The 551945-nt window shown below is 40.7% G+C and overlaps 89 protein-coding genes and 5 non-coding genes across 123 annotated transcripts; 41 read left to right on the top strand and 53 right to left on the bottom strand.

Moving 5' to 3' along the window:
• Window positions 1-5483: 5483 nt before the first annotated feature.
• On the bottom strand, window positions 5484-119365 carry LOC108106378 (Krueppel-like factor luna). Its single transcript, XM_017213367.2, has 5 exons — window positions 118318-119365; window positions 111317-111910; window positions 12709-13996; window positions 12482-12628; window positions 5484-6260 (listed from the first exon to the last, which is right to left on the bottom strand). Exons 2-5 carry the CDS (start codon window positions 111416-111418, stop codon window positions 6085-6087), a joined length of 1713 nt encoding a protein of 570 aa, XP_017068856.1. The 5' UTR covers window positions 111419-111910; window positions 118318-119365; the 3' UTR covers window positions 5484-6084.
• LOC108106379 lies at window positions 95801-97189 on the top strand. Its single transcript, XM_017213368.1, has one exon. It carries the CDS (start codon window positions 97055-97057, stop codon window positions 97178-97180), a length of 126 nt encoding a protein of 41 aa, XP_017068857.1. The 5' UTR covers window positions 95801-97054; the 3' UTR covers window positions 97181-97189.
• Window positions 119366-133506: 14141 nt separating the features above from the next.
• Window positions 133507-135342, bottom strand: LOC108106795 (probable cytochrome P450 12d1 proximal, mitochondrial). The gene is made up of 4 exons (XM_017214040.1): window positions 135249-135342; window positions 134857-135182; window positions 134677-134793; window positions 133507-134619 (listed from the first exon to the last, which is right to left on the bottom strand). The coding sequence occupies exons 1-4, from the start codon at window positions 135336-135338 to the stop codon at window positions 133599-133601; spliced, it is 1554 nt and encodes a 517-aa protein (XP_017069529.1). The 5' UTR covers window positions 135339-135342; the 3' UTR covers window positions 133507-133598.
• A 924-nt stretch (window positions 135343-136266) lies between these two features.
• Window positions 136267-139096, bottom strand: LOC108106230 (probable cytochrome P450 12d1 proximal, mitochondrial). The gene is made up of 4 exons (XM_017213156.1): window positions 138979-139096; window positions 137570-137882; window positions 137392-137508; window positions 136267-137338 (listed from the first exon to the last, which is right to left on the bottom strand). Exons 1-4 carry the CDS (start codon window positions 139094-139096, stop codon window positions 136318-136320), a joined length of 1569 nt encoding a protein of 522 aa, XP_017068645.1. The 3' UTR covers window positions 136267-136317.
• An 8329-nt stretch (window positions 139097-147425) lies between these two features.
• LOC108106619 (Bardet-Biedl syndrome 4 protein homolog) lies at window positions 147426-151104 on the top strand. Of its 2 annotated transcripts, none has more exons than XR_001772404.1 (10): window positions 147426-147504; window positions 147577-147716; window positions 147806-147918; window positions 148501-148791; window positions 148845-149001; window positions 149082-149204; window positions 149269-149353; window positions 150033-150119; window positions 150475-150828; window positions 150882-150945. XR_001772404.1 is itself a non-coding variant. In XM_017213818.1 (10 exons), the coding sequence occupies exons 1-10, from the start codon at window positions 147426-147428 to the stop codon at window positions 151059-151061; spliced, it is 1470 nt and encodes a 489-aa protein (XP_017069307.1). In that variant the 3' UTR covers window positions 151062-151104. The 2 variants fall into 2 exon arrangements, 1 of the variants encoding a protein (XP_017069307.1); XM_017213818.1 differs by having other exon boundaries at window positions 150475-150689; window positions 150882-151104.
• A 10-nt stretch (window positions 151105-151114) lies between these two features.
• On the bottom strand, window positions 151115-187453 carry LOC108106620 (G-protein coupled receptor dmsr-1). Of its 3 annotated transcripts, none has more exons than XM_017213820.2 (8): window positions 186064-187453; window positions 171871-171954; window positions 154602-154887; window positions 153599-153770; window positions 153401-153527; window positions 152981-153202; window positions 152690-152872; window positions 151115-152162 (listed from the first exon to the last, which is right to left on the bottom strand). In XM_017213820.2, the coding sequence occupies exons 3-8, from the start codon at window positions 154827-154829 to the stop codon at window positions 151841-151843; spliced, it is 1254 nt and encodes a 417-aa protein (XP_017069309.1). In that variant the 5' UTR covers window positions 154830-154887; window positions 171871-171954; window positions 186064-187453; the 3' UTR covers window positions 151115-151840. The 3 variants fall into 3 exon arrangements, with proteins under 3 accessions (XP_017069309.1, XP_017069308.1, XP_017069312.1); XM_017213819.2 differs by having other exon boundaries at window positions 171871-171957; XM_017213823.2 differs by having other exon boundaries at window positions 151120-152162; window positions 152981-153175; window positions 171871-171957.
• On the top strand, window positions 158907-159432 carry LOC108106621. The gene is made up of 2 exons (XM_017213824.1): window positions 158907-158988; window positions 159145-159432. Exons 1-2 carry the CDS (start codon window positions 158977-158979, stop codon window positions 159430-159432), a joined length of 300 nt encoding a protein of 99 aa, XP_017069313.1. The 5' UTR covers window positions 158907-158976.
• Window positions 160890-163235, bottom strand: LOC108106617 (zinc finger protein 316). The gene is made up of 2 exons (XM_017213817.2): window positions 162773-163235; window positions 160890-162698 (listed from the first exon to the last, which is right to left on the bottom strand). The coding sequence occupies exons 1-2, from the start codon at window positions 162938-162940 to the stop codon at window positions 161097-161099; spliced, it is 1770 nt and encodes a 589-aa protein (XP_017069306.1). The 5' UTR covers window positions 162941-163235; the 3' UTR covers window positions 160890-161096.
• On the top strand, window positions 168871-169300 carry LOC108106622. The gene is made up of 2 exons (XM_017213825.2): window positions 168871-169054; window positions 169136-169300. Exons 1-2 carry the CDS (start codon window positions 168937-168939, stop codon window positions 169225-169227), a joined length of 210 nt encoding a protein of 69 aa, XP_017069314.1. The 5' UTR covers window positions 168871-168936; the 3' UTR covers window positions 169228-169300.
• Window positions 187454-188336: 883 nt separating the features above from the next.
• On the top strand, window positions 188337-236263 carry LOC108106488. Of its 3 annotated transcripts, XM_017213567.2 has the most exons (8): window positions 188337-189441; window positions 208220-208276; window positions 227157-228730; window positions 228791-229540; window positions 229614-229721; window positions 229785-232819; window positions 232886-233112; window positions 233175-236263. In XM_017213567.2, exons 1-8 carry the CDS (start codon window positions 189411-189413, stop codon window positions 235160-235162), a joined length of 7770 nt encoding a protein of 2589 aa, XP_017069056.1. In that variant the 5' UTR covers window positions 188337-189410; the 3' UTR covers window positions 235163-236263. The 3 variants fall into 3 exon arrangements, with proteins under 3 accessions (XP_017069056.1, XP_017069057.1, XP_017069058.1); XM_017213568.2 differs by lacking the exons at window positions 188337-189441; window positions 208220-208276 and adding an exon at window positions 213735-217261; XM_017213569.2 differs by lacking the exons at window positions 188337-189441; window positions 208220-208276 and adding an exon at window positions 221885-223508.
• LOC108106490 lies at window positions 212312-213676 on the bottom strand. The gene is made up of 2 exons (XM_017213571.2): window positions 213471-213676; window positions 212312-213179 (listed from the first exon to the last, which is right to left on the bottom strand). Exons 1-2 carry the CDS (start codon window positions 213485-213487, stop codon window positions 212828-212830), a joined length of 369 nt encoding a protein of 122 aa, XP_017069060.1. The 5' UTR covers window positions 213488-213676; the 3' UTR covers window positions 212312-212827.
• A 90-nt stretch (window positions 236264-236353) lies between the features above and the next one.
• Window positions 236354-238156, bottom strand: LOC108106489 (phospholipid scramblase 1). Its single transcript, XM_017213570.1, has 5 exons — window positions 238010-238156; window positions 237139-237315; window positions 236683-237074; window positions 236482-236625; window positions 236354-236422 (listed from the first exon to the last, which is right to left on the bottom strand). Exons 1-5 carry the CDS (start codon window positions 238092-238094, stop codon window positions 236393-236395), a joined length of 828 nt encoding a protein of 275 aa, XP_017069059.1. The 5' UTR covers window positions 238095-238156; the 3' UTR covers window positions 236354-236392.
• A 670-nt stretch (window positions 238157-238826) lies between these two features.
• On the top strand, window positions 238827-241076 carry LOC108106773 (syntaxin-6). Its single transcript, XM_017214014.2, has 4 exons — window positions 238827-239247; window positions 239342-239499; window positions 239790-240494; window positions 240703-241076. Exons 1-4 carry the CDS (start codon window positions 239213-239215, stop codon window positions 240777-240779), a joined length of 975 nt encoding a protein of 324 aa, XP_017069503.1. The 5' UTR covers window positions 238827-239212; the 3' UTR covers window positions 240780-241076.
• A 730-nt stretch (window positions 241077-241806) lies between these two features.
• LOC108106655 (spermine oxidase) lies at window positions 241807-245239 on the top strand. The gene is made up of 2 exons (XM_017213877.2): window positions 241807-242006; window positions 243397-245239. Exon 2 carries the CDS (start codon window positions 243412-243414, stop codon window positions 244939-244941), a length of 1530 nt encoding a protein of 509 aa, XP_017069366.1. The 5' UTR covers window positions 241807-242006; window positions 243397-243411; the 3' UTR covers window positions 244942-245239.
• A 34-nt stretch (window positions 245240-245273) lies between these two features.
• LOC108106654 (MAGUK p55 subfamily member 7) lies at window positions 245274-251432 on the bottom strand. The gene is given in 10 exon segments (XM_017213872.2): window positions 245274-246435; window positions 246500-246793; window positions 246946-247267; window positions 247328-247495; window positions 247825-247854; window positions 248249-248380; window positions 248440-248646; window positions 248648-248718; window positions 248778-248886; window positions 251059-251432. Coding segments are annotated over 9 exon segments (1788 nt in total). The 5' UTR covers window positions 248821-248886; window positions 251059-251432; the 3' UTR covers window positions 245274-245914.
• Window positions 251433-252093: 661 nt separating this feature from the next.
• Window positions 252094-252767, bottom strand: LOC108106321 (glycine-rich protein 5). The gene has a single exon (XM_017213292.2). It carries the CDS (start codon window positions 252587-252589, stop codon window positions 252131-252133), a length of 459 nt encoding a protein of 152 aa, XP_017068781.1. The 5' UTR covers window positions 252590-252767; the 3' UTR covers window positions 252094-252130.
• Window positions 252768-252896: 129 nt separating this feature from the next.
• Window positions 252897-253433, top strand: LOC108106345 (acanthoscurrin-2). The gene has a single exon (XM_017213325.2). It carries the CDS (start codon window positions 252897-252899, stop codon window positions 253317-253319), a length of 423 nt encoding a protein of 140 aa, XP_017068814.1. The 3' UTR covers window positions 253320-253433.
• Window positions 253434-254405: 972 nt separating this feature from the next.
• On the top strand, window positions 254406-254880 carry LOC108106296. Its single transcript, XM_017213265.1, has one exon. The coding sequence runs from the start codon at window positions 254429-254431 to the stop codon at window positions 254792-254794; it is 366 nt and encodes a 121-aa protein (XP_017068754.1). The 5' UTR covers window positions 254406-254428; the 3' UTR covers window positions 254795-254880.
• Window positions 254880-255302, top strand: LOC108106294. 2 transcript variants are annotated; one of them, XM_017213263.2, is made up of 2 exons: window positions 254880-255057; window positions 255115-255302. In XM_017213263.2, the coding sequence occupies exons 1-2, from the start codon at window positions 254880-254882 to the stop codon at window positions 255300-255302; spliced, it is 366 nt and encodes a 121-aa protein (XP_017068752.1). The 2 variants fall into 2 exon arrangements, with proteins under 2 accessions (XP_017068752.1, XP_017068753.1); XM_017213264.2 differs by having other exon boundaries at window positions 254880-255062; window positions 255115-255196.
• Window position 255303: 1 nt separating this feature from the next.
• Window positions 255304-255766, bottom strand: LOC108106297 (neuropeptide-like protein 32). Its single transcript, XM_017213266.2, has one exon. The coding sequence runs from the start codon at window positions 255708-255710 to the stop codon at window positions 255366-255368; it is 345 nt and encodes a 114-aa protein (XP_017068755.1). The 5' UTR covers window positions 255711-255766; the 3' UTR covers window positions 255304-255365.
• A 492-nt stretch (window positions 255767-256258) lies between these two features.
• On the bottom strand, window positions 256259-256731 carry LOC108106328. The gene has a single exon (XM_017213299.1). It carries the CDS (start codon window positions 256708-256710, stop codon window positions 256354-256356), a length of 357 nt encoding a protein of 118 aa, XP_017068788.1. The 5' UTR covers window positions 256711-256731; the 3' UTR covers window positions 256259-256353.
• Window positions 256732-257258: 527 nt separating this feature from the next.
• Window positions 257259-258118, bottom strand: LOC108106322 (collagen alpha-1(IV) chain). Its single transcript, XM_017213293.1, has one exon. It carries the CDS (start codon window positions 258103-258105, stop codon window positions 257335-257337), a length of 771 nt encoding a protein of 256 aa, XP_017068782.1. The 5' UTR covers window positions 258106-258118; the 3' UTR covers window positions 257259-257334.
• Window positions 258119-258857: 739 nt separating this feature from the next.
• Window positions 258858-259438, bottom strand: LOC108106314. The gene has a single exon (XM_017213284.1). The coding sequence runs from the start codon at window positions 259350-259352 to the stop codon at window positions 259005-259007; it is 348 nt and encodes a 115-aa protein (XP_017068773.1). The 5' UTR covers window positions 259353-259438; the 3' UTR covers window positions 258858-259004.
• A 1776-nt stretch (window positions 259439-261214) lies between these two features.
• On the bottom strand, window positions 261215-261656 carry LOC108106750 (glycine-rich RNA-binding protein 1). Its single transcript, XM_017213990.2, has one exon. It carries the CDS (start codon window positions 261651-261653, stop codon window positions 261285-261287), a length of 369 nt encoding a protein of 122 aa, XP_017069479.1. The 5' UTR covers window positions 261654-261656; the 3' UTR covers window positions 261215-261284.
• A 1950-nt stretch (window positions 261657-263606) lies between these two features.
• LOC108106754 (shematrin-like protein 1) lies at window positions 263607-264356 on the top strand. Its single transcript, XM_017213994.1, has one exon. It carries the CDS (start codon window positions 263610-263612, stop codon window positions 264354-264356), a length of 747 nt encoding a protein of 248 aa, XP_017069483.1. The 5' UTR covers window positions 263607-263609.
• Window positions 264357-265055: 699 nt separating this feature from the next.
• LOC108106229 (protein suex-1) lies at window positions 265056-265349 on the top strand. Its single transcript, XM_017213155.1, has one exon. It carries the CDS (start codon window positions 265056-265058, stop codon window positions 265347-265349), a length of 294 nt encoding a protein of 97 aa, XP_017068644.1.
• A 73-nt stretch (window positions 265350-265422) lies between these two features.
• LOC108106753 (glycine-rich cell wall structural protein-like) lies at window positions 265423-266022 on the top strand. Its single transcript, XM_017213993.2, has one exon. The coding sequence runs from the start codon at window positions 265757-265759 to the stop codon at window positions 265997-265999; it is 243 nt and encodes an 80-aa protein (XP_017069482.1). The 5' UTR covers window positions 265423-265756; the 3' UTR covers window positions 266000-266022.
• Window positions 266023-268078: 2056 nt separating this feature from the next.
• LOC108106752 (heterogeneous nuclear ribonucleoprotein A1, A2/B1 homolog) lies at window positions 268079-268627 on the top strand. Its single transcript, XM_017213992.2, has one exon. It carries the CDS (start codon window positions 268180-268182, stop codon window positions 268504-268506), a length of 327 nt encoding a protein of 108 aa, XP_017069481.1. The 5' UTR covers window positions 268079-268179; the 3' UTR covers window positions 268507-268627.
• An 837-nt stretch (window positions 268628-269464) lies between these two features.
• On the top strand, window positions 269465-270832 carry LOC108106749 (odorant receptor 47a). The gene is made up of 4 exons (XM_017213989.1): window positions 269465-269765; window positions 269823-270012; window positions 270065-270680; window positions 270759-270832. Exons 1-4 carry the CDS (start codon window positions 269465-269467, stop codon window positions 270807-270809), a joined length of 1158 nt encoding a protein of 385 aa, XP_017069478.1. The 3' UTR covers window positions 270810-270832.
• On the bottom strand, window positions 270831-272697 carry LOC108106751 (cuticle protein CP14.6). The gene is made up of 4 exons (XM_017213991.1): window positions 272591-272697; window positions 271965-272143; window positions 271498-271573; window positions 270831-271412 (listed from the first exon to the last, which is right to left on the bottom strand). The coding sequence occupies exons 2-4, from the start codon at window positions 272138-272140 to the stop codon at window positions 271257-271259; spliced, it is 408 nt and encodes a 135-aa protein (XP_017069480.1). The 5' UTR covers window positions 272141-272143; window positions 272591-272697; the 3' UTR covers window positions 270831-271256.
• Window positions 272698-274506: 1809 nt separating this feature from the next.
• Window positions 274507-275347, top strand: LOC108106306. The gene has a single exon (XM_017213277.2). The coding sequence runs from the start codon at window positions 274600-274602 to the stop codon at window positions 275248-275250; it is 651 nt and encodes a 216-aa protein (XP_017068766.1). The 5' UTR covers window positions 274507-274599; the 3' UTR covers window positions 275251-275347.
• Window positions 275348-276006: 659 nt separating this feature from the next.
• Window positions 276007-278106, top strand: LOC108106228 (mitochondrial sodium/calcium exchanger protein). Its single transcript, XM_017213154.1, has 7 exons — window positions 276007-276239; window positions 276297-276700; window positions 276764-277117; window positions 277171-277289; window positions 277412-277646; window positions 277701-277768; window positions 277826-278106. The coding sequence occupies exons 1-7, from the start codon at window positions 276007-276009 to the stop codon at window positions 278018-278020; spliced, it is 1608 nt and encodes a 535-aa protein (XP_017068643.1). The 3' UTR covers window positions 278021-278106.
• Window positions 278107-278529: 423 nt separating this feature from the next.
• On the bottom strand, window positions 278530-279315 carry LOC108106270 (endocuticle structural protein SgAbd-6). Its single transcript, XM_017213235.2, has 2 exons — window positions 279212-279315; window positions 278530-279008 (listed from the first exon to the last, which is right to left on the bottom strand). The coding sequence occupies exons 1-2, from the start codon at window positions 279221-279223 to the stop codon at window positions 278631-278633; spliced, it is 390 nt and encodes a 129-aa protein (XP_017068724.1). The 5' UTR covers window positions 279224-279315; the 3' UTR covers window positions 278530-278630.
• A 915-nt stretch (window positions 279316-280230) lies between these two features.
• LOC108106344 (larval cuticle protein 1) lies at window positions 280231-280889 on the bottom strand. Its single transcript, XM_017213324.1, has 2 exons — window positions 280878-280889; window positions 280231-280806 (listed from the first exon to the last, which is right to left on the bottom strand). The coding sequence occupies exons 1-2, from the start codon at window positions 280887-280889 to the stop codon at window positions 280456-280458; spliced, it is 363 nt and encodes a 120-aa protein (XP_017068813.1). The 3' UTR covers window positions 280231-280455.
• Window positions 280890-284267: 3378 nt separating this feature from the next.
• On the top strand, window positions 284268-285981 carry LOC108106693 (mediator of RNA polymerase II transcription subunit 15). The gene is made up of 2 exons (XM_017213926.1): window positions 284268-284899; window positions 285251-285981. Exons 1-2 carry the CDS (start codon window positions 284450-284452, stop codon window positions 285890-285892), a joined length of 1092 nt encoding a protein of 363 aa, XP_017069415.1. The 5' UTR covers window positions 284268-284449; the 3' UTR covers window positions 285893-285981.
• Window positions 285982-286029: 48 nt separating this feature from the next.
• LOC108106692 (glycine-rich cell wall structural protein) lies at window positions 286030-293392 on the bottom strand. The gene is made up of 15 exons (XM_017213925.2): window positions 291840-293392; window positions 288596-289361; window positions 288498-288536; window positions 288382-288414; window positions 288162-288329; window positions 287992-288105; window positions 287879-287911; window positions 287757-287822; window positions 287566-287598; window positions 287327-287512; window positions 287218-287274; window positions 287123-287155; window positions 287000-287065; window positions 286829-286873; window positions 286030-286447 (listed from the first exon to the last, which is right to left on the bottom strand). The coding sequence occupies exons 1-15, from the start codon at window positions 291852-291854 to the stop codon at window positions 286221-286223; spliced, it is 1881 nt and encodes a 626-aa protein (XP_017069414.1). The 5' UTR covers window positions 291855-293392; the 3' UTR covers window positions 286030-286220.
• Window positions 293393-293489: 97 nt separating this feature from the next.
• Window positions 293490-295132, bottom strand: LOC108106695 (troponin C). Its single transcript, XM_017213927.1, has 4 exons — window positions 295001-295132; window positions 294535-294709; window positions 294226-294477; window positions 293490-293594 (listed from the first exon to the last, which is right to left on the bottom strand). The coding sequence occupies exons 1-4, from the start codon at window positions 295010-295012 to the stop codon at window positions 293566-293568; spliced, it is 468 nt and encodes a 155-aa protein (XP_017069416.1). The 5' UTR covers window positions 295013-295132; the 3' UTR covers window positions 293490-293565.
• A 7461-nt stretch (window positions 295133-302593) lies between these two features.
• Window positions 302594-303144, bottom strand: LOC108106433 (cuticular protein 47Eg). Its single transcript, XM_017213467.1, has 2 exons — window positions 303036-303144; window positions 302594-302967 (listed from the first exon to the last, which is right to left on the bottom strand). Exons 1-2 carry the CDS (start codon window positions 303045-303047, stop codon window positions 302623-302625), a joined length of 357 nt encoding a protein of 118 aa, XP_017068956.1. The 5' UTR covers window positions 303048-303144; the 3' UTR covers window positions 302594-302622.
• A 387-nt stretch (window positions 303145-303531) lies between these two features.
• On the bottom strand, window positions 303532-304324 carry LOC108106432 (trafficking protein particle complex subunit 2-like protein). 3 transcript variants are annotated; one of them, XM_017213464.1, is made up of 5 exons: window positions 304201-304324; window positions 303974-304143; window positions 303836-303914; window positions 303694-303788; window positions 303532-303623 (listed from the first exon to the last, which is right to left on the bottom strand). In XM_017213464.1, the coding sequence occupies exons 1-5, from the start codon at window positions 304231-304233 to the stop codon at window positions 303578-303580; spliced, it is 423 nt and encodes a 140-aa protein (XP_017068953.1). In that variant the 5' UTR covers window positions 304234-304324; the 3' UTR covers window positions 303532-303577. The 3 variants fall into 3 exon arrangements, with proteins under 3 accessions (XP_017068953.1, XP_017068955.1, XP_017068954.1); XM_017213466.1 differs by having other exon boundaries at window positions 303694-303742; window positions 303827-303914; window positions 304201-304323; XM_017213465.1 differs by having other exon boundaries at window positions 303694-303773; window positions 303827-303914; window positions 304201-304323.
• Window positions 304325-304365: 41 nt separating this feature from the next.
• LOC108106429 (protein Vhl) lies at window positions 304366-305388 on the top strand. The gene has a single exon (XM_017213457.2). It carries the CDS (start codon window positions 304515-304517, stop codon window positions 305052-305054), a length of 540 nt encoding a protein of 179 aa, XP_017068946.1. The 5' UTR covers window positions 304366-304514; the 3' UTR covers window positions 305055-305388.
• Window positions 305114-308586, bottom strand: LOC108106421 (WD repeat-containing protein 48 homolog). Its single transcript, XM_017213450.1, has 9 exons — window positions 308281-308586; window positions 307980-308199; window positions 306924-307918; window positions 306761-306865; window positions 306560-306699; window positions 306297-306492; window positions 306036-306230; window positions 305874-305979; window positions 305114-305752 (listed from the first exon to the last, which is right to left on the bottom strand). Exons 1-9 carry the CDS (start codon window positions 308320-308322, stop codon window positions 305709-305711), a joined length of 2043 nt encoding a protein of 680 aa, XP_017068939.1. The 5' UTR covers window positions 308323-308586; the 3' UTR covers window positions 305114-305708.
• A 572-nt stretch (window positions 308587-309158) lies between these two features.
• Window positions 309159-309839, top strand: LOC108106430. Its single transcript, XM_017213458.2, has one exon. It carries the CDS (start codon window positions 309245-309247, stop codon window positions 309704-309706), a length of 462 nt encoding a protein of 153 aa, XP_017068947.1. The 5' UTR covers window positions 309159-309244; the 3' UTR covers window positions 309707-309839.
• Window positions 309840-309880: 41 nt separating this feature from the next.
• On the bottom strand, window positions 309881-314550 carry LOC108106420 (F-box/LRR-repeat protein 6). Its single transcript, XM_017213449.2, has 9 exons — window positions 314071-314550; window positions 312388-313294; window positions 312115-312325; window positions 311887-312056; window positions 311691-311831; window positions 311460-311627; window positions 311172-311404; window positions 310975-311109; window positions 309881-310907 (listed from the first exon to the last, which is right to left on the bottom strand). Exons 2-9 carry the CDS (start codon window positions 313276-313278, stop codon window positions 310703-310705), a joined length of 2154 nt encoding a protein of 717 aa, XP_017068938.1. The 5' UTR covers window positions 313279-313294; window positions 314071-314550; the 3' UTR covers window positions 309881-310702.
• LOC108106426 (UPF0605 protein CG18335) lies at window positions 314353-315688 on the bottom strand. The gene is made up of 2 exons (XM_017213455.1): window positions 315573-315688; window positions 314353-315510 (listed from the first exon to the last, which is right to left on the bottom strand). The coding sequence occupies exons 1-2, from the start codon at window positions 315611-315613 to the stop codon at window positions 314580-314582; spliced, it is 972 nt and encodes a 323-aa protein (XP_017068944.1). The 5' UTR covers window positions 315614-315688; the 3' UTR covers window positions 314353-314579.
• Window positions 315663-318118, bottom strand: LOC108106424 (NADPH:adrenodoxin oxidoreductase, mitochondrial). Its single transcript, XM_017213453.2, has 4 exons — window positions 317480-318118; window positions 316723-317095; window positions 316499-316670; window positions 315663-316442 (listed from the first exon to the last, which is right to left on the bottom strand). Exons 1-4 carry the CDS (start codon window positions 317689-317691, stop codon window positions 315799-315801), a joined length of 1401 nt encoding a protein of 466 aa, XP_017068942.1. The 5' UTR covers window positions 317692-318118; the 3' UTR covers window positions 315663-315798.
• Window positions 317196-317498, top strand: LOC108106437. Its single transcript, XM_017213469.1, has 2 exons — window positions 317196-317328; window positions 317383-317498. Exons 1-2 carry the CDS (start codon window positions 317226-317228, stop codon window positions 317460-317462), a joined length of 183 nt encoding a protein of 60 aa, XP_017068958.1. The 5' UTR covers window positions 317196-317225; the 3' UTR covers window positions 317463-317498.
• A 177-nt stretch (window positions 318119-318295) lies between the features above and the next one.
• On the bottom strand, window positions 318296-318912 carry LOC108106436 (protein FAM166B). The gene is made up of 2 exons (XM_017213468.2): window positions 318725-318912; window positions 318296-318672 (listed from the first exon to the last, which is right to left on the bottom strand). The coding sequence occupies exons 1-2, from the start codon at window positions 318738-318740 to the stop codon at window positions 318404-318406; spliced, it is 285 nt and encodes a 94-aa protein (XP_017068957.1). The 5' UTR covers window positions 318741-318912; the 3' UTR covers window positions 318296-318403.
• A 109-nt stretch (window positions 318913-319021) lies between these two features.
• On the bottom strand, window positions 319022-321894 carry LOC108106431. Of its 4 annotated transcripts, none has more exons than XM_017213461.2 (3): window positions 321647-321712; window positions 319951-320340; window positions 319022-319260 (listed from the first exon to the last, which is right to left on the bottom strand). In XM_017213461.2, exons 2-3 carry the CDS (start codon window positions 320267-320269, stop codon window positions 319157-319159), a joined length of 423 nt encoding a protein of 140 aa, XP_017068950.1. In that variant the 5' UTR covers window positions 320270-320340; window positions 321647-321712; the 3' UTR covers window positions 319022-319156. The 4 variants fall into 4 exon arrangements, with proteins under 4 accessions (XP_017068950.1, XP_017068949.1, XP_017068952.1 ...); XM_017213460.2 differs by lacking the exon at window positions 321647-321712 and adding an exon at window positions 320654-320947; XM_017213463.2 differs by lacking the exon at window positions 319951-320340 and having other exon boundaries at window positions 321647-321894.
• Window positions 321895-322066: 172 nt separating this feature from the next.
• Window positions 322067-322905, bottom strand: LOC108106428. The gene is made up of 3 exons (XM_017213456.1): window positions 322790-322905; window positions 322607-322729; window positions 322067-322546 (listed from the first exon to the last, which is right to left on the bottom strand). Exons 1-3 carry the CDS (start codon window positions 322892-322894, stop codon window positions 322196-322198), a joined length of 579 nt encoding a protein of 192 aa, XP_017068945.1. The 5' UTR covers window positions 322895-322905; the 3' UTR covers window positions 322067-322195.
• A 519-nt stretch (window positions 322906-323424) lies between these two features.
• Window positions 323425-325427, top strand: LOC108106422 (CWF19-like protein 1 homolog). Its single transcript, XM_017213451.2, has 8 exons — window positions 323425-323459; window positions 323518-323684; window positions 323742-324073; window positions 324130-324447; window positions 324505-324613; window positions 324671-324999; window positions 325057-325214; window positions 325271-325427. The coding sequence occupies exons 1-8, from the start codon at window positions 323440-323442 to the stop codon at window positions 325410-325412; spliced, it is 1575 nt and encodes a 524-aa protein (XP_017068940.1). The 5' UTR covers window positions 323425-323439; the 3' UTR covers window positions 325413-325427.
• A 1-nt stretch (window position 325428) lies between these two features.
• On the bottom strand, window positions 325429-327372 carry LOC108106425 (farnesyl pyrophosphate synthase). The gene is made up of 6 exons (XM_017213454.1): window positions 327138-327372; window positions 326787-326881; window positions 326509-326720; window positions 326084-326445; window positions 325797-326023; window positions 325429-325738 (listed from the first exon to the last, which is right to left on the bottom strand). The coding sequence occupies exons 1-6, from the start codon at window positions 327317-327319 to the stop codon at window positions 325557-325559; spliced, it is 1260 nt and encodes a 419-aa protein (XP_017068943.1). The 5' UTR covers window positions 327320-327372; the 3' UTR covers window positions 325429-325556.
• A 318-nt stretch (window positions 327373-327690) lies between these two features.
• Window positions 327691-329627, top strand: LOC108106423 (putative uncharacterized protein DDB_G0277255). Its single transcript, XM_017213452.2, has 2 exons — window positions 327691-327895; window positions 327955-329627. The coding sequence occupies exons 1-2, from the start codon at window positions 327745-327747 to the stop codon at window positions 329322-329324; spliced, it is 1521 nt and encodes a 506-aa protein (XP_017068941.2). The 5' UTR covers window positions 327691-327744; the 3' UTR covers window positions 329325-329627.
• A 377-nt stretch (window positions 329628-330004) lies between these two features.
• LOC108106419 lies at window positions 330005-338317 on the bottom strand. 7 transcript variants are annotated; one of them, XM_017213446.1, is made up of 20 exons: window positions 338211-338317; window positions 337114-337313; window positions 336634-336981; window positions 336287-336568; window positions 336097-336229; window positions 335885-336027; window positions 335537-335723; window positions 335072-335184; window positions 334723-334983; window positions 334538-334666; window positions 333644-334423; window positions 333082-333535; window positions 332819-333000; window positions 332566-332744; window positions 332355-332494; window positions 331645-332296; window positions 331417-331586; window positions 331083-331361; window positions 330880-331005; window positions 330005-330362 (listed from the first exon to the last, which is right to left on the bottom strand). In XM_017213446.1, exons 2-20 carry the CDS (start codon window positions 337184-337186, stop codon window positions 330308-330310), a joined length of 4686 nt encoding a protein of 1561 aa, XP_017068935.1. In that variant the 5' UTR covers window positions 337187-337313; window positions 338211-338317; the 3' UTR covers window positions 330005-330307. The 7 variants fall into 7 exon arrangements, with proteins under 7 accessions (XP_017068935.1, XP_017068934.1, XP_017068933.1 ...); XM_017213445.1 differs by having other exon boundaries at window positions 331645-332308; XM_017213444.1 differs by having other exon boundaries at window positions 330818-331005; window positions 331645-332308.
• A 997-nt stretch (window positions 338318-339314) lies between these two features.
• Window positions 339315-340911, bottom strand: LOC108106358 (odorant receptor 47b). The gene is made up of 6 exons (XM_017213339.1): window positions 340778-340911; window positions 340535-340703; window positions 339954-340471; window positions 339698-339905; window positions 339420-339578; window positions 339315-339365 (listed from the first exon to the last, which is right to left on the bottom strand). Exons 1-6 carry the CDS (start codon window positions 340909-340911, stop codon window positions 339315-339317), a joined length of 1239 nt encoding a protein of 412 aa, XP_017068828.1.
• A 4486-nt stretch (window positions 340912-345397) lies between these two features.
• LOC108106734 lies at window positions 345398-356276 on the top strand. Its single transcript, XM_017213972.2, has 9 exons — window positions 345398-345899; window positions 348933-349236; window positions 349925-350023; window positions 350096-350290; window positions 350916-351026; window positions 351424-351750; window positions 351824-352299; window positions 352354-352596; window positions 352652-356276. Exons 2-9 carry the CDS (start codon window positions 348993-348995, stop codon window positions 355841-355843), a joined length of 4887 nt encoding a protein of 1628 aa, XP_017069461.1. The 5' UTR covers window positions 345398-345899; window positions 348933-348992; the 3' UTR covers window positions 355844-356276.
• Window positions 356277-356702: 426 nt separating this feature from the next.
• LOC108106501 (trypsin delta) lies at window positions 356703-357640 on the top strand. Its single transcript, XM_017213596.2, has one exon. The coding sequence runs from the start codon at window positions 356726-356728 to the stop codon at window positions 357542-357544; it is 819 nt and encodes a 272-aa protein (XP_017069085.1). The 5' UTR covers window positions 356703-356725; the 3' UTR covers window positions 357545-357640.
• An 82-nt stretch (window positions 357641-357722) lies between these two features.
• On the bottom strand, window positions 357723-360075 carry LOC108106227 (trypsin zeta-like). The gene is made up of 2 exons (XM_017213153.2): window positions 359218-360075; window positions 357723-358563 (listed from the first exon to the last, which is right to left on the bottom strand). The coding sequence occupies exons 1-2, from the start codon at window positions 360061-360063 to the stop codon at window positions 357742-357744; spliced, it is 1668 nt and encodes a 555-aa protein (XP_017068642.1). The 5' UTR covers window positions 360064-360075; the 3' UTR covers window positions 357723-357741.
• A 570-nt stretch (window positions 360076-360645) lies between these two features.
• On the bottom strand, window positions 360646-361488 carry LOC108106502 (trypsin eta). Its single transcript, XM_017213597.1, has one exon. It carries the CDS (start codon window positions 361486-361488, stop codon window positions 360697-360699), a length of 792 nt encoding a protein of 263 aa, XP_017069086.1. The 3' UTR covers window positions 360646-360696.
• Window positions 361489-362114: 626 nt separating this feature from the next.
• Window positions 362115-362956, bottom strand: LOC108106503 (trypsin theta). The gene has a single exon (XM_017213598.2). The coding sequence runs from the start codon at window positions 362937-362939 to the stop codon at window positions 362151-362153; it is 789 nt and encodes a 262-aa protein (XP_017069087.1). The 5' UTR covers window positions 362940-362956; the 3' UTR covers window positions 362115-362150.
• Window positions 362957-364764: 1808 nt separating this feature from the next.
• Window positions 364765-365636, bottom strand: LOC108106506 (trypsin alpha). Its single transcript, XM_017213599.2, has one exon. The coding sequence runs from the start codon at window positions 365593-365595 to the stop codon at window positions 364825-364827; it is 771 nt and encodes a 256-aa protein (XP_017069088.1). The 5' UTR covers window positions 365596-365636; the 3' UTR covers window positions 364765-364824.
• On the bottom strand, window positions 365611-366551 carry LOC108106500 (trypsin epsilon). Its single transcript, XM_017213595.1, has 2 exons — window positions 365787-366551; window positions 365611-365699 (listed from the first exon to the last, which is right to left on the bottom strand). The coding sequence occupies exons 1-2, from the start codon at window positions 366549-366551 to the stop codon at window positions 365637-365639; spliced, it is 828 nt and encodes a 275-aa protein (XP_017069084.1). The 3' UTR covers window positions 365611-365636.
• A 270-nt stretch (window positions 366552-366821) lies between these two features.
• On the top strand, window positions 366822-367629 carry LOC108106508 (trypsin beta). The gene has a single exon (XM_017213601.1). The coding sequence runs from the start codon at window positions 366834-366836 to the stop codon at window positions 367593-367595; it is 762 nt and encodes a 253-aa protein (XP_017069090.1). The 5' UTR covers window positions 366822-366833; the 3' UTR covers window positions 367596-367629.
• A 683-nt stretch (window positions 367630-368312) lies between these two features.
• Window positions 368313-369074, bottom strand: LOC108106507 (trypsin delta). The gene has a single exon (XM_017213600.2). The coding sequence runs from the start codon at window positions 369072-369074 to the stop codon at window positions 368313-368315; it is 762 nt and encodes a 253-aa protein (XP_017069089.1).
• A 1435-nt stretch (window positions 369075-370509) lies between these two features.
• On the top strand, window positions 370510-371326 carry LOC108106762 (trypsin delta). The gene has a single exon (XM_017214002.2). The coding sequence runs from the start codon at window positions 370529-370531 to the stop codon at window positions 371288-371290; it is 762 nt and encodes a 253-aa protein (XP_017069491.1). The 5' UTR covers window positions 370510-370528; the 3' UTR covers window positions 371291-371326.
• Window positions 371321-371780, bottom strand: LOC108106763 (coiled-coil domain-containing protein 103). Its single transcript, XM_017214003.1, has 2 exons — window positions 371523-371780; window positions 371321-371473 (listed from the first exon to the last, which is right to left on the bottom strand). Exons 1-2 carry the CDS (start codon window positions 371666-371668, stop codon window positions 371374-371376), a joined length of 246 nt encoding a protein of 81 aa, XP_017069492.1. The 5' UTR covers window positions 371669-371780; the 3' UTR covers window positions 371321-371373.
• A 104-nt stretch (window positions 371781-371884) lies between these two features.
• Window positions 371885-372737, top strand: LOC108106626 (trypsin iota). Its single transcript, XM_017213829.1, has one exon. It carries the CDS (start codon window positions 371934-371936, stop codon window positions 372690-372692), a length of 759 nt encoding a protein of 252 aa, XP_017069318.1. The 5' UTR covers window positions 371885-371933; the 3' UTR covers window positions 372693-372737.
• A 24-nt stretch (window positions 372738-372761) lies between these two features.
• Window positions 372762-372848, bottom strand: Trnastop-uca. Its single transcript has one exon. It is a non-coding gene; the product is annotated as a tRNA-Sec (tRNA).
• Window positions 372849-373043: 195 nt separating this feature from the next.
• On the bottom strand, window positions 373044-374229 carry LOC108106631 (death-associated protein 1). Its single transcript, XM_017213834.1, has 4 exons — window positions 374115-374229; window positions 373986-374049; window positions 373461-373549; window positions 373044-373405 (listed from the first exon to the last, which is right to left on the bottom strand). The coding sequence occupies exons 2-4, from the start codon at window positions 374029-374031 to the stop codon at window positions 373250-373252; spliced, it is 291 nt and encodes a 96-aa protein (XP_017069323.1). The 5' UTR covers window positions 374032-374049; window positions 374115-374229; the 3' UTR covers window positions 373044-373249.
• A 241-nt stretch (window positions 374230-374470) lies between these two features.
• On the bottom strand, window positions 374471-375206 carry LOC108106628 (mediator of RNA polymerase II transcription subunit 29). Its single transcript, XM_017213830.2, has one exon. The coding sequence runs from the start codon at window positions 375109-375111 to the stop codon at window positions 374545-374547; it is 567 nt and encodes a 188-aa protein (XP_017069319.1). The 5' UTR covers window positions 375112-375206; the 3' UTR covers window positions 374471-374544.
• Window positions 375207-375483: 277 nt separating this feature from the next.
• On the top strand, window positions 375484-376483 carry LOC108106629 (probable N-acetyltransferase san). Its single transcript, XM_017213831.2, has 3 exons — window positions 375484-375619; window positions 375725-376048; window positions 376114-376483. Exons 1-3 carry the CDS (start codon window positions 375612-375614, stop codon window positions 376334-376336), a joined length of 555 nt encoding a protein of 184 aa, XP_017069320.1. The 5' UTR covers window positions 375484-375611; the 3' UTR covers window positions 376337-376483.
• Window positions 376484-376495: 12 nt separating this feature from the next.
• On the top strand, window positions 376496-377868 carry LOC108106624 (putative gustatory receptor 47b). Its single transcript, XM_017213827.2, has 3 exons — window positions 376496-377447; window positions 377501-377662; window positions 377728-377868. The coding sequence occupies exons 1-3, from the start codon at window positions 376506-376508 to the stop codon at window positions 377866-377868; spliced, it is 1245 nt and encodes a 414-aa protein (XP_017069316.1). The 5' UTR covers window positions 376496-376505.
• Window positions 377869-377934: 66 nt separating this feature from the next.
• On the bottom strand, window positions 377935-384189 carry LOC108106625. Its single transcript, XM_017213828.1, has 4 exons — window positions 384058-384189; window positions 379364-379563; window positions 378659-379302; window positions 377935-378409 (listed from the first exon to the last, which is right to left on the bottom strand). The coding sequence occupies exons 2-4, from the start codon at window positions 379521-379523 to the stop codon at window positions 378194-378196; spliced, it is 1020 nt and encodes a 339-aa protein (XP_017069317.1). The 5' UTR covers window positions 379524-379563; window positions 384058-384189; the 3' UTR covers window positions 377935-378193.
• LOC108106623 lies at window positions 382715-386171 on the top strand. Its single transcript, XM_017213826.2, has 3 exons — window positions 382715-383107; window positions 384418-384568; window positions 384643-386171. Exons 1-3 carry the CDS (start codon window positions 382921-382923, stop codon window positions 386126-386128), a joined length of 1824 nt encoding a protein of 607 aa, XP_017069315.1. The 5' UTR covers window positions 382715-382920; the 3' UTR covers window positions 386129-386171.
• A 17-nt stretch (window positions 386172-386188) lies between these two features.
• On the bottom strand, window positions 386189-387046 carry LOC108106630 (translocon-associated protein subunit delta). The gene is made up of 2 exons (XM_017213832.2): window positions 386663-387046; window positions 386189-386605 (listed from the first exon to the last, which is right to left on the bottom strand). The coding sequence occupies exons 1-2, from the start codon at window positions 386900-386902 to the stop codon at window positions 386345-386347; spliced, it is 501 nt and encodes a 166-aa protein (XP_017069321.1). The 5' UTR covers window positions 386903-387046; the 3' UTR covers window positions 386189-386344.
• Window positions 387047-387693: 647 nt separating this feature from the next.
• LOC108106287 (C-type lectin 37Db) lies at window positions 387694-388441 on the top strand. Its single transcript, XM_017213253.1, has one exon. The coding sequence runs from the start codon at window positions 387742-387744 to the stop codon at window positions 388402-388404; it is 663 nt and encodes a 220-aa protein (XP_017068742.1). The 5' UTR covers window positions 387694-387741; the 3' UTR covers window positions 388405-388441.
• A 1462-nt stretch (window positions 388442-389903) lies between these two features.
• On the top strand, window positions 389904-393255 carry LOC108106789. 2 transcript variants are annotated; one of them, XM_017214033.1, is made up of 3 exons: window positions 389904-390697; window positions 391648-392267; window positions 392383-393255. In XM_017214033.1, the coding sequence occupies exons 1-3, from the start codon at window positions 390276-390278 to the stop codon at window positions 392961-392963; spliced, it is 1623 nt and encodes a 540-aa protein (XP_017069522.1). In that variant the 5' UTR covers window positions 389904-390275; the 3' UTR covers window positions 392964-393255. The 2 variants fall into 2 exon arrangements, with proteins under 2 accessions (XP_017069522.1, XP_017069521.1); XM_017214032.1 differs by having other exon boundaries at window positions 392371-393254.
• Window positions 393256-393340: 85 nt separating this feature from the next.
• On the bottom strand, window positions 393341-395603 carry LOC108106790 (CD63 antigen). The gene is made up of 3 exons (XM_017214035.2): window positions 395404-395603; window positions 394315-394503; window positions 393341-394260 (listed from the first exon to the last, which is right to left on the bottom strand). The coding sequence occupies exons 1-3, from the start codon at window positions 395464-395466 to the stop codon at window positions 393793-393795; spliced, it is 720 nt and encodes a 239-aa protein (XP_017069524.1). The 5' UTR covers window positions 395467-395603; the 3' UTR covers window positions 393341-393792.
• Window positions 395604-397134: 1531 nt separating this feature from the next.
• On the bottom strand, window positions 397135-400974 carry LOC108106719 (extracellular superoxide dismutase [Cu-Zn]). Of its 2 annotated transcripts, none has more exons than XM_017213954.1 (6): window positions 400868-400974; window positions 398976-399045; window positions 398678-398905; window positions 398378-398606; window positions 398296-398317; window positions 397135-397514 (listed from the first exon to the last, which is right to left on the bottom strand). In XM_017213954.1, the coding sequence occupies exons 2-6, from the start codon at window positions 399036-399038 to the stop codon at window positions 397403-397405; spliced, it is 654 nt and encodes a 217-aa protein (XP_017069443.1). In that variant the 5' UTR covers window positions 399039-399045; window positions 400868-400974; the 3' UTR covers window positions 397135-397402. The 2 variants fall into 2 exon arrangements, with proteins under 2 accessions (XP_017069443.1, XP_017069441.1); XM_017213952.1 differs by having other exon boundaries at window positions 397399-397745.
• Window positions 400975-401680: 706 nt separating this feature from the next.
• Window positions 401681-414642, bottom strand: LOC108106681 (formin-J). The gene is made up of 5 exons (XM_017213912.1): window positions 414112-414642; window positions 408037-408158; window positions 403554-403963; window positions 402485-403495; window positions 401681-402415 (listed from the first exon to the last, which is right to left on the bottom strand). Exons 2-5 carry the CDS (start codon window positions 408112-408114, stop codon window positions 402013-402015), a joined length of 1902 nt encoding a protein of 633 aa, XP_017069401.1. The 5' UTR covers window positions 408115-408158; window positions 414112-414642; the 3' UTR covers window positions 401681-402012.
• Window positions 404061-405636, bottom strand: LOC108106682 (persulfide dioxygenase ETHE1, mitochondrial). 2 transcript variants are annotated; one of them, XM_017213913.2, is made up of 6 exons: window positions 405353-405636; window positions 405105-405279; window positions 404896-405040; window positions 404461-404824; window positions 404273-404391; window positions 404061-404211 (listed from the first exon to the last, which is right to left on the bottom strand). In XM_017213913.2, the coding sequence occupies exons 2-6, from the start codon at window positions 405258-405260 to the stop codon at window positions 404156-404158; spliced, it is 840 nt and encodes a 279-aa protein (XP_017069402.1). In that variant the 5' UTR covers window positions 405261-405279; window positions 405353-405636; the 3' UTR covers window positions 404061-404155. The 2 variants fall into 2 exon arrangements, with proteins under 2 accessions (XP_017069402.1, XP_017069403.1); XM_017213914.2 differs by having other exon boundaries at window positions 405349-405636.
• Window positions 411482-411553, top strand: Trnat-ugu. The gene has a single exon. It is a non-coding gene; the product is annotated as a tRNA-Thr (tRNA).
• A 2505-nt stretch (window positions 414643-417147) lies between the features above and the next one.
• Window positions 417148-417219, bottom strand: Trnat-ugu. Its single transcript has one exon. It is a non-coding gene; the product is annotated as a tRNA-Thr (tRNA).
• A 4605-nt stretch (window positions 417220-421824) lies between these two features.
• Window positions 421825-421896, top strand: Trnat-ugu. Its single transcript has one exon. It is a non-coding gene; the product is annotated as a tRNA-Thr (tRNA).
• A 505-nt stretch (window positions 421897-422401) lies between these two features.
• Trnat-ugu lies at window positions 422402-422473 on the bottom strand. The gene has a single exon. It is a non-coding gene; the product is annotated as a tRNA-Thr (tRNA).
• A 274-nt stretch (window positions 422474-422747) lies between these two features.
• Window positions 422748-425373, top strand: LOC108106799 (SET and MYND domain-containing protein 4). The gene is made up of 6 exons (XM_017214043.2): window positions 422748-423178; window positions 423240-423303; window positions 423371-423502; window positions 423560-423907; window positions 423965-424207; window positions 424263-425373. Exons 1-6 carry the CDS (start codon window positions 422854-422856, stop codon window positions 425131-425133), a joined length of 1983 nt encoding a protein of 660 aa, XP_017069532.1. The 5' UTR covers window positions 422748-422853; the 3' UTR covers window positions 425134-425373.
• Window positions 425374-425512: 139 nt separating this feature from the next.
• LOC108106226 (integumentary mucin C.1) lies at window positions 425513-426630 on the bottom strand. Its single transcript, XM_017213152.2, has 2 exons — window positions 425786-426630; window positions 425513-425713 (listed from the first exon to the last, which is right to left on the bottom strand). Exons 1-2 carry the CDS (start codon window positions 426459-426461, stop codon window positions 425568-425570), a joined length of 822 nt encoding a protein of 273 aa, XP_017068641.1. The 5' UTR covers window positions 426462-426630; the 3' UTR covers window positions 425513-425567.
• Window positions 426631-426666: 36 nt separating this feature from the next.
• On the bottom strand, window positions 426667-428697 carry LOC108106255 (salivary glue protein Sgs-3). The gene is made up of 3 exons (XM_017213219.1): window positions 428487-428697; window positions 427065-428418; window positions 426667-426993 (listed from the first exon to the last, which is right to left on the bottom strand). The coding sequence occupies exons 2-3, from the start codon at window positions 427480-427482 to the stop codon at window positions 426845-426847; spliced, it is 567 nt and encodes a 188-aa protein (XP_017068708.1). The 5' UTR covers window positions 427483-428418; window positions 428487-428697; the 3' UTR covers window positions 426667-426844.
• Window positions 428698-430211: 1514 nt separating this feature from the next.
• Window positions 430212-445353, bottom strand: LOC108106676 (aquaporin). The gene is made up of 4 exons (XM_017213906.2): window positions 444700-445353; window positions 436234-436412; window positions 430940-431293; window positions 430212-430879 (listed from the first exon to the last, which is right to left on the bottom strand). Exons 1-4 carry the CDS (start codon window positions 444713-444715, stop codon window positions 430691-430693), a joined length of 738 nt encoding a protein of 245 aa, XP_017069395.1. The 5' UTR covers window positions 444716-445353; the 3' UTR covers window positions 430212-430690.
• Window positions 445354-452007: 6654 nt separating this feature from the next.
• Window positions 452008-458338, top strand: LOC108106559 (aquaporin AQPAn.G). Of its 2 annotated transcripts, none has more exons than XR_001772402.2 (6): window positions 452008-452197; window positions 455989-456059; window positions 456143-456298; window positions 456357-456500; window positions 457155-457712; window positions 458015-458338. XR_001772402.2 is itself a non-coding variant. In XM_017213723.2 (6 exons), the coding sequence occupies exons 2-6, from the start codon at window positions 456024-456026 to the stop codon at window positions 458048-458050; spliced, it is 795 nt and encodes a 264-aa protein (XP_017069212.1). In that variant the 5' UTR covers window positions 452009-452197; window positions 455989-456023; the 3' UTR covers window positions 458051-458338. The 2 variants fall into 2 exon arrangements, 1 of the variants encoding a protein (XP_017069212.1); XM_017213723.2 differs by having other exon boundaries at window positions 452009-452197; window positions 457155-457577.
• Window positions 458339-460996: 2658 nt separating this feature from the next.
• Window positions 460997-468527, top strand: LOC108106560 (protein quiver). Of its 2 annotated transcripts, none has more exons than XM_017213725.2 (6): window positions 460997-461093; window positions 461153-461230; window positions 461798-461845; window positions 463784-463836; window positions 463894-463987; window positions 464172-468527. In XM_017213725.2, the coding sequence occupies exons 2-6, from the start codon at window positions 461182-461184 to the stop codon at window positions 464393-464395; spliced, it is 468 nt and encodes a 155-aa protein (XP_017069214.1). In that variant the 5' UTR covers window positions 460997-461093; window positions 461153-461181; the 3' UTR covers window positions 464396-468527. The 2 variants fall into 2 exon arrangements, with proteins under 2 accessions (XP_017069214.1, XP_017069213.1); XM_017213724.2 differs by lacking the exon at window positions 461798-461845 and adding an exon at window positions 462657-462713.
• A 460-nt stretch (window positions 468528-468987) lies between these two features.
• On the top strand, window positions 468988-471076 carry LOC108106547. 6 transcript variants are annotated; one of them, XM_017213707.2, is made up of 2 exons: window positions 468988-469340; window positions 470285-471076. In XM_017213707.2, exon 2 carries the CDS (start codon window positions 470474-470476, stop codon window positions 471074-471076), a length of 603 nt encoding a protein of 200 aa, XP_017069196.1. In that variant the 5' UTR covers window positions 468988-469340; window positions 470285-470473. The 6 variants fall into 6 exon arrangements, with proteins under 6 accessions (XP_017069196.1, XP_017069194.1, XP_017069199.1 ...); XM_017213705.2 differs by having other exon boundaries at window positions 468988-469172; XM_017213710.2 differs by having other exon boundaries at window positions 468988-469161.
• Window positions 471077-471101: 25 nt separating this feature from the next.
• On the top strand, window positions 471102-480149 carry LOC108106546. Of its 2 annotated transcripts, none has more exons than XM_017213703.2 (10): window positions 471102-471361; window positions 471427-471562; window positions 471637-471875; window positions 471944-472098; window positions 472467-472634; window positions 472699-472886; window positions 473185-473564; window positions 473623-473738; window positions 473807-477123; window positions 477354-480149. In XM_017213703.2, the coding sequence occupies exons 1-10, from the start codon at window positions 471209-471211 to the stop codon at window positions 478586-478588; spliced, it is 6087 nt and encodes a 2028-aa protein (XP_017069192.1). In that variant the 5' UTR covers window positions 471102-471208; the 3' UTR covers window positions 478589-480149. The 2 variants fall into 2 exon arrangements, with proteins under 2 accessions (XP_017069192.1, XP_017069193.1); XM_017213704.2 differs by having other exon boundaries at window positions 472699-472880.
• Window positions 480150-492115: 11966 nt separating this feature from the next.
• LOC108106645 (homeobox protein invected) lies at window positions 492116-524913 on the top strand. Of its 2 annotated transcripts, XM_017213859.1 has the most exons (4): window positions 492116-493684; window positions 522783-522788; window positions 524105-524268; window positions 524396-524913. In XM_017213859.1, exons 1-4 carry the CDS (start codon window positions 492388-492390, stop codon window positions 524663-524665), a joined length of 1737 nt encoding a protein of 578 aa, XP_017069348.1. In that variant the 5' UTR covers window positions 492116-492387; the 3' UTR covers window positions 524666-524913. The 2 variants fall into 2 exon arrangements, with proteins under 2 accessions (XP_017069348.1, XP_017069349.1); XM_017213860.1 differs by lacking the exon at window positions 522783-522788.
• A 17242-nt stretch (window positions 524914-542155) lies between these two features.
• On the bottom strand, window positions 542156-546469 carry LOC108106769 (segmentation polarity homeobox protein engrailed). The gene is made up of 3 exons (XM_017214008.2): window positions 544788-546469; window positions 543507-543604; window positions 542156-543234 (listed from the first exon to the last, which is right to left on the bottom strand). Exons 1-3 carry the CDS (start codon window positions 546112-546114, stop codon window positions 542986-542988), a joined length of 1674 nt encoding a protein of 557 aa, XP_017069497.1. The 5' UTR covers window positions 546115-546469; the 3' UTR covers window positions 542156-542985.
• Window positions 546470-551945: the final 5476 nt, after the last annotated feature.

The following is a 551945-nucleotide window of genomic DNA, read 5'->3' on the forward strand; positions in this document are numbered from 1 at the left end:
ATTAAAAAAGAAACGGGCACAAAAAATGAAGAAAAACTACTAGGAAAAGCGGAGAAAAGTTGCTTGCACTTTTGTCGTTGACCATCTTTCGCAGGCAGTCGTCCATGTGTGTGTGTGTGTGTGCCTGTCTATGTGAATCTTCATTAGGCTGACTAAAACAAAGTCTAAGCGATTTCCCATCTAAAGTTTTCCCAAACGAAGTTTTGTCGAGTGAAAAATTGATTTAAATTCAGAGCAGCATACTTTTGGGCTGAACTGAAAATGACTGACAAGCCAATTACCTCTTGCAAATTGTGATTTACTATAAGTACGCAGAACGATTTAAGCCGCCAGTCCATAAACAAATAACCAGGCTTAATGGCAGACGAAATGCCAAGGGCCAGGACACTTTTGTTGATGCCTGCCTTCCTGCCATAAAGTATAATTAAAAATTAATACACAAACTTGTGCCGCCGGGGCTTTAATGTCATTTATGCAGATTGCCAACGATTCGAGTTGTTGATGTTGTTTTTGTTATTGCTGTTCATGGTCAGTCTGATATAGATGGCTGTTGGTCAACCCATTCCCGTGGGGCTAATGATGTGAACTGTTTGCCCGAATGCCGCCTGCAATCACAAAAGTTAAATATATGCAGACCGCTGAACAGGCCAAAATCAACATCATTTAAATGCAACAACATTTTTACCCAGCAGCAACCAACATAACCATAACCATTTAAAAACACGCAATGCATTTTTTTGTAATTTTTTCTATATTTCAGTTTTTTTTGTTGGGATTTTTTATTATTTTTTTTGCTTTGTTCACAGAAATTCTCATCAAAATATCAAGTTACGTACAATAATAGTTGTCATACGTTGAAAAATGCCTTCGGTTTATACTTATACAAGAATAAAAATAACGTTTTTCTAATGTTTTGATGGATCTTGTTCGTCGTCTCCTCACTTATTCACGTTTAGCTGTTATTATTTGCTTCATTCTGCCGCAGTTATTCTTGTTTTTTGTTTTTGTTTTTGTATAATAAACTAAACCTAAGTACAAGAAATGTTCTCCTTCGATTTTATTTATATTTCATTTTTCATTCTTAATTTTTCTTTTATGTTTTTTTGTTTGGCGCGTTTCTTTTTGCCCAATTGTTTCTGCTATATTTTTCAGTATTTTGTTATTTTCTAGATTTCTCATATAATTTGTTTCCCCTTATAAAATGATTTCCGAATGGAGATGCACAAAAAGCCGCAACAAACAAGCCATAATAATAATAATTAATAATAATGTTTAATGATCAATAATTTTGTTTTGTTTTTTGTCGCTTTTGCTATAATTATATAATCTAGGTGGTTAAGGGGGCGCGGGCGAGGCTGAAAATATGCTAATTGAATTAAATTCTATTAATTATTCTCGCAGTTAATCAACTAATAATTTATGCAAACATTTCGAGTCAGCTGCGAAATAATTACGAGTTCAACTATTTAGCTGTATTTGTATATAGTTTTTTCCTTTTTTTTTTTTTTTTAATTTTCTGCTTGATTTGCGAAGCGCCGAAAGAAAAAACAATCAATAGTTAAAAATATACAACTGTCAAGGATTGTGTAGGAACCTGGAAAAGTGGGATCTGGGTTGAGGGGATGCTTGTTTTGTGAACTTAGCACACATCGAATGCACATCAATAATAGTAATAATTAAACACTGACAATTAGATTTTTTGCTATTTGCTATTAGCTAAGAATTTTCTTTCTGTTTTGCACAAGCATTAAATACAATTATTATTATTTTTTTTGTGTTTTTACTCTTTTGATTCACTTACTCTAAAAATGTATTTTTCGTTTGGTTTTTCCTGTGCCGAAACTTGTGAATTTATCCGTTTTTCGATTTTTCATTTTATATTTTTAGTTTGGTTTCTTTGCTTATCGTTTGATATCAATTACACTGCCTTATGATTACAATTATAAATATATGAATGCATGCCTGGGGTTGCGATCATGTACAGAGAAACGAGGAAGGGCTAAACTGAGTTATCTCGTAAAAATCCTAAGTAATCACCACTTGCTGCCATATCCCCTGCCCCGCTGAAAAATATTCTCAATCAGTAACCCCTAACCCTATATACGAGCATGACCTCGCCTCATCTGCATTCCATCACCATTCTAGCTTTAGTAACCGTTCGTGCGTTTCGTAGCTCAAATAAAACGAACTTCATTAGTTGTAATTTATAATGCTGTGCCTTAATTTGTAGATGCTTTGCATAATCCTTTCCCGAAAACTGACTCCCACTCCACGACTCTCGACCCTTACGACAGATACACATCAATTTAATTCACATACACTCACTTTACACACAACTGCCACGTAAATAGGTTCGCCATACGCTTTAAGTATATTCTCTTAATGCCATATATATATATATTTATATACTTTTTTTTTTAATGTAGTTTACTTTTGAGTTCATTTAACATTAAACTAATTCATTTCACTAAACTATACACAAAATCTTTTACGAGTTATGCCCTTATTTGCCTACATAAAATGTTTTACTCCTTTTCCTCCCCATTTACCCATCTCCCCCAAAGTCCCCCTTTCCCATCCTCATTACCAGTTTACCGACTCTATATATATATATATATATATATATGTGTGTATATGTATATGCTTTGCTCCTTCCATATATTTCTGCTATACTAAGCTTGGCCCTGCGCCATTTAGTCTACTCTTAAACTAAACGCTTATGATATTCCGCTCTTGAGTGGGGGGCAAAACTGGGTTGGAAGAGTTTGGAGGGGTAAATGGGTGGCGGGGAGGAATGGGAAAATTGCTAAGCACATTTGCAAACGAAACTCTAAACGAAATTAAAATGTATTTACTCTAGTTTTAGTATACTTTATTTATTTTTATGTGTGCCTCTGCCTGCCTGCCTCTGCCTGCCTGCCAAATATTATCCTGCCCTGCGACTTCTGACTTCCGGTTTTTGGCTTCTTTCTCTATGCATTTTTTGGATTGTAATGCTTGGGCCTGGGCTGTAAATCTGTAGAAAATGTTTATAGATTTTCCCTCAGCAACACATTGAAACAGAGTCTCGTACTTTGCCGGCTGGTTGACTTCGCAAAAGCTGACCCCAGGGAGCTGAGCAGAACTGCCTTTGTAAAATGTTCAAGTGTAGACACTAAAATATATCCATAGTTTTGTTGGTTTAGTACTCTCTAGACTCACATTCAGCGTTACTTAAAATTCGTACTTCATTAACTTTAATTGCGGGATCGCGGCAATGCCTTCCCTCTTACGTATTCTTTTTTTAGTTTTTTAGTTTTACTGCCGAATCCGGAGATGAATCGAAAGGATCGAGTGTTAACCTTAACCTAATCGCTCTGGGGCTCTCTCTCTCTCACAAAACACCACACAATATACACAGTTTTTGGGAGTACAGTGTATCAGTACAGTATGCCATCATCGTCTGTTACGTAATCTCATATACTCGTACATGTACATACATATATATATTTTTTTGTTATTTACTTTTACTATTTTGCAATTGTTGCATAAACGCGGAACACCTCGTTGACCAGTCTTTCATTTTTGTTTTAACCTTTTTACACAATAATTTTGTTAAGTTTTCTTTTGGTTTTCTCATTGTTTTAAAATACACTTTTTCGGTTGTAAAATACATATATGTATATATATATATATATTCCATATCTATAGTGACACGCTCACTCTGCGCTCGTGACTATCCAATATCTGGTTTTAGGATCTAAATATGCTTTACGCTTTCGATTTTTTAGTTTAAAGGTTTTCTATACAAAATATTTTATATATTTTCGGGTTTTTTTTTCTATGTTTTACTGTTTTGGTTTTTCTTGGTTTCTCTTTCTCAAAAGTTAGACTAAACTGATTGAAGCATTTTTGACACATCGTATTGGATTTGGATTTTTCACGTTTTCATTAAGTATTGTTCAGTGCAATTGTCGCTTGGAAGCCAAACGGGATTCTGGAACTGGAAGGGCGCCACCTGGTGTGGGGATCGCCTTTTGGGATTATCCGTTTTGTGGCGCGTTGATCGGATGATATATCGATACATACAAATACGATAACATTCAAATGACACAAAGCACAAAGCAACACACGTACATATTGATATCGATAACGATTACGAATCGAAATCGTTAAAAGTCTCCCCCACAATCATCGAGAATAAAGCTAGAAAAAGGAGTCAAACTTTGTATTTACATAAACATTTATATATATATATATCAAGAGTTTTTGCTAAATCCTGTTGCTCCTTTTTTGTGTTTTTTAGAGAGCAATTGGTAAGGTCTAGCCTTGAATTTACTTTTTGGCAAAGTTTCCCTCCCATAGCCCCTATATTTTCCGTGCTTGTGTGCTGTGCAGTTGATTAGCTGCTTGTCATTTTGGTTTTTGGTTTTTCATTTTTCATTTTTTCATTTTTCATTTGTTTTTCTTTGCCTTAGCTATTTTGTTGTTGTTGTTCTCTGGATCACAGAATTTCTCATCACACAAACCATAATGATTGACCGATATGCACCTACTATAATGCTCTCGATCAACGTTGTATACTTTGATGTCGTGTCTCATATGCTGAGAGGGGGTGCTGTTGGAAAATGATAAGTCCATGGAAATATTTCGCTTTTCACATACTTTTTCTTTATTTAAAAATAATTAAAAATTAAACAAATCATTATAAACAAGAATGAGGAAATGATACACTCTAAAAAAAATAAGAAAGCAGCACACAAAAAAATTAAATATTTAACCAAATTTCTAGTCTAACGCAAAATAAAAGAGAAAATCCGAAAAATAAAGGTTGCTTAGCTAAAAGGAATTTATTTGATTTGATTAAATTAAAATTAATGAGGCACATAAAGAAGAATTTGTATGTTAAGTCGAAGGTAAATTTTTTTGTTTGTTTTCTGTTTTTTGTTTTTCTTTTCGATTGAGAGTAGAAATTTTGATTAAATTAGGTATAGATATCAAAATGTGTTCGTAATACTTTCCATCACTTAGGCAATGCATAAGATAAATTGTTTACATTAAATAATTACGTATATGCATTAAAAACATAGCAACAAAATTGCTTTCCTTTTTTTTTATTATTATTAAATACCGAATATCAAATGAAATCTAATTTAGGCATTTAGGCAATTTAATTTTTTGTTTAATCTGATTTCGAGTGGTGCTGTGAAATGATATTCAGACCTAGGCAACATTTAAATTACATTTAAAATTAATTTAAGAAAATAAGCATTTTTAACGTTTTGTGTTTTTGTTTTGTTTGTTTAAAACATATTTTGCACTTTACTCTTCTCTTGTATTTGTATTTCTATTTACTGCTGCTGATGTATCAAACTAATTATTTATATTAATTTACATTTACATATATTTTTTCTAGTTTTTAGCTTTTTGTTTTTTTTTTTTCCTTTCTTTTTTACATTTTCGTTTTGGCAGTGTTCACATTATGAAAACAAAAATATTATCTTTTTTTTTTTAATTAAATTAAATTACTAGTTTTTTTTTTGTAATTTTTTCTAGCGTTTGCTGTTTTTTGTAGTTGCTTTTGTTGTTGCTGCTTTACTAGTTAAAGAAATCTGCTTAGCTTTGGTAAATTGTACACAATTTTTGCTGTTTGTTCAGAACTTGCGGCTAAATGCTAATGGTGTGAATGGGGGGGAAAATGCGATCAGGCTATAGCTATAGCTTAAACTTACACTTAACAAGGCATTGAAACAAATCGAATTTGCAATTGAAACGATAACGACGATAACCATACGATAACGAAAACGATAACGGCGACAATTAATGGCAACACAAATATCAATCAGAATTAGAGAACTTGAATTTCCTTCCAACTTTGTGCATGTGTTGTGATGTTTTTGCTTTGTTTTTTTTCCTCTACTTATTTTTCCCTTTTTGTTTTTCTTTATTTCCTTTATTCCACCCCTCTCTGCTCCACGAATTAAGTGGTTTTGATTAGCGTTACGCAAGTTTTTCATCGTTCCTTGATGGCACACAGTTTCCGCTGAACTCCTACTCCTCTGACTCCTCTATTCCGCCTCTGGCTTTTCCTTCTTAAATCTCGCCTCACATGTGACGCTTCATGTGCAGCGCCAGGTGATCGGACCGCGAGAAGCAGCGATCGCAGTTGCGGCACTTGAATGGCTTGGCACCTGTGTGTTTGCGGTAGTGGCGGGTCAGCTCGTCGCTCCTCGCGAACCTCCATTCGCAGCCCTCCCAGGAGCACTTGTACGGCTTCTCACCTGCAACGGGAAGGGGAAGGAAAGAGGGAAACTCTTATTAAATAAGTTACATTCAAAATGGTAAGCGCTAAAATGCACTTGGAAAAATGATGATAAAATTTAATAATATATTTTAAAATTAAAAAGTACAACACCAGAAAGGATAAGCAATCAGTTTAGTTCATATACTGATAGTATATAAAATCTAGCCTAAGGAACACTTTATTTTCTCTCAGTGCCCTTTAGCTGCCGCAGTGGAAAGTGGCTGCAATTTCTCCGCTACTTCGCTGCTGCAGCACAAACAATAAAGCGCATAAATATGCGTGCTCTGGGAGGCAAGGGCTAGAGTTTGGGGTAACATTTTTTATTTAGCACGCGCCTGCCAAATGAAAAAACTTTTTCGACGCTGGCCCAGCTCCATGGACGAGAAATATGCATAAAGTAAAACACGAGTAAACAGAGGGCGGTGGAAAAGTGGTAGGCGAAGGGGCGAAAAACGCACAAACAGTCAGGAATTTAAGACAATTAAAAATGAAAAACTGTAAAATTAAAAGCGAACCCAAAACGAAACGAAACGAAATGATGCTAAAGTCGACGTCAACGTCGGCGTCGACGCCAACGGTGTGCCAAGCGCGGTCCTTTGCCAACATTTTTCATGCGTGCCAAAAGCCTCAAAGGATACAAGCGGAGTAGCGCCAAAAGCCAACCAGAGCAGCCAGAGCTGGATCCCGAACCAGGACCAAAAACAGAGCCAGAGCCAGAGTCAGAGCCAGAATCCGAATCAGAAACAGAGCCATGGCGAAAACCAGCCAGCCGAAAGGAAAAGGAAATGCAGAAGTTGTAATTTCACACAAAGCAAAAAAAAAAAAAAAAAAAAAAGAAAGCGTAGGGGAACCTAAAAATGCGAGGGCCAGAGCGAGAAAGACCTGAATAGAGCGGGGTGTAAAGCCGGCCATTGCCAGAAACACACTGAAAAAATACAAAAACCCCAAGCCCAAACCTCCGAAAAAAAAAAAATGGGAAAATTATTTCAGTTTAAAAGACAAACAGCAGCCGAGGCAGGAAATTGCCGCCGTTGCTGCTGCTGCTGCTGCTGGAGAAGCAACAAAAAAAAGAGAAAAAGAAAATGGGAAAATGGAGCGAGATAACCGGCAAGTAGACGACGACAGCCAAGAAAAATGCATAAAGCTGAGTGGAAAACTTTGTAACGCATACCACTCACACACATAGACTTGGCTTAAAACTTAATGCATGCGGAAATGTGTGATATTTCCGTGCTCAATTTCACATTATGCACTTGCGGCTTTTCCACCCATTTCCCATCTCCCCTCCAACCATTTTCCTTAGCTTTCCAACCCTTCCGTTGACCGGAGCTTGGACTTGCCGGCTGTCTTAATTTCCATTTGTTTACACTTGGCCATAGCTCAAGTTGCATCTGTGTCTGTGCATTGGCATGTGTGTTGGTGAGTTCTTGATAAATGTGTGTATTGGTGAATGTGTGTTTGTGAGCATCTTGGTAGAGGTTGAACTTGGCTTTAAGTTGGTTATGAAGTGATTGGTTGGTGAATGTGTTGGTGAGATCATTGGTGAATGTTGTTATGACTGTGTTGGTGGGTATGTTGGTTAGTTTTTTAAGAAATTTATTGAGTACTATATGAGTTTTGGTAAGGATGCATTGGTGAGTTTTTGGTGAATATTTGTTACCCTTTTTGATGATACTTTATAGATTAATTGCTTGATAATTGCTTAATCATCAAGCAGATTGAAATGAAATAACTTGTAGTTGTGGTTGATTTGATGATGCAAAAATTCATTTGATAAGTTGATAACTTTTTAATACCAGTGAGTATCCTAGGGACTAGTGAATGAGACTTGCACTTTGGCATGTTTTCAGAACTGTTTGGGAATCGAAGCATTGGCAATAAATAAGGGAATGCACACAAACACACACACACATATCGTTGTCTTTGGCACTTTGTTGGCCATACTCTTCTCGCTCTTTATCAGTTTTCCTCTGTTTTTGACTATTCCCCCAACCACCCCTCCGGCCCCATCCCAGGCAGTCCTCTGGCTGTGTAAATCAGCGTCAAATGCACAAAGTGCAGGCCCAGAGATCTAGGATGCGACCCCCAAGAGTCTCGTATTGAAGTGCATTTAAACGGCAAAAGAGCTGGCAGCGGGCGGTCGGCAATCCGAGGGGGCCAAAAGCAGCGATAAAGCACCCAAAATGGCCGTGTTATCTGGCCATTGAAGTGGCCCGGCAAAACGAAACGAAACCAAAAACGAAATGAAACCGAAACGGGCCAACAACAAACTGCCTGAGATGGGCCAATAACTGACTAATTGGATACCCTTTGCCGGGGGATTTACAAATAAAACCAGATAAAGAATGAACAGTATGTGGTAGATATTTGAAAAGAAGGGTTAAGGCTTGCATTAAATTTATTTTTATGGCCAAAACTATAAATATTGTAAATTAATATACCAAAAAAGGATTATGTTTCTATATATAAACTAAAATAAAAAACAAAGTTACTAGCCTTTAGTATACCCTTTCCCTACCCTTTTTGCATATACCCTACGGACCTATCCCAATAGTTGGCTATTACTCAAGCCCTGGCTATTGGCCGTTACTGGACAGAACTGGCCCAAAAGTATGCAATGGCCGTGCATGTGGAACAAGATGGTTTACCCGCCCAGTGCATTGGGCAAACGGGCATCCCTTTAATTAGTTTTCATGGCAAGTCATCTGAGCTGACATTGTTAGCCGCGATGCAGCCCGGACCGTGGACCTGGCCAAAAAGCCAGCCAATCGGCAACTGGGTTAAGCGATTTTCGCCTGCTTTTATTTCCTCCAATCGCGCCGAGACGTCGCCATGTTAATTTATTGAGCCGAACGCAGTTAAAACTTAACCTCAGCCGTTTGTCTGTATATATATATATCTCTATATATATATTGATAGTTTCAGCTCCGATTCTGTGGCATTGGCAGGCCATAAAGCCTGCACTTGTAAATTGTTTAAAGGCAATAAGGAGGCGGGCAGCCACGAAAGAGAGAACGAGGACCGCTTAGCAAAAAGGAGAAGGAGCAGCGAATGGAGCCAGTTAATATTTTATAAATTTCACTTGGCTCGGGGTTTTAATTTCAGTCGGCAATAGGAAAGAATGCACCGGCGGGACATGCGATGTTGGAGTAAGGCGGGGCGAGAAAATGGCTACGGAATCCCAATCCCTTTTCCTCGGCAGTTGGTGGCTTGCAGCTTTTTATGGAGCTGCTCGATGCCTTCTCGGCTTTTGCACTCAACACAATTTTTATGGTCTGTTTGCGTCTTTTCACTTGATTGCACTTGTAATCTTTTCTTAACGGCTTCGGCGTCTCGGAGTCCTGCTTTTCCTGCTCTTTTTCCGCAGCTTTTCCCAGACTCTGGTTGCATGCCACTACGGCATTTTTATAGCCCGCCTGCGTTTAACTAATTGAAATCGTTTGTGGCCAAAGTTTGCGATGAGGATTTTATTTCGGCCGAATGTCGCTTTAATTGATATTCAATTGTTGCGATATATATATGGTTTATATGTATATGTATGTGTGGGCCAATGTGCTTGAATGGCTTTCTAATTAAATGGCGACGGGCGACGGGCGACATGGAAATGGAAATGGTCGAAAAGCCACAGGAGGAAACGCAGGAAGTGCGCTCGAAAACCCAAATCAAATTAATTTCACTGTCTGTTCCGCCCGACAACCCGGCGAAAATTGTTCAAGGACACACTGTTTGGCAACTAAATAATAGCTCGTCATCAATTATTCGCATGCGTCCGCTTTTCAAATGCGACAACATTTAAAGAATCCTCCTCATCTAGGCGCGACGCTCTAATGAAATTCTCCTCCGCTGAGCTTCATTTGCCATGCAAAAAACGTAATTCATTAGGTTTTCTTTAATTTAAAAACCTCGCCTGGTCTCCATGGTATCATTAAAATAATTACGTTTTCCTTTTTTTCCCCCTCCTATCCTACACACCCAGCTCCTTTCATAACATTCTTTCTATTTTCCGCCCCAAGCATTTTTTCATTTTGCCCCGTTTTTTGGGGCCAAATCAAATGTTTCAATCTTATCGTCGGGCCAACACCTTGGCTTTTGATTTATTGGTCCCACCGGGTTTCCCTATCTGCCCTGCGCTGCACTTGCCAGTAGTTCAACATGTGTAATTAATTAAAAACTCTTCAGGTTCAACGAGAAACTATGGAAGTTTGTCTGCGAAAATTAACACTTAAAGCTGTTCAGGCAACAAAACAATGAACTAAACAAAGGGCGAGAAGGGATGGATGACTTGTATTTAGTTGGTTCTGTGTGTGTTTTGTGTTCTGGCCAAGATAAACTGAAAATTATGAGCAAAAACTTTGACTATTATGGATTTTTATTGAACCAAAAGCTTTTGGCTTTCTTGCGGCTAAAACAAACAACAAAGGCTATATAGAGGCAGCAGGTCCGGAATTCAATGTTAATTAAAATGTTAAGCTCCGGCGCCCGGGGCCAAAGTAAATTTATAAATTGAGCAATATCCTGCGGCTGTCACAGAAAGTTGTTGCTGTTGACATTTGCCACAAAGTGAAAGAGGAAGGGCCTAAGCCTTGAGCTGCACATGAATCTTGCTTATGTCCTGATGATGGCCACGCCTTCAAGGGGGCCAACGAATGTCGCTCGACCAGGAACAGAGCAACTTTGACCAACATTCGGCCACTGGACAAACAAACCCACTCGACTATACATACACGTACGAGCCATATATATAGCCATATATATATAGCCATTGTCGACTTGAGTGAGAAATATCCGAAGACCGAATTTCATTTGCCGACAAAACATGCTGGGCTTGCAAAGAACCAAATGGGACTTTGGGCTGAGGCAATGCCAACACTTGCATGCATAAGTAAACAAATCCACACACACACACAGCGGGCCATATAATACCCCACAAACTCATTCTCCCGGCTAGGGTATATTCGATTCGGAACTAAATGCGGCACAATCGCCTTCAGAAAGTCAGCCATCTTCGGTATGAATTGTTTGGCAACGGCATTGCAAAATCATTTGCCTGGCATTTGAGTGTGTGCCAAATGATTTGTTGGTCCCGCCCCTTCGGTTCCCCAAGACAAAAACTGACAAGCCAAAACAAAGAATGAATCTACCAAATTCATAAAGCGGAGCTACAGAAAAGTCTTCAAACTGCACCAAAGGAAAAACTGATATAAACTCAAATTAAAAGCTTAAATAGTAAAATCGGAGACCATAAAAAACTTTAAGGAAATCTATTTTCTCAGAAGCATGATAGCGGAAATTATGTTTTTCCGAAATAAATAACAAATAATGAAAAACTAGCTAACAAATTTTCTTTTCTGTGCAAAAATTTTAACTGAATGCGCACAAATGTTGTTCGCCAACAACTGCAAACTGATTTTTTTTGTTGGTTTTCTGCCCAGTTTTTGGCAGAACTTGAAATGGATTTTGGTTTTCTATTTTATGGGTTAAGTGTTCGCTGGCAAAGCTCTTGTGAGCGCAAACACGCACACCCAGCCATGTGGAGCACAAATCAATAGATTTGCTCTCTCGTGTTCGAATGTGGTTGTAATAAAATTACATTTCAACGCTCACTAGATGTCTGTGTGTGTGTGTGTGCCTGTGACCAATATTTCATGTTTGAATTATGCGATTTTTATTGAAATTTCAAGCATCGTCTGCTGTCAGGCGATGAGGTTGTTTTTGGTGCCCAATTGCCGGTGCCCAAACCTCCGGATGATCCTGCCCCTCCTATATCATCCAGCCCATTGCATGTTTTTGCCTGGTTTTACCGCCGCCGCGACTGCAAGTCTGTGGACGCAGAATGGAGGATGGAGTATGAAGGACTCTGGACAAAGGACGGTGTCGGGCAAACAATGCAACATGTCACTCCTGCCTGTCCCAGGGAATTCTGTCGGGGACATTGTTGTCGCAGGTCTCTGATTTATTGGGCCAACAGGACGGGGGCAGGTGAGTTTTGCACGGTGGCATGGCATGGCAGGCAGTTGAGGTTTTTCCGACCCTCTACCCCTAGGCACACGCTTTTAATTGCCGACTGTGGCAGTTGGAAATTCGGATCTGTCAGTTGCAAACGCACATACCATACATACACAGACATCTCACCGCATTCAGTTCATTCATATTTTTGGTTGCCCTGTGATTTCCCCCAACTTTCCACTACCAACTCACCTGTGTGCGTTCTTTGGTGGGCCTTCAGGTGCGAGCTCTTCGTGTAGACTTTTTTGCAGCCCAGAAATTGGCACTTGTGTATCCGTCGCTTGGCGTCCGGGCTGTGATCGCTGTGATGTTGGCGCGGGTGATGCGATTTCGAGGAGCCTGTGGGTTACCAAAGAAAAAAAATAACCGAAATCAGGGTTAAGGGGTTTTAAAATGGGTCAAGTATTTGCCAAACTCACCATTCGATGACTTTTCAGCCCTTTGCGAGAGCACCTGTTGCTGCGATATCGCTGGGTTGCTGCTGGTATTGCTGTTGCTGCTGGTGGTGCTGTTGCCGCTGGCATTGCTGCTGCTGTTGCTGCTACTATTGGCGGCTGCACTGAGCACGGCAGCAACATTGGCATTGCCATTGTTCTGCATTTGGATGACTCGGGCTAGACTGATTCCAGCTGCTCCTGGCTTGCCGTTGGCCGTTGTCAGGCGGACGATGGTGCTGCGCGGAATGTTGCTATGTGTTGGCTGGTCGCTTGAGCTGCTGCTGCTGCTACTGCTGTTGCAGCTACTATTGCTGCTGCTGTTGCTGCTGGTGATGCTGCTATTGCTGCTGGTACTGCTGCTGCTGCTGCTGCTTGTGCTCTTGGGCGAGTTGCTGCCGTTGTTGCTGTGGCCAAGGGCCTGTGGCGATATGCTCAAATGCTGGACGGCCAGCTGCTGTTGCTGCTGCTGCAGTTGCGTCATTGTGGGATTGCTCTGACTGGTGAAACGCAGGATTGCTGTAGTGGGTGTTGAGTTGCTTGCTTGTGGATGTTGCTGCTGCTGTGACTGTCGCTGTTGCGGTTGATGTTGCTGCTGTTGTTGTTGCTGCTGTATCAGAGCCGCCAGATCGTTGGCCTCCAGTTGTTGGGCATAATTGTGGCTTCGGAGGCTGGATTCTGGCGATGAGGGCGGCGTGAGCGTGGGCAGTACGAAGTCCTGGACATGCCCCAAGTGCAATCTCGCACTTCCTCCCGGGTGACTCTTGGCCTGGACCACACGCACTTTAATGGCCGGCGCCGAGCTATTGCGGGAACTCACTGTGATGGTGCTGCCACTGCCCAGACTGCTCAGCGGACTGGCAATGATGTTGCTTGTGCTGCTGGTGTTGCTATTGCTATTGCTGGTTGGCGTCATGTTGCCCGCACTGCCGATGCTGGGATTGGGTGATATGGCCGATGGCGGTGCCGCCAGCAACGCACTCAGCTTATCATCACAACCAACCTCATCGTCCTCCTCGTCGATCCTCTCCTGTTTTACCAGAACGGAACAACTCAGCGCTTGGGAGCCATTGCTGTCCCAGGATATACCCGAGCAATTGGACGAGACGGAGGAGGTCGTCGAGATCGTATCCAGGTGCTGCTCCTTGATCTTCAGCTCTTCGAGCAGGCGGGCGGGTGTGGAGAATATATCCCACGCTTTATCCAATTTGCTGTGTATCTTCTTCTGCAGCTTTGGCTCATCCCGCAGATAGCGCTCGAGTTCGTAGCAATTCTATGGTGTGGGAAGAAAAAGAGAGAAAAGTCGAAAAGTTCATGAAAGTCGGTCCATTAGGGCATTAGGGGGTTAATGGATGCTATGGCCCAATTCAATTTGCCTGGCTCCCGGTACACATTGCCGGAATTTTCGAGCACATTAAGCCGATAATTTAGGGACGCTGCCCGCGGCCAGAAACATAAACATAAATTTCAAATTATGCTTTATGCCTGGCGCAATTACAGGTAATAATTTTGCGCATTGAATTTATGGCCAGTTGCATACTTTCGGGCGCCCGCCGTCGCTTAATGGAGGCGACAATTAAGTGCACATGAAAGAGGGCTGCAGGTGAGTGGGCTGCTCTTGATGGGAGCTACCTGTTTGGTGGATGGTTACATCACTGGGTAAGTGGGTGATTGGGTGGCACCGCCGGCGGGCGGCTTCTTTGATCTGAGCTCCAGTCGAGCGGACTCATTTGGCAACTCGTTGCAAGTGGTGGTGCGCAGGGTAAACAGCAAACTGCAAACAAGCCCCCGGCACTTGCCCCGCCCCTTTGATGCAACGCTTTTCAATATATGTGAAAGGTGGAGCGGGAAACTTTTTGGGGAAATGCTTGAGGGGGTTCGCATGTGACAGAATGGGCTGTTTTTACCATTTCTCTCTCTTAAAGTCACCCACAAATTGAACACATGAACGGCAATTTGCCTGGCCATTTGTATAGAACCTTTTCGGGGAACGGAATTCCAATTTGATTGGGGGGGTGCCAACAAATCTTATTAATCGCAAAGCGAAGAAAACCAATGAGACGGAATAAGCAGCCGCATCAGCCAAAAACAGGACGAAAAAGAAAAGGGTCGAGGAAAGCCCGCTTTGACCATTTTTTCGGAACTCACACATGCCCGCCGCGTAAATCACTTTAAGTGTTATTTCAAGAAAATAATTGCAACACATAAATTTCCACCAACCCTTTTTTGTCCTCCTCACCCACCCGAAAGTCTCGCACAAAGCAGCAGAGAACAGGGAAAACTATAATGGTTTATGAATCGGGATAATGGCTGAGGGTCCTAGGATCGGGCTTAGACTTTCGGTTTTGGCCTCAACACATACAACATATGATTAATGGGCGGCTGATGCTGCTCCTGCTGCATTTCCCTCCCTTCTCTCCTCTTTTATTTTCACTCAGACAATGCAGGCGGCGGGGGCAATCTTTGAGCAGAAATCTAAATAAAATGTTACATGCGCGCAATGCAAAAGCAATTTGATATATTGTTTCGGGGTTTTTTTGAGGGGCTTTGTTGTTAGGGGGTGGGTGTGTGGCAGGTGGCCAAGGGAAGTACTATCAAAAATGGCATTTTGATTTATGCGCTGCCGCTTTCGCTGCTCCCGGCGATGCTGCAAACAAATCACGTGAGCCAACAGGCCAAAGATTAGACGCGACTTTCAAATTGCTGGCGGGGTAGCAAGGACTCTCGTGCATATACACCCACCTTGAAGCTAACTGATTGATGGCCAGCGGGTGTGCAGTTCAGGTCCAAAGCCAATTTATAAAAATACAAAACAAGATAGAAAAACAATGGCCAGCAACAGACTTATCCATGTTTCTGCAGGTGGCAACAACCAACAATATGGCCAACACTCGCCATGTTAAAACACAATTATCAAGCTAATTATGATGCGTTATCTCACGCTCGGCAATTAGTATAATTAGTGCTGTTGCCAGGACGGCTGATGATGCTAGTGTTGTTGGGCTAGTTAGAATTTGGCTAACAACTAAATGCAAGGATTTTAATTAATTTGAAAACCGCAGGCAGATATTGCACGCATTGCGGGTGCTGAAAAAGTTGGTTTTGCTAAATTCGAATTATTGTCGATAAGTGCAAAATCTAATTGCAACCACTTGCTAACCGTCAATTTGATATGCAGAACCGACTTTCATTCGGCTTTAATATACAAAATACAAATGCGAATTTGCGTTAATAATTCATGTTTGGGCAATCTCCGGCTAGGAAGCAGAGATTAAATGAAAATAATCAGACTAGTAGTGGGTATTATGGGAAATAATTTTCGGTAGCTATGTTGAATAATAACCGTAATTCCCGTAAACAACGTCTATATATGTATATAATTATGGATATTGACGGGTTTCCTACTTAAGCCCTTAACAACAGAGAGAGAAGAACACTTAGCAGCAGATTGAAGAGGGCAAAAGTTGCCTCTTTGTTGTAATCAACATAATTATTGTTGGCCCAAACTTCTGCGAATAGCAGGAAAACATTTTTCCCTCATGTGTGTGTGTGTGTGTTGTGCGAAGTGCGGGGAATAAAACTTTTCTACTTTTCTTAGAAAAACTTTTTTTTTTGCTTTTGCTCATTTGTGTTTAATAGAAATTTATTTGCCCGCCCCCGCAGGATGTGTGGAAGTATAGGGGTTTTTTTCCCTATACCCTATACCCCTGTATATATATATATATATATATAAGGGTGACAACAAAACACTTTTGCGCACTTTTTGCCAGCAATTTATGTTGCTCCACTTTGGGCCACATAAAAATCTTCATTTCCGTGGCGTTTATTTGCCGTCTGCCTTATGTTTCGTTTTCTATTTCTATTCCAGCTTCTGTTTCTGATCCTAAATTGTGGTTCTCCATTTCCCATTTCCTTCTTTTTTTGTTTTTGCACTTTTTGGTCTTTGCCGGAATTGTGTTTTAACTCTGGAGAGCTGCTGGTTTATGCGCTGCACTTAGGCGATGTGGTGACAGCTGCGGTTATTAAAACCTGCAAATTGTATTTATATCCCCGGGCAAAGTGGAACCAAGATTTTGACAAGCCGGAGAGAGAGTGAGGGGGGAAAAAAAACTGAATAGACATATTTCGGCATAAATTTATTGGCTAACAGATTACCCAGACAGAGGAGAGATTCTGCAGATACAGCGAGGCTGAGTGAGGGAGGAATGATATCCCCTCCCCCAGCCGTAGCATACTTTTAGGCTAAACAAATTATACAAGAAGAAGCACTGAGCTGGCTGAGCCACCACAATGGAACTTCACAAGCTATGCAAAAGGCGGAAAAGGCAGGAAAAAAAAAAATATAACCGAAACGAAATCCTTAAATTTTTGCAATTATCTAACCACAAATTGTTTGCCTAGTCTAGAGCATTTGAGTTCTCAAGAGAAATAGAGGACGAGAACTCTCATTGTGTGTGGGGAACGAGCAAATAAAATTTTGAGCCAAACCGGATGAAATGAAATGTTTGCCCAAGGACCAAGCGATCCAGGACTTTGGTGGCAAATTGAATTTGGCCACAGCAAATAGAGTCTATGTCATTTTCCCTCGCTTCGGAAAAGTGTGCATGTGTGTGCGTGTGTTTGTGCCCACACATGCTAATGTAAAATAAAAGCATGCGATTAAATTTAATTATCTTGCATGTTTATTAAAGTCCACAAATGCGATTTGGCAGGAGGGGGATACCAGGAATAAGAATAGGAATGGTATGGATGGCAGGGAATATCGCACAATTGGGAGAGATTTGGAGTATTTGTCTGGATGGCATACGAAACACAGCCCCAACACACACGCATTGAGATGGAAAATACCGGGGGCTATCCCCGCGGGAGGCCACGCCTTCTGGACGACAACGTCTTGGTGGGCGGAACATATTTAATTATGTGTGTAATTGAAAAAGACGCAACGGCAGTTAAGGAACATACGCATGCCTCAAGGAAAAGCCGAGTCGGCGAGAAAAATCAAGCCGTGACTATTATGCGGCACATGTCTGCGAAGTGTCCTGGATGTCCCGCTGCGATTTCTGTGTGTGTGTGTGTGTGTGTTTATGCTAGTGTGAGTGTCTTCTCGGTGCGTGTCTGTGTATTAGAAAGACATTAGCAGACGCCAGCGGGACGGCAATCGCCCTGCGGTTACACAAAAATCTTCAACCAGAAGCCGAGAAGCAAACGCCAAGGACCCAGGACTCTGGATGATGATGGCAAGGAGCATCTGCCAGTGCCGAAAAGAGCGCAACACAAATACAATTTTTGGCTTCTCCTCTGCTCCGCCTGCATTATGTCATTTAATGAGCCATAATTCCAGAGAGAACGCAAAGCCCTCATGCCCTCTCTCTCCCCCCATGGGAGAAATGTTCGCCGAAAATTTTTCCGTTTTCCATTTGTGTCTTTCCGCGCCTGCCTTCCATTTTGAAAGTTTTAATGAACGAAACGTAATGAAATTATGCCGACAATTAATGCCGCCCGAAGTGGAAACGAAGAAAGCACTTTAAGGCGGCGATGTTACATTAAAGTTGATAGCTACTTATCAGTCTGAAATGAAGATATTTAGTTGATATTTCCAACCAATAGTTTAAGACCCTAAGTGCTTCCCCAAACAGTGTAATTATCGCAGGTGTTATATTACCTCAAATTTCTGACTTTCTGTCAGCCTTTTTGCCATATTGCAATAAATGCCCAGCATATTTATATCTATACACACATGCCTAGAGATTACACACAGATTGATACGTTTCGTGTGTCGTTCAGATTGCAACTATTGTTTTCAATTTACGTCCTGCTGTGCAGCTTCCTCGCTTCGCACCCTGAGATGGCATCCTGGTGGCGATGGTGATGCAGCTCCTTGTTATCTGGCTGTCAGCTAAGTAACTTCTTAATACGAGGGTGTGTGGCAAAGCAAGGCAAGGCAAAGCAAGACGAAAGCAGAAAGTAGCTGCAATCTCTGGAGTTGTAAGTGCAGCAGCAACAATATCAGCCAGTCACTAGTCACTCGATTTGGCAATAACAATAAGCCAGACAAGGAGCTGTGGGCCAGCGGGTGTCTGATGGCTGATGTCTTCTGGCTAAGAGGTGACAGACGGGCTAAGGAGGGAGGCAAGGACGCAGCAGGATAATTGAATTATTGGCATTATCACTGCATTTGCACTTACACCCAAACATGCTGCCCATACACCACCGCTGCCAGTCGCCGCCAATCTCGAATCCTCCTCCTGCTTATTCAGCCACATTACAAAGTGTAATGCGTTGATTTACTTGACCTGCCGCCCCGCAGAAAACCCCGTAGTAGTAGTTGCAGTTGTTTGTCAGTTTGTTTGTTTGTTTTCGGGTTGAAAGTGCACTTAAGCAACTGAGCTGGAGAGCAGCGGGAAAAGCATTGCATAATTCCAGGCATTATGCTAATTTTCGGAAAAGGAACTTGGCACACAAGTAGTTCTGCTTGAAAGGAGTTCGCTTCAGAAAGATCACTTTCGCCGGAGGGCGGAATTTCTGCTTTTAAGGCAATCGAAGGACTCTCGAGATGCGGCATCCAAAAGTGTCGCCTTCGCAGCCCCGGAAAAGTGTGCTACCAGAAAAAGTAGTAAGTAAGTAAGCCGTATGGACGACGGCGAAGCGGGATGAGCGGGGCAACTAATGCGTTGTACGCGCCGCTGAATTTAAATGAGGAATTAATGCGTACATTATTTCCAACCCTCCTCCATTGGCATCTCATTCCAGCCATCTCAACTCCTGGCTATACAAACATTTTCCCACTTTCCACATGCATTGTGTGGGGGTCTCTGTGTGTGTGTGTGTGTGTTTGTGTGTGGCTGCCCCCTCCGTTTCGTTTTCGTTACAGTTTCGGTCTTCCTTATTCTTTTTCGCAGCCCGCCTTGGTTCGATTACGAGGTCCTTGGGCTCACCACTGCCACTTCTATTGCCACTGCCAGTCCCATACCGAAACTCTGCCCCAGCCATTAGCTTTGAACTTGATGTTATTTGTGCGGCAGAGGCAAATTGCGATGGCTTTTCTTGTTGCCGCCTGCTTCGCTTTACGCTTCGTTTTGTCATTTTGCGGCATGTTGCCGCCCTGGCCCGGCCTAAATGACACTTTGCCCAAATGATGACGCTGACAATGATAATAAATAAATTTAACGCACTTCAAGTCGCTACTAGCAGCTCGCAGCTCGCAGCTCGCAGCTCGCGGCTCGCGCCCTCCCTAAAGTCAAACCTAAAGCCAATGTCATTTGCATTTTATGTTATTTCTCTCCTGTTTTTTTTTTGTTGTTGCCACCACTGCTGTTGTAACCAAAATTGAGCTTTATTAACGGCGGCCCAGTGTTTCTATGCTGTGGTAGAATTTTTGTGGCCTTAAAGCTAACAGGAAAACTTTTAAATTCTGTGACAGCTTATCGGGGCTGTTCTGCTTGGTCTGCTGCAGCTAAATCGAGAGCCAGAAACAATCACAATTTGCACATGACTGCCTGGGAATATGCGCTTGTGTGGGCACTCTGTTGCAATTAAGAGTTGCAGCCACATTGCCACATTTCAGTGACTACTTTGAGTATGAAACAATCGATGGTATTGACCATGGCCCTTTGTCTACATCCACTTAGTAGGCAATTACATTTCGAGAACAAGCCTCGTTTTCGATCAGGATTCCAAATCGAAATCGAAGTCATAAGCCATGAACCCAAACAGACTATATAGCACACACATATACACACAGAGAGGCCGACGAAATTATTTAACACATTTCGAGGCGACCACAAAATGCGCACACATTCAATTGGAAGGACCGCACATGTCCTGTTCCTGGAATAGCATGGGATACGATGTGATCCCTGTCCCTGTCCCCATCCACATACCCCTGGTGTCATCAACGACACAGAGATTGTAAAACGTATAAAATAAAGACAAAAGCTTAATAACTGAAGTCCCCAACACTACTACAGCTGCCTGATGTCCTTGTGTGACAATAAAAACTAATTTTTTGGGTCGCATTAAAAGGGATACACGTAAATGACAAAATAAGCACCCACACACACACATACACACAGAGGCGACATTGGGATTGTCTCTGAGTATTTTTCGGGGGAGCCCGAGCCCTGTCGAGACGAAAAATGCAATTTCTGTGGTTTTCATTTTTACGGCAAACCATATGAAAGCCGGCAGGCTAAAGCCATCCTTCCACACCCTCACAAAAATGAAGGTGGAACATTTTCAGTGTCTATTATGGCATTGAATGGATTTTGTGCTGATTCCCATGATCCCAAATCCCCACCCTTTTCCCCACTCGCAGCAATCCACTATCATCTTTCAGTGTCTGCTTAAGTGTTTGTCTAACATTTTGTGGCTTATAACTATCATGGCTTATGATATTGACCCAAAACATGTTTAACAACGCATTTTGTCTGTGCACAAAAACCGAAAAATGTTTCATTTTATATATATATATCCATATATAAGGGAAGTGTGTGGGGTTTACATTTAGCGAGGGGTTTATCGGCTCAATCCATCGATTGCTGGAAGGTAGAGAGAGAGGTGACCCAACATAAATAGGAAATTTGTACACAAAGCAGGTTTTTTCCTGGCAATGTCGCCCGATAAAAGTAATAATGTTAGATTGTGTGTGTGTGTGTGGGAATGGGTAAATGGACATACACCCTCTTTCTTCCTTAAACAGCAACATGTGTCCGTGCCCGAAAACTTAATTGCTGGCCAAAAAACTATTTCAGCTGGGAGTAGGCCAAATGAAATGAAATTACACTAAACAACCGAGTTTAAGGTCAAGTTTTTTGGGGCCTCCTGCTAGATGCTAGCTGCTGGGACAATCAAATAATGGCCAACAAGCTTAATAACAATGCTCTGTGTGAGACCACCAGCAGCAGCAGCAACAGATCCACAAAAGTTGCCTGTCTGAAATGGGGGAAAGCTGGGGAAAAGTAGAGAAAACTAACAGAAATGGACAAAGTTTCTCGCTTCCCTTGGCAGGAGAGATTACGTAACAAGAGCGCCAAGGAATAAGATAGTAACATGGCCATAAAGTTCAGTTAGCATGCCTCCATTTATATCCCTTCTCTCCTGCCTGCCTCCCCGCCACCCCCTGAAAATTTGCATTCCCAACAGAAGGAGGCGCACACAGAAAAGTGGACAAAACTCGAGCGTAGCCTGTTCGTTAACTAAAATACGATTGTATTTTATGCAGCGTGTCATGAAATATGCGACACTGCTTACATTTCATTTACACGCAGTGCGGGGCTGAAAACACACACACATTTGCATAGGGGGAGGAGGATGGCCACCCAAAAGGATGGCCAAAAGGCTCCTGCATTTCGGTGTGCAAAATTTATGCGAGAATTGCGCCAAATGCTGCAGTTGACATCGACCATCCAAAAATTGGCAAATATTTGACCGCTTTGCAGTTCGCATTTGCAATTCTATTGCGAGTCCTGGCCAAAAAAAAAAAAAAAAAGAGCCCAGGAAGATGTGGAAAACCGCAGGATACAGGCTAAGCCTTTGTCTTTAAGCCGACACTCGCATAAAAGTGGCCATTAGTTGCACTCCATTTAACCAGGAAACAGAAAAAAATTCCGCCCTAAAGTGGAAAAAGTAGAAAGTGGGGAAAGTATAAAAGCCGTAACAGGTGTAAGAAGGACAAAGGAGCCAGAAATTGTGTAACAAAATGCTATACCATCGCCTCATTCGCATTCATCACACCTCGTTTTTAATCCATTATGTGTCGGCGACATAAAGATTTAATGAATCGTAAACCTGAGTAATTGCCATGGCAGCAGCAGTAGCAGCGTCAGCAGCAACAGGTAGAGTAGCCTTCGTGGCATATGGGCCAGATTTGCCCCTCGCGTAAAAGCGATGAAAGTTTCTGTTCATTGATTTCCTTGAGTGCACAGCCGTATCAGCTTGCAGTTTTCTCAGCTTTACTGCCAGGGCAACCACTCGTAGTAAATCGTATCGCCGGAAAGGTAACAAAAAAATAACAGAAACAGCAAACAGAAAACCAGAAGTACTTGCTGCAGGTGAAGCCATGGAAGGGCGTGTGAGCCGATTGTTGCCACAAACTTTTAGCACAAACCATGCAACTGGTGTCCATTGAACCCCTTTGCCAATTAACCACTAAAAAAATCTAAACCCAACAAAATCTAAGCACATCAAAATTCAATTTAGCCTTGGTTCAGTCTCCTCCCTCTCGGAAAAACTGAAATATTCGAAGCAGCTTGAGAGATTTAGCCATTTGTGTTTCCCGCACAAAAACACAACAGATTTCGGGGTCCAGTTGGCTGCCAAGTGACCACCTCCCCCTTTTTGCTGCATTTCGAATGCAGTTTGGCCAACAGAAATTAAGCCGATTAGTTGTTGCACTGCCAACGAAACTGAAACCGAAACCGAAACGATGGCTCCAAAGCTGTTGCTCTCCATGGCCATTAAAACGAAATTGCAAATACGATTGAGCCTACTTTCTGGCGCTTAAGTGCCAACAATGTCAGTTCAAAAGGTGAGTTGGTTGCCGGACAGGACAGGACAGGTGTTGTTTGGGGGGTCAAAGTTTAATTAATGCACTACCACTGACCACCGCTCGCTGACACCAAGGCATTCAACATTTATTCAAGTAACTTTCAGTTGGGTCTGTGAAACCAGAGATGAGCTGTTTGCTTGACACCTACCCAGGTATATTCGTCGTCATATATTTTCTTTTGTTGCCCCCCCACATAAACTATGCCCCTTCTTCTTGCTCTTTTTTTGCGGCAATTTTCACCTATCCACCTGGACTCCCCTCATCGCTTTTCTATTTTTTAAACCACAAATACAGGTATTCTCCGCCGTGCAGCTCGCTTGGCTGGTTGGCTGGCCAGCCGTGTTTTTTACCCATCCTTTTTTTCGTTAGGTTTTCCCAACAGCTGCAGCCTGCCCGAAGCTTTTTGGGTGTTGATTATTGAACAACAAAACGCCGACGAGACAACCAAAACAAGCAGACAGGAGCAACGCAATAATAAAAAAAGGAAAGGAAAGGAGGGCATAAAACAACCACAATGTCAGACGGCAAAAATCGAACGATTCGAGGATGTTCCAACCAATGTTGTTGCAATGTTGAATTGACCCCAATCAAGCCGGTTGCTGTTTGCAGATAGCCATTGTTTCTGTTGCTGTTTTGGCTCGTTTTACACATTTCCCTTCCCTCTCCACCCCTTTTAGCCAACACACATTTTCGAAGTGGGAAAAGGGATGAAAATCGAAGGGGGTTAGGGGCATAGCGAGCCGCAGGGCAAGCAATTGATATGCTCCGTGAAACTTTATTGCCAACGAGAACGGAGAATTGACCATTGGCCAGCTGGTATTCTCGTTGTTAGCCCTGTTGTTTCTGGCCGCTGCTGCATGCACCATTGAATGCGGTTATTTAGATAAAAGTGCTCGAAATTACAAAACGCCATGGATGCCGTTGCCGTTGCTGTTGCCGTTGCCAATGTCGATGTCGACTAATTGAGGCCTTAGAATGGGCCAGGCATTGGCCCTCTTTAAATGGAATCTCCGCACTTTAAGCCTGGTCAGAAAGCTGAATAATGCACGAGTTTTGGGTCAAAAGCGCACCCAAAACGAACTTTGGTATGCACAAAAGGCCAAAAGGCAAGCCAAAAAAAGGGCGCCAACAAATACGTATACATTTAAAATATATATATACCCGAGTATATATATATATATCTGAACAAATGGAAAAGAAACCCCAAAGCCAAAGTGAAAGAAGGGAGGCGAATAGCCACAGTCCGACGGACCGCAATGCTGAAAAGGAAGTTGCTTAATTAAAAGCGGATATTAGCAATTACAAGCCACAGCCAAAAGGGCGAAAAAAAAGGAAAGGGAGGCGGTCGGACGGCCGATAGAGGGCAGTTCCAATGAAACGGAAGTAAATGAAATGGCATTGAATGGCAGCCAGATAAACTGTGGGGAAATTAAAAACGCGTATGCCCAGGGAGAAAGTGGAGCGAAAGTGCTGGCTGAAAGGGACAGACCTAGAATTTAATGCCCAAAACATTGGCGTCTCTTTGGGTCCTGGTCTTCCTGAGTCTTTCTGGCCTGGTTTCCATTTCGCTTTTGACATTGTCGCGCTGCTGCCTGTTTAATTTTACTTTGTAGTAAGCGAAGTAAAAAGGAAGCGGATGGCCCAGCCTGATTCTGGCTGGCTTGGCGCAAAAAAAGGTGCGCCCCCAACTTAATTAGGTTATCATTCTGGTTTCTGCCGCTGGTTTTTCCAAATCCCCAAACCCTAGGAAAAGGTTGACAACAACTGAAATCCGTAACAAGACCGAAACGCAGCGCGTTTTGTTAATGGGTTTTACAGCTCTGTTAGCCTGGATTTTTATATGGAATATAATTTTTGTTGTTCTCGGCTTGGCTTTCTTTTGTGTTCTTGCTGCTGTTTTTGGCCCTGATTTATGCTGCGGCCCAAATGTACAAGGCAAATAAATTATGCATTAGGTTTGGGCTCTGCTTGCTGTTTTCCACCCATTTCACCTGACCCTGGCTGAGATTCTCTGGGCTGTTGTAATTGAATCGAAATGCTAACAATCCGCCAATGAACATTCATCACGGCGTATATATATATACATCTTGTAGACCCCAAACTCCATCGGGGATACACCTTTAGCCCAGTCATCTGCCATTTATCTTTCATTTAGTACAGCTCCTTGACATTTCTCTCTCTCTGGCCCGTCGAAGCCTTTTTAATACCTTAAATTTGCAACAAATCGCTGACAATAATTCGCACATGGCACTCAACAGGAATAAATTACGAGGACACATTGCAACGCAGCCAGCCATATGGAAAAAAAGTGCTCGCCTGGAACAAAAGCGAGAACGAAAAATGAAGTGGAAAAAAAAAAACGAAAACAAAAGAAAAAGCTCTGTTGTAATGGCGCATCTGTTGAGGAAGGACTTTCCACCAGTTTTCCACCAACCAACCATATTCCCCCCTACTACCCCAACCAATTTCCATTACCCCGCTGCTGCTGGGCTACAATTGATGGACGTCAGCGCTTCGCTGGCCGAAAAAGAATTATTAAATTGATCGATGGCCATAAAAAAATATGCGAAAAGGTAAACTGAATGGCGCTGAAAGGCTTCGGCCAGGTGTCGACAACAAAAGGTGGCAGCAATTGATGCAATTCCCGCAGCACCAACTCGATCAAATGTCCTCCGTTCCGGCTGAGAGACAAAGGAGCAACTGTCAAATATCAGGAATGAATGAGTTATAAATTTAAGTAATATTTATAGAGGTAACGCACTTTCCACTACCTATTAATTCTCTAAAGAAAACTTCAAAGAAAAATAGTTAAGTGCCCAGATTAAACTGCGGGAAAGACAGGCCATTCCTAACATTCAGATAGCGGAAATCCCACATTTTGCTTTTAGTTCTTGGCCATAGTTTTACGAGGGCTAAAGTTTTGCACGTTCGCGGCATAAATTCAAAACATGTCGCACTCATATATGAACCGCCATCCAGCAGCAAGTGCCCCAGCTACGTGGCATGTGGCATTTGGCCGTACATATGAATCTGAAGCGTGCTCTTGGCCAAAACGGGAAAATTATGGACGCGTTACTTATGCGTGACTAGATGCAGGGAGCCACCAGAATCAGAAGCAGAATCAGAGTCCGAATCAGAAGCAGAAAATGAGTACGAAGTGTGTAATTGCACATTATGCTTGTCCTGCCAAAGGCAATGGATCTGCATCTGCTGCTGCCACTTTCGTTGGCTTTTGTTGGCTTTCATTTTGCCCTGTTAACAAATATTACGTATACGCAGAGTGGCGTGGCACCACCGAAAGCAATTTGGCAAAGCAATGTTGTATTGCACCCACACACATACGTAAGCGAAAATGCGGGTTCGCATTCGCATTCGAGTTGATGAAATTGGAATACATCCAAAATGAAAATTAAATTCAACAATTTGCGGTTGTTTTTAGCTGTTTGTCTGACGAGCAAAAAAAAAAAAAAAAAAAAGAACGAGGAAAAATGAAAATAAAGGAAGGGATACCCCAAAACAGAAATGAGCCAAAAAGGGGGTCGGAAAAATGGGCTATCTCGCCCCCACTTTTCCTATGTATATATGACTGTGTGTGTGTGTGTGTGCATTTACATGCGGAAATGTGCAATTTGCCATTTCTCTGATTGTTTTTTGAAACTCAGCAGCAGCTCGTTCTCGGTTTCTGGCTCTATGGCCAAAGTGAAAGTTTCAGTCAGCATTTCATGCAATGCTTTCCTCATTTTTTTTTGTTTTTGGCCCTTTTTTTAGCTGTTTGCCAGGACAATACAGCAAATTGTTCACGCTCGAAAAAGTACTGGGTGTTATTGTTTTCCGTGGCAACACTTTTGCCCGAAAAATTAATTGAGTGCATATTTTTTTCACGCTGCGTTGGCCATAATGGCGATAACTGAAAACTGTCAAAACCCGCTAATAGAAACACTCACAGCTCGCCGCTCTACTCAGATGAGGTAAATCAAAAGTGATTGAGAACGAATGTCACGTAGTGCAGACATGCAGCAGTATGCCCAATGCTGGGTGTAATTTAATGGTAATTACGTTTTTAGCATGCCTTTGGCATTCTAGCAAATTTCATTGTTAGCACTAAGCTTTTCCAGTCCGCTGTGCCGCCACCCGCTTTTCGTATTTTCCAGCAAACCAAACCAACCCATTTTTCTGCGGCAGAACAAACCGCAGCGGCAATTGCCGTTGTCATTGCTATTGTTGTTGTTGTTCTTATTCTTCTTGTTGTTGCAACCGTGTGCCAAAAATTTGTAAAATTTGCAAGCTGACATTGTTGTTGTTGTTGTTGGATTTTCCCGCTCTTGCGGCAAACAGCGAATGCCATAAATTAAGTGCGGCGACAACGGCGACAGCCAGTGCAAAGGCAGCCACATGACAGCGGTAGAACGCAAAAAGGTAATTTTGCGAGTGGGAAAATGCACCAGAACCGTGCAACAGAGCCGTGTTGCAACAACAAAAACAACAGAACACCAACAACAAACGTTCAACCGATGACAATGGCATTGTGGCCCAGCCAAAGTAAAGCCAAAGTAAAATGCACAACATTTGCATCTGACAATTTCCAGCAGACATGTGGAATAATATTATGAACTGAACAGCCAGAAAAAGCAAAACTAATTACAGGGAAAGTTCTCAGAAATCGTCGTCAGATAAAGCTATGGCAAAAATGCAAAAATGTCACAGTCACACAGAAACTAATTAAGAAATAAATGAAAGAAAGAAATATTTGCATATTTTTGCTTGTGCAAGGAATGCCAGAACTCAGCCTAACCAACTTGACCAATTAAGATATAAATTAAAGAATAAATAAAGAGATGTCTGAAGTGGTACACAGGGAAAAAAGAGAGTAGGAAATATGAATTAGCTAAAGTGTTAGCATGGAAATTATACTAAATTTGTATCATAAATTTCACTGCAAAATATCCTTTCATATCACCTTTATCATTTAATTTCCTAAAAAAAGAAACATAAAACTCGATTTAAATTTCAGCCAACGCCCTAAATAAAGGACTATTTACCGGATTTCACCAAACTCTAAAACGTAAATAATTAAATCGAATGAAAGGCTGCCATTGAGGGCCTGGGAGATACAAATGTAAAATGCATCAAAGCATTTCAAATATTTATGGGTCAACATGGAAATATGCCAGAAATATGTGCAGCGGCGACCTCAGTGAATATTTTCAGAGATGCACTCTTCTTCTTCCTCTTGTGCAATTTAAATTTTTCGTTTAGTCGATGCTGTCAGTGAAAATTTATATTTACTAACTGCATATTAGACCGCAGCAGCCCGAATGCCCGATATGAAGAGCCCTCGACAAAACGAAAATAATTCATCGTGGTGATGCTGCAGCGGCATCAGCAGCAAAAAAATTATTAAATTGCCTTTCCACACATACACATAGAGAGAGAGAGAGTGAGAGAAATGCAGGCCGAGGGGCGGAGAGTTGCCCTGTGGCATACAGGCAATTTGTTGCATGGCATCAAATATGCAATAAATCTAACTGCTAAATCAACAAACAACTGCAACGCACCACAGAACGACAGACAGAGAGACACGCAGACACACAGACAGACAGCCAGTTCGGCCCAATAAAACAATGCAACACATTTTTGAAATTGAAATTGTAACTGAGCTGAGCTCAGCTCAATGTGTCCGTGTGTGAGTTGGCCAGCCCTAATCTGATTTACCATAAAGTCGAAAATGCATAACACTCGGGGGTGTATGGGGTAAGAGGTATGGGGAATACCCAGAACTAACAATATGTGGCATACGCCAGGGCGTTGCATATGATTTCAGCAGCCAAACACCGACAAACACACGGAAAAGAGCGTCGGCGGAGGGGAGGTTAGCCCCTTGTAAGCCCCTTGGTTTCATTTTATTTGTTGAGTTTTTTTCTTATTTAGTTGGATTTACAAATACCAGTGCAGAGAACAAAATGAGAAAGTTAAATAAAATATTTAGGCATTATAAAAAATAAGATAAAACTGAAAGAGGAATTCTTTTGGTATATGATGCCAAAAAGTATGCTATGAATTCTTTTTGAGTTTAAAGAGATCTTTGAAACATTTTGAAATCTAAGAAAATGATTTTAAATTAACAAAAATTTTAATAAAAATCTTTCTAAACTTTTCAAACATCTTCTTTATATCGTAAGCAATAATATTATATATTTTTTTCAGTGCTTTGAGTACTGCTCTACATGCAATTTGCTCGTGTTCAGCTGGTTTCACTGGTTGCTGTTGTTGTTCATGCATAAAACATGACAAAGTGCGTTGATGTTGCTATTGCTGCTGTTATTGTTATGGCAAGTTTATTTAGCTTCGTTTTACAAAGTACACCAAACGTTGAGATTTTATGCAAATTCGCTTATTGCGTTCAACAACAATCAGAGTTCGCACAAATAAAATAATCCAAATAAATAGAATGTATCGTACGATATAGTAGAAAAATGTTAAAACGCAAAAACCGTATTCCATTCCGGACACGCCCCGGTCAATTGGCCATAATGTTTGGGCATTAGTTTGTTATTGCAGGTATTGGCCCGGATATTCAGTTTCAACGGCCACTCAATCGAATTTGCTGACAAATGACCGAACCGATTTGGGCCTTTAGCTGTCAGCCGATAGCCCAACCGCTAATCGATTTACCGGCTGTGAAAAACTCTAATTGGTCAACATTTGGTTAGCTTCAATTAGGTTTATGGCCCAGCTAAATGCAGAAAGCGGGAAACTGAACGGACCCTACGTTCCTCTTACGATTTCCAGGTGTTATCCTTCAAAAAGGAAGTTATGCTGTCAAGTGGCTTCTGACACTCTCTTCTGAGAGCTTTTCCCTATCTGAGTTACTAGGTGTGTGTTCACAACTGGAAAAGGTGCGAAACAAAGCGGAGCCAAACAAAGGCCTGCCTGTCTGTCCGTCTGGTCGTCCTGCCACGCCCCTTATCCTCCAAGTGGATTCCGCTGTTGTCTGCGCCTCCTTATTCGGCTTGTGCTTTTGTTTTTGCTTTTGCTTTTCCAGTCCGGGGTCCGGCAATCAATGGCAATTGCATTTGGCAATTGGCAGGCCATCAAGATTAGCAAGAGCAGAACAGGTGCCTTGTGCAACTTCCACATCGACTGTCTGTACCTCTTATAGCCCGGTTTATTTATGCACTGGGAGAAAAGGTTGTTTATAAGCCTTCAAACTTGAAGTCAAATCTTGTTCCTCACCTGTAATGTCGGATATAGAATTGAGTTTGATTGACTTTGTTTAAGTATCCTTCATTACGAGACCTTTATGAATACCCCCTTTCATTGTTAAAGTTTTTTTTATTTTTCCCAGTGTATTTCTCTCTATCTCAACCCATTTATCCTTCTCCTTTTCGGTGTGCAAGTGCATGTGCATCCATGTGTCCTGAGTGCGAACAAAGGCAGACCGAAAGGAAAGAGGGGGTGTTTTTGACGGAGGAATTTCCCCGACTCGACATGCAATTGTTGCGGCTCAAGTGCATGCCCGCCCCCCCTCTGGATTTTCCTCACTTTCCCACTGGACCCACCCGTACGATCCCCTCCTGCGGCTGGAAACTCGTGTTTGTCTTAAGTGTTGCCGGCGATTAACAGTTTAGCCCGGCTTTGTTTGCCTTAAGTGAGCTGCACTAATAAGCCGAGTGTGCATGCAACAATTGACTGAATGACTCACGGCCCGAACGGAAAATGGGAAATGGTAAATGGGAGAGAAATGGGAAAGGGAACACGAACACGGGGCTAATGGCCTAAACAAACAAAAGTTTCCGCCGTCGCCCGGTCAATTATTTACCTTGCGGTTAAGGGGGACCATACACAAAAAAAAAGAGGAAAGGAAAAAATTGCAGCCATGATGATGGGGTCGAAATTGCTGCAGAAAAACTTGTGCAAATACAGTCAAATTATGACCCAGGACGGTATCTTTCGCCATCCTTTTAACCAAGCCAAAAGTGAAAAAATGCAGACAGACATTTATGCATAATTAAAATGGACACCACGCATGACTGTATCTCTATATATACTATATATATATGTAAGCCGAAATATTAATTTCCTTTCCTGGGCGCAAACTATAAACTATAAAAGCGCCCAGAAACCCAGCGGCATGAAAATTTAATTTTAATTAAAAATTGAAATGAATTTTTATTAAACTTTTGTTACTGTTTATGCATAATGCATAATGCATGCGGCGCTTGGATCCGATTCATAATCATTATTATGGCCAATGTGGGAGGAGTTGGAGCAAGTTTCCGCCCGTCCATGAGACGAAGGCGGAGGTCGTGTTTATGGCTTCTTTAATGAAAATCAAAGTTAATTAAAAGTAACGGCGTGCTGGAAAATGCTTCCATTGCGCCCTTAACAGCCAGCCATTGCCATTTGGCCAGGGCCATTCAGAGGCAGCATAAAAGGACCACCCCATCCGTGCGCCTTTCTCGCCTTTTCAACCTCTCAGCCATCCAGACACTGCAGTTTTGGCCTGGTCAATAACCGCAAACTGCTCCACATTGCAGGACGATGGAATGGGAATGGCATATTGTACATACAGTTGCCGTTCAAGATTGGGCCACTAAATCATACCATCCCCTTATTGACCTTTTCATTCCAGAAACAGAGAGCCAGAGAGAACGAGTGAGTGAGAAGCTGGACCTTTGTCAAAAATTATATGGGGCTATGATTACATAATTATTGGCTTTTCCGCGTAATCAGTTTAGCGTGTAAATTTGTGTGCGTGCTTTGATTAAATGCTTCGGCGATTCTTTTGACTGCCAGGAGCCATAAAATGGCAACAAAGGCAACAACACAATGATATCTAAGGGGATAATACGGCCCCAAAAACTCAAAACTGAAAATTGGGAAGTGAAAACTTTGGGTTTGGGATTCGGGTCGGTCGCTTGGCCATAATTGGTTTATGTTTGCATACTTTCGGGCATAATATGCTTTTGATTTCGGCAGACGTGACCCAAGGGGATCGAAAGTCCCCCGCTAATGATTTATGGAAAGTCAAGTGATTTATTTCTGCTCAGCGAAGTTTGTAATCCAATTTTAGCAGATTCGCTCTGTGGCTTTTCCCCATTTTACCAATACATATATATACGCGAATGTATGTGTAGATGTGTTCGCCAATTCCATGGGCATTGAATTGTTCCATTTGGTTCGTGGGTTTTTACCTGCAATGAAAGCAAATGTTGAAAGTTAGCCATCGGAATCGCAGGAAATTTCTGTAAAATTTTACTAGGCTAAGTTCAAAAGGTAAAACTTTTGCAGCAGCGCTTGAAAGTGTGCTACAATAAAATCTGAATCCTTTCTGTTGGAGAGCAGAGTGTTGGCGGTCATTTAATTTCATTCGATTGCCATTGATTTTACATTTTCTAGGTGCTATAAAAATATTTCCAAGTACCCTGAAAGACATTTGATGTAATTTGTGGAATTTACCTTAAGGCAGACTAATTTTTATGTACTTGCAAACAACTTTAAGGATCTGAGAAAGATTTTAACTTGGGTAGGGGAGCAAGGTATAGGATTTAAATTAATGCAAAACAAATAAACTTTAAAGCCCTAACGATGACCCATTTAAAGACACCTTGATTATCGGCCTGCCAAAGTTTACAAACCTATTTTGGGTTAATGATTCTGTCGCATCAGCCCCCAATCTTTTCGGGTAATCACAGTAATTGGCATTAATAATTCAGGCCTTAACCTGTCAGGTCAATAAATCAAAATCAAGCTGCCAAGTCAAGTGAAACACAAGATGATAGCGAAAGGAAGTCGCTGGGATCGAATGATTTCGGGGGAGTGAATTACCAGTAACTGCCACATTCATGTTTTTTAATGAAAACGATTTGAAGTTTGTTTGCTTTCTGTGAAAAATTTATTACTTTGCCCGCCGGTTGGCAGACGACATAAATAAATCCACGCGCACAAACAAATATCAAACACATATATATATACTATATAGTCTCCTTCGATGGGGGATGTCTGCCAAAAGCTGTCAAAAGTCCTGATTTGATAAGAGCCAGGCTACGAACAACAAACGAGGCTCGGGGCCAGATGTTCTTATTTGGCATGACAACAGGGCTTGAGGATTTATTTTTGGGGGTATGAGATCTTAAAGGCTGACGTCACATTTTTCGCCAGCTTTAACAATTAGTTTAGCTTTCGGTCGTATGTTTTACGAGGCCAAAAGCCCGAGAAAAAGAAATGCCAATGCTGCTTGGCTGATAATCAGGAAGCGAGTTGATGGGGAGCGTTTTATCGCTTCACTAAGGCCACAGTTTTTGTGGCACAATTATGTGAGCCAGACAGAGGAAAAGCTGCGAAGACATAAACAAATACAATGCCAGTCGTCGAGTCGAGGAAAAGCGAAATTTAATATGGCGCCATCTTGGTTTCGCCGGCAGTCTAATAGGCTTTGCTTTCCCCAGACTTTTCGTCCTCTTCCTCTCCGCACTTTTGCCAAATAAAACAAAAGGACCTTACATGCCAGCACTCGTACATGTGTGAGGTCGAAAAGGCGAAAGGAGCTGGAGAAGGACGAGGACGAGGACCAGGGCCAGGACCTCAAGGTATGTTGGGCTTTCAGCGCCTTGCGGCTTTTAAGCGGCTTTGGCAAATTGTTTCGGCCGCAGTCGTAGATCCTTAAATATTTTTCATATGCGCCAGCTTTTCGCGCCCTGCAAATATGCAATAAAATTTTTACAGGCCGCCATGAATTTCCGTAGGTAGAATTAAATTTATAGACCCTGTGCCAGCGAGCACATAATTTAGCATTTTAAGCGGCAATCCAATAGAAATTCCATAAAATAAAAAAAAAAAAAGCGTAGAAGGACGCACTCAGCGGGGTGGCGGCAGCCACGATAATTGAATTAAATTATAGCCCCCACAGAATAGCGCCCTTGGTTATTGGTTTTTGGCCATTCAGAATGGCTGGCTGGGATGGCTGGCTAATCCTGGCCAAGGGATAAGAATAATGGCTAGGGGCTTGGGCTACCTCAAAATCAAACCCGGAATACTTTCCGCAAACTTTTGCAGCGCGCAAATTTACATAGCAGATAATAAAATGATGTCGGAGTTTGGCCATCATCCCCATATCCATCTCCATTTCCCTGGGCGTCATCATCATCAGCAGAAGGAGGAGCAGCGGCAGCAGCAGCATCCTTGCCGAGCGTCAACATTTTGAAAGCACTTAAACCGTTTGTTCGTACATGCAAAGTACGCAAATCGTGAACACAAAGGGATGTCCCCCGCCCACTTTCCCGGAATTTTCCCCGTCCCATCGTCGCCTCGTCGCCACCGCCAACTCTTCAGCATCAGCGACTGCATTCATGCATAGACAACATTTCATTTTTCTTCTCGACGCTCGATGCTGGCGGCAATTTTTGCGCTGAAAGAAAACAGACGAGGGTGGCTTTTTTCCCCGGGAAATCTGTGCGGGAAAATTTACGCAGCTACTTAAAAACTATGCAGGCTTCAAGCTCAAGCAGCTCCAGATTCAGATTCAGATTCACAACCAGCTTGCCGGCGGTTGGGAAACATGGCCCGAATCTTCCGACTCCAGTCCTCGAAGAAGAGCCCCGGCATAATCCAATTCATGAAGTTGAAAGTCTGACAGGGGCGCTGGGTGAAAAACGCAGCCAGCTGTCTGGGCAAATTTGGCGTAAATTTAATTTTCAAATAAACTGCAGTCCTGCCCAAGGCCACAGGGAAATAAAAAAAAAGGGAAAAGGCAAGGACTTTGGAAAATATTATGCAGTGGGGTCAGTGGACGGGGTTGGATGGGAAATATTCAATGCATTGCATTTACATCTTGTTATCGCTTGATTAATTGTCATTGTCAGTGTCAGGCGGCCTGCACTTTTCATGGTTGGTGGATGGGGGGGAAAATGGCTTTGCCATTTCCCATTTTCATGGATGCTGCTGCTGCTGCTGCTGCTGCATGAGAATGACATGAAGCAACTTCAAAGGGAAAACTTTTCCTGATTGGCAGCTTTTGCGACTGGCGGCTGATTAATTTCCGCCTGGCTGGCTCCTAATTGAATGCCGCTTGTTTAGCCAACTTCCTTCCTTCCTTTTTTAGCCAAAAGAGCCGAGATGAGCCGTCTCAGATATATATTTTAACGCGCAATTATCACAAACACACACACACCTACACACACACAACCATTGGCAACGCGTTAACAGCAACAAACAAGGCTCTTCCCCCCAAAGTGCGAAGCAAATTGGCAAACAATTTGCACCGAAAACGGAACCAGAATTTGTAACTCATTTTGGGCCAAATTAAGTGCCGTCAGGTGAGGTTGCCACTGGCAGCCCAAGCCGTAACATAGGCCTCCTCTCCATCGCAAAACACAGCCCTTTAATGTTCAACGCATAAATTTGCTCAATTTATTTTTGCCCCAGAACAAAGCTCAAGGTGGCGTCCTATCCTTATACCAACACCCCAAAATGGAAAAGAAAAAAAACCAAAAGACCCAACTTCCCAACCCATATAAACGCAGTAAATTAGAATTAGACGCGGTGGGCAATTTTATTGCAGACACACCCCTCTGCTGGTGGTGTTTTCGGTGGCCACACAACTTTTAATGACTTGAATTATGGCTAGTGGCGCGAATGTCTGGCTGGTGGCCCTGTCTCTTTTTATGATTTCTTTTAATATTTTAATTGTGCTGCAGATAAGATAGGAGTTAATGCATATACATTTAGATATCAACCGGATACGCTGTCCACTACAGTTTCTCCTTCGCATTTTGGGGCAAAAGTCATTAGGTCCTTCCTTGTTATAATATTTTATTGGGTCAGAGCACTAACGTTCTTAAAGCAGCTAACTTTTTAATTAAGTTGAAAGATCTCTCTTTTAGTAACCATTTAAGTTTGTAGTTCGTTTAATTAGAACCTCTTTAAATACATTCTTAAAGTACAACCAAAAATTCGATTGGGAAAATTCAATTTCCAACTAATAAAATGTAATTTCTTTTTCATTATCCTTCACACAGTGGCATACATACATACACACGGGTTCCCTCGGCAAACTTGAATCGTGACTTGCATTTCCTTTCAATTATTAGACAGCAGAATCTTCCCCTGGAATTTCAATTAAAATGCCATTCGATTGTTCTCAGTTTACAGGACTCGTTTTTGTCACCCCGAAAAAGCGAACACCGACTCAACTCACCTCACTTTCGGTGGCAACTTTTAATTGGCAACAAATTCGGCTATTTTCCCGTTGCCAACAAGTCCAAAAATTCGAAAATGAAAACTTTCGCCTGCATGTGGCTATGAAAGCGAAAGTGTTGCTCTTAATTAGCTCATTAAAAGTTCATCATGATGTCGGCTCAGAACAATGGAACACTAACTATATATATATATATCGTAGATATGTCGACCTGTAAATTGTAATTGAAACTACCAATTTCGGTGCATAATTGCTGATTGCCATTTATTGCTGACAAATGCCTGAAATTTAAGGTCAATGCATATTGCAAAGGTATTTTGTTCTGGCCAAGTTATTGTTGTTCTGCCAACACGAAAACTGACCAACAATAGAGAAAAAAGGAAAAACACGTAAGAAGCCTTTTCTTTTTCTTTACACTTTGCCTTGGCTTCGACTTATTGTTTTCCTCAAGTGCGAGGAAAAACGCCAGGAAAATCGATGGCAGGACAGCAAAAACAGAAGTCTGGCAAAAGCAGAAATGGGGGCAAAAAGTGTGGAAATATTTTCACAGCTTGTTATAAACACATGGCTATAAAGAGAGATATAGACTTCCTCTTGGCCATTCCAACAAGGATAACCCGTAGGTAACAACAATCCACTCATAAAGTTCTTCGACAGAGAACAGAATGAGAATCCTTTCGTCTTGGCTCGATGACATGCATATTAATGATACGAGCTTGTCCAGCCGGGAATCCGATTCAAGTCCTCACTGGCTCACTGTACACTAGTCTGCACAAATATTTTCATTAAAATTGGAAAAGTTTCCGTCTGTCCGAGTGTCTGCCTGGGCTAAACTTTGCCCGCGGCCAGGCCAGGAAAACGTTTTAAGTTCTTTTTAGCAGAAACTTTGGGGTCAACTTTTCTTCGCCCAATCGAACTGACTGGCTAGCTGGCTTGCTGGTTGGCTGGTTGGCTGGATAGCTCGAATGGCCGGGAGAAATATGGGGCTTTTCGCCGGGACCGAGGGAATTATCAAGCCTTAATGCGACGGGGCAAATCTGATTAAGCTGCGCTAATTGTTTGCACTAACCAACTGTGACTTCAACAAGCCAAGAAATGCAGTCAGAAAGGACAGTTTTTCCCCCTACCATCTCTATCTCTATCTCGTCCTATTTCGCTCTGTGTTCCCTTTTTCCATGATGAATGGGAAGCAACTGAATGAGGAGAGTGAGAGAGAGTAAGAGGGAGTGCGGGGAAATGGGCGACGGGAAAAGCACAAGCCTGGCAAATAAAAGAGCATCCCTTATGAGGCCTGCCACTCCTCGCTTGCTCGCTCGCTCGCCTATGCCTTCTAATGTACATAAATTCCAACATTTGCTCATTTTAATGGGCATATTTTTGTCATTTTACAAAAGTTTTCGCAAAATGCAAAGAGGAAAAAGTGGGAATGGTAACGGGAATGAGCGGCCCGGCGTGCAATGTAGACTTTTCCTCCACCATGTGCGCACTTATAAATTTTTTAGAGCGCAGGGATTTTCCATAAGCACAAACATGCAACGCAGCCAGCCATCCAACTGGCATCTCTGCACTGGAATAAATCTATGCTTATTATTTGGTAAGGATTTAGGTCTTGGAAGACATAATTATAGGGCAACAAATTTGTAAGTTGACTTCTTAAATTAATATTAAACTGATTTTACTGATTCGTCTAACCTCTTTCAGAATTTATTCAATACATTTTGTAGAATTTCTTAATGAATAAAATGAAATAGTTTCCTTTTCCTTGTGATCTTAAATGGATTTGATTAGAAATCAAACTCAGTTGTCTTTGTTTTGTTTTCCATTCGAATGTTTATTATTTCCACAGGTAGTGAAAACTAATCAAAATCTAATATATAAGAATGCAAATTTTTTTGTCCTGTATAGTGTATCAGCATCTGTATATGTGTGTCTGTTGAAAATTAGGGGGTTGGGGTTTTAAAGGGGGGCTGCAAGGGGATGGCTGCTGCTGTCGTCGTCGGCGTGCCACAGAAAACACTGGGAAAACTCTTCAAGGCAGGCTCTAGCCATATATAGAGACAGCAGGCAGACAGACCGACATAGAGTTAGATGGGTGGTCGGAAAATCTAGGAAGGAGAAGGGTTGGGAGAATGTGAGAGAAGGAGATCTCCTGGCAGCCAGTTGGTTGTCGTGCCGCTTTGTCTGCCACTGTCTGGGGCTGTGGGTGCTATCCTCGGAAAAGCTGCGCAATGCCTTTATATCAAATGCGGTTTTTATTTCACTGCAGCAGCCGCAACAACAACAACAATGAGTAGCGTCGCATTTAAGCGGCTTGCCAGTGGCTTTAACCAAACACTTTAAGGCAGCGGTTATTTGCCATATCAGGCCAACTGGGCGTATGCGTAATGAGTGCCTCGTTTTGCCTCGTTTCTAATATCCTGCGTGGCTGGTTGGCAAACAATGCCCGCCAGTATCTGTTGCAGTTGCAGTTTTCCCATTGCAGTTTGAGTTTTCCGCTGGCTTTTTATTTTTTTTTTTTTTGTTGTTGTTGTTGTTGTTGTTGTTGTTTCCCTAGAACCAACATGGGTGCAATGAACGCTCAAACAGACAGGCGCAGATCAGCAGAGTGAGAGAAGTTTATTTGAAAAGTTGTGGGGTAGCGAAGGCGTAATCATTGTAAAGGCATTACTACAACTTTTCATTCAGTTTGTTTCACTCGCTGCCTTTTTAATATGCCAGATACAAGCAGTCCCCCAGGATTCCAGGATGAAACGATGGATGGATGGGTGGATGGGTGGTTGAGAGGATATGGAAGTGAAGGCTTTGCAATTCCATATTAACAACTTGGCTCACACACACAGGCATCGTTTTACGCTACGAGGCTACAACTGTGAGAGCGGCAAATGCCTGGGCTTTTCATTCATGGCGCTGAGAAGTATGCAATGTAAACTATGCACGAATATGCGTCGTGGTGAAAGTGGAATATGAGGGAATGCAGAGGATAGTCGTCCTGATTAATCCTGGAAGATTCACTTTAATTGCTCGACACGTTCGCACAAATGTTTTTCGATACCGAAATACTGAATACTGAATTTAACTTTTACAACCTAGGGCGCTGTGGCAGTGGCACGCCCCCCTAACCAATTTACCGCAACGTCATCATAACCGTAAAAGTTAAATGCGCATAAAAGCGTCAGGAGCGCGCTAAAAGGATATTCATGCAGCAATTTCTGTGATTTTACTTGCTGCTTTTTTGTTTCTGTTTTTTCATTTTTTATTTTATTTTATACACGCCACGAAACTCCTCTTCAGCTGTTGCATAATACATATAATAAAAATAAAGCTCGCTTCATAAACTCGATGCTTGTCGAGGCTTACACAGCTCTGGCTTTAGCTTTTGTTTTCTGTTGTTTTTTTTTTTTTGACAAATTACTTAAACTACTTACGAGCGAATTATTTTATGCGGGCCACAAAAATGGTGTGTTGAAAATTACCTGAAAAATAAGAAGAGAAAGAGAGAACAATTATTAGATTATGACGGGGGAAAGTAGTCAATTATAGCGGGTTAGCATGGGATATGAGTTCACTTTTCTTAGTTAGCTGTGGTGTTTACAAAACTGTTTCGCTGATTTACTGCGGCCTGGAAAAACAACCAAACGAGAGGGGTGGGGAAAAAAATTGGTAACATTTTCGCTTGGAACATTTTTGTTTATGGCCTCGCGTTTTTCCGATTCTGCAGCCCCCTTCTACCCGTCAAGTCACGAAAAACCGAGAATTTATGAGCATGTGCGTTGCATTTGTTTGACAAATTCGCATTGTTTTTGGTGGGTTTTGGCCGGGCGAACATTTTTGAACATTTTCCCGGCGGCGCTTTTCACGCTAGATGGTGGAAAATTCATTTCTATGCAGTGGTTTTTTTTTTGGGTTTTATAGTCACTCTCGCCCCTATAAAATACTCCCTTTGACATGTTTTCTGTTTGTTTCGGTTGAACAATTAAACAAAGCAAAATGCAGACAATTGAAAAATGCCATCATGCAGCCTGATAGTGTTGTTGTTGCCGTTGTTGGCCATAAAATGCGGTCAGAATTGGATAGCCAGGGCCATAATTAAAAGCCATTTACAGAGAGGGCTGCCTGCCAATAAATATGCAAAACACACAGTCATTTCCATACCAATGCCGTACAATAATAATAATTCCATCAAAGAATTATTGAGAGGCACAGCAAACATTCGTCAATCGATGTTTGCCGCATTGATGAATTGAATTGAAATGGAAATGGAAATGGAAATGGCACTGGGGAATGGGGAATGGGAATGTCGAAGCTTTGAAGTTCATTAAACTTTTGCTACGCACACGACGCCCACGCATAGTTTCGATGCGATGGTGGTGGTGCTTTAGGTGGTTTGGAAATGGCGGGGGGCTTGCCGGCACTTGCCACTTGACTCGCTCACGACGCACTTAGTCATTCTAAACATGATTTCTAGCCCGCGGCAAGTTGTTGCTTCTCTCTCTTTCTCTCTTATACAGCCTCTGTCTCTTTCGAAACGCCAAAAGGTGTAGGCCTTATAAACGTCCAGGCACGTACTTTGACATAAGCTGCCATATCGGCAGGCCAACATCCCCCGAAGCCCTCACCTCAAAAATGCTGGAATGAGATGTATAAATAAACAAATGCGGTCGTAATAATAGCACTAAGAACCACACTCATAAACTAATAAGTTATCGTTGTACACAGATTAATTTTTGGTCATGTGGTGCTTACTCTTGGCTGTAGAACATTTTTAATGCTTTTTAGAGTAGCAACACCTATTAAAATATTTTTAGAACTAAAAGAAAACAAAAATGTATATTGTTTTTGAATATCCCACAGCTTATGCATCACAATAACAATTCAAGAATTGTTTTATTAATATTTAACTACCTAATCACTGCTATTATTGCAACCACCATTGTAAAAGTAAGAAATGAAAAGAAAGAGATAGCTTCTAGAAAGAGACAAGATTTAAATTAAACAGACAGGGCCATTTTCCGCCATCCCCCCACCAATAATTCCCTTTGTCTCGTCTGCCCATTTCATTTTATTTCTATATAAGTCCAGGGTTCTTACGTTCTTAGGTTCTTACGTTGCGTAGGCGTTTAGAATTTTAAACTTTTTTTTTCTGGGGTTCGTTTTGAAAGTTAAGGCCAGGACGTGCCTCTATTTGGGCGGGTAAACATTTCGTAATAAATCAGGAATGCAAAAAATAGCAAACGGATTTAAAGTCAGTTAAGTAATTTTGATGCAACAGAAAGAGCCGTGAATTTTGTACATATTATTTCTCGCTTACATTGTTATGTATTCATAATTTATTTACATTTCCGCTCTCATTGGCCATTATGCGAAATTGTGCTTATTAATAATGAGTGGGGCTTACAAATAGGATTACACACGCCCTTCGCCCATCGATTCAATGGGTGTTAATTATGCAGGAGCCATGGCAGTTGCGCTTAAACACTGCACTCTAAACTTAAAGGTTGCACTCGCTGTAGCTCTAAAAACTATTTGAATAGATTTCAGGCTCATTGAGCAGGATGGGTGGCATAAATATATATGTAGAGAGAAAGGGCGGGGGGGAAAAATCGAAAAGCACTTAAGATGCCAAACGGAGGAACATCGGCATCTCTGCACAATCAGTCAGGAACCTCACAATATAAACACCAATGGATGCAAAATGCTTTTGCCGGCGTCGAAGCATTTATGGAATGCCTTCGAAAAATGCTGGAAAAACTGCTCGTCGTTCAATGCCAAAGACTGCAAAGGCATTCGAAGGCAGCGATGTGTGTTCAATATACTAGTATAAGGAGTGCGTTCAACTCGCTCCTGCAAATATGTAGTTTCAAAATGTATTTGCATTCGCTCTTCCCCTTTCCCATCAAGCCTTTACCTTTACATTTTCCTTTGCCATGAACACCTGAAAAACCTTTTGCGGTGTCTGCAAATATGTCTGCAAAATATATATTTATATATATAAATACTCTGATGATGGATCCCAACTCCGCATCTCCGGGAAATACAATTTAATACGAAAATAATGTTGCAACATCCGCGCGAGGGCCAGGGCCACTTGCAATTTTAATAAACTTCTCAACGAGGCGGCAACATCAACAGCAGCAGCAACAACAACAACGGGCCACCAACGAAATGAAATAAAAGAAGAATCAGTAGCAGCAACAGCAGCAGCAGCACTTGAGACATTGAAAAGGCTCCATAAATGAAAATTCACTTCGCATAATAATGCGAAATTGTAATTATTTTGTCCGCATGCCAAACAGCTTCACGGGCAGAGGGATTGAAGGGGGGTGGGCTGAGGAGAGGCAAAGGAATGCGGCACCGATTGAGTAAAAGAGCGGATATCCTTCTTAAAACCGGGGCATCATCCATCGCAGCATCAGTTGTTACTAATGCACTGATAGAAATCACTTTTATCTTATAAGGCATTGAATTTTCCGGGTTTTTTCCATAAGCAAAGAAGAATTGTCCACCAATCTAAGGTTCTTATAACACTTAACAAATATTAAATACATTTTTTAAGTTTTTAAGTTTCATTTAGGATTTTCTTCAACCTATTAACATTTTCTCTCAGTACACTCAGACCAGAAAGACGACAACGAGACTGAAAACGAGAGCAAAGGCCAGACAAGTGGGCAGTGATGAGTAGGACGACACAATGCCACAATGCAATTACAATGGGTCAGGCTGCAGCATCAGCATCATCATCGGTCGCCGCAGCAACAGCAACAGCAACATGCACGGCAGCAACATGCAACATCCACAGCTGCACCAGAATCAGCAACAGCAACAGCTTCCCATTGCGTGACGAAGGTAGCCTTGAGGCATGCCACACACACACACTTACTGGCATCCACATAGGTGGACAGTCAAATTGCCTACACACAATGGCCGATGCGATGGGCCCCGTGGGTTGGAAATATTTGCTGCAATTCTGCAATTATTGCTGCAATCGCTCTTTTCTCCCAGACGACTCTCTCACGCAAAAGCGGAAATTTTAATTTCACTCCGGCTCGCGTGCTCCCGATACGGTTTTGGGCTCGTAATGAGCGTGGAACACACTCGACTGTTGCAATGACGGATTGGACTTGGGTTGGATTGCCCAAGTGACAGACTGATGGAGCTACATGCGGCATTAATGCAATTACGTGGAGTCTCAATTTCAGTCGCCGTCTGCAGCTTCAACCGATGGATGATGATGGTGTGTTGCACTTGAAATGGGTTTGTGGGCCACATCTTGCGAACATCCTTCGCCAGCCTTTTCCCCAGGCTCACTTCATCCCTCATCTTAATCGAATCAACACACTTGACAATGTGGCGTGAAAAATCTTGCACCAGCATCAATTTTCATTTATGGGCGAAGACACCTTGCCACCTTGGTGAGAAGCAAAATGAGCGAATACATCAGCAGGGATACCCCAGGGTGGCGGAGGGACACAAGGACAAGATATATGTGGGTGGGCGGTCGTGTCACATTATCGTGCTGTGGCAACATAAAAAATTCACCAACTAATTTGTGCGCACAAGGCACAAGGACACCAACCAAATGAAGACTCGACATGGGGCATGCCGCAGTACAAGCCGCTTGCCTGCCTCATCACGCCTCCTGACCTGTCGCTAATTTTATGACAAACGACAGACAGACTTGCTGAGAGATATATGTACATATTTATGGGGAGCGAGGGCTCCTTCATCACCTGGCACATCGTACATCAATTTCGAGGGCAGCGACAGGAACGAAGCCGAAGGACATGCCTCATAATTCTCAACTAGCTGAGAGAGCAGTCGGTGGCCAAGTCCAAGATAAATGGCAAATGGTTCTACAAATGGTCTCCGTTGCTCGCAACCAAAAAGATAGAAAGAAAAATCTGAGAAAAAGGTGCAAGTAATTCGAAAGAAGTTTACTTTATTTATGGGATATTCAAAGTTTTTTGCTTGATTTTGATTGAAAGTTTGCGTGTGAATTTATGAATGAAGTTTCCTCCTAAAAACACAGCACAGATTGTTTTATTTTATACTTCTCTGCTTTATCAAAATACAATTTTCATTGCTTAAAAAGAAAACATTAGTTGGTGTTTATTTTAAGCGCACTTCATATTTTTATAGGTTGATCGAGTTTGCTGGCTGTGTGTACAAAGTATTAATTGATAAAATTTACTTATAATAAAGCCAAAAACTGCTGACTAAAAACAGTATTTATTTGCGTTATGGGAAAAACATTTACACACACTCTCTCCCTCTCTCTCTCTTGTTTATTCGTGTATTTTCCACCTGGCAAACATCGGACGTGAGTCAAAGTGAAATAAAAAATCATTTACATTTAAATGAAATATTTTATACTTTATTTTAAGTATTTTCTCATGCATAAAATTGGCATTTTTGCACTCTCCACTCATTGCCACACAGGCCCAGGACTCCCCCTACCCCAATACCTTTCGGCTACCCTCTTCATCAAATATCCCACAAAACATAACCTGAGCCCGGGTCGCATCGAAAAACCAACAACGAGTGCGGGACGAGGGTTTCGGAGGCCAACTTCACCTTTGCTGGGTTACAAAAAAAAAAAGCCCAAAAAGAAAATACAGCAAAGAGCAGAAAAAAGAGGAAACGAAAATGAAAAGTGGAAAATGTATTTTCAACAAATAACCCACAAATTTTACAGCTGCCGTTTTCATGCGGCTTCGGCGCCCCAAAAAATATGTTTTATTATTTGAAAGTCAAATGGAGAAAATGGCCCCAAACAAGCGGCATGGCGGATGGAAAGTCAAGGACGTCCTCGCAGACAAACAAAGAACAGCAACACGGAAAAAAAAGGACAAGCCGCCATTACAGAGAATGTAATGGGAACGGGAATGGGAAATGGAAAATTCAAGGAGTAGGTCTTATCAAAAAGCCTACGCACGACCGATTGTGGGTGGTAACCGGAGTTAAGGGTAGCTAAAAAAGAAATACCACAGATAGAGAGATTGAAGCAGTCAGGACAATTCGTTTTAATGATGGTTTAGTTACTTCCTTTTCCTCCCCTGCAATTTGCAACATTTTTGAATAGTTAATTAAGTGAGACGTGTTCTATTTAAGGTTGCCAATAAACGTAAAAAACTGTTGCTGCCCCAAGGCCAAGAGAGTGGATTTAAACCTAAAACCGACTTGGAAACACTCTAACAGGAAGTTGAATAATTAACTTAGGCTTTATTGATCAGCTTCATTATCGTTACAAATAGCTTTTCTTTTATAAATATTCAAATTCCTTTCGATATATATATATCCCAAATCCTGTCACCTGTTCGAAGAGCCCATTTAGGCGCAGAAGTTTTCCTCAAGGAATTATTTACAAAGTCGGAGACTTTCACAATTTTCGGGCTTACTCAGCTAAATTGCTTTGCTAAGCGTTACTACAAAGTGCGAGGATGTTATGTGGGCGTTGAGGAGCCTGGGGGCGTGGCACTTAAGTACGCACAAAGCGTCTGCTTTAAGTGCCTCGAAATTATGCACAAATTTCAATGGTATTAGTCAAAGTTTGATAATGGCTTCGACGTCGGCGTCAAAAGGGCGGCCAAAAGGTGTGCGCCATAATTGTTAGCCTGTCTGACACTTGATCCCCTCTCACCACCACCCCCTCGAGATGCTGTAAAATATTTTAATTTTTCTATTATTTCAGCTGAAGCAACATTAACCTTCGAATGGGCGGGCTGGGGGAACTCATCAAATTAGCAATTGTTGCATATTTTCCAAGCCTAAGCTCTTTGTAATTAGAGTCGCCTTCTGTTTCGAGTTCCAGCCACCTGCAGGGTTCGTTGAGAATGGTAAATGGGATTGGGATTCTGGTACCCTTGTCCATCCATCCATCCATCCATTTGCTGGAGAACAAGGTCTAGACGGGACATCGAAGTTGCCATGGGGAAGTTTCTTGGAGGGCCACAAAAGCCGGCTATAAATAATTTAATTGCCCTGGCCACAAAAGGCCGCCAAGGACCCCGGGGGCCATTGCATACTAGAGAATATGTCAATAAGCCCCGGCACAGGCCATTGATTATTTACACAAATTATTGCGTTGCCCTGGCAAAATCAGCGAAGCGTCCTGCAAGATGGCGACACGAGCTAGAAACTCAAACTCAACTGGAAAGTCGAAGGACGAAAAAGCCAAATCAGGGCAAAGTCATCCCCCAAAAAAGAAAGTCAGCTTCACCCCGGTTCAGCTTCTCCATCCGGTTGGGGGTGTTAATTTTGAGATTTAACTCGCTAAAGGTGGCAAACAAAATTCCTGAGAGGCTGATTAAATTCGACCCGACCTTAAAGCAACAGTCCGTGGTCTTCGGTTAAATATAACTTTGGTTTTAGCTAGCAGAGAAGGGATTAAGGAAATTCCAAGAGACTTTGGTTAACCATAACTTTGAGTTTTAACAGGCGGAAGATGATCAGTTATTTCCCTGCGGGTTAAACACATTTGACTTGGCTTTAAGGCTTAATAAGCCATAAAAACAAGTTAGCAAAGTGGCTAAGTTTTAGTTTAATTTCAAATTTCGATCACGTACTTAGGCAAAGTGCAAATAAACCAGCAATATTAACTATTTGTTTGTGCTAATATGACGCTTTTTATTATATGTTTCGCAGTCATTGATTCGATTTATTTGCTATTTACATTACAAGCAATCAATTTTTCAGCTTCGATGGCTGCGCATCTGCAAATAATTGTTTGCAAATATTTAAATGAATTCAGCTAAAGATAAGCAAACGTTGGCTAAAAAACAGCAAGTGCCACAGGTAATCCAATATCGTGGTTTTAAATGGGCAAAAAAACTCATTTCGATAAGCGGGCAACCAAAAAACGAGCTTCAATTAAACGTCACTTTATGTTTGCATTGAAAAAATCACTTTTTATGCAGCCACATATGTTTCGATGGGGGAATACCTACTAAATTTAAGCTTTAAAATAAAGTTTTTGTGGCTACAAAACGAGTTAAAAGTCATTTCAGAGTGTAAAATGAAGGGCTATTTCAACGATAGAGAAGTCCAGTCTCCTTAATATACCTCACAATCCCAGAGTTACAACAAAATCCTTCACTTTTTGAGCCCACAATTACCTTAATCACCCGAACAATATTCTCCATGAAACCACAAGTACCGAGCACATCAAGCAAAAAGGTGTTGATGGTATAAATAATATTGTTCTGGTGTCAGGTTAAAACGCTTTATCCCCTGCTGCGAGTGACTGGCAGGAATGTTGGTATTGTGTGTTCATAACACACACACACACACTCACACACGCACAGATATTCCGAAAATAAAGGAAAAACGAAATAATTCAGACAGACAGTCAGACATTTGGCAAATGTGCAGGTTACCTCATCGCCGGCCGTCAAACGCTCGTCCTTCAGTTGTTCCTTTGGTCCTGCTTTTCCAGTCCAAAAATGACTGACTGCCTGACTGTTGTTTTTGTTGTATGGAAAGTCTGTTTGTGCTTTCGGCTGACATATCATACATCATATTACACGCACGAGCTGTCGGCGGGCGTCTGATCCGGGATTTCACTTCGGCGAGGGCGAGCAATTAATGTCAATAACCCGCTCATTATGCGGTGTATGCAACCCCCAACCCCTTAGCTTTCCTCAGGTTTTTCTTCTTTTTTTTTTTGTTTCTCCTGGACTACAATATAAATTTAAGTTTATTTGTGCAACTGAAATCTACATAATTGCTGTCGCCGCCATAGACAACAAGCAATAAAACTGAAGAAAGGACGAAAGCAAGCCACATAATAATAAGACTTTGGCAACAATGGGCGAACGGGCAAAAAGAAAAATAAGAAGAAAAAAAATGGAAAGCAGTTGGGAATGTGAACGGGCCGGGTGAAAAGGAAAAGTGAGTAAATAAAAAACGTTTAAAGTGGGTCAGAAGTGCGGAGGCCAGTGTGCAGCAGGCAGCAGGGAAAAGCCGTGGAAAGCGCTGCATACTTCAGGGCTGAAACTGAAGCTGAAGCAATAAAAGCCAACGAGCAGAAGTCCGTCCGCTGTCCAAAAAGTGGGTAGTTGGGTATAGCTGGTAAAACTGTAAGTGGGTGGCTGTGTTGCTAGTTGGGGTTTTCTAGGGTGGTACTGTTACCAGAATCGAGGACGCTTCTAGCCTAGGCCAACAACAACGAGCTGTGCGTGCGTGCGCTCCCCTCTCCATCCGTCATCCCTCATGGCTTGTTGTTATTGTTCGACTCGCCATTGTTATTGTTGTTAAGCCATTCAGCAGCAGTGGCAACAACAATGACGACACTTTTACAGTCACAACAACCAGAAGGAAGCAAAAACAACAACAACAACAACAACAACAAAAAGCCATAGCAGTGAGCCATATTTACCCACAACAATGGGACAGGGCCAGCTAGCCAGCCAGTCGTAGTCAGCAAGCCAAAGTTGGCGCCTAGATGGCGTCCATCAACTCTGGAGCACATATACTATTCACTCTGCCATATACAATGGCACCTCGCAAGAAGCTTTCGCTATTGGTACTCCTAAATAAAAGTCGCAGCCATTCTGATGCCGTGTCTTTAAAGCGGCTTAAAGGCAATCCGGCAAACCTTAATTACAGCAATGAGAGCGCTAAAAGCTTTCCCAACACACATGTGACTGCCACCGGAGTGGCAGAAATTGTGCGAATCAGTGGGCGTTGAGATTTCCGCTTGCAATCGAGCGCTTAAATGGGGGCTGCACTGGAGAAAATAGATCTTAATGTCCCTATTTTGAATATATAGCTTCTGAGCAGCTGAACTCAATGCTTGGTGGAGATACTCCCCACTTTAAGCTTACTTAATTACAAAAAAGGAGTTCATAGCCATGGAATCTCCTGCCTAAAACTCTGCTTTTAGTATCGGTTAGAACCTTGTTCATTAGTTGAAAATTTCAAAATGTTTGTTTTTTTTGTGTATCGCAACCCTTTCGATGGCCAACCGAGAAGTATAAAAGTAGTCGCAAAAAGTTGTGTAATTTTCCCATTTAAATGCATTAAGCTACGCCTAAAAGGCCGCCAGCAACAATTTGTATGCCAAACACTAACGCACACTAGCACAGGCCCCAATACACACACAAATACACCCACAAATACACATATTCTCAGATAACCAAACTCTGTTTACTTTCATTTTGCATAACATTAGCGACAGGTAGGACAGGTAGCCAAAGTTTCCCCACCTTTTCACCTTTTCTCGGGCATTTTTCACTTTCATCAAACACACACAAAACTGTGAGGGCGCAAAAAACCGAAACCGCATAAAAATTGATGAGTTTCGTTTATGGGTTGTGAGCGTGTGTGTGTGTGGGTGAGTGTTTGTTAGTGTTAGAGATGGGATGACACACATGGTGTCCTTCCTTAACCCACCGATGCCCCCGCACTTGGCTGCATGCATTAGGCACGCTCTACTTAATCGCAGCGCTCATCAATATGTAAGAGTGCCAAGTTTTCCAAGTCTGTTCCCCCCGAGAGCAAACACAAAAGCAACATCAACACACAGGAGCAACATCTACAGCAGCAACAGAAGCGGCAGCAGCAACATCAACAACAAAAGCCACAGCAGAAATCCTTGTATACAAATTAGAAAAGCAAATTGACGGGGCTGGTGGGGGTTAAAGGCAAAAGGCGATAGGAAGTGGGTTGAGTAGGGCTGGTGACAGCACATAAATATTTATTAAAGATGAAGATACACACACACACACACCAACGCAAGGTCTCAGCGATATATCCTTGCAATCCTGCAGCCTGCATTAATATCCTGCCCTGCGTGTGTTTGTGTTTGTGGATTTTGACTCGCCAGATAAAAACGGGAAATTACCAAAAAAAATACCAACAGCAACACAAGGTGCCGACATCACACAACTTTGCAACTTTTCCAGTGGTTGAATCACAAACTAAACTCCCCCTGACCCTCTCCACTTTCCATTTTCCTTTAATTTTATGACGGTCCCTTTTTCCAAAGAGTGACAAAACTATTAGCATATGGTGGGGTTACCCAATACACCCTCCACCCTTGGCCAAGCACTTAAGCATTGTAAAACAAGGCAATTTACCATAATGCAAAGGGCTCCCAGGGCCGCACAAACATTTTGAATAGTTGCGAAACTAGATAAAATAATGAATTGCGGTCATTTGATAGTTGAAGTTTCGGGCTAAAACTATTTCCCATTTGATGCTTTGGCCAAAGCTCTTGAGTGCTGCCAATCTGCATGCAAAGTATTTTTCGGATTATCGTCAAGTGGCAGAGCAAGCTCTTAAATTTAATTCCATAAACATTCTCATCCGAGATCTAATTGCTGAAGTGAAGGCATTTAAATGCTTCTGGCTAACCATCAATTTGAGAAGCTTTAAAAGTGCTTAATGTCATTTAAATCCCTTTTTCAAGCAGCAACATTAATCATTCACTAGGCAAGATATCGAGGACTTGGGTTTGATCTTTGAAAGAAAAGATAAAATACTTCTAACTTTAAGTTTAAGTTAAAGATATTTGAAATTTACTAGAAAAATAACAATTAACTTAGCCTAGTTTCCTGCTACTAAGCATAAAATCAATATTATTGCCAGCATTTTATTCTCGATTTTTAAAGCAACCGCTAAACGGTAAGCATCAAGCTCAGGTGCAAAAAATGGGAACAGGTGAGTGGGAAATTGCGGTGGCTGGGCGGAAGCTGACGTGAACTGACATTACATGCATTAGAAGCTATTAGAACGTTTCGAAAGGATGCGGCTGAATCGAAGGGGTTCGAGAATGTAGAGGGTTAGCATCGGCATTCGATCCCCCGCTGATGGCTGTCGTAATCATCGGGCTATAGATAGCAGGAGAGCATCAGGAGAGCCAAGAGCAAGAGATGGAGCCGAATCAGGAGGAGCTGGGAGCAGTCAGGCATCCCGTGAAGCAGAGCCGGGAAAAAGCAAAAAGTTGCCACGGCGCACACTTTGCCGTGTCATTGAACGTCGTAATGGCTTCGGTATCCATATGTGTGCCACATCCTTGCACACACACACACACACAGTCATATACACTCTAGAACAGCAGGATAGCTATCCGGCGGCGGATGTCGGCACATCTGAGTCTGAGTCCCAGTCTGTGTGCCAGGGTCTGTGTGGAATTTAAATAAATTAATACGCTGTATTAGACACATATTAGCAGAGGATGGGAGGAGGAGATATCCTTCGACGAGCGCTTTCCGCACTAGAAATCAGCCAAAAGTTAAAGGTGAAAGTGCATGTGGCATGCCACACACGGTGTGTTAGTTACGGTTGAGTGCCCGCCGGTATGCCACCAACACATACATAGCCACACGTACTACCCGTAAAGCTGGAAACAACTAGATGAGATTGGTGTCGTACATTTGGAGAACAGCTTATGGAAATCGGTGGAAAACTTATCTCCAAGTTAAGTATTAAAGATTTTTCTAAGAAAAATTCTTTTAAAAATTTTAAATCAACTTTAAAAACTGTCAGAAAGCTGGGGCTTAAAACTTAGAATTAGCCAAAAATCATATTAAATCTTAAAGATCATTATCTCTTTATTTTCTCAGTGTAGAAGCAGAGGCTTGCCTGCCAGCTGTTACTGAAATTCAATAACAAATGCATATTTAAGCGGTTCTGTAAAGTATGCAACATAGAAGAAGAGTAAGAGAAAATGAAGGAGAAAGGTATATATAGAGAGAGAGAAGAAGATAGCTATAGAGAAAGAAAAAGAGAAAGAACACCTCCTGGTTAGAACGAAATTTTAATGATACCACAAATTTTCACCAATTTCCCACCTCGTTGGAAAAACTCCCGATTGAAATTCCGATGCATTCAACTTTTTGTGAAGCAACGGCAACTGGAAAATTATTTAATAGAGCTATAAATCAAAGCCAGAGGTGGTAACCCTGATTTTCCCACAGCTACGCTATATATATATTCGCATATATATACCTTGGAGACAAATGTCGTGCCAGGGGCAAACTTTTAATGAAGGCCTAAGCAAGCAAATATGGCAAAGTTCCTCGAAGGCGGCCAGGAAAATGATTTCAATAATCAACAAGAAATAGCGAAGCGCAAAAGTTTTTCCTCGGATTTCCAAAGAGGGGATGTAGGTGTAGGATGTAAGGGCTGGCTTGTCTTGTCTGTGAGTAAATTTAGAAAATGGAAATTGAAAGCCAATAAGTGTGAGGAGTTGTTTTCTTTTTCGCCCATCTAGATAATCTGCATCTTGCATAAAATTGTTATACTTTTACGCCAGAACTTGTTCTTGCCATTCCTGACATTATAATGTGCTGAGACGACCCCAATGGCCATGATTTGCGAACAGAACTTGGGGGTAGGGGGCAAAAGTCAGGGCATTTTATCAACGTAAGAAGTTTATTATGCAATACTTTACGATCTCCATTGAAGCGACTTTATTTATATGCAGGCAAGTGCAATTATAGCTCCCCGTGCTCCCCAATCGTGTAGATAAAATCTGCATTGAGATAAATATGCGCAAAGAGCAAACCAATCATCGATAAATTCTGTTTGACAACAGCGGAGAGGAAGATCCGAGGACGGGGGGGCCGGGTTCCTGGGGCCAAACCACGAAAAGAAATCAATTTCCTGTGACTCGACTCCAAACATTCGACTCCATTTCTTGCGATTATCCTGATGTTTTTTTCCCCGTCCTCATATATTTTTTTCCTTTCTCTGGGCTCTGTTTTTTTTTTTTTTTTTTGTGGTCTGTTTGTTTGGTATACGGCCTCAGAAGAAGAAGGACCTCCCCGCATCCCGGACACATTTGCCGCCCCAAAAACTTGTCGAGTCGACTAAACCACTCAAGGCTATATAGCCATATAGCCGAGGACATGCAAAGGAATATGTTTCTCCTCGTATCCTGCAATATATTCAAATATATATATGTGTGTGTGTGTGCGTGAGCTGGGCTTTGTGTGTGTTAGTGCTTTTCACTTCCTATTACCAAGGTAAACAAAAATTTTATTACCTTTTTATGAGCATGCCGGAGTCACAATGTCGCAGCCAGTTGGCAGTCCGCAATCCGTGACAGACAAAGAACCGGGGGGGAGATCGGTACTTGGTAGTTTCGAGGGGGTGGGGGTGGTGTATTTGGAGGGGTGGTGAGGCCGGCACAAAGAGTAAACTATGCATAAGCCATAAAAATTGGTAGTAAAAACGCAAGAGTGCAGAGCGTCCTCGGCCTCCATCCAGTTGTATAAATTCCATTTGAACTGGATAAATTGAATTTGCAAATGACATCAGAGCAACAGACAGAGATGCAGATAAGATACATTCGCTCTTCGGCCTCTGCTCCTCGCAGATTAATCAGTTTAAATCCAGCCTTTCATCTTGGTTGGCACACACACACACCCTCTATTCATATACGAGTATACCCCAATCACCATGCCACACACCACTCTCCATATGCCAAGCCATATAAATGGTCTCTCTCTTTAATTTGGGAATTATCAAGGCTAAATAAATTTGCACATTTTGCGAGACTCTGCCGAATATCTTTATCCGTAGATGAGCGCAAATAATTTACTTACTATGCCAGAAAAAATAGCAACAAAGTAGTCCCATTTGGTTCAGACTCAACTACTCGAGTTCAAAAGCCAAGCAAAATTTATACACATTGATATGGCTCACAGTGGCTATAAATAGATGAGTTTGCTGATGTGTATATAGGTTTTAGTACCCATTAAGTTGGAGGGTATATTGAAAAAGAGAATTGGTTTTCAAGTCATCTTTTTACCAGTTTACCATTATTTCAATCTACAGGGTACCCCCCACTTCGACTCCTCACCTCACCGAAAACCAAAACTTATTTATCCATATCTATGACCATCTATTAGCACGCCTCAAGGTTGGCAAACAGCTGAAGAAAATAAGAAAACTTTTCATTGTTTTCGCTTTTGTTGGCTTTAGTGTTTGCCGAAGATGGAGACGAGAAGTTTGCTTTTGTCGCTGCCTTAATTAGTCACTTGTTGTTTGGCAGTATTTTCGAATAATATTTCACAAAATTTATTTGCCAAAAATGATATTGACTTCGCTTGACTGGCTTCTTGGCCATTCACACATGGCTGAACTGAATTATTTTAAGAATTAATTTAAAAGCAATTTGCTAGTTTAGCATTCGTTTGGCCGATGCAGTCAAGTGTGCCAAATATCCACCTAATTGGACAGCATCAATAAACAAAAACTGCAGGCTGAAAAACGCAGAGAACGCTGTCAGGCTGAAAAATTAGATAAGACCGAGAGCCAGTGGGCGTGAGATTTCTGTTGCAGTTTAAGAAAACTCAAAAACTCAAATACAGATTTATCTTAGCAATGTTTGGGGCCAGAAACAAATGGCAGGCGGCATTGGCGATGACACCGAAATTGCAGTGCAGGAAACACAGCGAGACCTTGAGCCACAAATCCAACGCTAAATGTGGCAGAAAAAGTGAATCAGTACCCCTCTCTCGCCCTGTCTCTTGTGGCATGCAACAGAGGCATGCTTAAGAGATTGAGTGGTAATGAGTGGGGGGCAGAACAGGCCATCAGAGCCTTCCTCCACTCGAGGGCACGAGTCAGTTGTCCCGCCGCCTGGCGTGCTGGGCGTTCTCCCCCAGATTGCTGCAATTAATCAAAAACTCTTGAAATTCTGTGGAAAATGCAGGCAGCTGAAAATGTCAGTCGGGTGAACAGGGAAAAATCGGATGATTCTTAAAATTCATTATTTTTTATGTTTTAAAATGAAACAAAAATCTTTTCTGTTGTATAAAAGTTATCTTTTTTTTTTACAAATATCTAAAAACTTTTTATAAACAAACATAAATATTTTGAAAGTTTGAAATGAGGCAAACTTAAAGTGCCATTTTTTCCAGCGTGTAACATTTAAACTGAGCTGAAGGGAAGAAGATATATGCATGCACTTGTATATCTATCTGTGGAACATGTGTTTGCTGTTTGGCCAGCGGCTGGATGTAAAATTCTTTGTTTAAGTTTCATTTCATCGCGCCTATTAAACATTTTCTTGACGCCTCTTATTGCCATTGTAGCTGTGTTGGTGAAAGAGAGAGCGTATTCTTGGAGGGTGGTTCATAATTTGTGTTTATTTTTAATACAGCTGCTGGCAGGCCAGCCTGCTCCCGCTTTCCCCTTATTTACCAATTTATGTTTTGGCTTAATTAAGAAAAATAATTAAGAAATGTTGAAATTTTGCAGATTCTGTTATTATTTTTTTTAACGGCCCGACCAGCACTAAAAAACATTTAATTTGCAAGCAAACTAATTGTATATACAAATTTGAAATGGAAACGAATTCCAAAGGCGGCTGTCTGACTCAATTGCAAGTACTTCTCATTCATTTCAGTTCCGCTGGATTCGTAAGACCCGTAAACGAGTCTTGTCAGAAGTTTTCCACGAACTTTCCCTGAGTCATGATGTGCACGGTGCTGCAAGCGTCTAGAGAACAGCTATACCCCTGTACTTAGTCATCGGTATCATCTGTTCTTGGCTCCCAATTGCTGTGTGAACCTAGCTGGAAAAGCAACAATTGGGGGCCATTGGCAATGAGTCAACTTATTTCAACTCATCTGATGGAAGTCACATTCTCACGCAGCAGCAGCAGCAGCAGCAGCTAAAAACACATGTTAAAACGTTGGGAGGGTTGTGAGGGAGAATTATTTACTCGCACGCGTTGCCTATGCAAATTTAATTAGCGAGTGGCATTCCCTAGGAAACAAAAGGCATTTATACCCTAGACCTTGAAGAGGGGTATATGAGGCTATTCGAAAAAGTCTTTAAGTTAAATCAATAAGAAAAACAGATAATGATTAATGGTGTAGAGTTTAAAGGTCTTTAGGGGGAAGAGCAGGCAAATAAGTCAATCAATCTTGTTATTTGCCTTTTAATAACTTCAAAAAATATTGAAAAACTTTAAATTGTTAAACATTTTCCATCAATAAACAGATTCAGTGAATTTGTTTCCCCATAATAAATATTCCAACCCATTTAAATACAAACTTCATTATATAATTAAGTATATATTTGATTGGTTGATTTTGAAATTCGGATTCTTCAATCACTGTTTATATTTCCCAGGCGTGTTTGCTGCAATCTCGACTAAGAAAAAGAATCGATTAAATGATTCATTGTGTGTCAGAGGCCATATAAATAAATAATCCAGAGCAGCGTAAGCAGGCTGTCAGTTAGCGCATCTCTCCCTTTGTATTTTAGCCGCTCCTCAAGTGTTTCATCTTAGCAAACACCCCTCGGACCCAACCCCATTGGCAGTCATTAGTCTTGGCTCGTTATCTCGACAAATACGGCCAATGTGAATCATGTAGTTATTGTGGTTTTATTTTCGATTGGAGGCATGTTCAGATAGTGATCCGAGGCAATCGATCAGCAGACATCGTGAGATTATCAAAAGAATGTTACTTGTTGGGCTCTTGGCATTTTGCTCATTGGTTTCCCGATGACATCAGCTAGAGATTTGTATTATTGTTGTTGTTTTTTTTTTTTTATTTGCTCTGCTAAGCGAAATCCAACAGTTAAAGCCATTCATAAACCAGTTTGCCAGTTTATCACAACAAAAAAATAATATGCACGCCGAGCCGAATGAATTATATAACGCAGTGGAGAGATGAGCGAGAATACCATCATGATATCAGCCAACGAAAAACATTTCGCGTTATTAGCATATTTCGAAGGCAAGGCAAGACTCAGTCAGTCATTTTGTCATTTTGTCAGTTAGTCAAATATTCAGCGGCAGGTAGTTGAAATTGAAATTCAATTTCGTTTTCTTTTCAAATTAAAATTTTTGTTTGTGCTGGAATTTGAATATCAAATTATGTCATTTGTTTGCGAAGCGTCCGCCGTTCGGCTTTTGTTTATAAGAAAAAAATCTCACAGATCGACGGACACTGACAGCAAGCCGAAATCTGTTTATAAACAAAAAACTTGTTTCGGCTTCTCGCGCAGCCCGCCAAAAGCCAAAAGCTGGCAACCAGAAACTCTCAACTGGTAACAAACTGCTGCAACTTGTCTTCGCATATATAAATATATATATATATATATATATGTTCGTAGATATCTGCCCCGGCTTTTGTGTGGTGTATATATATAAAGCTGAATTAACTCTGGCCATCGATTTACTACGGCCAGGCATGACGCTGTTTATATTTATAGGAGTAACAGAATACCAAAACAAGAAATGAAAAATAATCAAAATACAAAAAAAAATCACAAACAGGCTGAGCTGATAAATCAGTTCATTCGGTTAACCAGTTTTTTAGCTGCATATGCGTTTATTTTTGTGATTTTGTTTTTGTTTTTGTTTTTTAAGACCGAACACACTTCGCATGGTCGTGAGAAATTCCCAAGTCAAAGCTCAAGACCGCTAATTAAGCAGAGAGCACTGCAGATGATGATGACAAAGAACAGGCCGGAGAGCAGGATTGACCCAAAAATTGTGGGCACACATTCGAACACTGAGAGAAAGGGGAAGCTATTACGAAATGTATTAAGTAAAAATTTGTTTTAGATTAGACTAATTACAAGATTTTTGAAAGGATTTCTAAGCTTAATACACCTATTCCTTAACATTTTTAATAATATTCCTTGGATTTTTGCAATCTTAATACTTTGTTGCATACTTTTATGCAAATGTATAAAAGATTTTTTAAGTACAGGTGATTTCTGGCATATATTAGACTATATTCTAAGCTCACCAACTTGTTATATAGTTCAACTTTCAAGCTGAAATCAACTGTAGATTTGCATAAATATTTTTTTCACTTTTTTAACCTCTTACTCAAGGCTATATTAAGGTATGCAGATCATAAAGAAATCAGCAGTTTTTTCTCCGTGCTTAAAACAAGCTTGCAACTTATGTGGTCGGCAGTCGTACAGCTGTGGCGAACTGGCCACTCTGGCTGGGCCGTCAATCAAAACGAATGCTGGACATGGCCATAACGACTTCACAGTGCACCAGCAGCAGCAGTAACAGTTGCAGCAAAATGTTCTTTTTGGCCAACATTTTGCGAGGCTGGCGGCGGGTTGCGTAACCTTTTGGCCAGCCGTTTGCACGAGCATTGCACACCGAAATGCCATTAGAATAAATTACAATCATGGCTTTAATGAATTTCTGACGCCATGCATTCACATACACACAACCTGCCACTAACCAGTAGACGGAAAGAGATGGACGTACCGTGTGGCACATGACTCATTAGAGCATCCACTTTTGGCCAAGCTCCCAAGCGAACAGCCATTGACTATTAACACAAATAGGCAAAATGACTGCCATTGCGGTGTCGTTGGCAGGTGTTTCGGCTGGCAATGCGGCATTACCATATTTAATAAGCCGAAAAATTATGCGACTTGAATTACAATTGGCCAATGCACTTCCATCTCTGCAGCAAAAAGGCCAGACACAACGATCCTACAGAGATAAAGCCGGAATGAGAGACATCCAATAAAAGCCAAATGGCTGGGAGAAAATATTTATGCAGCTGTTACGGCATTGGTGTGAAAGCCCTAAAAGGACTCGCTGGCCAAAAGGAATGATAATGAGAATGCCACAAAAATGGGAGACACACAAAAATCTAGACAAAAAAGAGGGGAAAACTACAGACCTATAAAATTATTCAGCACTTGCCGAAGGACTAGATGGGTACTTTGTCTCAAAGTTAAGTTCATCTTCATCTTTCTCTTTAAAAATCTTGTAAAATAATAATCTAATTTATTTACCTTAACCAACATTTAATTTCTAGTAGAAGAGATGTTTATCTTCTTCCGTGTAGATGAAAAGACAATGAAGTAAAAGTATAAAATTCTCCTTATTAAGTTCAAGAGTCAAATAAATGCAACGTCTTAACATTTAAGCCACTTACAAGTTTTACAGATTGCACTGCAAATTATAGCATTTCGGGGGCATTGGGAATATAAATATTTCATAATATACTTCCAGCCGGAAATCCTGGCAGAGTGTTAAGTCCTTCGTTACGTTCGTACGTACATACGCCATGATTTAGTTGCCATCCTATTTTCGTATTCAGCTTGCATAATAATTATAAATAAGGACGAGGGCTGCAGCTCAGCTGAATGAGGGGAGCTTAGCTGCCGAGTTGCCGTAAATGGAAAACTCTTTAGTGGCATTTTCTTGAGGGGGGGTTTTGGAAGAGGGAAACTCGAAGCGAAGAACGCTCTTTTGGCTCTTGTCTTGGCCTGGTCTAATCTTTAAGCGGCTTAAAGTTTCATGCAAAAACTCAATTTGCCACAATAACCTTCAAGCTGGTGGGGTGGCAACTAAAAACCGAAATAGCAAAAAGTGGCACCCTCTCTGAGGCGAAGTCCCTTCGTTTTCTTTTTTCATTTTTTTTGCAACCACCTCTCCCCTTTTGCGGCATGCAATTTCTCGTGTTAACGAAAGTTTTTTGTGGCCAACGAAAAATTCGCTTTTCTTTTGTTTACTTTTGGTTGAAAACTAAAGTAAAAAGGTAGGAGGAAAAGCCAGCCACCTAGCTAGCTAGCGACAACATGCAACACGGAAGCAGGGCGACGCCAGGCCTAGAAGTCCTTGCACCGCCCATTCGCCCATCCACCCATTTCACATTTTTTGCCCGCGTCGCGTGTTTTTGCTGATATTGCCACTAAACGCTGAGGCATACTTTTAGGCGTCTGACTGGCGCGCCTACATGACGTCGCACGTTTCCTGTGCCACAGGAGCAACAAGAAAAACGAACTAAAACAAAAAAAAAACGAGAAAAGAAATATACTACCAAAACGCCAACAACAACTGGGGCCCAAAAATAATAATAATAATAGCAGTAATAATAGGAGACGGGCCAACGGCCGCTGCGGCACTAAATTCGAAAATAAAAGGAAGCTCGACTCTTGTGTCCTGTGTTCAGCGTTTTTCCCGCTTTTCCCACCCATCCGCCCACTTCGGCAACTAGTTTATGAAAAGCACTAAACTTTGCCCGCTCTTTTTGTTGCATTTTACCCCTTTTTTTTGGTGGGCGTAGTGGCAGGTGTTGCCAATGTTGTTGCACATGAGTAGGGTTGTCATTTCATTCATTTTTTGTGGAAGGACTTAAAGTTATCGAAAAACTAAAGAACCTAAACTTGAATGGGTAAGACAATGTCTTAGTTTTGGGGTTCTACCAACAAGAAAAACTCTACAAAAATAGAATTTTAATTTTCATCAAGAGAAACTCCTAAAATTATTCTCTCTGTACTTTATGGCTTTCTCCATTGGTAAAGTTCAATAGTTGGTTGGATCAACTTTATGGCCAACTTCTGATTTTTCCACTACCAGTCATTTGTTGTCGTCGCTGCATATGTGCCGCGCCGCCTGCTGTCTCTTTCTAAGGATTGCCAGCCATCTCTGTCTTTTCAGCCTGGTGTTTATGGTGTTGGGTGTTATTGTGTTTGTGCAGTCGAGCTTGACACCCCAAAACATGGCCACAAAGCGCCACCACAGCAGTCACTTAAGAGTCACGTCCTCGTCCTCGTCCTCTAACTCGCACTCGTCCTGTTCCTGTTCCTGGTTCCCGCCAGGCTGCTCCTCACATAGCTCCTCACATCCTTTTGCCCGTGTCGTGCACTTGGCCAACGACTCCTGCCTGATAATGATCAAGGCGACCAGCCGTTAAAGTTGTGCCATTGTTGTTGTGCAACCTCTATATATATATATATATATGGCGTGTGTGTATGGGTGTAGGGTCCTTGCTCCGTTTGTCTTTTGTAATTGCTCTTGAATTGATGACGATGGCATAGGGTGGCCTTTTCGGGTGGCTTTCAGGTGAGCTTTGCGGCGCCATTTTTTGGCCAGCAATTTGCAAATTGTTTTGCAGCAGCAACAACACCAACAATGGGAAGTGAACTAAAACAAAAAGGATTTTAGTGGCAGGACGGACGAGGCCGCTTAAAGAGCCTCTATGCATGACTCCATTAAATGGGAGTGTGCAACCAGGATCCGTACCCAGGCCTCGTCGCATGAAATATGTAAAATATTCCATTGCATGGCCGCTGGCAACGCTTCAATGGAGGGGGTTTTTTAAAGCATTGTAGGAAAAATAGGAAAAAGGTATCCAAACCCCCTTTTTGCATTCCCAACCTCCCCGCCCCTTTGCTGTCTGGCACCAAAGTTATACAAATTAAAATTCAATTGTCTGCAGGCGGCATACAATGCAGCCTCAACTTCTTTTCACTGCAAAATGAGGTTAGGCAACTGCAATGGGGCTGGGATTTTCACAGTACTTGCAACTCTGGTGATCCAGGACTCTGCCGCTGCCGCTGCCGCTGACTCTGACTCTGCCTCCCCAACTCAACCAAAACTCAGAGCATATGGCTGCAGGCAAAAAACTAATGCAGTCGCAAGGCTTTGCATGCAATTTGCAATTTGCACCCCTCTTTAAGCTTTAAGCATTCACCCCACAACACCATTGCGATGAGGCAAGGCAAAACCCAACCACTTTCCATTTTGCCAGGCAAGACAATGAACTTTCTAAGCCAACAACGCCGGAGGGCCCAAAACCCAGGACTCATCCATATTCCTAGAGCCACTATCATGACGTCGTCATCCCGGCAATGACAAACCACAGTATCGCGTGCTGGTCTCTCTCTCTCTCTTAGCTCTGTCTCTTTTACACTCTGGTAGTCCCCTCCCTCTCCCTTTCTACTGTTTGTCCAGTTTGCCAGTGCAGTTGATGACGTCGATTGTTGATTGGGGAGTGCCCCTGGGTTTACGCCAATGGTCTGGGTCACACCACCCCCCTTTTGGCTGGTTTTTATGCCCGTGAAAGGGTTTTCCAGCCATCCAGCCAGCCAGCTAGCCAGCCAGCCTGACATGTGGTTTGTTGTCTTTAGTCATTGCCCCCACTGTCTGCCGCCGACTGCCACGCCTACTTTTTTAAAGGGAGGTTGATAGGCAGAGGGGTGGCAGTGTTTATTTGCCGGCTTTGGCTCAGTTGCCTCAGTTGCTGCCATGAATGCATTTGGAGGAGCACAGGCACATGTTGTTGTTTGGCCAAGAAATTTGCATTTTAGCCAGCCCCCAGGACAATGCATTTGACTCTTCGATGGAGAAGTGTTTAAAGCATACTTAAATGGGGCTTCAAGAGAAGCTATTGGGGCTTAGAAAATGAACACCAACCTGCAATGAAAAGAGCAAAACGAAAAATTTGCATTAGTTTTGATGATTGAGATGTTATTATGCTAAGATAAATGTTAAACTAAGGATAGTTAAAGTCTTAAAGAAATAAATTTCCTAAAATCCTCAAAGGATATAGAAATATACAACTGTCTTTTCCAGTTTTATTTTTGTAGCCGGCAATAAAAGCAATTTCATCAATAAATAAACAAAAATAGCAATAGAAAATATAGAAGATTGCTTGACTAATTGAATGCCTTGCGGGCCATTAATTTGTACTAAAAGGAAAACAATCAAATTGTTGGGCCAGTCCCTTTAGTTGCTCGATTTGATTACGATGAGAAGAGGCCGCAAAACAAGAAAAAAAAAAAAGAAATCGTAAATGTATACAAAAGACAAACCCGGGGACATCAAGGAAAACAATCAAAGTGCAGGGTTCCAAAAGGAAAACACGACCAGAAAACGAGGGTAAAACAAACATTGGACATTGAAATGGACAACGCCAGGACTTGTTGTCGTCGTCGTTGTAGTCGTCGACGCACATCATTGGCGATGTAATTGAGTTGAGGGGTCGAAGCTCGACTTTATTTGCACTGGGGCTTCATAATTTTCGACTTTAATAAATATTGCAGGATCTTACGGCGCACGAAGGATATCCCCTCTCATGTTTTTTTCTCCTCCTTGTGTGCCTGTTGGCGTTTCTCATTACTTGAGCAGCAGAAAAGCCTTCAGGACATCCCACACACACATTCACAAAAAAGCAACAACTGTGGCTGTAATAGAGTTTTCGTTTTCGCGCTCGCTTTCCTCGAGTTTTCCTTTTTTGCTCACAGCTGTGCTTGCTTTTCTTTCCACTCCTCCACTTCCCCATCGTCCCTTTTTTGTTGTGATAAAGTTGCGCAGTTTTTTCCTTCGCCTTTCTTGGCCGGTTCCTAGTTGCCTTTTTATTGGATTTCATTTTATTTTCTGTTCTATTATTTGTATGTTTTCCATCGCTTTTCTTTTTCTTTTTGCCCTCCCCCTCTCTCTCCCACAACCACTTTACTCCTTGGCCACTTGTGCATTTTCCGCGGGCGGCAGGCGAAAAAAATTAATTTGCAAGTTTTGCCTTTGGCGCAAAAATATTTACAATAAATTGAATTTGCAGCCAAAGCGAACCGAACCAAACCGAACTGAGCCAAAACGAAGCGAAAGGCTAACAAAATGCTCGACAAATTGCGTATACGCCGCTTGGTCGCCGCTTGACAAATGAAAATGCTTATTGGATTTCCTAGCCACCATGCCGCGCCTCCTCCACAAAGCCGGCATTTTTGATTCGATTGGCCAGCTCTTCGTGTTTACCATCAAAGCGGTGCGGAGTACAGAAAAAGAGGACTGGGGAAAAATGCATGCAACATCATAAATTGCAACAATGCGGCAAGCCAAGCTCAGCACCCCCTGGCGACACAACCTGAAAACAAAGCAGTGTGTGCTGGGGGTTTCGTTCAGTGGTGTGAGGAGCTAACTGCCAGCCAATATCTGCATTATTGAAGTTTTTCGCGTGAAAAACAATTAACCGCAAGCAATTTTACTGCTGCCAACCGGGCCAGGAAGAGGAATATATGGTCAGGAGCAGGACCAGCAAAAGGCTAGGGGTTTTGGCAAGGGTTACAGAGGGTGTAAGGGCTGCAAAAAAGGGGTGCTAACATGTGGAGCCAAACAGCAACCACATAGCCACCGCAGCAAGTTAAACAATGGGCGAGCTTTGGCCAGAAGGTAAACTTGCAAAAAAAGTGCTTCTACCTCGTCGTTTTCTGTGATTACTAAAGTAAATGAAAATTACAGCCAGGAAAATTGTAAAGGAGGCTATTAAGATATTATAGTCTAACAAAATTATAGGTCTTTTCAGATATGCCTTTTCTATGAAGTTTAACAAGAAAGATTGCCATTTTATTAGGAAACAAAATCAAGAAAAAATCAAATAGGAAAGCCGCAGATAAAAGGCTGAGGGCGAAGTGGTAATGCGTGTGCTTGGGCTGCTCAGCTCCTTAATTTTATCCTTGATCTGCGCCTGAGGACTCGAGTGTTTGCAGCTGAAGAAAAGCATTTGATGTTTTTAATTGAGTGCTTTTCGCAGCACTCGAGAGCGACACTTGCTCACACACACACACTGCCAGCTGCAAGCAGGCAAACACCTATACACTCTCTCTCCCTTATACAATGACACTTTAGGACTCTGTTGACACTTTAGCACGCTGCTTTGTCTCCTTTTTTTTCGTGTGTGTGTGTGAGTGAGTGCTATGTGAGATGTTTAGCTTTGGAGGAGGAAAAAATATGTTGGTAAGGTAGGGAGGAGGAGGAGGGAGGAAAGAGCATCATTTACCCATTTCATTGCACTTAATCATGTCTAGCAGGCAAGTTGCTGCTTCAGCTCTAATGAGTTGCACTTTGACGTCAAGTCAAGGGCCGCCAAAGTGTCGAAGGACTAAACGAAATAAAAACACATACAACGCCCAGCAAGCAAATAAGATCAAAGATGAAAGAGGATAAAGATCAAAGGTTTTTCTATCTTAAATTAAAGTTTAAGTTTTAAAGTATGCGATTAGTAGATAAATATTTAATTTAACATTAGGCTTAAGCGTTTCCTGTAACTACTATGACTTACAGCATTTAATTTAACATTAAATTCTAAATACTTTTAAATGACTTTACATAATTATGACCCTCACTTCATATCCTTTATATCCTTTCTAGCCCATCCCACTTCCCACTCTTTAGCTACAGCAAAAATCATCTATTCCCTCGAGGGGGTGGGGGAATTTACAACTTTTTAATAAAATCACGTTTGGGCAACAAACCTAAAATGGGCGCACTAGTGACGGCAACGGCACCAGCAAAAGCAACAGCAACAGCAATATATTTATGGCCAAGACAAGAAAATTACTGAGGGCCAAAGGACTTAGTGTTTTATGGCCAAGTCAGCCAACGCTGAGTACTCACTTTGGACCCGCCCCACCCCTCGATTCACCCCTCATTTTGCTTTTTGGCCCAATGTGTCTACTTTGTCGCATTGAAAGCCACAAGGGACCACCGATGACACACACAGACAGACACACATGCAAATAAAATAAGGACAACTATATATCTAACATATACATACATATATCCTGGCAGGGAGCGTGCCCAGTGTAGCGTGAAAAGTGCGAGACGCCGCCATAATGTGCGCTCTGATGCATGCCGCACACAAAAATACCAAAAAAAAAAACAGCAAACTCACAGCTGAAAAAGGCAGGAAAAAGGAAAAGCGGGGTAACAAAAAAAAAACAAAAAAAAACAACAAAAAAATGAAAATATGACTAAATTAGCCTGGGCTCGGGGTCTCGTTTATAGTGCGGCACATATAAATTAAGTCCCCGGCTGGACTTGCACATGAAAATGTTCGAAATACAAATCTCTAAGGTCACGCTTTGCCCCCCTCCGCATGTGTCGTATGTTTTTACTTAACCGTAAAAATAAAAACGGCCAGAACATGCAAAAAAAAAAAAAACGGAGAAGAAAATAAAAGGAAAATGCGCACGTAAGGCCAAGAAAATGAGTATGGAAAGGAACAAAAAAAAAACAGCTGGGTGTGGGAGCAAAGTGTGTTAGTATATGGGGGGCGGGGAGGTCACGCATCGAAGGCGCCCGCTCATCCTCCCAAAGGACTCGTCGTGTATGGCAGTAACAGGCTCTGACGGGAATATGACTTCCAGCATATGAGTATGAAAATAAAAAGAAATGGCGGGACTAAAAATATATATAGAGTAACCGATCGGGGAATATCCTGTAGTTCTCTCTAGCTCTTAAGGAAATACTCCATTGATTTTCTTTTTTTTTTTTTATGGCAAACTTTCTAAAACATATCCTTAGTTTTCCTGGGGGATACCCTATAAAACTCCAAGACAAAACTCCATTACACTTCAAATGTAATGAAATAAAGGAGAGTTGGGGAAAAAAAAGTTTCATGTCCTGCAGATGGGTCCCCAGCTAGTGGTATTCTCACCCCTAAAAAACTGCTGCATCCCCAACAAACCCCCCACAAAAATGTTAAATTAAAAACGCACATCAGGAACGGCCATAACAGCCACACACACACCCCTATACCAATCCCAATTGTTGGGGATATGTGAGCTTTTACGATTTGTTTGCACGGCGTTTTATTTTATTAATACAATATATATAAATTTTGTCTGCTTTTTTTAGCCTTCACCTTGGCACATAAAAATTGTGGCACAGTAGCAGCTGTCTGGAGCGAAGGAGTGGGTGGTTTTAGGTGGCTTGATTGTACAGGGGTGGTTGCACGCACACCCCTCGCAGATAACAACCAAGGTGAGACACCCACCGAGAGGGACTTTCCATAAATGTTGTTCCTGCTAAGAGGGGGAAGGGTAACACCACCACACCCTCAGTTGGCAATAAATTTTCATTTGTTTGCCGTGTGTAATTAGAAAATTAAAACCAAGTTTATATGCCACTAACAGCCATGGGGAAAAGTGTAGAGAAAGGAAAGGAGAAAAAAGGGGAGAGCGAAAACATGGCCATTACCAAACACAAACAGCGGCCTACTCAATTGACCAGCTCAGGGGTTGCTGTTTATTTACGACTGCGACTACAGCCACGTCTAGAAGGGTTGCTAACCTTAAACATTGAACAAACACACCAGCAGAGAGAGAGAGTGGGTGGGTGTTTAAACTAAGAGCAGCTAAAACATTTTGCAGCAAATTTTCTGGCCAAAACATAAGCTGCACTTTCACCAACAAATTATGTGTGCCTGCTCTCTAGCACTTCCTCCACTTCGAACCGCAAAAAAAAGCGTTATACATTTTACGACTTTAAGGGACCTTAGTCGCCTGCTCTTTTCCACTTTCCCGCTCGCTGCTAAAAAACAGCAACTCCCCTGGAAAATTTTTATGCGTAAACACGTCGCTGAAATAACCGCAACGGGAATGCCAAACGCATCGCTTCGCCTTGCCCTGCCCTGCGACGCATGTAAAAAGTAAAAACTCATAAAATTGCATACAAATTTTATGAAAAAACACACTAAGCAAAAAGGGAGTTCAAGCACAAAACTTGACAACAGCGGAACGCATTGGCATATTGTTATTGTTGCTGCTTGTGGGGCGCGACATTGTTGCCAATTTGAATATGCCAAATGGAAATAAAAAGTAAACCGAAAGAAACGGGGCCAAAAGTGGAGTGTGGCATAAGTATCCCAGGGCATAAGCAGCAGCAACGGACGACGGGCATGCTCGTATAATTTGTGCTGGCAAACATAATTTTTGGAAACTGACTTTTTAGAGGGGGGAAATCCTCGACAGCCAGCGAGACTCTCCGCGTCTCGTAAACCCTGCTCACTATACGACCCCAACAGGAATTGTCTTCTTTGTTATGCTTTTTGAACAGCATTACCAATTTTTATGGAATTCCTCTTGTGCACCTGACAAAAAGGTAACAACGGCTTTGGGCCCTAAATTAGAAGCAAATCTGATAAGCTTATATTTAGAAAATATTCAACTAAGCTGAGAGTCTGTCACTTACATTTTATGTTGAATCTTAAACTGACTTTCTGATGGACATTTTGATTCTATGATTTATAGTTGTAGGATGTTAGCTTAAAGGATTTCGGTATTTGTTTTACATTTTACGGAATAATCTTCATTTTCTTATAGGATTTTAGGTATTATTTTTAATCTTCTTTTATCCTTTTAAAAAGAGTATACACACTTCGTTAGTTCCTTATTTTGGGTAACATTTTTTGTTCCTCTTTGTGACTTTCATTTTTTTATAGTTTTCCTGCGAAAATCAAATTGTGCTTCGTGTATTTCTTGTAAACTAAAAGTGCGCGGTCTGAGCACGCATAATACTTACACGCACGCATACATGCACACTCTCAACCACACACACACACACAGTCATTTCTGGGTACTCATACATATATGCACATCTTATGGACCATAAAAGAGGAGTGTGCGCCTGACAAATGGGGCGAACCTGGAATGACTCTCAAAGTGCGGCCTGCTGTAGGAGGCAATAGGTTTGGCCGGTAACGAAAGACGAGGGAGGGAAATTGAAGGAAAAGTGCCAGGAAAACTCTGAATGGCGGTAATGCTGGGCAAGGTAACATTTGACACTAGTTAAAGGAAAAGAAATGCCTGTGAGACCAGCTCTGGTGACTGTGTCATAAAAGCGTTTGCATTTTGCGGTGTAACACCTTTTAGTGTGATTGTATTTGGGCCACACCCCCGCCAGGTTGCACACCCCACAAATGGTCTATGGGGTGTACTTGAAGCCCACGCATAACACACACATAAGCACACATACACACACACGTGCAGAACGCAATGCGCCATTTCAATTTTCTAAATTTACATTGCAGGATGCAAGTTTCTGCGTACGCGTGAGTGCCATGCCCTAATAAATGTTGCCTTCGAAAATTGCTCACGTGCCGCAGCCTGCAACACTGTAAAATATTTTTGAATATTTTTTAAAATTTATTCGATTTGAAACTGTTAGCTTTAGCCAAACCACTTTAAATTGCGTCGAAAAGTATGCTACAAAAAGGTAACATTACTTTTATAAGAATTTTCCATTACCAAAGCCTCTTGTAATACCCCCAACTATTTGTCTACGTGCATCTACCGAAAGAGACAGAACAAATGGCAGAAACATAACTAGAAAGAGACAACAACTGCATCTATTGACAAGGTTTAACGCTCAACTTGGCTGGCAAGTTCTTGCGTCTTCTTCGGCGGTTGATGTGATTTCGGTAGCATTTTATTTGGCGCTTTAAATGCTCATAAAACTTGGGCATTACCCTGTGATTGGCCACTCCCCACTACTACTTGGTGGCCAAAAAAACATGAAACTGCAATTTGTCGCAACTCCGGGGCCAGCAGCAGCCAAACGTTGATTTACTTCCTGCAATTTGCTGGGCCAAATTTCCTTTTATGGCTCCATAAAAGTTCTCCCTATCGCTATGCGATTCTATTTTTTTATTTATTTCGCCAACTGCCACATTAAACATCAAATGGTCAGCATAATAATAACAACAATTAGACAATTCTCTAATCTGAATGTGGTATTAAAACAAAAAAAAAAAAGGAAAACAAAAATCATAAACTAAATCAGATTTAGCCGCATGCAATTTGTCCGGAAAACGAATTAACAACTAATTGCAGTCTGGGGTCAGGCGGCATCAATCAAGTGCCGATTGCTGATTCGATTTCCAATATCAAAGCGATCGAATATGAACACAAATAAATATCCCCTGATAATTGACCGTTGGACATACAAAGTGTTGTCGATAATGTAATTATTGCAAATATTCAAATGGAATCATTTCGTTTTATGAGTGGGAGTGGAGTGGGTAAGAAAAGTTGTGGGTTTCGGGAATATTAATAAAGTTGAAAACTAATAAAAACCGGAAATATATAAACAGATTTAAATTGAAATTCAATAAAGCGAAAATATGATTCAGCATTTAAGTCGCTTTCGAGTGATTTTCGTTTATAAATCTTATTTAGTTTTCAACAACACAAATTAGTACTTCATTTAAATCATAAACTAAATCCCCTCTAAATAGTTTGCCAATGCATTAAAGTGCTCGTTCGGCTTAAACGAAAGCAACACAGAACTCATCAAATCCAATTAATTTTGATGTAACGAAAGTACTAACAAATACTGGCTTGGGAAAACCCTTAGCTTCAATTACATTAAGGCAAAACTAAACTTATTTACAACTCAAGGCGGACGGCTCCTTGCTGCTTGTCAGTGGCATTTCATAAATTGGCTTTGCCAGCTCAAATGAAACAAAACCAGGCGAAAGTCAGAGTGGGTCTCGATGCGCATCTCCTCCCTGTATGGTTAGTTTTTGGTGAAAAATCCATTTTAATGATTTTGAACATGGCATCGGGCGACAGGAGAGAAGCCGAAGCCAAAGGCAACGCAAAAGCCAAAAACTAAAGCCAGTGACGACGGCTAGAGGAAGCCAAAGCCCGGGGTACGCTGCTATCATTAAGCAGCTTTGTCTGCCAGACACTATATATATATAGATATATATACATATTAAGGGGAACCACCAAGGACTCCTCCACCCATCATGTTGGTCCTTTTGGTAATTTTAATCCCATCTGGCAAGCGCACTTGCCTTCTGGCAAAAACCAACACCACTTGTTTGGGTTCCGGGAGCCCTTTTGTCTATCATTAGTTTCCGGGGTAGTATGATGGCCCTTTGAAGTGCCCGACATACGCAATCTGAGCATCTTACCCCTTTAAAACCTCTCCTTTCAACGCACACACACATACGATCGCACCTTGGCCTTTTGAGTTTGTTTTGCAGGAACAGGAACATGAACAGGACCAGAACCACGACCAGGACCAGGACCCTTCTCATCTCTCCTTACACAACCTTCAAAAACCTCTAACCCCCGGGTCGCTGGTGTCACATTCGCTCATATCAACTTACGGCTGCTGTTGATTTAGAGCTGACTTCCCTCTCAGTCATAATATCCCCAGCTTAGCGAGAAAGGTGCGTCTGCCAACACGGAAAGGTGTGCCCCAGTCTCGGGTAAAATCTCAGGATTTAGGTAAATTAAAGCCAAATGAGATTTGCGGCAAGCCAAGCCTCTTTGAAAGTTATACATATATACGACTGGGGATATATAGTCAGTGAGATAATGACAATGGCACGCGCGAGCTTCAGTGCAAAAGGCTATAAAATTTATTAACCCGCTTAAAGTGTCAAACGAATCGAATGGCTACCCCTTTGGCCATGGAATGTGGTCAAGCCCCAATGAAGCATTAAAATTTATACACCCCAAACCGAAACCAAAAACATTTCCCAAAGAATTCGCGACCAATTAAAATTACGCCGCTTGTGATTTACATTCTCACCAAAAAATAAAATCAAAACAAAAAAAATCGAGACAAGAATCAGTCTGTGTCACATCGTCGCACATCGTAAATCCCGGCACAGTAAGTCGTCGTCGTCACATCGATGTAATAAAAAATAATAAATTCCAGGGCGGCGTTTTCCCTTTCAAGTGGCAAGTTGGAGGTCTCATGGAATCATGTTCTGCCTAACTTGCTTACTGGAGCAGAAACGCAGCCGACTCTGGCTGGTGGCGAAACCGAAACTGTGCCAAAGGCTCAATGACATCAAAAGTCATTTGCATACATCAAACGAAAGCGAATCTCTCTGGGTGAAATGTGCAGGGGAAGCCAGGTTTAATTGGCTAATTATGGTGCCTGCTAAGGAGTACAACATCATCATTAAGTACTTGGCAATTTTTGCTCCATGCTTTTGATTTCATGCCATGTCATATTAATTAACTACTACCTAGGTACTACCTACTCCTCCTCCTTCTCTTCTGCCCTCGCCGTTGTTGTCACTAATCCCCTCTACCATCTATCCATCCATTGTTTCTCGGTCCATACAGGTGGACCAAGTTGGCCGACTGGCAACAATCATAAATGTCATGGAACCGTTGCCAGGGCCAAGCTTTTCCAGGCTTGGCCTATAATTAAAATGCCAGAGAGTTGGGCCAAAACAAACACACCCAAACACACACTGACTATCTTTTCATGTCTGTTCGTTTTTGGCTGTCTGTCTGGGATGGTTTTCATGGCCATTCGTCTGTTTTATTTCATGTTGAGGGATTTGTCCGCATGTCAAGTTGATAATTCGATTCGAAATGGTATTACAATGGGGAAAATAAGCAGAGCCAAATGCTGCCATGGATCAACTCAAGTGGTTGTGCATAGTGTATTCCTGTTATAACCCTTCCACGCAAAAAAGTAAAGAAAAAATATTAACAAAAAAGAGTTCTCAGAAGCTGAAGCTTTTATAAAAATTCGTTTGCATATGAGCCAGCAGCGGGCGAAACTGCCGGCAATTAGCCAAATGGACTGTGAAAATGCTAAAGTACTCCACAAAATGCCATAAATCATGACCAGGTTTGCGTCTGCCTGCCAGCCTGCCTGCCTGCCTGTTCTTCTCAGCTCCTGGCGCCTATATAAACAATCGAAAAAATTGCGTAATATGTGCAAGAGATTGGACACACACGACGGCTCTATATATATATATAAACAATTTGAAGCAAAAAACTTGTGTGGTGCCGATGGCTGTGTCTCTTGTTTAATAAAAGTTCAAAATACACAAAACATGAAAATTGTGTCAATGAACTGCAAAGACAACAACGAGTTTTTCTCACAATTGGTATTTCTCTCTGCTGCGACTGCCAGCGATTCAAGGTCTATTAAATGCACGTTTTTGGTTGTTTGTTGTTTGCTGTTTGTTGTTCGACATAAAGCTAATGCAGCTGCATTTGAAAGTTGAAGGTTAATTCTATAATAAATTGTACGGCCAGCAGATCTTGACTGCAGTTAGTCAGTCAGTCACACAAACTGGGCTCTCCATTAAGAACATGACACATACTTGGCACGTAGCTCTGACATTAAAGCCAGCAGCAACGACAACCAACTACTACTACTACCAATCGCATCAACTTGGCCAGAACGAGAGAGGTTTGGCTTTTGTGAGCCGGCTGGTTAAATACAAAAAAAAAACAACAACAACAAAATAAACCGGCACGCCCACATAAGCACACAAACACAGGCAGAGACAGAGAACAATAAGCCATACCAATATCAGGAATGTTTATACAAACTACAAAACAAATTATAATATTTTTTTCTCCGACTCTTGGCATACCAAACGGGTTAGTAATACCCGTAATGAACAAACGGCAATAGCAACCGCAACAAATATGAATAAATTGAGTCGAAACACTTAACCGTAAAAAACTCATATATATTAAATTTATGCAATTGCAAATTGCCTGAAATTAAGGGGGATTTCAACTCTCCAAATACCCATTAAAAGTTCTTAATGAAAATTAAATCAACTTGTATTTAATAATAAATTTTATGAATTTATAAACTGAAAAGTCCCCTGAAAGTTTTTGCTTTCAAGTTAAGCCTTTGGCTTAAGCGAGCCTAACAGACCTTTTAAGCTATCATTTATTCCAGGGTACAAATATTTTATGAATTTTTTGTGCAATTTGGAGAATTCGAAATGAAATCAGCAACAATAACAAATAGCAAAGCGAACTGTCATGAATATAAATAGATGCATTTAAAGTGGGCTTAAACGTGTGAAAAATTGTTACATTGCTGGATTCATTGTGGCTCTTTGATAATGAAAATGCCAATTATACCAGCGAGACGTCAGATGATGAGGCAGGGCCCAGAGATTTTCCCATGACCATAACTTAGCGGACAAACTTCAACGGTTCCACTTCCTCTCCAAGTTGTTTTTCGGACCGTTTTGTTTTCGTTTTTCTTTTTGTTTGAACCCAACCAAAAAGAGAAAAAAGAAGCGAAGAGGCAGCTCAGTTATTAGCACATTCAGCGGGTAAATTTATGGCAAACAACCTCTCGAGTTAGAATAAGCCAGGCCTAAGACCGAAAAGTTAATTTCTGGTCAGATAAAAGTAACATAGCCATCAACAACAACAACAACAGCAACCAGCATAGAATGAGGAAGTCTGGGTCTTGGACCAGAGGACCAGAGGAACCACAGCTGAGCTCATAAATTTTGCAGGCCAACTGCGTAAATCTCAGTTGATCTTTGGGCCTCGTCTAGAAGTTGGTTTATGAAAATTGAAAGGCTTTCATCATAAATTTTGCAAGCAAATTGCTACGGCCAAGGGCCATTTCGAAAAGTGCGTGAACTTACTCAAATATTAATTGCTGATTTTATTGCAGCAAAATGAAAAACAGCATCAGCAGCAGCAGCTGGCTGACAAATGGTGTGAAAATGCGTGTAAATCCTTTAACAAATCTGCACGAAAAGTGAAGTTTTCCAAGATGGGGGTGTGCAATTCCACCAAGAGAAGTGGTGAGTGAGAAGTTCGAGGAGTGAGTATAAAGAGTCCAGTGGCACGTGTCGCGGCATGAGCATCGCGTGCCACATTATGCCAGTTCACGGTCACGTTGGCAAATATTTGTTGCCCATTGTTGCTGTTGCCGTTGCTTCTGCCGTTGCTGTTGCCGTTGCTCTTGCCGTTTTTGCCGCTTTCGCGAAATGTGGCACAACACACACTCACCCAGTGCAATACAGTACAAGTGGATACAAACAATGGTCCAGTGCAGTCCACTCCACACCGGAGTTGGACTCACTGTCGCCTCGTTTCTGCCATTTACCTGTGCAATGAGCATAAAACATCTCAGACGCGTGTCTCGCCGTTTGCACCGCGATATGCCACGCCCTCCTCTTTACCCCTTCTTTTTTTATTGGGTCCTACACTTGGTCTTCCGCAATGTGGCCATGTGGTTTTTATTCCCTTTTTCGAGATTCAACCATCTGATGACTCAATGGTCTGATGCGAATGCCGCCAAGTTAATTGGCAAGACGCACACGCTGCGTATGCTTAATGGCCGACACTCGAGCGATTTCTGTTCTTTGTTTGCTGTCTCCGCAAATCGGAACAGATTTAGCAATATATATGGAAAAACGGGGTAGGAAAGAACGGATTTATTTGCCCACATCTGTCAGGGTTGGCCATTTCATATTTTAGATGTGGCATCTGCAGAGATTAAAGAACACGAAAATCTGCCAAACTTTTCTTTGGCTGCGAATTTAAAAGGAACATTTCAAGGTTGGCTGATTGGGAATATTAGCAAAGAGAAATTTGCAGAGATTAAAGGGGAATATGTTCTAGTGAAAACATATATCCCACTCTTAGAACTCAACCATTCTTTAATAAGTTTATTTTAAGCAGAAAGTTCACCCAAACTTGTTTAATTTAAAATCTTATTTAAGTTTTTACTTCAAATATTTCTAGGTATTCCAAATTTTTCATAATATTCTTATTAATTGATTGAAAACCAATACCACCTTTCAATTCAAGGCTTGTGACCCATTTAAGAATACCAAAATAAATAGGTTCTTTCTTTGTTTAGCTCCACCTACCCTCTTTGATATATGATACCCGCCGCTGGGAAACTGGCTTTTCATTTTGCTCGCTGCGGGCGTGTGAAAAGCCAGGGAAATTCGAGCGGCATAGAATGACCAAGGGTACTTTCTAAAAGCCGGGCGGGCGACTTTCTATTAGCCCAGATGCGCTGGCCAGCCAATAAAATTGCATAAATTAGCTCAACTTTTATGGAATGCGCCTGCATCCGCTCTGCTCTATGGTAAAGCAGAAATGCATTTGTGTTTTCGTGTGTTTTTCCTTGTTTTTCGTATGCAAATAGCAAAATAGCAGAGGCGAAGACAAAAATGAAACTGAAATTGTGACTTCCGCTGGCAAAAGCGAAAAAGAGCGGGAAAAACAAATCACAAAAGCGTCCGAACGAGCGTGGCAGTAAATATGCAATTATGTTGTTTATTTTTAGCTATAAAAATGCCAAACGCGGCAAAGAGACCAACAAAAAAAAAATCATTTAGTTATCATGGAAACGTACAACAACAATAGTAACAACAACAACAAAAAACAAACGAGTTTCCCAGCATTGCATAAGCCAAACGAACGAAAACAACAACAACAAAACAAACTCGTTAAATGCAGAGACATACAGATGCGGAGTTAAACTAGAAACCCAAATACCAAATGGCAAATTCGATTTGTTTATTTTAAGCAAGTCTTTTGTCTAATTTTGAGATCTCATTAAATTGCAGTGCAAAATACATGTCAACGGTTTTATGAATGAACGAACGCTGTGCCCATCTCTCTCTCTAGAAAGAGACAAGGAATGCGAAGGCGCGAGCAAGCATTTAATGGCATTTACAACAAGCAATAACACAGATGAAGGAAAAAACAAAACAAGAAAATAAAGAAAAATGTGCAAAAACAAAAACACAAATAAAATAACTCGCACATGCGCTCACCGTTTGCTTTGTTTTTGTTTTTGCTTTTGCTTGTTGCTATTTACTTTTTGCGTTTGCTTTTGCTTTTGGTTTTGGCTCTGCTACTGCAGTTTGCCGGCGAAGTTCAATGAACGCCGAGAAATGAATGCCATAGTTGTTGCTATTGTCGCTGCTGCGGTTGCTATTATTGTTGTTCTAATGAAAGTTAGATAAAATAGCAGACACAACGCGCCCGTTCTTGTTGTTCCCCTTGCTCTTTTGTGTTTTACATGAAGATTTATTAACTAGCACAATACCGAATGGTAGATAAATGCAACAACAACAGTAACAGCAAAAGCGACAGCAACAACGCTTGCATATGTTAAACAATAGTCCCTCTCTTACCTCCCCCACTCCCTTTACATTTTTATCTGGCGATTGCATTTAATGAATTTATTTGCATTTGAAATTCGTCTGTGAGAGATTTGCCTGCACTTGTCCATGCCGCGTATGCGTAATTTATACGAAACTATCTGCTCTCGGCTCCCACTGGCTTTTAATTTGCCGCTTTTTTGATGCAATTACAATATATTTTACAGAATGATTGATGATTGACTTGGCCGGAATAATTGGCCGTGTGAGTGTGCCTCAAGTGGCTTATGCAAATTCAAGTTAATTAAACACTAAGCTGCCGATTGTCAAATAAATTTATATAGAAAGACATTTCAGTATCGATATCAATGGCATTTCTGCAAACAGGTCAATAAACATCAAATTAAATACTTCTGACTGACTGTCAAAGAAATATCATCAGAAGTGTTTCCCCTTTAAGTCGAGACTCCGTAGATTCCGGTTGTCTCCCCTTTTCCCATCTAGCTGGCCTATTCTTGGTTGACTGCCTGTGAAATTGCGGAAATGTTCGAAATTTAATATAGCTCTGTTCAAAGATTGATTCCCATGTTAACCAGACACTCGCACACACACAAACACACCAGCACCCCCTCTCACACACAAACACACATTTTGTCGCTGTGCTCTGGAGCAGAACAGGGGGCAAATAAATGGGAAGCAGGAGCATCGGAATGGGCAGGGGTCGACGGGGGAATAAGCGCCCTCTACCCACTCTAATTTTACAGAGCTATGCACAAAAGAAAAAAATTGTTAGAGAAGTTATGGAACTTGTTCTTGGTACTAAGAAAATTAAGAATCTGAGGTCAACTTTTATAATATTTTAAAGTTTAAAGTTAAGATAATTTCTGGTTAAGAAATCCTTTTAAATATTTTAAGGTGGACAAATTATAACTTCTTAGGGGAATATTTCTTTACAAAAAAACCTAATGTCTTGATAATTTCTCTATTATTCATAGCAAGAACGTTGCTCTCAGCCTAATGTTTAAGAAAAAAAAAGAAGAAAATGGTATTCCTGACTTTGTGGTTTTATCCTCAGTGGACTGTTGCCTTTGCCTTCTGCTGGTTTTGCGGTTCCCGTTTTTTATGCATTGTTTTAGCACCATTTGCGTTCTGCCATCTTTCTAAAGCGCACTCTTTGTGCTGCAGCTGCTGCTGCTTCTGCTGTTGCTGCCACTGCTACTGCTGCTGCTGCGCCTCCAAGTTATGGACTGCGGTTTTTGATTAAAAACATTGCCCCAGCCTCAGACTCAAACGCGCTACCCATTGTTCAGTGAGCGTAACGTGAAAAAGGGAGCTTTAGGTAGGGAAGACAGCACAATGGAACGTCCTCTGGATGATCGGTTCATAAATATTTTGCCAATGCCACACTCAGCACCCTCAACCTCATCTGCCACCTCAGCCCCCCTTCCCATCCTGTTACACAGAAACAGTTGCAAAGAAATTGCTACTGCTGGCCGCAGTAAATTAATTGACAACTTTTATTAGAAAATAGTTGCAGTGGCGAGCGGAAAATGAAAGAATTAAGATGGGTGGGTGGGGAGATTCAGGGTGGAGGAACCCACTAGAAGACAGCTGCAGAGATGAGAAAATGCCGCTGGCCAACACTCAACACAAAGTTGCTCGGGAAATTAGCAAACAAAGCCGCAGCAGGAAAGAAGAACGAAACAAATTCGAACCCAATTGAATGGAGTGGAGAGCACTCGGGGCTCCCAGAACTGACCAGCAACTCATTGAGGTTGCAACTCCCATATAATCTTACATATATATATGATATATATAGCTCTATAGTTGAGCATCTTAGCCCAAGGGCCGTTTCCAAGTACTTAAACTTTCGCTTTTGTTACTCTTTGTTCCGAGCACTTATTATTTTTAATTAATTGCGTTTTTTGTGCATGTGTGCGAGATAATTATAAGCGCCAGAAGCGAGTGGATAGCAAAAACAAAGTGGATAGGAATAAAAAAGCGATAAGAGAAGCAATGTTAATGCCGGAATTATGATGTTTGAAATAGCTAACTTGTTATGAAAAGTTCTGAGAAGGTGGCTATTAAAGCCAGTTTAAAAAGGAAAAATATTAAGATAGAAGATTAAGATTTGGAAATCAAAGAGTAAACAATATATTAAGAAATTCAAATACTATTTGTGGAAAAACAAGGCAGCTTTTCTTCCTATGAATCTTCACTTCTTCCCACCTCTAAGCTGCAAAACTAAATCTCCGTAGTATGCATTAATTTCCCTTGGCTTTCTCAATTGTGTGATCATCTCCGCCCCGAGTTGACTGCCAAATTAGCACATTTTCCAGCTGCATTCCGCATTCCACTCCCTCTACTCCTAAAATTCTAGTTTTTTTTTTATTACTTACTAATTAATGGCAGACAATTTGTTAATTAGGGCCACGCCCACTGCCGGAATAAGTGCCAGTGAAGCGTGCCAAAGCTGCAAATGTCTGGCTGGCTGACTGGCATCTCTAATTACCTGTAACGAGAGCAAGAAGTGATACTGGGATGAGAACGTTGGCTAGAAGATGCCGGAACAAATCATTATTTCAAGTTAAGGAGAATGGGTAGTAAACCTTCCACCCTTGTTTTTTGTCTATTTTTTACATCACCCATATTTGAGAAGTTTCCCGCTTGTCAAATGCAAATGGAATGTGGCTGTGTTGGAGCGGAGGGGCAAAAGTGCAGCGCACTCACTCTCAACTTTTTTTTTTTTTTTGGCTAAAACCAACCTGCATTGATGATTAAGCTCGGGTCGTGACTGTGTGGATGCCACGGCTGCTGCTGCTGCTGCTGTTGCTGATGATGACGCAGCAACCTTTCGAGCTGATCTACCATCACCATTTTACCCTTTCCTTATCCCCATGCCAACCAAGTCTTCCACCATTCGTTGGGGTTTGGTTCTGGCCTGGCCTTAAGTGCTGGGCGAAGTGCCAAAGTGAAAAGGGACAGCAAATTGCATTCAACTTGGAAATAACTTAATTCGAAATGAAACGTATTGAAAACCAAACCCGACTGAACTAAATTGAACCGAGCTGAGTCAAGTTGCATTGCGTGGCAGGAAAGAACCGCCGCTTTGGAGGCCAAAAGGCACTGCAAAAAGTTATGGCTTTAAAAGCTTGTATTAAAATTAGGCTATGACTATAATTATTTTAAACGTTGCCAGAGCCACATTAAAGTATTCTCGTTGTACACATAGTAAATGTCAAGAAAATGTCAAGAAATAATTTGAAAAGGTCACTTCTGGTGGCCATAAAAAGATGCTCAATTAAAGATATTTTACTAGCGCATGTAGAAACCTTAGTCTGAGGTATTTAGGTCAGAACTTAAAAATATTCTTTATACGAAGAACAGTGAGTTATGCAGAGCTCCCTCTAATTTCTTTCAGTGTTCTAACTTCAACAGAGCAAACACCAGACTCTTAGCGCTCAGCTCGCATAGCTGTTGATTATGTACCCAAGAGAGCCACGCAAGGGGGCGTTCAGGGCTGGGCGCTGGGCTGCGGGCAATGGGCGGTAGGCGTTGGGTGAGATTGGGTGGCTGTGGGCGGTGCGACATATTGATGAACTGCATTACTCGTATCTGCGGTATTGCCGGCATCTTGGGCTGATAATGATGCTGATGCAGCAGGGCAAACAACACCCGAAGAACTGCGAGTGCAGTTCAAACAAATTGCAGCCGCCCCGCAGCAGATGACTATAGTCTATGGTCCATATCGGGGACTAGGAACTTAACAAAAAAAGGGCATAGAGCAAATGGGAAAAGCAAAGCGCAGCAGCGGCAGCGGCAGCGACAGCAATGGAAAAACTAATAGCTTCACTCAAGCTTCTGGCATTGACAGCTAAATGTGCGCGGCAAATGCAATTTGCAGTTTGCAGTTTGCAGTTTTGCGGCCAAAGGAGCTGCAGCACTTTCTAAGCAAATAGCCAAGGCAAACGCTCTCAAACGAAAGGCAATCGAGAAAGCCAGCTGCAGACCGACCGGCAAAGCCATGTATCTGTATCTCGATGTTGGGACAGAGTTTTTATTTCGGCTCCAGACAGATAGTCAACACGTGGCCAAGCGGATGAGGATGCTCGTAATGATGAATCCGAAAAAAAAGGCAGAAGAAGGAAGCAATTCGTCGCCCCTTGCCAAGAGCCAAGGGCCAATTGCAAATGCGGAAATATGCGAGAGAATGCAGTGAAATAGAAAAATTAAGCAACTGTCAAATCCTGTAACGCATAACGAGTCTTTGGACAATCGATGGTGGGGCGGGAGTAGCGGAGGCAATCGGTGGGTTCGACATACCCAGTACAAGGGAAATTTAATAGCACTGTACGAGGAAGGAGAGGGCCTGTCGTCGGTGGACTCTGGTTAACTGGAGCAGCCATAAAAAGCAGCAAAAACACACAACTGTTGACAGGAGGGTTAAGAGCAGGCGAGAGGGGTATGGCAATCGGATAGCCATTGCATCTGCACTTCACTACCCACCCCTCCTCCTCCCTGCACTCTTCTCTTTCACTTGGTTCTTTTACAGAGCTTTTGTTCTACCCTTCTGGCCAAGTGGATGTTATAACTTGGTAATTCGATTTGCACAAAGTATTTTCTCTGGGAGCCAAGCGACAGAGAAAGGCGACTTCGGTGCTGCTGTCCCTCTTCATTGCATAAGCGCATTTTACAGTACAGTTGCCGCGACAGCAGTAGCAGCAGAACCAGCAACAACATAAACCAGAGCAGCAGCAGCAACAACAGCTGCAACAACATCATCAAGGGGCAGTATTATCAAAGCCAAACGACAAATCGCTTGCCAGTAGCCGGCAACTGTTGTTGCTGCTGCTGCTGCTGTTTCTGCTCCTCCACCAGCAACATCTACAAGGCACGGCAGCAACATTGCGGTTGCCAGAGGTTGCCATTGTGTTGCTGTTGCTGCCGCTTGATGTTGCTGCTTGGCATCATCAAGTTACGTTCTTGTCTCATTGCCGCGCTTATCGCGCCATGTTTTGTTGTTTCGCAAATCGATTTGACGCCGTCTCCTTGGCTCGCCATCGTCATCGGTCCATCGTCTTCACTCAAGTGTCAATTTGTAGTTGTTGTTGTTGTTGTTGTTGCTGTTGCAGTTGTTGTTGCACATAGCACGCAGTGGGTCTTGCATATTGATGGGGCAATGTCGATGGCAAGCCCACTGCTCAATGTTAATAATCGCCGAGTGCAATCAACATTGCTGGCAATGTTGGCTGCCGTGAATGGGGATTCGTGCTCTGGTTTATCCCTCTGTGGATTCGCTCGCTCCCTTCATTAATTCCTACAAATTAATTGTTTCTCGTGCATTTTTTGATGCTCGCGCCGAAGGGCCATTCATTTGAGGAGTCTCCCTGGTCAAATTGAAAATCGTGCAGCTTCATCGCAACCCACTAATGACAAATAATAATTGCTGGCAATTTCTTTAATTCCACTTGAGTATAATTACTCCGACTGGCAGTAACAACAGCGACTGCCTGGGCATTATTAATAAATTGCTATTGGTTTCTCAGGCTTCTGGCTGGTCAGCTACGAAGGAATAGCTCTCCTATTCTGTGACCTAGGAATGTCTTTTTAATTCACTCGCAAGCCATGAGTTGATTTGTTATGATCAAACAAAAGTTTTGTGGCAATAAACTATGCATACTTTCTTTCCTCTACTTATTCTTAGAACTTTTCCAATTTAAAGCTATATAAAGAAAAGTCTTCTTCGACTCTTATACAGCCCATACCAACTTGTTTTCCAATTCGTTTGAGTTTGGTATTTTTATACGTTTGATACAATGAGCGCAATGAATGGCTGAATGAATGCTTGCCAACTTGAATGGATGAGCAAGCGTACAAATTAAATTATGCCATGACATACACTCACTCCCATCCCATCCCATCCCATGCCACCCACCCTCTCTTTCGTTCCATATATATATATCTACCCATCTCTTTCGCGACGGCAAGTGTTTGGCAGAGCTCAAGCTAATTGAATTTCTCACTGTCGCTTGCAATTTTCATTATTATTAAATTTTCAACTGTCTCTGTGTGTACACACTCACACACACACACACACGCAGAGTGTGCGTTTTGTTTCGAGTGTGTTTATATTTAGTATACGTAGTACAAAGTTTTTGCTTATTCAGGCGGAAATGAGATAATGAATGGGCCAGTTCAGTTCGGGCAGTTCTGTCCGACAGTCTGGAAATTTGATTCAGTTCAACTGACTGACCGACTGACACCGAGAGCCATAAACGGAAAGTGCGTTTGCAAAAAAAAAAATAAAAAAACGAAACGTAAAACAAAACAGCTTTTGTTTCCCATTCTAGCTTGTTTTGTTTAATAGAAACAAATTGAAGGCAGGCACAACTTAATTAAATGAATCTAAGCGACAGCAACTATGACAATTGAAAGTACAGTTGTCATGGGTGAGGAAGGGGGAGGAGGGAGGAGGCAACCAACTTGAAATAATTAAAAACCACAAGTGCTGGCTGAAAAGAAGCCGCCTTTTCGGGCTCTCAACTCTCAACTCAACAGGACCCAGCCACATGCAAAAGCCGCACGAACCGCCAAAAGGAGGCGGAAGGAAGCCAAGAGAGAGAGAGAGAGAGAGAGAGATGCGATACATACTCGTAAGTGGTAGAACGAAAGAACGAACGGCAGAAAAGCCTGAAAAGCCAGATACCAAAGGTGGATTACAAAAGGGGTTAATCAACAAAAGGGCGGAGGGAGACTGTCGTGTTTATTTATGACAAGATGCTTCATCATAATCAGCCCCTGACACTTGTAGAGGCCGCCACAGAAAAAGGGCAACCCACACACACGGCATGCAGTGGATGTTGCATGTTGCAAGCGGCACATATTGCACGTGCAGCGTGCAACACCTCAACAAGGAAGATATGAAAGGGAGGAGGCAACGAGAAACGGGAAAAGGCCAGAGCTGCGAGCTGAGAGCTGAGAGCCAAGCAGAGTGAAGTGGCTTAATTGAAGTGATGCTCAGCAGGAGACAAAGCCCCCAGCCAACACCGAATTAATTAAGAAAGTAACCAAAGGAAAGGCAAGGAGCAACATCTGCCGGCGTCTTGGCTTTTACGTATTAAGTTAGCAACTCTAGCCCAAAAACTTGTTTCGGAGTTGGGGGCTCAGCACTGTCTTTCTATCTTGGCCGGAGACTCATCAGCATAACAATAAAGTTCTGTGAAATACGTTTATGGCCACCCGGAGCCCACCACCATATAGAAGGCCTTTTTAAATGGCTCTTTACATAATTCTGGTCAAGTGGGAAAACGTGGCAGCAGCAGCCAGTCAGCTAGTCAGCCAGCAGCTAGTTTTGCAACAGTTTCTCGATTTGAGAATTCGGAATGTTTTCCGTTTTCAGTTTTCAGTTTCCAGTAGATCTGTCCGATATGGCCCCCGCGCACTCAAGGCACTTTAAACCGAAACTCTGGCAAATTGAATTTTTATGCCCAAAAGAGACTCGAGTACTCGGAGAACAAGCAAATAATCAATTCAGAAAAAGCATGGCCAGAGGGCTGGGGTGGGTGGTGGAGGGGACATCAGCAACAATATTGGAACATAAAGAACACAAATAAATCACATCGTTGCCTGGAATAACTGTTATGGAGCGAGCAGTCATAAAGACAAGTATTCGTTTTTTTTTTTTTTTCAGAAAGGAAGAGAGGTGGAAAGCATTGGTTCGATGGTGAAACATTTTCGCGCCTTTATGGCTGAATAAATTTTTATTCATATAATTCACTCATACACACACGCAGGCAGTTTCAATAAATTGAGGAAAATCAAGTTCTCTCTCCTCTCTCTCTCACTCGGAAAACGTAAAAATAAAGCACACGCATGGTGGCATGGGCATGAGGAAAATGCTGAGCAGTAGACAACAGCAAGAACGAAAAAAAAAAAAAATGAATTCCAAAAGAAAAATCATCATCAAAATCACTGAACATTCACCGGGGAAAAAGATGCCGGTTGACAGGGGGGAGGGCGTCTATGCAAATGGTGCTAATTTTTCAAAGGAACTGCTCGCAATCCTTAAAGGAACTGGATTTTTCTTTTCGTCCTCCATGCTGCACGAAACTAATATGCGTAAAATTAGAGGAAGGCAGTGCGAGTGGCCCAAGTTGCACGCTGGAAGAGGGGAAGGGCAAAAGCTAATTTCCAAGCGACTTCCGAAATTGCGTTTGTCGCGCACTTGGCTGACATAACTTATGTGGAAACTCAAAGGATTATTCTCTAATCCAAGTCAGCTTAATCGGTGAAATACACTGAAAAAATATACTACCAAAAGATTTTTGAAACTATTTTTGGCACTTCTTTTCTTGCAAATAATGCCAGTCTTAAAGAAATAGTTTGACTTTAAAATGTGTTTAAGATTGATTTTTGTGCGCACTTTTTCTCCATGTGCACCCACTCATACGACATGTGGAAGAGCTTAATCAACCCTCGCTCGAGCCTTTTGTAGCTCTGTCAACAGGCAAAAGCGATTCAAAAGAAAAATGCGAGCAGCAAGAGACAAAGGACTGGGCCGAAAGGGAAACCAGGATACGAGGCTCAGCCAGGAAAATGAAAAAGACCAAAAACATGCCTTTTGACAGCTGCCGAAACTTTTGCATGACATTTATCACTGTCGCATAACAAATGAGCGACAGCAACAGCAGGAGCAGGAGCAGGAGCAGCGGCAACAGCAAGAAAACATCGAAGAGTGATAAACCCCGGCATTGGCGGCAAAGTTTTTCCTCGAAGTGGGGAATCCCACCTACACATCAGCAAAGAAGAAGTAGAAGAACGAATGAAAGAATCAGGCCCAGCCTCTCGGAACACTCGAGCATAAACTTAAAGTTATCCAAAGAGACGCAAGCGGAGAACCTGAATTGGGATGGGGCCTGAGATGGGGTCTGCGATGTGGATGAGGTTGCGGCTGAGACAGTAAGCTTGCCCCTTCCCCACTATATATCCCCGATATATACACTCCTTATCCCTTTACTCCCCTTAACATACACACACACACGCAGACATGACACATGAGTTGTCAATGCAATATAATAAATACGATTTTTGACTTTGTTAAAGCGCTGCCAAGGCGTGTCGTTGTCCCAGATGTCTCTCTGGCTCCTCACTCACCCCTCCTTCCTTCCTTCCTTATCAAAAACCGAATGTATATGTGTATGTATAGGTGGGCGGGGGGAAATGCGCATTAGGCCGCAGGCGGGGCTATGGATTTGCGTCTGGTCCTGGCCGCATACAATAAAGGATAATATGCATAAAATGCTCAAGTTTATACGCACCAGTTAAAATGTCATTTCGAGCTTATGCGTAAGAGTTTGTGTGTTTGGATGGGGTAAGGGGTAAGCAGGGGAAAATTGAAAGAAAAAAAACGATAAACGATATTAAGAGGGCTGAGTGTGTAAGATGAGACTGCTGACTAGGGTATATAAACTTGACTATGGAATTTAGTATCTAAATATATGATAAAAAACATGTTCATAAAAATAACAAGTGCTACTTGGTCAAGTTTAGTCAGAATGTTTGGCTTTTTAAATAAAAAGTAAAACATTTTGTTAATTATTGTTAAAATTTTTAGTTTGATAGTCATTTCTGTTGAGAAAACTAACTTAAAAAGCACTTATCTTTAAGGCTAATCAACTAACTTCCATCTTAGCCAATATACCCTTCTAAAAAGAAAAGAAACCAGAAAGGAAAGCAAAGGAAACCACGAGAAGAGCCAGATGAGCATGTGACAGGCAAACAATGTTGCCTTTATGGTACTGACTCTTCTGAGACACAGAGTGAGATGCGACATAGAGCATAATGTGGTTGCCGAGACATGCAATATAAAATGGATTACCGAAGGAGGAGATAGAATGCGACCGGGACATAATCTAGCCCCGTCCATCATTATAGTATCTCTGCCCCGATTTCCTGCAGCAATTTCCGTTTAATTATCAACCCAACTGGTCAACAATAATCTTGCAAAAGATAGATACAAAGAGAGACGGAAAGATAGAGATAGAAAGAGTAAGAGAGACGAGGTAAAACCAAAAGTCCACATTCCATAAGCAAAGCCATTGGAGTTGACCTGAGAGTTAACATCAACTTAAGGCAGACACCGGCACAGACACACCGAAGGAGAACTCTTTGTGTCCAAGCTTGTGGCTCCGCCGATGGTGCCAAGCGAAACGACCCCATTAGGTGATAGACAAAATCGTAATCCCAAAGCAAATCAGTGGCCCTGGCCCGTGTTGCACAGTTTGCGATGCAAAGAGCTCGAGAGCTGACAGCCAAGCTACAGCCATAAAAAGGAGCACAGACAACCCAAGCCCAGATAGCCAGAAATAGTAGAAGGTTGGCTAAGAGTAGGAGGATGGTCAACGGGCGGCGGCGACTTTCCGCCACACGTGCTGCAAGAGTAGAAAAGCTTGGAAAAAGCAGGAAAGACCTTTACAACTGTCGAATGCAAAACGGCAAGGGACTGCAGTTAACCGAAAAACGAAGGAGGCGGAGGCGGCGGAGAAGAAGCTCTTCCACTATCCAATGACATAAGTACGAAATGGCCAAGAACAGGAGGATGAGGCGGGGGAAAAAGCAAAGCGCTGGCCGAAATTGGCAAAACGTCAACACAGTTTCGCCCGCCTGGTCGCGAATACTTTTTGCCATATTTATGGAGCACAGGAAGGCCGACCATATTGGGCATCATTAAGCTGCTTTGAGTTTGGGCCTCTGAGGGCGTAAAATGAGCAGTCTTTCGGTTTGAGATCGTTGACCTGTGTCCAACAAGATGCCCCCACAGACAAAATGCAATTGCCATCGTGTGACCTTGATGGCCCCCACACCCACACATGTGCATGATTCTATTTCAATGGGAATACAAATAGATAGATAGATAGATACAGATATTGGAAGACGAGCTGTGGTTGAGAGTGAGCGAAGTCTGATGGTGACTTGTGTTTTACACCAATTGACAACTGAAATGGCAGATTCATTTGGCGTGCTCGAGTAATGCGGAAGTGCGTGTCTGTGGCTCAACAGGCAATCTCTGTATCCGTATCTGTATCTGTAAAAGTATCTGCATCTCGTTCGGAGGAGGCCTCCTCCGGCCTGCCAGCATATCTGTATCTGTATCTGTATCTGCTTTGTCCATTTGCGGACGTTTCGCTTTTGCTCATCAATGCGCAATTATTTATTTATACAACATGTCTAACAGCCGTCTGTCTGTCTGTTGTTGCTGATGTTGCTGTTGTTGCTGTTGCTGCTGCTGCTGCTGATGTTGTTGCATGTTGCCACGGACAAAACCCCAACAACGACGCCCACATCGATGTTCCAACACCTCTGCACTGGTGTCTCCCTCCTGCCTCCCCCTCTCTCCACCCCTCTGCGCATCATTAAATTAAACTTGTATGAGGAGAATTGTTGTTTGCGTAGCTGTTGCTCTTTCGGCCTTTTCACATTTCATTGCCATCGCCGGCATTTGGGTCTTGCCAATCAGTAATTCCACTTTTGTATGCCATTGCCTCGCCTCGCCTCGCTGTTTGTTTTCTGCAGCTCCTTTTGTATAACGATTTCGAGCTATTTCCGCTGCTGACAGCAGCAGCAGCAGCAACAGGAACCCCACTACAGTATACCCTGTACTTCCCATTTCCCACTTTGCAGCCCCACATCGACAGAGAACAGTGCGTTGATATCTTAAATGACACTCACCGCCAAATAAAGATTGACGTCAAATTCATTATCGCCCGCAACAAGGGACTTTTTAGATAGGGGAGAGAGTGGGGTTATTGTACAGATGTGTCAAGTGCAGGCGTACACAAACACACAAGCAGAGCCAGATAGCCCCACACTTCTATGCCATAAAATTTAGCTATATACTATATGTATATAAATGTGGACTTTAGAAAGCAAACATTTTGTACATACACAATAATTGTTATCGATTTTTAATTGAAGTCACACAGGGAGATGGTAAATGTGCAATTAAAAAGGCAAATAACAATATTTGAATATGCATTCGATGCTTGAATAGTTTATACCAAGATGTTTTCTTATTTAAATTGGTTTTAGCAGCAGTCGTTTGTTCAGGGATTCTCTACAGAACTTCAAGTTAGTATTTCAAATTTAATAATGAAATAGAAGTTTTGGGTCTTCAACTATTAAAGACTCATTAATTTCATAGTTCGTTGCCATTAAATTGCTCAATTTGCTGCATTCCAATGTGCTTTTAGTTGAAAAGTGCCAGCCCCAATATGGGCATACCTCATGCATACGAAAAGCCCCTCTTACCCCTTTTATTTTTTGCCACCGCCTGACATTGCAACACGAACAACAATCGCTCCATATACGCTCTGTTGCTATTTTTAATTCAATTAAATGTCATTTGCGCCACTCAACTTTAAATTTTAACTGCAGCATAATTTGGCCAGGCGACACGTCGGCAACAAAAGGGAAGCTGCGTTGCGATGCGTTGCGTTACGTTGCTCTGCGAATGTTACCATGTTGCCATGTTGCATGTGCGGCACGCGTGGGCAGGATGTGCAGGATGCACGACGCCAACGCGAGATCTGCCAAAAAGGGACAGAGGGAAGGAGTTACGGGGAGGAGAATGGGAAGAGGGCACCTCGAAATCGGGAAAACGACAACCAGGCAGAAAAAGCGACACAGACAAGCCAGAGGAGAGGCAGTTAATCTGGCGATAATGACGGCACATAAACAGCAACGATGATGATGGGGGAACTGGAGCCAGCAAACAAAAAAACATTATAACTGGGTTGCTCTTCTTAGCTGTTTGTGTGTGGGAAGTTTGGCTTTTCCTGGTTGCTGCCCTCTCACCTTCAAAACACAAAATTGCACGTAATGTGCGACACTTTTAGGAGACAACCGAAGCATGCACTTTTCGCTTAATTTCCCAGGCGCGCTTTCACTTCAACACAAATTAAAATGTAATCAATTTTGGGTCCGAGACGATGAAGAGCAAGTAGCAGTAGCAAGTAGCAAGTAGCAATGCGCCTTGTCGCTCGTCAAGTGACATAATTCCAACAGATATTAAACACTTTGTCATTTATGTGTCAAAATCATGTCAGCGTGAAAAGGCGACACAAGAACGAAGAACGAAGAACGAAGAAGCCCCGTGGAACAAGCCAACGAAATTGTCAAGTGTAATAGAAATCAAGTGAGTGAACAGACCGAGCAACTGACAAACTGCCACATGGACACGGACTGACACGACGCATCTCCAGGCAGGGGGGGTGAAGCGATGGCAAACTTGGTTGATATCGGGTGTAGAGTGTTTTCGGGAGGCAACAGTCCTGGGAAGCTGAAAAGAAATGCAGAAGTAGGAGCAGCAGCAGGAGCGAGTCCGTTTAAGTGGCGTACTCGCGGCCTAATGCTCTCCGACATATTTGGGGCGTGGCTTACAGAGCACTGCACAACACAAACAACACACAACATACACACACACAAACATACACACACCCAGAGCAGTAGTGCAACATGGCACCTGTCACGATGCTAGCGCAGTGGCAACTTGACGTCGCTGACAACAAAGCGGGGCAATCCCGCCTGCCACCCACTAAATCCACGGCAAGTGGAAGTGGATAGTAACGCCAACTGAGTTCGCTCCATTTTCCATGTGGCACAGTTTCCACGCCACAAGCTTCTCTCTATCACATCTCCACCGCCCCTCGCCACCTCCCTAACTCAACGCCAGCCAAGGCATTGACCAACTTACCTTAATTGAATCCAAGTTCTTATCGCTAGCCAAAGTTTCTAAAACAATATCTTATCATGCGAGCCAGTGCAAACTTTGGCCCACTATCGCTGGGTTTTTGGTAAACACAGTCAGCTGGCCTAATATCAATTAATTAAAAGCGAAAGTGCTTGACAACGACAGTAGTAAGCTGGTCAAACGTTAAGTTGACTTTATTAAATAAAGATTCCTAACTGAGTTTCATGTTTTTTGTTTTGGTTTTTAACTTGCTTAAAAGCTTTCTAAGGTCGCTTAGCGATTTTACGCATTTTTAACTTAAATAAAAAGAGTAAAACCCTATTTTTAACTGGCCTAACTTCAATTAATTAAAAGCGAGAGTGCTTTGGAGCGAGTGAAAAAAGGTGGCCGAAAATAAATGCATACTTTCGGCGAAAGGGCATTAAATATTGAAGGGCCAGAAAGAAGCTGGAGTCTCTCAAACATTTATGAGAATTCCGTATTTTCTTGGCCCCCTTAGGCTGAGCTTAGCTCATTTGAAATGCAACCAAAAATTGACGCAGCCCAGCCGCATTAAGTAATGGGTGGCATTCGTTGCCCAAAGGAAGTCACGCAGCCACAACGCCAGAATATTCATTTAATCAAGTGGCCTAAGAAGACTCCGGCTTACCCGCTCCCTTATCCCGGTCACGTCAAATGGGGGATTTTTTTATGAAGCAACCGAGCATTTCAGATCATCTTGTGTGTGACATTGAGGGTGAGTGGGATGTTGTTGGTCGTTAAACCGGGCTGAACGCCTTTTAATCGCCACTGTGTTAACGTGCAACGTTGCGTATGCGCAATTTTCTGTCATTTTTATTACTGATGAACATCGCAAAATTACAGCAACACCAACACTCTGGCACACATACACGTATTCAATGTCAATCATCATTTGCAGCAATTTATTATTATAATAATAAATGCTTTTCTGGGCTCGTTTCCCTTGGGTGGAAACCCCAAAGTCCGCCTTACAAAAAATTTCCATCTATTCATTTTTCCTTGCCAACGAAAATTGTGTTTTCTTTCAAGTAGTTAACATGGAAAACGTTGAACAAATCGCATTAATTGCTGTTGTTGCAGTGAGGGAAACTTAGGGACAGGGTGGCCGGAGAGGGTATTGTAAGACTTAATGCGGGACAACTTTTGTCGGAGCCCGCATGAGCATGTGTGTGTGTCTGTGTATGCTTTTTAAGTACCGCTATGACAGGCAGTAAAAACAACTTAACTTGGCTTGCCAAGCCAAGCCAAAGCAAACCGAAAACCCAAGGCATTGTTGAGCTGTTAATGAAAAGTCAACTTGATTTCATGCCAGACCAGCCAGCCGAGGAGGCAGCGGCTTCCTGCCAGCTCCTTTGGTCCTTCCATCCTTCTACTCCACTGTGTCGCATGCAAAGCCAATGTGCAACAAGATGGCAAGAAAAGCAAGAGCCCCTGAGCCTGAGCCACACACACAGCCCGAGCAACTGAAAAAACTTTCACTTTATCATTAAGCCTGACGGGTGAACTTTTTTGAGTGGCTGCTCGTGTGTGGCCAGTTTCCCAGGGTCCTAGGCACACTCTAGGCCCGGACTCCCTATATTGAAACATAAATAGAATTATAAATACTCTACAGGCATCGTCCTCAGCTGTAGGTTCATGTGTGTGTGTGAGAAAAATCAGTTAAAGTTATTGCATGTCGTCGCAGCTCGACATAGACAAATGTTGCTCTTGTCACAAGTGGAGGAGGCAGCAGCAGCAGCAGCAACAGCAACACTAGCAGCTCCTGGCCCACCCACATCAACTGGCTGTCTTCATGTGCCTGTTGCCAACTTGACGAAAATTGAATTTCGAAACATGCTGGCTAAAAGAAAATGTACAAAAAAGAACCACCAAAGGACCATATACCAAAAAAAAGCACCCAAAAGTGAAACAAAACAAAACTCTCTAGCAAATAGAGAAACATTTCAGCGGCAAAAACGGCAGCAACAGCAACAGCAACAGCCATGACAATGACAGCGTAAAGCCGGCAAATGCAACAACAACAACAAAAACAAATGCCAACAAAATGGCGGCTGTTAAAATGCGAAAAACGCGTTGAAAACTGTTTGAACAGCAAGGAGCTGCTGCGGCAAAGGAATTGAGCGAACGCACAGCACAGCAGCAACATGAGGACACCAACAGCAACTGTATTTAGTGCCGCCATCATCAGTAGACGTATGTGTGTGTGTGTGAGCTGCGCTAAGTGCCTTTGCTCTTCGTCCTTCGACTTGCCCAAAAACCCCTCTCAAGGCCCCCCCTTTACTTACTTTCACCCACCCCCCTCCATCAGGCTTTATTGTCCTTGTTTGCCTGTTATGTTTTTTAGCTTTACGTAAATTGCGTAAATTGTGTGCATTTTATTACGCTACACTTCACGCTGTCACGCCCCCATTTCCAGCCAAAACTCCTCACCGCCCATCTTCATACATCACCTCTTCTTTTTTAGCAAACATTTTGGCAACTTTTTTCCCTTTGCTTGCTATTCTGTCAGCACGAGGAAAATGTCTTCGTCAGTTTTTATTAGGTGAGAACTGTGCGTTACGTGAAAGTTGTTGGTGTGTTTGAGGGGGTAGAGAGGTATAGATATGGTGTGGATATATCATGTTTTTGTGTAAATTTGAGTTTCCTTTTTGAACTGACTTGAAGATAAGTCTTTTGACCCATTTCAAAAAGGGAAAATGAATGTAAATTTATTGTCCGTCTATCAGTCAGACAAACAACCAATTTCGACGGCCCTGCCCCGTCACTCACTCTTACCTTTAATAACACATTTTTCTTTTGGGCTAATTGATACGCCTGACGGCATCGCGTGACCAAAACTGAACGCTAAACGACACAAAGATAAACACAAGACGAAATAAGACAAAAAACAAGCAACACGAAATACCAAAAAAAAAACTCAAAATCAAATCGCAGGGCGCCAAAGAAACTTCCACGCGACGACGTTCAAGTTCATTGCCATTTAGGCCAAAATTGGCGCTCGCGGAACTTGTCTTTAGCCCCCCCAAAAAAAAAAAAGAAACCACACGAAGGAAGCCAAAATACACACAAAAACAACATACAGCAATCGAAAACGAAAACCAACAAAAAAAAACCAAACAATTCGAATACAAAGTAAAAGAAAAACATATACACGGCTATTTTTGGGGAACGCACGTAGCATTGGCAGCCAGCTGAAATTGTTGGTGAAAATTGAGGCATTAAATTGCACTCGATCGACGGACGGATTGTGCACACGGATCGAGAAGAACGCTTCCCAGCACGTTTTTCCCTGCCGAAAAAATAAGAAAGAACAACTAATTTCCCCTTTGCCACTTGATAAATCCGTAAGGCATTTAACGCATTTTGTTGCAATTAATTTGTGCCTCTTTCAGATTTTAGGGAGTGTGCAAATTTTTGGTTTCTTGCCAACCGCAAAATTTTGATCGCCGTCGGGAAAATCTTTTGAAAACCGAAACGAAACGGAAAAAAACCAAAACAAAAAATCACACATTCCACTATCAAGTGGTTTTTGGCAAATGAGATTTTTGACTGCCTGCAGCATTGGCTGGGCAACTCATTGCTCTCGTAAAACACGGAAAATGCACTCAAAATGCAGTTGAAATCGCATTTAACACATTTTCCCCGGCACCATTTTGCCATGGCCAGCGGGTATGAGGGATGTTACTTTTGATTTATTTGCATGACAAACGGGTTAATTACAGCATGTTGTGGCTGCAACACCAGCAACGGCGCAGCAACGTCACAGCAGTAGGCTAGCAAAAACAGGATTTTATATTTTTTTTTGGTTGCATAGGCACAATTGTTGCATGCCCGCTGACGCTGCTGCTGCTGCTGCCGCTTGCCCGATGATGCAACAAAAAGCTGGGACATTGTGGGCGTTTGGATATGGCGCCAATGCTTACTACAGTGAAACCTATATATTTATGTAAAAATGTTTCGGCAATTGACAAGAAGCTTGTCCCTGGATCGCTGAAATGAAGTTTTGCAGACCCAAAAACCCACTTGGCACCAGGAGGTGCAACGTCATTTATTACACACAGCAGTGCCGCACACCACTGCCACTCACTCACACAGCGAGAGTTTCTTTGTTATTTGATTGAGCTTGAGGCTGGCATTGAGTGTCCATAATGGAATTTTTATTTATTAAATGCGAGTCTCTGTCCATCGCCTGTGCCGTTGTGTAATTTATCACAGCCTGGCCAGCCAGAAAGGAATTTTCTGCGGGATTTAATGCCATGACAATGGGTGAGAAGCGGTGGAAAAAACCGCAACTGGATATGAGAGGCGGGTAGGGGAATATAACGACAACGGGGGGTTTTTATGTGGAGTGTGGCAATGCATAACGCATTAACAAACGGCTTTCAGCTGCATATTGGCTTTTGTGATTAACGCTCACACATGCAGCGCGTCGGACGCATAAAAACATTGATACCCTTGTTGCTGAAACAAGCTATCGATAGCAGTGGTTTAACCCATGTTTTAATATAACTTAAAATATTTAAACTTCAAATAAACTTTACTCAAAATATCTTTACGAATATAAAGTTTATAAACGTTTTTGACTGGAAACTTAAAATAAGTTTTTAGCTTCCTTTAAAGACCTTAAAAACCTTACCAATGGGTTAACTGTAAGCTGTTTTTTCAATATTGTAACGACTGTTAAATGCCACAAATTGTTTAATGCGTCGGGTTACACTCGCAGCTCTCCTTCTATACTCACACACTCTCCATCTCCAGCCAGCGATGGGTCTACGGCGTGCAACCACCGAGCGATTTATGCAAATGCAACCAATGCACTTAGCGCCGTTAAATAAACAAAAGCATTATCAGCACCAGCACCAGCTCCAGCAGCAGCAGGCAGCATGCAGACACAGAATGCAAAATGCAGAAATGCAAGACAATGCATTAAATTCCCTTTGCGATGTGTTATGTGTGTTGGGCGAAGCCACAGAACGGCAGCAACACACATCAAAAATTCACTATGCAACTTATCTAAATGCACTAAATTACACATTAAGCAAGTATCTTAAATCAAGACCTGCACTAGCACATACCCATAGTCTTAATCTAAGCACATAAACAACAAAAGCAAGAACAAGCCAAGCAAAATGCAAATGTTGCATGTTGAGAGGGAGAAGCAGGCAGGGGGGTGGTGGCAAGCAAATTGAGTTGGCATGGTCAGGGACTGTAGAGATTGTGGACTCTCCTCATAGACAGACCACTTGCCCTAGCTGCTTAATTTGCGTGCGAGCTTATATTTTTTTGCTCTCACTGTTGATGTGCCTGCCCTCCATCGATTATGTAAATGCGAAAATTTCCATTAAATGCATTGAATTCCATTACGAACGCATCATCATCATCATCGTCTCGTAGTCGTCGAAGTCATCGCAGTGAATGAGGGAACGTTGTAAACCAGCCAACAGACTCCAACAGACAGACAGACAGATTCAGAGGCTTGTTGTACTTACTGTAGTGGCGGAGATCTCAGCTCTGGGCGCCCATTGTCTTGCGGTCTTGCGAATTTATAGCTGAACAAAAACAAAAACAAAAACAAAAACAACAACAACAACAAGTAGTAGTAGTAGTGCTACTGCCCCGAACCGGGGCACAATGAAGTCATTTGCTGTGGAATGTTCGGCGGTCGTCGAGGCAAGTGAAAATGCCTGGCCCCGAATATCGTAAATCGTTTACTGGCTGCTTGTCTGTTTCTCGGAGGTATTTTCATTAGCCAAACACAAATTGAGGCAACACGACACGACGACACATACACAAAAAACCGAAAGAAAAACACTTAACATCAACACGAAAAAGACTAAGCAAGCAGCAAGGCTAAAAAACAAAACGAGGGGTATAGGCCAAGTCGGACACAACATATGGCTCAGATCAGCTCAAGCGGTCCGAGCTGCCCGTCACTCGCAGAGCGAGAAAAACCAACAGAAACTACTGTTTAAACATCTCTGGAGCCGCGTTTGGAGCCATGGATTTGTATTTTACCTGTTTAACCCTTTTTATCCCCCCCCCAATGCTGTTGGCCAATGACCAAACAGAAGCTTAAAGGTATTTATCGTTGGCTGGCATGGTGAGGAGGAGGTTTATAATTTGCGTATGGCGGGCGCACTGCGTTTTGGGCCATAATTTGGTGATGGCCTGTCGAGAGGATGTGTGAAAATCTCCATGGCTGCCTGTGGCGTTTGGAAACTGCAGCTGCTGCGGCACACAAATGTGCATTCAAATGGATCTTTTGTTTGCCCGATGCTTTCGGCTTTCACTGCTGACGCCGCTTTACATTTGTATTTGGCAACGCATTTCACACTTTGAGTGGTGAAAATCTCTCTGACGCACAACTCAAAAACTGGCAACTGTAACCGAAACCGAAAGTCATTGAATAATCTGGAAAATTTCGGAAAATCTACAAAATGTCCGGGAAAAGCAAAGAGTGTGAATATGAATTAGAGAGACCCAGCAAGACCCTGATTTTGATCATCTTCACCCTGGCAGTTTTCATGAAGTTGTGCATCATTCTGGTGGAGATTATGGTCTGAAGGAATTACCTGCAATGAGACAAGAAAAAAAAGGTTGTAATTAGTTACTGGTTTTTCTGTATATTTTTCTTCTTTTTTTTGGTATAAAGATAAGTGTAAACAAAGAGAAAAGGCGATTGATTGGGATCGATTGGGTAGAGAGACTGCAGTTTTAGGTTGATCTTTTCCTTTGACAGGAGTCACATTTCACCGAGGGTGAGTTGTCTTTCTGCTTTGCTTCACTCTCCTCTTTTTGGGTATTCGATTACAAAAAGGTTTTCATTATTAGCCTTTGTCCTCATCAGCATTTGACTTTTCCCATTTCCCGCGCAAACAAAACGCAGGAATCCCGGAAAAAACCGCAAGGGTAACGAGAAAAAAAAAACATAATTTCATTTGGCCTGCTGCTGTGCAGAACAGTGAAAATAATTTGACAACTTACTTAAAAATATGTCACATGAAGAAGGTCAAAACTTGGTTAGGCAGCCGTAAAAAAGGGTTGCCCCCGAAGCGGCACACACACACACACCCAAACGAGCCTCAAGTAGCTGCGTCGCTTGTCTGGAAAATCAAAATGAAAATCCAGAAAAAAAAAGGGAGCAACTTTTATTAAAAGCTGTCAGCGCGGCAAAACCCCAAACATATTGCCACGGTTGGGTTTCATTTCTGAGAGGGCGAAGAGGGGTTCCTTCTCCGTCAGTCAGCCAAAAGTTAAAACGTCATCGTGGCTTCATTATGAATTCTTCGAATGCTTCTCACCTTTTTTTTTTCTAACTCAGAGTTGAAAAAGTTTGTAGCCTGCGTGTTGTCCTTTGATCAAGTTCCATGCGAGGAGTCGCAGAACATTTTCATTTTCACCTGTCTGGCGGCGGCAGCGGCCACTGGCTGCTCTTTGATGTGTTGTGCCAGCGAAAAAGGACGAGCATTTGGGTGAGCTAAGGATAAGCCACGAAAGAGCGCATCAGGCATGCATAAAGCAAAGGCTCAAATTAACTCAATTGACAAACTTGGCTGACAACTCGCCAAAGGGTTTGGCTAACTCGGTTACAGTCTTGAAGAAGGGTTTCCGAAAGGAAAATGGAGGCAAAAATCGTGGATCACCCTGCTCGGATATGGATATTGCCACACACAATCCCTAATTAGAATCGATTTGGCTCGAGGGAGAACCTTTTTTCCCCTTTTCAGCCCCTTTCACTTCTCTCCCCCTTTGGCCCATCAAAAAACAATTAACAATTTGAGGCACTCAATAAAATATTTAAATGCTAAAGTAAAGTGAATCTGGCGGGGTGAACCCTTTTTTTTCTTGGCCGGATCCTGAAGTGGAAAGGAACCCGAAAGCGAAGGCAAACAATGATAAATTACAAATGAAATTGTAAAAAGGCGCAACAGCCAAAAGAAATTAAGAACAAAGGATAGGAGGCAAAGGATAACAGAAAGTGGGAGATGAAGAACATGCCGAGCAATTAACGCCAACGGAAAGTGCCACGCCTTCGCTTTTTTTTTTTTTTTTAAGGGAGGAAAAGAAGGCTGACATTCCATTTGGCCATGTCGACTCAATGATTACTTTCGGCCTTTGATTAATTTGAGCTCATCGATATTCCCGATGTGCAACCCTTTTTGTTCCAGCCAGTTCCATCGCCAGTTGGCCTGCCTAATTGCTTGCCTAATTTAATTGCCACGAGTGTAATTTGTGCCCGTCTGACTGACTGACTGACAACTGTGACAATCGGACGACAGCACCAGCCCATGAAAGTCGAAGCCAGGACTTTTGCTCTTTGCTCTTATACTTTTTCCCCCCAAAATGCCGTATTGCAACTCTCTAATCAGTGCATTTGATTAATGGAAACTTAACTCCAAACCATTCAGGTTTTTCCTTTTTTAGGGGTGCTGAAGGTGTGTCCAAACACCTCTGGGCAAACCACAAAGTCATTTCCGCACTTTTTGGCCAGCATCATTAATTACAAAAACCAATAAAAGTGTTGGCCGAGCATTTAGGCCAAAATAAGTTGTCATCATTAGTAACGGTTACAAGTTGCTTAGACAGGCACCAGGAATATAAAAAAGGCAAAGGAAAAACTGTTACTTTTGGAGAAGTCAAAGAGGAGATACACTTAAAAGAAAGTTTCGAGTGAAAGGTGTTTAAAATTAAATGAAAATGTATACCACTAAAATGAATATAGCCTTAGAGTTACTTTAATACTTCTCTGATCTAAGAACCTATTACAATTTTGATTTAGTCTAAGAGACCCATTTAACTTACTGTTTACCTTACTGCTAAACCCAAACCTTTCACATCCTTTCTGGCCAAATACCCCTGGATAACCCAGATGAATTACGGCTAACTGACAAAGACAAGCAGCCTCGGTTACTTGCAAACAAATTGCCAACAATTGATGAATGTCTGGTAATGAGAAGCGCCAAATAAAATACGAAGAAAAGAAAAACTTAAGCTAAACGCAACTAAAACTCTGTCAAAAGCCGGGAAATGAGAGAGGAAATGGGGGTACATTTCGAAGATCTAGGCGCCAAGCTAAGGAAAATGGCCTTTTGTATTGGGCCTATAAATAAATAGGCTTTCCAATACACAACAAACACACACACACACACAAAAAGTGTGTTCAAAGCCATTCGGAAAGCAATCTGTGTAAAAGTAACGTAGTCATTAATCATTATCATATAAACATCAATTGGTGTTTAGAGTGTTCGATAGTCGGAGGGGTAAACAGGAGAGTCTCTTTTTTCTTGTTGGGTTTAGGAGGGGGTTAGGAGAAGGGGGCTGCATGTCTTGCCCAATGTTATTGATTGGCCATTCAGTTGGTATTCGAAGTCGTTGGCCGTCTCAAGGAGTGCAGACAGCCGATTCAGCCAAAAAAAACGACAGGAGAGAGAGAACGTAAGAAATCGGAAAAGAAATCGAAATGAAATTTACCGTAAATAAAAACACACCAAATTGAAGGAGGGAGTTCAATGTAAGTAGAATGAAAAATTTAATTTATAACTGTATACATATATATATTGGCCGTTTTCTTCCGCAGCAGCTTCCACTTCCCTCAATTGGCCCCAAATAAAAACGAAATGTTTGGGGCAGCAGGGAAGCTGCTTCAAAGGTTTCCTGTTTGGCCCGATTCAATGCATTAAGGCGAAATCATCTTAGCTGAAATCAAATAAAAGCGACAGACAGACAGACGCACATACAGCAAGCAAAAGAAAAGCCAAAGAAGCTGAAGGGGAGACAAACTATGTTGGCCAAGATATAAATCAACAGAAATAAGACAAATTTTCGGAAGCAAGTTGTGGAGTCTCTTCAGCTGGCACCTAATCAAAGGAACCGACAGAGAGAGACACCAAATTACATGTAATCAATTTGTCATAATAACCATCAGGGATATCTCTCTCACTCTCTCTCACTCTCTATCTCTCTGTATATATATGTATCTGTATCTTTTGGTGAGTCATTTAGTGACAGTTAACCTTGAACCCTGAGAGAAGATGAAAACGAAACCCCTCAAATGAGGCGCAAATCTTTAAGACCCACTCCTTGCAACATGCCACATTTATCATCTCCCACATTCTCATTAATATTTCATATTTATTTCAAGTTTCTGTTTTTCCCTATTCAGAACTCGATAAAGACAGCCAAGGAACAAACTTATCTCGGCTTGAAAAAAAATTCTCATTTCTGCTTTCATCTTCTTTGAAATGTATATATATCTTATATATAATATATAAATATAAAAAGTCAAGTATTTCTTTTTTATCAGTTAGCTGGAAGAGCAACAACAAAATTCCTTTAGCCTGCAGAGCCATCAATCATTATCATTGCAGGCCTACAGCCTCCTCCACTTCCGAGTCCCATCCTGTTTTGGTTCTATATCTTTTTCTGACTCAGACCTCCCATTATTTGTATATACTTACATATATTTAATTTCTTTTCAATTCGGTTTCTTCTCCCTCTCACTTGCCACTTGATAAATTGCTTTCGCTGGGATCAATCCATCTAGACTAGGCGATATTTTATTTGGCTTATTAATTTTTCTCTCTCTCTCTCTCTCTTTCTCTCTCGATATATATATAATATAGGGCTGAGGTCTGGTGACCGCAGATTTCAATTACAAAAAATGTCACGGGCAGCGAGGAAAAAGTTGGGATTTTTAATAGAATTTATACTTTAAATGGGGAAATGCTTTCACTTTGCTTAGCATCTCGTTTTGGTCTCGAAGCATTTTCAATTTGTTTAATGCAATTGGGGGAACTTTCCATCTGAAAAGCGCGTCAATTGATGCACTTAGGCGCTAAGATCTCTTTACACACAAAAGCCAGACACAGGGCACAGCCACAGTTGGGGTGTGTAAATTGATTTCATTTTTGGGCTTGCCATCATCAGACAGTGTGAAATATAACTCAAAAAAAGAAGACGACATGCTGGGGGGGATGGGAAAAAAAGAAGGAAAACCCCAGACGTTTTGGATCAAGGGGTGCCACTGTTTTCGGAATGGGTCTTCAAAGTGCATTCGATTCCCAGGCCACATATAGCCCACTCCCTGAGAACGCATTCTCTTGTGATGTTATATGAGCTGAAAACTTTTTGAATGGATGATTAACATATATGGATGGGCCTGGATGGGGTTATTCCCTTATTCTTATTTTTTTTATGCTTTTTTAAAGGCGAAACGAAGCGAAACAAAACAAATTCGTTGTTATTGTTGGTTGTTTGTTTCTTCGCTGGCGAAAATAAAAAAAAAAGAACGTCGAATTGATATGGAGCATATGACATATACACACAAAGGGTTTGCCTGATTCAACAAGCCCCTCTGATTCAGAGCCTTATCAGCCCCGCAGGAAGCGCTCCCAGTCAACATACACACAGGCAGTCCTCCAAAACTGTAACCCTTAACCCATGGCCGCCGGCCAGCATCGAAATTTTTAGCACCCAATGCCAATGCTTCGACACGCCCCTATCATTGTGCCAACATCAACACCATGTTCAAACTATAACAAAAGGCGTTTGGCCCAGCAATTGTAGACATAAAGGAAAACTCTTGGAAAATATTGAGAAATAAGGGAAAACAATTTACCGCCATATGCGAGCAGGCGGGTCTCGGTCAGGACACACACACAACTCCCTGATCCCTTTTATGGCCAATGTGTCAGCCACCGAAAATTGCTTTTGTATACACAAAACAACAACAACAACAACAACCATACACACAAATTGTTCCTTATCATTGTCGCCTATGGCCGGGAATTAGGAAATATTCGGCGGGCGGAAGACATTGGCGCCATTTGGTCTTATCACTTATCAGTGAAACAGCGGGCAGACGACAACAGCTCAAAAGGGCCTCTTCAAGGTCAGAGCAGAGTTTAGCCAACCCTCTGGAAATGAGGGAAATCTCTTGCCCAAAAGCTTAGCAAATGTAATTTATGTTGCTGGCCCCTTTAATTAGCCCGTTTCGAGGCAGCTGACAACTTTTAGGTACAAACTGTCAACTGCTTTTGTATTGAGCCCAACTGCCAACCACATCCCACAAATCATCCACCCACACACGCACATCGCATCTCATCTCTCCCACATTTGACATACATTTTCCGCTAGAATTTTTCAAAACGAGGGAAAACTCATTGGCTAAGGGTGGCCAGAGGATCCAGAGGACTAGGACTAGGACTAGGCCAGACTGCCAGCCGGCAATAATGGCGTTCGTCTAGCGTCTGAACAAGCCGCCTCCCCCGCACTCTTCTTCGCTAAATAAAAACTCATACCAACGCTTAACAAAACCCAAGTACAAGGCAATCATATTGATGCCCTTTCGAAGGGTAGTCCCTGTCATTCAGTTGACATATCAATAAAAACCCTTACAACTTAAATTGGATGAGCTCTTTGGTTGGTCTTTTTGATGGGAAGGTTCTTAGGTGATAAGCAGGGATGTTCTTTAGGTCTCTAGAGAGCTATTGGAAAATTTGTAATATCTTAATTTTATGTTCATATATTATTCAAGAAGTGTTTTCTATGAAAGTGTTTTGAAAAAAAAAGGAAAAATTCGTTTAAAAAATATCTAAAATTATACAAAAATATACAATTTTAGGTACAAAATTCCCTCTCCGGTAAGGGTGAACCCACTTCCACTAAATATATTCCCCTAATTTCTGGTTTCCCCCTCTTGCGTGCCATAAATTACGTACAACTTCCACATACAAGCGCACACTCATAGCCGGCACCCTCAACAAAAATACAAAAAAAAAAGAAAAAAAAACCTCAACAACTCGTCTCGACGTGTGCAAAATTAAACAAAACAGCAAGTGTGCAAAAAATTTAAAATACACAATTTTCAAAATACAAATGTTCGTGCAATTTTTGGGTTCTTGTTCTGGTTTCTGGTTCTACCCTCCAGCCTTATTTTTGGGGGTGGCTGTTGGTGGTGGTGGTGGTTGGTTCTGGTCTGGTTGCTCCCGCTGCCGCTGCTGGCCTTTTATTTTCCAGTTTTTCTACATAATATTCAGCTCGTTTTCTTTATTTTTTTGCTCAAACATTATTTGCCCAAGACGTTGACGACGTTGGCGGCTTGGTTCGTTCTGCTTGTTTACCCAAAGAAATGGAAAACAATTTGTATTTGGATTCGTATTCGTATTCGCATTCGTATTTGTATTTATTCGAAATTTACATAAGAAATAAAACAATGAGTGTGCAATTGGCTGTGGCATAATGAAATTCTGTATCTGCCGCTCAAATGAGTTGGCAATGAAAGATGAGGACCTCTAAGGAGGGGAAGAGATTTTTTCAACCCGAGCAGTGCTTGAGGCACGTGGCACTCGAGTGGCTCTTTCGACCATTCGCATTATTAAAAAAGGATTAATTTGGTGGCGCTCGTAAAATTTGTCAGGCGAGTGCTTGGTCTCTTTTTTACGGCCAGAAATCGCACTTTTTTTGCCAATAAAGATTAATTTTAGGACATAAAACGACAGGAAGGAAAATAAAAGAGCAGCCTTTCCGCTGGCAAAATCAATCAATTGCTTAGGCCCATTTTTATGGGCTAACTCTAGGCTCTTTCTATGGCTCTTTAATGGCCAGAAGTTACTTAAACCGAAAAGGCTGCTGCTATAAATGTGTGTGTATAGAGGGAAATTAAGAGTCAACCCACACAGGAGGGAAAGTGGGAAGTGGAAAGTGGGTGTAGTCAACACAACCCACGCCGTCAGATTAGCAAGCGACTCACAATCAGTGAACTCCTCTCACTCGCTAACAAGGCAGGAAATACTGGAAGAAGGATGGTGGTTTTCAGGAGGGGGGGAGGGATAGGAGGGGGGAAAACACAACTGTAATTAATACGAAACATATCCACTCATTACTAAGAGACTTTATCAACGGCGCACATCTTCCGACCCGAGGAGCAAAAGAGCAAAAAGAACCAACCCAACGACAACGACGTCAACCTCGAATGCCAAAAGAGATGGCTTTAGCAGCTCCATATATATATGTATATATATTTATATAGATGCAGCATCCTTACACACATCTACTCTATATATATATACACAGACATAATGATGGGGATGGCAGGATAAGAGTGTTCTGAGAGGGGCAGACGGCAGACAAACACAGAGACCCACAAAGATGCCAACTTGATGTATGAGTCTAATAAATACAAATTTATCAGGCAGCAGCCGAAGCATACATAATTGTACAGCCAATTAGGAATGGATATAATTCAAACTTAAAGCTCAAAGAGCCATCGAACTGGGCACTAAACCAAATCCGAAATCATCATGGGGCATTTGTATCTGTTAGTGTGGCACTGATCAAAATACAAAGTGCAGACCTAATCATGATTTATATAGTCTGACTCACTATACTCTTCGAATGTTTGCCATGGAAAAGAGATGGTAAATGGCTAAGGAAAAGCGAGGGAACAACCGACAACCGGCAACTCAATTATGCGCAATTTAGACGAGTCCTTGCCAATCTAATTGTAGGCATTGCATTGCAAAAAAAACAAGAGGAAAAACACGCAAAGTTTACTTTCCTAGAGGGTTGGCATACTCCACCCCCCCCTTTAGTATTTCCGTTTTCCTGCGAATTATGAAACGCCCCAACAGCTGTGCAGAATTTTAAGCCCAAGCGGGTGGTTTACCTTAAAAAACAAGAACTGAAAAGGATGGGTGGTGTCACATAACGTCTAATTGTGGGCCATTGGAGCTCACATGCTCTCAACGATTATTAAAATAATTACCAAATCAGGAAAGGGCTGCTAGGGTTAGGCCAAAATGGATGCCAGAGAGAGGTTGGGCCAACTTAATCAGCTTAGGAATATGATGAGGGGCGTTAGAAGCGTAGAAAGGTAATCCCCCGGGGAACCATTACATGCCTGACCATTTTTTAATGATTTTCTACGCTCTATGTTCTCCTTTCTCTACATTTTTTTCTCCTCTCAAAAGACACCTTTCAAGCGGCTGAAAGACTAATCGCAGTTATGCAAGAAAATCCCGAGTATGGAGTGTTCGGAGTCTGCGTTTCTGGGGTTTCGAGTTTTCTGTTTTCAGTTTTCAATCTGTATGTGTGTGAGTTTGAGTCTGGTTTGCCGGCCGCAAGTTGCAGCAACTTTTCTGGTTAACTCTGCGTGTGGCACAACTGCAGGATGGCAGTAAGCCAATGTGCCAGTGCAACCGCAAGGCAGTCGAGAAACGAGACGAGTCTCTACTCGAGCTCGACTCGACTCTCAGCCAAGAGCCATATCATAAACTTGCACGTAACCAGTGAGAAAGAACCAAGAGCAGTGTTGGCCAGATCAAGCAACGAACCGTAATGCGCTGATGCACTGAGGAAAACTTTTTTTAAAGAAAATGAAAGCTAACTCTAGCTGTAGTATATGTATTAGTTTCCAAGCTAAGAAAGTTGAATCATTCATGACGACCAGAACTCTCCCAAAAATGGTAATAATCATTCATTTGGGGTTTTCCAAAACTTAAGCTTGATAATAGAATCTAATTGAGTAAACTTTAAGCAAATGAGTTCAAAACAAAGTGATTTCTAACACGAAATCTACGCCTGTTAACCCAAGAATTAATCAGTCTTCCAGGGAATGTTTTAAATTTTTAAGAGATGATTATTTTTGCCCAACTCTGAATATAGTCATAAGCTTAAGTTATGAAATTCCTAAAATAAAACATATTTTTAGAACATTTTCTTTCAGTGATTGTTGGTGGTTCTGCTGCTGCTGCTGCTACTGCTGTCGCATAGTTAAATGCGAGCTGTGAGCTATGTGCGGCACATACGAATAGGAATACGAATCTACGTATATGAGCATCTATTGTAGCAGACCCTCTTCCCCAGCCCCCTTACACTTCCACTTTCAGATAAACATACAGTGGCATTCCACATTATAAGCATAAATCCAGAGGGCAACCCACAAAAACTATAAAAGGACTCGTTTGGGGTGGGTGCGAATGCGAGAGAGCGCGCATTTGATGATTAATTGCAGCCCAGATGATAAATGATTGAGGGTAATAGGAGTAGCAAACGTGGTAGCTGCTGCTGTTGCTGCTGCTGCTTAGTTGGATTTTTAGGATGTGAGGGAGAAGCGGTTGGGTGTGTGTTTGTGTGTGCCGCATGGTGGCAAGTATTTAAGGCCCACGGACGCTTGGCCCGCACGTTTGCCTTGCCCCTCACGTTGAGCATATTTTCAGCAATTGCACGTATTTCGGATTTCCCCATCTCAATCGCCCAAATCTCCCACTTCCTTCTTTTGCTTCTTTCGGCTCTATTTTTTTTCGCTGGCTCTGCTAAAATAACTGTAACTTCGCTGCCGAAAAGAGACTAAGGTATAGGTAATGCACTGAAAGAAAAATATATTTAAAATCTAAAAAATTTTAACTAAATTCGTGATAAACCTAAATCGGAAACCTTTTAGAGATTGATTTAAACTTTACATAAATTTACATTTACTACTACTAATCTCTTAATTTTCTCAGTGCAATCAATGAAGTGGGTGTGTGTGAGTGTGTCACTCTGCTCTTGGCTTATTAGGTGTAAGTCTATGTGTGTTTGTGCATCTGTCTTCATGAATTACCCAATGGCAGCATCGTTTTCGGGGGCATTTCTTTTTATTTTTTTGCCATTCGCTCATTTTTTTTGTTTGGTTGTGTCACGGGTGTGCGTGTGTGTGTGTGTGTGTACGTGCCATTTTGGGTTTTTGTTACGTTTTTGCGTGTGCTAAATGTTAACTGCTGATTGCATATTGTCTGCGGGGTTGGTAAGAGGTTGTCGTCGCTGATTTCGGCACTTGTGTGGGATTTCTGTTGGAACGCCCGCCCGCTCGTCCACCAAAAATAAAAATAAATGAAAAACAAATGGAAAATGGGGAGGGTATGGAAATGGTAAATGAAAATGAATCAATGTAATATATAAATAAAGCATTTTAAAATTTATATACATTTTGCATATAGAAAGGGGCTTAATTTGAAATAATTTAAATACATTAAAATGGCAACCGCAGTTGGGTAATCGCTTCAAAATGTGGCAAATGTGGCATGCAGATAAAGCCACATCAATGGACATTGATAACAGAGAGAGAGAGAGCGAAATCCAATTGAATCCGCTTAGACGCTTGAATTAAAACCAATATTCTATAACAACATGCAAATCGCCAAATTCTATAAATGAAATTAATCACAAATATAGATTGGCAAAGTTGAATGGCCCCCTACCCCTCCTTTATTTCACACGCATGGTAACAAAAGGAAAAATCCATCCATTTTGGGTTTTCTATTTTTCCTTGTTTTCATTCTAGTGTTTATACAGAAATGGAAGAATAACATCATTCCGAGCGAATCGAAATCAATCTGGGAACAGCATATGAAATAAATTAAGAGTAAAAACCAAATACCATACCCCTTCGTATTTATTTTTGTTAGCATATTTCTGCTTTCTCTGCGCTTTCAAATTGTTTTGAGTGTGCAGCATAATTTCACAGCTTAGATAAACATGCCCAGGCAGAGCTCAAGATATGGATACATATACATATATATATGTAAATTCATAAATAATACATATGCAGATGCGGCATGATGTTGTTTGCTTTTGCCACTGCCATCAGCGCAGCAATTGTGATCCAGCAGCTGTTCAAACGAGAAGATACAAGTGTTCGACCGACCGACCGACTGAGTGAGTGACTAAATGACAGATTGACTGAACGACTGAACGACTGGCCGTATTACGCATCATAACCATAACACAACATATAACAGTCCCCTCCATAACAATTACAATAAAACAATAAGCAACAGCAAAACGCAGCCGCCGCATCGGAAGCTGGCGGAAGTCAACGGAAATAAACAAAACATCCGCAAGTTCTAATTACAAAAGGCACCAAAAACAGATACAGATACAGATACAGATATACAATGAGTGGATTGCTGCTTGCTGCTGGGTGAAAGGTCGTTGTGGAGAAAGTTCCAATTTGAATATAGTCTCCTTTTTTGAAACTCCTCCCACCACCACCTGCCATGTTCCGCCGAAACTTTTATTAAATGCTGCAATTTAAAGTTTTAAAACCCGAATCAAATTTAACCAAAGAAATAAAACGCTTAAATGAATGAGAAATGTTGCAAAACAAGTTAGCAAATGCACTTACTGGGAAATGTTTGGAAATAAAGCTAAGAAGAGAAATTATAGCTTAAGATTTATGATTAAGAATTGGTTTTGTTTTATACGGAAAACGTTGAAAGTGTAATATAATAATATGATTTAAGAAACAAACAAACACAATAAAAACTAAATCTCAGTCTCTACAAACTATATTTTTACAGCTTTAAAATCGGATTACCAAAAAAACCAGAAAATCCAAAAAACAATCTCATTTATGTCTTACAATGCCAAGTTTTATAGTTTGATATTTGAGATTAAGAACCTATCAAGAAATAAGAAACCCTAAAATAGTCGATCATAAAAATACCAAATGCAAGTTTCCTTGGCAAGACGATGACATTTCCTTACTTTTTATAGGGTATTCAAAGGCACTTGAATTCAGAGAGCAGAGCAAAAACCAAAAAACGTCAACCCTCGACGATGTCGGCAATACAAAATACGAAAAGTTATGCAAAAATGTGTACTCGAGTTCAATTAAAAGTTTTTAAGTTGTGCAAATGAAACGAGTGCATTGCGTCTTCAAACTGCGCCTTCCAATTCAGACCAAGGAAGGAAAATTCTGAACTCAGACAGGGAACTCGAAATTGGAACTTTGGCTTAATTGCCGTGTGCTGCTGCAACATACCAGCCGCCAGTTGGCCTGGCCAAAAGGAATTCAAATTCGTGTAGAACACTCCAAATTTAGCCAGCGATAAGATTAGTTTATATTTTTTTTTTTTTTGGCTCTATGCGGTAATAATACTTAAACCAAATTAAGATTTTTGTGTGCGTTTAGGTTGAAGGCCAGCAGCTGAGAAATCGAAGAGAATTGCTAATTTTAGTTTAGCATTTGAATATTTTGATTTGGCAAATCTACTTTTTGGCACATTCCTTGAATTTCGACGGGCACTACTTGAGGTTTCAATTGAGGCATGCAGAAAAATGAATAAAATAAATCAAATAGTCTTCTGTGTGTGTGTGTGTGTGTAGATGGCTGTATCTATGTTGTATATACTAAATAAACAAACTGGAGGTGTGAAAAGTATCTTTAAATTGGTGCGAAGCTCACTCAAAACGGTAGTCAGGTTGGTATGGCAAAGATACAAGATATAAGATCTACTTTAGAAGGTAGGAGGGTTCTGAAGGAGCAGCCTCTGGGCGAGCAAACCTTCGTCTTATCACAGATTTCCCTTTTGCCGAGTGAATTACGACTTTGCGTTTGATGGGCAAACAAAAAAATATAAAAAAAAATATATATAGAAGCGGGAGAAACTGAAAGCGACACCGAAACCGAAACACAATCTTCTTATGCGTCAGGTTTTTTGTATTTCTTTTTTTTTTTTGATAACACCCAGACCAAGCAGAAAATGCCAAAGGCATATCTTAACAATAATACAACGAGAGGCAAAACAACAGAATAAAACCAAGAGGCAGCCAACAAAGCTGTCTGCAATCAGCTGGCGGCGGCTTCGATTCGTTTTATCAGAGCGGCCAAAAAAAAAAGAAAGGAAAAGAAAAACAACAAAAAGCCGAAAGAAAATAATAAATAAAATACAAGCCAAACAGAAAAGAGAACACAAACAACAAACACACATATATGCATATTAAGTGTGCGAAAAAATTCGCAAAAATATACAAGTATATATGCTATGTATTTAGTATATATATTATGCATGCCCTCAGATGATAACCGACTCTGGTCGCTGACTGCTGGCGAATTTTACTTATTTATGGGCCGGCATCTATTTATTCGGCTCTTCCTCTTGTTCGCTTTTAGCAAACATATATATATATATCAGCTGCTATATATACTCCTACATATATATAAAAGTTTAGCACATATACAATTCCGCTTATCAAGAGTTTATAATTTTTAGCAATTTAATTTTAGCTCACGCTCGTTCAGGTAAATTCGAGAGTGTGGGACCTTGAAACGGTTTCTTTCTTTTTATTCATTTTTTTTTTGTTGTTTTTTGATTGGCCAGAGAAACAAACAAAAGATCATTGAAAAGAAATTTTCATGTTTTTTAGAGGGGGGGAAATTTAAACAAAAAAAAATCCCGTTCGAAAATTACGCAATTCCCGGCCAAGGAAGTCCGCATAAAGTCGGTTAATGCTTCGATAAAATACCGCTGCCGACTGGCCTAAGTAGTAGTCTCAACTATATGATAAATGCCTAAAATGCTAAATAAATAACAAACTAAAGCCAAAGGTTGACGTCAACTGGAGGAAAAATTATGGTGGAAAGTGGAAAGGGAGGAAATTTGATTTATGTTTATAGATTTAAAAGCCACAAAACACAATAGGAATGTCCAGCAAAGAAGAAAACTTAAAATCAAATAGGGGGAGGCTTTTGGTTATTTTCGGAATCTATTTGAGAAAGTTTTAGTTTATATTAAAGGAAATATAATATTTTTAAGTTTTTTTGTTTGATTTTTATAATGATATTTAAATAAGAAACCTACAACCATCAATCTTATAAGTTTCTTTGGTACATTTTTTATTTTATGTAAAATATTTAATAAATATGAAATTTTACTAACCTGTTGCCATTGATCCTCGAACGACGGCTGCGACGAGAAGTAGCCGGTGCTGCAGATCCTCTCCAGCTCATTGAAGATTGTGCCACTCGGTAGGATATCCATCTCGAAATCCTCTTCCTTGCACTGGAAAAACTCTAGGGACTCCGTTTTGAGGCCGTTATTTAATGTTTGATGGGGCCGAAGAAAATTTTATGAACTCAAACTGTTGATTAGACAACAATTTGGGTTTGATTTTGATGAAATTTTGATTTGATTTGCGTTAGATATATAGATATATATATCTATTTTGATTGGTTTAATTTTGATTTCAGATGGATTTATGCATCCCGACGATGACCGATGCTGCAGGGGACAGCATTTTAACACTCGCGCTGGGTTATTGGCCTACAGATTTGTTATAATATATATATATATCTATATATTATATAGCTAATATGCATTGATCTACACTTTATACACGCTTGTTATATATTTTTTTGGTTTCTTATTGACTTAAAATTTATTTATTTTCAGCACTTTTATTTAGATTTCATTTATCCCGATGCATTCCAGATTTTTCTCTCTCTTTTTTTGTGGCTGGTTGTGTGTTGGTTTCTGTAAATAAATAATAAAAAAAAAAACGCAAATATAAACATTAATCATTTTATTTTTTAATAGTTGTTGTTTAACCCCAATTAGGTTTTTAGGCAATTCGCTCCATTTTCATAAACTGCCTTTTTCCTATCATTTTCGCCGACTCATCAAGCCCGAGAATTATTTATTTTTTTGGAACTGTGCAAAGTTCATTTTCCCAGCTAGCTTCTCTCACTTTTGGTGTGTACATTTTCATATCGGTTTCGGATCGTTTTAGCCAAGCTCAACACTTTTTCACTATCAAAACACAGTTTTGGGTCAGTAACCCCAATTTGAAACACACGTATATAGAAAGATATGTACGTTGTGGCCATGCATTCGACGGTGTTCGGTTCGAATTTTTATTATTATGATAGTCAACAGGGGCTCGGTTTTTGAGCCATGGACCTGGGTTTTCGGCCACGGCTCGGCCTCAGCCTGTGTTTTTCTTTAATTTCTAAGCGTTGTCCCTCGCTCACTCCTCACTCTCCACTCTTCTTCCTGCACACAAATACATATATATATATATATATATATATATTTCTACCTACGTATAGCTGTGTAAACCCGGTCTGTTGTCGATTTTTACTACCTGTTTCTTGTTGTTGTTTGAGCCGGGCTCTTTCACAACGTTTTCGTGTTAACTGAAAAAGAACCACCAAAGCCGAACCCAAATTCGTTGACCGTCCGTGTGCGCTTTTGACTTCTTTTTTTATTTTTCGTTTTTTGTTTGTTGTCTTGTATTTCTTTTTTTTTGGTACAGTTTTGTTTTTGTTGCTGCATGCGGCAGCGGTTTCCCTCTCTTTTTTGTTGCTGTTGTTGTTGTTGTTGTTCTCCTGGCCAAATTAGAACTTGCAATGCATTTGTGCTGGCCCTGGGTAAAAGCAACTTTCATTACTCAACCGGCAGTGGGAGAATTATGCGGGGAGGAAAAACGAGTGTCGCCGATGATGGAAAATGGCAGACTGAAGCTATATCTTTTCTTTCAGAAGTGCACAAAGGGAAAATGTGGGGTTTTAGAGGTTTTTAAGCCTTAACTAAAGATGAAGAACTAAAGAAATATATTTGTTAGATTTAATATACTAAAAATACTTAATGATAAGAATAAATTGGTTTTCTTTTTGCGGCAATAAGAATTTTATGATCTACTTTAAGAAGAAACCTATCTCTCTCTCTCGTAATGTTTAGTTAAAGAAAATCCCTTCCCAGCTGTTCCTTCTAACTTTTCCATCTCTAATTTAAGTAGAAAATCTTGTCTATTTTTCCCAAAGTGTAACCCTCACCCACAATCACAATCACAGACGATGGGCCACAGTCAATGGCATTTTTATGTTCTTGACTCTGCCCCATGTGTCTGCCATATCATTTCTGGTCTGTTCTACTCTCAGCTCAGTTCGGTTCCCTTTTGTTGGCCTGTTCCCTGGTCTTTGACAATAAGCATGGCTTATTGATTTTCCAGCAGCATTCGAAGGCATTTTCATCCCGAACCTTTCACACACTTGTCCTGCGCTCTGAACTCTTCCTGTTTTATTGTTAGCCATCACATCGCTCCCCCTTGGCGGTCGTTTTCATTTTGATTATCGAACATTTTTATCGCTTGACGTTTTTACAAGTTTGTATTATATGTATATATATATATATAGAAAAAAATGGTGAAGAAAAACCATAGGATAGTATAGGAAACGAAACAAAAAGTTATGTCTGGGGTACAGTTTTTAGGGGTCTAGAGTGTGTGTGTCTTTGTGTGTTGTTTTGGCCCTTTTCCAAAGGGTTTGGCTAAGCATGAAATGAGCGGATGGCCAGTTCGCATTTCGCTTGAAACTCGATACGCTTTTCATATTGAACTTTGAGTTTTGCGTCTGGCCGGAATGGTTGTGTGTGTTGGTCTAATTAACTGCTAACCCAGTTTCCGGACGTTATCGCTCAACTGAAATCAAATAAAGGAGCGTGCTCTGGTGTACAGCTGCTCATTAAGTTTGCTGCCTGAAAACAAAAACAATAACAAAATCCCAGACAACTAAGCCAAAAAAATACTCTAGAAAAACAAAACCCACTTAAGCCTGACTTCTCCTTCCGCCCCCCCAAAAAGGAGAATCTCTATTGCCACTTGGCCCAGCTGCATTTATGATTGCACCAGCAACAGAGGCAGCAGCAGCAACATCCATGGCAGACACACGTAAAGATACTTTACTCAAATACCCTTCAATCAACAACTTAACGCGCCACGAGGGCAGACAACGACGTTAACTTCCCCCGAATCTTCCTCCTTCCTCTGCCTCTGCCTACGTGCGTTTTAATTTTAATTTTTTTTTTTCTTCTTTTTTCCTGCTTTTTCCATCATGTTGCTGCTGCTGTTGCTATCTGCCGCTGCGTGGCCACTTCAACTCCGCTCAAGTTGATTTGGCTGCGAGTTTGGAGTCGCAATTGGAGTCGGAGTCTCCGAGCAGTTTGTTTTTGTTTTGTTTTCCATTTTTGAAACGGAATTTTAAGCGCTAAGAAAGCGCGGGTTCTCTTAAAGTCACTGAATGTTGTTGTTGTTGTTGTTGCTGTTCCTCGTGTTGCTGCTGCCGCTGCGGCTGATTGTTGTTGTTGCTGCAGCACATCAGAAACAGAAACAGAACCACATCGCAACGACCTTAACGGGCAGCCAGTCTTGCGACTTGGACTCGGATTCACTCAGCCGACAGCAGCAGCAGCAGAGCAGAGGCAGCAACAACAACAGCATCATCAGACACCGCAGCAACATCAGTTACAAGAACAACAACAATAGACAGTGAAAACGTCATCAGCAGTCCAACGGGTCTTTGCCTGCATTTGTGAGATTTTGTAGCTGCTTTTCATCTTCCATTTCTTTGGCTTGGGGATAGCCACAGAGAGAGAAAATAAGATTTACTTGGTTTTTAAACATTAAATTATTAGAAACTAACAAAAAATGAAGCCGAATTTGATATTCATTGTGTTCGTTTATGACTTAATAGGAGATATTTAATAGTATTTTTTAAATGAACTAAAAAGTGTGAATTTAAAGCTTTAAAAAGTCAAAAAATCTTAAATTTACCCAAAATTTGACTTTTATCTTACAAAACAGAAACTAAATAGGTAAGAATTTCCTCTGTATTTCCCAGATTTTTCTCATATTTTCTCTCTCTGCACAATGACATGGCAACAGCAACACGAACCGAAATGAAATGAATTTCATTCCCCGAACTTGATTTGCCTTCTCCTACGCAAAAGGGGACAAGCTCGTCTCACATTGTATTATTTCCTGCTCGTATTATCTCCCATCCTCCATCGTTCAGAGTCAGTCACCCACATATACTCGACGTACTCCTACTCTTAGACCCATATAGCATATAGCATATATAGCATATAGCCCAGAAACAAATCAACACTTTGTTCATTTCACACGTGAATTGCTCCAGAGCAAAGCCAAAACCGAAATGAAAGGGGAAATGTTCATGGTTTGTCTATTTTTATATAGCATTTTGTTTACATTCCAATTCGAGTGGGAATTTTCCTTTAGGAATGGCAAGCTGGCAGGCAGGCAGGCATTCAGAGGCAGGGGCACACGCATTCTCAATTAGAAAATCCCATTTTCATCTTTTGCTGTTGCGGTTACACGCGGATTGACATTGAAAACGGGCAACAAAGTTTCAAAAACCGAAAACTCAAAAATTACACAAGGAAAAATTAAATACTTTTATTTAGTTTTTAATTAACTAAAGTTCTTAAGTTAAAAATGTAATATTTGCCTTATAAGTTTGGATTTTATTCTCATTTTTAGGCATATATTTCTTTGATTTTAGTTTTTAATTTATTTTAACAAAGATTTCCCTTAGAAAATCTCAAGTTTTTCTATCTGCATTGCCACAGCATTTTTGGGGGTAAATATTGGAGAGGAGCTTGAGTTCGACATTTTGCTGCGGCTTCTTTGCGGTTGCCGGCAATTAATTTATATTAAGGCAAAAATGTTGCTTCGGATTTGTACCTGTTGGCAGGGATATAAGCACGTTATGCCCACCGCAAAAAGGAAGTTCGGAAATTCTGTCAAGAGATTTCCCTAACCATTTCCCATTTTACACAAATTGACCAAAGAGTTGTGTAACAGCAAAGAACAACAAGGAAATTCATATCGAAAGCCGGAAGAAGATGGAAAACTGCTGGAAAAACAGGAGGCAATGGCTAACAACTAAAGACAAAAGAACAGAAGAAAGATTCCCTTTTCATTTGCTGTTCGCGTCATTTATTTTTAGTTGGCAAACTGCTTGTGTATGTTTATAAACAAAGCGTTATTTATGTTCTCTATTTTATTTTCGTACAGCCAAATAAATATTAATAAAGACCCCGGCGATTGTATATTATCAAGGCGACAGTTCGACGGGGGCACTTTATTTTCAGACGCCTGCCCCTGTGCACATATGGCGGGCAGGCAGGCACAGCTTCCCCTCATTTAATTGGGCCTCTGGACCCATAAATATAAATCCTAAGTCGTCCTCCCTTTTCAGCTTTTGCAAGAGAGAAGGAGAGTGATTTTGAAAACCATTAGCGGGTCTTAACCACATTCTTTGCTGGAACACTCATCGCTCTGAGTAATTGGATTACAAAGCGAAGCTATCAGTAAATATTTAGTGTACCAGGAAAACACTAGCCTGGCACGGCACAACCTGTGTGTTTGCCCCTCTCTCTATATTTGACATTCGGTGGAAAGTGTAAGGGAACACCGAGCTGCAAGCTGAGCTGGGCAGCGATACGAATTAATCGCAGAACAAGTGCATTGCCTGTTCGATTTGCCAAGGCAAGAATTTATATATACCTCTCTCTATACATATATATATATGGATTGCTATTATTGTGTATTTCCTTAGCTATTCATATTTATACGATTATTGGTGGCGGCGCCGTCGAGTCAACCGCATTTCAAATTGAATACTATCCAGACGGTGGCATGAATCAGAATCAGACTACGTGATCCGATGCAAATGTATATGGCGATATAGCCAGCTGAAAAATATTTAGCTGTAATAATATAGTCACAGTACGAGTTTCAGAATCTGGAACGGAACCGATTAGACGTCTCGATTTTGGCCTGTGGCTAACAGCGATGAGTGTTAAATGCACTGATAAAAAATATATCATAGAAGTCGTAATCACTAAGGGGTTTCTTATGTGTCCCCCCAAATCAGCAGAAATATTTTAAATTATATTTTAGGAACTTTAAAAGATGATTAACTGGAACTCTACGAATATTCTTTCTGTATTCCAAACTAATGCTCTTCCTTTAAGTGATTCATTGGGAAAGATTAGCTCACAATGTCAACTGAGCAATAAAAAAAAGAACAAAAACCGGTTAGATTTAATAGGAAAAACCACATATTTTTATCATTCATAAGCTAAGCTTGGAAAGAACTTTTATATATTAAAAATTGCAATTGCAAACTCAATGAGGTAATGATATCATTACTATGAAAGTTATAAAAAGACAGTTTGGCTTATCCTTTTGAATAATTTAACTTAAAGTATTGTAAAAGTTTAAAAAATCAAAATTTTTGAGTTTAATTTTCAGAATTTTAATGTTTATGTTTTAAAAAATGAAGCCAATTGGTAAATATTTTTACTTGAAATTATTTAGCTCAAATATTTGTAAAAATTTAAACAACGAATTGTATGAAAATTATTCTTTTTATATATTATATTATATTAACAATTATAAAATTAAGCAATCAATAATTGCATTAAATAGTTTGAAAAATTTGAGGAAACATTATTAATTTTTTTAAATTTAAACAAGAATTTAAAGTTTAAGGAGAAGAGCTCCTTCCTTTTCGTTATGTTACAAAAATCTTTTAAAAAACTGTAAGAACATATTTTATGATTTTTATTCCTAGTATTTCTCAGTTTATTTTTAACAAATTGATAACTTTCCCGTTAAAATTAGCCACCTATCACTGCTATATTTATCATTTCCATGTTTTTGATTTATTTATTACTCAATTTAATATTTATTACAGAAGTTGACGTATCTCAACTCATATCATTTATTTGGCAGTTAAGTGATTTTCGGGAAACGCTGATAATAATAGCACTATTTAGATAGTAAAAATAGCTTGTTATGGTTTTTCTTTCTCTGTAGAGTACGCTTTTTTTTTGTAACTCTTATTAGTCATAGGAAATAGTCAGAGGGGTGATGGTTGTTGAAGGGGGGAAGGGGCAGGCGGTTGCCTTGTGATTCACAATTCACAATGGACGTGCTAGAAATTGCACTTGTCTGACGGTTAGCGGTAAATCAAAAGCCGCATTTCGCACTTTGCCAAGTAAGTGAGCTTTCAATTTCGGTCTTTTCTTTGGCATTTTCTTGCATTTTCTTAGATTTTCCGTTTGGGCTATCATACCTGGCTAACTTGTTGTTGTTGCTGCAGCTGCTGATGCTGTTGTTGTTGGTGGTGTATCTGCAACACTTGCCACCGTAACTGCTATTTATTTTTTTTTCTTATTTTTCTCTCTCTCTCTTTTTATTTGCAAACTCGTTTGCACACTAACACACCGACGACGACGACACACTAATACCGACGCGACGCCGGCTAAGGCAATAACAACAACTCAACTAAGCCAGCATATAGAACAATAATAATAATAATAATAACAACTACAACAACAACAACAACGACGAAGACGATCGCACACTGATAAGAACTTAGTCGTATACTTAACACAATATTAGCTTGTTGTTGTTGTTGGTTGCTCTTGTTGTTGTTGTTGTTTTCAGGGAATTTTTCACGGCTTTAATTTGCAGCGATATCGCCGATAATTTTCATGTTGTATATATATACAGGATTTTCCAATAATTCCGCTGTATTTACAGTTGTATCTTGAATTTCACTCTTTATTTTTCTCCACTAGCCGGCGATTTGTTTGGATTTCGAGAAATGATAATGACAGGAGGGGTTTGGGGGGTTTCCCTTTCTTTTTTTTTGTTTCGATACAGTAGCACTTGTGTTTTCCTAGCTGTTAACAACAACTATGGTTTGGCTTTTACTTTTATCAAACTTGTCAGCTTATCAGAGCCGAAGATACAACGTTCGTTGTTCTTCTATCTTTTCTTTTCTTTTCTTATTTTTTGTTTACACGCGCCGCTCACACAGATACTCACACGCACACGATAGCAACTATGGCATATAAACAAATTCGCAATCCGTTAGGTTTTATGTATTTGTTATGTTTTATTTTTTTTGGTTTAAGATAATTATGATTATGCGATTGTTTCAATTTAACCGATAACTAACGATTTTCCGAATGACCGGCAAAAAAAGACTTCGACTTCTGCGATATCTTGGACTTGATTTTCAACAATTTAGCTGTCTGAAGCTGCTTCTTGAAATTTGCCCGAACTTTTCCCGGCCGAGTTGGAAACCCGACTGATTGTACTAACAAATGCGACGCCGTTCGTGGTTGGGCCACCCTGCTCTTAGTTTCCGTCGTCTGCTCTGCTCTCTTCTCTTCTCTTCTCTGTTAAACGTATTATGTTACTGTTAAGCGTAACATTATGCACTCGGCAATGGCATGTTAGGGAACATGTTAAGTGCATCTGTTGGACTAAGAGATGAATAATGCACTTGCTAGCGATTTAAAAAGACTTTTCTGGGACTGTAAGGGGTTTTCTTATTTGCTTTTAGTTTGCACAGCCTTACTTTTTCATAGTTTATGTAAATAACGCACTGAATGGATCTTCAATGTTATAAGCGATAGATATATTGAACAATTTAGGAAGCACTTGCCTAGCTCATTCTTCATTTTCTCACTTGTTTTATTTACTGAATTATGTTTATAAGAGGTTTGTACATTTTTATTAGGAATAAACACACATACATACCTAATTTAAGATTTATAATACCATATATGTATATGATATACAAATAATAAATATATTTAAATTTCTTGATAGCCTTAAAAATGAATAAGTTTATAACAAAATCTAAAAAGTCTATATTCTTCCTTTTCAACAACCTTAATGTCCAAAAACCATCTTCTTAAAGAGAAAAACCTTTCCTTTGGCGCCAACATAAATTTCAATCTAACTAAAAGCAATGCCTGTTAAGACTTAACGAAAAAATGTTAAGAGTTCGTTGAGATACTGTTAACGAGTATGTGACTAGTAAAATGAGAGAACGAGTGGTGAGAAAATAACGAAGCCGGTTAAGAGAACAAGAGAGCTCTTTAAAAACTCTCTCTTTCAAATTGGAACAGAAGTTTAAGATAAAATATTAAACAAAATTTATGAATAAATATTATTAACTAAAAATGTACTATAAATAATACTAAAAAAATAAATACAAAATAAATATATTTTTTCATATTTTCCTACTTAATCAGAAATTAAGTCATCGATTATTAAACATTTACGATATTCGCAGCTATGTTATCTAACATTGTTCTAACATTTAATTCCGGCTATGACAATCAATTTCGATCATTTGGCTAATTAGCCAAATCTGGCCAAAAGCCCTGCTGAAATATGTATGCACTTCCTGCGGTGCTCCGTTGGTCTCCCTTTTGCTTCAATAATTGACAATCACATTGCGTATACGCCTGCCAGCAGAATTATGACAAGCGTGTAATGTGCAGGCAGCTGGCAGTTGGCATAATTGCAAATAAACTAGCAACAATAGCCGACCAAAATGTGCACCCACTAAATCTGAACAACAGAAGGGATTCAATAAGCTGAATTCTAGTTATTTTCACGGAAGTTATAGCGGGAAAATAGGAACACATTAGGAGTATTGTACTAGAGTTTGTACTTTCTCTTTAATATAATATAAAACACTATATATTCTATCTTTTCTGATATAAAAACATAATCCCTGTTTCAGTTCCCTTTAAGCATATTTCACTGTACTTAAACACATGTGCATAGATAACTCCCCAAAACAGAGATTATGAGACGGCAATGGTGTGTTGACAATTTGACATCTTGCTCTTCGTTTGCCTCCATTCTCAAGTTCTCAGTTAGGAAACTCCATTTCCCATTCCCCAACTCCTAGTTTCCAGCTCCCAACTCTCAATCTCCCCAGTTCCAAAGGCCCTCCAACAGCCGTTGGCTGGCGGAAGTCACACAAATCCGTAAATGGCACAGTTTATGCCACCAAAAGCTCTAACCTGAAGTTCAGGCCAAGTTAGGAAGCGGCAAATTGTCCATTATTGGTGGGCCAAATGGAGAAGGGAAGTGAAGAGAAGACCCAGCCATTGCAATCATTATTAATATTGATTGGAGCATAAACTGGCGACGGGATTCGAGCGGGATCTCCAACGCATACGGTCGTCCCAAAATGTTGTCGATTAATTGCGATTATGTAAATGTTAATGTAAAGCGCGTTACAATTTATTATGTTTGCAGGAAGGTTTGCATGCAAAGTGCTCTTGCCCAAATACACATTCAAAACACATACATACATATACATGTACATGCTAATGTGCGTATCCGTTAGGTTGCCAAGTTTGGCTTATTGATTTAGTAGACGCTGCAAATTGCGCTTTGATAGCGTCTAATGTGACGTTTGTGCAATTGTAATGGAAATTTATGTTTGTCGGTCTATGTTTGCTGTTACCAGTTTGTTGTTACTGTTGGTGTTGTTGCTTAGGATGGTCCACTGGCACTACTTGTAGGGCTCCCAATGTCCACCTGGCCTTAATTACAGGTGTGTCTCTGTGGCTGCCCACCTTTTCGGGGGTTCTAGTGCATTTTGAGCACTCCCTGGGGTCTCAGAGGGGGGAAACAATTACAGCGGCCGACTTGCAGATTAAGTGCAGTCGAGGGGCGTTTAAATTTGGGTCGGTGATTCGGGATTCTAAGTTCTAGTCCAAGTTCTTGATCGAAGTTAAGCTAGAAATAGATTTGTCAGCACTAAGAAAAAGACTTAGAAGAGACTTCTAAACTCACAAAGATCTAAAATGAAAAAGAAGCACCACAAATCTCAAAAACCAATCAAATAAACCTCATGAGAAAATAAATAACCATGTCTGTTTATATATCATCTACCAACGACTGTCGCTTGCCCATATTAGCCATCAATAACAGCACTTTAAGTACGTATCTTACAGATACAGACCGCTGAAAGCCACCTACTCAACGCGCCTGGGCTTGAAAACTACCAACTGGCGACCATCGTCGACCGACTGTGCCATTAAGGAAATCATAAAGTGCATAAAATCACAAAGCAAATTGCTCAAAAAACAGGCACAATATGCGCTCGCAGTCGGAATTGCCAAGCAGAGGCAAACACAAGAAGACGAGAGACGACACTTTCCAGCTTAAGCCAATGGCCAAAACCAGCAGGTTGGTTGGGGGCCATGGTTAATGCTACTCTTCTTCTATCTGTTGTTGTTGTTATTGTTGTTGACGCTGTTGTTGTTGCTGCTGCTGCTGCTGCCAAAGCGAAAATATTTTGATGTATTCATGGAAACATTTTATGCATGTTAAGTAACAGACAAATCGACGGAAACTTATGCTACGCCGGCTGATGGCAGGGAGGGGTGGCCCATTCGGCTGATTAATAATTTACGTGGTAATATTTCTGTTGCCTGTTACCCCGCCAAAAAATATCAACAACAAAAGGTTGGCTAAAAGTACAGTGAAGGCGCTTTAGGGTGAACATGATTTTGGTATCAATAAACAGTATTTAATTAACAGTTTTTATTAGATTATGAAGAAAAATGTTAAAGTAAAAGTTTTTGAAAATATATTTAAATATTTATAAACTGTAATTAGTACCTAGATATTGTATTTAAGAGCAAGTTAAGATTATTAATTATTTTTCTATTATAAAATCGAATACAAAGGAAGAAGCTAATTTATTCTATTACCTTAACAAATCTTTAGCCATTGTTCACCTTAAAGTGATTTCCCTATACAACAAAAACAAGAAGACGCCTTCAAGGTGGAAAAGTGGCCAAGAAACCGAAAGAGATGGAGTTTGTAAGTGTGAATGAGAGGCAAGAAAAGGCCAGAAAGGGACAGCAAGGGACCAGGCAGACGCATATGAATTGGAAACTAATCGTGGAATATGAGAATGATTATTATGCACATCACACTAATCATTATCTCTGTCATGGACAGTCAGGGGGGGATTCGCTACTTCTTCAACGGAGGGTGGAAAACCCAAAAAAAGAAAGCAAGAAAGAGATGGCAAAAGGGGGGTCAGAAAGAGATGGCAGGCGAGTTAAACATGTGTGGCTCATAAAAATCTGTTGATATTCATTGCATGTCGCCAGTAGGACCTTACTCCTCACACTCTCCCTCTCCCCACATTTCTGTCAGAGGGGAAAAACTTTTCCGGCTTAGCTTAGGGCTTTAAGCTCACACACACACACACACTTTGCCTGATTTCTTTTTGGGCCTCCCGTTAATGGCCAAAACAAATGAACATTGCAAGGCATTCATTCATTAAATGCTTTGTCATTCCCTCACCCTTCCCCTTTTCTTTGGGGCAAAAATTAATTTAATTTTTGGCAAATATAAACACTTGCTATCCACTTAGCTGCAGTTCATTGCTTCAAGTAAACACAGGCAGTCAGAAGTTTTGCGAGCTGGAAAACTTCTTCTTTCCAACCAACTTTCAGCCGTCTCTGTTTGCACGTCTTTGACAATTTCAAATTGTTGAGCATGCAAATAGGCGCAGCAACAATAAGCCATGCGAATCACATGTGCAGAAGTGGGGGCTTTTCAAATACAAACCGAATGAATGACAAGTCTTCGAGAAACTCACAAGACAATAGGGTGTACTAGAGGGGAAAGGCGGGGTGCCAATAAAGAGCTAAAAATAAATTATACGCCTGCCGTTTCGCATATCAAAAAATTGCAATCTTAAGTGATAGCGGATAGGATAACTGACCTGCGCAAGGTGGAAAATCAAAAAAAAGAGATAACTTAAGGGAAGAAAATGATTGATAACGAAACTAATTAAACGAGAAAGTACACACGGGAAAAAGCTGAAATATTCACAGAACTTTATGTTTAACATGAATATTGGCTATAGATTTGATTTTTTCCCTTTCTCTTTCTGGTAGCTTAAGTTTTTAACATTAGCAAACAGTTTACAAAACAAAATATAAAATATTTATAGATGGAAAATACTTTAACACATTACTGGCCTACATTGATCACAGAGAGAAAAACCCTAAACAAATCACAGAAATTTAGGTTTACCATAAATATTATTTAAAGACCTATTAAGCCGAAGCCCCAGCAGCTATGATATTCCTTCCATTGCTGCAGCTTAAGTTTTTAACATAAACAAACAGTGTAAAAAATAATAAATAAAATACGTATAAATGGAAAAAAACTTTAAAAAATTTCTGATGTACAATAATCATAGTAAGAAAGCCCAAAAAATATTCCGAAAATTGTAACTATTGTAGTAATCTTCCTTTTCCTGAAAAATATTTTAAAAATGTTTGGTCTTTAGTAATCACAGATATTAATTCTAAACTATTCTCAGATTCATATATTAACTATAAATTTAATTCATCGTAATGAAAAATGGTTTTAAAAATTTTGCCTTTTAGTGATAAATTTATATTATTTAGCATTGTTAAAATGTTTATATTAATTTTGTTTATTTTAAGTTTGAAATTTCGTGAGAAATCTTATCTAACTTATAGAAAAATCTCAGAGAAACAGATTTAATAAGTTAAAAGGTTTAAAATTTATGCACTAAGAAAAAATAGTAAACAAAGCTATTATTTTACTTAAACTTTTATTAGATATTACTTTTAAAAATGCTTAATTCCCCTCTGTAAAACAGAAAATATTCCAATTTAATAATAATAATTAGATTAATATTTATAGTTCTGAACTTAAATATAATTATAATAAATCAAACTTGCTTAACCAAATCAAAAACTAAGTTTAATAATAATATAAAATAACATTTCAATGCTTAAACATTTAATATTTATGCATTTCATAGCCCATAATTGCACACAAAATCCGTAGCAATAAAACAATATTGAAACTAACTCGTTAGACTTAGCTATAATCGGTTTCAATTATGTTTTACAAATTATTTTCGGACAAATCGGCAAACGTAATCCCAAATCATTCCCGTGGAACATTTATCAATTTTAATAAATAACCATTTTTAAAACAGCCACGAAATGCATTTAATTATGAAAGCCAATTGATTTATATGGCTATCGTTTTCAGCTGAGCGTTAATTTGCGACAATACCAAACTTATACCCTATAAAGCTTTCGAGTCATTTGTATTAAATGTATATATAGTAAGGCTTATAGAACGGCTTAATATAGATTAACCCGGCCATTAATTTGCCGGCTAGCAATTAACGAACAGTTGGCTTAGAAGAGAGCTGTGTAATCCTCGATTTCACGCCACGTTAGATTAATTAACTTTTTCATAAATAATGCCGAATGCAATTTAATTAAAAGCAAACACAGTTTTTTTTTCTCGCTTTCGTATTTTTGTATTTTTCCGGTTTGCCTGCATATTATTTGCTGTAAAACGGAAAGCTATTAAAATTGTGTCATCGCGTATTTAATACATTTTTGAAATAAATTCGCATAATTATCGCTGGCGGCATTGGCTGATGGGATTTGCAGTGCAATTTGCACTTTCGTACATGGACTGGCCCAAAAGATATAGGCCCGAATGAAATGTTTATTAAAGTATCAAAAACAAATACCAGAAAGCTGTCACCAAACCAGCCGCATGACAGCCTTTCCTCTCTCTCTCTCTCTCTCTTTCTCTGCAACCCTCCTTCCAACTTGCCACAAAATTTGCATATTTGTCTCCGGCGGCGGTCGTCATTTTAATAAAAATGTTTGTATAATTTCATGTCGTGGGCTGTGGCAGGCGGCAGAAGCGTCCTTCTCTCTGCTTGCTTATAAAATTAATTTTAAATTAAACAATTTTAATTATGATTCAATAATCAACAAACACATTGCTGCTGCTTCGTCGATGTTGCCGTAGACTTTCAACAATGCAAATATTGGTTTATAACCATCGCGGCTCAAACCTCTTGATTAAAGCAAATTATTTAATAGCTTGCATTCATTTTTTTTAATTTTTTGCTTTTATATTGCAAATTGAAACTAAGTTTCCCCTCTGCTAATTCAATTACTCAAGAAATTAAGCAACTTTTATGGCTTGTAAAATGTCGAAATTTTCTTGCTGCTCGACGATTACTTCTTTTATTGAGTTAATAACAAAATCAAAATAAATTAAATTCTCAAATGAGCTCAAAGAATGTTGATTTCCATCAACGAAATATTTGATAAGCTTCAAAAATAATTCACGAAAAAATTCGAAAGATCAGTGAGAGACACTTAACATAGATTTAATGTTATTTAAATACTAAGGAATTCATATTTTTTCTACCATAAACTTTAGACATAAAACATAAACTTCAAACTTAACAAATTTCTTTGTGTCCTGAAAATATTTTCCCTGTTAATTGAATTAACTTTTAGTTTTTTTGTTTCGCCTCGCCTGTGTGTGGTCATAAAATTTAAAGAGAACATTAATTTGCTAATTGAAAAAACTGTTTTCGCTACAAAAATTAGTCAACTGGCCATGGCCACTGGCTTATAACTCACATGATTATTATTATCTCAAGTTATGTGAAATCATTTTTTCTAGCTCGTTGAGCGATTTGTTGCAAGTACCCATATCGCCTCTAGTCAAATGCAACGAATATTTAATTAAATTTCCGATGCTTAATCACTTGCAACAAGTTAAATGTTGATTTTTTTTTTCACGCAGAGCCTTTTTCCCCGACTTTATTCAATTAGCGTTTGTTGACTCCCGTTCCAGCCTGAACTTCTCTCTTGATTTTTCGTCGATGCTGGCGGGCACATCATTACATATGCCACGCCCCCTTGTGGCAATGTATGCCCCTGGCCTGAGCTTTATGCTTGATGTACATACAATTTATTTTCACGCATAATTTAAAAACCTTTTGCGCTTTGCTTAATGGCCATTCATTTATTGCATTTGCAACGCCCACACATACACACACACACACTCATGCTGGTGAGACGACACTTGCATTATTGAATCAGCCACGCCCACTAAAAAGGCTGGAGGCTGAAGGACCATAATGGTGTTGGCTGAAGCCTGATTTCGTTAGTTGACAGTCAGCTAGCTGGATGGAGTACTCATTAAGCCGAAAGAAGTACTTTAAAGGTGGATCAAGGAAAAGGTGTTTTAATGCTAATTAAATTTAAAAAATAAAATAAAATAAAATCCTACATAAAAAATATTTTAAGTTAAAAGACATAATTCCTTTAATTTTATGCATAACCTAAAAAATATTCCTAAAAACCATTATAGTTTCAAGTTTACTACTTATTGTTGTTAGAGAGAAATTTTTGATTTCAATAGAAAATTCGTTGCACGTCAATTCAGGTTATTAAAGATACTTGTTATTAGATATCAATATACTGACAAATTAATTATTATATTTCAGTCAAATCCCTGACACTCACACTGACAGCTTGCAATAGCAACACCTGAAAATCTCACTCACTGACTTGCCAAAAGTTAAACGCACTCACTTAACTCCCGCCATTCAGCTTTAGTCGCTTGAATTTGATTTGATTTTGTCATCAGGCCAGACACACAGAACCCTATATATGTGCTGTAACGCCCAACTCCATCGATTCCTGGCCCTTTTGTAGTTGCCCCATGCTGCCTGCGGCAATGCTTCCTGTCTGATGTTGCTGCTGCAAATATTGGTGTTGCTGTTGCTGCTGCAGTTGATGTTGCTGTTGTGTGTCTTGAAAGTTTGCAGGCCACGTTCTGGTTTCGGTTACGGTTTGCTGGCTGCGATGGGCGCCTGTTGACGGTTTTGGTCGTGCAAGCATAGGTATCAGCAGGGCAAGGTACTAACTTGGCTCACCCGGTTTATGGCCGTTTCTCATATCACTTTATTTGCCAGCGGAATTTTGCACGCAACTCCCTCGATAATGATGCTCAAGAATTTTTAATAAAAAACTGCTGTTAGCTAAGAGAGGGGATTTTTCTTCCTTATTTTTCCTCTACCTCCGCCTCTACACATGATGAAGGCAATTGCCAGGACAAGGATCTTAATGACAGCCAGCCTTTGTGGGTTAAGCAATATATTAATCAGCATATTAATTATGCAAGCAAGTTATGAGTTGAAGGAGCAGTGTCAAAGGTCAACGAACTGGACACTTCATATGCATTGTCTGTTAGGCAAATAAATTGTTTAACCAACTTTACAGACAACATCCGTTGGGCCAGAGAGAAAATGGCCAAAAGCAATGGGAATACGAGTACCAGGCTGCCAGCCAGTAGTCAGCCATGTGACAGGCAGTCGGTCATTATTTCGCACTTTTGTCGCTGCCGCTGCCGCTACGGAAATTTCACAGCAAGAAGCAGCAATGGCAGCAACATGCGACACGTGCAACACCGGAAGTCGAGAGTCTGGGCGATACAGTGTGCCATAACAATAATGCCACAACAAAGATAGAGTCTACCTACCAGAACCGAAAAGAGAAGTAAAAAATGGAAAAGGGAAAATAAAATGCTGGAGTCAGGTGGAAAAGATGCAAAAGTCGGGACCAGACAAAATGGAATTTTAATGATATGAGAAGGCGCGCCATCGGAATATTTTTGCAGGTGAAGCTGCTTACCAGCCAGCCACCTTAACACCCCCATTCTCATACCCCTCCTCACATCTCCTTTACCCTTTGACCCCGCGTAGTACAACCGGCACTTGAACTACGCCGCTTACTACGCTCTTGGCGCTCTTTTCGGTTTGTTTTTCTGGTTATAAGGCTTGTTGTTTTTCCTTTTTTTTTGCTTGGCTCTGGCGCAGGCGAGTTGGCCAAAGAGAGCGCATGAGAGACGTTAAGAGAGCAAAAGCAGTTGGCAAGCCGGCAAAAATAGAAGAAAAAGTTGGTTAAACTAGGAGCAAAGCGTTCTTAAGTTTAAAAAGTAGTAAGTTCTATTGGAAAGTTAACAAAATTTAATTTGTAGCTATATTAGCTATTAGCTAAGATGTTGTACGGGATCTTTCTTTAAGTTCTAATATTTTAAAACCTACAAAAACTATATATAAACTGAACTTACCCAGACGAAATAGTTTACAGGAAGCACTTTATCTTTTGGTGGTAATATTTGCATAGTTCCAGGTTCTTTAATTATTTTCTAAACATTTTTTAAAGTACCCTTCTTGAAACCCCTTTTACATATCACAAACACAAAGCACAAAGGCTCACTCACACCATTCAAGTCAGCAAGCGCCATGTGCGCCTGGCGGTATGCAATAGTTTCTGTTTCTCTTTCGTTTGCCGCGAATGTCTGTAAGTATGAGTTACATCCGTGTTAGCCGAGTCCTTGCCAGCTTTTATACGTGTAAGTGGTAGTGTATATATATATATATATATATGTATGTGTGTGTGTGTGCGTTTTAGCCGACAAAGTGCAACACACAGCGCAATGACCGACGTACTCGAGCGTTGACTCGTTTCTGCGACAAACTTTTCTCGCTCCTCGCCGATGGGAAATAATGATCTCCAATATAATGACGATTCCCAGCAGCCAGTAAGCTTGTTGATGCTGTGCCGATGACGTTGCGAACTTGCTCTCTCCCTGTCTCTCTCTATTTTTATGTTACCCTCTCTTTCCTACACATATACTCTCTCAGCCATTTTGCGGAAACTTCAACTCACCGCAAAATGCTCCAAAATGAGCAGCCAAATTGCGAGTTCCTTCCTTAATTGCGCACTCGTATCGCTTATACTTTCTGTTCTTCCCTTTAACATCTTTCTCTTTTCTCGTATAACAGTTTTCTCTTATACTTTCAGCTTTTATAGCACGCATTTTCCCCAGTGACGTCACAAGGCTTTCCCAGCGCTTTTGCTCCCAGATGTCAGAAAACAGTTGTTGTTTTGGCTGCAGCCAGCAAGCCGGCAATGTAAACAAAACATAAAATATATGAATGGGTGAGTGAGTTGTGCGGGTGTTTTGGGTGCTTTTGGATGTTTGGCTATTCGGTTGAGTGGGTGTGGAAATTTGGGTGGGAAAATTGAGGAAAACACCGATGCACTGGTGTTGGTGTTGGTGCAAATTCGGCAATGCGTGTGCGCTGCGCCTGATGAATGAAAATTTCTCGACTAGTGGAGGCAGGGAAAGCGGGAAAACATCTGAGCGGCAGCTGAAATGGTCATATGTTTCGAATTATGACTCAGGAAAATGATTTTAAACTATGACTAAGTCAGAAGTTTGATAAATTCTCATTAAATGATAAAACATGAATACCCTAAAGAAGTTTTTAAGCAAAATTGAAAATCATTCGTCATAAAATTTCCAAAATCTTAGGATAAAGAAGTTATCTTAATAATTTTTGGAAAATAAATACTTTCACCAATCAAACAAATTTGCAAAGGAATTATAGCCAAGTTCTCAAATCAAAACCATGCTTTTAAAAAACACAGAGTGGGTGAGTGGGGAGGATATCAAAATCTAGACTTGCAGGGGAAATGCAAAAACCATTGACAGGCCGTGTCAGAAGAAGGCACACGAAAATCGAGTGAGCCGAGAGCAATCGCATTTTAATTTGAATTCTTTCTGGTAACGCTGTTCTAACAAAAAGACCACCCCCCCTTTCCCATCCCCCCGCAATGCGATGTGCACAACCAAAAAATGAACTTAAGTTTCGGCCAAGAATCTTGTTGAAGAATTTCTATTTGAGCATTTGTCATGTCTTCGCCTTAGTCTATAAAATATATTGTTGGTGGCAGGGTGTGTGCAAATATGCGAAAGCTAAATGTCAGAGTCAACCCTTTCGAGCCATTCTGCTTGGGTTTTTTTTTTTGTAGAGCCCCTGCCACTGCCACTGCCACACCCCCTTCATCGGATACTGGTGTGGTGTTGCTGCCCGCCCTTTTTTCGGGTGGAAAGGAAAGTTTTTATCTTAAGCTGCGCTGACAGGCAGCAAAGCGGCAAGCGAAGCAACACAAGTACAAGCTGGACAAAGGAGCCGAGGGGGTGTGGAGGTCGGTGGTAGAAGGAAAGCCGGCAGGGGGACAATGGCAAACGTCAAGTTATAGAAAATGCTAGGACCTGCACAATGAGAAAATTGTCACCAAAATTGCTAATCAATTGGGGGAAGTTTAAGAGTTAAAAAAGTTAATAAAAATCATCATAAAAATATTTTTAAATTTTTATTTAAAAATTAGAAAATTACATTATTTTCCGAATATATTTTTTACCATTAGTTTATATATTTTTAAATGATAAAAATTGTTATTCGTAAAAGTTCCAAACAAAGTTTTCGACTTGCTTTTTAAAAGTTTTAGTTTTACATTTCATTTGTCAAACTTTTCTATTAATTTTCTATTATTTTTCCAAGTGCTGGAAAAGGGGAATAGAAACTGGTCTTAGGGGGAGAAAAAATTAAAGGACATGCTGAACGCATTCCTTGGGACACGGTCTGACAGTGAGTGATTTGACCATACCCTCATTTGCGTGCAGCAAGGACCAAAGACCGTTGCTGAGCCCGAGATCCCGAAGTTCCCAGTTCCGAGTTCCCAGTTGCGAGTTCTGGGTTCCGAGATCCAGGCAGCACCAACCAATGGATTAATGTGCAAGGATGCGACTCGTCAGGCAGGCCAAGAAAATTACGTCAAGCTACGCAATGGGCCCGGTTTTCCTCTCAACAACCCACCTTCAACCCACAACTCCGAAACCATTTTCCTCTTGGAAATCTGATGATGAGCGCTGCCGACACTGCTGCGGGCGGGCGTCTCAAAAATGGGAGTGGCTCATTTACGCGCTGCACTCGAGTTTCAACCGGCAGCGCGTCTCTGAGAACTTTTCCAAGCTATTTCTGCGCCCAAATGACAGCGAAATGTAATAATGAAAAACTTTTTCTTTGTCAACTTGATGAGTATGAAATTTTTCACAAAAAAAAAAAATAAAAGGAAAGGAGAAAAAGATTAAATAAAATAAAAAAAAAAAAGAGGAGTAGAACGAAAGGGTTGGCAGTGCGGCGAGCTAGAAATATGAAACGTCAGGACTGGTCCTTGGTTAGCCTTCGAGATTAGTTATGGCAAAGGAATTTCCAAGCGAAGGCGCACGCAAATGATTGCATGCCGCATTACGCATACGCCCGGTTGTGCGTGGCATGGGGTGTTTTAAAATTGAATTTTAATATACAGCAGACACAAAGCGAGATGTATATAGCCGGTCCAGTCATTGGCCGTTCTATAAGCCAGGTTTTCCATGTCACTCTTTCGCTCTCTCTCTCTCTTTCTCTCACCAAAAAAAACACATGTTCTGCATTTTTACTTTGTACTGGTCGAAGAGGACCTATATAGCAACTCATTCCTCCGCAACATTTTACTGCACCGCATCGAGGATTGCGGAATTCATAAGCTATGTGCGTTTGCTACAGAAGTGGAATTTTCGCCACGGCAAAGGATACCCGCTTTCAGGCTCCCAGTTTCCAGTTTCCAGCTCTCAGATCCCGGACATGCCATTAACCCACTCGCAAAAAGCGCAAAATCGCTTAAATTATTGTTACAAGCTGCCACTGCCAAGTGGCAACAACAACAACAACAACGAGAACAACAACAGGAGGCAGGAGGGCAAAGGGCAAACCGCCTGAGCTTTTGGCCGCGCTTTGCTTTGAGTGCCAGTTAGCATAACTCCGCCGGCCGCAGGCGAATATGTCTGCTATTGCCCCTTTTGCTTCTGCCACTCCTGATGTTGGGTGCTGTTGCTCCTGATTTTACCCATTTTGCCGTTAGAAATATTTCCGCCATGGCAAAGGACATCCTCTCTCACCTGCCCCGTTCTCACCTGCCTGCTACCAAGCTGCCAACTCCAAAGCAGCTAGCAGTAGAGCCAGCTAAAAGTGTCTTTTGTGGGTGCCACTTGAGTGCCTGAATGAAAAACATTTAAGAGAAAATAAGATAAATGATATAAGAAAATAACACAATTTGTACTTTGTTTTTTGGTTAAGAAAACCAAACTTAAGGTAGACTTAGCAATATTTAATGGAAATTAAAAATTATGAATTAAAAAACTGATAACTTAAACTGCAACTGAACTCTTAAACTCTTCTGTGTGTTGTTCTCAAAACTAACTGCAGAAAATATAATATTTAAAAATATAAATATAAACAGCTTAGCCTTATAGCTTTAAGCTTTACAGATTACTCCTCATTAAATGGCTTAATTAATATATTAAATACATAATTTCATTATCATAAAATCCATAATTTCTTCCTCTGTAGAATCAGCTTTCTGCTAAGTCAATAAATAAGCAATCTATTTAAGCAATGAGCTAGCAAATAGATTAACTAGCAATGTTCAGAGTAATTCCCACAACAATTATAATAAATTATCAACAATTTATAGTGCCTCTTAAGCACTCTCTTAATTAAGAACTCACAAGCTCATTTTAAGAGACAAAACAAAACAGAAACAAAATCCGATAGGGGATACCACAACCCAATCAAATCTTATCTTTTATACCAACCACTTAACTTATCAAAACCCCCGGGATTGCCCAACAAAATGCAACAGGTAAACAGCAATTATCTTATCTGCAGGTGGTCTATCAACCCATCATTTATTATAAACAAAATACAGAACTATAAGGAACTTTGTACAAGCAAAAAAGCAAAATTTAGTTTTCAACATCGGTAAACTTAAAGGGGAAGTCAATGGCTGGCTCCATGACAAACATGGTCTTAAAGGGTCTGCTGGCATCCCTATTGAACTCCACATGGAAATTGCGAATCAACTTGGCCACCGTGGTCTCCATTTCCAGATCCACCACCCTCTTGCCAATGCACATGCGGGGTCCAAAGCCGAAGGGTAGGAAGGTAAAGGGACTGACCTGCATCTTCTTTCCCGTCTCCGGATCCCTTAGCCAACGCTCTGGTATAAACTCATCAGGTCGCGGATAGAAGATACTGTCCTTCATGAGGACATTAGAACCCAACAGGACAGTCGTTCCCTTGGGTACCCTATAACCCGAAAGTATAACATCGCTTTGGCAAGTTCTCATGGTACCCAAACCATTGGGATAATATCGCAGAGTTTCCTTAATCACAGCCCTTAAGTAAGGCATATCCTTCATGGTCTCCTCATTAAGCAGACTATCCTTTGTGGGCATTATCCTCAATAGCTCCTCTCGCAACATCACTTGCTTCTCTGGATGTTTGGACAGGCAGAGTAAAACAGCCGAAAGAAGTGTGGCAGAGGCATCCACACCGGCAAATAGAATGTCCAAACTCATAATCACCGCCACTTTCGGATCAATTTCCATCAATCTCTCCAACATACTGTTACTGTTGATCTTTTCACCAGCTGCTCGACGCTTTTCCAACGCCTCCTGATTTTCCTTCAATATCTTCTGAGCCACATCCAAGCTGGCGTTTAGGGTTCTCTCCATTTTCCTGTATGTAGGTGTGGATATTATTTTCCACATGGATGGCTGAAAGTCCAGCTTGAATGTCAAGCGGAAAATATCTCTTGTGGTCTGGAAAAGGGTCAATGCATCTGGATTATCGCGATTTTTCCTGATCAAGCCCATTTGACGGTCGAAAGCCACAAGGGCGAGAGACTCAAAAATCAGTCGGTTAATTTCATCTGTAAAATTCTCGGGAACTTCTAGAGTTTTGGGATCACGAATCTCCTTAATGCTGTGGAGGAATAAAAACTATAAATTAGGTAAATTACTTATTAAAACTTGTTCTTACCGTTCTATAAACTCATTATTGATATTAGACAGAGGTTCATAATACATTCTTAAGCCCCGAGGTTGCATGAAGATGGGATTAATGGCTGAACGCAGTTTTCCCCAGGTTTCTGATTGGCTAAAATATACCAAAAACTTATTAGTTAAAGACTTAATAATAAGAAATAATAATCCAGCTTACCTAGCTACCAAACCCTGAACTTCACCATAAACATCTGGTCTAACGTGTGTTCGAAAGTATACGATTGAATCCAGACCATCGCGATGCGGCCAAATACCCTCATTACGGAAGACCATCTCTATATCCTTGGTACTAAAAGTGGTGACCCAATCCTTACGGCCAAACATACCAGGCATGATATATATATCACCATATCGTTTTCTCATGGTAGAAGTATACTCCGTGATTGAGGCATCTTGGAACTCCCCACCAGGCATGAAAGCCCTCATGAATTTGAACTTATTGGGCCGTGGAATCTCATTGAGCGGCTTGATTTCATCAGCTATCTAAAATAAAGAAAAGTAATTATCAATTCTCTATCATTAACCAGTCTAGACTGCATTGACATTCACCTGGGATTGTGCCAAGGCAGAGGCTGATCTCAGAGATCGCACAGGGCCTATGGTAATCGCCACAGATCGCACGCTGTACAATGTATTCATTCTCCTGCTGAACTGCTACTAAAAACCTGTTCACTTTTGAATGCGTTTTTATAGACAATTCTTATCTCAGCAACATTGAAACAGAGAAGGAAAAGAGAAAAGCTCTCAAACCAAAACAAAAGCTAGCAAACCCATCATGAGTCTCAGTTTCTTATCAAAAAAAGGTATAATCACCATGAATTGTCTGCCCACTCAGCAAAAAATATAAACAACTGAGCGTGAGAGCTTGAAAAACCAGTTGAAATGTAAATAGAAGCGATACAGTGCTTGATAGGTTTGCTAAAGTGATTTTCAGATATTGGAAAAAGCTTTTTTAAAGATTCTAAATCAGCAAAGTGGTCAGCAACAGGTTTTCAAATGCAAAATAAAACAACTCAAAAGCTTGGAAAAGTTTCGATATTTACATCAATATTTTAAATATAATATTTATGAATAAAAACATAAAAATAATATCTTAAACTATCTGAGAAATCTGTTAATTTAACAGAAATTTCGATTTTCATTACAAGCCAAACACAGGCCTACCCTCACGCACAGTTAGAGAAAATAGGAAGCTGTAAAGAAATGGCCACATTGATTTGCTGTTCAATTTTCAATTTTACGCCAATTTTCCTGAAATTAGCCGCTAATTAAATTTGCATTTACCAATTGGCCAAATTGGCCAGAACACACACAGAGTCGATGCTGTACACCTGACCAAAGCTGCCCAAAAATGCCCACCAAACGCAACCGTTACGGCTAGAACATCATGGGCCTCGTTTAAATGTTGTTCGGCTTTTGGTTTCGTCTCTCGCAATTAAAATTCAATTTCAAGAGAGGTTATTCCCCCTTTGAAATGATAACAGCAGTCGCGTGCTGGAGATTTGATATGTGGGGCATTTGAAGGAAATCTAATCTAATGGGAAAACTTACTTAAAGTACTTAAAGTTAAGTTTATTTATTTACAGTATTTCACAAGAAAGGGGTTATTAATTTCAATTCAATGATCGATATCGATGAATTTGAAGCGGAATGGTATGGCTGGTTCCATTAAGAAGAACGTCTTATAAGGGCGACTGGCATCGTAGTTAAATTCCACCTGGAAGTTCCTTATTATCTTGGCAACACTTGTCTCCACTTCCAGGTCCACCAATCGCTTGCCAATACACATTCGAGGTCCAAAGCTGAAAGGCAGAAAGGTAAAGGCACTGATGGGAGTCTTCTTTCCAGTTTCTGGATTCCTTAGCCAGCGTTCTGGGAGGAATTTATCAGCTTGTGGGAAATAGCTGTTGTCCTGAAAAAGAATATTAGATGCCACGACCACATTGCTCCCCTTGGGAACATTATAACCCGAAAGGGTAATATCCGTAGGACAAGTTCTTAGGTTACCCAATCCATTGGGATAATAACGTAGGGCTTCTTTGATCACTGCCCTCAGGTAGGGCATATCCTTCATGGTCTCCTCGTTGAGAGGGGTGTCCTTTGTAGGCATAATCTTCAGCAGTTCCTCTCGCAGTTTACCTTGTTTTTCCGGATTCTTAGCCAAGCCAAGTAGCACCGCTGACAACAGATTAGCTGTGGCATCAACACCGGCAAACAAAATGTCCAAACTCATGACCATTGCCATTTTGGGATCCACCTCCATCATCCGCTCCAGCATACTATTGCTATTTATTTGTTCTCCCGCCTTGCGTCGTATTTCCAAGGACTCTTGTGTTTCCTTCAGCATTTTCTGGGCCACAGTCAAACTCTCATCAAGTATCTTCATCATTTTCCTATAGGCTGGTGTTGAGATATATCTCCACATCGACGGTTGGAAATCCAACTTAAAGACATATCTGATAACCTCTTTCGATAGTTTAAACAACTGTAAGGCATCGGCATTATCCCGATTTTTACGGATTAAGCCCATTTGACGATCAAACGCCACTAGGCCAAGGGAATCGAATATCAGGCGGCTGATTTCCTCCATAAAGTTTTCAGGTACCTCCAAGGTTTTTCCATCTCGTATCTCTTTAATACTGCAAGGGGTTAATAGTAAGATAGATTTCGTGATAAATTTCCTATATCTTACCGCTCAATAAACTCATTGTTGATATCGGAAAGTGGTTCGTAATAAGATGCTAAGCCCCTGGGTTGCATGAAAATTGGATTGAAGGCTGAACGCATCTTGCCCCAGGATTCCGCTTGCCTGCAAATATTTGAATATGTTTCTTGATATGAATTTGTATAATTTATATTTAACAACTTACGCAGATACCAGACCGACATTTTCTCCATAAAAATCTTTTCTTATTTGTGTCCGAAAATGGGAAATCGAAGCAAAGGTCTCTCTTTGTGGCCAATTTCCTTCATTGCGGAAAACCATTTCTATGTCCTTGGGACTGAAGGTCGTGACCCAATCCTTACGTCCAAATATTCCAGGCATTATGAAGATATCACCATAACGACTCCTCATCGCAGCTGCATAATCCACAATGGAGGCATCGTGAAATTCGCCACCAGGCATAAATGCCCTTATGAACTCTAGTTTGCCAGGACGTGGAATGTCCTTATAGGGTAGGGCTTCAGAAGGTGCATTGTCGATTTCCTTGATATTAATTAATGATTTTATAAGTTTTATGAACTGCTCTGCTATTTCAAAATTCTCCACTAATTTTGAAGTAAAAACTAAAACCTGAAGAAACTTCTCACAACATCAAGTATTTTTAAAAAATTTAGGAAAATTCGCCAATAACTTAGATTGAATATCTTTATTATACCTTTCAAGATCATTACTTTCTTTGAGTGTAGTTTTAGAATATCAACTCACATTAGCAATAACTGCTTGAGTCTGGCTAGAGGCCGCCCTCAAGGATCCTTTTAATAGAAAAACTCGCTGAGAATTCTGAAAAATATTCATAATTAAATTATACCTCTGCCCCTGCAATCTAGCAACTGATTTTAAGAGCCTAGCACCAGAGCTTATATAGCTTCACCTTATCTCTAGAGAAAGCGGGAGAGAGAAAGTGTGAGAATCAAAACAAAACAAACTTATTATCACACTTCGAAATTGGCAAACCATGGTGACTTGCTGAAAGCAATCCTAGATAAGAATAAATTATTATTTATAAATAATGTTATTTATTTGTGTTAATTAGTTACATTATTATTATTTTTAATTAATTCAAATCTTTAATACATTCAATATATATAAACATAAAGGCTAATCAGGTTTGTGATAACAATGACTTTTCAATCTTTTTTGTTTGTCTTTTAAAGGCTATCTAGGCTGAAATGGGCAAAGTTACCAGTTAAATTTTTCTTGTATTTCTCCAATCTTTATCTGACAATCTTAAATATTTGTATCTTTAATATATACAAACATTAACAAGGACTCTTAACTTCTCAAGACTTGGCCAAAGAAGTGCTGAGCTTCGCTCCTTGGTGGCCCCCAAACAAATTACGCCCAACCGAATGCAATCCAAGAAGAGAGGCTGTAAATCTTGGCGGGCATTGTTATAGTATATCTGGCTGAGAACCCGGAATCCTTTCGACCATGCCTCTCTCCCATGTGCATAATCAGTGCACTCAGGCATTGCACAAAAGGCGGAGCGGAGAACAGAACCCAGTTATGTTCAAGTGTCACCAAGGCTGGCCGCAACTGTCGGCAATAACAAACCCAGTGTCGAGTTAAAGGAGCCGAGAAGGAGGGCATAGGGTAGTGGGCCAGAGAATTCTCCGATTCCCATTTTCTTGGTCTGGTCGTGACGCAAGGAGACGTGTTCCTGCGGCTCCATTTTGTACCTGTTCCCGACATACATGGCAGCCATCTCTGCTCCTTCTCCATTTTCATCCAACCATTCATTGGTTCTGAGTGGTGCGTGTGGTCTTCGCTTGCAGTTGGAGTTGCAGTTGCTCATTTTCAGCCATCTCCATCTCTATCTCCATCTCTCTTAACCCATAACCATTTCCACACATATGGCCGCATGGCCTAAACCAGCTGCCAACTGACATATCTCTTGAATCCATTGCTGAATTCAGTCTTTTGGCTTCTTCAGTTTCAGTACCTTCTCCTCTAGTGCCCCCGTTTCCCTTCACATTGTTTCATATTCTCTGGTGAAAGGTTTTTAAATTTCGTGTGGAGCACCCTTGAAGCTACCTTTGGCAAGAAGTGGCACAACATCCTCCACCATATACTCCTGCCACACGGCATCCACTCCCACTTAACTGTTGGAATTTTCTCACGTGTGCCGAGCGTCTTTTGAAGACCGGGCTCTGAGCGCATCAGGCGCAACGACTTGAAGTGTTTATATTCCATGCCGACAACTTTATCCACACCCTAGGTGCACTGAGAGAAATTAATTGATTTTTGATTTAAATAGGATTTTATTCAAGGATATGGAAGTTGATTTGTATACCAAAAAAGCCAAAGAAGATGTCATTATTTTACATATGTTAGATCTCTGAGGATACCTTTTTGATTAACATTTTCTCTCCCTGTACCAATAACAGCAACAATTTCTGTTAGCAACATCAAGAACCGCAGGAGCAGGAGCAGTAGCAGGAGCCCAGCGCACAGTTGCCTTGTTTATGGTAATTACTTCACAAATCCTGCAACTTTTTAATTAACTTAATTTGCTTGAAATGCAACAACCTCCCCTGCGTTCGTACATATACACACACAAATTTTTGCACAAAAATGAAACTGCATTTTATGTGGCCTAAATGTTTCTGCTGCTGTTGGCTGTTAGCTGTTAGCTGTTGGTCATCAAATCAAGTGATTGCCTGGCACACACGAGGCACCTAAGACTCGGCTGGACATGTGGTTAACGCTGTTTTTCCATGTCATGTCACCCGGCTGACAACTCTTCGTGTTTGGATGCGGTTGTTGGGTGGTTTTGGGCGGTTTGGAAACCTGCCTTCAAATGCACACTGGCCGACGCACATTGTCAAAATTCGTCACTTGTCCAACACTCCTATGCATGTGCAGAGAAGGGGAGAGGCTGAAGGACACCCATCCTTATCCTTTCCACCTTTCCGTCTAACACCTGGCCTAATGAGCTGTCAGCAGCCATGGCTGCCTCTACCAACTCGGCAAAGTAACCACAAGATTTTCCAGACACTTCTGGCCAGCACACACACAGAGACATCTGTTTGCATGAAATTGTATATGTGAGTGTATTTTGGTCTCAACATGTCTTGATTGCTAGAAACGAAGACTTGTACCAAACATTCCAACTGCAACAAACAAAACATTTCTGTTTATGGACTGCTAACTAATTTGGTATAATGGATTTTCTGGCATCGATATGGCTGTGAACTGTGTGGCTTCTTTGGGTCCCTTGCAACAATAATAGCTTTATTCCGGTTAAGATTTAGTGTTTCTGTGTGTAGCCAAAACAAGATTTGCAGAAGCACAAAATGAGTCTGATATAGTGGCAAAAAATGCGACTTAGTTTTTTAAATTTATTTAAATTTAAATATTTGATCTATTGACCTGCTTAATTTTAAAGATTAAACTTGTTTCCTGATTTTCAAATTAAAGTAGAACATTGCATTCTAAATTGTCATTTTATTTATTTTTTTATTTATATATTTGTTTAATATTTATCTGTTTTTAACTTAATGCTTGTAAACGATGTGTAGTTAAATCCTTGAGTTGCCTGTAAAGGTCTTAAACTAATTTTGAAACTTGTTTTTAGATTATGCCAAAAAGGAATGTTGTTAGGAAAATTTTACTAAATTTTTATGAAATGTTTAAATATTTTTTTCAATATTTTTTAAGATAATGTAGAAGAGTAAAGTTGTTATTAAAAGTCAACGAACTTTATTAAAAGGATCTTTATAAAATATCATCATACAAAGAGCTTTTTAGGCATTAATAAGAAATGTCTGAAGTTCGTATCAGTAAGAGTACAAATTTTATGTAAAATGCTTATGAAATATTCTTAATTTTCTTAGTGTACAAACATTGGCCAACATGTGCCATACAAACTCTCCTTATGTCCGATTAATGTCACTCGAACTAGCAGAGTTACGATAGAACCTTTACAAAGGCAAATTCAACATTATATCATAACCTCTTTGAGCTCTCTTCGACTGTTAAACCTCAAAACACTTTCAGTAGAGTTCCCCGAACTTCCCTTTAAGAGCCATTTCATATTCTGACTCGCTTAACCGCTAAATGCCCGCCGGTTAAGCTAAGCCCTTTGGCACATTGTTTGTTTGATTGACCGCGACTAATTAATAAATTGTGGCAGTTCGACAATGTTTAACTTGGCTGGCTGGCTGGATGGCTGGCTGGCAAAAACAAAAAACCAACCAACGATGCCCGCATAGTTGACTTCTCACACAGCCGGGCATTTGTTGATTAAATTATAATAAGCGATGGCAGCTCTTCAGAGCTCTTAACCCCCTTCTTCTTCAGCGCCATCTCACTAACTACAATACGAATTAACCCGAAAACCCACCCATATAAGTCAACAATTACAATTATGCTTTGATGACCGTATGACCAGCACATATACTCACACACACATTAATTTATAATTTGTTCAAATTATAATTGCCAACCATAACTGCAACAACGCACGCCAATGGCATTTGGGGCATTAACACTAACACCCCGGGGACATGACTAAGCCCCTGACACAGCATACGAAACAAGCTGTCCAAAGAGGGGCCCACACGAATTTAACCTCTTCAATTGACCACGGCTCGATGGGTTGAAGGAGGTTGGAGGGGTTGCCAGGGGTTGGGGTTTCCAGATTGGGGGATTGTTTGTCTGTTGACCTTCATGACGTCGTCAGTAGCAGTAGCAGCAGCAGCAGCAGACAAACTCTCTCACACACACACACACACATACCATCTGCTGTTGCACTCAAGGGTTGCACTCTCGTTCGGCTGTCAGTCAGTTTTCATCGGGGATTTTCCAGCTGCCCGCATACCCTGTTTGTGGATGAAAATCTTAGTAACGAACGAACTTCCTGGGAAGATTTTTGGGTGAAAAGAAGTCTTTTTTTCGGTAATTGAAGTTAAGTAGCGATAATAATTTAGGGATAAAAAATGTAGTTAACTAATTAGCTGTGGGAAAACATAAAAAAGAAATTCATTAAGGATTTTAGGTATTTTTATATCTTTAACTTATATTGGGATTACTATTATTGATACTATGTTGCTCCTATAACTATTTTTTTTAATAACAAACAATAAGTAAGACCTGCTTCTATATCTTTCTATATACCCATTGACCAGGTATCGCTCAGTTGAAAGCCTGCGTGACCGTTTAATTAACAGAAGATGACGCATTCGATCTAAATTGAATTATTTACTCGGTTTTTATGAATGAATCGCTCGTAAATGATTCAGCCAGTCAGCCAGAGTACGAGCCTGAGTGTCGCAGAAATAGTGCTCGAGTATATATCTTTAGTTCATTCAATAAATGATTATTTATGGGCTCGATGGAGGCGGCTTCTGCCGGTGAATTCCGGTTAAAAGTAACTTACTGGCAAGCCAAGCTCATTAATATTTTTTTTTGGTTGGAAGGGGGGCTGGAAAGCCTCCCCCTTTGGGTTACCCAACAATTTTGATGACGCCGAAGGTGGAGTTCAAATGGCAACCGGGCTGAAGATTTCTCAATTGTCGCTTGTGGCGCCCAGAGGGTATGACAATTTAATTAATTAACGGCACAGAACTCACTTTTCAACATGTGGCATGGGAGGGCAGAGATGGGTGTTTTATGAAGAAGATGAAGCAGAAGAAGGCAACCTAGGAGACACACACACACATTGACTTTGGCCTCATGCTTATTATTCAGTAACCGAAAAAGCCACAAATGGATGTGAGGCAGCCACTTCTGTTGCTTCTCTCAAGTGTTGCCCATTCCCATTGAATTTGTGGTGGTGGCATGGTTTGGTTTCATCAATCATGGACCCGCAGGCGCCTAACCCTTCGATGAACTTATTGAACCCGAATATCACATTCTATAAGGGCCCCTGCCTAATTGCATTATTTGCTATATTAAAGTCAAATTAACGGGGCAACATCAGAGGGCCATGGTCTCCCTCTTCTTTTCCTCCCTATATATATAGAAATATTAGTAAAAGCCCTGGGAAATTCAACTGGTGAATGTTTAATGGGCATTTCGCTTTGATGTCTGCTGGCTATCGCATTTCCCATTTCGCCATTTAAAGCAATTTGCATTTATGTTTTCTAAAATGTATCCATGCAGCAGCAAATAGAGTTATTACATGAAGTGGCCTTTTGGTTTTCCACCAACCAACGGATTCCGATGCTCTCTGGCCGAAAAATGTTATTTCATAAGCGTTGCATGCCTCAAATTTTACAGCAAATAAACATTCCGCATCGCCGCATCCAATTCTATATGTATTGCGTATATATATCTCTCTCTCTCTCTATGTATGCGTATGTTTGTTGTCATTTCCTTCTTTTCTGTTTGTGTGTTTGCATTTGTTTTTTGCATATCTGCTGCAACCGAACAAAGTGCTGCTGCTGCTCCTCTCGGTTATGTGCCACAACAATTTCGTTGTTTTTTGTTTGGCTTGACATAAATTACAGCGACAGCACGCAGAACTTCAGCACGCATATTTTCCATATTTTTTGTTGTTGTTGTTTTGTTCAGCTCTCAGCTATTCGGGACACAGGATACCGAAACGCAGGCCACAGGACCCGGGGCCTTTCATTGACATTCCCAACACACACATACACTCGCAAAAGAACACACACACAACATTCACTTTGGGTATACATTTTTGTCAAATTTTGTCAATTCTTAAACTGAAACATATTTCTGCTTGCTGTCCCTGACATTCCATAGTTATGCTAATGCCAACATGGGGTTCCAAAAGGGGGCAGGCGGATAGGAAATATGGGGCAGAGCCATCACCTCTGACCCTCAACGAAATGTGTCAAAGATTTTTACCAAACCGAAGTCTGGCAGGAGTAAATTGAATATGCCATACATTGGCCAAAAGAAAAAGCGAAAGGATATCCTTGGCCGTAAACAAGTGGAAAACAAACATCAAAGCCTCATTAAAGCCATCTTGAAGGGCACTTTAGACAAAATATGTTAGCCTATTCTAGACAATAATACACTGGGAAAACAAAAAGATGTTAATACGAAGAAAAAATGCTGTAAAAAATATTAAAAAGAACAAAATTTAACAATTTTAAACATTCTAAATTATTAATGTGGCATTTTCTCGTTTTTAGCTGTAAATATATTTTCTCTCTGTGTATTAACCAAAAAAAATAGACACCATCGAACGTGTAAACATCAATTTGCGATTAAATATTATCGTAAATGGGACGCCCAACGTGGGAGTTCAACCCTGAAACGCAGAATTCTAGCAAAAAGCAAGGGCAAGTAGTGGCAAGAAACAAAGCATACTTATTTGGGTCACTCACGCATATACAAATGTTTTCTCTGTTGTTGTCTGAGCACAGATTGCCGAACATGTTGAAGGGGAGTGGATGGTAGTAGACCAGACACCAATTTGGTAAACAAGTCGGCCAAGACAATATCTATATTTAGGTGTCCGTAGCGTAACCATCGTAAAAGCCATACTGAAATAATAAAGTGGACACTGGCATTGCATAAATTGGAACAAAAGAACAGAGACGAGGCCAAAGTCAAAGCCAAAGTGGGATTTAGGCCAAGTCGCGTATTGCTGCACAATACGCAGAATATATTTACGACTTACGACTCCCTCGCTTTTCCCCAGTGAATAACGACCTTCCAGGGGGGAAAAACAAACGTGAGCGGCACTTGCAATCCACATGAATGACTCTTTCAGCCTGCAGGCGGAACAGTTTTTGGGTTGCTGGGCTTGGGTATGCTGTGTAAGTCGCTTTTTTACGACCTTTGGCCCCACAAATATGTGCGTAAGATATGCGGAGATGGCTCACTCCACCACCCCGGTCGCGGAGGTCAAGATGAAGTGTCGTCGGGTGTAAATCATATTTACAGTGGTACTGTAATTGAATTAGGGCTTCCCCCATTCGAGGAGCCATCAGATGATTGGGCGGAACAGAGCAACAAGCTTGATATAAAGGGAATTTAGTTTCATGTATAAGAACACTTACTTGACCTTTTATTACTACACATTTGGATCGAGTTTGGAAAAATCTTGGAGTGAAGTTAGAGAAGAGAGAGGGTAGTATACTTTATAAATTCAAAAAAAAAACTTAGAAATTTCATAGGTTTACAGCCTAGTTTTAGTTTTATATAAAGCACAATAAGCGAGACTAAGATTTTTATGATCGATTTAAGATAATTTGACTTATTTGGAAGTATACATTTCAGCAATGTTTTACGATTTTTGTAAATCAGCAAATTAAGGAAAGAATTTTTAGTGACAACAAACTAGATCCTAAATATGCAATGGAGCCTTAAATGGCGAACTAGATCAAAATTCTTTAAATAAGTATTCTAATTTATAATATTAATTGGGAATTTCTTACTCTTAAAAATAATTAATTTCTTTTTTTTTTAAAAGGGTTACGAAATTGAGCACAGTGGCGCCACAAACTCCTTTAAAAGACGCCATATCTAATGTGGCGTTTAAGAGAACTACAAAGTTACGGATGATGCCAACTGTGGCGCTAGTTGCTGTCGTTGCTAAATTTCGTACTAAAGAAGTGATCTAAAAAGGCGCCACCAACTGGAATTAACTTTCTGTACCAACCAGTTCCGGAGTAATTTTTAAGCTTACCTATTTTAGGACTTACTTACTAATTAAACAATATTATAAAACTATATAAATTTTAAATGCATTTAATAGTTTTTGTATATGATTTCCTTTATTTATTTCCTTTTAGCAAACTTTTATATTGAAGTGTCGCCATCTAGGGATTTATCACTGCAAACAAGTGAAAAAATATGCATCTATCTTACATGTAAAATGTAAGACAAACAACACTTGTAGAATGAAGTAGTTACATTAATAATCCATAGATGGCGCTAAACACTAACTTAAAATTTATAACACTAAAAAGGCAGAGAATTCGAAAAAAAAACTTTAAAAATCGTTAAAAATAAAATTTATTATTTTATTCAGTTTCTTACTAAAAAAGTTTCCAAGCTCCTGAATCACAAAAAAAAAACAACTATTCAACAGAGTTCTTCCCAACCGATGTTTACTGTACATCCATATTAAAATCCCTCTTAGAAACTTGGCTAAATCTATGTTATTCTGCCATGTTAGTAATTGATTTTTAATCAGCTGCAATTTGGGGCCGCTTATGGAAGCGAATCCATCATGACTGTCAATCTTTATGGACCTCAGTCATCGAGAGCCAGCCACTGGCCACTTCCTATCGAACTCTTGCCACAAATCGAGCAACGGCGGCTTTGCCTTTTCAGTAAAAAAAAGACATCAGGTGGCACTTCCCGTTTGAGATCTGCGATCTCGAAAGATCTGAAAGCGGCGCCGCAATCGATCGATTGATACAGATATTGGTAGTGATCTTGTACGATATTTCTCGTGCATTAATTGCTTTTGAGTTTTGGCTTGGGCCGCGTAAACAGTTTGAAATGTAGCTCACGATCAAATGTTTTTTGTTTTATTTTTTTTTTTTTTTTTGTATTGCCCCAAAATGGTAACGAGTGCAACAGTGTTTGCCACTTTGGCCGGTGTGAAATAAATTGAGTAATTAGGCGGTGTCAGACTTCGGGACTTCGAAAGCGCAGACCCCAAAGAACTGGTTTTATCCCCAAGATCTGCCTGCCAGTTTGCCTTTTAGTCTTGGCAATTATTTACCCAGTTTTAGTTTATTTTTTATTGCATTTCGATTAGTTTCCAATAGTTTTTCGACATATTTGTCGCAGCTAATTAAATAAAACAAACAACGTGGAATTTTCCATAGTCTCTGTTTTGGTTAGTTTGGCCTAAAGCTGGGTAAACGTGCACTAATTCAGTTAACAAGTTAATTTTGCCGCCCCGTCTACCTTGGTAACCCTTAAATGTTTCAAAACCATGGCAACGCGAAATCTTGCCGGCGACCAAAACAAATGGATAGCAAATACCAGCCGCGAGTTGCCTTTGAAGTTGAGCTTTTTCTTTCCACCCATTGCTAAGGAAAACGAAAAAAAAAAGAGCGTAATCTATGTACGAGCCGGGCACCGAGCAGATCAACTGCAACGGCAGACTTATTGAATTGCCCAGCCTGGAGGTTGTGCGTCCAGGTAATGGCGAAGCCTCTAAAAAGAAAACTCTATTCAAGAATTTATTTCATTGTTCTTTTGTCCTTCGATTAGCTCCCAAAATGCCAGCCGATGCCAACATTGATTGGCTGCTCCACATTTATTTTACTCGCCGCGAGTTCACGCGCTGCCGCCGTCTCATCGAACGTGAGCTGAATCGTCATTTGAATCCCGAGTACCTGTACTTTGTCCAGGTGAGATGACCAAAACCAAAAACAAAAAAAAATTGCCAGCTTGATGTGGTTAATGCTGGGTGTCTTTTCTAATTGATTGCCTTCGCCAGGGACTAATTGACCGTGAAGAGGGCAACCACATTGAGGCCCTGCGGCATTTGCAGAAATCTGTGGAGCTCAATCCAAGGAATATTGAGACCTATAAGGAAATCGGACGAACACTGTGGGTATAGTTTTATATATTTTCTTTCCAGAGGGAATATAGCAGGTCTTTAAATCGCGAATGGTTCTTCGTTGGTCAGTCAACATTTCCATTTAAACGAAATCGAAATGTTACTAAAAAAAAACAATTTGATGGACGTTTTTAGTCTATAAATGCCGAATGAAAACAAAAATATATTCTTAATAATTAAATTCCTTACTTAACCAATTATCTAACAAAATATTCTGTAACAAACTTAAAAAAACCTTTCCTAAGATAAGCCCCTATTGAGCAAATTTTAATGCGATAAAAACACGAGTTAATTTAGTCTAAAAATAACATAATACTAATTAAAACGGAAAAGCCTTACCACCATTGGCAAGTTTGTTTTTATGAAATAGTTTGTGAAAAAGCAGCTTACACTTTTTATTATTATTTTGTAAACTGGAATTACGTAATTGGATTATTGGAACAAAAAAGTTTCAAGCGAATGAAATCGAAACTATTTTTAATTAGCATTGAACTTTATCCTATGTAATAAGTTCCCTGTTTTAACTAAAAACTATTAATTAATATTAACTCTCTAAATCTCTCTTTTTTCAGCTACATAATGGGTCGCTTTGCCCAGGCTTTGGGTGTGTTTCGTGAGGCGGAACAGCGTAGCAGTCGGCAGGATCATGAGATATACCATTACCTGGGTGAATTGCTCTATCGTGCGGCCACAACGCAAAGCCAAAAGGAAATAGCCAACCAGCAGCAGGACGAGGCACGTTCCTACTTTGAATTGGCCGTGCAATCTGGCCGGAAACTTGAGAGCTATGTCCGTTTGGCTGAGCTATATCGCAAGGACAAGCAATACCAAAAGGCCATCGATGTGCTGGAAACTTGCCTGCAGTTAGTATGGCTAATGACATAATGATTATAATGAATACATTAACTGATTCCAGTTTGACACCTGAGAACTCGGAGGTACTGATTGAAATCAGTGTCTTGTATTTGAAAATCAATGAAACCCAAAAGGCACACGATCGTCTGGCGGAAGTCGTCAGCATCGAAAGGAAATGCTCGCCCAAGGGACTTTTGGCCTTTGGCGCCATTTTGCAGGTACAAAGATATGGATTCCCTTTCTCTAACCATATACATATTTTTTTTGTGAATTTTTGTGTGATTTTTCTTTTTTTTAGTCCCGCAACGATGTCGACGGCGCTCTCAGCAAATACAGCCAAATCGCAAATGCTGAGCCGGAAATTGCCGAGCTGTGGAATAACATTGGTTTGTGCTTCTTCAAGAAGCAAAAGTTTATTGTGGTAATGGCAATGCCAAGGTGTATTTATCATATCGGTTGGCATTTAAATGTTTCATAATTTCCAGGCCATTTCATCGCTGCGTAAATCCGTTTGGCTATCACCGCTTAATTACAATGCCTTGTACAATCTGAGTTTAATCTACATTGCCTGTGAGTATTCCGAAAATTTAAAGATTCTATTAAATTCAATTTAAACTTCATGGGAGTGTGTTCAGTAGTACTCACCTGAGGCAAATCAAAATGCAAAGTTTCTATGTAAAAATTCCAGCTATCAAATTTTCCTCTGGCCATCTCTTTTAATTACAAAATATTCCACTAGTTTTATCCTGAATTTCTAGCAAAAAGATTCGTAGAGATACATTTCATGAAAGTAGGATAAATAAAAAAAAGATTTAGAGATAGAAAAATATCTCCCAAAATCAGATATCTGTATTGATGTGCAGTTCACCATTTTCAAAAACAAACAAAGAGAATTTGGCCAACATGCAACGCGCCCTCAGTGATTTTGGTCAATACAAATTTGTAACAAGAGCACTAGAAACTGGCCTAATGAAAACCTGAACAAACAGAGACAATAGAAACACTAACAATGTGAGTAGGGTTGGATTTTAGGGGACAAATATTCACTTGAGGGCATCTGAGGAAAACTATGGGTTAGAGGTTTCTTCTTCCTTTTTTTTTTTTTTTAATAAATTTCTTAAAAGTGCCAAGAAAAGTCCAGAGCCGGCGGCGATTCTTGGCTACTGTATATTGCAGCATTGTTTGTTGGCATTTCTACCGTTAAGAAGAGCATCTGTTGTTTCTTGTCTTACCCTTAACTTGGCCGCAGCTGAACAATACGCCAGTGCCTTTCACACGCTGGCCGCAGCCATAAACCTGCGCAAGGATAATGCCGAATGCTACATGCTCCTGGGCCGTAAGTTTCCTTTATTTCACTTTTAAAAAGTTTATGAAATATTTTTTAATATTAAGAAAGTTATATTTGATTTTTCTGTTAAATTTAAATGATAATTTTCAAAGAAACTTTTATGTTAAATTTCTCAAACAAATTAAAAATATCGAAAAAGAAAATGTTTTCGTAAAAATGTATTTTTTTTTAAATTTTATAACTTACCTATTAATTTATGTATTTTAAGCCTAAAAATATTTTTAAATAATTGCAAATATATCTCTTTATTTAACAACAAATACCCATAAAGTACATCCCCTATTCCTCTCAGTGTAACTATTTTTCCTCTTGAAATAATACCTCATCCTCCTCTACTTTGCAGTCTGTTTGCGTAAGCTGGACGATGCGGAGAACGCATTTGTGGCCCTAGAAAGGGCCAGCAGCATGGCAACTGGGCAACAGGGTGCTGGAGGACGTAATCCTTTGGTTTTGCTGAACTTTGCCCTCTTTTGCTACGAAACCGGACGTTTGGCATTGGCCACCGAACAGTACAACCGTTTCATGAGCCAGGCCCAGGATCTTTTGCTGCCCACGGAAGTAAGTCGCACGAAATACCATCATACCCAGTGGATATATGCACTGGCATGTGAATAGAAATTCCATCGCGTAATTGGTCTCAGAGACTAGAAAAAATTAAACCTCAAACAAGAAAAAGTCCACGCACCGTGCCAAAATTGTATGAGGAAAACTCCCAATAGACCAGATTTTATTGCTCTTCATTTTCTGCAGTACAAATTCCAAGCCACCAAGCTGAAATCCCTTCTCCGCATCTCGAATCAGGGCAATGGAATCCTGCTGGACTCCGCAGATTTGGGGGAATCATCATCAGAGTTGGGACAAAATCGATCCAGTGAACTGCTGCCAGACGAACTGCCACTGGAGGTAAATGCTGTTGTTAGTCAAAATTAAAAGGAGGTTTATTATCTCCAAAATAAAAGCCAATAAAGTATTTCTGTTTTATGTAACTCACATCAAACATTTATTTGACAGTGTTTACATTTATTTATAAATAGTACAAGCAGCTTAGTTAGATAGTACATTTATAATTTTTGGAACTTCAAAGTGCCAATGTAAAATCCATTGGCACTTGGCTGAAAAACCAGATATCGACATATATAATCAAAATAGCATTTGATATTTTTTTTAGCCAAGAAGATACAAAACAACTCGGGGGCTCATGGAGTTTTTCAATCCTCTTAGCATAGCTATATATATATATATATATATTCATGGATTCCTGTTTTAAGACCTTAGTGGAAAGTAAATGTCTCTTAGCTTGTACTGACTTACCGCCTATCAAAAAACTTATATACTAACACGAATTTGAAACACGAACTGGTTAACGAATAAATCTTAGGCCGTAATTTAAATTGGAAATGAAATGGCACTTTCTAGACAGCCAAATCACAAGCAGAATTAATCTGTTAACCAATCGATGTACTCTATTAAAACCTTTAAAGTCTATAATCAAGTTCATCGTTCAGTTTAAACTTTAATTCCACACTCACAGTTTCTTGGTTTAAGTGTTATTCAAGATAACGAAACTTTTATAAAGTTTATGGTTTTAGAAAATTCAAACGGAGCCAGCCAGGAACATCTTGGATGTCCTTCATCTACTTTTGGGTGTCCCCTTCATACTTTGCTCCTCTACTCATAATCACACCTTGGAGATTTCCGTTTCCCCCAAATTAAACACAAGTCGTTGTGACCCTGGTTAGCCGGGTCATCTCGGTGCTGCCAAAATGACGCTTCATGAAAAGCGATCGGAAGGTCGTCCTAAACTGTTTCGACATCAGTCCATATAGCACAAAGCCCACGGCGGCATTGATCAGCGCCAGCAGATCCATCAGTTCACCAAATGGTGGGTAGCAATGGGCAAAGAAGCACTTCTCCATCACGCCGGACAGCAGACCTAATAGTCCCTGCGGGAATTCAGTGATTAGAAAGAGAACCAGAACTGCCACCAGAAGAAGGGTAGTCCGATCATTTCGACGATCACAGCGTGGCGGCCTGAAAGTAAGGAAATATTAAGAACCATAACTTTAAGGAAACTAATCTTTTTTAAATATTTCTCTTAAAACTCTGCAAAAACTACTTCGGGATACTTATAAAAAGAATACCTTAAACATTTAAAGATTTTGTTAGAAGGAACCAACTAATACAAAGTTAACTGAGGTAGATTATGGCCCTTAAGCTGCTATAAAACGACTTAAAAAGCTTAAAAATAGTTGTTGAAGTCTGGTCTTGCATCATTTGATGATAAACTAACAAGTGCCCAGAGCATCACAGTTTTCCAAAGGAAAAACCAACTAATTGACCTAGCAGTCTGAAACAAAGGAAGCTTGAGCATCCTCAAACAATACAGCAAATGTTTAAGGGAAGAAAGTTAAAATAAAACTTTTGAGATAGCCAAACCAAAAGCAGTATGAAAATCTAAGTATATATAAAACTAATATAACCTTAAATAAATAAACCTTAAGTTTATATGAATGCTTAAGTTGTATATGAACTTTATATATAAACATAAATAAGCTCACTTCTTAGACTTGGCTTCGTTCAGGTTGAGCTGGATGGCATACTTGGCGGGATTATTGTAGTCTCTTAGCTTTAAGCGACGTCTCGAGGCCTCACACAGAACATGCATGAGTACTGCACTGATGACGATCAATATGCCGCATGGCAAAAGTTTGATGAGCACGGAATGTATCCAGAAATTAAACCTGAAAAAAGGAAATGTTGAATTCATAAAATTTGAACAAGAACAAATTACTTCTGCAGAAACCGCGATTACTATACATATTACTATATTAATAAACACCTAAACCCACCTGTAGAGCACCGAGTCCTTATCGAAATACACATGATACATGGCCTCCGAGTTGACCTTGTCCACATCATAGGTCTCACGCACCTGGAACACAAAATACGTGGGCAGACAGAGGATGGGCGATAGGATGAAGGGCAGGAGGATCGCCTCCCGGGAATGCGCAAGCAGGAAGTTGGCACAGCCACCATTCGGATGTCTGTGGAATAGAGACGGTAACATTTGGCTATAAACAAAAGACGGAGAGAAGAGAAGAGAAGCCACATTGCCACATTGATGTGTTAGTCAAATTAGCCGGGATGTCTGTACGAATTGCTGATGTGGATTAACGTGAATGTGAATCAAAGCCAAAGTCTACATGGATGACGGGGGGAATCCCTGGGAATGTCATGCATTCAGGTTGCTCTCCTACGTATTAGCTTACCTGATGGCCACATAACGCCATATCGCCAGCGTCACTGTCAAACCAATGGAAATCGTATGCAGAATCTGGGTGAAGTGCATATGGACCAGAAGGCAAACTGCCCAGGTGTAGCTCAAATCCTTTTCACCTGCGCAGGGAAAGTTATTGATAAAATATGCAAATTTTAAAATGTTTTCATATGGCAGAGATTATGCTTACCCGGTTTCATGTAGATATACTGATACGATGTATAGGGAATATATTCCAGCATCACAAACATATCGGCGACGGCTAACCATTTGAGAATATTATTTATGGGCGTCTTGGCCATTTCCTTTCTGGTCAGGACCATTATGTTCAAGATGTTCGCAATCGTCCCGAATATGCAAATCTATGTGTATGCGAAGAAAACAACAAGAATCAATATAAAAAATGTGTTCTTTATCAAAACCTAAACTTTGAGTGCTCTCGCACACTTCCGATTGATTGCACAGCCCTTGGATTCCAATGTGGATGAATGTTTTATTCATTCGGCAAGTAAGCAACATAGCAACGCAGCTTTTCCCATTTACATTTCTTTTCCAAAACATTTTCCATTTCCCCCAACTGCTGAATGTGTGACTATTGTTAACATTTAAGTTTTACACGAGCATGTGAGCCCCCTTATAAAGTTACATGGTAATCAAATGAAATTAAATTCTTTCGACTGAAAGCAACCTTTTTCGCGAACTGCAACTGATAAAAATGAAATTAATTTTAGCTCAACTATTTTGCTGTTAAATGGTTTGTAAACTAGAAGCCCTTTAAGCCCTTTTGAAGAGGAGTCAGATAAAAACGTAATGTCTGGAAATTAAAATGAAAAAGAAAACACATTAACGCCCTAACCGCATCAAATATAATTTATAACCCAACCAACAAAAAATTCCTTTAAGGAAAGGAAATCCAAGACAAAAACAAAAGCCCTAGATTTCAGGTCCTTAATTTGATTTGTGATTTTGTTGGCTAAACTGAACGTACCGAACAGCTTTAATTCAGAAAAGGGACTAAATTCCTCAGACCAGACTTGGGCAAGAGTTCAAAGGTAAAGCAGTCCTCTGAATTCATCAGCAGACTGATGGTTAGCAGAGAAACCTTTCTTGGCTTCCTTTGCTCATCATTAGTCAAAAAATTTCTTTTGTTTTCCCTTTAACATTAAGGCTTTCGTGTTGGTCGGAAAACTCACCATCAATGAAACGTATCCATGGATGCTGTTGTAGGCACGCAGCCAGTTATAAATTTCCCCCTGGCAATAGCCCTGACACTCATCCTGGGGGGTCATGTTCTTCATTTGGAATTCTTGCCATAATTTTACAAACTTTTCGATATCGGTACTGGTTAGATGATGGTCTTTTAAAACCGTATCATTGAATGGCACCCGATGATGCATGTGGCTGCCCGTGTCCTGCATCATTGCAGTTGGATTATTTCTGTTTTATTTTTGTTGTTGTTGGACTACCACTAGTCAGAACCTGAAACAAAAGATTGATTTTTCATTACAGAGAGAGAAATTAGGATAAAATTTAAAATTCTAAAAATTATTTGGAATTTGTAATTTAAAGTAAAAAGAGGTTTTATATAAAATTAGGAAAAATGTATTAAGAAAACTCTTCAAAAAGCTTATGGATATTCGTATTTAACTCAGCTTAATCGAATATTAAAATAATACTGTTGGCTCTGTTAAATAATAATTAGAAAATAATGTAGCTGTTACAATTTGATTCATTAATATCGTTATATAAAATAAGTTTCTTTTTGTGTTTTTTAAGTGACTTAAATATTTTTCCGCCAAGTGCATAATTCCACGTAATCGTTAGCTAGTAACAAATAAATTGTTCACTTTTTGTGGTTTTAATAATATAATACTAATTAATTTTCATGGTTTATAATTCTGCTACCAAAACAAAGGTTAGGCTTTAAGGGCCACAATATTCGTTTCTCTCATTAAAAATAACACGGTATGCAAATTTGCCTCCCTTTTTGATTTCGAAAACAATGCAAAGTTTTCTGACATTGTGGCTCAAAGCTTGTCAGCCAGTTTTCTATGTCATTGCCTAATTATGGACCTGTAGTGTGGAAATACCAAACGAGTGCCAACTGCAACTGTGCAGCATAATTAACAAACCGAATTGCAATTTTGAGTGACCAAAGTAGAGCTGAGCTGAACTGATCTGAGTTGAGTTCAGTTGAGTTAAGTACACCTGTCCGAATGTCCAGCTGTGATTCGAAATCAACGTTGCTTGGGCGGTGTAGGCAATTAATTGGCAACGCACTTTGAGAGAAATCAAAATGTATAATATACAGAGGTATTAATTTTACCAGATTTTTATATATTTTTCCTATAAAAATATGTTTTAGTGGGTGAACGTTAAGAGCTGAAATCAAATTATACTTCAAGTTGATTGCCTTAACATTCTTTTAAGATCATCAAAAAGTATTACTCATTTTAAGAACTCCCTTTTTTTATAAAATCTCTATGAAAACTATATAACAAAATCTTTATTAAACTAAATTTAATTAACCTCACTATTTTTTTATTGTGCAAAACTTATGGTTAGCATATGACACTGCCTTGCTCAGATCACTCAGTTGGCTGAATCAAAGTCGATGTGTCCACACGTCGTCGAAGGTGTTGCATTTGGCTAATGGCCCCCGATGAATTTTTATGAATCTAAATCAGAATCGAAATCCTGTTCGCCAATCATTACGCAACTCCACCGCCTGTTGGCCAGACTTCCAAACGATACGATTGCCTCATAAAGTTATGCATATATTTTTTAGCATTATAACTACCAACGTTCAGTGTAGTTACCATTTGGACTGGAACTCAGATGCCAGTCAAACCAATATCTGTCAGCGATGTTGATGTTGATCGATTGGCCTTTCGATTTTGTCAAACGTTTACATCTGTTGTGTGTTGTGGGCAATTATACGTTATAGCCTCCACATTAAATCGAAATGAAATTGTGGACCAACGAACTTATTTCATTTCAGGGATGGGATTCTTGTAAACTCATCTTTCTGCGAATGACACGGGGCAATCAAAGGAGCATTTCAAGGGACAATATGGAGGATAAAGAACATTTATTAATATCCGGCAAGTCGTTTCCCGCAGTTCACCTGAAGGTAACATGCTGTTATATGAGTTTTTATGGATTTTTATGGGTAGGGGGTGAAAATATAAATATTCTCTTTTGATTTTTTAAATTTCCTGCTAACTTTAAAGCAAACATTCATAAAATTTAAATCTTTAATATTATTTTATATTTCAAAGAACTTTGGGCTCATTAAGTACTAACATTTTGCCGCTGATTAGTCTTTAATGCAAAATAATAACTTAACTGTCATTTTCGGTTGATATTTTTGAGATATTTTTCACTTATACTTTCCTGACTTTCTCCAACTCCCACTCAGTTTCTTTTCTCCTTTATTATTCATAATCTTGATACCTACATATATATAACTGTTAGCAACTAAACTATCTTCTCATTTTAATCACAATATTTATTGAATTTCCTCTCATAAACAAGTAAACTTCTTTCAAGCTTTCAGATTAAACTACCTTGCCATCTCCTGCCATGTCACAGGTTACTTAATTAAACAAAAACACAACTATTAATAACTAAACTTGCTTCTCCTTTCAATCCAAACATTATTTTTTTCCCCCCTAAAACATAAGTCAAAGAAATTTAAGCTTAATCAAGAAATTATCTCGTTTTTTGCCTGCTGCCAAGAAGTTCCTTAAGTCGTTTTCTATTCACAAACACGTGGCCTTGGGAAATATGCCTAAACAGGTGGCGCACCCACACACATACACAGGATATCGCCACCCACACAGCCACCCACTGGGGACATAAGAAATAGAAGGAAAAAAATGGCGCCATCAACTGACAGCTGCAGATAAACAGCAATGGCACTCCAGGCTTTTCCTTTGCTGCCGTTGTTTCTCTTTTTCCGCCATTCGCGAAGCCGTTAATTAACGTTCCGCTTGTCAAATATGTGTAGATATACATATACATATACATATATATAAGTGTATGTGCGTCTTTCCTCATTTTTTATTAGCACATTTTCCGGCGGAAAACCAAGCTAGAGGAAATGGTGGCGAAGAGCCCTTATCAGATACAGCTCAGGCCGTATAACTCCCGCTAGGACAATTGGCTCAACGATCCCCTAGAGTTTAGCTCTTCGGCATTTGTGGCCCATAATATTAGCCAATTATTAAGGCCGTTAAATGCTGCAACTACCACTTAAACGTTACACATCATGCCGAACCCTTATCCGATGCCCTTGAAACACCTTAAAGTGCCAATTTCAATTAGCCAAGGTAAACAGAGTCAGACAATTTGTTTGCCGGTCGTCGCCGCGGGTAAAAATGCTAAATGTTAAATGGTTTACAATTTGCTCAATTTATTTCAAGTCATAATGGAATTCAGGCTCATAGAAAATTTATTAGCCACATTTGTCATTGTTTAAGTTTTGCACAGCTGCATTGTAACTTCCATGATTTCCATAGATTATAGACAAGATAAATAAAATCTTGTTTGCATACGAAATAACAAATTTTTCGTTGGTAAATAAACAATAAATTACAATTTTAGAGATTTTAATTGAATGGTAAATAAAGCTTTAGATTGGGAGGAAAATAAAATCCCCACTTAGCTTTTATAACAAGAATTTTCACAGTAAAGACAAGCACATCATGTACCTTTTTTCCTAGAAACATTTTCTTAAAGAGTGACTAAAACCTTTTCCCTAGAAAAACTTCATAAATTCTTAGAATTATAGTTTTTGTTGGTGGCCACATTGCCTAAATTGCTGACTAGTTAATAACAGAAAATCTGCAGCATGTTTTAGCAAATTAAAGTGTTGTGGTTTTATTAATAAATTTTAATTACTGGATTATTTTCTAAAAACTAAATACTTCTCTGCTAGAAAAGCAAACAAACATCTTAAAGATGACTAATTTATTTAAGGTTGTTTCTTCTAAGATATGGCCACAATTACTGGCAAGTGGCCAAAGGAATAAAATGATTGTTATTTATGGTTTTTGGCATTTAGTAGTTGGAATTATTGAGATGAACATATTGACCACAGCAGCTGCTGGTAAATTATTGCGGCAATTGACACTCAAAGTGAGTACTCCAAATAATTTGCTGAATTAAAAACCAATTTATGTGGACTGGCTCTGTGGCGTTCTGTTAGATACTCAGCTACATTCACAGACCCACTCAGATACACATGATATATATATATATATATACTCGTACATATATATATATTTCGAGTCACTTTTCTTGTTTGTGCATTTTTTGGCTTGATGTGGGCATTTATTTTTCTCGATGCGTGTCTTGTGCGATTTTTACTTTATTTTTGGGCCTAAATAGTTTCTGCCTAATGAGTGCGTTCGACTTAGTTTTGAGTGAGTTTCTAAACAATCCGATTGGTATATAAATAAGTTCATTCTGACTGCCAGCATCGTTAGTTGAATTAGAGCCAGTGTTGTTGAAACAACTTCAAGTCAAGTCCGATCATAAATCATATACTTTAGACCAACCAAAATGAAATTCACTGTAAGCTATACCTATTCTAACATAGTTGAGTTAATAATTTGAAAGAGTTGATGAATTTGCGCGATTTATGAAGAATTTCTAATATTTCCACATTTTTCTTTTCTCCTTTGCTTTTCCTCGTTAAACGCTAATGGAAAATTCCTGCAAACGCAACAGTTGCTTCTGCTTATTGCCAGCTTTGCCTGTATCCTGGCCGCACCCGCTCCCGTTGCCGAGGAGCAGCAAGAGTCATCTGTGAAGGCCAAACGAGGCTTGTCATTGGGTTTGGGCTACCACGCCCCCTTGGTAACCCATTCCCATTACATTGCCGCTCCGACGGTGGTGCACCATGCCCCCATAATCTCGCATGCACCGCTCATTGCCCACGCCCCACTGATTGCCCACCATCCGATATCCTCGGTGTCATATCACCTGCCGTCGTACCACTCCATTCACCACTTCTAATGAGGCACGAACGTGAGCTGCAGGACTAACAAAATATCCTTGCTATGCATTAGAGCATTCCCAGAAAATCGGAATTTGCATCGGAATCCCTGAGCAACAAACATATTCCCCTCCATTGCTTTGTAAATAAATGTTAAAGTCAACCCATTGCGACTGCCTTTAAATTTCAATTTAATCTTTTTGGCCCAAGGATTTGGACGCAATTGTTCTAGAGCTGGGGGAGAATATTAAATGGGTATAAGGAACGAAAGGAGTGCTAATTTAAACAGCTTTTATCCCAGATCGTAAATTTGTAATCAAACCAAGGCTTTAAAGATGTTTTTATGAAGGTCTTATTGATTAAAAAATTAAATATGGAGTGTTAATTCCCTAAGAAGAAGGCATACTAAATATTTAAACTGCTTAGAAGTCAAAATTTTTAAAAATTTAAATATAACAGATTTAACTTTCTTTTAAGAACATGTTATAAAAATAATATTAAAACAACACAAATCGATTTTTATGAATAATCTTCTAAAATTAAGAACAAATGTTTGGTAAATCTTAACTTAACTAAGTTGGGCCAAAATATAATAACTATAAACTCAAGGATTTATGAATTTTTATGCATTATATTTATTTTTGAAAAAGCCTCCAACACCCAAAAACTTTTTTTTCTTGATTAAACTTTGAGAAGTTCACAAAATGCAAGTGTCAAGATACCTACAAAGTTTCATTTTAAACTTCAGTAACTACCAACTTCTCTCATAAAAATTATAAAACATCCAAATTTTGTAATTTAAATTCATAGTTTATGGCCCAATAAGTTAACTTTTTTCAAATAAAACCAAAAAAAAGTGTATATTAAATTTCTGCGGATGTACAGACCCATATTAGTTGCAATTTTGTTTCGGGTCACAACGTTGTACCCCACTAGCGTGTGGTGGTTGATTTAATCCTAGCAGTTAAACACTCATAGTTAGGGTCTGCCAGCGAAATTATAAACATTAGCCGGCTAAATGATGGCCATGATTGTGCTAAAATGCAGTTGGTTGTCCTCCAGAACGACATTAAACGCTGCCATTTCGTAAACCACAAGGGCTTTGACGTCCAATTAAAAAGGATTCAAAGGAAACCATTTTGGGTCACTAAGCTGCGTTGCGGCATGTTATGATGTCCTTGTAGTCGCAATCTTATTTAATATAAATATTTTACACAATAATTCCACGGCTTGAAAGCAATCATAAGCTCTTTAGGCAACATAAATCATGCTTGCTTGTTGTAATGAAATTATTGATCCACATGCTTGTATTTAATGCATTTTTCCCATTAATCAATTAGTATTCACAGATATGCATGAAAATAATTTATTTTACAATGGCTTTCATTTCACTTGAATGATTAAAATAAAATCAAATAAGTAAACAAAACCCTTGTGTGTGAAATACCATTATCAAATCAAAGTCAGTAACTCTCAATTTGCCTTTAATCGAGCTTTTTATTTCATTTTATGCTTACTTACATATTTAGTTGGAGAAGTTTACAAGTATTTGGAACTTCTGCTTATTTTATTTTGTATTTGTTACAAATGTGATTTATTTGCACTGAATTCTTCCTACAGCTAATAAAACTTAAAATCGTTGATGAAAACGGAAATCCATACGTAAGCCGCCGCACCTTTGCATTTAGTCCGAGAAGCTATCGCTCCAATAGGTGGTGGTTGGTGGGGCCACCGCCTTAAAAAGATCCCGTCCTTCTCCGGGACGACGTTTGCTCACATTGTTCCCTTGGGAGTGACGATCGTCCTTATAGCGCGATTCCTGCTTAAAACGCGGATGTTCCTCCTTGACACGAACCGATGCCTCCTCCTTGTGCCGCTGACAGCCGATGGCCTGATGACGCTGCAATCGCTGCTGGGTAAGGAAGGTTCGCTGGCAGCGCTTGCACTCGTATATGAATCCATGCTCATCATGCCGCTGGGCCATATGGTGTTTCAATTCCGCTCGCAGGCGGAATATCTTGGGGCAAAGCTCGCAGCGGAAGTGAGCTCGCTCTTGTTCGTGCCGTTGCATGTGCGTTTTGTAGGCCCATTCCACCTTAAACTTCTTGCCACAAATGGGACAAGCATGCTCTATCCTTTCGTGGGTCTTTCGGTGCAACACATAAGATTGTTTGCGCGAGAACGTCAAGTCGCAGTTGGGGCACTCGAATGGACCCATGGAAGCTGCCGACGATGGCTGGTATTTCTTCTTCTGGGCACTAGAAGGCTCACCATCACTATCCGTGCCTCTCTTCAGCGGCGTTTTTCGAGGACGCCCACGTGGGCCGGGTTTCTTTTTCTCTTTTCTCTTCTCATCGGAATCGTCGGAATCACCAGAATCGCTATCTGGACTTGTGGTTCCGGCCACATCGGATACCTTAAATTCATCGTCAAGTTCATCTTCGTCCTCGCTGGAATCAGTGACGGGTGCATCGATGACCACATAGCCACGAGGCCTCCGCACTTTGTTCTTGCTTCTGGACAGGCGCTTGCGTAGATCCTGGTCCGTGGACTCCAGCTGCTTCCTCAGCTGTATGGCAATGGTGAGGCTGCCCATGCACTTGGTGCATATGAACTGCGGCATAAAGTCCTTGGGCAAAATCGAGACACTGGGACAGATGACCAGCAGCATGTCCGCGGGCGTGGCATCGATTTGCTTTTTAAACAAACAGACTAGCTCTTCCTTGCTGGTGCAGACGCGGCATTGGTTCTCGTCTACGGGCTCTTCCTTTCTGCGCTCCCGTATGGGTTCCCCTAGGTCACCGGGTTCATCGCCAGTGATTAGTTCACCTTCTGCATCGGTGGCGGTTTCGAACTCTTGCTCAACTTCCTCGGTCTCTTCGGTGGGATCCTCGTCGTCTTCCATGGGTTCATCACCATCTTCAATGGCTTCGTCCTCTTCATCTCCAGTCTTCTCAGCTCCATCTTCTTCATCTTCTTGGTCTCCCTCTTCACCATCCTTTTCGGCTGATGCGTCATCATCTTCTAGCTTGTCTTCGCTACCATCCTTTTCATCTATGTGAACAGCTTCTTTCTCCTGATCAATATTTTTTTCTTTTTCCTCAACTGATTTTTCTCTAGGTGCTGCATCTTCAACTGCAGTATCTGCTAAATCATTTTTTTTGCCTGCTTCCTTGTTTTCATTGCCTTTCTCGCCTTTACTTTCATCGTCCGGCGGCACTTCCCCATCCAGATACTCAGCCTCGCCCATTTCAGCGTCCTGATCGGCACTTGCACCGGCATTGTCCTGGAAAATAAGATATATATATGTTTGTAAATAAATTGTTTTGCGTTTTAAGTAGTTGCTCAATCTTGCCGCACCTCGAGGTAATCTATTATCTGTCCCACTGTCCCGGAGACGCCATCTTCAGCGGAACCCAGGGTTTTAGCTAAATCCGTTGGCTGTTGCTCTGGGTTCGGAGCATTTTCTTGAGGATTTTCGCGCTGCTCTCCATTTGTTTCTGCCAAGGGCGTTATGTCGGCTTCCATTCTTCGTTTATTTTTCTTATTTCCAGAGAGAAATGTTTTTTTTTTTCTGAGGGGCGGGGGAGTCTTCCTTTTTTTGGCGGGGCACCGGCGACTTTTGCGTTTTTCACTTTTTCGCTGAGATTTCTTTGCGCGCACTTGTTTTTTCGGGGGTTTTCCACTTCCGCTTACACAATTTCACATTCCTGGCACTTTTCTGACAAATAATCAAGTAGAAAATGCAATTTGAGTTGCAATTTTTCACAGCGTTACAATTTTTTTACTTGCAGCCATATTGGATAAGTATAGGTACACAGCTGTTTGTCATCGACTATCGATACTTCTGCGCATGCCCACTGCCTATCGATAGGAAGCCCAGTGTTGCACTTCTGGCGCGTGATTTGAAAAGTAAAGAAAACGGGTTTCTGGTAAAAACATATGCAAAAACATCTTTTAAAATGCCACAAAATCATAAAACTTTAAGGAAATGCAAAAAAGTTAAACCCAAATTTTAATAGTACCTTTTGATTCCTTTTTAAAAAAGGTACCTACGCGCGTGTTTGCAATAAAAGTGGGCTACAAAGGCATAGCCCTTCGTATATATAACCACCCACCCACTCAAAAGTATCCGCTTGAAACAAAAAGCGTGTCGTCTTGACTTTTCAACACGGTGAAATAAAAATTACGTGATTTGCATAATTTTTCCACCCGCTGTTGTGCGCATTAATTTGAGAAATACGTTCTTACATTTGAACATCAACCATTCAACACTTTGTGTTTTCCTTCTTCCGTAGCACTTAGTCTGGCTTTTACAATTTCCAAAACCCCTCAAAAAGTCCCCAAATGGCGCGTACATATTTCCATTTAAATCAATTCCCGCTACAAGAATGCCAGCCACTTTGTTTGTGTTTTTGCCTTCAAATAAACAAACACATTTCAATAAAGTGCCACCTCAAAATATCAATCTAACAAAAAGAAACAGAAAGGAAAAGACGCGAATGACAAGAGCCCAATATTTATTTCAATTAAGTGGCGTGGCTACCAAGGAAAATGCTTGCGCTAATGCGTCCGATTTTCCGTATGTCACTTTCCATTATTTAAGGTGCTACACTGCTAGAAATAGCTACCTATAATTATGGCTTTTCATTTAGTAATGTTTTTGTTTTTTACCATATTTTCAATGACTTTTAATTCTAATGTCTGTTTCAGAAACTTTTTCACTTTCGATATGAATTTTGTTATCTTTTTTTTCCAACTATGCCCAAGTAAAGATTTTTAAATTACCTTTAACAGCATGTGTACTTAATGTAATCCTAGAAATAAATTTAAAAAGAAACCCTTTTGTTTCTCTTGGTGGATATGTGTCTGTCTGGGGACTTATTTCTGTTGCTCTTCGGCATGATTTACGTCAACAATTATCGCAGCAAGACGTGCTCGGGGATCTACTTGACATTAACATCGTTTTGCCAGCTTGGGTGTTACTTCCATGCTGGTCCTTTCCTTTCCTTTTACCATTTTCACGTCCTGTTAACGTGGCTTGGACCGAATCGTTTATGACGACAGATTGCAGCGACATTGGCAAGGGAAAATCCAAGTAAAAATAAGATAAATATAGCGGCTAGGCGTCTGTGGCAGTGATAAAAAAGCACGGCCATGTCAAATGGCACATACAACACGACACAATTCAACTCCCGGCGGCGTCACTCGGTGATTAATTATGCATGAACGCCGCATCCCAAAGACAAACATCCAGCATATGCTCCTTGGCGCACGCTTAAGCCTCCTGTGAAACAGTGCATATACCTTATGTATATACATATATGTTCCTGTACTTATCAAGGTAGTTGAATATACTTTACCCACCTACACCCATGCCTACGCACCCATTTCCTTGCATTAAATTCTAAACATCATTTTGTAAATTCTGTGAACAGGTGAGTTTACGGCGATAGAACAGACCTTAAAGGTTTTCAATGGCTTAAAGGGAATTCTTCTCAAAAGTTAATTACACATTTAACACAAAATAAACTCCTGAGTGATTTTGCTTAAAAAACACATATGGTAAGGACTTTTTAGAAGAATTTTTTTTAATTCATTTTAAGTAATGTAAGTGATATAAGTGAGGAACTTTGAGATACCAAATTCCTTAAAGAAATTTCATTTTTTCTCCCTCCGTTGAAAACTTTATTCAGAACATAATATACCCTCTTATCTTAATAGCACCGGGTATAATAAAACCAAAGCCATTTTATCAAGATGTCACCAAAGTCCCCTAACACCAAGGCAACCTGTGTTCTTGTTAAGTACTAAAAAGATAATCACTGCTGACACAAATTAAATTGTATAATTAAAACATTATGTGCACAAAAATTAAACGTCGTTTTTATAATTCGAATTTTCACAGACAAGAAGAATTTTTAATTAATGAGATTCCATTTGCAGGTGGTTAAATGTGTAAAAAATATTCAATTAACTTCTTAATACCTTGATTTTCCCACATATGCCCCAATTTAGTGGAATAATACTTTACCACAATAATTAATTAAACTTCACTTTACTTTAAATGATTGCTTAATTCATTTAGCTTATGTAATTATCGTACATCAGCAAGGCAAAACCGATTTTGCAATTTAATCTTGTATTTAAAGGTAAAAGCGTAAATACAGATTCAAATGCGGCTTCTCTCAGCTTGTCGTTTTTCATGAGTTAATTAGATGAGTTGATTTGTAAGGCAGTGCTGGCATTTTGTCGTTTTTTTCTGTACTAAAAACATGTCCTGTATGAATATGTTTTCGTTTCTCGAAGTTAATTTATAAGCTAAAACTTAACTTATTTTGGTCGATTTATTCTGATTGCCAAATGGCAAAGTTTTGCACTTCACAGAGTCCTAGTAAAGCTTACTAAAGATTTAAAGAGTTAAAAAAGGAAAATGAAAGCACTAAGTGCACGATTAAAGGAAACAAAAAGACTTTGTAGTAGTTAAAAGACTTTAAAAGCTGCTGTGAAAGGAAAACAAGTTTAAATATTTTAAAAAGTAGGAAATTTGTAATTTTTCACCTATTTCGACAGTCCTGCCTTGTCCAAGTTGGTTAGTCCTGCTTTTCAAGTTACATAGTCAGCGCTGATTGCCTTCTTATTTCGTGTGTATCGCAAACTTGTTGGTTCTCGGAAATTGAATTGCTAAGTTCATTCAAATACTCAAATTTACGTGAAATCGATAGATTATTGTTAAGTGGCTGTGGCCGTGACCAGGGTGATGCTATTAACATACATCTTGGCCTCGGGAGAGTTTCTTAACTTATTATTAGAGGGAAAACTTTTAATGCTGGCCTGGCAAGTTGGCAACGAAATTAACTTTTCCACAATGGGATTTTCACCTGCCAGCTGAGTGTCTGATCCATCAATACGGGCACGTTTCTGTCAAGGTAATAAATCTAATTTGCGGTCCTAAATCGACACGTATATATGAACTTTACAAATATGTACTTAAAGTCTGAATTTAACAAGAGGATTTTGTCTATCATCTCTGAAATCCAATTAAAATGCATCAGTGAGTATTCTAAGAAAATATTGACACACTCCAGTCGATTAATCAACATCAAGTAGCTGTACTTGTTAATAATTAACTAGAACATATTTTCATGGCAGATCCTAGCCTTTTGTGGAAAGAGCGACATGTTACGCTGAATTAATTACAACCAACTGAATCTCGTAATTATGTACGTATGTACAATCATTTATCTTTATGCTGGGGAATTTGCGTATCAGCTAGCTGTTATTTGTTTGTTTGTTTTTCTTGTTAAGAAGCTTTGTTTTTGTTTCTTTAGGTCTCCAATTTCATAGGTTGCCTCTTGTACGCTAATGGTTCTTGTCGTTTATAAAACATTCATCAAATTATAAAGCTGGTGTGAAATTGTATAGCTTTAATGCTAGCCCATATCTAAATTTTTCGCATAATCCGTTCATATATTACGCATACGCAACGTGTAGCTGCCTTGGGGGGCGTAGCAAACAATAAATAGAATTATAAAAAGGGGCATGTGTATACACACACATATCACTTTTGAGCAGCAGCATCATAATATCCCATGAGATAGGAAGTCCATGAAGGAAAATACTAATTTATTAGCATATAATTTAAAAAGCCCTGGGGTAACATGTTTACGCTTAGCTCTTCTTTAGCCATTTTCACTCGTTTCCTACACTTTTCTTGGGGCTTTAAATACACAAAAGCTAATATATATCTATATCTATATATATGTATTACCATGAATAGGGTGCCTTATGGGAGTCTGATTTGCGCACGACCCAAATTGAACGACTAGATAAATACGGGAAAAAATACAAATTATGAATAGAACTAAGTAGCGGGCTCAGAGTGTTATTAATATGAACTCGCACTCGCTCGATGCCATAGATCACAATTATTTGCGGGTCGGACAGGCCAATAAACGTATAGATAAGAGGCTTTACGGGTGCCTCATTAGCCATCCCACCCAATCCACCGTCGTCGAAAGGCAAACACATTTCCGTGAACAATTGGCATGTGTCAGACGTAGAATTTTCCTCCCTAGAACGGATTTCTATCCTCCAGGCAGACACGCACTTATTAGGACAAAAAAATTCGTACCTTTCTTTTTAAGAATCTTGTCAATAGGACACGTGTCTGCATTAGCATTACACGTCTGTTTTTTGGCCATACACGTCTTCAACTGATTACTAAATATGGCCCACAATTAGAGCTCCCACCTCCTTCCGTTTTAAGGTCTAAATTTAAATTCAAATCAAATTTTAAACACATCGCCAGACGCCGTCAAAGAATTTGGCTTTTTTGTGTTTTAATTTGCCGCCAATGCTGAAGAAGGAATTCCCAAGTTGAAGTAATTTATGAAACCGACAAGAAATATCAAAAATTTTACTTTCTTTTGGCCGGCGTTCAAGCGGCAAATTAAGCCAACCGGTTTGTTTATAAATCAGCATCAAAAATCCAATGGCAAATGGCGACAAATAACCAAAAGATTCTCTCATTTTTTTTTCTTTTTGTTCTTTCATCTTGGCCGACATATTTTTCGAGGTAGTTGGAAATGCCCAAAACGTCTGCCAAACAACAAATAATAAAAAAACAGAAAAGAAAAGATCACAGAACAAAACATAAACAGAGATTTTTTAACCACACATTCGTACAATGAACTGTCATATGCAAAACATTTGTGTTATGGCAAATATATTCAAGAAAAACACAAACGAATATGTAGAAATTCCAGATGGATATTTGGTTACGACTAAGAGATACCCAGTATTGGGAAATATGAGAAAATTAAGTAGGGACTTAATAATAAAACTAGTTTAAGCTAAAAGTTGTCAGTAAGCTATTTCAATTTAAAAATATATTTTTATTAGTAGAAAAATCATAAGTTAAATAAGTTATTGAATAGATAATTAAGAATGGAAAGGTTAATTTTTTATATATATTAACTTACAGAAGAAAAGATAATCTAAATATAAATTCCAAATACGATTAATACCACATTTTTCCTCCAATTATACACTTTTTTTCCAAAGATCTTTAAACAAAAATCCACCTATTAAACCCACAAACTTAACCTTTAGCCAAACTATTAATATTCAAAGAGATTATCATATATGCATTTAATTTTTTGAAAATTATTCTGCATTGTTATGCTTTCCTTTAAGGTGTTTAAAAATTCCAAATCGAAATCGTTTGTTCTTTTGCGAAACTTGTTTGCCCGTCAAAGAGTGCGGACATTCCCCAGATTATACATATATCGCCATAGAAATAAGTTGGCAGCGAAACCAAAACAAGAAATTAAATTTCTTAACAGCTGGCTTAGAACAAGCTGCTCATCCCAAAGCTTCCTTCTCTTTTCATCACGATGCTCTGGCCTTTCTCATTCATACCAACTTCTGTCGAGTATAAATAGCTGCGGTCGCAGCGGTTTCAATTAGACTCCAATCTAAGCTCTAGAACACCAACCAAACCCAAAAGCCAAAGCACCAGAATGTCGAAAATCCTTGCTGCTGCCATCGCCTTCATTGCCATCTGCCTGATCCTTGTCAGCGCTGCTCCCGCCCCACCCCAGCTCCTGGATGCCCAGACGGCCATCCAAAAGATAATCGGTAAGTTGGAAGGAGAAATAGTTAACAGGAACTGTCACCAGCTTGACCTTCTCCTTACCATTCTTTCATCTCCTTTTTCAGATGCCTACAATCGCATTCCAGGACCTTCGGTTGTCCACCCCTGGGAGGTGGCCCGCGTGATTGACCCCAACACCTTTGTGGCCCACTTTTAAGCTTCCCCACCTGTACCACCTGACTTACCTTAACTAAAAATGCCTAAATAAATTCTAAACAAACTATAAGTTAAATGAAAATAACAAAGCTTTTAACTATCTTTGCAATATTTTGGGAAAATAACTGCCTATTTATAAGATGTATACTTTTCCGTTTTAGTTTGGGGTTAGAATTATTTTTGTATTATAGGTAACTCTGACTATCTTTAATTTAGTTAATAACTAAAAATGAAATGAATACTAAGATTTTAAGCTTGCAAATTTAATAACAAAAACGGAAATATAATACTTTCCCAATTAAATGGCTGTGATAAAGTAATTAATTTCCTGGACTTATAAAATGGCTTTCATTTTCCCTGAATTCTCGCCAATAAGCAGAAATTTGAGCCAACTAAAACTTCCGCTAAGTTGTAATTTAATTATTATTTTTGGCTATGTGACTCTTTTGCAGAAACATGTGAGAAAATGATTTTTGATAATTTAATAAACGTGCAATTATCCCGCAAAATATCTTTTTAATAACAACGCACTGATTTCAGGAAAATTTAACAAAAGAAAAAGAGGAACCATGATTTTAATTATCTAAAAATTCCCTTTAAATTATTTTATTATTTAATTTATAAAGATCCCCTCTTGTTTTGGGAATTTATGCGCTCTGATGAGTTTTGTGCTGCCGGAAGTGGATTTCCCGTTGTGAAGTGCACAAAACTTTGCCGCATTTTGGTGGCAGATGCAAAGCCCGAAGCTCAACTAAACTTGTGTAACTTAACTAAAGTCATGTAAAGTTTCTTCTTCTTTTTTTTTTTTAGCCCAACGACGAGGAAGTTTTTCTGGTCATTCGCCTGTTCGCCGCAATCTTCCCTCTCTCTTACCAAGGACAATTTGATAATAAGTGGATTATCAAGTCATATGCCAAAGTTATCGTACCCAGCGGAATCTCATTCTGATGCACAAGGATGCCCAGAAGTGTGTTTGCCCAGCTCTCGAGTTGCGACTGTTCTTAGAGGTTTCCTCTAGTACTTGAGAGATGCAATATTGTTATCTAGCGATAGGCAAAACCCGCACCATTGATCCACGGGCTTAAAGTCAATGCCAATGTCAATGCCAAAGTTAAAGCTTTGGCGATATTACATATTTGCATTATATGCCCCGTCATAAATGCATTTCAGATAAGTGCACATGGGAAATGCAAATTGTCCTAAGGGAAATACACACAAAAACAGAAACAACAGCACTCCAAAGCTAGCCAAGTGAAATAAATTGCCGGGACGGGGTCGTAAAAACGTGTTCATATCGTTGGATATGGACCGTGCTTATCCTATACGCTTCCGCACTTTTTTTTATGGCCAACCCAAGTGACGTTAGGGACAGAATTCGCCTCTAAAATTTGCAATCAAGAAGGCAAAGTCTCAACTTGAGCTTTAAAGAAGTCAAAACAAACTTTTTTTTGTCAAGGCAAGTTCAAGTTTGTTCTCATTTTTGAGCCAACAGATTTTCCACTTGATAATTTCCCTTTAAATATTTCTATAATGACCCTTTGACACTTTAATGTGCAATATTAATATTTCATTGGCCACGAAAGTATTTATTTTTCTACTTAATTAATTTCATTGACCTTACAAAAGAGAAATGTTGACAAATATAAAAATCATTTCAATTAAAAAGCAAAAAAATGCTTTATTTCCCAATTAAAATTAATGAGTATAATGGTAATAGCCATTATCGGTAAAATAAATATTTTTGTTTTCTTCATATTACACAAAGGACCTGTTAAAATGGACATTTAACCAGAGACAAAATTCCGCCTGATAACTTTTTCCCTATTAAACTCAGGCGAAAGATAAAAAAGTTAATATACAAAAACTTTTGATATTGAAAACTTTTGATATTTAAAGGTTACCCACATTTTTTAGGGTTGTCTTATCAGACAGCAATTATTTTGCAATTTGGCTAACCAGAAAAACTTATTTCCGGCCCATCAAAACCACTTATGTTATAACCAAATCCAGACAAACAAACTTCTGCAGCTTGTAGAATCTTTTTTAATTACAAAAAGCTAGCCAGTTTGTCCCTCATCCCTAATTTCACTATGAAATAATAAATAGAAGCTAAGAATATAATATATATTCCACTATTACCGCAACACTAATTATTCCTTAATTGGTAAATAGTTGGTGTAGTTCCTCTTGGGCAAGTTTATTGGCAGACCCTAGCAATTAATTTGTTTGCGTGGTTTAGGTTTTTTATGTCTCTTACAATGGGATTTTACGAGCGCTTTTACGACTGCCGTCTTAGAGCACCCAGCCCAGCCAGCTCAGCCAGCTCAGCCAGCCCAGCATCTTGGGGACAGCTGTTTTCAGCTCTGCTGAGCTGCCAAAAACAAAGTTTATCTCGATCAGGAATTCCCCCCTTAGTGGAATGCAGAAAACTGGGTGGCAAAAACTTAACGAAGCCAAACCCAATCAATTGAGCAGACAGAGAAAGATTTCTAGCATGCGCCAGTCGCATAAATTTGTTAACCGCTTTCAAACTACATCGATTCGATTTGCAATGCAAATTAGGCCTCCCTTCCTCCTGTTTCTCGACTCTTTTAGCCCCATTCCCAGTAAAAAAAAAATCGCATATAAATAGACCGTGACTTACCTGCCATAATCTGAGCGACTCCTAATCTCGCCCACCATCTAACCGACGGACTTTAATTATGCAAATAAATGGCGCCACAAGAACCTGCTAAAAAAAAGAAGTAAAGAGGAGACAAATAAACAACTTTTTTAGAAATCTGATAAATATCAATTTCAGGCGACAAGTTAATAAAAGTAAGTGATGATTAGAAAAGTAAATTCGACTTCGAAATACCCAGTACAAAAGGGTTATTACTTTGGGAGAACTTTTTAGTTTTATGTTTGGTTTTGACATTTGCTTGATTTTACATTTATAAAGTGAATTTTTCTAACGGCTGCCACTTAGCTTTATATTTAAACTTATTAAAATATAAGAAAAAGGTTTTTAGGTGCTTAAAATTTCTAATTTCTCTTTAATAACAGCGAAGAAAAGCTCCGCAAATTGATAGACAAACTCAGCTATAAATAAATATTTAACAATACATTCCAGGCACCCATTCCTCTTAAAAGTACAATACACCCTATCAATATTTGTGTAGGGGGTGTTCGTGCTTTTATTCAAATTCCCGCCATATGGTGGGGATATCAATTACCATCAGGCATTTACCATCAGCCATCAGTCAATGACTTCGTTTGCTTTTCCAACAGGTTTGTTAGTATAACGCATACACAGACACATTATCTTTATTGTTTACATGGTAAAAAAATTAAAAAAAAAAAACAACAATAAAAAAATTAATTGCCTTGGCTAATATTGTGCTAGGCAAGTAAACATTTTGTTTATTGAATTTTGTGATTGGTTTTTAACATAATTAAATGTTGAGTTTTTGGTTCTTTGATTTTAGAAAAAAATCAATAAAACATATATGACAGCTTTAGTTTATTATAATTGGATTTAAATAGATTGCCTGTAATTAATTAGCCAATTAACAGCTTAGTAAACCAGTCAGGGCTTGGTAAACTTATTGTCAAATGGCAGTTTTTTCTTTTCATTAGTTGGCCTATGAATAACCGTCATAAATATGCTGTGTTTTTAATTAACATCATTAATTTCACTTATACGAAAAATGAACTCAATGAAAACAAAAGGTTGTAGACACATCAGTTAACACATATTTACGGCATGGCAAATGTAAAATAACCAAAGAGGCAAAACAAACAGAGAATCAGCCCCAAAATGTATGCTACAAAAATGAATGGCAAACCAAAGAAATCCTTTCGCATCATCAAACTTGGCCCGATCAACCCTTATGTGGCATATACACATATAATATTCAATGTGCGGGTAAATGCTTTTTGCAGATTAACAGGTGATACGGTATACGAGTATCGAATAAGCCAAACTTTTTTTTGCCCGTCTTGGATAATGGAAAAGTTGGCCGGAAAACTCTTGAGGTAAGCAGATTGCCAGATTGTCAAACATGTGCGTACTTATATATATATATATATATATATATATTGAGGAGTATAATGATACCCAAAAGGAGAAATGTGAAATGATGCTTTAGCTGTGGACACGCAACGTTAACCTCGATGATGGGTGACAGTTTTTCCGGCATTTGAAGCTCATCTCGAGCAAAATGTGCCTGCGTGGGCTTTACCCATCAAAATTGATGGCTCACGAGGCCCAGTAACTTATAACCATAAACGAAACTGATGCCTGCTCAACAATAAGACCTTTGTTCCACAGCCCAACGACCGTTAAGGACCGGCTAATAAAGAAAAAATCAAATAACAATCATTGCAATTACATGCTCCCGAAACACAAGTGAAAGCAAGAAAAACCCAATGAGTGAACCCAACTGAACTCGTCTGAAAATGTCGAATAAAGATTATTAGCATAATCCAAAACGAACTCTCAACTCAGTTGGAAATCTAAGGGACGACAACTGTCGCCTGGGTCAAGAAACTGTAAGTGAATTTTCATTGAATTTCATATGAATGTCCTTTAGGACCAAGTTTGATATCATGGCTGTCAACTTTAATTTGATTCACTTTAAGATTTACATGGCTTTGGGAATATTAAATGAACTGTACAGAAAAGTTTATTACTGTAAAGGTCACCTTTAAAAATATGTAAGAAAACAAAGTTAAGAAACTTTTCTAACTATAAAAATAAATAATAATAAAGTTAAATCTATGTTAATATATATTTAAAGGCGATAATTAAAGCAAAGACATTTTTGTTGCACAAAACCCTAGCATACTTTTGAGTGTTTTCTTCTTTTCCAATATTAATATTAAATTAAAATGCCATGCTTATAGTTTATTCTTCTGCCTACTTATACTAATGCATTATTTTATAAATTATTCACATTTTCATGCCCAAAAGTCTTCATATAAATTTCTTTAACACCGCTGACAGGCACATTTCTGAATGTCAGTTTGAGTTTAATTTTCATCCTGAATGACTTGCACTTGAAATGAAGGCTCAAAGGTGCAGAACAAAGAGCAGATGTTTTGGCATAATTTATTTCATTTTTTCATAAAATGCCGCAGGTAAGAAAAATATTAAATTTTTATCTTAAATTTTCACCGGAAAAAGCGCACAGATACAGCCAAGCGAGAAAGACGATTTGTTATTGAGTTTTCCATTCCTATTTTTTCTTTTTATTTTTGCTACTTTATTTCCACCATAAAGACAGACACGAAATAGTCTATAATAAATCACAAGAGCTCCCCTTTTATTTTTATGGCGGGTCGCTAAAACAGCGGGCTTCGACATCCTGGCGACACCTGTCAAAAGACCATGTCCATCCAAGCTGGACACCAATTAATCATAAAGGTAGATATATATATATATATTAACCATATATATATAGGAAAATGCTTTAGGGAGTGTCCAGTCGATTTACCGGACATTTTTCCGCAAGGAGCCACCGTCCATTCAGTTTACGCTTTGCATACACTCGTAATCTATTTGACAGCAATCAGGAAAATGGCTTTGCAGGTCATTCAGGAAAAGCATGGATTACTTGTGCAACCTGAGATGCGATACCATATTTTCCGACATCTGGTTGGCCACTCAATTGAAACCGCAAACATTTGTTATACAAAAACCGCTCGCTGGCAGAAAGCAGTTCTAGGGAAAAGAAATACTTCAGATAAATCAGATACGGCCATAACTTGGGCGACACCCCCAACGGGATTTGACGGTTTTTGTTTCTGGCAAATGACAGCCAAGTTATGGTTACGCCACAATTCAGATTTATGTTTGATTACATAAGCTTCTTGGCATTTTCTTTAGACCCCCTTTGCTTCTTTTTCTTTTCTACTTAAACTCTTTATAAGAACTTGCCTTAACCACGAAAATGTAATTTAAATGGTTCTCCCCCCTTCGCTCAAAGTAAAAAAATTTCTTTGAATTTTTTCTGTTCATCGCATCTTATCTAGCGGATAAATTGAGCTGTGGGTTAACTGCTTTTTATTGGTGTTTACACTTTGACAGCTTTTAATACTGCTTTGCATTTGCTGATTAAAGTTTATTGATCAAAAAATAACCATCTACGCAGTGAGCTTGAGCGACATTATTGCGCAGAGTTTTTTACATTGAAAAGCCAAAAATAAACTAAGTACTCGTATATGCACTTCAGTAAGTTTAAGTGCTTGTTTTTCAAATATAGTTTGAGTTGTTTATGGATTTGATTTGGTTGTAATGTTCTCAGTGGGTTAATCCATTCGGAAAATATGTGCATTGGGGAGTTAAAATTGAATTTAGAACCCTTTTTAAGATTAACTAAAAATTGTTGATAAAAGTAAACATTTTTCTGTCTCTGTAACTTATATTCAAATTTAGAGTATAATCATGTCGATGCCATAATCGATTAGATGGCATGTAATCCGTCAAACCAGAACCGACAAAAGCCCTTTATAATGCCCAGTCATGATCAAATTAAAGGTGTTTTCAAGGAGACGTAATAAATAACAAGGCTCTTTAGAAAAGCCAACTGGATGGCTATTAACAATTGCGTGTTAGACGAGCTGAGAAAGCCAGTATCCTTGGCCCTATCCTAGGTCTTATAATCAGGCTTTTGTCAAATCATTCAGCTCTCGTCTTTTATGGCCCCTTAATAATAATATCCTGAATGGGGTGCAAAATTGGAATATACGAGTAGAGATTATGGTTTTGTCTTGTTTTAAATGCTCTTCTGGAAAGTGCAGCATGTCAAGTGGAAATTATACACTAAGAGACAGCTGGATAGTTCATTAGACTTAATCAGCTTAACTGGCTTCTGGTAATGATTATTGAGGGCAACGGAGATTAAACTTGCACACAGGCTAATTAGCAATAATGAAATCAGAGAGAAAATATTCAGACTTTATGCTTGTCTTTGTCTGCCAAAAAGTTCACAGACATGTCAGTTTCTTAAGAAAACAGACTGGAAATTATATACATTTTTTAAAACTGACTTACAATGAGAATTACTTTCAATCCATGTTTCTATCTCGTTGTTAAAGAAAATCCACGAAAACGCATAACCCACTTTGCGACTTTCTTAGCATGGGAAAAAGGAAATTATGCAAACGATGCAGGGGCAACGCGAGGTCCTTGGCACGGTGAAAGTTGGCAACATTTCTGTTTACAATCTGCCACCCCTATAACATCATTATCATCATCTGGTTCATCATTACAAACTTCGACGGCACTTAACGCTTTGCGATGTTAATTTTGTTTCATTTCATTATGTTCAAGTGTTCACTTCGTGCGCTTTTTCTGTGGCTTAATGGGGATTTCGCCTTAGTTTTTCTCTTTTTTGCAATCTCAAACCGCAGCTCAGAATAAATAGTAAAAAGCCAAAAGAAAAACCAGTAGATTTCAGCATAGTTCTTTTTTAGTCTATTCCACCTATGTGGTAAGCCCAGAAAGACGAGGAGAATACACAGCTTTTCCATTTAGACCAGGCCAAAAAGAAAAAAAACCGCAGAAATCCAAAGGGATTTTTCGTAAAATTTCGCTGAACAAAATATTCGAATGAGTAAGTTAAGCGCTCTGGAAATGTGGGTTTACTTGTCTTCTTATTAATTTAATATATTTTTATATTTCTGATTTTATTCTTAAATTACATACCTAAAGAGCTCTTGGCAAGTAGCATATTTTCATTTTTCATATGAAACTCAAGCTCTTTATTGTAGTTTCAGAATTCCAAATATGTATTTTACCTCAAAGGCATTTTGTTATACGTATGCAAACGAATTCATTATTGAACTTACCAAACGGGGCTTGTAATATACAGTAAAAATTGCTTAAAATTGAAATCCAACAAGGCAAGAAATTTATCTATATATATACCATATGATTGTGTGCTTAAATATTCATGCAAAACATCAATAAACTAAATTGCTTGAGAATATTTATAAATTTGTTTACAATTGCTCTGCGAGAATGTTGAAATTTTTGCTTCGAATTAAGTTGAGCGTTCAGCAGATGGGGGGTGGCAAACGGAATTTCTAACATCTAGCCCATTGAGCCATTAAGGCAAATATAAAACTGAAAAATATTGCTCAATTTTGTAGGTTTTATTTAACACTTGCAAAAGCAAACGGGGCAATCACTTGATATGCCAAAAAGCCATATTTATTTATTTATATTTATATTTATTTTGCATGCCATTTCCCTTTGGGGCTGTCATAGAGCGGGGGCAGTATTTCAATCACTTTAAATTTCAAGCAGTCAGATCGCCTATAGATATAAGTGCCTATCCATGACAGCTTGTTTATGTTTATGTTTTGCTCTCTTTTAATTTTTTTTTAGAGATTTCAAGATTTTTGCATCTTTTTTAAAACAGAGAACCGCACGCGATGAGAGCAAAATTCAAACTGAAATTAAAATTTGGTTATTTTCCAAAAAGCAACTTGTGGCACGTGCTGGGGCACAAACTTTGTCGATTTGTGTTTTTGTGAGTGGGAAAATAATAATAAATCGCCCAGTGGCAACTTTTACACGAAACACATTGTGGTCGTCCATTTCGGTCGCAACACTTGAGTTTCCACTAATTAATTGCTCAACATACAATTTCAGTTAAGTTATAATGACTTTGGCCAAAGTTCAGCACAGCTCTCTGGCGGAAGGCACAAGCTGATCAAAGTACTTGGTATTTTTGGCCTTTTCATTGCTATATTTAGACTGACTTTAGCTGTAAATTGGAGATTCTTGTGAAGAGTAGTTCCTGTTAGTAGTTGAGTATGTCAAAGTCACGTAATCGTAGATGCATTTCAATTCAGATGAAACTGATTTATTGGAAATAACCTTTCTCCTAGCAACAGTCAAATGGATTATTTATAATCGTGATTGGTTTACTAAGGTTCGAGGAAACTTCTAGTTGGCTGAATTAAAGTTTCTTGTTAAGGAGATATGTTTCCTGTTATGAAGAAAAAACAAACTTAAACTGCTTTATGTCTACTGCCTTGAACTACATTTTTTTAATAGTTGCTTGTTGAGGATGAAAATCCAGCTTAAACAGCTTTTCCTAGAAAATAGTTTACAATCTAAAGCCACAAAAATATTTCACAGAAAAACACAATTAACACAAAATGCTGAGAAAAACCTACACGTACCACTTATCTCAGTTTTATGAATAAAATAAAATATTTGTTCTTGCACTCTTTGAGCCAACTGAGACCCCATTGAAACTCGTTTACAGGAAAATGCCAGCACAAACACATTCAATAAGGTCAGTAAATCCCTTTGGGAGTTGCTTTTTGATAAAAATACGATATTTATTTATCTCGATGCAAACAACTAGCTGTCAATGGGCATGTGCCAGGCCATAACATTAGGGTTTGATACGAATCTAGAAAAAAATATATACACTCTCCGGCAATGTAATTAAAAATAAAAGCTCCTAGGATAGCAAATAATAAAATGAACATATAAACACAAAATGTAAACAGCAGTTGACCAGAAAATACTTTTGGTCAGCATTTGTGTGAACTGCTGACCAAAAAATTTTCGTCACCTTGGCTCGTAAAAACTAACCAAAAGTGAACATGGCTCCTGCCGGCGACAGCCATTATGAAATCATTATGGTCATGAAACACAATAGGTAGCTCTCAGCTCACCCATCCGAAACACAATAGGTAGCTCTCAGCTCACCCATCCGCTTTTTATATCGATCTGTTGGTGTTAAGGATGCCTTTTGGCTACGCTTTCTATAGTTTTTGCTTATTTTTCTGAAAAGGACATGGAATTGAAGGAAGAAGGTCCCTGTAATTGAAAAAGTAATCGAATTTTGTTAAGAAATGTTTTTATTTGTCGAAGCTTCTGTCCTTTTTCCGTACTTTTCTGTACTTTTTTAAGAACTTGCAAAGTAGATAAAATACTTCCATAAGTATGTTTCAAAAACTAACTTAAACCAAAAGTTTTTAAAGATTATTTAAAGAACTTCACTATTTTTTTTTACGACTATTCAAACTTCGTAAAAATTTAGATAAAAATTGTTTTTATTAAGAACAAACGTGTAACTTCTAAAAACTATTTCTATTTCTAAAAAAAATTATGCATTAAAATAATTTTCATATTTAATACAATTTAAAAACACATTTTCCCCATAAATCCTAGAAAATATTTCACAATTTACATAACTTCTCAGAAGTAGAAAATAAATTACTAAAAATCTTGGAAAATGCTTTCTACAATGTAGATAATTTCCCTCTCACGGCAAACACTTCCATTTCCATGACAACACTCGCACTTTAAGCCATGTTGAAATGCAGATTGAGGGAGGTAAAAGAAAACATAGCTGCGAGTCCCCTCAGAACAATGCAGAGAACTCAATGGGGAGAAAAATCACCATTCACTGTAATTGTAAATCATTCCGAGCCACAAAGCGCAACAAGCATTCTTCCAACGCTTTTAAATTTTTGCAAATTTCTGCATGAACTCTGGCCATTTATCTTCATTGAAAAAACAAAACCAGGATTCTGGCAAATGGTTCCTTTCAATTAGAATATCACCGAGGATATTGAAGTCTGCACAGGGCTGTAGCTGGACCAAAAGGGCACGTGCACATTACACACTAACATAAATCACTTTGTCTGTACAAAATGGCTTCTAGGCAGACCGTCTAAAAGAACATATTTTCGTGCTAGCATAGCAACGTCGTTTGAGGTTCGTTAGGCTGCTAGACAAACGACTTTTTGGCCAGAGGAGAGCACACTTAACAAGTGCCAAAATTGATGGCCTATTGTTTCAATCAGAAAGTTAGTTTGAATCAACAAAAGTTTGTAAAACAAAAACTTTCTTGAAAACAAGCTTGCTTTTCGATTATTTATAACTTGACATGAAAAGTAGATTTTAGAATGCGGAAAAGTTATTAGAAAGGTTGCTATTTTTTTTGTATATAAAATTAGAAATCGAATTGGTAGTTGTTGTAATTCAAACGCAAAAAGAATCATTTTTATTCCTATTCAATATTTAATAGCTTGTAAAAACATGACTTAAATTGTCAACTAGAAGCGTAATTTCTGCTAAAACCTTTTCTATAAGCAGCTTTGTAAAAATCATACAAATAAACGCAATTCGTTTATAAGCCAAGAAATTTGTTTAGCATAACCTTTAGTCACCCATAAAAGTGCAAAAGGAAATTATTATATAATAAACTACAAATGAATGACATTTTATTTAAGGGTATAAGCCAGGTCTAGTATTAACAGTTTCCCTACATTTTATTTTATCATATTTTCTCTGTTTATATGTTGCCTTTCAGCTTAAAATTACAAATTTCCGTCACGTTGCCTTTAGTGCCTGCCGAAAAAACATATCCAGCTACATGGTCGTAAAAAAAGGAACCAGCAGCCGTAAGTTTGGCTCAAATGGAGTGATGCCAACTATGAACCCAGACAGAGAAGGGAATTATGAATGGAAAAGAGGTCTAAGCTGGCCTGACCTAAGTGAACCTCTTTGTTTGGCCGAGTTTTGAGTAATGCCTCGATGACAGGCATTCAATGTGATTTGGGTCTTGAAAACTCTTAGCGCTCACACTGCGTATACGCATTGAAATCGACAAATGGCATTGGCCTTAATTCAATGGTTTTTCGCCAGCGAATCGAAATGTTAAGAAGCATGATGATGGACCAAGCTGAAAAGTCAATTCAATGTGGTGAAGGAAAAACGCCAGTAAATTGACGAGGGGAAAATTGGTAGTCAAGTTTTTTTTTTATCATTTAATATTTTTTTGCTGAATAATGGTCATTCGGTAATGTCCTTTTTGCGGGCAAACCAAATACTTGAGTTATTTTCTTCCAAGGAAACTCCCTCCTTCTTTTTTTTGTGAAAGTAAAATGAGTATTTGACTGGGTAAATTCCCTTAATATAAAGTACAATTATCAATGCCCGCTGGCCCCATTAGACAATTTATATGCAAACTTCAGACGGCTAGACATTCAATGCTAATGAATGCCAACACGCACCAATAAAGCAGCGAAAATTCATTGGTAAAAAAAACTGAAACAAAAAAGAAACATTAACAACAATTGAATAAAGTGAAAAACGGCAAGAACAACAAATAAAGGTAATACAAAGTTCAAACGCCATCACTCCTAGGGCCCTGTGCCAGAAGGTGAGCATCCAAAATGGACAATAAATAAAATTGCTGGTCTGGAATTGGGTGCTAAAGCAAACCACTTTAATGTTTAAATATTTCAAAGGGTAGGTGGTTGATCGAGGGGTATATCCATTTCAAGGAATCAAATTACCAAATTTGGGGTGAGAAAATCAATTACTGAACTTAGGCAGGGGAATGTGGAATGTTTAAAATGTTTTTCATTCGAAATTTAAAATCTTTTTAACATTTTTAAAACATTTTACAAAGTATTTTGTAGAATAAAGGTTTTGCATTTTAATTTTATTTTTATTTTCCGTGATTTAACAGTGTGAACAAATATCATTAATGTAATCAGTGTGGCCGTTCTCAACTTTATATGGCATATTTTAGGGGATAATCCCCATAATACATTATATTCCTTTTATAACTAAGAATTAACTATCAATAGGTACCCCATCGTCGTATCACTACTTTCCAGTAAGAAAATTAATTTTTTGTATATTATTTTTATGCCTCACTCAGGTAATTTTTCCGGCCGAGAGGAGTCTAACAATGCCAAATCTTTCGACATATCCATAAATTAACCTTCAACCTTAAAGCATTCCCCAAAAAAGCACAACTTTTAGCATGAACTGGACAGTCGGAACAAGAAATTCCAAGGAAAATGCGCCACGCGTTGGAATTCCCAAAAGGAAACCACGGCAAAATCTCAAGAGATTCACTATACTGTATATGCGTATTGTTTTTGGGGACGATGAGTGGGTGTTGGGTGTTTCGCCGTGAATTGGGTATTCTTATGTACACAGACATCTGCCGAAAACCTCGAAAATTGTTTATTGTTTACTCTTTGCACTCAGCGCCCTGTTGAAAACCAGTCCAGTCGTATCAGCGATGCGGGAGTGGATGGAGATGCTAAGTGTTTCGCAGAAGAACAAACAAGTTATTTATTTAACTGCTACCGGAAAAATATCACCAATCCCACGCAAAATGTTTTCAATTTTCATAAATATATTGCTTGTCTTGAAGTGTTAGAAGTTTACTAATTAAAAACTGACCATTAGAGTGGACAATATCCAATCAAAAGCTTGCTTTTAGGTTACCATAACAACACGAGCTTAGTTGGCCTGGCAATACCCCTTTCTGTCATCCGTATGCGATTCAAGTGAAAAATCCTCTTTATTCCTTTCAATGGCGTCGTTGAGGGGATTGATTACAAGCAATCAAAGATAAAAAGCAGAAAGCGAGATCAAAACAACTGAAAGGGAAGTGCCATTAAAGTTAAAGTTTTTGCTGAGCAACTTGAACTTTTTAGTAAGTTGAGAAAATACTTTTTGGAAAATATATATCGATTGATAAAGAAGAAAGAATTTTTATAATGAAATGAAATTTATTCAGAAGGAGTTATTATATTTTTTATATAAGTTGTTGGGGAAAATATAAACTTTTTAAGTGTTTTTCTGTAAAAACTATACCCGAAAATATATTTATTATGGTTATTAATGGTCAAGAGAAAATTATTTAAAAAAATAACAAGAATATTTATGTTGTAAATTCTTGTATTTGAAAACAGAGATGCTCTACAAACTTAAATAAATATTAAAAATATTGTTTTAAATAATAAAATTGATCCAAAACCTTGTCCTTAGCCTAATTAAGCCCAACGAAGTCCCTAAAACCCAATAAGGCATTTAATTTCTGCCAATTTCATTGATATTCTAAAAGACAGCTTACTTAATTACTTGTCAAACAATTTCCTACAATTTATGCAATGCAATATTTCTGAGCATCAAAACTGATTACTCACTGGCTGGCGTTCCCCTAGTTTTTGGCAAGTTAAATGACACAGCAGGAAGCCGCCTAATGAGACAAATCCCTTCGATGCCCTTTGTTCTGGGGAAAATGTGGAAAGCCGATGACGGAAACCAATCATTGAACCTGAACGAAAAGTTAAGGTCCTTGTGGCCTTTCTAATTAACTCCTATCCTACTACCTACTACAAACATCCATTTTGGCCCTCTGATGTCTTGATGTCTTATGGCCCAAATTTAAGGCACATAAATTGGGATTTATTTTGGGAGGCTGGGCCCCGAAAAGAGAGAATGACTTTTGTTTAAGTACCAGCAGCATTCAAGCATTATTTATTTAATTTAGACTATGCCTCTGGTAATTTGAGATAATGAAGTCACGAGATGGACATAAGAAAAAGATGAAGCTATACATTCGTGGCCAGGGCTGGAACTTTATGCAATATTAAAATCCCACATGGCGTGTGGCCGTAAGGCTCGACTTATTAAAAAACACCCAGCGGAGATGTCACCTCATGCTGGTGTCTCCAGGATATGCGAAGCTGACGCCATTGTGTGTGTTTGGTAAAAAGGAATCCCATTTTCTATTTCCAAATTGTCTCTTTTCCTTTCTTATTTTTTTTTTTTTTTGGGAATTTTTCATCCACGTTTAATTTATTCTTTTATGTCCAGAGCGTGTTGCTTTGATGTGCCCACAATGGTGGCGCCACAAATTCACATTCGCAATAAATACAACTTAAGCATTCCACAAGCATGAGAACGCTTGATGTATCCTCTCCCAGTTGAGAGTGTGGCTTATCTTTTTTTTGCTTTTTTTTGGGTTGGGTTTTTGGGTAATGGTTAATGCGGTGGGGCATCAATTTCCTATTGTGGTTGGATTTCCGCCTGCAGATTGATATTTCGTGTACGCCTGAGTTCGCATTTGGCACACAACTTGGTCAAGTATATATATGTATATATAGTCGAAACCTAACCGAAGGCATCTTCCATTTCCCCTAAGGAGTTCATAAATTATGCATATGATCAATTAAATACAGAACATTTAACAGCAGGCGAGAGCGAGAATTTTGTGGTCAGGGACCAGTTGGTACGCCTTTTGGGTCTTCGTAAAGAGTTTGCCTTCGTTTGTTTGGCGTTTTTTTGGACCTATTTTGAGCAATAACCTTTTTCTTATTTTTATCTTAGAGACAAATTGATGACAAAGCTAATTAATGAAACCTTTTTTTCAGGCACTTTTATCTTTGAAATTGCTTAAAATATGATTTGGCTTACGAAAGCTTTTTGCTGGTTTTTAAATACTCTTTTTCAGGATTTTAATAACTTTATTTTTTATAACTATAAAAATATAATTAAAGTATATAATATAGCATTCTTAAAAAAAACTTTAATTTAGGGGTCTTGTTTACTCAAAAAGTTTTCAAAATATTTAACATTTTTGTTATTTTTCTTAACTTTCTTTTATTTTATAAAAAGGTCAATAAAATCGCTAACCATACTTCATATAACTTTATTTTTATATAATTTTTATCTTTTTATATATACTTCTAAAGAATGTATTAAAATAATTTAAGCTTTACATGCACCATAAACTGCATATTTTTTTACCAAGTATTTTCATAAAAAAGTTTCCAAATCTAGCATATTTATTTAAGCAAATACTTAAAAAAAAACAAAATATTTCCATAAAAGCTTTCCTAGAAATCCTTTCAGACAAACATAACATTTTTCCACGAACAACATTCGTGTTTTTTCATTCATTTCAAACCCATTCAATGGTTCAATACAAGTTTTTTTTTAATTTCTAATGAATTGTGTAAAAACTGTTACGCAATTTAAAAGACCAACATAGTTATGAAAACATTTCACGACATTTTTTTAACATAGCCTTTGGGTTTCTAAAACAAAGCAGAAAAAGTTTCAATTAAACGGAGAAATGCATAATTTATCACAATATTTATCTCTTTTTGTGGCCTACCTTTACTTTCCCAATTGTACACCTCAGCAAATTTATGTTGAAGGGTCAAAATAAAACCCATTTGTCATGCAACTGAACCCTTTTTATTGGCCAACCAAAAAGTGGCCAAAACAAAAAGTTCCACGAAACCAATTACGGCGGTCATTTTTTGACAAATGGGTCGAAGATATTAATTAGATACGCCGAAATTGATCAATCGAGTAAAATGAGAGATTTCTGGTATCTGACATCAAAAAGCAATTTGGTGTGGTTTTGCATTTAAAGGAAATAATGTAAAGTATTTGTTTTTAATTATGAGTAGTGGAAAATTCTAGGGAAATGAGACTAAATTAAAGTAAAAATAATAAATAATGAAAATTAATATTTGTTGATCTGAAAAATACTTAGAACTTCAACTTGATGATAAACAATCAAGTTTACATTTTATATATTCAAGGATAAGTTCCTACTGATTACTAAATTTTAGATAATTACTGCATTTTAATTCTTAGAATTTGAATCTTAAACATTAAAATAAGTGTTTAATTAAGCAAGAAAGTTTACTTTTCGTTTATTGCGATTAATTATCATTTATCAATTATTAAGCTAAAAATTTATTTTCAAAAATATTTTTCTTATTTTTCAAAACTGTTTGGTAATTTGATTATTTTTACCACAAATTCTTTCCATTTATTAAGTTTTGTAGTTTTGGTTGATATTATATTTATCACCAATCATAGTTCATTTCTCAAAAGCAAAGTCTTTTTTATTTTTTCCTCGCTATTTTAATTTGGAAAGCCACACACGCTTTCAAATTCTTCATTTAATACTAATTGCTTTTGTTTTTGCACATAAATTAATATAAATGATTTTTAAATTTGGTGATAATTGAACATTATTTTCATGGCACTCACATTTGCGTTTTATTTCCTTTGTTTGTTTTATTTTGTTTGGAATGAGTTTGTGTTTACATTTCAGCACTTAAATCACTTTTGTTTTTGAAAATACAGTTTTTAAAAGTTTTTATTAATTAATTTTTTATCTTTTTATTTTTTATATATTTTTATTTATTTTTTTTAAGATTTTTAAACAATTTCGTTTAGCAAGCCGCTTGATTTGATCCGCATTTTGATCCTTTCATTTCGATTTCCCGACAGCGAGTGAAATTCCGATGGGGGCGAATGCTGATTTGGCGCCAAAGTGTTCGGCACTTCGAATTTCCCCTCCCTTCCAGCTTCCAGTTTTCGAACTCATTTTCGAACTGGAACTGGAAGAGCCTTCTAGCCGGCAAACGGCGCCTGCGCCATGAATACAAATTTGTAAACAAAGACCAGCTGTTCGTCGGGAAAATACACATATTAATTTTCATTGACGATGGAATATATAGTATATATAGATATAGTTGGGGGTATGGGGTTATGCTGAGCATAAGGATGAGTGATGCGATTAGAGTGAGCTCGTGTGCGGCTCTAATAAATATCAATGATTTGTGAAATATCTCTCTGAAAGGGAAAAGGGAAAAAAAGAAACCGCTTTTTATTGAAAGTCGTTGAACCAAATCGTATATCTTTTCATATGGAATTAAATTGCAGGGGGTTTTGGGGGGTGTGAAGGAACGGTAAACGAGGCTCAAGGCCACGCCTTTTACTTGTCACCCCGACTGAGAACTCTCACAGCTGTCAGGCATGCATATACATATACCCATCCACTTGACATCTCCAATGTTTTTCTCTTGTTATTTTTTGTTTATGTATGATTTTCCACCAGCCTTTAATTTCCTTTGACACCGCTTCATTACAGCCCTTCGACTCCGGGCGTTGCGAGGCGTTACAGTTTGAACAGCTTTTGACTGGGCCAACACATCACAGCGTCTACCTCAAACGAAACGGAAACCATAATGTCTGTCTCATCGCCTTGGATACCTTCATTTGTTCCAAGGCTGAGGTGAAACCCAAACGTTTAGTCCACGTGTGGCTGGGTATTAATTAAGGGGAACATCTTTAAAAATTTGATTTAAAAAAAATTTAACTTGACTAAAAATCTCTTTATTTCTGTAAGGGGTTAATATCACTTAATGAGGTTTTAGAGCAGCTGGACTATTGCTTTTAACTTTTATAAATGCTTTTTTACATACATTTTTTAGCAAGCGTATTCAGAAAGATAATTCATGGCTCTAGAAAGCTTTACTCTTTTGCATAAAACATATTCTGTATATTCAAAATGTTTTGGATTTGTAATTAAATTTGGAATTTTTAGTATAGTATAATTTAAATAACATAAAGTTTATTTTTCTGGAAAAATACATAAGTTCGCCCTATTTTAATTTTTATATATTTTATTATTATTTTTATAAGAAGTAAACAATAAAATAATGCGAATGGAAACTTTTATGACTAAGAAATGAGACGTTTTCATACTAAGGAAAACATCTTTTAATGGCTAAAACCCTCTGTAAATTTTAATAATATTTTAGTCTTTGTGTGTACTTTTTTTATGAAAATTAATCAAATTTTTAAAAAACGCAATATTTTCAAATTATTAGTAGCTGAATGGGATAGTTGAAGGAAAATTAATGAATTTCTTAAAAAAATATTTTAACTTTAATAAAAAAAAAACGCTTTCGAAATATATAACTAGATGATAATATTAAATTGTAATTGAAGTTTAAAATATTCGTCAGGAATTTTGCAAGTAAATACATATTTTAGTCGAAAAAATTAATGTTGCATACTTTTAGTCTCCAGAAAGATATCCATCACACTTATCAGCCATGTGGATAAACTAATGAATTATAACGAATAAACCAGATAAAAACAGGCGGTCTTATTATAGGAGCTATCAAGTCACTTTAAGCCAAAGTATTAACCCTTATCTAAGGCTACTACAATTGACAGTTAAGCTCTGGCCACACACAATATTGTGGTTCAATGATAAGGTTAAATCTCTTAAGTAACTTAAGCGTTCTCTTTGTTTCTCTTACAGAGAGCAAAAGAAAAAAATGTAAACACAAAAGTTGAAAGACTAGAATTGAATTGAAGTAAAAAGCAGAGCGAATTGAAAGCTAGCTGCGTTGCTCTTACAAGCTCATACATGCGCTGAAAGAGAGCTCATTTTGAGAGCTCATAGAGAGTGGGAATCTATATCGCTCTCTCTTTTGGGGTCTTGGGGGCCTAACGGATTTTCGCTGGCTCTGTTTGTCCGTGAACGCCGACGTCGAAGCACGTTTCTCGTTTTTTTCGCGAGCTTCTCGCCAAAAAATTCTCGGTAAATGCGCAAAAAAGCCAGCAACAAAAATACAAATCAAATCAAATCGCATGGTGAATACATGTCCGTTTTATTAATAGAAAATCCGCAACAGCCATATAACGCATATAATTCGAAAGAAAAATATATAAAAATATATATATATATATACAAATTAAAGTGAGACCCATCAATGATATATATATATAAATATATATAGTTGATAAGCACGTTGACTTGTTTTTTCTGAAAGAATTTGCCGCGCGCGCGAATTAGTTTCGAATATTGCGTATACGCAGTGTCTAACGAAAAATTCAACCTACCACAACAAAAAGAAAGAAAGAAAGAAAGAAACCAACAAAACGGGGAACAACACACACACACACGGCATATCAAAGCAGCAGATTTTACACAGCGATCAGAAGAGGATATAACTATATGGATTTATATAGCAGATTTATATAGCAATCAAGGTTAGAGAGACTTTGGAAGGATAGCAGCGATGCCAGCCAGCGGGTTGCAATCTCCACCGGGTCGACAGGCAAACGGCATATCAGGATAATAATAATAATAATAATAATAAATATAATAATAATACCAGGGACTTGGACATCATGGCTCCTCTATTTGTCTAGTTGGCAAATACCAGCGAACCGGGGAACCAGGCCACACTTACACACACTCACTCACACTTGCACACACCCTTAGACAAACAAGGACGTTTGTCATTGTGTGCGTCAAGGACGCTGACACACGTACATGTCAGTCGTAGTCGTTGTCATCGTCGTTGCTGTTGTTGTTGTTGTTATTTTGCCATACATACATAGCGTGGCAAGTGGGCGTGCCATCGGGGGCAGGCTCTGATTAAATATACATCAGTCAAGCGCAAGGATCCTAATTTCCAGCAGTTGTTCCATGCAAAAAGGACACGGGACAAGGTACTCGGAAAAGCACCAAAATAAAACAAAATAGAACGAGAAACGGAAAACCGGACACCAACTTTTGAGCAAGAAAGAAAATGGCGCGACGCAAGGGCAGCGGTCGAGGCAGTAAGTAGAAATTCTTGTTAATTATTTAAATCAAACGTTGAGCGGGAAAATATGACAAGGGAAATTCCAAGAATTTGCCAGGAATTTTCGATTTCAACTGAAGAGCTGTTTGGCTGCTTTGTTAACTTTTCATGAAGCTGAAAGCAAATGGGAAAAGACAATCTCAATGATAGACAAGTCTTGGCTAGGGTGTCTATTTATGAGTTTATTTAAAAGAAAATATTTAAGATTTTGAAATGTGTCTTCTTCATTATCTAGTTTTTATTTTAAGAACTTAACATCTTCATAATATTAAGCCCAAGCTTTGGCTTTAAAAAATAACCTCGAAATATGATTTCTGTATACAGCTATTTAGGCAATAAAGCCATCAAGCTTGCACTTCTTAAATCTCAAAATAAACAGTTTTTAGTAAAACTACACTTAAACCTCCAAATTACCCTTTTTTGGTAACCTTTAGCTTAGAAGCTACTTTCTGATGGTAAGAGCACATTAAAACTTACCAATATAAAATGTATATAGGCTTAAGTTACAACATCATTTAAGTTTTTCCATAAATCTCACCATTAATAACAGGTTTCACATATTCAGAAAACTAATTTTTTCCTTTTTAACATATTTTTCAAATTTAAATTGAAAAACTAAGTCTAAAAATCTTCAACACATCCAAAACCAAACCTTAGATCTTACCAGAACCCAGACAAAACCTCAAGGACGTCGAGTCTCACAGCTGCCATATGGCTGGCTTTTCTCTGCGCCCCCCCTTCAAAGCCAAAGAATCTCGTCAAGTGCACAGATTTCTGTTTCGTGTCTCAAAGGAGGAAAATATATAATTAAGGAAATAGTATTCAGCCACGCCCCCACTTCACAAACCTTTGGCTGTATCTATAAGATACATTTTTTTGCATTATTATTTGTGCTATGAGTGTTTCATTCGCGCGAGAGAGACAGAGAGAGAGAGAGAGGGAAGGCATGCATAAAACATGAAACAACAGCGTCAGTAGTCACTTTTCATTGCATTGCGCCCATGAAAAACCACCCACAACCCAGCAGCACCACCAACAACCCTCCCCACCGTTATCATTTCATTTCAGTTGCGTTGGCGCGCGCGCTGCAAAATGTTGGGGATTCCCTTACGTAATCCCCCAGCGCACACAAAAGGCAAACAAACAGACAAACAAACAAACACACACATACACACACACTTACTCGGGCAGCTCGACAACTCGGCAACGGCAAACAAAACAAAAACACAAAGAGAAAAAGAGGCAAAAGCCAGAAACGGAAAAACAGAAAGTAGGGGGCAACACAAAAAAAGAAAACAGAGAAAACGAAGGAAAAACAGAGGCAAACAAGGCAGCTTGTTTGCCAGCCAGTCGGAATCGCCCCATGTAAAATGGCCTGAAAATCAAGCTCAGCCAGCGTCATGAACTTTTGGCGCTGCTCACCCGCTCAACAGGCAGCTCACAGATACAAAGATATACTCAGATACAAAGATATACACACACACACACAGAGAGATACTCGACATCCACAGTCGACGAGTCACAATCGCAGATACTTTGGCTCACGTCACGCGGCCTGTTAGTCAAGTTACTCTGTGCTCTGTGGCGTTACTCATGCCACAGTTTGAACCTATTAAAAGAAAAGCCAGATACTTTGTTGTACTTGCACTTGCAACGCACCCTTCTCCCTTCTCTCTTGCTCCATCTTATCATCTTCCTCGTACTCTCAGATACTTTTGCCAAATGAGATACAAGTGCGCTCCCTAGCTTTTGATATATGCCAAGTATTCCTCGTCGGGCGGATACAGTGCGCATTCCTAGATCTTGATGCCTCTTTAAAGGGAAATTGTTAGTGCTGTGGAGGAAATATATATGGATTAATACTTACTTATTTAAATGAATTAAATATTAGTGATTTTTTTATATATTTTCTTTAATAATTCAAAAAGAAATTTGGAAGAGAGAAGTATACAAAAATAAATAAAATTCTTTATCAAAAAATTTATTTCTTACATATCAAATTCTAAGATCCTTTAAGATAACAATCACGTATCCTGTAGAAGTATATGTTTAAGGTAAAGAATGAAGAATTTTATTTTATTTAACATTCTTAATTTTTAAAAACTTAAACTGTTATAGAGTTTGCCTTTTACAGCTTTTTTGAGACACAAAAATAGGATTTTAAATCTGCATTTCCTCTTATTCCTATTTCCTAAAATTTTAACAAATTAAAACACAATGTAACTCTCTAAAGAGGGAGTAAGTAATCATAGTAGATTGAAAAATATAAATCAAAAGTACTAAGTACTAAGTAACTTGCCTCCTAGACCATAACATCCACTGTCTCAGGCGCAACATGTTCAAAGAGCCGGAGTCTCACTTGGCTACGCCTTGAGTTCAAGCAGCCGATGGGTTTTGGTTTTTGGTTTGGGGACGGAAATGGTTATGGGTAAGGGGTGCGGTAAGGGGTATAGTATGAAGAATGGTAGGGGGCATAGTAAGGGGTATTAGAGTATGGGTTTTCAGTTTGAGCTTTGAGGTTGGAGGAGTTGGGCTGAAAACACTTAAGCTGGCTTTGGCTTTGTCTTTGACTTTGCCTTTGAGTTTGCCTTTGCCATTGGGTTGCCAGTGACTTCGCCTTCGTAATCTCTTTTCGCCTTCGTCTAACAACGTCAAAATTAAAATAGACTTTGGCTCTTTGGGTTCTCGGTACTGTGTATTCGCATTTTCCCATTTCCCATTTCCCATTGCCTTTTGCCTTTGCCTTGGCTGTGTGTGCCATTGTGCGGATAATTTATGGCGTGGGGCTTAAGGGGAGTTGAAGTTGAGATTGGGTGGGGGGAGGGTGTTTTCGAGGAAATCCCACCCACTCCCCTGCGGCCAGCATTTCCCCGGACTTTTATTTCAACGTATTTTCATTCCATCGCTACCTTTGTTTCTGTTTCCCTTTGGCAACTTTGCTTTTGGCCCGTTTCGCATTCCATTTCCATTTCGAATGGTAAAAGAAAAGCCTTTTAGTTTGCGTAGTTTTTTTGCCTTTCAGAGATGGGGTTGCTTTTCATTATGTTTTGAGGGTGGTGGTGCAAGGAAAGGGAATGGATTTTTACGGGGCGGTGGAGTCCTTAAGTGCTAGGTAACTGCCTATGTAGGTCTAGGTGTGGCCATAATAGAGCCCGTTTCCATTTGTTGATTGCTCTGATTCCGTTCGTAATTCTGGATTAGGTGTTTAAAGTGGAGGCTGATATGGTTTTAAGCTAAAATTAAGATTCAGATATGCATAGAGGTAAGGAAGTTGTGGAACTAAACTCTAAACTCTTAAAAGATAATGCCTTGGGATTTTGTGATATGTTTAGTTAAGCTAGTAAAGTGAGCTGGTCTGGTTGGATGTTCTTACAGTTTAAGATGCATTAAAAGTCTTATAGTTTTAAAAGATTTTAAACTTTTGCTTAATTTAACTTATATTAAATAACCACAACCTTTCAAAAAACCACCAAAATCTTTCTTTAACTCACTTTAAAAACCATTTTTAATAATAAATTTCTAAAATCTCTCCCCTAAATCTTAAAATCCATTACCGAACCTCGCTTAGGCTAATTTATTTTATAGAAATCCAAGCCAAAAGACACGCAACAATTCCTAAGAGAATACAATTTCCTGAGTCACAGTTTACCCATTCTGCCAAATTGGTTAGAACCCCCCATTGACGCTTTTTTTTTTTTGGCCATATCATAGCCGTAAACAAACACTCCACTCCAGCATTTTTCGGGGACGCCTTTTAAGCAACTGTTGTGTTCAGCCACGCCCAGAAAATTCTCTCTACTGTCATTTTAACCCGCCCAACGACCCCCCCTCCGAACACTAAAAAGGTCATGGCAGAGAGAAAAGCAACAAAAAGAAAAACACCCAAAAAAAGGAAAAACACAGAGGAAAACAAGGAAAGGAAGGAAAATAAATAAACGCAAAGCGAAATCCAGGCCCCAACTTTACCTATGAGTTTAAGCCAAAATAAAACCCCATACCTGTAGCAAAAGGACCTGCCACACAGTGAGAAAAACATATATCTATATATATATATACACATACATACACACATACAGAGAAGGCAATAACAAACTGCAAGAAAAAAAATGAAAACAAGAAATTAAGGGAAAAGTTGGCAGCTGGAAAAAAAGAAGGGAAAAACAAGGCAAAAAGGCATGTGTGTGTGGGTGTAGGGGTGTGTGTGTATGTTGGCAAACCTCTTCATCACCCATATACATGCACAAATACCAATACACTCACACCCAACACCCACACATTCAAGGCAAGTCTATGAAAGCGCAGGGCTTCCCCAAATGATAAAGTTTTATTTGCTTTTGCGGGCGCACATTGGATTTTTTTTTTTATATTTTTTTTTTTGTTTTCTTTTTTTTTTTTTTTTTTGTATATTTTGTGGGGCAGCTGCCGGCAGAGACGCCAGCAGCACTCCAGCATAATAAAACGAACATTGAACGATGATGATGATGAAGATGGGGGTGGTGTTTGGGGTAAGGTGGATGTAGCTGGGTGGTGGGCGGTTAATGGGGATGATGACGTTGCCGAGGCGGTCGTCAGTTAGTTGCCACAGAAAGGCGAACATTAAACCAAGTCAACCAACCACTGGGGAATTCCCAAATCGAGACTTAAGGATACCTCACAGAGGTTAGAATATTCTAGAAAGGAATTCTTATTAAGCTTTTTTTCTGTAATGTTTAGCTTCTTAAATGAGAGGAAAGATACTTTCTTCCTTGAAAAATTATGTGCCTGCAGTTTCATTTTTGTTTTTTATAGAAATTTCTTTATAATTTGTTTTTTATGAGTAAAAATTAATCAACTGAAGATATTTGTGTTATCCCAATGAAAGAATAAGATAATATATAATAGTAATATATTTCTAAGACTCTATTTATTACAAATTTATTAACAAATCCCCAAAGCAGCTCTAAAAAATATATAACCCACTTAAAGGAAACCCCTACTGGGTAGCGTCAAGTTTAACACAAATGAGTAGGCAACCAGTGAAAGAGATAGAGCTACCAGGAGTGAAAGGGATAGAGGACAAAGTGGAAATGGTTGGAAAATAGAGGGGGAGTGACAAGGAAACGTGAGCTTGGCCCCCTTAACAACCCGATGTGTCACGGGTAGCAAGCCTTGTTGGCTATGCCAATGGCCAATGTGAGCTGTTTCTTCACTGCAAATAAAATTCATGTTTATAAAATTATTATAATTATATTTTCAAAATATTTTCTTAATTTTCATAAATAAGATAAATAAAATTACAAAGAAAAAGTTTATAATATGACATCTATTAAGGAGTAAACCTCTATAACAGGTGCCTAAGAGTATGGCACGAAATGCTTTAAAGCAGAAAGAAATAGGAAGGAAACATGAAGGAAGAAAAGGATGCGGAAATATAATGACTTATATTTCATAGTATACTTTTCGCCACATTTTAAAGTGATTTCGAGAAACAACATTTTCGACCATTTCAGGTATCTAATTTCTCTCAGTGCACCGAGGTTGTTGCTGTTGCTGAAAGCAGTTCAACAGCAACAACAATAAGGGCCACAGCAACAGTGAGTGAGTGACGGCAACGACCGTGAAAGGCCATTTGCCTTCCACTTCAACCCCCCTGCCCCATTTTCGACACACACAATGTGTGTGTGCTTGTGTGTGTGTGTGCTTGTGTGTTTGTGAGAGTGTGGCAAGGATAACCTAATACAATTTTTTTTTGTTGTCGCCTAAGGACGTGCCGGAATTCGTTCGTGTATCTCTCGATTGCTTCGTCATGAGGTGGCATTGTGGGTTTTGGGGTGTTCCGACCTTTTATCCTTACTCGCCTTTGGTGGGAAGGGGCAAGTGGCGTTTCCTACGTCAGATGCCTAGATTTGCCAGCCCTTTTTAGTGTTGGAACAGCTGCTTGGAAAATATTTCCCTTGTAATTGAAGTGCATAATTTGAAAAATATATCCATTCTTTAGGGGAAAGAGAGGAAAATGGAGCAGCAGCAGCGGCAGCAGCATCCTTGGCTGTATAGTTAGCCAAGTTATTAAACCAAAATAGCCTAACTAATTAATGTTGTTGGCTCTCCTATGAAATCTTAAACAACCGAAAACGTGCAAATAATTTCCAACTCACAGGCATTATTAAAACAAGAACACTAATTAATGTACAAAAGCTTAGTCAGGGGATCAACTTCGCTGAGATTTCGCTTTCTATCTGGCTGGCTCTTCACAAAATGCTCATTTCAAATTCAAATTAATGGCCATAGAGTATGTTTGTAGAAATTAGCAATTACGTATTTGGTTTTATGGGTGAAGTGAACTGTTCATTTTGATAGCAATTGATAACCTTTGCCATAGCATAGGTCAATGCTAAATGCGGTCAACGCGTTTGTTGTTTAGATGTACACGAAATGACAGCCAAAACATATTTTTTAGATTATTTTTGATAGTGAAATTGTGATTAAATTGTCATCTGTCATATGGCAGTTGAACTGCCATGAAAACTATAAATAAATGTTAAATAAAATACTTTGCTTTGCATATTTATTTTTAGGATTTTACTAGATTAGTTGTTAAATAAACTTCAAGTAATTTTAGTTGCCTCCCTTTTTAAGTATTAAAACTTTAAAATTGACTTCCATCTATATTTGTTTTTAGGCTTTTACTAGGTTTTATGTTGCATAACTTAAAGTCATGTTTTCTACAGCTCATTCATATTTTAAGGAAACTTACCTGCTATTATAATAATAAATATTTCAAAAAATAATAGTTAAAAAATAAATACTTTTTTCCTTAAAATATACTTTTTTCTATATTTTTTCTTACCATCTTACTAGATTATTTGTTAAATTAATAAACATTAAACTTAAAGTCATTTTATGCTCATACTTTAAGGCAAATCATCTCTCATTTTGATAATACAGTTTAAAAATAAATATATTTAAAAATAACAATAAACACTTTAAATTTATATCTAAATTTATATCTCTCTCTCCCTGTTTTTGTCTTTTTGCTGCAAAAATTCGTAAATAAATAATAATACATTTTAACTTAAAGCCATTTACCTACCTCAAAATCAATAATTTTAACACAAATCGCTTATTATATTAATCATTAAAACTGTTTAATAATCCAGTATTTACTTTGACTTCTTTCTTTTTAAGCTAATGTTATAGAACAGAATATATCTACTCCATATCAAGTCGTGTAATTTCTCTCAAAAGATCAATCAAGTTCACTTACCTTAAAAACTAAGTATAAAAACTAAAACAAAAACAAATTTACCAACTCAAACACAGAAACTATCATCAAAATCAGCTGCCCAAATAGTCGCCTTTTTTTTAACCAAACGAAAAAGCTTAAAAAAAAATTATATAGACTAAACCGAAATATTTAAGCAAAGTCGTCGCCTCAATTGTCAATGCAAAAACCGAAAAAAAAAAACTACACATTTTTTCTGTTATTTATTCCATTTTTTTATTTTTCTTCTAATTTCTGTTTGTCTACGCAAAGGCACACAAACACAGGCACTTAAAAAACGAACGTGTTGAATTTGGGTTTACAAAAACAAAAACAAAACCAAACACACAGCAAATATGCAAAGTCAGAGAAGAGCAGCAACAACAAATACTAAAAAATCAACAGAAAAAAAAGACCATAAAGAGTAAAGAAAATAAAGGCAGGCATCACGTCATACCGGTTTCAGTTTAATTCAGCGTCGTCAGCTCGACTTGGCCAACGTTTAGGCAGGCATATTGTTGCCGCGGTGCTTGTCGGTTGTCGTTGTTGTTGTTGTTGTTGCTGCTTTTGTAGCTGCCCCGAAAGCAAAGGAAAACCGAACCAGAAACATCGGGGGAAGCTCACAGAAAGAATGAATACAAAAACACAAACACAAGACCCAAAGTCCGGCACAACAAGAGACAAACACGCGCGCACTTTGGCTTTGGGGCTAGGGCTATATGGATTGGTTTCAAATCGGAGTAGGTGGGAAGGGGTGTTCCAAGGGGGAGGGGCGGAGGCTAAAATGACGCGACTGTGGCTGCAACCAAGCAGCCAAGTGGTTGCAGTCCGTTGATTTCTGCACGGAGAAAAACTAAATTTGGTTTTAAAAGATTTGAAAAATTTGCCAAATTTTACAAAAACACATTTCTTTGAAATGAAAATAAATTTAAAATATTTTTTAAATATTTTAAATATTATTAGGATATCCAGGAAATAATATTGAATTTTTAAAAGTTAAAAAGTCTAAAGCGGTTATAGTTTCTATGACAGGCTAGATAATTTTCGAAATAAACTTGTGGTTTGTGTAACAAAAACCTAAAATTATCACATAAAAACCTTATCACCTTGCGGTAAACCCCAATTATAAAGAAATTATCACTTCTTTAAAACCCATTTACATTTTAAATAAAAACAATACCATATCGTTAATTAATATTTATCCCACATTTCTCTCTCTGTTTCTGCCTTACAATGCACAAATAAAACCACAATTCTGGCACTGTTAACCTGTTTCAGCGTCACTTGGTTTTGCGGTGGCGGTGCTGCGATAGCTTGGCTTTAAGCCTTAAGACTTTATTAAAACGCTCTCGATGTAGCTGCTGCTGCTGCTGCTGCCGCCGCACCCACTCGTCGTCCAACGAGTCAAAGAAAAAAATATTAGCAAACAGAGAACCAAGCCACCTGAATGACAGGCAGCGGTGCATTGTTGTTGTTGCTAGCCAATGATGATGATTCACCTGACGGTTTCTATATGAGTATTTCTATCAAGTTTTTTTTACGCTCCTAACTGCTCAGCTCGCTCGCCTTTTGGGCCACATCAAACGGGTTTTTATATCATCTTTGCTTTTATTTCGCTTGGCTCTATCTTACTCACCAACAGCAAACTTCAAATTATCGCAGCCACAATTTTCTTGGAATTTTCGGAATCATTTTTTTTGGCTTTTGGGTTGGGTGATTAATCGTGGTAATCAATATATTATCAGCACATATCAATTTAATTTGTAGACCCGCGCCTCAAAAGCACATTTGTTTTTGCTTGCCAAGGTTTAATCGAATGCTTTTGGCAGAGGGTTTCCTTATTGGTAGTCAAATAGCTCGATTGCAATTGAAATTCACTTTGAACTTAGCCAATTGGTTGACACAGGTTGGTAATGAGTTTATTCACTGGAATTCTCAATCAAACTGTGACGTCAATATTGGCTGAAAGGGCACTTGGGTAGATTGAACTAAGTGGGTTGTGGGAGAGAAGTATGGAAGGTACTAGAACTCAAAGCTTATATTAAAACCTTTAGATTAAAGTTCCATTTTAAAAGACACTTAACTATTACCTATTAGATACTATAAATATTACCAGATTTACCTTTCCAAAGAATTTCAAAAACAAACATATTTAGCCAAGCCAAAACCAAATATTAACCACAAAAAGCAGAGCAAGCAAATTAGCCAAAATCCATCCTGAACGAAATCCCAAAAAGAACATTATAAAACTGAAACATAAATTCTCACACAGACATCGAACTGAAATTCGCAGAATTATCGAAAAGGTGATTTCCGATAAAAAGTTAAGTGCCCCCCGAAAAGCCCAAAAGACAAACAAAAGTCCAGCCCCTAAAGCAGGTTCAAAACACACACACATGAACATAACAAACATGATTACGTTGCAGTAGACCAGGCTAAGAAGAAAGAGAAGGCATGATGAAGAGTAAACGAGATACAGAGACAGGTAAACAAGGTTACTACGTCAGGTAGTAGTCGTCCCTTTTGTCGATGAAGTTGCGCCCAGGGATAGGAATCGAGCTCACAGACACAGCCGAACTGAGGCGAACCACTCAACGCCTAAAAGCGCAAAACAATAAACAACCCAATGATCATACAGGCAGCGAGACAGAGCTGGAAGATATTGATTCGGAATGAAAGGGATATAGGGTGACCATAGTGGTGGACAGGTTTGCCGGCTTGTCAGGAACAAAAGGGTTCTCTCCACATGACCGAAGACCGAGCGTTGTGAAGAGGGTCGCAGCTCTCAAGTTCAAATTCGAGCATCATCGATAGCACTAAACAAAAGTAAACTGAGAGAAATCTTAACTGAGTATATATACGATATATATATTTGAGAAATATAAACTATTTTTTCTAAAAACGCAAAAATATTTAAAGCGAAAATGTCCAAACTTTTTGTTATATGCCCTTTAAGTTTTTTAAGTTATTATAAAATATATAAAAATATTTTAAAAATTAAATATTTTACTCTTAAATCTATTAAGGCTTATCATAATTTTTAAAGTTCCTTTCTAATATTTCCAATTTAAAGGTTAATCATAGATCTTTGATGGACATTATTTTTTACAGTATACTTTTAGACACCTTTTTAAGTAAAATCCAACCTGTAGAAATTTCTTTTTATTATTAAATTTTTATTTAAATCTTAGTTTTAAAAGTTCATATTTATTTTTTCTTAAATATTTAAAACTTTAATATAACAAAAAATAAACTTATAAATTTAAAAAATCATCAAGAAACAAATATTTGCATTTTGTCTTAAAGATATATTTTTCCTTTTTTATCTCTTATCTTCTAACTGTATCTGGACACCCCAACTGTTGCTTGAATCTTGTATCGTTATCTGTATCTTGTATCTTGTATCTTCTATCTTGTATCTCTTATCTCTGTTAGCTCTGTTCTGTTGATTAGAAACTGACAAGCTTGGTAATGAATCATAATGAAAGTTATCATTTAATAAAATAAATTAACCAACTAATAAGATAATCAATAAGATATTAATGGTTTTTCTTGCTGTGTGACATTGATCTGTTGCGTTTTTCCTTGTTTTGGGTTAAAGACCCATGCATGGAGTCTCCCTATAACTTGTGCAATCCCCCTACCTCCAAAACGTCACCATCACCCATCTCCAACTGCGACTGTCTGGCGACGATGTCGTCTTGTTGTCTGGCGACGGCGGCGTTTTCAAAGCGATACAATCCCGAGATGCAATTGGAAATACTCGTAAACTGTATAAATCCCAGATGAGGGGGGAAACTCCTCTTCTCCTTCCACTTAACCAATATACGAGAATATAACGTTCAACTTTGAATTTCTCGCAACAGAAAATATTATGCTTTCCGATGAAAAATGAGACGGGCACAAGTTTTCTTATGTAAAATACTTGCCCAGAGCTTTCAGCTAACAGGATTCTGGGAAAATACATTTTAAGTTAAGGCGGGGGGAACAGACAATGAAAACGGGGTGGTGAGGAGGCAACAAATTCATTTTGCATGGGGGGAGGTAGAGGGAAAAGGGCCTGCAAAACTTTATATTAAACGACAGACAGACAGACAGAACCAGAACCGCAAAATCGCTCTCTTTCCGTCTTTCTCTTTCATGCCCAGTCCCTCTCTTTCGCGCCGTGGGCCATTTATTGAAGGAAGTCACGTTACGAATGTGGCACGTAGTGCGCCCAGCACGTCGGGCACGTCGGTGAGGCGCCAGCATTTAGAATTCTGTTTATAGACCGCTCCACGCACAGCCATCTCTCTCTCTCTCTCTCTTGCTGCCCCCTCTCTCTCTCTTTCACTTACTAAATAGCAGCTCCACCTCCCCCCAACTCACCATACACGCCCAACGCCGCACGCCCCCTTTTTTTTGCGACAAGCTCGTGCTGCAGATACAATCGGAGCGAGAAAGCGAATGACAGAAAAGAACCGAAAAGTAAAGCAACGTCAAGTGCTACGCGTATCTTACAGATACAGTGAAGTGTCTGTAAGATGTATTTTATGAAATTAAATCTTAAAGAAGCGAATTCTTTAGAATTATTTTTTAAACAACATTTAAAGAGTTTGCAAATTAAATAAAATTAAATTTTGAATTTTAAAAAATGCATTTCTAAAAGAAAATGATAAATTTTTTTCGAACTAAGAACGTTTTACTGTAGCGAAACCAGCAGACATTGCAGAAGGTGTGGAGGCAGTTGATTGAGGATTGTCGCAAACACACACTGACACATACTACCAATTACACACACACACACACACACACACCAAGGCAGACAGATTTCGTTTTTGCGCCTTTTTCTTGTCGAACACGAAAGTTGGCAGCTGTTGCCGTTGCCAGGATGCTCCGAAGTTCAAACTTAGCAGCAACAGATACTTTTATTTTTCGCTGGGACCTGTATCTTTGTATCTTCGCCGGGCCAAAGATATGTACATATATATATATATATACTTAGCTATATAATAACGAAATGGGACGATATACATACAGACGAACGGCAACAATGTTACCATGGCTATGACGTAGTCATTGCTGTGTGATTTTAGCCCAAGTCTTTGGCTTTGCTTTGCTGCTGCTGGGCTGCTGAGCTGTAATTTATGTTAACGCAGATCGAGAAATAAATCTTTATTTATTTTTCCTCGACTTGTTGTGGCTTTTTCTCTTTTCGTTTTCCTTTTCTTTTTTTTTTTACTTTTTGCCTTTGCTGAAACCGAAGGACGCGATAAATTTCTGCACAGCCAGGGCCAGCCTGAAAATTGAGATTGGTTTTGATAAGGTTCGAGGCATAAAACCTAAATGGCATGGGGCTTACACTTTGCTTTTCTAAGTAAGGAATTTTGATTTAAGAAGGTTATTAAAATCTGCAAACCATTTATTTTGATTTAATTCTTAAACATTTAATGTATTATATTTTAAATTATTAAAAGAGAGCCTAATTATATACAAAATCCTTGCCACATTTTCATTCTTTTTGATTACCATAATCATTTATTAAAAAATTCTCAACTATAGAAACTTTTAAAAATTTAAAATATTATTTAATTTATTAAAATTTCTCAAAAAAAACTATTTTGATATTTAATTTTTATGACTTTATTTATTAATATAAATAATAATTAATCATGAAACATGTAAAATTTGAAATGTTCAGAAATTCCAAAGGCCTTCGAAATAATGTTTTAATATTTGTTAATTTTATTAATTTTTAAAGTTTTTAAAGTCTTAAAACAATATAAAAATATAATATAAACTTAATTGACCGAAAAAATGTTTCTTAAAGAAAAAGTGGGAAAATGTAACTTTCAATTTGTTAATAGTTAAAGGACGAATACAGAAATATTTCTTAAAATAGATCGCTTTCCTAGAATATAAAAAAACACAAATCCCACACTTTCTTTCCCTTACTTTAACAATAATAATCAACTTCTATTAAGAACAAAAACCATTGACGCAGGTCAAATACAAATAAAATCTATAATTAAATTATGCAGTGACGTAGCTGCCTTACAATTAGCTTCCGCTTTAGGAAGTCTTGAACTTGAACTGATTTCCATATGTATTTCTATATATATACCAATGTATATGTATATGTATTTTGTAAAACCTTTTTATCTTATAGAAAAGGTGAAACAGCGTACGACTAACGGAAAATGTACCCGTGAAATCTTATCGCTTGTGAACCGGAGGCAAAAACAAATACTCAGGCAATTAAGGCAAAAGGCAACAACAACAACGAAAGCTAATGATAATCGCCCAAGAACAACAATAACAATCAGCCTATGACTAAAAACAACAAATAAAATTGAATATATAAATTTCTTAAAAAGAGCTTGTTGAGGCTAAAAAAAGAGCAACAAGCTGAGAGCTCTCTTTCAATTTCAATTTCAACACAGGGAATTCCCTCTCTCTTTACGATTGAAAGGCACTAGTTGAAAGCAAAAATTGAAAGCACTTAAAAGGTTGAGAGAGTGAGAGAGATAGGGAGCAACCCACACAGAGAGAGAGAGAGAGAGAGTATGCAATTCAAAGGAAATTAAGCATAAAAAGTGAATAACTTTTGATAATTGCGGTGTCAGCGTTTTGGCATTCCATTTTCCGCTCATTCAACTAGACGAGCATATATTTAGATTGATATATATATGTATGATTTGTGTATTAATGTATGTGTGTGTGTGTGTGTTCACATGCGGATTAGTGATGTGTGTTATTTTTATACAAGGTACTTGAGGTATGAAGGGGCGTATTGATGTTTAATAAATCTAAAACTATTATCGGAAATATAACGAATTTTGAAATCTTCGTAACTGTCAGAGAAAATACTAATCCCCTGTTAGACCCAAAAAGACGAAATATCTCATTTAAAAGCCAAAAACTTGTAATTCGAACTTCCTAATTTCTACTCTCAAATATCATAAACAAATCTTTATATTAACCCTACGAATACTTTCATTTCAACATTTCTCATTTTATTTCACAATTTTTAATCGCCAAAAAGTAGGCAAGCCTTTTGTAAGGGCATTGGCATTTCATTTTCACCGTGCAAAGGTCATTTTCTTTTCCATACATCGCAGTTTAAATTCAATTTATTCTTTTTCTAACAGCTGTTGATTTTTACCGCCCTTTGAATTTCCGCCTTTTTTGGCTCTTATCACCTTTTTAAAAAACAAACAATCATTTGCATAGTCACATGTCCTTGCCCACCCCACACGCCCTCTTTTTTTTAAACAAGCAAAATTATTTCGCTTGATATCGCCGCTTTGCAGAATGTTTAACGTATTTATGCTAATTAATAATTTCGACATGGGAAATCCACATTTTATGCCGAATTTCGTGTGCGAAAATAAAGATTCCAGGAAGTTGGCAAACTAAGAAATGGCTGATAAAATTATATATATATCAATGGAATTTTTAAAGATTTTTAAATGTAAATACATTGGAGTTCAGGACTGCCTTAAATATATATCAAATATTTAAAGAAAAAGTACTTATTCACTACACATTCAAAACTTATAAATATTCAACTAGTTCGACCCTTGAAATTACCAAAAAGATTCCCAGAAAATTGCCAAAAAGCTCTTAATAAAGTTGCAGAAGTAAAATTCTGGCAGACAGCAGGCCAAGCAAACAGAATTTATAATTCGCTAGTAAAGAAAAGACAAAACTTTGTTAAGTAAGGCCAAAGTAGAAGTTTTTGGTTTTATTGGGATTACATTTAACCCAAAATTCATATTAAAAGTGAACTTTGAAGGCAAGTTAAATCTGCAACTGCCACTTAAATTCTCTCTAAAAGGGAACAAACTAAAACAATTGAAAATGGCAAATAGAAGTGAGTACTTGAGACTTGACTTCTATCAGATATGAACAAAGTGAATAGATAGCAATGTCGAGTCACAGGAATTCCAGCACTTTGCTCCAGTTGCTCAACGCGTCTGGGAAGTCAGAGCCGTTTAATTGTCAGGCTGAAACTATGGTTATGCCAGCCCCCTACCCTTGTTGTGCAATTCCCACACGCACATGGGCCAAATTCTTGGCATAGTTATTCAAATATTTCCATGTGGGTCGCACTCTAGATATATATTACATATATATATACACATTCAAAACCCCCGTCTGAAGTACCGAAGCCAAGTTAAACAGCTGCCCCAAAGACGCCTTGCATATCCATAACCATATTCTTTTCTATACTTTTTTGTTTTTTGCCTGTTTTTGTCTTTAATAAAATGTGCCAGCAGCTGCAAAAAATTGGCAGGCACAAAAAAATGCTCGAAATGCACTTTTATTTGCCATTAATTTGTAGATATCTTTTGTTTGTTTTTGTTACAGCCAAAAGAACAAAGCAAAAATCAAAAGAAAATAAAACAAATTGCCTAAAAACTTGGCTGAAAATAAATCAAATTAAAATGCAACAGCCAGCAGTAGTAGATATTACGCAATCAACAGGCTCATACGTCACGAAGTTGCGAATCAAACTGAAAACGAAAATTGCAAATTGGGGGTGTGAGTAAATATATATATATAGATTGGACCGATATTGCGTCGTTTTCAATTGAATTTTTTTTTGACCTGAGCTAGCAATCTCAACTTTTATCTCTCTAACACTCATCTTCTGAGGTATTTCCTCTCTCGCCTGATAGCTGTCAACTTTTCATTAGCCATTCACAAATAGGAAATTCACAGAAATAAGAATGATATACTCTTGTCCGGAAATGTAAATAAAATTATATATATTTAAATGGGCTTTTATGGGGGAAAATAAATTAAGCTTAATCCTGAAGATTAAAGTTACGCCAATTCGTTGTTGTACTTAGAAAAATGATAAATATTTCCCTATATTTTTTGATTAAACAATGATTTATTTTAAAAACGTATATTAAAAAATATATATATTTGAATTTTACAACCAAAAATCCCACAGAAACTGAAACTTTTACCACAGACAACTGATTCATAATTCCAAACACAAATTTCCCCATTTAGTTTCACGAAAACTTGACCAAAAGTTTACAGGAAAACCCCCCTTACTCTCATCTGGAATCAATCCAGCAAATTTGTTTAGAGAGAAACACATTTCACTCTGAATATAAACAAACTAAACAACAAATGGCTGAATCATTTCATTGTCAGTTTTTGGTATTCCTTGGCTCTCAAGGGACATTACTCATACGCCCCACTGGCAATGATCACATCGCAGCGCATTCCCTCTCAGCTGGCTGAGCTCATGCGCCCCAGCGTATGCGTAATGAGCCGCAAATGTTAATTGTTCTATAAACATTCGAGCCAGCAATTAGTAAGCCAGCAGCAGCAGCAACGACTATGAGAGGCTTCCCCCAATCACACACACATATAGAGACATACACATGCACATTAACTCAATAAACTGGTAAACTGGTTGCAGCAAAAAGTCGTAACCAGTTTTCTCGGGCAAAAATAAGAAGACCTGGTCCAAGAGCTAAAAGAAGAAAAAAAGAGGGCTCAAAAGGCGATGACGACGACATTGCCAATTTCAATCTGTTATGCACTGGGAGAAAAGGAAGGTAGTTAGCAGTGATGATTTTGGACTGAAGATCTCTATAGTTTTTGTAGAGAAATTGTTTATCCTTTACCCTACCTTCGGATTAGAAACCTTCAAGTGCTTGAAACCACTTTTTAATGTGTCTAAAAGTATGCAGTATAAAAAGGACATCAAGGTTCCTCCATTATCCTTAAGGCTTCTTGCCTTTCAACAGCTTTTAAAGAGGTTTAATTAATACAATTCAATTATTAACTCGAAGATACTTATCTAAAATTGAAATAAAACATAGATATGCCTAGTTCTTAACCCCCAATTTCTCCCAGTGCTTTTCCTGCTGCTGCTTTGATGCGCATGTTTCCGCTTTGGCGAAAAAAAGAAGGAGAAGCTGCAGCAGCTAGCAGGCAGCAGCCAAAGCCAAAGTTGGTCGCCAACAAGTCGTGGCCATAAACAAGTGCGGCAGGTGGTAAAAACGCTGAGACTTTGGCGATGCGATTGGAGATGCGTGCGCAATCGGGGCCGCGTTCTCGGCGGCTTTCGCGGCTACCTGGGCCAACATCTTTTTTTTTCCTCCTCTCCACTTGGCCAGGTTTCTTAGCCGCAGCTGGGACACTGACTGCCTTTGCATTGCTGTTAGCCTGGTGCCTGCTTTAATTTGCATGCAGGTTTTTTCCTATCTACCTCTCCTATCATGACTCTCAAGAACACAGTTCTTGGCGTTTTTCCTTGCATATTTACAGGGGCCTGGGATTGTACAAGGGAATCAGAATCTATAACTTATCGCTGATGCGTTCAAAGTGCAGTCACTTAAGGCGACTTAACTCGAGTGGTTTACAATATTATATATATTTTCTATAAAATTTACCACAAAATGATAAGCAGCCATAATGCCCCATTCAAAAGGCAGCTAATCGTTTAGTAAATGTTTTTAGATGGCTAAATGGGGCACTTCCTGATATAGAAACTATGAGATTTAATGAAAATTATGGTCATAGATAAAAGGTTAAAATTAATGTAACTTTGTACAATATTAACTTACAAGTTAAATATTTGTATATTAACAAAGGTATTGTGAATATTTTTGCATAATTTGTAAACATTTTTAAACATTTTCTTATCAAAAAAATACACTTTCCTGTTAATGTACTTCCCATTTTGAGTATTTCCCCACCCCACTTCAGTTCTCATCATTACGCTTGCTTATCAAATCGGAAAAGTGCGTCATTCGAAAGTCTAAAGCAGCTGGCTGAGAAAAACGAATCTGAACGATTTTTCATCGGAAACGCTTGTTTGTTGTATACGCCCATTGGGTGTATTTTTAGTGCCTTCATTGGGAATTTCGCCACAATTTTTGGCAAGAAAATTGCTTGGTATTTTTGTAGCCACCTCGTCAATGCGTTTTTCACGTTCACTTTGTGCGGTGAAAATTTAGGCAAATATTTCAAATTATATCGGTACGCGCGGAAAATGAGAAAATCCTCCTTCTATTTTAAAATTAGCAAATGAGCGCAACCAAATTGGCTTGTAAACATTTTCTATTTTTTTTTTTTTTTTTCTTTTTGGGTGGAAATGAATTTTTCAGCTTGGTTTGATGGCCTCCGTCTGCCGCCATTTCGGATATTCCACGCGCCCCCCTACCCAGATGGAAATTGGCAACAGTTGGGTCTGCTTCTTCTCGGTTTTTCCACCCATACAACCACCCACCCCCACACGCCATTTGAATACTTTATTGACTATGAAGTGTATAAATGTGTGTGTGTCTTAGTTGTGCTTTCCTCGGTTCGATTTTCCCGTACTCTTAGGTATTTTCCTGGCCTTCGTTTTTGACGTCACCAACAAGTGAAATGCCAGCGGCTGTTCTTGTGGGCGAGCTTTGTCTCAGATATAACATTGAAAATGCACTTGAAAATTGTACAATGTACATTCTATATGTAGAGCATATATACTAATATTTTTTGTTTTATTTTTTATTTTTAGAATCTACTGTGAATTCACGCAAGAGTGCTTTGGAAACGGCGCGTGAAAAACTTAAAGGTGAGTTGACATTTTTATAATAAGAAAGTGAAAAGTGGTCATCAAGTAGGGGATTAAGTCATTTTATTCTTGTTTTATTATACATTCTTAATCAATACAAGTTCTTAAGTATTATTCATGCTTAAATGTGATTTAAATTTAATGAGACATGGGATTAACCAAGTCTTAAAATAAACCTATCTCTGCTTTAGTTCTCCATTTAGTATTCCATTTTCCCTCTGATAACTCAAGCAATTTTGTTGCCATGACTCAGAGAACAGCTAGCAATCTGTTAACAGCTATAAACTCTACTTTTCAATCGAATCTATAACATCAACGATAGTGAAATATTCCAGGAGATATAGCAATGACCTTCAGGCGACTATATGGCTATCAGCAAAGTTTCCCAGAACAAAAAAAAGAGGAAGAGGAGAAATAGTAGTAATGTTTATCTATGGGTAATCGGAGTGGGGAAAGCAGATGGGTTTCCACTCATGTCGAATGGCGTTTAATACTGTTGTTATGGGTGCCAAGCACACCAAGCACGCCGAGCACATCGAGCACAGCGAGCACACAAAGCAATCTCACAGATACATAAGCGAATGCTTAGCAATATTGATAAAGTGCGTGGCTCTGTACATAGGCATGAAATAATGAAATAGAGCCGATGAGAGCTTCGGTTGATAAGGCCAAATGGCGTGATTCACAACAGAGTTCACACACCTATATAAGTATATATACACTCGTTTATATACAAATCAACAGCAATAAAGTATCTGAGTATCTTAATGTGTGTGTGTGTGCAAGCGTATCGGAGAAGATTATGCGATTATAGATACTTTGCCGAAGTCAGCCGCATTTCACTTTCGTTCCGATAAGCTTAAACGTGACGTAGATACCGAATAATAATGATATCATTGCGATAACGTAACTGAAGTAGCTCAGAACTTGGCTAAACCAGATTAAAAGAAAGGTTTTTTGGTATCTTAAATATGAGGAAAAGGAACTTTGACCTATTAATGTAGGAAATCAAGTTCAGATACATAAATAGTAACATAATACTTCTAAAGAAATCAACTAACCAAAAGTATCTTAAGCAGCATCTTAACTACCATATCCCATTTACAAGATCAAAGATACATTTATGTGTTAAGGAAAAAGAAAAGCCGAGAAGGATTTTCACCAGAACTAACCTGAGTTTTCCAGAACTACCTGCTGCTACCCAAAGACCCTGTAGATGGGTGTAATTTGAATTTCCTTCTGAGCAATTTTTAATTGCTGCCAGCCGAAAAGTCTGACCTGACCAACGGGGATTTAGGCCTTTACTGTCTGTTGGCCTTAGCGCCAGGCTTAAGTGCGTCAAGTCAAGTGGCCCAGTGTGTAAGCCCTGATTATATCCCTTCCCTGTACAGGGTCTATTGATGATTTTATGGGTTTTACCCGGGAAAATCTACTGCTCGGCATAATGATGCCATTCCGTCTGTTCTGGTTATATATATATCTCTTTATATATATATATACAAATATATTTCGTTACGGCCAGGTAAGCAGCCAGCAAATCCATTGACGCAAGTGATTAAGCTGTCTCGGTGATGTCTGGGCCAGCAGAAAAGTAGAAAAGCAGAGCTAAACCAATTCAATTAGCTGACATGTGAGACTATAAACAGCTGCTGGCGTATGCAAATATGCGGCCATGATATGTGGCCAAAGAATGGCTAAACACAGGCCAACAAAGCCCAAGTAGTTACAGCCAACAAAATCCGATTCAGATTCAGAATGCAGATTTAAAAAGATATATACATATATATATATATATAGATATATGCGTATGGGCGACACCATCAGAGAGTCTCGGGAGATTCTGTACATTCCGAGGAATATTTTCGTTGGCGTCGTTCGTCTGCGATCGCCGCATTTTGCGTTTTATTTACTGCTCTCGGTGCTTAATATAAAGCGATTTTATAGACGCTACAAGTACGTCGGCAAGAATGTGTACCAAAGTATCTCTATCTCTATCTTTGTATCTGTATCTGTATCTCTGGCTGTTGAGAGTGTGTATCTGTATCTGTGACCAGTCGCCAAACTGGCGATTCCCAATCAGCCGGAGAAGCAGCCAGTCAGCCACAGGCATAGACTCTCGACTTGTGTGCTTAAAACTGGGAAAATGTTTAGTAACGAATAAAAAATATCCTGGAAAATAGAGAGATTGAAGAAATATAAGTTCAGATTAATAGAAAATATTAATAAGGAATATTTCCATTTAAATAAGAACTTCACATATTTTAACCTGCACTTCAAACTTAGTCATAGGAAATGCCACATTTATGTAGCTGTAACTGCAGTTACCTGTTAATACAAAGCAGAGGGAACTTCGCATATATACTAGTATATGTAAATTCCACTTGATTCATAGTTTGCCGTACCCCTGGGGGCTTCTCAGATTGTTGTTATTGGATAGTTGAGGTTGGGCAAACAAACTAAAATAACTGAAATCCGCACTGGGCTGACTGTTTTAGCTGATTATTCCACCTTTCAGCCAGCAATGTGTTACTCATACTAGGTTTTCTGTTTTTATTTTTTTTTTTTTTTTCTGACTGCCAACGGCCAAAAGCCAGTGTTGCGTGTCAACAAATGAGCAATCGACAATCCTATAATGGCCAAGTTAAGCGGCCTCAAACACCCAAAGCTCTAAGCGGTCACTTCTGTGTTTGTACTATACCTTACTATACTAGATATATATATGTCTATATATAATGTTAAAAACTTGTAGTTGGCCGTTGACTAAGGTCTGGGCGTCTACGTTTATTTATTCATTGCTGACGCATTCAGTCAGTCACTTTTGAATCAAAACGAATCCACCAGTTCCACAACCACTACCAGCAACACCATCATCATCATAGCCAACCAGGCTGTCTGACTAAGAAACTGTGGATCGACAGCGATAGCCTTTCAATGGAAAGGCCACGTACTGATAGTGCGGATCGAGCTGGTCAGATGGCGATGGTGTTGTTGAATTTACAGAAATTTATAAAGGTTATCAATTCATACTAAAATATATTATATACATGCAATCAGTGGAAACCGTGTTCTATTTCACTTTAAACAAGTGTTTTGTTTAATTTTTATAGATTACTTGATGATGGTATTTTCTGGAATGGTTTGTGTTTTTGTTTAATTTTAAAACTGAAATTAATGATGCTGTTAAATGATGTCTTAATATACAAATAACAAAGAATGTTAAGTTTTTTACCAAAAATTAAACTTCTTAATAGATTATATTAAGTCATGTCTATAATATCTGGAATCTGGAATATTTATACTTTAGTAGACCAAATTACAAAGGCAAACTCAAGCTTAAATCTTTCAAAAATCAACTTTTAATTACCCAAAACTAAACATCTTTATAAATTAGAAGTTGAGAACCAACTGATGATTGATTTTCACGCAATTCACACACAATTAACCGCACTTTCAAATTGATTTTCATAAAATTAGCTAAAGCTAACACGAATTAATAGACACACCTTGATAAATGACTTTAGCCATCGATCAACTGCGGCATTCTTCTTAATGTCAGGCACTCCCAATCCCAAACCGTCAACATAACTCTGCTTTGGAGTTTCCCCATGACGAACCCATTAGACTCGTTCTAGAACAGAGGTTGGCTTTTGCAGCTCAACTGGCCATTTGGTCTCTAAGCGGCTTCCAAAATCGATAACGCCCATAACTATGCAATGCGTAATTAGCCTGGTTGCTGGGTGGCATGTAATTATATGTGAAACGGAAATTCGGTTTAGATTAAGATACTTATTAATGCGGCACAGTAATAGATTGGACTTTTGTGATTGATTTCATAAATATACTGAAGTGGCAACTGCAATTACCTGTGTATTTATAGATTTTTGGTAATTGAATTGACTTAGACACATATTTTTATAATTTTATTCATTTTGTATCGCTTTTTAAATCACTTTGTTTGTATATTTTTATAATTAAACAAATACAATTTAAGAAGTCTCTAAATTTTAAAGTGACTAAAATACATATTTAAAAATCTCTTCAGAAAAAGTTTAAAATGTTAAAAATAAACTTGACATTAAAGGGATTCCCTACTAGATTAAAATATCAAAAAAACAAGCATTATTTGTTGTGTAAAATGTAAATTTAAATAGTTAATTTTTCAAATATTTAAAGCTGTATTATGGATATTCTTATATATTTTACAAATATCCCTTTCATGATTTTTATTCAATAATAAGAATCTCATCACTAATAAAAATCAATTTCAAAGTCAAAAGCTTACAAAATCTTAACAAATTTCCTCAAAAATTTTATATTTAATATCTTTTAACTTACAATATTTTTCCCCAGTGATCTAATAATTCCACAAAAGCCAATCAATCCTCCTCCTTTCATCATTTGTTGTTCTTTTTTTTTTGCACTGTGCATTCAATTAGTTTTGATTGTCGCTTCGCTTTTGTCTCTCGCACGTTGACGATGCTCAATTAAAGAAGTTCGCTCTATTGATTACGTTTAATGTCGATGACGAAGACGGCAGCCCCATCTCCTCCTCTATTCCCTCTCTTTATCATCAAGCTCATCCCCTACTCCAGCGAAGGCGACTCCCAAAAGCAGTTCAAGTGAATGGTCAAACCTGTTTGCTCTTGCGGACAGCAGCAACATCGCATCGAATCGTGGGCAGTTGGGGGCATGTGCACGAGCGGTAATAATAACAAAGTTGGAGCCGCCGAACGGCGACGGCGATGGCAACGGCGACAGCGACGTCGCCAACATTTGCTGAACGGTTGAACGGCTGAACGGCCCAGACATGATCACGTCGCCGTGTTGTGTTGTGTTGTTGCTGCCTCGGCTCTCTGATTGTTTGCGTTGTCTGTCTGCCCCGGAGTTTGGAGCCAAAGGTGCACTGAGAAAGAAAAATGATGAAAATCTTTAACCTCTTTAGTCACTTTATTATTCAACTTTTGCAATATTCTACGAATTTTTAACAATTTTTAACATATTAACGTAGTTCTTAATCAATATCCAAAATATTTTAAAGACATAAATAAAAAAATCAATTTATTTATTTCCAAAAAAACATTTCTCTCTGTGTCACATTGTCGCCACTTTGGCGGCACTGGCGATCGTAGCTTCTGGTTGCAATGTTTCCAGCGTCGCCCCTACCCCGTCGTATGTCTAACCCCTGCCCCCTTACCATTGTTGATACCCCATATAACCCCCGACTTCCCTCGACGACGAATGTTTTATGTAGCGCTTAATGGTTTCATTTGGCGGCTGAGCAGCGTTTCTCCATGTGTGTCTGCGAGTGTATCGATTACCCAATGCGTGAATGAGTAAGAACCCATCGGGGGCGACGTACGCTTCATAGTAGTAGTTGTTGTTGTTGTTGTTGTTATTATTGGTACTGTTGCCTTTGCTGCACTTTTGGGGCCGGCCACTTGGGCCTATTTATGTTTGCCAGACTCGCAGATACCCGCCACTCACACATACATATACGTAGAAACTTGCCACACAGATACTCAGATACAGATGCCCGGTTAATTGTTGCCGTGCAGCCCAATTGCCGATCATTTGGGATGGCTAACCATGTGTTTGTATCAATGTGTATGTGTGGGTTTATATTTTTAAATCAATCGATGCGATAGACGTTTTATTGCTGTAATCAATCGTCGCGTGCATGTGGCAGCGTCGCCTGTTCGATTAATCGTATGAGCTCGACCACGAGTACCAACAACTGGTATTACACAGATACGGATATTCGTAGGCAATGCACTTGGAGAAATGACTGGTATTTGTAGGGTTTATGATGGTTTCAAATTTTATACTCATAGATAAAGACCTCCCATAGAAACCAAAATCAGTTTTTTATTATCATTTTTTATTATCAGAACCATCATTATCTTATCAAACTTATCAAAAAACTTCCTGCTATCAAATATCTTTAAATTTAATAAAATTTATTGTCATTTAAAAATATTTCAAAGTCAGTTTCTGTTCTCACATTTGAAAGGTAATAGATATGGCAGTTTTAGTAACAATTTCTCTCTGTGTACACTTATATCCGCCTATGTAGACATATCTGTATATATGTACATACGTGTTGCTCTAATAGATGAGTGCGTACCACTCGTCCCCGCTTGATTGTGTTTATTGATTAGATTGTTTACCTTTCTTCATGATATCATCGGCGACCCAAGTGTTGAACGTTATCGTACGTCAACTGTCCAAATAAATGTACATCTGAGCACACATAGAAAACTATTCCTATGGCATAAATATGTAGATGGATGTACATATTTTCCATATTGAGAGTGCATACGCGTGTGTGTGTGTGTGTTTGATAGTTCTTATCGAATCGCTTCCGTTCAATTTGGCACAGAAAGTTTCAGACTTCGGGGGATTTTTCGTATTTTGTGATACCATTGTTGTTGTCAAGCTCTATGGGTAATTCGCTGGCCTTATCGGAGATCGATTTTTAATGGGTGTGAAAACGGGGAAAGTGATTTATGGAACGCTTTTTACGGCTGTCACCTATTAATATCCAAATCGAACTGATTTCATGAACAGTTCGATGGGAAAGATTTCAATAAAATCAAAATTTATATTGATTTATTTGGCTCATTTAATTACTTAATATTTATTAACAGCTGGGAAAACTACTCCAAAAATAAATACCGTTAATTGAGTGCGACACCTTGTAAGCTAAAATCAATTGCGTCCCGCAAGTTTTGCGATTGCTCAACCCAAAAACAAACTTTAACTAGAAATTAGCAAATAAAAAAACTGTACACTGAAAATGGCGCACAGTGGGGGGAAATAGAATAAAAATGTATAAATAAACACAACAAAGCGGCAGCGCAACAGTAAAACAGCAAAAAGTGCAAAAGCAATTGATCTAATAAGCCAAGAACGCGGCGGCGCTCACTTTACGCGTTCTTCTCCTTATTTCGTTTTTTTTTTTTTTTGTATTTAACAAAAACAAGTACAACAATAACAATAGAACATTTTGCGGGAGGGCTTCCCTCGCGGCAGAAAAATACGCAGCGTAATTCAACAAAAACCAAATAGAATGCTATAAACGGGGCAGTCGACTTACAGATACCTTCTACCAATGACCTTATCAACAGATGTTATAAATGTAAATTTCACTTATAAATCTTACTCATCCAAATTAAAAACTTATACAGATAAAAGCACTTTCCGTTCAACAAATTTAAACATTTTCTCTTGGTTTGAAACCTTTATATAATGGACCTGGACTTAAAATACTTTCCTAGTATAGGGTATTAAAAGAGGAATCGTCTAAAGAGCAGTTGAGAGAAGGATGAGGAAAGTGATTTTGCTCATTTCGTGGAAAGAGAGCGCAACAGCGCCATATGTCTGCTGGAGCACGAAAATCACGTTAGACCGAAAGAGATGGCAGGGCCATAAGAACATTCAGAGACGCAACAGTCGCGCTCACTCACACACACTCGCATAAAGTGACGCCGACGACTTGGCGACGCCAGTTCACTTGTTGTTCTTGTTGTGTTCTGTTTCTCTTCTTGTTGTTCTTGTTCTTGCCGGTTATTGTTAATCATTCGCCCAGGGGCGGTTCAGGCATTTATGGGGCTAACTCAACCAACCAACCGTTGAATGATGCAACCCAATAATGTAAATGAAAAACAATATGCTAACCAGCAAACATGAATATCTAATTGCTAGAATAAATTTAATTTTTTGGGTGCAGTGCAAAAATAAGCACAACTATTTGCCCACACGATGATGTTTGACAGAGAGAAACAGTTGATCGGTTCTATTAACCCTTGTGAGATGCATGTACTTTTTATCTTATTAAATTTACCTTTAATAATGCTATGTATATTTTACATATCATATCACATTTGCTGTTATTGTCAAGAGATTTTAATAAATTGAAGCTGTTTTATATTGTTATTGAAAACAATCTTAATAGCTTTGTACATCAATAATAACTTATATTACCGATCTAAGTAGTTGTACGAAAATGTACAATTTTGATCTAAAATCATTTAGAAAATTTGTTAACTGCTTTATAAATCCACTTATTTTTAAACTCAACTTTTTTAAAACATCCGGAAGTTGGAAACAATAAAACTATTAATCAAAATTACAAGTCAGATCTATTAAATGAAGATCATAAGAGAGTGTTGGCACCTGCATTACGTACACACACATGTACTGCTCTCTCGGGCGCCCAAGGGCTAAGCGTCGCTGCCTGTTGCGCTGCCCGCGTCGCTGCCGGCGTCGAAAAAAACACTCGAGGCCCGGCCCGCCATTCTTCGATCTTTCGTCTTTCGGTTTGGTTGTTCGCTCGGTCCGTACGGCGCGGAATGGAATGGCGTGGCTATGATATTTCGACGATGAATTCGAACAAGTCGGAATAAACAACGCAACATAAACAAAAGGCAAAAAAGAAACCACAAAAGAACGGAACATACGCGCGAGTGTCAGTGCTTTGCATACGTCTGTACATATAAAATAAAATAGTGTGTGTGGGCGAGAAGTGCGAGTGCAGTCGCCACAACAAGTTTTGTATTAATCAAATTAGATCATAGCGCGAAAAAGAGCGCACAAGAGAGGCAAAGGAGAAGAAGAAGAGAAAAGGAAAAGGTTACATGCGAAATGAATGTCATAATATGCTAATTAGCAGCGATGCAAAAGCGAAAATAGTATATGAAACAAAGTGCAAAATTCAAAGTCTCTCTCCGAAAAAGAAATAAATAAAAAAAAAGTGCCAGTGCGTGTTCGAGTGAGTAAGAGAGTGTTAGCAAGGAATTCCAAGAAAAACTGTGAAAATTCAAAATAAACAAAAGTCGAAAGAGAGATAGACAGATCCCCCTCTAAAGAATACAATAGAAAGAAGCAACACACAAAAAAAAACACTAAAATCTGGGCAACCCCGCGGCCGGGCCGCAATATCTATCAGATTAGTGTTAGTTTTTACAACAACTACAACGTGTGCGGGTGAGTGGATAATCTGTGCATTAGTATAAGTAGAGGTATACAGTATATGTGTGTGTATTTAAAGCGAGAGCGAGAGAGCATGCTGATTGGACTTGAACTACTTTGAGGCATTTTACCTGCACATTTTACCTTTACCTTTTCGTAAATTAAGCCGGCGCCAGGATACCTGGCTAGGTAGAAAGACAAACAAAAGGCTTGCAACGTCATTGACACGCCAGCAGCGGCAACAACAGCTATAATATGTGCAACGTGCACGGGCAACAACATCAATACAAATGCAACTTAAGGTGGAAATCCACTTAAGACTGCACCACGGGGCGTTGAGATGGAATATCGCCATCCCTCTTGCTACAGTGGAACCTTTAAGTGAAAAATTAAACAGAAGTTAACATATTTTCTTTAAAATCGAATTTTCCTTGCAAATTCATTGAGTTGCTCTCTATAAATAAATGGTTCTAAAATAATTTTAAACCAAATCTAAAGTTTTTAACAAACATATCTTAATGTATCAAACTAAAAGATCTTTCCCTTTGCCGAAGTTTCACTGTACATTTCTCAGGGTCTTAGGTCTGCTCTCAAGTGTTTTGCGAACAATTAAACATGCAACAGTTATAATACGTTCCGCCTTTAATGCTGTGTGTTGTAGCTGTATGTGTGAGCGGCTCACTGTGTGAGTTTTGAGGAATGCCCTGGTGCCTGGGGAATGACGACACATGTTTATCGGCTGGGCAACCCCTAAAGAGCAGTCATGACCTTGACAACACAGCCACAGAGCAACAGATACTCCGCACTTACAGATACATTTAACAGATACGAAATACTTTTTGTCTGGAAATCAGTTACCATATTTTTTCACGCCCATTGCGCATGCCTATGCATACATTTCATCGGTTCATTTCGAATCGAATCAATCCAATACCTCTGCCTACGTAAGCGCTTTGAATTTATCAAAAGAAAAAAACTTTGTATTTATGGCTATTTCTTTTGCTCACTTTTTGCTAATATGCAAAAATTCACAACGCCGCCGCCGCCAACGTATTTCCGTCCTTCAAATGCCAAAACGCCAAGACAAGCAAAAAAAAAAAAAAGAAACAAAAATTTAAGAAAAAGAACAACGCACACAATTTGTGAAAATTTATTTTGATGGCTTTTGTGGCGCTCGGAAACATTTTTGTTTGCGCTCGAATGCACGATTTGGAGATTCTTTTCTCAAATCGTTTGTTTTGGCGGCCTTTCGTAGCCAGCCAAGCAAAGAAGTATTTATAAACAGTTTAATTTAATTAAACCCCCCACCCAAAGATACGACGTGATATTAGAGGGAAAATCTCTCATTAACTTTTGCTTCTATGGGCGCCATAAAAATTCAAAATATTTAAGAATATCTCAACATTTCTAATTCGATCGGTGGCGAAATTATGAATTGTGATCGTTATGGACTGCTGCGCAATGTTGCATAATCGAAATTGATTCGAGATTTCCATTTGTCTGTCATAAAGCAAATACAAATAAATAATTTTTAACAAAAATGTGCTAACGCAAAAGGCCAATAGAGGCACAACTAAAAATATTTATGCAGATATGTATATAGACTCAGATGCATATATACGAGGTGTGTTCAAAAAGTAAGGTGACTCTTCAAATTTCGCGAATTTCAAATTTTTCGATTATCGAAACCTTTTAGAAGTTATACGAGGTGTGTTCAAAAAGTAAGGTGACTTTTCAAATTTCAAATTTTTCAAATTTTTCGATTATCTTCAGTTTTGGGAACAAGAAAAAGTCACATGGGGCCAAATCCGGTGAATATGGTGGCTGAGGCATTATTGTGGTGTTGTTTTTGGCCAAAAAATCCAAATCCTTTGATCCATATTTTTCGATAGCAAAAAATCGCCGAGCTCGCAAAACAACTTGTAACTTTACGCCTCTCACAACCAAACAAAAGAGGATGTTCCATTGAAACTTGGTACAGATGTTAGGGAAGAGTGTACCAATATAACAAAACAAAAAAATCGATAATCGAAAAATTTGAAATTCGCGAAATTTGAAGAGTCACCTTACTTTTTGAACACACCTCGTACATATACATATATTTATATATATATATATATAGACATCTAGCTGACTATTTGGCTCTATACCGTCTACTGTCTAAAATAAAATACTTGAATGTCGTCTTACGTAGTTGGAGCATTTAAAAATACATTTCTAGCGAGGCGGCGGCACCAAAACAAAATTGGAAAATCAAGAAAATCAAATTCTATCAGCCAGCCAAAAGCGAAAAAAACTCAAAGACCGTCGAAAATAAAAATAAACAAAAATTATCGAATGATTTTTTTCGTCTACTTTCCTCTCCGCTCTTCATTTGTTTCGCTTTGTGTGTAAACAAATAAAAAAATTGGTTCGCCTGGCAATTATTTAACACTTTTTGGCCACGAATTCCTACTTTATTTATAAGAATTTAATTTGAACTTTTGCTGATTTACCCAAAATACGGAATGAGGAGGTGGCTTTTATTTGATTTTTACTTTGAACTCATTTTATATTTATGTTTATAGCGTTCAAAGGCAATAATCATAAATAATATTCGCGAATATATGTTTGGTTTTTCAGAAGGATTAGTAATTATTAATAATTTCCTTATCTTTCTATAGAAACGATGGATTTTTAACTGGCAAATAAGTGTTTGGTATTTCGATTTCAACACCTTAAATTTACACTTAAATTTATTTAATCGACAATTTGGTTTTGCCCCATTTAAACGCCTGATTATTGCCATAAATTTTTAAGTACGAAATCCATAAATCTATATCGGATGGTTTGAAAAAGTCTTAAAATGTATTCGATTTGGTTTTGTACCGCTGTGCCAGAAGTCAATTTTGTTTATACAGATTTTCCTTATATATGTACTATATATGTATGTATGTAAAGCCAGAAGACCTTGGCAATCGGAAATCATTCCGAACATGATTTTTCCTCTCGAGAAATTTTTACAAAATTTCTTCTGCTGACGTCAAACAAATTTTGGGAATTTCCGTGCTAATGTGAAAAACGTATAATAATATGCCGAGAATTTAGTCTTGGATGCCAAATTAGCCAAAAATATTGCTTACTCATTTTGAAAGGGGAAGATAGAATTGGGTCTCCTGCAAAGAGACTTATATACTTTGATATTCCAAACCTAATAAATATTTCCTAAAATATATATCTTATCTATTAAACAGAAACCGTACCTTGACCTTTCACTTTTGACAAAAGAATCCAAACATCTACCAGATTGATAAGCCCCTAAATAAACGAAATCCATTTCACGAAAAAGTACTTTTAGATTAGTTAGAAATGCCAACGTCAGACCACTTTTGGGGAATTGTTTTCGCAATTCCCCGTAATATATATCAACAGTTTGGCACTGTATTTGTTTATATCAATACTCTGCACTGGAAACCCCTTCTAAGTAAATAAATAAAAGATATTGTTTACTGACTTGACTAGAATTGCTTGCTAACTTATCAGCAAAATGGCAAAGTTCTGAACAGAAGTGTGATGTCTTTGTCCTAGTATTATCAATTCTTGACCACTATGCTTTCTAGAGAGGTTCCTAGGGGTCATAATACTATTCAAGGGGTTATATTAACATCTATGTTATATAGTAATAATTATAATCTTTTTCCATTACCTAATATTAACTTATATAATATTATATTCGAAATTTTTATCATACATCACTTAAAGATAGACAGTCATAGTCATACAAAACCATAGCCAGTAGAGTAGGCTATCAATTACTTGTAGGGTATTCAAGTATTCATCTCTTATCTGCCATACAGACCGATCCTCTTTCTCTCTTTCTTTTCGAGAGCGCAGGCACTCGCTCTTTAATCGCCTTAATTTGATTTCCTATAACACTTCACCACGGCTGAGTAGGCAACAGCAATAACAATGAGACACGGGTACGTCACAGCCAACCCTGCTCCCCTTTCCACCCATTATACGTTAAAAGCGAGAGAGATGGCACATAAAGCGCTTATCAAGCTCTTCTGTTCGTCTTTGTATTAGTGTAAAATATTATCGCAGTGTCCAAGCTGGAGCATAAAGAAGAAGAAGAGGCAGAATGATGAAGAAAACAAGTAGCCGCACTCAAATATACAAATACACACACCCATACACAAGCCCAACAAGCCAAACTCGTTTTTAGCCACAACATCGGGCAAAATTATTAAAATTTTTAACTTGATTCATGCTCATGCCAACGCACCAATACATTTATATACAAAAACATTTATACATACATATATATAAATACGGCAGCAACAACGATATGGCTGCGGGTTTCCTCGTTTCTTATGAATTGACTCAAAAGCAACAACAGCAATTCCCCCGACAGTGTTGTCAAGTTGTTTGGCTTAGTCATGTTCACGAGTGAGTGAGAAAGAGCAATGGCGAGGAGGGGGAACACAGGCTGTGGGGCTTCGTCGCCACATGGCAAACAGTGCTGGCAGCCTTAGCTTTAAATAGCTATTATCATACATTTTTTATCATTTTATATTCTACTCTAATCAACAAAAGAACATTCTTTCTTCAAATATGTTCTTTTGATTGAAAGGTAAAAGGGATTAAACGTATTGATAATTAGAATGATTATTTGTCTATTATTTTTATAAACGTAAAGGAATAGTTATCATCCTATATCCACTTGCAAAGCTAAATTTAAGCAATCATAAAAGGAATATATGAATAATGCCAAATCAATTAAAGAGCCAACATACAGAATCATATAATAATTAAATATAAATATTTATCTTTAAAATAGCCAAATTCGAACACAAATGACAAATCGGATGTGTGGGAGGGGGATGGAGATGGGGCAGCTGATGGGGTCTCTCTCAGCTAATATGGCAACTCTGGCCTGCTCTCTTTCTCTCTCTCTGACGATCGGTGTGCGCTGTAGCAATTATTATTTTATTATCACTTTTTCCGTTGCTTCGTTTTGTGCTTCTACGCTTTTAAATGCTTTTGTTGTTATCGCGCTGTGCTTTTTGCCTTTTTTTTTTTTTTTTTTTGTTGTTGCCTGGTGCTCCCCAGACCTTCCTTAGTCAGCAAAATTTCGCATATTTGTGCGGGGGAATGTGGTCGTCGATGGATCGTTCGTTTGTATGCGTGCGCGTGTTTTACGGACCGTTCATGTGAGTAGTGTGTGTGAGTGTGTGGCGTACGTAATCAACAATAGGGGAAACAACAAAAACAACGTCTGACTGGCTGGCGACAGTCTTTCATTTCGATTCGTTTCGTTTCATTTCGCTTCGTACTTCGCGTCACCTGTTGTTGTTTTTTGTTTTTTTTATATGTATTTTTCTTTTCTTAATTTTTGCTTGATTTGATCATTTCTCAGTGCTGCCGCAAAATCAAAAGCTAAATAAGAAGAAGCAGCGACCCTGTGCTTACTTTTGATTGACAATTACATTTGTGTGCGAGCAGATTGAGAGCTCATGCGTGTGTGTGTTTGTGTGCGGGGGGCGACGGCAAAGCTGCCGCAATTATTTGATTATTGTACTTTTTTCTGCTGCCCCTGCGCTGACGTCGCGCCTTTTTAACACCCAGTAACCCAAAAGAGGGGTATATGTACATGTTTATTGAAAATAAATCAAATAGAGTATAATTAGAATAAGGATTATAAATAGTTTTACAACCAAATTGAAAGGTAAACATGTGAAGTAGACACTCGTCCTGCAAATCAAATTAATAATAAGAAGAAAACTTATTAATATTTCACAAATTCAATTCTTTAATGTAAAAGATCACATGATTACCTAATTCTATGAGGAATTTATTTATTGTCAAGAAATTTTTTAGGTTTTATAGCTCCTACAATGTTGTTAACGGGTACGTCGTAGTCGAATATCTCGACTTTAGACTTCTTACTTGTTGTTTTTGCCCTGTTCGGTCGCTTCTTCGTTTTCTTTTCGCACACACAACACAACACACACAAACACACGCTAAAGCACACTCTGAATGAATTTCGCTGGTCGCTTCGTCTAGTTGCCTTAAATGTTTCATGCGCGTCGGTCGGTTGTCGTCGTCGATTGTCGCCTTTTCGATTTCTTGCTTTTCGCGCCGCCAGATCATTTTTCTCGCTGTGCATTTCAATTGTTGCGTTTCGCCAATAAGCAACAACAACAGTAGCAGCAACAATAACAACAACTATGTAAATCAACGGGATAGACAGAAAAATGCGTGTGGTCACAATTAAGCTTGGGTATGTTTCTCTTTACCGTTTGTCGTTTTTTCGCTTTTCGTCGCTTTTATCGGGCCTTTCGTTATTCACTGGAATTTTGGAATCTTTTCCGCGAATTTGACGTATTATATATGTATGTATATACGTATGTATATGTACATATATATTTTTGCCACCGCTGTAAAACGCTGCTTGCTAATAAATTATAAACAATTGCCAAGTGGGCGAGAGTGCTTAGTGCTTAGTGCTTTTTGCACTGCGATGACGTCGTTGTCATGCAGCGAGAATGAGGGAATGACCGAATGACAGAGTGACAGACTGACCGTCAGACAGATGTGTGGACTTTGTGGCGCCGTTGCCGCACCTCGTTGATTTTTTCATTATTTATCTGTGCTGGTGTAGGTGTTTTTTTTATTTTTATATTTCTTTTATTTTCATTTTATAATTTTGAATTCAGTCAGTCATTCCGTCAATCGCGAAATACGCTTGTGACGTAGGCGATAGCGTGTGCTCAATTTTTTTTTTGCAACAACTTATCAACCGACAAACGGGCTTTTCTACACAAGAATAATAAATCTTTGTACTAAAACCATAAAGTACGTAAAGCTGAGTAAATAAATGTAATCTTTAACCAAAAATGATTTTTTCTACATTAACTTTTGATATTGATAACCTCAATGATCGATATCTAAAATATATATTTTTTAAGATTTCTTGTATGTTGGTTTTAGATTAGAGAACATAAATTAATATTTCTCTATAAATCACACAAACTTTTGAGCATCAACCTAATGTTTACCTTTCCAATATAATTTCCTCTTGTTTAATTAATATGACTTTGTTTGTAGTGTACCCAGCCCTGTCTGATTATTTGCTATAGCGCCTTATTTATTGCACTTTGCACAGGGGCAATTGCATTTCGCTTGGTTCAATAAAAATGTGCATGCAAATGAAAATGCCAATGCAAATGCGAATGCAAAGTTCCAGTTTTGTGTATTAAAAATACGTTACCCATGTGTTTCACGTTTACTTGCCGTTTTCACGCCTCAAAATGCTGGGCGCGAAAACAGGCGTAATTAGAACCCCCCAATCGTTAAACAAAAATTCGTGATAACGAAAATGTCATATTAATATTTACTTAACTTGTTGTACCTTACCATGGAAAATGGATTTACGTGGCTTAACAACAATAATATGGTGTAAAGTACAGATCTCTAAACGTCACAGTGCACTTTGCGTTTTGTTTGTACTTTTGATATCTGGCATACCATATGAGTGTTCTGGTTTTAATTGCTGGGGTTTTTATAGGCTCCTCCTTCTGATTAGCTTATCTTCTTTATTCACGCTTGACTTTATTATATTGTTGTGACTCTTGATGACTTTAGTTTTGCTAGATTTTACTGTATAATTTAGTTTAGTATGTGATTATGTACAGTTGAACTTCAATAGTTTATACTTTTGAGTAGTTAGAAGGGTTTATGATTGTTAATTGTTAGGAAAATTTCACCATCCTATTATCAATAACAGAATATGAATCTTGAATTTATTTTTCAATAATATTTTGAACTTTACTCGGCTTATTTAGTCAAAATTCTTATTCTTGTTGTTCCACTTTTATTTTTATAAGCAACAACAACAGGAACAGCAACACATTCCTTATAATCGCTACACATATTTCAATTGTGGCGCAGTTGGCGCCTTGTAATTGACCTACTCACTTGTTTTATTAATAAGTTGTGTACATACATATAGTATGTATGTACACACATATTTACTACACGTGATTATGTAATTAGGATTTCGGATCCCCGAACAGCTAATCGCCAACGAATGCCACTTAATTGCCCAACAAGTTGACAATCTGACAGCCATATATGAAATACATACTACTCGTACATACATATATATCGAATATCTGACGTCAACGCGTCTGCAGCCCCACAAATTGCCAATCACTTAAGTTACAATGGGGATCGCTTATCGGTAGAGCTTTGTTTCTGACTCAGTCGCACGATAGTCCCCACTGATAACTGATGATAATGAATCTGGCAAACACACGTATCAAGAATAGCACACATATACCTCATTTAGAGCTTGGCATTATCAATGGAACTTTTGGGCAATTCGATGTATTTTTTATTATTTTTTTTTTTGCGGTCGCACGGCTTGGAAAGCCTTATAGCAGCCGTAGCAGCAGCCATAGTCGCAGCCGCAGCCAGAGCCATGCCATGCTGATAACGAATTGAGTAAACATTGGGAAGCGACGAGAGCCGCTGCGATCGCATAATGCCGTATAATGTGTATAATAATAACGCTGAATGCTAAACAGTCGCAGTCGAGTCAATTAACGCGACCCAACTCGGTTGCCAGTGAGCTTTTTTTTTTCATTTGGTTCGTTCATTCGTTTGGTCTGTGTGCGATTGTGATTTGAGAACTGTCCCAGCTTACTAATCGCCCGACGACCGAGTCATATAATATATGCAGACAGTGGGGCTCACGAAAATAGTAGTACTTGACAGTGTTTACTTTATAATACGGTTATCAGAAGAAACAGAGGGTTAATGGGTTTTCAAATCTAAAATAATCCATTTTTTTATATTAAATGTACTTTAGAGAATTGAGATAAATTCCTTCTTCCCTCGAACATATTTTTTTATTTGAAATATAAAACAAACCTAAATATGCTTTAAAAAACTTATTTGATAATCACTATCAAGTTTTCTCTCTCTGACTTCATATTTGGCAACACTTTATAATCCCCATTTGTAATCTCCTGCCATCAGTTTTATAATACTGATACGCACTGTTGTCACACATGTGTGCACGAGCTGTGATAAGGAAGCCCCCAACAACAATAAGCGAAACGCCAGTGACACCAGTCATTACACTTCACTTGTCACTTTTCTTGGATTTTCGTATTACTTTTTTTTTTTTTTTTTTTGTGGTCGCCTGTCTGGTTTTTTAGCAGGTGGGGCCTGAACCCTAGCTAAGTTGGGGAATTCAAAATAGAAAGTTGATAAAAAAGAAACAAGACAAAAAGGTATATAAATATATACGTGGAAATATATATATTTTTGCCACTGTGCTGTGTTATCGATGTTGACACGTTCACAGAGTGGGAAATTGATTTTCAATAGAGCAAAGGAATTTGCCAATTTTGTGATTCACCTGATGGATTGATCGCTTCGGGAGAATTAGCGTGCTCAGTATCTAGAATTCTCGGCTGTGAGGTTGATAAGATTGAGCCCCAATTAGAGCTGATAATGTGGCTGGCAATAAAGTGTATAGTATATGAGGGGGGGCAATGAGAGGGAGGTAACCACGTCTTGGGAAACCCAAAGGCAAACAGCAAGTGCACTTGAATTATTTAAAAAAAATTTCGTGACAAAGCGATGTTAACAAAAGCGTGTGTATTAGCTGAAATAAAATATTTAATTGACTTTGAAACATTGCCAAGTTCTTGGTCTCAAGCAAAACAGTTGACATGTTTAAACCCATCGCATTGTTGGCTGAATTTGTACCAGTTTATCATTTAAAATATTCAACAGAAACAATGGTTAATGGTCTTATCATGGATGTATCAATTAGCATTTATACTTAAATTAAATTATGCGAAATACATTGAATTAATTTCGGTTTTCTGTTTTTTTCTGTCTCGTTTCGCTATAGATGAGCCCGCTGCAAATACGTCACAGGGTAATAAATTTGATAATAATATGGAAAATGCAACAACCACAACGGCCAAGCATTACAAAACCGCAGGCAAACAGTACAAGACCAATAAAGTGAACAATACGCGACGTGCCACAGCAGCAGCAGCAGCAGCGGCAGCAGCAGCAACATCAACTACAACACCAGCAACATCAACCAAGAAGCGGACATATCGGGAAACTGCAATAGCAACCACAGTCACTCAGAGGACAGCCAATAAGGCTAACATTGCTGCAGCGGTAGCATTAGCAGCTGCAACAGAAGCGGTATCAGCAACCGAAACTACAACAGTGGCAACATTAACAGCCTCCAAAGCAGCAGCAGCAACAGATGTTACTAGCAGCAACATCAACAGCAACAACAACAGCAAACCCAGTACAAGTACAAGAGATAAACTAAGTGAGTTGCCGCTGCCGACTGCTGACAACACCAACCACATCATCAACAACAACAATAACAACAATACAAATAATAATAATAACAACAACCACCACAGTGATAATAGTATTAGTGAGAATAATTATGAATTTAAGTGTAGAGATAAAGCAAGTCTAAGTGATAGCAAAATGACGCTACAACAGATGGCAGCAGTCAGCAGCAACCAGGAGCCAGTGGCTCCGAATGTGGCCAACACGATGAGCAACGCAAGCATCCTTATCAATAGCCAACAGACCACCGTAAATGCCACACCCGCCACCGATGAGGCTCCGTTGGGGGATTGGTCAAATATTTCACGCTATCTGCACAAGAAGTTTAAACGTTTGGCTAGCACCACCGATGTGGAGACCGGTAATGGTGCGACGAATGGTGGTGGTGGTGGTGCGGCACATCATCCAAGTGGCGATGGCGTTCGCACCACATCGTTGTCCTCAAACAGTTCGCTTTCACCGCCGCCACCAACGCCGCTGGCCAATGGTCATCACCATCTGATGACCCAACAGCAGCAAGTGCAGCAGCAACATCAGCCGTCGCCGCAGCAGCTGCCACCCCAGGCAGCCACACATGAATTCAGTGCCAATTTTGTAAATAGCAATCATGTCAATGCCATTGGTCATGAGGAGAGCATCATCAGCAATAGTGGATACAAGGCGGCGGCAAGAACGCGAACACCACTCAGTAATAGCAACACGAACAGTAATAGCAACTATGCTGCGAATGCCACACTCTCACCGGCAACATTTGCCCAACATCAGCAAATGACACAGCCAACAACGGTTAGTCCGGGAATCCCAGGTGGAGCAGCAGCACTGGCAAATCCTGTAGGAGAAAAGCCCGGACGTTACGTTTGCACTTACTGCAATCTGATATGTGCCAAACCCTCGGTGCTAGAGAAGCATATTCGAGCCCATACCAACGAGCGACCGTATCCGTGCGACACCTGCGGCATTGCTTTTAAGACGAAGAGCAATTTGTACAAACATTGCCGCTCGAGATCGCATGCAGCCAGAGCTCGGGGCCTGGAAGTGCCAGCCGATGCAGATGATGGATTGTCCGATCAGGATGCAGAGCTAAGCAACAGTAGTTCGGAATTGGTAAGTTCAATGAAAAGAGATTTCTATCGATTTATTGGCTAATCCTTTGATTCATTACAGCCAAGTCGCGCTGGATCGCCTTACGATGAGCCAATGAATTCGCCCACACCCTCACCTTCCACATTGTCTGCGGCCAAGAGTGCATACATTCAGCAGCCACCGCTCCCACAGCATATGCAACAATTGCCGCTGGGCTCGCCGGCTGCTGGGACATTGCCACCTACAACAGCGGAAAATCTCCACTCGGCCACTGCCCAGCATCGTTCGTCGATCGACTACAAGCCATATAAACCCAAGTTTCACAACGCCGCCCTGTATGTACCCGGCAGCAGCAAGGAACAACAACAGCAGCAGCAACAACAGTTGCAGATTCAGCAGCAACATCAGTTGGCCCAGCAAAAGCTATCCATTCAGCTGCCTTTGGTGCAGCAGCCATCGCTGGCACATCCAACTCTGTCGCCCAGCACGCAGATGAAGATGAAGCATCATATTAACTCGCATCAGCTCCAGTTGCAGTTGCAGCAACAGCAACAGCAATCCCTGTTGGCCCAGCAATCTATGTTGGCCGCCATGCCACCTGGTGGGGTTTATTACCTGGGTCAGCCTCCCTACTACAATCAAGATGCAGCGGCGGCGGCCATTCACCAGCATGCGTTGGTCCTTCAGCAATTTCAACTGCAACAAATTCATTTGGCTCAGCAGCAGCATCAGCAACAGCAACAGCAGCAGCAGCAGCAACAACAACAACTTTCGCCTTTGGTAAAGGCGCCACCACCAATGCAACAGCCTCCAAGTCTGCCGCCTCAACAGGTTGGTTAAGAACTATTTTTTTTTGTAATTAAAATATTTTTTCTAATTGATTTATATTTTTTATTATTCACAGCTGGTGCGAGCCAATAGCCAAGTTTCCAATGTAGCAACAGCACCTGCCACTCCCACGCCCGCCGCTAATCTCAGCAGTTTTGCCAGCTCCAGTGGTGGCAAGCAAGTTGTGAGTGTTTAACTAATGATTTGTATTTAATATATAACTAACTATTGCCTAATATTTTTTCAGAATGTGGCGAAAGTACAGGAGCACATTTCCAAGTTGATCTCTCAAAATGAAGCGATTGTGGAGAACAAGGAGATATTGTTGCAGAAAAAGTACCCCAAGCAGCTGAGTCGTTCTCGTAGCTTCAACAATGCCAACAGCAACAATACATCGCAACACGGTAGCAACCCGTCGACATTGCCTGCAAGCAACAGTCACAACTTGAATGCCCAGATGCCGGAGCGGGAGACTAAAGTGAATTTGGCACAAGCTATCGTTCAAAAGCAGCAGCAGCAGCAACTTCAGCAACAGCAACTGCAGCAGCAACAACAGCAGTTAATCCAACTTGAGCAGCAGCCCTACTATACGTACATGCAACAGCAGCAGGAAAACCAACAGCTGGAACCTCCTAATGGCTTGGTTAAAAGGAATAACAATTATAAGGTTGCGCCAGCGGTGCCTGTAAAGCAGCAGCCACAACTGCCACCCCCGCCTTCTCCATTGCCCATGCAAACGATGCAGTATCGCCAAGATCCTGCAACGCCAGTGGCTAAAATTGAGCAACCAGCAACGGCAGGGCATGTGATGCCTTTAAACTTATCAGCGAAGCCTAAACCAACGCTGGTAACTGTGCCTGTTAGTTCCTTGCCCACCAGTTCTGCACCAACGACACCTGCAACATCAGGGAATCCGGCTGGTAGCTCCAAAACTGGACCACCACCCGCCCAGGTGAATAACTCCATCATCAAGAATCTGCTGCTAAATGCTCGAGGATTGGCAGTGCCAATTGGCGAGGGTGATGATGCTGTCTACTCGTGTCCGATCTGTGCGAGCGAATTCCGCAGTGCGGATGACCTGAAGCTGCACAACAGTACTTACTGCCAGGATGCCAGCTCCAGTGCGCCAATGAGTCCGGCATCTTCTCCCTTCCGCTCCAATTCGATCTCGTTAAGTCTGCCGGAGCTGAAAAGTCACATGGCGAACTCAAAGAATCCATTATCTCTGGCCAAGTTGGCCTGGTCGCAGCTGAAAACCAAGAGGAGTAGTCTGGTATTAAGTCGTCTCAGTGCGGCACAAACCCCAGCGAGGACATCTACGGTAACAGCTCCCACTGTAACTGCATCGGCATCAGCTCCTGTGTCAGCGTCGCCCACAGTTCTTATACAAATATCAGCTGCTGCTCCTCAGATTGAAGCTTTGCGATTTGTAGATGCACCACTGCCATCGCCGGGTCCGTTGTTGGGTAAAACGCCCCTAGTGGACTATGCTCAGCAAAATGCTCCCCGAAAGACCCAAGACTCTGTGGTTATAACTAAAATGCACGAGGATCGGCAATTTGCTTTGCGAGATTTGGAGGCTCAGCCCGCCAAGCGTGTCAAAACCAACGACATGGTGGTGGCATCCTCTACTCAGCCAACGACAAACTTTAACTTTTTCAACAACCAGAATAACAGCAATAATGTACCGGAGATGCAGTTCTCCAAAGAGGAGCGACTGCGCAGATTCACTTCCTCTGGCGGCAGTATGATTCCCATTTCTGAGTGCCCAGACTTGGATAACAGTCCTAAGATGATTCGTACTCCGTTGCTGTCCGGTGGAAGCTTCCAGGACGTTTCAGTAAAAGTCAACAATGAGATGGGATCGTCTAGTAAGGAGCGCAAGCTGATGGCACTGGCCACTGGTAGTGGACTGCTTGGCGTTAGCTCTGGCCCGCAGCACTTTCAGTTTCCGCCCATTAATTCTATAACTGCCTTCAATCCCTTAACGCTGCCACCGATGAGCGGTGGGGATAAAACCACACCAGTTACACCAATACCTCATGTGCCTGGAATGCCAGGACCGGGTAGTTTGACGCCACAAATGCCTCTACTGCCACCTCCACCACAACAACTCCAGTTGCCAATTCCTTCAGGACGAGGACGTAGTCCGAATCGCAAGCAACCGAGTCCACTTCTTTTGGGAGCAGGAGTAGGTGAACTAAAGGCTTTGTCGCCATTCGGTGGAGTTCAGAATGTGCCAAGCGAATTCAGCCGACAACCACCAACTCCAGCTCAACGGCAAGCTCTGCAATGGAACAGCAAGGAGACGTCAAAGAAAGCACCATTTAACTTTCTTCGCATGGCTGATAATGTGAAGACTGCGGAACCTGAAGGGCGTCACTTCAATTTGGAAAATGTGATTGCTGGAAAACAGGCAGAATCGTCGCTAACACCACTGCACGTGGAGACTCCCGCTGGAAGCACCACAGAGGAAGCCAATCCTGTTGCCAGTTCTTCGACATCTGCTAAATCGAAGTTTTTGCGACCCACTAGTCTGCCACTTAAACCTGGAACCTTTACTCCAAAACGCCATCATGGCATTACACCTACAGCGAATACATTGCCGCTGATCTCGCCGGAGACTCCCAGGCCGTCCAAATCCTGTGTGCAACTGTATCTCAATGGACATGCCTATACCTATCTGGGTCTCAAATGCAGCACAAAGATGTTTTACTGTACGGTGAACTGTCCGCAACCTTCGTATGTTGCCGGTATGCATAAACTATCTATGTATAGCGTGTGGCAAGTGTGCGAGGAAAACCAGCCTCATCCACTTGGATTCAAACTAAAGCAAGTAATGGCTCTCTATGACTCACGTCAACGGATGCTGGGAAATGGCAGCTCCACTGCAATGGCTGGAACAGGAAAACTAAACTATAATCTAGTGGCCTCTCAGCAAACTGTGTCATCCACTTCGACGTCGTCCAGCAGCAGTGCCTTCTATCAAGGACCATTGAAGACCCCACCAACAGTTACGGTGGCTGCTCTCAGCGAGGCGAATGTTGCAGCCAAGGCCAATGAGGAGGCGCAGGCCAAAAAGCTGGAGACAAGTCCGTCTGGACAGCCCCTGGTGGGTGGCTATGAGTCTCACGAAGATTACACGTACATCCGTGGCCGAGGAAGGGGAAGATATGTTTGCTCTGAGTGCGGCATTCGGTGCAAGAAGCCATCGATGCTTAAGAAGCATATTCGCACCCACACGGATGTGCGACCATTCACATGCAGCCACTGCAATTTCAGGTTAGTTAAGGAGATTTCCTCTACCTCAAATGAAAATATATTAATCTTCTTCTCCTTTTTCCACAGTTTCAAGACCAAGGGCAACCTGACCAAGCACATGCAATCCAAAACTCACTTCAAGAAGTGCATTGAACTGGGCATCAATCCGGGACCAATGCCACCAGACAGCGAGTTCCTGGATGTGGATATGGACTTCGACCAGCAATCGTCCACTTCGGCAGGAGGCCGCACATCATCCATGGCTGGAGAGTCCGATTCAGATGATTACAGTGACAATGAATCGGAAAGTAGCGGTAAGCAGACCTCTTATAATTATCTTTGGGCTGTATTCTTAATCATTAAAATCTTTTCACAGATACGGATGAATCCAAGTCCCGATTGAAAGAGCACGAAGCTGCTAGGGGACTTCTTTCGCTATCGATGACGCCGCCAATTCCGCAGAGCGTGTCGCCTTACCCACAGATGCAGGATACACCACTACCGGCAGCCAGTCCTGCAAACAGCATTGGTTCCTCCGGATCACAACCCAAGAGATTGGTGTGCTCTTTTACGTCGCCCAAGCCACCGTTCGACTACCAGAAGCAGGAACAGTATTATTCCAATCCAGAGGAGTCCAAGCCAAAACGAAGCGTGGCCAGCGAGGAGAGTGCACCCATGGATCTTACTAAGCCGCGCGGCTCCATGACAGCCATATCCCCTTCACCAATTCCACCGCATATACAGGATCTTCCCAAATCGCAAGCCCAGCAGATGCACGATGTTATTTTCGGCAGCTCTGGCAACGAAAGTGGTTTCATGAAGACTCTAATCTCAGTGTCAGACAAGGTTCGCATATCCGCTGAAATGGAGGAGCAGGCCAAGCACGAGGCAGAGGGTGAGGATGTTCATCTGCAGACCTACATCAAGGAACATGCGCTGCACCAAGCCAAGATAAAGCAGAGTCAGTTTAGCCGTAGCTATCTGATTAATACTTTGTACACTGCGGCGTCCCCCGTGATCAGCAGTAGTTCATTGTTTACCACAAACAGCCGGCCCGTTATGACCATTAATGAAGTTCCTAGCATCGAAGTCCACGAGGTTAAGACTCCGGAAGCCGTTGAGTTGCCAACCATTGCTCCTGCTGTCACTCCAGTTACTCCAGCGGCAATTCCCGCTAAGATAACCGAGGAAGAGAGCGAGGAGAACAAAGCGCAGTCGGATCAGGAGAAGCCAAAAGTTGTCGAGCCACATAATGCTAATCTGCCCGCTGCAGTGCAGCAACCGGATGCCAATGATTTCAAGGGAGTACTTGGAAATCCGCCCCCACCAAAACCAACAGTGTCTGTGGCTGTGACAGCAACTACATCAACATCTATTCCTGTGGTACCCTCATCTAACGCCAACTCAAGTCAACCCACACAGCGTACTGTGATTGTGGGTGAAGATGGCTTTAAAAACTCAACGCCCAGCAGCAAGAGCAGTGATCTCCAGCATGTGTCCTACGGCAGAGGAGTGCCACCAGCTCCCATTGCTGGAGATGCACGTCCCACGTGTACCATCTGCGCCAAAACTTTCCAGCGGCAACATCAGCTAACTCTGCACATGAACATTCACTACATGGAACGCAAATTTAAATGTGAACCCTGCAGTATATCCTTCCGCACGCAGGGACATCTGCAGAAACACGAGCGATCGGAGGCGCACAAGAACAAGGTGATGATGACGTCCACGTTTGGTGTTCCAACTACCTCGAATCCACGACCTTTTGAGTGCACGGACTGCAAGATCGCCTTCCGCATCCATGGCCATTTGGCTAAACATCTGCGTTCGAAGACACATGTCCAGAAGCTGGAGTGCCTGCAGAAGCTGCCATTTGGAACTTTCGCCGAAATTGAACGTGCTGGGATAAGTCTTACAGAAATCGATACAAGCGACTGTGAAAATTCGCTTATATCGCTGAAGTTGCTGGCCCAGAAACTGCTGGAGAAGGATCCAAGCAAATTGAGTAGCTATACCACACCCTCTGGCATGATGCAACTGGCCCAGGATGGAACTGGTCCTGTATCGCAGGATAGTGCATCTGAAGACGGCTTTAGTGTTGCTATTGCCAATGCTATAGCTTCGCTGGACAATGACAGTGCTGGGAACACACCCAAGCGTGCGAGCTCCATGTCCGAGGATGAAACGGTTACCAACGGCTTGAATCATAACCTGAAGCGTCGTTTGCCAGGAAGTTTTAGCAGCACTGGCGAGGAGAGCGATAATCCGGCAGAAAACAATGGTGAGAAGCGAGCTCGATCTAGCCAGGAGCTGCCTGTACCCGTGCCCGTGCCCGTGGCTGCTTCAGGAGCGGCCAGTAACTGACAGTATATGTACATGCTGCAGCCCAGCTGAGGTTATCAGTATCCGGCGGTCTATCATCTAGACAACAGTCAGTACGCCATCTATAATTCTAGGAGCGAGGGACGACGCCATGACCAAACCACCTCCAACGAGCGCATATCAAATGTCTAAGCATATCGCATTTGGGCACACACACAACTTACTCTAGGAGCTAGCCTATAAGACCCACCAACTAATATTGGGCTAATCGCGTATCGTAATCAAATGATAGGCTAGATAGAGCCAGATAAGCGAGTCAGCTATTCCAGTGTGAACACTCTAAGGGGAACTACTGCCTAAAAACGAATCTTATAGCAGTCGCCCCCATCATGCAGATCATTTCGGTCTGCCTCTTAAGTATTTAGTTTAAGGAATCGTCATCAGCTAGCCCTAGTTATAAGCCAACCAGCAAGCACACGTATATATATATATATGTATATTATACATTAATTAACCATAATTTGTTTTCGAAATGCATAAATGCAAAAACTCCTGAAGTGCTGTGAGTCTATCTACAAATGTAAAGAGCCGAGAAGTGTGTTATTTATAAGGCATAGCCCAATAATGAACCCCACAAAAAAAAAAAAAAAACGAAAAGAACCAGAACACCCACATTGAGTATATTGGTTTTCCAAGTCCAAATCCAAATTGAATCATCTAAAAATCACGTAGTTCTTCCTTATTTTCAAATTGTTATCACGCCAAGTTAAGAGGAGCAAATGAAAATGGTGAATGCAAAATTATGTTTTAGTTTTGTTTTAATTTTTAAAACGAGAGACGAGACCACGAGACTCTTTGAATTGTTTGTTTTAATTTTGTATTTGACAGAAGAGAAACGAAATGATGAAGAATAGCTAACTGTAAATAATCAATATGTTGTCATATATGCATTAAGCGTTAGGTTAGTCAAACAAACTACACAAAGTTGATAGATATAAATGAAAATTATTGTACAAACTGCTATGGCAAATGCTACAGCAACGTATATATACACATAGATATATGTATATATATGTATATCTATATATATTTGAATGTATGTATGTGGTTAAACAACAAGAAAATGAAGTGATCTATTACATTATTGTAAAATATATCAAAAAACTGAAAAAAAAATACAACACAAACAAACATAAAATCTTATACAAAAAAAAATGACAAAAAATAAAGAAATCAATGTGAATATACAAGGTTTATTGAAGTTGTTTTTGGTTAGAAGCGGGTTTGGAAGTACAAATATTCCTAGAAAAAATATAGTTTAACATTAATCTGGAAAAATTTTTTATTTGGAAGGTACTTACCAGTAAAAAGGCTGATCCCAGTATCAAGGCCCGCTCTTTGGCGGTTAGCTTCACATCACTGAAGTAAATATTTGTGGTATACTGTGACTTGCTGGTCACCCATTTGTGATCTATGGAAGCCCTCATATTGCCACCAGAATGGATCTGCAGGGAGATGAACATATAACTTACGTTATCCTTAAATGCAAATAAATTACTAACCTTAAAGTAACACTCCCTGGGCAGGCAGAAACAGCAGAATCCTGAGTTAGCAGGACCTTCCACACAAAACACAGGCTGACCAGTGTTTCCATCTTCTATGAAGAACTCTGGCTGTGTCAGTGTTGGTGACTGCACAACTCTTCCCAGAACATTACCAGGTGGAATCCAGATTTCTAGACTTTTTGGCTGACAGCAAAGTGATCCTAAGGCTAGTTTCTTACGGAAAACCAAAGCTTCCTGATGGGTTTTGTCAAGAAGGTGCATTTGGAATGGTCGCCCTGCTCCCCATACTAGTCGATTTTTCTCTGTGGAACTTTCGCTGGCCGCGAATATGGCATCACCCAATGGAGATCGCACCACATAACGATTCTCAGAGGAGACAGCAGTTAGAGCTTTCGGAAATACATGTTTATATTAACTGAAAGATTTAGGATACTAATAGGATTTTATATATACCCTCATTGAGCTCAAAGGTCTGTTCAATGTGCACTGATGGCAGATCCGCCAGGCAATCATATCCGGAAAGAGGAATAAAGGTCCTACTGCCCGTAACCGTGGCTATGGGCACCGGAAGTGGGATGCGTGGAGCCTCTTGCCGAGGCTGTGATGTGATGCTAATGTGGGAGTCGTAGACTAAAATAAAAGGGAGGAAAGTAAGCATTGCAAAAAATTTAAAATTCCATCATAGTTAAGAATATTATAAAATATAATTAAGTTTCAAAAGCTAAAATACGTTAAATAAAAATATATCCCACTTTGCCAAATGATCGAATTACTTTAAAATAAATAGGGTGGTTGAACTTTTCAGCACCGATAACGGCTATCTATATTTTGCTTTGAATATAGTTAAAAAAAATCAAAACACTTGATTCTTTTTATTCATATTATTATCTTCGATACTGTTTATATTGGGGTAACAAAAGGTAGGGCATAGAATGTTGCCAATTCTTTAAATGTGTAGTGAGAATAATGAACTAAGGTAATGGTTCCTTTCTCAAAATTTTATTACTTTTCTTGGAATAGGAAAAAAGTTACTATAAGATACAGATAAGTTCTTGGGTACGGCTTTATAAACTGTATGATCGGTCGATTCGATCGTACCAAACAAAGACACTTGAGGAGACCAGACCACAACAAAACGCTAGCCGATAAGATATAGCCAACTTGTAGTCGCATATTTGTGTCGAACTGTGACACACACTCTCGCTACCAATAATAATTAATCCGGTGCAATGCTTATCAGTTGGTAACAAGTCAGTTACCAATGTCCATGGGTGATTCACATAGTGTTTTGATTTGCTTTTCTAAAACTATATCCCTAATTTACCTCTTGGTTCTGAGGGACTTGGCTGCTGGGCCACGCGTATTTCACTATCATATTGCAAAGTTCGCACCGCGTCGTTTTGCAACATTTTCCAAGCACTTTTCAAACTTATTTGACAGCGGTCTAAAACGGATAACGGTTGTTGGTGTGACAGTCGTACTATGAAAATACTGTATAGGAGTCTGACTTGGCCATACTTAGTCATAAAATCAAAAAAAGCTTAAAAATTTATATTCGTTTCTGTTTTCTTTAGTATTAAAAAAGTAATGTATAGGTAATATTCTTATTGATCTTTTTGCCATACTTTAAAGGTTTTGGGAGACCTTCGGCATTCAATTTAACGAAAACATATTTTTGAAAATAGAGTTGCCACAAAAGCAGTCCGTTAAATATCGGATTTTCATTGCTTCCGATATATACCAAAAATAAATTTGAGAAAAATCCATCATCGCAATAAGGTCATACTAAGTCTGACGGTTTATTTTGTTGGCAGCAAAACAAAAATAAAACAAATTATTTAAAGTAAATAGTACTAAATTCTCTCGTGCGTACTTAAATTAAAAGTCTGTCACCGTGTTCTTGGATCGAAGCTTGCTAAATGAGGTGGCAACGAACAGCAGGTGAGCCAAGTGAATCAAAATAGTGCTGTCATTTTGGCCAACTTTTGTTGTGGAATTCCTTCTTTTTGGCCATATTTCGGGTTGTTTTGGAATAACGGTTGTATTTTTGGGGGTTGGAAGAAAAGTGGACCATGCGCAGGCGCGAGAGCGGCGTAAACAAATGCCAATGGTTCTTTGGATATGTTTTAGCCTCCGGAGCGCGAATAACGACAGTGTTCTCTGGGCCATCGGCGGAATCTATAGAGAAATCGGGCGATAAGCGGCACGGCACCTCAAGTGCAATAATCAATAAACGTGCTGTGCAAACTTTGCTTGCTGGCCAAAAGATAAAACCCAGTTGATTGTGAAATTCCTGCTAAAAAAGATAGAAAACATCAAATTCAGTCCCACTTTGGATTAATATTTGATGTAACCCCCAAAGTGTTTGCCTTGGTATTACCAACTTGCACTTTCCGTACATCCCCCTTTGGATTTTGGGGGTGGTTTTTGCCCGGAAAAATCCATGAAAATAACCATCAAGTGCGCCACGCTGGTGAAAAACTGCTAGGAGTGTTAATTTCTGCTTGGGTCAAGAAGAGAACACGGCATGTCTCTGGAGGATCCCTTTTTCGTAGTCAAGGAGTAGGTTCCACCACATTTCGTTTAATGGCAACTGCAGCTTGACTCGAATTTCCCCTTAACTTATCCCTCTGCTTTTTTTTTTCATTTCCTATAGCGAGGTATTCAAAGCTCTGAACAAAACCCGCGGCCTTTATCTGCGTTGGCGGGAGTTGGGTGAGAACGGCGGAACGGAGGCTGAATGGACTACCACTGAGCTGCGTAACTCGCTGCGAAGCATTGAGTGGGATCTCGAGGACCTCGAGGACACTATCAATATCCTTTTTTCAAAGCAATCCATTGGAAAATCAATTCGTTACCCAGTACTCAAAGGGTTTAAAGGGTGATGAATCAGTTTTCAATGTCCGTTTTTGGGGTCTTCTTTAAATTATATTGTTATACCTATGTACTTTGATAAGTTTTTTAAAGTTTCTCTGTTAAACTTTAACTTTTAGACGAAGTTTTTGCTATTACACACGAGTACTGGGTATCTTTAAGTCGGACCAATCGACTATATAAACTTAAACCAAGGTTTTCTCCTTAACCCTAAACATTCCGACTAACACGCATCGTTGAGAAGAACCCTAGCAAGTTTCGAATCGACAACCGTGAACTCTCCAGCCGGCGCCACTTCATCGACAACACTCGCGATGAGGTCAAGCAGATGAAGGATAAGATGAGCCTGAACCGTAGCCGGGACAGAGACATCACCGCACACCAACCTCTACTCGATAACGATCGCCATAGCCCCAATCACAATCATTCCATTGCCATACCCAACTCGAATTCCAATTCAAACGAATACCATCAGCATCCGCACAACGATCGTACGTATTTGGTGGAGTGTCCCAACGGCAATTCCCTGATCAATAGTGGAAGTCAAGCGGTGGCCAATACCATAGCTGGAACCATGTCAGCAGCAGCGGCAGCAGCTTCCCGCCATAGTGGCACTAAGTACTCCAAACTGGAAAATGCCTTGGATAGTCCCAGTCATTATGGACAGACGCATCACGGCGGTATGGATAGTCCAAGTCATAGGTATGTGGGCGAAACGGTGTCCATACAGCAACGCATGATCCAGGGTCAGGATGAGCAGCTGGACATGATCAGTGATTCGATTGGCACTCTGAAGACGGTCTCGCGACAAATTGGCGTCGAGCTCGATGAGCAGGCGGTGATGTTGGATGACTTTGGTAACGAGTTCGATACCACGGAGTCCAAGCTGGACACGACCATGAAGAAAGTTGCCAAAGTCTTGCATATGAATAATGGTGAGTGGTTTGGTTTTCGAGGTATTAAGAAGGGAATTTTTGTTTGAGGATTACTAATTAAAAAGATCTTTCATTTAAATATGACAAATGCTTAAGAAATTAAATTAGTCATCACGATTAGTAATTAACAATCGAAAATTACTCAATCTTTACTTCTTCCGTCCATTATAACGCATATATAACTAACTTTATCAATTTTTACCCGCAGATAAACGACAGTGGGCCGCCATTCTCATCCTATCCGGGCTGTTATTGTTTGTGATAATTTTGTTTATTATTTTGTAATTGCTTTCGTTGTGTTTTTGAAATCGGTTATATTTAGTGTAAATTAGTTTTATTTATGACTTGGCTTGGTTTTTGAATTCCGTTCCTTAAAAGCAACGCAAATAATGTTTATTTAAACGAATTATCAGCATATTCCAAGTAAACTCCCTTGCTGTATATACACGTGAAAATTTTAACCAAATTTATTACCAGCCACTGAATATATATATATATACATAATGTAATTCCAAAGCTACGGATAGAGATGATCATGTAAAGTCAATGTAGGCGGGTAATAAAAGATAAACTAACTACTTATATACCAAGTGCTCCAGAGTTCTGTCATTCCCGTTTTGGCCAAAGGATACTGCAACTGACCTGTACATACATCGAAGGATATATCTACATATATATATAATACAATATATATATATATATAAAATGGACCTACCAATATCAAACGAGTTATTTAACGAAGAGTCTTAGGAAATTCCTCTAACCAAATCTAGCAAAAACTTGTATGCAGTTGAGTAAATATAAAAATATATAAAATTAAAATCATAATTTAAAGCTAAAGATATAAACTTTTTACGGGTTACCTAAAGGAAAACTAAATAAGTGCACGGAGAATAAAATATGTATTAAATTGGTCATAAGTTTTGAGGATTTTTATAAGGAAAATTAAGGTCGATATTTTGAAAAGAAAGTTGAGAAGGGAATTCACTTACATGTATTAAGAGTTTAGGAAAGTTTTTCTCCCAAATTCTTCTAAAAGAAAATTGAATATTTTACTTGAAAATTCAATTAATAACCAAATTTTTCTCTGTGCACTTGAAGGGAGATCTGGTCCCTTCCTCATTTTCTCTCAATGCCGCTAACCACTCGACAACCCACTCGATTTACCCACTCACTCAGCTGTGTTGGGTGCTTTTGCCCAGAGCTTTTGGCAAGCTTACAGTCTGCGCAGGGGTGCCAGAGGCGTTGTCGAGGGGATACCCATAAAAGGCATAGAACATAGCCCCCAAAATAAATCTGAACTACTCCCCTGGTCACAGCATAAGCACAAGGCAGTGCTGCACGTTTCCATGTGATGTTTTCGGTTTTCGGCATTCAGTGTTGTTTGCATTTTACGCGGAGCTGGAGTTTTTTCTAGCAGCAAGTATATATACTATATACTTAGTTAGAGTTCCGGTTGAAATGTTCAATTGTTGAATAAATTCGACTAAACGGTTATTCGAAGTTATTTTGGTGAGTGGGAGTGAGCCTGTCAAGTGCATCAACCATCCATTATCTCACCCCTAAAGTTAAATTTCCTCTCGAATGTTTGTGGTTGATTTTCTTTTTGTATTTTTTGTTTGTCAATGGAAAACCTTGAACATTTTTTTATGGCCAAAAATATAAAATCAATGCCAAACGACAGAAGGTGGATGCCGCTTTCCATTTCCCTCCCACTTAATCTTGCTGGCAACAAAAAACAGATTTCAAGTGAACTCCAGGTAAAACCAGCTGGTCCGGTTGGCTAGATACTCCTTCTGGGATTTCATGGCCCACCTTTTCCCTCCCCATACTTTCCCTTGGCTACTATGGCTATTAATAAATACATGTTGCCAGAAGCGAGTGAATATATTTGTGAATGCCTGTCTTTGTGCTCGTGTGTTTTCCTTCTGGTCGAAAGTGTTGCTCTGGGTTTTCCTTCTTTTTTTTTAAGTGTGGGGAGCTTTTTCGAAACTCTTATCAAAAGTCGGAATTGCGGGAAGAAATTCGTTATCGAAACAGATGAGCGGTCACTCCGTTACGTTTTTAATCAAATGACATCTTTATTATGGTCGGAAAAGTGGGCGGCGCGGAGAACAAACTCAAGTGCCTGGAATTGCAATGCACCAATTCCATAAACAAATCGTCTAAGGCAGTGCCAGTGTGCACTGGAAGAAAATAAGTGAAAATTTGTTTAGCTTAAGATTGTTTTTTTAAATCATCAATAAGGATTTTAAGATGTATGTTATTTATGTTTAGACTTCTTATATATTGCTTTTGATATAATAGGTAATTCAGTCGTTGCGAAATCAATTTACAAAGCTATTTTTGAAAGTGAAAGGGAAAGCAGGTTGGGAAATTTGAAAGCAAATTGTATTATTATACACTTTGAAATTTGGATTTCCCGGGGAATTTTTAAAATGTGATTAAAGTTTGACCTAAATAAGCTTCAATTTCGCTTATCTTTCCGAGGATAAGTTCAATTTTGTTTGTTGTTTTTGGTTTTAAAAGTGTTTAATATATACAAGTTTTTCATAAAAATACAAAATGGCAAAAATCACGTTCAGTTAGTTGAAATCAATTGTTGAGAACATAGTACTTAAGCGTGACTGCGAATAAATAAATGTTTAGCAATTTATTAAGCAAATTCTCAAAATAAACAAAGTGTTAAAATAGGAACAGATTAGCAATTTTTAACCAAAATAGTTTGAGACTTAACATAAAATGTGTTTCCTGAACGTATACGTAATTTCTCTTAGTGCATGCTCAATTGTCACCGTCCCACTTGCTCACACTAACCCACCACCCTCAAACTCATGGTGTTTTTTATTTAATTTGCGATTCTCCTGGTGGTGGCTCCGTCACCCCTTTATTTCCCAAACAGATTCAGTTACCCGGAATGAGTGGAGCACAGCGGAATCTGGATCGCAAGATCGTTGTCATCGGAGCAGGAGCATCGGGTGTGGCCTGTGCCACCAAACTCCTGGAATTGGGCTTCCAAAATGTTCTTGTCGTGGAGGCTGAGGATCGTCTAGGTGGTCGCATACACACAATTCCTTTTGCGGACAATGTCATTGATCTGGGAGCCCAGTGGTGTCACGGCGAAAGGGATAATATTGTCTACGAACTGACCAGGAAACATGATGAGGAGCTTTTGGAATCCACGGGTCCGGTGTATGAGAACTACGAGTGTGTCAGGTCCAACGGAGATGTGGTTCCCGACCAGATAGCCAGTCGTTTGAAAGCTATTGTTGGTGATTCCCTGGTCACCCGGCAGTTGGAGCTGCGACACTGCAGCGGATCCTTGGGCAGCTATCTAAACAATAAGTTTTACGACACTCTCCGGCGACCAGAAAACTCCGACATAGATTCCGAGGTGGCCAGGGAGTTCTTTGTTAATTATCAGAAATTCGAAAACTCCGTCGAAGCCTCGGATACGCTGGAACAGGTTTCCGGGCGGGGTTACCTGGACTACTGGGAGTGCGAGGGCGACATCCTGCTGAACTGGAAGGACAAGGGTTATGTGGAGCTGCTGAAACTCCTGATGCGTTCTAGGGAGTTGAAAGTGGAGCAAGGAGTTCTGGAGCAACGATTACTTCTCTCCACTCGAGTGCTGAAGATCAACTGGAACCGAAACGATGGACGTGTGGAGCTGCAACTGAGCAATGGAGACACCTGTATTGCCGACCATGTAGTGGTCACCGTATCACTGGGAGTTCTTAAGGATCAGCACTTCCGGCTGTTCGAGCCACAGCTTCCTGTGGAGAAACAACGTGCAATCGACGGTTTGGCTTTTGGAACGGTCAACAAGATCTTTGTGGAGTTTCCCGAGGCTTTTTGGCCAGAGGATTGGACGGGTTTTACACTGCTCTGGAGGGAGGAGGATCTGAATGATATCCGCGATACCTCACGGGCATGGTTGGAAGATGTCTTTGGCTTCTACAGGGTGAGCTATCAGCCCAGGATACTGGCTGGCTGGATCACCAATGAAAATGGCAGGCATATGGAAACTCTGCCCGCGGATGAGGTCCAAGCTGGTGTGATGTCTCTCTTCCGAAGATTTCTTAAGTGGAAAATCCCCGAGCCGTCGAACTTCCGTACCTCTGCTTGGTATACAAATGACAACTTCAGGGGATCATATTCCTATCGATCCATGGACACGGAGCAGCTGGGAACTGGAGCACGGGAGTTGGCTTATCCTCTAACTGTGGTGGCCACAACACCAGAGAAAGAGAATGATGCGGAGGATGAGCTGTGGCAGCAGAGTCGTTGCGATAGACCTATCGTACAGTTTGCAGGAGAGGCTTCTAGTGAACACTACTACTCCACGGTCCATGGAGCAGTTGAGGCAGGATGGCGCGAGGCCAGACGTTTGGCACAATTCTACGGACTAAGCACGTCCCGTTCGGGAACGAAATCACAACTCTAGCTGTAAGTTGGCGGGGGGGGATATCGTGATATAGACAACAGCGATACCTGGAAGATGTGAAATTAGAACTTTGTCTTCGCATTACAAGCAAAATCAAGTAAAGAAAAAACAATCAAGAAAACTGAACAATACATCCTGGATAGACTTCATATGCCTAAGCTACTAATTTACACATACATATATACGCCATAGGTTAACATAGGTGACAGATTATATTTATATATGTACATGAGCATGTCAATATGTCAACAAGTGTGCTGCCCAAATAAAGCTGTGTTTAAGTCTTCTCTACCCTAAATAGGTCTAATGTATGTCCTATCAACAGTCTAGAATCGCATTTAAAATAGGTTTTTATTAATTTCTCACTTGTTTTCAACAATTTGTCACTACATTCTTGATGAAATCAGTTTTCCAAATGAGAGACATCTTACACAGATTTTCACATTGTATCCAATATGCTCTAGTTAGTGAGTGAGTGTGTGTGTGTGTGTGTATATACAATTGAGATACAATTCGGTTAGCGTTTTGGGTTACATGGGTTAAGGGTATTAACTCTGTACTTTGATTTCAACAACGTGTAATAAATACATTTATAATTTACTCCATTTTTGAACACAAATAAATTTTTGTACAACAAGTTTTATAATTTAATTTTTATCGTAATTTTAAGATAGCTGATGTTTTTTTTTTTTTTGAGTTTAAATTTCTTTCTCCATAATTTATTTTCTTTTTCTTTTACTATTATTGTATTCATTTCTTTGTTTTCACTGTTACGCAAAAAGGTACATGTCGTGAAAAGGACTAAGGCCGGACGGGAGTGGCCAGCAGGACCGCCTACGGGTTAATAGTGTCTCTTCTCCTCCGTTTCTCTCTTTCTTTCTCTCTCTAGCAGATTGCTAAATTCGTATGGCAAAAATACTTTGGTGTTGTTCAACAAATTGCATGAAATGCTCCTCCACATTTGGCATCCGATCTACTGCACCCACATGGATGGTGCCCATATTGGCTCGTTCTCCAGACGCTGCACATTCTGCACAAGCTGCTCAAAGGCATTGACCAGTTCGCCATTGACCAGTTCCACGTCGAAGAAATGTCCGTACAGGAAATCAATTCGTTCCGCTGACTTAATCATATCCTCGAATTCTTCATCCGTAAAACTCCTGGCATTCGCCTCATCAAAGGTGGACTTTGCCCCGGCCTCCGTTCGCGTAGCCTTGAGGATATCCAACTCTGGTGGTTTCACATGGATGAGGAACGGTTTCAGTTGGGCTGTGCGCAGAGTCTTGATCGCCTGGTAATGCGGACTCAGCACACAAACGCATCCGGCATTCACGATTGACTTGACACTCTCCGACGAGGTTCCGTACAAATGGCCCTTGTACTCGCCATGCTCTACGAACTTGCCCGCCTCGATGTCCGCGTCCATTTTCTCGCGTGGCACGAAGATGTACTCTCGCCCAGCCACTTCTCCAGTTCGCATTGGTCGGGTGGTGTCTGCAAAAGAGAAAGGATTTCGGTTAGATATCTTTCATTTTTCCTACTCTTCATCCATACTTACAAGGAACTGGGCTACGGAACTTCTCAGGATCCCTGGCTATCAGCCGCCGGCGCAGTTCATTGCGACCCACTCCGGGAGCTCCGATGAGCACTATGGGCCTAAAAACTCCTGGTCTGGGATACAACTTGGCCACCTCCTCATACGTAGCGATCTGCTCGCGATCAAAGTCATCATTCTCTGTCAAATCATACATGATCTTTTTAGTCTTTGGCTGGCGGCAAGAGGAACTGCTGCTGCTGGCCGGCAGACGCGGGGAGCCAGGTGGGGTGGTGCAGAGTGAGGCGCATGATCCGGCTGGCGATGGCAATGTTAGGTTGGTTGATGGATGGGGCCAATTGGGGTTAGATGACGGGATTAAGATGAATCATGAAATTAGAGCAATTTTAGTCATGCAAATGGAGAGCGTATGTTATGGGCCCAATGAGCTGGCAACCTGGGATGCTTACGCTTTGAGTCTAGATCAATGCCATCCTTCTGCGATCGGTCGTGAAGGATTCTGCGTTCCTGTAGCGCCCGACTGGGAATCAAACCAGCTCTCGCCGAGCGTTCATGCTCCTTGCGTGCTTGCCACCAGTAGGCATCGTCCTGGGCCACAATATGCAGAACATCTCCGCGCTGGAAGGCCAAGCCAGCCTCTTTGCACGGTATATAAGGATCTACATCGGGATTGTAGTCGAAATGGGCCCGTACCCGCACTTTGGACTCGCGCTGGGCGCCCTTGTTGTCCGCGGGAACCAGCTTGAAGGTAATAGTACCCTCAGAGTTTTGCTGGAATTATAAATTTTATAAGAGTTTTGACTTTATTGATCGTGTTGCAGGTTTACTTACCAGTATAGTGAGCACATCGCCTGGAGTCTTGCCCTCCACGTTGATGTTGTTGACCTCGATAACCTCGTCACCGACGTGTATCAATCCAGAGCGATCTGCAGCTCCTCCGTGCATAATTCTGGCAATGATTATCTTGCCCGTCTCCTCGTCTGTTTTTATGGTGGCACCCTAAAAGTAGGCAATACATATAACTAGAAACTCAATAGATGGTGCGTATGTGTGCGTGTGGTGTTGTGAGTGTTTCTGTGTATCTGTGTGAAGTGCGGTTTCCGATGTTTTCGATGTATGTGTATCTGATGGATGTGTCACAACGACAAAGACAACAACAACGACAACAACGGAATGGGGACAACGTAATGTATCTTATGTCATGTATCTTGGTGTGTGTGGACAGCATCCTGGCTGTTGTTTTGTTGTTTTTTTTTAGTGCTTGGCGAAAGGGTTTCTGTTTTTTTACAGTGGACATTTTTTACGTCTATGGACATTTGATTACTTACAACAATTGGCTCCGCACTCTGTGCTCCTGTCTGTGTTTTATTTTTATACATTTTTTTTTTGATTTTTTATATTTTTGGTTTCAAATGCATTTTTGTTGATGTTTTTTTTTTATGGGCGAATTCAAGAAATTGATTCGATTTCATTCGATTTTTACAAAGGCAAAGTTTACAAAATTGATTAGCATTGGGAAGAGTTTGACATGACGGCGATAACAATAGAAGTACGATTATGAATGAAGGCGCAGAGAGGAGCAGTTGGCAAAGGCGAAGGTCGGAGGGCGATGAAAGTTAAGGACACGGTCTTGGGATGGAAATGAATTTCGAGAGTGGACAGTGAAAAGCGATGGACAGCACAGAACAGCGATCACGGCGATGAGATGGGCATGGAAATGGAAAACGATGCTCCCACTGGATAAAAACTTACCAGAGGCTCGTTGCTCTTAACGAGCTGCACAATCTTGATGGTCTCCTCGTCCTCATCCATTTCGACAGGCGCCTCCGGCAGGTGCGGATAGAAATCCTTCTGGGCAATGGCATCGTGGGCGAATAGAAGGTGCTGAAAGTTACAAATTGTTATCAAAAAACTTACTTTTAATAATAAAAAACAATTTTCACCTGAAGATGAGAGTCCTGGAGTAGGTGAAAGGCCTCTTTGCAATCATCATTCAGGTGGCACTGCTGGGAGAGTTGCTCTAGGACCTCATACAACACCTGGGCGGAGGTAGAAAGCACAGGGGCCAGTCGATCATCTCGACCCACCTTGGCCACCTTGGTGTGGACATTGACAAGGGCATTTAGCTCCTTGGATTCCAGCAGAGCCTTTTAGGAAGTCAATTTCCTGGTCATTGGACAGATTCTCTGACTCCTTGAGCGTGCTGATCAGTTTGGAAAGAGCTAAAAAGTTGATAAAAGATTAATTTATCATTTTTGACAGTCTTAGTAAGTTATTTAACCTGGATCCCAGTTGATGTCCGATGCCATAACTGCTGCTAGCATGTCACACAACCGTCGACGAGTCACTGTCCTTGCTTATCCTTTACAGTTTATCCTTTGGCGCTGTTCCTATAATCGAGTTAACAAAATCGATATGCGACTTTAACAACAAACGGAGAGAGAGACTTGGTAAATTTGCGCATAAACATGTCAACAGGGGGCCAGCGGGGCCAGACGAAAGCCGAATGATAATTCCAGGCCCAAGGCTGACACTCACCGCCCACCACCACCCACTGCCCAACAACCATAAACATCATAACCAATCCCACCCCCAACGAAGTGACTTCTTTTGCGTCACTCGCCACAAAGGACACCAAACACTGGTAAATGTTGCCAAAGCTTTGTCACGGATTTTAACATACAGGATGTACTCTATAAGGCGACTCACTATATAGAATATCTATGAAAAATATTTCTAGTTGTATATTAATCTGCTTTATAGGAGAAGTATAATAATATTCACTTCAGAGTTAGATTTCATGTATTAAAATGTTTTTAAAGAACTTAAAATCGTTGATTATATCACAACCTATTGAAGCTCCACTGTCTAGTTACCATAACAACAGTTTGCACCCCATTGAACCTGATACTTTCAGAGACAGGGGATCCCCACTGACGACGCCAAGTCTAAAGAGCTCCCGGCCAGCGGAGCCAATGCAATTAGCTGACATTAAGCTTGGCCAAGTGGGGCGTTCGCTGTTGGCTTCTAGCCAGGGGGCAAGTTGATTAGAGCAGGCTTTGGATTTATGGTCACTTTCATCTGCCCATTGGCCCGGAATATAGGCGCCCTCAGTTGCAATCTGCACTCCATTAAATGTTCAATGACTGCTCCTCCTGTTGCTATATTGTAGGATTGGGTAAAAGGAAGAAGAATACTTGGCCAGGTGCCATATTCTGCAGGGGTCACCAACACCTTGGCACGTTGCATGACCGGTGCTCATTAGTGCCACGTTTCTATGAAATCTTGTGGTTGTGGGTGCTGGTGATTAGTGTCAACTGAGTGGTTACTTTTGGAGCCCAAGAATAGCGTCTCAAGTGGGGCATTCTCATGTCCTTCAACTTGCCACTAGGGGTCTCGAGTTTCAGCTTCTCTGTATACATATGAGTATGAGTGTGGTAATGAGACCAACATACATCTCAGCCCGCGGCCACTTTCCGAAAAGTTGGCCAACGACCTTGAACTACATACTCGTCAGTACACATACAGCCACCCAGCAGCAAAAGGCTGAAACTACAAACAGTTTTCAGGGTGAGTTGCAGCGACGTCAGTGCGTGGGATCCGAGGGTTGCAGCCACATTTCAGGGTATTTTATTTCTCACGGGGTGGTGCAATTTTACCTACAGGATAACTACCGTTCGTTAAACTACCACCATCGTGTATGAGCACATGTTTCTTTTTATGTTTTCTTACTCGAATTACAAATTGCTGGTGGTATTGAAGGGTTAGGTTGCAGAGTTTACTGTAATTACTTTTAAATCTTAAACCTCTTTTGGGGGTTTGTAGATAAAATCTTCGAATCCTTTATAAGGATTAATTATGGATGGAATACTAATAAGCCTAATAAAATATAAAATTTTAAATACTTTAAAAAAGAAAAGTAGATGCTAATATTATGAAAAATGTATATAAGGACTTAAAATTAACCTATTGTCATTTAAGCAATTCATTTTCCACCCAGAAAAGTATATTTTTGGTTTCTTTTACTATAGTTCCAAGGCTTTTCCCTTTGAGGCCTTGTTGCATTTGCAACTATTACTGCTGCCAATCAAGCAAATGACAAGCAGAAGCCAAGAAAGCGAGTCAAGTTTTGGCCCCAATCACACTAATTACGCTGAGAAAAATCGAGACAGGCCAAGAGGTCTGGTGAAAAGAGAAATAATGACGTTGCCTGGTTTCTGTCAATTGAAAATATGGATGTGGCGTGGGTAGACAAAGGCGGTCCTTGTGGCTGAAAGATAAGGCAGGTGCCAGGACAGCAACACCACAACCCCTTCTAAGGGAAATTGAAAACTTCAAGTAAATGCACTGAGTTCTTTAAAACAAACCAAGAAGGCAATTTGGTCATACCGAAAATAGCGGTGGCTTAAGAGAAGAACAAAAGAGACATTGGCATTAAAAAGAGAGAAGAGATTTCCCCGAGAGCGTATTGAAAGTTTTCCCCAGAGAATTTGATTAACAACAAAATATGGCAAAAAAAAAAAAAAGAAAAGGCGAACAATCATTCAAATCGAGGTTATCACCTGGAGTTTTTCTGGGCTGTTGGCCAATACGGTACTAACGGATTTCACTTAGTCCCAGCGTTGTTTTATTTTTAAATTTCCACTTCACTCGCAGACATTTACGCACACACAGAGGCACAATAACACGGCATGTCTGCTATTTTCACAAATAATTTTCCTAAGCTATTTTTAGGCCACTAATATTGCGCACTAGTTAAGTTAACCGTTATTGTTTTTCTGATACCCTTTTGGTAGTTCCGAGGATTTCACATATTCCACAAAAGGATAATCAAGGTGATGGCCACCAGAGTCCGCCAGCGGGAATCCCAGAACGGCGAATAACGGGAGCAAGAGCGTCTGCACACGATGGGAAAAGAACAACGTTTAATTTCAGGAATTCATTTGTACGTCGAGGCGACCACGATGACCATGTCACGAATCTCTTATGAATCTCTTTGAGCTCTTAATGCAAAGAGCTTTTGCCGTAACTCTTAAGCTCTCTCTTAGTTTAAGAAGATAGTTTAAAAACAATATGAACTTTTTGAAACCATTTTTGAAATATTATTTGTTGGAACTCAACATTTTAAACTTGATTTTTAAAAGATATTTTATTTTTATTTTTTTATTATTTTATATTTTAGTTTTCCAAAGCATGATAATTAAGATAAGATAATTTGAAAACGTTTTTTAAACCAGTGTTGTATTTTTCTTAAGAGTAAAAGCTAGTAAAGAGAGAGAATTATGTCTGACCAAGAGCGAGAGAGATTGGGTAAGTGGAGCGACTACGGAAATGAATGGGACAGAATGCACCACCAGAGAGCGGGAAACCAGAATGTGGGAGAACACAGAGCGCCATGGGGACTTTGGCTGGGGGTGGATTATGCGCAGGTCAGCAGAAGTCCAGAGCGGAAGAAATACAGGGTGTTTATTGCAAAATTATTTGAAATATCTTTAGAAATATGAGAAACAGAATAAAAAACGAAAATTTTTTAAATTAAATTAAATTTATTTATAATGAAATAAATGAAAGTAAAAGGTTTTAATTTTTTATTTTTATTATAATTGTTAATTTAACTAAATAATTTTTAACTATTTATCCCAGCAGACCGCCTCCCGCTGCCCCCGCTCCTGCAGCAGCTCCAAATCCAGCGAATCCTCCTCCAAACTTCTTATCATAACGGGCTCTGTAGCCACCACCGAATCCCCTTGCTCTCACTCGATAGCTTTCCTTGTAGCGTCCAAAGCCGGCACCTCCTCCGATTCCGCCGCCAATGAAACCACCTCCTCCTGCGAGACCAAGAGCTTGTGGCTGTTGCTGGATGACGGGCACCTGTTGTACGATAGGAACTTGCTGGACAACGGGAACTTGCTGTACGACGGGAACTTGCTGAACTCCTCCGATTCCACCCACTCCACCAATGGCTCCTATACCACCAATAGCTCCTACTCCTCCAACAGCTCCGATACCACCTCCTCCTAGGGCATGAGCTTCAGTCATCCAAACGCTAATTACGAAAAACAGGAAAACTTGCACTTGCAGATCGCACCTCATCTTGGTTGGGTGTCCAATATCGATGTGAGTTACCTTACCCAGAGTCACCTGGTTTTTAATGCCCAGGCCAGCGACCTTCAGACTACAAGTGATGACGATGATGAGGTGTGAACTATGATGGGCAAAACCATGATTCCACAACTAGAACCGCCAAAAAACAGAGCTTAGGCCTTCGAGATTGTTGGGGTTTTTTCTTATGAAGCTGGGCGCCCCGATCTATGCCAATTGGAAGTGCAAACAGTGGCCACTAATTAATTTGCATAAATAAGCAGCTGGGAGTGGGGCAGACCAAACAGTTAACCCCATCATGTTGTGGCAGTCGGTCTACCTGCTCGTCTTGGCGTGCGCCGTCGTTAGCGCCACACCGATCCTCTCCAGCAGCAATCAGGAAATTATTCGTAAACCCCGTCATATTGGAGGATTTGGTGGTGGCGGAATCGTCGGTGGTGGCATCATTGGAGGAGGAGCAGTAGCTGCACCCATTGTAGCAGCCCCTGCCATTCAAGCAGTTCCTGTCGTATCCACCGTGCCCGTAATCACCACTGTTCCTGTTGTCTCCAGCATATCCACGGTACAAACGATTCCTAGTTATGGTTATGGCTATAATGGACTTGGAGGAGGCTACCCAATTGGCGGTGGAGGATTAGGTGGACTTGGTGGCGTCGGAGGCGGTGGTTTTGTTGGCGGTGCTGTGGGTTTTGCCAAATTCAAAGGCGGTTTCTTTGGCTAGATGTTTCCGAATAACTCTAAGTGTGTCTCGAGACCCAATCTAGTGTAAACAATGAATAAACAAAACGACTGGGCGAGATCGAGTTTCATTTTGCCGAGTGTGTTTGGGAATCAACGAATTCGATGAGCTTGCATATTCCATTTTCAACTGGTTGTTGCTTTTTGGTCGTTTTTGATATTTCTGGAAGAGTCTCTCGTCGTTGTTTGCTTAAATATATATATATATATATAGTATATATGTCGAATATCGCGCGAGGCGAAGCGGATGGGCTTTTTGAGTGGTAAACAACAAGCCATCAAGCGATTACAGTGGGTCAAGTTGGCTGGCTTGGAGAGCAATTGGTTAATGGGAATGGCTAATTCGTAAGCGTTAAAGGGGGATTTCTTTTTATAGGAGTTCTTTAAGTCAGTTTTGTTAGAGTTCATAGTTATGACTTTTGCTTAGATTTTGTCTGAACTTTCTTTGTTAAATGCTTAGGAAAACTTAATGTTTTAGTGATTCATAAAAGTGCTAACTGACTTTCAAACTGAGATAAAAAACTATAAAAAATGTTGATATATAATATAATGCTTAAAGAAGATATCCCGATAATGTTTCCTTTGTTGATATGAAAGACTCCCAAAGATTCCCCAAGAAGCCGCCTCTTATTCTCTGTAATCTCCTTCCCAGCTTAGAACAACTTATCTCTCTTAGGAAACACCTTTTGATATCTTTATAAATCCCATATTCAGTTACACCATCCATATCGATCTAGATCTTGCACCACTGTTGCTCACACTTCCGCATCATATTTCATTTTATCTACACATTAAGATTGGGTCAACCTAATGTATTTGTGTATACGAATTTTTTGGGTTTTTTTTTCTTCGAGCCAATAATTATTCTCGGCGGCTTTGCTGCTTGGCTGAGATTGAAATTAGACGAAAAATGTAAAAAAAAAAAAGACAGTCAATGGCAATCAGCTAATGCCAATGAACCTCCTTTGTTTATGACACCAGCTGGTGCTCGGTGCTCGGGGTTCTTGGCAAATGTTTGGCTATAAATTAAAGCCCAGGTGGGCGATGAATTTTAGTATTTGATGAAGTTTTGAGAAGGAATACGACTACGAAATGGATCACAAGCGGATATTATTCTTGTTCAGCATTGCTGTATTGCTCTTATGTAATTTTGTAAGAGCTGAGGAAGCGGAAGTGGAAGTAGTAAAAGACGAACCTGGAGCCGTACAACTGTTGGAGGCAGGAGAAACTGCCCAAGCGGATTCTGCAGATGAGAATGTCAGGAAAGTGCGTCAGTACTTCGGACCACCACCATTCGGACCTCCACCACCACCGTTCTTTGGCCCACCACCACCACCACCTTACTATGGCGGTGGCTTTGGCGGCGGTTTCGGCGGTGGCTTCCAAAGAACTCGCGTGGTCACCCGCACTCGTTACCGTGGACGTGGTGGCTACTACGGCGGCGGCTTCTATGGTTAACCAATCCCACTTGGATGTGAATATGCAGACTTTGTGATACTTCTTTTGTACTGCCCCATTCGGGTGCAATAAAATTATTTACGTTATGCAAGTTCATTCAATCGGGGGAAAGTTAAGTTTGGAGGTGTTTATAAGAGGGCCACGCAGCTGGACTCCAAAAATGTTCCGTCTGGTGGTGCTATGGGTATGGATCATTGCGGCAGTGGTGACAGCTCTCGATGAGCGGGAGTTCGATCCACAAGTGGCACCACCTCAGAGTTTAGGTAATGTGAGTTATCTTATTAAAGAAAATTGTAAATATTTTAATTTTCCTTTTTCAGTTCCAAAACCCTTTCAACTCTGGCGAAGTTTCACTAGTCAAGTGCGTCTAGTTCTCAGTCGCTTTCAGCCAAAACCACCCACTCCTCCCACTATTAAAACCAGGATGGGCATTACCACCACTACTACAGAACCAGAGCTGCAGTTCTATGGAGCCCTGAATCCCATATATCAAACGGGAAACTTTTAACTTTACTTAACTAAGTTTTATTTTGTAAATTCTTAAATTAAAATTTGGGTTTAAGCTGCTGAATTAGCGGAACTTCTTGTTGAACAAGCTCTTGAAGCTGCCGAGTCCTCCGAAGCCGCCACCGAAGCCATGTCCTCCAAATCCACCGCCAAAGCCGTGTCCCAGGCCACCGAAGCCGCCCTTCAGGCCACCAAGTCCTCCAAAGCCGCCAAACTTGCCGCCGAGTCCGCCTAGACCTCCAAGTCCGCGGACAATTCTTTCGCCTTCCAGTTCATCCACTTGGGGATCCTGTTCCACTTCCAATTCGAGAAGAGTCAGTGGTTCACCATTATCCAGATCCACGGGAAGGGCCCAAGAGCAGGAGATCACGGCGATCAGGACGAGGAGACACAGAGCGAGGAACTTCATGTTAATGCAACTTAAAGGGACTCCAAACAGATTAGAGATAGCTGATTGATGGATGATGGCTGGATTAGTACTTAATACCCAGTGCCATGACAACTAGGTTTATATACTTCTGGTCTGGGTCTTGGGCTCGTGCGAAGAGTTGCTAATTCGCAGTGTCAACATAGTTGCTGGGCCCAGCAACGGCTGCGATCTGCGATCTGCGATCTTGACCAAATATACTCGTACTTTCATTCATCCAAAATTTTTGTTAGACTTTTGGGATGGGTTTTTGGTGGTTGTCGAGTGAGTGAGTGTGTGCAAATGTTGGTTGGGTTTGCTCAGGTCTTTAGCTTGGGCCTAACTATAGTTACATCATGTTTGCCATTGCGATTACCAGGTTGATGGTCTTGAAACGTAATCGCTTTGACCTTAGTCTGTGTTTGTTTTGGCCAAGATAATGGCTCCACCTTTCTGAGGCTTGAGAACTAGTTTAGAACTCCTGCTAATCGAAGCGGGTCAGGATTTTGCTGACGCGCGACTTGAAAGGCTAAAAATAAAGAAAGCCGCCGTTTTGTGTCTTAAGTCTTTTGTTTATTATGCTAATTATTAGATATATAAAGATTTGCTTAGCACCTATGTATGGGGGTATATATAAGATGAGAGTCTATTGCCTCCAGTATGCGTATCTCTGACGTGCCTCCATTTTCTGACGTCGTCTCAGGAATCTCTTGTAATTTTTGGCATTTCCAAACACTTTGGGATATGTATTTACGGGTTTCTGGTACCAAAGATTAGAAGATTGTCTATGGCGATGTTTGCTTCTAGGTTCTGGTATGGCATTATAGCGTGTTTTTCTTATTTGATCCGGCACGAAAGATCTCGACCAGGCCACGGGATCCAGACTGGCATCGTAGCCAGCTTCGTTTGAGGGCCACCAAGGCTTGGATTCACATATGTGTATTAAAAGTAACAGGATGACTGGTAATACCATCAGAATGTGATTCAACGTTGAGTAGTTCATGGTGCAAAGGTTCACTTTAGACTGCTGATCCTTGACCTCAGTGCCGCGGTTCTTATACCCAGCTGAATACACACCATTATCGGATTAACCCAGACATATGAACCGACCCGAACTACCTGCGTAACTTATCAATGACCCCAGGTACTCAGATAAATTGTGCATTGTGCAGGTCAACAAATCACTGTGGATCGTAAATCAGTGCTGGAAAAAAGGTATCTTTATCTGGAGGGTACAAATCGGTAACATTTTCAATGGCTCGGCGGGTGTGAATCAGCGTGTTCGTTTCACTTTCAAAACTTGTCCTTTTGGCCCCGTTTGCTAAATCTGCTAAATTACCAACCTTGCACTTGACACCTGCTGCTTAATTAGAGGTAACTTAAAAAGAGTTTAGTCTTTGGGTTATAAGGGGTTGAACCTATTGCAGACATATGCCAATCATTTGAAATTGGCGAAGAGGCAGGCAAAAAATCAGAAACTTAGTAAGTACATTTCCCAGAAAGACCAAGACCAAATTCTTAAAATAAATATTTAAAAACCAGATTAAAAACTTTTGTTTAAATGTTCTTGTATTTTGAAAATAAATAAAATAAATTATCTTATAGAGTACAGAGTTTAAAAACCCCTTTAAAATCCAGGAGCATAGGCCTGCATTCCCATGGGATTCAGGAAGGCACCGGGTGATGGATACAATCCCTGCATATTGATTTGAGCGGCTGGATATGGCCCCGGGTTGACTCCAGGAAATCCTTGAGGGGCTGGGTAGAGTCCCGAATTTGCACCACCGAATCCCTGAGGTGCTGGATAGAGTCCTGTGTTGCTGCCGCCCAATCCCTGAGCATTGGCCATGTTGACAATGTTGTTCAGGTTCTGATAGTTATCCACAGCAGGATTGGGCACAAATCCATTGGGCAGTTGAGGATTGGGATACATCAGATTGTTGCCATACATAGGTGGTACACCGGGATAGCCGAACTGTCCAAATGGGTTGAGACCAGGAGCTGCTCCAGGCAGATTGGGATCGGGATACGAAGGATAGTTGTTGGCAATGTTGGTTTGAACGCCGGGAATGCCATTTAGGCCCGGAGCCGGAGCAATGCCAGGATATATCAGACCAGGATAGTTGGGATACCTAACCAACTGGCCGCCAACTGAACTGAGGGCCATCTGATTCATCGGGACACCCATGGCCATTGTCATGGATTGTGATGCCGTAGCTGGAGTCACATTGGCCACCATCTTCATATCAGGATCCGTTGAGCCAGTAACCTTCAGTTGGCGTTCCTTTCGTACATGCTGATCCTGGTCCTGTTCCTTATCCAATGGCTTGGCTTCCAGGCTGCCCAGGAGGAGCAGGGAGAGCAGCAGGACGGCTTTCTTTGCAACAAACTTGGTCATTTCGGTAGCAATCTCTGGGGGCGACTGTTTGCTTCCGGCTCGACGAAATCCCCTTTTATGCCGAGGCCGATGGTGAAAACTTTCTTTTGCAATTATCCGCCTTGGTTTTTCGTTTAAAGTGATGCCTTTTTTTATGTTTTTATGGCGGCAAAAGTCGAACACAGCGGCCCACTGAAGGCGCCCTGTCTTTCGGTTTTGTAATCTCTTTATAAACAATTCACACTTTTAGCCTAATGCCCAAGGCAAATAAGGTGCGAAATGTCTCAGCGGCCCAGCACAACTCAGAGTTCGCCTTGCAGAAAATCGTTGCTCACCAGATGAGTCGTTGAGTTGTGGGGATATATATAAATATAGCTTATATATCTGTAGGGTAAGGCGGGGGCGTTACGGTCTGAAGATGAAATTAAGAGTCTGGGGAGTTAGTTTGAAATCACAGCCTAAAGGTATGCAATGGAAATTTCGTTTGTTGATTTATTTCTTTGGGAGAATATTCCTTATCCTTTTTTAAAAATCATAGGCATTTATAAATCTTTTTGTAAATAAAACTGGATTTTTTATAAGTAAGTTAATATAAATTATATAATTTTTAGTTCTTTATAGAATTTTTTAAGCTAATTGGTAGTTAAAAACGCGAATAAATATTTAGAAAACGACTTTCAAAGAAAAGTCTTTACATTCATCCTTTTTATTTTGATATTGGTGTTCACTATATCAGCCACTCATATTTTTCAGTAATAAAGACTTTGTTTATATTTTGTATAATAATTTTATTTCTTTTCAATAAATAATAGTAAAAATAATATTTGTACAACGTTACAAGCTAGACCTGTGCATTTCCCTAACTTTGTAGATATTTAGATGTCATTTTGGTAATCATGCGCTATATAATAAAGGCTGACTTATTTGCCAAAGCTGTCAGTGTAGGCGGCACGTCTGGCATCAGCACGAGCCTGGCGGACGACCAAAGGATCATCAGAGAGGTAGTGTGGAGCATAGTCATCCGAATCGTAGGATCTGCGATTGAAGCCATATCCATTTTTTCCATAGACTGCACTCTTAGGGTAGCAGATGAAGTAATCGCCCTGGTAATAATCCGCACTGGCTCGCTTGGTTCGTACTGGTTCGCCTGTAATATCCGTGGCCGAAACGAATCCTGGATCCTGGATTTTTTCATTGATGGGAGCTGCTTGGATCAGGCTCAAACTGAAGATCACGGAGATCACAACGAAGACAATGGCGCACTTCATTTTTATGAGTTGTGTTTTTTTTGGTTTAATATGGAATTTGTATTTTTGGAGTTTTTAGCTGACTTGGTATGTCCACTACTGCTGGAGTTCCTTGGGGTTCTGTGCCTTATCCGCCGTCTGCCGTTGGCTTTTATAGTCGCGAATCTTTCCCAAAACGCGCTAATTGTTATGACAGACCGCGTCGCCCAGTCAGCCAGATCCCAGTGGTGACAGTATTGTGGGGATACTAATTTGATTTGCTGCGCATCTTTCGATTCAATTAGCAGGGATCATGTCGCACAACATTTCCGTCAAATGTGATCCAGCCTTTTTGGCAGGTTCCAAACTCACGACTCCCCGACTCTCTGACGTCATTTGGGGGGCTGAACATATCTGGGGGAGTCATTACTTCAGTTTTGCGGTTTTCGGTTTACGCGACTTTTACTTTTTGTTGCGGTAGGCAGCGGCGAGTGATTCATTGGTGGAGTTGGCCTCCTCGAAAGATCACTCAAATTGGTCATCAATTAGGCAGTTCTTGGTATTGTATCTATGACGTGTTAGCTTGACATTTTTTAGCACTATAAAAGTAAGTTCAAAGTACTTTTATAAGTTCTAAGAATATTGGTGATATGATCTGTCGTTTTCTGTTCTTATAACTTGAAGTTCTTTGGAGAAATCTTCTAACTTTTTTCTTTTACAACAAAAGCTTGACAGAAGTATTACAATATATATGCTGTTGCCAACCACAATTTTTATATTTCTGTAAACTTTAGATAGGCTTGTCATGTTTTCCCTTCTTTCTTCTTCCATTGGGAGTGAAAAACCACAAGGTCGGTGAGCCGCAGTGCCAGTCAAGTAAGTCTACAGCGTGATTGAACACTTTGAGCTTGGATTTATTTTTGGACTTATTTCGAGTTATTTTTAGACTGCCCACAATTTAATAAGACACACGCTTCTAATATATCTAATAATATCAGGGAACATCATAATTCCTAGAAACATTCATTTATTTATTTAATAATTATAAACAAAAGCTTCCTAAAACTAATTGCCAACAACTCGGGAATGCAATAAAATATTTATTTTCTAAAACAAAGTAAATTCTTGAGTTTTGTTTTTGTAAATAGCCTTGTTGGGGGAGGCGCTAATTAGATTGACTAGCTAAAACTTAGAAATAAACATGAATCAACGACAACATGAACAGCGTGCCTGTGTTACCAAGGAAATGAATTCCCCAATCCGAGAATGGAAAATATTTGCCTTTTGCTAATTGAAAGTCGTGAATCATAAGATCATCAGATGGGCAACTGGAGTTCAACTCCTCTGGTGAAATTTTGGTGCCAGGAACAAGGGCGTAATTTTCCCTGGAAAAAAACCTCGATTGCAAGGTTTCGGGGGTGCATTAAAATAATCAAAGCAAAACCACAAAAACCCTGTCTCAACTCCCAGATGTCTGGAAATAACTCGAACTAGCTCTTTTTTTTTTGATATTTACTTTTTAATTAGTGTTTGGTTCGAAAACAGGTTACATTATTCCAGATTTTGGCTGTACAACCATTTCGCAAATCTTAGCAATATTATTGCATTAAAAGTTATAAACAAAAACAAACTAAACCGCAACAAATTAACCACATATTTATGGGTTTTTGATTTGCTATTTTAATTTGAGTGGCTTAGAACTAGCGGAATCTTTCTATTCGGAAGATTTTTCAACTGTGGGAAAAATAGAATACTTCGATCGTGGTTGGAACTTATTCATTGATTAGCGTTTCTAGACCGGTTCCACTCGATTGCGTAGTATTTGCAACTACGTGCGTAAACGATCTGCCACGCCCCTTACACCCTTACTACCCCTTCTTAATTCTCAACCAAAAACAAAGTCATTTGTTTTTGTTTTCGCTACGAAATCTCTTTCTATTTTTGTCTCAATTAAAGTTAAGCAAATTATTAATATTAACGTCCCCAACTGGAACTGGCCGAGGCTGAGGCCGAGGCTGATGCACTGCCTCCTCCGTAGCCACCGCCGGGATATCCACCATAGCCTCCACCTGGATAGCCACCAAAGCCGCCACCGCCGAATCCTCCTCGTCCATAGCCACCGCCACCTCCGCAGCAGAATCCACCGCGTCGGAAGCCGCCACCAAAGTGACGGGCAGCTCTTATTCCAGTTCCATCATCAACTCCAGGTTGTGCTTCAGCATCCTCTAGGGTAATCTTTTGATCCTCCACTGGATGTCCGCTGATCAGGACCAGCATCGCCACCAAGACGAGAGCAAACACTAGAAACTGTTTCATTCTGGACAATCGAATACTTTCTACCATCCCATCAGATTGGTTTGTAACTTTTATAGCCAAATACGGCGGGGAGGTCCCGTTTGAAGAGCTGGTGTTCTCTATAGCTGCCCGTACATCCCATCCAAGTATCATTAGTTACAGCCGTAGGGCAATTATCATATGATGCTGATGATTTCACCAAAACTTGAGGTCAACGGAAATCCCAGACGCGTCGTCAATTGTTGATTTCAAAACAAAAATCTAAACTGTTCTGGAAATTAGAAAAAAAATCGAAACAAATTTTAAAATTCATTGAGAGAAAAGAAGTAGAGAAAATGGGAATTATTTACCATTAAATATTCTTAATAATTTATTATAAGGTTAAAGATTTTGTACTTTCTTTTCCTACTTTTTTCTCTGATAAATATTTGACTTTTAATAACATTCGATGACTTCTCAAAGTCTTTGAAACATTTTTTCTTCATTATTTCAAAATTGAATGATTTAAGAACTTTTATTATAACAATTTACTTATAAATTTTGAATATTTTTAATCATAAGAAGTTAATAAAACATTTTCTTTGTGTAGTTCTCCTGTCCTTTTTTAGACCAGCCCCCAAAATGGGGATTTACTCACCTTACGCTTGACTGCAGACCAGTCAACATCTCTTAACTGATCACTGACCCAAGTTAGATTTTGCGCAGTTAATTAACTGCATTCTGTTAGAGAATCGAGTTAACTTTACTGGCTTTTGATGGGTGTATTAATGTTTTTATGGACGAGGGGAAGCACATTAATTGCCTAAGCGAAAATACTAAAAGGTTCAGTGAGAAAGTAAAACCCGTTTATTGACCGTTTGATATACCGGAGTCATTCCAAAAATAAGCGTAATATGATGATATACCGATGATCGTACGAAAACGAAAAAACGTAACCGATTTTAGGAAAACCAATCGTAGTATATGATAGCAATGGGTTAAACCGGTTGAAGGGATGATAAACGTACTAAGGGAGTGTCATGCAAGTTATGTTTGTCATAAAAAGTTTTATTATGATTAATGGCAAACTTAGATGGAATTATAGTTTGAAATTCGTTTTGAAGTGATTATAAAATTCTAGTTCTTATAAAACCTGTGTATTCTAAAGATTACTTTAAGAATAATTGAATATTCCAGGTTAAACCCTAATCCCAATAGATAGCTGTCATTTTTTTTATAAAATATTTAAATGAAGACACGAGTTTATTAATTGCCTAATCGGATTGACTAACTGACAGATGTCTAGCCAGACTTAATCAAATTAAAATACAAAGATTTCCACGTCTGGCGAAACACTTATCAATTAGTGGGAATATTATAATTTGAAACACTCCCGAAAGCCCTGGAAACAGTATCAAAATTGGGGAACCTTTGCTCTTTTACAGCACGTACGTCGGAGATGATTCAGAATCTGTCATGCGAATGTCTAGTGAAATGCATCTGCTCGGGCGTGAATAGGTTTTCAGCCTCGCTAATTAACTTTGCCGATTGGCAATCTCTATTATTATGGCCAGCAAATATAGTAAAAACGCCCCCGGTTGTTGGCCTTTTAAGATATGAATGAAACAACAAACCCAAATCGACGACTATAATGAAAAAAAAAAACCTGCGGAAGTGAGGGATCGAGTTAACGGTGTGAAACAGATTTCGGACTTATTTGGCCAACTTTCGGCAAGGTCAATGTCGGGTGGGTTCGCCTGCAGACTTGGGTTAAGCCAAATGATCTCGAACTGGGTGTGAAAGCGGCGTGGCGCCAACAACCAGTTGATGACGTTCTGGCCAAGATTTGCAAAGTTCCGCTCGGTCTGCGTTCATCATTTTGATGATGCCGAAGGTCTTCTGGTTATTTTTTTTTTTGTTTTTGGCAAACCAATTTGGAAATTCACTCAAGAACTCTGTGGTATAAAATATTATTGGGTTTTTCAGTCGGTCTTCAGTCGTTAATCCGCATTCGACGGTCACGAAATGTTTCTACTCGCGCGTTTGGCTCCGCTGAGCCTTCTGTTTCTGATGGTTTCTGGTCAGAAGAGTAAATCAAAAGTGGATCGTCCTCAGGGCAGGACCCTGGGTCTTCTGACTCCTTTGTTACTTGGCGGTGGAGGGCCACTCTTCGACGCTCCCTTGCCTGTAGGACCACCCATTCGACCTGGATCATCATCTGCTGGCGGTGGTGGCACTCAATCGGATCCCCAGGACTACGGTGGAAGCTATCCCAGCTATGGATATAGACCCAACTATGGATATGGATATGGGTATCCCAGTTATGGCTATAACTATGGATATCCTGGTTTGGGCTATGGTTATGGCCAGAGCTACTATCGACCCAGCTACTATAACTATGGTGGATACCAGAGACCTCAGCCGTATTATGGTTACAGACCAAATTATAGTTCCATTTCAGCTGGAGCATCAGCTGGTTATCCCTCTTATGGAGGAGGCTATGGTAGCTCAGCTAGTATCTCCAGCTCTCCCTCTTATACTCCAGCAACATCAGCAGTTGGTGTGGGAACTGGAGCTGGAGCAGGCGCTGCCGCTGGAATTGGTAACACACAGCTTACTACAGCTCAGCAAGCTCAGTTAGCTGGTATTTTGGGTCAGGCACTTGGCAGTAGTCTACGCCCATTGCTGGCAAATGGGGGTGGTGCAGCCGGTGCCACAGGTGCAGGAGCAAACCCTCAAGCTCTGAGTGGTCTACTCAGTCTGCTGGGCTAACTCAGTATTAAGTGTCTTTTAAGATAGGAAATTTATTATTAAATTGTTGAAATTTTGTTAAGTATTTTCAATAGAGGCAAAATTTGGTCATGTTAAGGCCATAAGTTTTTCAAATATTTACAATTTACGGTAACTGAAAAATGTAACTAATTTCGTTATATTTTTGTCACTTATCATTGAAATAATGAGAATATATGTTAAAAATTCTTATGAAAAAGATGATACTTGCCGAATGAATGTCCAGACAGAGATTATTATGTTTAATATTTATACTAATATCTGTTTAACCAATGTAAGTCAATAGTTCAATCGTTGTTAACCATATTGTTTATCCATGTAAATCATTTTAAATAAAATATTTTATTATTTGTTAAAATGAAAATTCCTTTGGGATTGGGTTTAAAACTCTTCCCTGAAGAAGTTTATTCTTCTTTGTAAGAAATATAATATTTTATTGGGTAGAACTAATTTCCTTACTTAATATTTAGCTGATCTTAGTAAAGTAACTCTTCATGCACATAGTGCTAAATGTTATGGTTATATGTTAAAAATATTACCATTGGGTCAGGGCTTCTAAACTTTGTGTGCCAAACTTGTAAATAAATTTCAATTAGTAGGCAAAGATCTAAATTTTGTGGGTATAAAAGGTGTTGGCGGAGATCACTTACGAAGTAGTTTCATTTCAGGTGGATAGCAAAAATGCAGCTCATCTTTTTCGTGGCAATATTAACTCTTTTAGGAGTGGTTTTGGGCTATCCTGTTACCGAAGATCCTGCTACTAATGCCACCCTAGAAGATGTGGCTGATTTGGGTGGTAAGGAGGCGAAAGGAGGGGAACGAGCAGCTCGCTGGATATCTGGAGGATGGGGTGGAGGTTGGAATGGAGGCTGGAATGGAGGCTGGAATGGAGGATGGGGCGGAGGTTGGAATGGAGGCTGGAGCAAGGATTGGAGTATCTCATACCGACCCTGGAGCAGCAGCTATTGGTGGTAGCAAGCTTAAAACAGTGGCTTCTTAAAAATCTATACCAACTTTTAAATAAAGCTACGACCATAAAATTATCAACTTTTGTTTAAGTTCTTCAAAAGCTTACAACTTCAAATCAAAGCCCAATCAAGTTAACCAAAAATCAAAGCTTAAAAGAGCTTTTTAATAGCCAAGTCAAAAAAATCAAAGCCATTTGAATTGTTTACGTTTTGGAATTTTATGTTTAACATTAAATCTATTCCCCGAAAACAAGAATATTAAATATAGTAAACAAAAAACGGGAATGCCAGTCGTTTCTGCGAATCGTTGACCGAATAAAACACCGCAGCTAGAGCTCTGGAATCCACAGTTGCTCAAAGCGAAGAACCAAGCTCAAGCTAAACAATCTATCTTTGAAGAATCCTATCTAGAAGATGCGTCTGATCCTGCTTTCTATCATTGGCCTTCTGTGCCTGGCCTATGCCTTGGCTCTAAGTGACAATGGACACCATCTGGAGGACCTGCTAGGAGTGGCCCATCATGGAGGAAACCACGCAGAAGGTGGAGCTAGACTGGCTCGTGGTTATGGCAATTACGGACGCGGCAACTACGGACATGCTCATGGACATCACGGAGGTGGCGGTCATGGATACGGACACGGACACTATGGTCGCTAGTCTGATGGTATTACATATGTGATTCCTTAATGAACCGGATCAGTAATTTTGTAAATAAAAAATATTAAAAAATAATATATTCAGGTTATGTTGTGAGTTTTTTGTTTTGAAATTTAAAATTTATAAAAGTTTCTAACATATGTTCTATCTAACATAGTTCAGGTTTTCGGGGGTAGTAGCAGGTAATAAATTACCTTCAATGCTATGTCTCATCTTTGCGAAAACCACAAAATTACGTATACGTAAAATAAATTGTCAATACAAACCAGATCTTAAGCCAATAACATGTTATTTTGAAGATGAATCTTTGATACCCTATATATATCATAGAGCTTAAGTATAAAAGCGGATATGTGGCTAATATGGTATAAGTATATCATGCTATAAGCATTCTAATAACCATTAGCAAGTAGAACTTAATCAACTGCAAAGTATGTTAAGTTTGTTCAGATTTCACATCTCTGATCAGAATATTATTGCCCACTGCAAAAGTATAAACAAAATCTATATACAGTATTCTGCTCTTAACATTCCGTACAACAATCTATAGCTTATCCAACAAAGTCTATAGTAACTGGAGATGATGGATTATATTTCTCGTATGAGTAATCTAAGATTGTTTGTTATGTTTTTGACAGACCAATAGATACTTTGTTCTTCACTACTTTGGGAATATCGATCACAAAAGTTACTTCAAATATTTTAACAGAAAAGAGAGACAAGCCAACGTTTTTATACCCTTAAAAAATGGTGGGTGTGTTTAGAAATATACAAATAATAATAATTAATTAAGTTTACTTATTAAATCTTAACCAATAAATAAACATATTTAGAAGCAACGACGTCACGCAAGAATATTATTTAGCAAAAATGTATCTCCAAAATACAAAATTAACATTATTTCATCATATTAAACTTAAGCTTTAACACCTTTCTAAGGGTATGACATGACAAGCCCTCTTTCTAGATATATACCCCACTAAAAGAGCTTAAATCTTATAAAACTTTTTAAGCTTCGGAAATATTAATTTATTTATTTGGTGGAACTCAAGTTTATATACAAAATAAAACCAAACACAACAGTGGGCGCGATTTTTTGTTCGTTCCGCACGAGCAAATTAAGCAAATCAGTTAACTGATTGTTTTTACTTAAAAAAAAGAAAGAGAAAATTAAACAACATTTGGGATATTTTGCCTGGAACCTGTATAGACGAACTAGGTTCAATGGCTTGTTCTCGTAAATCCCCCGTTGTTTACCTTTTAGAGTCTAGATCAAACAAGTCGATCTTGACATTCATTAAACAATCGAAAGCTCATTACCATAAGAATCCTTGTTAATATATATGATAATGAGATTTATTAAGTTTGACATAAATAAAGTGTGTATAAGATCATTAAGTATTAGTAATTTGGATTAAAGTAGGTGTTTAGTAACTTGAGATTTATAAGTTATTTTCCATTTAGCAGCTACCACTTTTTAATATTTTCTAGGCCTAACCAGGTAATTATAGGCTTAATCCGTCATGTTCTTGTCAGACTTAAGGGGTCATTCAGAATGATGAACTAGTCGAAGTTTCACTCTTACTCATCCTAGAATTAATTGCAATTTACTTAACAAGTGGAAAGTTTAAATACACTATAATTAGTCTTGTATAGGCTATAACTTTTACTTGCCAGTTGCAGTTAAGTAAAAACCCATAAAATTAAACAGGTCCCAATTGTTGACAGACTGCGGGTCCTAATCGAATGATCTATGTATAAAACCACTTAGGAGCAGCATCCCGACAACTTTCGCAAATGAGACATTTAAATTTGAAACGTTTCAGTAATGACATCCAAAACAAAAAAAAAATGACCAAAAAAGAACAAACCGAATGACACAAAGAGTGTAATAATTTTGTGGTGAAATATAACGATGCAAAACAGAACCCGGTCAAAAAAGCCCCTAAGCCATCACACCTTGCCGACAGGTAGGTATATAGTACATCTACCTATATGTAGTATATATGGTGATGGTGAAGCTATGAGGGGCAGTGGAGAGACCCCGACTTATTGATGCGTATGAGAACAGGAACGTCGAGTGGCGAGATCTTCGAATATAAGGCCTGCGATCTTGTCCACAAATCATCAGTTGCACTCAGATCTTCACCAGCAATCAATCGAATCGAACGGAAAGCAAGATGCGTCTAACACTTCTGGCACTCATTGGTGTCCTGTGCCTGGCCTATTCCTACGCCTTGGATGATGCCACCAACAACGATCAGGTGATCGGACTTTTGGACGTCGCCGATCAGGGAGCCAACCATGCCAACGATGGAGCACGAGAGGCTCGCCAATGGGGCGGCGGCTGGGGTGGTCGTCGTGGCGGATGGGGAGGCGGCGGCTGGGGTGGTGGTCGCCATGGAGGGTGGGGCGGTGGCGGCTGGGGTGGCGGTCGCGGCGGATGGGGCGGTGGCGGCTGGGGTGGCGGTCACCGCGGATGGGGCGGTGGCGGCTGGGGCCGATAGACTGATGTCGAGCTGACATTGCTGACCATACCTCCGGCCAAACCGTCCACTTGCCACACGTCCAAAGGACACCCACCCAGGGATGTCGTGAAGCGTGAATAAAGAACATTGAAGCATTAAACTGTGATTCTCATTTGGTATGCCTAAAGAGGTGTCAAACGGAAGTGGTGCTTGAACTTAACCTGTTATTACTGCATTTCAGGGGTGTTTTTACCATAGCCAAGAGTTTTCAGTAACCTTTTAATACATAAAGTCATTAAAGTACTTGATTAAGTTATAGTATAAAAATAGATTGGATAGCAAGATGTGTCTAGTAGTCCAAGATCTTATTATTGTCCTGCACCTGGTGATGATGCCTCTAACAAGGACCAAGTAAACAAACTTCTGGACATTGCCTACTGGAACCATACCAAGGGTAAGACTAGCTAAGCCTAAGGATAATTGCCTTAAAGAGCATTCTTACTTGGGAAATGGAGTCCAGCCCTAACCACGCCTCTAGCCAAACCCATCACTTAACTCGCGACAAAAGGTCTCATACCCATGAGGCGTGAATAAGAACCCTGAAAGTATTAAAATTTGATTTAGAATTGGTATGCCTGAAGAGGTGTCAATCGTAGGTGGTGTTTAGGCCTGTCATTATAGCATTTTAGGGGTATCTTGACCATAGTCAGGAGTTTGTAACAATCTTTGAAATTGGGTTTGGAAACGTGTACTTAATCATTTACTTTAAAACTATCTACTAAGTCTAATTTAAAAAGATCAAAGCCCATATTTAATACTAAGCACTTTTTAATTTTTACATATTAATATCTTAAAGCGCCTGTAAGAGTATTCTAAGGTTGTTCATTTGAAGACACATTTCCTTCTCGGTATTCATGTCCTTGTGCAGTAAAAAGGCTTAAAACCCCTAGTCCAAAAAGATTTGCATTAGTGTGAGGCCAACTTAATCCCAGTCGACATGGATAGTTTCCTGCAAGTACAGAAGAGCACCATCGCCCTTCTAGGCTTTGATCTCTTCAGTGAGAACCGAGAAATGTGGAAGCGTCCCTATAGGGCTATCAATGTCTTTGGTATAGCCGCCATCTTTCCCTTCATCTTGGCAGCTGTGCTGCATAATTGGAAGAACGTAATGCTCCTGGCAGATGCCATGGTGGCTTTATTGATTACCATCCTGGGACTTTTCAAGTTTAGCATGATACTCTACTTACGTAGAGACTTCAAGCGACTCATTGAAAAATTTCGTTTGCTAATGAAAAATGGTGAGTGGTCATTTTTTTTTAATAAACATTTTTTATCTTTTTCTATTTAAATCGAAGAGGCGGGTCAAGGTGAGGAGTATGCCGAGATCCTGAATGCAGCAAATAAGCAGGATCAACGGATGTGCACTCTGTTCAGGACCTGTTTCTTTTTCGCCTGGCTACTGAATAGTGTTCTACCTTTTGTGAGAATGGGTCTCAGTTACTGGCTAGCAGGACATGCCGAACCAGAGCTGCCCTTTCCATGTCTGTAGGTAACAATATATATACCAAAATCGCAATTTAAAGTTTCATTTATATAGTTTTCCCTGGGATATTCACATCATTCGAAATTACGCCATGAGCTTTACATGGAGTGCCTTTGCTTCGACTGGAGTGGTTCTACCTGCTGTTAGTTTGGATACCATTTTTTGCTCCTTTACCAGCAACCTGTGTGCCTTCTTTAAGATTGCCCAGTACAAGGTGGTTAGATTTAGAGGTGACAGTCTTAAGGAATCGCAGGCTACTCTGAACAAAGTGTTTGCCCTGTACCAGACCAGTTTGGATATGTGCAGTGATTTGAATTTGTGCTATCAACCCATCATATGCGCTCAATTTTTCATCTCATCTCTGCAACTCTGCATGTTGGGTTACCTATTTTCCATTACCTTTGCCCAGACAGAGGGCGTGTACTATGCCTCTTTCATAGCCACCATCATTATACAGGCCTATATCTATTGCTATTGTGGGGAGAATCTGAAGACCGAGAGTGCCAGTTTCGAGTGGGCCATCTATGATAGTCCCTGGCATGAGAGCTTGGGAGCTGGTGGAGCCTCGACTTCGATCTGCCGGTCCTTGCTGATTAGCATGATGAGGGCACATCGTGGATTCCGTATCACGGGATACTTTTTCGAAGCTAACATGGAGGCCTTCTCGTCGGTGGGTATAAATGTGATACTAGCTAGTGACTTACAAGATATAATATCCATTTACTGACTTTATATCCTCCCTTTTCAGATTGTTCGCACGGCGATGTCTTACATAACAATGCTGAGGTCATTCTCTTAAGAGACACAACAACGAATTAGATTGATTTTTGTGCAATTTTTGTTTTATTGCTGAGCATGCGTTGCCGTACGACATTTTAACAATCGAATTTACATATTTTACAAATGTTTATCTCACACACAGTTCGTTAGACACTAAGTAGAGTGTAGAGTGTAGAGTGTAGATTGTAGATTGTAGAATGTAGAATAGAAATTGGATTGGCTGTAGAAATGCACAGATGAAGCACGAAGGGAAGGATGATTTTTTGGGGGGTGGGTGGACAGGAGGTTAAACGGAAATCTTTTGTGGATGGGATAATGGAACTCCGACGAGCAGCTGCTCTATCTCTCTCCTGTCTATCTCTGGTTCACTTTTTGGCCAGTTTGTAAAACTGACCCGCCGCGATATATGATTGCCAACTTGAGCATAACGATGAAGAATTAGAACATGATTTGAAAACGATGCGGATTACTTGAAGAATCTTCCGGGAGCGGCGGCGGCGCGAACTGGCGGTGGAGTGGGTATATGGGCACCTTCGGCACGGTATCCGTTCTCATCAGCAATGTAGGTGATGGTGTAGACGACGCCATCGGGTCCGGTGTACGAGTAAGAGCCCTGCATTACCTGAGATGTGTAGAAATAATAAATTTTAGTGATGCCTGAAACTATGCTATGATTTAGTGAAGACTGCGCTGAAAAGCATACTAACCTGAGCCTCAATTTGGCTGCCCGGGTTCTTCAAATAGCCAGCCTCATCAGCTCGGATTCCATTGCTTGTCTCGTAGCTGGAATGATTGAAAGGAAATTAAAAGCGGGCTTAAAAATGAACTAAGGTTTTAGATGTAACACTTATGATAAAACGAGTTACGTGTGAACTACTTTGAAACTAATTTATAGACTTAAAACACTCTTGAAATCTAATTAGCTGCAGTCATTAAGCTAAAAAGGTCTATAAAATTTATTACCATTACCTCGATTTCCATTCTGTATTGAACTCTTACTGTGCAGTAATTGCATGTTTGATTAGTAGTAAACTGATTTTTACTTAGAAAATATATTTGTTTTGTAAATAATTTCAAAAATTTATCTTCAAACCCAAAAAGTTTAAGTTTTTAAGGTTTTTAAGTTAGATCTGTAAAGGATATAAAACATAAGAAGGATATATACACCACTTACTTGTACTGATAGGAGCCATCGGGATTCAGATCGAAGTTCTGCTTCAGTATCACGGCATTCGCATCGAAGGAGTTGCCTCGTGGTGGAGGAAGTCCACGTTGTGGCTGGGCCTGAATGAAACTAAGGCAGCAGAGGGCCAAAACAACGGCTGCGAAGGAGGCGTGGGTGATCGTCATGACCTTTAGTGGGCGAAAAAGAAGACAGGGGACCGAAATGTGGTACGGTGGTTAAATAGAGTCATAAGTAAGTACCGCAGATGAGGTGCGGTGTTCAGTGTTCAGTGTTTAGTGCCCGATTGAGTTGCCGGCGGCGTTATCTTTGAATGTCAAACTCGTTGCTTTGCAATTAGTATCAGATATACTCTGATTGGCTTTTTGCGATTTGAAAGTTCTGCGAAATGATGATGGTTATGATGATGATGAAGGTCGTGGGAAAAATTATCCATATAAGATCTTGGGTTGAGCTATGGGTTTTCCAAGAGTAAAGTTTGCAGGTTTCTTGAATATCCTTTATGAAGGACCAACTTCACTTGAGTCCATAGTTATATTAAAGAGTTTTCCCAAGTTTAAATTCTATGTTTTTTGATCCTAATCCTTAAAGGATTCACAACTCGAACTTTAACTCACTTCGAATTCGCGACTTAATAGCGGTAACTGCGCTGGAAGGCTCGTCAAAAGTGCTTTGACTTCACTGCAGTTGCCACAAACGTTTTTATACCGAAATCACATTCACTGCAGCTCGAAGCAGAGCAGCGACAGAAGCAGCGCCAGCATCCGCAACCAGATGCAGTGCAGCAGCCCAGATTTAGCGGCTAGAAGGGCAGGTTGGAGCGGTAGAAACGGCTGAGACGGCAGAGGCGAACCTCGAAACAAACAGTGTTTGTCTGCTTGACAGCAACAGAATCGGAAGAGCTGCCGTCGATGCTACAGTGCACCACGTAGCGTATGCGCAACGAGTTTTAAATGCAAATGGGCGTTGCGCATACGCCGCGTATGCGGCTTACAGCTTACAGCTCGCAGCTTACAGTTCTCTGCAGTGTAATTTATGTGAATTAGCAATGCGAACTTCATTTGATTAGTGCCCCCGCTGGATGTGGATGCTCGACTGGATGCAATAATTCGTTAAGTCAAATATTAATTAAAAGATTACAGATGTTGCAATTGGCTTCGTTTTGATGAATTGGCCATTTGGCCACATGCCTGCCAATGAATCGAGATGGAATCTCTATGCCAACTGACATTTGAATTAGCCGCGGGACGGGGCGTTGCCAACTTGTCCATTTCAATGCATCGTTAAAGAGCATTATTTGTCTTTGTTTTCACCAACAGCTCAGCCCAGGTGAGCCTGCCCTTTTGGGCCAATTTCGCTGACCAGGTCGATGGCCACTCCCTCCTGCACCAGTTACCCGCTCCCATTGCCTCATTTTTTTTTTTTTGCTTTTGCCGGCCGGCTAAGTCAATTTTTCTCAACTTAAACTTTAAACTTTTCCAGCGTGTAGGAAATGTCAGTTGCAATTCATAAAAATTACAGCAATAACTGCTGCCCAAAATCCAAGCAACCAACTCCATCCAGCTTAGCCGCCAAGATGATCACGAACATGATGAACATCGCCCGAGATTTTTGGCCAACTCCCGCTACCCGTTGGTTTTCCCTTTTCTTTTTGAGTTTTTTTTTCGTATGGTTTTCCATGTTACTTGGCCAATTTCGCGGTTGCCCGCGTTTTGCTTTGGCCTTCGCGCTGCTTTTCAAAATTGCTGTTTGGCTGAGAGGAAGAGTTGCAACGCTGACTTAGTGCATTTTTCACATTTGACATACAATTTACAGCCCATTGCAATTGGCTTACTCACACTCCTGGCTAATGTTTTTCTGTTGTTTTTTTGCTTTTTCAGCACACACTCATGGTGGCCATTCAGTAGTTTCCCGTGTGATGACTGATGACTGATGGATCGCGTGCGATTCGAATCCGATATAGACTCGTTTTAAGCGCACATCAAATATAGATCTTAATTTATGCCCCTTTGTCTGGTTGCGAGCGTGTGGAATACTATGCTAATCGAGTGCAGTTTCCTAAACATTGGCAATCAATCAGTGGCTGAGGCCCCCTTGTACTCGTATGCCCAGGTATTTTGGGCACTTTAAGTGATGGATTGACTTCCAGCGAATGCGAAACAAGTTTATGACGTGTTCCGTACATCATTATCAACCTGTTTGGACGGGATTTTTTGTGATTGCTGGAATCGATTTGGTATAGTCCGATCTCATTACAGTGCCTCATCATTGGCTTTATCACTTGACCTCTCTTAAGGTGTCGTACGTTTAAAACAAGTCGCTGAATCATAAATACCATATGCAAATCTTGTCTCTCGGCTGTGAGTGTTTTATTAAGTCACATTCTGCTTCGCTTCCATAGAATTTCTTTTGTGTTTTTTCCGTTTTGTTTTGGATATATTTTGTATATTTTTTTTGGTTATGGCGTAATGAAAGACTGAAAGATGCTAATTCGCGGCTGCTGCGCACATTAAACGCCGGTATATAAAGTGGAGGGAAGATGTGGTAAGCCAAGTCGTCCGTCGGTTCCCGCCTAGAAAGCACCAAACACACTCTCTACTCTCACCCTAAAATAATAGAAATAACCATGTTCAAGATTGCCATCTGTTTATTGGCCCTGGCCAGTGGATCTCTGGCCGCCAGTATTGGCCAGGTTGACACCACCACCGAGAAACGAGAAATTATTCCTGTGCTGAAATTCGAAACGGACAAGCAGCCCGACGGCTCCTTCCACTTCAGTTACGAGGGCGGTGATCAGTCCGTTCGCCAGGAGCAGGGCAGGATCGAAAATGCCGGCACCGATGATGAAACCTTGGAAGTCTCCGGAATGTATAGCTACGTTGATGCCGATGGCAATACTGTAGAGGTTCACTACACCGCCGGAAAGAATGGATTTGTGCCCATTGGTACCATCATTCCCAAAGAAATCACCGAACTGGCCAAGTCTGCTGCTGATCTTCCAAAGATCTCCGAGGATGAGGAGCGCAAGTATCGCCGAGCCCGCTCTCAGGAACTGGAGAAGAAGTCAGCTCCTGTGGAGAAGGTTGCCGCTCCGGTTGAGAAGGAAGAGACTGTCGAGGCCAAGGAATCGGTTGTGGTAGAGAAATCCGAGCCTTTGCCCGCCGAATCCCAGGTGGTGCCCGTTCAGGTCGTTCTCGATGCTCAGCCCGAAGCGGAGATCAAGGCAGCCGTTGAGGCTGAGGTTGAGAAGAAGGTGGAGACTGCCAAGACTGCCTAAGCTTTCCTAGACTCTAGACTACCTAAGTATTGTTTAATTTAAAACCAAGTACGATCTAATTTAACTGGCTAGCAATAAAGAGATTCCATATCTGAAATCCGCTTCGTTTCTATCTCTTAAATGGAGCGACAGCACCTGCATGTGAAATTGCGGATTCCGTGCTGCATATAAATACTTATCATAAATTTCGCAATGGTTAGTGCTAATTTAAGCAGAGAGCCGACAACAAGAAATTATCTCACCGATCTGACGTTCTTGGCATAGAACTTTATTGAAGAATATGAAAAGATTAACGATTTGTATAATCAAGCGGGAAAGAAGACAAAGCAAATTGAGATATTTTGTTGATTAGTAATCTTTCCAGAAACAACACTTTTCGTAAACAACTTATCATATAATGATTCTAAGCCAGGCTTTGTTTTGGCAAAAACATTTTTATGGCTCTGATAAAACTGGCCTTTGTACTACTTAATTGTAAACTCTAAAAATAGATCATTAGGAACACATATTAAAGAATATTTTTGGGTTACTGTCATCTAATCAAGTTTAAGAATTCAATGAGAAATTTCAGATTTTATGCAACGGCAGTCTTTTCTATTGAGTCAGCAACTTGATCACTTTTTGTTTATAGAAATATCATAGGAAACTGTCTCGATTTTGAAATAAAATGCTTAGATATTAAATATCTCAAACCCTTAGCCTATTTAATCACCTCAAAAGCAGTAATAGTTAAGGAAAGTAAATGCCCAGCTTGAAATGCATGAACAGACAGTTTGTACTTTGGTTCACGATTTGCCGGTAACACAACAATGTCATTTTGTGAAAAACACAGCAGATTGCCTGGCTAATATGAAATTGATCAACTACCTGACTTGGCATTACTGCAAAGTGGACATCCGTAGCAGATTCAATGCATTCTGGATCGTTCTGGGAATGCTCATAGTTTCGATCTACGTATTCTGGATGATGCAGGTTACCATAAACTATTAGTGAGTCTAAATAGATATAACACAAGCTTTATAATAAGGTGAAATAAATCCTTCCAGCTTCTGTCCAATTCTAAAGGTGATAGCCGATTCCTTGCGGATGAACGAGAGCACGGCTGGGGTGACAGTTATGGCCTTGGCTAATGGTTCTCCAGATTTATTCACTTCGATGGCCTCGAGAATGCAGATGTCGAAATACACATTCCTCTCGTGCATGTCGCAGGCCATGTTTCTGCACATCTTTGTCGCCGGCCTGGTGATCCTGACCAGGCCCTTCAATATAGAGCCAAACTATTACATGCGTGACTTTGGCTTCCTATTCCTCAATATTGTCTATATGGACTATATCCACAAGAAACGCAACGGAATCAACTGGTTAATGGCTATACCAGGTGCCTGTATCTTTGTGGGCTATGTCATTGTGGCTGTCATTGATCAGCATTTGCTAATGGCTCGCATTCAAAGTGGGTAACATAGTTAGTAATGAGCAAACTATAATCTTTTTAACTAGTTTAAGTCTTAACCAGAACTGGAGCGCAGAGCCCTAGAGGTTGGTGAGGTATTGCAACTGGAGGAACTGAAGCCACAGACAAAGTTGCCGCTGAGACGTCACGAAATAGATCGTCATTCCCTTCGTCAGGGCGGTCGTCATAAGCTTATTTTCCGTCAATTCTGGAACACAGTCGCCGAATTCGACTTGGAACGTTTTCGTAAGGGAACCTTAATGGTGAAGATATATCTAGTGACCAAACAGCCCATCGATATGGTCTTACGAATACTCATCCCAGTCGTTGACATGGAGAAACCTCTGTACGGATGGTCCAAATTGCTCTATAGCCTGCAAGTTATTATTGTCCCCACCTACATAGCCTACATAATACGTGAGATCTTCATTATGATATGTAAGGCATTCATCTCACGAACTTTTTTCTAGTTCCGGCTGAAAAAATAGCGGGCATTGACATCTATTTGTTCATCTTAATTTTCGTGGTGCCCCTGTCTATCTTGATATTTTTCCTCACGCGCACCGACACCCCGCCCAGATTTTTTAGGGTAAGTTTCTGGTTAGATCATAAAAAGGTGTATCTAAGCACGTAGTTAAATATATATAACTGCTGAATGTCATAAATATATGATTTGGTTTTAATAACAGATTCCCAAAATGTTTATTTCAGTACACATCTCCCATGGGTTTCCTGGCCACCGTCTTTCTGATCTTTTGCCTGACCGCCGAGGTAAACGCCATGTTTTTCACATTGGGAACCATTATGTATGTGAGCCAGGAGTTCTCGCTGGCAACGGCCATTTGCTGGGCAATTAGTAGCAATGATCTGGTGACCAATCTCTCTTTGGCCTATCAGGGATGGCCTCGCATGGCCCTGACGGCCACCTTCTCAGCACCTGTTTTTGGTACTTGAAACTATCAGTTCTTATATAGAAGAAGATATAGCTTCTTATTTACAGGATCCTTTGTGTTCCTGGCCCTGCCATTGGTGGTGCATACACTCGTATCAGCGCCGGATAATGTTCACGTGAGTAAATAGTCGGGAGGATCTGATTTTCAGTACTAAGATAAGATCTGCAATTAGCTTTCGGAAGGTGCCTTCGGGGAGACTGTATGCATCTTCTTGGAGGTCGGAATGGGCTTTAACATGCTTTCTGCACTCACCACAAACTTCAAGCTGCGACGAGCTTGTGGTTTCCTTCTGGTTTCCTACTACGTATTCTTCATAATGGTTCTTGTTCTTCTGGAGAAGGGTGTGATCCATGCTTATGGAGTATAGCAACCTACTGAAGAGATTTGTAACCCATCAAATATGCAAATTCCGGAGATGATTTATACCCCATTAAATGACCAATTTCATTCTAATGCTTTCCTGTTCGTTAGGTCTTCATTTCGTTTGTCTTTGATCAAAGCTAATGGACGATGTTTGAGCGTGTAATGATGTATTGAAGCAGGTGTCTCATTTGTGGACCCATGGCCTCAGGCCTCACTGTACCGCAAAGTGGCCAAACGTGTGCTTAATCATACGAAGTCCCAGACTTTGATACTGTGCCAAGTTTGGATCGGGTTTTCAAGGTCTTTGGAGTAGGGTATGTACCAAGTGCACTGGGGAAAATTTTATACAAAAATAGGTAGGATTAATCTATACAGCATATATATCAAAAATTAATTTTGATTTCCTATTTACCTACAAGTTTTATTTACCACCAATTTCTCTCAGTGCATCTCCGTCGGTAAAACGAACTCAAAATGTGCAAATTATGCAAATTAGAAATAAAAACTCAAAGATTATAACATAATTTCTTTGTCGTATATTTTGTCTGCTTGCCCAGCAACAACACGCTGGCTCTTTCCATTAATCTTACGAGATCTCTTCCACAAAATACTTCTTACAACTTCTCCTCCTTCTCGGCCTTGGGCAAATCCTTGGCTGCCTCAGCCACAGCTGTGATTTCTGGATTAATAATTGTACCGTATGGAACGAATCCGTTCTTTCCCGCCGTGTAGAAGACCTCAACCTCCTCGCCCAGGTCATTGATGTACTTGTAGGATCCCTTAACCTCCAAAGCCTCCTCGTCGGTACCTTTGTCTACGACAAAAGCCTCTTCGACGCGCTTAGTTCCATCAGATCCTTCATAGACGGTGTCATAGCCACCATCCTCTTTTTTGTTGACCTCGGACTTAAGGATTTGCACAGGCTCGGGCTCGGACTCCACGGGAAGGGCATAGCAAGTGGCGGCCACCACAGCCAGGACGAGAAGAGGAAGCTGTGGGAGATCAGGATATTAGCACTCTTTCGCTTTTAAGTCCTCAATGTTCATCAAAAAGCAATGAATCAATGACAATCCTCAACCCTTTTTTGTTCACTTTTCACATAGAGAAGCCAAAGGATATATTCAAGTTTGTTAAAACTCTACGTCCATATATCTCCTTCTTTCATTGTCACCAATCCTTTCTTGAATCCACTTACGATTTTGAACATTTCGTCGTTTTTTTTTCTTGGCGGAGCGTAGAAAGCGAGAGTTAAAGCGCGTGTGAACACAAAGTAGATCGGCCAGTTGGCTTTTATAGCGGCTCACTCCTGCATCAGTATTTCGGCCACATCCAGCTCTTTCGGCTCTTTTGCTTAAACATGCTAAACATGTTTGCATCCCGTTTTATGTGGACGTTACGTCCGCAAACACCAAAAATCGTCTCGCTTTTAATGTCAAGGTCTCGGATGGGTCAGTTAACAGAGCTCTGAGATTTTACGGAAAATTGTGTCACTATGTTGGTTGAGATCTGAGCCAGTTTTCAAGGCGATGACGCCGGCAATTGATGACACCGATCGGCGGCTACATTAACAGCCTCTGCAACTGCATAACTTACACGGCATAACATCACACCCACTCGCCAGGTGAGGCGATTAATCAGTCGCACCTCACACTTTACACCACAGTATCCACACCGCATCACACCAATCCCAGAAATGTGTAAAATGTCAGCTTTGATGCAATTTATATTATGATCTGTACTGGGGTGTAGCCCCCTAGCCCAAGGCATATATCTATCTATCTATATTTATCTATAACTATCGATCGAACATCTTTGGCTGACAAATAGATAGATTCTGAATCTCAATGGGGGGGTGCATCAGCAATTTAATTTACATCACTTGGCCATTAATCCAATCATCGGTAGTTCCGGGGGTAGATATATATATTAACGATCACTGTTCATTTCATTGCGGTGATAAATACAAATTCATTTCGCTGCACCGAACGGCATTTGGCTGGAAGATCTCCGGCAAAAGGGCAATATCTGTGGTGCTGCCACAATTTATAACTTTGACAGCTTAACTAATTTTCAAAATCTGCTGCAAATTAAATATCCCAGCGATGAGCAAGCGATTTCAGTTACAGCTGCTAGACTTAAGGCACTGGCAAATCTCTTCTTATTAATAAGAAATTAAAGGATTTCCACTAAGAGCTTATTTTTTATAAAATGCTACTTTAATCTTAAAATTTATTAAAAATTACTCAAAGAGTACTACAAATAATCATCTATTTACGTTTAATAATTTAAAAATGAACTATTTCTATGTAATTTTTAACCGTGTGCCGCTCCTTATGGCCCAAAGCTGGGCATTCGCGCCTGGATCGTTGCTCGGCGCTTGGCTTTGGTAATTGTCTGGCTAACATTTTCAAGAATGTGTGCCCATCTAAGTTAATGGCTCTATGGCGCTTTATTTATCGTCTTCCCCTTGGAAATGTATTTAACATGGGGCAAAAAACCATTCTTGTCGGCAGTATAGCTGACTTCCAAAGCCTGTCCACCGTCATCGATATAGCGGTAAATACCAGACACCTCCAGATCGCCATCATCGTCATCCTCATCTGTTGACTTCGAATCTGAATTCACAATGCCCAGTTCCTCGCGATAAGTGCCATCTGCGCCCTCGTACATAAAGAAATATGAACCCGAGTTCAGCTGTTTGGCCACCGAATGGAGGATTGGCACCGGTTCTTTAATGGCAGCACTCTCAGCGTGCCAACTCCACAGTTGGCAGCAAGTCAAGATCAATAACTGGAAGTTCCCAAAAAGATGTGGAGTCACTTAACGTTTGGCTATTCATGAGCTTACCGGCTACTACTTACCAATGCGAACATCATTTATGCTAATACTAAGCGCGTAGAAAAGATTCTGCGCTTTTTATAGCACTCCGTTAGACGCTAGGCATTTCTTCTCTAGATCACCAGACAAAATATTATGCAACGCCAGAGATGCCATTTTATTGAGGTCAGTAGAAAGTAGCAGTTCGAGTCTTTCAGTTCTCTAGGAGTTTATCAACCCCTTGGATTTGCAATTCAAATGGCCATTTTTAGAAGTGTGGAGCAGGTTAACTGTCATGTTTACAATGCAGATACCATCATAAACATATGTGATTCGTGTGGGTTCTGCTGGGAGAGGTGCAGCAACTAATAAAATTTGTCACAATTTGGCACTGGCAGCGGCGGCGGCGGTGGCGATGGCGGATGGCGTTGTGACAATCGAAAGGTGCAGAAATGGTAACGGCTGACTGCTCCACCTGACTTCAGTGGAAATTCCAAAGCTTTGCAGAGTTACTTTGACTTTGTTACTTTGTTACAGTGGGTGGGCACCTTTGGGGGCTTTGAGAAGCGGCTAACATTTATGGCAAACAGCATACAGTAAAAAACGGCAAAACAAAAAGAATTCAATAATAATTTCCAGCAATTTCGCAACTGCAATAGCAGCAACAGCAGCAGCAGCAGCTTACTGCGGCAGAAGTTGCATTTTGGCATTTGCCTTGGCCCGCCCAGTTCCAATTTCCAGTTCCACTTGCCAGAAACGGCCAGGCTCTTCGGCAACGTGTTAATAAATTGATTCTTGGTGGCTCCCCAGTCGGCAAGTTGGCTTAAATCCCGCGAAATCCAGTAATATTGCAAATTTACACTTAGATAAAAGTTGGCTAAAACTGGAAGTTATGGAATTTCCAATGGCTAAATGGAAATCTTTCTTACAGTCATTCTCTTATCATAGCTCTAGAATTAGGACAATTACTCTCCTTTTCTTATTTAGGAACTTTGGAAACTGATAATCCTGTCTAGCATTTCTCCTAGTGTTACTTTGCCGATCGGTATTTGACGCGCCTGCCACAGAAGTGGAAACTCATTAATGTAGCAGCGGCCGCAATGACAACGAGGTCATAATTTAGAGCTGCGACACGTTAACCTTTAGCCAAGATCTACCAGCCGGAACCTGAAGACATAGCCACCGATCTGCAATTGCATTCCCATTCGCAGTTGCATTTGAAGTCGCACTACGCACTGCCACAAAGTGAATCAATTAGCCTCGCTGGCGGCCATAATTTCTAACTAATGGTATTCACAAATGCAAAATGTCAGGCCCACTCTGCAAAAATAAAAAAAAAAAAAAAGATGAAAAGAAACATCTAAAAACGAAGGCGATGCGGTGCAACTTTCTGGCTGTAGTCTATTAATAACTGCCGCCTTGGCTGTCCGAATTTTAGGTGGATTTGAGATTTGAGGCAAGAGCCTTAAGCCTAATGCCCCATGATGCAGTCAGAGTCGTGGGAGGAGTGTCCGACCTGACTTTAATGCGGTTTGCTCATCGGCCCGACAACATTGTGTTGTGCGCTTGTTGTGTCTCGCATTTCTGCATAAATTTGGCGAGCCATTTTTATGCCAAAACTCCCCGCATCTCCACATCTTCAGCTCGTTTTCCCGCATTTTGGCTGGCTTTGTTTTATTGGTATTTATTTATTCCTCCAGTTTCGCGTATTATTCAAATGGCAAATCAATCATGCGACTGTTGGCCAATATGGGCCAAAAAATATTTATAATTAATATTTGACACTCACAGTCGAGCATCTTATTAGGTCAAAACATGTTCGGCACCGTAAACAAATGATTTATCATGGGATTTTATATTATATCTATTAATTACGATGACTTGGCTACCTTAATACTTTGTTTATGTATTATTTGATTTTTTTTATAAGGCTTATACTAAAACTCAGACTGTTAAAAAGTTGCACTGAACACTGTAACTTGTCCATAACTTAAACTTTCACTAAATTTTGTACATTTACGGCTCATAAATTCATTTATAGTCAATAAATGAAGGTTTCAATGTTTAGTAATATCGCCATTTATTCTATATTAAAAACAACAATTTTGAACTTCAAAGAGCTAGCCAAAAAACAAACTAACTACTGCCATTGAAGGTTTTCAAATATTTAGCCCACAACTGGTCTTCTTGTTTAAAAATATATATTTAAATAGCAATCCAATCAGAATTTGAGAGATAATAAATCCTTTGTTTTTTAACAATTTTGTGCATAATAAATATTTGTTTTTTTTTAATCGTAGTTAATCGAAGCGCATTTGTCTGTTATGAAAGCCGAATGTGGATTTTATCTAACTCATAAAATGTTCGTGTAGCATACTTTTCGGCTGAGATTGCATATTTAATAGAGGAAAAACCATTGCCATCTTTTGGGCATATGAACATTAATAAGGCAGGCAAATTAACTTGACTCAGCATTTACTTGCCAATTGAAAATAAGATTAATATTTTCAGCAAAAAAAAACTTATGTAGGTTTTGCGTAAATCCCCCATCAAAAAAGCATTACACTTTAACCCATCAACTCATTGCATAAATTGACCTTCCTTTGAAATGAAAAACCTTTCCAGAATTAGCATAAGCAATTAAAGTTTCAACTGAACACGGAAAAAGACATGTTCGAATTTTAATGGCAGCTCATACAGATGACAAACGAAAATGTATCTGTCAGATGCAGTGGCAGTTATAAATGAGTGATGGCGATCGCATCACACCTAGACATGAGCAATCCCAGAACAGTCCCAGAGAGAGATTGATGAATAACCCCAGTGGAGCGTGTAACAATGGAACACCTTAGGCCCCAAAAAAACTCTCAAGCTATCCTGGGGATAAGCTATATCTTGCTCGCATACCATTTGACAAATGATGTTTATAGACCAGGTTGAGGTCCGACTTCCACCTTGACCAAGGGAAAATGAGTGGCTAGCGTAGTATCTGCTGTCAGCACATAACTCAGGCAAACGCCTTCGAGGCAGATGCCAAAGACAAGTGCTAGAGCAAAAAGGTCTAGAATTTGCATATGGGGGCTGCCTCATAAACAAGTGCACGGAAGACTGGCAACGTGGCCCACCATGAAGATATCAATCAGCCCAGGCCAAAGCCAAAGCCAAACGAAATTCGTTTGTCCTTCTGTCAATGGCCGATAAAAAACCAATAAAGCTGCCACCCCAGCGGCTTGTTAACACGCAGATAAATTACACTGACCGCCCCGCAGAGATTACCATCGAGATGCAGTCAGAAGCTGATAGCCAGGGCACAGGAAGTGGCCGATTGTTCTGACCATAACGCTGAGCTTTAGGGCCTGTTCCGCGCCGATCGAGAACCGCATAAATACGCCTGGCAGTGGCAGTCGCATTTGCAGTCGTGGCACGACTTTCGATCAGTAACTTCTCTAGTGGCAGCAACGGATTTGCTTCGGTTCGCGATTGAATCTCTGAAAAGAAAAGAATTGGCAGTGTTTCCCAGCTCTATAAGTGAGACGTCGTCGGGTTTATCGAGCGTGTAATTTGTGCTCCGTTCGCGAGATTTATGATCGACGGCACCCGCCCAGTGACAGCCTAAATGTCTGGACCCCGTACCCCTCGATTCCGGCATCTCCGCTGGGTTGCCTGTCTACTAGCCACCCTCTGGTTCTCCGTCAGCCAGGCTCAATTGCCGGGAACTGGATTCCAAGGACAACGGCCGCAGGTTCCTCCCTTACAACCGTTGCAACAGCAAGCCAATCCCTTCCAGCGCCGCCAACCCAATCCCGTTCAGGGTCAAGGACTATTCCCGGGACAGCGAAATCCCTTGAACCCACTGGCTCCTCCGCTAACTGGGGCTGCCCTCCAGAATCCCTATACCCGCTATAATCAGTACCAACAGCAGAACTACGTACCCATCACTGCCTACCAAAACGAACTCAATCTGGATGGTAGCTTCTCCTACGGATATTCATCGGCCGATGGAACCACAGCCCAGGCTCAGGGTTATGTTAAGAACTTGGGATACGGCGAGGGTGTCGAGGCACAGGTGGGTTTTCCAGAATAGGGATTTGGTTTTGGGGCATTCTTCCAACTTTAGGGATAAGAAAGCAGAGTATCCTTAAATAACAATGTTTAAGCCCTAAATTGCAGATTTAATCGAAATTAAAATTAATAGCCTAAGGCCGAAGTCTCATTTTTAGATAGATTGATTTTCATGACCATAGCTAAGCACCTTAATAGAAGATCTAACATATTTTGGAAAGATATTTTAGGAATGATAAACAAATTTAGTTGCACTCTTTTCGGCGTATGTCTAATAACCTTTTAAAAACACATAGCATACTTTTAGTTGCTGTTTTGTATTAACATCTAAATAACTTTTATTTCCAACGAACAGGTGATTCAGGGCTCCTACTCGTACACCTCACCAGAGGGCACTTCCATAACAGTGCGCTACATAGCCGACGAGAACGGATTCCGTGCGGAGGGTACGGGGATACCAGCTTCACCGCAATATTTCACGGGTGCTCAACCTTACCAACAGGGCTTACTCAATCCCAATTTAAATCCATATCAGACACCCTTCCGTCAACTGCCGCCACCCCTGCCCAATGCCCCCTTTCGTCCTCAGATTCCCGGACAACAGCCGTTGACTCCGCTGCAACAGCAGCAGCAACAACAACAGCAACGCAATTTCCAGCAACAGCAACAGCAACCAAACTCCGGGCAATATCAGCCAAATCAGCCTTTTAATCAACTGCATTCCGGTAATTTACCCGGCCAATATGCCGGACAATTTGGCCAGCAATCTTTTGGTAGTAATCTAACAGCGCAAAAGGCACAACAGCAACAGAATCTCAACCAGCAACAGCAGCAGCAACAGCAACAACAGCAGCAGCAACAACAGAAAGAGCAACAAAATGAGCAGCAGCAACAGGCCCTGATCACCCAGCAATTGAGGGGCAGACCCAATAACCTCGTTGATCCCTATGGCTATAACCAGTATGGCAGACGTTTCAAGAAGTCCCCAAAGAAATAATGGATAAAACTAATGTAATTGAAACGATTAGTTAGTCTTAACATGTAGTCGCAACTCAAGGCATGAAATACATGCACCTGAAAAGTCAATGTCTTTGTTTCAATGGCATTCCCTTGGATATTTTAATAAGATATTTGTTTCAAGTTTTCAAGATTCATTTATTTCGATAGTTGCACACACACATTGTCACAAAAGAGAACGAGGGGGGTGGAAGCTTAGATAAATAAATTAATAATTTTAGTGAAAGAACATTGAGGGCAGCCTGCATTAGAATGACATTTCTTCGATTTGAGAGATTTGATTGGCATTTTGGGATTGCATTTTTGCATTAATAGCTATAGCCTGTCTGAGGATTGAACTCTCCATTACCGCGTCCACCACCCGGCACTCCCGGTGGAGGTGGGATATATTGCGATCCTGCGCCGGGCGATCCTGATCCTGGCCTGCCTGGCGAGCCTGGTGCACCGCCACCAGCTGGGGGTGGAACATACTGGTTGCCACCGGGCAGTCCTGGAGAACCCGGTGCACCTGGACGTCCTGGAGCTCCACCACCTCCTGAAAATAATAATAAAATTATTAAAATACTTTTTTACTTTACTAAAAACTTTTGAAATAATTTATGAATGACTTCAAAAGGACCGCTTTCAAGTCAAAATGTATTATTTATTTAAGATCATTTGTAGATCGTGGGTAAGGCAGCTGACAAAGCTTTTTTCTCAAAAAAATTGTTAATCCAGCTTGAAATCCGTGGGAATCGCGCTTGTCTCATGAACTCTATGCTTACACTTTGGGATTGCATGCTTTTTTCAAATTTTCTCATGAAGATCGCATTCGTTTGATGTTAATGTTACTAATTATACTTTAAGAGCCGCATTAAAATGTGCAACTAAACAACTCTAGTGGTCGGTTTATGATTAAAATGTAAATCTTTATTACCTGGGCCACCTGCACCGCCGCCATAACCGGGTCCGCCTGGAGATCCTGAAAACATGAAATATGAAGGTTAAAAAATGATATAAAATATCTCACTTTAAATAACTGTATAAATTTATAGTATCAGATAATAAATTATAAAAAAAAATTGAAAAATTTAGAAAAACTACTTACCTGGACCTCCGGGTGCTCCGCCAGCACCTCCGCGACCGCCTGCACCTCCAAATCCACCAGCACCTCCTAAGATTTGAATGATTTCGTTTAATTTAAAGTTTACAATATGAAAAGTAAACTTACCTTGACCACCAAATCCTCCTCCGCCTGGAGATCCTGCAACCACAAATAAATTGTTTTTAAAATTGTTTTTTAAGGAAACCAAAATATTTACTCACCTGGAGCTCCTGGAGCACCTCCACGACCTGCGCCTCCACCGAATCCGCCTCCACCTCCTGTAAAAAATGTTTTATATTCCAAGTAAAGAAAAATATCAAAATCTCGAACCTTGACCTCCAAAGCCTCCCCCTCCTGGCGCTCCACTACCACCGCGACCGCCGCCGCCTCCGTAACCGCCACCAGCACCACCAGCTCCTCCTGCACCACCAAATCCGCCTCCGCCTGGCGCACCGGGACCTCCTGGAGAACCGCCTCGACCAGCTCCGCCGCCTCCTCCATAACCGCCACCACCTCCTACGAAAAATATGTTCTTAGCCTGAAGTATTTATTAAGTTGAGATCTCTTACCTTGACCTCCAAATCCGCCTCCACCTGGCGCACCTGTGAATACAAAATTTGTTATTTTTGCAATTATTTTGATTAGATATTTCTCTTTACAGAAAAATAATTACAATTTTCTGATGATTAAGTGATGAATAATTTACAATTTAGCAGTTAACCAATAATTTAATTCAGAAAGGATGAAATTAATCACTTACCTGGGCGTCCGGGTCCGCCTGGAGCTCCACCACGACCTCCGACGCCTCCGTAACCAGCACCACCTCCTTAAAAAAATGTACATTTTAAATTCTAAATCGTTAAATACAGGGAGATCACTAACCTTGACCTCCGAAGCCTCCTCCGCCTGGAGATCCTGCATAGTATTGTTGGTAAAGTTTTATAATTAATTATTATCTGTTCCTTTGTTTAAATTGGAGTCCATTTATGACTTACCGGGGGCTCCAGGTGCACCACCGCCTCCGCGGCCACCGCCGCCACCACCTCCATAACCACCGCCTGCTCCGCCAGCTCCACCAGCACCACCAAATCCTCCTGCTCCTGGTGATCCTAAAAATATGTGAAATTTTATTTCCAATATCATAGAAATCAAATTATTTACTTACCGGGAGCTCCTGGACCTCCTCCGCGATCGCCGCCGCCGCCATATCCGCCGCCGGCTCCTCCAGCTCCACCCGCTCCACCATATCCTCCTCCGCCTGGCGCACCAGGACCTCCAGGAGAACCTCCTCTACCAGCTCCGCCACCTGCTCCTCCATAGCCGCCACCACCTCCTAAAGAAATAAGTTCTTAATCTGCAGTATGAATATAGTTTGTACCTATTACCTTGACCTCCAAATCCACCTCCTCCAGGGGCACCTTCAAATAACAAAATTTGTTTTATTTTAAATTTTTTCTTCTTTTTAATCGAGAAATCGGAAAACCAAAAATGGTTAACTCACCTGGTCCACCAGGTCCTCCGCCGCGACCACCGCCGCCTCCTAAAACAGAAATATTTTTAAAACCATATCTAATTTAGGAAATGTTCATACTTCCTTACCTGCCCCATATCCGCCGCCACCACCTGCTCCGCCACCTCCACCGGAACCTCCGCCAGCACCACCTCCAAATCCAGATCCGCCACCATATCCTGAGCCACCGCCTCCGCCGCCACCTGCACCTGCTCCTGGACCTCCACTATAACCACCGCCGGGCAGCACAGAAATACCCTGAGCCGCCAGAGACTTGGCTATCGCTTCCGGAATGGGTGGTGGAGTAGGCAGGGCATTGCCCGAGGGCACAAAACCATTCTCATCTGCCGTGTACATGATCTCAACAAGTTCACCCTCCGGATTTGTGTAGGAGTAGGATCCCATCACGGATGGAATTTCATTCTGGGATCCTTTGTTCTTGACTGTGCCCTCCTCCTGTGCTTTGATGCCATTTCCGGTCTCGTAACTGAAGCGATAGTTGCCATCGCCATCGTTCTCGTTGACAAATGAAAGGATGGGAATTGGTGGGCCTGATGCTGGAGGAGCACCACCCGGTGAACTGGGACGTGGAGCAGGTGGACCGCCACCACCACCACCGCCAGGTGCGATGGGTCTTCCGTTTGCGAAGCCACCCAATCCGTTGTTTCCACCCCCAAAACCACCACCACCGCCGCCGCCGCCACCAGGTCCTCCACCGCCGCCGAAGCCACCTCCTGGTCCCTGGAGCCCTGCCCCTGGACTGCCACCCGCACTGGCAGCACTTGCAGGTGGTGGCAGGTATTTGTTATCCAGCTTGGCTGCTTGGGCAAGCGCCAACGTCGTGATCACCAGAGCCTGGAAAAAGGGGGGATTGTCTGGGTGAGCTCTCAAAATATATGCAAGCCACATGGAAAGTTCATGCGAATCCAGCATTTGCCATCGAGATGCACGCCTCGAATTTGACCTGGAGCATCACTTTGGTAGGTTAACTTATATGATTGCAAAATAAATTCAAATAAAAAATAACAGGGGGTGGCTAATTTGGTTTTTATATCTGTGGGTAATCAATTTAAGCCTCGTTCATAAATCTTAGAAGATCATTAAATGTGTTAACACATTGTTATGTTAAAATTAATAAATTAAATTTTTAATAGCCTCCATAAAAATGGGTATTCAAATATAATTTAAATGAGTTAAGAAACTCCAGATGCTGAGTATATAACACGAGTATTGTCTTGGATTTTAATTGATTTTTTAGAACCTATTAACATTCTTTTCTTAATAATAATTAAATTTTGTCAATTGACCATTTTTATGGAAGATGTCTTAATAGTTTTTATGTATGGGAGATCTTTTATTATCATTACTTAATTTATAATTTAGTAATTGTTTGTACTAGACGTGATGTTGGAGTTTCTATAATAACTAATGGGTTTTATGATAAATTTGTATATTTTGATATTTAAATGCAAAAATGTGAATAAGCAAAACTTTTCATGAATGTTTAAGCTATATTAAACTTTTAGGTCTTAGTAATTGTTTATAATAAACATAAATTTAACGACCTAAAGTTTATGATTTAAAAAACTATTATTTTGCAACTAAATCGTAACTTGTTTTAAAATGTTAACTGAAAGGCAGAACCTTGATCTAAGCAATGACTAACTTTCACTCTACTATTCTACACCTCTTACAGATCTGTAACCAAGTAAGTAACCTGACCCCGCTTTGAGACCTCAATCGGGGTCAAGAGTGTGGCCAAATGTCGGCCATTTCATCAATGAAACATTCGCCCATTGACAGAGCGTCGCAATCCGATCCGCTCACGTTTTCCATTGTTACATCCGATCGTCGCCCATTAAGGCTGCAAATGCAACGTGGACTATCGAGCTCATCATCGGCTGGAGTTGTCGCAGCCTGAGGCGAACTCTGATATTTATGGACTTCTTGTTAGACAGAAGACGTCTCAAGATGCAGCAACAGCAGCGTGTGAACGAAGAATTGCCAGCTGGGAAGGTTAAGTAAACGGATCGACTGAAGCTCCTCCAGCGACCAGCGAGTGTCAAGTTGAAGTTTAAACCGTTTACGGATTCCATTTGGCCAATAAACATAACAGCTCCATCGATTGGTGCGATGATGAGCTCACTTGTCGCTGCTGCCGTGGAATATAATAATGTAATATTGTGGAAATTCTGACATTTGCCACATTGACTCATCTGGCGCGGCTGTGGCACATGCAACCGTATAACCAACGCCTGCCCCTTGGGCCGGAATAGTATCTTGAAGACACTGTGAGAGAGAAGAGTCTGTTTGGAGTTCGTGACCACCTAGCAGACATCTTCGACAGGGTTTCGCAACCAGCAAATATAATTGCGGTAATTGCAAATGGGCTGCCAATTGGGTCGCCACTGCTTCCATTTTGATGATCTGCTTTGGGGGCGGGTCGGCCACGACCGATCCATCTTGGGCAACTTTGCGTGCCATCCGCCATCTCCGATTGCAAATGGCCTGCTAATTTATGCGTTTTACGCGGGGGATCACTTGATCTTTCCAAGACAATCGGATATGCTTAGTGCTATGGGGAAATCCTTTGCCAATTTAACACTCGAAGAGCGGGCATTCCTTAAGTCTATTGTCTACAGCTGGTTCTTTTTTTAATTGCAAGCCAAGAGAGATGACAAGTCGAGATTGGGATTTACGCTGCTTAATTACTTTTTTTTTAACGTTTTCTTTTGCTAAGAATAAGAAAAGTGACTTGTGAAAGACAAGTACCAAGTTAATTTGAATTTATGTATCAACTATCATATAAGAATCCCTTTTAAATAAAAACTCTAACTAGATCAATCTTTATAAGTATTCCATAATATCTCCAGGGTTACTATGTTGTTATGAATATTGGTTTGCTCTCTCGTTTTTTTGTATTTAAAAGAACGATTTTCTTTATATTTTTACTTGGTTCCAGAAAGCCTTTACTCTTCTTTTACTTCGTTCCTTTTGTGAAAAATTTTAGTTCTCTACTTAAACATAATATTATTTTTAACACCTTAAAAAGCTAAATAACCAAACCAATAACCAAAATCCTGTACTAAATAAATTTTAACAAGGAAATACAGGCAAAATGGAGAAAACAAATCTTCTCCGAGTATATAGTAGAATCTCAGGACATATGTATGTACATAAAATCCATTTCCAAATTGAAATTTAAACATAATTTAAATAAAGGATTTATTTAATCAATTTTAGTACAGACATCTCTAATTTCTCCTAGTCAAGTTTACCAAACGTACTTAGATCTAAGCCAGACACTTTTCTTTTATCTCTCACTGAACTTACCCACTTAAGAGCCATTTCTTCAAACTTTCTTTTGTATAATCCCAGTCAAAGGCAGTAAAGAATCCTTGACTCTTAGACAAATCCTTGTCACCCAAGCCCTTTCAACGCAATTTATCCACTAAATTAAGGTAATCCACGTGAGTCCTTTTGTTGCACGAATACTGCAGTGCCACCGCGTGTTGTGGCTCCTCGAATGTCACGGTACTTGTGTGCCGATCGCAGCCCAGGTTCTCCAGCTTTTATACTTGGTTTGGCGCCAAATGCAATCAAATGGAATGGAATGAACCAAAACGCTAAAGCTGTTGCTGTAGCTGCATCTGAATCTGAGTCTCAGCCTGAAGCCGGAGCTAGCCGCTTGGTGCTGAGCGAGTGCTGAGATTTTGATACTTTATGGCATTTATTGCAATCGTGTGCAGCTGTGGTGGTGCTGGATGTGGATGTAGCTGTGTTCCCCCAGCTGAGGCAAAGCAACAAAAACAAAAAAAAAAAAAAACAATTGCACGAAAAAGGGAGGTGGAGGTGGTGCATAGGTTCGACTATTGTCTCAACGGCGGCATCTCGTTTACTCAATGTACCTTGTCTTGTTAAACAAACGCTCTCAGCCACATCTCTCCTCGGTTAGTGGGTAAAAATTAGCAAGCTGAACTACTGGTGGTGCTCGTAAATTGGAATCCAATCGAAACTCTCAACGCTCGAGCGCATCATCATCATTCAGCTTCATCTCCATTGAATTGCACGTTTGGGAAACCATTTTAATGCGCTTGGTGTCAAGAATCGCATATTGAGAAGTCTGCCCAGGCGGATGTCAATAAATCTGACTAACAGTTTGACTCTTTGGCTCTTTCACAGGGCGTCCAGTCTTTGACCTTTCACCTAATGATTGGGAAAAACAGCAAAACTGGATTCAAAGCGGTAATAAATACCACTAATATCGACACCCTCCGGCCGAAAGACTTCAAATTGCGCAAAACAAGTTGCTCCACTTGGTGGCAACATCCAAAAATCCATCTGCCCCAGCCCCAGCTTCAGCCCCGTCTCCTTTTGTTAACTTTTTCAGAAAGGGCAGTTGCTTCTTTTCGATGTTTTTTGGGAAAACTCACTGCATGTCTCGGCGGCCAAGTTTAGCGTAAATGCTTGACATCTTTTGGCAACAAGGAGAATGCTCATTGACATTTGCCAGCCAACTGTTTGGAAAGGCAAAAATCTTGCAGGTTGTCAGTGGGTTTTTATTCTGCTTGGGATGGTCACAGCTGTGCGGACCAGAACGCCAGCCATGTGGCAAAAGGAATTTACACTGTGCGTGCCAACAGCCGTCGTTTCAAGAAACAAAAACAATAGAAAACATGACAGTTAAGATCTATATACAACTGGCCACGCTGCGTATGCGCAACATGCATCACTCATACGTCTTGTGGCCTTGCCAAATTAACACACAAATGAGCAGAGGGCTACGCCCCCTAGCGGAGCTCATTGCACAAACATCGAAAAATAATAATCCGAAAGCCAGAGGGTGGCAATTAAGATGACTCAACTCGGATGCAGATGCACTGCAGCCATAGAATGTTTGCCGCGCTTTGGGTTTTTCTACTCTAGCAGTTCCTGAACACGCGAATTATTTATAGCGTAATTATGATTACTCAATCGTAGAAATCAAATACAAAACGTTTATTCAAGCCTCGGTTGTTGTGTGGGTAGACATTAATATGATAAGATGGGTCCAAAATGCTTACTCGCCAGTCATCATCTCCATGAATTCTGTAAATGGATAAAAATAAGTAGAACAATTAATTGAATGATAAACCTGTATACAATTTTAATATCAGTCATAAGAACTACTATTATCAGCTATATTTAATAAATAGCCCTACTATAAGGCCAAAGGTCAAAGCTCTAACACCTGTCAAACTATGAAAATATTTGTCTATACCTTTGGTTAGAAAATGAATAAAAAAAATACGTTTAAAGAAACAAAAACCCGTTCTGTATATGCAATTACCGATCTAATCAATACAACTAAAAATTTCGTAAACATCAAAAAATCTCCACAAAAATGTCTTTACTTCTTACCTAAACACTTTTTCAATGATCAGCAATATTTTTAAATGGAACAATTAAAAGTGTATTTCGTTTTCTAAACCACTGGCAGATAAGACCCCTTAAAATCTAGAGCAAAATGATCTTCTCTTTTCTGTGTAAAGATCTAAAGATCTATAAATAAAACCACCACAAGGGCGGCTCCTCTCGTTAGGTGTATATGGGGAACCCGGAGAGAGGGCAGCACCCAACAAATTGATATAATTTGTGTGGAAAATACCTTGGCAACTGGCCAGAGAATTTAAGATTTTTATCGCCCGACTGACGGCGGCTAATTGGTCCGCGCACTTACCATCAAAATCAACGGTGCCAGAGCCGTCGGAATCGATTTCCTCAATCATGATGTCAAGTTCCTGTTCGGTCAGCTGGTCGTCCAACTCCTTAAGGATCTCCTTCAGGCAGGAGGTGGGAATGTAGCCATTGCCCTGCTTATCGTACAGGCGGAAGGCTTCGCGCAGCTCCTTCTGCATGGCTTCGTCATCCTCCTCCACGATGAACTTGGCAGCCAACTGGACGAACTCCTCGAACTCCAAGCGACCAGATTCTGTAAAACGATCAGGAATAAGCTGGGAAACTAGTAAAAAGATCTTCTAGTACTTACTGTCCTCATCAACCTCATCGATCAGCTCGTCAAGGATCTGCCTGTCGAAGGGCTGACCCATAAGACGCAGGATATCGGCCACCATTTCAGTGGGGATACTGCCGGTCTTCTGGTGATCGAAGCTGTTGAATGCCTTCTGCAGAACGGCAATCTGCTCGGGGGTCAGGTCATCGTCCTAAAGAGATATTTTGGAATAGTTTTTAATGATAAATTCTATGTGATGTTTTTCAATTTTAGAAGTGACTTTAATATTTTTTTAAGGTATTTTATATTATCACTTAAACAGATTTGATAAACGAAAAACAAGAAAAATCCTATAAAAGTAATATTACTTGGAATTATATAGTTATTTTTGGTATTGATATTATTTTAAAAGTTAATTTTTTTGGTTTTTTTAAAGCAATGATGATTATCTCCAAGTAAGATTGGTTATCCTTAAGGTTTTCTTTAATCCAGCTCCACTCACAAGAATATCCATGTTAAATCCTGTGCTAGTTGTTCACCAGATCGATCACCGCTAACGACTGAATCAGTTCCCCACTTCTTCGTACAGCTCTCGAGATCCCCAAGAACAGAGCACACCCACACACATCGCACAGGCATTCCAAAAGTAACAAGCTAATTTATGGTTTTCAGCAGCATTTCGAAAATAAAACCAGGGAAAATAAACAAAAGAACTCAACGCACACACAAATCCGTGGAAAATCTTAAAATGTGTTTCTAATTTTTTCGTGGAGTGAAGAAAAAAAAGAAAGGAAAATACGAAAAGCACTGTAAAACCATCGAGCAATGCCGATTTTACTGTGCCTGGCCACCAGAAAGCAACACCAACAATGCCACCAATGGCACCACCACCAAGAGCAAACGATCCACATCCACCCACCCAATACGATATTGTAGTGGTTTGCTAAGCTTAACAATGACTATTTTTAAGCATCACTGCGGAAAAAGTCCCTATAATAATATTACTACCAATGGAATGATTTTATCTCAGACTGATGATAAACCAGTTCCAAATGCGCTGTCACCATCTGTTAAAATTATACACGCTTAATGACGATAAAAATGTCTTAAATTACCTGATTTAAATAAACATCTCTTTTTTAGACTTTTCAGACGGATACTGGTCTTTGTTTTTTTTTTTGCCAATTAAATAACTACAAATCCATGCCAGAAACTAAAAACCAACCCTGTTCTACGGCTTTAACTTTTCGGTTTCGCTTTTTATTTGAATATTTTAAACTTTGACTCAGTCGAATGCCAGATGAAACTGAAAGTGACCCAAGTTCAATGGTCAGATTTCCTTCAGTGTACGCCTAAGTGGTGATCATTTAAATATGTATCAGATATCCCCCTCATAATTGGAGCAAATCTGATCACATTTTCTAATGCACAGCAGTGACACGCTTTATGAATCAATCGCCGAGGTGGCGGTCCCCATAAAATCATTTTATAACTCGACCAAATTAACGAGCAATTAAAAAATCGACATTAATTAAGAGGATGGAATCATTCCACACAAACACAGGAAAATATTAAACGAACAACGTGTTAAAACATTTTTATAAACGATTCGAATATTGTCTTTTGCGATTCTGCTTCCTAAACGCCTACTATATACACATATATATTCACATTTAAATCAGCCACAATATTAATTTTCGCTTTGTTTAATGCCAGCCATGATATGCAAATTGATTTATACATTTTAATAATATTGCTATTTGTGTGGCACACATTTTTGTGGAACATTGTATTCGTCTTCGTTTGTGAGTATGGAATATTGGGAAAATTGAGGAAACCAAATGTTGTTTACGAATTATGACAGCGCCAGCCATAGCAGCCGCCAAAAAGTTGACGTCACTATGACATATTGACCATTTGTTTATGTTCTTATTAATTTATTAGCAAGTAATATATGAGAGGCATATCTCAAAATGCCAGGTATTAGTAATGGCCAACAGCTGACTTGGACAAAAGAATCCTTGGCGCCGCAAAAAATCTGTGAATTTTCGAAACCTGCCACCATTAGCGGAGAAATGTTATCTTAATATTAAATATCTTTCTACAGTTGGAAGACAGTTTAGGAACTTAATTTAAACATTTTATGAATAATAGCTTGGTAACCAAATTGAGTGTTATGGGAAAAACTTCTCAGTGAGTAATAATAGCGAACAAATTGTGAATTTGACACTTTGAGATTTCATTTATAAAGAATAAGGATTTTCCATATTTCTCTATATGGGCATTTTTAGATTTTTTACCGTGTTGCAAATTAAATTTAAAACATATAAAGTTCTTTTACATGTGAATTGACTTTTTACACGTTAGCAATAATTTTTCCGCCAGTGTTTTTCCGATACAATCCAGTGACAGCATGTTGGCATCTCGACGTCACCCTCTCAGCATCTCAATCCATCATCGTTGAAATTTGTTTTTGTTGAAATATGATTTGTCGGGCAACAATCGATATACAAACTTTGGTCACTCTTAAGCTACCCTTTTATTGCTTTATGCGATATTTTCTTATGTATTCCTTCTTCTTGTATCTGCTTTTGAAGACGTCACCACATATTGTCGCGCAGCCTTATTAAACATATAAACTTATAAGTTACTCATGTTAAACATACAGCTTCTTATCCGAGTTCCACAATAAATAAAATATCATATAACCAACAGGTTATGGGCCCAGGGCTCGTGTGGATAAAAAACTGTGACATTAATTTAAATTACTGTGTGTGATTGCGAAAAAAATTAATGAACATGAGTGGACACGGGTTATGTTCCATCGAAAAGTTGGATGAGGAAAATTACGCGGTATGGTCGGTACAGATGAAAAGCATTCTGGTGCAAAGTGATCTGTGGCCAATTGTGTGCGGGAGAACTGTGAAAAATGAAGGGGATAGCCAAGAACAAAACGCATTGTTTGATACACGGGACGAAAAGGCATTAGCAAGCATATTGCTGGGTGTAAAGTCGTCGCAAATTAACTTCATAAAGAATTGCACGTCGTCAAAAGAGGCATGGGAGAAATTAATGAGTGTGTACCAGCCGCGCGGACCAGCTAGAAAAATAGCATTGTTTAAAAGATTGCTGCGAATGAGCTTGCTAGAAAGTACAAGTGTGCAAAGCTATATAAGTGAATTCTCGGACATAGTGGAAAAGTTAAACGAAATAGGAATGAACATAAGTGAAGACATGCTTACAATTTTGTTGCTAACCGGCTTAGGCAAATCATTTGAAAATTTCGTTGTGGCAATCGAGACGCGAGAAATGTTGCCGTCCTTATCTGACTTGAAAATAAAAATTATTGAAGAAGGACAGAGACAACAAGTGAAAAGTGAAGTTGCGGACAGCAGTGTGCAGCAAGCATTTATGTCGCGCGCGAAGAATGTATACCAAAAGGGTAATACAAAAAAGAAAAAGAAGTGCTATAGGTGCGGACGCGAAGGTCATTTTATAGCTCAGTGCAAAGAAGAATTAAAAAATGACAAAGACACAAGCACTGAGAAGAAGAGAGCCCTTGCTATTCTGGCGAATGTGAAGAAAACTGACAATTTGAGCAAATCAATGTGGTGTCTGGACAGTGGCGCGACTGTACACATGTGTTGTGATAAGTCGTGGTTCGTAGAAATGAGAGAGCACAAAGAAAAATATTTTTTGCTGGCGCCAATTTTGTGTTGGCCGATGGCATTGGCACTGTGTGTGTTAGTGTAAAAAGTTTCACAATAGAACTGAAAATGTGTTGTATGCAAAAAGAGTTACAGACAAACTTTATATCGGTGGCTAAAGCAGTTGAAAATGGATATAAAGTCATTTTTGATAACCACAAAGCAGTGATTAGGGATAAACAAAATGTGGACATATTGAAAGCGTGCAGATATGGTGACTTGTTTATGATTGACATAAAAATGAAGCAGTGTATGTATTCTAATACAAACAGCAGTGCAATGTGGAAATGGCATTATCGTTTTGGCCATATAAATTTGTCAGTTTAACTAAAATGGCGAGTGGTGGAATGGTGAATGGTTTAAAAACAGTTAATACAAAAATTGACTCAAACAGCAATGCGTGTGAGACTTGCGCCAAAAGTAAAATTAGTGTGAAACCATTTCCAAAGAAATCTGAAAGTCGTTCAGAAGAAGTGTTGAATTTGATTCATTCGGACATATGTGGACCAATGAACAAACCGTCTGTCGGGGGTGCGCGTTATTTTGCAACGTTCATTGACGATCACTCGCGTTATACAGCTGTTTATTTTTTAAAATCTCGTGATGAAATACTAAGCGCATTCAAAGACTATGTTGTGTTTGCAGAAAAACAACGCGGAAAGAAAGTAAAAGCAATTCGAAGCGATAACGGGCGCGAGTACGTGAGCCACGCATTTGGACAATTTCTTACTGAAAACGGTATAGTAAGACAGCTGACAGTACCCTATACTCCACAGCAAAATGGAGTTGCCGAAAGAGCAAATCGCACTCTGGTAGAAATGGCCAGGAGTATGTTGATTCATTCAAGCGCAGATGAGAGCCTGTGGGCTGAGGCAGTACAGACTGCAGCATATCTGCGCAATAGGTCAGAAACAAAAGCGTTGTGCAACATGACACCATATGAGGCGTGGGTTGGCAAGAAACCGTATGTGTCGCACCTCAAGGTTTTTGGCTCAAAGGCAATCGTATTGAATAAAGCCCATAAAAAGAAGTTTAGCCAAAAAGGTAATGAATACGTTATGATTGGCTATTCAGCAACGGCAAAAGCATATCGTTTGTTTTGTCCTAAATCAAGGAAAGTTATTGAAAGCAGAGATGTTATTTTCATGGAAAATAATGTAGGTGGATCTCCAAGCGATAAAATGGAAATGGCATTGTTTGATGATTTTGTAGCAGATAATCAGCAGGCACAAGACAACAATGATGAGCAGCTTCAGGCAGAGGATGATTTGGACGTCGGAGAGGATGACTTGGACACAGGAGATGATCAGAACAGTGATGAATACGAGAGTGCTATCAGCGATGAGGCAGAGCAGCCTGCTGTATCTGAAACCCGTGGACCAGGGCGTCCAAGACTCGTTAAAACTGGCAAGCCGGGGCGACCACGTAAGCAATACAACTGTCTGAATATGCTGAAGGCAGAGGATATACACATTCCAGCAAATTTGGGTGAGGTTAATCAGTCAGGAATGAAGCAGGAATGGTCAGCATCGATTCAGAAGGAGATGGATGCGCTAGAGGCCAATAACACGTGGGATCTAGTGGATCTGCCACAAGATAAAAGGGCTATAGGCTGCAAGTGGGTATTTGGCGTAAAGGTTGACAAGGAAGGCTATGTAGAGCGCTTTAAGTCAAGACTAGTTGCCAAAGGATGTGCTCAGCGCTATGGTGTTGACTTCTGGGAAACATTCTCACCTGTGGTCAGATACCCGTCCGTTAGAATGATCATGGCATTGGCGGTTGAGAAGAAGCTGCATTTGCATCAGATGGACGTATCTACTGCTTACTTGAACAGCGAGCTATCGGAGGACGTGTACATGCGGCAACCAGATGGGTTCGTAAGCGAAGAGTTTCCCGAGAAGGTCCTAAAGCTAAAGAAGTCTCTGTACGGGCTTAAACAAAGCGGCAGAGAATGGAATACTAAGCTCGACGCAGTATTGAAAAAACTTGGTTTTACACCGTGTGTCAGCGAGCCGTGCGTATATGTACGCAATGGACAAGGTAGTATAAATATAATAGCAGTTTATGTTGACGATCTTTTACTTGCCAGCTCAAATAAAGATGAACTTTTGGGCATCAAAGCATCAATCGCTAATAAGTTTGATGTTGTGGATGGCGGCCAGCTCAATCACTTTTTGGGCATCGAAGTTGAGCGCGATGGCGAAACTGGCAGCATAGCTATCGGCCATAAGCAGTATGTCGAGCAGATGCTTCATGCCTGGGGCATGTCAACATGCAAACCTGTAGCTACACCACTGGAGGCGGGTCATCAAGTCAAATGTGATGACGCCAAATGCAAGGCCATTGACGAGAAAGGCTATCAATCGTTAATAGGCACCCTGATGTATTTGGCTATAACAACTAGGCCAGACATACTACACTCGGTAGTGAAACTGGCGCAGCGCAACGCCAATCCTCACAAGGAGCATGAAGTTTCGGCAAAGCGCGTGCTGAGATATCTTAAAGGCACGGCTAACATGAAGCTTCACTATCAGGCTACTGGAAAGGAGATACATGGATACGTGGACGCTGACTGGGCTAACGATACTACAGATCGCAAATCGTATAGCGGGTACGTCTTCATTGCTGCTGGCGGGGCAATTTCGTGGGAATCCAAAAGCAAAGTTCGGTGGCACTTAGCAGCACCGAAGCCGAGTACATTGCCTTATCCACGGCAGCTAGAGAGGCGATATATCTGAAGAAACTATTGTATGAAATGGGTTTCTTAGAAACCAAGTCCGTTTTGTTGTATTGCGATAATCAAAGCGCACAATGTTTAGCTAAGAATCCGATTTTGCATAAACGTAGTAAACATATTGATATTAAGTTTCATCATGTACGAGAGTTATATACTAAAAATGAAATAGATGTTAAGTATATAAGTACTAATGATATGGTCTCAGATGTGTTAACTAAAAACTTGCAAAAGAACAAACATGTAAAATGTATTAATGAAATGAATTGTTATTAATATGTATAAAGTATATGATTGTTGAGAAGGAGTGTTGAAATATGATTTGTCGGGCAACAATCGATATACAAACTTTGGTCACTCTTAAGCTACCCTTTTTATTGCTTTATGCGATATTTTCTTATGTATTCCTTCTTCTTGTATCTGCTTTTGAAGACGTCACCACATATTGTCGCGCAGCCTTATTAAACATATAAACTTATAAGTTACTCATGTTAAACATACAGCTTCTTATCCGAGTTCCACAATAAATAAAATATCATATAACCAACAGTTTTCATCGCTTGCAGTCTGTCGGGGTTTTCACGTTGCGCTTCCAGACCGATTAGCCTCAACGACCCAGAATCCAAATCAGAATCTGAATGCGATTCAGAATCAACGGATTTGGCGGCAAATTGTTAAACGGAGCGCAAGCTTTTCAATGTTATTTTGACATTTGTGCGAGGCGACGAGGTCTAGCCTTGATCGTCGCGGCGGATCGACCACTTTAGTTACGTTGGTTACAGCTACTTTTGCCCCTGATTGCACCACGTAATTTACGATGGCATTCACTTTGCCTTTTGCCCGTCGTCATAATTGCAGCGACATAATCTTCTGCATCGCACAACTTAAATGGTCGCATCACTTTCAAAGACCGAAAGCGTAACATTTGCATCGGAAATTATGACAACAAAGAGCCTGATTATCCCATTGCGATCACGTGACGAGATAGGGCTTTGCTAAATGTCTCCACACAGAAAAAAAAAATTGTAATATAATATTTTCAAGAAGCAATGGATAATTTTTAGTTATCAAGATCAAGGTTGGAAGAACCATAAATAAAATATGCAAAGATTTTAAATTTATGTTTCATTAAGCTCGATCTTCATTAGAGGCCGTATTAACCGTAACCCGTATTAAATATCGTAAGCCGTATTTAATTATGAATATTAATTAATATTAATATTTATATTCTAAGTTAAAATATACTATTATAGAATTAAATGCAAAAAAAAATATTTATTTTCTTCTTTGGTATATTTATCTATGCCATTGCTTTCGAGAGTTAAGAAACCAAGTATTTTTATTTTAAATAACATCTTGGTGAAAAATACTTTAGTTTTAAGAAAAAAGGTAAAATATAAACTGCGATCCTTGTGTTAAATGGGTGGAATTCACCTATCTTGAAGTATGCGAACACATGAAATTTCCCGATTTTAAAACGAAATCGAAATCGATAATTAATTGATAATATTTAAATACTAATATTATTCGTCTGTCTGGCTGACCTTTACTAAAAGGCAAATTTGTTTCCCTCCGTTAATGAGGTACCTTTGAATATTTTAATGTATAAGTAAGGCTTTGATCCTATTGAAGTAGAATAAATACTCTTGGAAAATAATTTTCAACACGTTTATTTATATTTATTCATGCATCCTTGGAAGGGTGGGCCTTGATCCACTCAATAGCGCGCTTGATGGCCTCTGGGATTGGGGGTGGAGTAGGCAGAGGAGGGTTGGCGGAGAGCACCTGGTAGCCGTTGGCATCGGCGATATAGTTGTATTCCACTTGCTGACCCTCGGGAGAGGTCCACCCATGCTTGCCCTTTACCACCCACTCTTCACCATTGAGGTTACCATACTGCTCGACATCTGCGGAGTTACTAAGCTTCGAAGCATATTTAAAGCTGTCAACGTTCACTTCCTGTTTGTTAGTGATGACTTCGGCATCTTCGTTGGCAACAGCGACGGCCAATAGGCAGGCGAAAGCAATCTACGAGGAATCCAAAAAATCAATCAATTAGAATTCCTTAAGGACCTCTTTGTGATAAAGCCACTTACGAGGAACTTCATGTTGTTTGTTGAAAGACTTGAGAAGGCTTACTGATATCGAATTGGAAGTTTAGCCGGCTTTTTATATGATACTGATGCTTCATTTGACTCTACCGGTGGCGCCCAAGTTCATATCAAGTGACGCGTAGGATTTAATTTCATTAATTATGCATAAGATAAGACAAAATACATGTTTATTTGTGCCTCGCTATTGCCGTTCAGATGAAGATCACGGTAGACCCCATAACAAAGCCCATAACAGACGGAAGACGAGTTCGACGCGAAGACATTAACTAAGTATGTGTCAACTAGCAGACACATTGTAAAGATATAATTAATTCTCGAATTATTTTCATCAAATATGTCGAATTAGCATAATTTTCGGCTGTGGTCAAACAGCCAGCGACCGGTTTAGGTATCTCTAGTGCGTATCTATATTTGAATCTAGCTTCGGGCGCGCACTTGGCCAGGCCACCTTGACATCTCTCCTGAATAAACACAGGTCTGTGATAAACAATTCGCTTTATTGTTCGTTCAGTTTTAATCTACAGCTAGGCATTGCCGCTCATCAGTTTCTGGACAGCGCGATCAAATTTCCTGCACATGATTATGGTGGTTGTTGAATAAATAAGTTCTTAAATAATTATTTGTATAAGTGCCTCCTTACTTGGAAGTCAGGGATTCGCCGGGAATGTAGAAGGGATCGCAGATGGCATCTGTATAGAGCAAGTGGAGATTTCGAAAGATCTGGAAGATATTGATCTGGAGTTACTTATGTAGGTTTTTGATTAGATACATACCGCTCGCACCTCGTTTTCTCGTAGAGCAACATTGCTGGAATCTATGACCACTATGAATTTTACCCTAGTGTTTGTTACAAAGCCGTAGCTAAAATGAAATCAACCTTTAAACTTAATATTACATGAGGTAGGGATAGATCCGCGCACATTTTGTGGTTCTCTGTGGAGTAGAGCAGTCCTAGATAAAGTTCTTTGGACTCCGGAGCTCCCTTGCCAATTAAGCATTTTTCTTCAACGACGTCCAAAGCGGCGTGTACGTGATATTGCAAATCCAGTTCCTGCTCCATATCAGCAGTTGTTAAATACAATGGCGCATTCTTTAAGAGTTTGTCATGTTATAAATCATATGCAGAATGGAATGGAATTTAACTTACATCCTTGCCGATTACTGCTATGCAAAATGCCATATTTTTGTTATTTCTGGGTGTTTCTTTTTTGTTTACTCCTTAGCTAGAGATGGAAGGAGATCAGCTGTACGGTCTGTTATCGATAGACCGGACATCGAAAGTGTGGCCGAAGGGAATGTCTGGCAGCTATAAAAATGTTACCATAACTGATAAGGAGTGAATTTTGTCTATACTTGTTGTTAGCTTCTTGTATTTTGATTCAATTCCTTGAACCTGTGCGAGTAAAAGCAACGAAAATTGATTTGGCAGCAATCGCAGATCGGCTTAGCACCCTCCTGGAGATGGCGCTCCAAATAGCGCAGAACAACCGCGATGGCCAGCAGCTGGTGGGTGGTGCTGGTCAGAGGAAGGTAGAGGTGTATGTGCTGTTCGCAAACACAACATATCGCACTCTGGATTTGTACTGGGTGTGCGAGAGGGACCGGGAAAACATGTACGTCACCCTCAAGCCCTTTGAAGAGATCAGGGTGAACACGTTCACTACACACAGCTGGTTGTTCCGGGACTACTACACGGGCGAACGAATGCACGTACGTTCACAGCGAATATTTCAGCCAATCCGGGTGCGCGTGCCAAAGAACCAACAGAGTCCGGATCAGCTGGTCGACGTGCGTAGCGAGATTTTGATACACTTTCCTATGAGATCGCTGCGCGAGAACTGCCTCTGGCTGGTGGCTCGCTGGCTAATACGGACAAGCAACGCGCCAAGAAGGATCATCCACGGCTATCATATACCCTCAACGCTGAAGCAGCAGCTCCTTAGCCTGTTGACCTGCATCGAGTCCTATTCCCGAGTTGCCGGCACAAGGCGTCGTCGTTAGAATAGCACTTTTAGTTCTTAGAGAATGGGGGAAACTATCGTAGGGATTGAGAGCCAGGCTTGATTTCCAAATAATTTAATAACTTTAATTGATTTTCATCCTGGTTTTCGTTATTCACTTATTACTTATGTACAAATTGGCTTGCATATAGCGTTTTACAGGTTGGACTACGGCCTTTGCATTGATTTTTTGTATTTTTAACAGATTACTTATACTTATGTTCTATGTATATAATTATGTATAAACCTAATGTGAAACAAGTGTGAATATTACATACATATATGAGCAGTCCTCTAGGTCTGGATGCTTCAGATGCAAATACATTTTAATGGTATGTCTGTAGTTATTCCCTTGCAATGCTTATCTACGTGTGTGTCGCAAGCTTAATTGTTATAAGTCTGAATCTGAAGTACATATATAATCCTAACGAGTTGTAAACAAACAGAAGCACTCGGGTGCACTTTTAAATGTGTAAAGTAAATGTTCGTACAGATTCTCCTTGAATGTTTTTGTCCACGGGACGAGACGAGACAAAGGTTAACCAAAATACATTGCATAAATACATACAAATTGTTAATCGATCTGCTTAATCTCGATCTCATTCGTCAATGCATCGTTACTGTTTCGGTTAGGCGGGAGATCACATGCCAACGTTCAATACTTGCGAGCCACGCGTTCCAGGCTATCCCCAATCGAACCTATGGGGCGGATATATATGAACAACTCTCGGTTAGGCAATCTCAGTTGCAGAAATCAAGTATGCGTTGTGTTTGTGTAGGGTGTTCTTGTGTTGATCTATGCGTGGGCTCTCTTATTTACCATCGTAGTTGAAATTCTGCTTGGTTTTGTACTGAAACGTAAGATCGGTAGACTGTTTCCATATAAAGTGACGTACTGTACGCAGGTCCATGTTGGGGTCCACAACCTTAAAAGACGTCTACATAAGTAAAGGCTTCTAGGGAGATATTTTTATCATCTTACCACATCATTGCACCACAGTTCAATTCGCTCCTCTGCTGGCAATTGCGATCCCTCCGAATTCGCATCACTCTGGCTATTCTGCAGGGAATTGTTAGCGTTGGCACCACTTGGAGTAGTCTCCGCATTTAGTACCTTCTCCAGCACATGCTCGCAGACCTTGCGACACTGGATAAATTCATTAGCCACCAGACGATCCTAAATAATTGTATATTAAAAAGGTTAAAGATATAAAAAAAAAGTTATTTTGTCGTAGATGCATACCTTCTTCGTTCGCTCTGGCTTGGTCATTAGAGGATGAGGCTGTAGGAAGAACGGTATTTTGAGGAACTTGGGAATGTTCTTCTCGATCACCACTTCGGTCACCCACTGTGGCGCCGTCTCGTGGAGCAATGTGCTCTCGCTATCGCCGGCTGCATCGCGAACTAAAAGTCGGCAAACAGTACGCCCCCCCACTTCGCTGTTTAGTTTAGTGAGAAATTTATGTAATTAGTAATGGTTCAGATATGAATATATCAGTGTCATACCTAAAGATGACTGGCGTGTGTTTGGGCACTTGGAAGTAGCCGTTGCCGTGCATGTCGGGTTCCATTTCGTTTGGTGGTAGGCTATGCGGTGGTGTCCAGTACTCGAGCAAGGCCTCTAACAGTAGTTTTCCATAATTGATCTAAAGGCAGAGCATTTCTTTTAAGGAAATTCAGTAAAAAATTATTCTGTTAGGTAGTAACCTTAATCTCTGTTGTGGGATCGACACATTCCGGCAGTCCAGCTTCAATAGATACCCACGCTGAGAAACAATCCACTTCCTCCTGACCCAGCACAATCGTTGGCATCTGCAGAGGATTACATTTTAAGTTAACGATCTTAAGCAATAACTGCCCTGTAACTTACTCCGGTTTTGAGATCAACAGTGAACCAGTTTGGAATGTAAACCTGCTTGTTGCGCTTTTTTACCTCCGCCTCGTAGTCAACAGCCCCTAATTGCTCTTTTTTGACAACTCTCAGTACGTCGTAAACCACGACCTGATCCTGTGAATCCTTGGTTATTATATAACGCTTGTCGTTCAGTACCGTACACTCCTTAATGGCTGCCCCTCCTTTAATGCAGGCCACCTCAGTTCCGCCCTGTGTCCACTGAGCATCCATGCCGCCCGAAGAGTTCATCGTGCACCTGTCGTACATAGGCAGCTTCCAGCATCGAATATCCGAGTTCCATGTGGTGGCCCACACCCCAGTCTTGTCGATGTTATAGCCCAGACTAAGGACCGGCGCCTGTTCCTCGCAAACCAGGGTCTTGTTGCTGGGATTCCGCATCTCGGTCACAATTATGTTGCGATCACGGCTGCCTGAGATGATGTATTGGAAGTTCTCGCTCATCAGCAGCGACCAAACACCCTCCTTATGAACATGGATGGTTTGAACACAGCGCTGCTGACCCAGGTTCCACACCTTGATAGTACCGTCGGAACTGCCGGAAACCACTTGGTTGCCATCGGGTGATACCACCAGGCAACGCACATTCTCCGTGTGGCCACGGAGTTTCATGCTGCGCATACAGGTTCGGGGATCCCAGATACGCAGTATATTTTCCGTGGATCCGCTCACAATAACGGTGCCCGAGGGATTCATGGCCAAGCTGTAGATGGAGTCCTTGGACCCTGTCAGACTAGAAGTGGTCACCGTGTTATTGCTGGCTGTGAGTGCAGTTAGTGTGTTCACGTCCCACAGGAAGATGGCTTTGTCCAGTCCGGCGCTAGCCACCTGCTCCCGATCCTTGGCGTAGGCCAGGGCTTGTACATAGTCGCGATGTGTGCGCAGGGTGGACATGCAGAAGCCCTTCTGGGCGTTCCATACCTTTACCGTGGTATCACAGCTGGCGCTTATTACTAAATATCCGAAAGATTTGATAAAAGTTGAATGTATAACCTGATCTTTGAAGCAACTCACAGTTCCGCCCGTTGCAACAGAGCACTATGTCATTGACCCAGTCGTTGTGGTGCTCCATCGACTGTATGTACTTTTCACTGGATTCTGTACGTGTGTTCCATACCCGGATAATGGCGTCACGCCCGGCGGAGTACAATTTTCCGTTATTGGCGTCCAGCTGCAGTGCATTGACGCCATTCCGGTGCTGTTTCTCCTCGGCATCCCGTATCACAAAGGAAACCTGTCGTCCGGTGGTTTAATTGAATTAGTTTGGGTTTCAGCCTTCGTTTCTCTACTGCCCGTTTCCAATTGGCGCACTCACCTGCATTTTCTTACGTGCCTGACAAGTTTTGTGCGTCAACATGTCGACCACGGATATGATGCACTGTGGTGTTCGGCGATATCTCTAACCTGGAGTGCTTCAAGAGCTGGTGTTGGCTATTCTTTGCTCGCGGGACTCGCACATTTATCGAGGTTTCCTTTGCGGCAGATGATATTTACTTTTTGCGAATCGAAATTTAGGAATTTCCAGCCAACTACAAAATTTTCGCACCTATTTCGCTCTCTGTCTCTCCCCATTCGGTCCTCCCACTTCTCTGTCCCTCTTCCACTCACTATCCTCCGCCGGCTGGTGTTGCCACCTGATATTCCACACTGTGCCGGCTGTTCAACAGAGTTGACATTTTCTGTTCAAAACTTCGACTAATTCCGGAACCAAAAAGTAATTTTTTTTTTATATGTGAAATATTTTTTTTTTAGAATATTGCCTCTGGTCATTTCAAAGCAAGATTACAATAACAATGCATACCAAATATTCAGAACAGTTTTTTACCTTCTAATTATTTTGCCACTCTACCATTTCATAAAAATCAACGAAGTAATTTCGTACCTTTCACTACGTCGGTGCTTTAAAAAATCGTTGGCTCGAATACAAAGCTTAAGACTTTTCAAAAAATGCGCGTTTGCAACGGTATGAGGATTCAATTACGATTTTAAAACTAAAAACAGGTTCCAACTGACACCATCAGCCTTTCTGAAAAATTGTATACAAATATTTAAAATATACTACAAACTTTGTTTGACACACCAAAAGAATTTAAAGCTCTACAATACCCAATATATCCTAAGTAATTGATATCCCTCAAGTGACCGCGAAGACCCGGTATTATTTTTAGCTCTACCGCGTCCTGGCAACCCTGTTTTTTTACATAACAAGAAGAAGAAGACGACTCATCGACCCCACCAAACCGGGATCTGAAGATTTAATTGCATTTTGACCGAATATAATGGCCAGCACACAGTCCAACGATGCCTGCAGCATATGCGACAAAGTGGGCCTAAAGCCCTTCACCCGGGAGAATGTGTTCAACTACTACATACCGCTGCACGGAATAGTGAGCTACGGAGCCCTAGCGGTGAATGTTATGAACCCCCAGATCGTACCCAAGATCCTGCCTAAAAAGGACCTGACAAACGTCTTTTTAATCTCGGCGGTAGTGGGCAGTGCCTTCTACATCTACGGCAGACCCCACTTAAAAGACGTGAAGAACAACAAGCGGGGAGCTTACGCCCTTTTGGGAGCCACCCTGTTCTCTATGGGATCCGTTCTGGCCTGGGCGCTAATCAAGTCCGCATTGCCGCAAGATAACGCCCTGCTGGCGACCCTGGCAGGACTGGGAACAGGAGCCGCCATCGTCAAGGTCGGCACCGATTACATTCAGGACGTGGACAAGCTGCAGAAGAACTAGATGATCTAATCGATGGAACTGAAGTATCCGAACCCAAACCGGGTTCGTACTGTAATTGCTGTCTTGGCCGTACATAGCTCGTAATGCAATATTATCTCCCGCATATTTGAATAAAATTATACAATAAACCCGATTAATCGGTGTGCTATTGCTCTAAAGAGATTATACAGGGCGTAGATTGAAAATGTTTGCGTTTATTTTAAATTAAATGTACCTTTAATTGCCGTCTCTTAACTGCTAATAATGCTTAACAATTGAATTGTTTTAATTTATGTTATGTATGTGTGGTATATGCTTTACCTTTATTAATGGTTATTTTGTTTATAAAAACATCCATTCGGAAAGTTTCTCTAACGCCAATATGTACATTTCTATCGGGTTAAAACATTCTACAAATTGCCTTAGCGACTTCGAATTGACGACTACTTTACCGTAAATATATGGTTTTTGTATTGCGAATCATACACTTTAAACTTATTTTAAATTCTTGTATACATACTTTACAAACGCTCAATGGTCGGACTTAACTAACAATTAATCAGTAAATATATATATATATATGTATATCATATATATTAAAAAAAATCATTGAAAATCGTTGCAAACGTTGTCCTCGAAAAATAATGATTTTCGCGCTGCAAAAAATTCGAATCAACTAAATTATGAATACATATTGCATTTACAAAAGGTTGCTCTGCATATAATGCGGGAACCTCCAGAAAAGGGGAGGGACTCGCTGCTGCCGCTGTGCAGAGAATACTAATCTAGTACAATAATAATTACACTCTAGGGCCTATAAACAAGATAAGCATTATTGGAAGATGCAAGCGATTGCAAATATGCAAATATTGCAATATGTTTGCGGACTACATTACAAAATCAACAAAGCGCTTAAGGCCTTTAGCGCAAAGAGGGATGCAACAATTTAAATTACATTTAAACTTGGCCCGCCTGATCAACAATAAAACCGATGTGTGGACTCGCCCACTGACTGGATTAGTTGCTCCCACTGCTGTTCTTCAGCTGCACCCCCAGAACTTCTCGCAGTTCACCCAGCTCCTGTGGTCCTTGCATCAGACGTTTGACACCACGCGGTAGCCCACGGCACGATGCCAGGTTTATGGAGCTCATCTTTCGACAATTCGTCAGTATTTCCTTCACCGCCTCATCGGAAACGGACGAGCCGCACAAATTTAAATGACTGCAAGGAACGCGTAAAGAGTGTTTTATGAGCGCACAATGCTAAACATTTTTCATTATATACTCACGCCATGGGGGACTCCCTGCCCTTTTCAGCGAGGGCACGAAGGGCATTATCTATGGGCTGTTGCATATTTGCCCAAGCTAAATCTAGTTCTATGAGACTGTGCGCCCATTTGGATGCAATAAGTTCCAGTCCAGATCTACGTTTGATAAACTTGTGACTAAGTTGCATTTTTTTAATATAGTAAATAATAAAACTCACCCCATATCCCGGGTAACTGAACAACCTGACAGGAATAAATGCTTGATATCCCATGCTGGTAGGCGGATAAGGCTCTCGTGTGTTAGACGTGTGCAGTTACGCACGTCAAGTAGCTTCAGCTTGGAACTGCTCTTCAGGATGCGTTGCAGGTGATCGTCGCTAATGATGCGCGATTCATCTGTTAAGGCAGCCACAGACAGTTCTTCCAGATCTGGAAAGCCGGGAGAGTCCATCTGAAAATGCTTGTTTTTGTAAGTTATTCACAAAATATGTGGTCAACCGCCTTACAATTTCCTGCATTGATGCCGTGCTCGGCGTTATGTGGGAGTTTGTCACCCGCAAGACTTTTAGCTTTTGGCAGCCACGCTGCAATTTCTCAATGTGGAGTACACCGTGAGATGTGGCCTGAGTGGTCACGTTCGAGAGATCCAATAACGTTAGATTCGGACAGTGCGTCTGTAACAAGCAACAGAAGTCAAATAACTCAAAATAAATGAGATGTAAGACTACACTACTCACCGAAAGAATTCCGACAATTTGCGGTATTCCCGCCAGACGATTGTGCGCCAAGTAGAGATGCGTAAGACGACTGCCCATTGTCTGTAATGCATTGCACAGGGAGTTGACACCCACAGCGCTCTTGCTGGCATTCATCTCAACCTATGCGATACAAATTAACATAAGAAATAGGTTTTAACTATACGCCAAAACTTACATTGATGGAACTTAAGTCTAAGCGCTGCAACTTGTGCATGTTATCCACCAAATACGTCAGATGATCCGATGTGAAACCTTTCCAGCCAGACAATGTAATGCCAGCAAGATTCGGACAACCGCTGGACAACTTGGAAAGGAAGCAATTTATGTCTGCAATTTTCCAATTGGCTAAAGAAGGAAATTTTCGAAATAAGTGATAGTTTCGAAGTTTCTATATTCAACTTACAAACATTCAGCTCTGTACAGGCACTGCAGCGGTTGTCCACAAACCACTTGAGCTTCAGTTCAGTGCGATACTTCTCTTTCACCCATGTGGTAAGATCCATGGTGCGCCATAGTGTGGGCCTTAGGGAAACCTGTCGCCATAGTGAGCATACTCTGCCGAGGCGAAACAGGGTGGGCAAACAACCCTGAGTGTCCACAGCGTGCTCAAAGATCTGTAAAAATATTACATTTGAATTAGCAATTCATATTTATGGTAAGTTGATTTTATTCTAACCCTAAAGAGAACTTCCTCTGGCAACTTTTGGGCCCAGACACTCTGCCCGATAGGCTCGGCAGCCGCATCGGCATCCGAACACGTTGAAACCTTCTTTTCTCCACCGCTTCCTCCACCTTTTTTCTTTCGCGGCTCATATTCCGCCTCATCGCTGTCCTGTTGCTTTGGTTTGCGGACGCGCTTGCGCACCGGTTTTGAGACTGCGGGAACTGCAACAGGCGGAGATGTGGCACCAGCAGGTGCGCCATCTCCGGCATCGGATTTCTTGATGCACAGCTTGATACCCATTTTATTGTCGCTAATTTCGCTTTCGTACATGGGTAACGTCTTGGGTTTGCGGGATCTGGAGGCGCGAGGGGATGTAGTGGCTGCTTTACTCGGCTTTTTGCCGCTAAGCGTTGTAGAAAGAGGCTTTCCCGACTTTGGTATGGAGCCATTGACCGCCGCTATGGGTTGTGCCTGCTCCTGTGGCGGTTGAGGTGCCGTTGACTGTTGCTCTGCCGCAGGGGATCGCTGACCCTCGGAGGCCGGGGAGCAGGACGTTGATGTTGCCGTGTTGGTTTCATCCGTTTGGGTTTCTGATTTGGGCGGCGACAAGATGTTTTCCGGTATGACTGCCGTGGTTCCCGATGTGGCAGTTTCGGCGGCCAGCAATTGTGGGGGTGTTTGCGAGGGCGTGGAGGGAGTGAGAGTGTTTATATCCACCGTGGCTGACTTATCCTTATCCCCCGGGTCACTCTGCATTTGCTGTTGTCCACCAATATCTTCTGTTTGTACTTCCATGGCCGATCCCGCCGTACCTTTAACAGTAGATACTTCAGCTTTCTCTTTTACGCCATCTTCATCGGACACCTTGGTCTCCTCCACTTGAGAAGACAGAGATTCGCTCATCACTCCACTCACTCTTCTGCAATTGAAAAAAAGAGTACAAACGTTAATACTTGATTTACACTGTTTTTATCATTGCCTTATTGCTTATTGCTATTGCTGTTAAAATTTCACTTACTAGAACTTAAAAAAAAAAACAATTCATTTTAAGAATGTTCCAGTTATGGAATTCGATATAATCAGTATAGAACAGTTTATGGGCACTGCATTTACAAAAATTGTTTTCTAGTTTTGTGGGATTGATTAAGAGAATTTCACCTGTATATTGGTTATACCATTATTAAAAGAAAGATTTCGTTTTTATATCATTTTTCCAGCCGTTACATTCGAATTTTTTAAATTTTCTCCTTCCGGCCGGGAAAATCGATGCAAAAAGAACTCAACCCATTTTGGCGGTTTTTCACGGTTTCCTATTCGCCCCCGTTCTCAATACGAAGAGTTCTCTCCTCTCCGAACCCAACATACAGTCGTAAATCTCACCTGCTACAACAAATTACATATATATTTTTTTGTTTTTATTTTTATTCGTTTGTTCGCTCTTAATAAACAAGTCGACCGCAGTTGGGGTCGCACCGACTTGTTAGTGACCTGTGCGCACACTCCGTTCAAGTTCCCGCCATAAATCTTAGTTGAAAAATATTTAGAGATGGGGGTCTGGATATGGATCTGTTTAGATAGGGTGTATGTTTTTCTAGGATGTTTCCTGTTTCGGCCTGTTTGCGGCAGTGCATTTAACTTATTGCATACAATGCTCGGCCCGACGCGTGCAGGGTGCATAATCGGCATTCAACTCACCACTTGGAAGAGAGGTAGGTACACAAATGTATGTTATCTGAGAAGACACCGGTTGTTTCGCTCGCACGCACTGCGGTACTGTACTGCACAGCGGTGTGTGAACGGTGCGGCACTACGTGTGTGTGTTTGAATTGTTCGAATTCGATTCTTAAGATTTTTTCGTTTGGCGTTTTGTGGACACTTTAGTCCTTTTATACTGCCCGAACGACCGAATTTACATTTGTGCCGATCATAGGAGGCACTGCACTGCAGTTGATCACGGCATTAGCCACAATTCGTACATTTTAGAGGTGCACAAATAATTAAAACTTATTTATTTGCTGCAACAAACGACGTAGATAGAAAGCTGGGGATGTTGTTGTTGTATCGATACATCACAACAATCGCCAATGTGACCATGTAATACATAGACAATAAATGCTCCAATAACCGCTGCGGAGTGGCAAGGCTCTGCGAAAGCGTTACATTTTAAAAACGATCCAGAGGGGAATACCCTTACATTGAGTTCGTTAGTAGGCGTAATCCAGGTTGGCCACCTCCGGGAGCACGGTGAGATTCTTGTGCACCTCCAGCCACCGCTTGGCATCATAGGTGGTCTTCGCGTACGTCCGTCCAAACTTGTAAGTCTCCCCAGGAACGTGACCCGCATAATTGGGAATCATTCCGTTGTCGGTATGATAGACTACAAAGTGCCCAACAGGTGGACATGTTATGGCCGGCCGGCTTAGGTCCTGGCCACAACACCACTTATCTCGTTTTTGCTTGTACATATAATCCGAGAAGCTGCAGAGCGCCCGGTTGGTAAGAACCTTGTTGGACTCCCCGAAACGTGTAACAGACATGGGGATATGTCCGGCGTATCCATTAATAATAAATTTGTCTGCATCCTCGTCCTCAAGGAAATGCGGCGATGTGAACTTGCTGTAGCAAAGCTTCTCGGCCCTAGGAGGACAGACCTCGTCCTTGATACCCTTGGATACTCCGGTGACCGGAATTAAAGGGGAGCGGTAGTAGGACTGTGGCAGCAGCCTCTCGTTGATTTTTCTTTCAAACAAACCGTTCCCACTTTCCAGCAGGTCCCGGTGCCTAAGCGTCCGATTCTCGCAGCGGTACCACTCCATCAGGGTCTCGTGACGAGCCACACCTGCGGATGCGGCGGCCACGTAACGCTTTCCAATTTGACTCACTATATTTGGCACAAAGCCAGCGTATCCTGGTATAATTGGATGTCTGTAAACGGAGTCCACTAGCTGCTCACGAGTGCGCAGTATCTTCAGCTCTTGCGCTGTGGGGTAATCTTTAAGCCCATGCTTGGCATGAATAGGTGCTACAATCAGTTCCGGGGCATGGTAAATACAGGGATCTATAAGTAACTTGTGTGTCTGACGACCATAGGTTCGACCCACTCTGTCCCGATTCTGAGCACAATGACCTGTGTACCTGTGGACATCGCAATAATGATATATCAAAACAATAAGGATACAAAAGTAAAGCTTTCTTACCCTGGCACCAAATGCGGCTCCGGCGTTATAGCGTGGTCCATTTTACTAACTATAATTTAACTTTCACAAATAATTTAGAAACAATAATTAAGAGATTTTCATGTGTTTTATTTAAGGTTTTTATATATACAATGAAAAACAAAGGCTACAAATGACAGATAAATAAAAGTTATCTAAAATGGTTCTAAAAACACTATTGTCGACCAAAACCCATGGAATCCTGGCATCAGACACCCGCCACTTGCAGCATATTCTCTATGCTAACGATCTTCTCACGGGGCTTTCCCTTGGACTTACCCACCTCACACTCAAATTCGTTAATACGTCGCCAACCATCCCATGAAACTACTCTTTTGCCAACTGTGTCGTATCCCGGTTTCATTGAAGTGGTGTCCACAATTTTCGTGGTTATATCATCACAAATGCTTTTGGCCACTGCAAAAGCGCCATTCATGGTGGTCACAATCACGCCAGTGGGTCCTGTTCCTAGCCAACCGGCCACATAGAGTCCAGGATCTACTTTTCCCGAATCATCATTCTTGAGAACGCGACCGTCAATGTTGTGAACTCGACCGCGTCGATTGTCAAAGTTGATTCCTGAATCCACGCAACTGGATTTGTAACCAATGCTGCGTAGGATTAGATGCGAAGGAAGACGCTCCGTGGAACTTGTAGCCACAGCTGATTCCTGCTGAAGTTCCGTGACAGAAAACTCCATTTCCCCAGGGTTTATAGCCTTTGGAGCTCGCAGGAATATGGGAAGGAACTGTTTGGAGCCAGAGGACCTGCCCTGCTCCTTTAAACTCTTGAGCATCAGTTCGGTGAGTCTCTTGCGTGGTCGCTGTAGTTTATCCAACTGGAGATCAATGCCTTAAATATGGGACTTCTTTAGACAGTAAAAACCTAGAAGAAATATTGTCTCTTACCTGAAAAATCATCAGTTCGCCAGCGAGTTTCCACATTTGGAAGTTTGAGCATCTCCCGGAGCTCCTTAATGGTAAAGGCGGCCTGCAGGGGACCACGTCTTCCCACTAGATGCACTCGCTCTACTTGACTTCGAGATAGGGCTTCCAAGGCATACTCCGTTGTGTCAGTGGTCTGTGGGAATAGTAACAATTATTATTTGCTTTGCTTAATAAAATGCACTTACTTTTAGGGCATCCAGTGGACTAAGGAGCATCCTGGCCACATCTACAGCGACGTTGCCCTGACCAACAATCGTGACATCGCGACCACTGAGATCGGGAGCCAGGTTCTCCGCACCCGGCAATCCATTATACCAAGCTACAAATTTCCGGGCAGATATTACATTACCCTGCTGTTCGTTTTCCAGCTCCAATTGTCGATCCTTATCCGCTCCGTAGGTAAGGAGCACGGCGTGGTAACGATTTCTCAGCTCCTGCAGACTCACATCCATGCCCAGCGATATGTTGCCAAAATAACGCAAACGCGGATGGTCGGCGGTCTTGGTAAAGGTGTTGATTACGTTCTTGACCTCCGGATGATCGGGTGCAACGCCAAAGCTGTAATGTGTGATTTGCATAATGGGACAAGTCGTTAGTCGATAAGTGCAATGAAATGCCGTGCACACGCAACCATGTGCGAATATAAGCAATTGAGTCTTGGGGAGGGAGTAACAGTTTGGCTTCCAAGATGCAGGTGCTAGGTGTTGCAACAATCATTGTATGTCTGTTAGTAATCATAAGTCCGGCCCTGACTGCAGCCAATCCTTTGTGGAGCCTTGATCAAGTGGGAGGTACGTTACAAGCCTTGAATTCTTTAAGATTACAAAATCCCCTTGCTATTTTAGCCTACTTTAGTGGCATCTTTCGATCTATTGTGGGTCCACTCTTTGGATTCGGCTTGGGTACCAACAGCACCGCCTCGTAAAAGCTAGTTCTGCTTACCGCACCAGTCCAAAGGGAACAGGCAGTTTCTCGACTACGTCCACTACGCAATCATCCAGTTGCTTCAGGATTAGTTGGGCGGCATAGAAGCCGGCGGGTCCGGCGCCCACTATACATATTCGCTTGGTGGGCGTAGAGCCCTGGATCATCTGCAACCGGGCGGAACTTGTGTGGAGGCCACGTCTCCAGATGTTAAGTAAGCTTATGCCCATTGCTAATCATTTGCCTACTCTTTGGATTATATTTGTGGCGGAATGCTGGTTAGAAACTTGTCGATTCCTGGATTTCATAAATATTCAATCGGATTTCTAAATAACCACCATTAGAAATTTGTTTGTTAATGATGATCTGTTATTTACTCTTATCTGTGAATCTGTTGCTTGTGGTTCCCAAAATACCATTTAAAATTAGACATAAATAATGTATTTAACACATTTCGCGTCTTGGTAACACTGTTTGTCTTTGGATTTATTTGTCTTTTTGGGCTTCTTAAAGAAAAATTACCTTGAATTCAACTTAAAAGGTACTTGAAAGCATTGTGAAATTTACGCATAACATTTCAAAATTTCACACACGAAAAGTAATATTTCTCGCATTTTATTTCTTCCGTTTATATGAAAATATTATTTTATCAATTATTATTGTAAATAAATAAATTTACTGTTTTGAAATGTATACATTAAAATATTTTTTAGGATCATAAAAAAATTCTTAATTTTAAATAAAATACAATAAAGTCATAAACTTCCCTAAAACATTTAATATGTGAATAATTTTATTTCAACATGTCATTATCCAAACCAAGATTTTCAGATCGACAGTTCTACAGTATACGATTTATTTTGGGTGCTTTTCTAAGCGTAACACAGAAAATTTCATTGGCTATCCGTGAACTAGGTTATTAGTAATCGAAGAATCTGGTCTTCAATCGTGGTTGAGAGCCAGATGACGCTTGGCATCTATAGTGGAACGGCCGTAGGTGTTGCCCACCCGAAACTTATTTCCCGGAACATGGCCTCCGTAGCGAGGAATCATGCCAACTACCCGGGGATAGATCACGCCATTGGGATTGGCAAAAGAACGACCCACGCCAGCCTTCTCCACGGGCACCCACTCCGCGCTGCGGATAAAGTGCATGTCGTTCCTCGGATAACACCATCCCTCGTCCGGCAAATGGAAGTCGAAACCAAATCCTGATTAGCACAGCGATGGTAAGTAGGAACTCATGGTCAAAGCTCTACTTACGGCTTGAATACGACATGTTTTATATATTCGAAAAAAGGTTGTTGAGTTGATGCCTCCGGGTGTGCTGCTTAACTGGGTAACTGGAAACTGAATCTGACTATTAATAGCTTCCTGACAGGAGGCTCTTCGACAAAACGACCGGGTTTCCCATGGCAACGGAGGCCAGGATTACCTAGACGGCAGCAACAAGTTCGGTCACGACACCGATTTGCATTTCCTGATGTCGTACTTTAATGGCAATTAATTCGACTCCTCGTAACAACACAATTACCGTGGCATTTAAAAGAGTTACCGGGGTACTGTTTATTTTATTACGTTTACTGGTTTATGATTTAGTCATTTACAGGGCGATTGTATTGATTAACAGGATGGAAGGTCTCAGGGCCGCAAAGCACTACGTTAAGGATATCCTCGTCTCCATCTTATCCTTGCTTAATTTGATTTCTTAGCCTTTTTCTGCTGCTTGTTCTTTAGCTTCTCCTGCTTCTTGAGCTCCTTCTCCGTCAGCGATTTGTACAACTTATAGCCGAACAGAGCTGTAATATGAAGAAGGAAATACCAATTAGTTGATAAGTTATAACATAAAATCAAGGTAACTGAGACCGAATATCGAGACGAGGAGAAAGATCACTGCTGACACTATTGAACTAGAATAGGTCTGCGCTATATGGGCATGTTGCACTATTCGCTGCTCGATCCGTCCTATCGTCTCCTGAAACTTGTCTTTCATTTCCGCAAGAAACACATGCCGATCCGTTTCGGCTAGCGATTCCAGTTTGCTCTGCATCTCGCCAATCCGTTTGACAAGATCCTGTGAGAATTTGCTGCTGGGACCCGTTTTGGCCACTATCGTCTCCACGGATTTTTTCAGCTGCTCGATAACGCCGAGCTCATCGGATCCTGACAAGCTCATGTTGCTGAATTTTCCTAAAGGGTCTAGGTGTCAACTTCTGGCCGGCATGAGTCTCTGACAAGTACTACTCTTTTTTTTTTTTTGGTATTAGCTGTATCTGTGTTGGATCCTACGCTCACCGTTGGTTATCTTATCGAAAATCGAACGCCTATAAACGAAGCAAACATTCTAGTCGAGGCTCGTGAGTGTGAGTGCTTTGGCAGGGCCTCCTCCTAAAACCTTATCGCCCCCTTTCCCCCAGAAATCCAAGTAGGTGCGGATATCACGCCCGATAAGGGTTAAACGGCATTGGCATGTTCCGGAGGACGCTTACCGAAAACAATTAGTATGAGGGCCAGCATCACGAAGAACACCAGGTATTCCCGGGAACTGTGGCCCGGATGTCCATACTGGCGCATAAAATCTTCCGGCGACGGTGGCTTCGGATTAAAAATGTTTTCGCGGAGCTCAGCCCGCTCATCGTCCGAAATGCCCTCCATGCCCTCGACCAGCTTCCATATCTCCTCGGGACTGGGCATCTTAAAGTCGGGATGTCCTGGCTCGGGACCAGCAAAACCAGCGGGTCCTCCGGCAGCGGCGGCAGCTGCCACGTCTTCAGCAAACGCCTGCTGGTTCACCGGATCCTCAGCCATGATCTAATCTTAGTTTTCAGTTCTAGTTTACGGGCTGTGTTTTATGGGCTCTCGCCTTTAGCGGTTCGCGTCTGAATGGGTGGTACATATAGGAAATCATGGTTTACGGTTCTAGTCTCTGGATATCTAGCATGCTACTGGGGGCAAACAAAATCACAGAAACAAACAACGTGGCAAAAAAGAAACTAATCTGATACGAGAATAGATTTTAGTACTACGGTCTTAGATTATCTGTAACACAAGCTTGACACGCGGCATGCAGTGAAAATAACGATTTTAATTTAAAATATTTTACAAATCAAAAAAAATTTTATTTAATTATTCCCCCCAGCACACAGACTTTTAAATATCTCTTAATTTTGGCGCTAGATCGCCGGTGCTTACGTGCTCCGGCTTCTGCTGTTCGGTGGGACTGAATGAACACTCTCTAAAATGTATATTAAAGTCAATACGAAAATAAACTGCCACTCGTGTGTAATCAGTCGCTTATATTTCATTATTCTCAGATATGTCCACTAGTTGAATTTTCGCTGCGCTTTTCGGTTCGACATCTGCCTTCGTCAGCATATTCTCAAAGGTAGTCCCAAGAAGTTGCTGAGAATATATGTATATGTAGCATGCGATAAGGGAGAACCCTCTAATCAGTGCCGGACACACATAAAGACGATACCCAAGTTAGACGCCCACCCACGAGAGACAACTACAAAGTAACAAGGCATATAATATTTTTCGCAATTTTGTGATTATTTTTGGTAAATAATATTATGGTTTTATATCTACAATCCCTTCACTATACATATCAGTGGTCATTTAAAGTCGTTCTTCATTCGTCGATGTAATGAAAATGTTATAGGAATTCTTAAGTTAATAATGCAGAAATTGTTAAAGAAAGATAATTATAACATAGTTTAAAGAAGATGTTTCTAAGATGATGTTTGACTGTACTACGTGGACTAATGAATGGTGGCAGGTCGATTCCTTATCAGGTTGCCCTTATCGCTCTCAAAGACCATAAACTTTTGGCTACGTACGCAAGAAAACCGGAATGGAACATTATGAGCGGCAGATAGAACACGTAAGTCAAGTTGCCAAAATCACAATCCGAAACTAATCTATATTTCAAACCAAAACAGATAAGAACGAAAAACCAAACACAAACGGCACATCCAACAGCTGTGGTAAAAATGGGAGTTAGGCCGAGGCCAAACATTCAATTGAGTTGCTCGCTTGGTGAAAGTCTTTTGACCCAATTCGCCGGGATTTCGGCCAGGCTATATATACATACATACATATTTAACATGCGTAAAATTTGGGAGGGGCGGGGGTCTAAATGGTGGTACAAACATAACACATTCGGAGGGGTCATCCAGAACTCACCTGCCAGGGTAAAAACAACAACAGCCGGCACGTAAAAGGCAAAGTCGGGAATGGATTGCTGGAACGGCGAACCGGCGTCGGTGAGGTCAACCATTTTGGAATAATTCAAGATTGTCTTTAAAAAAGAGCACTTGGGCAGTGTCTGCACTAGAATTAGCACGTTTCACTTGCGACTTTATCTCAACAATTACGAAAAAAACGTCTGAGGGAAGAGGAAGCTGCGATTGTCACACTTAAATGTATATTTTACCGATACATCGATAACTTCATTAGTGTGACTGCATTTCGTTATTAAGTAAACCCCGGTTGGAATCTGGTCAAATTAAATAACTGACTCAAAAGATCCGGAAAAAGACATATAAAAAAATTAAAATCGAAACCCTCTTGGCGATTAACTCACTTTTAAAAGGCATATTTAACTACTTTTCAATCGTTAGTTATTATATAAGATTTAAAATAATGGTTTATGTAATATGATCTCCCAATATATAATGTTTCTTGATTTTTCTTTTATATTTAAATCTTATTTATAAGTTTCCTACCTACTAGCTAAGCTCCCAATCCGCACTGCGTGACATAGGCTTTGGCCAGGGCGCACTGGGCATTTTGCGTCCACCGATGATCTGGACAGTTCTTAAAGTATTCCATATAGGTGCAACCGAGCACGATGGCGGAGAAGGGACTACATCTTTGTTGTTGCTGCTGCGACTGTTGTTGTTGGATCATTGCCAATCTGCGCTGCGATTGGGGCTCGCACTTAGAGTAAGCCATCGTCATTGCATCCACATAGGCACTATCGTTGGAGAACTTGGCCGAGAGATCACTGCGTATGTTGGCCAAGTTTAGCTTTTGGGGTTCCTCTATGTACTTGGATGATGTGAGGATGCATTCAGCAAGGCACTGAGTGATGGATAAACTTATACATTACTGTCATATAAAAGTGAAATAAAGATTACTTACCGCAGCTGTTTCCAGTGATGGAGGACCACCTGGTTTCTGTCCATTTGCTGTACCTAAAATCCGCTGGGCGCACTGCTCGGCCACTTGGTCGCGGCCTCCATCTCTGCAGCAAAGTGCGGGATCCTAGAAATATATAAGGAAATTTTTTAAAATAACATTCTATAAATTGTTATAAATACAAACCACAAGCTGAGGCGGCCTTTGACAATCAATGGTTGTTTGGCTAAACACTTGATAAGTATTTAGACCCAGGAGAACTAAGATCACAAAAACCAGACTAGGCGACATTACTGCGATTGAGTGACTAATATGACTGATAGGAATATGAAGCAGTAAGGCCCATTTTATATCCCTCACGCAGCAACACATCTATTGGAACGAAAAGAGTAATAACCACTTAATTGTGCCAGCCACGCATGACCAGAAAAGCCCAGCAAAAGTTCATTGTTGCAATCTGCTGCTATTTGGGGCCAATGTCATAAATAATGTTATGTTTTGGGCCATTGACATTGCAGTAAGGTTATAGTTCGTTATATAAGTTTAGAACGTTCCTCGGTCAATTAAACATCAATTGCCAAAAAATATGTAGCTGACATTTTCACTTCAAAGTGTGTCATGGTGTTTAAAGCGAGTTGTAAATATGATAATTTTTGTATTTTACTGTGATTAAAAGAACATTTTAATTTTGTAAGAACTTAACTTAAGGTGTCATATTAAAAAGTTACATCAATCTAATTATTGAATTCTTGCGCCATATTAATTCGTCAAGTTGGCAGCACGTAGTGGTAACTAGTCTATCCGATTGATAATTTCTAGCTCACCTATCGATAACAATGGACGCGGGTACTAAAATGTGAGTAAGAACACCGCGAAATAAACTTATTTATTAAATGTTTATTTTTGGTAAATAGATTAGTCGTGGGCGATGTAAGGGGTCGCTTCAAGCAACTGTTCCAACGTGTGGAGCAAGTCAATAAAAAGGCGGGACCCTTTGAGATCCTGTGCTGTGTAGGCGACTTTTTTGGTGAGGACAAGCAAAACGAGGAGCTGATTGCCTACAAAAATGGATTTAAACATAGTAAGTAAAATAAGATATAAACCTGTAACAAACAATAAAAGCTCTATGTATCCTCAGTCACCGTTCCCACCTATATTCTGGGACCCAACCAAAAGGAGCACGGAAAATACTTTGAGAATTTGTCTGATGGTGAAATCTGCACCAACCTCACATATCTCGGCAGACGTGGAGTCTACACATTAAGCAGTGGAGTTAAGATAGCATATTTAAGTGGTTCGGAGGCGCCTGGCTCAGCAGACACCTCTAGGTCAGAACACGAATTCAGTAAAGCCGATGTTATAGCCGTCAGGAACTCCTGTTTGGTATCCAAGAACTGTTCTACAGAATACAGAGGAGTGGACGTGCTGCTCACTTCACAATGGCCATATGGAATGAAGGAGAAGGAAAACGTGAGCTTTTCATTATAGTTTCCTTTACTATGTGAAATAGCAATTCTTTACTTTAGGTCACAGCTTCGAAGTTGATATCATTTCTCTGTCGGGAGATCAAACCGAGGTATCACTTCTGTGCCATCAATGGAACCCACTACGAAAGTGCACCTTTTCGTATGCCGAAAGATGAAACCACTCAGTTTGAGCTGTGCACTCGCTTTATTTCACTCGCAGATGTGGGAAATGCCGAAAAAGCCAAGTACATTTATGCACTTAGTCTGAAGCCAGTGGACAAATCACGTCTACTCGATCTAGTTCAGAAGACTACCAACGAAATACCATGTCCTTTTATAGGTTTAGATTTGGGCGAAACCATCACCAAAAACGATTCTGTAAGTATCCTAATTTCTATTAGAGACCTTACTTATTATGAACCTTCTTTCTTTTAGTCCGAAAATAGACAGTATTTCTTTGAGATGAATAGTGGCAACCGTAAACGACAAAACGGTGATAATAACAGAAAGGATAAGCGTCCTAGAATACCTCAGATTGAGCAAGGTTTGTTAAATATGGTATTTAAGTAGATGCATCTTTAATACTCTTTTTTCGTTATAGATAAATGCTGGTTCTGTTTATCATCACCCGATGTGGAAAAACATCTTATTATCACTGTAGGTGAACGCTTTTACCTGGCTCTCGCTAAAGGACCCATAAACAAGTATCACGTCATGATATTATCCACAAAGCATGTGCCCTGTGCTGCTCAACTCAGTTCAGATGATTGGGAGGAGCTGGATAAGTTCAAGTCAGCTTTACGAAAGTTCTTTAAAACCTTGGGAAAAGTTGTTTGCTTTACTGAGCGACATTACAAGTCTGTTCACTTGCAGATTAATGTGCTTGCCTTTGAAGAAGGCTACGCCTGGAAAATAAAACATAGCTTTGAGGTAATCATTAAAACCAATCATGTAATTAAATGCATTTATATAATTCCTATCTTGTAGGATAAGGCGGAGGAATTCAATCTGGAGTTTGAGACTCTGCCAGTTTTGGATTCCGAGAAAATGCTACCAGAAATGGGTCCTTATTTCCTTGCCGAGCTGCCCGACGACAGTACTCTTATCACGCGCCAAATGAAACATTTTCCCATTCATTTTGCCAGGTTTGTTAACTACTAATTTTGTACCACCAATTTCTATAAAAATCGATTCATTCCAGGGATGTGTTCTGCTCGGAGAATCTACTAAATTGTGATGAGAAAGTCAACTGGAAAGATTGCCTTCTTGACAAGGATGAAGAAGTGGCGTACGTTGAGGATTTCCGAAAAGCTTTTGCACCTTTTGATTTTACAGACGATTAAACAAAGAACACTGTAGTTATGTATAGTAAAAATTTAATTTCAGTTGTAATTGATGGGCCCATGGTAACAGTTCATCCCCGTGAATGATAAAACTATGACATATTTAAAAAAACGTACTAAAAAAGTAAAGACGCAATTAGTAATTTAGGAGTCACGTTGGTAGATTTTGTTGAGAATTTGCAGGAAGGTTTGGTGAGGCACCCCACGAGAGGTTTGTTGTATGTGCGTTTTAATCATGTTATAAGATTCCTCCTCGAAAGTGGCATACGTAGATGGCAGTCCAAGTTCCTTGTACAGCTCCTTAACTCGTTCCACTTTTGCTGGGTCTGCGAGTAATTTAATATGTTAAGAATAAATGGGGATTTGCGGTTGAGATAATTTTACCTTCTTTGCCATAACAATCGACCATGATTTGTTTCTGTTCAACGTTAGCTCGTTGCAGGGCCACCACTGCCAGCCACGAACACTTGTTGTCTTGAATATCGGTACCAATTTTACCGGTCACTTCCGGGTTACCAAAGCAGTCAAGAAAATCGTCTTGTACCTGGAAAAAGTTTCCCATTTCTAGCAAAATGGTCTTTGACTGACGGAATGCCTCAGCGTCCTTATAGCTAAAGAATAGAAAATTTGGTTACTACCTGGGAGTTAAGAAAAGAAGTCAGCTAACGCACCCAGCCAAGTGTAAAGCAATGGCAAATGGCAGGTAAAAGGAGTAATACGCAGTCTTGTTTTCCACAATTGCTTTATAGTTTTCCATGGTGAATTCTGAGACACAGCGGTTTGAGTTCAACTGATCCAAAGATTGTCCGCAGGTTGTGATGTATGTGATTTCGTGGAACAGCTCCATTAGTGCCACGTAGCAATCTAAGTGGCTAAAATGCTTTTTAAGAATTGCATACATGGCGTTCTCGATCATTAAGGCATCGTTGATGGCTGTCATCCCAACGCCCTCCACCTTGTGCCAGCAAAGTTGACCGCGCCTCGTTGTGCTGTTGTCCATCACGTCGTCAGAAATGATAAAAAAGCTTTGGAGCTGATGGACGAGTTTTTGTTAGTAAAGGAACTTCTTAGTTACTACCATTTCCATTTCCATTACCATTTCTACACACCAACCTAGATACTGCGCGAGTTTTATATTCTCAGGCGTTAGATCCTGGGCGGGAACTAAATTCTTATATGTAAGTACTGTGAGGATCCCCCGGTTCTTCTTGCCCCTGGGCACATTGTACTGCAGGACCTGAGCGAACCACTTGGCCGCATCATTGCAATTATACGTCTTCGTCACGGTGGTGATGTCACGCACAAGATCTTTAAAACGGAATAGACTCAGCATTAGAATTAGCATGATAATTGGCATAAATAAACGTAGCTCACCTGGAAACACGGCCATAAAGTCGCGACTTTCATCTTTCGACACTGTGACGCGAGCGGCAATGGGAACCGAATGATTTTGTAGCGTTGATAAGGTTCTGTGGACAAAACAAAGTGGAGAACAATAGAGTGCAGAACTAATATAGGAGCATACACACATGTATATCTGGTCTACGTGACTGCATAAGTAGGTACATTACAAACTTTCTCTCCCACATGAAACCGAGAAGATCCGAAATTCCACATTCGAAATCACGCCCAAATCAGGCATTCGATACATGCATACCATACCGGTCGAAACGTAAACAAAACAAACAGGCAAAGGTCAAGTGCGAAAACCGGTAGATTGATTACCTGCTCGTTTTCTTCAACTTTTGTTCGTTGACTAGTTCTGTGGGCAGACCGCCAATTGTGTCCATGGACTTGAGAACGGGCTCTGACTTGACCTTATCACTGGTGGATATCAGACGCTGCAGCCTTAGTGGGCTAGCAAGGATCCGCTGCTGCGGCACGAGCATACGGACAAGTTTAAACATTTTTATTCACAACTATCGGCTGCTCCTCGAAAACGACAATTCAACTTTGGGTACAAAACTGACAGTGTGACCGATTATGGACTCGTGAGAATATACTTCTTATATTTAAAATAATGGTTTTTCAGCTACTATTTTTATAGCTAAAATATTTTCGAATTTTTAGATTTGATGAGGTTATTTAATTTTGAGACATATATTTGGAAAAGAAATCTTGAAATATTGAGATGGTAAATAAATATAAGTAGTATTTCTATCTGTTAAAATTTGTTAATAAAAAGGTATTTATTTATAAAATATAAAATATAATGTAATACGCTGAAATGGCTACACTTGGCCACACCGCGCTGCTGCATTCGTGCCAGTGTTGGAAATGACCTGACATACACCAAAGCAAATTGGCAGCTAAAAACTCGAATTAAACTAAAATGATGGATGAGCAGCTAATTGACGAGGTGGCGCAGCATGGGGTGATCTATAACCGGCAGAAGTACTATCTGAACGGTGGCGCCAATGGCGGCAAATACGAGACGAAGGACGAAGCCTGGCAGCTGATTGCGATGAAGCTGCGCACTGACGGTGAGGAATTGGAGCTCCTCTGGTTAGACCTTGTTGCTAAATATTGTCATTCTTTACAGTGGATACGTGTAAGAAGCGGTGGAAGTATCTACGCGAGCGGTATGTCTCCCAGCGAAAACAGGGTGATCCCCCTGTCTACGAACACCTGTCGCGTCCTTACCTAGAAAAGATGAAGTTTCTGGACCAGCACATCCAACCGCGAAAGTCCTACCGTCATGTGCCGAACTTCCTAACATCTCCACAATCTGCCAACAGCTCTAGCTACAACGAATACCAAGTAGATAAGTCGAATGGCTCTATGAAGAATGTGACCCAGTTCGGCAGCTCGGGTCAGAGTCACCACTACCACCAGCCGGATCAGCAGCATGCCATGAGTGCCCTAAGTACCGCCGCTGCTTCCGCTTTGGAAAACGTCAATGGCCAGGTTAAGATCGAGGCGGATCAGGTGTTTAGGGACTTCGCAGCAGCCGTTGCTTCACAGCAGCTGCAGCACATATCACAATCACAAATGCAGCAGCAGGCTGCGGCCGTGGCAGCTGTAATGGCCGACTCCTCGCAGGGATATCAGGACCAGTACAAGGATAGCTCTGTAGGCGTGAACGGAACCCAGAACAGTGCTGGTAGCCTGACCTCCACCTCGTCTTCGATGAAATCGCCGCTGTCGTCGCCACTGCAAGGAATGGGAGCGGGCACCCATAATCCACAGCAGCAGCATCAACAACAACAACAACAACAGCAGCAACAATCGCAGCAACAGTCGCCGGCATCTGGTCAGCAGCTTCCGGTAGTACATTCCTCTTCTAGTGCCGCAGGCGGTTCCATTAGCAACAGTTCCAACCTACAGATGCAACAGTCACACGTCTACAACCCCAAGGGCGATGATTTGGACTCTTCTGCATCCAGCAATTTCCATATGAAGAAACCCCGTGTCCAGCTCAATGGCAGTGCCCACAACCAGATCAGCAGCAATGGCAGTCACTTCGGTAATGACTCCGATGACGATTCCGATGACAATAGCCATGATTTGATGGAGCCGCAGGTTTTGATGCAGCAGGAGAATCACTATAGCAATTCGATGAACATGCAGCGTGGCAATGGTAATGGGAATAACACTAGCAGTAATATTGGGAGCAACAATACCAGCGGCAATAATAGCCATAGCAATCAGCAGCAGCAACAGCACCAGAATATGTTTCCGTCGAACACGGACTTCCTTTTCCAGTTATATCAGCAACTTCCACACCAGGCCAGCAGTTCGCATCCCTCAAACTTCGGGAAATTCCAGCCGCCGCCCAATCATCCGGGCGTGCAACGATTGTCGGAGCATCTTCTGGGAGAATTGGTCACCTCGGAGCTGCTTAAGATGAATAAGGAACGGAAGAAAAGTGCACAAAAGCGAATACTAGAAATACTCTTCTTCGACGATTAAAGGGCTAGCTATTAAGTTTCTGTAAATATTGTAATTTATAATCCATAACTTATGTTAGTTGTTAGATATGAAATGGTTTATCTAGATTATTGAGTCGCATTGGTCCAAAATCCCACCACAAAGGCATTTGCAAAGCTGTCCTTCCGGACACTTTTCAAACTGTGCTAGTCAAGACCAGCAATAAGGATGGCCCAAATGAGATTCTGTATCTGAATTAATTTATATATGTATGTACGCATTAAGTATGTAATGAATGGTTTAAATTTATTTAGAAAGTGTTAATTAAACTGTACGCAACGGAAATGTGTATTGCGATGTCTTTATAAGTCATAGAAAATTATCCTAATTACTTTCACCGAAAGAGTTCCTAATGTAAATCTTCGCGACCTACTAAGGTGCGGAGGTTCATTTTCACGTTACGTTCAGTAGCCTGTTGCTTGATTTATGGGCGGCCTCTGACCGAGCCTATGATTTTCCCGAGAGTGGACCTCAGCTTTAACCACAAAGCCCCGCTGGCTACTGTCTGCAACGGAAACTGCCACTGAAACTGGCAATTGGCCTAGCTCGTTAACCCTCAAATGGCGAATCCGCTCAATGTGCCACTGCATCTCTGCATCATCTTGTATGCTGATTAATGACCGCTTTTGCATTCCTCTGGGCAGAACGAAAGTCGGCTGTGATACGGATAAGTTTAGGCTTTATTGCATTTCATATCTTAGCTGGTATAGAGAATAATTGTGTTTTCTGTTGTTAGGCTTAGATAAACTATATTAAATAGCATAAGATCATAATATTTGGATACTGGTCAGTGGTGCACTTCTTAGGCTACTTGATGGACCACCGAATATTCATTGGTCCCACGCATTTAGCTAGCGTATAGATTATATCGCGTGTGGATACTTTTTGGATTGTCTTTGATTAACTGGAGTTTAGAACCTTTTAGCTTATTTACAACTAATCACAGGAGGATGGAATTCTGGACCTCAGACCTCCTGATTGTCTTCCGACTCTGCTACCATGGTCAGACTTCGCAACGATCTGTAAACGAAAAACAAAAAGCCGTTATCGGTGAGCTTAATATTATTTAAAATATTTAAAGAGAGAAACGGCGAGTGATGAAATCAAAATTCACTTGACTTATACGGCTTATCGCCTTTCCCATCATTTTAGTCTGAATCTGACAACTCATCAGCATGCACTGCCTACGCCTCTGTCTGGTTATTTTGTTAGTCTGTTTAGCCAGTGCTTTTGCAAGTAAGTGTGATTTAAATGGTCGATTGTGCCTAACTTGGGAGTTAACTTCTCGTTTAGTTACAGGTGAGATGCCCACGTTTTCTAACGTATGCCAGATGCAAGGAGATTGGTGCAGTACCAACTGCCAAATAGCCGGAGGACGGGATGGAATTTGCAACAAGGTGGGCCTCTGCATCTGCAGACCCTTGTAGTAGTGACGTGTCGGTTAGACAAATCGGAATAAAGGCGAACATATTTACAGTTGCGAACGATGGTCGGAGATTTGTTTTGCGAATCAGATATATTGTGGCCCACCACTTGCCTGGAACGCTCGAAGAGCGAGGGATCCGTGTAGATGGGCTCGCTGGGATCCTCGAACTGGTGGCTAGTGTGGTTGGTCGAGCGCATGGGATTTATCACTGGCAGCTGGCACATGCGCGCCAAGTTTCTGTAAAGACATTAAACACCCCATAAGTGGACCGGTTGGACGCTTGGCGACTCGACTGGCGGATTGCCTTTCCTCACCCCGTGGCAAATGTCTTGTGTAATGAGCCGCCGAACATGGACATGTTGGTGCGAAAAGCGTTTGAGGCCCGATTCGATGCGCTCTGATTGGCTCCGCCCCCCGTTCCTCCTCCTCCACCACCGCCGCCTCCTCCTCCTCCTCCTCCAGTCAGGTTGGGCATATGTCCGATCTCTGTAAAGCGTTCATGGGTGCGTATGGAGGAATGGGAGTGTCCGAGCGAGTGAATTGGCGAGTGCCTGTCCACGAGTCGATTCTTAGATATGGATTTCCAGTATCGTCTGAGAAAGGCGCCAATTAGCATTGATCTTTAACCAGTTATCCAGTTATCCCTACCTGTATCCCAATCCCGCCACAAGCGTGATGCTGAACAGCAAGATCATTAGCAGGATAATAGCTGTGATTAGACCATGGTACTCGGCCGGAGTCATGCAGACGGTTTCCACTGGGGCTACCAATTTGCGTGGATATGATTCCTTCTCGATTTCCTCGCGGGATTCAAAGACCTTTATCGAATCGAATTAACTTATGCTGACTAGCCCCTTAACCCTAACATCTACTCACCTCTATCATTTCCCGAACTTGCTCAGGTTCTTCGGTCTCTTTGGTCTTATCACCCAATTGGGTCTCATTTCCAGGAGCCTGCCCCAATGTAGCACTCACTGTGGTGCTATTTACCACAGTGACTTCATCTGACGCTGAAGCCTCCAGTTGGCTGTTGCCCTCCAGAGCCAGTGCCTCCGGTTCGGGTACTTCGGTGGTGTTTAACGATCTTCGCCGACGGCCAAAGGAAGGCTCCTGACGACCCGCTGGTCCAGGACAATATGCTGGCTGGCAGCCTTCGCGACAGGACCTAACGGTGGCCTCAAAGACCAAGAAGTTGGATTCGGGTATCTTAAAGGCATTAAAGCGGGCCTCTAAAGTGTCGCCATCGCGCAGTTTGTCCAATTCGGGGAATACAAATGGATCTACTGGGCATCCAAAGCGATCAATCAATTGGATACTGCGTCCGGAATAAGGATCTCTGGCTACCACGTTGGTGGCAAATATGTCCGTTACATGGTTGTAACCATCTTGAGCCTCCAGCCGGAAGGTCAGGGGATCACCCACAGCTATAGTGGTAGTGGGTCTGCCTTGATATAGGATACTTAGGCGCACCTTGGAACTTAGCGTGTTCTCGGCTGGTAGGTACTCAATGGGAATAGGACTGCCAGATCTGGAAAAGGAACTGTTGAACTAGAAGATTATAATGGTAAGTGGAATATCCTTGTTACCCAGCTCCTATATAGCCAGAGCTGACTACCGCCTCTCCTGGACCCCTGAAGATACAGGTAAGATTGTAGCGCTTATCCCTGCTGGTCTGCACATTGTCCGAGAACTGGACTACCACTATATTAGTCAACGTGTCACCATACTACAAGTATAATGAATAATTGTTATAGATTTCGTAATTTAGATTTATATATTTAAGTCTTAGTTACTCACTCGCTGGGTGCCACAGTCTGGATATCCCTGGGGTCCGCTTAGTCTCAGTACGTTGACAGTGCCACCGTTTCCACGGAAAAAGCAGCGATCGTAGAATCCATAGGTGTATATACGTCCCAAGAAGCCCTCCGGAGTGCGGATGGTGAACTCCATGCCCTCCTCGTTACACGTTTGCGTGACTAAATCAGATAATTCGGCGAATACATTTTATTCCAATAAGATAAATTTACATTTCAAAAAGATCTCCACCCACCGTCCATACACTCGCCATCACTACGTCCAATGCTACGCTCATAGAAATCATAGTTGGAGGCGTCGAAGGTGCCCGGATCATGGATATCCAGCTCTCGCGAGTCTCTGTCGCTTAGCTCACAGTTTGGCGACTCGCGATCCCGATCCCTATCTCTGTCCTCATAGCTGGAGGCAGCCGAGTCTCTGCAAATTGAAATTTACATTGTGAATTTGTAGCTTCTCGTGTACCGCTTATCTTGTATCTAATATGCCATCCGCACCCACCTGTAGTTAAAGCTGCGGCACACGAAGTCCCGACTCTCGATGCACTCCCTCTCGCATTGGATGAGGCTCGGAACGATCAGAGCTCGTCGGACAAAGTGGCGACGCATCTTGTGCCTGGCGGCTATTTGCTTAAAATTGTCGCTCTCCTCGCACCGGGTGATTGGAGGTCGAGGGGGACCCGAGTTGACACCCACGCCGACACCTACGTGACTTCCTCCTCCATAGGGGGTGGGAGGATGAGATAGACCCAAGCCGGGCAATGGAAGGGGACGATCATCTAGGCCATTACCACCATAGGGACGATTAAAGGGACTATCGTACCGCCCATAGGGTCCACCACTTGGTGGTCTTCTTCCCGGCGGACCGTCGTACTCACGATCATAGGGTCCGTATCTATCACCGTAGCGCTCTTCATAGTCGTAATCATAGAAAGGAGGTGGTGGACGTTCTAGGCCTAGGTGGATATACTTATTAACATCGATCTCTTTCCATCTTAACTTTCCACCAAATGGGTTACGGGTTACAAGTTGGTAGTTGGTTAGTCCCGTCCCGCATTACTTACCCGGTCGTCTGCCAATATCATTGGGTCCCGGACGATTGCCATATTTATAGATGTCAATGGGATAACGATCGTTACCTACCGGAAATCGATTTGGAGTGGAGGCATACTTGCTGGCACTGCCCGTTGGAGCAATAGGCGCTGGGGGATATCTCTTGGCCGAATCAGGTTCTGGTCTTCTAGCACTATGTACGATATCATCGTATCTTCCCGGTGGCCCTCGGGAATCTGGTAAATAGGGATATCTGGGAGAGTCCATGGACGAAGGCCTGTAGCGTCTATCTGGGAAAATGCTGTCGGGAGCATCTCTGCCTGTGTATCCTCCCACCGGATCTCGTTCGCGGCTAGGTGGAAAACGAGGGGGATATCTACTGTCATATCTGTTTTCTCCGTAGCGACCTCCTCCATATCCGTACGGTCGGAAGGGGGCATCATCGTCAGTGGGATAAGGACGTGTGTGCGGCAGATCACTGGCCAGACTGTTGTCATTGATACCGGGATATGGTAGTGGCCGATAGGGCAACCTATCACGATCTCTTTCCCTGTCCGGATAACGTCGATCTCCATATCTGTCTGCATAACGCTCCGGTGGATAAGGGTCCGGATAGCGGTCCCTATCTCTATCGCCTGGATAACGATCTCTATCGCCAGTACCTGGATACCGATCTCTATCACCAGCGCCTGGATAACGATCTCTGTCGCCAGTCATTGGGTAACGATCCCGATCCCTTTCCCGATTGCGGTCTCTATCGCCATTGACACCCGCTCCCGCTGGGTACCGATCTGACGTGGGGGTTAGTGAATTAGTTGTCAGTAGAATTAGAATGAAGTGATATCTTAGTTTCAAGTGGTGACATTAAGTGTTATTGAGCTGCTAAAGAAAGGAGATCAACTCACCATAATCATCAGGAAAACGATCATAGGGTCTGTTATAGCCCATTCCATCGCCTCCAGATGGATACCTGGAGCCATAACGATCTGGGGGATAGCGATCTCTATCACGATCTCCGCCATAAGGATTACGATCTGAGGAGGATTAAATGGAGTATGAAACGTAAATTTAGAGATCATAAACTATCTACCATATTCATTGCCCGCAAAGTCCGGATAACGATCGTATGGCCTGCCATAGTCAACGCCTTCACCTGGCGGCAATCTTGAGCCACCAGAACCCGTCCCGCCGTGCGATCCACTACCGCCAGTTGACCCACCCGACCCATAGCGATCGTCGTGCTTATTAGGCTGTCTCCAGTTGCTGCCCGACTGATCTCCGGGTCGCTTGCCATCGTTGCTGCCACTGTGCCCACCACCATCGCCATCGGCGCCACCGCCCACAACATTCACTGCAAGATAGAAGAGAGCCAGCCAAAAGAACCAGCAGCAAAGTCAGGGATTACTGGCCCGCTATTAGCACCTCCTCTAACCACTTACACATTAGATTCTCGTAGTAATCATAATCAGCATCGTATATAATGCGCATGCCGTCCTTTTGATTGTACCGACTCAGGCGACAAGTACGAAAACGATCGCTGTACACAGCAGACCTGCAATTTGCGAGAGGATAGAGTGGTTGGGTTAGTGAGGCAGTAGGAGAACCAGAAAGGTGGTATGGCTATGAATGACGAAGATGGGTATACCCTGAAGAACTTAGAGTAGTTACAGCTGATACTTATAATAGTAATTAAAATCATATCCCTTGTATAGTTATTCGTTTTGTACATCAAGATATTAACTGCAAAAGCTTCTTGGTTTCTTATTGAAAAATACAATCGACTTCATAAAAATTCAATATACAAAGGGTTTTATATAAAGATCAAGATCTACCAAGAAGAGTACTTTATGCAAGAGTATCAAAAACAAGATTGGCAACGGCAAAGTCCGAAGAAGAAAACGCACCTGCATTGGAAGCTCGTCTGGCGAAGACATTCGTCCAGGCACTCGCTAAGCGAACGGCCCGTGATCTCCGAGTGAAACTCGCCGCCCAGCCTGGAGTTGCGGTACCGCTGGAATGCTGTATCTGGCCGCCGGCCGCTAGAGAAGAGGTGCGAGGTGACTGAGTTATCTGGATAATCGTTGGCTCGTTCTGCAACGGGAATACAACATAACATAGACGTGGAAGTTGAAGATGGTTGGGGAAATGGAAGTGGATGCAACCGTTGTGATGGGATGCACCACTATAATCTTGTTGTCGGTGTTGACTTTTCTCGTCTCTCACACGAGATCGTCTTTACGGTAGCCACTTACGATTATCAAGGCACACGAGATCATAGAAATGGTGTGTGGGACTGGAGCTGATGCTAATGTCATCCTTCTGCGAGATGGAGTCTTCCTCGGAGAGGATACACTGTTTGCTCTGATCGTCAAACTCCACGGAACGGCAGAAGTATCTGTGGGATTGCGATGTATGCAATTAGTTCAAATGGTGCTGAAATAGAGCTATTATGCATATGACTTACTTCTCGGCCCGCAGGCACATGGTCTGGCACTCCTCCAGCGTCATGTTATTGAATATGTCCACCTCGAACGGGCCACCCAGACGTTTGTTCTCCTCCTTGACAAAAACGGCCAGGCCATCGCATCGTCTCTCGGCTAATCAATGGTTAATGGGGTAAAATCAGGCACATTCCGACTATAATCTAGACTCACCATTTAGGCAGGTGTTCTCCAGATAATCAGAGTTGGGATCGTCTTCCATCAGTTCGGGATGAGTGCGCCGGGTGAATCTGCTCAGTGTACATGATCGCATGGTCGAATCAAAGTTGGCCGATCGACAAACAAAGGAGAACTCATTCAGGCACTTATCCTCACAATCCGATCGATTAGCAGCCGTTATCTCCTTGATATCGCTTATGGGCAGTTTCAGTTTCTTTCGGGGATGCCTTTCGAAGACATACCTTCTACTAGGGCACTCTCTCTCCGGTCGACTGGCTATGGGTTTTTGGAAAATATTTAAATAACATATGGTTTTCCATTTTTGTTTCTTAAACTCTTACAAGTCAAACATATCTCGTTAAAGTGAACACTATTGGGCACTAGCATTAGGCTTCCTATACCCTCGGGTCCCGCCTGTTCGGAGGTCAAATAACACAGGGACTCTTCATATTCAGAGTTTCCACCGAAGGAGGTGATTCGACTGCCTGGTTGGAAGTCAAAGCTGGTGCAGGTGCGCACCAGGTTGTTTGAGCCAGAACGATCACGTAGACACAAGTCCTGGCATTTTTCCAGCACTCGGAATGGTGGCGCCGTGTCCCTCACCACATCGTCATCGTAGCCCTGTAGTTGCTGGTTTGGCAATCTTTCATAAAGCACCCGGCCTAGGCCGTTCTTGCAGGTGGTTTGACCTAGACATAGCATACAATATTATAATATTACAAGGCTATAAAAACTTAAGGTATTGCAATTAGATGGATCATTTTATACAGTAGATATGGGATGGGTATAGTAAAGATTGAGAAGAGTTCTCACAAACTCACCATTAATTTCACTGAGACTTAGACTAACCACTAACGCCGTCAGCAGCAGATGTAATCCCTTTCTAGGTCTCATTCTGTATGATCCAATAATGTTAAAATTTAAAATAACTTCCAAAGGTGATTCCTAGCTTGATCGCGGCATTATTAGCCGCAACCTGTTGGCTTTTCGGAAGTAAAACTATATATTGCGTGATGTTTAGCTGGAATCAGAAGTCATAGTTAGTCGCGTTGGTTTATCCGACATGATCTAATTAGTTCATTGGCTAACAAAATGACATGAAATATGCGACCTCAATAGGTATAAAATTTCCCCGCTTCGAGAAGAGTGTGTGGGGGAGGGAGGGTTGGAAAATGGGGAAAATCACATGAATAGTTAAATATATTTCTGCTTTTCTGCCGCCATAATGTGCACAATGCGTAACGTGAATTTGGATCATTAAACGAAAATCTAGCCAAGCTACGTGTCGCTCGACTCATATCGATCCGCAACTCCGGATGTCGCTTCCGGCTTATTGTCCACTCAACTCTTTATGCTCTCCGCCCAGCCAAAGCACCACAAAAGCCAGGGAGTTTTTTGGAAAACGTTAGCTATTGACCTCAAGTGGTGGCTGTACTTGGAAAGTGTCGCTTTGAAATTCTAAAAGCTTTTTCTGGAATTGTGAAATTTGGCATGACGGGGTGTAGGACTTTAAAGGGGAGATATACTAGTAGGGAGGAGTTACTATGGGTCTTAGGGTTTAACGGGTCATAGGTATATATCATATATGACATAGTAAATATCCTTAGTTATTCTATTAAAGAAAGATCTTGAAAGATCCCAAAAGGACTGATCGATAGCACTTTCATTAAAAAGGAGATTCTAGGGACAGGTCCTTGATGATCCTTGGATTGGTTTCACTAAAGCCTACATATAAGGATGCTGACATGGCACTTTCACTCCTTTATTGCATATTTGTCTATACTTATTGTCCTTGGAAATGAGTATCCTTCTGATGATTAAGGAAGTTAACATCAGCTCTTTAAATTCAACTCATTAAAACACTTGTTAACTATAACCAGTATTTGAGGGTCACAAACACTCTAGTTAATTTAAATACCGTTTATTGCCGCAAGGATATCCGTTTAATGAGACTTTAAACTGAAACGATTATGTTTACAAATAGTTTATTGGGGACCGAACCCGACCGATCGTTAGAATATGGCGCGACAAACTGAATTCGAGAACCTAACTTCATTGCTGGTCTGCAGTTGGATCGGTGGTTGGACCATTACGATTACCATTACCATCGCGATTGCCAATGCGATTATCATTAGCGGGGGCAGCGGCACCAACTCCATGGCAACAATGGTCGAAAAGGGGAATTAATTAGATGTGGAGACAGCAACAAAGAGCCATGGGCACAATGTTCTAAATGCTCGTATGTGGATTGCCATTCAAATGTTAATCAGTGCGGCGAGCAAACCCAGGTTGACAAAAGACCACCTCCCCCGCCGAATAGCTAACCAACCACCCAATCCATCCTCCAAATTGGGGAGTCGCCGGTACATAGAGAGAAAATATTTCAATAAAGTTGTGGTGCTAAGTAAGATAAGTGGTAACTGATCAGCTACCCATCTGATCAGCTAACAAAATGTACAATTTTTGGTCTTCCTTGTTAAGCTGAGAAGTCTTTTCCTACTATTAAGTCACCTTCGATCACAGATACATATTTCTCTCAGTGCACTAGAACACGCACCCGGGAATTGGGTGTGTTGTTGGAGTTTTTAAGAGTGGTGGAGCTTTTCGTTCTGGCCGAATGTGCACATGGCACATAATGACATTTTGGTCGGTCAACGTTTCATGGACATGGGCGACTTTCCCACTTGTGTGTGAAGGGCATGGAGCAGCATCTGCTGGTCCAAGTCCAACAACTCCAAATGCTAAATACCAAATACTAAACGATCACCGCTCTTCATTGTCTGGCGTTGGGTCAGATCATGACAATGCGTGTCACGTCTGAATAAGTTCGAGGCTGGCTAAAGAGGCACTGCATCCTCCTCTGCATTTTGCAGCTGGGTTGAACCTGTCGCCGCTGGGTGTGCGTGGGCCGCCTCCATTGTTGTGTTCGAGTGTCACTGGGCGCGGCTACAACCTAAACGAGCCATGCAAATGCCCAGAAAAAGTCCAACTTTTATTTTCACAAACATTAAACTAAACTAAACTACATTGATTCTTGCATCAGGGCCAGCAAACGATAGCAATTCTTCAGGACCTGAAAAGTGTGGGTGAATATGATAAAGTATTTAGTAGATTAGAAGATCCTTACCAGCATATATGTTCCCAGAGTAAAGGGCAGAAAGGGTTCGGCCACATATATTAGTGGCTTCTGGGCTCGTAAAATCACAAATGATATGTCCCTCTGGATGGTAAGGGCCTTGGTGTGCCAATCATCTATATCGAAAGCAGCCTGGGCAACTTCTAAAGACTGTTAGACATAGTAAAATAGGGATTAAGCTTATAAATAAATAAGTTTTGATTTGAATTGTGATACAATTTAGTCATGAATTTAGTTCGGGTTCATTAATGAGTGATATCTAATCCTACCTGAGTATAAACCAAAGTGCCCGAGACGCACCAAAGTGACAACTGGGTGAATGCCACCACCATGAGGAGCACAGACTTGGCGGCCATTTTAGGATCGACAGCAGCTGCAACCATGGTCTCGAAAGCGGATATGGAAATAAGTGAAAAACTGGCCATCATCTGGGCATTGAAGGCGCCATTAAAAGCTCTATTGGCTTTCTCCACTTGCCTGCCAAATATAGTCGATATTATTGGTAAAACACAACACCAAACTTACTTGATAATGTGCTGGTGGAAGCGAACCACACGACAAAACTCCTCATGGAACCTGGCATCACTGACCCTCATCTCGCCCAGCTTCTTCATTTCGATGCACAGCAGCTTGAGATTCAAAGCCGTTTGCAAGAACGTTGAAATGCCGAACATGTCAACCATTAAGATGCTCAATAGGTTATGCTGCGAGGTGGCAGCGAGCCAGATGTACAGAAACCAAAACATATACGGGTGCAGATCCAGGCGATGCCATTGAAAGGGCCAAATAGAGTGAAAGGGTAACTTTCCCTCACCCAACAAGGGCTGCAGGCAAATAGCAGCGTTAAAGAAGTTGACCAGAAAAAAGCAATTTATATATAGACTCGATTCTATCAAATAGCATAGCCTCTGCCAGCCGAAGACCTCCTCATCGGTATGGTGAGGCCTCAGTTCCCGATTGTAGTAGTCAAAATCCCAAATAATGTCATCGATCTCGTCGCACCGCAAATGCATGTAGAATATCTTGATGAAAACCAAACCCATCTGTCAGGCACAGAGAACTATTAGTTTTTCCGATCTCGGAGTGGGTGCATCATAAAGTCTTACCCCTGAAATCCACACCAGGTCTTCGCCCATATCGATCACGTTCTTGGACTCCGGCAGGGCCAAGACCATGGTACAGAAAGCGTTCAACACATTGCACATTATGAACAAGTTGATCCATCGGTACAGAGACAAACTAGCCAACTTCTTGTTGGGATACTGGCCCAGCAAACTGTGGGCAAACCAAAGCCATAAATTGGATAATGATGATTAAAAAAAGTGATGGATGATGTGACCAACACAGACCTCAAGCAGGCGCGAACATAGTTAAAAGCCAGGCGTGGGATGGGACCAGGAGTTTCCTGCCTCATAACCGAACGGTATTCATCCAGGAATTCCCGCAATAGGCTGAGATTTGATTGATAACCGGAGTCGACCATTGCAAAAAGTATAAACTGTGCCTACAGGCTGTCGGCAAGCTCCTTTTATAGTTCGAGGCCTCAAGGGTCTAATTACAATGTTTATAAGCCATTGCAATTGCTGGGACCGCCCACGAAGTAGATTTCCTTAAATGATTTCATTGAGAACATGTGCTGCAACTCGCACTAGTTCGATCGATTTCGAATTGATATAGTTTGATATAGTTTGTTGGACCTATCGGTCACTCTATACCCGTACAACGTTCAATGAACCCAACTTTGGGTTCGCGTGACTCGGCTGCCCCATTAGATCATCAGCATCATTAAGAACAATGTATAATATATATCGCATAAATGGTGAATTCAGTACGAATTCTGTTTATTCACAATTTTTGAAGCGTATAGCAAAACATGATCAACGCAAAGTGCTCATCTCACTCCACCCAACGAACCAAATAGTTGCCATGAGTTAGGTTCAATCAACTTGGCTCATAAACTTCCTGTAGCATATCACACATCCATGGACCACATCTGCATAGGTAAACACTGGACAATGAGTTATGTCTTAATCAGGATCCCTCCGGGGAACCCCGCAGAGACATCGATATACGAGTGTATAACCAGAAACGGACACAGTATATATCCAGTTCGAGCTATTCAAATTTCGCCAGCACACTTTCCGTCATAATCCCGTGGGTTGGTTGGAGGTGCCGATACTGGTTCTGGTGTCTATGATGGCCTGACTGGACATCCGTTTCCATGCTAACATGCTAATGCCACCGTCTGATGGCTGGACATGGCCATTTAGCAAGGCCATTGGAATCAATCTGGGGATTAGACTCCCAGAGTCCAGGGAATACAAGTCAATAGCCCCACAGTTGTTGGCCTGACGCCCGTCGCCTCTAATGCTCGTAATAAAGTGTGTTTTATTATAACCCACGGACTAACCATATAATGGTACCATAATGGGTCAGCCATTAAAACAAATTGATATCAATTTTGCAACAATATGTGCACAAGTTGCGTCGATGACTCTGCGCCTCGTCATTGAACTTCCATCCCATACCATACCATCCTATGCCATCCCAACCCATCTCATCCCATTCCCGATTCAAGCCAGAAGCGTTTGCAACCACATGCACCACCTCATCCACAGTTGAATAGTTGAATTGTGGATGGGGTTACTGGATGGTGGACGGCGGATAGTGGATAGTGGTGCTGCAGCAACAGTAACAGTATAGACCAGTTCCGAGTTGGCAAAGCGCCGTTTGATGCTCTAATTTATACAGCATACTGATGAGTTGACCGCTGTTCTGGAATTGTTCTCCTACGGGTTTGGGTTCGGTTCGTTTCGAATTGCATTGGATTGGTTTGCTTTGGTCACGAAAACCCAGCTCAGATCATAGCACACCTGACCAGACACACAAAAACACAAACAACACACAAAACGTATCAGTAACTCACCCAGAAATGGAAATATTCGTAGCGGTTAGCGTTTAATTGAAATGCATTTGGCTTGTTGTCTGTCAATCAGCCATTGTCGATGGATGGATAGTCTCCGGAACTCCAGACTCCAGACTTGGCTTCCCAAGGCCTGAAGGGTAATGGAGCTATTCGATGCACCTTGGTCAGGATAAACACGCAACCCCCATTGCGCTGTCATACGCCACTTTGCCAACAAGCCATCAAAATCACATCCATAACCAACAACACGCAATGGGGATTCTTGGTAATGACTTCGCCTCCTGCCAGGATTTTAATTATACAATCTGATCACCGAAAGTCGTAAAAATTATCACTGTTTTAAACGGAACTATCTCCGATTGACACCTGTTTTGTGAAGTTCTGGCGTCTTGGTAATCAAATTTCTCACTTATCTGTATATCCTAGAAGTGAGTTTTAACTTTTTTAATGACTCTACTAAGCATGGCTATCCAATTATTTCTATTGCAGCCATTAAAGTTGAGGGGAAATTAAAAAGACATTGCGTAAACGGTAGCTACTATCTATATGGTTTGACACTTGATTTTTAGTGCCAATTAAACATTATGGCGGGTAAGAACTCAATAATTGTGTTTAAATTAATAAATAAGCAACGTGATGTGCATTTAATTAATTGCAAGGCAGGAAATTAAATTCTTGTCAGGCAACTTTTAGAAAGAAGTTGACAAGGTGCCTTTCCTTATAGGAAACAGGGAGGTAATCACAAATTCCATATTTTATGTCTGATTTTAAGATGAAAATAGATAAAGTTATAGAATATATAAACTTTAGTTAGAAAATTTGTCAACTTTGAGGGATGAAGAATATTAATTTAAAATAACTCCACTTTCCTCTCCATTTCCCCAAATTCCAAATGCCAAAGTTACAGAGCTATTTGCCTAGTACATGGCTCCAATAATTACCAACCCCGGAGCGGGATGGACACTCGCATCCTCTATTAACCGTTATGGACTCGGGATTCGATGTGGACCAAGTTCAATGAGCGCATTTTCATGTTTATTGCAGAAGCAATTGGTAATAAGTGCGCGACCGCAGACTTGGAAAAAAAGAACACATTTCTCAATCGTTATTTATGAATACAATTGCAAGTTTGTTTAGCTCAGCCGGAGGCACCGCACACTCCACTCCGCCACGAGCGTATCAATAACAAGCCATGATGAGGAGGAAAGCTGGGGAATCAAAGGTGGCGGACACAAGGGGAGCATTTTACGATCCCGATGCACGGAGAAAAGTGATTGTAAAAGTTATAAAAGTTATTTTATTTTAACAAGACTTTAAAATGATTATTATTAATATTACTGTAAGATCCAGACCTTAAGTATGATTAAAATCATTTTCTCTTATATATCTTTACATATATCTTTTGTATACCCACAATATATACTTTAAGGCAAATTTTAATCTTCTTGATATCATTTCATCCCAGTGTACACATCCCAGACATGGACTGGTTTCCCAGTTTTCCAGCAGCAGCAGCAGATCAGACGACTCACCGCAGCCGCCGGCCATCCAGCGACGTGTGCCCAAAGTTTGCATAAGTTGGACCTCGACATGGACATGGACATGGGACGAGGATGTGGACGTGGATGTGGACTTAAACCGGGACCTGGACCTGGACCTGAAGCTGAAGCTGAAGCTGCAGTCGGAGCTAGCTTCTTTTTACAGTTAAAGATTTATGGATCATGCATGGGTAAATGGCAAACAGATACGCGGGCAATTGTGTGTAGGTAACGCAATGCTAAATCGACCACAAATTTATTCCATTCGGATAGATAAGAGCCGGGAGGAGGACTCCACCAGACCAGACCCAGTGATCCAGAGATTCCAGAGATTCAAATCTCCGACTGACACACAAATACAAATTCGAACATTGAGCATCATAAAAAGCCGATCGACATAGATAGACTCAGTCATAAAAGTATAAATAAAGCGAATCGAAGGCCCATTTTTCGAGAACTGAATGTGGCCGATAATGTGGAGTAGTAGCTGCAAGAAGGCGGGACGCTGGGTATCATTAGATGGAGATCTACCAAACTAAAACTTTCTAAATGACGGGCGGCAACTTTAGCGGCACAAAAAAACCAAAACTGTAAATGCAGCCAAAGCAAATAGTTGCAGCGGCGTCGCCAACTAAAGTATAATTATTGGCCAGACGCGATGGGAATGAAGACGAAGACTGTGTAGACTGTGAAGACTGTTAACTGTAGACTGAAGACTATATAGCTTTGCAGTCTCCAACTGGGAAACTGCACGTACGCAGTGCCGGCAAAAGGAGATGCCAATATTTCTATAAATTTCTATTTAAGTTTTTTTTTTAGTATTTTTGTGTGCCACTGCTTAACTGTTTTTAATTGAAACCAGTTTGCGGTAATTGTCTTTTTGGCTTGCTGGCCCGAACGCCTTACTATATATGTTATAACTCGCTTATGTCAAACAGATTGGCTGTGTAATTCGAGGCAGCCCCATAACTCCACCTGCCGTGGAACTTTTCGAAAGTTTTCACTTGTTCTCCCAGCACGGATCTCCGGATCTTGCAGATCTTACAGATCCAACCAAACTTGAGATCTTCTCAACTGCAGATCCCATGAAGTGCAGCTGCACTCGAGCGCAACTAAAGCGGGTAAATTGTCATAAATTGAGTTGAACCAATGACAAATGACGTATTTTTTTTCTTGGTCGAAAGCTTTTATCAAACTGGAGCGTGAATCTTGGAACGGTACTGGGGGTATTCCTGTCATTTCGATGCAGAGAACCTGTCCCAGTCTTTGTTAATTAGTCTGCAGTTTAGAGATCTTCGCCTTCACACATCACAACACACTGTTATAGCCAGCAGTTGGTTGTTCGGTTGTACAATTTGTCAAAACACACACGGACTGAACTTATACTTTCGAGATATAAGAGCGTAAAGCTAAAAAAGAAAACTCGTTTAAGAGCATACCGCCTCTCTCTCCAGATCTTTTCCTCGGGCTTTGGCTTTGGCTTTGGTTTCTTTGAGCTGCGATTGCTTTGGCAGTCGCTCCACCGACGGCGACCTTGATAGACGTCTTAGCGGTTTGAAATAAAAAATCTAAAAAAGAAAATCCCCCCAAAAAATCCCAACCATAGAAAAACACAATTTGCGAAGAAAAGCCGCCGCCGCCGACGCCGCTGTCTTCGCTTTCTTTGCGGTTCAAAAAAGTGGAAAAACAAAAGAAACCGAAACGAAACGAATTTTCTAAAAAAACAATAACAGTTAACGCGACTCAGATTGTTTTTGTGTCGTTTCGTTGTGTGTGTTTGTGTGGCACGAGATGAAGATGTTTCAAAAATGCTGAAAAACGTGCATAAAATGCTGCCGTAGAAATGTGTGAAAATGCCAGCAGATGCAAAGTGAAGTTAACCAAGTTGAAGCCGAAAAAAGAAAACGCTTAAGTTTATGTGCGAAAAGCAATCCTGGCTGTGCCTTGTCTGCAAAAATTAACGGCCGAAGGTGTTAATTTATTCACCAACTAAAATCGGGCTCTGCTGTGAGTACTAAAAAAAATAAACGGAAAAAACTGGGAAATTCAGAGATTAGGCTTAGATTTTGTTGGCTTGGGAAAAGGGCTTGTTGCGCCCTTGGCTTGGGTTGTTAATCAGACCATTGCCAATTGAGTTTAGGTCACTGGGCATGGGCACTCTCCCAAATTGAAAATCTTTTTTATTTTTGGTTCGTTTTTTGGGAGAAAGTAATTGTGCTGGAAAATAACAACAAAAACTCCAAAAAAAAAAAAAAACAAACCAAACCAAAACACCGGGCATTGCACTGTCGTAATACGGTTTTAACAACTGGCCGAAACCGTTGGCCAGCCAACTAACTTGGCCCTAAGTTGGCGAGCCTAAGTACATATTAAAGCACATTAAGGCGGCGAGCAAATGATGCGCTCCTCTGGCCACACAATGGACAGAAGACTAGAGACCGGGCCCAGTAGCCGCTAATACGAAAAATAATAAAAATAACAGCGGAATAAATTTGAAATTTGTTATTAGGCTGGGATATGGGATGATTATGATGATGCTCCAGAGTTTTCTGCTTTTCTGCCTTTTCGCTGCTGCCTTCCTGCTGCACTAGTGAGTGGCGTGTTCTAAGTGTTAAAAGTACGCCGAGTGTGACGTCGACGTCCATGGGTAGTCGGAAGTATAGCCGCTGCTGCTGCTGCTGGTGCTGCTGCTCCGGCCAGACAATGGGGCCCGTCATCTGGTGCCCGGAGATGCAGCCAACTCCAAACTCCAGCTCCATGGTCGGTGCATGTTCATGTGAATTGCAATGGCCAGGTTAGAATGCGTTGTGGTAATTTCAATACCCCTTGTAGAGCACATGGGTTTTGGCTGGGTATGATCAACTGGTTGATATTAAGGGTTTTTAGTAAGAAAATAAGAAGAATTTAAAGACATAAAAACAAATCAAATGATAATGATTGTTTGCTCAGATTGAAAGTTATTTATATTTCGATTTAGAAAGCTCGCAATTAAAATGGAGAAAGATGTTTTATGATTTCGATGGGTTATTAGTAAACCTTTTTGGAAGGGTTATTTTTAACTTAATAGCAGTTAAATCAAACAAATGTGAGTTTTTGGCTTCTCCAATTTAGGCCTTTAGTCTGCAAAGAAATGACTTTAAAGTTGAATGACTTAATATTTAATTTTACAAGATGTCTTAACTAAACTGGGAAAAAATATAAATCTAATGTAAACATTTTATCAAACTATAATTTTAATCTTAAAATAATCTCAGATGATAAGTGTCTTGGTCAAAGTTAAACTTACTATTCCTCTACAAAACTTCATGAACTTTAAACTCCCAAAATCCCTTCTAATTTTAAAAACTACCTGCAGACCAATCCCATTTGGTTCTATATTAACTTAAAGCACACCCAAAAGCCAGGTGATCTACATTACTTAATGCTCCGGTGGACAAGCCCAGCATTTCCGGGGTATGTTTCGGGTCGATCAGGCTAACTGCTTGGCCCACAGCCACATGTTTATTATGGTTAAATTTATGCACAGACTTAGAACAATGCGCACACGCTCTTTCGTGTTGCCCAATAATTAATGATCGCGTACATGGCGGCGGATGATGGGCTGCAATGGGCTGAAATGAGATGGAATAGATGGAATATGGCTAATTTATGCAGTTGGGTTCAATTACCTGTTAATTGAGTTTAGTCGAGTGCGCAAGAGTCAAGACCCTGCACAGGTGCCCCATGGAGATAAAAACTGGAGAGACTGCAAAACCACATACAGATAGGTATAACAGATCTCAGAACAGTTTTCCTCTTTTTATTTTTTTTTAAGACTTTTTCCCAGCATCATCAAAATCGCATCAGTTTCAGTTGGTATTGGTCTGTGACTTTTGCTGATGTTGCAGTTGGAAAACCAAAAAAAGCAGGTCATTACTGCCATTAAATTCGTTTCGAAAATGCAGACAAGCCAAGCAAACCAAAAAACCGAAACTAGACAACCCAAAATCAAACCAAAACCGAATAACTAAGGCAAAGTCGTAAACAAATCGAAAAGAAAGAGAAATAATAGAAATGATATTGTTGTTATTTTTAAATGCCATAACTGTACAGCAAGTTCGGAGTGATAGATGGGGACGGAGTTTGTGGATTCCGATGTAGATGGATGGTGATTATGATGGTATCGCTGGCTGGTGACTGGTGACTGGTCAATCAAAAGACTTAGCCAACGAACTTTAGTAGATGTATGCCTGTGTGTGTTTTTTTCCTTTTTTCATTGCTGTGTTCTACTGCGTTTTGTAAAGAAATTTTACTTTCAAATTAGGCCGCAACTGTTGCTTTTTATCGCTTTCTTCTCTCATTCATTCGCGCGCACATTATGGCTCTAGATAATATACCACTAACCCAACGCACCCGTCTCTTTTGTTCTTCATTTGAAGAGCCAAAAAAACAAGCCAGTCTTCTACTGAGATCACTAGAACTCGTAGATATGAACAGTTAGGAGTCCCCAATAATTTTTCTGTGCTTTTCTTAGCTTCTTGTGTGTGTGTGTTGTTGAGTTTGTGTGAAATATTTATGTAAATTGGCCTGGCCGAAAGCAGCTGCTAAAGTGCAACTGATTAGCGGTATAAACGGGGTGTTCTAAGCCAAGTGCAGCAGCGGGCTTTTTGGTAACGGTAAACGCAGCATAGTCAGCAGCAACAGAGAAATACAGTTTTCCCACTGCGACGCACTTGATCCAGTGCAGCATTATGCCAGCACCTCTGCTTGTCCCAACCAATAAGTATACACTTGCCACCAGAACGAGTTTTAATTGCAACATTTGTTTAAATGTTGTCCGTTAGCCGGCGGCAAACTAGCACCAACTGGCTTGTAGATGTAGATGTTGCTCCATTTCCAGCAAAACGGACTAAAACAATTTCTGCCTCATTAACTGTAGACCCAAAGAATGTCAACTTCTAGCTAGTTGGTTTCGTTCGTTTTTCTAACTTACAAATTTGGATTTCTTTTTAATTAATTAGTACTCTAAACTCTTTACTCTATACTCTATACTCTCTATAGTGGCAGCTGCACCGTTGAATCCCCCAGAGTGCGTTCTTAACCAGCTATGTTGCTGTTAAGATGCGGCTCCAATCCTTACCGCTGCTCCTTCTGCTCACTTTCAACGCCCACCACCCGCCAGTCACGCCCACTTCGGCACCCCGACCGCCCACCCATCCGAGGGTGAGGAGTCACTATCCCCATGAAGCTCTCGGCGGTGAGCCACTGATGCCGGCCAGCCTGCTGTTGGAGGAACTGCAGCAGACCAACGGACAACTCATCAATCTGACTCGACAGCACGACGGCGATACCTTCCATACGAGCGGTGAGTTAAACACTTTGGAAACAGGTGAAATATAATGGTGGAAAAATGGGGGAGTGCCTTCAATGATTCAGTAACTAATTTACACCTGCTCGGTAAATCCCATTAAAGTCATCCCACATATCACCACCACTCAGAGTAGGCGTTTAGTACTAGAAAGGTATTTAAATTTCGTTTTACGAGGCTATAAATACTCTCTAATTCAATTAGTAAGTGATTAATCTTAGCTTGGACTTAAACTTGAAAAGGTTTCAATATATTTAAAAAGAACGAAGTGCGAATTTATTTTCAAAGAGCAAGGAGCTTTGTTAAAAAATCAATCAAGCAATCAATATGTAGAAGCAGCAATTTGAGAAACTTCTTTAAAGCATTTTTAGACTGTAGTTATCCCATCCCGCCTTTAGTGGAAGTACCAAAAGCCTTGAGTATCTTTCCAAATGCAGTGCCAGTGTCACTGTCATTGTCCAGTTACCTTGGCATGTGGCATCTTTGGCTGCATGATGCGGCCGTTTTTTCGTGGCTGATCCGCTGACAGCAGCATTAATTTTGCCAGTAAGGCTTGCCTTGGCCCGGCCCGGCCTGGTCCGGTCCGGTACGGTCCGGTCCGGTCCAGCACGTCTGATTAGCCGTCAATCGGCTGAAGATGTTGTGAAGTCCCGACTCAATCCATCTTAATGTTTTCTCTACGCAGGCTTGAGCAGCGCCTGCAATGCGGACACCTGCATCGGACTCTCGAGCGGCACAGCATCGCTGGTGCGTCAGCCCGGCGGTGGAAGCGGTCAAGGCAACGGTAAGCAACAGATTAACATGGTTAATATGTGAGTGCCTGTCATAATCTAAGAGAATCTTCCCCAATCCATAGATGGACTCAATCCAGCGACCTCGTCTATGACCGGCGGTCAAATGGAGCTCTTGACCCGCCGTCTTAAAATGCAAAAGGGTCGTGGCCAAATGGAGAATCGAGATACGAGTGGCGATACCGGATGCACCTGTCGATGTCTTCCCTATCAGCGGGCCTATCGCGAGGACCTGGGAATCTGTGTGGACGACATTCACGGTGAGTGTGCATTGCGGAAGCCTTCCACTAATTCCAAGCCAAATTGTTTGCTGCTCCATTTCGCGGTGGGAGTCGCTCCCACATGTGAGACACCTTCCATCCATCCATCCATTGTTTTGTCATATCCGAGCACAATGGTTGCCCAACTGCAAAAAAAAATGAAGAAAAAGCCCAGCCGAATGAAAGAAATGCTGTAATAAGAGCCACTGAAATTGTGCAGGGCTGCAGAATGAAAACGAAACGTGACGCAAAGAGGGAAAAAATGTTATTATTATTGAACAAATCGCTGTTTCCCCGCTGCTAATGAATGAAAGGAAACTTTCGCCCGTCCGTCGTCTGCCAACATAAACAATCTCAGACCGCTGCCATTTTCGGGGTCTAACTCAAGCTTGGAATCTGACTTGGAATTGGAATTGGCATCGGACATTAAGTTGGGCCCAAAAGTAAGAGCTGGGCTGGCCGGGAAAACAACAGCGTACAAATATGTAGTTTCACTATTCCGATTCCGATTCCGACTCCGTAAATTGATAAGCGTCGATCGTTATCGCAGTCATTTGAGTGTACTTTCCCACAACCTTCCCAACCCCAGCCTAATCGTTTCCCATTTCTCCAACCATTGTTACAGAGTGCTCCCTGTCGCCCTTCGTGAGTGGTTCCTCCTCGGAAAAGATACCCTTAGTCTTCCTGCCGCTCCGGGGTCAGATCATCTATCCCAGCAGGGAGATCAGCTTTGCCAGTAAGTAATTTCTCATTCTCTTTTTTCTAATTTCTTATAACTAACTTTTAATTTGTAAAATCGTGGAAGTAGTTAAGACTTTACTGGTTTTTTTTTAAGTTTTTAAAACAAACTGGTTTGCTAAATGTCCGTCTTTCGTAACATTTTCTGACCATTTAGTTAGTAAAAAGTATTATTTGCGAAGTTTAGGTTATAATTTTAGCATGTCAAGTCACAGGTGAAACAAATTGTGTACTGGTTTTCTAATACTGGTTTTGATAAAAATCCATATTGTAGATTTTTTATTAACAAAGCAGATAAATAGTGATTTTTGCCAAGATATATTGCCATTTCTATATACCTAACTTAGCTAAAATATTTAACATATATTTATTTACCTAATTTATTTTTATATTAGGCATTCACACACCCGTTTGCGCTGTAACCGGAGCCCAGTATTTGGGTGCCAATGGCTGGTCGGATCTTCGTAATCCCATAGACACCGACTATCCATTTCGCTTGTTCCGCGATGAGGGGCGCAGCTTCCTCTTGTGGCAGGGTGAAGCTGATCTTCGTCAGAAAATGCAGGGACGCCTAATTGTGGTGCATTTGGTGTGCCGGGACATGACGGTGGCAATGAATGCCAGCAGTCACAACAAGGGTGAACCGCTCATGCCACCCAGAAATGTTCACTCACCATGTGTGGCCTTCCGGGTGAATGGTAGTCCCGTGAAATATGCACACAGTAAGTCTACTAATACTAAAAAAGAAAACTAATTAAGAAATTAAAAAAATTAACTCCTAACCCATTTTTACAGACGTTCCTGAGGTCTTCTTTCAGCCAGCCAACTCCACAACTTTGGCCTCCACATCCGATGGCATGACCATGCGGGAATATGTGGTTATTGGGATTTGCAGCCTGCTCTTGGGCCTCATCTATGTGGCCTCAGTGTTTCTATACCTTTACATGAAAAAGCGAAAACAGCACAACTCTCGACATTCCCTTGATAACCTGACCAATGATATAAATTACCCCAAGAACGATCAAGTCACATACGGAGCACCCTTCAGCCGGGTAGGGAGTATATACTCCTCCAATAGCATGGGTATGGGTAATGGGAATGAGTCCAATACACGCACCAGCATTGGTAGCCTAAAAGAGGACATGGGTATTGTTAAAAATAATCCCTTACTGCAACATTTTCCCCAATTAAGTGAAAGGGAGCACAATTCAGGGTTTGCCAGCGATATTTCCAACTCGAATTCTGAATGCGAAATGGAAGAGAAGATCAAGGTGGGTTGTTTTTTTTATCTTTGTCAAAGGAAGATCAAAATTTATTCTTTTCAGACATCTGTGCTGGTGCATCCACAGCTAAGTAAGTCACCAAAACCTACAGGTGGAGCGGATAATGCCGCAATGGATGTGGATGACTTTCTGCAGGATAACGAATGTCTGCCCGCTGAAAATGTGGCCGTAATTGATGAGCTCATGAGTGAGGAAAAGCTGGAAAACCTGCGTGCCATGGTCAGTGGAAATGTACGCAAGAAGCTCTACTTCAATCCGGCTTATTTCGAGCCTCATTTATTGGCGGTAAGTCCAGTCCACCAAGATTATAGCTAGAACTAGAACTTTTACCCCTTTTCAGGAGCCGCCTCAAGCTGCCATTGAGTTTCTGCAAAAGATCCGGGAGGTCATCGCCATTGCCAAGTACAAGATGGCCTCAAAGCGCTACCAACCGTCGTTGAACATTATTCCCGAGGAGCTGCATCCGGAGTCCAGTTCCAGTTCACCCACCATGTACAACATTCCCCTGCAGCAGAGTCTAGCGGGCAAGGGAATGGGCGACAAGCGAAATAGCATCGAACAGTGGTTACAAAGTGTACCCAACTCAGATGGAGCACCGGCTCAGAAGAGCCTCGACAGACCTGGTCCACCGACTCCAAAGAAGCCATCTGGGTCTCCTAATAAGGGCTCCCTGAGGAAAGAGATAACTGCACCCAAGGAACGGCCACCACCGCCTCCTATGCAGAAAGTTAAAACGGAAGAAGTTCTAGCGAAGACCTCTTCACCAGCACCAACTCCAAGTTCCCATTCCAGCCGGAGTCCCGGAAAGAACAGTCCAGAACAGTCACCCAAGCCCAAGTCAACTGTGGGCAATACCTATGACGGCTTTTCTGCCTTTTCCGTGGCTGCTAATGTCTACGGATTTGCCGAGACGGGCGGGGAGATCTACAATAATCCCAAGTTCATGCTGGCCGATTCTCCGGCGGCCTCGTTGCGTAGTGCCTCCAGTCGCTCCAAGTCTCTGAGGAAGCGTAGTGAGGTTCTAGATCAGTTTGCCGCCGCCAATTCCACTCCCACCTCGCTCACCTCCTTCGATCGGCAGCACTATAACATGCTGAGGAATATGAAGCCGGCGGACATCTTATACGATTCCTTGAAACGGGAATATGCAGCTCATATTCCAACGCCGGATTATGACAGCACCATAGAGAAGCGGATTAAAGACATCTATAGTAGCACACAGAGTAGCATTCCATCAGTACCCACTCCGGACTATAGCTCCCTGAGTCGCAAGTCCCTGAAACAATTCCAACCAGATTCACCGATTTACAGAAGGAAATCCCCGCAATATCTCATAGTAGACTATGAGACTGATAGCCTGGAACGTCTGGAGCCGAGCAAACGCAAGAGTTCCCACTCCTCCAGTTCACCGTCATCCGATGTGAGTTCCCAACTGAGTCCAAGTTTGAGCACAGCCCTTCCACTTGAGGAGGAGATGGAAATCAGTCACACTGTGTACGATCGCATGGACGGATTTCGTAAGGAGGGCGAGATGAAGAAGCGTCTGGCTGCCAAGCATCAGCATCAACATCCTGGTCAGCAGCAAAGACAAAAGGAAGCGGCAGCAAGGATTAAATACGACACACCCTTTCGGGGAAGTATGACCATCGAGGTGGAGCATGAGCCCCCTTCCGACCTGGAGCGCACGGATAGCGATCAATTCGAACCGGATACCCTGGATCGCAAGCCCAAGAAACAGAGCTTTTGCGACATTTCAGCTTGGGATGGGCACAAGCAAATCGATTCGGACTTCAGTCAGATCAACTCATTGCCAGATTTGAGTAGGCAGCTGAGTCCTGCTCCCAGTCAGGCCATCAAGCCAAGGACCGCATCCTTTATCCTGCGATCCAGTAACTCGTTTAGGAACCTGAGAGAGATCTACGAATCACCGTTGATCGCCCAGGAGAACAGCAAATACGAGAAGAAGGTATCACAGACTCCAGAGGAAGAGGGACGGATCTTAACCCTCGAGGCGAAACACTCCCGCCGCCAGCGTCTCATGGAGACCTCTCCCACTCACTCAGTTGTGGATGTCACAAAAATTAATAAAACCACCATTACGATTTCATCACCCAAGCCAGCGGATAAACCCCCACCTCCTCGACCAAAGTCCAACCAACATTACTGCCCACCACTGGTGCAAAGTAAACGACCACTGCCACCACCTCCTCCAAGCTCAACGGAGCATCAGCCTCCCGAGGAGGATGCCTACAGCCTGCACAGTGAAATAACCGAGGTGACCGGGATCTCGGAATTTGAGAACTCCTGCAACAACACCATGTCCAGTGCTATATCGGCAACCACTGAAGAAAGAACTCACAAAAAGTGTTCCAGGACTCCCAAAGTCATTGGTAAATCACCGGAAGAGGACTACGAAGAGATGTACAACAAGAAGATCAACAGCCTGCGCAATGATTATAGTCTGACCAAGTATCTAAAACGGCGGAAGAGTCAGAGGGAGGAGACCTCGAAAGGTGGACAGGATTCCCCAAAGGACGTTGCCCCCGAGGCGGATTTCAACAGCAGCAATAAGAACTTAAAGGAGATGGACCTCGCCCAGTTTGATGCATTGTCCATAAGTTCCCGTTCCAATCGGAGCAGCGGTCATCTGTCGGAGCGAACCAAGGAGATGTATCGTAATGCCGGTGTGCCCGTGGGTATAGCCTATCCTCAGCGGGCGGCTAGTAGTTCCGGGAGTGCTAGTTCCGGCGGAAACGTTCAAACCGTCTATCGCTGTGAGATCGAACAAGCCCAGCTCACAGCTGGAATGCAGATTGCCATTGGATTGAAGGATCGTGCCAAGAAGGCCAAGGATTTAAAGAACGCGTGGCGTAAGTTTGTGACCATGGCGGCCAATAAGTTCAGTCCCAGCCAAAGTCCAGCGCCAACTTACGGCAGCAAAAACGCAGCCGGATTCTTGGAGGAGGACGGCATTGCTACTATCATCGAGGATGCAGCTCAGTCCGGTGGAATGGGACAGCCTGGTAGCCAGACGTATTACGAGCAGCGTTTTGGGCAACTGGACAGTGGCTACATGAGCACCGACTCCACGGAGTTGTACAAGCGGAATGTCTATGATCGGTACAACTTTAAGATGCTGTCTGGACGAGGGCAGATCATTCGGGTGGACACCATCGAAGACAACGAGGAGGAAAGCGATAATCGTTTCGAAGATCTCGAGCACATGGTCTCTCCGGGTCACAGTCGTCGATCGCCGGAAAATATGGCCGTTGTGCCTGGTGACCTCAGCGACGCAGACTCCGATAAAACCCTAACTCGTTCTCATTCCCAAACGAATTCGCAGGAGCGAAATGTTCGGGGTAGCACAACCACAATGTCATCCTATTCCTCGGATGAAAATGGACGCGGACGGAGCACCTGTTGTGGATCCTCGGAAACGGACGAGGAGACCAACGCTGAGGATATGTGGGAGTCCGGAGCGGAGAGTATAGAAACGCACTCGGTGCTCTACAAGATGATTAGAAAGAGTTAGAATAAGTAACGCCTAAAAGATAACTAGTTTCTAGGGACGTGCAATATCGAAAGCAGACGAAAGACTTACATTTTAAGGCTAAGTAACGCAATAACAACAATCAGTGCAATAATAACTCGGAGATTCTTGCCAAACCACAAGGTGCAATTTTGATAGATCTAAGCTAGTTGATAATCTTTAGTATTTAGTTAACGGAAACCATTGGGAACTGCATACAATACGCAAAGTGCAGGTACCAACGGAATCACGAACCCAAGCCCTAAGAAATCTAAGTGCAATCAATCATCATATTATAACGTGTAGTATCGTAACGGATGCGTATTGTGATAAATATCAGCAGTCTTGGGCCGGAAATGTGCAATCTTAGTTTTAGTCTCAGTGTAAACTTAAACTTAAGTTCTCATAATAAAACATCGATTTATGTTAGAGTAAATTAAAGAATCGTTTTTTTTATAGAGAAACATATTTTATAAGAACACATTTTAATGTAGCCTACTTTTGGGTAACCCATTTAATTGATCCCCCAGCATGTCATAACTTATCTATATTCTTAGAAAGAGATAGTAAGTGAAAGCTACTACAATTAAATGCTTTTGAAATGGGAAAAGCGAGATATTTAATGATAAGTTCATTGATTTATACAAGAAACTTGCAAGGTCATTGGGAAGAAAAGAAACCAAAGACGGGGAAAAGCCCTGATGAAATTTTTGGTAAAGATTTATGACCAGCTTATGGTCGATGTCTTTTGCTCGATTACGACAACTATCGTTAGATTCGTCAGATTAACGAGTAATGGTCAATCCAAGCGCAATCTACAGTCGGTAGATAAGGTTACTATATAAATCTACGCATAGCCTTACTTTAGTGTTCAGTTGCTTGAAAATGTCACGGATTTTGGTCGTGTTTCTGGTGCTCGGAGTGGCCTGCTCCCTGGCAGATCCCATTAACCGTAACGACGAGGTTACTTTACCTCAGCTCGATGGACGCATTGTCGGAGGACTGGATACGAACATCACCTTCTATCCGCATCAGATCTCGATGAGATATAATGGAAATCACCGATGCGGAGGCTCCATTTACAGAAATAACCAAATAATTAGCGCTGCCCATTGTGTGAACACGTTGTCGGGTCCGGAAAACCTTACCATTGTGGCTGGCTCCTCAAACATCTGGTATCCTACGGGTCCTCAACAGCAGCTGGCTGTTCGTAAGTTCATCATTCATCCAAACTACCGCAAATTAAACAACGACTACGATGCGGCCATATTGATTTTGGATGGAGAGTTTGAATTCAACGAAGCAGTGCAACCCATCGAGTTGGCCAAGGAGCGTCCTGAGCACGATACACCCGTAACTGTGACAGGTTGGGGAACCACAACTGAAGATGGTTACCTATCCGACGTTCTCCAGGAGGTGAGCGTAAATATGGTGGAAAACACACAGTGCAAGAGTGCCTATTCCATTATGCTGACCAGTCGCATGCTCTGTGCTGGAGTCACCGGCGGCGGAAAGGATGCCTGCCAGGGAGATTCTGGAGGTCCTTTGGTCTACAACAACACACTCCTAGGCATTGTCTCGTGGGGAACGGGCTGTGCCCGTGAAAAATACCCCGGAGTTTATGCCTCCGTTCCCGATGTTCGCGATTGGATTATCAAGACCGTTGAGGAAAACGAGTTTGTAGGCAAAATTGACTTCCTGTAAAGTAAAGTCCGGAAAACATATCCAAACATTCTGTAGCTTTGCTAAATACCTCCAAAATTACATAAGGAGATAACCAATACAGTTAATAACATTGTATTTTGTATGTTTGATTACGGTTTTATTATTGAATTAGGTAGCTCTATCCGGGCGGTAGCCACTTGAAGATAGCGTATCGATTGCCGTGGAAATGCCAATGTTTATTTCGCTCCGGCAGCTGCAATGGTTTCTTCGATCCAATCCACTAAACTGGCCACGTAACAATAGACGGTGGGGTAGTTGGGTCGGGCACATCCGCGTCCCCAGGACACTAGACCAACCAGCTGCCCATCGATAACCAAGGGTCCACCAGTGTCTCCTTGACAGGCATCACTGCCTCCTTCGGCCACAAAACCTGCACAGATCATCCGGTCGGTGACCTCACCCGTTCCGTAGATTTCAGTGCACTGCTCAGAGCTCACCACCGGAACTTGTGTCTGCTCCAGGGTGTAGCTGGAGGGGCCCCATTCCTCCCGATAGCCCCATCCGGCAACGGTTGCCAAACGACCAACAGCCGGACGCTCTGGACGGATAGCAATCGAGCTAATTCCAAAGTGTGTGAGGTTCAGGGGTGTGTCCAACTGGAGGACACCAATATCATTATCAACTGTGATGGGATCGTAGTTCTGATGATAAGTCCAATTGGCTACGGGGTAAACGAATCCATCGCAACCACTGCGGGTATTTGCTCCAGCCACTGCTAGAAGCTTAGTGCCCTCGGGTAGACCATAAAGACACTGGGCACTGGTCAGTACTGCCTGCTCCGAGATAATGACACCGGCACATTCATGCTTGTAGCTAGAATCTTCACCCCGCCGATAGCGAAGGGACACAAGATACGGATGACGGGCTATATCCACTGAAGTGCCATTGATTATCCTGGCCTCCGGTTGGGCTGAGATAGATAATATGGAGGAGAATCCTATGGCCAGCAGCAGCAGCGGGATGCACATGATCCTTTGATTTGAACGGGCGTGTGGTTCCTATCGAACTGGCCAGTTTTCACCTTACCAGGCGGCATTCAATGACCAAATCGATTAAGTTAATGGTGGGTGCTCGAGATAACTTCTGATAGCAGTGTGAACACAGGGTCCGACCAAGATAATGTCATTCCAGAGCCGATTGCCACTTTATTGGTGGGCTTTTTTTACGTTGATCTTTAGGTTTCCTTGGAGTGTGTATTAGATTGCTCTTAAGCTATTTTACAGAAAGTTCTTAAGAGCTTCAGACTGTTTTATATTTAAATAAAAAATAATGTTACATTTTCACAAACTTCCGTTGGATTATAATCAGCACACCAACCATTTATAGTTCCATAAATTATTTTTAGAGTAAAGAATTTCCCACAAATAAGATTGTTCTTGAACTTTGGTCCACTCTAAGACCCAACACTCTGCTCTTTTTGTGAGTAGAAATATTGCATACTTTTCGGGGTTTGTTAAATTCACATTAAACCATTTCGATTTCTTGGAAAACTGTTAATCTCAATCAGTCAATCCAAGGTTGATCTAATCTATGTTTAGGCCGATTACGTCTGGGAAAAAATTATACAATAAACGGTAAGATTTGGAAGTTCCCATGGCACGTGGCTGCCAAAAGCCATTTTATTTAGGAAATATGGGATGTTGAAATAATTATAGTTGGAGCTCTGCCAAACGGGCATCGATCCAGGGCCTAAGGTTAGCCACATTGGCATAGACGCCGGGATGAGTGGCCAGGGCGCAACTGTTGCCCCACGACACGACACCGTGCAGCTCATCTCGCACCACCAACGGACCTCCAGAGTCTCCCTGACAGGCATCAGCGCCGCCAACTCCTCTCTTTCCGGCACACAACATCGATGGTGTGATCCAATAGTTCTCATCGCCGAAGTTCTCGTAGTCGCTATTACAGTCCTCATGGCTCACGATCGGTACATCGACGGCAAGAAGATAATATGAGGAGTAACCGCCGGGTGAAGTGGTTCCCCATCCGCTGATCTTGCTAATAGCTCCCTCAAGTGGTTGTTCCGATGCCAACTTAATAGCCTTGATGGTGAAGTTATTGAGAGGCAATGGGGGATCCACAACGAGAATGGCAATGTCATTGTCATAGGCGGCTTCCGCGAAGTATCCCTCGTGCATGATGATCTCCTTAACATTGGTAATGACGCCATCCGTGCCAGTCTGATGATTTGTTCCCGCCACCACCTTGTACTGACTAGCCACCGTTCCAATGATGCAGTGCGCCGCTGTTATGATTATATTTTCGGAGTAAATGGAACCACCGCAGCGATGACGAAAGGCGTTCTCTGGCGTGGTGATGCCCTTGTAACGCAGAGAAATCTGGTAGGGCACCTGGGCTATATCCGTTACATAGCCACCCACAATGCGTCCATCAGGCACGTTCTTCTCATTCAGATCCTCCTGCAGAGGAAGACCTTGAGTGAAGGCCACCACGCAGACGAGAAAGGCCAAAAGGCACACCAGCCAAGAGCGAGACATGTTTGCAGAGGAACGCAAGACTAAGAACTGAGGACTACAACTTTTTGGACAGCAACTGCACGGCTTATCTAACGCCACCCTGAATATATAGACCATAAATTTTATTCTGGATATGCACGGTCACTGGTAACTACCAGCGATTAGGCTTTATGGTCTACTATAAGACTGGACAACATAATTGTGATTGTTTTTTTGTATTTTTTGGACTTAGTTTTTTGTACATTTGTTATATTAATGAGAACTGAAAAAGAAATGTTTTAAGTGTTTGTTATAATTTCTTTTAACTTTTTCAATCTAAATCAAAGCAAATTTTGAACATTAATTTTTATAAAATTTCAGCTGTTTTTTCCGGAAGAAATTTTTAAATTTCAGAAAAATTTGTTCAAGAAATTTACTTTTTAAAATATTCGGATAATTGCTGATATTTAAAATAACTGAAGTTTGTACCTGATAGCCACTATTCCCATAAAAAATTTTATCGCCAATATTTTATATGATTCGATAACTGCAGTTTATTTGATCGGTTATATAAGATCGCAAAACGAAGAATGTTAGTAGAAATAGCAATAAGGAAATGTCTGGTTTTCAGTATAGTAAAAATATTTAAGCTTTTATTTATTCTTATCTCATTTTTTATACATCATTCGAAGCTCGCTGTTTGGCTATCCAATCTGCAAAATAGGCAACATTTGCATATACGCCTGGATAGTTGGGACGCGCACATCCTTCTCCCCAGGAAACGATGCCAGCTAGCTTGTTAGCAACCACCAGTGGTCCTCCGGAGTCTCCCTGACAGGCATCCCTTCCACCGTCCTGAAGTCCAGCACAGAGCATACCATCACTGATGGGTCGCCAGTAATAGGCTTCCTGGCATTTGGCAGAATCCACAACGGGTACTGTAACCTGCTGCAGCTGATAGGAGGACAAACCTTCCTCCTTGGTGTAACCCCAACCACTGACAGTGGCCTGGACACCCACAGCTGGCTCGGCTGAGGCAATTTGAATGGCTTCCATGGTAGTATAGGTAGCCAAAGGTAGGGGAGGATCGACAATCACTAGAGCAATGTCGTTATCCGTATTTGAGGCGTTGTACTGTTCGTGGATAATGAACTTAGCCACACGGACCACCACGCCATTCATGCCACCAAGGTTATCATCTCCGGCCACCACCAAGAAGTTCTCTGCCAGGCGATTGTAGACACAATGAGCAGCCGTTGCTATGGTTACGTCGTCCAAGATGCTTCCACCACAGGTTTGGGCATAGGCACTACTCGAAGAACTGCGCCTGCGCAGCTGGACCACATATTTGGTAAAGTAAGTGGATGTATCTGCTCCACCAACGATTCGGCCATCTGGTTGATCCGCCGCTGCTGAAATTCCCAGTAGCAAAAGGGCGGCAAAAATCCGTAAAACAACTTTGTTCATTTCGTTGTTCGATGAGTGACTAAATCGGATATTTTTGCTTGTTCCAATCTAACGAGAAGCTTTCGATCATATCGCAAATTGGTCAATAAATTGCTTTCGGTCTAACACCGATAAGAGGGCCATCCGAAAGCAGTAGCTGTTCTCTGGAATTTGTTTTGTCGTAAGCTTAAAAAGAAAATAAGTGGCTAAGAATAAAAGCATCTCCTTGCTATGATAATCAATTAATTAAACCTAATCAAGTATGATCGGTTTGATCAAGTACTTAATTGCTAATTAACTCACATTAAGAATAAGCGAAGCTTGACCTTAATGTGTTTAATTTTAAACTCTCTTCTGAATCTTTAATTTCTATGTCTGAAATACAAATAAAATTGTTTACGTACCGCAAGACAAAGGTGCGTATACGCATTGTGAAGCTTTTGCAATAAAAAAAGCTTTTTTTTTCTAATGCATTTAAAATTGCTTCCCAAAGCTCTAGAAGTTCTTAAATTCCCAAAAATATGCACTATTTCTACGAAATAAATAACATTTGATATCCCAAAGTCAAATTAAAAACTTTTAAATTGTTTTATAACAACTCAAATTGAAATTCAATATTCTTCTACTTTTCGTATAATCCCCAAAAGTATGCTTGCTCAGTCAGTATAATTTATTTGAATTATCTACAAAGTTTCGATTGTATACTCGATCCATTCTCTTAAAGAGGGAACATCGGCATAAACTCCAGGCAGCAAATTTGAAGCACAGCCATAGCCCCAGGATACGATACCCACCAGAGTGTTACCGACCGCCAGAGGACCACCGGAGTCACCCTGGCAGGCATCCTTCTTCTTTTCATAGGCACAAACCATAGTGTCGTAGATGATTTCACCATAATTGTACTCAGACGATGCACAGGTCTTCCAGTCCACAATATCAACGTAAACCTCCTGGAGTACCTTAGGCAGAGTCATGCACCAGAAGTAGCACTTGGAACCCCAACCGGTGACCACAGCGGTTGTTCCAGTGGGCGGAGTTACCTTGGCCAGTTCAATGTAACGAATGTCATCGCTCTCCTCGACTTCTTCAGCCAACTTTAGTACGCCCACATCGTACTCCATGGTCTTCGAGCTATATTTCTCATTGTAAATGAGATCCTCGACAGCCACCACCCTTCCACCCTCATTGTAGAGCGTGGATCCTACACGCACGAACACCTTGGAGGCCTTCTTGCTCTGAAGGCAATGGGCAGCCGTTACTATAAATTTGGGAGCGATGATACTTCCACCACAGAAATGGGAACCACTCTTGGTCTGCAAGGAAACCTGGTAGGGATGAGCTTGGATTGTGGTATCCACGCCGCCCACAATGCGTCCTTCACGACCGAAAGGATCGGCATTGGACACACCAACCGATCCGGCACAAGCAGAACCCACAGCTAGGCAAACTAAAAGAACCACTAATCCCTGCATTCTGGTAAAACACTGAACAATCAAGGAGCCACGACCAATATTTATAACTTTCCATCAGGCGGGAGTTTAGTGATTGAGTGAACGGAATTTGACCCTCGAGTGGGCAACTGACAGTATCGGTCGATCTCTTGATCCGAGGAATTAGCATACCCTGCACTAGAAGGTAACAAACCAGACAGCTTGGTTCTTATCAATCGAACAGTACTATCAATCAAAGAAAGCGCCCGAAAAGTGGAGCACCAGTCAAAACTCGGAAGTCGGCACTTAAACGGGTGTTATTAGATATAGATTGGCCGTCGTCATATTTTGACCTTGTTGTTCTCAGTGCCTAAGTGATTAAGTGGGCCTTTAAAAAAGACACACCTTTATTAAATAGAAATTTACAAGCTAAGAGATGGCACCAATAAGCCTTTGCCACTACGATAAGTATTATGATCCTAGAACTAGGTTTGTTGTACAACTGCATTGTCATATAAATATAAATGATAGATGGGTATATCCCATCTTTACAGTTTAGGAAATGCCTTTTTCAGTATTAGAATATCCGTTATATATACAGATTGCTCATCGTCAAACGACGTTCTTTGGGCTTCCCAATCAGTGAGTGTTACGCAAGGCACTCCTTGGCTTCAATGAGGTGGAAATTTCGCATGAAAATAAATTATTTTTTACTACAGTTCCGGGCTAGAAAAGGTGGTTCTTATGACACGGATTTCCCAAAATTGGGTTATATTTTTAATGGCCCATTAACATACGCAAATCAACAAGGTAGTGTCGCACTGGAAATACCTCTCAAAGTAATGGGTGTCTATAGCCGCTGGCAATCATCGATCTGCCAGTAGAATGGCGAATATCAACCGCAAATTTCTGTCACCTTAAAATTAAATTGATAACCAAACTCTTATATAAACAACATTATCAATTTGGCATTATAAGATTACAAATAGCAAATTGTTTATTTATTTGCAACTGTTGTTGCATTTGATTCAAAAATATTTTGGAAATAACCACCATCGAATCGTTTCTTTTTCACAAGTTAAGATTTCACTAGTCATGTATCAGTTAAACGTAAGTCTTCCAATGCCCGAATCTGTGAAATCTTATCAACACTCTTATTTCGTGACTAATTAATCTTGCCACAGCTGTCCAGACCATCACTCAACTTATCAATGGAAGATGGAGTGGAAATGTGGCCACGCGATGCACTCCAACCTGATTAGATACATCGCTCCTGGCCAAATGTTTACCCTCAGCCACTTGAGACCTTTGAAATCAATGGAAATCGCAGAAGGCGCGTCGAATTATCTTATGTGAATACCCGTGAACCCTACAAAAGATAAGACCTGTGACGTCAGTAACCTTAAAAACTATTTTTTTTTTGTTGGTTATCTTTTTAATTAAACGTAAGGTGTAATAGGATGTACACGTTATAAGATTTTAAAAGTCTTCGAACTTTTCCAAAGGCTTACTTTGTGTGAAAATAACTTTCCTATCTTTTGGAGGAGCTAACTGAACTGCTTTTGTGAACTTTAAGTTCCTCCCTGACCTGTTCTATAAGTTTCGGGAAGATAGAGCCCAAGCGGCCGAAACGGCCGAAGGAATCCCAGATGTCTTCTAAGAACTTAGAACCCAGTTTTAACAATCTTCTACTGCCCAATGCGAGACATCGATAGCGACGGAATTGAATTTCCTCCTCCTCCCCGTGGCAGATCCCACCGATATCATTAAAAATTATGGGAAACTAAAACTTAGTCCGTACCGCTATAGCTTATACAATAATAATATAAAAACCAAAGATGTTTCCCACCATTTAAAAAATATTATGTTTTATATTGCAAAATTTTATTGAAGAAATTCAACGCGTCCAACTCAAAGGTTATTCCCCTTAAATGCTGTTGGCAGTGCTGATCACCCAGGTGCGGAGGACAGCAACATCGGCATAAACACCGGGGTAGTTGGAGTAAGCGCAACCGTATCCCCAGGAGACGACACCAACAAGAACTCCACCGGAGACCAATGGGCCACCAGAGTCACCCTGGCAGGCATCCTTGCCGCTGGCAGCAGCGCAGATCATGGTGCTCCTGATCTGGCTACCATATCCGTAAGTGGAGGAAGCGCACTGAGACTGGCTGACGATGTTCACGTTGACGTACTGCAACTGAGAGGGGATGGAGCTGGATCCAGAGGACTGAGTGCCCCAGCCGGAAACAGCAGCGGATGCTCCGTTAGCCGGGTTGTAGGAAGCGAGGCTAATGGCCTTGATGTTGGAGCTGAAGCTAAGCGAAGAGCTCAGTCGGATCACAGCAATGTCGTTGACCATGGTGTTGGCATTGTAACCCTCATGGTTGCGGAACGAGGCAACCTTGACGGCGGTGCCGCCAGAGCTCCAGTAGGTGGATCCAGCACGGACCTGCAGGACAGAGGTGGACACGGATTGCAGGCAGTGAGCGGCGGTCACAATGATGTTGGCGGAGTAGATGGATCCACCGCAGGAGTGGCTACCACTGCGCTGCAGAGAGATCTGCCAGGGGAAGCTGCTGATGGTGGTAGCAGAACCGCCGACAATACGACCATCCAACTGGGGCAGGAGACCTTCGGGGATGGTGCCACCCAGGGCGCAGGCCACGGCGGACAACAGGATCACGATCTTCAGCATGGTGAGCGTTGCTAGCTAATGCTTGGTTACATGCCGCCAGTCTAAGCTTTTATACACCCCCCGTTGGTGGCTCTTATCTGACTTTTAGTTTTGAGGGCCGACACCTGCGACGCAATTGGGCCAAAAAAGGGAGAGAGATACCAAAGTTGATTCAATTGCGATTTATTTCAAGTGTTTGTCTGATTTTATACCTCATCGGCGGTCCTCTCGATCCACTCGTGGAAGTGGGCAACATCGGCGTAGACACCGGGGTACCTAACATCACCGCATCCATAGCCCCAGGAAACAACACCAACAAGACGGTTTCCAGAGACCAGAGGGCCACCAGAGTCACCCTGGCAGGCGTCCTTGTGAGCGGAGTAGGCGCAGATCATGGTGTCCTTAATCTTCCTGCCGTAGCCGAATTCGCTGGAACGGCAACGCGAATATTCCACTATTTCCAAGTCAACGGCAAGCAGGTGATCGGGAATGGTGGAACCACCGGACTCGGTAGTGCCCCATCCGGAAACCACGGCGATGGCGCCCTCACGAGGATTGGAGTCAGCGATGCTGATCGCGCGGATGGTGGAACGGAAGCTCAAATCGGACTCAATACGGATGATGGCAATGTCGTTGACCATGGTGCGGGAGTTGTAGCCCTCGTGGTTGCGGAAGGCACGGACGGAGTGAACGCTGCCGCCGGAGCGCCAGTAGGTGCTGCCCACACGGACCTTCAGATCCTTAGCCTCAATCGACTGCAGGCAATGAGCGGCGGTGATCACAATGTCGTGGGAGTAGATCGATCCACCACAGAAGTGGGATCCAGAGCGCTGCAGGGACACCTGGTAGGGATGATCCTCGATGCTAGTCTCGTAGCCACCGACAATGCGTCCATCCAACTGAGGCAGCAGACCATCAGGAATGGTGCCGGCCACGGCGCAGGCCACAACAGAAAGAAGTACCACGAATTTCAACATTTTGATCGCTTGTATGCTGATCCCCAGATCAAGACCCCTTATATACAACCCCACACGAGAATATCTCTATTTGATTGACAGCATAGCTGCTGCGTCACTTTCTCCACTGATATGACCAGCAATACTTAGAAAACATCAGCTTATCATCCACCGGCCACTCGACGCCGTTATCCACCTTGACTGTGAGGGATCTCACTTCCCAATTGATTAAACGGTGCCCGAGATAGCGACCCCTATAAAAGCACACTTTTCGATTCCATGGGTATTCAATCGATCACCACCATGTTGAAGTTCGTGATCCTCTTGTCGGCCGTTGCCTGCGCCCTGGGTGGCACCATCCCAGAGGGTCTCCTGCCCCAGCTAGATGGCCGCATCGTCGGCGGTACTGCTACCACCATCAGCAGCTTCCCCTGGCAGATCTCTCTGCAGCGCAGTGGTAGCCACTCCTGCGGTGGATCCATCTACTCCTCCAAGGTGATCGTGACCGCCGCTCACTGTCTGCAGTCTGTGTCCGCCTCCTCCTTGCAGATCCGTGCTGGATCCAGCTACTGGAGCTCGGGCGGCACCGTCGTCAAGGTGTCCTCCTTCAAGAATCACGAAGGTTACAATGCCAACACCATGGTCAACGATATTGCCATCATTAAGCTGGCAAGCGCCCTGAGCTTCAGCTCTACAATCAAGTCCATCGGTCTGGCTAGCTCCAACCCCGCTAACGGCGCTGCCGCCTCCGTCTCCGGATGGGGCACCCAGTCCTCTGGCTCCAGCTCCATTCCCACCCAGCTGCAATACGTCAATGTGAACATCGTTAGCCAAAGCAAATGCGCTTCTTCGAGCTACAGCTACGGAAGCCAGATCAAGAGCTCTATGATCTGCGCTGCTGCCAGCGGCAAGGACTCTTGCCAGGGAGACTCCGGTGGCCCACTGGTCTCCGGTGGAGTCCAGGTCGGTGTCGTCTCCTGGGGATATGGATGTGCTGCTAGCAACTACCCCGGTGTCTACGCCAGCGTGGCCGACCTCCGCTCTTGGGTGGTCAACAACGCTTAAACACTTTTCCTAATAAATCATTTTTGTACACAAACTGATATTTTGTTTTTTTTAAACTATATTTTTAGTGTTTTTTTTTTATATAAGAGTTTAGTTCAGTTATATCATTTAATCATAGAGTAAAAGATTATAATGCATTAGCCGAAAAATGGGTTACGAGTATAACTGCCCCCATTACTTTCCGGATGATTTCAAAAAAGAAGCACTTTTTTGGCTTTCTAACATAATCCACTGAGGAATGCCATACGGTTAGAAATTCAATAATGAATTCAACTAGTTCCATATTCTGATCATTTTCGTCAATCTCACTATTAAAAGTAGGACTTTTTTGATCGAAAATCGGGAAATCAGTTGCTAAACATGGTTTAAAATCATAATTTGGTCACCAGTGGAAAAAAATAAAATTTACAAGGATTAACGGATTTCTTATTTTGAGAGAACACCATTCCTAAAATATTAAAAAAATCAATGAGTTTGTCTTTTGTATTTATCCCGGAATCATTTTGATTTTTTAATGTTTAAAATTGATCAAATCGCAAAAATAAATCTTGTCGTTTTTTCTTTTATGCTCACATTCCTGTAATACCCATTTCTGTCCGTATAGGCATCACCATCTTATGCAAAACTGGTCTATATTGCTGATCTTGATGTACGAAAATCATAATAATAAAGGCAAAAAGTTTATATTCTTCAAATTCGTTTTATTTCGCAAAGATCTTAGGCGTTGCTGATCACCCAGGAGCGGAGAGCAGCGACATCGGCATAAACACCGGGGTAGTTGGCGTAAGCGCAACCGTATCCCCAGGAGACAACACCAACAAGAACTCCACCGGAGACCAATGGGCCACCAGAGTCACCCTGGCAGGCATCCTTGCCGCTAGCAGCAGCGCAGATCATGGTGCTCTTGATCTCGCTACCATATCCATAAGTGGAGGAAGCGCACACAGACTGGCTGACGATGTTCACGTTGACGTACTGCAACTGGGAGGGGATGGAGCTGGAACCGTAAGACTGGGTACCCCAGCCGGAGACGGAGGCGGCAGCGCCGTTAGCGGGGTTGGAGCTAGCCAGGCTGATGGACTTGATGGTGGAGCTGAAGGTCAGAGCGCTGGCTAGCTTAATGATGGCAATATCGTTGACCATGGTGTTGGAGTTGTATCCCTCGTGGTTCTTGAAGGAGGACACACTGACCAAAGTACCGCCGGAGCTCCAGTAGGTGGAACCAGCACGGACCTTCAAGACGGAGGCGGAAACAGACTGCAGGCAGTGAGCGGCGGTCACGATGATGTTGGAGGAGTAGATGGATCCACCGCAGGAGTGGCTACCACTGCGCTGCAGAGAGATCTGCCAGGGGAAGCTGCTGATGGTGGTAGCAGTACCGCCGACGATGCGGCCATCCAGCTGGGGCAGGAGTCCCTCGGGGACGGTGCCAGCCAAGGCGCAGGCAACAGCAGACAACAAGATCACGAACTTCAGCATGGTGCGAATCCAATGAGTTGCCTCCTCAAATGGTCGCCCCTTTTATACGGGATTCCTATCTCTCCGCTGCGCATTAATCAGAACTTTCAATTATTATTATCACTTGCGGGCCAGGAAAATCCAAAATAAGTCTGTTGAAGTGACCGAAAGATATTCCTCCATTCCAAAGTATTACGGTTGATAATCACAAAAACAAATCAGAATTGAAAAAAAATTTAAATGTGAATAGTGATTTTAGAAACAAGAAGAAGAAGAAGAAGTCTTACGGTTTAGTTTCTATTTTTTGGCCTATGTTGCCATTTTATATGAGGTTCAGGCATAAGGTTATGCTAAAAAGGTAAATGAACCATTTCCAGTCTAAAATTCTAGACTGATTTGATTGATAAGGAATATTGTTTTGGATATTTGTCATTCATTTTGACTTTGTTAAATTCTGAGAAGGGCAAATTTAATTTTTCCGCAAACTGCTAACGAATATTTGTGACGGTATCCTTTATAAAAAGTTGAACTTATTACGTTTAATTTCAAAATCTTTTAAAGATTATGAGTACAAAGGAATTTTTTAATGCTATAATAATGTATTTATATATATATATATAATATATAAACAGTTAAGCTTATTTAAAACAGGTTTGCCTTTCAGTTGCTGGCCTTTGAACTTTTTTTTACTAATTTTTACCTATACCACATAGGTATAATGAGAATCGTCGTTTTTGGCTAATCTAGAAATCAGAGAAAAAGGCCTGACACTTCTCTGCATGCAATGAATAGTTATATTATTCAGATACTAACAAATAGGGTTGACAAGTTTGGTACTATCTTTTTCTTTACAGGTCTAACAGGAAAAAAACTCGTGATGACAGCACTTCAATATCCTAAAGACCAGTATTAATCATGCGTGTCTCGACCTAATGATACCCCATAAAGTGTTAACTACAATATAAAATATTTATTTAAATATTATATAAATCAAATCGTCCAATATGGCTCGATTGACTTAGGCACAGGTTCAAATCTAATTTATGAATTTTTAAGGAGGAAATTATTAATATTAATATTATTATTAGTTATTCTGAATTTGTCCCACAAACGTACTCCTTTGATTTCGGAAGTCTAAAATGTATTTTCAAACTCAACTTCGCTTTAACGTTGAACTATTTAATCTAAGACTTTGTTGGAAGTGGACGCTACTGAACGTTCTGTGAACCTATTGTGGAATCTCTATGTAGAAGCGTGCCCCACGATTGCGTATTAATTTTCATATCATTATATGAATTATTCGCGATCTATCAGTTCGAAAATATCTATCGGTCACTTCAACGGACTTATTTTGGGTTTTCCTGGCCCGCAAGTGATAATAATAATTGAAAATTCTGATTAATGCGCAGCGGAGAGATAGGAACCCCGTATAAAAGGGGCGACCATTTGAGGAGGCAACTCATTGGATTCGCACCATGCTGAAGTTCGTGATCTTGTTGTCTGCTGTTGCCTGCGCCTTGGCTGGCACCGTCCCCGAGGGACTCCTGCCCCAGCTGGATGGCCGCATCGTCGGCGGTACTGCTACCACCATCAGCAGCTTCCCCTGGCAGATCTCTCTGCAGCGCAGTGGTAGCCACTCCTGCGGTGGATCCATCTACTCCTCCAACATCATCGTGACCGCCGCTCACTGCCTGCAGTCTGTTTCCGCCTCCGTCTTGAAGGTCCGTGCTGGTTCCACCTACTGGAGCTCCGGCGGTACTTTGGTCAGTGTGTCCTCCTTCAAGAACCACGAGGGATACAACTCCAACACCATGGTCAACGATATTGCCATCATTAAGCTAGCCAGCGCTCTGACCTTCAGCTCCACCATCAAGTCCATCAGCCTGGCTAGCTCCAACCCCGCTAACGGCGCTGCCGCCTCCGTCTCCGGCTGGGGTACCCAGTCTTACGGTTCCAGCTCCATCCCCTCCCAGTTGCAGTACGTCAACGTGAACATCGTCAGCCAGTCTGTGTGCGCTTCCTCCACTTATGGATATGGTAGCGAGATCAAGAGCACCATGATCTGCGCTGCTGCTAGCGGCAAGGATGCCTGCCAGGGTGACTCTGGTGGCCCATTGGTCTCCGGTGGAGTTCTTGTTGGTGTTGTCTCCTGGGGATACGGTTGCGCTTACGCCAACTACCCCGGTGTTTATGCCGATGTCGCTGCTCTCCGCTCCTGGGTGATCAGCAACGCCTAAGATCTTTGCGAAATAAAGAGAATTTTCCGATTATAACTTTGAGCTGTACATTTTATTGGGAAATCTATCAATCAATCAAGCAATCAATCACGAGCAGCTGAGTTCCACAGCCTGTTCCTTGTCTGTGCATTGGATTTGTCCCTTTTGGTCACTGGACGAAGATGTGCGGCATCCACTATGTCTCTGAGGGCATGAGTTTTAGAATGTGTGCTTTGGGTTCTTTGCTACTCACTTGAATTCCTCATAGGTTTGGGTGCTATAAACAGCTCTCAGTTTGGCATCATTGCGCAGCTCGTATAGTTGGCCATTCCGGATGCACTGCAAACAGCTCTCTCGCAGACGAAGAAGCTCCTCTGGCGTTATCTTCCAATCATCCATAATGGTTTTCAATATTATAAATGCTGGCTTGGGTTTTTCGTATAGGAAAATGAATTTGTTTGACAAAGGTTGCCTGGGTAACCGGTTTTGGTCGTCGAGCAAGAGAAACGGACTACATGTAGAGCTCTCACCAAATTCACTTGCGAGTATCAATAACAGCGATAAGATCCTATTAGCCGGCGATTAACTTTTACAACCCTGCTAAGAACGCCGCCATGAAGGGGTTTCATGGACAGATACGGGCAGTTTGTACTTGGCTTTCAGAATGTCTGCTTACGGTTTAGCGGTTACTGTCCTGGTCTTCTTGCTCCTCGGCGCAGCTGCAGATGTGGAGACCAACGGACGAATTGTGGGCGGAAGTGAACAGGTGATTCGGAACGCACCCTGGCAGGTGTCCATCCAGATAAGTGCACGTCACGAGTGCGGAGGTGTAATCTACAGCAAGGAGATCGTAATCACAGCTGGACACTGTCTGTATGAGAAGTCCGTAACCTTGATGAAGGTCCGCGTGGGAGCACAAAATCACAACTACGGTGGTACATTGGTTCCCGTGGCGGCGTACAAAGTCCACGAGCAGTTTGACTCCACTTTCCTGCACTACGACATTGCTGTTCTCCGCCTATCAACTCCACTTACCTTCAGTCTCTCCACTAGACCAATCAATCTGGCCAGCAAGAGTCCAGTGGGTGGTTCGACGGCCACTGTCACGGGTTGGGGTTATATGGAGAATGGAGCCTTTGCCGATACCCTTCAGAAAGCCCAACTACAAATCATCGATCGTGGAGAATGTGCCTCGCAAAAGTTTGGCTATGGCTATGACTTTGTGGGAGAAGAAACTATTTGTGCCGCTAGCAGTGACGCGGATGCCTGTACAGGCGACTCTGGAGGTCCTTTGGTGGCCAATAGCCAGCTGGTGGGCATTGTATCTTGGGGTTATCGGTGTGCTGACGATAACTATCCCGGTGTCTACGCCGATGTGGCCATCCTAAGACCCTGGATTGTCAAGGCAGCCAATGCCATATAATCGCGTTTTTTTACTGGATAATAAAAAGCATGTTTAAAAACAAAATGAATCGGAATCCTATCATTCATTCGCCCCCCAGGTGGAATCGAACCACTTCGACGCTAATCAACTACGGATTTGAAGTCCGCACCCCGGACCACCGAAGCTCAGTGGGGCACTTAACAATGATACAAACTTCTTTATTTATACAGAGGCTTTAAAGAAAAAGCACTTGGGAATTATAAGGGCATTTACAGCCAATTTCGGATAATTTTGCGAACAGTTAAGATAACTAGAGATATCATAATGATATGCAATAGATTAGAAACATACCTTATCAACTTACCAACTCGCAAATCAAAATCTTGACAATTATATAAAAAAGGGATATAGTTTATTACAAAATATTAACTCAGAGAATCAGCATTTTTCATTTATGGAATGCAATAGCAAATGCATATAAAGTTAATATCGCTTTCACAGGCGACTTCAATACCATTGAGGACTTATGGAATTTCAACAAAAGATCAAAAAGTTAGGATAATGATAATAGTTTTGCCGACCGGAATCCTTCATCATCACTTGCGTGGCTGCTGGATGTGGATCTGGGGCTTTTGCTGCACTGCAGCCGGTGGCTTGGGCGAGTGGGCCACCTGGGCAGATGCGGGCGTAAAGTCCGTGTTGCCCTTAACGGGTGCACCGCTCACAGAACCCGAGTTCACCGCAATAGGTTGCTATGGGTAAATTGATGTAAATTTATTTTTTTTTTAATTAATGACCCGAACTCACTGTCAGTCCAGTGCAATCCTCGGCATCCTTGGGCGCACGCTCAGCTGTGGGCGCCTTGTGCTGCACAATTCGCATACCACCTGCCTTCACTAAAATTAAAAAAATATATATATCAATATATGTACTTTACGCCACAAGCCATTATTATTATCAAAATATAAAATATAAATATCGGCAATATCTAAATACAAACGATTGATCAAAATAATAACAATCTATGCAAAGGGTATTGAAAATAAAATGTCAATATGCATCTGACGTCAGCACAAAGTTAAGAATATATTTTTGGAAGCAATGACTTTGTGAGTGTGCGTGTGTGTGGTTGTTTGTTTACTTATCAGCGTTGGCCGAAACAGGTTAAGATACTGATAAGGCCGTAGATATTGTGGCAATTGATAGGATTGGGCGTATTATTAATTGCCAACAAAGCAATTCGTAGATTTCTTATTGGATTTAGTTGATGTCAAAAAGAAAAGACAAAAGATGCCTGCACACACACATACACACTCATGGAAGTGCACTTACATGCAGGTGGGTGTCCAGCCACAAGATTGGGTTGTTCATCTGCCATTTTCTTAGGTTAATAATTCTATTGGTTAGGGAAAGAAAACTATAAACTATTTATCAATAGTTTACATGAATTGGTGGACTTACCACTTCTCTGCTTGTAAATAAATGAGCGGCACCGCTGTGTTTTGCTTTTGCGTTCTAATTGTGACACGTCCGACTCTTGCCTATCGAAAGTTTTTTAGTCTGTTCCCACTAGCAACGCAGTAACGTCAACTGCTGCAGCGTGTTCTTACTGCGCTTTATAGCTTATGGTTACATTTTAAGAAATTTGGAAAACACAAAAGAATGATAGATACATAAAGATTTAAGGTAAATCTTGGCTTAACATAAAGTATATTACACTACACTATGTATACAAATATTACATTTATGTTTTTGCCTGTAATCTGTATTATGGTCACACCACAAATTTTCCCAAAATATTTTTCTTAAAGAAACAATTTCCTATTTCGTAGAATTTTTATTACTTAAGTCTAATCTTGGAAAATAATAAGACCTAATACCACTATAACTATCAATCAGCCTGTGAAATGTTTTGGGCAGCGCTAATGAGAGTATCGTGAATATCCTTGGCTGATTGTACGTGAACCCTGACGGTGTTCAAGTATGTGGGATAAGGAATGGGACCGGTGTTATCCGGCATAAAGGTTTCCATCCGCATGGGCGTCACCGGGCCTGGAAGATAGTGATTCGAAGAGTTCTGCTGCTGAAGGCACTGCATCGCCGTCTTTAAGTGTATCTCGATCTGGTCGCAGCATGCATAGAAATCCTCCAAGTGTTTGTCAAATCGAGGAACATGGTGGGCTCCTGTGTCTCTTTTCAAGTTGTCCGCCAGATTGTTCTGTTGCAAAGTGAAGGCACTCGAACGGATAGTTAGGAACATGGATTCCCGCAGCGGTCCTAACAAACTCTTTACTCTAGAGATGTTGTCCAGTTTTTCGGCCTGCTGCTGTTGTTGCAGCGGCTGCGGCTGTTGTTGTTGCTGATGTTGAACGGGCACAGGAGGTCCAGAGGGCGAGGACTGCATCACCTGCATCATCTGCGGTCCCGACATGGGCATCATGTTCATATTTGGATTCATTTGGGTGCTCAGATATGTTGAACTGTGTCGAAAAGAAGTTAACTAGCCGCTGTTTGTTTTTTTTACCACAGAAACCCATTAGGGTATTTCTCAAAACTGCGTTTGCTTACTTGTGTCAAATTTCGATTATCGATATCAAGTAGATAATGTAGGTATTTAAAAGGTAATGTAAAATATAATGAAATCGGTGATACCTTGAAAGCACCATTTCATCTTAAAATGACCCCAGCTTAAGCCTCATATATAAATATAAATATTTTGATTATCATAAATTTAAAGTAAGCTACTTTAAAGACTTCAAACTGAAACAAACTGATTGCTTGTTTCCTATAAAATAGCTGTTTGGTCTCCTCTGAAGCCGGCACCAGCAATCGATAACAATAACCAGCGGCCAGCAACCTGGCCAATCAGATCAGCTGTGGCGCTTAAAACACATTTTTCTATTAGAATTTTTAGGCGCAAGGCGCGTTGGTAAATTATTAAAAAATTGTAAAAACATCATGACCAGGTGAGAAATGATCCTTGGCTGCCAACCGATGGGTTGTGACTGCAGTAGTTGCTCCGGAATCATAACCTAAAATGCCATTTGTCCATCTCTCTTTCCCGCTTGTAGAAACAGCATCGAACTGGGCGATGTGACGCCGCACAATATCAAGCAGCTGAAGAAGCTCAACACCGTTGTCTTTCCGGTTTCCTACAATGACAAGTTCTACGTAGACGTTTTGGAAGCCGGAGAACTGGCCAAATTGGCCTACTACAACGACATTGTTGTGGGCGCCGTCTGCTGTCGTATCGATACCACTGAGAACCAGAGGCGTCTATACATCATGACCCTGGGATGCCTGTCCCCATACCGCCGGTTGGGCATCGGAACAGTTATGTTTGAGCACATCATGAACTTCGCGGAGAAGGATGGAAACTTTGACAGCATTTTTCTGTAACAATATAATTCTCTGTTTTTTCCTGATTAAGATAATAATTCACTTCGTTTAACTATTTTAGGCACGTGCAAATCAACAACGACGGAGCCATCGAGTTCTATAAGAAATTCGGTTTCGAGATTGTCGATACCAAGGAGCAGTACTACAAGCGCATCGAACCAGCGGACGCACATGTCCTGCAGAAGGCGCTACGACGCAGTGCACCAAACTCGAACAGCTCCGCCAACAATACCACCGCCAATTCGAATTCCCGCAGTAAAGCACGACAGTTTACGTTTGTGTAAAGAAGACTTTCGATGTGTGTAACAACCAGACATGTAGAGGCGGTCAAAACGATGTATTCAATTAGTCCGATCATATCTATGTGTAATCAATATTTAATTACCCCTGCGCGGGAATAAATAGCTCTGTACGGCACTGGCCAGTCCAAATTCCAATTTCTTAGAGTTGAAAATGGAGCGCAATGATGGATTTGTTTATTGCTACGGAAATTTGTTTGGCCTGATGTTTTACTGGGGATTAACCACGATCCGAGTGAGAAGTTCTGGCCGTGGAGGATCTGTGTCAAACAGATGGACTGTGGGCTATGCCTTGTTGGCGCGTCTCTTCATGGTTACCGGCTTTCTGGGTAGTGTGATGACTAAGCTGAAGGATACCGAAATGGCAGCTGCCATGTTTGGACACCTTAGTCCGCTGGTCAAGGCGATTTTTACATGGGAGTGCCTCAGCTGCTCAATAACTTATTTGGAATTTTGTCTGTCGCTAGATATAAAGAGGAGCCGACACCTTAAACTCCTAGTCAGCATGCAGGAATTCGATGAGGGTATCCTTGAAGTTTTCCCTCATGTTCAGTGGAGTTATCAACGATCTCGGTTAAAATATTGGTATGGCACTGTGATCGTGGGCTTTTGCTTTTTCTCCTTCTCCATCTCACTTATCTTCGATACGGCGCGTTGCACCTGCGGCATACCATCCACTTTGCTGATGGCCGTTACCTATACTTTGCTGACCAGTTCCGTGGGATTGGTTGGATTTGTTCACATAGGAATAATGGACTTTCTGCGGGTACGTCTGCGGCTGGTACAACAGCTTGTTCTGCAACTTTATCAATCCGATGGAGATCCAGAGGTACACGAGAAGATAACATATCTTTTCAATATGTCCAAGCGCTGCTCTTATTTTCTGACGGAGTTGAATGGAGTATATGGTTTCGCCGCAGCTGCAGGTATCTTCTACGACTTTACAATCATGACCTGTTTCGTCTACGTCATCTGCCAAAAGTTGCTTAACAGAGAGCCATGGGATCTTGAGTACACCTTTACCCTGCTTCACGTGACCATACACACCTACAAAGTGATCATAACCAGCACATACGGATACCTGCTGCAGCGAGAGGTGGGTAGAATCTTACCTTGAACATAGAAAGAATGCATCCGCTTCCTCTCCAGAAACGCAACTGTATGCATTTGTTAAGCCGCTATTCGAAATACTTTCCCGGCCATGATGTGGCACTCCGGCAGACCGAGGACCTCCAACACTGGCGCATGCACAATCGACAGGCGGCAATGGTGGGCACAACAATAAAACTCAATGTCTCCACCATTTACCTGGTAGGTTATCACCTGACCGAAGCTTAGACCATCCTTATTCTTTTCATATGGACTTATCCCGACAGGTGTACAACGGCATGGCAAACTATGTGATTATCCTAGTGCAGCTACTTTTCCAGCAGCAGCAGATCAACGACCGCCAACTGGCTTCGGGCAAGGATGTAGATATTGTTGGACCAATGGGTCCCATTACTCATATGGATTAGTGAAAAATTCTCGCTTTTCAAACACTTTAACCAATATAAATCAAATACTTTAATGATTTGGTAATAGCTTAAGTTTAATGGAAATTATATATATGTTTGGATTTCAGTACAGTCTCATTTCAGTTTGGTACATAACAAAAGTTTCGTCTGCTTAAATTCATATTATTAGCAGTTTAACCTGTATTTAAATTTTAAATGCAACATTATAAAATAACATAGGCAATATAACATTTTCGATATAAAAACTTAATTTTCTTTGCTTCATTTCGTCGCAAGGGATTACCATTAAACATATTAAAAACAAATTGTTTTAGAACTAACAATCTTAGTCGTGAAAAATCGCCAAAAAGTGACTGCTGCAACGGCCATAAGAAAGTCTATCTTGGTCAGGATAAGTTTTAAGGGTCATGTAAGCGTCGTTCAAAGCATTTGCATACTCGTTAAGCTCGATTGTATTAAAGTCCGGTATTAGATCCAGATCCTCATAACAGAAGTATGAGAGGTCATCTTTATCAAAAGCATCGGCCAAATCTTCAAGTAGCTGGAAAATAAAATCGGTTGCTTTAAAAATTCTATAAATATTCTTCTTCATGATTTATATATCCTTTTACCTAATTTATAATTTTTGAATTCAGATTTATAAACTATTTTGTTAACCTAGATCTCATAGAAATTTCATAGCTGTTTGAAATTATTAATTTACGATCAAACGCACAACAGTTTGTTTTAACCCATTTTAAATAAAGGTTTAATAAAAGAAACTTAATATTTTAATTAATGAAATACCTACATATAGAAAGACATATTGCAATGATAAATTACGATAATATTCAGTAGAGATTAGACCGATTGCCGTGGAAACTAAATGATAGTTGCAAACTTTTGGCAAGTTTTTGGACTCGCACATTGCCTTCAGCAACACCACAGCATTTATGATATTTTCACCGCCCTGTTTGAAGCGAAATATCTCCTCTTCAATCGCGCTAATCATAAAGGTGCATTTGTCCGAGCGTTTCGGCCCTGGCGCCCACTTAGGTACCGCCTCCCAGTAAAATCCATCGTAGTAGATGTCAATTGCTGGCATAAAATCAATGGATAATACATGGTTTCTTGACTTTGCAGTAATGATGTGCACATCGCCACAGCGGCTGTATTGTAGCTTGTAATAATCTCTGTTGCCCCAGAATTGGCAACCATGTACATTCTCTAGGAGAACCTCCATCATATTGTGTACCGCATTGCGCTTGAGGTAATAGCGCTTATCAAGTAGCACGTCCGTAAAGTCATTGAATGGTACACGACTGAAGTCCAAGTGCACCATACCAGGACGATGTTGATCCGGGCGCACCAATATATCTTCGATGTAGGGAAACTTTAAAAGAACCATTACATTGAAATTGCTTTCAGAAGTATGAATTCCCAAAGGCCTGCTGCCTACAAAGAATTAAATTTACATATATATATCTAAAGGTAAAGTTAATGCCATATCACTTACCAAAATCTACCATTTTTAACGAGCATGTGGAGGTCAGCACTTTATTACTCTTCAATATATTCATAACAAAATCTCTTACGATGTAGACATCTCTATGGTTCGGTGGTTCCCAAAGTTCACTGACAATCTCATTTAAATGTTGTTCAAAGGTGGAACTCATTTTTCCTTCTCTGAATTCAAGTTTGGATAACAGGAATATCCTTAAATATACAAAATTCATTTATATTAAAGATCTAACATAACAAAAATTTTGACTTAAGTCAAGATAATCTAAACTTTTTAGTAAACAAGCCATTTTTCGAATTTAAAAACATTGTGTAAATAATAATAAATGAGGATACTTAAATTATTGGATATAACTATTATCAAAACATTAGGTCTATATGGGTATAGGTATATTATTTGAACTTTTTGTGTTTGTTATATATAACACTTAGTAAATTCAAATTTAAGTCGTTTAAATCTTTACTGTTGTATGCCTATTTATATAATTTTTTTCAGTCGAATTTCTTAGTTTTATCAGAATTAAAGCATATGAGTCTGAAATTGGTGAGCTGTAATTGTGCTTTTGTTAAAGTAACGGGGACTATATATGTGCTTAAGTAGTACGGATTCTTGTTAGTTCTAGCACTAAGAATTATTCTTAAGCGCATCGATGATAGCGAAAGTTTGAGCATGTTTTCTAAATGGTTGATTTACTAGTAAAATCTTCTAAGTTGAGCTCTGAGCAAACTTTAATTGGCGATTTAATCAAAGATTGCAAATATGCCAAATGATTGGGTCAACACAAAATACAAAATAGTTCCTGGGGGGGTCAAATCCGGGGGCGGTGTAGAAGTAAGTAAATATGTATTGGTTGCAGATTGCATCAAAACTCCGTTAGGCGCCATTTATATAAAAATCGTCTACATAATGTACACGCATACCAATGCTTGTGTATACATATGTATATTTTATATGGTTTTGTATATATAGGCGTCCGGATATAAATATATATATACGACTATATAAATGTACATACGTACATATGTGCACACGCAAAGCGTTCGCCTACTCCGCAGTCCGGACATCGTTTATCGATTTACGAAAGGCAACAACACAGCAACGGCAGCTACAACAACAAGACAACTTTACCAGCGGCGGTAGGCCGCTCTCCCCCGCTCTACGCCACCCGTTCCACCCACTGTGCTCCGTTCCAGCTTGCTGGCATAGACCATAGCCCATAGCTCGCCCCCTTCCAGGCAACAGCACCACTGCCCTCCCCCCGCTCTTCTGTCCCACTCTCTTTTTGCGGCACAGCTACACACAGCAGCAGCAAACGGACATATATACATACATACATCCAAACACACTCACAAACATACAGACAACGAACGGCCCACACACATTCATACACACAGACAGCCAGGCCTTCGACGTCGAACGCCAAAACGCCCAGCGACCCACTACCCGCCCGCCTTCCCACCCCCACCACTCATCCCACCTCTCAGCCCCCTTTCCATTCTACGAATTGCTGCTGCTGCTGTTGCCGTTGCCTTTGTTGTTGTTGCTTTTCCTGCTGTTTGGGGGCTGGCTGTTGATGATAATGATGATGAAGATGATGATGATGTTGGCGTTGGCAATGATGATGATGTTCGGAACTGGCAAACCGGGAGCTGTGGGTGCCAGAGGGAGGGGAAGACCGAGAGTGCTGCAGAGGTTCAGCAGTGGCGGTGTTAAGGTAGAGGGAGGGGTGAGAGCAAGAGCCGGCCGCCAGGACTTGTGCCAAAAGAGTGAGAGGGACGGGGAAGCAGAGACGTCGCTGCTGCGAGTGCGAGTGGGGGCGGGCAGAGAGGCAAAAAGGGGAGGAGGCAGAGGTAGTGGTATGGAGACGAGAGGCGAGGCGAGACGAGAGAAAAGCGAAAAAATACTTATAATAAAAGCAACAAAAAACCCGCACAAGCTGAAGAGATACAAACGTACACACGCAGCCAAAGCTCACAAACACACACACACACACACGACGTCGCCTGGCTAAATATTCGCCAGCGTAAGTATGTGTATGTGTGTGTTAGTTAGGAAGGAGCCAAAGCGGTAGGTAAGTTAACTGGTCGTAGGTTCGCAACAACAAAACCAGAGTCGCAGCAGCAACCAAAGATGAAGAAGACGTAGATGAGGGGGGAGGGCACGCTAACAGAAAGAGACGGATCGATGGAGCCACTTGGCTGAACCAGAAGCGGATCAAGAAGGGGCAGCAGGGAGGTTGTACAACAGTTCCCTTTTAAATGTTTTAATATAATTTTAACATTAATACGAAATTTATTTAAAGGTAATTGCGGTGCTTATAGTTGATAAATAAAATAATACAAGTTTTAATATTTCGTAGGGTGTACCCCATATACGCCCATGGGCTGGCTCGCCCACTCTAGTGTTTTGCTTATCCTGTTCACCTCCTCTTCATCACCTCTTTCTTAAAATCACTTTAACCCTCTCTTCACTTCTTAAACACAATCACTATCTCTCTTAACAAGTGCAATCCTAGCGGTAAAATTAAGCTCTCTTCCGCCAAACTTATAGGGCTAAGCTAAGGATCACTCTCTCCATTTCTAACTGGAACCTTTCTCTCTTCTTATATTTCCATTAATATGATATCCTTTCGATATTTCTTTAGCTTAAGCTATGACCTTGAACTTGACTTGGCGATGGCACGTGATAATCAACAGTTTATTTTGCTGCATTTTAAAATGCATTTAAGCAGCAGATTTTGCCTGCCGAAGAAGTGCGGGCAGCATCGCAATTTTGTCGCGCTTGGTTTTTGTATCCAACACATAGATACATATATACTTATATATAAGTTTATATGTGTGTATATATACATATGTAGGTACGTACATATAAAACACTAGTGCAACTAAGCCCTCTGGTTGGTTTTTGTTGTTGTTGATGCTTTTGCCTGGTGGGCGGTTAACGCTGAAGCGGTGCGAACGCCCATGTCGCCCTCTCCCCTTTCCTTTCCTTCCCCGTCGCCCTCATCGTTTTTTCGTCATGATGAGCTTGCCAGCTTGTTCTTGTTCTTCTTTACACGTCCTCCAACAACGTTCGCTGTTGGGGCTCCGCTTTTGTTGTTGTTCTTGTTGTTGGTTCGGGCTGTCTATGCTTGTATGTGTGTGTATGTGAGTGTGCGCGCGCGGCGGGAGGTGTGAGGGAGGTCGCGGGGCAGTGCGGGGCGGTGAAAAGGCAGGGCATGGCAGGGGCGGTGCGGAAAGGGGAAGAAGTGGAGTGGGGAGCGTACTTGTGTGTGCATGCAGCTCTCGGCGGCGGCGTCGTCATCGTCGTCGTCGTCGTCGTTTCATTCAAGTGTCCAACGTTTGCCGGAGCGGTCGCACACAGAACGGTAGTCGGATAGTCGGACGGTTGGCAGATTCCGATTTTAGCGCTCGCTCTCTCGTTGCCCGCTCTTGCTCTCCAGCTCTCCTATCTCTCTCTCGGTGTCGTTTTGCGGACTGTTAGCAAGGAGGCGCAATCGTATAGAAAAATAAGGAGCTAGCAATAACCGTTAGTAAAAGCCCCCGGTTAGCATGAAGGATGTGAAAGTGGCGCGCGCAATCAGCGAATCTTCAACTACGTCAGATAACACCTCCGATTTCATCGAGATCGTCAAGAAGTACGATGTGGTGTATAACAATCACAATCCGGATTACAAGAACGTCGAAGTGAAGCTGAAGGTGTGGACGCAAATCGCCGATGAGATAGGTCTTTCAGTTGGTAGGTAATAATGCTAGAGCATCTTAACCTCCCCCCACCGACCAGTTTTTTAGTACCACCCCCTCTGACCAACTCGAAACCACACTCAAAAAAAAAGGAGGCGCAGGAAATTGAATTACGTAGAACCCGCGCACACTTCTGTACCGCATATGTACCACCTATGTGTGTATGTATATGTACCTGAAAGCGGCCAAACTCAAACCGCCCGGCCTGATATTTTTCGTACGCTGGTGGTACATATACATCCATATATATGTATGTATGTATATAGAAAAGTTACATATGTGTGTGTTGGAGTGCGGTCGGCAAATTGCAGCGAGAAGCAGAAACAAAAAAATAATAAAAAGGAAAACACACTGGCACGCAGAAAAAACAAACAAAAACAGTTGAAGAGCGAAAACTGCGCGCTCTCTGATGCTGATAGAGAGCGAGAAAGGCACGCAAAGTGAGAGAGAGGGTGGGCTGTCAGGGAGGGGGTGGCAGTGGGAGTCGGCAGGCGGGAGCTTTTCAAAACAAAAACATTGCGTGCAGCATTGCCAGATTCAAAGTTTGGACCAAAACAACCAACCACCTGTGCTGCACCTCAAATTAAATAAAATTTATTTCACTTAAAAATTTTAAATTGATTTATTACCAATAAAAAATAGTTTATAATGAATATTTTTTTTGCCAAATTGATCACCCTGTATTAGGGCCTCTGTTTATCACTTGCTCTCGTGAAAATCTTTCATTTCTTAATATTGCATAGCCGGTAACTTTAACTTTTACTTTTGTTAAGAGATTCATTTTAATAAAGTGTTAAGCATTTCCTAGAATTTTGCCGAAAACTGTTTTTAATAATTGTTCTACGCATTATACATCATTCATATTCAGTACATATGTATGTACATATATAAAGTCACATTATATTCGGGGAATAACAAGAATTATAATTTTTAATAATGACTTACTTTTGTATTAGTTTATTGACACCAGCACTACTTCTTGTTTTGCAATTTAAATACGAAATTTGCGTTTTTTGTTGCTGATTTTCGTTCACAAACTGAGCTTGCAGATCGCGTGATTTTCAGAATAGGAATGAATTCAACGATCATTAATGTGGAAGCTTACTTTTCTGGAAACGCATTTGGTTTGCTTATAAGGACGGATGGTCACACTCCCGCCAATTTTAAATTTTAATTTATCTTCTAGCTTTGAATTTTGTAGCAATTATTAATTATTTAACGTAGGGGTGCATTTATTAAGTATAAAAACTTCTACATATTTAAAGTATATTATTTTTGAAATCACATTTGTTTATTTTTTTCCAGAGGCCTCCAAGCGAAAATGGAAAAATCTAAGGGACAGTTATACGAAGTATCTCCGCTCGTTTCGCGTAGGCACGAAGACCTCAAAGAAATACCAGTACTGGGCACATGCAGATCACATGGACTTCCTGAAACCCTTCCAGGGACCAGGAAGGTAAGTACTCTTTAATATAACACGGACATCGATATGATAACTTGAAGTGAACTTTTTCTCAAACATCCTTGTAGAAACTCTGCTAATGGAAATGGAAAATCCAATGACGAGGACGACACAGAGTGCGATTTTGGTTACCAGGTTTTGGCCAAGGCGGCTAGCAATGGAGGCGAAGAGGAACTGAAAATCACCATTGCCACTGCATCTGCCGGTAGTTCTTCCATTGGGACACATACGGTTAATACTTATACGACTGCATTGAGCAGCACTTCGGCGCCCGCCTTAACGTCAAGTTTGGGCGTAGCCACGCCCCCAAATATGATCTCCCCTGGTAGTAATTTGGGTGGAGCAGGTGGAGTAGGCGCTTCCGGACCGCAAATTCACAATAGTAACAGCAATGGCAGTGCCACCGGAAGCCTTAACTGTGCTGCAGTGGCTCCACTCAATGCAATGACTCCACCTGCCACCAGTGGCTGCAATTCCGCCGTAGTTCTGCCCCTGCCCATCGCACCCGCAACCTCAGCCGCTGCCGCAGCTGCTGCTGTTAGCAAGGCCAATGCTAGTGCTTTGGCCTCGTTGGCCAACCATCTACCCATGGGCTTGGGTGTGGGCGGCTTGGCCCAGCAAATGTTCCCGCTGGCTACGCTCAAGGCGGCTGCAGTAGCTGCTGGACTGCCATTACCACCTACGATCACGCCACCGGGTTGTAGCTCCGGAAGTGGGGCCAACAGCAATGTGGGCTGCCTGATCATCGAACCGCATCTCTTTGCAGCAGCGGATAACTTCAAGAAGGAGCTGACAGCTGCGGCGGCAGCTGGAGCACCTTTGGGATTGTTCCAAAATCTCGCTAACCAAGTACAGAATGCCAATCGGTTGAATGGCAGCTGTCCAGGCGTTAATTTGCCCATTGGCAATCCCACACCTCCACCGCCGCCTCCAGCGCCACCAGCCTCTAAGGTGCGAAGGGTTCAACCTTCGCCGCAAACAACAGCAATAAATCTTAGCTGTTCGGGGGGTAATTCCGGACAAATGCAGCCTCAACAAGCGATACAGATGCCACAAATTCAACAACAGCAAGCAGCGTCGCCCACTAAAACGCGTAAAATCTGCGATCCGCGTTTCCCCAGCGATTGGGATGTGTCCGCCGTGCTGCAGGCCAACCGGGAACTGGACGCCAATACCCTGTTCTTCTTGAGTCTGGCGCGCCAGGTGCGTGCCATGCCCATGAAGTTTCAATCGCTCGCGAAAATGCGATGCATGCGGATCGTCAGTGATTTGGAGCTAGAGTTGGAGAACTTTGACTGCAATGGCGGAGCACCACCGCCAGATGATTCGGGCGGAGGTGGTGCCGGGAATCTCAAGTATTGCAGTATAGATACTCCGCCACCACCGCCCCAGGATGGTTCCGTGGTCATACTCCCGCCGCCAGTCGGTCCCGAGGGCTCCACGGAGCACTTTGTGTATGTGATGTCGCCTTCGCGTGTGGAGAGCATGATCGACATCTCCTCGGACGAGGAGGCGACCATGAACGGTGTGCCCCCATCCACGGGACAGGTTTAAGCATATTCGTACAAGTTATCTCTAAATTAAACTTAAATTAATCTCAAATAGCTTCTATCGTTTGGTTTTTCGATCTGTTTATTCTTGGGCGGCGGGTGATCCGATGCTTAGGTGTACAAAATGTGGAAAAATCTCTGGGACCCGGCCAATTTGATGCTACATGATTTTAGTGCGAATGAATTTCATTCAAGGAATCGATGACGATGGCATCTGCTCTTAGGACTGCACCTTGCCCTTGGTGGTGAAGGCAAAGTAGGCAAATCCACCTACCAAGAAAGCGGCTAACAGCTCGGCCTTAATCCATGGACCCTTGTAGGCGCTCTTGGTGGGCACGGAAATGTCGAGCAGAGATTTTACGGAGGAAACCTTGTCGCCATCACGCTGGGCCTTGCGCACATTGGCATAGCCATCCTCGTCAAAGAGACGCAGCTGAACATTGCCGCTGCTGCCCTGCTTGATGTCCTCCACCCAGCTCACCTAGTACGGTACAAGTTTTATACATACAAAATATGTAGTGAAGTACACTAAGCTCACCTGGTACTTGTCGTCGCCCACTTTGGCCACTGGAACCACCTTGCCGCAAGGGAACTCGGCGAATAGACTGGCAGGAGCCGATCCACTGCACTGCAGCGAGAACTCACCCACATGGGCCAGCTGGGTCAGAATGGTGGCATCCTGTGTGCTGAAAGAGCTCACGGTGGCCTTGCAGCTTCCATAGACTCCAGACGCGCAGACTGCGGCAATCAGGCAAATGGCAAACAGTTGATGGGACATCTTGATCGGGTTTTAAGGTGGTTTTTATTGAGGAATCAATAGATGAAATGGAACTTATCAGCTATCTAACTCGTCGGCCTGGCACTTTCTTTCTCTCTGAAACGACTCTGAACGCCACGACAGCACCATACGTCACTTGACAGCTCCGAAAATTACCGACGTCGTTCGCGGTTAATGGTCACACTGGACCCCGCCAGGGATGGTTACAATCGTTAGCCAGATAATAGCTATAAATAGCTAAAAAAAGTTGAAATTGCCTAAGTTAGTCAAAAATTTCAAGTATAAAAATGCTAAAAACAAATAAAAATTTGAATAAGAAACCAGTAGAAAATAATCCTTTTTATATCCAACAACAAATAAAACCAATTATAAAAATTCTTTATGTTATTTTGTGTTAGTTTGCCAAAAGCAATACTTGAATTAGGATTATCTATGATTTATGATGATTTATAACCATTAAATACAAAATTGACATAATATAAATGAGTTTAAGGTTCAACACTGTTATCAAAAAATTAGAATTAGTTTAAAAGGCTTATACATACATTACCAAAATATTATTAAAAATAAATATAGAAACAAAAGTACATTTAAAATTATAATTATTTTATTAAATGTCGCGACTGATAATGCTAAGTCTGGACTGCAAATTCATTTGATAATTATCAATTTTATAGGAGGAAGCGGGGCTATCTCAGTTCATATGAATTGATAATAAAGGTTCGTAGGTACCAAGAAAGGTATAAAATAGGCCTTTCAGAGCCAGGCGAGATTAGTTGAAAAATCTCTTAAAACTTGACCGCGTCGTGTTTAATCATACTGTTCGCACAATTTCCAAAATGCTACGAACTGCAGTCGTTCTCTTCTGTTTTCTACTGGCCTCAAATAGTATGATCTCCGAATGTAAGGTTGAAGATCTAGTTACCCAGTGCGGTGCATTTTGCTTTCGATCTCTATGGCCTGTCCTGGATCACATTTCCTCACATCATGGACCAGGGTCCAACGGCAGCGATTTGAATCAAGAAGAATTACGACAAAGGTTGGACACTGTTGAAAAACAACTGGCTGCCCAGCAACAGACTATATCTAACTTGATGTTAGCACCGGCTAAAAAAGCGAAAGAAATCCCAAAGATCTTTCAGAAGATCGGTACAGGCTTTTATTATATTGAACAAATTAAAAAAATGAATTGGTTTGCCGCTGGAGAATACTGTCGTCGAATAGGAGGACACCTAGCGAGCATCCAAAATGATGACGAGCTGAACGCCATCACGGACAAACTCCCATCTTCAGCTGACTTCTGGATAGACATCAACGATCTGGCTGATACAAACACTTACGTGTCCTCCACTTCTGGAAATAAAGCAAACTATATAAACTGGGGTGTGGATCAGCCAACTAATGACGACGAACACTGTGTTCTTATTAATGAATTAATGTTTGATAGGGGCTGTTTTCATTTCCAGCATTTTATTTGTCAAGCCGGCGATGATAATGAGTAAAAACAAACAATAAAATATATTATTATTAATCTAAAAACATTGTTTCTTATTTAAAATCGAATAGTGCTCTGCATTGAGCCATTCTTTTCGAAATTTCGGTTGAATCAATGCATTTGTTTTTAAAGTTATACCAACATCAACCTATACACAGGCCGTTCCAGTTACAGTAATTCGATATCGACGCTTCTTCTAATTAAAATAAGTTTTTGTCTGACAGTTTTTCAACGGTACCGCTTCGTATTTGGCAAAGAATCTATCAAATATTTACTGCATTTCGATTGTAATTGATTTTGAATTGCAAAAGTCAGACAAACAGTCGAGTACAAAAAAAATCGTAGCTCTGTCTTATCAAAGTCAAGTCATAAATATTGACTTTTGAGCTGGGAATGATTAATGCCCGTGCCCATTCCCATCATCCGAATCGAATTGGCCTTTCAGCTTTGTTTTAAGTACATTTTATTGGCAATCAGAAAATCGGATACTTTCGTATAAATACTTTGGCTAGCAGGCCGTACATATGTTTGGTTGATGTGCCTGTGACCTTGAAGTGGGCTTGATTTGGTTTCTTGCTTTTTTGGATTTTTATGCCATTTTGTGTTTGTGTTTGCCTCGGGCTCGGCTCCGTTCAACGTTATGTTCGTTACTTTCCTTTGATTGCCACCGCGCACGGAACTTTTCCAACGAACTTTGCATGTCTTTGATGAATTTGAAATTGTCACAAATGTGAAAGTTTTTCACTTGCCATCCCATCCGAATCCGAGATACAGATACAGATACAGATACTTATGCCCGCCTGTGTGCGGCAAACAACTGAATTTGCATCTAACATTTCGACTTGACATTGAGCGACTTGTACGCATTTCTCCTCTTACTACTTCGTTTTGTTTATATTCTTTTGCCAAAATTCATTCATTCATGGCCGGATTTGCATATTGCCAAAAATGCTGTAATCCTTTCGATTACGAGGCGTCCGGGTGGGTGGCTCGCAAATGAAAACAAAAGTTCGTGCGGGTTCATTGAGTCGGAGTCGAAAACTTGCCAGACCCACCGAAATTGCACGTGTCTTGGGGAGGGGCGGGAGACAGGAATCCGTAGCTGGCAGGTGGATAGATGGGTGCACTGAACAAAATTTTAGTAAATATGATAAACTTTAATGATAGTTTTCCATAGTTAAAAGTTACAAATTACAGTTTTACCACTCATATGGAATCTGTTTAAAATAATGCTAGAAAATGAATATACTTTTCTTTCAGTGTAGTTCTGTGGATGGTTGTCTGACGTGTGGGTGTGAGCAGGAAATGGAACAAACAACCGAACTCCAAAGAGAGCCAGAGCCAGCATAACAGGCGATTCCTTGCCAACGTTGCGATTTTGTTGATTGTTTGTTGGCAACATAAACGAACCCCTCCTTGCAAACGGAAAAAAGGAAAGAAAAAAGTACCGATTCCGGTTCGGAGTCCGAAATTCTTCATTCACAAAACGCAGTCGGTGCATGGCATTCGAGCCAAGTGGACGTGGAAGCCACCTCGATCTCGGCCAGAGAGGGATCACATACCCAAAGTGGCTTTCGCTTTCGTGACGGTTCACGGTTTACGGTTTATGGCTTCCCTTGGGTTTCCATTTCAGTCCGTCTGCTTTGTTGACAAAGTTATTGCCTTTGGCTTAATGACTTCGTAATTGATTTGCATTCGATGTGCCACATTGATTGGCAATTGAAACGTAAGGCAACGCTGGCTCTTTGCAACGCTGCCTGCCCGAGAACCTCTTAACTCCTCAGTGGCCCACTCCAGAAACCAACTCCATTCCACTCCATAACCACTCATTGTCACCCGTTGCTAATCAAGGATATCAAGGATAAACTGACTTTCAACATGTCGCTGTCTGTGGCCAGCCGTCGTCGCCACCAGACGACGAACGCTCCACCGTCCACCACGAACTCATCCTCATTGACTTCCGGTGGCCGTTATCAACTACCATTATCCGTGCGCAAGCAGCATTCTTTCATCGAGCCCACTGCTAGGTTCTCTGCCCAGCAGAGGGGCTATCTATCCAGAGGTCTCTCCGTGGGCCGATCCATCGAGAATATCCGCCAGAAGCTTTATCCTGTGGGCAGGCAGACATCTTTGGCCGTGGAGGAGGTAACACCAAGGATTGCACCCCGCATTACAGTCTCTCAGGTGCAGGGCTTAAGGCTGAGGGATAAGAGTCTGGTGGCTTGGTCTTCCACTTCATCATTGCTAAAAGATCAGGAACCGGAAACGGCAACACAAGCTGAACCGGCAGAGGCCAAGATGTAAGTATTTAATATAGGACTAAAGATTAAGTTGGAGTCTTTTCAAATTTTTCAAGCAATTTAGATTGATTTTTGTTTTAGCCCTAAAGTGTCTAATGGGCTAAACTAGAATTTGAATATCCACCATTTGGTAGATTGTCGCACCTATGGAAACCCATACGGTAGTATCTTTGTTTGACCTTGGTGCCAGCAGGAAGGGTGCGTATTGGATTCCACTCACTGTATATCTACATATATACATACGGATATATATACGTAATAAACTCAATAGCTCCAATCGTAATGCTAGTCCCGATATCATCTATATAAATATGCCGAAAGTGACACTTTCGATATCAGCGTCGCGTCAAGTTCTGTGTGCAATTTGCATGCTTCACGCCCAAATCAAATGCCAAAGTTTTATGTTCCAGTGCATAACACACGCTAGACATGCTCGAGAAGGTGTATATAGTATATAGTATAGACCATGCTAGACCGGGGACTCCCACGTATAAACACCGCCCATCGCCTGGCGGCACACTTAAGTCGATCATTGCCTCGGAATCGCTGACAAGATAGCTAAATAGCTAGAAGGAAAAACTTAGGGCTTGATAGCGTTTAGTTGGCGGTTCAATGACCCTCAGACTCATAGACTCACTTTCACTTCTGTCGGTGTTTTGGGCGCCAATTGCCAACATGGTAATTGACATGGTTTCCTTTTTCAACGGGCTGGCTGGCTGACTGGCGGTGGCGAAATCCAACACCCAAGTTAATTTCTATTTCTGTGCCTTGCATGATTCCGAATCGAGAACAGCATAAATTGCCCCGCAACTAATGCCAAATAATTTGATTTAAATTTAGCCGGGTGGCGGGAGTAGGTCACTCGAAACTTTCCATTTCCATTACGATTTCCATTTCGATTTCGTTTTCCCTCTTTCCTAACCCTAACAACTTTCATTATCCTTTTGCAGTAGCGCCAAGGCGGACAAGAATCGCATTAATCTCAATATTGTGCTGTCGCAGACCATTCGGGCGACCAACGAGAGGGAACAGGAAACGGAAGTGGATGTAGAGACCGACCACATTAGCGACATTGAGGGCAGTCATCCGGTGGACACGTCAGATATCCCACCACAGTTAAGCATCTCGCCGGCCCTGACCGTTCAGAGGCGTCCGCCCCTGGTGCGTGCTATGTCCGCTCCGGTCCGTGGACTGGACGAGAGCAGCAAGGGCGTCATTGCAGCCAGCAAGCGTAGCCAACAGAAGCTGCGACGTCGTAAAATCTTCACGAGAACACCCTCGTCCTCGGTGGCTGGTGGTGTATCCGTGCCTCTAGATGTCATTGGGGATACCACGTCGTCCGGTTCGGCCGCAGGAAATGGCACCAAAAAGACATTGAATCGAGCACGAAGTGTTGTTGCTCCCGATGTCATTACCCTGGTGTCACTACTAAGTTCCGAGGGCAGTGACTCCGAGCGGGAGGACAATAGTTCAGTGGCAGTAACATCGCCACCAGCTGGTGGACCGGAAAAACAACAGCCGGGCGCCACGCAGCGAAGGGCTCCGCTGCTAAGGAAGACGGGTAAATCGGGTAAGTCTACAGATCAGTTCGGAAATCTTATCTTTAGGATTTTATTTTCTCTTAACTGAGAACTTTAACCCCCAATTGAAACCCAACTAAAGCTTTTTGGCAGTCTCGTTTCAAGACAGCTATCCGCCCACCTTCCAATTGGCCTCCAAGGAGTACTCTCACATGATACGCCGTGGATCGATAGCACCATTAGCAGCCCGAATCCGAGCCAATCGACCGCCCACAGCACCGCCTGTTTCCATTTTCCTAACCGAAATCCAGGCCAAGATGGACCAGCAGACGAAGAAGGAGGAAAGCGGTGAGCTGCCAGCTGCCACCTTGTCGCCGGACGAGGCCAAGAAGGAGAACAACAATAATGCGGCCAACTGTGAGGAGCAACAGCCGCCGCCGGATCATAACTATCCGGTGTATGTGCGCAGTCTGAAGGAGCGCGAGTGCTGGAAATTGCATCAGAAGATGGGCGCCAAGGGTGTTAGTGTTAGCTATGAAACGGTATTGAGGGGCATGCTAACGCCCACGGAATTCAGGCACTTCCAAAAGCAGCGGGAACAAGAGGAGGCCCGAGTCCTCGAAGAGGCCGAAGCTGCCGAAGCAGCCGCTGCAGCTGCCATCCTTGAGAGCGGCGAGAAGGAGGGCCGTAAGCCACCAGTTACGGCCATTGAACGTCTCTCGGAAGCTCTGCTCCAGAGCAAGTAGAGAGATTAGCAAGTAGAGAGAACCAAGTTCCAGACACCTTGGAACGTGACCATTTAATTGCATTTGCTCCCTAGAGGATGTAGCCGTAGTCGAGCACTCGTTAAAACGCAAACGCACCACGCTGAGACACCATATCGACGTCCACTCGTAGTTCTAGATGAATACCACGAATCCCTGGACCCTCCCCCCCATTAAATCCTTATGAATTTCTTTGGCGGGACTCAAGCTTAAGTGGACGCTGAGCCTGGCCAATATAATCGTAGATCCAACGTAGATCCATAACAATAAAGCGTATTAGATGGACACCAAAGTATTTAAGTTTTGGGAATTCATTTGCTAACCAGATTGTTGGTTAATATTTATTTAGCAATACAACGAAATGGTTACCTAAGATGGTTAATATTTATTGGACAATAGAAAGCAACAATTTCTCATGTGTACGCAGGGTTATTAACTATTCAAATTTTGTTTTAACATTATGGTTTAATTTTTACAAAAATGGAATACAAAATGAGAATGATAAAGGAAGGTTTAATAAGTAAGAAAAGCACATAAACAATTTTAAGATTTAGTTACCAAAGAAATCATATTTTAAGAGAGTTTTCATAGAAATAAGTTATAGATTTCATGAAGATGGTTAATGACGATTTAAACTGACATGGTTTGTTGCGCTTTTCCCATACACATTCCTCTCGATTTGCCTTTCTGGGGTTAAGTAAATTGAGCAGGGGCTTGATTCAAAGGTAAAGTAATTTCAACTACATAAAATTAAACAGTAATCAATAATATATAGATATAGATAGACTTAATGTGATGATTACAAAGAGTATTACTTGGCCCTCTCCTGTCGAATGGAGTTGGCCAAATAGCAGGCCAGAACGATGCCCAATATTTGAATAAACGCAATGCCAATACCCACACCGATCAGGATAATGGCGTTCTTATCGATACGATCCTTCAGCTTGCCGACACAGCCATCCTGGAAGTACTTGTCCTTGCCCAGTGCCGGTGATTCCAGACAATGTCCCACGTTAGTGTCAATGAACTGCGGCTGACAACAACTGCCCGGCAGCGTTTTATTTGCACTCAAAGTTCTCCAATCTGCTGGAGAATCAACGCCACAGCACATCAACTTCATTTGGATGTTGTCCCAGGCCATGGTGTCCTCGGTGTTGGAACGCTTTATGGATTCCTGTAGTGAGTTCTTCACCATCGATTCGAGATCCTTTTTGAAAACGCTGGCCGCAATGCCCACGGCCAGTTCCACGATGAAAATAACGGCCAGAAGGACAGCGAACTGTTTAGGTAAATCAAGTTAGTTAAACGATATATATAGGTAAAGAAAACTAACCGTTATTAGCAACGTTGGCGACTCTTTGATTGCTCCAAAACATCCCAGGGAAGCAATCAGGAATATGACCAGACCCGTGACTATGAGAACTATTGGTGGAGCTAGGACTCGACCCTCCACAAAGTGATTAAACTCATTAACATCGGCTAGGACAACGGCACCAGCTATAAGAATTCCCAGGCCAGAGATCTGTAAGAAATTTGATTCAACTGATTAATCGATTAATCGACTTCCAATATTTCCGGGAAAACCATTTAGTTAATGGCTGGCCACCCAATCATTGTCCTTAATCGAGTTGTATATTTACATTCCCTATTCTAATTGAACGATAAAAATCACTCACGACACTCAGTCAATGGAATTTCCATGTTCAAGTCCATGGCGTCATTGAAAGTTGTCCGTTTCAGTTCAGTTTTGTCAATGCGAAGGACACTCGCTGACCATGTCCTTTGGAGCACGCATATATATCTCGCATGTCGTTACAAGCAAATCGCGTTCCTGGCCATGTGGGCAGTCAATAAAATGAGAATGAGAATGCCATTTTCCAGCGATACTTATCTAAATGAGGCACCTAAACAGGACTCGATGCATCAGTGTAGTTGTGGGGTTTCGAGTGACGTTAATTATGGCGAATTAAATGAAAATTACTATGTGATTGATCTAATTTCCTGGGTAACAAATATTTGCAAGGGTTGTTATTTAAAGGTCATCTTTAAGGGGTTAATAATGGAATTTAAGTCTTAAGATTTGATGGTTGTTTCTTAGCAAGTTCTTAAAAAGTTACATAAGTTGAAAGTTGGAAGAAACGATGTTGTGATATTTAAAAAGATATTCTGTTAAGTCTGGCATATTAGTTTTATAATGAATCCAATCTAATACTTTGAGAATTGTTAACTAAAATGAGATCTCCTTCAAATTGTCGAGATTTAAAAGATTAAATAGAGTTCATTTTATGATCAGAGAATTACAAGATCAAGGTATTATATTATATATTAAAGCCATAGATCATTTCCGTGTTTCACTTCATACTAAACATTACTTTAACTGAAGAAAATTAAGTTAATTAGCTTTTCTTTATATCTCACTTACCGCAAACAGAACATTAAAGGCAAACAAGACATATTTGATTAAACTCGGACCGCAAGAACGCATTTTCTGTGGAATTCAGTAAGTTCCAAACTTATTTCAACTTTCGATCAAACTTTAATCCAAAATTTAGGACCACTTTGGTGAGAGATGATGATGCTAGTTAGCTTGGACGATCGCCCGATGCGACTGACCGAAGTGAAGTTAGACCACGAACTGACCAGAGCAACGGTCTGGCCGGGCTTTAGAAGGGTCCGGTTATGTTGTGGCCACTTTCTTTGGTTGGCACGGGCAACGGATCCGGATTACGACGGAATGGGGTGGCAAGTTAGGAAGTTAGGAGGAGCACAAAAAGTAAAAGCGAGTGAAAGTCTTGGAGGCCCGTTTCGAATTCAGGCCAGGCATGATTAGGCACGGGAATCGGAATAGGGATCGGGGGGCTGGAACTTCCCCGGAATGGCTTATTGCTTTATAACCTATTTCGTTGATTCAACATTCGATACGAAAGAACTTTGACCAAAGCGAAGGCGGCGGAGCATTTGGTTGCGTTTTGTGGGTCGCCCGGGGCTTACCTCACTACACCCGCAATTGCTACACCTTCAGTTTTCCGGCTGGGTCATTGCACTTATTACCATAAAAATTCAACTGGCCGTAACACCCACCAACTCACGACGTCCTCTCTCTGTGGTGTTTGCCTTTAAAATTCAGCACTTAGCACTTGGAACACGACCGGGTCCAAGGCGAAATTAATTGCGTGCTTTCGTGCGAAGGCAAAAAAGAAAGTTCCTTTTCTCGCTCTCTCTCTCTCTGCAAAACAAATCCAAATTCGTCGGGACTGTGCGAAATAATTAAAGACGCCCAGAAGTATGCCACCATTTTTTGTAGATGATGTTAATGTTGCGTGTCGGGAATTATGGCTCTAACTTCTAGTAACTGGAATCCCACTGAGTTGACCCATTCTTTGCTTTTTTTTTCGCCATATCTACCTAAAGAAATCTTGCAAATATAAAAAACCCAAAGAACTGTTGCTTGACCATTAGGAAATCACTGGGAACTGCAGTTCTTTGAATGATTGAAGGGCAAACATTTTCTGAAGGCTTTCGCAATTTAAAGAAAATTGTGGCCCTAAGCTGGAATTTAGCACTCAAATGTAAGGGAAAGTTATATGCCCCAATTACTTTGAGAATAAAGGTGGGTGAAAGGTTAGGAATAATAAAAGACTTTGGTGACGTTATTCGGTCTTTTTCAGGATTTCCATTGGCCTTTTCTAATTATAGTTTTCCTGATAACTTGGGGTGATAAGTTATTTGGTAAGAAATTCACTGGAATATAGTGATTTGAGTTGTAGAATTGTGAAATATGTGTTATGTAATGTTTTTTATTGTATTTAATATGATGTAGAAATTAAAGTCTTTAAGATTTTTTATTGGTTTTTTAAGATTGATGGTTGAAAGTAGACTTAATGGAGCTTTGTAACTCCCTGCCTATATGTGCTATAAACTCCACTTTTTTTTTTCATTGTTTAATCTTATCAAATTAGATGCAAAATGCTTGAACAATCTTAATATATAAACATATCAATGACGAATCAGTTTTATGGTCCCTCCAATATCACAACCCCAAATGTTTTTGTCTAATCTCCTTATAAACTTAAAAGATAGCCCTATCTGAAATGTTTTCATCTCAATCACTTTTTGTTATCATTTTGAACGTGCCACCCAAAAAAGATCAAAATACAAATAACAAATTTTATTATCAATCAACTCAAACATAATACAAGTAGCTAAGTTAGTTCCTCAGATTTAACTATTTCGGGTGGATAATGCTGTTGTCGTGGCTGGAGTATTATAATTACTTGGGTGGTATGTTGTGGGTGTGTGACTGACCAATGGTGTTGTGATTAGTATGTAAGTTGGGGATGCAGATCTCTACGATGACCAAATAGTCTCCCATGCCACATGCTCTCATTCGATCCAAAATCCGTGCAGGTGCAGTTGTTAGGTTAGTCGAGGCTGCGGGCCATAAAGATGGCAACGATTATGGTCAGGATGGAGAAGGAATAGCGTAGGGCGCCGGCGCCACCATCGCGACATGGCCACTCGTCCACATCCGAGCTGCAATTAAAGGTGGAAACGGGCGAACAGGTAGTAGTCTCGCGTTCTTACAGATACAATTGGTGCGAAAACGGGTACGGATAGGGGTATGGATGGGGATATGGATATGGATATGGATAGGGATAGCGCTGTAGTGGATAGACAACATGATCTTGTGGCTCCTCATGGGGCACATAGTACAGTGGTTGAGGGCGTGGTGTTGATGGTGCAGGTGCAGATACAGATGGAACACTGGAAAACACACAATGTAAGTTCACAGTGATGACAGAGGCCTAAGCTGGGTTAGAAAACCATTCCGATTCCGAGTGGTAGCTGTTATTCCAATATCCCCCATCTTATTTTTCGGCTGCTAATGATGTTAGTACGAATGGATTGGTAAGAAACCCTTTGTCATACCCACCCACTCACAGAAGCAACCCCACAAAGAGAGGCAGTTTGTTTAGGCCATGAATGAGTTGGTAAAATACAAGTGGCTCATACCTACAAATGCTGGCAATGTTTAGCTTAGATTTCGGTTAATTTTTGTTGATTTTATTACACACAAACAAATGGCAGGACAGACGTTAGGGTAAATCGAGTGAGTCAGTGAACTGAGACGGTTAATTGAGGGAAATGTGTAAGCCAAAACGTGTAGGGTTGTATGAGTGTGGATGGGTGGGTGGAAGAACAGGAAAAACTGGGAAAACATTTCATTAGTTACTGCGCCTGGGAGTTACACAACTACACATAAAATATTCGAGCAGCATATAGCTTTGGCTGTCGGGTTGGATGGGATATTTACTTGATGCCAATAACACCGCAGGCTGTAAGATAGGAAAAACATTATTTTAACTATAATTATGTATATTAATTTAATAACTTACCAATGCGACCGCCTGCATTGCCAGTCTTCTTGGAATCCGTGTGGTTGCCCAGGCCCAGATCATCCTCCAATTCGTGGACAACAACTCCCCTGCCAATGACTGCCAGTTTGCCAGTAAGAGTGATCACCGGATCCGTGTATGTGATGTCGATGATGCCCGAGGAGTTGGCCTCTAGGTTGCCCAGATCACCAACGTGACGCACCTCGTGATCGGGACCACCATGGTCAACCTAAACATTCATCAAACCTTTATTAGTTTTCCAAATTTCTCTCTAAACCTTGCTTAATAGCCTTAGCTTACCTTATCAGGATTGTAATGGGCACCCATGCTGGTGCATCCATTGGTCAGATCTCCCTTCTCATGAATGTGGAAGCCATGCTTTCCCTCCTTCAAACCCTCCAGCTGGACGCGCACATGGACATTCTGACCGCAGTCGTTCTGGGTAAAGGTCACGTTGCCCTTGACCTGGCTATTATCTGATTGCACAGGTCCGATCAGATAGGCTATAGCTTGAATGGGCATATTACGCTGCACCGTAGAGTATGTAAAGTATCTTAATTATAAAGTTAAGGCTTTAAATTATCATCGTAAAACTTACCGTTTGAGCAGCCGAACAGATGGTGGCACTAAGTGCCAAGGCAACTATAAGATATTGCAACATTTTTGAGCTGCAAGGAAATTATCTAGTTAAATAGTTATAATAGTTAACTGCGACACGTGCACGTGAAGGGTGCTGAAAGATTTATCAAGCTATAAATAAATATTTTTAACTAAATTGAGTGCCACAAACATGTAAAGTCTCAGCTTGACTAAAACTAGAGATGGTGCAAACTATTACAATGAGAGATCAGATTTAAAATATATAAGCTTTAAAAAATAATGCTAAGTAAAGCAAAGAAGCTATAGGTTGGTCATTCGTTGGGTGTTAATAAAATTTAGAAAAATTCTCTATAAAAGTTGAAAATACTATAAAATATAAAAAAAATATTGATCTTAACTTTCACAGAAACTTAAAAGCTATATTAAGCCCTTTTTGAATTAGCCATCATAACTTCATGAATAATTTTTCTGAAGCCCGCTTAATGTAATCCCAAAATCCCAATCCCAACCCCAGCTCATCTCTGGCTTGGACGTCATCAGGTGCACATACTCTTGATTCCATTAAAAGCCGGACAGTTGTGTGCGGAATTGAAGCGCCTAGCCTCAATTTATGAAACGATTTGTGGGTCATATATGATGTGCGAACGGGCATTATTATTTATGTGTGTGAATAAACGATACCCAAACGAAAACTTAATGCAAACAGCCTTTTTCACAGGGTTAAGTGTGGCTGCGGGGAAGGTCAATCAACAATCTCTTTTTCGTACGCACTTTGCTTCCAATGTCCCAAATGAATGAATATTTGCCGGCCAGCAAAATAAAAATTATTATTATATAGTAGTTTATCGGTGAAATATTTGTTTATGGGTCCCTAGAGTTCCTTAGACTTCCCCCGAGCCTTATCAATATATGTATATGTCGGCGATATGCTGGCGATCTTGCCAACTCATGTTTGGAAAGGCGGTCTTCAAACGCGGTCACTGCCTGGTCTACAAGTATCCTTATCTGCACTTGAACTCGTTTCCATAATTTACGATTCTCACGATTGAGTTCGGCTGGCCCTATCTTTCGGAAAATGCGATTAGAAGTGTTTTTTTTTTTTTTGGTAACCTATTTGCTTATTCTGGTTCAAACTGTCACGAAATGGTTGGCAAATTGCAACTAATAGCCATCGTTTGTCCATCAAAAGAGGATTATTAGGGCCAGTGTTTTCTAATTGAATATGATTGATTTGAAAATAATAACTAAGTTTGAGTTTCAGCCGGAATGTTATATGCTAATGAGACGTACCTTATCTGAACAGTATGATCACAGAGCTCATCATGAATTTGCAAACAATAAAGCAAAGATTATTTGATTTCTCATTCTGTGACTTGGCATCTAATTTAAACGCTAAGTTTTGTGATAAGAGTGAGGGAGACATAATTTACATATATCGAAAGATAGGAAAATGGGAAAACACTTGTTTGACAACAAGCTTTTCATGAAGAAGAATTTCATTGAAGTTTTTAGACTGAGGAATGTATGGAGAGTATTTTTGGTCTCAAGTGCATTTTATCCCACTCACGTCTGGGGATATATAACTCGGATTTATAACTGGTTACCTTAAACCATTCAAGGGCAAGCGGACAACGTACGCTGTCGAAAGAGAGAACCGAAAAATATGTAAAGTAAACTGCGTTTTGGGGTAACTGGTTTTTGTTTTTGGTAATACGCAATCTCCAGGTAATATACGTTTGTATGTAAATCTGGTTCTAAACAGTAAGCAAAACCAATAAATAATGAAAACCGTTTAATCACAAAGTCTTAACTTCAGCTTAACCTTCACCCATTAATCCCGATTTCTAGCCCTTGTTCTTGATTTTTCACTGCTGTCAGCAGCGTACTCACCTTGTTAGCAACTATTTAATAATTGGGTAGTGATTGTTTTTTGCGAAATTTAAGCGATTGCACCTCTGTACCGTTGGAGAACTGCGACGAAACTGTTTCGAGCCCCTGGCATTGCCATCGCAAATCGACTCGCGCGCCGTGAGTATTTATTTCGGGGGGAGATTTAAGGAGAGCGGAGAATGGAGATTGGAGAATTGAGAATTGAGAGCGGCATTGGCAGAGCGGCGGAAATTGCAGTGGGTGGTCAGCACGATCGCGTGGGCTTGGAGATCCGCTCTTTGGCTTATCTCGGTTTTATGTTACCTGACTCTCTCGCTCTCTGTCTCTCTCTGTTTCTGACTAAATCTATATCTCAATCAACTGCAGATTGATCAATTATACTTTTCCTGACAAAATATCCATTACTCTTTTTACTAAAATTTTTAAATTATATGTAGTATTTAGCTGTTGAATAATATTCTTTGGAATTACGAAAAGTGTTGCCGAGACACGCTAACGTGCTGTTCATTTGAATGCCTTATCACTGTAGCGTCATAAAATATGTGACAGGCTCGTGCCTACAGTGCGGGTTCAGAATATTGGGCAGACCTTTTAGATGAATGGGTGACAAACTTTTAGTATTAAAGAATATTTACATGGTAATTGCTTGATAATACTTTGTAGTGTCTCATGTCTTGTTCGTAACTAAAGCTAAGTTACAACCTTTAAATATTTAATAATAATATTTAGGAAACTCCAAAAAAACTGAGCTAAAAATCAAACCTTTTCTAGCATTCCTCGTTTCAGCTTTCCAAAAATAAATTACACATTTGATTAAGTGAAAATATTCGTGTATTCACATTGATAAATTGTGCTAATAAAGTCATCATCGCTTAATAATTGGTCTTTTCAATAGTACAAAATGATAGCCAAGCCCTACTTATGGATATAGAATGTAAGTACAGTAGTAATAAGCTAAGTAAACCTCCCATTTGGAAGTTTGTTTAAATTATTTATATTGCTAATTATAATTTTGCACATGTCCGCCTTTTTTTTGGGTTTCAACTCGTTCAGCTAGTAACGGTCGAGGGTTAAGCTACTTCGATTAACACTTAGTTTTGATAGAATTGGGATTGGGATTGGAACTGGGACTGGGTTTTGGGTTTCTAGATGAGCTTGTGCCTGCCTAGAGAGGCCGTGTGCATGGGACTGCAGTTCTCGATGAGCATGGTTTGGCCCTCTTCCGTTGTCGATCCGCTACCCTTGTTGTTGTTAATGTTTTGGTTGTTGTTGTTGTTATTGTTATGGTGAAGCCTTTTCATGGGCCGCTTCCTGTCCAGATCCGCACCTGGATGCAGTTCAACGGTCTGAAGGCTTTGAGCTCTTTGGAGTGACAGTCGAAGGGGTTTCTTGGGAGGAGTGGGTCGAGTGGTACGCGTCTCCGTCGCAGGCTTTGCTTCGTTTTCGCTATCGAAATCCAGGGATTTGACACTCCTCATATCGCTGGGAAGACGGGCCCGAAGGGTGTGTGCTTCACTTTGACGGGGCGTTTCACGGCGACGATCCAGTCTGGAATGAAGAACGGAATTGAGAAAGTTAGTACGACTCCTTAAAGGTATCATTTTCAAGATAACCTACCCATTATAATGATTGAGATGCTCCACACTGCGTGCATGCGTGCTCATGAGATGTTCGCGATGCAGCTGCTGCTGTTGCTGGAGTGGATCCCTGGGACGTTCGCGGTGCTGTCGTTCTCGGTGGCGTTCCTTCTCGCGACGATGGTGCTGCATGTAAGCAGAATCGCTATTTATCGAGATCTTCGAGGCGGACAGCGATTTGGAGGGCATGGAGTACATGTGTGGCAGACGTTCCCTCAAATCGATGTGGGTATTCTCCTTGATCAGCGTTTTGGTAACGTGACCCGGTGTTGTTTGTGTGGAGGCTAACTCGTCACCCATCAGTTCTATGGGTTTGCCACCCACCAAAGTGGTAATATAGTTGCCACGCTGGAAAATCAGTGGCTTTTCCGGCGGTGTTGAAGGAGGTGAGGATATGCTAATGCTGGTCACATGCTGCGATTGATGGGAGGAGGTTTGCTGGGAATGATGCTGCTGCTGGTGCTGCTGTTGCTGGTTAGGATGATGTTCCTTGACCGTTTGGAGCTCTCGCACCTGCTCTTCCAGATATGAAATGCGATGCTGCAGCCGCATATTGTTCTCCTTCTCCTGGTCCAGTTGCTTTTGTGGAATGGGTGCAGACTTCTTACGCAGTACCACCATCTGACACTTGCCCGAGTTTCCCACTTGCTTCTGCAGCTCTTCTTTGGATTTTCCTGTGACCAGTCGTCCATTGATCTCCAAGATGCGATCGCCCTTGTACAAGCCATCGCCCTCCAAGGCCCATTCTACGTAGAATCCCGGTTGATCCGTTCGCTGTTGAGCTGCCCATCTTCCAGAGGTGGCATGGACGGCATGTAGACTTACGGCGACTCCAGAACTAATGATGTTGTAAAGAGTCTGCGCCTCGGGCTTGGACTTCTCCAGTCTGGCCTGCAAGGCGCGTGCTTCCTCAACAATCGAGAGCATCTGGAGTTCTTCTCTGCCAAGAGCATATTCCAGTTCGGCTTGACGGATACGGATGTCGATGTTACTGTGGATCGATTATATATTAACTATCTGTACAGTTAACAAGGAGACATTCTACTTACTCTGTAATGTCCAACTTCTCCAGGGCGCTCTTCAGATTCTTGATCTTAATCCGTTTGTTCTCCGCCTCAGTCTTCAGTCGATTGAGTTTTTGCTCAGCCGCCGGCTTCTCGGACTCATCCAGTGGTGGTCCTGTCGGCCTAGGCAGCTTGCCCAAACATAGTTGAATCCTTAAATTCTGGATGACAGCCTCTCGATCCTGTAAAGCCGATCTCAATTCTTTGGACTCGCTGCGCGTGGATCTCGAGGAGAGAGTACCGCCCAGCGAACCACCCTTGCGCCTTCTTCCTGTGGTCGAACAGTGGGTAGAGGTGGTGGTGGTGGTGGTACTGGCAGTCTCCTGGTTCGTCTCTGCAGTCGAGTGCAGACTGTACTTGACGGCACTGCCACAACCCTTCGGATTGAGAATGGTCTGCAAGAAAAAAGAAAGGCAAACAATGAAGTCAGTTAATCTTATTAAGAAATCGGGGAGAGAAGTGACACAGTAATGGGTTGATCTTGATAAGATATAACGAATATTTAATGTATATTTATTTTAAAGATTACAAATCTCTTAGAAACTTTATATTAAAATCTGCATTTGTAGTGACTTCAGGGGTTAAATTTATTCCTTGGGTATATCGTAGACTCCACACTCTCGATTGGCGGGTACCGAGACATCTGAAAGATATACAACTTAGTAACTGATACAGACTCGTACTAGATATTCCCTAAGTCCCACCTATTTTCTTGGGATATGGCAAATTCAGGTTGTCCATGATTTTCACAAACTCTTCTATATCCTTAGTGAGCCTGGGATTATAGCGCTTTTCCTCCCACACACTACTTTCCAATTGACCTCTGTAAAAGGCAGATATTATATATATATATTATATATATATTATATATATCTTCTCGATTCCCACTCACTTGTAGTCATGTGCTGGGTAGATGCGGAAGTTTTCCGGCAGAGTAAAGATCTTGCTATGTACATTATCATATAGATTACGTGGACAGCCTTCTTGGAAATCAGTGCGTCCACAGCCTCGAATCAGGAGAGTGTCCCCGGTAAAGACACAACCCTGATCCTTGATCACATAGCTCATACAGCCATTGGTATGACCCGGAGTGGCCAAAGTATCTATTACATGGGTACCGAAATCTATACGATCCCCCTCCTTCAGATGACGATCCGCTTTAGCTCCACTGGCGGCGGCAATCACCGAGTGGCAACCCGTCAGCTTCCTCAACCAGCCGCTGCCCGTTATGTGATCGGCATGCATATGGGTGTTGACTTGGTGAAATGAGGAAATAGGCTTGTGTCATGGTGAAATTATCCAATGATTAAGATCACAGATCACTTACTGGCATACTTTAGCTCAAAGCCCAGATCCTTGACCAACTGGGCATCTCGTTTGGCCTGCTCCAGAACAGGATCAATGATCACAGCCTCGCCATTCTTCAGATCCGCCAGAAGGTAACTATACGTACTGCTTTCTCCATCAAAAAGCTGAGTTAAAAGATTTTGGATATCTTTTCTTTTATATTTCATAATATTAGATCAAGTTACGTACTTGACGGAAGAAAAAGTCTGGCGAGAAGGGCTGACGTTCCGGCAGGCTCATCGTTCCAAAGGAGCTCAAAGTTCGGATATTACTGACCAAGGTAGTGGGTCTTCTCGTTGAGATCCGTTTGATAGCTGACAGCATACTGGTTCTGATGATACGCATTTTGTGCTCGTATTTCTATCTATTAGAGGTTCGTTTTTTATCGTTGAACTTCGTTTGTAATTGTTTGCTCGTTTAGGTTTATATTTACCCACTTGATAATATTTGTTTGTATGTAGTCTTACTTATAGTTAATCACTTTTAAGCTGACTTATGGAATCTGATAAAGTTCCTGATTTATTAGATTACCAATAATTTTTTTGTTGTTTTCTATTACAGTCTTTTGATTATCACATTAATTACACTGGATCAGAGGTAAATCATATCACTCGCGAAACGAAATTTATGTACAAATAATAAACATTTGTTGGAAATTTATAGAATAATAAACAAAAGTTTGGTGAACACAGAAATATATTTCAGCGGCACATCAGCTGAAGTGTTGAGTTTCAGTGAGGTGAATTAGGGTGCATGGTGCTAAGCTTTTGGGGAACCTGTTGCTTTCACGTAGCGTAAAGCTCTTCAAGGGGACTACGTGATTGGCATAAAAAGTGTTTCAATGTCGTCATACTCGTAGATATATACAGGTAAACCCTAAAGATGACATTGTTATGATCTCTACTTTGTAGTTTTCTACTTGTTGTATCATAAAATACTATAACTTATAGTTGCTGGACCACTTTTTTCTCCATTAGTGTAGATTGTGACTAAGAATTAGCTTGCAATTTTTTAATCAGCTGCATAATATGATGATCTAGATTGACTTTGAAGAGTAGTTTAGGGTAATTCGATTCGTAATTCATTTGAATACTAAACATAGATACTATTTTCTGCATTTTTAGCTACTGAAGAAAACAAACAAAGAAGGAGGTTCTTTCCAGGGTTGCATTCTGCAACATTTTCAAATAGTTTTTGAAATATCTTAAAAAAAACACTCCTAAACATACAACAGCCGAAATCCGTTACAAAGCCCTGTCTCAGCTGCATTTACTTGGGAGTCCTCAAGAACTGCAACAACCACTTTTAGGCTTCCTTGCACCCCTTTTTGGCTTGCAACCCCTGCAAGAAAGTTGCACTCGTTGAGAAATTTGTACAAAATTATTAAGTAAGGGAAGTAAGGCCAGGCCGGACATTGTCCACTATTACAGGGTGAACGTGAGAACTTCTTGGATTGCCGGATTTCGTTATAAATTTCTTGACTTTTCCTTTTTTTTTTAGATCATAAATAAATTTGCATATCTTAGGAGTTGAATTTCCATTCATTAACAGCTTGGAATGGAAAACTCTCGTTGAGTAATTGGTGTAATTTTGTGGAAGGAATTAATTGACCGTATATGAGGTGATGTAAGGAAACCAGCAGCCGCGACTATGGGGTGATGTTTTCATAGGGTCTTTCTTTCTTTTTTTCCTTTTTAATAGGGAAAGATAAGATATCGATTTCGTTTCGCTCTGCCTGTGATTACTTCACATCTCTTGGGGGGACGTATTTGTTCAGCCTTTTGGTTATGGCCAATTTACTGTAACTATTTATAGTTGCTATTATCAGTGATGCACCCACCGCCCAGCTCCCATCCGAAACCATGACTAAACTATCTAGCAGTTAATGATTCGCATCGATGATGCTGATGCCAATGTTGATTTTAAGCCCAAACCAAACATATTCGTCACTCACTTTTGCTTTCAATCATTTCGCTGCGAGTGAAAGTTCCATTCAATGGCCATCTGACTTCTTTCTACTAATTTGCTAAATGATGGCAATGCTATGTGTGGATCTTAAAAAATCTTTTTATATATACTACAAACTTTTATTTCGTACACACAAAAGGCCCAGCCGAATGTTAAAGATTAGCGAGGTCATAAGCACCTCATTTCCATCATCATTGCTTTTGGCTTGCCAGTAACTTTCTTCAAATCAAAAAAACCAGAAAACTAAAAAAATTTGCAATATTACTCCACTTTGCGCTTTTTCATATCTTGTTACTAAAGGAAATTCAACGCACATTGAATTGTAATTTCACTTTTCTCACACACTTACATATTCCACTCACTTCCCCTAAATAAACAGAAAACGTGAAAAACCCTATGAAATTTCCCAGCTTAGCCAGGCAATATTTCACACATAAAATCTGTTCAAAATATTTAGTTACTCGAACTAACAACCGTTTGAATGCAATGCCTTGAGTGACTATGCATTGTTGGCTGCGTGAAAGTGTTGCCTAAAAATGCATTTGCAATTATTTGTTGTAATTTGTTTTAAGCTATAATTAGCTTATTAATGCTTTATTAATATGTATTTATTTGGATTAAGGCGTCTCGAAAAGGCTTAACTAGATTTTTATGGACCATTTTAATGGGTAAAAGAAAGTAATTAAAAGTGAAAAAGAAGCTTAAAAGGCGAATCATTGGGTTTAACTTAAAGATTAACTAAACCTTGTTTAGTTTAAATTATTGCTCTAAATTTATCAAGCTATTAATGGGTAATAAATCTTCAACTTAAGTAAAGAGTTTCTTTGTATCTTTATATCTGAAATTTGCTTGCTTGTATCTGGGATTTATGTTTGCCCATTTGCGAATTTCATTTTCGACAACTTTCTAGCGTGTTGCGATGCAAAGTATCTGGGGTGAGTGCTTGCAGACTTTGGCTAATGCCTGCGCCTTTGCCTGTGCGTGTCAATATCTAATTAACGTAGATAGTATTCCGCGCACTTACATAATCGAATCAGACAAAAGGGGGCGGCAGAGAGGCGTGTCAGGGCGTTATGCCGCCCATGGATGTTGCATTAATTATGTTTGGGGTCTTACACAATATAAACCTATGGATGCAATGAAGGGAACTTACCATGGAGGCGGACTTCTGTTTGGCAAAGGCGCGATGATGCGCGGAAATCGGTTCACTAACCACACTTCCGGTGTCCATGATGGGAATAAACAAAAAACTCCTCTCCTCCTTCGTTTGCAGCTCTGAAATGGAGTAAAAGATACATAGACTTTAAGATACAACCTCAAGATGACAGTGATATAGTATATCTAGTGATGAACTTTGAACCCAAATGGATAGCCCACTTTAGTTTTCAGCTCACTTCAAAGTCACTTTAATTTCGCGTTCCGCTTGGCAGGCTAAAAACAATTGGTCTGCAATTTTCGGTTCGTCGGTTTTAACAGCTTTTGGCACGTTACATTTGCGATTCGCTGAAGAGGCTTTTATTAGGCCCATTCTGAATACATATCCTTAAAGTTCTCAGACTCATCTTTTTTATAAGGCAAGAAGAGAAATGTGAATCACATGCAAATGAGATGGTTACATGAAAAAAACTAAAGAAAAAACAACGCACTTTCGGTGGTTGAGAAGCAGCAACAACAATGAAAAGCATTCGATATGCAGATCTGCACAGCCGCAAGATACACACACTCGAGATTGAGATTGTATCTGGCGGATGAGGTTGCATAGATCACATTACTTAATGTGCCGGCAAAGACAACGGCGACTGCTCATTTCCCTCTTTTCTGGCTTTTCACTTGTTTGTTGCTTTTATTTGTTTTTGTTTTCCCTTTGTCGGTGTATCTGAAAGACAAAGCACTTCATTCATACTGCAATTGTCATAGATACTTGTGACATACAAAATGTATCTCACAGGGCTAAGGGCTTAAACTCGTACCGTTAGCTTGGCTTTTTATTGAGCACTAAAATAAAACACGGAAAAGAACAAGTTCTATGAAAAAGCAGTTCACTTTGGTTAACGATTTCCCACCCATAACCAATGAACTGCTGCTAAGATGAAAGGCAAACTTTCGATGGAAAGGCTCTGGGAAAATGCGTTTTCGAAGTCATTAGAGGAGTTGTAATGAAAGTGTAGGAAAATTAGAGGCTAATTGCTGTTTATATTTGGGGTATTAATGATGGCTGTTTAATTTTTAATTCTTAAGATCTTTTTATTACTTTTTAGTAAACAAAAATACATCTTCCTCTACTTTGGGAGTCTGTAACTCTAACATCTGTTTGACATTGTACTACTTAGCTTAAGGCTTGGATTTGCGACTTTTGCCTTCAAGATAAGCCAAGCAAGTCATTAGTCTTGGAGAATAATTATCATGCTGGCACTGCCGCCAGCGACGTTCTACAAAATTTAGTTAAGAACTCCATCTACATCTCCGGCCTAACCCCATCTTTTGGGGCCTATCTCACTGGCGGGGCTTGCGTGCTGGCACAGGAACTACATAAAACTAGATAGAAAAAACATGAAGAGGAGGATAGGTAAGGGGGATCTAGTGTTTTGGGTTATTTTACCTTGCCCAATGTGGGCCTACCATTAATCTAATTTCGCCTTAATGCCTAATTGTGGTTACGAAACAGAGAGAAGGGAGCTTTGAATGAGAACCCCGACGAGTACTCGCACATTAGCGACTGGATTTGAATCTAACTCTTCTTGGCCGATTCTGTACTTTGTTAGAACGCTTTGCTAATGAGCTGAAATTATGGGGAACTAGGTAGAGAGGAATCTCTTAGGAATCTACAAAGTATCTGCCATTCGCCAAATTGCAACAGTGTCAGTTACAATTCTCAATTGGCTGTGGGAAAAGTCTGTCAACCGTAAAGATCGTTCAACTATACCCTCTTCAGCATAGTTAACTATATTATATATATATATATACATATGAGACTCGACTTATATGCATGTAATTATTATTCTTCAATTTGCGTGCCCAACTGAGAAGGGTTCCCCGTGTCGCTGTGTCTTTCTATATATATATATATATATTTAATATAGGAACCAGAGCAAGTGCAGCAAGACCCGAACAGCTAGGCTTCTTCTTGCTCAGGTGCTTCCCAGGCCTAGGGTCTTGAACATGTGGGCGCTAAAGCCACTGAGGCGCAACCAGACCAAGAACAAGTACTTGTACTCCATAATCAAGTTATTAGGGAGAGTTACGTGACGCGGGGGGAAGTTTGGAACTATGAAACCTATATAATTAAACAAATTTCCAGTCTTTGTGTTTGTCAGCAGCATGCATAAGGTGCTCTACAGGGAATTTCTAGATTAATTTAATTAACCTTTTTTTTTGCCTTAGCAACGAAGAGAGAAAACATTTCAAAGTTTGGTTTTTTGCTAAAAACAATTTTGATTACTTACCTACACTATATTTCCAAAATAATTTTTAGGTTTACCAAATATCATCAACTAAATTAGACACTTCAAGACACACCACACCTCGACTCACGCTATCATCTCTATTAGCCAAAGAATAGAGCAGTAAGCCCTGTAATCATTTCCATTTGGACTTCATTTATGTTTAGCGCGTTTCCGGCGTTTCAGTCAAGTTAGAAGAGTGAAACTGACAAAAAGCCAAGTTTATTAAGCAATTTGACTCAAGGTAGCGCAACAATGTTTTCCACACAAGAACAAGCTGCGAATTGCGGTATTACTGTTACTCCTAAATTCAAGTTGCAAATTGCATTTTCAATGCTGATCACCACGCAAGTGGAACGATGTCCAGTGGTGGTTTTTCTTAGCTGCTAAGTGAAACTTGTTCGGATGCTATTTTTCCGGTCTATGTTCTAGAGTTCTCTCACGAAATGACCCAAAAAAAAAGAGGAAAAAACGGCGAAATGATGACAAGTTTATGCAGCTTTTTATCATTTCTCGTTGGCTTTAGATGAAATTGATGTCGCCAAGGTCCCAGGGGATCAGCTCTAAACTCGAATTCGAACGGGTACTCCTGAGAATCGCGCTATAAATTCCAATCAGCAGAGATCTCGATCTGGGATTCTCAATTAGCAATATATCAAATGCAGTCGACGTATGCTAAAAAAACATCAGCCCACACATCAAATGCTGTGTTTTATATGTTAATTCAATGGCTTGAAAATCAAATCAAATTTCTGTCTATCTCAAGGGGGCGTTTCTCGCCCCACCCCTCTGCTGTTATTTGTTTTACTATTATTATGTGCCTTTTTCTCTCTCTTTCAAACGCGCCTACAAAATTGTTGCGAGATGAGCTCAGTGCGCGCCCACAATTTGTTGGAACAATGCAAAAATATTTTACTCAATTACTTAAATGGAGATGACACCTGTGATTCTAATATATATGTATTTGTTTTATATATACAGAAGCGTAATAACTTGATCCGAAGCTTTAGATGTTATGCCTCGTTAAATGCAAATTCGAAAAGTTAACAGCTTTTGCACTGTTAGTTTAGCAGATAAGAGCTATGTTAGCTTTTCCAGCTGGTAGAAGCGTTCTAGCAGCGGTAAAGCCTATTACGCTTTGGCCGCCTTCTTAACAGAGCCTCTTTAGCTCAGTGGCAGAGCACTGGTCTTGTAAACCAGGGGTCGTGAGTTCAATCCTCACAGGAGGCAGTCTATGGATGAAGTTCGTTTTTTTCTTCAATTTATTTTATTTTGTTTCTCTTATTCAGCAAGGTTAAAATAATTATAAAAATTAGCTTAATTCAGTTTCTGTAACATCGCGGGGCATTAATAACCTTTATGAATAAATATTTGGCCTGCGGGCATGACGCCAAATTAGGTTGTTTTTTAGTTTTTTTTTTTCTATGTGGTTTTCCTCTAAACCTTAACCCCTGCCTAGTTGGTAGTTTCCCAACACCTGCGCCCTGTCTGTTCGAGTTATTTACGAGCTGAAATATTTCTCTTGGCACTAACACACACTGCGGCAAGACACAAATTAGCCCAGCTTGACAATTGGCCCGGCTTGTCGGGCATTATTATTTCGTGTGTGCACAAGTGTCACAAGCGCAGCCCCGACATTGATAATTTTAATCGCCTCGGAGGCTGCCTGCCGCCTGACAACATGGCCAACAAAATGGACCAAAGACCGGGCTTAGATGGCCTGACAAGTGGCCAAGAATATGCTTAATGGACTTGACATAAATATGGAAATTTCTTTGTTTGCTTTTTTTCGGGGTTTATATCTTTCTTTTTATGAACTCAACTCTGAGAGATTGCCAAAGAAAAGGTCATTGGTTTGTTTATTTGGCTAGAAGTTCTAATAAATTTGTGTATTATATCATAAACTGTAGAAATGAAGTGAGAGTTAGATAGTGTTTTATGAAGAATTTGATGTTATAATACTCTTTTGTTTTAAAGTTATTAAAAATTAAAGTAAATTTGTTGCTTATATGAACTAAATTTGTATGTAAAAGAAGTGTCAAGAAACTACTTTTGTGAAACAACAGAAAGAAGTCTTAAAATTGGCTCAGGTTCTGCACCAAAACTAATATTTTTTGTTTGAGTGATCACTGTACAGGCTGTTTGCTTTGCAGCTGTTGCCATTTCAGCTGATAATTGCCCATCATTTTCAGTGGGCAATTAGTCTTGGATACACATATTTTCCATAGCCTCTGTGTGTGTTTATCGTTCACAGTTAGAATGTCAGCTGTCTTAAGATCGAGATGCAGATTGGGGTCGCGAAAGTCGCCGCACTGGACAAATCACTTATGCAAATCAATTCTAGAAAGTCGGCCTGGGCGATTTAGACGCTATATAGGAAAGTGCAAATTGCCCTGATGATAGGAAATACGATCAAATCGAAAGCGAAATCAATAGTGATAGATACAATATTGGCTTGGTTTATTTTTTGAGTTGAGGAGTTGGAGATTTGCAGCTCTCGTTTTAATTGTTACAGCGAAACAGTGAATGAAAGTGAAAACCGCAACCGAAACCGAAACAGTTAGCCCGAAAAGTTAACCATATACAACACACAGGTCGACGATGTATGCAAAGTTTATCTGGCCGAATCTTGGCTTTCTATTCCCACTTAATGGGTGAAGTAGATAAAACAAAAGTCAGCATAAATGCGTTGATGCATCTCAGTCCACACATGGACAAGAAATCACGACATGAAAAAGCCCACATATAAAAATAAAATACAGTCATTCCGAAAATTAACATATCCCCCAACAAAATACTCGAAAAAACAAACTTTGATTAGGTTGTTAGCATTGAAAAAATCGAAAAAGAAACAAAAAACACACAAAAGTCAAAGACGAACAGCTAGAAGAATCCAAAGAATATGTAAATGACACTCTTGAGATCCCAAAGACATCCTGTCGTTAGAAAAGGGTTTGGCATTTCAATGAAGAAATTGAAACGGAGAATACATTTTGGTTAGAAACCGATCAATTGTTATTCAAATGCAGCCAGCGGATTCCCAAAAGAAAATATCTAATTAAAATTAACGACAAAAAAGCGAGATAGATGATATGGAGACTGAGAATATATATAGAACTTGCCACTGCATCTGAGACACGATTCAAAAGGGGTTCTCTAGAATGTGTTTGAATCGCCGATTGTGATTCAACCGCAGAATTCTCATATGTAATTATATGGTCAGAGATCGAGTCATATTTGACTGATTGATTGTGGCTGTTTAGTGGAATTCCATTAGAAATTCGAAACTCATTTTGTTTTCTGAAACTTTGAACTTGCCTTCTCATAATGAGCAAAATGTATAATAGTTATATACAGCGTTATCTGCGACTCATCAACAAAACAAATCGCGTTTTAATAGACGTCTGACTGACTAATTTATTTACGAGGTTTCAATTTCCCCCGCCGCTGCCTTTGTTATGATAAGAAAAGAGTTATAAAAGAGTTTGAAAGTTCCTCTATAAATATTCAGATATTAGAATCGTTTACCCGCTGTTGTTGGCGTGGGGGATTATGCAAGATAAATAGCATCTGAAGATTTTTAGGAGGAGCGGCCTTCTATAGCGAAAATTGCCCCATCATCATTATTATTTTTACTGCGACGACCCCGTTTACGTTAAAGAGGCCGCACTGTATACAATTTTTTTAAGAATGCAACAATTGATCGCTGCTTAACCTTTCGCTTTCCGCAAGTGATTTTCGCTCTTCATTCGCAGCCATTGTTATAAATGGCGATGAAAACTACTTACCAGCTTAAAGTACGGTTCCCAGTTAAAAGTCAACCAATAACTCTGAACAATGGCAATGTGCGCAAATCAATGGCAACATTTCATTTCATTGCATTTGATTGGTTTGTTTTTGCGGAGGGAGGAAAAGCCTCAATTTTCGTGTATTGTTTGTTGTGCGAATTATTTACACTTGGGACATAAATCAATGATGTCAATGGCTAAACCGATTGCTTGAAACCGCATCGAAACCGTTACTAAAATGCGATCGGCACATTTAGTTTTTAATTTTTTGTGTTAATTATTTCCGCTTTGCAGTGGCTTCATAAATTATTGTATTTCCTCTGAGCGTTTCCTTTGTTTATGCAGGATACAGGAAATTTACTCTCAATTTGGGAAAGATAAACAAGTAAACAAAACACACAAAAATTCACGTAGGTTTTTTGGTTGATTGAAGTAGGTCCACGAATTTACGCAGGCGCAGGGAACTAATCACGATTTCGGCTTTGGATTATATGGAGAGAGAGAGAGCGCGCGCACATCCGAACGCTTCGACTATTAGATGAAGTCTGAGCATCGAGACTTAAACGGCAGACGGGCATTACATGAAGCCGCTCTCTGGGTTACGTTCTCTCTTACTCTCTTGGGCACTCACCGCTGCACCCTCTCTCTTTACGATCGGTGTTGTCTGTGTTTGGTATCAAAAAATAGCTAAGTTTAGCTAAAAACAGCTAAAAATAGGTAATGCATGTTGAAAGACCTAATTATCTTTTACTTTGGTCAATGAAGCCATATTATTTAAATATTTTCATTTATGCAAATATATCTTACCTTAGTTTTAAGAACTATTTTAACAAAAGGTCTCAAAGTGTTTTTGACCATAAATATATTTAGCTTGAAAATAGCTAGGCCTGCAATACTAGTGGTAGTTCCTTGAGTAAGAGAGAGCAATCATAGAACAGAGAGTAGTGTAAGTACTTGCGAAGTGCACTGGTCTCCGGATTTATTGGGTTATAGTATGCGCGGTCGACCCGTTGCGATCGTAATGGTTAATGGTTATTAGAGTTCCAGTGCATTGAACTCCACTCCCTCGTCTTTTCGGTGGGTGTCTTTGCCTATTTTGACAGCTGCCGTTGCATCCGAGATTTTACGATGCAACGTGCATCTTAAACTGCTCATTTGCCTGCTGCTCCAGTTGCATCATCATCGACATATGGCTCTTGGATTATATAGTGCCCTCTATCTGCCTTTTATCTTTTACGTTTCGGTCCGATGAGTCCGCTCGTGCGCAAAGTCAATTAAAATGATCACAACAATCCCGAAAAAACGAACCCTTTACCCTATATTAGGGGTAAAATGCGCATGCGTAGGGGTTGTTGCTGGCGTTGATTGTATTTCCCTTCATTAAATGCAGCCCAAAATAGATACACAACAGAGCCAAAATTCAAGAGTAGGCATAAATCAAAATTAAACAAAAATTAAAACGGGAAATAAAAAAAAGGAAGAAGGATTACGCATGCGCTTCTCGTGCGCTTCAAGTGTGCTACATTTTAACCCTCTGAGGACCAGCCTAATTGCAAAACTTTTTGCGGGTTGATATCGTTTCGATTAGCTAATGTGAGGCAGAAGGGCCCACTGTCTATAAATCAAAATCCCCTAGTGAAATGTGCTTTACCGTTAGACCGAGTCTATTACCAAATCCATCGAAAGCCACTGCCCGCTCATTTCCATACGCGTTTGTGGCTTCAGTCTTTCGTTTCTTCAGCGAACCAAGACAAAAGATTGAGAATGCGGAGAATCGAAAGATATTTTTTACTGCCTGTTGAATAATACAACACAAAAAAAAACCCAAAAAACACTTCCTCTCCGAAAAGAAAAACAAAGAAAAATCACTTGACGCTGTCAGTTACGCGAGGCCACTTTTTATGGTTTTTCATCCCGAACAAAATAAACAACGACACAAAAAAGAAGACCGCAAGTGGCTGGAAAAACTTGACTTGCTTTGGGTTTCCCTTGCTTTTCCGAGAATAAGATTTGAGTCTGAATTTGGGATCGGTTCTGTAATTGAGGCGCGGAGCTCGAGGCCAAAGGCCAGGCCAAACATTATAAACTCGAACATTTTGTGTGGCACTTGAAAAATGAGAAAATCGAGGGAGAGCCCTGTTTTTCCGTAATTTATGCCAAGTGGATGAGATTCCAATGGCCAAACAAGTAGCCGCTTGCAACCTCAATTAAAACTGAATTTATGCCATCATAAAGAAAACATCACCACTGCCACTACCTGGACATTTTCCTCTACTGATCCTCTTGGTTTGTTTTTTTGCTTTCCATGTTTCCTGAGGCGTGCGTGTCCATGGAACATTTTCAAGATCGCGAGACGACATAAGTTGTCTAACTGGCTAGAAAAGCAATGGGAGCGGAACTAAATCGCGTTTTTGGGATCGCCTCAAAGTCCTGCGACAGGTGACAGGTGCTCTCGATTAAGGGGTTTGGGCTAATTTAAGGTGCCCATTGCCCAGGGAAATGAGGAATTTTACAAGAGGAAGAAGGCACGATATATGGAAGATTGTTCCGCCAGGTCCTTAACTTGGTGTTCCCTGTGGGGCCTTTTTTATTTTGTTTTACATAAGAATATATTATGAGGGTTTGAACCCTTTAGTATCTTTAAGAACTATGCTATATTATATTCCCATAAAGGATCTCGTGTATTAACAGAAATTTCTTTAATAGTCTACTTAATAACCTATAAAGGTTAACTATGTACATAAATATCTATGAAAATAGAAATAATCTTTAAAGTTAAATGAATGTCTTACTGACTAGTGACAAAAAGTAATTGAATTCAAAGAAAATGTTTAAAGAATTGTATTTGGATCGCTGGAAAGATTACCATTAGCAGTTCTTCATGTTTCCTAACTAAGCCTTGTTAATATTTTCATGATTGGTATCATGTTGAAACCCCATACCTTTAGTATCTTCACTTGCAATTCTCTTAGCACCCAAAAAAGTGTTCCCTCAACTCCCACTTCATCTCCTCCAATTAGTTGAGGGAATTTCAGATGCCTCCTGTGAGGATTGAACTCACGACCCCTGGTTTACAAGACCAGTGCTCTGCCACTGAGCTAAAGAGGCTCACGTTTCGAGGGCGTCCCAGTAGATAATTTAAACAGCTAGGTGAGAGCTTGGCTTGCATTGTATTCGTACGATATATCAGTATCTTTGTATCTGCACCAAGAACACAAAAGATAGAACAAGAACATATGTTGACACAGTTGGACTTGGTCGCGTTCTTCTTTCGTTGAGTGTCGCCGAGCTGATAAATGCTTTCAAACATAATTAAGAGAAATGGCAGTGGAAAGGTGGAAGGGGGAATGGAGTTTTATAGTAGACACAAGGTCAGGCCGACCGGATATTAATTTCACAAAAATTACACACATTCAGCGGATAATCAACATTAAGATCGGCCGCTGCGCTTCAGTGGCCCATGACAATTAGGGTCAAAACGAAAGAAATTCGGCAGCCTGTGTTCACCTGTTGCCAAGATGGAGCCATTAGGTCTCCTTCTATGAAAAGCCAAGACGACATGCTTGATGAGCAAATATTTTCACATCATCATTTTGATTACCACGCATCTGCAAGATACATACATACTATCTTTCTACAGTTTGTGTGTTGAGTGCAGTTCGATTTCAGTTTCGAGGCAGCAGTGCGTGCAAAATGGATCAACGATCTTTGCGCTTCGCTACCAGCCGTAAAATCAACTGCGGTCCGGGTCAGAAAATTTTCCCTAGAAACTCCGATCGATTAGGTCCCATATGTTGGGCCGAAAAATCGAAGACTTTTAGCCCAGAGGCACAGCAGGATCGGCCTAAGAAAAGACAACCAACTGACGCGTGCTGAGTTGTTAAACAGCTGCCGTTAATGTGTCGAGGGATAAATAAATTGTGTAAAATTACCCGAGGTGCCCAAATTGCCATTAAATCGCATTAAAACGAGCACAGCTAAACCGCAAAAAAGGATTTTCTATAAGCATTAATCTCTGTAGTTTTTTATTTTTTGCCACCAATCAATCCGAAAAGTGTCAAAAAAGACAACAATGAGCACAAAGAATTGGGTAAAAAATTGCCTGATTTAGTGTAAAATTGCAGGATAAAAAGGAGAGAGAAATATGAGGCTAATACCCGCTGACAGGCAAAGGACATTACATCAATGGTTCGTTGTCATTAGCATCCCAAAAAGGGATCGCAGATACAAAAAAAGATATACGCTTTTGAAGCCAGGAAGAGGAAATCCACCCAAGGCAATTCGTCACAGTCTGTCACTTCCCATCCCGAACCCCTCACACATCCAATCAATCTCAGGTTGTAACTGTATTACGGATGGCTGGATGTAACAGCTTATGATCCCCGACCCAAAGCGAGGTCCTGCGCATGCGCCACGTGCCTTTTCCCCTTTTCTGCCCTTACCTTTCCCTTTTGGCCAGCTGCTGCTGCTGCTGCCACCGACGCCGCCACTCTTGAAAATTGGATTTTTATTTTTGTTTTTCAACCCCCTCATCGGCTTGAAAATTCATTTCATTTAGCTTTTGTTTTCCACTTGAGCTGAAGCACTTTCCATTGTTGGCTTTGTAAACACACATTTGTTTGTTCGTGTTTTGCTTTCTTTTCGTCTATTTTTTATTATTTTTAGTTTTTAATTAATTTGAACTGATTTCGGTCTGAAGAGTTTTCCACGCAATGCGTTCAACGCTAATGGAACTCAAATTGAATTAAGGCTTTTGTGCACTTCCATTGACCCCAACGACAGTTTCTTAGGAAAAACCAAAGTAGTGAAGGAAACTCATGTGGTGAAGAGGGTTATGAGTTGATCAGGAAATGCATCGAAATCACTGAGAGGAAAATTCTAGTGAAGGAAATGTTTGTACTTCAATGAAAAGCGGAGGAAAGAGTTGAATGGAAACTCAAGTTGAGGATTTAATTGAAATTTGATTCCTTCCGTTGATGGACGGCTCAAGAAATATTATAATGAAACCTCAAAGAAAAGAGTGTTGATTGAAAAGTTGAGTGAATGTATGTCAATTACAAATTTACTTTTGGTAAATGAAAAACCATTGAAAGATTTATTTTGATTGATGTAATGGGAAGCACGAAAACTTATTTCCCAGATAAACAAACTTAATTCAATGTTTAATCTCAATTTATTGTCACATATATATGAGATGGCCGTGTGATTTACCTTCGATCAATGTTATTAAGATGACATTAGCTTACTAATCAGCTAAAAAAAAACTTGTATATCAGCTGAAAACAACTTGATTCCGATCACTTTGGACCTTAATTTATTTAAATGCTTATCCGATCGTTCAAAATTAATTAAGTGGCACACTTTAATTTGCATAAAAACCAAGTTGGTATCATAAACAACTATAAGCCCAGGCTGGTAATCAAGTACAAGATGAATAAAATCCATTTTCAAGACTTTTCAGACAATGGCCAAAAAATGCAAAAAACTTGGTTTTTGTTATAAATTATTTATGACGTTTTCCAAATGTCAACAGCCAAATGCGTCGCCCACCAAATGACATTTGGCGGCAATTGAAATGCATTTGGCTTAGGAAAGAAAAATGATTTTTAATTATTTTAGCCGTCTTTCGTCTCTCCCTCTCTCTCTCTGTCTGTTTTTGCCGACTATGTAAGGCAGGAAGGTGCTCAGCCTGGCTTAAACACAATTTAGTTGCTGCAATTAATTTCGGTTTTATTTGATTGTTGTCTGCGAACGGGCTGTGAGTTTTCAGTGCAAATCAAGTTGACATGAATACCTGCAAAAAAACGAAAAACAAAATCAGACAACAAAAAGAGTTGACAATGGCTGGCAAAAAACGACAATGCAAAACGGAAGTTAAGTATATTGCAAATTAAAGCAAGCAAAAAAGGCCATGGATGGAGGGGTTTGGGTAAATATGTGTCTTAATACTCTTTTTAGAAATTTTTTTAAAATATTTTTGTGGATTTTATAAAGATAAACTATTTTTAAACCATTATTCTAAACTGCAAGTTGAACTAATATAACTAGAACTAACTATATACAATGATATACAATACCACTAATTCTATATAAATGAGGTTTTATTTAAAATCAAATATAAATATAATAATAAAATAAACCAAAATAATAAAAGAGACGTAAAAATGTTAAACATCAACAATTAAAAATCAATTTCCCAGTCAATAACATGCTATTATCAGACATTTGACAAATATTGAATTTGTTAGAAGTGAAGGGAAGCAAACAAATAGTTTTCCGAAAAGAGTTTGAGCCTCCACTAACCCCGTAGAAGGGTATAAAAACAAACAAAAAACGCAAATGCAACGGAAGTTTGATTAAATATGAATGTGTATGTGTGTGAGTGAGCAATCGAGAACCCTAAAGAACATAAAAAAGGTGGGCACGGGCAGGGGAAGAGGAAATAACAAAATACACTGTAATTAACTGAAGGCAAAAAAATAATAGGAGATGGGGGAAAATGCATCATTTATTCCGCATGAATTTGCATTCGCATTGGTCAGTTTCAAAGGCAAAAACCAGGGTCAAAAACTGGACGAAAAGCGATTCGAAATGCATTCAAAAATCCCAAAATGCACTTGTTCGCATGAATTAGGGGTTGTTGCAGCCTCGAGGATGCAACTCGCGCAGAGTGATAAATATTTTGCGCCTGGGATGACAGCCCATAAACATTGGCGATTACGAGTATTGACAATGTTCAATCACAGGACCACACGGGGCATCCTTTGAGTGGCTCTACTGTACTACAAGTCACTGTGCGTACAAGTGACAGCTGCCGATCCGCTGTAAGCCCTGATGATTACATTGTTTTGCGTCATAGACATACACAGACACATGGAACACCCCTTCATGCCACCGTGATTGATGATTGATGACAGGGCCGAGATGTACAAGCTGCTGTCATGTCCAGTCGTCAGTTGTTTTCCAACACTATAGCCAATGGATCGTTGAAACCCCTAAAAAGGGGTTACAAATGCCCAAAGTCAAAAGCGGGGCGCGATTCAACAGCTTAACGAAATTTACATACTTGTACAGCATTATGTTGCACCCTTACCTTTTGGTATTGGGTTTCGCTTTCCTTTTGTGCATAATGCATTTTCACGGCGGGACACCCCGAAAAAAAGCGTTTTGAATTTTTACCAAAGTGGGCGTTGTAATGTTGACACTGTAATTTACGCATTTCACCTTTTCTTTAAAACCATTTGCATACAGCTTAAATGCCAAAAACGGCTTAACAATGGTAATTCGATATGGGAAACGTTTCTTTTTTTTTTAGCCCAGAATGTACAGTTGTGTCTTGGGTAAATATGCAGTGGTATATAGCTTGTAGTCCCAGTGACACAATTATATATGAGCTGTTGCATCTACCACTTCCCACGTCAATTCTTCACAATTTACCCATAACAAATTGCCACTCGAAGCTGCCTGAACACCCGCAATTCACTTTGAACTTCGACTCGTCTTCATTAGCCAAAGAAGTCGCTCAGCTGCCGTTCTCTCAAGTGCCGATGCCAGATAAGGCCAACATTAATTTCCTTTGTCATGGAGCCAATTTCTCAAAGTACCCCGGTAATTATATTTACAACTTTTTGAACTACCCGCGGTACGAGAGCAACAACTGTCGGCGCATGAGCGCTCAGATCAAGTATTGCTTTTGCCGGCCGCCTTGCTCAAGCCTCTTTAGCTCAGTGGCAGAGCACTGGTCTTGTAAACCAGGGGTCGTGAGTTCAATCCTCACAGGAGGCAGAAAGCTATGCCTACCGCATTTTTTTGTTAATACTTTTTTTTAAGTATATTCTTAAATAAATTTGTTTTTATATTTAGAAAATTAAAAAAGTTTTTATTTTATCTTTCAAGAAACGCGACTTTCAGAAGAAATGGATTTTACTATTATTGTTCTATGTTGTTTGCATAAATTGTTTGCTAAAATTATACAATCACCCTAGAAATATTTCCAGAGTTGGACATTTTGTGCATTAAAACTTTGTGCTTTACTCATATATTATATATTTTAAGATTTTGTTTAATGCAAATATGTTATTAGCAGCGGAGTTAATTAAAAAATTAATAATCTTAAATATAGCAAGAATATTTTTTAATTCTATTTCCTTCCTTCCATCTATAAGCTTGAAGAAATTCCTTAGTTCGTTTCACTTTTGGGATCGGATTACAAATAAATGTAATTTTCAGGAAAAATTAAAATAAAAAGATCCTGTCCTGGAATGAATTTGAAAAGATGCAGATTCCCTTCTGCCTCCTGTGAGGATTGAACTCACGACCCCTGGTTTACAAGACCAGTGCTCTACCACTGAGCTAAAGAGGCGAACAACCCGTTGTTGCCAAAAATCTCACTTCGCCCTCAGTAGTTTTCATTGCCAAATTTAGCTTTAGTTTTTATTTAATCGCTAGTGCTTTTCCGTGTTTGGTAAATATAACCTACTTACACAAGCATGTGTCGGCAATTTTGTTAGTAAACAAATGCAGAATGTTCTTTTCTCTTATTGCTTTCTCTATTTCTCTTTGGCACACTCTCTTCGTCTAAAAATAAAATCCCAAAAAAGCTGTTTTTATACCACACGTTGTCGTCGAATTTTCCCGATATACCCATTCAGTTCATCTGCAGTTTTCTTGCCCAGAGCACAGAAATTTGTTTGAAAAATTCTATAAACTTGCATAATTTTTGAGTTAAAAAATATAGTTAAAATGAAAACTCCACTTAGCCAGAAGACTGGATTCTTTGCCGAGTACTATCTAAAGCTTAAGGATCAAGCGGGATCTAGCTGCGAGTCGGACATAGCCAAGTTATCAGCTTGCAAGAGCGATGAGGAGCGCGTGGCCTATGTGGAAAAGTTGCCCTGGGTGCAGGCGGGGGATGCCAACCTGGTGGTGAACCAAGAGTTCGCCGGTAAGAATGCTTCTCTGACCGCGGAGATCAAGGAGCGGGCCACAGCAGCCTTTAAGGCCAAAAAGTGGCTGGAGGCTATGATGCTCTATACCAGAAGCTATGTGGCGCTGCCCAGTGGAAATGGTGAGTGAATTATATACTTCTCTTCCCTGTTTGTAATCATTGGTTATTGGTTATTTATTAGTGGCAGAGATTCGTATTGTCTTGGCCAATCGATCAGCGACTTTGTACCACATGCAGAAATATCAGTAAGTAACTCACCTATGAAAATATCTGAAAATATTGATACTAACCAACAACTTTAATCCATTCCAGAGAATGCCTGATTGATATAAGGAGAGCTCTAGATCTTGGATATCCCAAGGACTTGATCTATAAACTGTACGAACGACAAGCTCGTTGCTACATGGCCCTTAAAGATTATCCCCATACAATTGAATCTTTCAAGTGAGATTAAGTTCAAGGTTACCAAAGCCAATATTAAATCATATTATTCTCTTGAAGAAAATGCATCACCGCCATGGATGACTCTACCTTGACCTCTGATAAGCGGGCCAAGCTTAATCTCGATGCCATGACCATGATCAAGATGCTGCAACATGATCCACGCACAGCTAAGCAAGAGGCCAAGCAGCAAAAGCAAAAGATAGCATTGGATCAGGCCAGGCCAGTGAAGTTGGAGAACGAATTCGTGAGTCCTTTGGTGAGGATCGATAGCAACCGACAGGAGGGTCGTTTTGCCAGAGCCTCGGCAGATGTAAAGCCCGGTGAAGAGCTATTGGTGGAGCGACCATTTGTGTCCGTTTTGCTGGAGAAGTTTGCTAAGACCCACTGTGAGAACTGCTTTGTTCGGTAAAGGAAAATACCTATCTACTTTATGAAGTACTAATATTTATATTTCTCTCAAAGAACTGTAGTACCTGTGGCCTGTCCTCGTTGTGCTGATGTTCTATATTGCTCTGAGCAATGTCGCGAAGAGGCCTCCAAGAAGTATCATAAGTACGAGTGTGGCATAATCCCGATTCTCTGGCGATCTGGTGCCTCCATCAACAACCATATTGCTTTGAGAATCATTGCCAGCAAGCCGTTGGATTACTTCCTGAACTTAAAGCCAACTATTGATGATGTTCTGACACCAGAGCAGCTTATAAGGTAAGTTTCTTAGTTAGTTTATAAAAGAATACTAAACTTTAACTAACTATTTCAGCCTTCCCAAAGATGACTTCCGAAGAGTGGCTCAATTGGAGAGACATCAGGGTGAACGTCAGCCCTCTAACTTCTTTCAGCACGTCTTGATGGCCAGATTTCTGACCCAGTGCCTTCGTGCTGGAGGTTACTTTGGATCGGAACCCAAGACAGATCAGGTGTCAATCATTTGCTCCCTGGTATTGCGCAGTCTGCAGTTCATCCAGTTCAATACCCACGAGGTGGCGGAGCTTCATAAATTCAGCTCCTCTGGCCGAGAGAAGTCCATCTTCATCGGCGGAGCCATCTATCCCACTCTGGCCCTGTTTAATCACTCTTGTGATCCTGGCGTGGTGCGATATTTCCGTGGCACAACCATTCATATTAACAGTGTTAGACCCATCGAAGCTGGACTACCGATCAATGAGAACTATGGACCTATGTACACCCAGGACGAGCGTTCGGAGCGACAGGCTCGTTTGAAGGAGCTCTACTGGTTCGAGTGCTCCTGCGATGCCTGTATTGACAATTGGCCCAAGTTCGATGATCTTCCCAGAGATGTGATTCGCTTCCGTTGCGATGCTCCAAATAATTGTGCTGCGGTAATTGAAGTGCCACCCAGCTGCAATGACTTTATGGTGAAGTGTGTTACCTGTGGCGAGATAACCAACATCCTGAAAGGTCTAAAGGTCATGCAGGATACCGAGATGATGACGCGCACAGCCAAAAGGCTCTATGAAACCGGAGAGTACTCAAAGGCCCTGGCTAAGTTTGTTGATCTAATCAGGATCATGTATGAAGTTTTGGCTCCTCCTTTCCCTGATTTTTGCGAGAGTCAGCAGAATCTCAAGGACTGCTTCCTCAATTTGGGCAATGTCTATACTTTGGACTAGAGTGGAGGTCTTAAAGAAGATGAAAAACAATATAAATATTATTTACTTTGATTTTCAAATAAAAAGATATATGTTTCTGAAAAATAAATGAAGGTTTTTACAAGATTAGTTGTTTTTTTCAAAGAATAGAAGAAATATTTTAAATGCTATACAATCTTAGCTTAGAGAGTATAGACTAATGTTATTGATAAGGAAACCCATTCTGTTGTTGAAATAAATTAAAGAATTCCGTGAACCCAATTTTATGTTTTTTCTAAGAAAACCGAACTGTAAACTTTTTTATGACTAAACAAATCAGAAAGATTCTTCTTTAAAAAATATTTCTTCAAAACTAAAATTTTGGACTGCTGAGCACTGGACCGAAATGACATAAACGCAGTTAACAACATAATGATTTTATTCGATTCACTGTTAAATAAACTATATACAATTTCCTAATCTACATATATATTAGGTCTAATCCAGCGTTCATAGTCATACCGCGAACAACTTCCCTCATGAATTTTACTGCATGCTGCGAACCCGCTGTTATCATAAAAGCAGCAGCGATAACAGATCGTCTCCTGACGCCAGCCCTCGCCTGAATATTAAAAATACAAAAAAATAACTAAATGAGTCATGAAAATTTCCCATATATTATTATTAAACTCACCAAAACAAATCAATTTGTACTCTTTCTGATTTTTGAGGTAACAATTTCCTGAGAAAGCGCTCCAGCTCCAGCTCCAGGGACTTGATGTGGGGTAAACGGGTTGCCATGATGACGTCGGTTTCCCATAGGGAGGATAAATTGGTTTGCTTTGCGTTGTTGTTGTTAAGGGGAGTTTTGTTGTTGTAGTTGACTCTGTTGTTGATGCTGTGGTAGCTTCTGTTGTGGTAGTTGCCTCTGTTGTTGACGTTGTACTGGGTTCTGTGGTAGTTGGTTCTTCTGTTGTCGTAGTTGGCTCTGTTGTAGTTGTTGTTGAGGATTCTGTTGTTGGAATTTTTGGTTCCTCTGTTGTGGTAGTTGTTGTTGGTTCCTCTGTTGTGGTAGTTGTTGTTGGTTCCTCTGTGGTCGTAGTTGTTGTTGGTTCCTCTGTAGTCGTAGTTGTTGTTGGTTCCTCTGTTGTGGTAGTTGTTGTTGGTTCCTCTGTGGTTGTAGTTGTTGTTGGTTCCTCTGTTGTGGTAGTTGTTGTTGGTTCCTCTGTTGTGGTAGTTGTTGTTGGCTCTTCTGTGGTCGTAGTTGTTGTTTTAGGTGGTGTCGGAAAATCTAATGGAACTTCTGGTATTGTATCTTGAGCCGCAATTCCAGCAACGAGAAAAAACAAAAAAATAACCGCGGACTTCATTTTTAGCGAGCTGTGTTGACACGCGCAGTATGCATCCAATACTGAAACTGATCATCATTCCCGAGTAGCTTGAGCTGGGCAGCTATAGAGCTAAAGTCATTAACACACTTAAACACACAGAGCCACACGCGAAAAGTGAGGGCTGATAACAGAACACTAGCAGAAAAAATGATGAACGTTAAGTAAGTAATTAAAAGCAGGATGCTTAGTTGGTATAAAAATTTGTTTTAATTTTACTAAAATTTAAACAACAAAAAAGTTTTACAGTTTCCATACGAATTCTATTTTGTTATCATTTAAGACTTGTCTGTTGAATATACAAAAGTCTGTTAAAGTTATTCACTGTTTATTTTCTCAGTTCATTCATTTCAATTTCGTTTTTATTATACTTGTTTCCAATTCACGTGTACTTTCAATTTCTCATAATCATATGGCGAACAACGAAAATTGTGAAGCTTACTACATTCGGTGATATGGCTGTCGTAGTAGTAGCAGCAGCGATAACAGGCTGTCGTCGGTGGGGTTGGCCAGCCTGCAAATTAAGAAAACAAACAAATTAAATGTGATTCACCTTCGATTCCATTTCCGTTTCATCACACTTACAGGTACTGTACTCTAGTTGGTTTCTCAGAAAACACCTTTCTACAGGTTGCATAATCAAAGGTTTCTTTGTAGAGTAAGCGGGGGGTCGATAGGTCGGAGGTATTGATGCCCTTTGGGTAGTTGATGTTGTGGTGGAAGGTTCTGTAGTGGTAGTTGTGGTGGGTTCTGTTGTTGAAGTTGTGGTGGGTTCTGTAGTAGTTGTGGTCGATTCTGTTGTTGAAGTTGTCGAAGGTTCTGTTGCGGTTGTTGTCCTCGCTTCAGTTGTTGTGGACTCTGTTGTGGGTTCCTCTGTAGTAGTTGTGGTCGTTGTTGTTGTTGGCCTAATATCCTCTGGTATTTCTGGCCTTACATCTTGAGTCCAAATTCCAGTCATCATAAAACATAGCAAAATTAAGACAATTTCAACAGACAAATTCATTTTCTGGCGTGCTGTCCTGAGCTGATTACTTTAAATACTAATAGCTATCACCAAAGCCCCACATTTGAGCTTGGCTTGTAGCAAAACCTGAGGACTGATAACACTATATTAACAGGGAGAGAGCTTTAGGTGCTCAGGAAAAAACAAACTGCTGGTGGCAGTGTTTCAAGCAGCAAAACGCCGAAATTGCTTATCAGAATTCAAAGCGTAATTGGATCGCATTATTGCGGGTGGTTGAGCACGCATGCGCCGCTTACCTTGTAACACATTGTTCTTCGACATAATCGTCACTCTACAGGCACAAAGTAAATGATGTGAGTAAGAGTAATTGAAATGGCAATGACTCAGAAAAATGGGACTAAAAAGATGTATTTTGAACGTGCTTCTGGTGCGAATGCATTACGAAAATAATATTAGCAAAATAGGCAAATGGATTTTCCGACTTTAAAAGGTTTTTGCAAGATTAATTTTCTTCTTCAAAGAAAGGAAGAAATCGAAATATACCCACAAGCTGACGACTTATGACAGAAAGCTTATAGTGACATTAAGTCAAAATATTTTGCTCTATTCATAGTTCCTATTTTATGTTTTTTTCTGGGAAACCAAAAAAAATGGGAATTTATTTATGACTTAACAATAACTTTATTATCTGCTAGTCAGAAAGATTCACCAGAAAAATATTAACTACAATTTTTGACTGCTGGAAAGCAATTATAAAAGCGCAGTTAACAAGTTAATGATTTTATTTGATTCACCATTAAATAAACATAATAAACTATACTATAATTTCCTAAAGTACATATATAATAGGTTTAATATAGTGTTCATAGTCAGAAAACAAACAACTTCCCTCATGAATTTCACTGCATGCGGCAAGTCCGGTGTTGTCGTAAAAGCAGCAGCGATAACAGATCGTCTTCAGCCGCCAGTCCCCTCCTAAATATTAAAAATCAAATAAGGTAACTATGAATCATGAAAGCTTCCCATTCACTTATTAAACTCACCCAAGCAAATCTTTTCGTACTCCTTCTGATTTTTCAGATAACAATTTCGTACGGAAGGACTTAATGCAGTTGTTGAGGATTCCGTTGTTGGTTCCTTTGATATGGCAGTCCCAGCAACGAGAATAAACAAAAAAATTTTAACAGAAAATTTCATTTTCTAGCGCGCTGTCCTGAGCTGATTACTTTGAATACTAATAGCTATCACGGAAATCCCACGCTTAAGCTTTGTCTCCAGCAGAAGCTGAGGACTGATAACAGAATACTAACAGGGAGAGAGCTCAGAGACACAAAACATGATGCTGGTGGGCAAGCAGTAAATACCGAAATTGCTTATCAGAATTTAAAGCGAAATTGGACCGCGTTATTGCGGGTGGTTGGGCACGCATGCGCCGTTTACCTTGTAACACATTGTTCTTCGACATAATCGTCACTCTACAGGCACAAAGTATATGAAGTGAAAATGAGTAATTGAAATAGCACCGACTCGGAAAGAAGGGCTAAAAAGATGTTTTTAGACTTACTGATCATTAGGAAAAGGTCCTAACAATTAGCGAAATCCGTAAATAAATATTTCCAATTTCAAAAGTTAACTGAAAATTCGAAACATAAATAAAAAGTTTTGATAATACTTATCAATTTAGATTTTTATTATTTTATTATATTATAATTTTAATTATTATTATAACTTATCAGTTTCTAAAGTGTTTAGAAATCGTAAGTAACTTTTGGCGCCATCTAGTGCAATACATGAGCACATCTGCCATCTTATACACACAAATGGTTGGTTTCTTGGCTAACGGCGCGTAAAACTTATGGTGTAAGATGTAGTTAGTTGCTTTTGGTCGTTCAATTGGCAAACCAAGTATGAAACCCGAATAGATTGGACGTCTACGTCTATATCATATAGCTGTCATAGGAACGAAAATTAAAAAATTGAACTGTTAATATTGCTATAGAAAATGCTGCCTACATAAGCATCCGTTCTCTTTATTAATTTGGCTGACCAGCTAGAATTGTATTTTACATATGTAAATTTCCATTCCATTAAAGGTCCTTTATATAAGGTGATTGAGATTTAAACCTTAAATCATACCTGAAATTAGAAAAAATAAAACTTAAAACCTGAAATGTACCTGAATAGGGGTTTAACTATTCAATATTTTGATTTTCTTCCAAATACCTTAATATCCTTATTTCTAAACGTGAAATGAAAAGCATATTTGCCGACTCCAAGTTATGTTTCCGTTAGGACGCAGTACATCATCACCAGTATGCAAAGGATACCGAAGGCAAACCAAGCCATGACGGGGATTCTTAGGGCATCGAGTGACCAGAATGATTCATGACCTTGTAATGGGTAACAGCCTTTCTTAAACTGAAATTCATACATTAGCCTCCGCACATAAACTGAAACCCAAAAATCTTGCTTCTTAGCCATTACAAATCCAAGCGTTACCCTTTGTTTTCTTACAAATCATGCAAACTCAAACTCCATTATAAGGGTTAATTTTATTCCAAAAGCAGCATAAGATCTAGATTTGAGAAAGTTGTTAAAAGTTTCGCCCAGATGTTAGATTCCAGATGAATGATCTTCGGTTTTTGGTCAGCCCAAGTAGCAGTTTAAACTTATTAGCTAGTCTTATGTATACAAAAGTTTCTTAAGTATAGTGATTGATGACGGTTAACAATGATTGAAGCCCCAGGACGAGTAGACAAAGACGTACATTTGTATTTTCTTTATAGTTTTTTTTTATTACACATAATCATAATACAATTCGTAGGTGCTCAACAAGTGGTGATCAACGGAATGGAAAGTCATTTCCATTTGGAAAAGTGCCTTCGAGTTACAATTTAGTTAAGCTTCTTCAATACAGTTTTCCTTCGATTCGCGTCAATGATGTTGTGCATATAATTTAGCTTAAAATTACTCAAATACAATATTGCGTACATACATTTTTCTTTCAGTGTTAGCTTCGCGTTACAACTAATACGAGACATTCTGCTTGCATTTTCTTTTTCATTTTTTAACAAATAAAAATGATACAGTTGTGTTTGTGGGGGTGGATTTGGAGTAAAACCTAATCTAAGAGAAATTTCGGCAACGAATTCGATGTGACCCTGTGGCTAGATGGAAAGCGGATGTGTGATGCGGATGTGAAGCGGGTGCGGACATTTACAAGAATATGGTTTTTCGGATACACCTTTTAGAAGTCGTACGAGTCGGCCTCATCGTCGCCCTTGCGTACCTTGAAGATGAATCGATAGAGGATTCCGGCCAACAAGCCACCGGCAATGGGACCCACCCAGTACACCCAGTGATAGGTCCAAATACCCTGCACCACGGCAGGGCCAAAGGATCGGGCAGGATTCATGCTGGCACCACTCAGTTTAACCTGTAAGGTAAGATATTTATAATCTCTTATCTTAGATTTGCTCCATTTAACCAAACTCACTGCACACAGATGTCCAGCTGTGATGGCCAAACCCACAGCCAATGGCGCCGATCCCTTGATATCCTGACGTCCTGGATCAGAAACCGCCTTCACCACAAACACCAGTATGAACGTGATCAAGGCCTCGATCAGGACAGCCTGTGCAGCATCCAGAGAGGGATCAAAGGAGGATACACCCAGACCTTCTCCAGCATATCCATTCAGTGCCACCTTGATCACAGCTGCCCCAGCGATGGCTCCAACACATTGCACAATCATGTAAAAGGCTGCCTTAATTATGCTGATCTCGCCGACGATTAGGAAGCCAAGGGTCACAGCTGGATTAATGTGGCAGCCACTCAGATGACCCAAGCCCTGGAAAAGGTAAGAAAAGTTTGGAATTTTTAAGGGATTATGTCTAAAGGGAAAGCTTCATTAAAAAGTCTTAACATATTAAGCAAAATGAAGTCACAGAACAAAGCTGCTACTAAGATAGAATCTGAACCTTAAATCAACTTAAACTTATAATTTTGATACCTTTAACACGATCTTAATGAAACCTTAACATAACACTTTAAATATGAATAACTTAATGTTAAATTGTACCTACAAACGTAGTATCTTAGTCACAATTTTCTGATTATTAATCTAGCCCTAAACATGTAAGATAAAACCAAGTCATTAGCCTATCCCTCCATCACTCCCATCTTTCAAATGTCAAGTTGACAACGCAACATCTTAGGCATCTTCCTTTTAATGTTCGTTGCCCTTTGCCTTTGTCAGCTGATTCAATGATTTTCGAAGATTTTCCGAATTTTCCGTTGCACAATCGCCAACATACAGCCAACTGCCAACGGATACAAGCAATTTGTCAGAGCTGAGATGCACTCGAGTGCATTTATTGTGTTTTTGGCTTGTCTGCAAAGTTCAGGTTGAGTTGGCTCGAAAGTAAAAGTGTGTAAACACGGCTGTGGGGGTTCTGTTGAGTCATTGCCCGAGAAGAGATCTTATGGAACCACTTAAATGGAAATCAAACTGGTAAATTGATCGGATCGCATCGGATTCGATTGGATCTGAATCTCAGATCAGATCAAGTGTTATGAATGAAGCCGAAACGCATGGCTCAAGGTCGATGTGCAGGCTTCTATGTTTGATATCTCTTTTTAGCCAAGTTTTGTTGCGTTTTTTGCTTTTGTTTTGTTTCTTCAACATTTTGGTGATACGAATTCGATTTCGATATGGATTTCGCAGTTAGCCGCATGGCCAATGTCGTGCGTTTGCTTTGCGTTTAATTAATAAATGCGAAAAAAACAAAAAAAAAAGTAAAAAAAAAATGCCTGTGTTGGCCAACGCTAATTACAAATGCCGCCAAGAGCAAGATCGAGTCGAGTTTGGGGCCACAACGACTGCAACTCGAACAACTTCTTGACATTTTGGTTATGCTCATGCGTGTGCCTTGCAATTTCGATTTCGATTTCGATTTCTCGTCTATAATATTAAAGTTTGCCGCCTAACTGAGCTGACCTAATCGCTGAGATCTATAATAGCATAGGCCTATTGTTAGCAAGTCAACTTAACTCAATACTCAACTCGTCTTAATTGCACACACTCGAAGAGTCGTGAAATTAATCAAATTTATTGTCGAGCCCGAAACCCATAATTAAATTTAATATATGCAACGAAAGCAATCGCGATCGACGGACCGGCTGCGTGTGAAAACGGAGAGTGACGGACTGGCTGAACTTAGGCCATGAGTCATCGTTGAAATATGGCTAAGATCGTTGGTTAGTTTGGCCTATGCTTGGGGTATGCTAGTTCAGAGGGAGTATTAAGCATTTTCTATGACATTTAAAATGCACCTATTAATACTACAAAGGCTTTGTCATACTGGCAATATACCTAAAGACATCTCAAACAGCAGCCTGCAAAGTGAGTTTTATTTACAATAAAGAAGCACTTTAGACTATATTTTATAACCTCTTATAACCTCTTATAACCCTCTCAGGGTGATGAATGCCAAGCCAGTGCGGTGAATACTGTTTTGGTATCCTAAATTCCTGAAAGTGCAACCTTTCAATTTCACAAAGCCGGATAGAGGCCTGTGAATCAGCTGTATCTGTTGCAAGAACGGCCATAAATTAAGGTACTAATGGAACCCCCTTGACAATGTCCATAGAAAATGATAACAGTTACTCCTTCCACCCCTTCTAGAAATTTGGAAAGCAAATACAACTTCCAGCAACTGAGTTGAAAAGGAACAAAAGCTGAGCTGGCATGATGCTTTGAAGAAATGCCAACAATTGGGTGCCTATCTGGATGTCTTTAAAGGGAAACTTCAAGGCATTAATCGCTACTGGATCGACGTTACCAATCAGTTCAACTATGATGAACGATCCAAAGGATTGAAAGCTCATTTCCTGAGTTGGGCTAAGGATGAACGCACTAAAGATGTCAAGTGTCTGGATATCAGAACACTCAGTGGAATTACCGCCATGAACGATAATATTTGCTCCAGAAATCTGCTTTTCATTTGCGAGAAATCGGGCGAAGTATAGATGTTTTGAATATATATTCGAGAAATTTAATTTGTTTATCAATATTCACTTTATTTTACTCTTAAAAATTATTTGTATAAAATTAAATTCCCATTCCCAATAAAAATATCTCATCTAACATCTATATAGCATTTTCTCTTTGTTCTTAGTGCTGGCACTCTATATGAACTCAAGGTTTTTCATTGGCTACGTAAAGTCTGGCAAGTCTCTTCTACCAATCGAGATATATCTATATGTGAGTTATATATGTATATATAGAGATCGATCGGCTTACGCATGTGCAGTGGAAACCACAGCTCGACATTTACGCTTAAATCATATTTTATGGCTTTTCAGCTGAAAATCGAATGTTAACTTGTTTGTTTCGTTCTGCTTTTCAGCAGCATTTTGGCGATTGTGGTTGTTTAGTTTGTTTTTATTTTAATATTGTTGTTGTTGTTTATTGCCAGTTTGCCTGTTGGCCGCTTCAATTCAAGTTCGCATCGGGCCAAAGCCAAAGTCGAAGTCGCAGTTGCAGTTGCAGTCGAAGTTGAAGTTGATTCGATTGCGATCGCGAATTGAAAACAAAAACGTGAACGCTGCACGCACTAAGTTTTTTTGGTTTTTCTTTAGTTTGTTTTTGTTTTTTCAGGCACTTGCATGAGTAAATTTAATAAAAGTTAAGTTTAGACTAAGTTCTTTGAGTAAGCTTCTTTCTGTTAACTGATTAAATATCATTAGTCTTTTGGAATGTACTTTATTAAGTTAAGTTTTTGGTAATAAAATTACTTGGAACTTGGGGACTAAAACTGTAACTAATGTGGTTAAATCTTTGAAATATCTATTATAATTGAAGAAAATTTTGTTGTTTACTTCTAAGTCTACTTATAAGTTTTCAAATCCTAAGCTAACTTCATTTTCTAATAGTTAATATTCTTCTTTTTTTTGTAAATGTAAATGTTACTCCCCCTTAATGTTACTCCCTCATTTAATATCAACACCAAGTCAAAAAAATCACTTAACATTCCGTACTTTTCCTATACGAAAACAATTTGCTCAAACCTAATAAGCCCTAATAAAAGCCCAACCCCACAGACTGAACTTTCGATAACAATCGCTTAACATGACATGACAATTTACAAGCCACATAAAGATCGGCGAATATAAATTTTCCATGCACGTCCCATTGTTGTTTGCCATTTTCCCCAAGCATTTGTTTAAGTTGCATTAAATTTCATTTAATTTTTATTAACAATTTGTTTGATTTACTTCCTTTTGGGAGATTTGCATTTGAAGTGCCGAAAGAGTAATTCAATGCCCCCAAGCTCAAGCTTAGTAATATCATATTACTTGACTTATTTCTATCACTATTTCAGGGGAATACAGCCATTCCAGGGCCAGCTATTGCTGGCAATTAGCACGTTTTCCAATTTGACGCCACGCGTCTTGCTCCAATGAACCGTTATTGCAACGGCTTCGCCTTTCGGCGATAGCGATAACGATGACGAGGGTGATGGCGATGACGAACGAGGAGCAGGCACTAGCGTCACACCTGGGTTTCTGGCGAAATTAGCAATGCATACCGGAGTTTATCTTGGGCTCGAGCGGTGCCAATCGTTGGCTTGCTGCAAGTCATGGAAAAGGCTGGAAAAGCACAAGATGCATTCACCAACCGACGGGTAGCTAATTTGCCACTAATAGCGAATGTGTTGCAAGTTTTCTGCGGGGAAATGACAGAGACAAGCATCGATTATGTTGCCAACATATAGCTACTTGATTTCATTATGAAAATTATTAACGCTTTCGATATGCTTATTGCATTGCAAACTTTTGTAATGGAAAAGAGAGCGTTGGCTGATTACCTATCAACATTACACATACGACATGTATGACTGAGAAATTAGTTAACTTTTCTTAAGATTTTTCCAATACCAAATCACTGACTTAGGGGAGCTGCTAAATATAGAACATCATAGAAGCCTTTTCATGTTTTGTGATGGATTCGGTTGGCTGGAACTTGACTTTTGTAGTGCCCATAAATCGAATGCTAGAACACAGATCTCGGTTCTCTGCGATCTGCGATCTGCGATCGCTTTAAATGCTAAAGCACGACAACAACAGTCGTCAGCGCGTATATAGCATAGCGTAATTAAACGCATAATAATCTAATTGCATATTTTGCGTGTTGATTAATGTTAATTGCCATCGCAGACGCTTTTGCTGCGAGCGAGCATTTATTATTCGCACTGAGTTTCCAGTGTGTGTGCGTTTGTAAATCTGTCAATTTTCTAAATTACATTCGCACGCAGTCTTGAGTCTTTGCGAAGCAAACTGCATTTGTTGGGTTTTTTTTTTTTTTTTGCTTTTTTATGGCTAGCCCGCGATGTTGTCGCTTTTAAATGCCAATGTCTCTTGGCCAAAAACTCAGCGTTTGTGAATGAGCCGAAAGTGTAACGCGGCGGTGGCGCGTGTCCTTGAAACTGGCCGCCGATCAACGCACGAAACCGTCGACTTCTGGCCTGAAATCTCCGACTTGGCTGGCAAATCTCAAAATCTCAAATCTCCAGCTCGATGCGTTCTCTTTGTATGATCTGTATTAGGGTACACTAGGGTGGACCAAATTATACTTAAAGCTAAAAATACGAAATATGATATAAACAAGCTTTTTAACGCCCTAAAAGTTAACTTAAACTAGCATCCAAGATCATTATACTTATTAATTAGATTTTCTTATAAACTTTGGTCCATCTTAAATAGACTTGCAATGCGTGTAATAGTTACCTGGGCGATTGTGGCCACCGTTAAGCCAAAGGTGAATGCGATCTGTGGTACACTTCCGCTCGTCGTGCTGCCAACGCCGACGAAGATCAAGAAAAATGTGCCCACCAGCTCGCCGAGCAGCATGCGCCAGATTTTCTTGTTCTCCGTAATGTCGGCAACGCCAACGAATTTCGACATTTCTGAATGCGTTGTTGTTGTTGTTTGTTGTTGTTTTCATACCGAAAAGAAATCAAAGAATCAAAGAACCAAATATTAGTAATCAGAAAAATAAGCAGAGTTGATTGCTACTAGCGCAGCGCATGCCAAATCATTATTAATTATTACTTTTTGTCAGCTATTAGTCAATAAAGTTCATGAAAAACCCCGACTGTGGTGTGTTTATTTAAGTGGAACCATTGGGAAAACACAAACAAATTAATTAGAACTTCGTAGGGTTTATTAACATTAAGCAACCTTAGAGCGAAACCTTTGTATTTATTCTATATTTTATTTATTGCCGTTTTTTTTTAGTAATTTCCATATTTATTTATTGCTATTTTGTACAAGGTGATGAAAAGTAGAGGTATTTAACGTGCTATGTGACGTTGTAGGCGCCTGTTAATATGCACGTTTATGGTCATTACGTCAAATAGTTTTATAGTGAAATTTTCACACTTCAGTTTATTGGAATACCAGAGCTTACTTAATATAGAAAAAAAACACAAAATAAAATCAAATATTTAATTATTGCTCAAACAGCTTTGCCCTTTGCACATTCTGAGCAAACAATTAGCATAGTTTGATTAATTAATTTGTTTAATAGCACATCGGTGTTTGCTTCCTGACAGAAGCCTTTCATTTGTCATTATTGCCCGTGCCAGGCGTAGTAGTTGGGTGTTAATTAATTTAGAACTTAACAAATATTTGTGAAAAATGCATTTGCACACCCTCTATTGCAATGCCAATAAAACTATTTATAAACATGATGAGGTTGACTGCCTTTTAATTTGCTGCTATTAAGGAATTTAAGTAGGCCATATCAGGGAGAGTGAGAGAGAAATTCTGGGGCTTCACCTTGCTATTTAAGCCGCATTTAAATAGTCATTTATGACTGTCACTTGACCAAAATGTCAGTTTAAGTGATGAACACACACGCCTGTTTTCCTCACTGATAAGTAAGTTGATTTTATCACTAAGTTTAAACACTTAACAGGGCAATTATCTGGCGTCCCATGACTCTGAAAACCAGAGTCAGAGATAACACAATTGTTTAAGAAAATCATAAAAAGTGTTTACATTTTCCCACTGGCAGCTGGTCAAAAAGCAAAACAAAACTGCAATGCCTTCTTAAGATTCAGTTAAGGTAAATGGAGTGAAAATATCTAACGTGATTTGAATGGGAAAACTGAAGAAATCCCCAAGGAATTCCCACAAAAAAAATATAAACCAGGAAACCCATAAATAACCTGCCTTTAACTTTTGATATTTCTACGAATTCAATTGACTTTCGGCGTCACTTTTTATCGCCATGAAACCACAAAAAAAAGACAACTTAAAAAGTGACAGTAAAAGTTATCACCTATCAGCGATTTGTGATCTAAATATTTTAAGCCCAGGAAATGGCCATTAAAGAATATTAAGAGCCATAACCATTTTATCAAATGAAATATGATATAGTCTGGTCTGGTAAAGTTAGTGGGCGTTGAACAAGCACCACCCACTTGCACATAAATAAGAGTGGAAAATTGAAACCAGAACGACCTGTTGACAAGAATCGGCAATTGGCCAAAACTCAATTAGCATAGCTAAGCTAAATTTATGGTTTATTTGCCATGAACATTTGTTTAATTCAAACACCGTTCGATGTTCTTTCTATGTTAATTTTCCAAAAAAACAAAATAAAATGTAAATTAAAGTTGATTAAAGACAAACAGAATGTCAAACATAATTACACGATGATTGTTAGAGGACAAACAAACACAAATTATTGCCGAACTGAGCTTCTTCTTTTTGGCCAATCAATCAGTATGGGCAACAGCCAGAGAGAGAGGGGAGATTAATAACTTCATCTGCCAGATATTAATCACGGCAATTGAATTGAAAACCGAGATTCAAGTTCAATGGAACCCCACAGTATCATTAATAAGCAATTTGTGTGGCTTTCATTTTTTTTAAGCTTTTTACAGCGTGAAATGCACTTGGCTGGCTGGCTAATAGCCACATGTTTAGTTGACATTTAAATTGGCCATAACTCTGCCTGGCATTATATAATATACGACGCTCTTCGTTTATAGGCTTGTTGGGACTTACTAACCTAAACCTCGACAATCACCAGCAATCAGTTCTATAATTGATGGGCTTTATATCTTAGAGTTTGTTTTTTTAGTTTTTTTTTCAGGAAGCCTTTACTAACTCAAAAGGTAGCCATAAAGATAAAGTAGTGCCTGCTACCTAAAAATAAAACTTATCTTTCTTTATCTTCAATCAACTTAATCTAAATTGGCCTAGCGATTTGTTTTAGGCCTTAACAACCTTGCTAGACCTTCTTGTCACATCCTTGGAAGTTGGCCTAACCAATATCTTGATGTGGTCTGAAGAAAATATTATGGCCGAGAGGCACATTAACAAAATCGTATTAACAAAAATAAGAGAGAGAAAAAATCATAATAACAACAATTACACACAATAGTCATCAATTGGAAGGTGAGGGCGTGACGATGTCGAGGCTTTTGATTTCATTTTTTTGTGTGTTTTTTTTTAGCAAAAAATCAAATATATAAAAAACCAAAACAATCAATCCATCAGCAAGGCCAGTCGAGATACATTTGCCAGTTATAAAGATTTATCTGTGTTAATTTCGCCTTTTAATTTGTCGAAAACAATTTGATAATGTTCATAATGAAGCGTAATTAATTTAATTTGAGGGAAAAGTTAACTTCGTCACTCCAACTAATTTGATTAGAGGGTATATAAGGTGCACCTTTAAGGTGCGTTCTAAATAATAATTTCTTCGAAAACCTGGAACCACACTCCATCAATTTCCCAGCCCATCAATCAGTACACGACACTGTCATTGCCATTGCCATTTGATACGTTCGACATGAAATTAATTAGTGGGCCGCACATTAAAAGCAAACTTGCTTCGTTATCGCTGAGAAGTTGAAAAAAAACTTACTTTTAACATTTAATTTCTTTGAAATCGAAAAATTCCCGACGTATGCGTAATAATATTTATCGCCTGCAAAATCATTCTGGATTTCTGCCATCAAGAACTTGGCTTCAAACTGCCTGACCCACATACCAAAAAGTACCAGTTTTTTATTATATTTTTTAGTACCACTTGTACCTGTACCTGGCACTTGACTTTGATAGCTTTGTGCCGTTTTTTTTTGGTCAGTTTGAAATTGAAATTTGAAATTCAAAACAGGTAAAGAGTGGCTTCGTTTCGGGCTTGGCTTGGCTTAACTCTTAACTCTTTCTCTCTTTGGCTTCCGTGTTTGAAAACAACAACAACAACAACAAGCCAAGCACAACAATGTTCGAAGAAAACAAAACAATTTTTTATTACTCGTGCTGGCTGAGATTGAGATCTCATGCCGGCAAAGTTTCAAGCAGTGAATACTCTTCTTGAGAGTTGCAAAACTATGTTAAAAAGTCTGAAAATATTTATTAGAAAAATGGAATAGTAGTAGTAGTAGTTGAGATAGTAGCCAACTACTTCCTTACTAAGCTATAATAAAATAATTTTAAAAATGTATAAATCTAAAAATGAGTTCTTGAAAGATTCAATATCAAAGATAAAAGATCCTAAAACTACCTGCTAAACCTAAACCTAAATCATCTTTAACTTCATCTGTCTTAAACTTAAGCCAAAAAATATCTATAAATTAAGTTAAGCTTTATAGTTAGGGTATACAAAAGTCGTTAGACCCACCAAACCTTGACCAAAATGTCAAGGTCGTTGCACATTTCCCCAAAAAACACCCTTGAATAAAATCTTAACTAAATCTCAGCATTCGTGAAAAGTACTATTAAATCACGATCCCCGTGGGAAAACTAACTTTCTCCTGTTAAAAATTTCACTTTCATAGAACCTTCCACCACAAACTCAAGTGGCACTCCGCGTAGTATTCAACTATTTTGCAATAAGGCCAGAGATAGCATCTCTGAAGATATGGCCAAGGCACGTTCTGACCAACGATTTATGGCCATTGGCTGAAAGTGAATGAATTACCCAACGATAAGATAGCTGAGTCAGGTGGGTGAGCTATCTGCCTTTAGTTAGTCGGGGAGTTTAGATCCCCATGTACGGTTCCATTTGGCCAGGTTGCATATAATTACTGTATCGTATTATTAGCAAACTCCCTGGCACTGGAAATCACTCAGTCACCCGGTCACCCAGTTCCAAATACAGTAATCCACACTGTCTGTCCGTATTGGAATCTATGCCAAGTTGGCCGGGACGGCTAAGTGCAGGTCTGACCCCCGGGAAAACTGTTAGTAGTTGATAGTTGCTAGTGTTGCAGTTGCCATAAACTTGATGTTGCCGCGGATGTCCGTTCGACATGGTCTTGCACCTGTTCTGCTTGTTTTCAATGTGGCTAACATCCTGGAAGCCTTGTTTGGTAAATGGCACTGAGAGAAAAGAAGATGTTCTAAGAAATATAGAAAGTTCTTAGAGCTGCTTTCTTGTTGAGCAACCTAAGCTTTTCTGACACTTTACATTTCCCAATCGCTGTTTTCTTTCAGTGCTCCTCGTGGCCAACCTTGGGTAATAGCAAGAAATCAAAGTGTTGGGGGCGTGGTGTAGCACACGTGCCCATGGCTAAAGGCCAAGTCAAAGGCTTGGCTTCTTCGAAGAGCCGCTCCCATGTCCTGGCCCCGGGACTCTGGTTATGTTGATTGGGGAAACTGGGTTAGGTTATAGCCATGACTTATCTGCGTATTATTAGAACATGAGCAATGTCATCGCCCGTGGCCTTTTCTCACCTCGTTGCCATACCGAAAGCATTTTCCGCTTTTCTCAACTCATTAATGCCGCTTAGACACGCAAATTTGGCATAAGTTTCCTAATTTATGTCCATTTCTGCTCATATGTTTCTTAATCACCCCAGCTAAGGACAAAATTGACTGGCTAACAGAAGAAGGGATTCACAAAAAACAAGTTTTATGGTTTATGATAGTTTTTAAGGTGTTTCAAATGGTAATTTCCCCCTTAACTGACGTCACCCTGACACGTGTGCAATTATCATTTACAAGAAAGTGAAAATAAATCAGGGAAATTTCAAAGGGACAGGTGGTTTACGGGGTTGTATTAAGAAAAGATTTAGCAACAAAGAAGCTTGCCTTAAGGTGTGTCTTAACAGTAAAATTGGATTGTGTAAATTTACAGAGGTTATTTCTGTCCATATATGCAAATTATGTTATTGTCGCCGATCTGAAGGCATTATAATGCCCAGCACAGGGGCATTAATTTCCCATATAAAAGTAAGTGCAAAACAAAAGCTTCTTCCATATTGTTTTCGAAAAACCATTTCGTCTACAACAATTAATCAATTTAATCGGATTATACATTTCGGTGTTTGAGCAATTCTTTTTTCATTCGGCAAAGGTGATGATTTTATTAATAATACAGATCGAAACCTGTTCGCTGGCCATTAAAAATCGTTATAAATTAATTAGTCAGTTAGCCAGGTACTAGTAGTGAGGGAGGCATACAAAAATTCACTTATTATCTTTATGGGCTTTGGGCCCAAAACGAATTTATGTCGTTTTAACTCGTTTACAATGTTCCATAAATCAGAGGCAATTTATTGGTGTTTTGAGGCTTATGACTAAGTTTGGGAGTTAACCAATTAATGGCGATAATTTGAGATGAAATGATAGGGAAATTTAGTGGGCCTTTACGGGAAGATTGATTAATGTTGTTTAATGGAACCTCTAAGTGGCTGTATCTTTTTGGTTTCTTTTTGCCAACTCCAAAATGGCTAATTTATATCCTTAATCTTTTATCTCTGAAGAATATTTCAAAGTCAATTTCATTGCCAATCAAAGTGGGAAATCTTAGATCATTCTAGTTATTAAAACTTAATTCCACGTTACACGATTTGAGAAAACTTTCCACTGGGAAACGAGAATCTTCGCCGCTGTGCATCTCAATGGCAGCCTATTATCTTAATTATAAGCTTTCTGATTAGCAAACAAGTTGATCTTCCATTGAAAACTGAGCTGAATTAACTGGAGATGTGCACACTAACTGTGCTAAATGTCTAAATGTTTAAGCCAAAAAAAAAAAAAAAAGGAAAACCAAACAATTTCCTGGCTTCTGTTTTGAATGCCAATTTCACCGTGATGTCATGTCAACTTGGCTCACGATTATTACTGTAATTTTATATCTGCCAAGCAGACGCCACACAAAAACAGCAACTAACTAATGTCAGGTTGACGCGTATATATTATATTGCGATGTTGGTCTTAGATGACAACGCATTGAATTATGAGTCGGGGAAGATGTTAAGAGGCAAGAGGCAACCCAAATTAGCTACACGTTTGTACTATAATTTGCAGAATTTCAACGCCAAAGGGCCGCGAATTTCTCACGCACCTCACCGGACTATTTTTAACGGCTTACTAGTCTTAAAAAACCGATGGCAACCATTAAAAAACCACTGAACCAGGTAGTAAACAAAAATATTTAATATCTAAATCAAATATGGAAGCTGCCTGTGTTTAAACACTTGATCAAATAGAAGCTCAGGCGTTGACATTAATTAGCTGGGACAGAGAATTTCCATAATGTAGAGCCGGCAAATGAAAATATAAAGCTAAGGTAAATATTAACTTCGATATCGGTGGAAGGAGAAACCGTGAAAATGACGCCAGAGATCGCTTTAAATTCTTGGCCAAGCAAACAGAAAATGCAATTAAGTTTTTTTAATTAATTGCCTGTTGAGGCTGCACAAATAAAAGTTCCTATTTATTTTTTTTGTGAGTTTTAATTTGTTTTTTACTTCATTGGTTCATTCACTTGACGGTGTTGGCTTTATTGCCCCTCCATTGGGGAGTCATCAACATCGACATCATCATCGCTCAAATTGCCCCCCAACTATAGTTTCCGCTGTTTTGTTTACCTATCAAAGTTTTCTCCTATCTATCTTTTTAGTTTCTTTCCTTTCAGAGGCTTTTCTGTCATGCAAACTTTCAGTTACAGAAATCATCATCAAACGCCACGGAAGCTAAATCAAAGCAACAAAAAAACTACTCAGCTAACTATAGAAATATAACTTGAGGCTAATTTGCGGTCTTTGTCATGCTGCGCCAGAGAAATTATTGAAAACCAATCATCTTGTTATCGTTATCGACAGGCGGGCTAGTCTTTGATTTGGCCAACTATCAACTATCGACTGTCTTAGAAAAAGATGATTTATCATATTATCTTAAGATAGCTTATTAAACATGATTAATTACAAGGGAATGATTAATTTTTAGGCAAATTTAAGTTGCCTTAGAAAGTGAAAATTCAAGTGCTGCTTTGGCAATTAAGCGTGAGATATAAAATTAAGTTGATTAAATATGAGATAAGTTTAAATAATAAAGAAATTAAATAGTTTTAAAATTATATTAATAAATAAAAATGTCAAAGAAGATTTTAATTGGGGTAATCGAAAAATGTAACTTTTAAATGGCCACAAATACTTTGAAAATATTATTTTCCATCAAATACTCTCTTCCTAATAATCTAAACCAGGGAGTGCTCAAATACTTCTTACGGCACATCATTTACTAACACAAATACAAGAATACGTGCACATATGTAGTGACGTTTTTGTGTTGGTTTCCAGCTGTGCACTGAGAGAAAGAAGAACACTTTTTTCTGCAAACCAAATCATCACTCATTTTACCTAACCCCCAAATCGTCCATTGCGAAATAAACTTCAAAAGGCAAACAGAAGTTAAAAAGAAAGAATTCCAGTGTAAGTGTTCAAGGATGATCAAGGAAGAAACAAGAACAAATTGAATTACAGTTAACGACGAAATGAAGCGGAAAGAGGAAAACGAAAAATTGTTAGTGGAGTAGCACGGCGAGAGTTCAAAGCTTATGGGGGAGCAAGCCCATACGCAGCGAGCATTTACAAAAACAAAAAAGCACCCAGAGGATAAGCGTTGAGCACCCCTGATCATAACATTATTATAAATTTATAACTGTTAAAGATTATGTTAAACTCTAACTTTATATAACTTCAAAGACAAAGCAAACAATTAACAACTGTGCGTTGATTTATCAAAACATCAAGCTCTCCATCTTTAATTTCATATTTTTCCATTAAAGAAAAAAAGAGAAAACTCCCGCCAGAGTGGGCTTAACTTTCGCAGAAAAATCAAAACAATTTGGCGCACTCTTCGCCCCCATTTGATTTGCAATTAACCTTCGGACACACGCACACGCATAGTTCGCATTCTCCAGTCGCCAAATCTCCAATCACTCACCTGTTTTCTCAACCATTTTGCTGTCTTCTGTCTGCGATCTTCAATCTACTGTCTTCGCTCTGCAATCTTCTCGGGGGCAGCCACTTGAGTTTTAATTTTTATTTGGCAAAAGCGTGGGGGGTTTTCAATCGAACTTGCTTTCGTTTTCAAAGCGCGCTTTTTGTTAAATTTTTTTTTATATTTTTATTAAGTTTTATTTTTTTGCAGGTAAAAGTGAGTTAGCGGGCACTCGAATCGAACTGAATTGTGCCAATAGGTTTGGTTTTTTTGTGTGGCCGAAAATATAATTGTTAAGGTTAAGAGTCTTGAGGTTGCACAATTGTCAGGCACTTGACCACAGTTCGTTATTTTTTTATCTTCTTTTGTTGTTAATTTAATTTCACCCAGGTATGGCCTAAGTTTTTCCTTTTTTTTTGTATTTTCACACTGGTCTTGATTAGTTTTCTTGATTCGTTTGAAATTGGAAAGCGCAACGTACAATTTAATAACTCGATTTTATTATTTTCAATTTAATTAACCGCTCCGTGGTCGATTTCCTTTACGGTTTTTCAAATTACCGCCGCCTGGCTTTTCTTTTCGTGGAGATTGTTTTTGGGGGGAGGCCTTAAGCTGTGCTACCACGTTCGCTGCTCGAGCGCAAATAAACGTTGCCAGCGTTGCGACTGTAACTGATATACTCTCTGCCGCCGTCGCAGTTGGTGTTGGCGGCGTCGTTGGCGTCGCTGTTAGCAGCATTGGCGACTGCGGCAGAGATGGTAAGTTTTTTCTTTTTTGGGGCTTGGCCAAAGTAGAGCTCTGCTATGGCAGAAAGGATCTGGGTTCGGAATATACATGCCCTGATGACTTAATCGAATTGGGGTGTAAAAACATTTATTATGACTTTAGGGCGGGCTGAGATATGAATGTTTGCTTTTTGATGGCTCTGTTTTGCCAATTTCATGTGCTTACCACTCGGTTGCAAGTACATTACTAAACCTGAAGGTAAGGTTTTTGTTATAATTTAAGCATTAGTGTTTATTTTTTAAGCTATTTTAAATCTAGTGAGTAAGTAAGCAGGGGAAGGGATTGATTTAGATGGCCTTGATTACCCATGGAAAACTATTTTTTACTCTAAAAAGGAACTTTAAATGAAACTAGCCTAGAAGGGATTAATTTAGTACACAGAGGTATCAAATTTAGATGATAACCATAACGACATCAACTGCTTTTACTATGTTTGTAGAGTATGAAGGTATTGTTAGCTTACTTTTACTTAAGAAAGAAGTAGTATTCCAGCATTAAATGATGTTATTAATATTTAGTTTCCTTTTAAAACAAGTTCCATCACCTATTGGTCTTACAGTAGTTTATGTTAGCAGCCTAAAGTAAAATTCAGTCATTAAACTAACCCCTCAACGCTCACTATCTTTCTATTAAAAAGTAATTCAAAGTAAAAAAGATAAGATAGGTAAATGAAAAATAATTAATAAAATTGATAAGACAGCCCAGTTTCCTATTAAATATTTGTCAAATGACACATTTAATCTTCCTAAGCTTCTTTAATACAGAACTGCTGCAAATTAACCTATTAAAAGCCAATGAATTTCAATTAAGATCAACAAAGATGTGCCAAAAATACTCGTATTTAATCTAATTGTTATTGGCCAAGGGGAAAGTTCAGAGCCAATTTTGGGGCCAAACTTTTGCACACAGCCAAAAACCGATTTAGACTGCCATTTTGGGCACTTGATATATGGACAAGTACAGTTTATAGCACTCAAGAAGCTATAAACATTTTTGATTAATCTAATTGCGCTGGTCATGCAGCCGAAACTCAGACATATACTTATCGCCCAGCTCAGATCTTATCAATCCTCATACTTGTGACTTTAGTTAATCCACAAAGGCCACACGTTACTGAGATTAGACCCTTGAAAAATGTAAGTTATAGTCAAACATTTTTCATTTAATTTTAATGGCAGCTTTTCCGTTTTTTTAACTTTAACTTTTTAATTTCAGGTAGTTATGGGTTACGGACGGTTGGCCCCTTATCAGTTTCACTTTTAAACAACTTTCCACAACTTTAATATGCCATATTGATTGCGGGGTTTTCTGTTTTTGTTTTTTTTTTTTTGTTATGAAAAGGGCTTTTACCTTGTCTATTTTTATCTGTCTTTGGCTAAAGCAACAGTTGCCAGTTATTGACAAAACAAGTGACAACCCAAAATAAAAGGAGGCATTGCGATTTTGTTTGTGCAAGCGTCTTGGCCCATTATGAAAACAAAACTCAGACGGATTTATTTATGCCAAAAACTACCAAAAAAGCAGAAAAAAGAACATGCCGACTTTGTTGCTTTAATGAGTAATTATATTTAATGCCAGTTAGCCATTAAAATGGCACGAACTCTGGCTAAATGGGGGAGATAATAATCACCGCCGCCGTCTGCGCTCGTCGAATTACCAATAGATCTTTAGATCCCGCCTCCTTTTCATCTTGGCTTTTCATTCATGGCAGTAACACCCTCCCCTAAGCTTCCTCAAAGAGTAAAAAAAACCAATTAAGACTCATAATTTGATCGTTGGAATTAGATGGTTGTACTATAGTCGAAATCATCAAATTAGAGTCACATTAATTTCTATTTAATTTATGATTTTTATGGGTAGATATAGTAATAATTAATTGGTATTATATTCTTAACACAAATTGATTTTCATCGAAGGTGGTGGGGGTTATTAATTATCAGCAGTTACATGAGTTATGAAGATATTTTAGCATGGGGTAGGGACATCAGGAAGTTAGTTTTGTTATTTTATTATAATTTTATTTGTAATTTATGGTAAGTTTTAATGTACAGAAGATAAATTGATATTGTTTAAAAGTCATTTTGTATGTATGGAAATTATTTATGTATTTTAATGTACTTAATGATAGCTGGTCTATAAGTTATAAGCATTCTTTTTTATGCCCCAAAGTAAGTTCAAGCATCGCTTATATGGGAAAGTAGAAAAATCATGGAAAAAATACTTCCAAACAGCCAAATAAGTCCCATAAAATGTGTATAAAACCCATTTAGCTAAGAGATGAAAACTCCATGAGATGATAACCCCATATCTTAGTTGCAATTGCAAAAACTTAAAACCAAAGCCAAAACCAAATTGAATTTGATTTTATTTTTCATGCAATTATCTGTTTTCTCTGCACTCGGACCTAGTGATGCTTCGAAAACAATTCGAAAAACGTTAACTATAATAACCGTAAGCAGACCTCAGTGACATTGAAACTTTTGCAATTGTAACTGCCGATCGGCAAGTGGATTGAAGAAGAAGAAATTGGAAAAAAATAATACAAAATAATACAAAATAAATACAAGAGAGAAACGATAATAATCTGTGTGCTGCCCATAGGGGGGGCGGCTAATAAACAAAATGAAATGAATTTTCAATAATTCACAATAACCACGAATGAGTCGGTAGAAAATTAAAAGCCCCGAAATTGGTTCAATCAGGTGGCGAAAAAAAAAGTAGGAGCGTGTGCCTGATTTTCGCCTTATGATTGATTTAGCCCGAGTAGGAGCCACAAAAATAATATCAAATAAAGGTCAATGTCATAGGCCACCCCCTCTTCGCTCTTTTTTCTTTAACTTTTTTCCTCCATTCAGTGATGCTCTATCTCCGGCGTTTGACACTCCATCAATCTTGGTTAGCGGTCGCTGTAAAAAGTGTGAATGTGAGTCCGTCCAAGATGCGTGAGTGCCGAAGTCGCAGACTTTGGTCTATGCAAATTCAGACAGCGCTCTGATTATGGCTTGCTCAGGTGTTTTTTTTTCTAGATATGATATATGATACTTGGGCAGTACAGTGATCAGTGGGTGTTCTACTCAAAGAAGTTTCTGTGGGAAATATCTTTTTGAGAAAAGATTTCAGCTTGAGATGCCTTATTTAAGAGGAAGATTATTAGAAACAATTTTATAAATAAAAATATTAACAAGTCATTAAAATTCGAGAAGGAAACATGTTAAAAACTTTGAAACTTTTATAGTTTTTTTGTTAATTTTAGGGTAATTAATTTTGTAAACTTATTTTTATTATAATAAATCTTTATATTTGTTAAAAGTTTTTCAGACTTTGCTTATATCTTTATTATATATTTTTATAAGCATTATTTCTCAATGTATTTGGTTCTTTTTTAATCATTTATTGTTGTATTTAATTAATAATATTAACTCTGTGTTATTAGAGCCATAAGGCAGTCAACAAGATAGTTAGAGAGACGATAAACCTTCTCAAAAATAAAAAATTAAATGAGTTTTTTATGTAAAAAACAGAACTAAATAGCGATAGACAAATGACATTTAATCACAGAAAATAGTAAAGAATAGAAAAGCCTTAAGCTCGTAGTTTATATGACGGTAATATAAATGTAAGTACTTACAAGAGTACGTAGAGTTCCCCTTAACCCATATTCACTGTAAACCCATATCACACATAATGTTTCAATAAGGCCGCTGCTTGAAGCTGTTGGCGTTTTGGCTTTATTGTGTCTGGTCTTTCAGTTCTCGTTATTGTTTTTTTTCACTATTTTTTTGGCAAGCCTCGTCCAAGTCCAATTCGAAATGTTGAATGTTGAATGTTGAATTGTTGTTGAGCTATTTGTTTTGCACATTTTCAGTCGCTTGTCGCTCAGCCCCTGCCCTGCCTCGCCTTCAACCACATCTCTACATCTCTTCATCTCCATCTCGAGACTCCATCATATATTTTTGCAGCCATGACTAACCTCTAGTTATTGTTGATGTTGTCTTCACGCATGCGCCGTGGGAAATATATTTCGAAGAGCTTTCGTAGAAGCAAATCTTATGCGGGCATCTCGACCGAATTCTGGTCATGGATCATACATACATACATACACCCCACTCACATTCTCCAAGACCAAATGTTAAGGTTAATTCTGGCGCACGAGGCGTATACTTCATTTCCTGAATTAAACACACTGCGTATGAGCAATGTTGAAGCGCGTGCCGTACCGTAAAAAAAAAATTTCAGGTAATTAAGCTTAAAAATATATAAAATCCACTACATCTCCTTTCCCAAAAAAAGTTCGCAGCACTCGAACAGTGATTGACACAAGCACTTGGCCGTACTCGTCGTACAATTTGCCATTTGTGTTTGCTCAACTTCTTTGGTTTTTTAGGTTTTGTTCTCGGTGCTGGCTTTTGTTTTATAATAAAAATACATCAAGAATGGATTTTTTGGATTTTGTCGCAGCTTAGCGATTTGTTTTGTTTTCAATTTTTTAAGATTTTTTGTTTTTGTTCTCTTTGATTACTTCTATGAAGTTAGGCACGGCCGCTGTTGACTTATGGCGTACGTGTTATATATCGAGAGCCCATTAAGTTGGGGCACAGTAATGGGCAAATAAAAAGAGGCAATTGATGAGAACTTGCTTTGTCCGATGCTGATAAGCCTTCACAGACGTTCCGAAGTTTTTTTTAGATTTTTTGCAATGCGATTTCAAGCGGCAATCAAAGCGCACTTGATAGTCCAATCTCCCAGATCACGTCACTTCCCAACTGCCAGCTTTAAATTCCCAGCTATGTCTGATTTAATTAATGGCCTCCCACTTGGGGGCCTCCATGACCGGACAATTCTAATTTATTATTTCGCCAGTCAGGACACAATTACTTTGCTTTTCCATATTTCACAGTGAGGCTTCTTGGTCGGCAGGAAAAATAAGCAAAAAGCCCTGCCCAAAGGATTACAGTTCATATGCAAATGGGCGCAATGTCGGGCCAAGGTCATCGTTGGAACTATTGTATTGTGGCTAAAAAGTGGGCGTTGGTCAGGTGTCAAGAGTCAGGAGTCCAAGTGTCAAGAGGAGTAGGTTTGGTTCATACATTACCATTCAACAGAAATGTGGATGGGATTTGACTTTCCGTTTTTGTTTCAGCAAAGAAGTATTCTACTTGCTGCCAAGTAAATCAGAAGAGATCTTTATCAAAGGAAAGTAGTTGCTGGGATTGGTGTGTCATAACTTCAGGAGAGTTTACTACAATGATTTATGCTTGTTTGTTTAGCCTTTCTGGGTAAATATAAAAAATATATATATATGGTTTATGTTATGTAAATGAATCATTTCAGTAATTTATCTACAAATACATTTATTGAAATTTATCCAAGTACTTTAGTCATGCTTTATATTTCTCGGAAAAGTAATGGTATAACCTTAACCATGAATAATATGTTCTTAAGCGGCTTTATGGGTAATATATTTATTAAGGAGATACATTTGAAGTCAATAAAAATCTGCAGATTTACAACAAAACGATCCTTTAAAGGTCAAAAAGGACTATTAAAGGTTCTATATCTTAAGATCATTGAAATAAATTTAACATTTATATAATAATTAAATTTGTAAGTTTTAAAAACAACATCGTGACAAATGTATACTTTTTTTATTATTTTTTAATTCATTCAAAATTTATTTTAAATCATCTTTTTAATAATCATTATGAATACTATTATTTTTTATAGCAAAATTTATTTTATTATTTTAAATCTACATTTAAATTTTATTTCTGTAGTTTTATATATATATATAAAATCCTTTAAGTTCAAAAATTAAAAAAAAAATATTTTATACATCGAAACAATTTTACACTGTATTTTACTGCCATAAAATTTTGGCTAAACGAAATTTATGGCAGCCTCATAAAAGTGTGCTTTGATTTCTTAGCTTAACTCATTAATAAATTATTTCAATTTATTGTATCACCTGTAAAGAAATTACCTATCAGTTTAACAAAGAAAACTTGATTCTACGTCAATATTTTATGGGAAAAATATTGTCTGCAAGTTGCCAAGCACTAAATTAATTAAAGAAATTGTTTGTGAAAGACACAATTTTGTGGGCCGCTTTGTGTGATAAGAAAACCGAAAATCTAATGGAAATTTTTCTGCAAGCGTCAATGTCTGACGTTTGTGATGGGTGGGAAAAATATTACTCTATTTAATAACTATTTGCAGTTCATAAATATTCGCTTAAATTGCTTTCAGATAGCCGATTGGTGGCAATTTCAAATTTATTAATGTTTACACTTGGTTCGTGTCCCGACTGATCGCCGAGGGGTGTGGTGAGTTTTGATTTTTCGTGTTTTTGTCATTTAATAATTTCCAGATAATCGCACATTTTTAAATCGTCCGTTTTAATCGCTGCGCCCGCGCTCTCCTCATAATTCTAGAATTCTTCTCATTGTTTCTCCCGCTCTCTCGCTCTTTTTTTTAATCTCTTTTCAGGTAGCTCTCGTCTTGGGGGCTTTGGTTTTGTTGCTGCCAAAAGCGGTCGCGCAGTTTTTGTCGTCGAGTCAAAGTGCGCGGATCGCTCGAGGAGCGAAACTCTCTATATTCCTGCCAAAATTCAATTAAATATTTGTTAAGTGCAAGTTTAGGTGTTAGTTGTTGTTGCCGCGTTGCCAAGTTCGTAAGCAGGTGCAAAGGTGCCAAAGTGAGCTAATAACAAAACAAGGTAAACATCTAATTGAAAGTGATTATTAATAAATGACAAAGTTGGATAGTTTTAAATTTACATAGCAGCATAAGGGGTTTAATGTCCTTGTTGTTGTGAATTTTATGTTCTTGAAAATTAAAAAATATTTGATAACCTCATTACTTTAAGTTGTGAACTAAAATCACTTTAATTTGTATACTAATTAATTTAATTAATTTTTATTAGTTTATTTACTTGTTTTAGTTATTAACGTAGCAGTGAAAGAACATTTTCCAAGTGAATATATTTTTGTACATTTTATTTCAATTTCTTAATATTGATTATTATTGTTAAACCAAAATATCACTTAAATTAATAAAGTTTTCTTTTATAATCATTAAAATAAATCAATAAAAAAATTTATATATTAAATTTAAAAATCAATACACCACACTTTTATTCTTAGAATCTGTCATCATTTTTCATTTTAAATAATTTAAATCAGTTTAAATCTTAACAATAACTGTAGACTTTCTTCCAGTGCACTGTAACTTATGCTGTTATACCTTTCTTGCATTTTGTTCCACCCACTTTCTTTATATTTTGTCAAATCCACTTTGATCTTGATTTTACTTTTTCGCTTGGATTCTTCTATAAAAAGAGATAAACAAAATCAGCAAGAATGGCCTCTCGCATGTGTCAATCGTAAAAATATAACAATTTATGTAGAATTCTTACTTTTTGTCCGCCAGCGTAATTCTGAGTAATTAAAAGCCACAAATACAGGAATAAGAATCTTGCCAAAAACATTTATATATAACATATAACTTTGTATATTGTTTTGTTTTCGAAACCATCGTTGCGTGAAACGATGCGATCGTGCGATCTGTTTAAGCTTTTAAGATTTCTATATGTTTTGGTATTGTAGGGTTAATTAGACTCGGCAATGCCATGATCCGATGATATGGTAATGGGACTTACATAGCCTACGGCCATTCAGTTCGTTTCATATCTGACACTTCTGATTGATGGGTTGACCACGGCAATTTTCTGCTCTGTGATTTGGTAATTGGAGTGGCCTGCTTGCCATCTTTATGCGGGCTTCACTGTAAACTCCTACCCCTCCCCCCTTGACACAACACGTGTGTGTGTGTGGGAGGTAGTAACTCTGTAACTCTGCAATTGCTGCTGTACTTTCCCCCCTTTTATCACTCCAGCTTCTCCTACGCCTGGCGTTGCATACAAATTCAAAGCTTAAGTAAGTTTTATGGCTTTTTAAGTGACAAAGTTGCGGCAAACAATTGCAATAGACGTCTATATCGCCAAATGCCATCAGCAGACGTACGCAATTGGGACTGGGCTAGATCTTAGTGAAGAGTTAAAGAGGTTAAAAAAAGTTTAAAATAGAGGAAAACATTATTTAACATTACTTTGCTGGCGTTAAGAGGCTAAAAAACTACTTTTACCTTAAGTTTTAAGTCGAAAATATTAACAAAAGAGATTAAAGTTGATAAAATATATTTTTATAAAATACTCAAACGCCTTAGAACATTAAAAGATGATTCTAACTTATGTAAACATCATGTGAGAGCAATATTTCTAAAATAATTGACTACTTTCACACACTACATTCCCTAATAGCCATAACTTTAAAGCCAATAAATCCTACTTAAAACAGCCTTAGAGACAAAATAACCTCAAAATGGCCACATAATTTGTTTACCTACTTTTATGGTCAATAAAAATGTATATACAGATACATACCAATATCAATAACGAAACCAAAACCAAAGACATGACCTCATCAGAAGATTTATAAGCCTGTTATCTAGATATTTTCCTTTAATTAATGACGAATGTCTTTTTGTGTGTGCTGTTTGAACATTTCTTAACGACATTCTTCATTATTTTTGCATGTAATTAAATTTTATTGGAACACACATTTTAAGCAGCCGCCTTTTCGGTTCATTTCGGTTTGAGTTCAAGTTCATGAACCCGACGTTAATACACGTTTCGAAAGTAACAAAAATACCACAAATGATGGGGAATCAACTTGAAATGCGTTGAAATGCATTTCGACTTTGTTGGCTCTGCGAAAATATGTGTGAATTGTTCTCGCCGTTTGTGCCAATTTGTTGAGCAAACTTTTACTTTATTATTGTTTCGGATATTCAACGAATTGGCACGGACTCGACTCGCTTATTAGCTGGCTATTGAAAATTCCACAAATAGGCGAAAAATGGGTTTGGAGGTATTAGGTTTCCAATTATAAAGTCAGCTTATCGTTTTGGAAATTGCTAGCCAAAGTAATCGCAAAACAAACTTTAATCAAAGCCGATTAATTGTTTAGATTTTCTTCATGGCCCCCTCATAACGTTTTTGTTTTACACCTTTTAGTTCAGCGATAGGGACGTTAATAAGCCTGAAAGAAGAGTATAGTGAAAATAGTGTGAATCTGAACTATGGAATGTTAGTTAGTAGCTGGCCAATTATAATAACTTTTCATGGAACGTAATTGAGTTTATAATTACATGCTGAAATTACTGAAATCACAATGCTGATGATTAACCCCGGGCTATGACAAATATTTAAAACTCACAGGTTTTTCACCCAGTTTGGGTTTGTCAGTCAATGGGAATGTTTGTGTGTGGGTTGGTTGTTTTATTTTTTCTATCTCTATTACAAGGCATTCAAGTTATCCGCAAGACCAACCTTAAGTCAATTCAATTACTATCTGCTCATCCAGCACACTCCTTTGCCTCTCAGAACTCTCAGAACTGATTCCATATCAGAGCACTTGAGTCTATTGACTGATATCGATACGGGGGGACCCATAGATGACGCAAATAAGACACGAAATTCATTAAGATTGCATTAGAAAAATAGAAATAGAAAAAGTGATGAGCAACTTGAAGAGTTTTCTGAGCATACAAAATGGGAATTAACATTGAACGGACGCTGATTGATCGCATGGAAAAATTACAAATCGAATATGCTGTATGCTATATGATATATATATATCTTTATATATATATTTATATATTTGTAAAGCTCTTGAGGCTGATGTGGGGGCATGGTCAACAAGTCTTAGCCCATTTTTGGTTCTGATCGTGACCGCATTGTGCCAAATAAGAACAGCAAAGCAAACAGTTTCCACTCTCTGTAGAAACAGAAAAACAGGCCTAATCCCCCCGCGGTGAGTTAGCCTCCTGAGATCCCCCTTAACCCCTTAACTGCTCAGTTTCGAGTGCTCAAATATTTACCTCACTTTTATGACTCGTTGCCAATTAAATATCATACATTCTGTTTGCTCTGATATTTTCTCACATGCAGCTGCAATTGCTGATAAGATGGGCTATTCGTAGAGTTAAGAGGGATCCTTTATGGCCCCACTTTTTTAACAGCGACAAAGGGTTAAGTAAAGTACATAAACATGCCCAAACAGCTGAAAAATAAATGATTAAATGAAGATTTGGCTCTGCTTTATGGCAGTAAAAATACTTTTCACTCTACTTTAAGCTATAAAGTCTTCTCTAGCTTCTGTTCTTACTAAGCCCAACCAAAACTAAGTCTGTTTTAATTAAAGACCAGACATGAGTGTCAACTTATTAGGAAACCTAGGCAATTGCAGCGGAAATGCAGATAGTTAAAGTGTCGCCAAAGGCCAAAACAATTTCGCACCTTAAATGAGTGCAAAAAGTGACCATCATTGGTGGTTAAGTACCTGTTCATGTCCGACAATTGTCCACATATATTTTCAAAAAACATTTCCATTTACGATTTTGATTGCGATTTGCATTGCTGATTTTTCTTTGCAATTTTCTTTTCAGTCTGCCAGTTTTAGTTGGAAAGCAAAGCGGAAAAGATGGGAAAGTTCGAGTATTCACTGGGTCTCAATGAGGTGAGTTTGGCTCTAAGAAAAGTTTCTTAAATTATAAATAAAAAAATATTAAGAAACTAAAATAAAATATTTATTTAACCCAGCTCAAGTCCAAGGAGCTGCGTTTGTGGCAGGCCCTGATCGGAGAGTTCCTGGGCAATCTGATCCTCAATTTCTTTGCCTGCGGTGCATGCACTCAAATTGAGGATGGAACCTTTAAGGCCCTGGCTTTTGGCCTGGCCATCTTCATGGCCATAACGGTGAGATGTTCTTACCAAGATACTTTAGAGTTTTTAATAAGTTAATACTGCTTTACAGATTGTTGGCCACTTGAGTGGCGGACATGTGAATCCTGCTGTTACCGCTGGCATGTTGGTTGCTGGACGAATCAGCGTGATCAGAGCGTTCTTCTATGTCATATTCCAGTGTCTGGGTTCCATTGCTGGAACGGCAGCTGTTAAGGTGAGAAGGTGTTTAAAGATTTACACACTTTATATATAATAATATAAAATAACTTTCAATAACTTATCAAAATATATTTCAAGTGCACTGATCTCAGTGCCATGAGCCATGGTATGGTGTCATTCGTATGATACATTTTTTGATTGTTCCACATCCGGTTGTGGCTTAAAAAGTGACTTGAGTTTCGGCAATTGTTTTCCTTCATTGAGTAGATAAATTAATCGGCTGTGGCAATGTCAACAGCTCGTGTTCTTAATATGTTGATAATTCTTAAGTGCAGAAACAAACTTGAGCTGCATTTTATTTTTATCTTTTCTTTTTTAAATTACATATTCCATAAAGCTTGTGTTATCAATTTTAAGAATAAAAACCTTGAATTTATACTGTACACAAGTATCTTAAACCTTACTTATTTTTTAAAAAATAAGTTTTTATAAACATTAAAAACATGCTTTTAAGTCCATGATTCAATCCAAAGCACTTGCCATAAAATTCATGTGACTAATGACTATGAAAATGACTCAAAAACAACTTAATTTTGTTACTATTTTATTAGAAAACAAATATTCCATATTTAAAACTTAGTAAACAAGCAATTAGTCATACTTCTTAATTAGAATAATAAAGAATTTCTCATAAAATATATTCCCTTAGACCCTCATCGATGCCGACTACTACAATGGCTTGGGTCACACCTCGTTGGCGAACAACATCACGGAACTGCAGGGCCTGGGAATCGAGTTCTTCCTGGGACTTCTGCTGGTTCTCGTTGTCTTCGGAGCCTGTGATCCCAACAAGCCCGACTCTCGTTACACGGCACCCCTGGCCATTGGCATGGCAGTGACTTTGGGTCATTTGGGTACCATTCGGTACACCGGAGCCAGCATGAATCCAGCCCGTACAGTGGGCACTGCCTTTGCCACCGATATCTGGACATCTCACTGGGTATACTGGGTGGGACCAGTGCTGGGAGGTGTGGCTGCTGCCCTGCTGTACACACAGGTCCTGGAGGCGAAACCAGTGCCGAAGGTGAACGAGGCATCGGAGAAGTACCGAACGCACGCCGATGAACGTGAGGTGAGAGTCAGGTTGATAAGCGCATGGAGCGAGGAGTCATTCTACTGATCAGTGATCACAGATCAATGATCTCATCTATTCATTACACACACACACACACATAGAAACACCTCTCACACACTCACTAACTGCATTGTAAATACCCCAAACTTACTTGATTTCAGGGATGCAAACTGATCATAACCTTAGTTAGTAAATTTTACTTGCTTAAATTCTTAAATTTAATATTTAATTTCTATCGCTTTAGCAGCAGATATTCGTTTACTAAAGCTATTGCTACCTGCACGCAAAACTAATCTAAGCCACTGTTGTGAACCGTTGTTAAGATATAGATCTGTGATCCTACCAACCGAACCCGTCCACACTTTCGATCGGTTTGCATCCCTGCTTTAGATACCCAACTAATTACGGTATTATCATATTTCTAAACCTTTCAGATGCGCAAACTGGAGGGAGCCCGCGACTATGCCTAAGTCTAAGGATATCAAAGCGACTCGAATCTAGAAATAGAGAGAGGGAGAGAGTGGAGATTTATTCGTTTAATCCATTCATTTCAGTGTCTATCATATACTTATGTCGTGTACTTCCCCGTTCGTGCGTATTTATGTATTTATGTATTTATTCATGAAAAGTTCATTTTTTAATTAACTAATATGTAAACGTGTAAGCTGCCCCAAAAAAAAAAAAGAAATGCAATCTACAAAGCTAAATTACTTGTACTCTCAAGCGTTCACAATAAAGTGGAAAACATTAACTGAAAAGGAGAGTTTTGAATATTATTTAAGAGGAAAATGGAAAAAAAAACAAAAAAAATTATAAATATATTCACAACAGGAAACATTAATTTTCAAATATTTTTAAAATAATATTAATATATTTGCACTTCCTCATTATGTTAATCTCTTATTGACATTTTTAACAAGAATAAATTTAAATTTCTATTCATTTCCCACCTTAAAAATGCGCGCCACGAAAAGCTTATGCTGTAAGCTTTTCCCCGACGCATTTTCCAACACTAACTATGCCGAAAAGCTCACTCGCAGCATACGGCAAAAGCGTCATGCGCCAAAACTGTCAAAAAGCGTTAAGGGAAAATCGGAAAATCCGCAGTCGTCTCCGTCGTTGTCAATGTCGTTGCGTGTGACCTGCTAAATAAATTACAAAATTAACAAATATAAAAAGCCAACGAGCAGAAATTGCCATTAACTTATCTTTTAACAATTGATAAATTATGGAAATTAGTGAATTAAACAATTGGCAAGTGAGCACGGTTAATTGAAAAGCCAGTTTGAAAATCAAGGCAGCCGAATGATGCACTAAAGTGTTGTGTTGTGTGAGCGAGAGCCGTAAATCAATAGGAAAACACAGTGAAGGAAAAGTCACAAATCGACGGGGAAAAGGCGACCGAGAGACCACGGCGAGGGTCAAATGCAAATTGCAGTGGAATAGCCCTAAGAAGGTTGAAAACATAAGTTGGCCAAGTTAAGCTGGTCAATCGATTCCGAGAATCGGGAACATATTATGAAACAACGGCCCGGAAAAGTGTGAAACGAAGGGAACGGGAAAAGGAAAGCAAAAGTGGAAAGTGACTGGGGAAAAGTGGAGAAGCTGCAGCGTCGCGTAAACACAACACCACACACAAAATCAATACTCGCGTGTGTGTTTTGGGCCAACGAAAATACAAAAAACAAAAAACACTGACAGGCATGAACGAAAAGTCAATTTCAGTTAGTCAGTAACTAGGACAAAAGGCAAGTACTTAATGGCTTTAAAAGGAGCGAAAATAAACCAAAACAAAACCATGGGCGTTGCTCTTAACCCGAAGCACCATGCAATTATCTTGTTAGTGCCATTAAAATTTGATGAATGGCCAATGAAATGCGATCGGCAGCTGAAATGGTGGCATTGCAAACACTTGTTGAACGGCAGGCGGAATACTGAACCACATTCTGATCCACTTTGCCAAAATGCAGCAGCGGTGTTGCGGTCTAATCACATACGGGCTTGCCCCACTAAAGAGTCTTCAATATTGGCGGAATTTTGCTCTAAATTTAGTTAGTGCCAAGCTAAAACCTTAACCTGAAAAGATCGATAGACCGGGCGGTAATTTAATGATTTCTTGGCGGTTGTATGGGGTATATAGGTTTATAAAGCAGGGCATCTTGGTGATTTATCGTATTTTAGTAGAAATCTTAGAAAACCTAACTTGAGTTCTCAGCACAACGAAAAGGGAAGCTTACGGCTGTGATAAAGGAATAAGATTTAAGATTATTAGTACATTACTATAATAATTCTATTTATTATATAAAATTCAAAAATAATTGGTTAATCACTCCTATAGAAGCAATTCCTAGGTTATAAAGCTCTTATTTTTATAAATTGTCACAGACAATAAAATAGTAAAGTTTCATGGCTTAGATTGGGGTTAGGGTTAGTCTAGACAAGAACCATAATTTTAAAAATTTTGTAGTCTTCGTAATATGAAATGTTGATGATAAATAATATCCATGTAAATACTTAAATAATAAGATTTTTAAGGAGTAGCTTATAGTCCATCAACCCACATTGATTTCCATTTGCTTTAAGAATATTTTTAGCACTGGCATACATATAAATATAAATAGTTTCGTCTGTCGCTCCCCTCGCGCTTCTCTGGTCGCCCGCCCTCGCATCGTTTTGACACTTTGCCAAAGTTCAATGCAAAAAATGCCACAATAAATTCAGGCAAAACCGAACAAGAAATGTGTGTAAAATGCAGAGCAGAGTGTGAAATGCTGATACTGATGTTTAGCATTCGAACAGCCGGTCAATCACAGGGTAGCCAAGAACCATTGACATCACCAGCAGCCGTGACTTGAACTCAGCCATCACACGAAATACACACACTCACACACGCACTGATTGACCTAGAACACTTATTAGAGGTTGTGCCTCTCTATTTTTAGAGCCTCGTTTTTGATCTACTTATATATACACCATATATATATACATATATATATATAGATTGTCATATATTTATATTGTCATATTGACGTACACATTTGAGGCTGTTCCATGGCAACTTTAAGTGTTGCCACAAATCATTTTTGGGGCAACTCTTCGGTCAACCCTCGCCCATGTGCACCATTAACGCGCCATAAAAGTTGGGAAACCAGAGTTGCTCGTTATTCCGGAAAGTGTTAATTTCTTGTGCCTCCAAATTCTATTGTGGGAAATCTCTAGGGATTAAAAATAGGACAGATTTTAAAGGAGGGAAAATTGCTGGAATTTGTTGATTATAAAACTCAGATTTAAGCACTACAAACTTTTTGGTAAATAAAGAAAATATTTTAGTTGTCTTAGGAAGGTTTGTTATTGTAAATTTAGATGTGATTTTGAGTAATTATCAGAGAATAATTTTTAAACTTAATACCCATTCTAGTGACGGCAGCATAATGCTTCGCTGGAGGAACAGGACCTGAGTGCAGATTGCAGACAGAAGATAGTAAAACCTCAGACAATTAAGGCCCACTTTAAGTAAGTTCTTAGGCTAACTTAACCCAAATTAAAATAACATATTAAACCTATAATTTCAGGTGGGTGGAAAGCCGGAAAAGCGACCAAGATGTCGACGCAGAGAAATGCAGTCGGCAATTGGCTGTTGGTCTTAACAGGTAATCCCTTCACTCATCCATCACCACACCCATCAAGCAAAACACTCAGCTATAGCAATAGAAATAATCATCAAATTATTAATGAACAAAGGTCAACAGCACATCGAATTTAATGGTAAACAGAAGCCGAACAATAAACCGAAAGAGCTAGCCAGCATAAGTTCCCGCTGCTTTATGGACCATAACCTTAGTCTCTCACACAGATCAAAGGAATTTTTATATACACAAGATTATTGGTTTATTCGTTTCGGCAATAAAACAGAGACACTGAGAACTAATCATTAAATATAGGGAAATGAAATATGAACTATATTTTTGTATTTCATTCAATTAGGAAAGTGAAATGTTCGCTGGACTATAAACATAAATTTGAATGAGTTTTTAGGGAAATTCCATTTAAGTGCGAAATGATCGAAATTGTTTAGATAGCGCAGCGAGATAATTGATTTTCCTTTTGCCTTTTTAGCTGCTAAGCCATTCACAATTCAATTGAATTTGATTGAAAACATTTTTTACATTATTTTTATTTTTCATTTTCCATCGGTAACAAAAATGATAAATCTATAGTTTTTTTGGCATTGGCAAAATTCGCTACCACCGATAATTGTTTTCCAAGTAAGTTTCGTTTTGCGTATGATTTCCCCCCCAACCATTCGATTTCAAAAACAAAATTACCTTCAGTTTTTGTACTAATCTAAAATAAAAAACAAAACAAAACAAGTATTAAAAAAAAAGAAAAATAATCCCTTGTAAAAAAGTGAAAAGCAATTGTTGCGTTCGATTTGAGTTTGGTTTGATTTTGATTATTGGTTTCGTTTCGTACGTGCCGTTGATTGTAAATGCCGTTATACTCGTATATCGACTGTAAGCAGCTGTCTGTACTCTATATACATTCTATCTACCCATATATATTGCATATTCCTGGTCACATCCAACAACAACAACAACAATAATAATAATAATAACAACAACACGTATGCGTCTTGAATTGCAGTGAAGTTCACACTAAAAAAAATGTAAACGTAATTTGTATAAAAATTGTCTTTCCTCTGTGCCTTTTACAACACTGTCACCTTGGTAATGTTTTCAAGTAGGCGGTGGAAACGAATGGCATTGGAACACTGTGAATATCGAGATTAGTCACCCTCAACATGTGTAGATTGTCAAACATTTCACCCAACCAACTCTATTTTCTCCTCAAAACCTTAAAACTTCAGCTAATAACTCAATGGTAGGTACAGTTTGGCTTGCTTTAGGGAAATTTTGGAACTGAAACAGGCTTAAGACTCAACTGTACCTGTCACGGGGCATTGTCTGATCCTCAACTTCCTTAAAACGAAACCCCCCTTGATTTTGTATCTTTGGTTCGTGCTCCTTCTACTGCCCACTTCTACTTTGCTCTCTCTCTTCCATTATTTATTTGCAGCCGTTATCGGATTTCTAACTTTCATATGGATTCCGCAGACCTCAGCCGAATGTCAAAGTATGAGTCCATTGCCATTCCAAAGCAGAAACCATTTGCTTAAACCTATCGATTACCTTTTTGCCAAAATATAAGAAAATATGAGTCATGCATAAGTATATGTATTATCAATCTATTTCTAACTAACTCGAATCGGTTTACTTCGAGTTCGCCATTGAATAAGGAATATTTTTGGATTATCAGTGTTACTTAAGATCTGTTTTCGTTTTCGTATATTCAATGCCCGATCGACCGATAGATCGGAGCTATATTTCGCTCATACCTAAAGCTTTGCCACCAATATCCATTCAGTTCTTTGGGGCATCCCCTCTCTAAGTCTTTCCTAAATTCACATTTCTTTCGGTTGCACTCTCTTCTTACTCTAGTTTGTTTTGCACTAAGGCTTTTTAGACTTTCCTGCCATTTTAAGTTTTATTTCCTTTCAACTATCCTTCAAGAATTCATTGAATGAGGTGTTCAATCTGTGGTAAAGTGAGTTTCGGAATTAAATAAAGTCAAAACCTAAAGATGATTTATATTCAGTTAAGCATTGCCTTTTTTTATTTAACATATTATTCGAATTCACATTTTAAGTCGAAAAAAGCAAAGATCAAGAACAAAGCTCTGAAGCCAACTATATCCAGAAAAACCGTTACTTTATCCTAGTTATCTGTGTGTGTCTGTATGTGGTGTACCAGTATGTGAGTGCGGTTGCATGCTTTGAAAAGACACTTTTCCATCAAAGGCATCCCCCAGTAAATCCTTCTACATAAATGTGTTTTTCGGTTTTTTCAATTATTCTTTGCAAACGTAGGTTTGTCTTTAGATATGTTACGAAACACCTGCTTAAATATCACAAAAAAACTATTCAAGAGAAAGCAAAACCACCTGTTGATTTCCAAATTGGTATCGATAAATGTTTTCTGCCTGCTGTTTGTTTTGTGTTGGCAACACTTGGCATGCTTTTGTCTGTTGCACGTGTTACTGGCGTTCCTGTACCCAAGCTAACCTAACCTCAAACTAATCCGAAGTTCAGCAGAGAAGCATAAAGTATTAAGAAGTTGATAATAACAATATATTCTTTGATATAGCGCGATCGATTTACTGCTATGAGTGCGATTCCTGGACAGATGCCCGCTGCAAGGTTGGAAAATAGTTATCGAAATGTTCGAAATAGATTAATACTTACGTTTTCATCCAGGATCCTTTCAACTATACTGCCCTGCCAAGGGACCAACCGCCCTTGATGACCTGCAACGGTTGCTGCGTAAAAATGGTGCGGCATCAGAGATCACGTGAGTACTTTGCAACCCCAACACTACTGTACCCAGGACATTGTACGCGACTGTACTTGCATGTCCCCTATTTGCGAATTGATTACCCATTGACTGATTGATCAACACCTCTGTGTGTCCGTGTCCCCATCTCTCTCTCTCTCTTCTCTTGCTCTCTCTCTCTCTCTCTCTCTTTATCTTGCAGCGTACGAGGTGGTGCGACGCATGTGTACGTCACAGTTACAGATCAATTTATTCATGGTCGATCACGTGTGCATGATGGAAAGTTCAGGCAATGGACATATGTGCTTTTGTGAGGAAGATATGTGCAATTCTAGTAAAAATTTACACACTAACGGTTGCCAGCTGCATCTCATACCCATCGCAGTGGCAGTGTCATGGCTAATTTCTCGATTGCTCAGCAGATAGAAAGTGTTAGGCTCACCCACAGATATCCACACACACACATACAGACACTCTCAGAACATATAGAACATACAACACACATAGATAAATACCCTACACGAACTCACTATCTCTCTTCCTATCTCTATCTAAGCGTTTGATTTGTAGCTTGATTTGATTTCATTACGATAACAGTTTACGATTGATTTGATTTTGGAGCACAGTCCTGAGAAGAACGGACTTCGAGTAGTTTTTGATCAGCACCTAGCGAAAGCTCGAGTTACCGATCCAAGGAATGTGAATGCATACCAAAGCTTCCAAAGACAGAAGGCTTTCTCAATTTTGACTATCACACACACACACACACAGTAAACACAGACACTATATATAGCGAGCTTTGGATGCACAGAGTTCTTGAGATGCGAGTTATCGATTCCAATCGAAATCGAATCTGAATCCGAACTCGTAGTCGGTATTTGAATTGCATGTTGTTGATGCTAAAGCTGAAGCATGTAGCGCTTAAGTAGGAATTGTAGTGATTATTACATTTTGATTTCGTTGTTACTTACATTTGTAAATGCCCCCGACCAGAGGGCCAAACCAAAAAGAAAAAACCGAAGCCAGTAATCGATTCACACCTTAATACGTTTATAGACTTACTTTTAAACATTTGTCTAAATCATATGTAAACTTGGAATAACTCGACACCCCAGAGACACACTGTATATATAGTCAGCCCCAAAAACCAAAAGCGAAAACCCAAAAAAGAAATATCAAATATCATCCAAAAAGTATTTGCAGTGACCAAGTGGAACATTTGCTCATCTTGTTTATTCCAAAGTCGGAAGTGAACTCCATAATGCATAAAACGTTACTTTGTTGTTAATACTCTGTATCCTAGATCTTAGCCATTAAGCTGTACTCTCGGTTCTCGCTTGGACCTTAAAAAATCCAAAAAAAAAAAAAAAAAAAGAACACAAATAATCCCCACGCATCATATCACGTAACGAAGCAACAATGAGACCGAACTTTGGTGACCTATCGATCTTAGTGTAGTTAACCTCATAGAACCTGCCACCAGCACCAAAACTGTATAAAGTACCGATCACCCTGGTCCCTTTTGGTTTATGTTCAACAAGTGATAATTAGATTGTAAGTAGATGATACCCGATCCCAAATTCCGATCCCGTACCCAAGATCCGTTAACAGCCCGTATCCCTCATTATGAAATTGAAATTGAATCAATTCTCATTCATGCTAGTGATAGTTTTAAAACGAATCGAATCGAATCGGAACTTATAGCTTACATAGTTTATGATTTACATTTTTGGAATTTGACTTAATATTATGAATTAATAGTTATGATTATTATCATCTCGACTAGAGTATTCGACTTGAAGTTTTGTATTCTAAGCGTAAAACTTTTCATTTGTATAATTGAAGATTGGCTAATAAACAACCATTTTTACCATACGTATATATCTCTAGCAAAATTTACTCTCAACTTTTGCCGTTAACTTTTAGCTATTATATTTGCTTTATCTACTTGCTACTCACTTAACCAACTTTTCAACATTCGTGCACTTTTGCCCACGCATTTGTATAATACTTACCCCTAGACTTGGCTTTAGTTCAAAAATGCTTAACGAAAAAAAAACTAACTAAAAAAAAGAAAACAATAGAATATCCATATCCGTCCAACCGGGAAGCATGTGAATTAATTTCGTTGCTTGGGCACAGGTAAGTCACAAGCCAAAACAACCCAAAAATGAAAAAAAAAAACAAATTAAATCCAAAAAATTCAAGTACAGTTGCGCACCGTTTTCTTAGTTCGATCTTGCCTCGCTCGTAGATGGATGGGATATCGGATTTTAGCCGGCCTATCTTGGTGGTACACACACACAAACACACACTTTCACTCCTCCCTCGATCCAGCACCCTTCCCGCCTCCTAGCCCCCCTCCACGAAAAGAAGCCCCCTACACTTAGCGAAAATCCCCAATGCAATGTTTACACCATTCGTTTTTCTGTTCGATTTGTATGGTTTCTTGCTTTCCTGGTATGTTGGTTTGTTCGATAACAGATAAACTTATATATTTTAACCACAAATATCTAACCGATTTTGGTTTGTGAATGTTGACAATATTCTTATAACCAGTATTTGATTGATTGATTGACGGTTAATGCGTTTCAAAGTTTAAACAAAAACAAAAACAAAAACAATAAACATTAATCGAAAAAAGGCAATGAAGTTAAAAACAAAACAAAAAACAAAAATAAAATACACACGGATTATGTAGTGCAAAAATAACATATTTTAATTTAGTACTTTTTGTAGTTTCAACATCAACTATCTCAGCGCCAACATACTCTATATTTCTCTTTCTCTGTATCTCCTCTATATCTCTCTGTATATCTTTCTATCTGTTTAACTATCTCACACTATCCTAACAACTCTGTTTGATCTTAAGACTATTTTTACTAACTTTCTTCCAAAACAGAAACCACATAGAACTCTTTCACTAGAGCCACACCTGTAGCATATAAACTAAACTAAACTAAAAAAAAAAACAGCAACAATTGAAGTACACGCAAAAACACAAAAACACTCACTGAATGTTAGCGAAATATATACAGAAAATACGATACAGTTACAGAATTAGCGATGCACTTAGAGAAAACGATCAACCAACTCATGAATATACTATAAAACAAATGGTAAATTTTTACTACTTGTAGGCGCGTTTTTTCAGACAAAAACATGAATATTAAAACCGTTCGCAGAGCCCGACAATGGTGGGCCTTAGCTTCAAATCCATAGATTCCTCACAATACAAAAAGCACTAAATTAATATCAAAGATCTTACCAATATAGCGCAATGCTAACTAAACTGATTATTGGTATTGGTTGATGAATATTGCAAAAGAAAAGAGATAAAACCAAAGAGACACAAAAAGCCCACAAAACCAACTCTCTAGAAGAATCAGCAGTCGCTTTTATGTTTTAAGTTGATTTATTGGTTGGCTCTTTAGTTCGATTATCCATCTTGATAATAGCAGATAATTCAGATTTTAAATTCAGTTAACACTTCAGCTCACCACGCTCACATCTGGTATTCCCCACCACTCGCTCACTCACTCACTCACCTCAACTCACCTTTTCTTCGCCCACCTCGCCAGGTGGCGCCTGCGCAGATGGCGTTCACATATGTTCCACCAGTGGCGTACAATGGAAAATGTCAAAAGGGGCTATTTCAGTTTAAAGAAAACCTCTTCACCTTTGTACGCCACTGTTTTCCACCACCAACAAGATTGCGCAGGTGCGACAGAGAGCTCTTGATCTCTCTCTCACAGCTGCGACACGCCCCACCACCCACAGCCACCCACGAAAATGGTGCTTTTTCACATACGACACCACTGTCTGACTATGTTTTTCATCATGTACGCCATCGCAATCCATGCCACAGTGGTCGCAATGCCGCGACAGCCGTTCCACAAATACAACCGAATATTATATAATTTTTTTATAAAATTAAATTCTTGCATTTTGTGGACGGCAGGAGCGCGTGCATTGCCGAGCAGCTGAAACTTCGAGGGTAGAAATGAAAAAATCGGGCGCCGCCTGTAACCGGCGAATATTCCCCCCAAAAATCGCTCTTGGCCACAGGCGGTCGCCGCCCCAACTGTAATTGTGAACGTCCGTGCGGCCATTAACCAAAAATAAAAATACAAAAAAAAAGATACAAAATAATCCGAAGAAAACTAAGGATACTAAAGCAGCTGAAAACCCGTTGGAGGATCGGCGCGGGATCTAATCAAATCAAGCTTCTTCTGCTTGGGGCTTTAAAAACAAAGCTTTGAGGCTTAACTTTTACTAAGCAGGTGCTTCCAACTCGCTTTGCTGGACAAATATATATACCAACATAAATTACCATTCAAAATCGCTTGGCCAAATCAGCATTACTCCCAGAAATTGTTAAAGAATGTCGACAATATTTTAATTGTATTCCAAAACCAAAAATGAAAAGAGATGAAAAGTCAACGAGCACCTTAAAACTATCAAGACATTGTAACTAGCAAATAAACAAAGTTAAGCAAAACAGCGAGTACGAAAAGCCTTGTAAGAGATTATAATAAAACAAAAGCATTTAAACGAATAAATAAAGTGAACTTTTTTAAGGTAAAATCAGTTTTCAATTTTCATGTGTTCCCAAATAAAATAGACAATTCAAATAAAATAACATTTCTAAAAGATTTAAAAATTTTAATATATGGAATATTGTTGGGTAAGATATCAGTCTCAATATTCGCAATAACCGTTAAGAATAAATGCATTCAACAAATTCAAAACTTCAAATTTAAAAACCTACGCGTTAGTTTATTTCAGTTGTCAACGCAAGGGTGAGTACTTTCGATAACAAAACAAAATACCCTAAAGCCTTGCGACTCCGAATAATTCGTCCACCACTAGCTGGGCAGCTGGTCTATTTGGGCTGCGTAAATTAACAACAAATTAAATAAATGCAGCTAGGTCCCAGCTGTCCCAATGTATGCATCCGACCCATCTCAAAATTCCACAGATTTAGCCGAAAACCGCACTGAAAACGGTTACCTACTTCGCCTAGAGGCCTAGCCAAAATAATTTCGCCACTCTGGCGACGATTTCGTTCGACTCCGACAACTCCGAAATTTCATTCGTAATGGCCGCCCATAAGTAAAAACGTGTCCCGCTGCTGAAGAACAAAATCGAACGTTTGCGTTAGCCTAACTGCTTAAATTTAGCTGTAAACGGTGTGGCAGTGGTAAATACGCTGAAAATCAGATCGTTTGATCATATTATTGGCATAAATGCCTCGCAAATAAAGTGAAAAATGTGCATGAAAAAATCTAAATCGATTTTTTTGTTTGTGAAAAAAAAAATCATGCAGCGTTGCATCTAGTGTGCGAGGAGCTCGCTAGGAGGCGCTAATGTAACGTTCGGAGTGTAACCGCAGTGAGAGGCCGGCAATTAAGTGTGGCCAACGGCGATCTATCGATAACAATTGCAAAAATAAATTGTATATTTTACAAGAAAAAAGAATATTAAGCAAAACGATAAATTCCAAATGTGAATATTACATTTTAAACAAACAGTTAATGATATAGGGAAATGAAAATAAGGATAATATATCGGCAACCGCTTATCGTTATCGCCGCCGACGGATCAAATTATTCGCGGCCCAGCAGTCCTCGGCGTCGTCGGTGTTCGGCTCTCTGGCCGCCATTATTGCTTTCCAGCGAAACCACGCTATACGCAAAATCGGGTTTATATGTGTAAATTTTTCGACCGATTTATCAACCAGATTGAGCTCGCTGATGCATGAAAAGTGCGGTAAAGTGTGTGAAAAAATAGCGCTGGCCTAAAAAAATACACGCACTTGGCGGCTAATTACTAATTTGGTGGATAAAAGCAAAAAACAAAACCCACATGAGGCGGAGTTTGCGTTTTTTTTTCTCACATAACAGAGTTCTGTACAAACAAAATGTTAGCTAACAGGGTACTGCAAAGTGAAATACCTCGCGGAAAAAGCAGTATTAAATTCGCCGCATTTGTTTGAGATGTGTGTTTGCGCGCGTGTGTTTGTTTATGCCGCCTTTTTCTTCGTCGTCTGTATGATTTTGCATTTTTTCGCATTTTAATAACAGACAAAAACAGAACGTAATAAGCAGAAGCAAATGATTCATAGTGAGCATGTTTTTGTGCGTGTTTTTATTAATCTAAAGCAAAAGTAAAGAAAAATACATGATACATATGTGTGGGTCTGCGTTTATTTGTGATATTTTTCCCGCGCGCGCTATCCATCACATTTAAATGCTTACGTGTGTGTGTTCGATTGTTTACTTACTAGTTTTCTGTTGTTGTTCTCGATTCTAGATTTTTTATCAGCCAACCGATAACACGAAAGCCAAGGCGAAATAATAATAAATAATAACAAGAAGAGGAAGAAAACAAAAACAAGAACACAATTCCGATTTAGCCTAAAACGATGATGAACTGAAATGTGCAAATTTGATGAACGTAATTATGCCAATTCACACAGAACCTTCGATTTCAACGTGAAAAATGTCGTCGACACATCTGCTGCATTTACTGTCACTGTTGTTGCTACCACTGCGTTGTCGTCGTAATTGCCACCAGTTCATTCCCTTGGCCATTATCCTGCTGTCGGCGCAGTCAGCTAGAGTTCGCGAGGATCAAAGACGACAGCCGAGGGAGGAGGACCGGGAGGAGGATAAGGAGAAGAAGAAGGACGAGGAGAAGGTGGTGGACGGTGTCCAGGGGGAGGAGGACACGCCCTATATAGTCGCCAATCCACATCCAAACCTTACCAGCAGTGGCACTACGTCTTCGGCCAGGGCAACGGGCACAGGGGCTGCGTTAACCAGCTGGCAGAGCAGCCACAGCCACCGCAGCCCCGGTGCTCAGGATCGGGATCGGTGTCAGGTTCAGAAGCAGGAGCACCTGTTGAGCCCCAAGAAGGTCCAACTCCAGGTCCAGCTAACGAAAACAGCCCCCTCATCAGCGAGTAGAGGAACCAACACAACGCCGGTCACGCATCGGAGTAGATCCTCCAGAATCCAAAGTAGCAGTAGCAGCACAAAATCTGCCCACTGCAGTTGGACAGCCGGAGCAATCGTTGCCTCCATAGCATCCATAGCCACCTAAGCAGCCAATTCCACTAGGCAAACGCACTCAAAACAGCCACAGCAACAGCAAATAAAAACGTTCCACACACCACAACAACCCACAAAACACCCACAACAACCACTACCCAAAATCTAAACAAAAGCCAGCAAGATGTCCAAGCTGTCGTTCAGAGCCCGCCATTTGGATCCGTCCAAGCAGATGCCCATCTACTTGGCGGAGGAGCTGCCGGACCTGCCCGAGTACTCAGCCATCAACCGGGCGGTACCGCAGATGCCCAGTGGCATGGAGAAGGAGGAAGAGTCGGTAAGTGGTCATTTTTGAGACACTTGCAGAACGGATACTAATTTTGACCCTGACCCCTCTTGTAGGAACACCATCTGCAACGCGCTATATGCACGGGCCTGATCATCCCCACGCCCGAGGTTCTGCAGACGGACCAGCCCTTCTACGATGCCTACTATCCGCCGGACTACAAGATGCCCCGCCAAATGATACACATGCAACGTAAGGATCTTAAAATAGTTTAATGATATTCAGGATATGACGGAATACTAATAAATGATTTTCTTATTTATTAGCTCTTGGGCTGGATACCGAGGTCCCTGACTATGACATGGACAGTGCCGATGAGGACTGGCTTAGTCAGCAGCAGCGTCTGGAGCTCACCGAGCTCAAGTTCGAGCAGATGATGGACCGGCTGGAAAAGAGCTCCGGCCAAACCGTGGTAACTCTAAACGAGGCCAAGTCCCTGCTCAACCAGGACGACGAGACCAGCATATCCGTCTACGACTACTGGCTGAACAAACGCCTCAAAATGGTAATAATACCTTCGATTTGTTATGAAAATAACGTTTATACTAATTAATGTCTTCTATCACCTTCTAGCAACACCCGCTGATTCTCACGGTGAAAACAGAGAGTCGACCCGGCGCCAGCTCCAACAATCCGTACTTGGCCTTCCGGCGGCGGACCGAAAAAATGCAAACCCGCAAGAATCGGAAGAACGATGAGGCCTCCTACGAGAAGATGCTCAAGCTGCGGTAAGAATTGAGTGACGTTTGCCTAATGTCGGTTGAGAAATTATGTTAATGCTGGCTTATCATATTCTACTTAATCTATGGAACAAATGTAGCCCATGGGTGTTATTTTAAAGATTTATTTTTAAATTCCTTCTTATTAATTGAATGTTTTGATTCGATGGCTATTGCTTGAAATCTAAAATTTCACCCTAGTCATATTATTTTACATACAGAATCCTTTTGTCCAAGGTGTCTTTTAACCTGGAATTTTCCCATTAAATTTCCATTTATTCCGTACCAGGTAGTTTCCGTAACCCAGCATATTTTATTACCCAGCTTTCTATACCTGACCCTAAACTAATCCATCTTTTTCTTTGCCTGTACTGTAGACGTGACCTGCAGCGCGCCACCACTATACTGGAGATGGTGCGGCGACGCGAGGAGACGAAGCGGGATCATCTAAAGATGACCGTGAACATCTTTGAGAAGCGCGTTGAGATGCGCGACTTCAATGGTGCTGTCTACTCGGAGCTGAATTCTCAGTACAAGAACACAAGGTGCGTTTCCAGATGCCTTTTACTTATGCAGAAAGGTACTGAAATAATCCTTGTTTATTTGCAGACCCGCGTATAATCCATTGTATACGAACCAATACTCACAAGGGGCGGCGGCGGTGGGAACGGCTGGTGCCATTCTGGCCGCCCTGCCCACGGGTCTGCTGCCGGGCGGCGTTGGAGCGGCGGGCAATGCGAATGTCTACGGCTCAGCGTCGCAGTACCTGAACACGTCGAATCTGACAATGGGTAAGGGTGGGTGTATATTTCTTATACTAATTAGGAATTTCACAAGAATTTTATGCAAAATAGGTTTAGGGATAACTTAACTAAACTTATTTGATATAGCTCTGTTTGCAAGACTATATGCTTATGATATAATAAATTGGTTATATTGCTTATAGAACTTCGTAAAATAACAATCAACATTTTATCGAATACCTACATAGTTTTAAGTTCATTAAATGCACAATAGCTTAAACACTTTTATATAACAGGAAAAAATTCCCCTTTCATAGTTTTTTAAAATCGTAATTTTATCCTCCTTTTTCAGATGCCATCAACAGTGGCAGCGGCAACGGGAGCAGCAGTCGCAAGGAGAAGCGACCCTACAAGAAGCGCAAGCACAAACTGCCCCGAGACAAGCAGCAACACCAACAGCAGCCGCCTCAGCAGCACCAACAGCAGCAGCAACAACAGTATTTGCCGGCGTCTGGAGGCGCCGGGGTATCGCCCGCGCACCACCTGCCCCACCATCTGCATCACCTCAGCAGACAACAGAGTGCCTCGCCGGCAGCCAACGACTCGATCGCAGACAGCGAGGAGGAGGATTACTTCGGCACCGGTGCCCAGAATGGCAACAAAATGGGCTCCGAGAGCGAGGAGGAGACGTCGTTTGCATTTAGGCGCAAGTTGAGCTGTATTTACCTGCCGGTAAGTGTTTTGGATATGAGCTTTAAGCCAGAATTTAATTGATCCTATATTTCTACAGACTCGACAACGAGATGGTCGCTATCCGTGGGACTCAGCCGACGAGGAGATGGCGCCCAGTGGAGCTGGCTCGGATGCGAAATACCGTTACACACTGACCTCCCTCAATTATCCAAGGTTTGTTTGCCATTATATTTGGCTCATTTCCATGCCCATACTCACTCCGAATCGGGCTAATCTTACAGGCCACGTTGCATCGGCTTCGCACGGCGTCGAATGGGTCGTGGAGGTCGTATCCTTCTGGACCGGGCCACAACGAATTTCGACGATTTCTGGTCGCAACTCGACTATACGGTGATGGAAAGTGTTGTTGTCGATAAATGTAGCGATAAACACAAACAGGAGGATCCAGAACAGTTGAGCAAGCCTAGTTCACCGCCCACGGTGGTAGATCTGGTTCCCGCCGGAAAATCTGTCGAGGATGATCAGCCAGCTTCAGATCTGATCAAGGTGGAACCGCCCAGCGATATAGAAAAACCTGCTGCTGGAACTGAATCTGGTCAGGAGAGCAAAGAACTTGAGCTCGAGGAGCGATATGAAATGGAAGTGGATGATGAATACCCAGCCAGCGACGATGAGAATGTGTCACGACTTGGAATCTACAGCTCGGCAGTAACGTTACCCCAAAATTGGATAGATCTTCGTCAGAAACGTCGCCGCCTGCGTCGCAAGAAGGAACAAATGCGAGAATTAAATGCAGCCAAGCGTCTAAAGAGATCTTCGGAGGCGGTAGCGATAGCTGGAGAGGTTCAACTGGAGGAGGAGGACACTAAACCAGCACTGGGTCCACTGCCCAGGTCTTATCTTCAGCGTTTGGCATTGGTTTTGGGCCAAAAACTCAAAAAGGAAGAGGATAAGGAAGTTAGTGAGAATCTGGCACCAGAGCTGCTGGATAATAATGATCAGGAGCAGTTGCAACCTCCGCGAGCCAATCATCAGCAGCCCAACCACCGTTCCAACAACAACAACAATACCGTGTTGAACAACAACAATAGTAATAGTAATAACGTTATGAATAAGGATGTTAGCATTAGCGAAAAAATCAATGTGATAAAGCAGGAGGCGGAGGAGATCGTTGGTGGCGACGGCGAGGATCAGCCGGTGGCCTCTACCTCGGCAGCAGCGGCCGCCGCTCGTGCTGTAGAAGCAGCAGCTGCAGCGGAGGCAGCAGCTTCGGCGAGCACGCTTGCGGCAACGAATCCGGAACCCTCACTAGAGGATGTGGCCAAGACGATAAAGCGCGAGCTAATCGATGCCGACGATTCCAACGAGCCTCTAAGCAGCATTCGCACAGCGGCAGTCCTGCAGTCCACGCAATCCGTTCCCGAACTCATGGACGATGAAGCGGAGGACGATGTCAATCTCGCCCAACTGAGCAGCATCATCCGTCATACGGCTGTTAAGAAGGAGCTGGAGGCACAGCAGCATCAGCAACAGGTTGAGCATGAACAGATGCAGGCCGCCAGGCGGATGGAAGAAGATGAAGCCACTCCATGCCTAAACCAGCTGCCGGATGTGATTCGTCTGCGAAATCTGCGCAACAGCCAAATGCATACGAGGCCCAAGGACCTATATATCCAACCTCCTGTTGATGATGAATTCAATGCCGACTACATGGGTGGACTTTCGCCCACGTCCAGTCAGCGGTTAGACATCTGCAATGAACTGCTCTCGGAGATCCGTCGTGATTGGCTGCACTTCCGGCCCAAAACACCCACGGATGAGTTGTCCGATAGCCAAGATTACGAAGTGGGTAAGACCTGTGATAGTCACGTTGTTGGCTGGACCCAGGACACGCCCATAAGTGTGGAACTTAATAGGTTAGGCAAGCGAGAAGCGGAGGAAAACGATTCTTGTTCGTATTTCCTAAGTAGCGGCTTTAAATACACGGATCTCGAGTCGGATGCCCAGCTGTTGCAGACGGTGCAAACTCAGGACTACGCCCGCGGCAGTAGCAAGAGTCCAAACTGCTCGGGATCGGGTTCAGGATCAGCCCTGGAGTTCAACCTGAGTGGCGGTGACTCTCTGAACGATATCAACAATCTGTTGGGTGATGATGACGAGGATAACCACGAACATATGCTAGATAATATCCTACAAGAGTGTGCAATGGATGATCCCAAGACATTGAACCAAGCCACGAGCTTCTGGAATGGCATTCTGGATGGCGAGGCAGCCGTGGACGAAGTGGAAATTGCTGATCAGCTGCTGGATTGTATAGATGAAAAGAAACCCAAGGTGGGTGCTGCCGATTCCTCTAAACGCGCAGGTCGCAACCGCAAACCGAAATTGGTTCAAAACCCAGTGGGAAGTTCCACGTTTACCGTGTGCCCTACAGCCGAGACTCTCAAGGAGCGTGAGACCTTCTTTAGCCAAGCATCGCCAGTGATTGTCACGCCGAAAGAGGAACCGCCGGCGGAAGTTGAGCAGCCAGAAGTGGTGCCCAAAGAAGTAGCGGTGTTGCCTGTGAAGGTTGAGGCTGTTGAGAAGCCCCAGGCGGAAGTTGTTCCTGTAGTCCCACAGGCGCAACCTGCGCAACCACAAGCTATTGCTCTGCCCACAACGCAGCTAATTAACATACCCGCCCAGATAACCACGCAGAAGCAGCAACAACAGCCACAGGTGACGCAATTGCTTAATCAATTTGCCAACGCTGGACCGCAGATCATCGCACGCACGGAATATGGCGGAGGAGCAGCCGTTGGCGATATTGTGACTATCACTCCCCATACGGGAAGCAGTCCGCTGCCAACACTCACCGCTCAGCAGCAGTTGCAGCATCAGCTGGCTCAGGCTCAACTACGGAACGTGACCGTCCAACAGCGACAGGCGACACCTCAAACCACCAATCAGAATCAGAATCCCCAACAGCAGTTGCTCTTCCAGATGCAGCGGGATCCCTCGCGTTCCCTGACGCCGCTGCAAGCTGCCGGCGCTGGCGCCACGGGCAACCATTTGATTTACACAACCAGCTGCGGTGAGATTGTCACAGCAGCAGCTGCGGCGGCAGCCTCCCAAAAGGTTACATATGCCATCCAAAAATCGGGAGTAACAAGTGGAGGAGCAACTACTGCTTCGATTGGACCCAACACGGTCATCACTCTCTCTAATGTGAAGGTGCAGAATGATGATATCTCCTCGGGTGGCAGTGGAAACTCAGGATCTAGTGTGAACATCATCAACACTGCCAATGTCCAGCAGCTAGCTGTGCACAGCATTGCCGGAATGCAGCAACAGGGTCAACAGCAGGTTCAACAGGTGACCACCAGTACGCCCTTACTTGTCGCCACGCCCACCCGTAACAATGTCCAGCAGCAACAGCAACAGCTGGTGCAGCAGCAACCGATTGTGTGGCGTCAGGTGAGCGGTACAAACACGGCAGTGGCGACAACAGCCGTGCTCTCAACTACGGTGGACTCGTCGCCGAAGGCGGTAACCAATCAAATCCTCTGGACCAGCAGGGCCACTCAAAAACGGCAGCTCAACGGACCGGAGAATACAGGTAAAAACATTGATAAATATTTAACAAATATGATTGAATTTCTCGAACCTTTCAAAATTTTGGACTTTATTGAATGCTATACCATAATCTAATCTCAATTCTGATTTTTCTATCTGATTTAATGTTATATACTTAAGTAATTTTTTTCGAATCTTAAGTATTTTGTAAAAGATTACAATTTAACAATTTAATATTAACTATATTAACTACAATAAACGCATTCATTACAGACATTAACAAACTCCTGCTCAATCGAAAGTTGCCGCGCAAGCAACATATACAGCAACAGCACCAGCAAATCCAACTGACGAAACAGCAACTCCAGCAATTGGTGCAGCATGAAGAAATAGATGAACTGGTGGGCACGTCGACGGGCAACAGCGGCGATCAGATGGACACGAGCGACGGTCAACAACAACAACAGCAGCAGCAGCAGCAACATCAGTTGCAGCAGAAGCTTAGCAAGGTGATCAAGATGTCACAGTTTCCTCTGCTCGTGACAGATGTGAATCTTCAGCAGCAACAGTCGGTGTCTGGTCAAAACCAGCAGCAGCAATTGAAGCCGAACTCTGCGGCAGCGATAGCAGCTAATCATAACTACAGTTTGCACCCTGCCTCAACGGCAATCATCACTGCACAGGCGACACCTCAGCAGGCAAACAAGATCTTCCTGACAAGCAGCAATAGCGGAGGCGGCGGAACAACTGGCAACTTTACCATCGCTACAGCAAGCGAACTGCAAGCTGCGGCAGCCACTCAAAAGATCCATTACAAGGAGCTGCCCAACTCCAACCTAAAGCTGAATTTTGTGAGCAGTGCCGGTGGGGGTGAACAAGGGCAACAGGTGGGGACTACAACGGTGCTACTGAACAAATCCCAACAACATCAGCAACAACAACAGCAGCATCAGAAGCTAAAAACGCTGACCACTACGGGTAATTCACAAACTGGACAGGGAGACAAGCGCGTGCTGTATACCAGCCTGCTAAATGTGAAACCGCTACAGAAGAACAACAGTGGTCAGATGCAGATGCAACTTGGTCCGGGTGGATTACAGCAAGTGCTCCGTGGACGCCTTAACAATTCGGCCATCATAACAAGGACTCTGCCGTTGGGAACCACTGTGAATAGTACAGGTGGTGCTGTTGGACCGACCACTACCACCATCAGGCAATTGGTTACCACAAATGCGAACAATGTGAGCACACAGGATGGAAACCTGATGAGTGCCAAGGAAGTAGGCAAAGCCCTAACCGTAGAACAGGTGATAGCCAGTGCCAACAATGGAGGAGTGGTGCTGCCCACGAGCAACAACAACAACAATAACAACAATGGAAGTGGAGCGGGAGGAAATGGAGGAACTTTGAGTGTGAATGCCACTGGAGCGGGCAGCGGCGGAGGAGGAGCAGGTGCCGCCAGTACAGGAGCCGGGGGAGCTGGTGTGACGTCCACCATCAATAGATGAGACGCGTGCGGCAGCGGCTGCAGCAGCTAACATCGAGTGCAACCCTTGCAACTGCCCAGCGGTACTTCGCTCAGTCTGGCATCGTCGCAAACGGAGGCGGAAACCCAGGCGTTGGCCACATCCCTGCCTCTGGTGGACTGCCCAGTGGCTGTGGGCCAACTCCTGCAGCAGGCCCACTGCTGCTGCACCCTCTGTTTGGTTAACAAAAGCGAGCTGGTCTGAAGCCAAACAGTTAGTAGGTTTTTCAGAATTTCATATGCAAACATCCAGGCAGACAAACCGAAAAAAACCCTTCCAACTATTTGGTGTGACTACAAAAAGATTTCCTAAAAAAGCTTTTCATAATCTGTAGCAGCAAACAGACAACAGCCAGCATCTAGAAGATCTGTTAGCCAGAATAGAAAGGGCCAAGAGAGAGAGTTAAAAAGTGGGATGATAAGAATAAAGTGTATAAATGAAAGCCACCATTAACAAAGTTCGCTTAATTTGATTTTCTATAGCCTATATATAGAAGCATATGTGTGTATAACGATTTAGGTCTTATTTTTCAAGATCGCCTAACCCTAAAAACATAATAAGAATTAAATTAATAAAACAAATATATATATATATATGTACAATGTATATGGAAATGCATGCCGAGAACTTGGCTCTTTCTCTTGGGCTAGAGATCGATCCCACATCCAATCCGAGCTCCATCCTCCTCAAATCCACCTTCCTGTCCAATACCAACAACAACAACAACAACAAAAACAACCACAGCAAAAACTCAAGTGTTAAATAGCAAACTGTAAATATTCGATAATAATTGCAAAACACACAAAATAACAGCAAGAATTAATGATTAATGAAACTATGTTTAGTGATACGAATAGTTGTAACGATGGAGAAGAGACCACTTCTCTCCGGCATATGCCGTTTCAGAACCACGCGCTTTAGCCGGGCTGCTTGACCGATGAACCACTGTCCCCCTGCCCAGCACCAAATCTCCATCCCAAAACTTTGGGGCGTGGCAAATACGGGAGCAGCCCGTAGAAACAAAAACAAAACAAAAGTAAAAATTAACAAAAAACACATTTTTCAATGTACGTAAATTAAATTAACTTATCCTGTAACTTAAACGAAAAACACATTAAACTATATTTAGTTTTTTTAACTAAGGAATGCAACTTCAGAGGCAACAAATTGTGAGGTCGAGAGATATATGTAGGGAGTTGCAGAAGAACACTATTATTGTATGCTATTATTATTATTATTTTTGTACAAGGTAATAATTTTAATTGTATTCGTAATTGCAAAAAGGAAAGTAATGCTTATGCAGCGATGGCAACAGCTACAACGGCATAATAATAATAATAATAATAAAGATATAATATAAACTATATAATGATAACGATAATATTTTAAAACCCAAAACAAAACCGAGTAAAACAAAACGAAAAAAACAAAAATATTTAAACAATAATTATGTAGCAATGTAATTTCGTAGCTTGTAAATTGTAGATTGGTAAGAGCGTAAGCAAGAGCGATAATAAAATGGAAAACAAATTGCAAACTTAAACCGAGCAAAACTCTGATTAAAATTCGAAATTCATTCAGCAAAAAAAAAAGAGAAAACGAAATCGAAAGCGATATCATCATTATGTTCCTTTTCGTTTTAAACATTTTTCAGTTTCAGTTTCAGCACTCGATCCCCACATCAGATTCTTCATATCCCCAACTCCAACTGGAGGGGATTGCATGTATCTTTGTATCTTGCATCTCGTACCTTGAATGTGTAGTATCGGAATATTATCTAACGATGGCCATAGTTTCAGTCTTCTTCGATCCTTCTTCCTTTCAACAACCTCCATAAATAACATATACCAATATATATATACATATATATATCGATTGTGATGCGTACAACTTTTATGATTTGACACTTCTGCAACAGCAAATACGGGTAAACACGAACACGAAACTCTATCTAACCAGTCAACATATAACAAATTAGTAAGCAAAACATATATGAACTACATTATAGTTGTGTATATAAACATAAATACGACTGTCTGATATCCGAGAAATCATTTTAATCTTTCCATTAAACGATCTTGAGGCAGAAATTTAGTAAGCAACAAAAAAAGAAATCCATGAAATCATAGCTTTGACTTTGTAAGAGTTTTTTAACTCATTTTTGTCTAGTACTTTACAATATCTGTACATAGTTATGATTAACAATAGTTATAATAAGCAGCCTTGTTCTGAATTCCGATTGCCTTTAAAAATGAATTTCTTGCTCATTCCTTATTCCATTTAAAATGAATTGTTCATCAACCCAAAACCACAAAAGTTCTTAAGTTCATTTTCTGATTTCCGAATAGTTTGCAAGCTGCATTCAGTACAAGGCTAAATATTCATATTTTTTATATGTACTTAACAGTTTTTAACTTCTTCTTTTGCATGAAGTGTAAACATACAACAAAATAAAAAACAAAGGGAAATTATAAAATATATTAAAAAAAACAAATATTTATGTATTATATATAATCGATACAGCCATTTTGCGTATTCGTATTTGAACTTAACCAAAACTACATGTGAAATTGTTTACAGCGAATGCAAAAAGACACATCTAGAATTCATCCTGATCCCCCATCCACCCCCCAGTACATCCCGTCGCTCTATCGATAATGCTCTATAACTAACTAATATGTGAAATTTACCAATCGAGTATTAATAGCTTAATCTGCATGTAGCCTCTCTGTAAAGAACTTAAACTACTAGGAATTCAAACGATGTTTAGGATACATTTTTTGGTTTCTTTATGTTTTTTTTTACATAATCTTTAATAATTTAAAACAGTTTTTCAATATTGTTTAATTAGTTTTTTGAAATTATGTTAACTAACATTTTCGGGGACCTTAGGACCCATTGAATCGAATCCAATCCATATTGCAGTTGAGCTGATTCCCTTATCAAATATTGTATATGAATGTATTGTTAGTAAATCAAATAAGAAAACTGGAAACGCTTGTTGTGGTAATTAAGTAATGAAATCCAAAAAAACCAAAAACAATTAATACGTATGTTTAATTAATAAATATTTAATCTACATAATTGAGACTACTTGCAATACTGTATAAAATATAAAACGAAAGCACAAGAAGGCAAGAGAAGACACATGATTAATGAGAATATAAAACCAATATATTATCGTAGAGATCGATATCGATGGATAAAATTGAATATACTTATGATTAAAATGAAAATAATAAACAGCATAAGCGATTTTAACTGTTTCTTGCATAAGCTATCAAAGAAGTTTAACATTACACATTACACATTTAGAAGCATGGAGCTGAAAAACTCATTAAAATATGTGTAATTACTAATCGGACACGGATTGCGGGCCATATCCCTCCCACAAAAGTGTCCCGATTTCAAGGTGTACATATAAAACCGATATAAATTTAAAATATCAGCGGTGATGAACAATTACGAATATTGCGGAAAACTAATTGAAAGCTGACCGTATCCAAAAAGGCAAACAAAATTAAATGCAAAACGACGACGAGTGCATGATTACGACATGAAATAAAAAATATAAAAATTAAAAAAAAAACATTTGGAGATTTTATTTTGAAGGTTGGGTAAGTGTCATGGGATTGGGATGGGTTGACATTACTCACTTGATTACTTGTTCATTTTGAAGCAGTGAATTAAATCATTCTTATTCCTCACCCACGACTTCAGTTGCTAGTTGATTTCGTTCACTTGTTGACTTAATACGCTCACTTGTTCACTCAATGCGTTCACTTGTTCACTCAATGCGTTCACTTGTTCACTCAATGCGTTCACTTGTTCACTCAATGCGTTCACTTGTTCACTCAATGCGTTCACTTGTTCTATTTAGTCACTTTCTTAGTTACTCAATTCCTCAAAAGGATAATAACACCATTTTTTGAGATACATTTGTGAGCAATCATAAAATGATAGGACAAGTGAACTCCATTTTAAGGTGAACAACTTCACTCACTCATGAACCACCCAACTTTATTTTCTGATTTATTTAACTAAGGTCACATAAGAACGTTAAGATACAAATGCTGATTCAATTTGATACCCTCCATCCATTTACTTTAATCACACATTACAATTTCAATCTCGTTACAATTTCGCGTTCAATTAACACTCCGATAGCCAAGTTCGTTTCGGCCCACAGAGCCGTCAAATGGGTTTCTATATACTCGTATATTTCATTTTTTTTTCTCTTTGGCTGGGAGTGTGTTTACTTTGCGCCTCGTTAAAGCGCCAAAATCAATTAAGGCGACTCGACGTTTGACAAAAAACTCGAGAAACCAGCAAAAACCAAATCAAAATCGAAAATCACACGAAAAGTAAAAAAAATGGAATCGAGTTTTGTAAATTGGCAACAGATGGGAATAAATGAATGCCAAATTGGTTTGTTGAATTTTTGGTTTTAGGAAAACTTTTTAAAACTTTTTTAGTTTTTTTTTAATATATTTGTCAAAAAAAAATATTTTAAGAATATGTAATAGAGAATTCCTAGCACTTGAGTTTCACGTTTCTTGCTCTTTTTCTACATCTTTCTTGACTATGTTCTGCCAGATATTTTTCCCAATATATTTTCACGCCACTATCCTTTTCGTAGCTTACGAAAAAATCACACTAAGATTGGTAATTGATTACTATGTTTTGGCTTGGATATAAAGTTATTCTTCTCGTCTTTAAAAATCGCCACTTTCCAGTGATTAGAGGTGCCTCATTAAGGAACTTTATTGAACCTTTAGAACCATTTAGCTCCCAGAAAGCCCCAAGTAAAAAGTGTCAAAATATGCCTCCCAAGAAACCAAAACACAACTTTAAAATATGATTCCAATAATAATATATGTAGAATATTGGCAGCTCTTAGCTAATATTCACTGTAAGGCCAGTGTCCAGTCCCCCTGTCGAAGTTTAAATGCGAAAAGTGTTCGTTTTGGCATCGATTTCACATGCATTTGGTGCGTCGAAACTTGGGCACCGAATCTGCTGCTGCTGCTGGAGGCTGGTGTTAAATATTTGAAAGCCATGCCGTTGCAGTTGTCACTCACTCCGGTTGCTGCTGCTGCGGCGGAGATCTCGAAAAGGAGTCGGGCAACAGAAGCTCATTTTGCTGTCATGTCGAGGTGTCATGTTGCAATGTCCCAGCTGCCGTTCAAACCAAAAAAAAAATCGAAAAACCAAAAAATCAGGCATGAAATTTGTTCAACGGTACGTTGACACTCGCCTATCAAGATGTGCATATCGCCTGACCTTTATTAGCATACGAGTGTGTGTGCTCTTGCCACATTAAAGATGCAATTAAGGCAACCAACCAACCCCCTTTTTTTTTTACTTTCCTCTGTGGGTCAGATCTGCAGGAAGAATTCAACTTTGTTTCTTTCCTAATTTGATTGCCTCGCTTAGATTTCTGGGCGACTCTGGCTGGAGATCGTGACCAGGACAGCCAGTTGCCGCACCTCCATTGCCTGCGCCATTGTCGAATCTCAGCCCCGAATTCTCCAGCCCCCTTTTCACCATTCTCCTCCAACCGCTCCGCAGTCTTTGCTCTTCGCGCTTGTCGTTTTTCGCTTTTTTTAATTGGCTACATGACGCGCCAACTGCTCTAAGACGCTAAGTAACATGGATATGGCCCAGACAAGACATAAGAAGTACCTCCTCCAACTGGATACAGTGAGGGAAATAAAGGCTTTAAATGGGATCATAACTGTGGCTTAATGTAGAGAAACATGATTCTTAATCAAAGATGAATCTTAAAATATCTAGAAAAATGAAACAGAAATCTAAAGCATACGAAAATGTTAAAATATTTTAAGGATTTTAAATTTTTTTTTGAATGGTCTGGAATACTGACTTTATACTTCAAGCCTTGTTAAGATTTTCCCTAAGTGGAACTCTGCTCTTTGCTGCGCCATATTTTGCACTCAATTCCAGGTGCCGACTCCTGGCTACTCCTCCTCATCTTCAGCCCCATCCTACTGGAGTTTGGTTTTTGTTGCCTTCTGCTCCTCTTGCCGAGTGTCGCAGTTTGTTTGTTGTTTGCTGACTGCTTCGTTAGCATTGTCATCCGTTGATTTAAGCCACTTTTGTTAGCTGGTTCGGAAACAGGAATGGCATTCGGAATCCGTATCGATGAGACCCGCAGGCTGTGTGAATATCGGAGGACTTTCCTTTCGCCGTTGACCTTTTGGCTTGACATGATGTTTATTATAATGCAACCATGTCGGTGCTGCATGTCTGCATGTGTGTGTGTTTTCTGTGGTGTTGGGAATTGATGGGAAAATCAGTTTAGAGCTTTTTTTGTTCAGTTAGCAGCTCATTAGCGATGGCTGTCAGAGCTGTGAAAGCAAAATGGCATTAAAAGAGTGAAGGTTTTTGTGTGGAGGATGTAGGAAATGGGTTATGAGGCAGACCTAGAAGATGCCTTCTTACAAGTTTACCTTTGTGATAGCTTATATAAAGCTTATAAACCTTAATAAACGGACATTTTGAAATTGTTTAAGCCCGAATTGCTGTCGCGTGCAAATGTCTTTACCAATCAGAACTGTCATTTTGTGCAAATATCAATAGAAATGTGTATTTTTTTTGTCGTTCGCTACGGTGACTTGACACTTCCCGGTCACAAAAGTTAAATGAGTTTCTCTTTTTGGCACCCAACAGCGAGCAAAAAGTTTGATCGATTTGAATGTGTCAATGTCCGATGCTAGCAGATGAAATAAAAAGTATTCTTTGGTACAGTTTCGGCTTTCATTCGCATTTCCTTGCTGTCTCGCTTTTTGGATTTGGGTTTGGGTTTTCTGTAGTATTTTTTACTGCATTGACCCCAGCCAATTAAGCGTTAAGTGTGGGCAAATTTTTCGTTGGTTAATTGCCGGTACCCGTTCGAGCCGCTTTCATCGCAAGCATTTCGTCCCAGGGGTTAACAGCAGCCATAAGTCGCCTGGGACTCGCTGTTACCCATTACCACCCCTCACCATCACCTCGGCCATCGACCAAATGAGTTCGTCATGAACAAATCAATTTTGAATGCAATGAAGCGGTTGCTTTGCGCCAAAAAGAAACAACAACAACTACAGCAAAAAATAAACCGTTAAATTTGGCAAAAATGCAAATTTTACCGCTTTTGGCTTGTGGTCTCTTGAAAGTCCTCTCCTTCTTCTTCACCGTATTCCCCTGGCCTTGCTCGCTTCTTCTTCCTGACTGGGTCTTCTGACCTTTTGTTTCTCTTAAACTTTGCCTTTTTGGGGTGTTCATAGGGTATGTTAGCTGTACTCAAAGTAGAAACAAAGGGGAAGTTAGTCATTCTATTCGAAGGTTAAATTAATGATTTTACTAGACTTAAACTAAAATATAAAAGAAATTAACTTTGAAAAACTGTATCATAAATCTTACAGTCCTAGGGGAATAAATTAAGTCATTTAATTCTTTTAATTACACCAGCAATAAAATTTAACGTTTTTCCTATGTAAAGGCCATTTGCTATTCGACTCCTTTTATGTGTATTTTGCGATTGCCATGAATGAAAACATTTGCCATCGCGAATTTGGCCCGAAGCGTTTGGTGGGAGCAGGTGGAAAGATCACTAAAGCCCCTTCCTCAGAGGAGTGGAGCAGGAGGGCGAAGCAAGGGGAGAATGAGGAAAATAAGAAGGAGAGAGATCTTGGACGGCATCTCGATCGTTTGGCGTTAATAGTTTTGTTGCACTCGCACCGTCTCGTTCTGGCCCCGGGCCATCGCCATTTCCATCTCACTCCCTCGACCGCTTTGGGGGCATATTTCCATGTTGATGATTAAATTGCGATAAATTTTAAGCAAATTGCATTTCGTGTACAACAAATTGCAGAGGCGTCGATGCTTTTGTTGTTTTTCGTTTCGGTTTTTCCAAGCAGATCCTATCGATGATAGGCCGCAGATCGTAGGCGTTACGGTAATTTCTAAGGTGAAAGCTGCTCAAGATTCCCTCACCAACATAATTGTATGGCCAGCCATTTGTTGTATATATTTTACAAGGAAGAGATATCCAAAAACGGGAACTTTATGTTTCAATAATGTTAGTTAACGCTTTATATTACCACAAACTTCAAGAATCGAGTTTTCTGATATATCAAATAACATTTGTTCTTCCATTATTAAGCCAAATATTAAAATTTATACCAATCAGGCCAATAGAATGGTTCCTACAATCCTTTTAACTATCTTTGTTAATAATCCAAGCAGTTGGTCGCCAAAAAGTATGCAATGGTCTTTATAAACCTGAAATTTCGGTCTTTCTTAAAACACTTTACCCAAAACTCTCATACCACATGCGTCAACCCCATCACAGTGGATATGCGATGACCATCGCTCTGGACATTATCGGGAATAAATCAAAAAAATATCCACACACATGACACATGACAGAGCGGCAAGCGGTAAGAGGTAGACCGCAGAGAGGGAAAGAGAGTGGGTAAATTGCATGCGATTGAAATTGAATGGTTTAAACGGTCATTTCAATGGCTGCAATTTAACAAGCCGTAATTAGTTGATTGTTGTACCAAATAAACTTAAATCAACAACAACTGACAATTGACATTTGCATGGAGGAGCGACGGTTAAATTGAAAGGACCCGCCAAATAGCCCCCCTTCGCTCACCCTCTCTTTCCAACGTACATAAATAAGCAGGCGTTACAAACTGCTTGCGCGCATACACATGCAAACACACACACACGCTAGCCAGCGAGCTTTCCCTCTCCCTCTGGCGCACATATACATCACACACATGTCAGCCTTGTCGGCCATATTGTGTCTGACTATCTCGCTCGCTCGCTCGACCGCAGTGTGTGCTTTGTGCTATTTATTAACCTTTTATTTAATGCTATTTGCTTAAGCGTTCCGAAACGACAACAGCAACAACAACGAACACGAGCAACTGATGACAGGCCATCGCCTTGCAATTACCCCACTTCCCCCTAGCCACATGCCATCTCTCGCTCTGTGTCGCCGCACTCCTCGCACTTCAATTAGAGTGTGTGCGGCAGTGTTTGTGCATGTAATTAGGTGATTGTCAGTTCGGTTCAAATGTCGCGTTTTATTTATTTGCCTTTGGTCCCATTCGCTGGCGGAATTGAAATAGAGTGGATAAGTGGAAGGTGGGGTAGGAGTATTGGAAAATGGTTATATTCTAAAGGAACCAAAGAGACAAAAAAGTGTTTGGATTCTAGGAAATACAAAGACCAATTCTTAAACAACATTTGAATACAGTTGTGGAATACTCTGTAAACTTTTTTAACTGTTCTTTTCAGTTCTTTAATTGCATTAAAATAAAGATAATAACATAGCCATTTAAGCCTTTAAATCTGTTACACCCTGTAACCCCAAAATCTAACAGAGGAATGACCACCAAGTAAAGCTAATAATTACTTTTTACCATTTTAAGTTGCTTAAAATATTCCTCCCTGCTTTTTTGTAAAACCACCGCATCGCTTTAACCCGACAAATCAGTTGCTTCCCTCTGACATGTACGGCATTTCCTACTTATTAATTTTCCTCGAAAACTTTTCCATTGCTAATTGGCTGTTACGCACCACCCCGTCTGGAAAACCCCCTTCTCTTAACCCCCAACAACCCCAATGGCATCTGCGGGCCAAACCCAATCGATTTCCATGGCGAGTTGAAAACCATTTAACTGTCAATTAAATACAATTTCCACATGCCTGTTATTGATTTTTCTCTCCAAACTGTCGACAAGTGGAACAAAGTTGGGGAATCGAGGAATGGGATAATGGAATGGGAGTTTGACTGCCAACGACGATGATGGCGATGATGACGATGATGATGGAGGTGATAATGATGATTACTGCTGTCGTCACGTGTTAATTGCAATTAGAGCAGCACGCTCTCAAACGAATAAATTATGCAAATTTCAATTGAGACAAGAAATCGAATTCAATCAAAGCAAAATCAAATCCAATCACAACACACGTCAAAATCAAATTACGCAATCCGAAAAGCAAAATATTAATTTGCGCAAGCAATGTTAGCTATTTGTTGTTCAGGTTTTTTTTCTTTTTCTTGGGTTTGTTAACTTATGACATAGTCATCTCCATTGTTTGCTAAACGACATTAGACAAACTGGCCGCAAAATCACAACAATTACAGTCTCCGATCCACAATCCCCAATCCCCAGTCGCAACATAATAAATGCTACGATTCGATTAAAAGATCAGCTCGAAAAGCAGCAAATACAAACGCAAACAGAGACAAAAAGCGGCGAATGCAGTCCAACAGAGTTGATACTTGTTAGCAGCAGAAAAGGCCAATCCTAACAGATTTTCGTAAAAAGCTCCAGATCTGGCGTTGAAATAGCTAAGTAGACATCGCCACAGTCCTATGAGATTGACAATGAGAGCGGCGAAGCTAACGAGGGCCATCGATCCTGTTAGCGGGCGAGAAAGAGAGCACCAATCCGCGCTCTGTCCTGTTTCTGTTCTTCTGATGTTGCTCGTTTGTAAGCTACATACATTTTTGCGCTTCGGCCGACATCAGCGGCAGAGCTCCAGAGATCATGCTTCAATTGTGGGTCCCCATTCTTATTCCCCAGCTCCGCTCACTTAGCTACTGCTAGATGGGACAGGTCTGAATTCAAGGACTCAAGGGGTGACTTGTTTTATATAAGGATCATTAAAATTCCCAAGTAAATAATCATCGTAAGTTGAGTCTGGAAATCTAAGCATTACTAACCTAATCCTAATGCTAAGAATAACGTCTGCAAAGAACTTAAAAGAATGTTACAAATATCTTTTCACCGCCCCAACCCTGTGCTTTTCGAATTCGCTCCTTTGCAAGCCTGAATCTTACTCTCTGTCTGCCTGACTGAGCAGCTTCATTGGCGTTTCTTGCGCTGCTGCTGCGCTTTGTTTAAATAAAAGCCTCTTTAAGTTTATCTATTGCCGCGCATCTAAATTGTGTGCCCAGTGGGGAGCTGTTAGGGGCGGGCGGCGGAGGAGTAGCCTCGGCTCACTCACTGCGATTATGCTATTTGTTGTTGTTGGTGCTAAAGCTGATGCTGTGGCTGGAAAGGGAGGGAGAGCGAGAGAGAGATAGAGGTCTTGTAATGTTTTGCCGGCGCGCTTTGCTCTTTTGTCGTTGTCGTTGTGTTGTCGTTGTTACTTATTGCTTGCGTTGTAGGCTTCATGTTTTGATTGTATTTATTTTAGTTTGAGTAACTTTACTGCGATGCTTTTTGTTGCTTTTTTTCTGCAGCTCTCGGTTGCCGTCCATTTCTGATGAAGATTTTCTGCGCGATTAACTAGCGAGATCGCCTTACGCTCCGCGGCGTCTTTTATGTGAAAAGCGTTTCGTGCGCGGCTTTAATCATGTCTCCTCTTCGGCTGGAATCTGCAGGAAATGGCTGGGGTAAAGGGGAGCCATAGGGGGGAGAATCAGTTGGCTTTTTAGACATTTTGAGCAATTGCGTTTAATTTTATTCATAATTCGTGGTCTTGGGTTACCACAGTCGAACTTCTGTAACTCCAACAGCCATTTAGCACATCGAAATCTTGGGCAACGATGAGAGTTACTCACGCAAATAATGGTTAATGGTAATCAGTATGAGGTAATGTTTAAATCTTTAAGCTAACATAACGTTCGGATGATTCAAATCGAAACTGTAACTTTTCATAGGAAAGGTTGAAGTTATAGAAGCTCGACTGTTGGGGTTTTATGTTCACTGTTTTCTTCATCTCCATTCCTTCCCCTTAATCGCTGTGTATAATTGTTTCTTTTGTCGAGGGCTGGAAATTAAGCCTGATTAATTCGTTGGTCGGGGGTTATACTATCGTTGTGTCGGCATCTGGCACTCGCTGCTTTGTAATGCTGCAACAAAGTTATTAAACTGGCTTGGATTGGTTTGCATTTCGGGGCATGGCTCCACCGCACCGATCCGACGCGATAATAAGCGTGGACAGCCCGAAAACCTCCATGATCCGGGGTTTATGGGTTCAACAGCAGCGATAAAAAGATCGCTGGAATTCCGATATTTTATGACCAAATCTGTAGGCGATAACGGAGAAAAGGTGCAACTTTGATAGTCGATTTTAGATATGAAATATTATCCATTAGCCACTCTCGACATGGTCGCTAAAGAGCTCTATGGCAAGATAATGCAAATTAATGCAGTCCTCCCTAGGTTTCTTTTTGGACGACTACAACTAAGTTTTTCTGATTTAATTAAAAGAGTGATCAGCATTCCCTACATAACCTCACTGGTGGCAAGGCAAACCCGTTTTCACCCCACACATGATGCTCACAAAAAATGTCACAAATACTTGAAAGGAAAGCTAAATACAGATTTATGAGCACAAAGCACTGCAACAATGCAATATGTTGGCCAATTAGACAGGCTTAAAACATACGCATAACAGGGGCGGAAGAGGAGGAAATTTAATGGGTTAGAGAGGCTGTTATTATTTGGATTTGCGATTAAACTAGTGCTGTTATAATAAGAGAGAGAGTTATATTATGAGAGAATAAGCTGGAATTTGTTTGTAATAACTGCAATCTCACATATATTTTATCTTACAATTCATATTCTTATCTTGTTAATATATCAGTCTTATGATACTAATCACACCTATTCCTTCGCCAACCCCCTTTCAATACTCATAAACCTACGCCCCTGACTAAGCATATGCAATTGCACGTGTATTGGTATTCATTTACGCAGAACTATCATCAATGTTGTCTGATGGGATGTGTGAAGGCAAAACGACAACAAACAATAAAACGGCGACAAAAAAGCATCAAAAGCAATTATGAAATCACGGCAGATGTTGGGGCAACAAAAATTGTGGTGGTGATTTATAAAGCGCAGCTAACAACAACAATGACATCAAAAAGCGCAAAAATTTTCGTTATATCGGGGCAACAACAAAAAGTAAAAGGAAACGAAGGAGTGAAGGAGATGGGGAAGCTGTGGCATGTGTTGTACATAAATATATACACACACTCCAGTCCGCCCATATGTGCGTGTGAATGTGTGAGTGGGTATATAAAGCAGTACGGAGGATGCCAGCAAAAAAGGACTGCAGATGCCAGACCGCAAAGAGGAGCAAACGAGAGAGGGGGTAGGTAAAGGAAGAGGGCAGCCTACATAGAGTGAGATTTACGACTTAAATGCTGCAGCGCATAATCAAAGCGACAAGGCGCAGATGGAAATGGAGTGGAGTTCTTATCCCTATTTTCTTTCTTTTCTTTTTTCCTCTCTTTTTTTTCTCTTTTTGGGGCGACGACGCACTTAATTAACAAATATACAAACACTTAACATAACCTCAACTGACAGGCGACAGATAGTGGGTGCGAGCGGGACAACCGTAGGTCACGCCCAGCAGCCGCTGATTGGATGTTCGAAAAAGCGAGAGCGGGATGGAGAGTGGGAGAGAGCGTGTGCGAGAGAGAGTGTTCTCTTTTGGCGGCTCTCAGCTGCAGCCGTCTCGCTTTGCTTTCAGTTCGCGAGAGAATCAGTTGGTCGGCGGTTCGTAACAGCGCACGTTACGTTTTTAACGGGCGAGCGGATTAACGTCGGTTTCGATAAGTTTATCACCTAAAAATAATTGTCAATCGGAGTCGAGAGCGCAGTGTCATTGCCAATCGAAGTGATAGCTTTGGGCTTTTGTTGGTTTATGTTTTTTAAATGATTTTTGGCTGCCTTGAAATGCCGTCGGCTTTTGGTCCATGTGAACTTTCAAGCTGAAGACCTAAAGCCCAAAAACTGATGTCCACCTTGGCCAGCAGCCGACCGCCCCCGCTCAATCTGATTATTCCCTCCTTGGAGGAGGCACAGGACCACGAGGAGGAGAGGAGAGCGGGAGTAGGTGGAGGGCAGGAGGTGGGTGAAATGCATCCGGATTGCTTGCCCTTGCCGCTGGCTCAGCCGGGAAATTCACCGCAAGTCCAGGATGATGAGGAGGAGCACACGGAATGTGAGGAACAGCTGAACATAGAGGATGAGGAGGAGGCGGAGGAGGAGCAGGATCTTGACCTAGAAGATCCAGCCAGCTGCTGCAGTGAGACCAGTGTTTTGAGCGTTGGTCAGGAGCAATCGCAAGCGGCTCAGGCGGCTTTATCAGCACAAGCTCAGGCCAGGCAGAGGCTTCTGATAAGTCAAATTTACCGACCGTCGGCTTTTAGTAGCACCACTACTGTTCTACCGCCCAGCGAATGTCCGCCTCTGTCGCCCGAGGAACTCCTGCAGCTGCCTCCTTCGACTGGCTCCTTCCAGGTGGAGTTCCTGCGGAAATCCCAGCTCTATGCCGAGGAGCTGATGAAGCAGCAGATGCATCTAATGGCCGCCGCCAGGGTGAATGCTCTGACGGCAGCGGCGGCGGGAAAACAACTGCAAATGGCCATGGCGGCAGCGGCGGCTGCTACAGTGCCCAGTGGTCAGGATGCACTGGCTCAGCTGACGGCCACGGCCTTGGGACTGGGGCCAGGTGGAGCTGTACATCCTCACCAGCAACTGCTCTTGCAACGAGATCAAGCCCAACACCATCATCACATGCAGAATCACCTCAATAACAATGAAAATCTCCACGAACGGGCTCTCAAATTCAGCATAGACAACATCCTAAAGGCGGACTTTGGTTCCAGATTGCCCAAGATTGCGGCTTTAAGTGGCAATATAGGCGGTGGCAGTGTAAATAGCAGCACTACTGGTGGTACTAAAAACTCTGGAACTGCCAATGGCAGCAGATCTCCCCTTAAAGCTCCAAAAAAATCAGGAAAACCCTTGAATCTGGCCCAAAGTAATGCCGCTGCCAATTCGAGTTTGAGCTTTTCCAGTTCGCTGGCCAATATTTGCAGTAATAGCAATGATTCCAATAGCACCGCCACCAGCAGCAGCACTACGAATACCACTGTGGCACCAGTAGATCTGGTTAAGTCGCCACCACCTACGGGTGGTGTTGCGGGCACAACGGGATCAGGAAGTAAATCTGGCGAGGAATCGGGCACGCCAATCGTTTGGCCAGCGTGGGTCTACTGCACCCGCTACAGTGATCGCCCCAGCTCAGGTGAGTCTTACACTGTTGAGACAGAAATAAGTTAAAAACGTGAATCAATAAAAGAAAGTGATTTGAGATAAAAATGCATTCGATTTTATAGATTTTTGGAAACTGTGATGAGTTTTGATACTTAGCTTAAGCTTCCTACTTAAATATGCAACAAATGTGCGAGGTCCGACGGTCTAACATCGTATCTATACATCTTAAAGTGTAAACTTAGTTTACTTCCCAAAGTATCTCCCACTTTCCTTACATTACTCCGCGTTTTAGTCGCCATTTCTTGCAGTGATAGGGGCACCACTCACTCGCTGCTCCTCCACAACTCAAACACACACTCGAGGAGACGAGTTGCTGAGTGGTGGCTCATAAAGCGGTTGTGCAAACAAGCGACAGACATCACTGGGCCGGGGCAAGCGGAGCCAAACCACAGCAACCCACAGCTCATTAGTTTGCCACAACCACCGAAATAGTGAGTGAGAGCGGCAAGGAGGCGAAGCACTCACCCCGAAACTGAAGTGTCTGCTCGAGTGGTTTTCATGTCCTTATGGCTTATGTAACATAACTTAAGCTCATTATGCCTTCGTATGCTTGTGTGTGTGTGATAATATACCCACCCTCGAAAGCAACCCTAAAACAAGCTCCCAGCAATCATGGCACTCTCATGAATTTAGTTTATGCCACCGCAGGGAATTCGTAATCGTTTGCCTAATAATTTCATGGCTAAAATGGGGAGAGGGTGGGTGGACTTCATATGCAGACGGAGTGGAGTTCATTTAATGGGGTGGCTTATTGCTGTTTGAACAAGCAATTCAGATTCCTTGATAGTTTTTGGCTAATCCCCTGGAATCCCTGGTAAAACCATGGATCATGCGGTTCAAGTGGTAAATAGAGAGTGTAAATCACTTAGTTTTGGGTAAGGTGTTTGATTTTATTAGCTTGGCAAGGTAGTTGATTACCTATAATGGCTTACCGAAGTTCTATCTAACTGGTTAAGAGACTCAAAAGCTAATAAATGCGTGTTTTTATAACCTTACTAGTTGGTATTGTCTAGCTAAGCAGTTAAAAAACATTATTTCATTATGAAATTAGCAATAAATGATCATATAACCATGAGAGTGACTTCATCTTAAACAAGTTAACTTTAATTGCTTTATTAACTATCATTTAATGCAATTTGTAAGATTTAAAAGCTCAGCCATTTAAGCACTAACAACAGTTTTAGCCACTTATCCACACGTTTTGTAGATTTAAACAAGCCGTCTTTCTCAAATCCAAGACTCTTAGCTAAGTTTATCAACTAGAAATTCCTGCCAAAACTTTCCTAATACTCAATTTTCCACCCAGCTTACAAACTTGCCCCAAATCAACTGGCAATTTACTCATTACGCTGATGGATGTCAAACCCATAATTATTTTGAGAGGGTTTTCTGGGTTAGGGGGAGTCTCTCGTAACTGAAAGCCCCGAAAAACGAACGAATTCCGAGTGCATAAATCTACGCTTTTGGGTGGGTTTTTTGTCGCGCTCGCTAATTAACTTGAAACGATTTTTTATATTTCCCCTCCAAGCTCTGGCTATCTCTGTCGCACTCCGTCTCACTCGCTTTTAAGGTGTATTTATTGTTGTGGCTTTTTCATTTTCTCAGTTTCATTTTTTAGGTTTTTTTCCAAGCTTTTTTTTTTTGTGTATAAATTTAGCGTGACTAAAACGAGATCTCGATCGCAGTGCGGTTCCATAATTTGAATGAATGTTGTAGGCGATGGCGTCGTCGTCGTCGTTGTCGTTGTTATCGTTTTGGGCCTCCGATTCGAAGTTGGCCAGGCTAGGCTAGGCTAAATGCTTTGGAGTTGGCTTACTGCAGCTGCCATGGCAAACAATGATTTAGCGTGAGATTTGGCCAAAGTCAGCTACAAAATCCTGGCATATTAAAATGCCTGCCAAGAATGAAACTCATAAATTTGTTGCTTTTGAAAAATATTAAAAGTTTCTTACTTAATCCCCGACGCCAACAAAAGGTGTTAATTTGACAAATTAATGCAACATATTCAGAGTGTGTATGTGACTGTGTGTAGGCGATTAAAACAGTTGCCAAAAACGTACATTCGACAACAAATTAGTTAATTGCATTTAACGGCCATTTGTGGTCTAAATGATATATGGCTAACATATGGGAAGCTGTCGGACGACCACGACCACGACGACTGCATATTGTGCGCCATTTTCGATGCAGATTAATGGCATTATAATAAAACCACGAACAGCTTTTGATAATCGAAACAAGATTGCGTTTAATCTTAAAAATTGCCAGGCTATATTTTATGGGTTTTAGTGGGGCTGTATGAGGGAGTGTTCGGTTTTGACTAGCTTGCCTTTGGGAGTTATGGATTATTTGGTTGAACTAGAGAAAGGATGGGGTATGTTTCTTGGTAGTTTTCATAACAGAAACCACATTTGAAGATCATGCAAAAGCCATTGATTAACATACAGTTCTTACGGTTAATTCTTCAAGTTTTTGTTATTGAAAAATATCTCCTATTTCTGCATCTTATTATTAAAAACCACAATGAAAAACACTTCCAGCTCACGGGAAAAGATATATTTAATTAAGGCATATGAACAATTTCTCTTTGGAAAAAACTTAAAAGGGGTTATAACCCTTCTTATAAAGAACTATAAAAACTAAAAGCCTGCTTCGGTAGACTTTTTTGTGCGTAAAGAATATTAAAGATCAGACATATGCTAGCCTATATATTAAATATTGATAAACTCAGCCCTGCCCATATGGACAAGACCTGACCTATCTTATTTCCAACTTTTTCTTAACCCAACACAATCGTAAAAAACATAAACAATTCACCTTAAAGTCCCTCAGACCACAACCACTCACCTCTCTTTTTATCCAAGAGCCCCCTTCTGACCTTTACCCACCGATGGAAAGCAATTTTCGCATTTGTCCGGCACTTTGAGCTCATTTAACCAGTAGCTGAGACAGCGACAAGCGGGAAAATAGAAACGGGAAAAAAAGAGGAAGAGGGGGCCCAGCGGAAAAACGGGAGCGACAGCGATCGCCACTGAACCATTAAGTAATTTTCAATTTGCCCAAGAAGACGCGTCTCTAGCAGCCAGAAAACAAGAAACAACAACAACAATGACAACATAAACAAACGAATTTCAATTACACCGGCCTGCAATTACCCTCCCCTCTCGCCAGCCTCGAAAGCCTACGATTTTCTCATCTCTGTGGAAAATTGCTGGAAAAGTTTTTTTTGCCTTTGCATGTTCTAAGTGGAAAATTTACTAAGGAAATTGCTTTAAAAGAGAGAGAGAGAGAGGAAGCGCTTGAGTGCAGGTCAGCTCTTAGCTCTTTGATAAGTGAAAAGTTATGAGCATTTTTCCAGCAATTTAATAGGTGATAGTAGTAACCCTTAAGCAGAATTCTGATTTAGTTAGTAAGACTAAAATGACGCCTTGGGTGGTGATTGTCAGCCTTGTTCCGATTATATGTAAAGTGCCGCTTTAGGCTTTGATTTCTAATATAAAAAGAGAAAAGAGATTAAAACTAAACAACCTATTAAATGGAATCTTAATAGAGTGATATGACCAACTAACCATAAGCTCACACTCTACCCCCTAAACTCCATTTAACTTATGCATTTAGGCCAATTTGAGCAGGATTCAGGCTAGAGAGAGAGAGCTCTCATATAGCCAGAAATGATTATTGGCAACCATCAAAGAACTCAATCAATGATAGCAACACGAAAAGTTTCTTAGCCAAAAACGATTTTATGTCTTAAGTGCGCAATTTGCGTTGCAAACGCAACAAAAAAAAAGGCAGAAAGAACACCAACAACAACGTTGTTTATGACCCAAATGCATTCATAAATATGCGAGGCTGTCACGTCATATGATAATCACGATATCCCAAGCCTCAAGAGAGAACTTCGGCATGGCTTTTCCCACTCCCTTCTGCTGGCCGCCAAATTGAGCCATTGAGGAAAATACTTACCGGCTTATGTGCTAGCCTCTTTCCTGGCCAAACACTCTAAGAAAGTTCTAGCCCAGGTGAGTGGTTAGATAGGTGAAAACTATTAAATGAAAGCACTTTAAGGCCTCTTACTCTATCGGTTTTGGGTAGTACTTTAGAGTGGCTTTTCTAGGTCAAAAGCAAAAAGTAATTAAGGGAAAAGTTGGGTAGGGAGAGATATAGTTGAGTTTTGGGATAAGTTAAGATGGTTTGTCTTTATTTTCCATGTGAAATTGGGAGCTTACGTTTTCGTTACGTTACGTCACGTTAGGTTAGTTAGGTTACGTTAAGATGGAAGGTAGTTTTTCCATGTAAAATTCGGAAATTACTTTTTTGTTACGTTAAACTACGTTACGTTGAGTTACGTTACGTTGAGGTACGTCACGTTAAGTTACGCTACGTTAAGTAACGCTACTTTAAGTTTACAGCATCAGCTTATTAAGGTATTGCTAATACTCAAACGTTGAAGGTTCAATAAGGCATTATTCTATAAATCTAATATAAATCTTTTAATTGGCAATCTCAAGTTGAATCTCTCCTGTTAACAGCTCCCTTTTTCCTCTCAGTGCATGATGAGTGTTAGGTAGAAAAGGCAATGGCAATCAGCGGCGGCGATTTATGAAGTGACAAAAATTAATTTCAACTGTTAACTTATCGCACAACCAACAAGCAACACACAACAATAACAGCAACAACAACAGCATCAACAGCGAACAGGGGCAGCAACTGTAACAGCAACATCAACAACAACAACAACAACTAGTAGCGCCTTTTAAGGCTCTGGCAACTGCAACTGCCGCAACTGGAAAAAGCAGCCATGCGCCTTGGTAATAAAACTGTCAGACCCCCAAACGCCCCTTGCCCCTTCTTGATATATATATATATATATATATCTTTTTTTTTAACCTGCGTCACGATAACAGCGCGGCAGCAGCGAAAAATGTCGTTTAAACTGTGACTGGACTGCTGACCGCATTTGGTTAATGTGAACTGAAACTGCTGCCGCGGACAGTTGCATTTGCTGCTCAACAGTTAATATGGCCTGAAATTGGGCATTGGCCAGGCATTTTGTAATTGTTTCTGCATACCGTAGGCTAGAGTGAGGAAAATGGGGTAGATTAGGCATTTCAAAAAGGAAGAAAGGATGAAAATGTAAAAATATGCTTGGGTTGTAGGGTTGTAGTGGGGAAAAATCATAAAAATGTCTATGAAATTATTAATAGATAAAATTATAAAAATATAAACATACTTTTAGCCTTTAAATGAGGTTTTGTAACCACTTTTCATACCTCCAAAAATATGTTAATTTAAAGTCTTACCAACAAACATTCTCTTTATCTTCCCCATTTCATCTAGTTTATGTTTATATTAATTTAAATTAATATTAACCCCCCCTATTAAACCAAGCAAACAGTTTAAATAACTTGACATTTAGAGTGTTAAATCTTCGTTAGCCCTGATTAACCCCTTGCCTCCTTAGGTTTCGCCCAATTTCACACTCAATAGACCGCGACCTGCTTATCTATCATTTGACTTGAGCTCCATCGAACTGGCAACAAAGAAGAAATATTAAAAATTCAGAAATTTCAATTTCGTATGTAACAGAAACCTCACAGCAGATCACAACAATCAAGACTCGAAACAACGAGCTTAGGCCCAAAAGACCACCCAAGTTGGCCAAAAGCGAAAAGAAAAAACAAAAAAAAAAAAAAAAACCAAAGCCGAAAAAATGTTGAATTGAAATGAAAGACAAGTTTCCGCATTTGGGTTTGGGGGATTTTGATATTGTATAACCTGGGCATGGCATATAAAAATGATTTTTATAACTTCATTTGTGTTAATTTGAAAACGAGGCAACATCGCGCTTTGCGGGGTGTGGAGATATTTACAGCTGTCAAAATATTTTCTACAACCAAATGACTTCATTCATCAGGCAAATAATATTTTTTCGAGATACGTGGGCGAGATTCCGGAATGGGGCAGGGTCTCCCTTTTGGCATTCAGTCAGGCAGTCAGGCAGTCAGTCAGGCAGTCAATCAGGCAGTCAATCACTGGCAACCAAATATGCATCTGGCAAAACAAACAAATAATCCCCATAAGACTGCAGGCTGTGGGGGTATGCTATATCTATATGTATATACGAATCAAGAACTTTGGGCTTCTATCGCAATCTAATTAGGCTTGACGGCCAACACACACACACACACACACGTAGATTGTTACTTAATCGTTTATTTATTGCTCACACTCAGACTCCGCTTCGGTATTCTGTCACTAATAATGAGCTTATAAACCCAACCGATCCAAGTTGTGGTCATGTCTACCTACTCGATATACGATTTGAATATTTCAATAGATTGCGGATAGCTGATCGTTGATCAGCCAGTTGGCCAGCCTTAATTTAACTCATTTTTCAGTTCGGTAGCTGACACTACTTTCAGGTTTCGATCTGTCGTTAGAACTTATCATTTAATTGATTGGAAAGTTTTAAGGAGTAGTAAAGATCGGTTGTAAAGTTAAGGTTTTTATGGAAGAAATGTTGGGAGTGGTCTAATTGGAGTTAAAAGTGTCTTGCGAGTAATTGCATTGCTGTTTTAAGAGGTTTTAGTATATTAGGTTTGTGATATTTCAGCTTGGCATTATAATTCCCAACCAGTTTTAGCCGTAAAATGTTTAGATAAAAACTTTATTCCAAAAAACCCCCCATTTGGCTGATTTCAGTTTTAATATTCTACTATATACTAACTCTCTTCCATTTCTACAAGAAAAACTTTAACTCTTAACCCATTCCCTGCCGCCCCGCTGGCCTTTATGGTGTTAATTGAAGCACATAACTCGCACCCAAGCTGAGTTTAAGCCTCCGATGATCATTTGAGATGGGAGCCGAAGGGCCAAGTTAAATTTTTGGGGACTTCCTTTGACAGCTCTCGGTTGGCCGGGTAGATGTTGATGTGGATGTCATACAGCTTGACATGTCTGCAGGGATCGTCGCTTTGATTATTTTATGTCAGTCAGTCAGTCACGACAGACATCCAACTTGGCCAGAATCGAAGTGCGTGTGTGTGGTCAGCCGCATTTGTCAAGTTTAATTGGGAAGCGAGTTGGGTTCCCTTCAGTTTCACTTTTTCCCCAATCGAAAAAGAAAAAACAAACCAAAACCTCAAAAGAGTTACTTTGCATGCCCAGCGAGCCGCTGATGCTTCCCTTTATTTCAGACATATGTTTGGCGTCGGCGTCTTGGACGTCGTCTTATTGTTTGTTTATTACTTGTTTCGCTTTAATTACTTGTTCGTGATGATGATGATGAGGATGATGAAGATGACGACGACGACCAAGACTACGATGAGCTGGAGTTAGAGCTGGAGCTGGGGATGGGGATGGGGCCCGCAGAGAAATCGGATAGTCACACTTATTGGAATTACTGCTTCATTATCATCTCTAAAGAGTTTTGGCCAACTTTGGAGTGTTAGTGGGAAAACAAAAGGCAGCAGCCAACGAAACCTACAACAAAAAACTGGTTCACTGATGTAGCCAAGTGGCATGGAGAAGACCCCAGCCATCAGACGTCGAGTGTTTGGTAAATAATCAGTTTCGTTAGTTACTCCGCGCGGATAATTGAGAGATTCTAGCATCGTTCCGGGAAGCCTCCGTTCGGAACAGAAAAACCGCAAAAGGCGCCAGTGGAGAAGAGGAAATGGGAAGGGAGGGTAGGTAATGTCAACTTGGGATCAGCTATTGTCTAACTTTTGATCTATATACGGTGGAAGCTCCCTCAACTCCAGAACTGAGTCACAAGAAAAGGATCGAGCGATGGCCAGGTGAAGGGGCAGCCCCACATCGTTGCCCCGCAAGTTGGCTCCCTCTTTCGTTCCACATCCACAAGTTGTTGTTCAGCGAGCCAAGTTCTTGGACCACCCAAGTTGACAGCGAACACGAACAACGCTTAAGCTTGTCCTGTACTCAGATGCAGACCAACAGCCAAGATACTCTGGAGATGGAGCTGAAGCTGATGCTGTGGCCTGAGATGGAGCCAACGAGGCTGCTGGCTCACATTTTGGCCAAGAGGCCTGCAGACGTCGTTCCAGTGTGCATACAAATAAATTTTATTAAGCAGTTAGAAAACAAGGCTTAATGAAATGCACCACGAGCAGAGGCAGTCTCTGATGGTCGTCTCTTTGACGGGCTGGGAGATGGGTGCGTGAGAATGTGATAAACGAATCGAAGGGTTAAGAGGAAGTGGAAGTGGAAGGAACCAATTAACGGATATGCTGGAAATGAAAGCAGTTGTAATTTTCAGGTTTTTAGGTTTTGAAGGTTGAAAAAATAACCATTTAATAAGATGGTTTTGTGGCTTAAAAGTTAAAGCTGTTTATACAGTCTTTTATTAAGGAGAGCAGGACCTTAAAGTTAAACAAAATATAGATCATAGATTATGATTTTCGATAAGCAAAGCGATAGTTGGTACCATCAAGTACCCATCTCTAACAACTATGATCCAAAGCATCGATGGCTGTGCAGATTTGATCGTCAAGCCTAAGCAGAGGAGATAAGTTTGAGGCGCAGATCCGATCTGGTTAACCAGTAGCCGCGATCAGTTGGACACAGCGGAGCTACTCAATTTGCCGGCCTTGCCAATGGCTGATGTACGCCACATCCCCCCATTTACTCGCTTCGAAAACCCGACTCGTGATCGTCGCGATCTTCGCAAGCTTCGAACAGCCTCCACTCATCATCAGTAAGATCGAGATCGTTGATCGTCGATTGTCGATTGTCGTTGGCCTGTTGCCGGTTTCATTGCGATTTATGTGCGTAATAATTGTGACAATCACAACAAATGCGAATCCCCGACTTCGTAACCGCTGACAATCGATGATAATGACGTTGCTGATGATCGCCAGAGGCAGCTTTATGATCACTTTTGTCATCATTACTGCCCTGGTGGCCAATTCGAGTTCATCTCTCTTGTAATTAAATTGCATTTCCCATACAATTTATGCGACAGGAGGAGGGAAAGCTTCAGGGAATTTATTGCAGTGTAATAAAGTAGGCTTGTAGGTAAGGCTGATAAATCAGCTGAATGCGAAATGTTTTAAAGGGAAAGTAAAACGATACTTAAATTTACTTAACTAATTAGCCAGCCTTTAGATTAGATACATTCAACCGCTGATATCATGTTAGAAATTAACAAATACAATTTATAGTCAAATTCCATCAATAAATCCTGTTAACACTGCTCTGGATATCGTGTTATGAACCGATCCATTAGCGACAAATTATGGCACTCCACTCCAGCCTCACTCAGCCTCAAAAGATACGCAAAGTCGGTGTGCGTGGAAACTCAATTGGCCGAGATCGAGATCGGTTAAACTGCCTCAATTGCTTCGGGGGCCACTCGCCTAGCCACCGCACCGATTTTGTTTTATTTTTGGTTTTTCTCAACGTTAAAAAACAAAAATGAAAAACCAAAAAAAAAAAAATGTGTAAAAATAAAAGAAACAGTGTCAATAAGATTGATGGCTTGAAGCTCTAGCCAGTGCCAGCTGACGAGTGTCCACCACGAGCTCATAGATAGCTGCATTCAAAACTGGCTCAGAGTGAGAACGAGTGTGAGTCTGTGAGTCCAAGAGTATCTGAGTATCTGAGTATCCAAGTATCTGGGCATCCGTGTGTGGCTGTGCGCCACTTAAGTTCGGTGTCAGTCAGCTAGCGGGGTCTTGAAGACCCCGACTCTTAGGGGGAAGAGGGGCGATGGATGGATCGCACGATGATGTGGGGGACCACACACATTGCAAATGTTGATTGCCGACTTGACTGACACTTTTTGATAAGTTGATTAAAACGTATTTCTGTCTCGGATATATGTACATACTGACGAGAGTTTTATATTGCCAGTGCCGATGCTTTGGAGTGCATTGACATTGAGTCGCTCTGATTGAGAGTGAATGAAAGAATAAATGGTGGGGGCCCTGGAATTCGTAATCTCTGTGAGTCATTACCGATCATGGTCAATTACGATCGTCGGCTGTAATGGTCACTCTTGGTTAGTCTTGGCCAAAACCCCAGCAACATTTCCCGAGAACAAAAACTACTTGAGGCGGCAATTAACGCGATAGCGATTAAAATCGCCAGGCAAACGCGCCACGAAATTGCTTAATTAGAAACAAAAATGGGTTCAAACTCGACTTCATTTCGATTAATTTGTTGCTCTTTTACGTTTGCGTTTGCGTTTACGTTTACTCTACGAATTTGTTATTTAATTGTCTTAGCGGGTCGAGGGCCTTCAACATCGATTAATTGTCCAACAACAACAACAACAACAAAAACAAACAACTATTTCGATACCATTTTGATTCGAAGCTGATCGGGCCAAACGATTTAATTGCCATTTTAAAGGTTAAATTATTTTGTAGCTTTTGCCCACATTTGGTATTGATTAATTGCAATTGACTCTATGCCAAAATTGGCTACTGGTTTCCGATCCAACGTTCTGATTCGGTTCGTTTCCATTCGATCCGACACGAAATCGAAATCGAAACTCAATTTGCAGTTAAGTAACGAAATTGAAACCACAATGGAATGTGGCTGGGAAATGGTAGGGTATTAACTCGGACTTATGTGTGATGATTGCGGCTAAGTGGAGTGGCAGGTTGTCGGAAATCTGTTCAAAGGTTCAGTTTGGAGTACAGTGAAGTAATTAAAGGAGGAAACTGTAAAGAAAAGATATGATTTACATATTAAATACAGTTTCTAGACATTCAAATGCTTCTTCTAGAATTGATGTGTTTCTTAGAAGCTTAAGCACACTTTTTAGTAAAATCCTTTAAGAACTTTCTACTACTACTTTTTCAAGGTCTGCCCTCATCCCAAACATCACCGTACAAAGTAAGGTAGATCAACCCCAGAAATGACAAAAAGCCAGAACTCGATTGGCCTGACCAGACCTCGAATTCAATCACAAGAATGTTCTCCATTAACAAGTTGTCCCCAAGACCACTTCCTTAACCCCAAAAACGCCGCAAAACATCTGCTGGATGAGTACGTCCTTGCCTTGATTTCAACATCTGTGGTGGGGAGCAACGAATATTTGCATTTAAACATCGTAATCATATTTTCAGTTCATATGCTTTATTATTCGCAGTTAGTTTTTCTGTCAATTTGGATGATGATTGAACTGCCGGTGATTGAAACATTTCATTACATACTCCGTTGAAGTTCCCTGTTTTGGTTTATTTTTGTTTTATGTTTTTTTAGTGGCCTGGATTTAAATAATTGGATATGCGTGTGGTGGAGGGCAGGAGATTTGGGTTCCAACTGACGACGTTCAATCTGCATTCGAGTTGACGTTGATTTTAGTTCCTGTCCGATTTCCTCTGGCGCCTGATCTTCCTCGCAGGGGATCTGGCACTGCAGCTGCATTGGGTTCTTGACTTTTGGTTACTCCAAAGAACGTAAATCCATCTTTGGGGTTACTTATTCTGCGGTTAATTTCTGCTTGACTAAACGATTTGCCATTCATTTGGCAAGAGGACCGAAAGCCCTTGCGGTTGTGTTTCAGTTTCCCAACTCTTGGAAAATAACAACCGATGGAGAAACAAATTTATGGTATTTTAATATTGATTTGCAAGTTAAGCGATTGAGTACTCTGTTTTGCGGTCTCTGGGTGGTTCATTAGGGTATTTTGTGGCTGTAGAAGGGGGTCTTGGGGTATTTTTGTGTAATTTTGTGTATTTTAAAGGCAATTATTAAGTCTATAAAGGTGGGTTTTTAAAGGTGATTAAGTAGAAATACTTTAATAGGTATGAAAAGGGCTAAACTAGCTGAGTTCAGCTGCATGATTCATAGCCAAAACTCTAAATTTTCTTCCTCAACTTTGCTTAGTTATCATGTGTCTACAAAGAGGTTTTTTGAATAGGTTTATTGACATAAATAGTTAGCTATTTATGATCTGTGATATATATCTTGTTTACTGTTTAATTCTTAAACTTATTTTTTAGCTCTAACTCAAATCTATCTCATATTTATGTCTATCCCAGTCAGAAACTCACATGATTATAGACTTTTTTGTTTAACTTTCGAGCTCTATCTAAGATCTATCTCTATTCTAACAACAAACTCACATGGTTATAGATAGTTTTGTAAACTTTACTCTTCCATTTTAATAAGTTCAAAGTAAAGTAAAACCCAAGCCCAAGAAGTCATAACTTTAACCCATAATAGCTCTTTAAGTAAACTAATTTGAAGAACAAATTATCACTTTAAGATCTTAACATGATCAATGACAGGTGTCTCGTTCTTTCTAAGCCTGAACTATATTTTCCCTCTCTCTCTCTCTCTCTCTTTCTCTCTCTGTATATAGTAAACCCATGAAGTCAGGGTCTAGTAATAAACCATCATATCATGGTTCCCTGGCTACCATTTCTTTCGGCTTGGTTTGGTACTTGCTCTATAATTTTTGTAGTGCCCATTGGCTTGTTGGTTGTTGTAAAGTTGTCGTTAGTGGTTTTCATATTTTTTACTATTTACTGGTTGTCTGCGTTTTCTGTTGTTGTTGTTGTTTTTTGTGGGACAACACTTGTTTTCATTTAATGTCTTTTTAATGGGCAGTGCCATGTTTGCTTTCCATGTTTATTTTTGTTGCGTTTTTCTTTATTGAAATGCCAAATTATAAAGCCACAGGCCAAACGAAAAATGCAGTTTTTTTAGTTTAAAAAAATGTATAATTTTATTCGTTTTAAGTTTTTTTCTGCCGTTTGTTTGTTTGTTAAAGTTGTGTTTTGCGAGATAATGATGTTGTTGCGTTGCTTTTGTTGACGTTGTTGTTGTTGTTGCTTTTGTCGTGTTTGTGTCGTGTGTCGTGATCGCACCCAAACAGGCCAAACAGACACCCTCTTCTGCCACCTCACCTTTTTGGCCAAGACGAAAGACGGCTTCAGGTGCTTCGAGTTCTCTGTTTCTGTTTTTTTTTCTTTTTCATTTTGGTAGCTGCTCTTTGACAAACGCGTTTGTATGGCCAACATTGTATATGTTTGTGTGTGTTTGTGCTTGTGTTTGTGTTGGCCATGTTTTCCTCATTGGAGCAATTATTATTTATTATTGTTGTTGCCACTGCTACCGCCACTGATGTTGAGCAGGTGAGCAGGTGTTAATTGTCAGAGCTGAGTTCGTTTTTGGCCCCCCATCTCTGTCTCTGTGCTCACTCGTTCTGTCTCTTTTAGGTCTCTGTGTTTCACTTTTTGGGTGACTGCCACTTGTTACTTGAAGGTGAATTGAGTTGCTGGCGGGGTTTCTAAGAGCTTCTACAGGTTAGAATTTAGTTCATGGAAGAAGAGAGCCAGATTTTAGAAGTTTACTTACATTTAAAGCTTAAAGGTCTGCGATTAACAAGTTTAAATGTGCATTTAATAAGTTAAATTATAAAAATGAAGTAGATAGAGGTTTGAGAAACAGATTCTTGGAGGTTAAAAGATTTGCACTTCTAAGATCAAGTTTATAATTACTTTCATTTGAGTTTTCTGAAGTAATAAACCTTGTTTTGATGATCTTATCTTGAACTTATCTTAATCGTATTAACACAATGTTAAAGTACTTCTTGATTCTAGTTTGTGGTATATTCTTAAGACTGCATTTCCCCCCTAAATATGCTGTTTACAACATGCTCCTTGATTGACATTACCTACCACACTTTCCCGACCAGCTCACCCCACTTATCTAGACCATTCCCCACACATCCAAGTGATCATCGCAACGACCTTCTGGTTCAATTAACTCGCATCGGGGAACTTGTTATGCCCCCTTGTTAAACCCCCCTGAGCCCCTTTGTTAAAAAGCTTTCCCCGAATGCGATTTCCCCGGCAAACACAAACACAATCACAATAAACGATGTGTCCGAACAGAACTTAACCGCAAAACGATTACAAATGGTGAATAATGTAAAATCCATCAACTGCAAATCAGGCATGTGAGCTGCTGCCTGACAGTTTGTTTGTGTGTCTAAAGCGGCCCCAAGAAGGGGGTGTAAGGGGGAGGGTGGTGTACGGTGGTTGAGGATCCACCAGGTCCACGATCGCTTGGCATGTGGCAAAAGGCAGAAAACTGGAAACAAGGCAGGCAGGCAGGCAGGCAGGCAGGCCGTGGCAAACACACACAAAATGCCCATTTGATGGACCAAGGTAAATGGAAATTGCTGCACTAGGGAAATAAACAAAGAAAAGCCAAGACAGGCAACTGCAAAGAAAAGTGTGCAAGAAGGGGGTATGGGGAGTTAACTGGCAAATATTTGCGCTCCATTGAAAATGCGGTTAGAGCTGGGCTGGAAAACCCCACACACTTCGCTGCCCCTTCCCCCATTTTCAGCTAAATTGTGGGCGGTGAAAGCTGCGTAAGGCGGAACTAACTGTTGTAAATTTGTTGACATTACCCGGTCGCATTAACATGTGCATTATATATGGCTATACTTAGGGCTTAGTACTTACCCATGGCTACCGCAACAAAATGAGTTATTTTCCACTTTGCCAATGGCAGCCCGCAGACTTGTCATTAAAAATCCATTAACTATAGTAGCCAACTGTTGTCGAAGGAGTTTTGTGGTTCGATTCGAGTGTTTTTTTTTGGGGGCAGGTCATATGTATATATCTATGTTTTGACTACTGGGCAGACAGCAGGCGGTTAGCACTGAGAGAAATTGCCGAAGCGAAAACGAAAGTAGCATTAAATATAAGTTGTTATGGTGGGGCGGTACTTCGCTTAAGTTGTTTACGGGTGGTTGGGAGTTGAAAGGGAAAACATGAGACGAGCTAAGGTAGATAGATATATAGCTATATATTATTAAACTTTAACCCCATGTAGCCAGCTAAGACCCTTAATGATCTTAAGTCTCTCTTAAAAATACTTTTCTCAGACCACCCATAAATCGAAGCACCCTCAGAATGTAAATTATATGACCCGATTAAAACTAAATTGAACACTTTTCGGAAAATCGACAAATGGCATTTTCCTGTAGTGTAATTTACGAGTATGTCTATGTCACGCCTGGCACATGACTCACTTGGATCTCGCAGCTATATAGCCCACCATCTCCATTTCCATCTGGCAGCCCCAAAAAGCCCGCAGACCACACATACATTCCAAATTCGGAAGAGGGAAGATCGGAAGAGTTTTCATTGTAAGCTATTAAAGTGGGGGAAAAGCGTGTGTGCATTTTTAAGCCAAACCATTCCGTTTAAAGCAAGCCAAGCATTCATTCAACCATCCATCCATCCATCCATCTAGATGGCCACCCACATGGCCAAAGGGGAGTAGTTGGAGTAGGATTCCATCAAAGGGACCGACATGTCAGAGATTTGCAAAAATATTTCACAACATGAGAAATGCGATGCAGCAAGATGTCAACCGAATGCACAAAACACTTAAAGATGCAGTTTTCCCCCTAAAAGAAGATCCAATGGAAGGGCGGGGAAAGCATAAATCACACTGTTTCGCGGAGAGTGGGTGGGGGCTATAGCTGGGTGGTACTATATGTAAGGGGTTAATGCATGCGCAATGTCTGGACTTCTTACAACCAATTAACAAGCCAAGATTTCCATTGAGCTCACAAATCAATCGAAATCGTAAGGAAAACAAAACCGAAATCGATGCAACGCAAACTGATAGGCGAAAGGGAAGTATCGGGGGGAAGGGGGCGCCACACAGACTTAATTAAGTCATCAACCAGAAGGCAGGCTAATTGGAGATCTGCGCCGCGATCGCAGCATCCAACGGATACCAGAACCGAGGAACAGCCACAGATACGGGAGATTCAGGGAGAGGGTCTCTGGACTGGATGGAGGGATTCATACAGGGATTGGGGTAGCCGAGGGGAAGAGTGGTGGGGGAAGTCGAGCCAGATCAGTGACCACGAGACGCACCCGCAACTCGAAGGCAACGGCGCACACAAGAACCACATGATGAACAGCCAAAGAGATGATCATCATTATGATCTCCGGTTGATGCACTGGAAAAAAATGGGGTTAAAAGAAAGAATATCTTAAGATATGATCAACTAGAACTGCCAAAAGTGATTTAAAGTAAAACACAGAGAAATACTCTTTATAAGGTTCTTAGTACCAGAATAGTACTAGTGCTAAATACCAGTCATACTTTTCTCCCTGTGCATTTCTCGATGATTCAGTAAATCAGCGCGGACCACACACACACTAGTATGTATGTGCCCTTGTATCTGTGTGTCCACCTAGGAGTTCCCCCAGCTATCGCTATCTCTCTCTCGCTCTCTCCAGAGATTCGAGATGGAATGACTCACGGATCGAACCTCTAAAGCTGGCAGCTTTTTTGGCAAGGCAAAGAGGGCCACAACAACAACAACAATAAGGAAAGCAGAGCAGCAGCAGCAGCGGCAGCAGACCACCTAGCACGATGGTCCAAAGCTGGGACCCATTCCCATTTCCATTCTCAGGCTGCCTTTAGGGTGGTCCAAAACTGAGCTCTGCATCTCTGCCGCTCCTGCAGGCGGCTCTTAACGTCGAAGGCTCTCCCCTAACACTCGACGACATAATCTGGGGACAAGCCGAAAGACGAGACACTTTTTGCGGTCATCTTGGCCTGTCAACGGTCGTGTAAATCAGAGCTACACTAGATAACAAAAACGATTTTTATTGTTGCATCCTAAACTGATTTAATTATTTACAAATTTTATTAAATTTCTTTCATAAAATCTTAAACACCGTGAGAAATATTCTATAAAAAAAGCGAAACCAGCTTGTCTAGTGTAATTCACCTGATTCCGATAGTCCCCTGCTGATGTTGTTGTTGTTTTTGTCTCCTTGCTTATCTGCAATGTTTTTACATTGATTCGGGATTACCCGCCTGAGTTAAGCCCCTCTTAGCCGCTTTTTGCCCACATTTGCATACCGTAAATGTAGCAATGACATTTTTATTAAGCGACTAGTTGGTTAGTGCTATTAACCCACCAAAGCCAACGGAGCCTGACCACACACAAGCAAGCACACATACATACATATACCCGTACATAAATATTTGCTAGTGAATTATTTACCCTCGATTGCAATTACAAAACACCAATAGGCATCTGGTTCTCGCAGAAGAATTTGCATTTGGGGAATTAAGTAACGCGCGCGAGTTTAACTGCCTGCTCTTAACCCCCTTTTCGGTGCCCTGCTCTCTTCGCATATAATTAAGCCGTGGAAGCCTGGAATTGCGAGCATGAACGACGCTCTGCGTCGACAGCGGCAGCTACAGCGACTGCAACGGCGACTGCGCAGCTGCACTTGGGTGGTCCCCTTTTGCTCTCTTGTCAAAATGTGTGGTCTTTATTAATAACAGCAACAACTAAAAGAAGGGTGTGTGGCGGAGTGAGAGGGGGAAGTTTCGCTGTCGCCAATACAAAAACGGATGTGTAGTTGTTGTTGCTGCTGTTGCTGCTTGGAGCCTTCGAACTTGTTGCATTGCAACTTGCATGGGCCAGAGAGGAATCGCAAGAGAGCGGGTTACTCTCCCTTTTGCTCCTTTGATTTCTTCCGCAGAAGCTGCAAATTAAAACATTCCTCTTCGCTCTCTTTCGCTCGCGGTTCTTTGTTTGCTTTGCTGATGACGATCATTTCGCATTAAGTTTAATTTAAGTTGAAATTAGTTCGTTAATGAACTCATCAGCAACAGTTTTTGACTTTTGTTTATTGCCAGAGTCGTATGGGGGATATATGAATGGTTACCCTATGTTTTATGGGCTAGGGTATATGGGTTTTCTGGAGTTGTTAGTCAAATGTACGATTTATCTTAACTGTTAGTTGCTTTTCCTTCATGTAACTATGAAGTTTTATCAGTACTTTTATAGGTAATCCAAAAATCCATTCGAAATTATAAACAAATTCTCAGAAATTGTATTTTTATATACAAAATAAACTAACGCTGATCTAATTATCACTCATACACCTAATTAGTGGCATTGCTAAACTGATGTTAAGATTATTATGATGTTTTCTCATTTATTTACATGCCCAATCCCTTACCTTCTCTTGGCCAAATCCTAATGAGTTAATTAAGAAAGGCAAAAACATTGCAGGCAAACACAAAACAGACAGCTAACATGGGGATAAATAAAAACAACATTTAGGAAACAGAAGAAGCGTGTTCCAAAGATTTAAATAAACTTTGTTGCAGCTGCAACAGACAGAAAGAGATAGAGATAGGGGCTAGCAGATGATGATGAATCAACTATACCGCAGCTCATATGAGAAAATTCTAGCACGCGTGCAAGTAATTAAGCCCCCAAAGATGAGACATCTTTTCATATCTCACACACACACACACACACAGACACCACACACAGTAGATCCCCGATATCGTTATCGAGCATGTTCATCTTGCACGCTCGGCGGTGAAGAATTACGGGAGAAAGATAGAGAGGAAGGGGACCTGAAGACGCGTCTGCAGCTGAGAGGAGAAAGTATGAGGTTGGGTCTTCTTTATTTTTTGTTAGTCGGCGGTGCCTTAATGACATGCTAATGACTCCAAATGAGTTGACTTTAATGTAATTGAACAATTAACTAAGATAAGGATGCGGTCGTTGGGTTCGATCCGGGGGAGGTCGGGGGAGAGTGCGGGCCAAGAAGGAGAGGTACCGGAGAAAGGTGCTTGAGGTTTTGTTTTTACATATTTTTTTAATGGGCCACAAAAAATCCGTTTTAAAGGAGGGAGTATTTTAAGTACTCTGACTAAAAGGTTAGGCGGTTTCTTGGGAAAGTTTTATAGCTGTATTTAAAATATTGTAAAAAATATTTGAAAACTAAATTTAAAGGAAATTGTTTAATTATTTAACAACAACTTAACTAGTTAAACTTTCCCTGTCAGCAAAAAACAAAAAAAAAAAAAAAAACAACAGTCAATGGCGTTAATTTCTTTATTCATGTATCACCGATCCATCCACTCAGCTTCCTTGGCACCCTCCTTTCAACTTGAAGCACCCATATCATTGTTTATGCAACACATGAAGCTGCGGAAAACAAATTTACTTGCATGCCACAGATTCAGCTTGAAGCTGGCTCCGCTTTCAGCTTAATTGCGTGCATAAATTGTTTCAATTTCAATATATAAAAAAAATACATAAAAATGCCAACTCATTGGGAAACAAAAGCAGAACAAAAATGTTGCACAACCCGCCTGGTCTGGCCTGGCCTGGTCTGGGCTGGAGAGTATCAATCAATGTGAGAAACTCAGCCAGGCGATTGTGTTTGGTTGCATTTTTAGTTTGTGTAATTAATATTCTGTGCACTCACATCGCATCGCAGATACATTTACAGAGACAGATACAGATACAGATTTTAGCCAGCCAACACAGATAGATTCGTGTTAACAAGCCCAGCAACAACAATTGACATCGTCTGGCTACGCTTTCGCTGTCTTTACCAACTCGACTCCTGACTAATGGCATAGAATTTGCCAAGTTTGAATAATGAATGTGTTCTATATAGAGCGTATGTCTGGTGCCACAAGATACTAGATACTAGATCAACCTGCCGCACGCCTAATGTCCGACATTTTCGACAAACGCTTTGTAATTGAAATGTAAATTGAGGCCCGGGGCCTTAATTGATATGCTCTACCCCCTACTCACTTTTCCTCGATTTCGTTCAATTTGCATCTCACTAAATTAATTTCATCCCACGAATATATCATTCCGGTAACTTGGGGTTGGTCTATACGTTGCATAATGGCCATAAAAGCTGTGTCACACTCCAGCGATTGCGATTGTGTTAAGGGTTATTGTTAAGGGCTTTGATTGACAAAGTTTAACAAGTAATAAATGCTGTGAAAATTGTTGTTTATTGTGGTGATAGCTGAGGTATTGTTATATTGTGAAAAGGAAGTTGTGGAAAATGGAAATCTACGAAGTAGAAAAGTGAGCGTTCCTAAGGATTATCCCAGAAACTTTAAAGATAAAGCTAATATCTTAAATAATATCTCTTAAATATACTTAATAATTGCCACAATCATGATGATAAACCAACCTTTTTTTATATATATATCAGACAAACTTACTTTTTTGTTATCTCCACCCATCGAAGTACTAACAAATTTAATTAAATTTTCGTTTCGCCCCAAGCCCGCCCCTCGGAGTCAATCCATTCCAGTTAATAATTGAGTGTGGTTGCTGCTGAAGGGTGGTGACTGGCGACTGGTGGGTGGTGGTGTACAAGTGCTTAAACAAGCTTTCATGCAACAAATTCAATAAGCCCGAATCCAATAAAATCCAACCCTCAGACGGCGGCAAGCTCTCCATCATCACCTTCACCCCAACCCCAGCTAGCCGAGGGGAAATTGTTTGAGTGCGGCTTATCTTGTCGACACACTCGTCGTGGGTGGGTGGGTCTTTGGTGTTTCCAGGACCACCCCATATAAGGGTGGTGCTGACAAAATGTGGCTTATGATTAGCGTGCAAAATAAACAAGGGACTTTTTGTTTCAGCTTATTTGTGGTTTGTCATCTTGCTTAGGTTAATATTCATGGGGATGCTCAACCCTCATTTAGGTTTTGGGGGTGAAAACTCTGCCATGTTTATGTTTTATTTTTGGTTTTTTTTTTTGGGGGGGGCGTTGCCAGTCAGAAAACTTGTTGGTCAAAATCGTCAACTCGAGGCTAATAACTCATTTAAAAAAAAAAAAAAAGAGTGCCTGACAACGCTGTTGCCGTTGCAGCTGCAGCAGCTGTTGTTGCAACAGCCACAACTACAGTGGCCCCCAGAGCAAAATAACTTAATTTCATAAATGGCCACGGAGAGTCGCTAAAGTGGAAAACGGCTTTTAGCCGGCTGAAAAATTTAGCTGCCATGTTTGACTCTGAATCCAGTCGACTGATTGACGTTGCCACTAAGCAATCAGCCATGCAAGTTTCTGTGTCCGCGCTATTAACTTGGCCAATTCGTGTGCTTAATTATGCTTGTAACGCCGGCTTTACTTTTTTCTCCTCTAACGTTCTTCTCTTCATATGCTTAAATTGCCTTCTGTCTGGCAGTGTTTTGGCCTTTTCTTGCATGCAACATTTGCATTGATTGTCAGCTTTTGGCTCTTTCGGCTCTTCCCCTCTAAGCCAAAATTGCCGCCAGTCAGCCACCAATTGTGGTTTATGGAAATTATTATGGTGACATTTTCATTTCAATGGCTAATTGGAGCTGCAAGATTTTCATGTTTTTGGGTGTGCGGAAAAGTCTCGAAGTCCGGGTCGCGACAAGTGAGTTATTAAATGGCGCTCAACGAGGCGTATGAGTAATGCCAAATTGTTGGCAATTTCAGCAAAGTGTTGGGTTGGCTTGGGCTGGGGTGAATAATAGTGGAATAAAACCGTAAAAAAACATGATGTAGGTAAGAATTGAAAGATAAATAAACAATTTAACATGGGCTATGATTTCATCGATTGGTAATTCGGAATAATAGATTCATAAATCATGTGAAAAGTGCGAATTGAAAGTTAAATAGAAGAAATCACTTTGATAAATATTATTACTTAATAAGTTAAGTCTGTTTCTAGGTATAATCCGTACCCTTCTACAACTTATCTCAAATCCCACACCCACTTAACTTGACTCGTTCAATCGCTCATTTACCCAATCACTTCGAAATTCAATTCGATTGAAAGTTTGCTGGCAAATTGCGCCAAACAACAGCAAACAAAAAGTCAAAAGCGAGAAGTAAGTGAATTGAATGCAGTCGGAGGAGTCGACAAATCGAATCGGAAATTGAGAATCTGCAGCAGACAGGCTGACAAACAGACAGAGAAACAAACAAACAATCGGAGAACTCCCCCACAAACTCAGATATACGAAAACACATTCACAGATACTACGGATACGGATACGGATACAGATACTTTTGATTGCATCCCCCCGGTCTACTCCTATCAAAAGCTCGTGTATGGAAGCTGTCAGCTCGAGTTGAATTTAATTAAATCCTTCATGTCGGCGTGTCTGTTAAAAATAGACAAATGACAGTTTCCTCTTCAAGGGAAAAAGGGAAAATCGAGGAAGGATGTGTAAACTGCAAGGCAGACAGGGATTAGCGGGTAGCGAATGGGGGTCTTTAACCGGTGGATAAGGATGGCCAAGTGCAGCTCCGATGACAGTTGAAATTGAAGCACAGATTACGACAAAAAGCTGAAATTGAATTGAAATTTGTTTTGTCCGCTCCTTGCGCCGCTCCTTCTTCTTCTTCAGGCATAATTACTTAATTAAAAGCGCCGCTCGAACAACAACAAATAAACAACAAACAACAAAAGAACAAGACAACGAAAGGATAATAGTAATTAAAAGTCGCCAGATCGAAGCGTGAGAATTTTAACAAAAACGCTGAGTTGGGGTTGTTTTGCCGAAGCGACATTGAGAGCATATCGATAGGGTCTGCTACGGGAATGAAACTGAATGAAAACGATCCCAACTGAGCAGACTTCTGAGCAGGTTTGTTTACGTTTCATACACTCACTGAGAGAGGGGTAGATGGGATAGTCAATAAGTTATAAATTAGGATTTAGGCCAACTTCAGTTGGTAAAACATTTAACAGATGTTGGTTTGGTTTAGGAACTACTTATATTAAGATATATCTTAACTATTAGGATGATCTTTTATATCTTATATACCCTATAAAGAGTATCCCCATAACATTACTCCCAACTTCTATACTCTCAAGATCAATCCCCATCTCCTGGAAATTGTCAAGATGCCAGAAACAGGGGCCAGCTTGGATTGAGCCAAGAATTGATCGCTGGGTCTTCTATGCGGCGTCTTCTGGCGCCAGCTGCTTCCTCTTCCAGTCTCTCCATCTCCTTTTCTCCCTCCGACAACCTGCTGACGTCATAAAAACTTTGATAACTTAATTAAGAACAGAAAGAACAGCAGCAGCCGCAGCAGCACTAGCAGCATCCCCAATCGATTCAGGTTCAGAATTCCACGGCTGCTGCTTCTCTTGACTTAAAAAATAAAAAGAAAAAACTGATATCAATACCTTATAGCCGAGTTCAACGCTAAAGAATGCGGTAGGTAAACTAAGCCAAATTAAAAGTGATCGGATCATTTTATCGATAATTTATCAAAGCCGAAAAACCCAGTGGCGAATACTCTTCACTCCCGACAAGGGCAATATGGCCAGCCATAAAAGCATATAAAAGTTCTCCAGGGGAATGGAGCAGAGAAGAGCAGAGCGGAGCGACCTTTTGGGGACCATGCGAATCGGACGACGTGTGTGGTCCACATGGTGGAATCCAAAGCGACGTCGCCGTCGTCTTCGTCGTCGTCTTCGAAATTAGCATAAGAGCCCGATCATGATGATGATGATCATGACGATGACGCCGATGATTATGATGATTATGCTGCCCCAGTCGGACTGAGAGATCAGCTGCATGGACGAAAAAAAATCAGAAAAAAATAAATAAAAGAGTAAGCGTATGAGCCAGCAAGTCAGAGGCATGGCCAAAAGCCGGGCCATAAATCCACAGCGAACACCACCGCACAGGTGGTCAACTTGGGCGGCTCGCCCTGCTGATATTTAAAACAATCTGTTGTGCTTTTCAATTACTTTATAGTACGTACACGACATACGAACGATCGGCCAGGCTTTGGCTTTCGGCTGAGTCTCAGTCTGAATCTGAGTCTGTGCCTCCGACGCTGACGCTGACTCTGGCTTTGGCTTTGGCTTTTGGTCCGCCACACAGCTCAGCCATAAAAACTGATTCAGGAGCGGAACTAATCGATTGAGGGAGCGAAGTATATCGTTTTTTTTAATGTAAAGCAATCCAAGAACTGAGTTCATATTTCTCTTAGTGTAATGTTAAGATAAATCAGAAAAATAAATTTATATTTTTAGAGAGCTCTTTGAGTGAGCAATTTCGATTGGTAGAAGTTGATCTGCAGTTTGCTCTCCCTAAGAATATTACTTTACTATAAAAACTTTTTAAATTCCCTAATTAAACCCCCAGAATCCGCTCCTGCCTGCGAGTTATTGTGTCTGCCCTGTGCATTGGCACAAGAAAAAAGAAATATGAAAAGAAAAAATCTTATGAGCTCAGCTGTGCTATTAATTGTTTTATTAAGACATTTCAAGATTTAACATGCCATACACCCTACCACACAGAGTGCAAGGCATAGGAGACTTTGAAAAAGCTCATTAGTGGATAGGATTATCAATGAGTATTGAAATTCAACTTGCAGTTAAAGTTTTAGCCATATTTTGAAGAATTTTACAAGTTTTTATATCAACTTCATATTAATAAGTATCCTGAAAAGGTTTCCTTTCACAAAGCAAAAGTTAATAACAAATTTAATGGCTTTTTGATCTCTCAACATTAGGATAATAACACCGTTCTGTAGGGTACTGTTAAAGTACATCAAACCTGACCTAAAAAAGGGGGCAGGCAAGCTCGAGAGATCTGGACCTTCTTTCAGAGCCCTGCATCTGGGATCGACTGACTCTCGGTCCGATCTTCTGGCTCACTGCCTTTCCCCATCAGCATCATCAGCCTGATGATCATTGCGATCGTTGGGATTCGTGATCATGGACTTGCAGACGATCATCAGCGAGGAGTGGACCCTTTTGGTGTGGTCCGAGGACCGAGGTCCGGGGTCCGAGTTACGAGTCCGAGTGGTTTGCATCTCGGTGATCCGTGGAAGATTGATGTTAATGTCGGCATCGCCCTGGTGTGAACACACTTATTCGCATATTTGTTTTGCAACCCTGCCATTGGGCCACACACGAAGCTGATGGTCGTCCGAAGGTCCGGCTATCGCCGCTAATAGAGCCATAAAGCGAACATTTATTGATCTACAAATTATTTGGGGAGCTGCCGCTGGGGATCAGCTTCGATCAGCTTTTGGTTTTTATTTTTTTTTTTTGGCTACTTTCGTGGGCTATCTAAATATTCATTAGTGTCTGGGCGGCTTGATTGGTCGGTCGATCGCCTCAGAGATCGCTGCGTTCTTCGATTTAATTTTATTTTTATAGCTCCCCCACCGCCTCTCAACCTTCCCCGAAAAGAACCCGCTGACCACCGCAACCGAGAAAAAAGCAAATAAACAAACACTCTCCCGATAGCCAAGCGATGCCTTTCGTTTCGGGTGGTCCGACGAGATCAGTGGCTCTGATGTGTTCATTAGGGTGAAAGCCAAACTAACTCCCAGACTTTGACTGATCTAATTGGGGAGAAACTGGAGCCGAAGATTGAAACAGCTAGACTGCGGATTGCGTTAATTGAGAGGCCATAAAAGTGCACTAATTTAGTCGAAATATCCATAGAAGCGTAAAATGTTCACACCTCAATTGCACAAAGCCAGAGCAACGTGTCTATTAAGGTGCGCTAAGCTTGAGATACATCTATAGCTGGAAAATCAGTTACAGATACAGATACTTTGGCCGCCCATATCGGTGTCTGTTGAGGTGTACTTGAGGCCTCCGCCAAACTCAAACTCAATCCCAGTTGCAGTTCCAGGCCACCTGATGCCCAGCATTGCCGCATTGCCGGATTGATTACAGTTTCTTAATGAAATTGTTTGCTAATATCAGCGGAAAATGCGGTTTGCAATTTGTCAAACCAGTTGTGGCCACCTCATGGACCCAATCAATGCTATAGGTGTAAGCGATATCTCTGGCAGGGTATTAAATCGCTAAAGGTGTGAGAGCGCGTAAAAGGTTGCCACGGAATTCGCTGGGATCATTGAGGAATCTCTGTCTCATAAGGAGTTTTCCAAGGCGATTATCTCAATCAAACCATATTTAATGTTATTGTTATGTTCGTCTCGAATTACTCAACAATTTTATGGTTATTTTAGATTTTTATGGGTTTCCATATGGGTTTTTAAGGGGTTAATAAGTCTAAGTACTCCCACTATCAGCTAAAACCCCCTTTAAGCTAATAAAGAACTGCTTTTCTGATGGTGTAATTATAGTATTTCCCAAGCAGGTTAGCTTTCCTTCCACACTTTCATTTGCCGACTTCAAATCGCGTTTGAGGCAACATGTTTTGACACCTGCAACTCGCCCCTGGGGCATATTCAATGAAGCGCCCTGCGATGATGAAAGAACCGCGAGGACAACTCACCTGCCCCGCCAGCAATTTCATATGCAAAGCATATGGCAAGGGCTATGCAAATTAGACAAAGGCAGAGGCAGTCTTAGTAATAACAACAAACAAATAGCAAAAGACCGCACTGATAGAGCAATTAAGAAATATGCTTAAAAATATTTTCATGCAGGAGAGCAAATTATGCGATGGAATGCTGTTGCTAGCCTTTGGCGTTGGTAGCTAGTTAGGCCGGACGGGTTGAAATGGCTATTTTCGAGCTTCGAGTCGGAGTCGGAGTCGAAGTCGTATCGATTGAGCGATAGACAAAATGCTGGCAAAGTTTTGCCAAGCTATATACGATCAACATCGATCGGCATCGTTTGTCATCCGGCGATTGCGATTGCGAGTGTCGCGCTGTCCGCGTCAATCACTTCAATTAAACGTGCAATCAAACCGATGAGCGACGCGTCGTCATGTCAATATTCATCAGTGTCGCCAAAACCGCAGCGTTAATTTGCCTGTCTGCCAGGTTGGGTTTTGCGTGGGTTTTAGTAATCTCCGATTAGTGATCATCGTTCAGCAATCAGAACTATGAATGCCGAAATTAACCACCGATCAATCATCATCGAACGCTTTCACTTTTCACATGTAAATTTCCCCCCTTCGACTATGTGTTGTCTTTTATGGCTTATTAATGATCTGGGCTCGAATGTGCGATCATTAGAGACAGATACGAGTCGAGATCGTCTCGAGAAACAGATCGCTTACATCGAAGCTCGGCGATTGAAAGCCTATGTTGACTGGTTCTCGATCTCGGCCAGACCGGCTCCAAAAGCCATCGGTATCTGAATCTGTACATCTGTATCTCCATATGTACGAGAGAGTATCTGTATCTGTATCTGTATCTGTATCTGTTACGATTTCTGGCTCCCCAGTGACGCGCTTTCAAAGTGGTCTGTGTGTGGCCCGTTAGTTTGAGATCTTTATAAGTCAATTTCGGTGTTGTTTGTGGCATTTGCTGTTGCAGTTGCTGTTGCAGTTGCAGTTTGGTTGCATGAGTTACTAGTGTCGTAATGGAAAACTTCAAACGGATCCTTGGTTATTTGGTTCCTGAAGGAATCATCATCATTCCTTTGGCTTAATTGCCGCGCTCTCAGCCAGCAGCAGCAGCAGCAGCAGCGGGCAGGCAAGCAGGCAGGTTCATTCATTTGGATCCGCCTAAAAGGTAACTCACCTGGTCGCCGAGATTCCTTTTGTGCTGCTGGCAACTGCTGCTGCTTTTGGCATTTGCAACTCATGTTAAGCATAAATAAAACAAATGCGTTTATTTTAAACATATGCCCCAGTGGCCGTGGCAGAAGAAGCCCGCTTTTTGCCCGCTCACTTGGTTAGCAGTTGGCTTCGCCAAGTTGGGTCATTGAGGCTGCTGATGAAGACATCTTCCCGTTTTTGTTTTTGTTTTTATTTTTGTTTTTGCTTTCTTTGCCGACTGTTGTCTGTTCTGGCGAAGTTGTTGTTGTTGTTTTTTGATGAACAGGAATTTATGTGAATGTGCGTCTCGGCTTTTTGTTTATTTTTGTTAGTGGCTTACTAAGGAACAAGGCCAATGCTTGACTTCTTTTTGCTGGATTTGGTTTTGTGGTTAAAAAGTAAGGAAAGTGCGTTTTTTGGGGGGTAATTGTTTGATTGCAAGCGGTTTAGCAAGGCAGCTTGAGAGGCGCAGAGGAGGCAGATTCGTTTGAGGATAGTAAGGTTGAGAGTCGCGGAGAGGGGATCTTCGTCTGTCTAAGCTTACGTAGTTACGTAAGCCATTTGAGAAGCGCGGAGAAGGGCGCTAGACTAGTAAGAGACAGGGAAGTTTAACATTAAATTTGACTTTTTTGGTCCCTTAAGATCATAATATATATATAGTTGATAATAAATGAAACATTTTTATACCATTTTAAAGACATTCAAGGCTATTCGCAAACCCGTAAAAAGTGATTATCCCTTAATAATGATCTTCCATTCTTTACTCTCTTTACAATCACCACTAACAACTTTCCTTTACAACCTCCTCCACATTGATTGAGTTCATATAATTTGTATTAAAGCCAATTTAAAGTAACCCCCATTAAAAAACAACAACCTCCCGAAACTTCCCCATAGAAAAACAACTTCGAAACTTTTATTGTGTCAAATTTGCGCAGCAGAGCAATGAAAAATTTAGCACGCTATAAATCACAATTTCCAGCAAAGGAGAGGAAAAAGATTTCATGCCTGGCAATTGTTGCATTGTGAAGGGTTTCTTATTTTTTTTTTTTTGCCAAAAAGGAAAGCTGCCAACCCTCTAGAAATGTCCTGGCGACGCTTTGGCATGCAGCTCGAGTTCGCTTATCTCCGCTTGCCAACATGCGTTTTCCTTCAGGGGTGGGTGTTTTTCTTTTCCGGGTGGGAAAGGGACGGAGGTCACCATGACTTGGATTTTCCTGTCGTCATCGTCTCCCGGCTGTCTGACAGGTTCAAGGTCTGATTTTCCTGCTGCTCCTTCACCTCCGCCCTCCCCCCGCCGGACTGTTTGTTTTTATTGTCGGCTGCGTGTGAAATTTAAAACCGTGATAACACCTTACAACAGCCACGCCCACTTGTCAACCCCCCGCCCAAAGATATTTTGTTTTTTTGGTTTAATTTCGCGCCCGTCGGCAGCTTTGGCATTTTGTTGACAAAATTGATTTGTTCAATTTTTCCAACGATTTAACTTAGGGCATGACTTGGTTGCGTTGCCATTAGTGCCGCTACATTTGTTTTGAAGGTTGTTGGGCGTTCGTTCAGTGGGCGTGGCTGGCTGGCTGGGTGGTTCTACGGGAATTTTTGCACGTTTCCAACATTCACCATTAGAAAGTTTCCGCTGAGTCGCGCTGACGTCGAGGAATTTAATCAATTTCCGATATTTTATTGATTCGCGTTAAAAGCAAATTCAATTTTAAATTGTCCCAAGCCGTTTTACCTTAAACGTTCTAACTTATATCTCTTTCTTTCTCTCTCTCTCTCATTGCAGGACGAAGTAAGTACGACAAGGATGAAAACTGGAACGCAGTGAACTAGAAATTTGTGGATCGATATGATGATGGTTAATATAGTTTGAAAGAGGGGAAGGGCATAGGTTAGAAAGTTAGTAGTAGAGGTTTGGGTTTGGTGCAGAATTATGAAAGTTTAAACTTTAAAGAGACTGGTAGCTAAATTTATGTTTATTATTTCCGATTTGTGAGTTTCTTGAAGAAAGAAGTATAAATATATATCTAGGGAGTAGTACAAGACTTACTTTTTAAGTTATGGTTCATCTTAAACTGTTTACTTTTTGATTTATTTACTTTTCATTTTAGGAATTAGTAAATTTCTAAACAGAAAAATCAGATTTTTTCCCTTTCAAAAAATGTAAATTTGAATATTTTACTTAACTTTTTCTTAACCAACTTTTTCTTAAAACAAGCAGCTAGCATCTTACCAAGAAGACTTCAAATCGATTTCCCTAGAGTCTAGGACCTAGACGTCTTCCCCTAAAAGCTTAGCTCACCCCCCCCAAGACCCTGGCAACTGCCTTATGATAGATGGAGCTCTTAAATTACAAAATACTTGCCACATATTTGAGCTTCGTTTCGTTTCGAACATCTTGCGGTCACTTGACTTGGGTTTTCCTTTTGACCAAAATATTCCCATTAGTGGAAACCTCATAATCGCTTCATCTCTCGTTTTCCATTTGCATTTCGGTTACAGTTTTCCCAACTATTTCCAAAATGAGACCGAACTTTGAAATAGAATTTTATTTGCCTGTCGTCTTGGCGGAACTTTTTAAGGGGGGGACAAACCCACATCAAGTGGAGCAATTCTCTGCGCCTGTCCGCCCCGAATGCTGTTAATTAAATCGAAGACAACTCAAGTCGTTCCCTCGTTGGGGGGTAGCTTTTCCAAGGGATATCCTTCGGGAAAATTAGCCACAGTCAAAAGTCATTGCGTTGATTACTTTTTGAAAATGACGCCAGCAAATTTCCAAGCGGAAAACTTTAATTGTTTTAGCTGGTGAAGGTTTGGAGAGGGGGGTAGGAAGGGGAGTTTTTGGGCTGGATGAGAAATGGGGCCGCTGAAGGACGTTACCCCGTAGCCGTCTGAACGCATTTAAATGTGAATTAATTGCCGGCCTGCGCTGCATATATGAGGAGCAGGATTTATGTCCGCCCGATGAGTCGGCAGTCGGGCAGGTTGAGGTCCATGTACAGGTCGTGGTCCAGTCATGTTGGTGCCATTAAGCGCTCCCAGGAATTTTTATGACCTCCGGACTCATCTCATCTCATTGTGTTTTCCTCTCCTCTTTTTTTGTTGCAGGTCCACGAGCGCGAAAGCCCAAGAAGCCGGCGTCGTCCAGCTCAGCGGCAGGTGGCGGAGGCGGTGGTGGCGTCGAGAAGGGCGAGGCCGCCGATGGGGGCGGTGTGCCTGAGGACAAAAGGCCGCGAACGGCCTTCAGCGGTACGCAGCTGGCCAGACTGAAGGTAAGATAGTTTGTGTATCTTTCTGGCTGTATTTTAGTTAGTCATTAAAGGGATTAAAGGGAACAAAGGGATTATGATTCGGAAAATCTCACTTAACACACTTTCCATTACTTTCTTTCACCTCCAGCACGAGTTCAATGAGAATCGTTATCTAACTGAGAAACGCCGCCAACAGCTGAGTGGCGAACTAGGCCTAAACGAGGCCCAGATCAAGATCTGGTTCCAGAACAAGCGGGCCAAGCTGAAAAAGTCGAGCGGCACCAAGAACCCTTTGGCCCTGCAGCTGATGGCCCAGGGATTGTATAACCATTCGACCATACCGCTGACCCGCGAAGAGGAGGAGCTGCAGGAGCTGCAGGAGGCGGCCAGTGCCGCTGCCACGAAGGAGCAGTGCTAGACCGAGGGGTTTTCCAGCAATATCTACGATCTAGTATTTATGGATTTAGCGTGTAAGGCTAGCTAATAGGAATCCTAAGCGATTAAGTTGTACAATATTCTAGTCCAGCGGACACGCAACCAGCAGAAGAAATCTACCGAAGAATTGAGAGGCCCCTCCACTGAAGAAAACGAAACTGTTGCGTGTGCGTTTTGTATAATAGATTCATAAATTCACAACTAAATAATTTAATAAACATTTAAATTATACACGCCGTGTTGTTGCTGTCGTTATCAAGGAATTTTGCATAATTTTAATTTGATTGCCATATCTGTTTATGGTCCGCGGCCAATCGACCAAGTGGGTGGTCTCCATCTATAGTCTAGAGATATGGCTAGTAGATATATCTAGTGGATATAATCGTGGGCGTCGGCATTAATTACTCAATTAGCAATGCGCGGATCAAAAGATTGGTCGCCGGCTTGGCAATTGCTGGAATTACATTCGAATTAAATTCATTATGCAAATTGAATTTGAAAACTGTTATCTCTGAGCATAATCACGCCTAATAAACGACGTCTCGTCTCGTCTCTCTTCTCTCTTCTCTTTAAAATCCAAAACATTAGCTACGTATATTATTAAATTCCCTCCTTTAGCTTGCTGGCCCCTCTTGTTTTTTCGCTCCCTCCTCTAATTTAGCCATTAAATTTGCATACAGTCATCAAATCCATATGTGTGTGTTTGGGTACAGGTGTGTGTGTGTGAGTCTGCCAACGGCACAAATTGACACCTTGACGGCCAAAGCGGCGTCAAATGCGACGAAAGCGGCGCCCGCTCTGCCGCGCTTTACCTTTGTTTTTGCCTTTGCTTTTCGGCCAAACTGAAGTGCAGCGTCAACTTCGTGTAGGTGTTAAATGTGTCTGTCATTGCAGGCGGCGTCATGGTTTAAGGCGGCAGGGGGTGGTGGTGTTAGTGGTGTGGGCAAGGCGGTACAGTGGATCACAGTGGCACGATACAGAGGCCGAGCGAAGTGGAAGCTTACATAAAGCTAAACTAAAGGTAAGGTGTAAATAAAAAAACTATAAAAATTAATTAATTTGTTTAGTATTTTAAAAACTACTCAAAACTATTGAGATTTTCAAAGATTAACAAATATTTAAAAGAAGTTTTCCAAAGGCATTCTCTCTTTCGGATTATTTTTGACCACCAATTTGTCTTAGCTTTCTTAAACCTTTAACCTTTCATCTCATCTTTTTGTTTACCAATAAAAGCAACTAAAAACCCATCAAACCATAAACCAAATGTATAACAAGTATAGCAAAGTATAAGCCATTAAATGGAATCTTTAATTTGTGGCTTTGGCTTTGCCTTATTTCGCTCGACTGACTAACTGGCAGGCCAACAACAAATTCGCCGTTGCCTTCGAAAGAGCGCGAAATCAAAAAAAAAAAAAAACGTCTTAATTCGCCGTGAATGATTTACGGTTTGGTTTTGGATTTCACATTGAAGGCGACATTTGTTTGTGTAGCAACCAGGCAGGGCAGGCGAACAAAGGCGAGCGTCGATACGCCATACGTATGTAGGTACGTAACGTAATAACGTTACGTTTGGCAGTTTATTTGCGCGCCATCACACAGTGCGTGGGAGTTTTCCGCGTGGCCTAAGTGATTTTTTATGGCACGCGTCTGGGGAAGATATAACTTCATAAAAAGTCAATTTAAGTTTAGTAATATTTTGCTGAATTTATAGTTGCGAGTATTTTGTTCAAGCATAATTTTTTATAGCCTTTTCTGGTCTGGCACACGGAGTTAAACTGGATTTGGATCGCTCATGGGGGTTTTGAACTTTTTTTTGTTTGTTTTTTTTTGCTGTTTTGATGCGATCTGCATGAGTCATGGTGTTGCGAGTATATTACGTTATAAATTCAATAAATGTGACCATAAAAAGGCCCATTCAAATACCTTGTCCGCGTACATTAATCCCGCTGTCCTGCGACTCAAGATCCCCCCTCTTGTAACCGCCCCTTTGTAAGTCCCCTTTTAACCCTTTGCAGCCACACATTACAACGCCTCGAATGCTGCCGCAAAACGGCTGAAACTCCTCGAAAACCTCTCCCAGCTCCCTTAACCCCCCTGGGCCAAATGATTAATGTCTGGCAGCTTGCAGCCTTGGCGAGAGTTAAAGCCAGAAAACAGTGCCAACATCCAGCAAGCAACATCCAACAACCAGCATCCAGAATCCCGGGTCCAGAGTCCGAGTGTTCCCGGAATGCCAAGCGCAAGTAACCCGAAAAAAAGACAATACGCATAAATCTATGGGGTTGACACTTAGTACCCAAAGACCACAGACTTCAAATGAATTTGTTTTGCAGATCCACGACTGACTCGCTGGATAAAGAGAGGAGGGTGGTCGATGGGAGGTAGGGAGGGGCAGTTGAGTGGCGAGGCGTCATAAAATTGGCAACAAATTGTTTTCACGCCGTTTTAAATACACATTTTTTAGCCGATACTTGGAGACCGTTTAATGAGCGAAACCAAAAGGAACCAACGCAAAAGCGAACCGGGTGACCGGAACGAGAACGGGAACTGCAAAATGCAGAGAGAGAAATAATTTTAGAGATGCTATTAGCTTTACTCTTCTAAAAAGTACATCCATAACCTTTTATTTTGATAAGATATAGGTTAAAGTTTAATATTCTATAAGTAAGTAATCTAAATAGATACTTTATAAACTTACAAAAAAAGTTTTTTTTAAAGAAATTTCTCCCCCTGCATGGTGAACGACATTCAGCGAGTTGACGGACGCTCCACGTTTGAGCGTTACTTGGTCGCTGGACTCGCCAATAAATTTGCGGCTAAGGAGATAAGCTTATAAATTTTAACTGTAATTATGCGACACAAGATTTATGAAGAGTCCGCCGGCCAAGTTTGCCGGCCATCTCAGCCCTTTCAGTCTGGGGATTATTAATGAAACACCAACTTACAGCGAAATGCGCTCACACTTTGCTTTTTGGGTGAGAGAGAGAGGCAGAACTGGAGTGGTGTTACCACTTCTGGAGGGCTTCTAGAGGGCAAAACTAGCTAGAGATTTACGAGCATTTTGGCCATTTGGCGGCGCTTCTAATTCCCTTTGGACTTAATGAGTTTTCGGCTTGGCGCATGCAAATCCAACTCACCCCCTCTTAAACCCTTCAATCTTAGCCGACTTTATTGATCCACGTGTGTGTGTGTGTGCGTGTATGTGTGTGGGTGTGGCTCTTCTCATGAGACAGATCAAAAGAAGAAAAAGAGACGTTGGACCACCCACGTAGCGCCAATCGCTCGAAGAGATCTGCGTATTTGACATTGCTGCTCAGCGAGTGGAGTTGCCTCATTACGCCTGCGCGCAGACAATCGCCAAGATCAAGCTAAGAAGAGTATGAAAAAATCAAGTAAATAAAAAGGGAAAAGAAGAACCACAATAAAAGTATCTTTCAGATACGGGCGTGGGAGCTGCAAACGAAATATCTGCGATAATTTCAGCACGGTCTTCGATTGAGCAAATGAGTTTTAACCTCCGCCGATTATTGAGCTGTTGTAGCTATGGAATGGGTTATAAACCCGATATAAACTTTGAATGGGTTTCTTAATATAAACTTTGAATGGTTATTTTTAATATAAAGCTGGAATTGGTGTGAAACAGGAGACATATCTTTATAGCCATCATAATATAGTTGGTATTAAAAAGATAATCTGCCAAAGGCAAAGGCAAGTGAAAGGTTTTTAGTTCTAGTTAAAAACTTAGTTTTAAGAAGTCTTTTTTAGTTATCAGAAAAGGCATAAAACTATAAGGCTTTACTTAAAAGTAAAATATCAACCATATAGATAAGTTGGCCATAAAAAGAGTTTGGTTTGTAATAAACATTAATATACTAAAATTTATAATAAAGGAAGTCTAGTAATGATATCAAACTAATAAGCATTTTAGAACTTAATAACTTCACGACATTCGCCTGTCATTAAAGTCAAAAAGCAATCCCCCGAAAGCTTTGCTAAGGAAAATCCTAAACAAAAGGAAAACACCTTTTCCCACCTGCTTAAAATCAACAACTTTTTGGGTGGGCTGGGTTAATTATGCAATGAAAATGCCTCAAAGCTGCCTGTGACATATGAAAATGGGGAAATTACATTACGTTTTCATTCGTGCCTGGCCGACTCGAAGTGCCATTCGAGCGGAAGTATCTTGTTAACATGCAAAACAAGCCATTCCCAAGAAAGGGGGGATGGGAGCTGTTTATGAACCCGCCGCCAAAATGTGTGGAGCTGTGGATACGGATACGGACTTCTCTGACTCACCGAAAGTTGGTCTTTGGGAGCCCCTCACCTACCTCTTCAATTCAATTAGGAAATACCAAGGGCAATCGGAACTGGGAACAGCGAACTAGGAATGGGCTTAGAGGTTGGGTGGTGGAGTTTTCATTCGAATGAAAAGCCGCATCGTAAAATCTAACGATGTGGGCCCCACCCTGGGATTGCATTTTCATGGCACATTTGCAGCGCAATTTTAATTGTATCAATGGGCAACCTTACAACCCGTCAGCCCGGCAACGGGGCAACCCTTTTTTTTGGTTCTGGCCTAAACGCGATTGGTCACGCATGTCCGTGCGCTTGAGCAAGGGATTTTTGTTGGTAAATTGGTATTAAGATTGGAAGACCAGGCAATAAACACGTAACCGAAAGCCTAAATAATATTTAAAGTGTTATAAAACTGTCACCAGGACAACCAGGCAGATGTCACTCGAGGGCCTTTGATATTGGTTTCTGTTTCTGTTTCTCGGAGTTTTTGATTAAAACATGGCCAAACCATCTGTGTGACCTGCTGGCCACCAACCACCATCAATTAGACGCACTTCAACTCCCCTGACAGCCCTGGAGAGCTGTCAAAACAGAAATTGATCGCGTCTGGGACTGGGATTGGTATTGGGAACTTTGTGGGTGTGTGTAAACACACACCTGAAGGGTACAAATCAAAACATTACTTGCATAAATTGATGGACAAAGCGATGGACAACCGCAAACGGTGAGAATTCACAATTGGCAAATGACAAACGGTGGCAAGGTCGCACATTCCCAGAAGCCCGATAATAGTACAACACCCCTCTCGCCACCTCTGGGAAAACTCCAGACACCACGTCCTCTGCATACAATTACGGTTAATACGGTGCTCCTCTACTCCAGGGGGAACAGAAGGGGTGTTCAAAAACCCAGCAGGTGGGTAGGAGTACTATCAACCATCAATGTTCATCGAAGAAACAGAAGGGGGTGGGGAAAAACAGTGAAAGTGCCTTCCCCTAAACGAAAATAGGAACCCAGAAAAGGAAAACCCTAAATGATATGCACAGTAGCCAGGCTTCGGGGAGGTCCAATTAATCGAGTGTCGAGTCGGACATACAAATTAAAGGTCATAAATCCACGCTGCGGTTGCACTGTTGAAAGTGCCCCGCGGAAACGAAGGAAATGTCACCGAAAATTATGAAGGTTCTTGTGGCAGCCCTTCTCGATTCATTATGCACCAAACGTGCGCATTAGACCAGGCCAGTTTGCTGCAGTTTTTTCGGGGTCCTCGAACTGTGAGATGCACTGAGGAAAAGGGGGGGTTAGTTTGGATAATAAATGTTAAAATAAGTTAAAGCATTTTATGGTTTAAATTGGTAAAGATTTCCTTTCTAACTTTCTCAAAAATCATATAAAAATATTTATAATTTCTAATGGTGAATGTCACCTAACCCTAACCTTTTTCTCTCTGCCTTTGCCACAACGAGGCTGTTGTCGCTCTTGTGGCTGCCACTTGGCAATCTTAAGTCGGTCAGCGCATGCGCGCCTGCATATTAAAAACAGAATGTCAGCTTGGCAGAGGCAATGAGGATCCCAATTCTGATCCCACTTCCAGTCCCGGTACCAGTACCGATCCCCATACCGAAACCGAACCCAAAACCGAAACCCCAGACCAGAAACCCAGACAGGGCAGATCGATGTTGCTCATTAGTATTATGCTCATATGCATACGTGCTCGCAGTTATGATGAGTGACATTTGATCTTGTTTTGTGTCAAATTAAGAGGCTGCAGCTGGCGCAGAGATCTCGGGATGCTGCTGATATGTGGCATGATGATCGTGCGACCTTTTTTTTTCGGGCCCACACTTAAGCCGTTGAGTGCTTGATTCCTGGTACTTTGGGGGCGCTTCATCGGGCCACACGTACTGCAGGATCAATCTGAATCCGAATCCGAATCCGAATCTGTGTATCCCAATCTGCGTTCTCCCTTCGAAATGTATCTGTATCTGCGTTGTCATGATTTGGCACTCGAGTACCACTCCACGCCCTGCTGGCTTTGGTTAATAAAAAGTTGGCAGTTGCCAGTTGGCATGGAGGGTAGATCGCTGGTGTCTTCACTCTCTTTTTTCTTTGGTTTTTTTTTTGGGTTGTCCAATGTCTGATGGCTCAATCGAGGGACCACACACGGTCAGTTTGCCCGAAATGTGGAGCAAACCTGTTGCCGCCGACTCAAGGGCTTCTCTGGATGATCTTTTTGTGTCGGCTCATATGCAGATGACAGATCGCAGGACCACCGAGATCTTGATCCATTTGGCCAGCAGCAGCAGCAGCAGCAGCTCGGCACACATGCGATCGGGCGATAAGGAAGGCTTTGCTTCCAAGTGGGTGATCCTTTCGAGCGGAGAATGTGGCAAGGATCGCTGATCTTGTATTGGGTATTATTAAGTTAACTTTTAATACTAAACGTAATACCAAACTTAAGCCATCTTCTGTCTTTCCGAACTGATTGCCAATCTTCGTACTTAACTTTTCCCTTCCTTAAAATACTTTTTTTTCTCAATCAATCTGCTTAGATCTCAATCAGGGAAAGTGATTTGTTGCCGCCCATTTGTCAGCCTACAAAACACTCATCTGAGCGATTGTCAACCTTCTCTCATCACTCTCTTAGCCCCTTCTGATAAGACTGAGCCATGGTAATTGCATGAGTCAGAAGATCATTGTCCGCAGATTAATTTCCACTGGACATCCATCCATCCATCCATCTCGATCCAGCTCAACACTTTCCGTTTGCCCCTCCCTTCGAGATTAATCACCGGCAGCCGTCTGATGAATTACTTGTCCCCTGATCCCGATTCGGCCATTTGGATTGAAAACTGGCTAAGTGGCGGAGACACCGAAGATCTAGCCGTTGGATAAGCCGCTGATGAATATGTTCAATGAATGAAAAATACTCGGCCTCAGCTATTTTAATTAGGCCTGCTCTGCGATATTAATATGTATGCATACCTCTGCAGGGCATGTAGATTTCTTTGTTTTTCATTTTTATTTTAATTAAGCCATAATTTATCGCCAACAGCACGCGGACACGCAGGCACGTTAACAAAAAAGGGCCACACTCGTCGTGGTCCCCTCACGACTCGCCTTTCTGCCCACTTGGCCGACACCTGCCCGTGTAAATTACCCAACAAAGCGGGGCCAAGTCGGCTCCACGCGACACTTTTTAGGCCATATGCAAAGGCAACCTTTTGGCTAACAGTGCAAGAAACTTGGCCACCAGCAACTGGGAGTGAATTAGCCAGCCAGCCAGCCAGCCCGGTGGTCTAATTAGAAACGATCTTGTCAATTAGCCAGCGAACAGGCCACCGGGGAAAGGTAAGGCTAAACTAAGGCCCAAACCATGTCATGTTGTCTCTGGAGTTTTTACCAAAATTGTGTTCGGGCCAGTGTTCAGTTTTTTGGTGGTCTCTTGATCGATGCGAATACACGGATCGGGAGAAATTATATGGCTGCCGTGGCGGTCGATTCAAATTTTTCAATTTCTCGAAACCCAAACTGAAAAAAAAAAATAAAGAAAAAACCGAACACTGAGCAGCAGTACATGTTGTCCAGCGTTGTCCAGGGAGAGTTGTCCCCAGAGAAGATTCGGTGCGCAGGTGACTCTTGTTGGTCCGATTTACCTGGAATTCGACGCTTAACTAATGATGCTCATCAGGCTGCTCAATGGAGACCCCAATATCCATACACCGGCTACCGTATCGAGGGGGGCGATCTTCGATGTTTCCATGGAAGATCGACGCCAACTGAAAATCAATTTTCAAACTCCGCTTAATTACCCATTATGAAAAATTGCAGTCGTTAATGTTTTCGGTTGCCTATCAAAATCGGTTTTTCCAAATAAAACAACAACAATAATGAAAAGTAAATGAAGTGAATGAGGATCACCATTCACCATGACCATCATCCTCATCATCTCAATCTCCATCTCCATCATCATCATCATCTTTAGCTGGGGCAGCCGGGTGGAGCGTTGAGCGTGTAAAATGCTTTTCCGCGTCTCCGACTCGCAGAAAACCTTTGGCCCTGTTGCAAAATGCGGCAGCCACAACAACTGAAAAAGGCTAAAAAAGAGGAGGAGGGCAGCGGCCGGAACAACATCGATTTTGTGCACTGAAAAAAACTCAGATTAAGAAAGGAAAAACCAAAAGAAAACCTTTAAATAACTTATCTTTACATTGAAAAAGTGAAAACTTTTTGAAATTATCATAAATCTCCTTTAACCAACTTATAGATTTCTTACACCTTTTTTCTCTCTGTGCAAATACCCAACTCGTCGCAGACACGGCATCTGGACCACCCAAGTTGCCGGCTTTGGCTCGGACAGTACGAGTTGGCCCATTGGCGAGCGAGTGGCTATTAAGCCAGCCCCAAGCCGGGCCACTCGATGATTACTTGAAATTCAATTGCAGTCCATTAGGAGTGATTAATATGTATGCGATTCGGCGGCGGCTGCAGTAAAAGTATCTCAACGGAAACTAAGAGCGAAGATTCCCGAAGAGAGTCCCCATCTTCAGATCCTCGAAAAATGCACTGCACTTAAAATTATTGACACTTTGGCGATCGATCCAGCCTACGTGAGCTGGCTACTGTGATGCCTGGATCTTACCAACTAAGAGAGCAGTTAAGAGAGGGAGACAAGACACAAAAGGGTAGAAGAATCAAGGCAGAAGGCTGCAGAAGAAGACGGGAGGGACCTGAAGACTGCAACTTAAGACCACACACGAAGTTCGAGGCTGCGCCACAGGCTGCTCTGGGCAACGGAAGGCGGCAACATCGACAGTAGTTTTGCGGCTCGTTTGCTGCGTTGACTCCTCACCGATCCCCATCATTATCATCATTGTGGACCATCATGATCATCATGGTCATGCTCATGATCATGATCATGATCACTGGGCCAGGCCAGAACCTCATCATCGAAAAAGATCTTCTTCCTCCTACTGATGCGGCGCCAAATTGCAGCAAAGTAAAACAGCGTTTAGCATTGTGCTTGTAATGATCTTGGTCAGGCAATCCGATGGTCTGCCTTCTGCAAATCTACTGGAGAACAGAAGAATTGAAACTCGAAAGAACCGAAGAATTGAAGAGAGGTACCCGGACTTAAGAGAAGACGCAACCAACTCGTTGGCTGACTTAGCGCCTTGCTTGGGGTGTAATAATTTATGTATTTTGATTAGGCCGAAGGTTTCGTGGCTGTCGGCCCTCGGGTTTTACTTTATAATTGATAAGTGCTTTTGAGATACTTTTTAATCAACCTAATGAAACATCTGAAGGTTTTTAGATATGTCTATATCTGTATCTTTTAAGGCTTACTGGGTGGTTTAGATACTCGGTTAATTTAGTACACATTTTTATAGGTTTAAATTAATTTACTTTGCTGATATCTTTGATAGTTTTTATGCTTTGTCAGGGATTTGGTGAGGTGTCTTAAGGTTGTCTTTTTAGAGAGTTTCTTTTATTTATTTTTATAAATAAGTGTTAGAACTCTTAAGCATTATTCAGTTGGTAATTGATGCTGCAAGGCTTTTCTGTAAATTGTTGAAGAGTAAGTTAGGTTTTGTTGGCTTCCGAATTCAGAATTTGGCTAAAGAACTTCTTAAAATCTAAAGAACATATACTAGCCCAGCAATAGTTTGGTATTAAGTTAAATAAATCAATTTACCGATTTAAAGATATATTTTCTATACTTACTGATTAAAAGTTTACTGATTTAAAAAGATGTTTACTTAAAATAAGAATAAAGATATTCACTAACCCTAAAGCAATGACAATATTGTAAGTTTCAATACTAAACATACTTCGGATAGCTAGCCCTTTAACATTAAAGTTGTCACTGATCGAGCGAAAGTCGCTTTGGATTTCCCCTCTAATTACTCACCCACTTAATGGCTTTGATCTCAATTAAAGCGATTTGATTATCGTGAACGTATAAGGGCCAGGCCATATCTTTCCAGCGAATTAGATGTCTTTCGCCATTAATTTGACGCGGAGATCAGCTCAATTACACCACTTCTGAGTTTTATCGCACTAATTACGCTGGAAGGGGCCCTGGGATTTGCTCGGTATTCCAAGTGACTCGGGGATTTAGGGTCTGTGGAGTTGAAGCTCCAAGCTTGGAACCCATAAAAATCACATCAAAGTCGCGTCCGTTTCGAAAACTAGTTGCTATAAAACTGCAATTACCCGGCATGCACTAAAACGCTCAGTTCGCAGCACTCGGATTTATGGCCAACAGAAAAAAGGGAATTAAAAAAAAATCAAACGAAAAAAAAAATGGATTTGAGGGCCATAGTCCCAAAGAACTGGGCATTAAATCTCGCCTCACCACCCACTGGATGAGGTGGATTTTCCTGAATGTTTTTCTTTCTTTTCTGCTTTCCTGTGCCAGAGCAATTCTTCTTTTGGCCAAAAGAAACGGCCAGCAAAAGCTCAATTTGTACCTCAATTAAGGCGTCGACCATGGCACACTGAGGCAAAAAAGCTCCGTTGCTTGTGGCGCATTTCCGTTTCCGGGGGGAGGTGTAAGGTTGGGAAAAGTCCAACCCCCTTCCCCATACCTTTTGCCGCCCATGAATTATAGCCAAGATTCGTGCTCAGAGGCGCTGCACGGAGTCAGATAAAAACTGTTTGGGCCAAAATGTTCACGCTGAAACGTCCTGACTCCTGAATGGAGAGATAACCAACGGCGGCGCGCGATTTTCAACACATTTTCCCCCGGGGCATATATACATCCTTTTTTTGCTGCGTTAGCAGGGTTACTTCCCCAATTTTCCCATCGCTTTTCCGCGCTTTTCATTCGTTTTATTGCGCCAATGTTCAGGCTGCAGTTTCGCCCCGCTTTTCCTTGCCTTTTTTCCCTCCTGTTTTTTGTTTGCCTTATTGAGCTTTCAGCACTTTCGCTTGGTTTTTCTTTTCTGTTTTTTTTTCTTATTTCTTTTTTTTGGCGTTGGCTTTTAGGGGGTGGCACTCTGGCTGGCTGGCTGGCTGGAAAAGTGCAGAATCAAATAATTTACTTTCCAATTCGCGCTGAGATCACGTTTTTAATTTGAAAATTTTACAACTTGCGCGAACAATGTTTATTTTTACACAGCTTTGGATGGGGTGGGGTGGGGTGTGTGTGTGTGTGTAGCGGGTGTGAGCCAAGCGAATTCAATTCCAAGTGCCACGGATTTTACTCCCCTAATCGGGAATCAGCGCGAATTTGTTTATGAAGCCCGCTGCTACCAATTAACCCTGTGTGTGTGCTGCTTTTTGTGTCGTTTTCTGGCTCTTTGCATATGGAAAACAATTTGTTTTGCTGTTTGGTGACTTTTACAAGGTTTTTTTTAAGTTTTTAACTGCCAAGAAGGGTAGATGAGACCTTGGGATACTCTAAGGTAGGGAAATGTTAATGAAAATGGCTTACGCCATTAAACTAAATTGAGTATATAATTAAGAAATTTAATAATCAAATATGTTATTCAGGTAATAATGTTTTAAATGTAATTTAGGGTTATAAAGCTGCTATTTTCCTTTTCTTTATCTTGTTTTTGAGACTGCTCATTGCTTTAAGATGTTACGTTAAGGATAGGTTACGTTAAGGAAACGTTACGTTAAGAATAGTGTACGTAAAGGAGGGGTTACGTTAGGGAGACTTTTTATCGAGGAAAGATTACGTTATGGATAGGTTACGCTTAGGAGACATTACGTTAAGAGGAGGTTACGTTAAGAGGAGATTACTTTATGGAATCGTTACGTTTGGAATAGGGAACGTTAGGGAGATGTTACGTTAAGGGAGAGGTGACGTTAAGGAGAGGTTATGTTAAGAAGACGTTACCTTAAGGAGAGGTGACGTCAAGGAGTAATCACATTAAGAATAATAGAAAAGTAATATTTTTTTTCCCTATTAAAATACAATATCTCTATATTGACTAACACACTTTTATAATACAATTTAACAGAATCTCATTTATTTCCAAATCGAAAACGCAACAAATGCCTTATCGCTCACCAAACATTTTCCTTTTTAATTGCCAAAATATTTCCCTTTCGGCAAAATATTTACTTTGCCACGGGGACAAGTTCTGTGTTTGCCTTCGTTGATTAATTAAACGGCGGCTTTTCGGCCACCCACAAACCTAACACGCATGTGTACGTGAGATTTTGATATATGATTGTTGGCCAAAAAGAAACCTTGGCGATCCGTAATGGTTGCAATGCTAAATCAAATAAAAAAAGAAAAAGAAAAACATTTCGCATAACGCGAATTTCATCGCATGATAAATGAGGGACTTCCGTTGCACTCGCTGCGATCGAAAAGGAGCCACTCGGAGAGTTGGCTTATTGTTCGTTGTTTGTCATATTCAAATGCCAAAATATTGTCATTATCAATGAAGTTGGTTTGTTTTTTTATTAACTTTTTGCAAGGCCCCCATTGTTGGGGATCATTTGTCTCCCTGGCATTGACCACCTTGGAGTTTTCGTATCTTCTGGCTAATGCATTTCTGGTCAGTTAGTCAGTTGGTCATTTATTCACCCAGCCAGTCAGTCAGTCAGTCAGTTGGGCATTCATTCAGTCATTCCAGCAGTTGCAAGGTTGTTGGTGCATTTCAATTAGGCGGAGTCTTTGGCTCAGTGGTGTCTTGACCCGCGGTTCAAATTAATAATTGTTTTCTTCTCTCTTTCTCTCTCTCTCTCTCTTTCTTACACACCTGGCTAACCCACTTGGCGGCAGACGACACCTCAATGACATTTACATACACGAAAATAATGTTCGTTTTTACGTTTTGCCATTAAGCATTAATAAGCACAAAATAATGTTAATAATGTCATCATCGCCAGGCAGACCCACCGCTGAGGTGAAAACCTGTAAGCCATGGCTCTAACATGGCTTTTTCTTTTATTTTTTTGTCTCTTTGTCGGGTAATAAACAGCAGTCCTGGCTCTCACCCAGCGACATGCATTTATTCATAATAATATTTATAATATATTTATGGCCATTTGACAGGGCTCATAAACGAAATGTTCAATTATTTTGGCTCTTTGATGGCTGCAATTACATCCGGGAGACCCACCGCCGGAGGCGCCGCTTGCTTGATTATAATTTCTATTGGAAATATTTTTCTTTCTAGGGTTAAGTAAGAGCTAGGCTATAAAAGAAGTTCCCATAGATTTCATGGACAAGAAAGCGGTGTTAGAAAAACATCAAAAATGTATGCTCCTTACCCCGGAATATACTTTTTAAGGGATACTCCTAAAGCTCTTAGACATAGTCCTATACGATTTCGACAACTTCAGTAAAATGATCATAAATGTCAAATTTATAAGCTTTCATTAAACATATTTTAGCCTATAATAGTTAAAGATTAAATAAACTTCCCAGAAATGTAAAAACTATCCATTTTTAAGCACCAAAAAGGAACTAAAACTGAATCTTAAACAGAGAAAAGTGCTCCATTTTTCTTAAACCTTAGATAAATTCCAATACCGCAAAGATACTTTTCAAGATACTTCAAGATACTGCCTGATCATTTTCGTTTAAATAAAAGTTCTAACCCATCAATGGCATCCGAACGAGGCGCCCGTGTTGACCAACTCAATTAGCTGGGCATTGAGAGCAGTTAGCAGCTAAGGAGGTGCAAATCGCCGGCCAAACAAAGGCGCAAGCAGCTGAGCAATTAGCAGGCAGCAAATTGTAGCCGCTCACGGAGTTCGCTTCTAGAAATCAGACTGCTGAATGCGCCTAACGAAAGACAATCAATTACAATGGGTTAACAAAGCGAGGATCAAATATTTGGTCAGTGCTAAGCGCCAGCAAAGGGGTTTAAGATACACAGATATATACACCATAGATACATAGATACAAACGTAACAAAGATACTGAGATACAAAGATACATACGCAAGCCGATCAAATGCGTTGAGTCAACAGAGCATTGACGTCTCGAGTTGAAGGAGATGGAGATGGAGGCTGAGAGATGATGATGATGATGATGCGTTGCCAGGGCTTAAAGACTCAGCCTTTCTGGCCATGTTGGCGTTGACTTCTGCTGAAAATCCAAATCCAAATCCAAGTGTGTGAGCCGCCCGACCGACCGACCGACCGACCATCCAACCGACCATTTGAATGTTTGTTTAGGCTGGAGCTGAAGCTGAAACTTGGCAGCCCATAATATGTGAGATACTCATGAGATACTCCTCATGCCATTGGTAGCGCCGCGGTAAAAAACGTACAGGAGAGCTGGCCCGCGACTTGGAGCGCCTGTCTGTTGGCCATAATTGAGTGCACTTTCCACGGAACTCTGGCAGCAGCACCAGCAGCGATTATGAAATGCCAACAGCTCCAGCTCCAGCTCCATCTCCATCTCTTCAGCTCCAGCTTTAGCTTTAGTTTTACTGACAACTCCGGCCGGCACAAATGGCGAACATCAGGCGCTCGTAATCGTAACGTTTAAGTACGACGACTGTTTCGTTTGCCGTATATTTTCCGACTTCATATGTTCATATAGTATGTACTCTATATATATATGTATATATCTCGTAAATCAATTGATAAAGCGAAGCGGAAACAAGTGGCGCTGCGATGGGCCAAATAAATCTGCCGTCGCCCATTTGGATGTTTACTAGATGCCCCGGCATAGCGGCAATTAAGGCGACAAAACTGCAAAATGCTGCACCACCCAAAAAGTGCAATTAGCGATCGTCGGTGGAGGGGGCGATCTGTGGCGATGAGGGATGTGCAGCTGAACGGGGTGGCAGACACGTGTCTGTCTTGGATACGAAATCAAAAGGGGGCATTTACTATTCACTCCAGCATCTTGAGTAGCATTGGGGCACTGAGAGAATCTTACTAGGACTTCTCAGATAGTTTGAGATTTAAGATTTATTTAAAGAAAATGTAGTCCTTTCTTTTCTTTCCGTTTATTAGGAAGAAAGTAGTATATAAAAACATCTCCCAAATGAAATTCCTTTTAAAATTATAATTACTAGCACTGATTTTCTCTCTGTGCTGATTTTGTAGTTTGCATTTTGTATTTGTAGCCAGCGTCAAAGGGGCATAAATCACAGTCGCTATGGAAATGGTAGATGGGGTAAATCGAGAAATGGGGATCGGGTTAAGAGGGGAAGCAGCGCCCACACAGACGACTGACTTATGGAGTCGGCATATGTGTTTTTGTGGCTTTTTAATAGCCCGCTCGATGGATCTCATCGTCGCTCCCCTAACTCCTTTTCCTTGAAGGCCTCAGCATCCCCTAACCAAATACCCCATACATTGTATGCGCAATTGAAATTCCATTCCCTGAGCTGTCTGAAAGTGAAATTTAGTGTGTCACTTGGCAATTCCTCCTAATTAGAAGTGTTGAAAGTGTTTGCTTTGATATTAAACTAAAATAAACGAAAAGAAAAGGCATTACTAACTCTGTAGAGCACCCTACCAAGGCAAAGCTTATTGGTAACCTCGACTTGCTTATGATGATATCTATATCTCAATAGGGGACTATAATCGATAGTTTGGGGTATGTAATTTGCCTTCGTTTTGTTGGCCCAACTATTAGACGGCAAATTACTCACACATTGCCACACGCTAGCTAGCAGGTAATCAATTACAGGTGACCCCACTCGTTACGAAATTGATAGAGTCGTGCGGCTCTAACTATCCAATCGATGAATCAATATTGCTATTGAAAGTGATTCATTAGAATTAAAGCGGGGCTTAAAGCGTGATTAAAGTTTAAATTGTTGCTAAGTAGTAGGTTGCCATGAGAGATTCCCTCCTAGAGCAAATTTGGTAAACTAAATAAGTTAATAAATAAAAAGGAATCTTTTTAATACCTAAATATATATCTCATTTAAAGTGACAAGTTAAAAAGTCTAAGGTTTATTATCTATATTTCATGGCGATAATAAAGTAGTTACTTTTTCAGTAGAAAATATGTCAAAGAGTTACGTTGATTTATCGTTAGTAAGGTTGAAAAATGTTAAGGCTTAAATCTGTAAATTTATGATTACTTTTTACTTAAGTTTAAAATTTATATTTTAAAAGATACTTTTGTTTTATTACAACTTTATTTTGTATGCAAAATGTATCTAAATTTGTTTCTCAGCTAAGAAGAGAATCTTTAAAACTGTTTAGGTTAAAGTTAAGCAGCCTTAAGGGACATATTCTTTAAAAGATATTTTGCTTTACGGTTCAGTTTACTTCATTCTCAGAGAAGGAACTTCTTAACTGAACTTGATTTTTAGCTTGGAAGAGAGATGAAGTCTTCAACAACATTAAGATTAAAGGTAACCCCTAAAGAACTGTTTTAGAGGAGAAGGTTTTTAACTGATTTTAAGTTTGAGATGCAAAGAGGTTAAACCATAAAACATGTAGAGATTGAAGATATATAAGCTAAGTACTTTAGTACTATAAAAGAGGAATTATACTCTTCCGGAACATGAACACAAACTGAAGAAACTGAAAGCCCAAAGCCATGTTTAAACTCCCACCAGCTAACTTATAGAGTATCTAATAAAAAAGTTAACTTGATTTCCGCTTCCATTTAATTCGATTTGCAGATACAAAGATACATACACCATACCAACCGACAGACAGACAGATGGCGAGACAGATTGCGGGTATGTTTGTGTGTACTGCTAATGGGCAAATTGTCTAATTGGTTCATTACGTGCACAAATGGATTTGCGCCTCTATAATTCGGCCGATTTGAGATCCGCATTGGCTGAAAAGCCCCCCTCGAGACATGCGAACGAACGGATTTGAGCCTCAAGCTGTGCAATTAGCGTTTGGCATCAATTCATATTCATTTTAGATATATATATATACTCGTATATATAGTATATATGAGTATCTATGTATCTTAAACTGCAGTGCACACATCAACGCTTGCCAGTAAATGTCAGCTGCCCATCTCGCGCGCCCCCATCCCGATTTCTGAATTGCATTTTTGCATTTGCATTTATTTTCAGCAAATTAACGCCGCTCGCCGCAAGATCTGTGCCAATAAATCATTTGATGCCAACTTGCGGCTGACTGACTGCGCCCTGCTCCCAGCTCTCAGCTCCCTGCTAATACATCTTCTTTTTTTTTTGTATCTTTTTACTTCTGTCTCGTCAGAGATATTTGTTTATAGTTTTAGCGGATTTGGCTTTAATTAAACGGAATGGAATCGAAGACCAAGATGCTGCCTCTGATTTTGATTCGGAATGTGATTGTGCAATTAGCAGGGCAATTTCGCCCTCGCCCTCTGACGACAAGTGTTGGTTTGATTTAAAGACCTGCAGCCTTTGATGTGACAGTTGCATGGGGAAATATCAGAGAGAAAAACCAAGGATAATGCCAACGATTAACCCAGATGTAGGCTTGATATTTTGCCCCCTTTAATCTTGCAAAGACCAAAATGTAAATTTTCATAATTCTTTTATTTCACTTTTTTTGAGTTTTCTTTTTTCTTTTCTTGAACTTGCTTTAGCACAAACATTTCGTCGTTAATTTCTTAGGTGCATTTGCCAGCTATTAGTTGCTCGTTTAACATTTCGCTTAGTAACTAAAAATACTCATTCATAGCGATCCTTAAGACTAACTAAGAATTAGGCTAAGTGTGGGAAACTGTTAAGTTACTTAATATACAGATTGGTTCGTAAGCACATAATTTATCGAGAATAATAACTATAGATGATTCGTGTGTAGGAATATAAGTGTCTGAAAGTCGAAGCGATAGCTAGAAGCCTTGATTAGGGTGTTTTCTTGATAGCTTAATACTTTTCGGCTAGCCAAAGGTGGTTAAATAAATAGGCCAACAACTTACAGCTCAAATTCGCTACGTTTAGATCTTAGGCTAAGTTAGGGTTTAAAGATATATATATATACTATATATATACTATATACAAAAACATATGTACGCTACAATTATATCACATGAAAAACCATTTGTACGCCCTCGAATATTGCACGCCCCCTTTGAAGGTCCTTTGAAAACTGCCTTTTGCCTTTTGCTTAAGGAATCTGCCCGTTCATGCGCATCTCGAGCTCCTCCTCCTCCTTGGTCAGCGGCACGGTGGTGTGGTTGTACAATCCCTGGGCCATCAGCTGCAGGGCCAAAGGATTCTTGGAGCCAGTGGATTTCTTGATCTTGGCCCGCTTGTTCTGGAACCAGATCTTGATCTGCGCCTCATTCAGGCCCAATTCGCCGCTCAGCTGCTGGCGTCTCCTTTCGGTCAGATAGCGATTCTCGTTGAACTCCCGCTGTAATTTGGAAAAAAAGAGAAAAACTGGATGAGTTTCGGATGTACATGGAAGATATATACATAGTCAGGTAGGGAAAATCAATTATTTGCGGTTTTAGGCCGAGCGTGGCTAATTGGTTAAGTACGGACAGGATGCGGTGGTGGCCCAGGATGCATTAACAGCGGGCGGTGTCAATATTTTGGTACAAATATGACACAACATAAAGGCAGGGGGAATTGGATATGGATATGGGATGGGCTGGCTATATACTATATGATATAGAAACTCACTTTAAGGCGGGCCAACTGCTCGCTGGAGAAGGCTGTGCGTGGTCGCTTCTCGTCGTTGGTCTTGTCCTTTGGCTGTTTGGGGCGGCGGTAGCGGGGTCCTAAAATAAAACGAAGAAAAATATATACATATACGTTAGTTCTATTTGCATAAATGCGGCACATACTATTAATAATATTAATGATTTAATTAGCATATGTCTGGGTCGGAATTCCTCTACACTCGCACTCCCTTTCGCGTGCTGGCGGGGAAGTGTTTAATTTGTCAGCTGTCAGCGGAAAAGAAGAACTTTGCCTCTAACGAACCCAAAGGTCGCTTGCCGGGCATATTTTAGTCAAATGGTTTTCCTAACTCTTAGACTAACTAATTAACAACTAAGTCCAAGTCACTGGCTAATTGGCAACTGGAGACCCCTTCGATCCGAAGTGCTTATTAGATTTCCACACATTGTAAATTATAATTTAATTGACCGGCAGTAACTAGAGATCGTTGTGATTAATTTCTAGCCGCTGAGAGTGGCTATCAACGCCTCGATTATGGTCTGCCATCGATTGCATTGACACCAAATTAAAAAACCATTGCCGGCCATAAAAAAGCACTTAACTCGTCAATTAACACAAAGCCTAAGAAGAGGCTACATGAGGAAAAATCTCTGAAAGAGTTTTCCTTTCGGGGTTTCGGGTCTTCCCCCCTATCATACTATCTTGACATGACTTCTCCCCCGCTTTCGTGCGTCAATCGTCAGCGGGTTTTTAGGGTCGCCTGCTTCTGCTTGGCGTGTGTGTGCGTGACCGGTGACCTTCGACCCGAGGATCTAACAGTTCCGATAGCCAAGAGCTGCAGCCTGTGCGCTACACGATGTCACATAAAGTGTCGCTCTTCAAAAGGAGCGCACTCGCTGCGTGAGGCCCAAAATCGGATTCGGATTTGGAATGGGAATGGGTATGGATAGTTATAGAAATGGGAGTCAGACTCATTGCCATTGTCCGCGTGTCGCCTAATTGTGGCAGTGTCCTTCGGATTTATGACACAAAACAGAGCTGCTTGAAAGGCTGCCGCCACTATTACGCTCCCCACTGGGTGGTCCCCATAATACCATTTTCATGTGTCATGTGGAATATGTTATGGACTTTTTTATGCCGAACCTTTGGGAGTTCCTTGTTGTGACAGCCTTCGTGGGGTATTTTGTCAGGGAAACTTAAAGATGATTTATCCTTATATGTACCCCTTCTATATCCCATTTAAGATCTTCTCAAATCCAACTTAATCTAACAGATACTAACCTGAGCTGGGACGATCGCTGTAGCGGGTGCAGTAAACCCAGGCGGGCCACATCTCGTTCTTGCCGCCCTCTGTGGTGGTGGATCCCGTTTCGGATCGTGTATCATCCGAGGACTCCATGCCGGAATCCCGGCTAACGGCAGATGGCGGAGGAATGGGTTGAGGCTGGGGACTGCTGGCATTAACGCCAGATCCAGAGCCACTTGCTCCCAAACGGCTGCTGGGCGAGGAGTTCAGCGAGCTAGCTGCCGAGGAGCAACCGGATGAGGAGGAACTCGAACTTGTGGCCACGGAGGAGGTGCTGCTGATGGTGGAGGCATTGGAGGCAGGTGGTGGACTGGCCAGACTGCTGGCACTGCTGCTCAGGGGAGGTTGTGTCATCGATGGGGCAGCAGGTTGTCCAATTTGCGAGACCGCTTTGCACAGGGATCCCAGGGCGGACTTCTCGGGATTCGAATCGCTCAACTTAGAGCTCATGGGCGGTGGGATGACGGCGTTGGCTGCATTCCTTCGCAGGCGGCTCTGAACGATCTCCTCGTGGATCCTGGGATAGGCAGCGGGATTAAAGCAGTTCAGGAAGTTGGCCCGCTCCAGCATCATGGCAGCAGTGGCTGCAGCAGCGGCGGCCTGCTGTTGGCGGCTGAACTCCAGGAGATCCACTCTGGTGAAGGCGGAGGGCGTGGCTGTCTGAGAGCGATTCGCCTCGAATGGCCGGAAAATGCTAGCCTGATTTTCCATGGGCTTTCCTGGTTTCTGAACATCACCGAAACGATCGCTGAGGATGTTGGAGATGGAAAAGGCCAGCGATGGCTTGGCCGTGGACTGCTGCTGGTGGGCGGGTGGTGGCAGACGTCCTCCTGCTGATGTATCATCAACATCCACATCGATGTCATCGTCCTCCTCCACATCCTCCTCCTCGTTGGTGGTGTGCGTTTGGTTGTGGAAACTCATGTCTCCGATAACGGAATCGCTTTCCTCCTCCTTGATGGTCAGCGGCGTGGACGAGGCGGGCGTGGAGCAGGATGCAGGAGATCCACTGCCACTTAGACGCTGCTGCAGTGCAGCAGCATGGGCGTGGGCGGCCGCAGCAGCTGCTGCAGCAGCGGCGGCTGCAGCGGCATCAAAGGCCATGGCCGGATGATGGAAGACACCGGCGGCCAATTGCTGTTGATGCAACTGCTGCAGTTGCTGCAGCTGGTGGAGATGCATTTGTTGCTGCTGTTGTTGCTGCTGCTGCTGTTGCTGTTGCTGTTGATGGTGGAGATGCTGCATTTGTAGGGTAACGGGACTGGGCGCTGACTGTGGACTGCAGCGATCCTCCAGGGCCATTGATTTGGTTTAAACTTGGCTTAAATACACACAACGCTAAAGACACTTGTCACTTTAGTCACTTGACACTTGGGTTTCTGATTCTTCTGATTGCTCAGATTTAGTCTGAGATTCTTCTGTGTTTGGCTTTCTGTTTGATTTTCGTGTTTGATTTTCGGCTGTTTGTTCCGACACGCACGTCTGTTCACATCGAGCGCAACGACTGAATTAGTTGACTACTTCGGAATCGCAGCGACGACGTCGGGGAGAGTTAACGCGAGAGCCGATTGAACTGTCACGGGCGAAAGAGAGGTCCGACCAGGCCCGAGCGAGAGGGCATTAACAAGCAGGGCACAAGTATGGTAGAGCCCAAGTGCAAGCGAGTCGGCATGCGAGCGAGTGAGTGACAGCACTTTGGTGACAGTGACGTGAAGAGATGAGAGTAGAAGATGTTCCTCTGCCTGATCGATTTTTGCTCTCTCTTTTAGCCTTGTCACCTGCCCTCTGCGAACCGGTTTCTCTGGCTCACTCACTCCTCTTATTTAGCCTGCTGAGCATATCTCTCTCTTGCTTACTCTCTCACTCACTCTCTCTGTGTTGCCAATTTTGTGGTGTTGGGTGGGGGAGGGGGGCTTGTTAGGCGGCAATATGACTTTATTATGCGCATGCTGGAGCTGTCAGTCGGTTGACAACTGTGTCCCCAGCGAACTGCGCAGGCGCAAGCTCTCCCTCTCTCACGGGGCGTTACCACTGGTGGGGTTATATAGCCGCACTGCTCTCACTTACTGAAAGCAAGCTGGGAAAATGGCTGCCTTTTCCAAGAGGGGGAGAACCAAATGCCATCTCTGTCTCTTTAGACACTTTTCATAAGCATTTAGTTTTTGTTGATTTTGTTTTTGGCCGCGACGTTTCAATCTGCGTTTTCTACAGCCTACAACTTTATCGACACCACCTTTTTGGCCGGGAAAAGAGGGGAGAGGAACACAAAAGAGAGAAGCATGGGAAAACCGCAAAGCTAATTGTTTTAATTTAAATGCGAGGGGGAAAACTTTTTATCACCCCCTACCCTGGCTATACGAATCATTTGCGATTTTTCACAAAAACATGCTAAATACACGATGACAATTTATTTTCGGCGGGCCAACAATTAACCAGTTAAATGTGCCTTGAAAAACAGCTGACGCAATTGATTGATATTTAATTGACTTTTAATTTATTTATTTGCCCATCGAATATCGATTTGCCCAGTCAAATGGGAAAAAAGCCATCGCTAACTGTCAAAATAAACTTCAGAAGGTGTTAAAAACGAACGCCATTTGGCATTGGACATTAACAATAGATCGAATTTTTTTTTTTTTAATTTCTGGTGGAGACCTCTAATCAAACGAAGATCTACAAATGTGAAACATGTGCTGGCAAATAGTGTAGAGATGGGAGGGGGGAATCCGAAAACATATAGCCACTGATATATGGCACATAAATCAACGAATCTGTTCGAGCTGAATAAAAACCGAAAATCAAATACCGAAAACGCTAATGAATTGCCTTATGGCCAGCAGCGGGCAGTGAGCGGTATTTGTTGTGTTAATTTTTTTGAATAATAAAAGCCAAGCGATCGCCGCCGCCATGTGGGCTACTGATTTATGGGGCAAAGGATTTAATTAGAGAGAGTAATCTTGCCGCCACTCCCACCAATTTCCTGTTGCCAATTGTGACATAAGCAATCTAAGCCAATAAACTAACGCCCAGACAATAAGCCATAATCCATATTTAGAGCAAAATTCGTGGATAACCTGTTCGGCAATCAATGGGCCGCAAATTTATGCAATTTTTATGCGCATTTTTATTAGTATCAAATGGACTTGAATCGAATATAAATTAATAAAAAGAATTTTAATAGCGCATTTTCGTTGAATTGAATTGCCGTTGGAGAGGGCCTAACCGTTTCGTTTCGATCTTAACCGGTTCGAACGCACCTTTCCAGTCTGCGGTCAGCCATTAAAAGTCGAACTGGGAAAAACTGGAAACTGGAAGGCTGCGCTCGCTTTATTTCCCCTTCGAAATTTCGAACTTACTATATATATTTGTCTCGCTTGCACGCTCCTTGCTAGCTCCCTCGCTCTTCCCTGCTCTCTCACGCATGACAACAATGGCTGCTGCCTCTCTCTCTTGCACTCCCCTTTCTCTGTCTTCCTCGTACCTAGTGTATTGTTGCCGACGGCAGCTGTTGATTTTTCCGCTCAACTTCCACCACCCCTTTCCATTCCATTTCCATTCCACACACTTTCCGCTTTGATTGCCATGATTTTCAATTATTACCGTTGTCGTGTTTGCTCAGCGTTTGGCCACGAAAAGGGTTAAACTGCCGCCGACAGTTGCGTAAAAATGCGTTAATTAAAGTTTTCAACTTGTTTTCTGATTTCTGTAGTTGTTGCAGTTGTTGTTGTTGTTGCTTTCCCGTTTGCCCTTAATGATAATGATGCGTCCGTCTGTTTGGATAAAATGGTAACTGCTAATGAGCTTTGCCTTTCCATTACTTCGGCTACTGTTTCTGTTTCTATTTCAGCTTTTCGGTTACTTTTCGACCTCTAATGGCTTTTTCTCAACTCTGTAGCTGCCGGCCAAACAAAAGACTCGAACAACGAACTTGTCAGAGTGCCAAAACATACTAACAAAAAACAAAAAATCATAGAAAAATATTTTGATTTTTTATTTCTATATCATTTGCATTTCTCATAGATCTTATCTATGTTATTCGAGATATTGAGGATATCAAATAACATATTTATTTAAGTCAAGTTTTGAAGTTATTTATTTAAGTCAGATATGCAAGAAGGCCTAAAAATGTATAAGAAAATGTTCCAAAATACGTCTAAGCCCATTTATTACAAGCTCAAGAATTTCTTTGCATTCTTAAGATACAAAACTGCATCTTTATTAAAGCGAAAAAGTCCAAAAGAAAGTTAATTTTGTAATCTCCATACTTTCCCAAGTTAATTACCTATATAATATACAGTTTCAGTCAATATTATCATCTCCAAATTACTGGTTAATGAAAAAATCTCAACTGCATGTGGCTCTTAATCGCAGGCTACAACTCAATTGTCAAACTGGAAACGAAATTAAAACTGGAACGAAAAACGGGTCGAAACCAAAATGAACGCCTTTTTCAGGGCTCCAAGTCACGGTGATGTTCCCTCGCTTAAAACTTAAATAATTTCTCTTCGCTTTAACAGCTGGAAACTGGAAATGGGAACTGAAAACGGGAAACTGTGAACTGAAAACTGAAAAACTCTAAAGACTGGGTAATTTAAAATTCATATTTTACGCAGCCAAATGCGTAAATCCGTCCGCTGTGCTGAGTGCCGGCGAGTGGCGATCGGGAGTTATTAATGGCCACACATGCGAGTCATAATATACTCGTACGTATCTCAGTTTTTTCCCTCACTCCTCACTTCCCTTGAGCAGTACGTCTGTCATTTGCATACCCTACCATGCCGAAGAGCTGCTCTCCTTCTGGGAACCTATTCGGCTATAGAGTTACCACACGTAATTGGAAACGAGGATCTGATAGGCCGAAAATAACACTGGCAACTAATGGGGAAAGTGCGCCACTTAGGAAGATTAAAGGTTTCCGTATGATATTCGATATAGCCAGTGTGATTTATTCTTAGGGATACACAATAGTTATCTAGATAGAGATTTTGGGTTGAATTATGGTTTATACTTTTTGTCTGGTGATTTATTGGTTAGTATTGGGTGGGATTTTAGGGAAGTTTTTTAGGTTTAAAGGGCTATGATTCTTGGGAAAGGTAACTTAATGGTTAGTTGAAGTATTTCCTTTAAGAGCTTTGTATTATATTATAGCTTAAAGAAAGGGTTTAACTTTCCCTAAAATAATAATAAAACAATCTTAATTAGTGTATATATCAATTCGTTCTTTAATATTCCCCATAAACCTTTCTGGGCTGTCTTTAATTAAAATTTAACTCTGTTCGTAAATCGTTTGTCAGTCCGGCTGGTTGGCTGCCTTCACTTCGGACCAACTCCCATCACTTCCACCTCCTGTTGGGCCCCTGCCCAAACTTCCCCCGCCTCGCTTAATACGCACAATGCCTCAGGCTTTAAAACAATTTTTAATTTGTTAAAAATACATTTTTTCCCTGTAGGTTGCTGTTGTTCATCCGCTGAGTTGTCGCCTTCGGTTGTGTTTTTTTTTAACGTCGTGAATGTTGTTGCTTTCGCTGTTCACTTCGTTTAGGGTTAAATGTTAATGAACTTGTTGATTATAAATTTGACTACTTTATTTGCCCAGGGAAAATAACCATCTAATAGATCGGACGGATTGGGCCAAAACAAGTTTCATATTTATTGCTATTTGGCTGGATTTTTGTTTTTTATTAAATTTATTAAGTTGCGGTTGGCATATCATAAGCTCAGAATCGAGCTGAGAAGAGAGTCGAGAGTTATTTTATGACTTCATCTGGCCAGATTTGCATGCGATCTTAACTCGTTTTTCGATCAATTAGCCCGAAAACTGATTTGGCCTGCCAATTTCCGCTGCAAGTTAGCCGGCCAAAGCTGTAATTTGTTTAATTTGCCACTCGTCGCAAATTGTTTTTTCTCAGCTAATTTGTCAGTTTTAGCCAAGCTTGTTAGCCGCTTTCTGCCATTTGCTCTTCTCTTCTCCTCCGCTAATTGGTCTTAAGTGTTTAATATCTTACTTTATGGCCTAAATGGTAATTAATTTTGGTCGACTTGGTTTTGTTTTTGTAGTGTAAGTTTCCCTTTACATCGGTGAAAGTTAAACTAAACTCTTTTTTGATTGCAATCTGGGCCTTTGTTGGTGTCCTAAATCTCTTGTTTCGACGCCCATTTAATTGGCTATTGGCTTGAAGGATTTTCCAGGAAATTCGACAAAAACAAAACAAAAGTTGCATAAGCCAAAGGGATAAGGCGGCTGAGCGACTTAAGACACTTTTGTCTGTGGTTAATCCAATAAAAACCTAAGCGGTGTTTGCAAACAGACCCAAAACATAGCTCTTCGGAAAATCTGTAAATTCGATTAAACCGCAAAGCATGAAAGACCAGGCCAGGGCCAGGGCTAGGATATGCTCTAAGGCTATTAGACAGGCTCAGGTCGGAGGCTCACAGATGTTGGCCAAGGACAAGGACAAGTGCAAGCCGATTTGCAACGCACCCACGCCGGGAGGTCCTCTTTTCTTTCCGGCTGCAAATAATTGTGCGGTTGGCAAAGGGAAATTTTGAGAGAAAGAAAAAAATAGAAAAACAGAACGAAGGCTACGGAAGCTGCGAACGGCAGCAACTGCAAATGAGTTCCCACCGGCGACCTTGACTCGTCCTTGTTGGCCTGCCTAATTAAGGTGCTTTCGCCCGGCCCTTTTAATGATGTTTTTCATCATCCTTAACTAATTTTTGTTTTTAATCAAGGCCAAGAGAGTCACACGACCAGCAGCCAAAAACCTTCTGGGTGGCTTGTCCTTGACTTGGGAAAATCATTTTCCACCACTCCCCTCTCTACGTAGTCGTTATTCGGCGCAAGTTCAAAGGATCGAGAACACTCCAAGTCGGCCATTTTATCGCTGGCTGACACCTGAAAATGCCCGAAATGAAAAATAAAGCCAATTTATGGGCCATAGAATGAAAAAAAAGGAGAAGGGAACATAAAATTTAGAGGCTAGCAAATGGCAGTCAAGGGAAAACTGTCGGCCAGAATGAAAATCATTTATCACGACACCCCACCCCCCTCCATACCACTACAGCTATTGGGCCTAATGATCTTGGCCCAATCTTTGGGCTCTCCCAGCTGGAAAGCGAGAGAAATCCAATAA

This window comes from Drosophila eugracilis, unplaced genomic scaffold (genome assembly GCF_018153835.1).
Source record: "Drosophila eugracilis isolate 14026-0451.02 unplaced genomic scaffold, ASM1815383v1 contig_90, whole genome shotgun sequence".
Lineage (NCBI taxonomy): Eukaryota > Metazoa > Arthropoda > Insecta > Diptera > Drosophilidae > Drosophila > Drosophila eugracilis.

Excerpts from the sequence above, each read along its gene's own strand:
- LOC108106379 (XM_017213368.1), top strand. The coding sequence starts at position 97,055 with ATGTCCGGGAAAAGCAAAGAGTGTGAATATGAATTAGAGAGACCCAGC.
- LOC108106378 (XM_017213367.2), bottom strand. The coding sequence starts at position 111,418 with ATGGATATCCTACCGAGTGGCACAATCTTCAATGAGCTGGAGAGGATC. Across the intron at positions 13,997-111,316 it reads TCGAGGATCAATGGCAACAG|AATTGCTACGAACTCGAGCG; the intron begins GTTAGTAAAATT and ends CCCACACCATAG. Across the intron at positions 6,261-12,481 it reads CCACCAAAGAACGCACACAG|GTGAGAAGCCGTACAAGTGC; the intron begins GTGAGTTGGTAG and ends TTCCCGTTGCAG.
- LOC108106795 (XM_017214040.1), bottom strand. The coding sequence starts at position 135,338 with ATGAATACATTGTACAGCGTGCGATCTGTGGCGATTACCATAGGCCCT. Across the intron at positions 135,183-135,248 it reads CTGCCTTGGCACAATCCCAG|ATAGCTGATGAAATCAAGCC; the intron begins GTGAATGTCAAT and ends TCTTTATTTTAG. Across the intron at positions 134,794-134,856 it reads GTTCAGGGTTTGGTAGCTAG|CCAATCAGAAACCTGGGGAA; the intron begins GTAAGCTGGATT and ends GGTATATTTTAG.
- LOC108106230 (XM_017213156.1), bottom strand. The coding sequence starts at position 139,096 with ATGGAGCCGCAGGAACACGTCTCCTTGCGTCACGACCAGACCAAGAAA. Across the intron at positions 137,883-138,978 it reads CTCCTTTAACTCGACACTGG|CCCTACCCTATAAGGACATT; the intron begins GTTTGTTATTGC and ends CACCTTCTGAAG. Across the intron at positions 137,509-137,569 it reads AATGTCGGTCTGGTATCTGC|GCAAGCGGAATCCTGGGGCA; the intron begins GTAAGTTGTTAA and ends AAATATTTGCAG.
- LOC108106619 (XM_017213818.1), top strand. The coding sequence starts at position 147,426 with ATGTACGAGCCGGGCACCGAGCAGATCAACTGCAACGGCAGACTTATT. Across the intron at positions 148,792-148,844 it reads GTGCTGGAAACTTGCCTGCA|TTTGACACCTGAGAACTCGG; the intron begins GTTAGTATGGCT and ends AACTGATTCCAG. Across the intron at positions 150,120-150,474 it reads ATGCTACATGCTCCTGGGCC|TCTGTTTGCGTAAGCTGGAC; the intron begins GTAAGTTTCCTT and ends TCTACTTTGCAG.
- LOC108106620 (XM_017213820.2), bottom strand. The coding sequence starts at position 154,829 with ATGATGCAGGACACGGGCAGCCACATGCATCATCGGGTGCCATTCAAT. Across the intron at positions 153,771-154,601 it reads ATGGATACGTTTCATTGATG|ATTTGCATATTCGGGACGAT; the intron begins GTGAGTTTTCCG and ends GCATACACATAG. Across the intron at positions 152,873-152,980 it reads AAGGACTCGGTGCTCTACAG|GTTTAATTTCTGGATACATT; the intron begins GTGGGTTTAGGT and ends TCCTTTTTTCAG.
- LOC108106617 (XM_017213817.2), bottom strand. The coding sequence starts at position 162,940 with ATGGAAGCCGACATAACGCCCTTGGCAGAAACAAATGGAGAGCAGCGC. Across the intron at positions 162,699-162,772 it reads AGATAATAGATTACCTCGAG|GACAATGCCGGTGCAAGTGC; the intron begins GTGCGGCAAGAT and ends CTTATTTTCCAG.
- LOC108106622 (XM_017213825.2), top strand. The coding sequence starts at position 168,937 with ATGTCGAAAATCCTTGCTGCTGCCATCGCCTTCATTGCCATCTGCCTG. Across the intron at positions 169,055-169,135 it reads GGCCATCCAAAAGATAATCG|ATGCCTACAATCGCATTCCA; the intron begins GTAAGTTGGAAG and ends CTCCTTTTTCAG.
- LOC108106488 (XM_017213567.2), top strand. The coding sequence starts at position 189,411 with ATGGCGCGACGCAAGGGCAGCGGTCGAGGCA. Across the intron at positions 189,442-208,219 it reads CAAGGGCAGCGGTCGAGGCA|AATCTACTGTGAATTCACGC; the intron begins GTAAGTAGAAAT and ends TTTTATTTTTAG. Across the intron at positions 208,277-227,156 it reads GGCGCGTGAAAAACTTAAAG|ATGAGCCCGCTGCAAATACG; the intron begins GTGAGTTGACAT and ends GTTTCGCTATAG.
- LOC108106489 (XM_017213570.1), bottom strand. The coding sequence starts at position 238,094 with ATGTTGCAAAACGACGCGGTGCGAACTTTGCAATATGATAGTGAAATA. Across the intron at positions 237,075-237,138 it reads GACCTTTGAGCTCAATGAGG|CTCTAACTGCTGTCTCCTCT; the intron begins GTATATATAAAA and ends TATTTCCGAAAG. Across the intron at positions 236,423-236,481 it reads TGGGATCAGCCTTTTTACTG|GAATATTTGTACTTCCAAAC; the intron begins GTAAGTACCTTC and ends TATTTTTTCTAG.
- LOC108106773 (XM_017214014.2), top strand. The coding sequence starts at position 239,213 with ATGTCTCTGGAGGATCCCTTTTTCGTAGTCAAGGA. Across the intron at positions 239,248-239,341 it reads CCCTTTTTCGTAGTCAAGGA|CGAGGTATTCAAAGCTCTGA; the intron begins GTAGGTTCCACC and ends CATTTCCTATAG. Across the intron at positions 239,500-239,789 it reads GGACCTCGAGGACACTATCA|GCATCGTTGAGAAGAACCCT; the intron begins ATATCCTTTTTT and ends TCCGACTAACAC.
- LOC108106655 (XM_017213877.2), top strand. The coding sequence starts at position 243,412 with ATGAGTGGAGCACAGCGGAATCTGGATCGCAAGATCGTTGTCATCGGA.
- LOC108106321 (XM_017213292.2), bottom strand. The coding sequence starts at position 252,589 with ATGAGGTGCGATCTGCAAGTGCAAGTTTTCCTGTTTTTCGTAATTAGC.
- LOC108106345 (XM_017213325.2), top strand. The coding sequence starts at position 252,897 with ATGTTGTGGCAGTCGGTCTACCTGCTCGTCTTGGCGTGCGCCGTCGTT.
- LOC108106296 (XM_017213265.1), top strand. The coding sequence starts at position 254,429 with ATGGATCACAAGCGGATATTATTCTTGTTCAGCATTGCTGTATTGCTC.
- LOC108106294 (XM_017213263.2), top strand. The coding sequence starts at position 254,880 with ATGCAAGTTCATTCAATCGGGGGAAAGTTAAGTTTGGAGGTGTTTATA. Across the intron at positions 255,058-255,114 it reads GGCACCACCTCAGAGTTTAG|TTCCAAAACCCTTTCAACTC; the intron begins GTAATGTGAGTT and ends TTCCTTTTTCAG.
- LOC108106297 (XM_017213266.2), bottom strand. The coding sequence starts at position 255,710 with ATGAAGTTCCTCGCTCTGTGTCTCCTCGTCCTGATCGCCGTGATCTCC.
- LOC108106328 (XM_017213299.1), bottom strand. The coding sequence starts at position 256,710 with ATGAACTACTCAACGTTGAATCACATTCTGATGGTATTACCAGTCATC.
- LOC108106322 (XM_017213293.1), bottom strand. The coding sequence starts at position 258,105 with ATGACCAAGTTTGTTGCAAAGAAAGCCGTCCTGCTGCTCTCCCTGCTC.
- LOC108106314 (XM_017213284.1), bottom strand. The coding sequence starts at position 259,352 with ATGAAGTGCGCCATTGTCTTCGTTGTGATCTCCGTGATCTTCAGTTTG.
- LOC108106750 (XM_017213990.2), bottom strand. The coding sequence starts at position 261,653 with ATGGTAGAAAGTATTCGATTGTCCAGAATGAAACAGTTTCTAGTGTTT.
- LOC108106754 (XM_017213994.1), top strand. The coding sequence starts at position 263,610 with ATGTTTCTACTCGCGCGTTTGGCTCCGCTGAGCCTTCTGTTTCTGATG.
- LOC108106229 (XM_017213155.1), top strand. The coding sequence starts at position 265,056 with ATGCAGCTCATCTTTTTCGTGGCAATATTAACTCTTTTAGGAGTGGTT.
- LOC108106753 (XM_017213993.2), top strand. The coding sequence starts at position 265,757 with ATGCGTCTGATCCTGCTTTCTATCATTGGCCTTCTGTGCCTGGCCTAT.
- LOC108106752 (XM_017213992.2), top strand. The coding sequence starts at position 268,180 with ATGCGTCTAACACTTCTGGCACTCATTGGTGTCCTGTGCCTGGCCTAT.
- LOC108106749 (XM_017213989.1), top strand. The coding sequence starts at position 269,465 with ATGGATAGTTTCCTGCAAGTACAGAAGAGCACCATCGCCCTTCTAGGC. Across the intron at positions 269,766-269,822 it reads TCGTTTGCTAATGAAAAATG|AGGCGGGTCAAGGTGAGGAG; the intron begins GTGAGTGGTCAT and ends TTTAAATCGAAG. Across the intron at positions 270,013-270,064 it reads GAGCTGCCCTTTCCATGTCT|TTTTCCCTGGGATATTCACA; the intron begins GTAGGTAACAAT and ends TCATTTATATAG.
- LOC108106751 (XM_017213991.1), bottom strand. The coding sequence starts at position 272,140 with ATGACGATCACCCACGCCTCCTTCGCAGCCGTTGTTTTGGCCCTCTGC. Across the intron at positions 271,574-271,964 it reads GATGGCTCCTATCAGTACAA|CTACGAGACAAGCAATGGAA; the intron begins GTAAGTGGTGTA and ends CAATCATTCCAG. Across the intron at positions 271,413-271,497 it reads GCAGCCAAATTGAGGCTCAG|GTAATGCAGGGCTCTTACTC; the intron begins GTTAGTATGCTT and ends TACACATCTCAG.
- LOC108106306 (XM_017213277.2), top strand. The coding sequence starts at position 274,600 with ATGTTCAAGATTGCCATCTGTTTATTGGCCCTGGCCAGTGGATCTCTG.
- LOC108106228 (XM_017213154.1), top strand. The coding sequence starts at position 276,007 with ATGCATGAACAGACAGTTTGTACTTTGGTTCACGATTTGCCGGTAACA. Across the intron at positions 276,701-276,763 it reads GCTAATGGCTCGCATTCAAA|AACTGGAGCGCAGAGCCCTA; the intron begins GTGGGTAACATA and ends AGTCTTAACCAG. Across the intron at positions 277,769-277,825 it reads CAGCGCCGGATAATGTTCAC|CTTTCGGAAGGTGCCTTCGG; the intron begins GTGAGTAAATAG and ends ATCTGCAATTAG.
- LOC108106693 (XM_017213926.1), top strand. The coding sequence starts at position 284,450 with ATGTCTGGACCCCGTACCCCTCGATTCCGGCATCTCCGCTGGGTTGCC. Across the intron at positions 284,900-285,250 it reads GCGAGGGTGTCGAGGCACAG|GTGATTCAGGGCTCCTACTC; the intron begins GTGGGTTTTCCA and ends TCCAACGAACAG.
- LOC108106692 (XM_017213925.2), bottom strand. Across the intron at positions 288,106-288,161 it reads AGGAGGTCCAGGAGCTCCCG|GATCACCAGGAGCAGGAGGA; the intron begins GTAAGTAAATAA and ends ACATATTTTTAG. Across the intron at positions 287,275-287,326 it reads GGGAGGCTTTGGAGGTCAAG|GAGGTGGAGGCGGATTCGGT; the intron begins GTTCGAGATTTT and ends CATTTTTTACAG.
- LOC108106695 (XM_017213927.1), bottom strand. Across the intron at positions 294,478-294,534 it reads CGATGAGGTTGATGAGGACA|AATCTGGTCGCTTGGAGTTC; the intron begins GTAAGTACTAGA and ends ATCGTTTTACAG. Across the intron at positions 293,595-294,225 it reads TGGCACCGTTGATTTTGATG|AATTCATGGAGATGATGACT; the intron begins GTAAGTGCGCGG and ends ATCCATTTACAG.
- LOC108106432 (XM_017213464.1), bottom strand. The coding sequence starts at position 304,233 with ATGGCATTTTGCATAGCAGTAATCGGCAAGGAT. Across the intron at positions 303,915-303,973 it reads TCCACAGAGAACCACAAAAT|CTACGGCTTTGTAACAAACA; the intron begins GTGCGCGGATCT and ends ATTTCATTTTAG. Across the intron at positions 303,624-303,693 it reads GGCGAATCCCTGACTTCCAA|GAAATTTGATCGCGCTGTCC; the intron begins GTAAGGAGGCAC and ends AATCATGTGCAG.
- LOC108106429 (XM_017213457.2), top strand. The coding sequence starts at position 304,515 with ATGGCGCTCCAAATAGCGCAGAACAACCGCGATGGCCAGCAGCTGGTG.
- LOC108106421 (XM_017213450.1), bottom strand. The coding sequence starts at position 308,322 with ATGTTGACGCACAAAACTTGTCAGGCACGTAAGAAAATGCAG. Across the intron at positions 306,866-306,923 it reads CTGTTGATCTCAAAACCGGA|ATGCCAACGATTGTGCTGGG; the intron begins GTAAGTTACAGG and ends AATCCTCTGCAG. Across the intron at positions 305,980-306,035 it reads AACTGTGGTGCAATGATGTG|GTTGTGGACCCCAACATGGA; the intron begins GTAAGATGATAA and ends ACGTCTTTTAAG.
- LOC108106430 (XM_017213458.2), top strand. The coding sequence starts at position 309,245 with ATGGCCAGCACACAGTCCAACGATGCCTGCAGCATATGCGACAAAGTG.
- LOC108106420 (XM_017213449.2), bottom strand. The coding sequence starts at position 313,278 with ATGAGCGAATCTCTGTCTTCTCAAGTGGAGGAGACCAAGGTGTCCGAT. Across the intron at positions 311,628-311,690 it reads AAATTGTCGGAATTCTTTCG|ACGCACTGTCCGAATCTAAC; the intron begins GTGAGTAGTGTA and ends TGCTTGTTACAG. Across the intron at positions 310,908-310,974 it reads GGCAGGGAGTCCCCCATGGC|TCATTTAAATTTGTGCGGCT; the intron begins GTGAGTATATAA and ends CGTTCCTTGCAG.
- LOC108106426 (XM_017213455.1), bottom strand. The coding sequence starts at position 315,613 with ATGGACCACGCTATAACGCCGGAGCCGCATTTGGTGCCAGG. Across the intron at positions 315,511-315,572 it reads GAGCCGCATTTGGTGCCAGG|GTACACAGGTCATTGTGCTC; the intron begins GTAAGAAAGCTT and ends CGATGTCCACAG.
- LOC108106437 (XM_017213469.1), top strand. The coding sequence starts at position 317,226 with ATGCAGGTGCTAGGTGTTGCAACAATCATTGTATGTCTGTTAGTAATC. Across the intron at positions 317,329-317,382 it reads GAGCCTTGATCAAGTGGGAG|CCTACTTTAGTGGCATCTTT; the intron begins GTACGTTACAAG and ends TTGCTATTTTAG.
- LOC108106424 (XM_017213453.2), bottom strand. The coding sequence starts at position 317,691 with ATGGGCATAAGCTTACTTAACATCTGGAGACGTGGCCTCCACACAAGT. Across the intron at positions 316,671-316,722 it reads GTCCACTGGATGCCCTAAAA|ACCACTGACACAACGGAGTA; the intron begins GTAAGTGCATTT and ends CTATTCCCACAG. Across the intron at positions 316,443-316,498 it reads GCGAACTGATGATTTTTCAG|GCATTGATCTCCAGTTGGAT; the intron begins GTAAGAGACAAT and ends CCCATATTTAAG.
- LOC108106431 (XM_017213461.2), bottom strand. The coding sequence starts at position 320,269 with ATGGCTGAGGATCCGGTGAACCAGCAGGCGTTTGCTGAAGACGTGGCA. Across the intron at positions 319,261-319,950 it reads CCTCATACTAATTGTTTTCG|CTCTGTTCGGCTATAAGTTG; the intron begins GTAAGCGTCCTC and ends TTCATATTACAG.
- LOC108106428 (XM_017213456.1), bottom strand. The coding sequence starts at position 322,894 with ATGTCGCCTAGTCTGGTTTTTGTGATCTTAGTTCTCCTGGGTCTAAAT. Across the intron at positions 322,730-322,789 it reads AAAGGCCGCCTCAGCTTGTG|GATCCCGCACTTTGCTGCAG; the intron begins GTTTGTATTTAT and ends ATATATTTCTAG. Across the intron at positions 322,547-322,606 it reads CATCACTGGAAACAGCTGCG|TGCCTTGCTGAATGCATCCT; the intron begins GTAAGTAATCTT and ends TCCATCACTCAG.
- LOC108106422 (XM_017213451.2), top strand. The coding sequence starts at position 323,440 with ATGGACGCGGGTACTAAAAT. Across the intron at positions 323,460-323,517 it reads ATGGACGCGGGTACTAAAAT|ATTAGTCGTGGGCGATGTAA; the intron begins GTGAGTAAGAAC and ends TTTGGTAAATAG. Across the intron at positions 324,614-324,670 it reads AATACCTCAGATTGAGCAAG|ATAAATGCTGGTTCTGTTTA; the intron begins GTTTGTTAAATA and ends TTTTCGTTATAG.
- LOC108106425 (XM_017213454.1), bottom strand. The coding sequence starts at position 327,319 with ATGTTTAAACTTGTCCGTATGCTCGTGCCGCAGCAGCGGATCCTTGCT. Across the intron at positions 326,882-327,137 it reads AAGTTGAAGAAAACGAGCAG|AACCTTATCAACGCTACAAA; the intron begins GTAATCAATCTA and ends TTTTGTCCACAG. Across the intron at positions 326,721-326,786 it reads CTTTATGGCCGTGTTTCCAG|ATCTTGTGCGTGACATCACC; the intron begins GTGAGCTACGTT and ends TCCGTTTTAAAG.
- LOC108106423 (XM_017213452.2), top strand. The coding sequence starts at position 327,745 with ATGATGGATGAGCAGCTAATTGACGAGGTGGCGCAGCATGGGGTGATC. Across the intron at positions 327,896-327,954 it reads GATGAAGCTGCGCACTGACG|TGGATACGTGTAAGAAGCGG; the intron begins GTGAGGAATTGG and ends CATTCTTTACAG.
- LOC108106419 (XM_017213442.1), bottom strand. The coding sequence starts at position 337,186 with ATGAGACCTAGAAAGGGATTACATCTGCTGCTGACGGCGTTAGTGGTT. Across the intron at positions 334,984-335,071 it reads TTACTACGAGAATCTAATGT|TGAATGTTGTGGGCGGTGGC; the intron begins GTAAGTGGTTAG and ends TCTATCTTGCAG. Across the intron at positions 332,745-332,818 it reads TGATGGCGAGTGTATGGACG|TCACGCAAACGTGTAACGAG; the intron begins GTGGGTGGAGAT and ends TATCTGATTTAG.
- LOC108106358 (XM_017213339.1), bottom strand. The coding sequence starts at position 340,911 with ATGGTCGACTCCGGTTATCAATCAAATCTCAGCCTATTGCGGGAATTC. Across the intron at positions 340,472-340,534 it reads ACCTGGTGTGGATTTCAGGG|ATGGGTTTGGTTTTCATCAA; the intron begins GTAAGACTTTAT and ends TGTGCCTGACAG. Across the intron at positions 339,366-339,419 it reads CTCTGGGAACATATATGCTG|GTCCTGAAGAATTGCTATCG; the intron begins GTAAGGATCTTC and ends CACACTTTTCAG.
- LOC108106734 (XM_017213972.2), top strand. The coding sequence starts at position 348,993 with ATGCGGCTCCAATCCTTACCGCTGCTCCTTCTGCTCACTTTCAACGCC. Across the intron at positions 351,751-351,823 it reads TCCCGTGAAATATGCACACA|ACGTTCCTGAGGTCTTCTTT; the intron begins GTAAGTCTACTA and ends CCATTTTTACAG. Across the intron at positions 352,597-352,651 it reads TCGAGCCTCATTTATTGGCG|GAGCCGCCTCAAGCTGCCAT; the intron begins GTAAGTCCAGTC and ends ACCCCTTTTCAG.
- LOC108106501 (XM_017213596.2), top strand. The coding sequence starts at position 356,726 with ATGTCACGGATTTTGGTCGTGTTTCTGGTGCTCGGAGTGGCCTGCTCC.
- LOC108106227 (XM_017213153.2), bottom strand. The coding sequence starts at position 360,063 with ATGTCTCGCTCTTGGCTGGTGTGCCTTTTGGCCTTTCTCGTCTGCGTG. Across the intron at positions 358,564-359,217 it reads GTTTGGCAGAGCTCCAACTA|GAACCACACGCCCGTTCAAA; the intron begins TAATTATTTCAA and ends CCAGTTCGATAG.
- LOC108106502 (XM_017213597.1), bottom strand. The coding sequence starts at position 361,488 with ATGAACAAAGTTGTTTTACGGATTTTTGCCGCCCTTTTGCTACTGGGA.
- LOC108106503 (XM_017213598.2), bottom strand. The coding sequence starts at position 362,939 with ATGCAGGGATTAGTGGTTCTTTTAGTTTGCCTAGCTGTGGGTTCTGCT.
- LOC108106506 (XM_017213599.2), bottom strand. The coding sequence starts at position 365,595 with ATGCTGAAGATCGTGATCCTGTTGTCCGCCGTGGCCTGCGCCCTGGGT.
- LOC108106500 (XM_017213595.1), bottom strand. The coding sequence starts at position 366,551 with ATGTTGAAATTCGTGGTACTTCTTTCTGTTGTGGCCTGCGCCGTGGCC. Across the intron at positions 365,700-365,786 it reads TCGAGAGGACCGCCGATGAG|GTGTCGGCCCTCAAAACTAA; the intron begins GTATAAAATCAG and ends ATTGCGTCGCAG.
- LOC108106508 (XM_017213601.1), top strand. The coding sequence starts at position 366,834 with ATGTTGAAGTTCGTGATCCTCTTGTCGGCCGTTGCCTGCGCCCTGGGT.
- LOC108106507 (XM_017213600.2), bottom strand. The coding sequence starts at position 369,074 with ATGCTGAAGTTCGTGATCTTGTTGTCTGCTGTTGCCTGCGCCTTGGCT.
- LOC108106762 (XM_017214002.2), top strand. The coding sequence starts at position 370,529 with ATGCTGAAGTTCGTGATCTTGTTGTCTGCTGTTGCCTGCGCCTTGGCT.
- LOC108106763 (XM_017214003.1), bottom strand. The coding sequence starts at position 371,668 with ATGGATGATTGGAAGATAACGCCAGAGGAGCTTCTTCGTCTGCGAGAG. Across the intron at positions 371,474-371,522 it reads CAAACCTATGAGGAATTCAA|AGACATAGTGGATGCCGCAC; the intron begins GTGAGTAGCAAA and ends TCATGCCCTCAG.
- LOC108106626 (XM_017213829.1), top strand. The coding sequence starts at position 371,934 with ATGTCTGCTTACGGTTTAGCGGTTACTGTCCTGGTCTTCTTGCTCCTC.
- LOC108106631 (XM_017213834.1), bottom strand. The coding sequence starts at position 374,031 with ATGGCAGATGAACAACCCAATCTTGTGGCTGGACACCCACCTGCAT. Across the intron at positions 373,550-373,985 it reads GGCTGGACACCCACCTGCAT|TGAAGGCAGGTGGTATGCGA; the intron begins GTAAGTGCACTT and ends TTTTAATTTTAG. Across the intron at positions 373,406-373,460 it reads AGGATTGCACTGGACTGACA|CAACCTATTGCGGTGAACTC; the intron begins GTGAGTTCGGGT and ends ATTTACCCATAG.
- LOC108106628 (XM_017213830.2), bottom strand. The coding sequence starts at position 375,111 with ATGAATCCAAATATGAACATGATGCCCATGTCGGGACCGCAGATGATG.
- LOC108106629 (XM_017213831.2), top strand. Across the intron at positions 376,049-376,113 it reads AACTTTGACAGCATTTTTCT|GCACGTGCAAATCAACAACG; the intron begins GTAACAATATAA and ends TAACTATTTTAG.
- LOC108106624 (XM_017213827.2), top strand. The coding sequence starts at position 376,506 with ATGGAGCGCAATGATGGATTTGTTTATTGCTACGGAAATTTGTTTGGC. Across the intron at positions 377,448-377,500 it reads GATACCTGCTGCAGCGAGAG|AAACGCAACTGTATGCATTT; the intron begins GTGGGTAGAATC and ends CTTCCTCTCCAG. Across the intron at positions 377,663-377,727 it reads ATGTCTCCACCATTTACCTG|GTGTACAACGGCATGGCAAA; the intron begins GTAGGTTATCAC and ends TTATCCCGACAG.
- LOC108106625 (XM_017213828.1), bottom strand. The coding sequence starts at position 379,523 with ATGAGTTCCACCTTTGAACAACATTTAAATGAGATTGTCAGTGAACTT. Across the intron at positions 379,303-379,363 it reads GTTAAAAATGGTAGATTTTG|GCAGCAGGCCTTTGGGAATT; the intron begins GTAAGTGATATG and ends AATTCTTTGTAG. Across the intron at positions 378,410-378,658 it reads TGCAATATGTCTTTCTATAT|CTACTTGAAGATTTGGCCGA; the intron begins GTAGGTATTTCA and ends TTTATTTTCCAG.
- LOC108106623 (XM_017213826.2), top strand. The coding sequence starts at position 382,921 with ATGAAGGATGTGAAAGTGGCGCGCGCAATCAGCGAATCTTCAACTACG. Across the intron at positions 383,108-384,417 it reads TGAGATAGGTCTTTCAGTTG|AGGCCTCCAAGCGAAAATGG; the intron begins GTAGGTAATAAT and ends ATTTTTTTCCAG. Across the intron at positions 384,569-384,642 it reads CCCTTCCAGGGACCAGGAAG|AAACTCTGCTAATGGAAATG; the intron begins GTAAGTACTCTT and ends ACATCCTTGTAG.
- LOC108106630 (XM_017213832.2), bottom strand. The coding sequence starts at position 386,902 with ATGTCCCATCAACTGTTTGCCATTTGCCTGATTGCCGCAGTCTGCGCG. Across the intron at positions 386,606-386,662 it reads TGGGCGACGACAAGTACCAG|GTGAGCTGGGTGGAGGACAT; the intron begins GTGAGCTTAGTG and ends GTACCGTACTAG.
- LOC108106287 (XM_017213253.1), top strand. The coding sequence starts at position 387,742 with ATGCTACGAACTGCAGTCGTTCTCTTCTGTTTTCTACTGGCCTCAAAT.
- LOC108106789 (XM_017214032.1), top strand. The coding sequence starts at position 390,276 with ATGTCGCTGTCTGTGGCCAGCCGTCGTCGCCACCAGACGACGAACGCT. Across the intron at positions 390,698-391,647 it reads GAACCGGCAGAGGCCAAGAT|TAGCGCCAAGGCGGACAAGA; the intron begins GTAAGTATTTAA and ends ATCCTTTTGCAG. Across the intron at positions 392,268-392,370 it reads AAGGAAGACGGGTAAATCGG|TCTCGTTTCAAGACAGCTAT; the intron begins GTAAGTCTACAG and ends GCTTTTTGGCAG.
- LOC108106790 (XM_017214035.2), bottom strand. The coding sequence starts at position 395,466 with ATGCGTTCTTGCGGTCCGAGTTTAATCAAATATGTCTTGTTTGCCTTT. Across the intron at positions 394,504-395,403 it reads CCTTTAATGTTCTGTTTGCG|ATCTCTGGCCTGGGAATTCT; the intron begins GTAAGTGAGATA and ends AATTTCTTACAG. Across the intron at positions 394,261-394,314 it reads CGCCAACGTTGCTAATAACG|TTCGCTGTCCTTCTGGCCGT; the intron begins GTTAGTTTTCTT and ends TTACCTAAACAG.
- LOC108106719 (XM_017213952.1), bottom strand. The coding sequence starts at position 399,038 with ATGTTGCAATATCTTATAGTTGCCTTGGCACTTAGTGCCACCATCTGT. Across the intron at positions 398,906-398,975 it reads TCTGTTCGGCTGCTCAAACG|CGTAATATGCCCATTCAAGC; the intron begins GTAAGTTTTACG and ends TCTACGGTGCAG. Across the intron at positions 398,607-398,677 it reads CCCATTACAATCCTGATAAG|GTTGACCATGGTGGTCCCGA; the intron begins GTAAGCTAAGGC and ends ATGAATGTTTAG.
- LOC108106682 (XM_017213913.2), bottom strand. The coding sequence starts at position 405,260 with ATGCGTATCATCAGAACCAGTATGCTGTCAGCTATCAAACGGATCTCA. Across the intron at positions 405,041-405,104 it reads CAGACTTTTTCTTCCGTCAA|CTTTTTGATGGAGAAAGCAG; the intron begins GTACGTAACTTG and ends CTTTTAACTCAG. Across the intron at positions 404,825-404,895 it reads CTTTGAGCTAAAGTATGCCA|TCAACACCCATATGCATGCC; the intron begins GTAAGTGATCTG and ends CATTTCACCAAG.
- LOC108106681 (XM_017213912.1), bottom strand. The coding sequence starts at position 408,114 with ATGGACACCGGAAGTGTGGTTAGTGAACCGATTTCCGCGCATCATCGC. Across the intron at positions 403,964-408,036 it reads AACAGAAGTCCGCCTCCATG|ACCATTCTCAATCCGAAGGG; the intron begins GTAAGTTCCCTT and ends TTTTTCTTGCAG. Across the intron at positions 403,496-403,553 it reads GAGAAGTTGGACATTACAGA|TAACATCGACATCCGTATCC; the intron begins GTAAGTAGAATG and ends ATCGATCCACAG.
- LOC108106799 (XM_017214043.2), top strand. The coding sequence starts at position 422,854 with ATGAAAACTCCACTTAGCCAGAAGACTGGATTCTTTGCCGAGTACTAT. Across the intron at positions 423,304-423,370 it reads TACCACATGCAGAAATATCA|AGAATGCCTGATTGATATAA; the intron begins GTAAGTAACTCA and ends AATCCATTCCAG. Across the intron at positions 424,208-424,262 it reads ACACCAGAGCAGCTTATAAG|CCTTCCCAAAGATGACTTCC; the intron begins GTAAGTTTCTTA and ends TAACTATTTCAG.
- LOC108106226 (XM_017213152.2), bottom strand. The coding sequence starts at position 426,461 with ATGAAGTCCGCGGTTATTTTTTTGTTTTTTCTCGTTGCTGGAATTGCG. Across the intron at positions 425,714-425,785 it reads GTACAAATTGATTTGTTTTG|GCGAGGGCTGGCGTCAGGAG; the intron begins GTGAGTTTAATA and ends TTTAATATTCAG.
- LOC108106255 (XM_017213219.1), bottom strand. The coding sequence starts at position 427,482 with ATGAATTTGTCTGTTGAAATTGTCTTAATTTTGCTATGTTTTATGATG. Across the intron at positions 426,994-427,064 it reads CCAACTAGAGTACAGTACCT|GCTGGCCAACCCCACCGACG; the intron begins GTAAGTGTGATG and ends CTTAATTTGCAG.
- LOC108106676 (XM_017213906.2), bottom strand. Across the intron at positions 431,294-436,233 it reads CGGTGGCCACAATCGCCCAG|GGCTTGGGTCATCTGAGTGG; the intron begins GTAACTATTACA and ends TACCTTTTCCAG. Across the intron at positions 430,880-430,939 it reads CAGCTGGACATCTGTGTGCA|GTTAAACTGAGTGGTGCCAG; the intron begins GTGAGTTTGGTT and ends CTTACCTTACAG.
- LOC108106559 (XM_017213723.2), top strand. The coding sequence starts at position 456,024 with ATGGGAAAGTTCGAGTATTCACTGGGTCTCAATGAG. Across the intron at positions 456,060-456,142 it reads ATTCACTGGGTCTCAATGAG|CTCAAGTCCAAGGAGCTGCG; the intron begins GTGAGTTTGGCT and ends TATTTAACCCAG. Across the intron at positions 456,299-456,356 it reads CCATCTTCATGGCCATAACG|ATTGTTGGCCACTTGAGTGG; the intron begins GTGAGATGTTCT and ends ACTGCTTTACAG.
- LOC108106560 (XM_017213724.2), top strand. The coding sequence starts at position 461,182 with ATGTCGACGCAGAGAAATGCAGTCGGCAATTGGCTGTTGGTCTTAACA. Across the intron at positions 461,231-462,656 it reads TTGGCTGTTGGTCTTAACAG|CCGTTATCGGATTTCTAACT; the intron begins GTAATCCCTTCA and ends ATTTATTTGCAG. Across the intron at positions 462,714-463,783 it reads GACCTCAGCCGAATGTCAAA|CGCGATCGATTTACTGCTAT; the intron begins GTATGAGTCCAT and ends TCTTTGATATAG.
- LOC108106547 (XM_017213707.2), top strand. The coding sequence starts at position 470,474 with ATGTCGTCGACACATCTGCTGCATTTACTGTCACTGTTGTTGCTACCA.
- LOC108106546 (XM_017213703.2), top strand. The coding sequence starts at position 471,209 with ATGTCCAAGCTGTCGTTCAGAGCCCGCCATTTGGATCCGTCCAAGCAG. Across the intron at positions 471,563-471,636 it reads CCAAATGATACACATGCAAC|CTCTTGGGCTGGATACCGAG; the intron begins GTAAGGATCTTA and ends CTTATTTATTAG. Across the intron at positions 472,099-472,466 it reads GAGAAGATGCTCAAGCTGCG|ACGTGACCTGCAGCGCGCCA; the intron begins GTAAGAATTGAG and ends CCTGTACTGTAG.
- LOC108106645 (XM_017213859.1), top strand. The coding sequence starts at position 492,388 with ATGTCCACCTTGGCCAGCAGCCGACCGCCCCCGCTCAATCTGATTATT. Across the intron at positions 524,269-524,395 it reads CGCAGCTGGCCAGACTGAAG|CACGAGTTCAATGAGAATCG; the intron begins GTAAGATAGTTT and ends TTTCACCTCCAG.
- LOC108106769 (XM_017214008.2), bottom strand. The coding sequence starts at position 546,114 with ATGGCCCTGGAGGATCGCTGCAGTCCACAGTCAGCGCCCAGTCCCGTT. Across the intron at positions 543,605-544,787 it reads CAGCGATCGTCCCAGCTCAG|GACCCCGCTACCGCCGCCCC; the intron begins GTTAGTATCTGT and ends GTTTTATTTTAG. Across the intron at positions 543,235-543,506 it reads AGCAGTTGGCCCGCCTTAAA|CGGGAGTTCAACGAGAATCG; the intron begins GTGAGTTTCTAT and ends TCCAAATTACAG.